Source organism: Pleurodeles waltl, chromosome 1_2 (assembly GCF_031143425.1).
Source record: "Pleurodeles waltl isolate 20211129_DDA chromosome 1_2, aPleWal1.hap1.20221129, whole genome shotgun sequence".
In the NCBI taxonomy this organism is placed as follows: Eukaryota; Metazoa; Chordata; class Amphibia; order Caudata; family Salamandridae; genus Pleurodeles; species Pleurodeles waltl.
The window spans coordinates 337735781-338223367 of record NC_090437.1 but is presented as its reverse complement, the minus strand read 5'-3'; the positions used below and the strand labels follow the sequence as shown (position 1 = coordinate 338223367).

The window sequence follows — 487587 nt, the reverse complement described above, 5'->3', positions numbered from 1 at the left end:
CCCTCTGCCTTCCCAGTTGGTCATCTTGATAATGTTCCAAAAAGGTGACAACAATACGCAGAAATTGGGTAGAGAGACCTACAAACTTTGAACTAAATATGTTCCTGCCCTACCTAAGGGTTTCTTCAGTTTCAATGACTTTAGAAAATATGCAGCACACAGTGGGTTTTGCTATGTTTAATGGTAGCGGTACAACCCATTTCCTCACTTGTGTTAAGATGTCTGGGGACTAAATTTTTATAATGCTTCACCAGGAATAAAACACATCAGCAAAGACAGTATAACATTGTGTGTTTATTTCCTAACAACTCTTCAATGAAGGGCATGGATTATTTTACATTTTTATATATCTTCTTGGAATGTTATGTAATGGATCCTAAAATACTAAAAGAATCAGCAGACTTCCTCCACCTTTGTGGGCTGCTCACCAAACTTTGCATTCTTCTTCAATGCAAGGCTACCTTCTGGATTAAGTTCAGTGCTTCCTTTTACATCCTTAGAACCAGAGCGCTGACTTGCCTCATAAATGGATCTGTACTGCTTGTGACCAAATTTGTCCAATCCTTCAAAGACGTAGCCTTCAGGATCTTTGAAACGAGCAGGGCATAGACAAATTTCCTTGGGCGTGTAAGTTGTGCTGTACATGCTTTCTGCATCAAAAACATCATGGGACCTAGATCCAGGTCCGACTGGCTTACAGGAAAGTGTGTGTGCAGGAGGATGTGATACATAGTGGAGCCTAGAAGATGTCAGGCAGTCCAGTGGCTCCACTGGCAACTGGATCATCTGCTCTGGTTTCACAGGAGGCACTCTTGTATAACACCACTGCCTGTAGTCTTCCTTCATGACGGAATGCCCATCAAAAGGCACATCGCTTCTCTCCCGGCAGATCACAGGGCGGAAAGACTTTGGTGGTTGCACTCTGTGCTCTAAGTAGTCTTTATGAGTAGTTGACTGCAGGTCCATTTTCCCTGTTGGAGGAACATAGACCTTATCTGCTCTTTGGAATCGACATGGCAGTGGCATCTTTGTGTATGCATCCCGGCACTCTGTTGATGGACAAAATGGAAGATCGTAACTCTGTCGAGTGTAGCAGGGCTTAGTGGACTCAGCGGGACAACCGGGCTGCCCTTTAAAATCTTGTTGGTGGGTGGTAAGGCCATCGAATGAATCTAAACAGGGCTTGTACGGTTCTCCAACATGGAATCTGGGTCTCTCCACTGGGTGGCAAACATAGGCCTCTTGGTAATTTGACACATCATCAAAGGGAATGGTGGAAACTCTAGGGGGATTTACGGGCTTGAAGCTCTTCGTACAAGCTGGTCCCTTAAACTCAAAAGCGTCCCGAAAAGTGGTTGTGGAAGCAAAAGGTTCTCCAGGTGGACAGTATTCATTGTCTGGTTTCATTGATTCACGTTTCTTTTCGTTCCATGGTCTGTAAGCATCTGTAAAGAGCAATAAAAAAACATTAGTGACAGAATACAAACTTTGAACCTCAACGTGATTCAGCTATCTAACATAGATCCCATTTTCTTAAGGTTTCTGTAGGAAAAAGGAAGTGCCCTGATGCGTAATGTGATGCTGTCGCACACTTCTAGCCAATTTGTGTTAGCCAAATTGTATCCATTATATTTATTTTCTTTTTCCTTTTGTTTGTGCCAATTGTATTTTGGATGTACCTAAAGGCCATAAACCACAAATATGTTTTATTACAACGGTAAACATAGATCTTCCCTTAAACAGAACATAAAGTTTTCTCCAAAAAACGAACTTCCTCTTTTTGGAAGGTTAAAGTAAAATAAGACAGGCAAGGAGTTATGAAAATGGCCAGGAAAACAAAAGACCTTTTTGTTCCAAGACTCAACACAATTAGCCGAAACATACAGCCCACATTCAATAAAGAGAGCTTGCTGCTTCACTACAATGTGCGCAATGACTTTTTGAGTGTTTTTGTGTTCTCTGAATAACAACTCATGTTTAGCTGCTATTTTTTTACTGAATTTCTGCACTTTTTACTTACACATACTGTAGCCAACTTTTCACTTTCACAGCCATGCCTGATGTGTTTTCTCATTTTAGCTGCCATAGAAAATGTTGCTCAACCCTACAGCCCAAACCACTGAACGGAATGAAACCAGACTTGGCTTGAAAGTACAGCTTTGCTCAGAGACCATGCTCTTGTCGGGTTTGGGGTTAATTCACGTAGTAGTTCTTGAAAATTGTATAAAAAGCTGTTGAGCAGGCTTTTAAAGGGCTAACACTTTTGTATATCCCTGCAATTTAAAGTTGCAAGTCATGATTCTCAATTCCTGTTAATTACATTTTGAATTATTTGACAAATCTGATTGACTTAAGAAGGGTTTTGAATGTTTTCTACCTTCTTAAAAATCACAAATTGGAATCAATTTTTGTGCCTGGAAAAAAAACCTTTCTATAGGCTTGGTGGGAGCCACCATCAGTGGTATCCAACCGCAGAGGATTGCCGAGGGAAAACAGAGGCATGAACATCAAGTACTACACAATAACAAAAACATAATATGCACAAAAATCACATTTGCCAATGGTACTGAAGAAAGATAATCATGTAAGGATTAAACATGGCAGCTGAAGCAAATTATGGCATACGTTGTGCGGGCTGCACCCCATAACTGGTGAATGTCAGTGGTTTCACCCATTTGTGTATATATTCAATAAAAAACAGTTAGAACTGGAAACAGTTCTTGCTCAAACATGTAAAAACACTGAAATTTGCCAGTTAATATATGTTATACGTATGGGTTGGGAGTGGGCACACAGGCTTGCTAAATTTTACTTCCCATGTCTTTCACAGATGCCACCAGCTCTCCAGGATATAGGTACTACAACTTGTTGTGGCAGCTGTAAAGGCATTGTGGTTGTAGTGTGAGTCTGAGGCAAGAAAGTCTTGATGGAAGGGGCACCACAACCCACTCATGGCTTTGCCCTGTTCTGAGTCACAGCTCCTGCCCACATTAACCAATGGTAATGAATAGCATGTTACACTCTGCACTCGTGCATGCATCCTACATATTGCATAAATATGTGATTTTATTTCACAAAATGTAGTGGCATAAAATAAAACATATTTCACATGGAGCCCTGAAATGTGGGATTTATTTCATGGCCCCCAGTGAAATATTCATAACAAGAGCACCTCCACCCAACCCAATCCCAACCACTCTGCAGAGCCTTACCTTTATTATGGCCACCAGACCATGATAAGACTACGCATCAATAGAGGAAGCAGTTATGTGGCAAGGTTATCTAAACTATGTGTCAAGAAAAGGCCAATTATGCATCATTAATCAAGCCATAGCAATGCTGTAAAAGTACCATTTGGGTCCATTTTAGCAGGAAACAGTTTTGTTGACATCTGCAAATTATGTGGCAACTTATTCAGCATGTGTTAGAAAAAACAGGTATTTGAAGCTGTCAATCTAACTTTCATGGCATGTAAAGGCCCGTCCTCACTTTCAGAGACGGCAGAAATTCCCACCAGGTGGGTACAGTGAGTGACCATACCCGCCTGCACAAGGATTCCTGGAGGGCCCCTGTTGCATCCATGCCCTACCGCCTGAGAGGGCCATCAAGATGTTGGGGGTTGCACTGCCTGTGCACCATCCCGTATGTGGTACAAAATGAATGCATCTCTTGGTGGTTTGTTTCTTTGCCTTTCCATCCACATCTGTAATATGGCACAGGTGCAAAGCCAATGAGTCATTCATTAGTGTTAAGCCATGTCCCCATTCAAAATGAGGGCATGGCATGCATCTTGGGTTATCTTGGGCACGCATTTTAAGCAGGTTTTATTTCCAAATTATAGAAAGAGCCATTCAGGTATTTTCAGACCCTTTTGTGATACCAAAGAGCTTCAGGGGCACATGCAACAGGTACCTGCTGGAGCACTTTGCATAATGCAGGCCCGGCGACCACAGTCCAACTTGACCACCACTGCTAGCTTCGAAAAAACTGAAGCGGCTTGATGGCGAGCCTCAGTGTCAGCTGTGCACTGGCTCTCTCTGTTAAGCACAGCAGACTCAGACACACACCATCTGCATCATTCTCTTCAATGTATCTGTGACCTACCTAGTACTAGGAAGAACCTTTAGGATAAAGTGGGCCAAGCAACCAGGGTTCCGTATCAAAAGATGGTGCGGGGAAAATACAGAAGATCCTCCACAGGTGGAAACACAAACAAAATTGAGTAGACACTAAACAATAAATAGGCACAACGTGAAAAAATGTTGCTTAATAGCATGTATAATGGTTAACAGTGGCTTGCAGTGAAGTCATATTAGGACATGCTCCATCTCATTTTAAGATATACATAGACCTAACAATTATAAGATCCCATGCCCCATTTATTTATTTTTGTTATTCTATTCATTCTTAGATTTTCATGAGGCCAGATTGCAATTTTAGAGAAAGGACAGACAAGTTAGAATGATGATGAAAAGTAAGTGTATCCAAAGAGTGTTAGTCTACGAGCAGAACAAATTATGGGGGTCATTCTGACCCCGGGGTCGGCGGTAGCACCGCCAACAGGCTGGCGGTGCTCCGCCGGGCATTCTGACCGCGGCGGTACAGCCGCAGCCAGAAACGGACTTTCCGCTGCCCATGGGAATCCGCCATGGGGATTCCGACCCCCTCACCGCCATCCTGTTCCTGGCGGTTCCGCCCGCCAGGAACAGGATGGCGGTGAGGGGTGTCGTGGGGCCCCTGGGGGCCCCTGCAGTGCCCATGCCTATGGCATGGGCACTGCAGGGGCCCCCGTAAGAGGGCCCCACTTTGAATTTCAGTGTCTGCTCAGCAGACACTGAAATTCGCGACGGGTGCTACTGCACCCGTCGCACATCCTCCACTCCGCCGGCTCCATTCGGAGCCGGCATCCTCATGGAGGGGTGTTTCCCACTGGGCTGGCGGGCGGCCTTTTGGCGGTCGCCCGCCAGCCCAGTGGGAAACCCAGAATAACCGCGGCGGTCTTTTGACTGCGCAACGGTATTCTGGCGGTTCCCTCCAGGCGGGCTGCTCCCGCCGCCCGCCTGGGTCAGAATGACCCCCTATGTGTGTTTTCAATGCCATTTTGAACTTCTTTTGGATAAGCCTGAAGAGGATATGCAGATGGAATGTGTTATAGAGCTATGAGCCTATGACAATACAACACCCCATCTTGTGAATCTTCACTCGTGGTTTAAGAGATGCTCAATGATTGTGGTCACTCAAAATGAAGGTATATGGATCCACTGGACTGAGGAGCACCACCTAATTTGTCAAAATATTGAAGAATAGCTGATTGACTTGCATTCAGCTTTGGATGTGAAGTAGACCGTCAACACATAGTTGACCCAGAGCACTTCAGTAGCTTAACTGATATTTAGATGCTGTGCCTATTATAATATGGCCTATCTGAACAACACTGTATCATAATTCAACCCTTTTGGTGCTTATGCAGCCTAACGTCTTACCTTTACTCTACATACGAGCAGTCATCTGTTTGCCCTTTTGGTGGCAAACTCAACATACCTTGGTAGGATGTGGCTATAATGTCTAACATCTAGCACATGCCACTAATATGCGTCTTAAATATGTCAGGAGGGAAGCAGACAGAGATGCTTTTGGCTAACCAGATGCTTATTTGCAGGTTTTTTTGTTAACGTGATCAAGTGTCCAACATGGTGAACTATCATTTACAGTCATCACTGAGATGGGATTGAGAATCATGCTCACTAGCAGGGTTGAAATGAAAGAGAAAATGATTGACAGAGAAAGGCTGCAAGTATTTGGGTATAATGTGGCTAATTCTCGTTGGAACGTGAATTTCTCAATTTACTGTGTAAAGCTCAATTTTACATATCCATCAATTGAACCAATCTTTGAAAATCTGATAAAATATGAGATAAAGGGGTATATTTATGATTCCCTAGCGCCACCTTGCGCCACATTAACGTCATTGTTTCTTACCTTTAAGTGGCCCAACAAGGCCGAAATCCCCACGCCTTATTTACAGGGTGGTGCAATGCATGCATTGAGCCAGTCTGTAACCCTTTGCGCTACATGATGCCTGTGCCATTAGGGGAGCTGGAAAAATGGGGTAAGGAAATCTATGAGATTTCCTTGCGACATCTTATACAGCACTTTTAACGCCTGCTCAAGAGATCAAGAGCAGGCATTAAAAAGGGTCTTCCATTCTTTAGAATGTATTCTGCAGGAGTAGTGCCAATATTTTGGTGCTACTCCTGCAGAGTACATCAATAGCATCATGAAAAATTATGCTATTTCCCCCTACCCCGCGCCATGGGGCACCGTATTTTAAATATGGCGCACACATGGTGGCAGTAGAGGGGGGGATAAGGAGCGTAAGGAAAGTGGCGCTGCACTTTGTGCAGCGCTACTTTCCATAAATCTGCCCCAAAGTCCCCTCACGGGATTGGGGACAGTGTTAGGATGAGGTGATGTGCCCCGAACAGGTAGCATAACCATTTAAATCTGCCTTCTTGGGGGCATGGCCAAGATGGTGGCGCGCTAGGACGTTCCTGCCCGCGCTCCACCTCCCTGGCCCCAACATTTGTTGCCTGGCCTGACGAGGGGGCGGACCGGCCCCCCCCCCCCCAGGTTGAAGGGTGCTGCTGGAGGCAGGAGGCAACCCGATCGAGGTTTTGCAGCGCGCAACGCTGCCTCTGCAAAGAGGAGCGGCTGGCCCCGAAGTGTGTTCGGGGCCGCGGAACGGCTTGGGCGGTGCCCTGGGCCGCGTAGTGGTGCCTTTCTCTGACGGCGGCCTGAGCGAGCGTCTGGAGGCATCGGAGCCTCAGAGGGATCCTGCTGGGCCCCGTGAGTCACGGTGGCATGGTGGGGGTTTAGACCCCAAGAGTAATTGCCGTTTGGGTGGAAGGAGCCTCTTTGAAAGACCTGGTTGGGGCTGGATGAAAGCACCCCCCTACATTGGACCTCTCCAGGACCGTGGAGGGACCTGGAGGTGCGGCCACATAGAGGAGAGGCCTTTGTTTGATCCCGAGGTCTTCATTCCTACCAGCATGGACCACAAGTAAGTGCGGGCCAGTGTGCGAGGGACAGAGGCCACAAAAGGCAAAGTTTTGTGGGATGAGGCTACACAGCGCGCAGGCCAGACGCAAAATCTGTTACAAAGACACCTGGGGATTTGCTTCCAGACGGAGCGTTTGGAGAGACTTTGGGGGGTGTCCCGGCAAGCTGAGTTCGGGCCCGCAAGCCATGGAGGTGGCCAAATCCAAGCCGGAACGCTCAGTGAGAGAGATGTTGACAGGGACCCGGATGGCATCGGGGGGCTTGGCGGAGGATCCACCGGCGACGAGACCACTGGATGGTCGGACGGAGATGGAGTCAGATGAGGGCTCGCCAGTCACAAAGGGCTTTCTAACCTCCCTGTTTGATTCGCTCCGCAGCAACATCCAGGAACTTCGCAGGGACATATCCCAGGAGGTGAAGGAGCTACGGGGAGAGGTTACCTCCCTGGGAGATCGTGTAGCGCAGCTGGAAGATGGTGAAATTTCCCAGTGTGAGGAGGTGGCGGGCCTGCAGCAAGAGGTCGTTCGTCTCCGAGAGCAGCAGGACTCCCTCCAGATAGCGGTCGAGGATTTGGAAAATCGTTCAAGGAGACAAAATATCTGCATCAGAGGGGCCCCGGTGGGGGCGGAAAAGGAGGGCATTGGAGAGTATGTGGTGGGCCTGTTTCGCTCTCTGCTGGGCACGGAGGACACCCAGGGGATAGTTTTGGACAGAGTTCACCGGGTTGGCTGCGCCGGAGGCCCTGGAGACCGTTCCCCAGATATCCTGGCCTGTCTCCACAATTGTGTGCTTAAAGAAACGATCCTGCAGCGGGCTCGCAATCTTCAGCAGGTACTCTTTAGAGGACATGAGCTCCAACTATTCCACAACCTCTCTGTGCGAAGAGAATTTAGACCTATCACGGAGCACTTGCGGGTGCATGATGTGTCTTATTCCTGGGGCCACCCGTTCCGCTTGGTCTTCCGGTGGGAGGAACAGCTATGGCAGGTGCGATCCATTTCGGAAGCATTTCGGATCTTCGGTTTGGAGGAGAACTCCCAAGATGCGAGCAAGAGGGCTACCCTGCCTGGGGGGGCGCCCCCACATTGGCGGCGGAAGGAGAAAAGAAGGAAACTGCAGCGCCCTACAGCCTCGGAGCCGAGGTCGGAGCGGGAATCCATTCTGAACAGCGTAGCCGCCGGAACTTCAGCCTAGTGGAGGTGGGGGGTGCGGGACAGACCTGAACTGCGGATGGCCTTGATGTTGACGGCTTGTCGGCCGCTGAGGAGGGTTGGGGGCGGCGGGGGCGTTGGACCTGGTTTACCAAACATGGATGGTTCTACAGCCCTGTGGACACACTTCCTCGTGAAGTTGGGTGTGCGAGGACTTTTTGGTTCTGAGCACCTGTTGTGCACATTGTTTGAATGTTGCTGTGTTTCCCTGCTATGCTGGCTTCTGTGTGGAAATAGTATCAGGCCTTGGTGTTTCAGATGGTTCATCTTCTGGCCCGGGGGGTCCTCTTCCTGTTGGGTCCCTACCCTTTTGAATGCTTCTCTCATTATAGGGTATGATTATTAAATGTACAAGCTTGAAAGTCCGAGGGCTTAACAATCCTACGAAGAGGTTAGCCATCCTGTCTGCCTTGGAGAGGTCGGGGAGTCATATATGCCTGCTGCAGGAAACACATCACGTCCCAAAACATATTTACCGCATGCGCTCTAAGTGGTTCCCTAGACAGTCCTGGTCTTCGGCATCAACGAAACACGCAGGGGTTGCGATATTGTTGGCGCGCTCATTCCCTGGGGAGGTGGTGACAAAATTGCATGAGGTGCAAGGTAGGCTTTTAGCCATGAGATTGAGAATGGGGGGGTTTTCCTTCACTATTTCTTCCATCTATGTGCCCAATTCTCAGCAGGAAGTCTTCCTAAAAGAGGCTTTGACCCCACTCTTACAATCCCCGGATGGTTCTATCCTTGTGGGGGTGACTTTAATCTGGTGACGGATGGGGATTTGGATCTTTCAGGCCACCGGTATGGGCAGACGGGGTCAGTGACAGCGGCAGGGCGTCAATGGTTGAGTAAGTGTGGCCTGGAGGATGTGTGGAGGAGGGCGCATCCCAAGTTAAGGGACTATTCCTTTTAGTCAGCAGCGACCAAGACATATGCTAGGCTTGATCTTTTTTTGGCCTCGCAGGAGTTTCTTCCCCGGGTTAGGGAGTCAGCGATCGAGCCTCGATCCCTGTCTGATCACGCTCCGGTTACTGTTGAGGTTGCCATGAATATGGGGCGCGTGGGCGTATCAGAGTGGCGATTCAGGGACTTGATGCTTCAGAACGCTGCAACAGTGGATGTGATTCGTAGTGCAATAATCGATTATCTTAACCATAACGATGATGGGGCCACCTGTATGGTGACGCTGTGGGAGGCACTGAAGGCGGTATTGAGGGGTGAGGTGATGTCGCTGTCAGCTAGGGATAATAAAGCAAGGAGATTGCTTCGGGAGGATTTAGAACAGAGAGTGAGAGTATTGGAGCGTTCACATAAGCATACTGGTGCTCCGAGAGTCTGGCGAGAGCTTGAGAAAGTGAGGAAGCAGTTGATGCGGTTGGATTGGGACAGGGCAGAGTATGCGGTGGTGCGCCTTAAGCATAAGTATTACTTAGGGAGCAACAGATGCGGAAGGCTATTGGCGCATCGGTTGCGAGCGCAGCGCGTGGCGTCAATGATAAAAATGGTCTGCTCCCCTTTGGGAGCGGAAGCGCGCACGGGCGATCAAATCGCGTAGGGTTACGCAGAATTCTATCAGGGATTATATGGAGCTGAGGACCCCGGCAAAGCATCTCCGGAGGCCTTCCTAGAGGGTATTGCAATTACTTCTTCGACCGAGAGGGAGGCGACCTCATTAGATCAACCCATAAGGGCAGAAGAGGTCATATCAGCGATTTCACGGTTGCAGGTTGGGAAGCCACCAGGCCCTGATGGTTTTTCCGCACTTTTTTTCAAGACCTTTTGTGTGGAAGTTGTACCGATATTAGTGCGACTCTTCAATTCCTTTCGGCAGACGGGGGCTCTCACGGCCAGTATGCTGGATGCCACGATTGTGGTTATTCCGAAGCCGGGGAAGGATCCCAAGGAGTGCGCCTCCTATAGGCCTATTTCCCTCTTGAATATCGATGCCAAACTGTTCACTGGTATTCTCGCACACCGGCTCAATTATTACATGCCGGGCCTTGTAGATCCCGACCTAGCTGGATTTATACCACACAGACAGTGTAGTGATAACACTAAGAGACTGCTTCACCTATTGGATAAAATGGACTCTTTCTATCGATGCCGAAAAGGCGTTCGATAGGGTTCATTGGCTATATTTTTTCAGAGTCCTTGAACGTTTTGGATTAGGCCCGGGTTTCATGGCATGGATTTGTTGCATCTATCAGGCGCCCCGGTCGGCGGTCCGGGTCAACGGAACGCGCTCGCTGCCATTCCCAATTCAAAGAGGTACCCGGCAGGGGTATCCGCTTTCGCCTCTCCTGTTTGCACTTTATATGGAACCCATGGCGCAGCGGCTTCGCGATAACCCTCAGATCAAGGGAGTGAAGTTCGGGGGAGAGGAGCACATCATTTCATTGTACGCGGATGATGTGATTCTTACCCTCTCGGAGCCTGCAAACTCATTGCCTGCACTAATGGAGATACTGGAGGGATTTGGACGGGTCTCGGGATTCCGGATAAACATGTTAAAGTCCCAGGCCATGAGCAGGTTTATTAGTGTCGAACATGAAAGAGATTTGAAGGCCCGATTCCACTTTATATGGTCTTCCTCAAAAATCCCGTACTTGGGGATTGACTTAGGGTCCACTGTTGCCCGTACGGCGTCGCTGAATTACACGAAACTGACCCAGGAGGTTCAGCGTGACCAAGAGACCTGGGGGAGACTTAAGCTGTCTTGGTTAGGCAGAGTGGCAGCGGTGAAGATGACCATCTTGCCGCGTGTTCTCTATTTCTTCCAGGCACTTCCGGTGGCGCCCCCGCCACAGACGATAGCAGCCCTCCAAACAGCAATTCTAAAATTTATTTGGGAAGGTAGGGCGCCACGGTTTCCGCGATGGGTGTTGTATCGCCCTAAACAGGAGGGAGGACTGGCGGTCCCCTGCCTTCTGCGTTACTTTCAGGCTGCACAATTGCATTTTTTATAAGAATGGAGCCGCCCGTCTTCCGAGAAACATTGGTGTTTCATGGACCAAGCGGTGGCCGGCTCCCATATATGGAAAGAGCCCTGGCTCAGCTGCCGTCACAGAGCGCGGGGGTTGTATGTGTCCCCGGTCACGGAGGTGTCGATGAGGGTATGGGATGTGGAAGCTAGCAGACTGGGCTTGATTACATTCCCGTCCCCAACGACTCCCTTAGGTGCGAACCATGATTTTGGCCCGGGCCTGCAACGGGAGGCACTACGCCGTTGGTATGAAGGGGGCTGCAAAAGGGTAGGTTATGTTTTCGACGAGCAGGGGGTGATCTCCTTCGAGCAGATGAGAGAGGTCTATGGCTTAACGGAGGCAGATAGAATGATGTATTACCAAATACGGCACTGGGCCATGTTGCCAGTTAATAGGGCATTAATAGACAGGCCGCTAACACCGTTTGAAAAATGGATCTTAGTAAAAAAAGACGATAAGCGGGTGAGCTCGGAGCTCTACGGCCTCCTAAGGGGGGGACACCCGTTCGCCTAAGACTAAGGGTCAGCTGAGGTGGGAGAGGGAACTGAAGAGAGAGCTGTCTGATGCGGAATGGGAGGGTGTTTTCTACAGGACTCACCATACGGCCTACAGTGCGGCAGGCACAGAGACAGCCTATAAGGTGGCCTCCTATTGGTACTACACCCCAGCAAGGATCCATGCCTGGCATCCCACTAAGTCTAGCCTTTGTTGGAGGGGTTGCGGGGTGGAGGATTGCTTGTGCACTTGCTATGGCATTGCCCCAAGCTTCACCGGTACTGGGAGAATATTATAGATGCTATTGATTTGGCGTTTGATACTCAGATCCCCAGATTCCCGGCTTATACTTTGCTGGGCTTACCTTCCCCCTGAGATCACTGAGGGGGCGGCAGATGGCCTTGGCCTTGAACGCGGCACTGCAGCTGTTGTTGGCCTTGTGGGGGACTGACAGGATCCCGACAGTAACCTCATGGCTCCACAAGTTGTGGTTCATTCTTACTATGGAAAAGCTCACTTTAGTTTCACAGCAACGCAGTGGCGAATTTAAAGAACTCTGGCAACCATTCTTACAACTACTTTCCACGTAATTCACAGAATTGACATGCCCGTCCTATCTGAGGGTGCTGGAACTGACTTGAGTGAAAGGGAGGGAGTGAGCATTAGAGAACTATACGCAGGACCAAGATAGAGTGGAATCTAGGTTTGGGACTGAGTGATGGCTGTATGATGTGCCAGTAGCAGGGAAACAATGTTAACGTTTTGTTTATGTTTATTGTCACTGTACATGGAGCATGCCTAATTTTACGGCAATTGTACCACTTTGATATAATGCATATGTGATGTTTATAATTGAAAATAATAATAAACAGATTTGATCCATAAATATGCCTTCTTGAGACAAAGTATACATTATTAACCATGAATGTTTATAAACACATAAAGGGGGTTATTACAACTTTGGAGGAGGTGTTAATCCATCCCAAAAGTGATGGTAAAGTGACGGATATACCACCAGCCGTATTATGAGTTCCATAGGATATAATGGACTCGTAATACAGCTGGTGGTATACCCGTCACTTTACCGTCACTTTTGGGACAGATTAACACCTCCTCCAAAGTTGTAATAACCCCCAAAGTGTATTAGACAAGTCAAAATACGGTTAGTCTCAATCAGCCAACCATGCATATCAATCACATTCAGGGAAACAGCATCAGGAGATCTGACATGCAGTCAAGCCTCGGAAACAATAATAATATCATTGTAAGTCCAAAGTATGAGTCCAGTGGCGTACTTCCAGGGGAGTTGTTTGGGGTGTTACCCCCCCACCCCCAAACATTTTTTATTCTGTAGTAAATAGTTGGGCGCCAGTGCTTTCAGTCGGGTAGTGTGAAGTGTCGATTGAAACCGGGATTATCACCTGCCTGCAGTGACACTCTATTGTACACGTTTTGAAAGCTGTAAAAATGTTGATTGGTTTTAAAAACAGTGCTTTTGTTGCAAGGCCTCAAACACGCTACAAAATCAAGAGCAACAATATTAAAGATAAACCCCTAAATAAATGATTATTAGTTCCCTTTTGACCTAATGTCATTGGATTCGACAGTACTAGTTACACTTAAAACAATGGCAGCTCATGTAATGAATGGACCTACTGAATTACAGAGCGGAAAGGCCTTGAACAGCTGCATTTGAAAGGAAAGCTTCCTCTGGAGTTCATAGATCGTTCTATTTAAAAAAACGAGAGGGAGTGAGGAGCTCAACTTATTGGACTATGAGGCCTATAAAACAAATACAGGGGCATATTTATCAATATGTTGCGTCATCCTTGAGGGGCGCAAGGGTGACACAACACTATAGTAAGATTTGTCAAGCCATGCACCTTGCATGGCCCTGAGTGGCTTGATAAATTTGGAACAATGCAACATAGTGCCAATCGCTATGTTGGATTACTGTGCCCCAAGGGAGGCATTCCATGGGTGGAGCGTGGCTGTTCCCACGCATCCACCCATGGACTTTGATGCACTCCCAGATTTACCAACAATAGTAAACCTGGGTATGCGTCAATATGCAATGTCTCCAGAGGGGAGGTCCAACGAGGAGAAATATGTTTATTTCTCCTCTTTGTTTCATCTTTCTAAGTATGCTACATTCTGCAGCACACTTAGAAAGAGGAAAATGCAGCTGAGGACATTTTTGTCCAGAATAGTGCCCCTTCCTGCACAAAATCATTCCTGTCTACAACGCAGGCACCCTTGAACCACAGTGCAAGGGTGTCTGTGTTTGCGCAAGGCAGTTAAAAGGGTACCAGGACAAGAAAAGGACAGGAATGTGCCGTATCATGGTAAATATGGGCAAATCCCTGCCCTTTCCATTTCATGCAGCCATACTAGGTGGCTTGCTGAGCTGCATGAAATAATGGTGACTATGCTTCATAGTGCTTACCTCTCCTAGCGCTAATCACATACACAAAACAGACAGGTTGTTTCCAGGTCAGAATGAACTGTACGTTTAAAGCAAAAGGAATTCCTTCCAGATATTCATTAGTTGCTAATGACTTTTTTATTTTTCCATAAAACACAAAATGGTCGACACGTGTTCCGCGATTAGTATGATCCAATCATTGCTTTTTCAGGGCCAACAGCGTAACAGTTTTAAGGCGCTAACCAAAATGTCACAACTAATACAATGATCCTCCATGATTCTTTCATTGGTTCAATGATTATTGTCTTTAAAGTAAATCAAAAGATAGTCGGCCTAACAACCAAACACTTGGCTTGCCAACAAAAGACGTGGATTTCCCCCAAGCCTAGTTCACGGTTTGTTTGATCAATGTTAAGAAAATATGATTTTTAAAGTGCAGTGCTTGCATTTCTAGAGCAAAAGATTTATGACTCTTAGCAGACATAATTTTTTAATCAAAATGATCTCTCACAAACAACAATACTCCGAGCTTTGGAGCGTGAGGAGTCACAACTCAAATGTTCAGATTGCATAGTATGCAAGATTGTTTCAAAGGGAATAAGGGCTTGCTTGTGCAAGCCAAGATTAGCAGGGGGTTTCTTTTAGTAGGTAGTAGTCCACAGACAAAAAAACAGGTAGCCCCTCCCACCTCCCAGGACTACTTATGCAGGATGCTGCAAGGACCCAGTGAGAAGCCTTGACCTCCTGGTCTGTGTGCCGCTCTCCTCGCTGCCAGTTCCATGTATGGGAGCCACACTCCAACACCCACGAGCCCTCAGGTTCTGGACCACACCAAGCACCAGGAACGCTGGCTCTCCTACCATCTACCACTACTCCAGAACTGAAATCACCACCCTCAACAACCAACCTGCATAGCGTTGACTGCTGCAGCACCTCTCCTCACTCCTCTTCATGTCCTTTCACCTGCTGCCACTGCCGATGCTCCTGCAACACCAACCCTCTTTCGCCCCCCCCATCTCTGCCACACCCTGACCACAAAGACCCTCCAACAACTACAATGCATCCTGCTCAATGTTCAATCCCTCTGCAAGCACATAACCGAGGTATAGGGCACAATCACCACCCTAGATGCCCAACATCATTTTCCTCACCAAGACCTGGCTCAACACGACCCCCACCCCAGACATCACTGTAGCGACACCGGATCGGTACAAGATCATCGACCATGACCGTTCCAGCAAACCCGGAGATGTAATTGCCATCCTACACAAAGATACCATCTACTGCACCACCACTGGCATTGACTTGCAAACCATGGAACACCTCAACTTCCAGCTCAGCGTAGGTGCCAAAACCACCTCCAAAGAAACCCTCACCTACCAGCCCACAGGACCTCGACCTAGGTTTTGCAACACCATCCCTGAACTCATCACCGCCCAAGCTATCGACATTGAAATCTATAGCTTCCGATGTGACCTCAATTTCCACCTGGACAACCCTAAAAACGCCAACACCAAAACCTTCCTTGACAGCATGAACGCCATAGGCCTCAATCAAGTATTCATAAACCCCACACACCGCAGGACACACACTGGATGCCATCTTTACATCCGGCAACAGAGTCAAATACCATCAAACTCACCTGGTCGGACCATTCCATCATCTATTTCACCTACACCACAGCTCCCAGCCACACCATCAGACCACTGAGCACCTCCCATCAGAGCTGGAGCAAGATATCTGAGTGCCAGAGGTCACACACCCTCAACTGCCACCCCCAGACATCACAGCGGACATTGGAACAGATGCCAAAAATGTCAATACCTGGATATTAGACTACGCAGACACAGTAGCCCCTGCAAACCAGCCAATCCTAACAGACCCACCAAACAAGCCAGATGGTATACACCAGAACTCAGAGACACAAAACGCAAGTGCAAACAAATTGAGAGATGAATGCACACTACCAAGGCTCCCAGCAACCGAACCACCTTCAAAAGCTCACTTTGCCAATATCACAATTGTCTGAAAGATGCCAGAAAACTTGCCTTAGCCACCAAAATTCAAGCCAAACCGATCAGCAATGGAAAACAGCACCACCCCATCTCAAGACTTCTGCGACTCCCTCTCTGACTACTTCCATAACAAAATAGCCACCATTTATAAAAAACCTTGCACCTGAGCCAACGGCCACCAACACCATCAGCTTTCTCGATTCCACCCAAACCCTCACCAACACCAATATTTTCAACTGGAGCCAGCTCGCTGGCAAAACACCACTGAATTCATGAGAGCCATCCATTCAGGATTCCCCCATGGACCCATGCCCTCACCACATGTTGAACATAGAAATCGAAACCATCGGCAGCAAAGTCAAGGTCATCCTCAACATCTCCATCACTTCAGAAACATACCAGAAGTGGGCGGTAAATTTTGGTCCACCCGTGGAGTTTGTGGAATTTTCACGCTGTGCTTGGAATGCGGAGTTCGGCAAAAACTTTGCCCTCCGCCATGTAACGGAGTTTACTGCCTACCAGTACAATGGGAAAGCTTTGCAGGCACAAAATTAGCATAAGGAGAAATCAATGAACACTCCGAGACCTCCAATTATTATTTTTGTGATATCTGGTGGCACCAAGTCTATCTGATGCTCACTCCTCAGCATTAAATCAACACATTTAGGTAATTTCATGACCATGCAATAGGAATGTGGCTAGTCACTGGGATTTACATAGGTTGGAAGGTCCCTTACAACTGAAGTACTGATATAAATACTAAGAAGAAATGGGCATGGGGTGGGGAGAAATCAGATATTTCTGCAAAATATAGTGACCAAACAAATACATTTATGAAAAACGCATCAAATCAGATCGTATCCCTTTATTCTCCAAAGAGGCTTAAAAAAAAAAAAATAGCATCAGCTGGCAGAGACAGGAAGAAGTGAGTGCATCAGAACCCTACATCTAATCTTCAGGGCCTGTACTGTCCAGTGCAATAACATGGCACATGTGGAACTGAGGTGGCTGTGTCTAAAGATTAAGGTATTTTTTTTCAGTAAACATATCCATTTGATCCTCCCACATGTGCAAATATACTTTAGATGGCAAAAACATAAACTCACACACTGTCTGGGAACTGCGGCTGAAGTGAGAACTTTGACTTCAAACGAAATGCATGTATCAGGGTGTTTAGCCTTCTCCCCTTGACAGGAGGCCTTTGTCGAGGAGCTCTCTTGGAGACCCCTGTAGCACTGATGCTAACCTGACGACAGGCAAGATTTCACTAAACATCCCATGCCAGAGACACTAAAGTGCTTGGGAGCCAACTGATGAGATATTAGCCCCCTGATGCACTAACATGAGCATGAGAACAGGTGGCCCACTCTCCCAATACTGGCCTGCAAACAGGTCAATGTCAGTCCCTGCTGCACTTCTCTCACCGTCTGACCAAGCTTCCGGCTCTGACATGCCCGAACTGAAGCAGAATAGTTGCAGAATAGGTTGCCTACATGCCCACCCTTCTCCACACGCTCTCTTGCGAGTGGACCTTGTGTTCCTAGAGAAGAGCAATCTCTACCAGTGCAAATTCAGTGGTGGGTGTAACATCGCAGAGGGCTTGCTGTGTTGGCTAAGATATGAATTACTCCTTTTCTATTAATCATTTTACAACAAATGGAAAATTGGTTTTGAAATTAGCATTTCACTATGAAAACAATACTGCAAAGCAGTGTTTGCTGCAATTTGATAACTGGCTGCCCAAGGGGCACAACTTGAGCTTCCTTAACCCACTGCAATGCTACCCACTATGGTCTTCTCTGTGACCGAAACACCACATCCTGGTCACAGGTTGTGAGCAGGTATGTCCCTGTGTGTCCTCATATGTACCCCTGCCTCTGCAATCAACAAGAGACAGTAGCCATCCAAACTAGTCTACCTGTGGCCCTCTACAGCCCAGGGGACAGCAACCTTGATGTGTAGTTAAATATACCACCTTCTATGCTATCAGGCAGGAATGTCAGCAACAGTTTTCATGTATTTTATGGGGTGGGTGGAACTGTGCAAAATCGTGCTGAGTTTATAACTCACTCCACGGATTTCTGCAGAGTAGAACTCCACATGTTCCGCCCACCCCTACCACATACCCTGAAGAATAGAAACACCAGAGTCAAACCCCTCCTTAAGAAATCCTCTGCTGACCCCAACAAACTCTAATAATACCGTTTGATTTCCCTCAAAGTTCATAAAAAAAGCCATGAAACAGTTTCCCTTGCAGGGGCCACATCAGGAGCTCCCGCCATGCTCAGCTGATAAGGCCAAAGCGACTGCGGCATCAGGAAAGCAGCATGGCATCTGAGGACGCAGAATCGATGCCGCTCGTCAAATCTGAGTTGGCAAGCAGCGGCAAGCGGCGGTTCTATGTGCAAAATTATTGGCCGTAATGGTAGCACTGCTCAGAGGCTCCCAGAGGATCTTGTTAAGCCCATGAAGCACCCCCCCTCACTCAAAACTAAGGGAAGTGATTTATAGGTTGGGAAAGCAGGAAAAATAGCAGCATGGTCCCGGTCACGCTCACAGACGGTTGTGAGGCCTGGGGTGAGCGGAAAAATAAAAAATAAAAACCTCCAGTTCTTACTCTTCAACTTTGTAGTGTTTGTGCTTAGCGAGAAGAATACTCAGCAGCTGCTCAATATACTTATTATTCACACCGTTCTAAAACAACTTCGTGGATAGGTTTTTTTCTGGTTTCTCGTACACTGAAGGAAGTTCGCTCGCACATATGGGCAAACGCTTTTTATGACCATTCAGCGGTTATGGTGTCGACAGAACTAGAGTCAGCTATCAAGGAGAGGCGCAGATGGCAGTTCAATAGATCCTTACTTAATAATCCGGAGTGGGTCACAGATATGAGAAAATTTATACAGGAGTTCTTTCAGGGTAATCAGATGATTATATGAAAACAGAGGGCCAGGAAGCAGCAAGATGTAAACTCAATCAAACGAAAGCAAAGTTAAAAGATGTCTTTATTTTTTAAGAAGTAGCTAGCTTAAGGGCCTACCAGCAGCAGGTTTGTGAAGAAAGTCAACAAATAGGTAAATACCTGGCTTGGACAACCCGTATAAAACACAAAAGGCAGACAATACATCAAATTCAGGATCCTGAGACAAGTGCAATTGTTACTCATGAGAAGGATATTGCCCGGGTATTTATGTTGCATTACTCTAGAAACTATTAGATCAATTACGCAGTTTCACCTGCACAGATAGACCCGTATTATAAGCCAGTCACTTGACCAAAAATGCCGTTAAATGTTCAGAACGACATAGCACAGAAGATTACGCCCTCTGAGATTAAGAGAGCTATCCAGAAAAAAAGCTTGTGGTGGAGACGGCTTTCCAATAGAATTCTATAAAACCTTCTGTGAGGAGCTAGTAACATTCCTAATGCAATGCAATTTTGTGGGCGCAGAAATACCTTGAACATTCAAGGAAATCAACAATAGTCAGTTTCTTAAAAAAAGAAAAATCCACTGAAACCAAATGCATATCGCCCGATAAGCCTGCTTAATGCAGACAAAGGTCTGGGCAACCAGGATCACACCGGTTGCACAACAACTAATATATAAGGACCAAAACGGCTTTGTAGCCAGCAGATTGATAGCGTCTAATACAATGTTCTTAATACAGGAAGTCAAGTTTTTTTCGGTTGATGCAAACCCTGCGGTAATGATAATGTTAGTCGCAGAGAAAGCCTTTGAACTAGTGAACTGAGAAGCCTTGCTATATAGCCTGACCAAATTCGTCTTTCCCTTGCAATTTACGTCAATGATAAGGCAGCTGTATCAGTGTGCCCCTGCCAGACCTGTTATCAACTCGAGGGTCAGAGGCACAATTCGGATCAAAAGAAGCACTTGACAGGGTTGTCCTGTTTCCCATATATTGCTTGCCTTTTTTATCGAACCTCTGGCCCCTATCATACGCAGCTCAAGCGAAAATATGTTGCCAATAGCAGCTATGTCATAAAAGCTCTTAGCAGACGACATTATTTTATAGTTAAAACCAGAGATCGACCACGTACAATGTGTGCTGGATAGAATCAATGAGTTTGCTCAAATAGGGGGTAAAAAAGATTAATGAAAGTAAAACAGAGGTTCTCATATTTAACAGAGTATCTTCCTTCTGGCTTGCAACAGCAGGTTAATTCGTCCGAACCAATTAGGTATTTGGGAATATATGTCATGAAGAACTATGGTCACTTATTTAACCTAAATTATGCCAGGATGCTTGGAAAAGTACAAGCACTTTTGGACAGATGGATGGTTCTCCCATTGACTCTGATAGGGAGAGTCTCCGTAATTAAGATGTCAGTTCTTTCGCTTTTTCTTTTTGTATTCAATGATATGCCAATAAGAATAAATAGCTCTTATTTTCGTGAATTGGATTCCATGTGACAAGGTTTTATATGGAGAGAAAAAGACTAATTTTCAAGTTTATTATCAGGCTGCATTGCAGGACACAATGGCACAATATTTGGATAGCAGAGAAACCTTGGAAACATTTGATAGGATGATTGCAGAATCAGCAATAAGTCTCCCAGCATTTATTAAAACCACTAAACTTTCAAACAAAACTTGTTTCAAGTATGTTCACAATCTTAGTAAAAGAGCAGAGATTGTAAGTAAAACACATCAAATACCATCAGGTTATATTGATTTGCAACTATAAGAGTGTAAGTACTTTGGTCTGCAATTTTTCAGAAACTGAGATAGCTCAATGGAATAGCAAAGGGTTTAAAGAGATGGGGGATTTTCTTCGAAGAGGCAGATATATCACATGGGAAGAGGTCGCAATAAGGTTGGAGAGTATGGCAACTAGACTCTTTTTGAGCTTTTTTCAGATATCCCATTTTCTCTGTACTAATATACCCATGGCAAATACCCAAGAACACCCGAAAGGGAGAGCTCTAATTAAGAGTAAAGTATGAGGGACAGGAAATCGGTACAGATTATTAGTTGATCGATCCACCTCTGAATTAATTACAGATTTCAAGAATACATTTTTCATACAACACAGTGTGTAATTTCCAGCGAAGATTGGAGAATTATTTCGGAAGTTGGGTACAAATCTTTGAGGACAGCTAACTATAAAAGAATGTATTTTCTCTCCAGATGGATGGCTTACTACACCCCTGAGACAATACATAAAATGTTTCCAGCAATCCAGATCAATGTTTTCGTTACGATCAGGAGGGACAGGGGTATTGGCTACATATTTTTTTTAGACTGCCCAAATTTACTTTTTTTGGTTGGAAATAAACAAGGTAATAAACTGCAGCTCTAACTTAAGAATTGAGGTAGAGCCAAACTCAGTTCTGTTTGGAGTATCTGAGAAAACACACCAGCTAGCTAAATATCAACAATACTTCATTGGGATTGTTTTTGCAGTAGCTAGATCATTGATATTGCAGTTTTGGTGGACTGAAAATATTTTCTACACTGAAGAACCAGTAGTATAAGAACAAAAGAACCAAGGAATATGAGGAAGTGTACTCAAAATGTGTCAGGAGTATAAAAAGGTTTACAGCTATATGGCAGTATTTAGTGGAATAGTAAGCTAAATACGGCTATGTAACCATAATATTACGCTAACTCTGTACAAAATGATTGAATGTGTTTATATATAAGGAAGTGATTAAATGGATGTTCTGAGTGTTCTGTTGATTCTACAATCAAGGCAAAAATAGTAAACATTTTTTACAAATACAACTGATCAACCAATATGAAGGTCTTAGAGGAGATCATGGTGATGTGACTCAGCCGAAGGAAATGACGTATTATAATTGAACGCTACTTATGTATAGCTCCTGTTTTATTTTTGTAATATTTATACCTGAAATGATATATATATATTTTTTTTAAAGCCATAAAACAACAAAAAGCCATAAACCATCAGCTCACCAATTACCTAGAGGACCACGAATTCCTGGATGCATCCCAATCCAGTTTCTACTCCACCCATAGCACCCAGTCTGCACTGATTACCACAACAGAAGATTTTATGACCCTTCTCGACCAAGGAGACTCAGCGGTCATAATCCTCCTTGACCTCAGAGCAGCCTTCAACACAGTCTCCCATCACACCTTGATCAACAGAAACCACTAGATCGGATCAGAGGAAACAGCCTGAAATGGATCGCGTTCTTCTTATCCGGCAGGACCCAGAGAGTCTTTCATCCCCCCTTCACCTCAAAGCTGAAGGACATTATCTGCAGCATCTCCCAGAGCTTGTCCCTCAACCCCACCCTCTTCAACACCTACATGATCCCCTTGGCCAACATCGCCAAAAACCACAGACTAAAAATAATCTCCTACACACACCTCATTGTCTCGCTATCCAAAGATCCAATTAACAACATCGCCGACCGGACAATTGCCTGACACTCAACACCAAAAAAACAGAAGTCCTGTTGTTTGAAAACTTCACCTCACCCTGGGGTGACTTCTGGTGGTCTGCTGACAAAGGAATACCCCTAACCACTACAAGCCATGCCAGGAACCTAGGAATCATCATCGACAACAAACTCAACATGGAGAAGCAGGTTAATGTAGTCTCTTCCACCCGCATTCTCACCCATCGCATGCTTCAAAAGATCTTCAAGTGGCTTCTATTCACCACCAGACCATTCGCTTCCCGTACAGAAACAATGTGAATTCAAGCTTTTGACTTATGCTTACAAAGCCTTGAACAACCTAGGACCCACCTGCCTCAACCATTGCCTGAATTTACACCGACCCTCGAGACACCTTTGCTCTGCAGCACTCTCCCTCGCTCACACCCCCTGCATCTGTTGCAGCACCTTCGGTGGCTGCACCTTCCCCTAACACAGCAAAAGCCTGTACCAGCCTCCCCGTCCACCTAAGAAACTCTCCCTCCGTCCAAGAATTTAGAAGAGGCCTCAAGACCTGGCTGTTCTAATAAGGCCCAACCTGCATTCTCAGTGCCTGCAGACCCTTACGGGTGACAAGTGCTCTCTACAAATCCTATTGATTGAATGAAGAAGTGGACTAGAGATACATGTGATTCAGATGTACATGAGAAGTTCATAGAAGGGCATAGGATTTACGTACATGGGTTGTCTCCAGAACTCCCCTGACCTTCTTATGCTTTTTGTAGAGATTAATGAAGTGCATGCATTGGAGATCACAGAGTGGGGCTGATGAAGAATTTGAAGACCGCGTTGCTATGAGCCCCAAAAGGTGTGAGGTCAGTAATGAGCTTTCATGGTTTGCTTGTGTGTCTAGAGTTAAGCCTTAAGGACTGTTCTCACAAATTTGGAGGTGTAGAGAGAAGGTCGTATGAGTGGGCAGATGGGAGGACTATAGTTGCTTGTCAAGGAACTCGAAGACACTAGAAGCACCGGGGAATGAGATGAGGATGCCTGAGGGGCTTAGCCCCAGAGGTAGTTTACTTGATAACAGTTTTAGGGGGTCATTCTGACCCTGGCGGTCCATGACCGCCATGGCGGAGGGCAGCGGAAGCACCGCCAACAGGCTGGCGGTGCTTGGGTCAGAAAAGGGGAGCCGGCGGTTTCCCGCCGGTTTCCCGCTGGCCCAGGGAATCTGCCATGGCGGCGCTGCTTGCAGCACCGCCATGGGGATTCCGACCCCCTTCCCGCCAGCCTGTTTCTGGCAGTGTCCACCGCCAGAACCAGGATAGCGGGAACGGGTGCCGTGGGGCCCCTGGGGGCCCCTGCACTGCCCATGCCACTGGCATGGGCAGTGCAGGGGCCCCCTAACAGGGCCCCACAAAGATTTTCACTGTCTGCTTTGCAGACAGTGAAAATCGCGACAGGTGCCACTGCACCCGTCGCACCCCTGCAACTCCGCCGGCTCCATTCGGAGCCGGCTTCATTGTTGAAGGGGCTTTCCCGCTGGGCCGGCCGGCGGTCTTCTGGCGGTCACCCGCCGGCCCAGCGGGAAAGCCGGAATGGCCGCCGCGGTCTTTTGACTGCGGAGCGGTCTTTCGGCGGGAACCGCTTGGCGGGCGGTGACCGCCGACCGCCGCGGTCAGAATGACCGCTTTAGTCTTTAAATTGGGTGATATATTAAGGGAGATTATATGTCTTGGGCGGTGTGATTGCAACTGCTTGCATAGCAGTGGTGAGCAAAGCCGTGGTTATATTCAGTAGGAAAGGCAATGCTTATCATGGAAACAGCAGATCCCTATCATGGCATGCGTGTTAAGGGAGGGGTGGTCTGGTGGGCCTTTTCAGTCTGTGTTTTGTGGTTGAAAGGGTGCTGACAGGGTAGTGAATATGGTAAGGACGGCTGAGAGCCTAGTGTATCTGTGAGTGTTCTGATTAAACTCAAAATGCATTTAAGGGCTCCTACGTTGTTGCGGCTTCCATGTATCTTCAACTTTTTATTACTGCTCAGTGGTAAGGAATTCTGATTAAGAGTCATGAGATCAGATCACAAAACATTTTAAAATATATAGGTCCTTGGTGGGAAGTAAGGCAGTGCTTAGAGCAGTGCTCTCCAACCTTTTCTGTAACAAGAGCCTACTTATTTTCAATGAAAATCATTCTTCGCTACTAATAGTAGTGATGTTATGGGGACCACAACAGACAAGTTAAAATATTAGCCACCTTAGGCAAGTTTACTAGCAGTGATCACCTTAGTGCATCAGGCAGGGTTTTCAGCAGTACTGTAAAAAAGGTTTTGTCAATTTCAAATGCTTCATTATGGGTAATATATAACACAATGTCATTGGCAGCATTAATAATAAGTATGACCAATGCCACATGATTTATCACTCAAATATCAGATTTAAATATACTTTGGAAATTGAGCCGCTTTTCTCCGAATGGCAACATATCAGTTGTGAAAATGCACACATTTTTGTTTTCAATGCACACTCAGTTTTATTATACATATATTAATTCTGCCAAGCAAACATTTTTAATTTAGTAGGCTAGGCTGCACCCAGGAGAGCTAATGGAGAGCTACAGGTAGCTCACGGGCTACTGGTTGGAGAACCTTGGCTTAGCACAAGTACCTTTTGCCATTATATTGTGAAAGCAGATTTGAGGAGGTGTAAATGTGTGACCAGGATGTTTGTTTGGTGTGTTTTCTTGTGGTGGTGATCTGTTTGCCTGGTTTTTATATGATTATGCGTTTGTGCTGCCTTATTGCCTTGTGTTATTGTGCTACTATGCCGTGGCTGTTCTACTACGTTCTGTTTTTACTGTTTTGTTGTATTGTGCCATGTTCTGTTTTTGTTATATGATTACTTTGCATTGTGTTATGTCATTGTCCTGTGTTCTGGTGTTTTTAGAGATATCAATACTGCTACATTTCCAGTCAAAGTAGCACATTCCTTCAAGTAAAACACAGTAATTTATCGCCGTCTATGGTGACAAAACACCGATGGATGAGGTCTACAACTATTTAAGGTACCAGTCAGACCACAACTGCGACAAAGACGTGCCTTAAATCGGCACTTCCAGTGCCCATTTTATGTGATACTATCCCTTGTGTTATTTTTTTACGTTTTTCTTTGCTTCTTTGGAAGATACTGACTTGTGGTACTATAGGTGATGTCAAAGCATGTCAGCACATTTTACCATGCAGGTGACTATTGAGCTAAAGATACGTTCACTACAAAATCATCACATGAAAATCTATGGGCACATCAGTTGATTGGTTAACAAGACTATGGTGGAACTGACCTGCTGTTTATCAACTTCACTGATTCTTAGGTGCATTTTTTAAAGATGCATAAACAGTTACACAAAAACGATAACCGACTTTGTGGTGCTGCTAAGTGGGGTGTAAATTAATGGATGGATTTGGTGAGTGTCTGATGCGTGAAATGGGGTGAGTGGCATGTGTAGAAATTGTGAATGGAAGGAACTATGCAGGTCGCAGTTGTGGTGTTGGAGATGTGGTTATCTTGAAAGAAGTATGCTACAGTATGCTTTCTTTGCTACACTTAAAAAAGTAATTCCCAGGTAGCAGTTTTATGCATTTATTGCTGTCTCCCATAAATCACCAATGCTATTTTTGATTGACTGCTTTTAGACCAGGGTGATACTGTCTATAAAAACCCAATTACATGGGTCCTGTTTTACTGCCTACCCTGTAATGCCTATATAATATATGTACACCCACTATTTAACCAGTTTTATGTCGAACACCATGACTTTGGTTGTGGTTACTTAGCCTGACTTATACTTCCTTTGATCTTTAACGTGGCCAAGGGAAACACCCGGAACAAAAACTCTGAAACCACGAAGTTGTGAAAAACAAAAGCGAAACAACGCTTTCGTTTTCGATGACTTCCTGGTTTTCATACCTTAACCACGCATGTCTGAACCACGTACATGCGTGGTTAAGGTACAGAAGAAGGGAGTCGGAGTCGACGAGGTGAAGGAGGAGATAAGTTGGGCTGGGACTGGGGCTGTTTTTTTTGGGGGGTGGGGTGGGGTGGGGTGGGGGGCTCGGGTGAATAGGGTTTGGGGGGTCAGGGTTTAGGTTTAAGGGGTGGGTTGGGGGTTGGGGTGTTTAGGTTTTTGGGGTGGGGGTGGGGACTCAGGGTATTTTTAGTTTTTGGGGTGGGGTGGGGGCCTGGGGATGATTGGGGTTTAGGGGAGGGGGTCAGGGTTTAGGCTTAAGGGGTGGGTTGGGGTGGTTTAGGTTTTAGGGGAGGGGGCTTGGGGGTGTGGAAATTTTGGGTGTGGGGGGTTGGGGTAGTTGAGGTGATGGGGGGTCGCAGTAATTTTTGGGGGTGGGGGGCTAGGGGGAAGCATGCTGGAATCGTGCATGCTGATCACTAATGCCTTTACCAGGAATGCGTTTACAATGAAAAATCATTGTAAACGCATTCATGGTAAAGGCAATAGTGATAAGAACAAGGTGGTTGTTCCGACCTCGTAGTTGAGCCATGGATGCTTGAAGCACTTGTGGTTCCGACATATAACCCGTGGCCAAATTGGCTCCAACTGTCATTGCAATAAGTCAGGCTGCAAGCTCAGACTTTAATGTATGCTCTAGCTAGTTACACCATCAGACAATGATCAGGCCATTCCTTGGTGAAGTATGTGTAGAGGGCACATACTACCTAGCTGTCTACCTCCTCATGCTGGATCTCTATAGGGGAGACCAACACGTAAGGCCTGTGTTCAAGTTGATGGGGAAGGTCAATAGCATAACAACCTTTTTTGAAGAGTGTATCTCCAAAAGAAGGACCACTCTGGATGTACGTGAGAGAAGGGTATCACACTGTGGACACTGCCAACCCCTCTCATTTAACATTCTCTCTTTCAGCTTCAGGGGTAGAAACAGAGTTAGAAACGAGTGGATCCGACTTAGATCAAAAGTGGCAAAGAGCAATCTCAAAACATGGGGACATAGATATGGAACCTCAGTAGGAACAGGCTCCCCCCTGGAGCATTTAATTCAATTTACCACAGTAGAAGTCATCATTTGCTTATGGCACACCAGCATCAGGCATGAGTGCCAAATTTGGCAGCGCTGCGCACCGTCATTTTCAAAATGCAGGGATGCGCCATATTTACTAGAATACGGCGCACCCCTGTGTTTCCCTCTGCGCTGGTGCTAAATTTGCTGCTGTGCGCCAATGCAGCCACCCTTGCGCCATAGTGCAAGGATGGCTGCATTGAGGGGGAGGTTGTTTTTGTGCAGGAAGGGACAATTTCTGCACAGCAACAATGTTAAATGGTGATTTGTTCTTTCTATGTGTGCTGGAGAATGCAGCACAATTAAAAAGAGCAAAAAACGAGGAGAAATAAAAGCATTTCTCCTTGTTGTGCCACTTTAACACCACCCCAGGGGTGCTGTTAGATTTTGGCGCTGCCTCAGGTTTACGAAAACTCGCAAATCTGAGGCAGTGTCAAAATGTAATATGTGTTGCTGTGTCATGCCCACAACAACACCCACTGCACGCCCCTTCAACGCAAAGTGCTGCATGTGAAAGGGCCATATTTACAAGGTAGTGTTAGGTCACAAAACGTGGCTTAACGCCACCTTGTAAATAAGGCACAGGGCATTGTGCCACTGGATCATCACAAAAAGTGACGCACCTGTGGCAATAGAACCTTGTAAATCTGGCCCTAAATCTACATAGTGATGTCAGATGTCTCTCATACCACACCGAATTAAGGACGCTGGTTCTTCCTCACTTCTCTGATTCAGGGTCAGACCTCTGTTTTCGCAAAATACAAACGTAATATAAAATCATCCAGCACACTGGCATCCTTTATCAATAAATATATCCTTTCATTTGCGTGTTTGTGTTTCTCTACAATGGATATGTCAAATTTTGTCCTCACTGAACACCTGTAGGATGGCAGGCTGCTAGAATGAAGCCTGGGCCCCTATACCCAACAGCTCGATTCCAAGAACCCTGCCCATATCCAGACATGCTGAAAAGGTGATAATCCTGGGTTTGGTTCTCTCCATAAAAGTGTTTTCCACCTGCAAATTCTGTGTTTTTCTTGTACTCTAGGAATTAATCACATCTAGCACTTGGCCATAACCTGTTTCCTTCTTTTGAAATGAAGGGTGAGTTGGAAGTTCCGAGTCACCATTTTAGATGCCATCATTTTTAATATTAGAATTTATTAGACCTCTGTATCCCCTTGTGCCTCCTTCACTGAACAGTGGAGGGGACATGGGCTTATTTACAGCACAATGCAGCTCAGCAACCGAAGCTGCTGTCTTGCATTGTGTTACACTAGGAAAAGAAAGCATAAGATATGGAGCTGCTGTTCTTTTCATCAGCACTGGCACTCTTTGAGGCTCTCTAGTGCCACATGCAGTTGCGGCACATGGGTGGGGCGGGGTGGTGCGGCGTGGGGCCCGCGCAACCAAAAAATATATATATATATTTTTTAACGTACCTGCTTCGACGTGCCACCTCTGAACTACTCTTCAACTGCAGGGACAGGCTCAGGCTCCCAGTCTCCCCTGCGTCCAATCCAACATCTGCTTTCATGCTGCTGGCAGTAGGACTGGATGGATCCCTGTGGCTCAGCGCTCCGAGGCTGAGTGGGAGCCTCTGCCTGCTCTCTCCAATTGGCACTGCATTGCCGGGTTGGACAGAGCGTACTGCGCATGTATGTTTAGCCGACCTGAGATGACCAGCCAAACATAAGTGCACGCTGAGGAGGAGTGTCACATTGTGCCCCTTTTACATTAAAAACATAATAACCATGGTTTATTATGTTTTTACTGTAAACGTTTTGCAGCTGCTGCTGCAGGTGAGGGGTGACGCTCTTCCGCCATGGCGGAGGAGCCACCACTGGACACACGTACACCTTTGCATCATACCACAATGAATGTGTGTGTGATGTTTAGCATAGGGTTTCTACAGGGAGGGTAGCCCTCCAGTACTAAATATTATACCTAGGCATACCTAAAAATGGCCCCATACTGTATGTGGCTGTAGAATGCAGTACACATACAATGTACTAAAGTTAAAGGGGAAATAAAGCTATTTCCTCCTGCTAGCGCCTGCCTCGAGGAAGCACTCGTTTTCTCACACCACCTTGACTACTCTTGCTAGTAGATAGGGGTTCACGCCAAAAACCAAGGATAGTAGCATGTACCAACCATGGGACGCCCCTTGACGCACAGTAGCCTTTAACATTCATTTTCAGGCTGCTTTTCAGTGCAAAAAAAGTTTGATGCTGGCAAGTGTTTATCAACACTTCGCACCAGATATCAATACTTTTAATGACTTTGCACCAGCGCAGTGTTGATAAATTTACACCTAAGTCGTTGCTAGTTTAGACGTTTTTATGAGGGATTTTTACATATATAAGTCCATTACTTGTATGCATCGTTGTGTAAGTAACACAACACCAATCACGAGTGTACACCGCACGCGTCCCTAAATTTAAATAGCCTTAGTCTTAGAAAATACCAGCAGACGTTTGATTATAGGCCCCGAATTTCACGTTTAAAAGGGTGGAATCCTCTGATATGCTGTTCTCGAATTAAAACATATTGCAAAGAGCTAGACACAAAAATGCCTTGATACTATTATTTTTCGCCTCTTCTTTGGTGCCAATTTCTTTAGGAACCAAGCTTCATTGGAAGCAGATGAATATAGCCTTTTCCTACACAAACACCTGGTAGACAACTTCCAACAACTGTTGCCTTATTGGGAGCACGTTTCCGAAGTACCAGCCCTTATCTCACTCACTTCTTTAAACTAACCGTGGAAACGCGGTTTACTAACACCCCTTATTTCAGACCCAGCTGCTCCTCCTGTTTTGAAAACGCGAAGTAGAGCTCATCACGTGTGCCAGTTTTATGCGCTGGCACAAATTCACTAACAACACTGTGAACATTATTCCAAGGAGTAAGATTTATCATCATTCTTCAATTGGCCAAAAATGTACCCGCAACACCCTACGCATTAAGCGTCCTCCAGGGCGCCATGTATCTGCTCTCCGTCATGCTGCCCTGTCAAATCCGGAATTTAACAGTTTCAAACAATATATGCCGTTTCGCTTTTTGCAAGCTTGAATTCTTCGCCCGGAGATATTTGCTCGTGTGTCACCATCTTGAAAACATTTAGAGCGAGCGCACACCAGGGAACTTGACAGGGTATCCTCTGGATTCAAACACGTTGCATATGTCCTCCCAGTCAGAAAGAAAAAAAACACATCTGTACAGAGGGTATGATAGATTAAATACATGTTCGAATTTGTACAAGAGCAGGGACATTTTCAGATGTCGACCTTTATTATTATGCCTGGCAGTTTTGCTTAAATCTCACAGTTGTCCTGCAATATTCTGAGGGGCCTGACTTCATGAACACCTGTCTTCAAAAGGATTGTTTGGAAGGTCATTAGAGGTCACATGCAGTTTCCTTCCTAGAGCTGGTCTTTTACAGCGCACTAGTTCGTCTTAAGTTATTACTTAATTGAATTACATTTTTCATTTCTATTTTATTATTCTTTTATTCAATTTCTGGGCGCATGGCTCACTTCAGGTATGGCGTTAAAAATAGTGGCCTAGTGTAGTGTCTAATTTCCCAACTTCTCTCTCATTCCTGTTAGCAGTCATCGGTTAATTGTCCATCTGGGACCGTTTCATGTAACCGTGGCGCCACAATTCTGCGCAACATTCAAATCAGTACATGCAATACTTTATGCCAACCTTGCTAGGTCCCCCTGGGATACTTTCACTGTAAAAGTAAGGGAGGAGGATGTGTTGTCCACTCCAGAAACACTGGCACGCTTCAGGTACAGCACCTTTAGCTCATAATGATGTATTTATGACAGCACCTCAAAGGGTGGTTTGCACAGCAAGGGGTTGTCTCAAAAAGTTCAATACAATATGGGAACGGTGGAGAAACAACTGATCAGTTGCACTGGTTGTCGGTAACTCAGGGGAAAATTGAAATGACTTTATTCAAGAGACATATCGTATACAGACATCTAAAAGTTTGTCATGGCCTCCTTGTACGTATATGTTTTTGATACAATGACCATCCAGCCAGTGTTAGGAGACAACCAACATGGTGGATATTAATTACTATAGCCTCTACCTATATTTTCAGCTACTACTTCATTTAAGCTACAGCCAGAATTAGGTACTCTCTCTTATACTCTTGGGAGAATTCCCAGCTTGTTGGTAAAGTATATGGTTTGACAAAGTTTCTGACTTTTTAAGAATTTGGGTTATTCCACTCTTTGCTGATATTCACCTTCTCCCTTATTGACATTAAAAAGCCTTGAAAAAGTCGTAAAAAGACTAAACATGTTGGCTGCCAGATAAACACAAGAATTGGGCATCTAACAAAATTTACAGGGCTATTAAAATGCAACCCTCATACTAAAACTTGTGCAACTCTGCAAGCTTTGTTCTCAATAAAAAATCATTCAGCTTGTACATTTACTAAGAATTACTGATCAATGTACCTGTCCACACAGTGTTTTGGCTTTGATTTGGTATCAACATTCCGGAATTTGACTAAAACTAATGTTTAGGCTGATTACGAACAGATGAACAAGTTACTTACCTCTGGTAAAACTTTTTCTGGTGGATACAGTATCTACCTGTGGATTCCTCAACTTTTGAATACGCCCAATGCACCAGCATTCGACAGAAGCTTTTTTCTCTCTAGCTCTCCACTTCGACAAGGATGTCACAATGGATTGGCTCTGCACTCAACTCCGTCTGACATCATTGGAGACACAAGAAGTCCTCGCCGGCATGCTGACGTCAGTGAACACCAACATCGCAACCACAGTATGTGCGTACACAACTCAAAGATTTATATACACTTATATAAAAAAACAAATATTCCATATTGACCAGTTTCAATACAAGCAAAATATATAACCACTTTCCTTCTTGGTATATCCAGACGGGCAACGGGGAGGCGGGACGGTAAGTGAGGAATCCACAGGTAGCTACTGTATCCACCTGAAAAAGCATTACCGAAGTTAAGTAACTTGTTCTGCTGATGGATACATCTACCTGTGGATTCCTCACCTTTTGAATTTATTCCCAAAGCAGTACCGCACTCGGAGGTGGGTACCTGTCTGTTTATACCAAGAAATCCTGTAGCTCGGAACGGGTAAAATGGCTGTCCCTCCTCACTTCGGAAACTAAGCGTTAATGCTTTGCAAAAGTGCAGAGGGAATCCCAAGAGGTCACTTTGCACATGTCTACAATCTTACACTCTAGCCAAAGCTGATGTACCAGGCTTAGCTCTGGTCAAATGAGTTCTTATACCTTCGGGAGGTTCTTTCTTTGCCAAAGCATAATATATTTTGATTTAATGGCAGACCCTCCTTGACAATGTTCCGTTGTGTATGGCCTTGCCCTTCATCTTGCCTACGTAGCCGATGAACAGCTGGCCATCCATTCTTAATGCACTGGTCCTGTCCATGTAGAAGCTCAACGCTCTCTTTGGATCCAGATTATGTAGCCTTTTTTCTTCCTTAGAGGGATGGGGAGAAGGGTAAAATGATGGAAGAGTGATGGACTGCCCCCAAATGAAAAGGAGTCACTACCTTTGGCAGGAAAACTCCCCTGGTTCTCAGAACCACCTTGTTGGCATGAAAAGTGATAAACTGGGTTTTAAAATTCAGAGCTTGCAGCTCACAAACACAACCAGCCAATGTGTTTGCTATAAGAAAAACAATGAAGGTTGATTAGGTAAACAAATGAATGCCAACAGTGAAGACAAATAACCCTTCACTGTTGAAACCTCACAACCTTGTTGTGCTAGGGCAAATTGCAAAACATTGGATAAATGGGACTTTAAAGGGTCAACATGCCTTTCTTCACACCATTTGACAAACTTGGCCCATCTAACAGCATAGACAGTTTTAGTGGAGTGTCGCCTGGCCGATAGAATAACATCCACCACAAATGGAGGAAGAGTAAGGGAAGCCAGGTTGCACTGTTCAATCTCCAGGCCTGTAGGTGCAGGCTTTGGAGGTGGGGGTGTAGAACCTGGCCCTGCAACAGCGAGAGGAGGTCTGCCCTGTGAGGGAGATTGAGCGGAGGGCACAGTGAGAGCTGAAGGAGGTCTGTGTACCACACCTTCCTCAGCCGATCTGAAGCTAACAATATGACTTGGGCCTGGTATTGGCATCCTCAGAACCCAAGGAATCAAGGGTTTGGGGGGAAATGCATAAAGTAGCTGGGTGCCCCAGCTCAATTGAAATGAATCCCCCAGCATTCCCTGCTCTGGAGGCTGCAGAACAACGGGCTGTGTGCTTTATCGCAAGAGACAAAACCGATCTACCTATCTGAGGTGTCCCCCATAACTGGAAGATATGGCAAATCACCTCCGGATGAAGTCGCCACTCGTGGTCGGACGAAAAATGCCAACTGAGACTGTCCATGTGTATGTTGAGGACTCCGGCCAAATGACTTGCAACTATGCAAATCCAATGGTCCTGCGCCCAGAACAGAGTCGTAGAGCCAATCTGCAGAGAAGATACGACCCTACTCCTCCCTGCTTGTTGAATGTACCGACCAACTGCAAATGGAAGGCCTTGAGAGCCAGACATATCACCCACAATTCCAACAGATTGATATGAAACATCTGTTCTTCTGGAGACCAACGGCCCTTGATCTTCAGATCCCCCTTATGTGCTCTCCACCCTAGAGTAGAAGCATCAGTAATCACTGTGGTCACTGGAGGTGGTAGGCAAAACGGTCTCCCTTGTGTTAGGTTGCCGTCCACAGACCACCATTCAAGATCTGTTGCAGTGCTCCTTGGGATCCTTATTGACTCCTTGAGATCCCCATTTTGTTGAAATCACTGCTTGCGGAGGCACCACTGGAGGGCATCCATGTGCCAGCGTGCATTAGTGACCAATAGAATGCAGGAAGCAAACAGGCCGAGCAGACGTAAGACCTTTAGGACTGGAACGCACGCTCCATTCTCAAACATTGGAATCATAGCCTGAATATCTTCAATCCTTTGTGGAAGAGGATAGGCACGATTCACTGTGGTGTCCAGTACTGCCTCTATGAACAGGGTGTGCTGAGAGGGCTCCAGGTGAGATTTGGGCACATTGATGGAAAACCCCAGGTTCAGCAACAGCTGGGTTGTCAAATATAAGTGATGCTGCACCAATTCCAGAGACTTGGCTTTGATCAACCAATCGACCAGGTAAAGAAATACTGGTATTTCCCACTGCCTGTGATGTACAGCCACCACTGCCACCACCCTTGTGAAGACTCAAGGTGCAGAAGTAAGACCAAACAGAAGGACTGCAAATTGGTAATGCTGCAACCCTACTGTGAACCGGAGACACTTCCTGTGCAACTGGAGGATGGGAATATGAAAATATGCATCCTGCAAGGCTACGGAAACCACCCAGTCTTCTTTGATAAAGGCAAGAAGCACCTGTGCTAGGGTCAGCATTTTGAATTTTTCCTGTTTGAGGAACCAATTCAAAATCCTCAGGTCTAGGATTGGCCGTAAACAACCATCCTTTTTGGGGATCAGGAAATATCTTAAATAACATCCCTGACCCCTTTCCTGCCCCGGAACTAACTCTACTACACTCTTTAAAATCAGATTTTGCATCACCTGCTGTAGCAGCAGCAGATGTTCTTTGCTAGGGAGGAAAGGGAGGGGGAATTTTCAGAATGGAATGCCTAACACTCAACTGTCTGTTGTTATGGACTTCCACTCCTGTAGAAAATGAGTCCACCTCACTCTCACAGGTAAAGCATGATTGTGTAAGATGGGAGAACTAGGGCTACTTCCCTGAAAGTTTAGTAGTGGAGGACGAAGTAGAGGAGGAAGAAGGCTGGTGGGCGGCACTGCCTTGTTTAGCTCTCCCACGACCTCTGCAGCATTTATAGAGGGGGATGGCTCATTGTTGTTGCTGGAAGCGCTGCCTCCCTTGAAAAGAAGAGAACCGGCTAAACCTGCTAAACCTATGCAGTGGTCTGTAGGTCATGGAGAGTGACTAAAGACCCAAGGATTTAGCTGTGGCCTTGCTCTCCTTAAATCTTTCTAAGGCCGAATCTGCTTTGGGCCCCAACAACCTAGATCCATCAAAGGGAAGATCCATTGGTGTGGATTGCACATCCGGGCAGAACCCTGATCCTCTCAACCTGGTGTGCCGCCTACTGGCGATTGAAGTCCCTATGGCCATGGCAATAGAATCCACTGTATCAAGGCCTGATTGAATTACTTGCTTTATTGCCGCCTGACTGTGCTGTAAGAATTTTGCGAAATGGCTCTGCACATCCTGTGGCAGGTTGGGGATGACTTTCCTGGCCGAATCCATCAACGCATGGATATATCTGCCCAATAAACAAGTCGCATTCACAGACTTCAATGTCATGTTCCTGGAAGAAAAAATCTTTTTTTGCAGATTGTGCCATCCGATTCAACTCTCTGTCAGCAGGAGTCATTGGGAAAGAACCAGGGGCTGATCTTGAAGATGAAGATGCTTTCTGGCACTGGATGTTGACTTAAAAACTGGTGCCGCCCTATACCTCCAGGCAATAGATCTTGATACTGCTGGTGTGTAAACTGGCTTCTGCCACACATCCAATACTGGGTCCATCAGAGCCTCACTGAATGGCAACAGAGGCTCTGAAGCAGAAGAGGAAGAGTGAAGAACCTCTGTCAAAATATTAGATTTCAGCTCAGTAGTGGGCATAGGCAAGTCCAGCAGTTCAGCTGCATTCCTAATTACCCCATGATATGCGGTAACCTCTGGAGGAGGTATCCCCCCATGGGATAACTCCCACTCATGAGAAGTGTTTAGCTCACTCACCACATCAATACCCCTGAAATGGCACTGGAATTTCCCCCTCTTCTAGCTCCAGAGCTTGCAGGTCCTCTAAATATTGCTGCTCTTCCAAGAGTCTCAAGGCTTCCCTCCTTGATGTTAATCTCAACTCTAGCAGTGGCATCGAAAGAGAATGTACCAGCAATGAGGATGCCTGTTGCTGCACCAGCAAAGCCGGTGTCAGCACTGGGACCTTAGACCCCAACACATGCCAAGCAGGGGTAGAGTGACTTGATACCAGACGAGATCTATCTGATGCCAGTATTGGCACCACTGGCGCAAACAAATCTTGTGCATCAGATGGCGACGGTGTTTTCCCCGGCGCCATTACACGCGCGGGATACGGAACCACAGGCATAAAAGGCAGGAAAGCAGCCTGCTTATATGACGCCTCGAAACCTCAGAGGGAAAAAGACAATGGACCCATGGGGCCAGCAGGCGCACCAGAGGGGGATCATTGCCGTACTAAAAATGCTATACATAGCATTCAAAATATTGGTAGGATCTGTCACTGAGGCTGGAAAGGTTGGCTATTTCTGCTCCTGCTGGGGAGGCTAAACATGACCTGTTGCCTCTTCAGTCTCCTGATCTGGTAGCCAGGAAAGAACTGTGCTACCGGAGTCGCATGCGATGCCAGGATCTCCACCAAAGATGGCATCAGTGATGCCTCGGGTGACTTCAGCTGTAGAGGATACACAGTGGGACTCACTTCCCAAGTCGAACGGTGCCGGGACTTTGAAATTGGAGACAGAGGCTGAGGGCTGACTTCCCAGGATGAACAACGCGGTGAACTATAACGTTGTCTCTTCTTGTGCAACTTCGAAGATAGGCAGGAGGATGACTCTGCTCGAGGCCGGGATGTATGACCTTTGCCAAATATAATTTTGCCTCCCTTTCCTTCAGAGCCTTTGGATTCATGCTCTGACACAAGGAACATCCCCCGACGTTGTGATCCGAACTAAGCCACCAAAGGCAATTGTTGTGTGGGTCCATTACCAACATGTGACCTCCATACTCTCACAAGGTTTTAAGCCTGACTTCTTAGGCGGAGACATTGTCGCACAACAAAATACAGACAATGAAATTCCCTCAAAACAGTGTAACTACACGGAGAAGTTGGAAAAAAATGTTGCACGTCGAAAGCGTGTAAAAAAGGGAACTGACGTCAGAATGCCGGTGAGGACTTCTTATGGCTACAATGACGTCAGATGGAGTTGTTGCGAAGCTGTTACATTGTGACTTCCTCATCGACGTGGAGAGCAAGAGAGAAAAAAATTCTGTTGGTGCATTGGGGGTATTCAAAAGGTGAGGAATCCACAGGTAGATGTATCCATCAGAAAAATAAATCTATAAAAAAATAATATATCTATGAATGGTATCAGAGCCTAGCATCTTTGTGGTCTAGTATGTAACAAGCAGAGGGCACATAGTAACCAGATCAGACTCTAGGGGAAACGTCCATGTTTGAACACAATTAGGGGCATATTTATACTCTGTTTGCGCCGGAATTGCGTCGTTTTTTTTGACGCAATTCCGACGCAAAACTAACTCCATATTTATACTTTGGCGTTAGACGCGTCTAGCGCCAAAGTCCATGGAGTTTGCGTAATTTTTTAGCGTGGACACCTACTTTGCGTTAATGATATGCAAGGTAGGCGTTCCCGTCTAAAAAATTGACTCCGAGGCATGTGCGCCGTATTTACACTCCCGGGCAAAATTCACGCCCGGGAGTGGGTGGGTCAAAAAAAATGACGTCCGGACGCTTTTGCGCAGTTTTTTAGCGCCTGGTCAGGGCAGGCGTTAAGGGACCTGTGGGCTCGGAAGGAGCCCAGAGGTGCCCTCCCATGCCCCCAGGGACACCCCCTGCCACCCTTGCCCACCCCAGGAGGACACCCAAGGCTGGAGGGACCCATCCCAGGGACATTAAGGTAAGTTCAGGTAAGTTTTTTTAATTTATTTTTTTGTGGCATAGGGGGGCCTGATTTGTGCCCCCCTACATGCCACTATGCCCAATGACCATGCCCAGGGGACAGAAGTCCCCTGGGCATGGCCATTGGGCAAGGGGGCATGACTCCTGTCTTTGCTAAGACAGGAGTCATTTCAATGGGGGTTGGGAGTCGAAAAAAATGGCACAAATCGGGTTGAGGCGAAAAATTTGCCTCAGCCTGACTTGCCCCATTTTTTGGCGCCCAAGCTCCATATCCCCATACGCCGGCGCTGCCTGGTGTATGTCGGTTTTTTTCACGCACACCAGGCAGCGCCGGCGGCTAACGCCGGCTAACGTCATTGAATAAATACAGCACCCGCATGGTGCTTCAGAATGGCGTTAGCCGGCGCTAATTTTTTTCACGCAAAACTGCGTTAGCGCAGTTTTGCGTCAAAAAGTATAAATATGGCCCTTAGTCTCCAGGTATGTACAGGAAGCCAAACCGATGGGCTGACTAGTTCAAACAAGCTCAGAGTACTTGGGACTGTTGTACCTTGTAGCCAGAAGCACCAACACATATTACATGGGAAGACCTTGTGAGAGAGATTGGAAACTCAGTGAAAATGGTATCGCCTTACGAATACTCTCCTCTTACATGGATACCTGAGCACGGTAGGTGGGAGCGGTGAATGCCAGAAAGAAACAGTTGGCATTTGAACACAGTGCAGATAATGAAAATTGATCACACACATTCCCTAAAAGATTGGGAAGAAAGTCAGTACGGATAAATATGATCCAACAACTGTACAATGAGTAAAATGGAATTGAGGAGAAATTCTGCAGCAAATGACTTGTATCAAATAGACTCTAACTAATGATTTCACCATATGAAGGATGTATATAGCAGTACTTTCCAGGAGCAAAATCATTGTCTCGAGTTAAGAAGTGTTGTAACCCATCTGCCCAAGTAGAACAGCTTGAGTTCGGGAGCTAGTGTTTGGCCCTTAGTGTCAGGTCACAGAAATTGCAAAAGAATTTCCATGGTACGTTCCTGCAGCTCTTAACAATTTAGCAAGTGCATGGGAAGAATAGTAGCCCTGACCTTAACCTTGGTAGACCTCTCACGCCACTTGAGTTTGATATCTTCATGGCCCTCATCAGTGAGGTGTAGCGTGAGTACTGTGACACAGCAAGCACAGAACCCACTCTGGGTATACCCTTAGGTCATAGTACATCACACTGAAGTACCATTGTGATTGATAGAACGGTTGCAAACGTCGCAACCAGAGCCAAACATTCACAGGAAAATACAAAGTGATGTTCTGGCATGCTTGAATCAATGTCAGTCACTGGTAATTATTCTGAGCCGCATTCCAGTCCACCTTTCTTTTGCCCACCATGCACCTTAAACAGGAACCAGTTATGTGCAAATCGGTCTTGCTCCTGCTTCAGTAGGAACAGTCCAGCCGAAACTGCTAGGCCAGGTCCACCCTGAACAGAAACACAGCAAACCCAAGGCGATTTGTGTTCCCGTCTGGAGAGCTGGTGAGCCGGTCCCTGTGTAGGGTGCAATAGTTGGCAACAGACAATGGTCTGGAACGCGGCCACAAGTAATCACCAGTGGATAATATTAATTCAAGCATTCTTTCCATCAGTTTGCTGTTTGTTGCTATCGGAAATAGTTTGGCTGCCATCAATTGCAGTGATGTGGTATTTCCTCATGTTGCTATGCTCCTCTTTTTCAGTTTGCTTTGTGGGGAAAACAATTGATAAGCGCGTGTCACCAGCCAAATGTTATGAATGCCTTTTGTTGAATTCATCTTTCATTGAAAATCTGTCAAAGGAATCCGTTGAATCTGTTCTCAGTTATTTAGTGCTGTGACATCACAACAAATAATTCTGCTTCTTGGCTGAGTGTTCGATTGAATCCAGCATGCTGTCATCAATCCTGGCAGTGCAGTATGGTCTATGACAAACGTCAGTGTTGCCGGCCCCCATATTGGTTGCTATCTTCAATAGCAGCCTTTCTCATCAGCACAAGGATATTACTTATTACAGCCCTCGGCATTTGGCTAAAACACTGCATATGCCACTTAGAATACCCTGGTGGAAAAAACTGAAATCTACCCATCAACAATTCCACAGACCTTTTCCCAATGAAATAACCGCCAACCCTTCACCTCAACTCAAGATTCACTCCACATTGCGCCAAATCAACTCAGGAGGATAGTTCGGAATTTTTGCACTGATTTAGTGAGTGACAATAAAATGCACCCCTTGAATCGTGGGTACACATGACATCAGCTGCATGACACCTTTGGGGTTTGCATGGAAACGCCCAATGCCAGAACAAAATCCTCCCTGTGAGGTTTCATAGAGAAAAACACAAACCAGCATAAAAGGCCCCGGACACGGGTACTTCCTTAAGAACCAGCCTAACAGGTGTGCCAGAGGAGGGCGTGTCCCTTTTAGAAGCGGAGGGGGTCCGATATGGAATGAATGAATGAACCGCTCTCGAGCCTGCCACAGCATCATCGGACAGCACTATGGGGGTCATTACAACATTGGCGGTAAAAGGCGCTTACCGCCGTGCCGAAGACCGCCAATACACCGCGGCGGCGGCGGGAGACCGCCACAGCTATTATGACACACATCACAGAATCCGCCGAAATTCAGACACCCACACAAGTCCGCCACACCAAAGGTCAGCGATAAATATGCGGAAACAAATCCTCCACCTCCACGCCAACAGAAACACGCCCATGCTATTACGACCCACGAATCCACGCGGCGGTCTTTCAACCGCGGTATTCCATTGGCGGTACACACCGCCGCGCTCAAAATACACACACCTCTCCAAAACACTGCCACATAGGACAATTCAAAATACACACACCTGATACACATACAAACACCACTCCCACACATCCAATACAATATAAAACACACACTCACATCACCCACAAACCCCTACGACCACAAATTAGAGACAAAGGCCAGAGAGAGACAGCACAGAATAGATAACACCATCACACAGAGGCACACTACACCATCACCCACACAACATCCACTCACAAAACACCACATACCACTACACCCACCACACTCATCAACACATACACCACCCTACACATCACACACACCACCCCATGTCACGCCAAAGACACCCCCGCTTCTCCGAGGAGGAGCTCAGGGTCATGGTGGAGGAAATCATCAGGGTAGAGCCACAGCTATTTGGCGCACAGGTACAGTACACATCCATAGCCAGGAAGATGGAGCTATGGCAAAGAATGGTCGACAGGGTCAACGCTGTGGGACAGCACCCAAGAAATAGGGAGGACATCAGGAAGAGGTGGAACGAACTACGGGGGAAGGTGCGTTCAACGGTATCCAGGCACCACATCGCGGTACAGCGGACTGGCGGCGGACCCCCACCTCCTCCCCCACAACTAACAACATGGGAGGAGCAAGTCTTGTCCATCTTGCATCCTGAGGGCCTCGGAGGAGTCGTCGAAGGAACGGGCACTGGTAAGTCTAATCTTCACTATCATATCCCCCAACCTACCTGCATGCTATCACACACCCCAACCCTCACACCCTCCCCTATCACCCTAACTCCTCACTAATCTACCCATAACACCAACCACCCATCCCAACCCCAAGACCTGCATGACACAACTAAGCATGGACACCCATCACTAAAGCATGCCCACTGCACAGACCCACAACACCCCCCAACCATCACCACACAAGCCCCAACACAGGAATGCCTGCACTGGGGTTCACGCACACCCATCCATAGCACACCATGAAACACACACATGCAATAATCATGTTCTCATACCCCTGCAGGAACCCGAAGGACCGTCACCACACCAGAGGGTCCAGACAACACCACTCCACCCCCAGAAGAGGCCCACAATGACGACAGCAGCTCTGCCCTACTGGATCTTGATGACCAGCCCGGACCATCGTGGGCCTCAGGACAGTCGGTTCCCCTTGCACAGCCACAGCCCAACACCGAACTGCCACCCTCTGGGAACACCAGCACAGCACCCACCCAGCGGACCCATACCACCCTACCCAGGACAGGTCAATCAGTGGTGTGTCCACCACTACAGGGCACACAGGCTAACCCACCACCCCAATAACAACAGGGACCTGGGGGCAGTGGTAGTGGGCATACGGTCCAGGGGACGGAGGCACAGGAACACAGGGGAACTGGGAGGGCTGATGTGCGACAGAGGGAGGACAGGCCAAGGGAACCTACTCTCCACAAGGCCCTATCCTCCATCATGGGAGCATACCACCACTCCCAGGAGACGATGGCAACGGTCCTGGACAAGTTGCAGGAGACCCTGCGCCTGCAGGAGGAGCAGTATTTGGGGTTCAGGGCACCATCGTAGGGGTGCTGACGGACATTCAAAAGACTTTGAGGGACACCGTGGCACTCCAAGGGGCCCCTGACACTAGCCAGGACGATGAACTGCCCACCACCTCCATCGGCGCTAGTGGACAGGAGGCCCGGCCACAGGACCACCACACCAGCACCCCACCCCCTGCAGACGGACAACCACCACGCGGGCCCTGAGATCCAGGAACAGGACACAGCAAGAAGGCAAGACCCCCGCCAGGAAGAAGACTACCTTGATTGTCCCCCCACTGTCCCACTTTGTTACCCTGTCCAGATTGGAACTGCCCCAGCTCCACTTCCAATGGCCAGATGTGCAATGTACCTGTGAGACCAATAGACTGGACTCTGCCATGGACATTATTCCACCATGACCTCTCCCCATTTCACAACCCCCCTACATTTTTATGCACTTCAATAAACACCCTTGAAACCTCAATAATATTGGAGTCAGTCAATGATTGTGAACTTTGTATTGTCAATTACAGTGTTAAAAAAGGTTAGCCATTGGAAGGTCAACATACCTATGTCACACATCACAAGCCTTTCAATGGTGCAAGCTGTTGACACGTAGGTCAACACATTAGTGAAACTGAAATGGAAGGGGACAACTCAGTTAACAAATAGGGAGTGAAATGTAGGCACAGGATGGAGGTAGACGTGTGAAATGTAATATAATGTGAAACATGAAATTGTACTCACCTGTGTCACATTGAAAATATTGCTGTATGACTGACTCCCTGTTGTCGTTTTCATCTTTATCAGCTTCATCCTCATCACTGTTCACAGGCTCCCCAGGCTCCCCCGCTACAACAACACCGTCATCTGGATCATCCTCCTGCAGAAAAGTCACCTGGCGTCGCAATGCCAAGTTATGGAGCATGGAGCAGGCGATGATGATGTCGCACACCTTCTTCGGTGAGTAGAATAGGGACCCACCTGTCATGTGGAGGCACCTGAACCTGGCCTTCAGGAGGCCGAAGGTCCGCTCGATTACCCTCCTAGTCCGCCCATGGGCCTCATTGTAGCGTTCCTCTGCCCTGGTCCTGGGATTCCTCACTGGGGTCAGTAGCCAGGACAGGTTGGGGTAACCCCAGAGTCCCCCAATAGCCATACACGGTGCCTCTGGAGTTCACCCATCATATCAGGGATGCTGCTATTCCCCAGGATGTAGGCGTTATGCACTGAACCAGGGAACATTGCATTTACCTGCGAGATGTACTGGTCTGCCAAACAGACCATCTGGACATTCATCGAATGATAACTCTTCTGGTTCCTGTACACCTGTTCATTCCTGCGGGGGGGGACCAGAGCTACATGGGTCCCATCAATGGCACCTATGACGTTGGGGATATGTCCAAGGGCATAGAAGTCACCTTTCACTGTAGGCAAATCCGCCACCTCAGGGAAAATGATGTATCTCCTTACGTGTTTCAGCAGGGCAGCCAACACTCTGGACAAGACGTTGGAAAACATAGGCTGGGACATCCCTGATGCCATGGCCACTGTTGTCTGAAAAGACCCCACTTGCTAAGAAATGGAGCACTGACAGCACCTGCACGTCAGGGGGTATTCCAGTCGGATGGCGAATTGGTGACATCAGGTCAGACTCCAACTGGGTACATAGTTCCCGGATTGTGGCACGGTCAAACCGGTAGGTCACGATGACATGTCGCTCTTCCATTGTCAACAGGTCCACCAGCGGTCGGTACACCGGCGGATTCCGCCATCTTCCAATATGTCCCAACTGACGGTGCCTGAGAAGGACAACAGCGAAAAAACTGTCAGCATTCCTCCAGGTATGTACCCACAGTCATACACAAGACTACACCAGACAAATAACCCATCCGGGAAAGGTTTTGAGTGTAGGCCTCGGTATGTGTGACGCAGTAGTAAATTAATCCATGTGGGACCCTGAAATGGCGGCTGCCTGACCTCTAAAATGGGACAATGGAATTGTGGGGTAACTGCGCAGGCGTTGCACACCGTCGCGGTAGGCGGTCGTAGAGCGCGGCGCAATGCTGCATTGGTTAACATTGGACCCTATGGGTCCCAGGAGCCAATGAACAGGTGCGCTGGCGGTGATGATGCGCACCGCCGCGGACGTCACAGCCGCGGACGTCACCACCATTTTCTATCTGTTCAATCACTAGATACCTGACCTTCGACAGGAGAGGACTGACACTGCTAGTGCTGCTGTGACCTCGGTCTGGAAGCGACGATGGCTGCTGCGTCTGGGGAAAGGGCCCCTGCCTTAACTGCACAGGAGTTGGAGAAACTTGTGGATGGGGTCCTCCCCCAGTACACGCTACTCTACGGTCCTCCAGACCAACAGGTTAGTACACAGGGAGCACGTTGTATGGGCTAGGCCTGGGTGGAGAGGGCTGGGTGGATGAGGGAAGGGGGCAGAGTACATAGAACAGTCATGCATGGGGATGAATGGGCCACAGGGATAGAGTTGGGAGGGGGCCAATTACAACGACGTGCAGTAGGTAATGACTGTTCCTCTTTCCTTGCGCATGTCATGTAGGTCAGCGCCCACCAGAAGAGGGACATTTGGCATGCCATCGCCAAGGAGGTCCAGACCCTGGGGGCCCACCAGAGACGGGGCACCCACTGCCGTAAGAGATGGGAGGACATTCGCCGCTGCAGCAAGAAGACGGCGGAGGCTCAGCTGGGGATGGCCTCCCAACGTGGGAGGGGTGCCTGTCGCACCATGACCCCCCTGATGTTCCAGATCCTGGCGGTGGCCTACCCGGAGTTGGATGGGCGCTTAAGGACATCACAGCAGACACAAGGGGGTGAGTTCAACCTCATGCAATGGACTTTGCATGCTGTGGAGCTGTCTGGGTGGGGGTGGTGGGCTGTGGGTGTCCCTAGGCCAGGGCGAGTTAGGTAGGCAAGGCCCCTCCGTTATATAGGCCATGTGGCACTCTACCCCAGCTAAAAAAAAAAGGCTAATTGATGTATAGTTGCCCCTTTGCCAGCCATGTGGGCAGATGTCTACCATTGCCATGTAGGCCATTTCCCAGGAATTGCATGTGCAGAGGGCAAGAGCACGGCGTAATGCAGGGGGCTGCTGCGTTTGTCTTGTCCGCCAACGGTAGCGGTATGCCATGCACTAAAACTCTCTTTCTTCTGTCTCCACCCTTTTTCTGCTCTCCCTGTCCTTCTGTACATCAGCATCATCAGGCGGAGGTACAGTGGCACCGGAGCACGAGGGAGCTGCATCCCACATGGCCATGGAGGGCCACACCACAGACTCTGATTTCACCAGTGGGACGGAGGGCGAGGGGAGCTTCACGTCGGCCACAGGATCACCAAACAGCGATACGGACTCGTCCCCCGATGGGAGCTCCCCTGTGGTGGCGGCACCATCTGTACGCCCCACTTCTACAGGTACAGCCGCCACCTCCCCTACCAGCACCGCCCTCCCAGCAGCCCCTCAACGTTCGCCCCGTGCCCGCTCACCCAGGAGGGTGGGCATCACCTTCGCCCCAGGCACCTCAGGCCCTGCCCCTGTCACCCCTGCTGCCCTCAGTGAGGAGGCCATTGACCTCCTCAGGTCACACACTGTTGGGCAGTCTACCATTGTGAATGCCATCCAGGGTGTAGAACGAGAGTTGAAACACGGTAATGCATTCCTGGAAGGCATTCATTCTGGTCAGGCTGTCCTTCAGCGAACCCTGCAATCTCTGGCCTCAGCACTGATGGCAGCCATTGTCCCTGTGTCCAGCCTCCCCCCTCCAACTTCCTCCACCCAGACCCAATCCCCTGTACCCCAGCCCATCCCAAGCACACCTACAGACCAGCATGCACACAAGTCAACACCCAAAAGTAGCTCAAGCAAACATAGGCACCACACTCACCACAAGGACTCACACAAGCATCAGACCCATACAGACACAGCAACATCCACTGTCTCCACTGTGTCCCCCTCCTCCTCTTCTCCCTCCTAGGACTCGCACCAGGACACCCAGCACCACAAGCCGCTCACCTGCAGTCACCACCTCCACTGCCATATACACGTCCCCTGTGTCCTCTCCCAGTGTGTCTGTGACGCCCCCTCCCAAAGTACACAAACGCCGGCAATCACTCACCCAACACCCATCCTCCTCACGACAGCCTCCAGTACCTGCACCTGCACCCAAAACACCAAAAGTGACACCTCCTACAACCACCTCCTCTTCCTCCACTCCCAGAGCCCCTCCAACTACCCATCCCAGTGTACGTCAGAAACTGTCCCTATGTCAAATTGACCTTTTTGCCCCCACCCCCCCCCTCCAATTCATCAGTCCCGTCGTAGCGCCTCAGCCAAAATGCCTCCAGTACCAGTGGTGCGTGTTCCAGGTTTTTGGAGTGCCCCGTCCACCAGGGCAGGCAGTAGGACCCGGAGCCAAGGCACTGTCAGCCCACCCCCAGTGAAGGCTCCGAAATGGGAGATTGGACGACGGGACCGTGTCAAGACTCCTGGTGGTACAAACAGTGAAATGGGATCCAAGGCGATTGGTGAGTCATCTGTAACTCAAAAGAAGGTGGGGAAGGTCCCGAGGAAGTCTCCCCAACCTGTTGTGAGTGTCACAGCGGAGAAGTATGCCATCATTTCCGGCGGTCCAGACACAACCGCCAGCACCCTCGTTACTGGTCAGGAGACCACCGCCAGAGTCATAGCCCAGGAGGGCTCAAGTATCGTTACTGGTCAGGAGACCACCGCCAGAGTCATAGCCCAGGAGGGCTCAAGTATTGTTACTGGTCAGGAGACCACCGCAACCGCCGGAGTGACAGCCCAGGAGGGTCCAGAATCTCACAGCCCCGCTGGGCAATGATGGAACGTCATGCCACACACCAATGTCAGTATCTGAACCGCCATCTTAGGCTACCGCTGAACAGTCCATAGGCAGCCATAGCAAAGCACCTCTGAACAAGGCCAAGACCGCCATGGTGAAGACCGCTGAACAGAGCAAAGACCGCCATGGCAAAGCACCGCTGAACAGTCCATAGCCAGCCATGGCAAAGCACCGCTGAACAAGGCCAAGACCACCATGGTGAAGACCGCTGAACAGGGCAAAGACCGCCATGGCAAAGCACCGCTGAACAGTCCATAGGCAGCCATGGCAAAGCACTGCTGAACAAGGCCAAGACCGCCATGGTGAAGACCGCTGAACAGGGCAAAGACCGCCATGGCAAAGCACCGCTGAACAGTCCATAGGCAGCCATGGCAAAGCACCGCTGAACAGTCCATAGGCAGCCATGGCAAAGCACCGCTTAACAGTCCATCAGCAGCCATGGCAAAGCACCGCTGAACAAGGCCAAGACCGCCATGGTGAAGACCGCTGAACAGGGCAAAGACTGTGTGGGTATGAATAGTCCGGCACATCAGGCATCGTTCTCCCATGTGCAGCTGGGACAGTGACAGGACAGGTACTTTCACGGGGAGACTCATCCAGTCTGGGCACCAGTCCCCCTCCAGAACCAGTGGAGACCTGCATCTACCTGAGAGACTGTGGCTTTGCACTCCCCAGGATATGGCAGTGGGCAATCCACCCACTGTAGAGACTTGAGAGACTGTGGCTTTGCACTCCCCAGGATGGCACAGTGGGCAACCCACCCACTGTAGACACTTGAGAGACTGTGGCTTTGCACTCCCCAGGATGGCACAGTGGGCAAACCACCCACTGTAGTGACTTGAGAGACTGTGGCTTTGCACTCCCCAGGATGGCACAGTGGGCAACCCACCGACTGTAGATACCTGAGAGACTGTGGCTTTGCACTCCCCAGGATGGCACAGTGGGCAAACCACCCACTGTAGTGACTTGAGAGACTGTGGCTTTGCACTCCCCAGGATGGCACAGTGGGCAACCCACCCACTGTAGACACTTGAGAGACTGTGGCTTTGCATTCCCCAGGATGGCACAGTGGGCAAACCACCCACTGTAGTGACTTGAGAGACTGTGGCTTTGCACTCCCCAGGTTGGCACAGTGGGCAACCCACCCACTGTAGACACTTGAGAGACTGTGGCTTTGCACTCCCCAGGATGGCACAGTGGGCAACCCACCCACTGTAGAGACTTCAGAGACTGTGGCTTTGCACTCCCCAGGATACATCAATGGGCATGGAGCTCCGTCGTGGATCTGGCTTCGCATTCATGTGGCTGAGGTGCCCCCCCTTCCCTTCCCCCTGAGGTGCCTGTAGTGTTTCTATCTGATGCCCCGGCAGTGTTCTCTCGGATTTTGGTCCGGTATCTATTGTGGGCGTCGCCCATGCATTTTTGGACTGTTGGTGCACAGACATTGTTGTGTACATATCTGCACTACTTCTTGTTTTGTATATTTATTTTTGACAGATTTCGTGATATATATCCGTATATTTTTGAATGAGTTGTATATTGGCTAAATACAAAGTTTGGGCGCTATTCGCTTTGTCATTGCATTCTTCCTGGGGGGTTGTGGGTTGTTACTGTGATTTTTGTGACTGCATTGGTGTGTATGTTGTAATATGCGAGGGTGGGGGTGTTTGGTGGGTGTCCCCGTAACTTTTGCCTCCCCCTCCCCGTGTCGTAGGTGCAGTACTCACCGGTATGTTCTGCGCCTACGTCGCTGCTGGTCGTAGATGAGCAGGAATGCAAGGGCAGGTAAGATTTGTAGTTCCGGGTCCATGGAGTCCTCGTTCCTCGTGGGATGTGTTGAGGTGAGCGTTTTCCCATTGCAAAAGCTGTTTCCGCCGTGTTTTTATCCACGGTGAATCCGCCCCGGAAAAGGTGGCGGATTGGTGTGTTGTGATAGTGTGGGCGGTACATTGTCTTCCGCCTGTCTGTTGGCGGTGACCGCTGCGCTGTTTGTCTGTACCGCCCTGGCGGGCGATGTGTTAAAGTGGCTGTCTTTGTTGGCGGTTTCCGCCAGGGTCGTAATACCATTTTTTTGTCCGCCGGCCTGTTTGCGGTATTACCGCAGCTTTAACACCGTCCGCCAGGGTTGTAATGACCACCTATGTCTCTCCAGAGGGGGTGCGGGCCGTGCAGATACCACTGTGTGTGTGAGGGCGGAACACACATTTGCAAATCGTAAATTTTCAACTTGAATTGATGCCGAAAACCGGGCAATTGGATCACAAAGAGGTTATTTCAGGCATTTCATCTCACATACGGTTGTGGAAAGTAAAAAAAAAAAATGCTGATTACAACCAAATGTTTCCATTCTGCCTTTTATTAGTGCTCTTTTTTAGCTTCAGTGCCGTCCTAACCACTGATATAAGACAAGAATCGCATATGGCATGTTTCAAGTGCACAGCCTGTATGTGAATAATATTTACACAATGTTGCTCTGCTATAAATCCAAGAAACGTAAAGCGAACCAGCCAGCAACTTCTTTGATTAAAGAAAAAAACTGCATTTGTATATGCAAGTGTGTTGTCACGTGAATTGGGTGCGAGTGGAGGACACTGAGGGCCACAGTACCTGTGGGGAGAGTTGTAAGTGCATGGAGGTGAATTTCCTGGTATTGTCACGTTTCTTATCTCCCCACATCTTAGGGGCCTCTCCTTTGCCTTTTACCTATGACCTTTCACGCCTGACCGATAACATCTGACGTTTTACCTGCTGACCATATATACCAACTATCTTGTTTGATGTTCGAATTTTTTCTTATAGCAAACTATTATCATTATTACTAATACTATTATCATTATTATTATTATTAATACTATTGTTATTATTACTGTTATTAATATTGATTTATTTCTAAAGTGCACAATTGCCTCAAAGGCGCCCTGGTGCTAAAACAGACTATTGCGGTCAGTCGCACTTGCACCTGCCATTACCTAGTAAATAGCCAAGTTTTAAGAGATTTCCTAAATTGACCCAGATGTGGAGACTTTCGAAAAGAAATTGGTAGGTGGTTCCACAGACGGACTGCTTGAACCAAGAAAGCGCTACCTCAGACCCAAGATGGTTTACATTTGGGGCCCTATTATGAGTTTGGCAGTCCAAGGACTGCCAAACTCAGAGGGGCGGTCGGACTCCTGACGGTCCGACTGCTAGATTACAACCTTGGTGGTTGAACCACCAGGGGACCGCAGCCACCACCAGGACCATGGATCCCAGCGGTGTGGTGGCGGTCGGAGTCATGTTCGTGATCACGAGTCCTCTTTCCACCAGCCTTTTCATGGTGAGTTCCCCGCCATGAAAAGGCTGGCGGAAAGCCAGTGCGCACGGGGCCACAGGGAGGCCCCTGCACTGCCCATGCCCCAGGGAATGGGCAGTGCAGGACCCCAATGCCAGCACCCACAGAATGTGCACTGTCTGCAATGCAGACAGTGTGCATTCCGAGCTTGCTGTTGTGCCACCCTCCCCTCCTCTTAAGGGAGCCTTGGCCAATGTTGTGGCACTGTTTCCACCAGTGTGACTGGCTAAACGTCATAATACGATGTTTCTGGCAGTCAGCCCGGTGGAAACATCGTAATACGATTGGGGGGAGGCTGCTGATATGACAGCAGCCTCCTCCCCGTGACTTTGGTGGTCAGATCATTCCGACCGCCAAAGTTGTAAGCAAGCCCTTAATCTGAATCAGAAAACCAGCTTCCACTGATCGCAGCCGACACCCAGGGTATTAGCTCCTGAACTTACTCAGCAGATAATGAGGGCCTATCAAAAGATAGCCCTGTAAACAATGCTGAGAGATTTAAAAAGGATCCTCTTGCCTACTGGTAACCAATGCAGCTTTTTCACTGCTAAAGAAGGTAAAGTATGTGGAATAGACATAAACAAACTGCTGCATTTGTATGCGAGCCAGTCATTTGATCAACATACTAGATGGATGCACCTGAAAGCAGTGAGTTACTATAGACTAGCCCATTCTGAATGGTGGTTTCTACAATGAGAGATCTGTGTTCATCTTTGTTCTATCATAGGAAATGGTAATAACTTCCAAAAAAATTTAAGCAGTGAGAAACAGATAGATGATAACCTATTGACATGAGAGGTCAGCGATAAATTGTTGCAAAAAAAAAACCTTTCAAGGTTTCTGACCTCTGAGGAGTCCAGGAAAACATAGGTTGAGGTGGGCAAAAATCCACCGGTAGTTGTTGTGGGACCTTATTTGCCACATAACAGAGTCCCTCCATCTTGTTTTCATTACATTTGAGAGATTTCGATGTCAGCCAACTAGCAACCTACTGCATACACTTATTTGACTACAGCCAAAGTGGAGTAGAGTCCACTGTTGTCAAACTATGGTCTGCCTGCATTTAAATTGGGTGGGTGGCCCATAATATTTGTGAGGAGGGAACTCTGCCATGGTTGTGATAGAGTTCCATCTCAAACTCTTCTGTGGTTGCGAAAAACATCTTTAAATGATGGCGACATCATGGGAGAAAGCTTCCATGGTTTGGTTTTGAAAAAACAAAAGTATCTTGATGGTACCATCTGTTAACACTTTAACTGTGGTTTATAGCACTGTTACAAGTATGGTTACTCTGAATTCTAAATCAGGGCCATAGTCTCTGTATTCTCCAGCGGGGCACGAATTCTGGCGGTATCCAAAAAGGTAGCACCAAAGTCAGATAAGCTTGCTGCGAGCGTCCACTCAATCAGTTTTCTGAGTGGCAAAAAGGTCTGACCATGACCAACTTGATTTTCTTTCCCAGTGAGGGTACACCATGGGCCAATAGTTTTGCTTGATTGGTTTTAGTCCTCTGGAGGTTTTGGAAGTCCAAATGTATTCTACGTTACACTTTTCAGAGGTTGTTGGAGAAGTCCAGCTGGACACGGCCAGGTGTCCCAGGACATCAGGGACTGCAATAGGAGGTCAGAATTTACTCCAGCAGAGGCAGCCAGCAGAGTCTAGTCAAGGTGTAGCTGCAACAGGCCAGGTGGGCACTTAAGAAAAAACGTCTCTTGTGGCTTTTTGTGTCACTGTAAAAACACAATCCAGCTGACCCATGGACTCCACTTCTTTCTTCTGTGTACACATAGGAGCAGGTGCAGCCTTCAAGTCTCTTTACAAGTCTCAAAAATCAGGTGCAGTCCTTCTTTTACTTTTTCTTAGATAAAAGTATTCTGGGGAGCTAGTGGTGATTTCCATATTTGCACCGTTCAGTAGCCAGTAGGTGAGGGTGATTCCTGGACCAGTGGAGTAAAAGTTTCTGGGGCACTCCTACCCACTTTCACAGCACATCATGTTTGCCTTACTACAAACTATCCCAGAATGCACTATATTAAGGGGACCCCAAGATGGCACAGGCTTTCTACCCTTGAAGTGAGCTTGAGTGCCTGTAAGGAGTATGTTTAGGAAAATGAGCAGTCCTCTCAATCTAAATTATACCAAACTGTACTGAGACTAAGGCCCTTATTATGAACTTGGCGGTAATCACCGCCGACCGCCGTGCCGACGGTGAACAGAAGACCGCCAGTGGCGGTGGACTGCACACCACCAAATAATGACGCCAAAAAGACAAACTTACAAAAATCCTGCAACCTCAATCCACACACCTGACACACATTCACAACAATATAAAACACTCACATACACACCCCACAATCCTTTGCAACGCCAGTAGCACAACAGATACTGACAACACAACACGCATACACTGAACTCAACAGCACACAAGTCACACACCCAACTACACAACAACACCCTCACCAATGCACCTACAACACACCATCCACAACACACACTATGGCACCCCCTAAGCACCCCCGCTTCACAGACAGGGAGTTAAGGACCATGATGGACGGAATACCCAGGGTTGAGCCACACCTATTCAGGGCACAGGTGCAGCTGACGCCCATGGCCAGGAAGATGGAGCTATGTCAGAGGATAGTCAACAAGGTCAATGCAGTGGGTAACCATCCACGGGCAAGGGATGACATCCGGAAGAGATGGAACGACCTGAACGGGAAGGTTCGGTCTATGGCATCCAAGCATAACATCGCCGTACAGAAGACTGGTGGTGGTCCCTCACCTCCTCCTCCTGAATACACCGACTGGGAGGAGAAGGTCCTGGCTATTTTGCACTCGAGGGCCTCACAGGATTCACTGGAGGACTGGACTTGTGTAAGTCAACTACAATATCTTCATATTCACCACACCTGTAATGCATGTATAACCCTATCCCCTCACTACCACCAGGACCCCATCTGCTACCCAGTCCACAACACCCACATCCAAGTTCCCTGCATGCCCAGAATCCAACAAACAAATCTCCATCCAGCCCCCTGTGCACAGCCATCTACCCCTGCATGGAATCACAGTGGCACTACAGCACCCACAATGTACCTCCACCCCCCACAAAAAATTTAACAAAATGTACAGGAAGGGACCTTGCATGCCACTACATGGGAATTTAAGCATCAAATAGTGCAGACCAGTGTAGCAATTTCTGAAAAAGTTCAGGACACCCACATGTCTATTCTCCCACACACAGGCACCACCACTCATGCCACTCGGACAGAGACGTCAAGGAGTGCCAGCCCTCCACCTGAAGACGGATGCCCCACTCAGGAGAGTGCAGAGGGATGCCTGGACACAGAGGAAATCCCTGGCTCATCACACAGTCCTGGACTGTCACCCTCCAGAAGCCCCACCCAGGATACCACTGACACCCCTACCACTCAGCCATCATCATCAGCTCTGGACAAACAACCCCACACCAGTGTCTCCCGGCCATGAAGTGGCTGCCCACATGTACAGAGGCCAGAGTCTCCACCCACCAACAGTCAGGAGGATGAAGGGTCAACTGTAAGTGGGGCTGCCAGACCTGTGCAGGGGACAAAGGGGCTAGGGCCTGTGGAAGGGCATCAGTGTCCCAGGGGGGTGGCCAAAGGATGGATGCAGTAGCCCAGGAGGTAATACCTGAGGTCCTGGGAGCATACCACCTTATCCAGGACTGGATGGGCCAGATCCTGGCCACCCTGGAGCAAAATCAGAGGCTGCAGATAGCACACCATCAGGAGGCCATGGAGCAATGGAAACAGCTCAATGCCGCCATGGCCTCCATTGCAGGGGTGCTGCAGCACTAGTACCACAGCCAGCCTGAGTCCTCCACTCACCCGCAAGCCCCTACCACTAGCCAGGGCACTGCCCTGCCATCTACATCTACATCTGCAGCATTCAGTGGACTGGTGGCACTGCCAGAGGACACACAGGAAACCAGCACCCCTACCCCTGCAGCTTAGCTGCACCTTAGCAAACGTGCCCTCAGTCCCAGATATGCCACTGAAACACCAGGCAAGACCAAGACCAGCGCCAGGAAGTGACTCTGCCCTGAACTGTCTCCCTTGTGTGCTACTGAGCTACCTTGTTGACATGCCACTACCATCGCACCATCTTCCAATGGCCACATGGACTATACTCCAGTGCAACCAACAGCTGAGCATGTGTACCTGGGTATGTTTTTTCACCATGTGCCCACTCCCTTTCACTGTTCCAACACTTATGTATATATTGCCATTGAATAAATACACCTATGCGCTCAGATCGTATGTCCCTCATCAATATGAGATATCAATTGTGATTGTGTATGCATTAGCAAGTTAATATCATAATCACACTTTTATTGCAGGAGGGGATCCAACGCACTGTAGTGTCTGAAGTATGTCACATTGTACCTAATATTGGGTTCCCTGGCACGTGCCACTTCAGACATCATATAGAATTGCCACTCACAAAAGACACCACAGTACTTATTACATGAGACAGACTGTAACTATGCAGTGAAGAAAGCAGCATCATTGAACAGTACCTTTGAGTCACTGGAAGTATAGCCAGATTAGCTGGGTCCTGGAGTTGAGATCTTCCCCCTCTTCTTCCTCACCATCACTCTCATCCCCTTTCTGAGGTTGCAGGGCTGGTTGGACAGCACCCTCCTCTTCCAGAAGTGGGATAGCTTTCCTCACAGCCAAGTTGTGCAGCATGCAGCAGGCCACCACTATCTCATACACCTTTTCAGGGACATAGCACAGGGATTCCCCAGAGAGATGGAGACAACAAAATCTTGCCTTTAGGAGTCCAATAGTGCGCTCGATCACCCTCCTAGTACATCCACGGGCCTCCTTATAATTCCTCTCTGCATCTGTCCTGGGATTCTTCAAAGGTGTCAGAAGCCATTGCAAGTTGGGGCAGCCAGAATCACCTGCAAAAGTGGGCGAAAGAGGACTTGAACAAACTGCCTTTATTTGCATACAGCCTGGCTGTCAGCTATGTGACTGAACCTATGAGCCAACCTCTGTCCCCTTGTAGTTGTCCCATCATGTGCGGCACACTGCTGTTTCTCAGGACAAAAGAATCATAGACTGATCCTGGGAACCTGGCATTGATATGTGATATGTACTGATCAGCAGTACACACCAATTGTACATTCATGGAGTGATAGTTCTTACGATTCCTATACACCTGTTCATTCACTCTTGGGGATATGAGAGCTATGTGGGTTCCATCAATGGCCCCTATCACATGGGGGATATTAGCGAAGGCATAGAATCCAGATTTGATAACGGGGAGTTCAGCCCTTTGGGGAAACTGGACATAAGTTTGCAAGTGGTGAACAAAGGCATCCAGGAATTTGGACAGGATGTGGCTGAACATTGGCTGTGAGACCCCTGCAGCCATGCCCACTGTCACCTGAAATGAGCCCATGGCCAAAAAATGGAGCACAGATAGCACTTGCACAGTTGTAGGGATGGCATGCTGATTCCGATTGGCCGGCTTCAGAACAGGATCCATTAATGCACAGAGGTCATGGATTGTAGCTCTATTGAGTCGGTAGGTGACAATGATGTGACGTTCCTCCATAGTGTCCAGATCTAGCAGGGGTCTGTAAACAGATGGGGCCCTCCCTCGCCACATGGGTCTGTACCTATGGGGAGGACATACACTTGCATTACATGATGTCACTGTACTTTTCAAAATGCGTCACATAGGTAATGCACATAAACGGAAAGAATAAGGTACACTGTCAGGCAAATGTGTGCTGAGGTTTCTCTGTCATAATGGCATCACAGTGTTGATACACTTCCAACCATGGGTACATGTGGGGATCATAGAATCTGATCATAGAACACTGCTGTGCACCTGATCATTGGATTACATGGTTGTCAATGGGGAACCTGGGCCAATCTTGATCGCCGCTGGTGGTAATGGTGCACATCGCCGCATTATCTACCACCATTTTGTCAGACCCTGACAATTAACTCCTGAACCCCACCGAGTTGCCCATGCTCGCTCACCCAGGAGGGTGGGCATCTCCTTCGCCCCGGGCACCTCATCCCCTGCCCCAGTCAGCCCTGCTGTCCTCACGGAGAAGGCTATTGACCCCCTGAGAACCATCTCTGTAGGGCAGACAACCATGTGAATGCCATCCACAGGCTAGCATCCCAGATGCAGCAATGCAATGCATTCCTGGAAGGCATTCACAGTGCCATGTCTGGCCTACAGAGATCTTTTCAGGCTCTGGCCTCCTCTTGACCGCAGCCAGTGTCCCTGGTCTTTTCGTCCTATCTACCCCATCCAGAAACCTACTCCCTTCACCTATCCCAAGCACACATACAGACAGCCATGCACACAGATCAAATCACAAGAAGCACACAGACAAATACAAGCACCACACTTCCCACCACAGGCAGGCACACACCCAACACACCAAAGCACACACGACAACATCCACTCCCCCCAGTATGTCAACCTCTCCCACCACCCTATCTGTCACCTCACCATGCACACCCACACGCACTGCACCCTAAGTCACTGCTGCTGCCCCCATTTATGCAGTCACCACAACATCTGACATCCAGACATGCACCCTTGACACCACACCTGCACTCACCACTACTACATTTACAGACACTTGCAGCAGACTCACCAGACCAGCAGACACCCAGACAACATCCATCTACACTGGCAGCCTGCCTTCTCTCACTGTGTCCGGCACTCCTACACCTGGTACAAGCACTCCCTCAACCTCCACTCCCAGACCTGCCTACAAATCCCCACCAACTGCACCTAAGAAGATTTCCTATCCTGTGTTGACCTGTTTAAATCCACTGGCCCACCCCGTCTTGTCCCTAAACATGGCCATGTCCTTGCCCAGTCCACTCCTTCCTCGTCAAAGTCCGCCCCAGTCTGCCCTTCCCATTCCCGTGCCCCTTCCCCAGGGAGGAAGAGGCCCGTGTTGCCCCAGGTCCCTTTGACACCCCCTGGTCCAGGCCCACTCCCCCTCCTTCCAAGGGCAAGCCCAAACCCCACCACCTCCCAAACCTAAGCCCAAAACTCTCCCTTCCAGACCTAAGTCCCCACCCTTGCCACCCCCTGCCCCTGTTTCCTGAGGTGTCTGGCTGCCCCATTAATGCCCCTTTCCAGTGCAGTACACTTTGCACACATGGGAGTAAAGTTCGGGCTATATTGCCACTTCAGGGACTTAACGATGGACTGGCCATAGGCCTTATTTGGACATTAGTTCTTTTATGTTAAATACATTTTAAGTTCCCAGCAGTGCTGTGGCACAATATTGTGACGTTGTTCAGCGTTTCACTGCAGGGGTGTGGTGTGCACATGTGTGTACATTGGTGCAGATCTTTGTTGGCTTGTGTCTGGTAAGTACATCTTGTTATGGTATGTATGGCTTGGGATGTGGGAGGGGTTGGGAGTGTGTTGCGGGGTGGGTGGGGTGGATGTGTAACTGTGCCCTTTCTTCCCAGGCTGCGGTACTTACCGTCGTCATCTTTGTCGTCGGTCACGGTGCTGGCGGAATATGGCAAGAAGAAGTAGTGGCATGATTTCCAACTCTCGCTGCATGTCTGTGTCGCCGTGTTCTGTGTACCTCCGGTGGGTGTTTCCTTTTTATTGTTTGTTTCCGCCACACTTTGCCTAGCGGTGGTCCCCACCCCGGAACTGATGGTGTTCTGGTGTTTCATTATTTGGTGGTGGATAGAGCCTTTCTCCCAGCCTGTGGGCGGCCTCCTCCGTCCTCGTCGGGACTACAAAGATGGCGGTGTGTGGATGGACCGCTACTTGTTTCTCATGGGCTTCATTATTTGCCAATCCAGACTGCCAGCCTGTTGGCAGTAGTTACCATCACCGTCACCATTGCAGGGTTTACCGCCATGTTCATAATCACCACTGTAGGAGGCTGGCCTGGTTTGTAGTGGGTACCTTGGGTACTTACACTTTATACCAGGTCCAGTTATCCCTTATTAGTGAAATGTAGTAGTGTACCAGCATCTTAGGCTGATAGGGGTAGCTATAGCAGAGCAGCTTAGGCTGAACTAGGAGACATGCAAAGCTCATGCAATACCACATATAGTTACACAGTACTTATACACAAGTAAAGACAATACTCAGTGTTACCAAAAATAAAGGTATTTATTTGATTGAAATAGTACCAAAAATATCTTAAAGACAATATTCCTTCTGGAGGTAAGTGTTATACACAATATATACACTAGATACCAAAATTAGACACGTAAATGGTCATAGAACAATGCAAGCAATAGGAAATGCTATAGATTGCAACAGGAGAAAATAGGTCTGGGGCAAAACAAAGCATATACTAAGAAAGTGGATTCTGAATCACAAATTCCCCCCTAGACAAGTGTAGTGTGTGCAGAATCGCTGGGAGAGTAAGAATACAGTAAAGGTAAGTAAATTGCCCCACCCCAGAGCTCAGAAAAGCAGGAGTAAAGTACTGCAAGTTTCCTTAGGACACACTACACCTCGTTTGTGGGATTTTGCAGCAGCCAACCAAGTCTGCAAAGAAAAACTGCTGGATTATTGGACCTGAAGACCTGAAAAGGAAGGGGACCAAGTCCAGAAATCGAAAAAAGTTCCAGGAAGGACAGGAGCTCCTGCCAACCCAGAAGAGGGTGCAAAAGAAGAGTCCAGGTTAGTCGAAGACTGCAGAAATGCACCCTAGGAAGATGCCAGGGGGTTCCTGCATGATGCAAAAGATGTCCCACGGCGTGAATATCGTTGTAGATGAGATTTTGTGTTGAAAGTCACCAATAAGCCTTGGCTACGACAAAAGTGCATTTTGCATCAAAATGGCACTGGATGGACCCAGGAGGGGCCTGGGGGCCTCGACTCTGTGTGAGGAGGAAGAGAGGACTTTCAGCACTTCAGAGAGCCCTCAAGATGCCAGCCAGCACCCCTCGGAGTCACAGGATCTGGGTTAAAGGAGGTGCAGCACAACAAAAGAAGGTCCCACGCCACCGGAGAACAACTCAGCGAGTTGAGTGTCACAGGATGGAGTGCTGGGGACCTGGGCCAGGCTGTGCATGAAGGAATTTTGCAAAGAGTGCACAGAGGCCTCAGGAGGCAAAGTAGACGTAGTACAAAGGGGTACCATTGCTCTCAGGGAAGGCAAGGTCTTACCTCCTCCAAATTGCGTCAGCAGGACTTCAGGACAGTCTATGTCGATGATGTCCACCCTCTGTGTCCTTAGGAGAACGCTCATCGCAGTGAGAGGAGCCCCAGGGTACCGGTCACCATCTTGGAAGGTTCCTGTGGAGCAAGGGAGTGACTCCGTAACTCCACGGGAGATTTCTTCGGTCCTTTTGGTGCTGGATGAAAACAGGGAATCCCCAGAGCGTGCACACCATGGAAACTTTTGCAGTTGCTGACTTGGAGCTCAGGTTGCTGAAGAAAAGTGTCTCTTGTAGACACTTTGTTGCAGTTACAAGGTTTCTTGGAGCAGGCTGTGGTTGAAAGGAGGTCATAAGAGTCTGAAGTTGTTGCAGAGGATTCCTGAAGGAAACTTGCAAGCAGAATCTGACGAGAACCCACAGGAGAGACCCTGAATAGCTATGAGAGGGGGATTTGCTACCTTATCAGGTATGGACCTATCAGGAGGGGTCTCTGACGTCACCTGCTGGCACTGGCCACTCAGAGCCCTCCAGAGTGGCCCCACACCTTGCAAAGCAAGATGGGTGAAGTCAGGGACACAATGGAAGAGCTCTGGGCACCACCCATGGGGTGGTGAAGGACAGGGGAGTGGTAACTCCCCTTTCCTTTGTACAGTTTCCCGCCAGAGCATGGGACAAGGGGTCCCTGAACCGGTATAGACTGGTTTATGCAAGGAGTACACCATCTGTGCCCTTCAAAGCATTCCCAGAGGCTGGGGGAGGCTACCCCTCCCTAGCATGTAACACCTGTTTCCAAAGGGAGAGGAGTGTAACACCCTGCTCTCAGAGGAAATGCTTTGTTCTGCCTTCCTGGGACTGGGCTGCTCAGACCCCAGGAGGGAAGAACCCTGTCTGTAAGGTGGCAGCAGCTGTAGCTGCAGTGCAAGCCTCAGAGAGCTAGTTTGGCTGTACTGGGGGACCATGGTGGAGCCCCCAAGATGCATCGAATTGGCTCCCCAATACCAGATTTTGAATGGGGGGACAGATCCATGATCTTAGACATATTACATGGGCATATTCGGAGTTACCATTGTGAAGCTACACATAGGTATTGACCTATATGTAGTTCACGCGTGTAATGGTGTCCCCGCACTCACAAAGTCCAGGGAAATGGCCCTGAACTATGTGGGGACACCTTTGCTAGTGCAAGGGTGCCCTCACACTTAGTAACTTTGCACCTAACCTTCAGCAAGTGAAGGTTAGACATATAGGTGACTTATAAGTTACTTAAATTGCAATGAAAATGACTGTGAAATAGTGTGTGCACTATTTCACGCAGGCTGCAATGGCAGTCCTATATAAGGGTTTGTCTGAGCTCCCTATGGGTGGCAAAAGAAATGCTGCAGCCCGTATGGATCTCCTGGAACCCCAATGCCCTGGGAACCTAGGTACCATATACTAGGGGTCCAGATTGTCAATAGAAATTGGTAAATGAAGTCACTGGCCTACAGTGACACATTTAAAAGCAGAGAGAGCATAAACATTGAAGTTCTGTTTAGCAGAGCCTCAGTGACACAGTTAGGCACTACACAGGCATACACATTAGGCCATAAACTATGAGCACTGGGGTCCTGGCTAGCAGGATTCCAGTGAGACAGGCAAAACATACTGACATATAGGTTTTAATCTATGAGCACTGGGGTCCTGGTTAGCAGGATCCCAGTGACACAGTAAAAACACACTGACACACACTCACAAACAGGCCAAAGGTGGGGGTAACCATGCTAGAAAAAGGCTACTTTATCACACCCACCTAAGTCTCCCTCCCTCTGGTCTGATTCCCAGCTGGCTACCTTGAGCCTATAAAAGGGTTCCACTTCTACAGGGCTCCCCTTACACTAAGATATGAATGTATCTCCATTTCAAATTAATGAAGTTCCTGGAACCTCCCAAGCTCCCATTACAGAGCTGTTATGGATCATATGCCTCACACCCAGCCTAGCCTGCCACCAGGCCTTAGCCATTGTTGTTGCTCTGGGAGCAGTTTTTACACCTCCTAAGGGTCAAGCACTGGCGGGGTGACTCCATCCAGGCTGATGTAAATTAGCCTTGAGGAACATCAGTCAGGGAAAAGGTAACTTTCTAAAAGTTACCTTTACTGAATATTTATTAGAAATCCAATTTCACCATTGAATTGGACTGTTAGTAAATATTAAAAATAGTGATTGAACCATTCCTCTAGCTTCTCCCAAACCAGATATAGCAACATTAATAGATTAATTGTCACTCTAGTTTTTTCATAGTACAGTCAGAACATCCCACAGTTAAAATAGCTTGTGGGGTCTTGTACAGTATAAACCTGTGTCAATGACATGAACCTTGATGGCTTCAAACCACAAATTGCACCAAATTCCAAGTCATTTGGCTTCACCCTGGACACCAACCTCACTCTCAAGGAATACGTTGCCAAAATGTCAAAGATGACCTGGTAACAGCTCTCATTTAAATAAAGTCAAACCGTTTCTTTCACAAAGTGAATTCAGAACTGCTGTTCAAGTTCTCATACTCTCGCATGTAGATGTGGTAATGCTTAATCAATGGCCACCCAGACTCCACACTGTCACCCCTTTATGGGCATCATACACACCACAGCACGTCCCAGCCAAGGCCTTAAGAAATATGATCATATCATACCCATCTTAATGGAACTCCAAAGGCACCCCTTGCCGGTCCGCACCATCTTCAAAAGCACAGCAGTCATCAGGACCAGCACTCTGCTTATCTTGCAGACAAGATAATTATCTCTGGTGTTTCACAGCACACCACACAGCCAGGACTCTACCAAACTGCAGACTAAGGAGAGTAAAAAAGAAAAAAAAGAAGACAGCAGGTGGTTTCCATCTATGCACAAAGGATTCTGAACAATATCCCATATCAGGACTGCCCCAATTCTGCTCCAGTGTGGGATTGAGTTTAAGATTGACCTCTTTAAAGGTCAATACATCACAATGCATTGGCCATCTTCAACCTAGCTTCCTTTTCTATTACTTGATGACTTTATGCTTCTCTTTGACCATGTACAATTCTGCTGCCTTTTGGCTAGGTTTGTTCTGTGGATATACCATACACATACATACATACAAGCAAATTCTAGCAAAATTTAAAGCAGACTATTCAAAGAGGATTATACATTCAGCCACTAGTCCATCCAAGGTCAAGCCAAAAATAACAGATTAGTTAGTAGGCAGGAAGACTTTGAGTGAGAGAAGGATGGAATTTTCATTACTTTAACTCAGTGGGGGAAGTCCAGGTATCAGGCAAACTCTGTAACTTTTACTGTCAGTTTCAGATACTAGTCACAGAGTTGCTGGAACGGTTTAGTTTTCAATAGTTTCCGGTGGACAAGACCCTGCAGCCTAGAATCCCTTGAGATCTTTCCCTGTTTCTTTGCAGTTTAAACTTTGCTTGGCATATGGTGTGAGAATTTGTTGTTCTGATATTCCTGATTGGTATGTAGCGGGTGGCTAGGTGCTTTTTATAGCCTAGGCCTTTGCTTCAAAGATGTTCCCAGTAACAATGTTGAGGTCAAAATGACCTTCAACATATCATGAAGTATAGACTTTGGGCCTGATTGCTAGTATAGTTGGTAATAATTGCACATGATAAAATAATACCACAGGGTACATTACTTAGTGAGTGCGATCAATACCACCTTTTATGAGTGGTTGGCAAATAACATGCAGATTTTGGTGTTTAACAGACCAAAGGGCCTGATTTAGAACTTGGCGGTAACGGTCCCGTCGCCGGTTTTCCATTGGAAAACCAGTCTGCCACCTTGGAGGTCCGCCAGCCTGATGTAGATGTTGGTGGGACCATAGGCGAGAGACCGCCCGAGTCCTGCCGACTCCACCAAGAATCTCAACCTGCCACCACAGCAGAAAACTTGAGAACTGGAGCTGATGACTCCAGCCACCTTCACCACCAAGCAGATTTGAAAGTGCCTTACTGCCAAGCTAACTGTGGCGGTCCGACCTCCACACTTGAATTGGCGGATTGGGGGAAAATGAGGTAAAAACCTACCATATTCCCCATACTGCTTCCATTTTCGACTGTACACGATTGCACAACACCTTCTGTCGCTGCTGCCACTGGATCATGGAGAAAACAAAGCCCCTCCCCCTCATCGCCAGACTGACAGGTAGATAACCAGTACTGGCTGTGTACATTGTATGGTCACTGCATATGGGTACGGGACCACTGCAGTCATGTACTTGTCACAGTCATTTTTTGAATTACTGTGGCAGGCAGATGTCGGGAACACATTTGTGTGGGACATGGATGGGGACACATTGGTACATCACACATAAACACATTTCATAGTCGTGTCAGTCAGTATTCATTGCCAAATGAATGCTGGCACCACATCGAGGTTGCATTCACACCCATTGGCTATCTCCATGTGTGCACATTGCAAGGGGAAAGTTATCTGTGATGTTGTTCTACCAGTTGTGTATGGGAGTCAGTATGTATATATGTGTGTGCAATGTGATTGGCTGGTTGAGGGGGAGGGAGCTGGAGTGGATCATGTGGTTGTGTCTGTATGTGTACCACTGGCAGGTGGGTTTGATGTTGTGTATGTTTGGTTGTGTGCTGTGTTGCTGTGTGTAACATTCAGGTGAGTGTTGTTGTTGTGTGATTGTTATTGTTATGATGTGTTTAGTTGTGCTTGTGCATGAGTGTGTTTGCATAGATGAGTGTGTAGTTGTGTTGATTGTTGTGGTTGTGACATGTGTGGGTGCAGTGTCAACAATGTGTGTGTTTATGTCATGGATGTATGGCAATGTGTGTTTCCAGCATGTTGTGTTGTGGTGGACTGGCAATGGATATAAGTGTGTATGTGGTGTATTTTGTAGTGCAGGAGGATACATATGGCTACGGTACAGTATGTGTGTGTGTAACTTACTTCTATTCCATAGCCAGTGCCATTGTATGATGTCCATTAGGTCCAGCGATGGTCTCCCTCCATCAGCAATCCGTTGCCAGTACACCACCTGCAGGACTGTAACATCTAAATAGGGTCAGAAGGAACCTGCCAGCCTGTTGGCCAGGAAAAGCACTCTGTTGTATTGGTTTTCAGCTCAGCCGCAATACATCTAAATAGGCAAGCAGAACACAGTTGACTTGACTGTCTTTTCGGGTCTGCCACTGAGGGTTGGACTGCCAAGATCTAAATCAGACCCAAACTCTGCATGATGTGGTAAATACTGTATGGTCTTTCCTCCTTAAATTTTGGCAGGTTTGACCTGCCCAAATTTAACAAAGAATGAGTTATTTAATGTATTCGATAATTATCAGATGTGTTAAATACCTAACAATTTGTTATTCCAACCTGTGCGTAAAGAAGGTCGGAATTAACCACCCAACTCTTAATTAGGTCCTTAATATTTTTTAATTCTACACCTACTTACAGTGACAATATGCAGGTAGTTAATATTGTGGAGTCGATGTAACTGCAAGTCTATTTTTAAACTTCAATATTATGGTAGATCACCTTTCCAGCTGCTCTGTGCATTGTGCATGGCATTTTCAGCTTGCTCTTAACCTTAACTTGGAGCCAATAAAGTAATCTTCAAGAGGTAGGATGTGATTAGAAGTCTTACGTGGAGGACAAAGTTAGCTCTTTAGGGGGCATATTTACTTATCTAAGATAGTGATCATCGCTCCCGAAGTGCCACATTTCTTGCGTCACCCCTGCCCCACCTAACGATACCATGGTTGCACTGTATGTACAATACGGTGCACCATGGCATCCTTAGGACAACAGCATCAACATTTTTTAAACTGTTGTGGCGCTTTACTGCACTAGCATCAAAAATGTTGATGCTAGCACAGCAAAGCACAGGGAGGCCCATTCATTAAAATGGGTGAGTCATTTTAACGCCTCCTCTGAGCAGGCATTAAAAATGACAGAAAAAATGGCGCCGTGAAAAGGTTGTTCATTTTTTCAGGCCCCCTGTGTCGGAACACACTCCTTACATGCATTAAGCCTGACACAGGCATAATGTCGCACAAAGGCTTTCATTGCTCCACTTTGTAAATATGGCGCAGGAGAAAAGCTACCTCAGCGCCGCCTTAGTGTATAAAAAATGATGCTACAGCGGCACAAGGTGCCACTAGGGGCTTGTAAATATCCCACTAAATTTCTTAATGTTGCAGCCTGTCAATAAGCATCTTCTTAAAGTGTTTAATGCATGATTTCAATAACAAAGTATATTTATAACTTGTTCTGCTTTTCTCTTGCAAGCCGGAAATCAACCTGCAAATGTTAAGCTGCAGCAAAAAACTCTACAGATGCGTCTGTAATGTACCATAGACTTCCTAAACATTCTTCCATCCTTCTTGTGGTAGATGCCAGTTGGAGAACCTCATCTAATACACTGTGCCAAAATCCCTGTATTGAAGGCCCTCCATCTAACGGGAAACATCCTGAGCAACGACTCCCTATCAACGATTACGTTTACAACGCATATGCATGGTTAAGGCAGAGATAAAAAGACAGAGTGGATCGGGAGAGGACGCAGTCAGTAAGTGGGATTGGGGCAGGGTTGGGGTCGCTTTTAGGGGTCGGTGGATAAAGGGCTTGGGGTGGGGGTTTTAGGTATTTTTTTAAGGGCAGGGGTAGGAGGTGTTTGGGATTTGTTTTTAAAGTAGGGCTTAGGGTGAAGAGTCGCACAGGGTTGTGGGGTAGTTTTTAGGGGTGCAGTGGATAAAGGGCTTGGGGTGGGTGGGTTGGTCTATTTTTTTTTAGGGGCAGGATGGGGGGTGTTTGTGTTTTTTTAGGGTGGATCAGGAGAGGGTGTGGTTAGGTAAGTGGGGCTGGGGCAGGGTTGAGGGGTAGGTTTTAGGGGTGGGGTGGATTAAGGGTTTGGGGTGCAGGTTGAGCTATTTTGTTTTTAGGGGTAGAGGTGGGGGTTGGGATAATTTTGTTTTAGGGCTGGTGGGGGGTCAGGGTAATTTTGTGTTTAATAGCAGGGTGGAGGGGGTCAGGGTAGTTTGGCTTTTAGGGGTGAGGTGGAGGGTTGGGTTAGTTTTTAGGGATGGGTGGGGGATCAGTTGTTTTTAGGGTGGGTGGGGATGCAGACCAAAGTTTTAGGACTCAGGGTGGGTAGGGGTATCAGGGTAGTTTTGTTTTTAGGGGCGGGGGTGAAGGGGCTTGGGTAGTTTTGTTTTTAGGGGCAGGGGTGGGGGATCAGGGTAGTTTGGTTTTTAGGGGCGGGGTGGGGGTTGGTTGTTTTTGGGGCAGGTGGGAGGGTCGAGGAAGGCTTTAGGGCTCAGTGTGGGTGGGGGTGTCAAGGTAGTTTTGTTTTTAGGGGTGGGGTGGTTGGGTCGGCATAGTTATGTTTTTAGGGGTGGGAGGTTCGGGGTAGTTTTGTTTTTAGGGGCAAAAGTGGGGGGTCGGGGTAGTTTTGGTTTTAGGGGAGGGTGGGTGGTGGGGTTGGGGTAGTTTGGTTTTTAGGGGTGAGGGGGTCGGGGTAGTCTGTTTTTTAGGGGCGGGGTATAGGGGTCATTGTTTTTAGGGCTGGTGGGGGGTCGGGAACGTTTTAGGGCTCAGGGTAGGTGGAGATATCAGGCTAGTTTTGTTTTTAGGAGTGGGGGCGGGGTTAGTTTTGCTTTTAGGGGCGGGGTGGGGAGATCAGGGTAGTTTTGTTTTTAAGGGTGGGGTGGAGGGTCAGGTTAGTTTTGTTTTTAGGGGCGGGGTGGGGGAATCAGGGTAGTTTTGCTTTTAGGGGCGGGGTGGAGGGATGTAATGAAATATGTGTTTTGACCACCGACTTTGTGAAGCAGCACTTTGCACCTGGATTAGCTGTCCAGTGTTCACCAGTTACAAACTACATTTTGTATTCAGTTAAGCTGCCTATTGACTTTATCGTAGCATTAGACACTGCCATGTTAAAGCTGCTCATACTTTTACACATTGTAAACTCTGCTTTTTTTCGTACTCTTTCTCACGGAAGAGCTAGGACATATTATCACCGAAGAGCTAGTACATAATAAGGAGGAGTTAGCCAGTCAACATGATAAGGATGTACTAGACTGATGTTTATGGTACAGCAGGGAACGGCTTAGGCTTGGGAGAGACACCTTGGGAAACTGGCCAGTTCCAGCCTGTTTCTTTCAACACTGATCTAAACTAGCCAGCATGTTTGAATTGCGAAATGAGGGTTTTTTTCCTTTCGTTTTTTTAAGATATAAAAAGATCCAGTGCGACAGTGAGAATATGAGTGACCTCAGTCAGGATTGTAGACGTTGAATGCCTGACCTCTTTCCCGTGAGGGTGGAGACCTCTTTCTCGCAGACAAACGGGGTCATCGTCTTGCTGGCATGAGAAAGATGAAGCATCTGGCAGGCCCTACGGTGATGCATTTTTACTTCATTATTTGCTTTGCAGTATAATAAAAATACATATATTTGCTGTGTACATTGCAATGGAGAATTATTTTGGCATATTTTCCTTTCATTGCTGTGACTATTTTTAAACGTGTGCTTTCAACATGCTAATCTCATTTTAGGAACCTCATGGTGAAATATTAAGTATCTTCTTTGAACTAAGGAGTGCATTCCAGAGAATTTTGTCAGCTTGGTCGTTAGTGGAAAGCAAAACAGGGGGTCAGTTTAGTTTTGTCTTTAGGGGAGGTGGGAGGTCGGGGAAGGATTTAGGGCTCAAGGTGGATGAGGGGCGTTGGGGTACTTTTGTTTTTAGGGGCAGGTGGGGGGTCAAGGTAGCTTTGGTGTTAGGGGTGAGGTACTTTTGGACCTTAGGGAAGGTGAGGGGGTGACATGCTAGAACCACACATCCCGTTCCCACACATGCTTTTCCTAGGCATGCTTTTACAACAAAAATCGCTGTAAAGGTATGCGTGGTAATAGCATTCATTATAACAATGCAGTCGTTGTTCTGACCGCGTTGTTCAGGCATGCGTGGTTCTCGCATGCATTGTTCCGTCATACAATCGCATCTAACACGTGTATGCAATGGTGTGCTTTCAAGTAAAAGCCCTAGGAACAGCTGCCATAGCAAAGCAGACTGAACACAGAGCCTCCATGGAGTTAAATAATTATGTAATAACAATCATGAGAAGATAGCAGCATTCAGTGTTTGTGGAAATTCTTCAAGAACAAAACAAATCAAGCCTAACTTAAAAGAAGTTTTGAACTTTATAAGAGCAGTGCCCTAATTGCCTAATTCGAAAACAAAGAGTAGGTGGCCAAAAGTATTCTAAGAAGCCCACTTCCACCATAGACATGACCCACTGTCATCACTTACACCACCTCCTTCTCTATTCTCTACTCAGCTCTGCTCTATCCCACCTACTGCAACTGTAATGTACAACAATCAATCAATCAGTGTTTGTAAAGCGCAGCTACTCAACCTCAAGCGTCTCAAGGCACTTTTCTCTCTTTCCTTTGCCAGCAGTGGTCTGTCATCCCTCTTCATCTATTTCTATTTCTGAGATGCCCTCTATCTATTCTACTCCTGCACTGTGCTCTCTCCCCACTACCCCAGCTCTATTCCCTCTATTGTTCTATAAAGCAGACACATTTATGCTTGCACACCCATCGCAGAAGGTGAAGGTGGTGGTAAGCTTAAGGTACAAGACGCTTAGACCAGAGACACAGGCATTCACCCGCATAACTGGGAATGAAGTGCGGGCCCCATGCTTTATCTCACCTTACTGCCTTTGAAGGGCAAGTAAAGTTAATGTTTTATGGGATGCCTACAATGAATTAGATCATAAAGGCAGGATACAGCAGTAATATATTAATCACTTCAGTAGGTGCTTTGGTGGCTTTGCAGAAACAATGTAAATTTCATAAAAGGTATTAGTTCAGCTGCACAACTGGAATGTAAAAGGTCAGCACCTGCTAGGAATGACATCCAAGTAAACCCTCACCTGACAGGTACCTGACCAACTTGAATCCACTTGTGGTAACATAATCTGAGCATAATGACCTTGCTGCTCCAGGGTGTCTGACACCTTGTCCCTCCACCCCAAATCTACTCAATCATTGTCAATGTCGATAGGTCTAACTTAGGCAGACCTAAATATCCATGTATGTCCATATGTGCTGTTGCTGGAGAAAAAATGCCCTAAATGATATGATTATCTAAGACACTTTATTAGCATTCCAAAGTCATGTGTGTACCCTTGAAAGTTCAAGCGCAGACAGGTTGACAAACAAAATGACCACAGCTGCGAGGAGGGCAAGCACTTTTTTTGTGGAAGCACACAACTTCTGCCCAATCTAAACATCTACTCCTGGCTGAACATGTTAGGGCAACCAAAGCCCCTCTCTTGAAGATGCTCACATAATTGTCTGGTGACTGGCGCACTCTGAAGCTAAAATATAAAAAGTTGGCTTAACGCGGACTCTCTGGTCGCAGTTCCAGCAAAATGTCATGAGGTGCTGAGAGCTGGCAGAAGGATTGCATTGGGGTTTTATGGGTGCACAGCCAAGCAATGTGCCCACGAGGTACTAGGGTGAGGGTGTACAACAAAGAGAATGGAAGAGGTACCTGCATGGCAAGGAAGGCAAGTAACTCATGGAAAGTAAGGGGCAGATGGGAGAAGAAAATGGCACTTGTGAGGCAAATAAAAACAGAAAAAGCAAGAGTGCAAAGGAAATTCAGAGAAAAGAGGTGGCACAATGATGGCAGTGGTTGGGAGACAGGAGCCAATTGGTGGAACGCAGTAGCAATGGCCACTCAAGGAGAAATGTGTTGTACTGAGTGGTAATGTGGGTTGGGGCAGAGACAAGGAGTGGCATGCAAAAGTACAGGGGCAGCAAAAGAGGACAAGTAGAACAGATGGGGCAAGAGGGGATACCACATGTGGGTGGCAAAAGAACAATAGAGAGAATGATCTAGGGCACCATGGAGATGGCAGAAGAGGTGGGAGAGTAGGGTTTGCAGATGGGAAGCGGGGACTCACAGAGGGTAGGCTGAAGGAGACAAATGAATGTGACAAAGGGGAGGCAGGCGATGGCTCAATGAATGCAGCTGGTGGTAAACAAAGGAAAACAATGTGTTAGCAGTCGCAATTGGAGGCACAAGGGGGGCAATTATGCGCAACAGGGGAGACGGTTGGTGGCACAGAGGTCACAAGGTAGGCAAAGAGAGCAGACAATGTGAAGATAGAACAGAACAGAAAGGTTCATGAAATGCAGAAGGTAGACGATTTATTCTGCCATAGAAGAGAAAAGGCCTCATGTTAGGTTGATGCTTAATTGAGATGTCAGATTTCCTGTGAATATACTGCCATCTGTACAGAGGCCAGGACATTTTTCTAGCAAGAGTGGCACATCCTGATCCCATGTAGAAGAATGAGTAAGGAAGGGAGATCCAGGGGAGCCAAGCCACATGGCTGGCCAAATATGGAGCACACAGGAATGATAATAAAACAACTTGGAGCAGATTTAGCAAGTGTGGCTTCCTGCAGTGCTCCAGCTTCTGGAAGCTTCTTCCTCTGCCCACAAATTTGCTATTACTGCCACCACCTTCTAAAGGGTATTTCCAGTCCAAGAAGGCCCAAAGACGCAATATTTAATGAAAAAATTAATTACTGAAATTCAAAAGGAGAGTAAAGATACTCTGGACTGTACAAGTTACAGACCTATTTCGCATCTATATTGTAACTACAAAATCCACATACAATCGAGGCAAAACAATTATAATTACTCAATAATAGTTTGAGACATGGAGATTAGGTTTTGACGTCGAATATCTGGTAATAACAACATAAGACAGTTAAACAGCATCATGCACTTAGGTAAATCTAGATTCTCTGAAGGAACCATCCTTAGGGACTTATTAATGGGGAATTGGCATTGGGCAGTGCTGCAAGTCTTCTTGCTTCACTGTCCTACCCCAATGTGAAAGGGCAGGAATACAGAGTATTTATGCAATATGGTGCATTCCTGTCTTTTTCCCCTGCACTGGTGCACAATTGTGGTGCAAGGGTGTCTGCGTTGCATGCAGGATTATTTTTGTACAGGAAGGGGCATCATCTGAGGCATTTTCCTCTTTACATGTGTGCTGCACAATGCAGCACACATGGAAAGAGGAAAAAAACGAGGAGAAATGAAAATATTTATCCTCATTACACCTGCTATGGGGAGGCGCAAAGTTTTGGCTCTGCCCAGATTCACGTGATTAAGTGAATCTAGAGCAGCGTCAATATCCGTGGGAAAACGCACCTCATCGGCCATGGAACACCTCCCTAGTGCAGAGTAAAGGCAACGCACAACTTGCACTGCTTTTTCTTACTCCATATCTATGAGGCCATTTAAAGTCATGCAAAGTGGCTTTGCGTGGCCTCATAGATATGGTTGAGAGGCTTGTGCCGCCAGAGTCTCAAAAAAGTGGCACACCAGTGGCGCAAGACTCATAAATATGCCCCTTAGGTTAAATACTCAGGAGGCATTTGATAGCACTGTGACTATTGCTCAGGATTCTACACAAGATGAAGTTAGGTGCTCAGATCTGAGATACTCTGCAGATGTTATATGTTAGCTCGACATCAGCAGTCTCTATCAATGGAACCAAATCTGACACAATTTACTTATATAAAGAAACTAGGCAAGGGTGTTCACTATCTTTTCACATTTTTATTTTAACGCTAGAACCTATTGCAATACTAATTAGCAATAATGAGAATATGAAGAGATTTCAAGTTGGGGAATTAAACTGGAAACGTAAACTATTTGCAGATAATATGCCAGTTTCTCTGATCCTCCCACTTCTGCTTCAGTCTTGACAGAGACGGCTGACATATTTTTAGGGCGTTTTGATGCTATCTATTAATTGGTCTCAGTCCACAGCTCAACTGGAGCTCAGTCAACAGCTGAATACGTTTCTTGTACCGTCTTTACGTTTCTATGTTGCCCGAGGTAAAGGTGACTCCATCCTGGAGCCACTGTGTGAGCTTGATGATGGTTTCTAGCAGCATTACTCGTGCATTTAAGAATGATCATAGGTCTGAGGAAAATGTAATTGTCATAAAACACTTCTAAGCAGGCATGGGGATGCAAGAAGAGATAAACAGAGAACTTGCCTCTCTGCAAATCCCAGACTGGAGTAGATGAGGGCCGGTTTGAGACGGAGCAGGGTTCAAGAAGGTGAAGCAAGGCTTCGAGAGCTTGATCCCAGGAGACTGAGGAAGGTTCTAAGAGCAGGAATCAAAGAGACAGAGCTGGACAATAAGAGATGGAACAGGATTCCAGGAGATGAAGCACAATATTAAGAGATGGAGCAGGATATCAGGAGATGGAGCAGGATATTAAGAGATGGAACAAGATATTAGGGTGATGCAGAATTCCAGGCACGGAAGCAGGATTCCAGGAGCAAGTAACCATGAGGAACAAAACACAACCAGAGTTACTGGAGAACTTGCAGCACAAAGAGTGGCTGTTCCAGCCCTTTATATATTCCACAAACAGTTAGTGACCAAAGGGGAAGAAATTGAGCCAATGGGAAATGGTTAGTCTGACAATTTGTCAAATATCTGGTCACAGGCGTGGTTTGCTTCTGATCCATGAATAGTAGCACAACCAGTTAACTCCACACAGAATCTTGGAGTGATTTTCAATAAAGACCTGTTCTTTAATTCCCGCATACATTGAGTGACAACTATGTGCTGCAATCTTATTGAATGAAAAAAACTTTCTTTTTATCTGTTCAAGTTTTAATTGCTTCCTGCCTAGATTGGTGTAACTCCCTCTATTGGGAGTCTCCCTAGGCGACATATTCATGATTGCACGTCAGTCATAATGCTGCTGCAAGACTAGTATTAGTTATTCCTAAATACCATTCTTTAGCAGAGGGACTAAAATTCCTTCATTGACTGCCAGTCCTTAAAAGCTCCATGGTTAATGCCCTCTGCATGGTACACAGTGCGTTACATGGGACGAGTGCAGCATCCATTAACTCCAAGTTCACTTGATGTGTCCCAAAGAGGCAGCTTATGTCAGCAGAGAACACGGACGTGGTTGTCCCGAAAATAAAGCAATCTAATTGGAGAGGAAGATCTTTTGCTATGCTTTCGAGCAAGCTCTGGAACATCAAGGTAGAAATCAACCACACACATTTCAGGAATCTCATTAAAACTCATTAAAATGTGGCTTTTCTTACAATAGTTATAAGACCTTCCAGGGATCGTGCATCTAGGCTATGTAGTTCCAAGATGCCTTCAGGTGAAGGAGCACTTTAGAAACTGTTTCGATTTCATTTTAATTAGTCTTAGTAATCCTGAATGGAATGATCTGTCTTGTTTTGGGAATAATACCCCTCCCCAGTCACATGACCCAGGCAGAGAGATAACGTGTAGCAAGAAGAAGATAGGACCCAGAAGCTCAGATAAGAAAAGGAATAATTTCGTAAGTTTTAAGAAAAAAAAACATGTTCTGCAGTTTCCCAAGGGCATCTAAGGAATGGGCCATAGAATTACATAATATAGATGTCCCTGCCATTACGTGTATCTAGTACGGCACCTGAGAACAAACACCAGTGTCCTTCCCTGCTGTACACCAGGTCAGGAACTAACAGGAGAGCGGCCAGAGGATTGCACTCTGCACGGGAAAACCGTGCTTCGTGCCTAATAGTCATTGGATTAAGGAGCAGGGAGGAAGCGCTTGAGTTGCACTGCTGGGTCGGGTATCTCGCTCCCCAAGGTATGTGGTCTTGACAAGCTCTACATTTATCACCTGAAACTGCAAAGCCCAGGCGATATTTATGAGAGGGTTGCGTCGCTTTTGCACCAAAAGCAACACAACCCTTAAATGCAATTTATCAGGCCACACAGGTGTTCCTTGCATGGGCCTGAGTGGCTTTGATAAATCTGATGTAATGCAATGCAGGGCAAGTCGCTGCGTTGTGTTACTCTGCCCCAGGGAGTCATTCCATGTGTGGTGTGTTCCCTAGAAAAACCCATGGATTTGAATAGATTCCCAGATTTACCATATGTAGCAGACCTGGAAATGCATTAATACTGCTATGTCTCCCCAGGTAAGATGTTAGGAGGAGAAATATCTTCTATTTTGCCTCTTTTTTTCCTCTATGTGTGCTGCAGAATGCATAGAAAAGGGAAAATGCCTCAGGGGGTTGGTTTTATGCAGGAAGGTGTCCCTTTCTGCACAAAGAAAACCCTGCCTGTAATGCTGGCACCAGTGGCATAACGAAACTTGAGGTGGCCCCCCACAAAGTACATGGATGGAACCCCTCTGAACTTATTCAGGAGCTCTCAGGCCTGGGTACTGTGCTGAGAGAGCCCCTGGAGGTCAGGTCCCCCCGCTCCATGGGGCTGCAGGGGGCTGTGTTACGTCACTGTGGTGGAAGAGTGCACTGTGGTGCAAGAGTGCCTGCATTGGTGCCAGGCAGCCAAAAGTGCACCAGTGCTGGGAATAGGCAGGAATGCGCTTTATCATTTGAAATACTTCGCATTCCTGCCGTGTCACGCAGCTGTGCTACTTGACAATTTCATAAATATACCCCTCAATCTTCCATATTTGGAATGTTATTTAGACCAGAGACTTTCTCCACTCTTTGGGAAGGTCCTTTTGTAGCAGGACAAAAAAGTTCATTTCATGTAACATAAATTGAACACTAGTCAACTCAAAAGATTAAGTTTATAGATGGAATACATTTGGGATAGCATTATGAGCAAAAATAAACACTATCTAAATGGATCTCTTGTCCAAATATTTCTGTTTCATCACAATGCGGTATCAGGCGTCCCGGTTGGTTTTAGTTTCAAAACAACGTGTACACCTTTTCTCTGGGGCTAGATAAACAGTCTAAAATCTCCATTAAAAGATTAAAAGAGCCTGCTGAGGAGGAGGGTTTGGTTTCCCAGATACTGCATTATATCATGACCAGGCTAAGTATTATCAGCAAAATGTAACTAGGGAATCTCCCACGTGGATACATATCGAACAATCTCTGATGAAAGATAATATTTGGAAAATTATTATTTTCCAAAAGTTATTAAAAATGACAAATAGATTTTAATTACTTGAATCACTTGTAGCACAGTTCAACAGATTTCCCGTAAAGCTTCTAAGAAGAAAACGTTAATTTCTTTGTACAAGAATAAACTATGAAACTTCTTATCTTAGACGGCAAATTAATCTTTCTACTGGAGCCAGACCAGACTGCGAAAACAATACAGCTTTTCTAAAGGCAAATTATCTTCATCTCAAAGAAGTATACTGTAGGCTTCTTCCATATGTTCATTAACAGCAATTAAATTCTTAAATTGTGAAAGAAGATATTTACAAAGATAAAGTTGATTACAAATGTAGATTTCCAGCTGTCTCCTTCTGTCCTGTTAATGAATGACTCTTCTCCTGTCATCCCAGATACGTTTTATGCTCTCCCGATTGCTAAAAGCTTAGTTAGTACTGAAAGAATCATTTTTCGTTATGAGTAAACTTTAAAGAAGCTTTGAAAAGTTAACTGGATTGCTGACATGCCCTTACAAGCGAATCTGGAGAAAGACACCAATAGGCTGAGAAATGACCCAGTAGCCAACTTTTTAACTTTTTATTTATTACTAGTTTATTGAAATTGTTCTGAAGTGCACTCATTGTTTGACCATTTTGTTCAACTTCTACTTTTTAATACATTGCTTAAAACAGTTAGCAAGCATTGGCAAAGCCAATAGGTCTCACCTATGCAAGAGCTATTGGTTTTAGCCATGTGCTTCAGCCATTATGTACACCAGTGTGGCTGCTGTACAGCATGGCTAACAGGTAGTGGTGTGGAGTGGGGTGAGATAGATTAGAATAGGGGAGATTGGGGGTAGAGTAGAACAAGGTAGATTGGTGTAGAGTGGAGTGGGGTAGACTGGGGTAGGATGGAGATTAGGGTAAATAGGGTTAGATTGGAGTGGGGTAGATTGAAGTGGGGTAGATTGGGTGGGGTGGGATTGGGTATATTGGGGTGGATTTGGGTACAATGGAGAGTATATTGGTGTAGATTCGAGTGGGCTAGATTGGAGTGCAGTAGATAGGATTTGTGTAGACTGGGGTACAGTGAAGGGGGATTTATTAGTCTGAAGTGGAGTGGGGTATATTGGAGTGGAGTGGGGTAGACTGAACTGGAGTTGGGTAGACTGGTGTGGGGTAGACTGGGTTGATTATAGTAGGGTATAGAATAGAGTGGTGGTAGGTTGAGGTAATTTGGAGTGGGTTGAGTGGGATAGAGTGGAGTGGAGTAGATTGGAGTGGGGTAGATTAGGTGGAGTGGGGTGGACTGGAATGGAGTAGATTTGTGCAGATTGTAGTGAAGTGGGGTGGGGCATATTGGGGTATACTGGAATGGGGTGGGATAGATTGGAGTAGGGTACATGGTGAGTGGAGTGGCATAAATTGGAGTGGAATGTTATGTTGTGCAGTGAATGGCATAAATGGAGTGGCATGGAATTGAGTGGCATGGAGTGTTGTAGAGTGTCTTAGAGTGGAAGAGCGTACAGTGGAGTGGCATGTCAAAGAGTAGAGTGACATGGCATAGAGATGAAGGGTACAGAGTGGAGTGGCGTAATGCAGAGTGGAGTAGGCAGTGTGGCGTATTCATGGAGTAGTATTACACTGTCTTTACAGACAATACATTTTCAGTTGAAATGACCATTACATTTGCTCCAAAATACGGTTTTACTGCACACAAACGATAATGTGTGCAAATGTCATCACCTAGTGTATTGATATTTTTTTATCATATTTAAATACTTGATTCCACCACAAGTCAGAATTATTAAAAAGTGCTTCATTCATACTAAATCTGATATATTCTGAAACATCAGCACAGTTTGTTTGTGTGCTTGAAAAAAAACATTCTATACCCTCTCATTTTACATGGATACTCAGCAAGATAAATCACATAAAGTCTCTCACTTTGAGGTCAGAGAAAAAAGTAAGCACCAAGCTCCCACAGAAGAGAGAGCTTGACATTTGATCTCTGTCTTTGAATGCACAGCAAATGTGACAAGATAGGAGCAAAATTGTAAGGCCTTTTAAAAAAAAACGAGTTTGTGGACGAATACAGTAAACAAGGTTTGGGCAACCGGATGGGCGAACTCAAGCTGGACATCCTAAAGCAAACAAAGCAAGCAAATAGAAAGCCAGATAATGTGAGTTACAAAGCCAATGATAAGCAATGGGTGGAATGCATTCCTATGTCAGCTTTCTGAATGTCCCCAAGATGTCTTCAGCAAACCAGACAGTGGAGCTGTCTGGTAGGCTTTGGCCTAAAAAGCAGTAACAGAAGAATAAACCAGTGATGGACAAGAACCTGTACAAGTGAAATAAAAAATCAGGAAGTGAATGCTGGTGGGAGAAAGAGGCATGAGTTGGAATCTAGACCAGGCAGCCTTGATATTCAGCAGCACTGGCCTTCAGCAGCAGTTTTCTAACGACCCTGCACATTTGTTGTTTGCAAACTACGTACTGGTAAGAATATTCACTGGTGTACTGCTTGCATAGTAGCCTGTCCTGTTAAACAGGCATATATTTAAAATGAGTAATGAAGATTTTGAAACTTTAATATTTCTTTTTCCCTTTTACATTTCTGGTCAACAGCCTGCTCAATTTCGCAGCGAGTAGATTATTCGAAAGTGAAAGCCACAGAATCAGCAGATTCAAGCATATCAGCATTAATAATAGAGGTCATGTAGAAACAGCATGAGAAGATCCTGTAACGGATCAATTAATTTTAATAAATGCAGTGGGTATCCCAGGCAGTTTACCCTAAAGAATCAAATACGACCCTTTCCAAACAGTAGCTTTTTGTAAGCCATGGCACTGTCCTTTGCTAATCTTAAAGTCATGGGCATCTTGGGCACCAGTGCCATTTCCCCCAAATCATATGGATGTGAAAGGAAAGCAGGCTACAGCTTCCAAATAGTCTTTTTAAAACAAGGTTCTAAATGCTTACTAGATCATTAAAAAAATATATTGTATAAAAAGCCATGTGATTAGGAAGCTGCCTATTACTTGAAATGCCACAGTTACATGATCCATTTAATGCACCTGGAGGCACTGCACTTCTCAAAAGTAAGTCAAAGTGGAGATATTGCCCATCACAGCTCTTGAGCTATAATAAATTAAAGGCTTTGTAGGACCCATGCCAGGAGATACAGCCCATCAACACAACATTGGCGGTAAATCCCACTTACCGCCATGCTGACTGCCGCCAACTTACCACCGCCGCAGCAGATTACCCCCACTCATATTATGACCCACACATAGCAATCCATCACTATACAGTCACACACAAGTCCGCCAGCCCAAAGGTCAGTGAAAAACTGCTGGTACCAAAACCCACACCGTTACACCAAAGGAACTACGCCCACAGCATTATGACCCATGAATCACAGCGGCGGACATTCAATGGCGCTAAACCATTGGTGGTACATACTGCTGCGCTCAAAATACACACAACCTAACTAAACAACACCACACTGGACAATTCAAACTACACACACCAGACACACATACACACACCCACACACCACTATAAAACACACGCACACATATTACCCACAACCCTTTACCATTACAAACAAGTGCGACAAGTGAGATAGCAAAATCACAGACAAGACCACAGACACACACCACCATCGCCTATACACCATCCACACACCTTACATCACACACCCCAACACAGCACCCCACACACCCTCACCCACACCACTCGCAATACACCCATAGCACCGCAACAACACCCCAGGTTCTCTGAGGAGGAGCTAAGGGTCATGGTGGAGGAAATCATCCGAGTAGAGCCACAGCTATTCGGATCACAGGTGCAGCAGATGTACATTGCAAGGAAGATGGAGCTATGGCGGAGAATCGTGGACAGGGTCAATGCCGTGGGACAGCACCCCAGAACAAGGGATGACATCAGAAAGAGGTGGAACGACCTATGGGGAAAGGTAAGTTCCACAGCAGCAAGACACCAAATAGCTGTACAGAGGACTGGTGGTGGACTCCCACCTCATCCCCACAACTAACAACATGGGAGGAGCAAGCCCTGGCAATCATGCATCCTGAGGGCCTGGCAGGAGTAGGAGGAGGACTGGACTCTGGTAAGTCAAATCTCTTTTACTATTACCGCCCCTACCTGCATGGCATCACAAACCCCCACTCTTACCCTCACTCCCATCACTCCACCGTCTCACACACACCCCACCATCACAACCCACTCATCCCAATACCAAGCCCTCCATGCAACACCAATGCATGACACCCCTTACAGACCTGCATGGACACCCATCACTAAAGCATGCGCATTAGAGAGAATCACCTAGCCCACAAAATCCCTACTCACACAAGGCAAAGCTGCCAGGGTAATAACAACCATACAGAGCAACACACCCATGCACAAGATGACACACACAGAAACAATAACACTGCATTTACACCCCCACAGGTCCCTCACCCAACATCACCGGAGAGAAGGTGCCAGCAACTTCCAGTCCACCCCCAGAAGAGGCCCACAGTGATGACAGCAGCTCTGGATGCCTGGATCTTGATGATCAACCTGACCCATTAGGGATCTCCGGACAGTCAGTAACCCAGGAAACACCACAAGAGTACCCACCCAGCAGACCCATACGTCCGTCTCCAGGACACGTCAATCAGCAGTGTGTCCACCACTGCAGGGACCCCAGGCCACCCCACAAACACAGGACAATCAGGGACCAATGGTAAGTGGTAGTGGGCACATGGTTCAGGGGACAGAGGCACAGGACAACAGGGAAGCTGGGAAGACTGCTGTGCGGCAGGGGTAGGACAGACCCAGGGAACCGAGTCTCCAGGAGGAACTCACCAACATCCTGGGAGCATACCACCATTCCCAGGAGATGATGGGCCAGATACTGGACAAGTTGCAGGAGACCCAGTGGCTGCAAGAGGGACAGTACCTGGGGATCAGGGAGGACTTGAAGAACATTAACACCACCCTGGTCACCATTGCAGGGGTGCTGGCAGACATGGCCAACACCATGAGGGAGGCTGTGGCACACCACCGGGCCCCTGACACTAACCAAACCAATGAACAGCCTTCCACCTCTGCTACCGCTAGTGGACAGAAGGCCCAGCCACAGGAACAACAGGCCACCAGCACCCCACCCCATGCAGAGGGAGAACCACACCGCAAACAGTCCCCGCGATCCAGGCAGAAGCCAGAGAACATTGCCAAGACCCCCGCCAGGTAATAAGACTCTTCTGAAAGTCACCTTTGTTCCCACTCTGTCACCCTGTCCACCTTGAACTGCCATTGCACCGCTTCCTATGCCCCCTTGGACAATGCACCTGGGATACAAATAGACTGGACTCTATCCGGAACGTTCCTCCATCATCCCCCCAGCCCATTGCACATCCCCCTCTTATTATTAGCACTTAAATAAACACAATTTGAATAAATACAAAATGGAGTATGTCAAATCATTTAACCATGTATTTGTTTACCAAGCTTTAAACACTGCAATATAGCTGTACAGTACTGTATTCATAGGAATGACCTGTAGTTAGCTGCAGTCAACACACCAGGAGCGATAGTGGGACACAAATATCTTTAAATAGAGATGCCAAAGGGTACAGTAAGTGGCCACAGAAGTTGGAAAATCAGCCTGCCACTGACAATGTCAAATACAAAATTGTCAATGTAAAGTGTAATTACAGTGTCTTACCTGTGTGTCATTGGAAGTAAAGTCTTATAATAGCACTTCTGTTGTCCTCATCCTCATCCTCTGCCTCCTCATCTTCACTGTCCACAGGATCCACTGCTGCCACACGGCCCTCTCCAGCCTCATCCTCCTGTAGAAAAGGCACCTTACGACGTAAGGCAAGGTTGAGCAACATACAGCATGCTACGATAATCTGACACACTTTTTTGGGTGAGTAGTGCAGGGATCCACCTGTTAGATGGAGGCAACAAAACTTGGCCTTCAGGAGGCTGAATGTCCTTTCTATTATTCTTCTTGTTCGCCCATATGCCTCATTGTAACATTCCTCTGCCCTAGTCCTGGGATTCCTCACAGGGGTCAGTAGCCATGAGAGGTTGGGGTAACCAGAGTCACCTGCAAATATCGAGGGACAACTGTTAGACACACACTAACCCTTAGGACCCACACCATACCAATACACCAACAAACCCTGGGTGGGAACCAGGGCTCACCTATTAGCCACACCTGGTGCCTCTGGAGTTGAGCCATCACATATGGGATGCTGCTATTCCTCAGGATAAAGGCATCATGCACAGACCCAGGCTACTTTGCATTGACATGGGAGATGTACTGGTCCGCCAGGCACACTATCTGCACATTCATGGAGTGAAAGCTCTTTCGATTTCTGAACACCTGTTCATTTCTCCAGGGGGTGGGGGGACAAATGCAATATGTGTACCATCAGTAGCCCCAATAATGTTGGTGATATGTCCCATAGCATAGAAATCAGCTTTCACTGTGGCCAAATCCTCCACCTGGGGGAAAACGATATAGCTGCGCATGTGTTTAATCAGGGCAGACAATACTCTGGTCAGCACTATTGAGAACATTGGCTGAGACATTCCTGCTGCCAAGCCCACTGTCACTTGGAAAGAGCCACTTGCCAGGAAATGGAGCACAGATAGGGCTTGCACAAGAGGGGGGATCCCGGTGGGCTGACGGATAGCAGATATCAGGTCAGGTTCCAATTTGGGCACACAGCTCTGTAATTGTGGCCTTGTCCAGTCTATAGGTGAGGATAATGTGTCTGTCCTCCATTGTTGTCAAGTCCACCAGGGGCCTGTACACTGGGGGATGTCTCCATCTCCTATTCACCTGCAACCGTTGCAATCTAGGGGGCAAACGGTGAGTAGCTGGTCAGTATTCCTTATTTCCAAACACTACACTGCATTGCATGTTGTGACTGTAACACAATATTGTTGTATAGGCCCAAATGGTGCCTATGTGTACTGTGACGCAGTTAGGTGCCATGGCCTGCCCCCCTGAAATGGCGTCTGCCTGTCCTGAATGGAGGAACATGTGGAAATGAGGTAATTCCACTGACGTTGGGCCCTATGGGTTACAGTTGCCACTGGTGATATACGCCGGTGGTAACGGTACGCACCTCCATGGACGTGACCGCCATTTTCTATCTGTTCACCAACTTGCTTTCTGACCTTCAACAGGAGAGGACCTACACTGCAAGTGCTGCTGTGACCTGTGTCTGGAACCGACCATGGCTCGTGTCACTGGGGAAAGGGCCCCTGCCTTCACAGCTACAGAGTTGGAGAGACTAGTGAATGCCCAGATGTGGGTCCATGCTCACTATGCCACCAGATTCAAGCTAGCCTAACTGAAGAGGGGTGATACCCTGAAACAGGTCCCAGGTTGATTGTTTCTGGTCCAGGGAAGACCTGGCCTGGCAGTTCGGGCTGGACTGTTCCCACAGGGAACAGGGTCAAGACTGATTTGCATATGGCTGGGTCCAAACTGGAACGGCATGGTGAGCAAAAAAACTGATGGATTAAACCCAGATCTGTGACTGGGGTGAATGTTTGATTGGTTCTACGTTCCGTGCATCAACTGTTCTTTTTGCATGGGGTCCTATCCAAGTACTGAATGCCGTATGGGCCTCCAGACCAACAGGTGAGCACACAGTGAGCACGATGCATGGGGCATGAATGCATGGAGTGCTGTGTGTGAGGTCCTCGTGTAGGGGTTGGTTTGTGGAAGGGCCCTGGCCTGCGTGCTGCATGTATGGTGGGCAATGTCTGTGCGTAAGGGGATGGGAGGGCTATGGTGGGATATGAGTGTAACAGGCCAGACAGTCTGAATAATACCTTTTGCTAGTGTATATTTGGGCAGGTCATCAGAAAAAGGGTATATGGTGTGCCATCGTCAAGGATGTGCGGACCCTGGGGGTCTATGCCAAGCGGAGAACCCACTGCCGCAAATGGTGGGAGGACCTGAGACGCTGGGCTAGAAGATGGCGAAGGCGCAGCTGGGGATGGCCTCCCAACGAGGAAGGGGTGCCCATCGAACCCTTACACCCTGATGGCCCGCATACTGGCAGTGGCCTATCCGGAGCTGGATGGGTGCTTGAGGGCATCACAGCAGCCACAAGGGGGTGAGTACAGTTTCCCAATATACTAATTGCAGGTGGTGGGATCATCTCTGGGTGGGGGATGTGGGCCTGTGGGTGCCCCCAGGCCAGACATTGCAGGGTAGGTCCCATGTTGGGCAGGGTATGATGTGAACCGCCTCCAACCACGCTAGTAGGCGTCCACTACTGGGCAGGGGTCTGTGGGTCTCAGGTATGCTGTTATTGGCGTTAGGTATTACTGTCCATGGCCTGGTTGATTCGATTGTGACTGGTAGTGCATTGCCTAACGCGTAGGGCTGTTCCCTGTGTGTGTCGTGTACGCCAAAAGTGGTGTTGGAGCAGCCATTGACTCTTCCCCCCCCCCTTTTTGTTTTGTCACCCTGTCCTTCTGTGCATTAGCATCATCTGGCAGAGGAGCTGAGGCACTGGCGACAGAGGGAGCTGCATTCCACATGGCCCAGGATGCCAAATCCACTGACAGTGAGGGAACCAGTGTGATGGGCGGCGAGGGGAGCACCCCGGCGGAGACAGAAGGGGACAGTTTGGACAGCGATACCTCCTCAGATGAAAACTCCCTTGTGGTGGCGGACACCTCTGTGGCCACCCCAACTACAGGTACAGCTGCCACCCCGTACCAGTACCACCCTCCCAGCAGCCCCTCAGCGTGTTTCCCGTGCCCGCTCACCCAGGAGGGTGGGCATCTCCTTCGCCCCAGGCACCTCAGGCCCTGCCCCAGTTAGCCCTGCTGCCCTGAGTAAGGATGCTATTGACCTCCTGCGATCCATCTCTTTTGGGCAGTCAAACATTGGGAATGCCATGCAGGGGCTGGCAGCCTATTTGTAACAAACAAATGCATTTCTGGAGGGCATTCACTCTGCCATGGCGGCCCAACAGAGACCAATCCAAGCTCTGGCCTCCTCTCTGATGGCAGCCATTGTCCCTGTCTCTAGCCCCCCCCTCCAACTCGTCTACCCAATCCCATTCCACTGAACCCCAACCTATCCCAAGCACACAGGCAGACCAGCATGCACACAGGACAACAGACAGGAGTGGTTCAGCCAAACACAAGCACCACACATCATCCCACAGGCACTCACAAAACAACATCCACTGCCTCCACTGTGTCCCCCTCCTCCTCCTCCACCTCCCTCCCAGTAGCGTCTCCACTCACACCTGCATGCACTACATCCTCATCCACTACCTCCATCACCAGCACGCCTATCACTACACACCCCTCACTGGCAGTCACCACCCCCACATTCATGCACACGTCCTCTGTGTCCTCTCCCACTGTGTCAGTGCTCCCTCCTCCCAAAGTACACAAACACAAGCACTCAGACACCCAACAGCCATGCACCTCACAACAGCATCCAGCCCATGCACCTGCACCCCAACACAGCAGACAGACACCTCCTACAACCACTTTCTCTTCCTCCACTCCCAAACCTTCACCCTCTTCCTGCTCCAATGTACCTAAGAAGCTTTTCCTCTCCACCGTTGACCTCTTCCCTACCCCTCCCCCGTCCTTCACATTGGGCCAGCGTGGTCAGAACCCAGGTGAGCACCTCAGCCACCCAATCCATGGCCACAGTAGTGTCGACAGCTACTGCAGGTGGGAGAGGATCCCGGGAACCAGCTAGCAGTACTGAGAGTGTGCCTGCACCAGGTGCATCTACGAAGGGCAAGGGGGCACCACCAGCTGCGAAAGGGAAGGGCAAGGAGACACCACCAGCTGCGAAAGGGAACAGAAAGGAGGCACCACCAGCTGCAAAAGGGAGGGACAAGGAGGCACCACCAGCTGTGAAAGGGAAGGGCAAGGGGCCTGCACCTGCAGGCAGGAAGGACAGGAGGCCTGGTGCTGGGACTCATTCGGAGCCCCCACCACCAACAATGGCGGTAAAGCTGTCCGAGGCTGCAGGGGAAGGGCTGGAGCCTCCCCCCACCACTGCCAGCACTGCCACCAGCACCACTGCCAGCAGCAGCAGCCCCAGTGGGCAGCTGTGCGAGGCTGCAGGGGAAGGGCTGGAGCCTCCCCCCACCACTGCCAGCCCCAACACCAGCCCCACCACTGCAACTCCTCTAGGTGTGAAACCCAGGTGAGAGACTGTGACCTTGCATTCCCCAAGATCTGCATCACAGGGCACAATGCCCCCTCCAGAACCAGTGGAAGAAGCCATCCACTCACCCCATCCTTCCCAGGATGAATCACACTGGGCACAATGTCCCCTCCAGAACCAGTGAAAGAAGCTATTCACTCACCCCATCCTTCCCAGGATGAAGCCCACTGGGGACAATGCCCCCTCCATAACCAGTGGAAGAAGCCATTCACTCACCCCATCCTTCCCAGGATGAAGCACACTGGGCACAATGCCACATCCAGCCATCCACTCACCTCATCCTTCCCAGGATGAAGCACACTGGGCACAATGCAGTGGGTAACCCACCCACTTGAGAGACTGTGGCCTTGAACTCCACAGGACCAAGCAGTGGTCAAACCACCCACTTGAAAGACTGTGGCCTTGCACTCCCCAGGACCAAGCAGTGGGCAACCCACCCATTTGAGAGACTGTGGCCTTGCACTGCCCAGGACATCGCAGATGGCATGTAGCCCCCTCTAGGACCAGTGGCGTTGAACCATCTTCTGGCTGAGGTGCCCTCCCAATCCCCATCCCCCTGAGGTGCCTGTGTATTTTTGAGCTGATGCCCCTGCAGTGTTCTCTCCGAGTTGTTGCTGGAGTGAGGTGGGGCCTTGCCCTATGTGATGTGGCCCTGTGGCCCACAGAAATTGAGGACTGGACAGTGTCTCTCCATTTGTAAATATGTATATACATTTGTATTTTGATGCACCTATTCATGTTATTTTATTGTATTACATTCACTTTCTTCCAATCATTTTGTCCTTGCATTATTCCTGAGGGGTACGGGATCTATATGTAATGTTACTGCATCTGGTACTGTGTATAGTGTTGGGGGTGGGAGTGTTGCGTGTTGTGTGTATGTCACTCTCTTTTTCCTCCCCCCTCCTTTGTGTACTAGGCAGCAGTACTCACCGTGGTCGTCTTCGCCGGCGTTGCTGCTCATAATGCAGGAAAAGGTAGACGAGCATCGGAAAAATGTGCAACTCGGGCTCCATGGCATTGTGGTTGTTCCCTGAGTCTCCAGAGGTGAGTCCTTTGACTTCTGTGTTCTGTTTCTGCCTTGCTTTTGATGTTGTTGGTACCGCCCCGGAAAAGGTGGCAGATAGACCTGTCATAATATAGTGGGCGGTACATTGTCTTCCGCCTGGCTGTTGGCAGTTACCGCCGTGGTGCTTGTTGATACCGCTGTGGCGGTCAGTGTGTTAAAGTGTCTGTCTGTCTGAGCGGTGTCCACCATGGTCATAATTCCTTTTTTTTTTACAGTCAGACTGTTGGCGGTATTACCACCGCTTTATCACCACCCGCCAGGGTTGTAATGAGGGCCATAGTGGCTACAACATTTTCCATCAATGACTGTCCCATAGGTTGCTTGCCCATAAAGCCATTTCCTATAGGAGGACGGATGGTACACCAAAGAAACTGAATATCTGACCACGTGGAACTAGAGACTCGGGGTAAAGTCCCCATTTGAAAGATGAGACTTTTGGATTAGCTTTGTCATGAAGTCACTGCCTCTGGAAGACTATTGCTATGTCTGGTGATCAGCTTCTTCAACCAATGACAACCAGCTAAATGTTTAAAAATAATATTGCACAGATACAGATAAGATCACTAGGAAGTACACATAGGTTGCCATTACCACCTCTGGAGATGCACCCCTACCAAGTATTCCTTCGGTTCCTGCACTTCTAACATGTATGACCTAGATCTAGATCATCAACAACTGTGTAGCATTGATCAGACTTCTTCAGGAGAAAAATGTAGGGATTGTTCAAGAGTGTCAGTAGGGTAACTACCACAGTCAACATTTTTGTATTCATCCATACTACATCTTGGTGACTTAACCACATGAAGTTGAAATCATTCGTGCATTGCTCTTAAATGTACTTGTATAAATTGGTTGTACACTTTTATTTTGATTTGTTTTACTTTTAGGAGTCTGTTACATACAACTTGACTTGCTCTGTTATGGCATTGGAATAGCTGAAACTTCAAGTTCAAAGAAGCTGGACTGAGACTGAGCAAACTCAATCTTCTTAAGGTTCTGCTCTGAAATGTATCATAGCCACTAGTGACACATTTTGAAGACCTAAGCTCTAAAGGCAACCTAGGGACATAGGTTTCCCATAATATGACTCCAACCCATGTTTCAAAGTATCAGCGACTGCCCATTTTCTTTGAACTGTGTTCTGTTATACCTGTTTCTAGCTCATGCAGGGGCCCTTCCTAGCTTACTGGTTCTGGATGTGGTTTGCTGAGTAGGATGATATTAAAACAGATGCATTTGACCAGAGAACCCCAACTGGCTTTTATATTAGTAACAAATACCATACTGTGATGTCCTTAGTGGCTCATAAACTGTCTCTTTCATTTTTTGCTAAATTTCTGTCATCTTTATTTTTTCTTTTCTTTCTTTCTTGTCTGTTTCTCTCTCCTTCAGCCTTTCATTCTCCCCGAATTTCCCACGTTACTGCTGCCCCTGTGGCCCCACCCCCTTACCTCACTGCGAAGCACTTTCCCGCCCTCCAGCCTCCCAGCTGACTGGGCCCCTCCTCCCTCTCCTTCTTAATGCTGGCCGCTGCACACGGAGAGAGTGATTCCTCTGATCTCCTAGTTGGCGTCTGTTAGCCCTCTTTGTGCATCTCCACCTGTTTCTCCTGCTGCTGCCTCTGCTGTGTTTTGAACTGAGAGCCTGTCTGACTGTCAGTTCGAGGCTCACCTCCATCCGCAGGCTCCCACCTGTGCCTCATCCCTTGTGGCCAAGTGGCCATCCGCTTGTAAGTATCTTGCTGTCTCTTTCACTTTTTGTTATTTTTCTGTTAGCTTTATTTTTTCTTTTCTTTCTTTCTTGTCTCTTTCTCTCGCCTTCAGCCTTTCACTCTACCCGCGTTTCCTGTGCTGCTGCTGCCGCTGTGCCCCTGCCCCCCCTCTCTTCGAAGAGATTTCCCACCCTCTCACCTCCCAGCTGACTGGACCCCCCACCTCCCTCCCCTTCTTAATGGCAGCAGCTATGCACTGAGAGGACGACTCCTCTGACCTCCTGATCAATGTCTGTTCGCTCTCCTCTGTGCAGCTCCATCTGTTACTGCTGCTACTGCCTCTGCTGCATTTCGAACTGATAGCCTGCCTGAGTCTCAATTTAAGGCCTACCTCCACTCACAGCCTCCCACCTGCGCTTGTCCCTGGTGGCCTCGAGGCCATCTGCATGTAAGTATTTTGCTCAGTCTTTCACTTTTTGCTATTTTTCTGTCATCTTTAATTTTCTTTTCTTTCTTCCTTGTCTCTTTCTCTCTCATTCAGCCTTTCACACTCCCCATGTTTCCCATGCAGGTGTTGCCCCTGTGGCCCGCCCCCTACGTCCCTGCAAAGTGATTTCCAGCCCTTCCGCCTAGCAGCTGACCTGACCCCCGCCTCCCTTCCCTTCTTTATAGAGGCCGATACGCAGCCGCACCAGAGGCAAGCCTGTCTGCGCTCGTCCATGCCTGGACCACAGCCAGCGCCATGAACCCTGGTCCTCTGACCTCTACAATGCAGACACCATCCACGTGCTGAACGCAGAACGATCCGTCATCTGCCATCACGCATCTCCCAGAGACACCCATGGACCATTCTCCTGCCTCCACTGCCACCACACCCTCACCCTACAGCGAGTACCGGACACTCCCGTCACTGAGCCATTGAACACCAACCCGGAGCATCTCAGCTGCATCCTCCTCAACATTCGCTCCCTCCACAAACACGCCACAGAACTCTGGGACCTACAGAATTCCACAAAGACCAGACTTCTTGCCCAGGTGGCAGCCTGGCCATCGTACACAGATCCTCCCTCCGCTTGACAACAAACACAGAAGAACACTCCCCCCTCCTGGAGCACCTCCACTTCCAGATACACGCTACACCCAAGTCAACCTTCTGAGGCAGCCTCATCTACAGGCCACCTGGCCTCCGTCCAGCCTTCAGCAAATCCATTGTCGACATAATCTCTCCTCAATCTCTCACCTCCTCAAATTACTTTCTCCTCGGCAACCTCAACTACCACATTGACAACAGCAACAACACCAACACTGCTTCCCTGCTCGACAATCTTGCCACAATAGGACTAAAGCAACTGGTCTCCTCGCCAACACACACTGCTGGACCTCGGTTGGTGGAAGATCCTTCGCCTACCTCGCAGCAAAGAGCTGGAACATACTGTCCCTGCACCTCAAGCAGTCACCATCACTGACTCAATTCAGAAAGGACCTTAAAATCGGGCTCTTCAACTGAAGCTCAGGGGACAAACCCCCCTAGTACCTTGAGACCCTTACAAGTGAGTAGTTGCCCTTTTAAACCATGATTTGATTTGATTGATGGTTTGGAACAGTGAAGTATATGTGAAACCCCACTGGCGTCCACGCCTACCACTGGCAAGCATGTTTATGTAATAGTTGCATAGCGCAAGCCTGGCAGAAAGGCAGGGGAGTGCTGAATGTGGTCAAAGACAAAGATATGGTAAAAGAGTGATTAGAGGTGTAATTGAGTTCTGAGAGTGGAAATGGACTATTACTGTGTTGTGATCTAGTGCTCTTTAAAGAGGTACTTCTTCAATTATTTTTTAAATTGGAGTAGGTTTCAAATTGTGCTGATGGATAGGGGATATAATTCCAAATCTTGGGCACCACAAGGCTTGCTGCCTTGCTTTATCTCCCTTATACATATCAATTTTCTATTGGATGGTGTTCTAGCTGCAGGTGAGCCATGAGCCACTCGATGCAGTGCGCTTGTCAGCCAGATAGGCAGGAGCACAGGTCATGATCACTTTGTCGATAAGGTACCTGGGCCCATAGTTATACTTTTTTTGCACTGCATTTGCGTCATTTTTTGAAGCAAAAGCGTCGCAAATTTACAAAGTATAATTGTATTTGGTAAGTCTGCGCCACTTTTGCATCAAAAAGTGACGCAAATGAGGCGCAAAAAAGTATAAATATGGGCCCTGGAATTTACAGATGAAACATCGGAGTCTGCATTGTAATTCCAAGACCTCTCAACCTAGTGAGGAACCTCTCACTCAGACATATCTGTTCTATTCTACGAGGGGAACAAACATCTCTTTCATCCTCCTATTTAGTACCCTGACACCATCAAGCCTGAGTTAACAGCCTCTACCAACTGCATGCCACACTGCAACAGTTCTGCTGATAATTCACGACTTCAGAAAACAATTCCCCCGAAATTACTGACCAAACAGATTTAAATATCCCCCCACCCCCACCCCCCAGGACGATGCGGATGTTTAACTGGCAGTACATCCAACAACAAGGACAAAGAATAGAAACAAAGGGGTACTACTGCAATGCTAGGATCCAGAAAGAGAGAGCTTGATTTTGCCCCACAAACGGACCTATAATCATGCTCACTGGCGGAAAGGATCATTCTCATGAGGGGTAGGGGGTTGGAGGTGGGGGAAGGAGGCACTTATCCAAAGGGCATTCGTCTGATACCAGCAAGAAGTTAATTGGACAGCAGTGGGATGTTTCAGCAAAGGCTGCATTCAGCCTAACACAACTACGCAGAGCTGTATGCTTTTCTAATGTCAGCATTTGTTGACGCAATAGGCATAATCAGTATGTATCCTGCGTATATTCTGCACTAAAGCTGTGGAAATAAAGATCTATTGATAAAATTGTGTACATTTGTACTGCCATAGGCAGATGTAGGGTAGCTCACCTTAAAATTCCCTTCTGGATCTCTGAAGGGACTGGCTGCATGCCTCCATACTGACCAGATCTAAGCTGTAACCCCCAAAAGAGCCTATGAGGCTCTTGTCTGTTTGCTTCGCGCAGAACAGACAGCTATAACCATGTGCCTTGGGAGCCATAAGAGATTTACTGGGTGTGACCAAAAGTTGTGGCACGCAGTGATGGAAGATTATTGGTTTGTACATATGAAGTTGACAGCAAATATAGAATAATGAGTAAACTTGGATGGAGTATAGAGGTTTCAAATCAGAGTAAGCTCTGATATAGGAGGACAAGACCATACACGTTGATGAAAAGGAATTTAAAAAAACATAAAATATTTAATTTTACACAAAGGCATACATTGTATTTTGATTTTCCCTGTGGAAATATAACAACATTCCATGAGTAAAAGCTCCATCAGTGGAAGCAGTATCAAGATATAACAAATAATTTTGGCAGAACAATATTTATTGAGTGCGGATGGCATTGCCCTAATATGTTCAGGCTCGGGGTAATGTTTAGTTGGGCCAACATTGTCTAAAGGGAATATGTACATTTAAAGATTGTGTTTAAGAAAGTTAGGAGATATTTCTCATCACTAGTATCTATGACACAGTTAGACACAAGAGAATTTGGTGATAACTGCTTATGTGAGAAAAAGTCTTGTCTCTACTTAAAATACATTCCAAAAAGATTATTCATTTTTTCACTTGATCATACTACAGGCCAAATTTATCAACACATTGTGCCGGTGCAAAGTCACCAAAAGTGATGCAGAAAAAAACTCCCTATTAGTAAAAGTGCAAAAAGTGCACAGACCATTCTATGTGTATTAATTGTTTATGAATATTCCTTAAATATTTCCATCTTATTCATATTTAGATGTTTCACTGCCAATTCACAAAGGTGTGATTGAGTATATAAAAATGCAAAAAGAACAGTTAATGGATGGAATGCAGAACAAATCATACATTCACCCCCAGTCACAGATCCGGGTTTAATCCATCAGTTCTTTTGCTCACCATGCCATTCCAGTTTGAACCCAGCTGTCTGCAAATCAGTCTTGACCCTGTTCCCCATGGGGGCAGTCTAGCCCGAAATGCCAGACCAGGTCCTCCCTTTACCAGAAACAATTATCCTGGGATCGATTTCGAGGTATCACCCCGCTTCAGCCAGGCTAGCTTGAATCTGGTGGCATAGTCAGCACGGGACCCACGTCTTGCCATACCCTTCCATCCACTGCCTTTGGCCTTTGGCACCAAAACCTTTATTGAAATTTCATAAAAGAACCTTTTAAAAAAGCATATGATAATATGGTAGGATACTTACTGCCAAGATCGATTGAGGAATGTTAATAAAGGAATGGACAAAGGTGTTTTTTTGATCAAATACTAAAATTTGAACTTAGATAAAGTTATTTCCAATATCCATGTCACATGAACCATGATGACAGTTCTCCTTCTGCACCAAAGAGGTTTGACATATCACTTCCTTCTGAAAGACCAAATTAGATGATCCTGTCAAATGCAGAAGCTAAGTATCTCATGTCAGATGTATTAGCAATCACTAATGAAAGTGCAAGGGAACTATTTATTGATCATGCAGGTATCATCCTGCCTCCTGTAGGCTACTGTAACCTCTATTAAAAATATTTCACCAACAGTGTTTTCAGTGGGAGGATTGTCTTTCAAGGATCAGATTGGGCATACCCTTCAATTTATGTAAAAGTGCAAACTTGCAAGTTATAGAGTACAAGGGATGCAGCACAATGATGATGGTGAATGTTGCTATCCCCGATGAGTAATCAGTAAGGACTGGTCCCAGAAAAAGGACCAAATGTAAGAACCAGTGCAATGAATAGATGGGTTCATGTTGTCCAACTAAAGAGGGCCCCAGTGTGATAAATATCGAAGTCCCTAATAGATTTCAGCAGTGGTTATGATCAGCCTTCAAGCTCCATGTAAAGCTGTGCATATTTTCTAATAATTTTTCACTTGGTCTTTACTTCAAGAAAACAAAATGGAAGATAGATCTTTCCTTCTATTAGCGCCTTAGCTGTGGATTCTCTGCGACTCTCCACACACTGCCAGACACAACTCCAATGTGATTACTTTACATAAAGACGTATAACTTGGCTTCTTATCAGCTTCATGAACCTGCTAAAAACATTTGTTGGGTTGAGACAAATGGCTCAATGTATTAGCATAACAAACTCCTAATAGTGAAAGTTAAGAAATTGCTAATTGAGAGTCCACACATACTATCTGTAATCACACCATTTTGCAACTTCCTAACAATTGCAATTTATAAATTCTCAAATTGTGATTCCTTACCAGTTGCAAACTGCAAATCGACAGTCAGAAATTTTGACTGTCACCTTGGAAACGGTAAACATGGACACAGAGGCACCGGCGCTTATTGCTGACCAAGAGATCTCACAGAGACCAAATCTTGAGTAGGAACTCACTATGTCAGGAAAATCATCAGCAAGTTGTTTGGGAAACCATTCCTATCAGTGACAAAACCACAAAAAATTTGGCTTGGTATCTAGGAAATGAAAAATGCTGTGGATGTGAAGCATTATCGCATTGAGGGAATTAAAAATGGTGGTGTGGCACATAGTCACGTAGATAGGTCAAACAGGCTACCTGGAGAAGATTAGATGCAGCTGCCCTTTGGTGGGGGAGTGGCCTTCCATTGAGCCTTGCCCAACTCTCATGGAACAGGTGTCAATTCCATTGAGACCACAACCACAGGTCAGTCAATCCCCCAAGTCAAGCACAGCAAATTCGCTCCCATTCACATTAGTGCCACACACTGCATGTAAACTCTAGCACACCCCACACAATGTTGTAACCAGTAAATTAAGTTTTTGGTGCTAATACTTCAAATCCTTTACTTTCTGCTTTTAGAACACTGTGTGCTGGACATTTTGAGGTTGCAAACCCATTTGCGAATTGCAAAAAGTTAGGCCTGTATTTATACTTTTTTAGCGCTGCATTTGCGTCGGTTTTTTAAGCAAAAGCGGCGCAAACTTACAAAACACAATTGTATTTTGTAAGTTTGCGCCGTTTTTGCGTCAAAAAGCGGCGCAAATGCGGCGCTAAAAAAGTATAAATATGGGCTTTAGTACCCAGGGCCCTATGTTTTTCCTTCCTAGACTAGCTGGGTGATTTTAACACTCTTAAAAAGGTTTTTAACAAGACATAACATATACTATCCTCTGCAGTGGCAGGGAAAATTTAAGATTGCTATAATAAATAATTAAAATATAAACGTTCACATTAATTGTTTTACACGTGGTGAGTGCCTAAGGTCCACTCTTTTTTAAGATGATGACTCCATTGTGAGTTTTGAGGCCAAAGCAAGTGAACTGTGGACGGGAAAGAGATCTCCAGGCATGGAGGCAGAATTAGAAGGATGAGGGTGAAGTTATCCACAAGCCTCAGTTACTGACCATCTAGAAATAAATTATTATTCAAATAAATGTATATTTTTAACACTGACTGTGACTGAATTGTTTGGCTGAGCAGTTCCAACAACCCTTTAACTGACATGAAGAATAGTTGTTCAACTGTTTTGTTAACCTTCTTCAATCCCTTTAAATTTGTACTGTTTCGTTCCAGGAACAAAGATTCTGCTCCTATAAGATGTGCGTTTGTGGTTCACTTGGTTCGTGCACTGCTCTAAGTAATCAGTACTGGAGACGGTGCATGAGAGTAGACCGCAGATAGTTTGAGGTCTGGAAACTTTCTGTCGACCTAAATTGGGAAGAATAAGTGTCAGGCTGGGTGGGATTTGAGGAAAACGTTGTTTTCCTTGGATGCCTTCATGAAGCTGTAATTCGGTAGTTGTGCAGCTGAAGTACAAAGAGGACAAGACATTCGAGATTCCTAGTACCCCGACGTCAGATCAAAGGCAGGGGCCAAAATACCTCTCTTGCATTAAGGATAAGGCCAACATGCAAAACCAATCAGCCTTTTGGCACACTTGGCTTCCGTTTCTGGAGATGAGGATTTCCACAGGATACAAAAGCAGGATTCCCCGGGCTCGAGAAAGTCTGTGAGTAAGTGAGGCCAGAGGGCAGGACAGCAAAGCACAAATTGGCCTATGAATCCTTAGCTAAAATATCTTCCTTGGTGCATGTACCACGCAGTGGTTCTACTGAGTGGTGCCAACTTCTGCATTTTCCATGAGCTAGGGAGGTAGGTCGATTAAAGCGCCCACCTAATGCCAAATTACATCACAAAAACGTATTTCACAAGAAGTATCAGCAAAGTGGCTGAGAATTCACTACTTAGGGAGCTAGGAACGTACCCGCCTCTCTCACAACACCCTTTCCATCTCACGCACTCACTTCTCTTAAACCTTTGCGTCCCTTTCACCATCACTCTCACACTCTTTTGCCTTCACCGCAACCACCAACATATTCTTTGAATCACTAACCAGTGGCACGTGCTACCCTATTCTTTAACTTATTCTCTCATTCACTCTTTCTCATTTACTCATCTCTCAGATATGCTCCCTACTTTCTTTGTGTATGTTACTGCCTCACTCCCTCTTCTCTCTGAGGATCTTTCCTCTGCTTCCTCACAATCTCTTTGGCATCCTTCTGTTATCCATCAGTATTCTGTCAAATTGTCCTTTCTCTGCTCTCTCTCTCTCTCTCCCTCACTCTACCTTTCTCTGCTTTCTCTCTCTCCCTCTCTCTCTCACACACACATACTTTCCTTTCTCACTATCCTCGTACTTGAGACTCTAAGATCTGTACATTTATGATTTTTCCACAATGCCCTGTCAATGAGATTATCATGTATAATAGTAAAACAAATGATGGAGAATCTACTGGGAAAGACAGGATGGAACAACGAAAGGAAACAAACGAAGAATGTTAAAATGATGCTTTGCGAATGGCAATCCACTTTTCTGAGCTATCCAGTTCACTCATGGGCTTTTAACGTTTTTTTGTGCTTACAATGCACTACTTAGCCACAATTTCCTCCAAGTTATCTTAGGGAAGGAAAACCTGCAACCCTTCTGGGGAGGATAAGGCTCAGTTGGCATGAAAGTACTGAAAGTACTGAAAATAAATCAGAGTGGGCTTGATGTAAAAATATGTAATAAAAGGCATTATTCAAACCATTTGTTCACATTTTCTCTGGGGAAAACCCAGGTACACTCCATTTACAGACAGTTGAACTCACTAATTTTGCTGGTTGGATTCTCGGCCAGTTGCCTCTGAACATAACGGCAGAGCAACAGCGATGCACAACCAATGATTCTCAACACAATGTAGTAGTAATAGCCCCCCTCTCCTCGTTTATTGTTTAGGCATACTGGGCTGGGTTTCCTGTGCCAGGCTTCTGACTTGATCCAAGCACAGTTTGCTTTTGTACCATAAAATGTCCCAGGTTAGTGAACTGGGAGATTTAGATTTCACAGCTATGTAAATGTGGTTGCCAGCTCACTCCAAGCTGGTGGGATACAACTTTTTCAATCGTGGGATTTTCTTTTGAAAGTCATTGATGTTTGCGTTATTTCAAAGGCTCAACTGCAGTGAGTCAACACTACAAACCCCACATTAAAAGGATTGTTCACAAAAGGCCAGGACTGAGACATTTGAGGACGTAGTTACCCTTTCTCTCTAACACAACGTGAATTTTTTTAGCTTCATGATCCCAATGTGCACCATACTTAAATCTCGCTCCAGCCAGCTCTTCTCAAGCACTTCCTATGTAACAAGTTTTGTGACTTCTGATTTCAAGTCACATTTGTGCAAACTTTACCCTCTCTTAATCAGGCCCCCTAATAATAATGGTGTTCTTCGACTTGATCCTGACTTCCTATGGACAGGGGCTATAATCTTCAGCTTTATCCTAGAGTCTCGACATAACCATTGTAGTTGTTTCAATAACAGCTACTCTTCGATTTAATCTCAAACACAATTCACAGCTGAGCCCACATCATGGAGATGATTTTCAGGCAGCCTTTGTTTTCGAGGCAGCAGGACTCAGCTCTAAGCCTGGGTGGAGTTTCCGGAGTTCCACTATGCAGAACTCTGCGAAGTGACAAAAAAAAAAAAGGTGCCATCCTACGTGGAGTTCCACAAGCGGCAGAGTGCGTTAGCTCTTGCCATTCACGCTGATTTTTAGTGCCGGATGTTGGTCCCACCCTGAAAAATCAGCACGAATGCCACCACGCGCAGCGCAAGAAGAAGCTGCTTCTTTTCTGCCACTCGAGTAGATTTTCCACTCCAGCAGCAACTTCCTCAACGCGAAAGGAAGATTTCTCAATGCGGGAGGTAGCGAGCATCCGCAACTGAACACTCTGAGAAATCACACTGGGAGGTGGTGATCTTCCTTGCTTGCGCTCACTAACTTTGAGGAAAAAACTCCGCTACGCAGAGTTTTTCGGAGCTTGGCGCTCTATGCAGAGCGCGGAGTGTAAAAAACTCTGCAAACTACGCGAGCAGAGCGTAGTTCACCGCCCCGCCCTACTCAGCACCCCACCCTCTGGGACCTGTTCACAGCTAGAAAATACTGTCAATGGCAAATAGCTTCACTTAACAATGCTTTCGGAAAACACATTTTGGACGTGTTTTCTTGAAGGAAAAGTTAAAAAAGAATCTTTCTATAATAGTTACCGTAAAAACGCTGGTTGAGCACAGTGTGTGTAAAAAATCACTTCCAGCAGTGCAGACTCGAGATTATCCTTAAGGCGGGAGATGCCTTTTAGCATTCTTTGGCCCATATTTATACTTTTTGACGCTAAACTGCGCTAACGCAGTTTAGCGTCAAAAAGTTTTGCGCCGTCTAACACCATTCTGAAGCGCCATGCGGGCGCCGTATTTATGGAATGGCGTTAGACGGCGCAAGCAGACCGGCGCTGCCTGGTTTGCGTGGGAAAAAACCACGTAGACCAGACAGCGCCGGCGTAGGGGGAAAATGGCGCATGGGCGTCTTAAAATGGGGCAAGTCAGGTTACGTCGAAAAAATCGTCTTAACCCGACTTGCGCCATTTATTTTCGACGCCCATCCCCCATCAACATGACTCCTATCATTGTAAAGATAGGAGTCATGCCCCCTTGCCCAATGGCCATGCCCAGGGGACTTCTGTCCCCTGGGCATGGTCATTGGGCATAGTGGCATGTAGGGGGGCACAAATCAGGCCCCCCTATGCCACAAAAAATTATTAAAAAAAAAAAAAAAAATACTTACCTGAACTTACCTGGGGTGGGTCCCTCCAGCCTTGGGTGTCCTCCTGGGGTGGGCAAGGGTGGCAGGGGGGGTCCCTGGGGGCAGGGGAGGGCACTGTGGGCTCATTTTGAGCCCACTTGTCCCTTAACGCCATGCCTGACCCAGGCGTTAAAAAGCGGCGCAAATGCGCCGTTTTTAGCCACGCCCACTCCCGGGCGTCTCTTTTGCCCGGGAGTATAAATACCACGTAAAGGCCTGGGAGTCATTTTTTAGACGGGAACGCCTCCCTTGCATATCATTAACGCAAGGAAGGGGTTCACGCTAAAAAATGACGCACATTCCGGGAACTTTGGCGCTATTCGCCTCTAACGCCATAGTATAAATATGGCGTTAGTTTGCGTTAGTTTTGCGTCGAAATTGCGTCAAAAAAAACGACGCAATTTCGGCGCAAACGGAGTATAAATATGCCCCTTTGTATTCTTCGTCTTCTGTTTTTATCACGGGGTCAATTGCTAGCAACATTTTAGGACTTCCACAACACATTTCACGCCTGGAATTTTATGACCATCTCTTCTAAAAACGAACTTGAAGTGTCGCCCTAGGAGTCACAATATTGTGTTTTCCTCGACTCGGCGAGGTGGGCACTGTTATGTTGCTACCGATGGGTTTATCTGGTTAGGGGTAATCTACACGAGCCGCTGGTATGCGGTCGCGTAGAAACCCCTCTCAATGTTTTGTTCTGGTTGGTTGGTTTCTGACGTCATGGAGCCACGTAATAAAGGTTCTGGTGCTCGCGCCAGAACAGCAGTTCCCCACAGATTACCACTGCATGTTGTGTTTCATTTATCGCTCTCCTTGCGCCGATCTCCTCACACGATAACCTGCCAGCAGTGTTAAGAACTTAACAAAGTGGCGACGAGACCGGGAGACGGCCCTCGCAACCCAATCACTGCCAGTTTTTTTTTTTTTCTCACCTCAAGTGGCCTGCGGTGCTGGTGTGACAAGCGGGTGCGCGGCAAAACGTATATCTGTGATCTGGCTGATTGGCATCGTCCGATGCGCTGGCTGAGAAGAAACTCCGGCGGTGAGTCTCCCAAGCGGTAGACTCTGTAGAAGCACGGGCATCGCCCGTGTTCTGAATCGCTGAGCGGCAGAAGGAGCTGACGTGCGTTCAACTCCAGTCAGGAAGACATCGTTTATTTTTGGTGGCTGCACTCACACCAGTTAGTGGCGCATGAGGAGAATCGTCATAAAAATAAAAAAGAAGAGAGAGGAAGAAGAAAACAACCGGCTGGTGGCCAGATGAGGTAGTTGGAAACAACCACGCCCCCATCAGGAGATTAGAGGAAAGCGCGTGGGGGAGCGCTATTCAAGAAATACAGGCAGAGGCTGCCGCCACTGGACTCTTGGTGAGTGACAGGAGCAGGGAGAAGACACAACATTGAGGTAGTGCATACTGCTATGACACTAAAGAAAGGCAGTGCAGGTGAGGAAAGTGAAAAATAAACCTATCTTAACGGTTTTCGTGGGGTGGCAGTAGGACTGCACATTTGGTGGGTGGACAAATAACTAGGTGCCTGCGCAGACAACAGAGTACTTGGGACACTGTAGATCATTGAGTGGACGTCAACACTAGTTGCAAGTGGCCCCTATTGGCAAGCACACCCTGTCAGCAACATGAATTCGTTCCCGGCGTTGGAACCGTTCCAAATCAATGGTCCTCCATCAGCACATGCTGCCAAATGGAGAACATGGGTGGAGTGTTTGGAGAACTATTTTGAGGCAGCAGCCATACACCCTGAAAGAAGAAGGCCGATGCTTTTGCATTTGGGCGGGCCTGCAGTCCACAAGGTTAGCAAATCGGTGGTAGAAGATGGTCCCCCATTCACATATCAAACTATGAAACGTGCAATCACAGCATATTTCGAGACGTTGGCGAATCCAGACTATGAGCGTTTCCTTCTCAGGCAAGCCAGGCAACTTCCGGAAGAGTCTGTAGATGTCTTCTATGCCCGACTCAGGGAGTTAGCGAGTACATGTACATTACCTGATACGGCTGATGAGATCCGTGCGCAGTTTATTCAAGGCTGTCACTCTACCAAGCTGAGGGAACATATCTTACAAGTCCCAGGTATGTCAATGGTGGACATACTAACAATGGGGCGCTCCAAGGAACTGTTGCGTGTGAGGGCGGCACATATGGAGTCAGCACTTGTAAAACCTATAAAGACAGAACCTGTGAATGCAGTGGTGGTGGCGACACCTATAAAGAAAAAGGAAAATAATAAATCTGAGGGAGGGGGTCGCACCTGCTACATGTGTGGAGGAGCGTATCCGCACCAAGGAAAATGTCCAGCAATGGGGAAGCAATGTACAAATTGTCAACGTTTCAACCATTTTGCGAAAGTCTGCAGGTCGGCCAAGAAGCCTAAGTCAGGGGGACGGAAAATGATACATGAAGCTCAAACCATCCAACAACAGAATGAGGTTCTAGACATGGATGATGATGACGAACCGGAAGGCACGGTGTATATTATTCACACCACTCAACCGGGGGAAGAGAATTCCGAGGTGCACCGTGAAAATTGATAGTCATCAAGTGCCTGCCCTCATTGACACTGGGGCCTCGATAAACATACTGGCACAGTCGGTATTCCGGCAGCTTCCAACTCGTCCCCAACTTCGGCCCACCACCATGCAGGTATATGCATTTGGGTCGGCAACCCCAATTCCTCTGGCGGGTGTGTTCACGACAGACATTGTACATGAGGACATTGCCACCAGAGCAAAGGTGTATGTCACGAAAACTGGAACAGGGATGTTACTGAGCTGTCGCACGGCCGAGGAACTGGAACTAGTCACTTTTGCTTTCAGTGTTCATATGGGTGCCGTAGAAAGTCTGGAAGAAGAATATGCAGACATCTTCCAAGGCATTGGTTGTTTGAAGGAACAACAAGTGAAACTACACATCGACAAAACGATTGAACCTGTAGCCCTGAAACATCGACGCATAGCATTTCACCTGAGGCCAAAGGTGGAAGAGGAATTGGCCAAATTGGAAAAAGCTGGCATTATTGAAAAAGTTGAGGGGCCGACACCATGGGTGTCGCCCATAGTCGTCACTCGAAAGCCAAAACAACCAGGTGAGGTGCGCATATGCGTGGATATGAGGTTGCCGAATATGGCCATTCGGAGGGAGCGGCACCTCACACCAACGGTGGATGACATTGTGGCGGAGGTAAGTGGGTCACAGTGGTTCTCTAAGATGGACCTTCGGGTCGGATATCACCAACTGTTGCTTGCTCCTGAATCAAGGGCCATAACCACATTTTCAACTCATGTGGGGCTGAGGTGGTACAAGCGGCTCAGTTTTGACATTGCCAGTGCCGCAGAAGTGTTTCAGGACACGATTTGTGGTGTGTTAGCTGGGCTCGAAGGGGTCATCAACGTGAGTGATGATATTCTTGTGCATGCCCCCACTGTGGAAGGGCATCTCAAGAGACTCTGCGCTACCTTCCACAGACTTAGACAAAATGGACTGACGCCACACAGGGAGAAATGCGAATTCCTGAAACAAGATATCGCATTCTTTGGCTATCATTTCTCGACACAAGGGGTCCGGCCTGATCCAGGAAAAGTGGCTGACATACAGTTGGCACATCCTCCTACCTCCGTCACAGGTGTTCGCAGTTTTCTAGGAATGGTGACCTACTGCAGAAGATTTATTCCTAATCTGACATCTCTCACGGCGCCGTTAAGAGAACTCACGAAAACTCACACTCCGTGGGAATGGACGGCTCGCCAGGATGAGGCTTTTCAAGCGACTAAACGGGCGTTGTCGGCAGACACCACGTTGGTGTATTTTGACTCTTCTAAAGACACTGAGATATCTGTGGATGCCAGTCCGGTAGGTCTGGGAGCAGTTTTATCTCAAAAGGGAACAGATGGTGAATGGGCCACGGTAGCCTATGCGAGTAGAGCTTTGACGACCACAGAACAACGCTACTCACACATAGAAAAAGAGGCCCTGGCGGTCCATTGGGGCTGTCGTCATTTTCATTTGTATATCTACGGCCAACCGTTCACAGTAAATACTGATCACAAGCCTTTGATACCCCTGTTCAACAAATCCACATCCCAAACCCCACCCAGGATAGAAAAGTGGATCCTCCAGCTCCAGGAATATCAATTTATGGTGCTGTATCGACCAGGAGCCCAAAACCCGGCAGATTATCTGTCTAGACACACCAGACCCCTCACTACTCAGGAGGAAAAGGAATCAGAGGATGTGGAGGAGTATGTAAGATTGGTGGTGGAACGGTCAAGACCACGTCCCATCTCAGTCCAGGAAATTCAAGAGGCCACCCAAGCAGACGAAGTGCTGCAGTTAGCCATATCGTGTGTTCATGATGGGAAGTGGCATTTACTAAAACAAGACATGTGTCGTAGAACGACAGAAGCCAAAGTAACTTTGTCTTCCCTGCACAATATTCGACAAGAGTTGGTGGTGTCACCGGAAGAGTGCTTACTGCGAGGTCATCGTTTGGTAATTCCTGAAGCATTGCAGCAACGAACGATTGATTTAGCTCACATCTCCCATCAGGGGATTGTAAAGACCAAAGCGAGACTGAGAAGTAAAGTATGGTTTCCTGGCATGGACGCCAGGGTAGAACAGACGATTCAACATTGCCACACATGTCAAATCCTCAGACCTGCTGATTTGCCCGCTCCGATCATAACAGAGCCAATTCCCCCCACTCCATGGCATCGAGTGAGTGTGGATTTAGGCAGTCTTCCTGATGCGCGCCATATGTTGGTTGCCATAGACGATTTCTCCAAATACCCAGAGGTGGAGGTCCTGACCTCTACCACTACTGATCGAGTTGTGCCATGTTTGGAAAAGATCATGGCCACCCATGGCATATTCAAAGAACTGAGAACAGATAATGGGCCCCCTTTTTCGAGCAATGAGTTTGCAGAATATCTAGCGTCACATGACATTTATCATCGAAAAATCACCCCTCGCTGGCCCCAAGCTAATGGGGAAGTTGAACGATTTATGAGAACATTAAATAAAGTGCTGAGAATTGCGGTTTCTCAGGAAAAGGATGTGGAATGTGCTCTGTTTGAGTTTCTGAGGGAGTACCGCCTGACTCCCCATGGCACCACTGGTGCTATTCCTAGCGAAGTGTGCCGTGTACAGGGTGTGAGAGATACGTTGCCCCAAGTGAATACCTCGAGTGGGTTTCATGATCAAGTCTCTAGTCGTTTGCGAAGTCGTCAAGTGCTGAATGATCGGATGTCTCAGAAGAGGCGATCCCGGGTGCGACGTTTGAAAGTGGGAGACCGGGTGCTGGTAAAAAATAGACATGCAGGAGGCAAGTTCAAGCTCCCATTTGAAGCTAGCCCTTGGACAGTGGTGAATGTGAAAGGCACGATGGTCACTGCCCAACGAGATAAGGAGATGGTGACTAGGAATTTATCTTTCTTTAAACCCTATTATTTGCCCATACATGATTCTCTGGAGCCAGTTTTGGGTACACCTATTATCCTGCCGAAGGAATGTATGGACCAGGGTTCTCCAGCACAGGACAGGCTCCCTGCTGAGGACCTGTGTTTGCCCCTGGATGAGACTGAATCATCAGATGATATTGTCGTTACAGAGAGGCCTACTAGCAAGTCTTTAGACAGTTCTTCCCCGACTGGCACTGTGCTGAGAAGAGGCAGGGATAAATATACTTTGCGTCCCCGAATATCAGCTCCTGTTAAAATGAAAGACTATGGGGGTCATTCTGACCCTGGCGGTAATTACCGCCATGGCGGAGGTCGGCGGTAGCACCGCCAACAGGCTGGCGGTGCACCGCTGGGCATTCTGACCGCGGCGGTTCAGCCGCGGCCAGAAACGGAAAGTCGGCGGTGTACCGCTGACTTCCCGCTGCCCTTGAGAATCCTCCATGGCGGCGGAGCGCGCTCCGCCGCCATGGGGATTCTGACACCCCCTACCGCCATCCGGTTCCTGGCGGGTCTCCCGCCAGGAACAGGATGGCGGTAGGGGGTGCCGCGGGGCCCCGGGGGCCCCTGCAGTGCCCATGCCAATGGCATGGGCACTGCAGGGGCCCCCGTAAGAGGGCCCCACGAAGAATTTCAGTGTCTGCTTTGCAGACACTGAAATTCGCGACGGGTGCAACTGCACCCGTCGCACCTTCCCACTCCGCCGGCTCCATTCTGAGCCGGCGTCCTCGTGGGAAGGGTGTTTCCCGCTGGGCTGGCGGGCGGACTTTCGGCGGTCGCCCGCCAGCCCAGTGGGAAAGCCAGAATGACCGCCGCGGTCTTTTGACCGCGGAGCGGTCTTTCGGCGGGAACCGCTTGGCGGGCGGCAACCGCCGTCCGCCGCGGTCAGAATCACCCCCTATGTGTGCAATTAGAGTATTCCGGAATTTTTGACATGCATGCAGTGGTTTTTTTTATGGACATTGCCATGAGTCATGTTATTGGCGTGAGGCTGTAATGTTTTTTTTTTTTGTTTGTCAATTTGTTATTTTTATTTTGAGTGGAGGAGGAATGTTATGTTGCTACTGATGGGTTTATCTGGTTAGGGGTAATCTACACGAGCCGGTTGGTATGCGGTCGCGTAGAAACCCCTCTCAATGTTTTGTTCTGGTTGGTTGGTTTCTGACGTCATGGAGCCACGTAATAAAGGTTCTGGTGCTCGCGCCAGAACGGCAGTTCCCCACAGATTACCACTGCGTGTTGTGTTTCATTTATCGCTCTCCTTGCGCCGATCTCCTCACACGATAACCTGCCAGCAGTGTTAAGAACTTAACAGGCACCATCGGTGCTTTCCCCTTGAATTAGTAAAGATACTCCTCGTCTGCATCCTCTGTCAAGAATGAATGTGATGTCATACTGCCATCTGGTGTGCGGACTATTTAGTCCCGAACGCTCAAAGGGCTGCCTATGGACAGGTATGATTTATTATAACGCGTTATCCAAATGTTTCTGTCAGAAACTTGATGGCTGCAATAAGGAAATCAGATATGTTTTCTAAGTCGGCTGCCGTTGCGGATAATAAAGTACTATCCCTTTAGGTAACTTTATTCTCACTGGTGTGTGCTAAATTCCGATTTAGCCACAAGGCCTGTCAAGGAAATGATGTTGAAACGTTGAAACGAACAAGGGTAACAAACAGAAGAACAAAAAATCGAAAATGTGAAGAAAGATGAAGAAAGTTTATATATGATGCACACATTCACTCCAACAGTTGTCTCTTTGTGCTACGAAAAGGGGCCCATTGAGGAAAGCCACGACTCTAGATTTAAGACAATTTTTTAACGTTTCCTGAAGTTATTCAGGAGAGGTTCATTTCTGAGACAGACAGAAAAACTGCCCCAGAAACCTCAAAGATTTGCCCACCTCTCTGAAGAATTTAAACCTGAGGATAACAAACCGTTCATGAATGCGCATCTAATTCTGCGCTTAGAAGTGTTCTTAACAGTCGCAAGGTTGTGTGGAATAAAAAGTCCAATACAAGATAAAGACGGCGTTAATAAACATTATTTTTTCACAGTGCAGCTATTGAAGCTTGCCTTCAGAATAAACAAGCACTCGTAAAGCCAAATAGGTCTGACCTTTTGTTACACAACCTGTCTGCCAATAGTTGGACGATTATGTGTTGCCCCAGCTGTCCAAGAAAACAAAATCCATAATTAAGCAAAACCTTAAGTAACAACATCAGAAGATAAAGTTTGTCCTATAAGTAATGCATATATAGAAAACTATTGAAAAGTAGATCGTTTTCAATGGCCAGTATTTTCACTGCAACTTCAAGAAATCCTGTGTGTGCACCCACATTTACATGGTGGACATAAAATGTAAATCCAACAAATTTTCATGCTAGCAAGGTGAAAACGTACTACATAAGGGCAATCAATGAACAGCGCTGTGTCTTAATGGGGACATATAAGCATCCTCAAAATACCATGGCTTTGATGGGCAGTCCATCCAAGTAATGGCAAACCATGAAAATCACATGAAAGCCAATGACTGAAGGGGTTTGGAAGCTCCCCCTCTTTCTGACCTTTTTCGTATTGTAAGTTTTGAGGAATTGATAACATAAAGTCCATCACAGCGTAGTTATCCTCACTCAGACATAAAAAAAAAGGAAAGAAAGGCAGAAAGTGCTTTGTTGTTGGACGGTACGCCCACATAATGGATTGCACACTCGTAGTATGTCTCTGTGGCCTGTGCTACCTAACGTGGCCCTGGCCTGTGGACGTAAGAATTGTGTAAAATGAGTAAATCCTCTGATTTCCCAGGGTGTCTAGCTTTCAGAATCATAAGGCACTCCAGGTGACCTTACTTCTGCACAATTGCTGTTTTGTGAGTAATATCTCACTAGTTATCTACAAGTTAAGAAAGACGAGGTATATTTTCTGAATTCCTGTCACTAATACTGACCAGAGGCCAAGGAACTGGGGAAGACTGCGCTGTCCTACACATACTACCATTCCAGAAAATCCAGAATTCTATCACTTTCCTAAGTTTCTCTACATTGTGCCATAAATTACGTGAAAATCACTGTTTTAGGGCACTGTTATGGACCACATTGGCATGGGCCAAGTCAGATGAGAGAGAAAACTAATGCAGCACTGCAGAGATCTGTGTTAGATCTGACTGTCACTGGTTCGTTTACCAGTGGGCTTATTCTGCCAATTACCTTCCAAGGTCGATGAAACTGAGCCTTAAGACTGGGTAACAATAAAATACGTTATCTGTCAACAGTACCAAGAGACCAGTGCTTAATTTGTAGATAAAAAGGTGCCGGTGCTCAAGGCCCTTCTCTTAAACACGCGGCTGCTGCAATGAAATGTGCGAACACGGAATACTGAGGCAGCGTAATCCCGAAGCCACCTCGGGCCCCTTTAATCCATTTAAAACCACTCCCTTCCCCTTCAGCTCACTCCTGAAGTTTTCTGCTTTCTCTCATTGTGACGCTTTTTCGTTTTTCCCGTCCTCCGGCTTTCCCATATGTGTCTTTTGCTCACTGCAAATGCTTAAGGCAGAAGACTAAGCCCCGGTCCTAAAAAATAAGTGCCGGTGCTCAGCACCGGAAACAACAAGCACAAATTAAGCACTGTAAGAGACCACTCTCTTGAGAGTCTTGGCCTTAAATTCCATTAAGTTCCATTTCGTTCTGCAATGCCTAATGGTTTCATGGCTTTCAAGACAATATGATAGATGCCCACATTTTTTGTTTACCATCATGTTTCTGAAAGACCGCTTCTATGTTATGTTATGAGGGGCTTTCGCTGAGCTGATTGTGTAGTGCATGACAGAGACATCCTTGGGAATACTGTTGCTTCAAAAACTGACAATGTCTCATTCAGACTGAAGGAACTTGCCGCCTTGAACACCGGGGAGGGTACTGGTACTGCTTTGATGTTAGCTTCATCATCAAGAATACTGTTTTAGTGAACTTTCGATTTTTACTCTGACACCCACTGACATCACTGTAAGGAAACAGCACTTTGTTGTTTAGAGAAAAGTTTGAAACAAAAAACAGAGAAATTAAAAAAAAAAACACGGAGGAACAATGAAGTAGAGCAGACAAACTCCACTGGTAAAAGCAACAACCATTAGCAAAGCCAATAGGTCAGGGCCCCAAAATACAGAGCAATTAGCTTTGCCAGTGCTCTTTTTCATGGGCATGCAAACGCATGCATGAAAAAATATATGGCCACTTGCAAAGGCAACGTTTGAATGTAATAAAGACAACCCATTCTAAGATAGCTGCTGGTGTCACACCGCATGCATCTTAATGCATGCACACGTGTATGTTCTGATGGCAGTTGTCATTTTTAATTTACACAGAGACGCGAGAGCAACACAGAGCACAGAGGAGGGGAGAAAAAGCACACTAGGGAGCCTCCAGGAAACACCTGGAAAACAGATGCATTCTTGTGTAGTGCTCAAGAAAAAAGTAGGAGGCTATATCTACAAAGCTTTTTTGGAATCGCAAATGGCCAGGCCACAAAAAAGCTTTTTGTTATGTTCACACATCAAAATTGCGATTCGGTAACATATTACAGAATCGCAATTTGTCTTTGTGATGTGTGACAAATCAGTATTCGTCATATATCACGAGCTAAAGTAATTGATTTATCCATGACTGGCATAATTGATTTACTAGTAAGTCCCTAGTATAGTGCTCCATATGTGCCTTGGACCTATAAATCAAATGCTATTAGTACGGCCTGCAACACTGATTGCACCACCCATATGAGTAGCTTTCTAAACATGTCTCAGACCGGCCACTGCAGTTTCTGTGTGTGCCGTTTTGAACAACCAGTTTGACCTGGCAAGTGCACCCACATGCCAGGACCAAACCTTCCCTTTTACTATATGCAAGTCACGCCTAATACAAAGCAGGCTCCAACCCCCTGGAGTGTGTCTGGGGCTGGGGCAGGAAAGACAGGGTCTTGTGCACTACAAAGACTCCTCTTTGAAGTTTGCCTACTTCAAAGACAGAAAAGGGTATAAGTCCTGGACCTCAGAACCCACAATGTTAGAATACTTCTGGACTGAGGACATTCTGTCAGGGAAAGGAGCTGTATGCCGTAGGGGGGGACTGTCGCTCTGCCTGCTACTTTGCTGTGCTGGCCTGCTGCTTGCTGCTTCTGTCCTGGAATTGAAAGGACTGGGCTTTGCTTTCTACATCCTGCTTTCCAAAGTTCTCCAAGGACTTGAATTGAGCATGGCTCCTGTTAAGAAGTCTCAGGGACATCAAAGACAGCATCTGCCAGTGCCTGGACTCTTCTGCTGAGAGCCCTGACTTGCCAATTGGTGCCAGCTCCAGTCCCTGGGCCCCTGGAAGGGTAAACTGGTGACCTGAAGGAGAAAATTCAAGCACCAATGCGCTTCAGAAGAAAAATTGACGCAGCACCTGTCCCGCAGCCCTTAATCGATGCAGTGCCTGCTTTGCCACGGCTCCATCAACACAGCACATCTGGAGTTTCCACGCATCATCCCTGGGGCGCAATTTCTTATTTACCCTGCACCGCAGTAAGGAACAAAGGCTGCGTGTCCGGAAATCAACGCATTGCCTTACCTGCGAGGAAAGAATCAACACACCTCCTCCTCTGCCAATAAAGAACTGACGCATCACATCTCCTGTGAAGAAAGAATTGACTCATCACCTCCCCTGCGCAGTAAGGGACCAACGCATTGCTTTGCTTTTTGGCGCCTCACCCTCCCCCCCCCCCCACCTGTGGCCTGCATCGTCTTTATTTTTGATGCATCCCAGGTACTTTGTGCTAAAAAGATACAACCATTGATTTCTATGGATTAAGACTCAATGGAATCTTTAAAAAGTGATATCTTTACTTGTGTATATTTGATTTTTATCATTTTGGTATTGTTTTACTCAGATAAATATTGGCTAGTTTTCTAAACTGGTGTGGAGTACATTTGTGGTGTTTTCACTGTGTTACTGTGTGTGTGTACAAATACTTTACACATTGCCTCTGAGATAAGCCGACTGCTCATGCCAAGCTACCAAGGGGGTGAGCAGGGGTTATCTTAGCTGTGTGACTACCTTACCCTGACTAGATTAAAGGTCCCTTCTTGGACATGCCCACTAGAGACCCTATTTGTAACACTGGTGATCAGCAGTGTGGATAGGACTTGTATTTGTACTTGACATACAGTAATTGATGTTCACTACTTCCATATTGCAGACCATTACACAACCACATACTTTTTTTCCCCTTTTGCCCTTTTCCTTTTGCCTCCTGGAGTTTTTGTGCAACCTCTAAGTTTCACCCACAATCATGCCTTAGTCTGGTGAGCCAGCAACAGTTGCTGCAGATTTGGTGTTTGAGCAGGAGAGGCTGGAGATCTATATGTTGCCTCAGCTCAAAAGGTTCTGCAAATAGTTTGGGTGTCCTTTTAAAGGCTTCACTAGAAAGGAGGAGCTGCTAAAGGCTCTGAGGGCCTGGTTGGCAGCTAGGGAGGCTGGTGAGTATGCAGAGGTGAACAGTGTGGATCTGGAAGGGCAGAGCCTACATTGTGATTTTGTGGCACAACAGGATCTGCGTGGGGGAAGGCACCCTCCAGAGAAGACAGCTATGTTTCTTCCAAGGGTCTGACCCTAGAGGAGCTGGGAAATACACTCTAGAGCTTGAAAAGCACAGGCTGGGAATGGAGGCAAAGAAACTGACCATAGAAGAAAGTAAAATGATCTTGGCTCACAGGCAGAGCTTAAAGGAGCTTGACTTGAAAGGCAATGCCAGCACAGATGGTGGTAGCATTTTATCAGTGCAGTCTGAGAGAAGGGTGCACCTACCCAAGAATCTAGAGAAAGAGTACACCAAGGAGGATGACATTCACAGGTGGTTTCAGGGCCATGAGGCAGCTCTCCACATGCACTGGGTCCCTGAGAGAGATTTGGGGGCCGGTCTGTGGAACTGCTTCACAGTGGAGGGGATAGATACCTTGTTGGTACTAGGGGTAGCAAGTGAATTCACCTACACTCCCATGAAGGATGCCCTCATCACTAGGTATGGCCTGACACCAGAGATGTACCAAAAGGAGTTTAAGGAAAGTAGGAAACTTGATTCTCAGACATGGCTTGAGTGTGTGGATTCCTTTTGCAGAGCACTGAATGGTTGGGTGAAGGACTGTGAGGTAACAGGTAATCAGGGGCAGTACAATTTGTTTGTATGGAAACACCTGTCTAGTCTGTGTTTTCCAGAGCTGCACCAGCACTTGATTGACAGCAGGCTTACTGACCACAAGACGTTTTCTCAGAAGGTGGACCACTGGATGAGCACCAGGGTCGACAAGAGTATGGGGTGACTCTGCCAAGGGTGGGCAAGGTCCCCAACAGAAGAAGGAGGGGGGGATCCAGGGAGACACAGACAGGTTCCAGGATAAGGGGGGGGAGAAAAAGGTCCCCATGTCCCTTCTGACAGGCAGGAGGGAGGTTATGGTGGGCGGTGGCTGAGGGTGCCCCATTTCTAACCCCGTTGCATTGAGTGTCCCCAGCTAGGACACAAGAAAGGGGGCTGTCTGTCCTAAGAAAAACCCCATTGGTGGCCCCTCTACAGGGGTGGCCAATGTGGCCTTTGGGGGAGATAATCCCCAGGGTTGGGTCATAGACCATGCCGATTTCTCCTTCAGTTGGGAGGTGAACTCAGAGGGTGATTTGATCCCAGTGGGAGTCATCACTTAAACCAGGTAAAAGTGGAGAGGGGCCTAGGCACTGCTCTGAGGGACACCGGGACTAGCCAAACCATGGTTGTGGAAAGGCTAGTTTCCATAGAGCAGTACACCTGCCAGATATGTAGAGTGACTCCTGCCCATGGGCAGGACTTTTTCTTCTCTATGGCTCTGGTGTCCCTAGAGTGAGGTGGGCAGGTGTCCCAGAGAAGGGTCATAGTTACTCCCCTTATGCCCACAGATTGCATTCTGGGGATGAGTTGCCACAGCTGTCAGGAGAACTGGGAGGGACAGGTGCCAAAGGTGCTCTAACAGTTTAGTTTTCTGGGGGTACCACTCCAAAGCGGAAGGTGCAGGACCCTAGCAAGCCTGCTCAGCCTGAGGGTACAGATCCTAAGTTGAGGGACCAGTCTTAGGATTCCACCCATGAACTGGTGGGAGGTGAAGTGGAAAAAGGGTGCAAGACACTTGGGGCTACTGACCCACACTATTCAAAAGCACAGAGGCTAAAGACCCCGGGATGGCCTGTGGCCTGGCTCTTGACACTTTTGTCAGTGGCCTCTGTTGGTTGTTGTCCTTGTTGTCATAGTTTTGCCTGGGTTGGGGACCGGAGTCAGACCTATGGGGTGGAATGGGCCACATCACACAGTTGGCCATGGTGGTACTGTCTGCCTACTGGGATCCATCTGTGAGCAAGGTAAGGTTAAGTGCTGCATACATGAAGTCCACAGATGGGGACAAGGGTTCCCCCTGGGGAAGTAGGCCCTGAGAGTGTAGCGAGAGGGATCCACATGGGTTCAGAGAGGAATATAACTAACGAGAGCCCCTGAAGTAGTGGGCCATTGTCCAGGTTCTATCGCCCTAAGCAGGGAAGTCCAACAAGGTATTGATTGGCCTACCCTGGTTTTAGGCTGGGAGGGGTTTGTGCAAGGTTCTTCCTGTCTTTTTGCCTCTAACCTCCTGTTTTTGGACTGTATGCTGCATTTCATTTTTGTTGGCTTAAGGACTCTGGGCTCTGGGCTCTTTACCACTGCTTACCAGTGCTAAAGTGCAAGTGCTCTCTGCCTAAATGATATTGGTAATTGTTTTATCCATGATGGGCATATTTGGATTTACTAGTAAGTCCCTCACATAGTGTGCCATGTGTGCCCAGGGCCTTTAAATCAAATGCTACTAGTGGGCCTGCAGCATTGATTGTGCTACCCACATGAGTAGCCCTGTAAGCATGTCTCAAACCTGCCACCACAGTGTCTGTGTGTGCAGTTTTGAACTGATATCATGATCTGGCAAGTGCACCCACTTGCCATATCCAAAACCATCCATTTTACTACATGTACGTCACCCCAAAGGTAGACGCAAGGCGGTCCCATGGGCAGGGCACAGTGTATTTAAAAAGTATCACTGGTGTGTTGTACATGTCCTGATAGTGATATACTGATAAATTTGATTTCCACTATTGCAAGGCCCATCTCTCCCATAGAGTAACATGGGCATTGCTTTGAAGTACCCTTTAAGTCTAATTTCCCACTGGGAGCAGATAGAGATATGGAGTTTGGGGCACCTGAACTCACAATTTAAAAATTCGTCTTTTGGTAGAGTTGGTTTTTAAATTGTAAGTTTGAAAATGCCACTTTTAGAAAGGCATGGTCTTGTGCACTACAAAGACTTCCCAAAGGTCTGGAAACACGCTGAAGTGAGGTCCCTCCTGAAAAAACTATCTGCCGACCCAGCCAAATTGAAGAACTACCAGCCCATCTCTCTGCTCCCCTATAAGCAAAAGTCCTCGAGAAAGCATCAGCCAGCAACTTACCCAACACCTGGAAGACCACAACCTCCTGGACCCCCCACAACCAGGAGTTTGAGCTAACCACAGCACCAAGACAATCCTGATTGCAGACACAGATGACATCAGAACCCTCCTGGACCATGAGGGAAACAGCAGCCCTCATCCTCCTTGACCCGTCTGCCACATTTGGCACAGTCTCCCACCACATCCTGATCAACAGAGTACACCACATCAGGATTTAAGGAAACACCCTCAAATGGATTGTCTTGTACTTCACTGGCAGAAGCCAAAGGACCCATCTCCCAGCATTCACCTCAGAGCCCAAGAAGATCGTCTGTGGAGTCCCCCAAGGATTGCCCCTCAGCCTGACCCTCTTCAACACCTACATGTCCCCCCTGGCCGTCACCGTCAGATCACACAGACTCAACATAATTTCCTACGCTGACGACACACAGCTCATCCTCTCACTGTTCAAAGATCCCTCCATCATGAAAGCTAACTTCCACAATTGCATGATGAAGGTATCGGACTGGATGAAGGACAACTGTCTCAAACTCAACACCAAAAAAATGGAAGCCTTCATCTTTGGGAACAACACCTCACCATGGACAGACACATGGTGGCCCGCAGCGCTCGGCACACCCCCTCCCGATCAGACCACACCCGCAACCTCTGCATTATCCTGGATTGCAAGCTATCCATGAAGAAACAAGTTGGTGCAGTCTCATCAGCCTGCTTCCACATCCTTTGCATGCTCTGCAAGATCTTCAGGTGGCTCCCAGCAAACACCAGAAGCACCGTCATGCATGCTCTCATCACCAGCAGACTGTACTATGGATACATGCTCTACGTAACACTCACAGTATGCCTCCTGAAGAGACTCTAGGCAATACAGAACTTAGCAGCAAGACTCGTACTCGACCTCCCCAGAAGGACCCACTTCACACCCCATCACAAGACACTACACTGGATCCCAATTCAGAAGAGATGGCAGTTCAAGATGCTGACCCATGCCTACAAGGCCCTGTGCAACGAAGGACCAGCATATGTCAACAAATGCCTGACCTTCCACCAACCAACTAGGCACCTCCAATCAATTTCCCTCTTTTCGCAGACACCCCACGGATCTATCGAGCCAACACTGGAGAATGCTTAAGTGTTAGCCTTATAATCTATTGAGAAAAACTTGGTTTATTTTACAGAACACTTAATACTACAGTTTCTAAGCAATAAGTATTATTATTAACCAATGTATTGGCGTCCATTGTGTTGGTCTTTCAACAACGATGTGGGATTTGACTGTCAAGCTTGTAGATAGGAGTTTGGGGAATTTCTATGAGCGCAGGGGGTTATTATGTCCTTTCTTAAGGAGCATTAGCAGCACTTCAAAAATGGTTCGAGATATTCATTAGACACAAGCATCTTATGGATTTCCCTTAATATAGAACATATATCTACAAGCCTGTAAGACTGACACAACCCTCATCAAATAGTGTTACATGGATTGGTTTCATGCACTTTGGATCCATTTATAACGATAATGAAAATTATGTACCACAATGGAGTGCCTATATGATGTACTAAATTACATAATACAGATCAGATTACCCTGAAAAAGTAATATTATAAATTGCTTAACATATGGCAACTACTGCAACTTTCTGGTACTGCATGATCTTTAGAAACTTCCGTCAGTTTGTGGAATCAAATGATTTTTAGGAGTGTCTGTGTAGGAAGTTGGCTCTGTATGCACTATTTCAAAGTAAGGAATAGTATGCACAGAGTCCAAGGGTTCCCCTTAGAGGTAAGATAGTGGCAAAAAGAGATAATACTAATGCTCTATTTTGTGGTAGTGTGGTCGAGCAGTAGGCTTATCCAAGGAGTAGTGTTAAGCATTTGTTGTACATACACATAGACAATAAATGAGGTACACACACTCAGAGACAAATCCAGCCAATAGGTTTTTATATAGAAAAATATCTTTTCTTAGTTTATTTTAAGAACCACAGGTTCAAATTCTACATGTAATATCTCATTCGAAAGGTATTGCAGGTAAGTACTTTAGGAACTTCGAATCATCAAAATTGCATGTATACTTTTCAAGTTATTCACAAATAGCTGTTTTAAAAGTGGACACAGTGCAATTTTCACAGTTCCTAGGGGAGGTAAGTATTTGTTAGGTTAACCAGGTAAGTAAGACACTTACAGGGCTTAGTTCTTGGTCCAAGGTAGCCCACCGTTGGGGGTTCAGAGCAACCCCAAAGTCACCACACCAGCAGCTCAGGGCCGGTCAGGTGCAGAGTTCAAAGTGGTGCCCAAAACACATAGGCTAGAATGGAGAGAAGGGGGTGCCCCGGTTCCGGTCTGCTTGCAGGTAAGTACCCGCGTCTTCGGAGGGCAGACCAGGGGGGTTTTGTAGGGCACCGGGGGGGACACAAGCCCACACAGAAATTTCACCCTCAGCAGCGCGGGGGCGGCCGGGTGCAGTGTAGAAACAAGCGTCAGGTTTGTAATGGAAGTCAATGGGAGATCTAGGGATCTCTTCAGCGCTGCAGGCAGGCAAGGGGGGGGTTCCTCGGGGAAACCTCCACTTGGTCAAGGGAGAGGGACTCCTGGGGGTCACTCCTCCAGTGAAAGTCCGGTCCTTCAGGTCCTGGGGGCTGCGGGTGCAGGGTCTCTCCCAGGCGTCGGGACTTAGGATTCAAAGAGTCGCGGTCAGGGGAAGCCTCGGGATTCCCTCTGCAGGCGGCGCTGTGGGGGCTCAGGGGGGACAGGTTTTTGTACTCACAGTCTTAGAGTAGTCCTGGGGTCCCTCCTGAGGTGTTGGATCTCCACCAGCCGAGTCGGGGTCGCCGGGTGCAGTGTTGCAAGTCTCACGCTTCTTGCGGGGAGCTTGCAGGGTTCTTTCAAAGCTGCTGGAAACAAAGTTGCAGCTTTTCTTGGAGCAGGTCCGCTGTCCTCGGGAGTTTCTTGTCTTTTCGAAGCCGGGGCAGTCCTCAGAGGATGTCGAGGTCGCTGGTCCCTTTGGAAGGCGTCGCTGGAGCAGGATCTTTGGAAGGCAGGAGACAGGCCGGTGAGTTTCTGGAGCCAAGGCAGTTGTCGTCTTCTGGTCTTCCTCTGCAGGGGTTTTCAGCTAGGCAGTCCTTCTTCTTGTAGTTGCAGGAATCTGGTTTTCTAGGGTTCAGGGTAGCCCTTAAATACTAAATTTAAGGGCGTGTTTAGGTCTGGGGGGTTAGTAGCCAATGGCTACTAGCCCTGAGGGTGGGTACACCCTCTTTGTGCCTCCTCCCAAGGGGAGGGGGTCACAATCCTAACCCTATTGGGGGAATCCTCCATCTGCAAGATGGAGGATTTCTAAAAGTCAGAGTCACCTCAGCTCAGGACACCTTAGGGGCTGTCCTGACTGGCCAGTGACTCCTCCTTGTTGCTTTCTTTGTTCCCTCCAGCCTTGCCGCCAAAAGTGGGGGCCGTGGCCGGAGGGGGCGGGCAACTCCACTAAGCTGGAGTGCCCTGCTGGGCTGTGACAAAGGGGTGAGCCTTTGAGGCTCACCGCCAGGTGTTACAGCTCCTGCCTGGGGGAGGTGTTAGCATCTCCACCCAGTGCAGGCTTTGTTACTGGCCTCAGAGTGACAAAGGCACTCTCCCCATGGGGCCAGCAACATGTCTCTGGGGTGGCAGGCTGCTGGAACTAGTCAGCCTACACAGACAGTCGGTTAAGTTTCAGGGGGCACCTCTAAGGTGCCCTCTGTGGTGTATTTTACAATAAAATGTACACTGGCATCAGTGTGCATTTATTGTGCTGAGAAGTTTGATACCAAACTTCCCAGTTTTCAGTGTAGCCATTATGGTGCTGTGGAGTTCGTGTAAAACAGACTCCCAGACCATATACTCTTATGGCTACCCTGCACTTACAATGTCTAAGGTTTTGCTTAGACACTGTAGGGGCACAGTGCTCATGCACTGGTACCCTCACCTATGGTATAGTGCACCCTGCCTTAGGGCTGTAAGGCCTGCTAGAGGGGTGTCTTACCTATACTGCATAGGCAGTGAGAGGCTGGCATGGCACCCTGAGGGGAGTGCCATGTCGACTTACTCATTTTGTTCTCACCAGCACACACAGGCTTGTAAGCAGTGTGTCTGTGCTGAGTGAGGGGTCTCTAGGGTGGCATAATACATGCTACAGCCCTTAGAGACCTTCCCTGGCATCAGGGCCCTTGGTACCAGAGGTACCAGTTACAAGGGACTTATCTGGATGCCAGGGTGTGCCAATTGTGGAAACAATGGTACATTTTAGGTGAAAGAACACTGGTGCTGGGGCCTGGTTAGCAGGGTCCCAGCACACTTCTCAGTCAAGTCAGCATCAGTATCAGGCAAAAAGTGGGGGGTAACTGCAACAGGGAGCCATTTCTTTACACAAGCCCCCCCCAGCCCACAGGCCAGGAGACTCAGCCAACGCTGGAAGAGTCTTCCTAGTCTGTCAGGCGAGGAAGAGTAGAGGAAATGGCTGGTTTGTTGCAGGGCCTACTCTGCCTTACATCCTCCTGTTCAGGTCATTCCCTCTGGGGAACTGACCCACTTCCACAGTGATAGGACCTAGTCTGAACTGCCTCTTGTCTGTGCTTTTTATGTCTTCACCCATTCTCTCTATTTTGAGGTCAGAGGTATCCACCTCTGCTAATCTTATCTTAGCCAGGGTCACCCCTAGCTTACCCAAAGAGGTTACCCAGAGCTGGAGTAACCCCACCATGACCAATAGGGTCAGGGGGCCTAACTTGCCATTTGGCATGGGGTCAGACCACCATGCTAAGGATAGTGCAGCCATAAAGGCTAACACCCAGCAGAGGCCACTGACAGCTGTCAGTGCCCAGAACCACACCTTTAGCTCTTCACCTAAAAGGGAAGGGGCTAAGTTACAGGCTTCTTTGGGTTCAGGTTGCCTGTCTGCTGTATTGGAGTGGGGGGTTACCACATCTCGTAGTAAACACCCTTCTTCCACTCTTTCTTCTGTTAGCTGAGGAGCCACCCACTCAGGTTTAACAGTTGCCTGACTAGCCAGGACTTCTTGTGGGTCAGGTTGGACTTTATCAGGGCCATTTTTGGAGTTCTCCCCTACTGGAGCAGAATCTCCTTGGCTTGCTGTGACCTTGGCTAAAGGTTGTCCACCCTTCCTACTCTGTTTTCTTTTCTTCTTCTTCTGGGGCCTGCTTGCATTTACTGCAGAGGCAGGACTTCCAGAATCCTTGGGAGAGGACTGGCACTGGACCAGTTTCTCTCTTGGGCTCTGACTAACCTCTGGGTAGTCATTTCCAAGGAGACAATCAAGGGGGAGGTCTGTACTGACTACTACCCTTCTCCAGCTAAGAGTGCCACCCACTTCTATGGGTACTAAAGCCACAGGCCTCTTAGTGACCCTGTCTAGGCTAACTCTTACCCTGGCAGTCTCACCTGGGATGTACTGGTTTGAGAGCACCAGCCTGTCATGCACAATAGTGTGACTGGCACAAGTGTCTCTCAGGGCAGTGGTTGGGATTCCATTCACCAGTAGGTGGTGGAAGTGTCTACTTCCCTCTGGAATCTCCAACTCACCTGTTGGGCCCTGTTTCCAGTTGAAGGCTATGAAGACCTCCTCATCTGAGGAGTCATCTCCCATGGCTACACTGGTTACCCCAGGAATTTTGTTCTGGGGTTTGTTTTTGGGACAAGAAGTGTCCTTGGTGTGGTGCCCAGACTGTTTACAGTTGTGGCACCAGGCCTTAGTGGCATCCCAGTTCTTACCCTGGTACCCACCTTTGTTTTGGGTTGTGTCTTGGGGCCCACCCACCTGTTCTGGTTTTTGGGGGCCTACAGAGGACTCTTTTTCTTTGTTTCTAGTGTCACCCACTTTTTCCTGGGGAGTTTTTGTAACCCCTTTCTTTTGGTCACCCCCAGTGGAAGTTTTGGTTACCCTAGTCTTGACCCAGTGGTCTGCCTTCTTTCCCAATTCTTGGGGAGAAATTGGACCTAGGTCTACCAGATACTGATGCAACTTTTCATTGAAGCAGTTACTTAAAATGTGTTCTTTCATAAACAAATTATAAAGCCCAACATAGTCACACACTTCATTTCCAGTTAACCAACCATCCAGTGTTTTTACTGAGTAGTCTACAAAATCAACCCAGGTCTGGCTCGAGGATTTTTGAGCCCCCCTGAATCTAATTCTATACTCCTCAGTGGAGAATCCAAAGCCCTCAATCAGGGTACCCTTCATGAGGTCATAAGATTCTGCATCTTTTCCAGAGAGTGTGAGGAGTCTATCCCTACACTTTCCAGTGAACATTTCCCAAAGGAGAGCACCCCAGTGAGATCTGTTCACTTTTCTGGTTACACAAGCCCTCTCAAAAGCTGTGAACCATTTGGTGATGTCATCACCAGCTTCATATTTTGTTACAATCCCTTTGGGGATTTTTAGGATGTCAGGAGAATCTCTGACCCTATTTAAGTTGCTGCCACCATCGATGGGACCTAGGCCCATCTCTTTTCTTTCCCTTTCTATGGCTAGGAGCTGCTTTTCCAAAGCCAATCTTTTGACCATCCTGGCTAACAGGGGGTCATCTTCACTGAGAGCATCCTCAGTGATTTCAGAAATGCTGGACCCTCCTGTGAGGGACGCAACATTTCTGACTATCATTTTTGGAGACAGGGCTTGAGAGGCCCTGGTCTCCCTATTTAGGACTGGAAGGGGGGAATTGCCCTCCAAGTCACTAATTTCTTCCTCTGTGAAGTCATCCTCAGAGGGGTTGGCTTTTTCAAACTCTGCCAACAGCTCCTGGAGCTGAATTTTGGTAGGTCTGGAGCCAATGGTTATTTTCTTTATATTACAGAGAGACCTTAGCTCCCTCATCTTAAGATGGAGGTAAGGTGTGGTGTCGAGTTCCACCACATTCATCTCTGTATCAGACATTATTTTGCTAAAAGTTGGAAGACTTTTTAAATAATCTAAAACTGTTTCTAGAATCTAATTTCAACCTTTTAACAAACTTTTAAACTCTAAAAGACAATGCTAAACAGGGACTTAACACACAAGGCCCTAGCAGGACTTTTAAGAATTTAGAAAAATTTCAAATTGCAAAAATGAATTTCTAATGACAATTTTGGAATTTGTCGTGTGATCAGGTATTGGCTGAGTAGTCCAGCAAATGCAAAGTCTTGTACCCCACCGCTGATCCACCAATGTAGGAAGTTGGCTCTGTATGCACTATTTCAAAGTAAGGAATAGTATGCACAGAGTCCAAGGGTTCCCCTTAGAGGTAAGATAGTGGCAAAAAGAGATAATACTAATGCTCTATTTTGTGGTAGTGTGGTCGAGCAGTAGGCTTATCCAAGGAGTAGTGTTAAGCATTTGTTGTACATACACATAGACAATAAATGAGGTACACACACTCAGAGACAAATCCAGCCAATAGGTTTTTATATAGAAAAATATCTTTTCTTAGTTTATTTTAAGAACCACAGGTTCAAATTCTACATGTAATATCTCATTCGAAAGGTATTGCAGGTAAGTACTTTAGGAACTTCAAATCATCAAAATTGCATGTATACTTTTCAAGTTATTCACAAATAGCTGTTTTAAAAGTGGACACAGTGCAATTTTCACAGTTCCTAGGGGAGGTAAGTATTTGTTAGGTTAACCAGGTAAGTAAGACACTTACAGGGCTTAGTTCTTGGTCCAAGGTAGCCCACCGTTGGGGGTTCAGAGCAACCCCAAAGTCACCACACCAGCAGCTCAGGGCCGGTCAGGTGCAGAGTTCAAAGTGGTGCCCAAAACACATAGGCTAGAATGGAGAGAAGGGGGTGCCCCGGTTCCGGTCTGCTTGCAGGTAAGTACCCGCGTCTTCGGAGGGCAGACCAGGGGGGTTTTGTAGGGCACCGGGGGGGACACAAGCCCACACAGAAATTTCACCCTCAGCAGCGCGGGGGCGGCCGGGTGCAGTGTAGAAACAAGCGTCGGGTTTGTAATGGAAGTCAATGGGAGATCTAGGGATCTCTTCAGCGCTGCAGGCAGGCAAGGGGGGGGTTCCTCGGGGAAACCTCCACTTGGTCAAGGGAGAGGGACTCCTGGGGGTCACTCCTCCAGTGAAAGTCCGGTCCTTCAGGTCCTGGGGGCTGCGGGTGCAGGGTCTCTCCCAGGCGTCGGGACTTAGGATTCAAAGAGTCGCGGTCAGGGGAAGCCTCGGGATTCCCTCTGCAGGCGGCGCTGTGGGGGCTCAGGGGGGACAGGTTTTTGTACTCACAGTCTTAGAGTAGTCCTGGGGTCCCTCCTGAGGTGTTGGATCTCCACCAGCCGAGTCGGGGTCGCCGGGTGCAGTGTTGCAAGTCTCACGCTTCTTGCGGGGAGCTTGCAGGGTTCTTTCAAAGCTGCTGGAAACAAAGTTGCAGCTTTTCTTGGAGCAGGTCCGCTGTCCTCAGGAGTTTCTTGTCTTTTCGAAGCCGGGGCAGTCCTCAGAGGATGTCGAGGTCGCTGGTCCCTTTGGAAGGCGTCGCTGGAGCAGGATCTTTGGAAGGCAGGAGACAGGCCGGTGAGTTTCTGGAGCCAAGGCAGTTGTCGTCTTCTGGTCTTCCTCTGCAGGGGTTTTCAGCTAGGCAGTCCTTCTTCTTGTAGTTGCAGGAATCTGGTTTTCTAGGGTTCAGGGTAGCCCTTAAATACTAAATTTAAGGGCGTGTTTAGGTCTGGGGGGTTAGTAGCCAATGGCTACTAGCCCTGAGGGTGGGTACACCCTCTTTGTGCCTCCTCCCAAGGGGAGGGGGTCACAATCCTAACCCTATTGGGGGAATCCTCCATCTGCAAGATGGAGGATTTCTAAAAGTCAGAGTCACCTCAGCTCAGGACACCTTAGGGGCTGTCCTGACTGGCCAGTGACTCCTCCTTGTTGCTTTCTTTGTTCCCTCCAGCCTTGCCGCCAAAAGTGGGGGCCGTGGCCGGAGGGGGCGGGCAACTCCACTAAGCTGGAGTGCCCTGCTGGGCTGTGACAAAGGGGTGAGCCTTTGAGGCTCACCGCCAGGTGTTACAGCTCCTGCCTGGGGGAGGTGTTAGCATCTCCACCCAGTGCAGGCTTTGTTACTGGCCTCAGAGTGACAAAGGCACTCTCCCCATGGGGCCAGCAACATGTCTCTGGGGTGGCAGGCTGCTGGAACTAGTCAGCCTACACAGACAGTCGGTTAAGTTTCAGGGGGCACCTCTAAGGTGCCCTCTGTGGTGTATTTTACAATAAAATGTACACTGGCATCAGTGTGCATTTATTGTGCTGAGAAGTTTGATACCAAACTTCCCAGTTTTCAGTGTAGCCATTATGGTGCTGTGGAGTTCGTGTAAAACAGACTCCCAGACCATATACTCTTATGGCTACCCTGCACTTACAATGTCTAAGGTTTTGCTTAGACACTGTAGGGGCACAGTGCTCATGCACTGGTACCCTCACCTATGGTATAGTGCACCCTGCCTTAGGGCTGTAAGGCCTGCTAGAGGGGTGTCTTACCTATACTGCATAGGCAGTGAGAGGCTGGCATGGCACCCTGAGGGGAGTGCCATGTCGACTTACTCATTTTGTTCTCACCAGCACACACAGGCTTGTAAGCAGTGTGTCTGTGCTGAGTGAGGGGTCTCTAGGGTGGCATAATACATGCTACAGCCCTTAGAGACCTTCCCTGGCATCAGGGCCCTTGGTACCAGAGGTACCAGTTACAAGGGACTTATCTGGATGCCAGGGTGTGCCAATTGTGGAAACAATGGTACATTTTAGGTGAAAGAACACTGGTGCTGGGGCCTGGTTAGCAGGGTCCCAGCACACTTCTCAGTCAAGTCAGCATCAGTATCAGGCAAAAAGTGGGGGGTAACTGCAACAGGGAGCCATTTCTTTACACACTGTCAGTCAATTCCCAACTGAATGATTTCTGGCACAAAGACAAAAAGACATTACCAGTTAATGTTAAAGTGTCACTGACCTTGGAATTTTTTGAACGCATAATAAATAACGGAAATGTACAAGACCTTGACCACCATGAAGCACTGCAGAAGCAATAATAATCCACTGTCACCAGACCGTTAAAGGTATCAGGAGCATGCCCCCTTCACAACCTTTTGCAAGGGAACCCTAAGGTATAGCAATCGGGAAATGGCCCTAACCATGCAGGCCGTAACCACGCAAGCGTTACCACGCTTGCCTGAACCACACATGCGCCTGAATCACGCAAATGCATGGTTAAGGCACCATGCATACGTGTGGTTCAGGCACACAGCGGGAACAGCCGGGAGAGGAGCGCAGTGGCTGGGTAATTAGGGCTGGGGCGGGTGGGGGTGGTTTAGGAAAGGGTGGGGTGCCTTTAGGGTTGAGGGTCGGGTGGGCGGGTCGGGGTTGTTTTTAGGGCAGAGTGAAGTAGGTTTTAGGGTTAAGGGGGGTCAGGTAGTTTTTAGGACAGGGAACGGTATGTTTTAGGGTTCAGGGTGGGGCAGGGGTGTCAGTGTAGTTTTTTAGGGCGGGAGGGGTAGGTTTTAGGGTTCAGGGTGGGGTTGGGGTAGTTTTTAGAATAGGGCGGGGTAGGTTTTAGAGTTCAGGGTGGGGCCGGAGGTCGGGGTAATATTTAGGACAGAGCGGGTAGGTTTTAGGGTTTAAGGTGGGGCAGGGGGTTGTGGCAGTTTTTAGGACGGGGGTAGGTTTTAGGGTTCAGGGTGGGGGGAACAAGGTACTTTTTAGGATAGGACGGGGTAGGTTTTACCGTTCATAGCAGAGGGAAGTAGTTTTCAGGCCAGGACAGGGTAGGTTTTAGGGTTCAGGGCAGGGGTGATGTAGTTTTTAGAACAGGACGGGGTAGGTTTTAGGGTTCAGGGTAGGGGCGGGGTAGTCTTAAGGGCAGGGCGGGTTTACTTTTAGGGCTCGTGGTGGAAGGGGTGTAGGGCTCAGGGCAGGGGGTGGAAGGGGCAATTTTAATGGCTGGGGTGGGGTGGATTGCAGAATATGGTATTAGGTGTAAGGGGGCAGGGCAGGGGACAATTTACCACGCATGTTCCTTTAACAAACATGCTCTTACAATGAAATTAGTTAGAAAGGCTGCACGGTAAAGGCATGTGTGGTAAAGACTCAGTTGTTGTTGTGACCACCTCCTTACGGCATACGTGTTTCAGGCATGTGTGAATCCATCATACAACAATAGCAATCTGCTGGCAGATACAGAGTCGGTAAAAGGGGAATTAAGACTCCCTGTACATGTCAAAAGGCAGGGAGACCGTTATGAAAAAGTGAAAATGGAAGGACAGTGCCATGGACAAAAGCCTCTCAAGTTTGGTTCCCAAAGGAGCATATTGCTCCCACTAAATAGATCATTCCTTCTTTGGTCTTTGGTTGTTTTACAGAGCAAGGGCGACTATGTGCTGGCATCACTCAGCTACTGATAGTAAAATATTCCATCACATTATGAAGGCTGTGTCCCACATGTTTGAAGAGAGGCACCAGATGAAAGTTGGTTAATTCACTATATACGGTATTCCCAGCAGAGCTGAGGCCATGACAATATTCACATTCCTATTTGGGTCCCCTTTATCAATCGGCACGGTAGACACTGTAACATTATACTGCTCATATGAGACGCCAGATTCATAAATGCCACTTAATACATGCTTAGGTCTACCCGTGATGCCTACTTATTCGAGAATCACAGCCATTGAACATGCCTGGAAACCCAATGAAAGTGAAAATGCTGCTGGTTTAGTGAGTACATCAGTGCTTTGCAATGACTGATGAAGGGTAGTATTATAATGATAATAGGGGTTTGTTAGAAATGGGGTCTTTGGTTGGCAGTCAGGTTACCCCCGTCCAAGCAAGGACCCTCCCTCTAGTCAGGGTAAGTGACACACAATCCAAATTATCCTGTGCCCACCCTCTGGTAGCTTGGCACTGAGCAGTCAGGCTTAACTTAGAAGGCAATGTGTAAATTATTTGTGCAATAAATCATACAATAACACCATATAGCACCACAAAAATACACCACACAATGTTTAGAAAAATATATAATATTTATCTGGATAAATGCAGGTCAAAACAATTAAAGATGCAATAAGTAAATGTTGAGATATCACTGAAAAGTGATATAAAGTGTCTTAAGTCTTTTAAAAACAAACAAAGTCTCTCTCAAGCACAAAGTACCTGGTTCGCGTGAAAAATCTCTGCAAAGAACCGCAGAGGAGGAGATGCGTAGAGGCAAAGGGTTGTGCATCGATTTCTCGGGCCGCACACAGCGATGTGTTATTTAGTTTTCACGCAGGGACGGCTGTGCGCCGATTTCCGGTGCTCGGTCGTGGATCCTCTTCAGGTTGCGGGGTTTTCAGATGCCCCATCAACGATGCGTGGATTTCCTGCGCTGGCAGGACACAGTCACAAGAGCTGCGTCGAGTCTGTGGGTGTTGCGTCAAATTTTCTACTGCACGGCAGGCGGTGCGTCGATTCCTCTCTGGAAGTCGGGCTGAGTTGTTCCGGTTCAGCTGTGCGTCATTCCGGTGGGCCATGCGTTGAATTTCCGGTTGCTACGCTGGCGCTGCATCAATCTTCCCATTGCGAAGTCGAGCTGCGTCATTCCGGATTGGCGTGCAGTGAAATTTTCACCACGGTGCAGGCTGTGCGTCATTTCTGGCAAGCTGTACGTCGAATTTCGCCGCACAAGGAGTCCTTCTTGTACAGATGAAGTCGTTTTGGTCCTGAGACTTCAGGGAACAGGAGGCAAGCTCTATCCAAGCCCTTGGAGAGCACTTATCACCACAGCCAGAGAACAGCAAGGCAGCAGTCCTTCATAGAAAGCAGTCAGGTGAGCCCTTTGGGCAGCCAGGCAGTTCTTTGTGGCAGGATGCAGGTTCTGGTTCCAGTTTCTTCTTCAGGAAGTGTCTGAGTTGGTAGGAGCAGAGGCCCTGTTTATATACCCAAATGTGCCTTTGAAGTGGGAGAGACTTCAAAGAGTGGCATAGAAGTGCGCAAGCTCCCCTTTCAGTTCAATCCTGTCTGCCAGGGTCCCAGTAGGGAGTGTGGCAGTCCTTTGTGTGAGGGCAGGCTACTGTCCTTTGACATGCAAGTGTCAGGCCCTCCACCCTCCCAGCCCAGGAAGATCCATTCAAAATGCAGATGTGTGCAAGTGAGGCTGAGTATCCTGTGTCTGGGGTGTGTCTGAGTGAATGCACAAGGAGCTGTCAACTAAACCCAGCCAGACATGGATTGTAAGGCACAGAAAGATTTAAGTGCAGAGAAATGCTCACTTTCTAAAAGTGGCATTTCTAAAATAGTAATATCAAATCCAACTTCACCAGTCAGCAGGATTTTGTTTCACAATTCTGGCCATACTAAATATGACCTTCCTACTCCTTTCAGATCAGCAGCTACCACTCAAACAATGTATGAGGGCAGCCCCAATGTTAGCCTAGGAAGGGAGCAGGCCTTACAGCAGTGTAAAAACAAATTTAGGAGTTTTACACTACTAGGACATGTAAACTACACAGGTATGTCCCTGCCCTTTGCCTATACAGCACCCTGCCCTATGGGATACCTACGGCATACCTTAGGGGTGTCTTATATGTACAAAAAGGGGAGTTTTAGGCTTGGCAAGTACGTTTAAATATCAAATCGAATTAGCAGTGAAACTACACACACAGGCCTTGCAATGGTAGGCCTGAGACAAGGGGCTACTTAAGTGGGTGGCACAATCAGTGCTGCAGGCCCACTAGTACCATTTAATCTACAGTCCCTGGGCACATATAGTGCACTTTACTAGGGACGTATAGGTAAATTAAATAGTCCAATTGGGTATGACCCAATGTTACCATGTTTAAAGGTAGAGAGCATATGCACTTTAGCACTGGTTAGCAGTGGTAAAGTGTACAGTCTTAAAACCAGGAAAAACAGTATCTAAAAAGTGGAGGGAGGGAGGCAGGCAAAAATTAGGGGTGACCACCCTAAGGCTGTCAGGTCTAAGAGGGTTCCCTTAACAAGCCTTGCAAAAGACACATAAAGCAGAATGGTGTTTCCATACACATGGAGGTACACTCACACACACACACACATACTTAGAAATGGTAATCCTGTGCATGCTATGAACAAAAGATGGCAGCACTCAGCCTTTGTCTGCACTCTTCACAACTGCAATGAGTACCTGCATCCCACAGAACTGCTCTGGCACACACATCAAGCACATATTTACATACACTACAATCAGGGCTACTGGAATTATGTGATTTTGCTGCACCGTTTTCCACGTAATTTGGGGTTTGCCCCATTTACCCCACTATCCATCATCTGCCATATAATCTGCAGATTTAAAAAACTGTGCCTAGCTCAAAAGATCAAAAGTTACTAAAAGGAAGCGGCATGTTAAAGTGCAATGGAAGTCCTTGAAAAAAGTTGACTGGTCACCTTTCTCTTGGGTATGGCTGCATTAAGCTGCATAATCTGCTTTTTCTTGTGGTATAATTTAGTCCTCCCCTGCCACATAATTCAAGTGGCCCGCACTACAATGAAAAGTGGAAAACAGTAAATTACAGCTGCTGAAGTTCACATAGAATACCCCGATTAACTGCATCCATTTCATGCCATAACAAGGGTGTAAAACATCCTTCTAGATGCATCACATTAGCAACCCAGACAATAGTAGTGGAACACATACAAATGCAAGAGCCAACCACTTCCATGCACCTGGGGCTGGCCCTTGGATAAGTTAAAACCATAAACAGCAAACATGCATTAGATGAAGTTGTGGCCATGTAAGGGTGGCGGAGTGGGGCTGCAGACTCTGCTACACAGAGGTAACTCAAACCTTGGTGTAAGTTTCTACTCAGCACAAAGTCACTGAAAGAGCATGCAAACACTGATGCCAATCGCTCATGTGTGTGTCTACCCAGCACATAGCACGATGCAGGCATGTAATGCGTAACCCACCAAAGCACGTAATCAACAAGTTGCCAAAAAAGGAAATACAATGCTGGATGCCATGACTTCTATAAACCAATCCCAGTACCTCCTCAGACTTGTGGTTTGTCCTCAATTTAACAAATTAGAATAAAAACAGAAAGATAATATGTAAGAAAACTGATGGCCAGGATTCGCGCATCCCAATTAAGTAAACAAGCAAACCATGAGGGCGTGGTTGAGACAGGCAGATACAGTTTATGTGTAATCCGACCAATCCCACTGTCCATGATTTTACCAAAATCAGACATCAAACCCTGCTCTTCCTTCAGCCATACTCCACTCCTTCTTCTGTACCTCATCAGCCCACCACATGTGAGTCCTCACCCCCTTCCGAAACACAGCACCCCCTGGCAACCTTCGATGCCTCCACCATGTTTATGGAATTGTCAGGATACCATCATTATAATGAGAATATGGCCTTAGGTACCCCAGGGCTTCTCTGTCCACTGGTCTTTGTGACTGACTTTGCACTTGTCACAGTTCGTGGATATCACTGCTTTCCTGACCAGTGGTACCATTGATATGTGTCCAAAGTACACAAACCACTCTTCTGGCTGGTGAAAGAGGAATGCCACCAGTCCAAGCTGCCAGTCAGTGACCACGCCAGCTCTATAGGGTATGTGACTACTTACAGCCCAATATCGAGAACAGAGGTCCGTCCTTTACCATTTTGATTGCACCGTCATGTGAACCTACTCTTTCTGGTTAATAACATTACCAGACATACCTAAGATAATGGTGTAGGCAGTACTTAATTTGTAAAAGAAAGAGTGCCAGTGCCCGAAGCCCTGCTGAGAAGGTAGCGGACCTGCATTTAAACATTGATAACCCTAATGCTGAGGCTGCTAGACTTAAATCCACCTCATGCATCTTTAATTCACCACCAGTCACTCCCAGCCCCTCTATCTAACTCCCACAGGTTCCTGCTTTCTCCCTTTGTGACTTTTTTTTCATCTCTCTCTTTTTACATCTTTCCGATTTGTTTGTTTTCCCTCTTTTGCTCTGGAGAAATATCTGATGCGGAAAAATAAGTGCTGGTGGCTCCCACCGGAAACCACCAGTCCAATGAAACACTGGGTGTATGGTTACTAAGGGCGGCAAAACTGCCCATGCCCTGTCAGTGAGCAAGAGAAGGATGATACTGAGGATGTCCTCATAAATTCCCAAGTAGCAATATGGTTTGTTTTGATCCGGTGATTGGTGGTGTTAAAGGTCGCTTAGAAACTTCGTCCAAACTCTTTTTTGAGATCATTTAGAACTACGACCAGTACAGATTCACTCCGATGGATGGTGAGCAGTCTGTTTGACCATGATCCAGCAAAGAGTTTCTTTTTTGGTTAAGGATTAGAGCAGGTCATAAATCTTACATTCCAGCCGTCTGAAAAGGAGAGGAAAGTTGTAGGTTAGTCTGAAGTGAACTGGGTCTTAAGATTGTATACAGGGTTTCTTTACTTGAAGAGAGACATGTGCTAATTTGAATTGGCCGGGTGTGGTGCAGGTTCCAAGGAAATTCCCAGTTACTGTGCATTTTCCCAATGTGAGTAAAAAAACAAAGAATAGGTTTGCCTGATGGTAAATGATAAAAATGCATTAACTGGGAGGATAGGAAGAGTCAGGTGGGGGATCCAGGGCTCTTGCAAGTTGCCATGTACTCGCGGAATCTGCAGAGGATAATGGTCAGTGCCTAATTTGTAAATAAAAACGTGCCGGTGCCCAAAGCTCTCCTCTGAAACAAACGCCTGCAGCACTTAAATGTGCGAGCACGGAATACTGAGGCAGAGTAATCCTAGAGCCATCACGGGCCTCTTCAATCCATTTACAGCCACTCCCCACCCCTCCAGCTCACTCTTGCAGCTTTCTCCCTTTGTGATGCTTTTTTTGTATTTCTCTACCTCCGTCTTTCCCATATGTGTCTTTTGCTCGCAGTAAATGCTTGAGACAGAAAAATAAGTGCCGGCCCTAAAAAATAAGTGGCAGTGCCCCACACCGGAAACCACTGGCTCAAATTAAGCACTGATAATGGTGAAAACGAAGGCAGCAGTGCTTAATTTGTAAAACAATAAGTGCCAGGGCCCTGGTCAGGAGGCCTCTGCCAGTAGTGCAAATGACATTACAAACACCCCTACACACCGTCACACTCCTACAAATGTGAGATTTCAAACTATTCCAGGACCCCACTGTAATAAGAATGGCTTGGGTGGCAGGTATCAGTCATTTTTACCGTACATTTGATTAATAAACAACTGTTGTGCTCATCCTCAAATTAGTTAAACAGCGCTACCATGTGGCAGATTGTATAAAACGCAGATGTTGACATTTAAGTGCTGGTGCGAAACCATCGGCTCAAATTAAGCACCGGAAGGCAGTGACTGGCAGGATTCGGCGACGGAGGTGCAGGCGACGGTAGTGAACATTGGCAGGTAAAGTAGGGTGCCTTTGTTGCTGATGTGTTGGCACAAGAGCTGCACTTAGAATTCCCAGTGCCCAGAAAACCAGCCGCGTAGGTCTGCAGAGGACAGTAAACAGCTCTTGCACATTCAAGGGTTTCCACATGTTTTCAGGAATTACTTATGATGCAGAGTGACCATCAATCACACCACACTAATTCTAATGCAGTTACACGGGCGGCCTAGTGAAGACAGATTCGTTTTCAGCACATTTGGTATGAGCCACTGATTCTGTCCCGAACTGCATCATCATATGAACAACTAACTGCAGTGCACATCATTTGGGGGTCGCCAGAGGTAGTAGCTGCCACCCCTGACTTGGCCCTGGCTACCCCCGTCACTGCCATTGTGGTCTCTGGCCTCAGAGGTGGGACATGGAGTGCCGAGACCATGACATGGCTGCCCAGATGCGCATGGTTTACTTTCTGCAGCTCCCACTGGGACATTACATTTTAAGGTCAGTAAAATGAATCTGTTCAGCAGTGCTACCCACACTCTTGACATTACATCATAAAATAAATGAAAAACACATACACAGTACTGAACTCGTTGCCATATTTCAAATTTGTGGGATGCTCTCTCGGAAGACTCTGAAATCCATTCTGACCTCACCTGACACTTGAAATGGACTAGTTTTCCTGTAGTAATTGCCATTCTATTCCGTGATGGTGTGCTTATTTTAAACCTGATGTAAGGGTTGTTATACTATGCACTGCCTCAAAATTACAAATCAGAAGTGCAGTAAATGTCCTCCCCAAAATTATATCATGCTGCGAATATCCAGATCTGTCCTCAACTACACATGACCGGCAGCCCCAAAAGGCAGAAACGTGTTTTTGTTTAATTGGTGTTGTCTGTGTAAATTAGGACGTAGCTGCTTGAGCTGGGCAGTGCTTAATTTGAGCCACTCATAGCAGATGGAGACCACGGCACTCATTTTTGGGGAGCAGGGTTGATTTTAAGGGCAAAAAAAGGGAAAGAAGCAGGAAGAGAAAGATGGAAAACAGTGATAAATGGAGAAAGCAGGGATGAAAAAGGACATGATCAAGCGAGACAAATGTAGTGCACGGTGGTGGAAAAACATAGGCATGAAGAGGAATCAAGAGCAGGTGGCCTTGGAATTAAACAACTGTGACATTTGGCAGTGCCAGCAGGGAGCTTCTTAGAAAAGCTTCGGGCCTCCTCACTTAGGCCCATATTTAGGAAAGCTTAGTGCCGCCTTTGCGTCATTTTTTCTGATGCAAATGTCGGCGCATCATTAAGCGACAAATATATTCAAGGTAGGTGTTCCCTTCCAAAAAATGACGCTAGCCCTCCCACGCCATGTTTACTGCCCAATGCAAAAACAATGCACGTTAAGGAACCGCTCCTAAAAAATTACCCAATGTCCGATTAGTGGCAAATTATAACGCCTGGTTTGAAAATGAGACCCACACACTACTACATAATAAAAAACACACAGAAAGAGCATTGGCAACTCCTGAGAAAACATGGATCTGTTAATGCTCCAGCTTGGCACACGCCATAGACGTCAGCGACGACAACATGCCCTACCAAAACCACCGCAGCAACCCCAAACACCACCATAGCATCCATAAAGACAGCGTAGAAGGTGGGAGAGGATATTTTGACAGCGCACAACCATCCTTGCGCTCAGGGAACACAATGTCATCAGAACCCACAGTCTAAAGTGGGAGTCCATTGTATGCCAGCTGTACCACATTGTGCCAGACATCACTTCAAGGGTGGAAACTCCACCAACTATTCCACCCATGACCAAACTCCTGGCTGTCCTCCATATGATGGACGTCAGGATCATTCAGGATCATTCCAGATAACTGCGGCACAAGTGACTGGTATCTCCAGCCATCCTTCTCAGCCTTCCTTCCAAAGGTTCTAGATGCAATCATCCGCCTGGACCACCGTGGGCTCTTCACAAACATCATAGCCTAATATCCCGGCAGTATCCACGATGCCTACATATTCCGGCACTCCACCATCAACAAGCGGTTCCAGGATGGGCAATATGGCAATGGGCTACTGTTGTATTCTTTCATTGATAATAATGGGGGGATCTCTTTAAAGAATGTCTGAGGTTTTAGAATGGGGCATACATAGGGAAGGCTAAATGGAATGTGAGGGTGGAACGGGGAATTCATTGTACGTTGGAGACTGAAGAGATCGGATGCATTTTGTCTCTGCCAATAAATTTAAGAATATACCTTGTTCCTGCGTGCTGCTTACTACAGCTACTCGTAGGTAAGCTACCATACCAATCATTGCAGAGACAACACACCAACCTTGTAGGACAAACAATACATATACCACACTAAACACACATGGGCAGGAGAACACAGATGTAGACATCAACACATATGCCACATGCCACACTACACCACATTCATTGCACTTCACACACACATACACTCAAATGTAGATAATACAGGCACAATCTGACTGGCACACTACACGAAGGACAGGTGGAGCTGTGTCCCATTTGCATACAGAAGCTGGGCCCAAACCCCTACAAGTGTCCACTGGTTGACAACTAAATACAGACCCCACACACATTACACCTAGCAAGGAATAGCTCAGCTATGTGAATGGCACTGGCCATGTCAATGTAAAGAAAGTCACGTATAGGCACAGCCCCACATTTGTCATGGTGTAGAAGCCTCTGGCGGAACCAATATCAAATGCCTTCCAGGTGTTGCCATCACTAACTACATATCCCCTGAACATGCCAGATGTACCCATTGTGTCCACCTTCACCTGTCTGGTGCACTGTGCTGCACACACAGGAATATAATATCACTATCCATGAAAAACCATGTGTAAGGATGGCTAACTCACAGCACACCTACAATCATACCCAGTAATCCACAACTCCCTAACATGATGCCATGGTACCAACAGGACTCTGTGGCAGCTGGCATACTGATAACGTATTATGAGAGGCCAGAGATACATGTGAATGAGGAGACATGGGATTTATCTAGACTGGTCATGCGATGTAGGGCATTGCAGAAAAACACATAATTCCATCTCCTGTCACACAGGTGTCTGAAAACGAAGGTATACATCACTAAACATACCATACAAATGTGCCACACTGTGCCCATGATCCACATGCAGATACGTATACCAGCCAGCAATTGCCAACAACTAAACTTTGTGCAAGGGAGATTTTCCAAGGAAAAAAGGGGTGGGAATCACATGGTACACACAGGGCAGAACACCTGTGTCATGGCACACAACAGACAAAATAGATTCAAAGTCACAGAACATTACTCTTCCACAGGTCTAAAGTGAAGGGACTGAGGGCCACATGTCAAGAAGGTGGCACAGCATTGACACAAGTGCCACTGTAATTGTTCACCTTTGCCACACCCTACTGCCATCATGTGGGCCCTGTATACAATAAAAGGCACACCATAGGGCAGAGTAGGTGCAATAGTGTCACGATAATGGATGCCATGGTTGGACTCTGTAGGAGTAATGACAACATACCTGACCATTTCATGCACAATACACAGGGACCCATTCAAAACTATGGTGTGCCTCCTCCTAATGTCTGCTCTGTGCAGATGTTGAAAGTGAATCATGTCTAGGAAACTTTGAGAATCCTCTGTACCAATTTTGCTAGTCATCCTATTGTGTGAATCTACCCCCTGTACACATGGTGGCTGGCACAGGCATAATCTGCCACAAAGGGTCACTAAATGTCGCACTGCTTGAGTAGTGCCCCATGGAAACATGGTGGCCTGAGTTTGGCTTTGTAGGGCTACCATAGTGTCAATACAAATTACGCTATTGTGGTGCAAGGAGGTGGTAGGTCCCACTAACATTAAGACAGTCTCAAATATGGACAACACAAGCCATAATTTGCTTGGTTGAACTGTCAGTCCAGATTTAATTTGACAATCACCAGGTCCCTGAGCCACAACCCATGATAGTAACCTTCACCAACTCACATCCATGCAACCATTCAACAAAACAGGAACACAGACACAAACCCAGATGCAAGTCTGAGCCACCATTCTACCTAAAATCTTCAATGGCACATACAAAACCACAAATATGCATATGTTCTCACATTCCTTTGCAGCCGACCAAGGTTACTGCATCCAGCCATGAGTGATGACCCCTTTTGGCAACCTGACAACAGAAAAAGAGCCGGCAAACAGTGAAGGCCACAGAAGGACACAAAGGGCCTGATTACAACTTCGGCGGAGGGGGTTAATCCATCCCAAATGTGACGGATATTCCACCCGCCGTATTACGAGTTCCATAGGATATAATGGACTCATAATCCGGCGGGCGGGATATCCGTCACATTTGGGATGGATTAACACCCTCTGCCGAAGTCGTAATCAGGCCCAAAATGCGGCGGAGAGGACAATTGGGCTCCTGAAGTCAAGGTTTAGGTGCCTGGCCCTGACAGGAGGAAGCCCGTTGTATGCACCACCCCTGGTATGCCAGATGATCCTTGTATGTGCAATCTTGCATAACATATGCATTCTGACTAATGTCCCCTGGGATGAATTGGTAGATGTCCCCAATGAGGAGGAGGATGACAATAGTGCAGCACAGGTGGAGGGGGAACAACAAAACACTGCTGCAGGAGTTCGCAGGAGACAACAAATTGTACTGGACTTCTACACCTAGACACTGTACAACAAAATCACCCTGTAAATATCACCATTAAATCACTTTGCATCAGATTGTCCATGGCATACTCATTCTCTGCTTCATATACCATTGGAAAGTTGGTCATACATCAGAGAGCAGGAAAAAACCACAACAGTTACAAAAAATGTTAGAACATAGGTTGTGATGTAAGAGAGTCCAGCACCTCCATGCTTCACATCACATTATTCACGCTCATGTGGCTCTCAAAGGCCTAGATCCACACACCAGAAATACTAGGGGCCTGATTTATGAAAAGTTATTGCGGCCTTAACGTTGGTTTTGATGCACAAGTGGCCCAAACTTACAAAATATAGTTATATTTTGTAAGTTTGTGCTGCTTTTTATGTCAAAAAATGACGTTAAGGCGGCGCTAACTTTTCATAAATCAGGCCCTAAGTGGCATAGTGTAGGCATTGTGCCAATTTTGACCCCTTGCACCACATCATGCCTATGCCAGCCAAGATGTATGCAAGGGGTGCGTACATACGGTAGGGGCTGTTTTAAAATGGTGCACTTGAAACTAAGGAACTTAACTGTGTCACATCTCAGGCAGGTAGCTGTAACACCAGCACTCAGCAGGTGTGACAAGGGGGAACACCATTGGTATCAATGGACCATCATGTTCTAGTCAGGGTTAGGGCCAAAAGTTTGAGCCTAACTCTGCACCGTATATCAATGGCGTAACGTACTGTGAGCGCTATTGGCCCCAACACTACCACATGGTGTGCTGTCTTTCAAATATAGCACACACATGTTGGCTGTGGAGTGCGCTAAGGGTTGCAAGACAAGTGGAGCAGCAATGGGTGCTGATCCACTCGCCACACATATGCCCCATAACCAGGAATGATCGATAAAATGGGAGAATGCACCACCACATGAATGTGTGGGTGGAATATAGGCTTAGTTTGTAGCACTTCCAATGTACATTCTTAGACACATGTCACACAATTGTGTTGTCTTGACATATGCCTGCAGCTAATCTGGAAATACATGTGAAGCCTGCTGTACTGGTGTATGGCATATGTAGGAAAGAGTAAACAATTACCTACAATAGTTGGTTTGTGTCTGCAAGGTAACCCAGTATAGTCTGTATGATGCCATCATGTCTGACCAAGAGAAAGTGACCTACTGAGACCAAGACCCTAACATTTCTAGGTCTCCCACATGCCAACCCAGTTTAGGATGTGCATGTAAGTCTAGCAATGTCCAAACATGTCACAGACCCTTCCAAAATTGTATGGGTGAACAAGAAGACAGAAATGTTGCATATGTCAATTCACATAATCATAGCTGAGATGACTCCACACACTAACAAGATACACTGATGGTGAAAGTGACAGAGGTTGTGGAATGCAGATGTGAGTGTGTGCCCATTTACACCAAAGGATGTGGAAGAACAGCGGTGAGACTCCCTCAGACACTTGAAGATACAACATGGGGAGGTCACTCGGACACCACACAAGTGCTGTGACTGGTGTACTGTCATGTGTGTGTGGAAGTTATGTAATCTAGCAAAGCCTGGAAATGGGAGGGTTACTAATAGGTAGCCAGTAGAAGAAGATGTGTTAATCTTCAAAGTACACAAGTCTTACGTAGCATCCTGTCCATGTATGACGGGACAATGTTGCAGTAGAAGATGTGTACAAAGGGTAAGCATCCTAAAGAAAGCCAGCAATGTAGGACCAAATCAATTCCAAACAAGATATGCCATTAATGTAGGAGAAGAAATACACATAGACCAATACAGACATAAATTCACAGAGGATGTATAGGTCAGTACATAACCCATTCTTGTTTGCAACAACAACAATGTAGTTGTGACAGAAGGCAGTGACAGACATAATCTGTCCCCTGGGTCAGAAAACATAAGCACGTTACAGTAGCGATAAATACCCTAACCAAGCTTCATATGGATAATACATACAATGTATAATCATTTGTGTCAAACCATGGAAAATGATGAGACATGTCCTGCCAAAAAAGCAGCCAATCTCCTGTACATAATAGGGCAAGTTTGGCATCAAGTACCCGAAAGGAAACAAAACATGCCAGGCCATGGGATCACATTTGTGCAGGTGTCTGCTTGCAGGAGATTGTACAATGTGCTGCTGTAGAGCTATCATGATGAAGTTAGATCCCCGCCCTATACCCGCTAACTCCCCTGTTGACGCTATATTGACTCTTGACACAGTCAGGGGCCTGATGTTTGTGCACAGTGGACTAAGCTGAGAGGCGCACTGTCACCCTACATCAGAATATGCAACCATGGGTCTGTGTGGGCACACAAAGTGCTACAGAACCAATGATGACTAGGGTGCCATCATTGCTTGACAGCAACCCTGCAATACATTAGTATGACATTGTATGCAACAGTCAAAACAAACATGTTTTGCAAGATTGTATGTACCAAGTTTATGCCTTTCAGACATATATCTGAATTCTCAGCACATGTACCACTTCAATGGTTCAGACCTGGTATTGTGTATTGGAGCATGCACAAAAGTCAACTTTCCACACATGAAATTGTATATGTATCACATGATCACACATAGACTTTTATGACTTACAGCTATGTTCCCATATAGGAAAATACAGGTGGCACTGATATGAATACACAGCCATGAAACACTGGCCAACATATATCCATGCTGGAAGATGGATTTGGGAGGTTTCATATCCTATGAACACCCCGCTTTGGCATTCACATATTACACTACACATATATTTACACACACATATCCCATACCGACCTTCCTTGACATGTCAGTATACCATCTCCTGCATCATATATGCATGGGGAACCCTATGTTATACGTGTAGCATAGCATCATGAACCATAAACCATACAACACACCACAGTGTGGACACAAATGCACTCACATTGCCATGGGTTACGTGAAATCAACCCAGCCGTAGACCACTGTATCCTTTGAGTACGATTTGTCAAGGGTATCACATGCATAAATATGTATTGGACATGGCCCATCATATCTGAAGTGCTGTTGTCAAACGTATATTTTGGAAATCAGACATAGCAATGTGGTAGATCCACAATTATGTGTTACATCACATATGTACACTCCCAGTTCACATGTGGTAACATGTATGTGGAGAATGTCTACCAACACATGCACATATGCAAACGGTATCAGTCATCACATGCATCACACACATACACAAACATGTGGCAACACATTCCGATGGTACAGTTATATATGTGAATGCATATGCACACACACGTAGCCATACCATACTGACTACATACATAAATAGCCCCTGTAACAAGGTATGTGAATCTGGGAGCACCGTCAGCCTTTACAACAAAATCCAGGCATTCCCATTATGTATAAAAATGTTTGACGCAAACAGCAATTCTCCATACATTGCTAATCAATAAAACGATACCTGGCTCTGCGCGTCAATCGCAAGTCAACAGGCCTTGTCAGTCTTCATGGGAAAAACACGCTTTTCCTTTACGCGTCAACATTTTTCATGCAAACAGCAATTCTCCATACTTTGCTTACCAATAAAATTATGCCTGGCCCCTGTGTTACATATGGCAGGCACATGATGGTGGTACGTGTTGGTGCTATGTGATTGAAAACACACAAGCATCTGAGTGGTTGCCTGCTTCTTCAGATAGATCAACTACAGAGTCAGTGCTTTAGACAATGGCCAGTATTCTGTCACCCTATATTGTTATATATATATATATCTGAAACATGTGCATATGTCTGCCATCCAAATCCGTGCATTTTCTTGTCTGATAACTATGAGCCACACATGTGAGAAACAGGTGCAGGGCAGTGCTGTGCCAACATCAGCAGCACTGCGCTGTGCTGAATTTTATACACAGGCCTGCCTCGCATTACCAAGAGTACGAGACAGGCCTGTGTCCTCGCCTGCACTGACGCGTAACTCAGCAGCCAGCGCCAAAGCAGGCCTTCTTGGACCACAGTGCAAGTGGTCTGTGTTGAGGGGAGAGTCTGTGTACAGGTAGGTATCCGTTCCTGGACAGAAACAGTCTACAATGGTGATATGCCATTTCTATGTGTGCTGCAGAATGCAGGCCACATAGTAGTGCCAAGACATCCATTATCTTATTTTGTAACTCTGCTAGAAGGGATGCCTATGTGCACATAGGCAAACATCCATGACATTTTACCTCTACTGTGTGTGCCTTCAAATGGCGCACACATATAGGACGCAAGAAACATGGAGGTATTAAAGCATTCCACAACTTTTTGCCATGCTGGCATCACCCCTGGGCTGTTGTTAGTCTTTCGGCACTGGCAGTAAGTACGATGTCTTGAAAATTTGGGGCAGCATCAAAAGCTACGGGTGTTACAATGGGACAGCCATTGCAACAATCATTGCATGCCCCTTCTGACACAGAATACTGTGTCATGCTGCCCTATATGTACAAGGAGGCATTACACTACAAAAAGCAGCATAACAGCACCTTGCACACTTGTACATATGGTGCAGTGAAAAGCACCACAGGAGAGCCAGGGAAAGTGATACTCTGGTATTGCCAGGGCCTCTTTAATCTGGCCCTTTGTTTTACAGACAGAAATGTAATGGTTGGCAGTTGTTTAGTCCTAACTCAAAGTTGACTTGTTTACTCAGCTGAACAAGTTGAAGTGTAAAAGTTGTCCATGCTCATAAATGTTCAAAAATCACTAAGTTATGTGTTCCTGTCATGTCTTGCAGGTGGACCTCCATTCTACACAATTGGAGAGGTGTCCCAGTTTGAAGAACCTAATGCAGCCAGTAGGTATCGCCTTGTGCGTCACGTGTCATTCCAGGGTTTTGTGTGAGAGGGTATGATGTGTGCAATGCAATGTTGAAATGACATGAGTGACCAATAAGTTAACCTCACCTGAGTTAGGTTATTGACATCATGTCTGATGCAATATTAAGTATGTAGATTAGGTTGATTGTTGCACAAGTGCCAACCTGTGCTGCTATGGAACTGTGGTTGTTAGGAAAATAAAAGCATGACCACATACACAGTGATGTCAGTCAAGATTTGTCAGAGGTTCTGTTTATTTGATTAGCGTGCCTGTTGCCAACATATTTGTCACAGCACATTTTACAGCACTGTGTGCCACACGCTGCTTTAATTTACTCAGGACATGGTACAAATGATGTATATGTGTTGAGGTCGCTAGGGGGCATATCAGGGAGACACTTGCACCATTGGTGCCTCACTACTCTTCAGAAATAAAGTGAGGCAGCAGCCGCACAAGGAGCCTTATTGTGCTGGGCAACAGTCAATGGAGTACACAATGAGATTTCAACTCTGCTCCAGATGGATGTGGGACATGTCTACGGCAAACTGGATGTGTGCAGATTAACCAATATGATCTACCCATCATGATAATTGTGAGTGAGCTTGGTTGGTCACAACACATGTATATAGAATGTGGATGCTGAGTGTATGCATGCATGTGCACAAGTAGTTCAATAAGAAGGAATACTGAACCAGCACCCAGTGCAGTGCCACTCTTCCTGTGCCCCTTAGGGCACCCGTAAAGCTTGCATAAGAAATTTTGCACACCATGCCACAGGGGACGGGGAAATAGGTACAAAATCTGTAGATAATATAGATGTACTGTTCAGGCATAGGGCAAACAACATGGGCCTAACCCTGAACTGTACATAGGGGCCCATTGTAAGCAATGGTGTGACCCCTTGTAACTCCTGCTCTGAGCTGGTGTTAATTGAAAGAAACATGAAAGATGCATTGGCATTCCTTAGAATTCCTGGTGCCTTTTTTCCTGCCCCCCTACCGGGTGACCCCCACCTTGGATCCATGATGCATGGCAAGGCTTACTGTATCACTAGGGGTGTCAAAGTGGTGGAATGCATTCATTGTGCCACATTGTGACTACAGCACAGGGATTTGTTACTTGGTGGGCCACTTGATCCTCACAAGTATGATGACACAAATGTGGCGCAAGGAGGCACTAGTCCACTTACCTCTGGGCACTAATGGTTAACAATGGATAGCCGTTAACCCTGTAACATGAACATGATACCATAGATGGCTGGTAGGAAGTTTAGTCTTGACTTGGTAATTGACATTGTTGTGGAATGTCTGGTGGACAGCATGTATCATTTGAGGATGCTGTGTACATTGCATGTTTGTTCTACCTCTACCCAATACAATATTTGATGCCATGTTCTCCTCATGTTTTAGCTGCCACTATGACTACAGCACAGAAGTGTACTTTTGATAGGAGGGCAGAACGTTTCTACCACATCATGGAGGTACAGGCAGGGTACCGGAAGATGGCCAGGAGATATCTGTGGGAAATGTCATCAGGCTTGTCTTGTCTTCCCACATGGGGGACCTCCTAAACAGGCCATAACAGTGCAGAGCACATTGTGTACAACATTAGGGGTCAAGGGTGCCTCAGCTGGTCTAACCCTCTCCACATCAACAGCACCTATGGCAACACAGCCACAGCAACAGCCACATCCTTCAGCTTTGAGGCAGACATGAGGAGGGACATGGCAGCCATTATGGCGAGGTTGGACAAACTTGAGCAGGACAATGCCCGCAATTTTAAAATGTTGAAATATTGCAAAAAGAAGCTGAAGACACTGTTATCATGTAAATACACAGCCTCCCAGTTCCTATCCCTTCCCCAGTTATGTTTTGTAATTAGTTTTAGTGGGTTTACGTGGGTAGTGATAGGTTATGTAACATAGATTAGGTTTGTTGTAGGATAGAGTAAGTAAAGTTGGGGGGAGGTTTAGTATCTTATTGTTTTGGGAGGGGTTGGGTGAGGGGTCTATATTAAAAAAAATACCCCAAAAACTCCATTAAAAAGGACAAAAATATATATATTTGTTTAGGGTATGGGTTAAGTTAGGATATGTGTAGCTTTAGTTAATGTTGTCCTACTTGCAGCTTGTCTCATAAGGTGGGTGGAGGTACAATGTTTAGTGTGTGGTGTTAAATGTATTAGATAAGTTTAGATTAGGATAGATAGCTGTATAGGTACATTTTGATAAGTTAGTATAGGTTAGCTTAGTGTAGGATAGTGTCTAGCTTAGTTTTTAATAAGATGTTGTTTTTAAGTACCAATAAATGCTGTTAGTTGTAGACAACTAGGTGTCCATGTTGATTGAGTGTCTGGGTGTTTTAAGTGTGCACTGGCCAAGTTAGATGAATGCCTTATGGTATGCTTTCTGTATTGGTTTACATGTATGTCTATGTGTATCCCCTATGACCAAGGAACTGTCCGATGGGCTGCAATATGACATCAGCTACTCAAAACATTTGTCATCCCCAGTTCCTGACAATCACATTGTGTATGTATAATATGTTTTTGACAGGTAAGAATGTAACATCAACCATCAACTGTCATGGCTGAGTTCTGTCACAAATAATCTTGTTAAGTGTACTACATATTGCTTCACCTTATTTGGGGTATGTATCCTGGCACACTGACAGCTGCCTGTCACTGATCAGTTTTACCTCTTCTATTCCACACATATTAGTTGTACTGGTGCTCTCATCAGGGAAAATTCCAGACACTTGCTTCTGACCCATACATGCCATATGTCAAGTGTGCATGGATATCTGTTCAATGCATGCTGTTATCGCTCTGTAAGTTGGTTGTAGCCCACAGCACCATCAGTCACCTTTTTCATGTTAGAGTCCTAGTGTGTCGCTTTGTGTCTGACAGTAAGCCACACATGTAATTCGGTTCTGTTCTCATTGACACAGCTTCACATAATGCATACATTTAGATGAGCTGATGGATCACAGTAAAGGATGACATGATGCATGTGAATATGGAGATTTATTTACATGTGTAAGTGTATTTTCCAATGCAATACAATGTCCAGCTCACAGACCTCATGAGAGATCCTGAGCCATTTGTTGTAAATTCAGAGTCCACATGTCATGAAACATGGAAAGGAGACGTGTGCATTAGTGAGGGATTGTCCAAATTGGCAATAGGTGGGAATTGAGATAATGACAGTCTATAGCACATAAGTCAACAGTGGTTGAGTGAAGAGGGCACATTGCCAGATGTCACACCATTGGCATGATTTTAAGCACAAAACTAAGGAGATCCTGTCCATGTGGCACAGACTAGTGCTCCCAGGTGGTTTTCATGTGAATGTTGTGCCTTCGACATCTTCATCCTCTGGTGTGTGTGGTGCCTCCTGTGCCATGGGTGGTGCTGCTGTTGAAATTGAGGGGACCACACGCACATCAGGGGATAGAGATGTAGAATCAAAGATCCTGGCAGCTGACATTTGTGGGAACACATAAGTCATCACCGCAGCAAGGAGGAACTGCTGATTTCTCAACATCGCAGCTACATCACGGTGGTAGTCAGCCATGTTTTCCTGAGTGAGGCCACTTCCCGCTGTATGGACCCCAGGGAATTTTGTATATCCCAGCCTGTTATCTATCATGCTGCTGCCACTTTGGGAGGGAAATTGTTGAATGTTGAAGCCTCTGCCTCATAACAGCAGCTATGTCGGCCATGGACTACTGGAGTTAAAGTAGCGGGAGTGGGTGTCTGATGGCAGCTGAGTTGTCCTTATTTGGACTGAGGCACCTCTGCACTCCCACTAGGCTGTCTGTCATGGTCTCCATCCCCACCCGCACCTGCTTAACCAACTCCTGCTGGACTCCTACCACTGTCTTCTGAAAGGTGATGTCTTGGTCCTCGGAGTCCAGGGCTGTGGCAGGACTGGTTGGTGCTGTGTGTTGGTAGTTGGGTAGTTCATGAGGAGACCCTGCAATGCTGTGTGTCCTTCCTGCGACTCGAGGTTGTGTCTGTAGAGAACCTAGGACATCCTGGAGAATCTCGTCAATGATGGTCAGCAGCTGGTCATCCATGTCATCTGTAAAATCCAGGACAGGCAGGTCGGCAGGAGGTAAGGCATCATCCTCTGCAATGAGATAGTGAAATGTCAATCTTTGACCATAGTGGCTGTTGACATGGCCTGTCATTTACTTGCTACTGGAGGCTTAGTGACATGTTACAGACCCCAGCTTGTAGTTGTTAATTATGTGTTGCATTGTGCATCAGACATGGGGATCCCTTTCAAGATATTTTGTGCATTGATCCCACATCACTATATTCCTGGCAGGCCCCTTCCCCCAGCCACTGACACCATAGCAGCATGTCATTTACATTCCTATTCACTATGGTGGACATTCCCACAGTAGTGTAATGAGTGTTGTCACAATTTTGGTGCTTTACTGCATTGGTACCATGAATGATGGCGCTAGTGCAGCAAAGTACAGGGAGGTCCATAGCTTTCAATGCTTGCGTTACTTTGTCAGGCCCCACACATGTGCTGATTGGATGGCACAGTGCAACCATAATGGATTGTCAGCCCCATTACTTCATCCGTCCCTACATTAGAGACATTTCCTTGCAAACAGCATTTCTGACACAGGCATATGTTGTTGTAAAGATGTACAGTGTTGAACAATGCAACAATTTGAGAGTTTGTTGATTTGGAATGAGGGGAATGGGCAGTTTCAATCCACATTGCCAACTATTTGTACAAAGGTACTTTTGCATTAAGCCTAGTGACTTTGTGCCCGTAGTGCAACATTGATGCCACTTGTGCCTATTCTTACGCATGACAATCCATTATGGTTGCACTTATGCACAACACCAACCATTCACACAACACAGAAAACCTTGTTACATGGTGGATTTGAAGCTACTTGTACAGCATCACAAATGATGATCACAGACATGCCCCTTATGTTGTATAAGTTCACTTTGTGCCCATTCCCAAATGGTGCATGGAGGTGTGTGAGAGTTGTCGTTGGGCCACCCTGTGCCGGTTGCATACCACATGTTGCACACTGAGACCCTGATTTTTTCTTAAATGGTACAACTCGGTGCAGCCGCAAAAATACCTGCACTGCACTGCGCCACTTTTGAACAGAGGGATGCGCCATCTTTTTTGGAATACAACACACCCCTGCATTTCCACCAGTGCCTGTGCAGACTTAAGCTACCTGTACCAACGCAGGCATCCTTACACCATTGTGCAAGAGTGCCTGCGTTGAGGGGATAAGGGGATTGGTGTTAAGCCTCAGTAAGTGACTTAAGGCGACTTTGTGTATATGTCAGAGTGCATAGCGCCACCAGAGCGTCACTAAAAGTGAGGCTTGAGTGGCTATGTGGCCTTTTGATTCTGGTCCTATGTGTCCCGATTCAACCCTTTTGCATGCATTCAGTGTGTCCTATGTGCCTCCCCCTTCTGCTATTTAAGAAATTCCAGATACTCCCCCCGCAACTTACCATGCATTTGTGGTAGTTCTTGGCAGTCTGTGCTGTCCTGTCCTCTCATTCCAGTGACCAGCTCCTCCGGGATGACCGTTGGCACCATCTCCTCCAGCTCATCTGGGTTCTCCTGGGGTGCAGGACTTCCACCTCCAGTCTGCAGTGCTGTATTTCGATTCATGGTCAGTTTCTCCTTAGCTCTGCGATTGCAATCATGCGAGTGCTTCTAACAATCAGTGACATTCCTCTTCACCTCTGCCACGCTGATGACTTTATCTACTATTGCCAGCCATATAGCCTTCCTCTGACCTATTGGCAATTTGGAGGTGATGAAGAGCTGGTGTTGGTGCTCCCTCACCTCTTCGATCAAGATATCATTCTCCCCCTCACCAAAGCAACACTTCCTCTTGTCCTTCTCCTGGGAATTTGCTGGATCCTCCTGGATGGCTAAATGGGATCTCCCTGGGGTCTCTCCTGGTCTGCATTCTCCATCTTGTCTTCCAAATTTTGTTTTCTTGCTTGTGCGTTTTATTTACACTAATACTATGATGTATGGTGCCAACCAGTTTTGCATCAAAAAATGTGCAGAAAAACATTCTAACGCCCTTTTTTGCAGCATTAGCATCATTTTTACTTACGGCATGTCACAGAGGTTAGCGTCATTTTTTTACACTAACCATTCCTTAGCAGCATTGTGCGTCATTTTATAAATATGGTGCTGGGGAATGGCGTTAGCTTGCAGTAATTCTTTGACACACAACTGTGCTAGCGCAGTTGTGCGTCATTTTTCTTAAATATGGACCTCCTTCTTTTACTAATTAGACACTGGACCAAGATTACTTTTGCAGTGGGCGTCTCACACACAAGCATATTTATCTGCAAACAAAATGATGGAATGAAACTCAAGAATGAAAGCATGCCAATGCAAAGGTGCAAGCAATCTCATCACAATTTATGGCTGACCTCTCATGACTGTAACATCTGTTGCTATCTTGTTTGCATCATCATGCTTACTTAGCCATTTAAGATGCATAATATTCAGAATTACAGACCAAACCTTCTCTAAAACAGTACTAAAAATAGAGCTGCAGGCTCCAACCTACACTCTACCTTGGCGAATTCATTATTTTATGACCTTGCTCAATAGGAAGCTCTTGTTCTAAGAGTTGAAACCTCCCTTCAAGCTGCACAGACTTCTCCAGTAAGTACTATATAATATATTTTAGCATGCACCTGGAATTCCACTTATTGCCACTTATTAAATCTAAAGCAAATGTAATAACAGTAAAAAGAAGCATGTGGACAACTTTTTAGTCTATGTGGGCAGCTTGAATTAGCCTCGCAGTGGTAGAACCTTAAGTTGGGGGCAACCGCCTCATCAAGTCTTTTGTCATTAGGATTGGAATTATTGAGCCACAACCCTTTTTCTTGATAATAAAAATCTGGTTGGTTAGTCTTAAAGGATTCAAATTCTAATGACAGTCTGTTTGACACATGTGACAGCTCTCTATAACATCGATAAATAAAAGTTCATATTTCAAACAAAGCATCCTTTGGGTATCAAATTCTTTAAGTACACAGAACTGGATTTTTATCAGCATGAACAAGAGCTACGACTCAATGACTACAATTTTACATGTAAGAAGGGACTGTCATGTATCTTTCCCAGAATACTGTGTTTTCAAAGACCATGGTGCAGATTTACTATGATTTTGCATCTGGTTTGTGTCACTTTTGTAGCATAGTTCTTATACAAAACCAATTTTGTTTTTTACGAAGGCATGCAAATCAACTTTGTGTGATTTAGTAAATGAACATTAAAACATTAGCTTGCATTGAGAAGGCACTCCATGGGTGGAGCATTGAAGGAGCAGCTTGTAGCTCCTGGACAGACGATGGTGCTTCCTGCATTGTTGAGTTTCGGACTCTAGAATGGTGACTTGGCTGGCCAGTGAAGCCCTCACAGCCCAGTTTGGCCTTGCCTGGTACAGCTGTATGGAATTTGCTACTGTGAGACTTCTGGGGAAGAACGAACATACTGACCCTGGGTCGGCTTGTTAACAACAACATGTGGCTGGCATGGTGCACAGCCTAGCGACTGCTCCTGCTGCTTCGAGTGGGGCTGTATCTGTCAGGTGTCTCTGCCCCTCATCAGGGTTCCTTGTGGTGCAGATGCTGTGTGGTCCCTTGCCGGCCGCAGTATGGGACGGCACCGTCAGTCAACAACATCTCAGGGGAATACTATTGAACAATATACCATGCTGGTGCCGCAGCGCCAGACACAGTCTGGGGGGCCCGAGGATGTTCTGGGGTGGGCCCGGGACCACAGGTGAGCCTTCACGAGCTGAACTTCTTGCAGCTATACAGGGCTCCAGGGTGGCCCTTGGAAAATAGAAATGATGGCAGTGGAGGTCAATCGCCTGTGGGCAGATCTCAGGAAGGTCTCTGAGAAGGTCAAGGTAGCAGAGGGTTCCATAGTGGAACTTCAGACCAAGGTGGGCTCTCTGCGCAAAAAGATGGTGCAGGTAAATTCCATGGTCGGAAGGTTGGAAGCTAGATTGGAGGATGCAGAGGGCAGTTCACTTCAGAATAATATCCATTTGCTGGGGTTCCCAGAACGTGCGGAGGGAGCTAAGGTGGAAGGCTTTGTGGAAAGTTGGATAAAGGATGTGTTGCAACTGGTTGGATTGTCCAGGGTGTTTGTGGTGGAGCGATCTCACAGAACCCTGGTGGCGCCTCCTTGCCCCTGAGAGCTATTATTGCCCGACTACTGAATTATAAGGATAGGGACTGCATCCTGATGGCAGCCTGTGAGTCGGAGAGAGCGTTTTTGAGAAGTGTAAAATCTCCATTTCTCCTGACTATACGAACAAGTTTCAGACCTCTAGGAAGGGGTTTATGGAGGTGAAAGCCAAACTCCGTGCTAAGAACGTTAGATACATGTTGCTATACCCGGCACCCCTGAAGGTGATATCCGGCGGGAAATCTCACTTTTTCGATCGACCGTAGGAGATTTGGAGGTGGCTAGAGATGTGGGACAAAGCTGCTCCTAGTAGGATAGAGTACTGGCCTGACTTCGGGCCCGGCTAGCCGGGATTGGAGATCTTGCGGGGAGAGGCAGCTGATAGGCACTGCAGACGAGATAGTGGACATTGTTGCTCCCAACAAAGTTGAGATTCAACAAGATGGGACAATGACTGTGGTAAGTCCTGGTTCAATGGATGGATCGATGGGAATGATGGTTCCGGGTGCGGAGTCGCTCTTGGTAGACACTTGACCTGTTATCTGACTTTGGAATGCCAATGTCATGCTCTCTTAATTGAAGGTCTGAATCTTCATGGACCGCGCCTCAAATACTACTGGGGGTTCTGCTACACGGGAGGCACTGTTAAACTTTACATTTGCACATAAGTTGTATGATGGGGGGAGCAAGCCTTTTTATGCGTTCTATGCGTAGGTACTCAACTACACAACTGTTGTGGTCCGGGGTGGTCACTCCACAGTCTTGGTAGGACCTTGTAGCTGGGGAGTTGGGGATTAGGCTGTTGTCCTGACAGCAATCATGTGTATGGATCTACAGTATGGTTTGATGTGTTTGAATTACTGTTCATCCGTGGTGGGAACTGGGGAGTTTGGTTGTTTGGTTGGTCTGTTGTGTGAATGTTTGCAGGTTACAATAGCAGTGCATGTGTGTGTGCAGGAGACGGAATGGGCTCTCACTCTGTTTAACTCCCTGGCAGGGAAGAAAGGGGTGAGGGGTGGTTGGACTGGAGGGAAAAACCTGTTTGGAATGGGATGGCAGATTAATACACTGACGTGGAACATCAGGGGGCTGAAGAATTACACCACACGGTATAGGGTGCATTCCTTTTTGAAACATCATAAGGTCCATATAGCCTGCCTCCAGGAAACACATATGACTGAGAAGGAAACTTAAAAGTTGGCGAAGAAGTGGCTGGTCAGTTCTACTCGTCTTTCTCCTCTTACGCTAGAGGGGTGATGATATGGATCGCCCCTGGGGTTCCCTTTACCCATGTATACAGTGAGGTGGATACAGAGGGGAGGTATGTGCTTGTGCAAGGCACATTAGGTGGGGAGCCCCACACCATTCTGAATATTTATGCACCTAGTGTGGATGATCCCTCCTTTTATGATAGTATCCCTGAGGTTATAGGGGATGGGATGGATGCGCCTCTGATTTGGACTGGTGATTATAAGTGTATCCTGGATGGCGAAAGGGATCGTCTTCCGCCCAGATAGGGGACCAAACCACTGATGACGAGATCCCTCGCGGAGGTAATGTACAATTTAGGGCTATGGGATGCATGGAAGCTACTATACCCGAAGGGCAGGGAGTATACATGTCACTCTAAGATGCATATCACACATTGTAGGCTTGATTGGTTTCTCCTGGGTAGGCTGAACTCATCACAGATTTTGGGCGTTGGTCATCTGGGCAGGTTTTTGTCTGATCATGCACCTGTGTTGATGCAGATGCAGTGGGGATCCGATAATACTGAGCTAACACAGAGTTGGAGGATGCCTGTGGGCTTTCTGGAAGGTGCAGGATGTCGTGATAAGGTGGCGGTGGCTATCAAGGACCATTTGGACCTAAATCTGTCCACTACCGATTCTAGAGGTACGGAATGGGAGGGACTGAAGGCGGTTGTGAGGGGGTGTGCATTGGTACTGATTGCGGGGTGCTTAAACAAATGGAGCAAGAACTTATTGAATGGGAGGACAAGTTGATGGCATTGCAGGGTCACACACCACTAGCTGAGAGGGAAAAGCCTCGGCTGTACAAGATGGTGAACAACTGCTGGGATACATTAAGCAAGGTTACACTTCGAGCATATAGACAGCGCTTGCATAGGGAGGGGAATAAATCAGGCAAATTATTGGCTGGATTCTAAAAAGAGAAGTGGAGAATCCCCCATATTGTATATTAGGAATGCCAAAGATGAGATGATTACCAAGCGCAAAGATATACTTAAGGTATTGGTGGAACACCTGCAGAGAGTATTGTGGGTGGGTGCGGTAGTCCAAGAGGAGGAGTTGGCAGGGTTTCTACAGCTCATGCAGATGCCACGTTTAGAGTCGGAATGCAGGGAGGCTCTTGAAACAGCCATAACAGTAGAGGAGGTGAGCGAGGCGATGGAGGCTATGTCGAAATCTATGTCACCAGGGGGTGACGGGTTTCCGACCGAGCTATATCAAGCGTTTCCACTACTTTTGTGGGAAAAACTGTGGTGTTTGAAGAGGCGCAACAGCGTGGTGTCCTTCCGGAAACCATGCGCCAGGGCATTGTCTGTTTGATGCTTAAACCTGGGGGGGGGGATCCGGGTGATCCCTCCTACTATTACCTGCTTATTATGTTGAATAGTGATGTGAAGGTCCTTTGCAAAATATTGGCCACTAGGCTTCGAGAAGTAATTTGGAGTTTGGTGCATGAAGACCAATGTGGTTTCATTCGTGTCGCAGCACGGCCTATAATTTATGTCGCTTGGCATATGTGCTGCATGAGACTGTGGGCGGGAAGGATGAGCTGGCACTAGTGTCATTGGACCTGGAGAAAGCCTTTGACACAGTGGGATGGGGCTACCTACTAGCGGTGCTGGGGGGGCATGGGGTTTGGCCCACAATTTATTGCGTGGGTGCAACTGCTATATACTGCACCCATAACGCATGTTCGAGTAGGGGGAGAGCTATCAGAAGCGTGAGATTGGCAGGAGAACTAGGCAGGGCTGTCTGCTTTCTCCGCTTCTCTTTGCTTCAGCTGTGGAGCCACTGACGATCTGGATCCGAGGGGAGCTGGAGCCCTGGGGTATCTGAGTGGGGCAGGCCACACATACTGTCTCTTTATATGCGGGTGATGCGCTGGTGTATCTTCGTGAACCCGGTGTTTCGGTACCTGTGCTGTTGCAGCTGTTAGAGGCTTTTGGAGCTGTGTCCGGTCTTTGAGTGAATAGGAAGAAGTCACTCCGTGTTCCCATTAGGTTCTCTCTGTGGTGCCCCTCTGGAGGAGCTACGAGGGTGGGGCATCGATGGGCTACCGAAGGTGGGGCTTCGATGGGAGATTGAAAGCTTTAGATATCTGGGGATATGAGTGACTCAAACTGTGGCAGCCCATGAAAAACACAATGTGGAACGAGTGGTGTCCGGTCTTGAGCAGTCAGTGCTATTCTGGAATAAACTACCTCTCTCGATAATGGGGAGAGCGGCTGTAGCCAAGATGGTATTTTGGGCAAGGTGTCTTTATCTGGTTCAGAACTCACTGTTCCCGGTGCCTGCTCTACTTTTTAATGGACTGGATAGCTTGTTGACCTCGTTGGTATGGGCTGGGTGGCGTAGTAGGGTAGCATTGTCGACGATGCAGAGGGAGTTGGAGGAGGGAGGATTGGCAATCCCTAACATTAGAAATTACTACTATGGAGCACACCTACAGCACGTTGCAAAATGGATGATGGACTCGGACAACTGGGAGAAGAGATTGTTTGTACGGTTGCTGGGTGGGAAGACGCTGGCGCATTTAATAATGTCGGGTGGTCGGTCTGAGTCAGATGTACCATATCTGGTTAGAACTACTGTTTGGATATGGGAGCAGGCGGTCAAGAAGGTTCTCAAACGTGCTCCATTTGATATAGAGTTAAAGATCTGGGACTTAGTCCCCTTTAGGGATATGGATGCCTTCATGTCAATGGAAGCCTCGAGATTGGGAGGATGTGCAGAAGTGGGAGATTCATACCCCAACAGAGAACTTTTCTCATTCTTGGATGCTCAGGAAACATTCGGACTGGGCCAAGGATTGTTCTTGTAATATGTCAAAATGGGGAGTGTGGCCAAGGATATCTGGTGTGAATTTCCAGTGGCCCTTAAACCATCGGTGGTGTTGAATGGACTATTGAATTGGGGTGATGATGCCCATCTGATCATTCAGTTTTATAAGGCCCTTTGGGAGGACCAATCAAGTCCACCAAGCATAGCGTGCAGGGCATGGGTGTGTGATTTTGGAGAGTCCTTGGAGGATGCAGATTGGGCAGTAGCATTATCACTAGTGCATGCTGTGTCATGCAACCACAGGTTCAAACTATTACACTTTAACTTTGTGCACAGAACGTACATCACACCTGATCGGCTCAATAAGATCGACCCAGCAAGGGGGGCGAGTTGTCCTAAATGTGGCCTGTTGGATGCTTCTTTTCTCCATTTGGCCTGGTCCTGTCAGGTGGTGTATCAATTCTGTCAGGAGGTGGTGGGTAAAGTGAAGGAGGTAATGGGACTAGGGCTCGAGGTGTTGCCTGTGACATGCCTTCTAGGAGTGGTGAAGAGGCCCCGGGGTAGAAATTTCCCATACAAATTCACACAGCTGGCCTTAGTGTTGGCCAAACGTGGGGTGGCCAATGGTTGGATGAGCTCCCGGTGCCCGGCCGTCTCCTGCTGGATTCGAGACATGATGGAAAGGGGTGCTGCCGAAGAACAACATCTGCGCATGACTCAGAGAGAGGAAGGGACACTCACGGATGTGAATGCCTGGGGGACATTACTTAAACGCTTCTCCAGTGTGGAGGAGTCAAGTCTAGAAGGGAGCACAGATGAGGATGACTGATGGAATGATATATGTCATGCTTAAAGGAACGACGACCAGCTGTGGTTAGATCGTGTTTACGTAATTCTTAAGATATGTACGATTTGGTCTCAGGGGGATCCTTCCTGGGGTAATGTAATTCTCATTGTAGTGGGTATTATAGATTCTTATACCTGAATGCTTGTCTGCCTTATCCTACAGGAATCTGACTAATAGGTATAAAAGAAAAAGAGATTGTCATCCTTGTATTGATGGGCACTGCACTGTACTGTTTTTAATGGTTCTGTTTATTAAAATCAATAAAAACAGAGTTATTGAAAAAAAGCATGGAGAACAATGGTTCTTAACCACCATGGTCCATGAACCTCTTGGGGTCTGTAATGCCTACTAAGTGGGTTTGCAACTGCTTAAATGAAGTAAAATAGATTATTTTAAAATATTCGTTAAATGTGAAGGAATTTGAAAGTGTATTCTATAAATTAAGTTGGTATCCTCAGATTGATTCATGTGAGCAGAGCAAATGCGTCAGACAGAATATAGAATGGACAATGGGTGGCCTCAACTGAATTTAGAAAAGCTCCAAATTTCCCATCAGAATTAAAATTATGATTTTTTAAATATTTGTTTGTAAATTAAATAAAATGTCTTATCATATGTGTATTTGTTTCATGCATGCTTGCTTCTGATTTTGTGTGTATTGTTTAGCAGTTCAATTTATCTCAAATTCTTAGGCCAAGCTACCATGATTCCAATAATTACTCAGAGGAGGTCCCCAGATTCCAATAATTATTCAGCTAGGGCTTCCTAGATCCCACTTCCAGTAATGATTAAGTGGGGGTCTACAGAAGTCAAAAGGTTGAGAACCACAGATCTAGATCATGCCATAGTTGTGGTGGAGAGTGATCAGATAAAAACTAGCCACAACATTGCTTGTATGATTTGTCTGGATTCTGAGAGATGGAGAAACACACATAATAATGAATGAAAGAAGGGGTACAAGAGATACATTTAATCAGGAACTTATATTCTGAAAAGCAAGTATTTAGATGCTTTTGGAATTAAATAAGATCGAAATTCAGTCTAATGGATTCTAGAATCATGTTCCACCACCTGGGAGCTAAGCAGAAGGTTTGCTTTGATATTTTGCTTCTTCTGTCATTAGTGAGTTCTAGGATTAATCCCTCCTATGGAATCAGTCCCATGACCACCCTGGACCTTTTAGTCCTGAAACAACCACCTATTTGTTTCTGATGGCATATGGGAATGGCACAGAGTGATAACTACAATAAGTAGATAGGGGTTATAAAACCCTGTTTACTTTCTATTTTTGTCCTATCTTCTTGATCTCTGAAACCAGGAGTAGTAAAGCAAAAGCGAGTTGCACAAGGGTGCTTGAATTGGCACCTGAGCCCATGGAGGCTGTCAGGAAAATCTATGTTTTTAAATAATAAAAAGATTGTCAGGTTTTTGGGGCGTTTGGATACATACAAATCATAGCAACGCCTTATTTATTTTTGTAGACTTTTGTCAAACGACTAGATGAACGAGATTTGTTTTTATATTACCAGATGTGCCAGATGTTGGTCTCCCTTATTTCCAAGAAAATAATAACTACAACCTGACTTTTGGTGTTAAAAAAGCCCTCTTCCCCATAAACAAATATTCATTATCATTGCATTTGGTCTAATTAGTTCTCAGAGGTTTTCTGGTATTCCTATGGATACATAATAACTGCTCTCAGTTTCTCAAACTGGCCAAAATACCAATAATAGCAAACCATCACTTTGGAAACTTAATAAAACAGAGTCCATTTTCATGCAACGTAAAGTATTCCTCATTTTTTAAAATCTTATCTAGACTTTACAATTAAATTTAACACCATGAGCTTTTTCCTTGTGAAAAGAAACGCCACTTAATGCACTGTAGAAGAGGGAAAGGTTAATATAAGTAAAGTATCCACCTTTCCCCTAGTTTTTGGTTGTAATTTAATAATACAGCAGAATCAATCATTTGTATCCACATTTTATTCACAATGTTTCCAGCTGGGTCCACAATAACCTCCTCATTGTCACAGTTGATTCTTCTCTTCTTCATTGCGATTACCCGTATACAGCCAGGCTCCCTTTACTTGTGCAAACCCACAGTCTGTCCTCACTAATGAACCATCCTGGCTCTACTGTATCAGTTCTTGGGCCACCCTGGTGACAACTTTAGTCCATATTTCCAACATGGCTTTTCTCATCCTTTTGATATCCTCAATCGTTTAATTTAAGAATGTGAAGGCTTGTATCCTTACAAGTTTTTAATGTTAGCACCTTTCAATGTGTTTGCTCAATTTAGTGGATGCTCAAAATCGACTATGTATGAACCCTGCTTTTACTATCACATCCATGTACCCCCACGCCATTGTATTTGGTCCCCTTAGGCCAGGCCTTCAGCTGGAATGTCAGACAGGCTAATAAGTTACTTTCCAATGACTCCTCCTCTCATCTACTTTCGTTAGACACTCATGATAAACGTGCTGCTCTGCGGACAACGATGCTGAGCTGCAGAGGAGACGAGGTGGGCTCAAGAACCAGTGGCTTAAGTGCGGATCAGCACAAGTCTACCCAGTGAGCATGTGCCCTAAAACCAAGATAAAGTCTCCTTCTTTGGAATCAGAGCCCCGACCTGCTATGCAAACACACACTATTTACCCAGGATGGCTTTGAGAGCTGGCGTGATTTAATGCTGGCTACTATACATTTCCTAAGCCTCACACCAAAGGACTTTCCACTGATCCTGTGCAAAGATCCACCATTCTCCTGATTCCTTTGTCCCCTGCATCACAATCCTCGACATAGCTCCACCTACGATTATTAACCAATCGGAAGCCTGGATTTCAAATGATAGCTCGAAGTTATGGAGACTAAAAACACCAAAAGCTAGAGAGACGTCTTAGGAATACCTGTCCATTAGACTACAGAGGCTATGAACTACAGTTCTTACGTGACAATAGTCTGAAAATGTGGAAATCCCCAGGTTTATCTAAAAGACAGCCAAACCATCCAGTAGCCAGCAACACTGGGATCTACCAAACTTTCACGGGAGGTTTGAAAGGTTATAGACGTTTGTGGGGAACACGAAGAGAAACAAGCGTTCTTCTTTTCCAGGTAGTTTTATTATCAGTCCGAAATAGTAAACAAGTTTACATTGTAAGAAGGGGCACAGAGAAAGCCATCAGCGCTGACACCCGTTGGCGTAGTGTGGAATCCAGCACGAAGCTCGGTCAGTGGATTCCATTCTACGCACCAGCATTCTCTCTTACATCACCACACCTCTCCCCTCTTTTACAAAAATACAACAATAAAACACAGATTAAATGAATAAAGGAAAACTAATCTAAGAGAAACAGGTAATAAAATACAAGTAATAAGATAATCACACAGAAGCTTAAACACTATAATATTCTTCCTCAACACTATAATATATTTCCTCAAGGCAAAACATAGTCTTGGAATTTTGCAGGCCTATGACTTTTCCTCACACTCCTTCTAATTCCCATATCTAATTGTTCAGAAAGAACTTTATTCCCTGCTTGTTTAGCTTGAACCGAAGATTTGTGCCCATACTTTTTACTCTCTGCAACTCCATCTCAGACACTGGGATCCAGCGCCAGTCTAGTGATGCTCCACCAACTGCCATCAGTAAGTTTTGCCGCATTTTTACGTACCTCAAGAATTTGTTGAGATTCTCTGAACTTTGACATGCCTTTCCTAACCACTAAGGGATCTTTCACTCTCACCCAGTCACCCACTTGCAGAGTATTGTTACCCCTAAACCCGACCAGCCTTTTCCTGCCAATAAAATCTGAATTATGTTTTGCAGTATTCCAAATTTCCTTCAAGTTGCTACCATCATGAAAAAGCTCAATCATCCAGAAAGGGCACAATTCCGTTGTAGCAACTCTACCTCTCATTAATTCAAAAGGACTTCTACCAGTGGCGACGTGAGGTGTTGTACGATGGGACCAAATCAATTCCTTAATTGCCTGAACCACTGATAAGTTGCTCCTGAGAGCAGCCTGAATACACTCCACTAGCACACGATTAAAACGTTCCACAATACCATTACTTTGAGGATGATATAATGGGGTCCTTATGTGTTTAATTCCACATTTGCCTAAAAATTCACACATTTCACCAGAAACAAATTGAACACCATTGTCCGTCAATATCTGTTCTGGGAAACCCTCCCGACCAAAAACATCTCTCAAGCATCCGATAACACTTTGTGTAGTTGGATATCTAACTGGTAGAACTTCCACCCATCTTGAAAGATGATGTATAATTACAACGAAGTACCTCATATCCGGTGGTAATATGTAATAAGGCCCTAGAAAATCCAACCCAATTTTCTGCCAAGCTCTAGCTGGGGATGGAGCAAAAGAATCTCCTACCACCTGAGTGTTGAGTACCTTGTCGCTAGAGCAGCATCTAGTACAATTTCTCACAAATTCTTCAATTTCCTTGTCCATCTTAGGCCACCAAAAGTTTGATCTTAGTTTCCTTTTGGTAATTGTGGAACCTAAATGACCAGAATGTGCTTTGGTTATCAAATTATTTCTAAAACATTCAGGAGGAACAAGTTTATCACCTCTAATGAGTTTGTCCCCTTCAATAGACAATTCGTCCGACACCTTCCAAAAGGGCTGCAAATCTAAAGACAAACTCTTCTCCTTCGGCCAGCCAACCTTAACCATACGTATAACATCACATAGTAATTTATCCTTTTTCACTGATTCAATCCAGCACCCTTCTTCTGAAATATCATCAAAGTCAGAGATGAATGCTATGAAACACTCTTCAATTTCAGTTTCCCATTCTAACTCGTCATCCTCTCTGATGGGCAAGTGAGATAGACAATCTGTCCTACTGTTCTTCCCTCCTGGAATATATTCAACCGAAAAATTGAACTCCAATAACTTAGCTGAAAGTCGGGCTATGCGAGCAGTGGAGCGTTAAAAATTTTTACCCGATAAAATATCCACCAGGGGCCGATGATCTGTTCTCAGGATAAAAATGTCTACCCCAAAGATACTGTCTAAACTTCTCCACACTCCATACGCAAGCTAACAGTTCTTTTTCAATTACGGAGTATTTCCGTTCTACCTCTCGTAAAGTTCTTGAAGCAAAGCCGACAGTATTTTCTTTGCCAAAGTCACTATCAGAAACTTGCGTTAACACTGCTCCTAAACCATACTCACACGCATCTACCGTAATTATGGTTTTACGACCTTCTGAAAAAGGTTGTAATGCTGGAGATTTAACAATACTTTGTTTAATCTGCTCAAATGCTTCATTACATTCTTTAGACCAAACGAAAGTCTGTTTATTCCTAAGTAATGACGTGAGGCAATCTGTGGTCTTGGCAAAATCCTTCAAAAAGTTTGCGTAAAATTCACACAACCCCAAAAATGATAGTAATTGCTCTTTGGTCTTAGGTGCTGGAGCCTCAAGAATACTCTTTACTAAGCCTGGCTTGGGTTTGACCCCCTTATCAGAAAGAACATGACCTAAATACTCAATTTCCCTAGTCTTAAAAATGCACTTGTCCTTCCTTAGGGTCACCCCCCTTTCCTCCAAAGTCTTCAGGACCTCTTCCAAAACTCTGTCATGAGCACTATCTGTGTCAGCGAAAACCAGTATGTCATCTTGAAATACCACCACATTAGAATTGTTAGAAAACATATCAGTCATAAGTCTTTGGAATACGGCAGCAGCCGAAGCTAGACCAAATAGTAACCTGCAAAATTGGAAGGTTCCATCCGGAGTGACAAAGGCTGTCAGGTGTCTTGAATTAACATCTAATTCTACTTGATGATAAGCCGATCTTAGGTCTAATTTCGTGAACCAACACGCAGGGTCAACTTTCGTAATAAGATCATCAATGCGAGGTAATGGAAAACTGTCAACCCAGATCACATAATTCAAACTCCTCAAATCCACACACATCCTCAACTCTCCAGAACTTTTTTTTGCCAGAACTATGGGAGACAACCAAAGTGTAGCTTCCACTTCCTCTATAATACCCTGTTCACACATGTGTTTGAGCAACTTGGACAAATCCGATCTTACACTAAGTGGAACATTTCTCAATTTATGTTTTATGGGTACTGCAGCTTGTTTTATCTTTATAGTGTGTGCACATTTTTTAATTTTCCCTAGTTCGTCTTGAAACTATTTGTGGAATTTTTTTGCCAAATATCAGCAGTGTGAGAAACAGTTTGAATACAGTTAGTGCCATTACTTTCAACAGTGACTGGTTTCATTCTTCCTGGTTTGATGATTAATTTAAATTCAGCTTGGTGTATCAGCCCTAAAACATTGATACCCTTCCTGGCTACATAAACTTTACCTTGAATGGTTTCACTAAAAACATATAATGAGGTCCAAAAATATCCAATTAAATCAATTTTACTGCCTTCAAAGGCCAATGTGGCAACATCAGGAGGAGAAAGAGTTTTTTCCCCCCAAAACTCATTGAATCTCTCTAGTGAAATAATTGTGATGCGAGCTCTTGTATCAACCAATAATTTGATCTATACTCCTCCAATCAGCAGATCAATGTCAGGGTCCGCCACTAACTTATTGACTGTAGAGGTGTCTCTGACTCCTAAAACAAACTCATTGTTGTTGCCTTCACAATAGATCTCCTTGTCTTCCTCTAATACACAATGAACATTTCCCTTTTTAATGCTCCTGCAAACTCGTGAGAAGTGTCCAAGTTTGTTACAGCTCCTACACTGTTGATTGACCGCAGGACAGTTTTTAAAGGAGGAAATATGATTCGCAGAACCACATCTAAAACACATGGTTCTGTGGTTGCCCTTGGAAGAAAAAAAAATTCTGGAGGATGAGAAGGTTTCTTGGTTCCTTTCCACACAAGCTGATTTCTTGTTGTCATTGTTTTGTGAATTTACAACTGCACCAGAAATAGCAATGTTTGACAACGACATCTCCAATTGTTTTGCATCCTCTGCGAACATTCAATACTTTTTGCTATGTCAATAGCCTTATCCAGGGATGGGTCTTTGCATGTTAACAGTTTTTCCTGGATTTTCTTAGAATGACACCTTGCAACTAATTGGTCACGTATGAGTTGAGAAGTAACATTTTCAAATTCACATTTAGCAGCCAAAACGTTTAACGCTGTAATAAATGAATCTATACTCTCATTGGGATTCTGTGATCTCGTGAGAAACTTATACCTATGTACCACTATATTTTTTGATTTAATAAAATGCTTATCTAATTGTGCTACAGCCATTTCGAATTCATCTAATTCTTCATCATCACGTAACTCGTAAACTGGTAGATGATCAAAAATGTTTTGACCTTCCACCCCCAGATAATAATACATTAAACTCTTTTTCCTTTCCGGCTTAAATTTATGGCCGTCAATGGCACCTAAAAAGGCTTTAAAAGAACAAAACCACAATTTCCATTCCAAAAGGGGTTCGCCGGGGTCTTGTAAAAAAGGAGCAGGTGGCATAACATTCTGCATTTTCTTCTTCTTCTTTTTTTTTTTTTTTTTTTTGAAGTTCTATTACAAGTGTAATATAAAATTGAATCAATAAAATGTCCCAAAGAAAGATGGCCGAACCAATGAGTTGCAGAAAAAAATAATTAGTCCTTCCTTTACTTCAGTAGGAAACAAAAAGGAGAAAAAAAAAATGTGTGTCCTTCCTTTATTTCTGAAGAGTTCAAAGCTTCCGGTAACCTCGAGTCCAGCGATGAGACATGCGAGTCACGAGCGGCATGTGTGGAATGCAGACGCGCACAGGAAGACAACAATACGGTACGAGCGTTGACAGTTAGAAACGCTCGTGACCATTGGCAAAAGAAAATTGAAAGAAAAGCGAAAAATGAGGAAGAAAAAAAAACTCACTCTGTGCCCCCAAAACGCTACAAACACAACGAAGCCCCAGGGCTTCCGAAGCGCTTTCCTTACAGCCTCCCCTTCAAGAATTTGGCCACCGATGGCGCAGCTACCAGCAGGAACAGAAATGATGAAGCTCCAGTGCATCCGAGGTGCTGTGATTTGACACGGAGCAGTAAAACCTTCAGCCGATACAACCGAAGCAACCAGTTTGCTTACCGGTAGACAAAGTAAAAAAATGAAACGGCTCCTTGACAAATTCGTTCCCCCTCGTCGCCAAAAATGTGGGGAACACGAAGAGAAACAAGCGTTCTTTTTGTCCAGGTAGTTTTATTATCAGTCCAAAATAGTAAACAAGTTTACATTGTAAGAAGGGGCACAGAGAAAGCCATCAGCGCTAACACCCGTTGGCGTAGTGTGGAATCCAGCACGAAGCTCGGTCAGTGGATTCCATTCTACGCACCAGCATTCTCTCTTACATCAGCACAACGTTTTTAATTTGGTTTCATAATTTAGAGCTAGCCCGGTACTACAATACCTCTAGGGCACTTGCATATTACCTAAATGTGACCATACATTATAAGATAATGGGGGTCATTCTGATTCTGGCGGGCGGCGGATGCCGCCCGCCAGAATTCCGCCCCCATTATACCGCTCCGCGGTCATAAGACCGCGGAGGGTATTATGAGTTTTTCCCTGGGCTGGCGGGCGGTCTCCAAAAGACCGCCCGCCAGCCCAGGGAAAAACTCCCTTCCCACGAGGATGCCGGCTCGTAATCGAGCCGGCGGAGTGGGAAGGTGCGACGGGTGCAGTGGCACCCGTCGCGTATTTCAGTGTCTGCAAGGCAGACACTGAAATACTTTGCGGGGCCCTCTTACGGGGGCCCCTGCCGTGCCCATGCCATTGGCATGGGCACGGCAGGGGCCCCCAGGGGCCCCGCAACACCCCCTACCGCCATCCTGTTCCTGGCGGGCGAACCGCCAGGAACAGGATGGCGGTAGGGGGTGTCAGAATCCCCCATGGCGGCGCAGCAAGCTGCGCCGCCATGGGGGATTCTAAGGGCAGCGGTAAACCGGCGGGAGACCGCCGGTTTACCCTTTCTGACCGCGGCCAAAGCGCCGCGGTCAGAATGCCCTACGGGGCACCGCCGGCCTGTCGGCGGTGCTCCCGCCGACCCTCGCCCCGGCGGTCGAAGACCGCCGGGGTTAGAATCAGGGCCAATGTCTATTACCTCAGACCTGTACCAAATTTGACCTCTTTACATATGTTTATATTGCTTGTATAGATTTGTTCTACAGGAGACCTTGCAATATATGTGTAATTGTATCAATCGGTGATGGAACAGTTTCATTGTAAGATATATCTGGCCACCATCATCACCGAGTGTGCAGCTGAAATCACGTCCCTTTGTGAACCACTTTTCTAATGTTACTTCGAGCAAAGAAGTCAAACTAGAGCTTGATTAGGGGCCTCTTTTAATTTAATAGATGGGAAAGGCACAAACGCTTATTTGCCCGCAACAGGCTGCTCCCAGGCACACTTTACAAACATTCATGGTGAGTATATTTTTGTAAAAAACATTCAATCTGCATATCACAGACGCCTGAAAAATACACTCATAAGTGCTCCTAAAAACCCACTGACATTCGTGAAGGTAGTAACATTTTCCCCCAGTTGATTCGTATTCACCAAACTTCTTTAAAAAAATAAAAAATAGCCAGCAAGATCAAAATTACCCTTTATCACGAAACAGCTCTAAAAAATGATAGGGAATACTGTTAAACGATATTAATATACATATACAGGAATGCATAGCATTCATTCCCATCACGCTTCTTAGTACTTTTACACCTACACTTCAGTCATGACCTAGGCATTACCACGTAGTTCCTGGGAACCATGAGTTTGACTTTAAGTTTTGAATCATTGTGTGAGCTGTCTCTGTTTATCTCACTCACTCCAAGGGCAGACTCACACCTCTCAATGACAGCAGAACCTCAACTCAGACTATCCCACACTCACCTCACAACATGGGATCCGCTCGCTCCACGAGCCACCCACTGACCACTGCACTCATGATGCCAGCCAGGCCAACAGAAGAGGCCCTGCCCTACCTGAAGACCCCTTCTGAGACCCTGTGGCCTTACTCGACCTACAGTGGTCTTTGTGAGTCACACTGCCAACGGTACCCAACAGGGGAGCAACACTGGGAGATGCTGCTCCTCAGAAGACATGGACAACTGCATTTCATTCTTGATCCGCCTGCTGCTTGTGACGGATGCTGTCCCAGCTTCAGAGGATGCCCTGCACTTGAAGAAGACAGTGGGTTTGAAACCAGAGACTTCTTGAAGACAGCCCAACCTACCACCGTGTCAGTAAGTGTTTTTCCAATTAGGGGCATGGCAATATCACTACCAGGTTCTCAAAATGCTGGGGCCGGGGTAGTAGTCTTGGAGGACAGTTGCTACGGGGGAGACAGGGCCAGACTCGAGCACGTCCTTACTTCTGTAGGCTTTGTTTTCTGTTTTTTTAGCAACAGCATAAAAATACCTTTCACATGTTTTCCTGTCACGTGCATTGCTAAACACCAGATACGGCTTCAAAGACAACTTCTTCACAGCTCAAATTCCTATGAAAATATTTCCAGGGAGGCGGCTCTTCCGAACGTTTTTCAATTGGGTGTGGAAACTGACACATCATTGTCAGTTTCCTTCCCCTCTGAGCAGCCGGGCTGCAGCTCACGTTCCAAACATGTTTATTTCAGCCGGTAACATTTCAAGTGCTGAAAACAAGACGTTAAAAGCTGTTTCATTTGGAGTGGTATTTCATGGCCATTCATGGAAAACAAAGTGGGTTTTGAAATCCCGGAGTTGCCTCCATTTTTTTAAACCATCTTTATCTGCATTTTTTTGAAGGATGACAAAGACAATGTACACTCTACAGGGAGTGCAGAATTATTAGGCAAGTTGTATTTTTGAGGATTAATTTTATTATTGAACAACAACCATGTTCTCAATGAACCCAAAAAACTCATTAATATCAAAGCTGAATATTTTTGGAAGTAGTTTTTAGTTTGTTTTTAGTTTTAGCTATGTTAGGGGGATATCTGTGTGTGCAGGTGACTATTACTGTGCATAATTATTAGGCAACTTAACAAAAAACAAATATATACCCATTTCAATTATTTATTATTACCAGTGAAACCAATATAACATCTCAACATTCACAAATATACATTTCTGACATTCAAAAACAAAAAAAAAACAAATCAGTGACCAATATAGCCACCTTTCTTTGCAAGGACACTCAAAAGCCTGCCATCCATGGATTCTGTCAGTGTTTTGATCTGTTCACCATCAACATTGCGTGCAGCAGCAACCACAGCCTCCCAGACACTGTTCAGAGAGGTGTACTGTTTTCCCTCCTTGTAAATCTCACATTTGATGATGGACCACAGGTTCTCAATGGGGTTCAGATCAGGTGAACAAGGAGGCCATGTCATTAGATTTCCTTCTTTTATACCCTTTCTTGCCAGCCACGCTGTGGAGTACTTGGACGCGTGTGATGGAGCATTGTCCTGCATGAAAATCATGTTTTTCTTGAAGGATGCAGACTTCTTCCTGTACCACTGCTTGAAGAAGGTGTCTACCAGGAACTGGCAGTAGGACTGGGAGTTGAGCTTGACTCCATCCTCAACTCGAAAAGGCCCCACAAGCTCATCTTTGATGATACCAGCCCAAACCAGTACTCCACCTCCACCTTGCTGGCGTCTGAGTCGGACTGGAGCTCTCTGCCCTTTACCAATCCAGCCACGGGCCCATCCATCTGGCCCATCAAGACTCACTCTCATTTCATCAGTCCATAAAACCTTAGAAAATCAGTCTTGAGATATTTCTTGGCCCAGTCTTGACGTTTCAGCTTGTGTGTCTTGTTCAGTGGTGGTCGTCTTTCAGCCTTTCTTACCTTGGCCATGTCTCTGAGTATTGCACACCTTGTGCTTTTGGGCACTCCAGTGATGTTGCAGCTCTGAAATCTGGCCAAACTGGTGGCAAGTGGCATCGTGGCAGCTGCACACTTGACTTTTCTCAGTTCATGGGCAGTTATTTTGAGCCTTGGTTTTTCCACACGCTTCTTGCGACCCTGTTGACTATTTTTAATGAAACGCTTGATTGTTCGATGATCACGCTTCAGAAGCTTTGCAATTTTAAGAGTGCTGCATCCCTCTGCAAGATATCTCACTATTTTTGACTTTTCTGAGCCTGTCAAGTCCTTCTTTTGACCCATTTTGCCAAAGGAAAGGAAGTTGCCTAATAATTATGCACACCTGATATAGGGTGTTGATGTCATTAGACCACACCCCTTCTCATTACAGAGATGCACATCACCTAATATGCTTAATTGGTAGTAGGCTTTCGAGCCTATACAGCTTGGAGTAAGACAACATGCATAAAGAGGATGATGTGGTCAAAATACTAATTTGCCTAATAATTCTGCACTCCCTGTATAGTGACTGCAGAGTGCGGCAACCAGAAAATGACATATTGTATTGTATTGTAATCGTATTTATATAGCGCTTACTACCCCTGACGAGGCGTCGAAGCGCTTTTCAATGAGTAGCACGATACTCCGGTACCCAACAAGAATTAGTGATGGATTAGTATAATTTAATAAGGAGTACAGTTTTAGTATTATTATGAGTTAATTTGAGTTGCGGATATGAGAGTTTGTTAGTTAGATTGACTGGAGTAATGGAGGGGTGGAGGAGGAAAGAAATCCAGAAGTGTTAATTGGGAGTTTATCCTTCATTTACTCAATCCAAAGGCCTGAGATGAATAAAAGGGGGGCGGAGGGGAAAGAGGATGTGGAAGGGTTAGGGAGAGCATAGTAGCAGGTTGAGATGAATGTAGGAGAATTTAGTAGGGTTGTGTGGGAGGTCACAGAGGTAGAGTGAGGTTTGGTGAGTTAGATGTGGAGGTGGAGGGAAGAGCTTAGGCAGAGATATTTAGGAGATGAAAGTGGTCGAAGGGATTTGGGATGAGTCCGAGTGAGAATGAAGGATAGTTTGATAGAGACATGACATAAGAGTGATGAGTAGATAAGTGTGATAAAAAGAGAGCAGAAATTCATAGATATCTAGTATAACAACCCAAAAAAAAACCAGGAGCCATGCAATGATCCACAAACATGCCAGGCACAGAAACAACATATACACATACATACAAATATATATATATATTTATACACACACACACACATGACTACACACACATATGCACATACAATACATAATTAGAATCATGGGTAAAAAATACTTAGTCATCCATCCATCATCCTGGTAAAAGGCGGGAATTCCTTTACCTACTTCGAGGGTGGACGGGGTGTGGCTCAGCGGGCGGAGCTTACAGGTGCTTTATAAAGGGAGAACCTTCTACTCTGTGTCTCCAGCAGAGGAAGATAGAACCCGCGCGTCTCAGTCAGATACAGATTATGCTCCAGTACATCATCAGTTCACCTCCAGGAAGGATTCTAGATCTTTTCTGCTATGGGATCTCTGAGCGCACAGCCTTGCTTTATCTTTGCCAAGCCCAAGAGTTAGGGTGGCTTGTCCTTTCCAGAAGGTGAGCTTCAACTGCGGTATCTGCTGTGTTTATATTGTACACTAGGGGTACGTGATGGGCCATGGGGTAAACGTTTCCAGCAACCTTGTGTGCCTTTGGCAATGTTATTGTTACTAGTGCGTCTTTGTGGAGATGTCCTCGTGCTTCTGCGCATCAACAACGCACCACGTGAATCGGCGGTAAACGCAGTGGGGTCGTTTTAGAAAGCTGTCCATCATCCTGGTAAGAGGCGGGAATTCCTTTACCTACTTCGAGGGTGGACGGGGCGTGGCTCAGCGGGCGGAGCTTACAGGTGCTTTATGAAGGGAGAACCTTCTACTCTGTGTCTCCCGGAGAGGAAGATAGAACCCGCGCGTCACAGTCAGATACAGATTACGCTCCAGTACATCATCAGTTCACCTCCAGAAGCTGAGCTTCAACTGCGGCACCTGCTACGATTATAATTGTAAGTGCTTCCTTTGAGGTTTAGTTTCTGTAAAAAGAGCATCGTGGACTACCCAACCGGAGTATTTTCTACGAGTATGTCAGTAAGCGTTACCTAGCATGTTTTATACGCCCCGTTTATATTGTACACTAAGGGTACGTGATGGGCCACGGGGTAAACGTCTCCAGAAACCTTGTTTTCCTTTGGCAATGCGATTGTTACTAGTGCATCTTTGTGGAGATGTCCTCGTGCTTCTGAGCATCAACAACGCACCACCGGAATCGGCGGTAAACGCATTGGGGTCGTTTTGGAAAGCTGTCCATCATCCTGGTAAAAGGCGGGAATTCCTTTACCTACTTCGAGGGTGGACGGGCGTGGCTCAGCGGGCGGAGCTTACAGGTGCTTTATAAAGGGAGAACCTTCTACTCTGTGTCTCCAGGAGAGGAAGATAGAAACCCGCGCGTCACAGTCAGATACTGATTACGCTCCAGTACATCATCAGTTCACCTCCAGGAAGGATTCTAGATCTTTTTCTGCTATGGGATCTCTGAGCGCACAGCCTTGCTTTATCTTTGCCAAGCCCAAGAGTTACGGTGGCTTGTCCTTTCCAGAAGCTGAGCTTCTACTGCGGCACCTGCTACGTTTATATTTGGAAGTGCTTCCTTTGAGGTTTAGTTTCTGTAAATGAGCATCGTGGCCTACCCAACCGGGGTATTTTCTACGAGTATGTCAGTAAGCGTTACCTAGCATGTTTTATACGCCCCGTTTATATTGTACACTAAGGTTACGTGATGGGCCACGGGGTAAACGTCTCCAGCAACCTTGTGTGCCTTTGGCAATGTGATTGTTACTAGTACGTCTTTGTGGAGATGTCCTCGTGCTTCTGATCATCAACAACGCACCACCGGAATCGGCGGTAAACGCAGTGGGGTCGTTTTGGAAAGCTGTCCATCATCCTGGTAAAAGGCGGGAATTCCTTTACCTACTTCGAGGGTGGACGGGGCGTGGCTCAGCGGGCGGTGCTTACAGGTGCTTTATAAAGGGAGAACCTTCTACTCTGTGTCTCCAGGAGAGGAAGATAGAACCCGCGCGTCACAGTCAGATACAGATTACGCTCCAGTACATCATCAGTTCACCTCCAGGAAGGATTCTAGATCTTTCTGCTATGGGATCTCTGAGCGCACAGCCGTGCTTTATCTTTGCCAAGCCCAAGAGTTAGGGTGGCTTGTCCTTTCCAGAAGCTGAGCTTCAACTGCGGCATCTGCTACTTTATATTGTACACTAGGGGTACGTGATGGGCCATGGGGTAAACGTCTCCAGCAACCTTGTGTGCCTTTGGCAATGTTATTGTTACTAGTGCGTCTTTGTGGAGATGTCCTCGTGCTTCTGAGCATCAACAACGCACCACCGGAATCGGCGGTAAACGCAGTGGGGTCGTTTTGGAAAGCTGTCCATCATCCTGGTAAGAGGCGGGAATTCCTTTACCTACTTTGAGGGTGGACGGGGCGTGGCTCAGCGGGCGGAGCTTACAGGTGCTTTATAAAGGGAGAACCTTCTACTCTGTGTCTCCCGGAGAGGAAGATAGAACCCGCGCGTCACAGTCAGATACAGATTACGCTCCAGTACATCATCAGTTCACCTCCAGAAGCTGAGCTTCAACTGCGGCACCTGCTACGATTATAATTGTAAGTGCTTCCTTTGAGGTTTAATTCTGTAAAATGAGCATCGTGGCCTAGCCAACCGGAGTATTTTCTGCGAGTATGTCAGTAAGCGTTACCTAGCATGTTTTATACGCCCCGTTTATATTGTACACTAAGGGTACGTGATGGGCCACGGGGTAAACGTCTCCAGAAACCTTGTTTTCCTTTGGCAATGCGATTGTTACTAGTGCGTCTTTGTGGAGATGTCCTCGTGCTTCTGAGCATCAACAACGCACCACCGGGATCGGCGGTAAACGCATTGGGGTCGTTTTGGAAAAGCTGTCCATCATCCTGGTAAGAGGCGGGAATTCCTTTACTTACTTCGAGGGTGGACGGGACGTGGCTCAGCGGGCGGAGCTTACAGATGCTTTATAAAGGGAGAACCTTCTACTCTGTGTCTCCAGGAGAGGAAGATAGAACCCGTGCGTCACAGTCAGATACTGATTACGCTCCAGTACATCATCAGTTCACCTCCAGGAAGGATTCTAGATCTTTTTCTGCTATGGGATCTCTGAGCGCACAGACTTGCTTTATCTTTGCCAAGCCCAAGAGTTATGGTGGCTTGTCCTTTCCAGAAGCTGAGCTTCAACTGCGGCACCTGCTACGTTTATATTTGGAAGTGCTTTCTTTGAGGTTTAGTTTCTGTAAAATGAGCATCGTGGCCTACCCAACCGGGGTATTTTCTACGAGTATGTCAGTAAGCGTTACCTAGCATGTTTTATACGCCCCGTTTATATTGTACACTAAGGTTACGTGATGGGCCACGGGGTAAACGTCTCCAGCAACCTAGTGTGCCTTTGGCAATGTGATTGTTACTAGTGCGTCTTTGTGGAGATGTCCTCGTGCTTCTGAGTATCAACAACGCACCACCGGAATCGGCGGTAAACGCAGTGGGGTCATTTTGGGAAAGCTGCCCATCATCCTGGTAAGAGGCGGGAATTCCTTTACCTACTTTGAGGGTGGACGGGGCGTGGCTCAGCGGGCGGAGCTTACAGGTGCTTTATGAAGGGAGAACCTTCTACTCTGTGTCTCCCGGAGAGGAAAGATAGAAACCGCGCGTCACGGTCAGATACAGATTACGCTCCAGTACATCATCAGTTCACCTCCAGGAAGGATTCTAGATCATTTCTGCTATGGGATCTCTGAGCGCACAGCCGTGCTTTATCTTTGCCAAGCCCAAGAGTTAGGGAGGCTTGTCCTTTCCAGAAGCTGAGCTTCAAACTGCGGCACCTGCTACGATTATAATTGCAAGTGCTTCCTTTGAGGTTTAGTTTCTGTAAAATGAGCATCGTGGCCTACCCAACCGGAGTATTTTCTACGAGTATGTTAGTAAGCGTAACCTAGCATGTTTTATACGCCCCGTTTATATTGTACACTAAGGGTACGTGATGGGCCACGGGGAAAAACCTCTCCAGCAACCTTGTGTTCCTTTGGCAATGTGATTGTTACTAGTGCGTCTTTGTGGAGATGTCCTCGTGCTTCTGAGCATTAACAACGCACCACCGGAATCGGCGGTAAACGCATTGGGGTCGTTTTGGAAAGCTGTCCATCATCCTGGTAAAAGGCGGGAATTCCTTTACCTACTTCGAGGGTGGACGGGCGTGGTTCAGCGGGCGGAGCTTACAGGTGCTTTATAAAGGGAGAACCTTCTACTCTGTGTCTCCAGGAGAGGGAGATAGAACCCGCGCGTCACAGTCAGATACTGATTACGCTCTAGTACATCATCAGTTCACCTCCAGGAAGGATTCTAGATCTTTTTCTGCTATGGGAACTCTGAGCGCACAGCCTTGCTTTAGTTTCCAAAGAAACTATAAATAAATAGAAATATACATATAATCTGATAAAAAATAATTATCCACAGAGGCATATGCAGTTCATAGTTGTTTGAAAAAGGTGGTTATGAAGGAAAGAGCCAACTCTTGAGTAGTTTCCTGAAAACAAGAAAGTTATCTGTGGCTCTTATAGTTGGGGGTAATGAATTCCATAGTTTGGCTGCTTGGACGGAGAAGGATGTACCACCTACAGTCTTTTTCTTGTATGGTGGTGTTCTAAGGCGGGGTGCCAGTCTTGAGCGGAGGGTTCTTTGTTGGATGTATTTGGTCATTTTCTTTCTGATGAAAAGCGGTCCTGTTCCATGTATAGCTTTGTGGGTGATACAAAGCAGCTTGAAAGTGCATCTTCTGGCAACGGGTAGCCAGTGTAGTGCTCTCAAGGCAGGGGAGATGTGGGCTTGCGGCTTTATATGTAGTAGTAGCCTGGCTGCGGAATTCTGGATACGTTGTAGTTTTTTCATAACAGATAGAGATGATCCATGGTAGAGGCTATTGGCATAATCCAGTTTGGATAATACAAGTGAGATAGTAGCTTGCACCTTGTGTGGAAATCCGAGGTGAGGGAAAATGCGTCGTAAAGTCTTTAAGGTGATGAAGCTTGTGCGTGCTAATTTGTCTACTTGGGCATTCATAGTTAGTTTGGAATCCATGGTGATTCCTAGGTTTTTCACTTCCTTGGATAATTGAGGAGGTGGTCCGAGATCGTCAGGCCAGACGCACAGAGGGTCATAATGTTTCCAGTCACCACATGTGAGTATTTCAGTTTTGGAGGTATTTAGTTTGAGATGGCTCCAGGTCATCCACTGATCAACGGCTCTGAGGCAACTGAAGATTTGAGAGTTTTCAATGTTTTTGGGGTCTTCTAATTGAAGTAGTATTTGTGTGTCATCTGCATAGTTGTAGCATGTGAGATGGAAATCATTGATCAGTTCTGGTAAAGATATCATGTAGATGTTAAAAAGCAAAGGTGAGATGATTGACCCTTGGGGGACCCCTGTTTTTGTGAGGTAGGGTTCGGATGAGAAGGGGGTGAGTGGATGATATTTGCTCTTTTTTGGAGATAGGAAGTAATCCAGTCGAGCGCAATCCCTTGTATGCCGGCTTCGTGGAGTCTTTGAGTTAGAGTGTCATGGTCAACCGTATCAAAGGCAGCTGAGAGGTCCAAGAGAAGTAGTGCAGCAACTCCATTTCGGTCAACTGTGTTTTTAAGATCGTCCCAGATTGCCATGAGTGCCGATTCAGTGCTTCTTCCTGGGCGGAATCCAGTTTGGAAGTCTGAAAGTATAGAATTGTCTTCAATGAATTGTGACATCTGGGCGAATGCTGCTCTTTCTATCAATTTGCCCAGGAAAGGTCCATTTGTGATAGGTCTGTAGTTGTTGGGGTCTTGCGGGTCTAGATTTGTTTTCTTTAATAATGGTCGTATGTATGCCTTTTTTCAGGTCTGTAGGAAAAGTTCCTGAAGTTAAAGAGTTGTTGATGATTCTTCTTACAGGTGTGGCAGCGGAAGTAGATAGCAGGATGTTCTTGAAGATCTGTGGTGGGCAAGGTTCAGAAGGGCAACCAGAAGGTCTGCTTGCTTTGACCAAATCCATAAATTCATCCTGGGATATTTGTTTGAAGGACTGTAGAGGTTGGGATGGTTTATTCTTAAAGGGTATTTTAGTAAAGGGGTTGGTGCTGATGGTTTTCTTCTGTTTTAAATAGGAGTCCAATGTGTCTGCCTTGGTTGTGTAGTGAGTTGCCAATTTGTTTGTGAAATCTTGAGTGGTGGGATGACTTCCTTCCATGCATGTGGGTTTTCGAAATTCATTGAGAATTTTGTAAAATTCCTTGGTTGTAGATTGAGCATTTAGAATTCTGTCTGAGTAGTATCTTTTTTTAGCTTTTTTGATTGATGATTTGTATATCCTGTTAAGTTCGTGTAGCTGCAGTTTGTCTTGACTGTTGTTTGTTTTGAGCCAGGTCCGCTGCAACTTTCTGATTTGTTTTTTAATCTTTTTAAGTTCTGTGTTTCTCCAAGGTGTTGGTTTTCTTTTGTCATGTTTAGTTTTTCTGAGTGGTATTAGGACATCAAAAGCTTCCTGTAGCCACTCATAAAGTTTAGGTACAGAATTGATTGTATCTAGATCTGTGTTTGCTGTTAGTTGTGTTTCTAAGTGATCCAAATTGAGTTTTCTCCATGGTCGATAGGTGTATGTATGTAAGTGGTTGTGGGGTGTGTTGATTTGTGGAGTTGTCTGTCGGAAAGTTATCAGATGGTGGTCTGACCAGGTGGTTGGTGTGATGCTATGAATAGTAACAAGTTCAGGCTTAGCAAAAATGACATCTAGGATGTGACCAGCGATGTGTGTGGGATTGTGTACAATCTGATGTAGATTCAATGCGAGTAGGCCAGTGGTGATAGCTTTTGGATGGGGCATATTGGGTTTGTCAAACCAAATGTTTAGATCCCCAAGAATGCATAGATTGGAGTATAGTGTAATAAGGTTTGAGACTATGTCAAGAAAGGCATCTGGGAAAGTGGAGTTGTTAGGTGGAGGTCTGTAAAGGAGGAGAAAGTTACAGGTGGAAGTTGGAGTAGGGTGGCATCTGGTAAGGAGGGCTTCACAACCTTGTATGGAGATGTTGTCTGTTTTACTGAGGTTTATTGCCTGTTTGAATATAATAGCTAGTCCACCTCCTCTCTTGCCTATACGGTTTTGTGTGATGGTTTGATAGCCTGGAGGAAGGGCTTCGTGCAATACTGGTGCCATGTCATCTCCCAACCAGGTTTCCGTAATGAATAGTAAGTCAGGTTGTGTGTCTGTGAGAAGGTCGTAGATGTGGTGCTTGTTTTTTGAGAGTGATCGAGCATTTATGAGCTGGCAGTTTAGATAGGATGTGTTAGTGGTAGTGTTGTTTTGTTTAGTAGAAGGGTAAGTAGTATAATGTGAGCTTGAAGCAGGAGTGTTGCTAGTTGTGTTAACTGTTTGAGGCTCACAATATATCAATGGGGTTGAAGTGGAAGTACTAAGAGATACAGACGCAAGTGTCACCATGGTGACTAAAAAACTGATATCCCCAGAGCAATACATAACTGGCCAGAATTATCCAGTTATTGATGTTGATAACATTGTCAAGGTTCATCCCATAGCTATGGTGACCTTGGAATGGTCATCAAGAAAATCGAAGGTCATCGAGAAAATCGTCAACGCACAACTGACTCGCCACCTCGAAAACAACGACATCCTGGACCCCTCCCAATCTGGCTTACGACAAAATCACAGCATCTAGACCACGCTCCTCGCCACCACAGACGACAGACGCAAAATGGACAACGGCGAAACATCAGCCCTCATCCTCCTGGACCTCTGGACCTATCATCCACCTTCGACACGGTATGCCATCACACTCTGAGAACCCGCCTCCTCGAAGCCGGAATACAAGAGAAAGCCCTCAAGTGGACTACATCCTTCCTCTCCGACAGAACCCAAGAGAGTCCGCCTCCCCCCCTTCCGCTCCAAAGCCACCAAAATCACCTGCGGCGTACCCCAGGGCTCATCCCTCAGCCCAACATTATTCAACATCTACATGGCACCCCTCGCCCAAGTAGCCCGCCGATACAACCTCAACATCATCTTCTACACCAACGACACCCAGCTCATCCTCTCCCTCACCAAGGACCCGCACACCGCCAAGTCCAACCTCCACGAGGGAATGCAGGCCGTTGCCGAATGGATGAGAAACAGCCGCCTGAAACTGAACTCGGAAAAGACGGAGGTCCTCATCCTTGGACCCAACCCCTCTGCCTGGGACGACTCCTGGTGGCCAACATCTCTAGGAACCCCACCAACACCGACCGACCACGCACGCAATCTGGGCTTCATCCTTGACTCCTCCCTCTCCATGTCAAAACAGGTCAACGCAGTCTCCTCCTCCTGCTACAACACTCTCCGCATGCTCTGCAGGATCTACAAGTGGATCCCAACAGACACAAGAGAAACAGTAACACCGGCCCTCGTCAGCAGCAGGCTAGACTACGGCAACGCACTATACACAGGCATCCCGACAAAACACTTACGGCGCCTCCAACGCATCCGCCCGACTGATCCTCAACGTACCTCGCCGCAACCACATCACCCCCCAGCTGAGAAAACTCCCCTGGCTCCCCGCTGACAAGAGGATCACATTCAAGCTCCTCACCCACGCACACAAAGCACTCCACAACACCGGACCTGCTTACCTCAACAAGAGACTCAACTTCTACACCCCCATCCAACAGCTCCGCTCCGCAGACCTCGCCCTCGCCACCGTCCCCCGCATTCACCGAAAGACATCCGGAGGCAGATCATTCTCCTACCTCGCCGCCAAAACATGGAACACTCTCCCAACCAACCTGCGACTAACCCAGGACCTACTCACCTTCAGAAGACTCCTCAAGACCTGGCTCTTCGACCAGTAGCAGCGCACCCCCCACCCCCACGCCTTGAAACCCTAACGGGTACATAGTGCGCTTTATAAATATATTGATTGATTGGAATGGGGAGAGGTTACTGGCCAGAAGAAGGCGGTTGCGTCCTCTGCAATCTCAATAGAATGTCTGCTAGGTAATGATCTGGAGACCTCAGCATGGGCTGAGGTAGAGCTGAAAACTGAAAAGCCATGCATGGAAATACCTGAATGGATTTGCATAAAAACCGGAGCACAGAGGAAAGCCCTGGGTGAAAAAGAGGTGTTGGAGCCTGGAATAACGGGCCAAGCCTCCAAGAGAAAAGGCAAGAAGTCTGGGAAACCAACTTCTGATGAGACACAAGCTCAGGTCCCGTCTCCTCAGGGAGAAGAACTGTTAGCCTTTGAGGGAACTGAGCCCCAGTAACTGGGGCCTTACATGGCAGAGCTCCTAAACCCAGGAGGACCTTCTAGGGAAGGGAAGATCAAGTTTACAAGAGCTATCACAACTGTGCAAAGGCGAAAGAAACATGGGGAAGAAATGTCTCATTGCGTGACATGAAATATACCAGATTTAAAGGGTTTGATGGCGCTAGTGTAACTGAACTGCATCGCATTACTGGGGTAGGGACCATGGGAAAGAGGAGAAAAGTTGGAAGCAAGGGCCTTCATGGACATCAATTCACCAAAACGGAACTGGAGGTGGAAGTGACATCACATGCCATTTCACCTTTACTGCGACTTACACACACAAGCTTACACACACACACAAATGCACACACCCACTCTCACATAAACACACTCTCATACCCAAGCATGCATACCATATACAATTGAAAGCCTTTTTTACTTACATCTTACTAGCTGCCAGCCAGATAGAGTCGTATTCTAATGAATTGTACTCCATTTTTTATTATAAAAATAGTGAATAATATTATCCACAATTTGTGTCATCAAAAAATTGACGGAAAACCATGAAAGTGGAGCGCCAACCGAAGTCCATTAGGACGAGCTACCTCCAGTGCCAGATTAACAAATAGGCAAAGTAGGTCCAGTGACAACAGATCAAAATAATATGGATTTGATCAAGAAAGAAAATTACAATCAAGCTTACTTAAACTGTTTCCTAAAGATAGAAAAAAATGTATCAACTCAAAGAGACAAAAACTGTACATTAAAAACTAGCAAATACTGTATTAACGTAATGTACTCATTAACAACTTAAAGTACATAAACCATACACATCAGATTCACAAAACAGATTGTCTCTTAAAAGCTCATCTTCTGTCAGTTTGTAAAAAAAAAAAAGCGGTGCAAACTACGTAAGATAATGTTTAGTATTGTGTAATAATAACGGTTTATTAAAATTATTGGTTGGAAAAATTAAAAATGTATTAGGAGATAATTTGCGAGGGCCCCCTCCCCCGAAATTTCGACTGCCTAGGGTCCTCCACAGGGTTTAATTCGGCTCTGGTTGCCCCTGTGTTCCAGGCACTGATTTTTCCACCTCTGAGGCCAGAGGTCGCAAGGGGCAAGCCAGGGTTCGCAGCTGCAACTCCTGGTGACCCATAAATGACTTCCATGAGAATGTTATGCAGGGGAGGGAAGGGCAGAGGGGGCCAATGTGTATGTGGGTGTGCGTGTGGTGGATCTTGTGAGGTGATGGGCCAGGAGGTGTGGAGTTCCAAGATATTTTGGAGGAATAAATGAAAAGGAACCGCTGAAGAGCCTAAGGAGTTAAAGGCTAATGCAAAATTGGCTAGTGTCAGTGCAAAAACCACTGGTCCAACTGACGTGATCTAGCCCCAAGTTCACTAGACTACTTCTCCTTCTATTTCATTTGCCTTTTTGTCATTTCCCACCTCGGAAAGCTTCCTTAATTTCCTTGCAACTGATTAGCCACAAACATTCTGACATCAGGGCTCTCCATTTTCCAGACATAAGGCCAGATTTACAAGGCCCTAGCGCCACCGGAGCATCACTTTTTGTGACGCTCTGGTGGTGCTGTACTATGCACCACATTCACAAGGTGGTGCTAAGTTACTTTATGCCGCCTTGGAAATGTCAGCCCCTCCGATGCCGTTTTCTACGGCAGAGGGGGTGCAATGGCTGTTGCTATGGGTGCACCCACGCAACACCCATTGCTTTTGACGCTGCACACAGATTTACTAGAAGGCGTAAATCTGTGGCAGCTCCAAAAACTAACGCCATGGGCCCATATTTATGCTTTTGTTGCCCCGCATTTGTGTCGTCTTTTGATGCAAAAGCGGTGCAAACTTACAAAATACAGTTGTATTTTGTAAGTTTGCACCGTTTTTGCATCAAAAAGAGGCACAAATGCGGCGCTAAAAAAGTATAAATATGGGCCATAGTTTTGAGGAGGAAATTCGTCCAGAGCACTCTAGTTCATCTTTAGAATTTCTTCCACAAATTGAAGGATTTTTATTTCCCTCCTAGCTCTAAATGAGGTCCATAGTGTTCTAGGTTTCCAGGTGCTGCAACCTGTTCCCTTATTATAGTTCCAATAAGGCTGGCTGAATGTTAAGTTTGAATGTTAGGTTTGAGGTAAGTTAAAATATTTTATATAACTTTTTCCTTACTTAGCCTAAGTAGACTATTAGGACCACGTAGACTTCCGCATTTTGTCTCAGATGAGTGCAAAGGGTATTTCGACCTGTTTTTACAATAAAGTCTATTAGGAGTTGAGCGCAAATGAATGTGCTCTGGTTTTTGCCTTAATGCTTGCTTCTAGTTTATATCTGGTTGTAACATCTTAGGCAAAAATAGTAAAAGCAATCATGTTACCATCTTCAAAATGTATTCAAAATGTGTCCAAGAGCGTGATACAACCTGTTCTTTGCCACCCATGTTTTAAACCATCAGAAAAAACACCCAATACCTGCCATAAACGTTTTTTGCAGTGAAGTGCTTTTGCATCCACAACTGACACACAAGTGTAAATACCGATGTCACTGAAGTGATATATATAAAGTTAACTGATTTTATCAGACTGGATCATTCATGGTTTGTTGTACTCATGATGTTTCTAAACAGTCTTTATAGTGAAATCCAGCCCAAAATATCTGAATTTGGAGTAGTATGACCATGTACTCTCAGAATCTCTAGAAACAAATTAGATTTCAGAGAAGCAACGTTGTCCTCACCAAAGATGCAACTGACACTATCTGTGCAAAGCTGCAGCAACGCAGCCTCCCCCTTCAGATTTGTAATGTCAGAAAGTGGTTGGATATTAAGGCTCAATATCTCCATATCCCTCATCCAAGAAATACTGAATATAAAAGACGGTTGGTGGGTACCCGCCCATCATACTTCATGCATTATAACCCATGACAAAAATATCACTTTTACCTTGTTGATGTAGTGATAGGTGATATAGTCAATACCATATTTTTTAATATCGATGTTATCGACTTTGATATAGTATCATTCACCTGGTTGGTGGTACCTACAGAGATATTAAGTATTGTTAAAAACTACACTTCACCTTCCTGGGGTCTCAAGATTTGTAAAGTCTTAGATTCTGTGCAAGGCAGTAGCATTTAAGACGCAATCCAATCTAAAAATAATTGAGTACTGAAATTCCTCTTTAATTCTGTTTCATTTTGAAAAGTTCGCAAGGCACAAAGATACCCAACATGTTTTCTACATCAGTATGAGGAGCTATGAAGCAGAGGCACCTCTGCGTGAACAATGCTCTGGCTATTCACGTCTTACCTGCATAAGTGGCCACCGTGTCCATTTTTGCAGTAATTTCCTTTTTCATGTAAATTGGCCGGAAGGAAGCTGTTTTCTGGACGCAGTATGGATTGAATGCTTGCTTATAGGTGGTAAGCATGTCCATGTCCCCTTTGTTTGGCTTATACCTGTCTGGTTGTTTCCATATTCGTCGTAACACCTCATGAGGAACGTAAGCTTCCCTATAATGGAGAAGAAAGACCTTTTCTGTAATCACAACATGGATGTTCTGTATGGAAGTAAAATCGCTTTAGGTTGCTTGATGCAACTTATGCAATTGTGTTTATACCACCGCGATTCAGTTGACAAGCAAGGCTTAAAAACAGAAGGTCTGTTGACAAAGGGGCCCTGGTCTGCAAATCTAGACCCCCCAGATTTAAACTAGTAAACACAAAACATGACTGCCACCTTCCAATCGCCCTAAATACAAGAGCCTTCATGGCTGTCAAAGTTACAGACAAGAATGCATTCTGCGGTGAAGAGGCTGCAAAGTACCTGCATCATAAAGACAAATACTTTAGTTAGAGAACTGTAGAATTTCCAATTGTAAGTAAGATTCTACAGGCTTCTAAATCCTCATTTATAAAACTGCAACATGTTGTGCAATAGTTTATGTTAGTAACGCCAGTGATTAAATATATATTTCAGATCAGTCTGTGCTGGATAAATCTCCCCAAAAATATTTGTGTCACTTACTTCTTCAAAATTACTTTGGAGAATCTTTTTCTCATACATACAATGAAATAGATTCTAAAATTTGCAGCAACATTTATAAGGTGAATAAAATATTATCAAGAGCAGCCTAGATGGCCGCCTAGAAAGTTACACTCTGAGTTAGCTCTGCCATGCTTTCTCAGAAGCGTCTTTTAAACAATTGCAGCACCCTTTCTGTGGTGCCCTAGTGCAATACATAGATGGACAAAATGAGAGAATTTTCATCTCTGATCGCATCTGGATTGAAGAAGGATTGGGCGATCACCACAGAAGCATACTTGTTGGAGTGCAACCGTCTTGCGCCAGTCAGCTCCTGAGTTGCCAGTCCAGCCCTTGTGGCTCTGAGCTCTTTTCGTTGGCTCTGAGGTCACCATTCCTAATCCAGAATAAGAGTAGAGCAGTATGGAGCGATACAGAGGATGGAGGGACCTGCCTCAGGTACACTCACCAGGATTTGCAAAGTCTGGCTAGGAGATACATCTATTAACACAGAGTTGGGTCAACTGGTGGGACCCGGTAAACCAGCATTCACAATGTATCAAGAGTTTCTCTGCAGCTTCACTAAATCTATAACAAGAGTAAGAAACATGGGAGAGGCTAATCTAAGTCCCCACCATCAGGCAAAGAATGGGATAGTGTAGTGGCCACATGCAGGTGAATGAGTAGACTCTCCAGATTGAAACGTATACATGGTTACGCCCCACTTTTTGCCTAGCGTTGATGCCAACTTTGATTGAAAGTGTGCTGCGACCCTGTTAACCAGGCCCCAGCATGAGTGTTCTTTACCTAAAACTGTACCTTGTTTTCCACAATTGGCACAGCCCTGGCACACAGTCAAGTCCCTTGTAAAAGATACCCCTGGTACCAAGAGACCTGTGGCCTGTATTATGCCACACTGGGGATCCCTCATTCATCACATGCACACTGCCTTGCAGCTTGTGTGTGTGCTGGTGGGGAGAAAAAAACTAAGTCAACATGGCAGCCCTCTCAGGGCTATGCCTGTGGCAGAGGTAAGTCACCCCTCTAGCAGGCCTTACAGCCCTAAGGCAGGGTGTACTATACCACAGGTGAGGGCATAGCTGCATGGGCACTATGCCCCTACAGTGTCTAAGTCCATTCTTATACATTGTAAGCGCAGTGTGGCCATATTAAGTATATGGTCTGGGAGTTTGTCAAAAACAAACTTCACAGTTCCATAATGGCTACACTGAATACTGGGAAGTTTGGCATCAAACTTCTCAGCACAATCAACCCACACTGATGCTAGTGTGTGATTTATTGAAAAATGCACACAGAGGGCATCTTAGAGATGCAGCCTGTATGTTAGCCGAACTAATCAGCCTGCCACTTCCAGATGTGTTTCTGACCACATGGGATGAGTGCCTCTGTGCACTCTAGTCAGAAACAAAGCCTGTCCTGGGTGGAAGTGCTACACACCTCCCCCTGCAGGAACTGTAACACCTGGCGGTGAGACTCAAAGGCACTTCAGCCAGTGAATATGTCCACCCACTAGACGAGCCCCCAGTTTTGGCAGCAAGTCCAGAGGATTAATGAGAAAGGAGGAGAAAGAAGGAGTCATCCCCTCAGCCAGGACCACCCCTAAGGTGTCCAGAGCCGAAGTGACCCCCTCCTTGAGATATCCTCCATCTTCCTTTGGAGGAATAGGACCAATAGGTATAGGGATGTGCCCCCCCAGAGGGAGGGTGTAGCCAGCATCAGGGACAGTAGCCATTGGCTACTGCCCTCTGACCCTAACACCCCCCTAAATTTAGTATTTAGGGGTGACCCTGAAGCCAGCTCTTCAGATTCCTGATGACCTCAAGAAAGAAGAAGGACTGCTGAGCTGAAAACCCTGCAGAGAAGAGAAGGAGACAACAACTGACTCAGCCCCAGCCCTACCGGCCCGTCTCCTCCTTCAAAAAGCTGCAAAAGAAGAAGCAATGCGTTCTGCAGGACCAGCGACCCCTGAAAAGCCTCAAGGGGATTGCCTGCCTCACTGAGGACTAAGAAACTCCAGTGGACAGTGGACCTGTCGAACAAGAAGACAAAGAAACCATCTTTAAAGGGACTCCCACCTCACACCAGAAGCCTGGGTCCAAACCTACTGTGCACCCGAAGCCCCTGGCCCAGGTCTAGAGGAACCAACCAGCCAGAGAGGACAACGAGGCAATTACAACCAAGTGTCCACCCTGGGCTGACCTCTCTACCCCTCGACGACGCCTGCAGAGGGAATCCCGAGGATCCCCCTGACCACGACTGCCCGGGATGAAGATATCCGACGCCCGGAGAAGCACTGCACTGCACTGCACCCGCAGCTCCCAGACTCGAGAGAAACCGACCATGGTGCAGAGGTGACCAGCAGGCGGCTCTCCTCCCTGCCCAGTTGGTGGCTTGCCCTAGAAGCACCCCTGTGTCATGGCCTTGCCTGCAGCGCGTAAGTGACTCCCTGGTCCACCCATTGAGTTCCATTGGGAACCTGACGCCCTGTTTGAACCCTGCACCTGGCCGCACCAGTGCCGCTGAGGGTGCAAGTTTGATGCCTACTTGGGACCCTCCAGTGCTCCTCTAAACCCCCCAGGTCTGCCCTCCGATAATGCTGGTGCTTACCTGCAAGCAGACTGGAACCGCAGTACCCCCTGTCTCCATAGGCGTCCATGTTGTTTTGGCTCCTGTTTGACCTCTGCACTTAACCGGCCCTGTGTTGCTGGTGCTCAGTGTATGGGGTTATCTTGAATCCCTAACAGTGGGCTACGTGTGCCCTGGAGACTGAACCCGTAAGTTTGTTACTTACCTCAAAAACTGTACTCTACTTACCTCCCCAGGAACTGTTGAAAATTGCAGTATCCACTTTTAAAATAGCTTTTTGTCATTTTAAAGAAAACTGTGTACATTGTTGATTCCATTCAAAGTTCTAAGTATTACTATGCAAAGTACCTTTCATTTAATGTACTTACCTGCTAAATTAATCTTGTAGTTCTAGAAATAAATTAAGAAAGAATATTTTGCTATATAAAAACCTATTGGCCTGGAGTTAAGTCATTGAGTGTGTGTTTTCACTTATTGTGTGTGTGTGTGTGTACAACAAATGCTTAACACTACCCTCTGATAAGTCTAAGTGCTCAACCACACTACCACAAATAGAACATTAGTATTATCTATTATTGCCTCTGTCAAGCCTCTTGGTGAACTCTGTGCACACTATATCTCATTTTGATACAGGCTATACAGAGCCAGCTTCCTACATTGGTGGATCAGGGGTGGGGTCAAAGAATTTGCATTTGCTGGGCTACTCAGTCTGTACCTGATCACACAACTAAATTCCAAAATTGCCTTTAGAAAACAGATTTTAGAATTTTGAATATTTTTTCTAAATTTCTAAGAGTCCTGCTAGGGCCTTGTGTAAGTCCCTGTTAGCATCTCTTTTTAAGTTAAGTTTTGTAAAAGTTGGGATGTAGTTATTAGAAGTAGTTTTTTTAGTTTCTAAAAAGTAATCCCAATTTTAGTAGCATAAGGAATGGCTCAGAGGACATAGTGATGGAACTCAACCTCACTCCTTACCTCCATCTAGGGATGGCAGAGCTAAGGGCCCTCTGTAAGCTAAGAAAGAATAAAACTGGTTCCAACCCTACCAAGGTCAAGCTCCAGGAGCTCTTGGCAAAGTACACCAGGGACCACCCTACTGAGGAGGAAGGCCTCTTCTCAGATGGGGAAGAAGTTGGGGATCAGGAGCTAGAACTCCCCCCTCCTAACCTAACTAGGGAGACCAGGGTTCCAAGATCCCTGTCTCCACAGATAAGACTCACAGGATCTGGTTCTTTCACAGGGGAGTCCAGTTCCTCTGTGAACATTGAGGGCAGGCTCGATGAGGAGAACATCCTTTTAGCAAGGATGGCCAAAAGATTAGCCTTGGAGAAACAGCTCCTGGTTATAGAAAGAGAGAGAGCAAAAACGGGCTTAGCACCCATTCATGGTGGCAGCAACATAAATAGGGTCAGAGAGAATACTGACATCCTAAAAATCTCAAAGAGATTGTCTCAAAATGTGAAGAAGGTGATGATATCACCAAATGCTTCACAGCTTTTGAGAGGGCTTGTGCGACCAGAAAGTTAAACAGATCTCACTGGGGAGCTCTCCTTTGGGAACTGTTCACTGGTAAGTGTAGGGATAGACTCCTCACACTCTCTGGTAAGGATGCAGAATCCTATGACCTCGTGAAGGCCACCCTGATTGAGGGCTGTATAATTTATTTATGAAAGAACATCTGTTAAATAACTGCTTCAATGACAAGTTGCATCAGCATCCGGTAGACCTAGGTCCAATTTCTCCCCAAGAATTGGGAAAGAAGGCAAACCACTGGGTCAAGACAAGGGTGACCAAGACTTCCACAGGGGTTGACCAAAAGAAAGGGGTCACAAAGCCTCCCAGGGGTAGGGTGGTGAGACATCCAAGGACAAAACTAAAGAGTCTTCTCAATGGCCCCAAAAACCTGCCCAGTGGGTTGGCCCTGAGCTTCTTCACAGTCCACAAATGGGTACAAGGGCAAAAACTTTGAACCCAAGAAGGCCTGGTGTCACACCTGTAGACAGCATGGACACCAAACTGGAGACAAAGCCTGTCCCAAGAAAAGTCCCACTAACTCTCCTCCAGTTAGCACAGGATTAGCCAGTCTTCCGCTAGGATCAACACTGTGCCCAGAGCAAATTAGGGTTCACACTGAGGCTACTTTAGTCACTGAGGATGGGGTGGATATAGCCACACTAGCTGCCTGGCCACCCAACATGCAAAAATACAGGCAGCAGCTCTTAATAAATGGGACAAAAGTAGAAGCCCTAAGGGATACAGGTGACAGAGAAACTGGTTTCCCCAGGACAGTATTTGGCTGGGCAAACATATCCAGTTACCAATGCTGATAATGTAACTAAAGTCCATCCCATGGCTATGATGATTTTAGAATGGGGAGGGGTTACTGGCCTGAAACAGGTGGTGGTCTCTTCTGCAAACCCAGTAGAATGTTTGCTAGGGAATGATTTGGAGTCCTCAGCATGGGCTGAGGTAGAACTCAAAACCCATGCAGCCATGCTGGGTATCCCTGAACTGGTGTGTGTAAAAACAAGAGCACAATGCAGAGCAAAGGGTGAAAAAGGAGTGTTGGAGCCTGGAATAATGGCCAAACCTTTCAAGAGCAAAGGTAAGAGGACTAGGGGACCAGCCTCTGTACAGCAAAAGAAACATGACCTCTCTTTCCAGGAAGATGTCCTATCCTCTGAGGAAACTGAGTCCATCGAGCTGAAGCCTTCCCAGGTAGAGCTCAGGTAGGGGGACCCTCAAGGGAACAGCCGTGCCAAGGAGAAAAGACTTGTCCCACTCTTGAAAGCCTGAGACAGAAAGCTGCTGAACAGGAGAAGGGAGATATCAGCGGCTCCCACAGGGTTTATTGGGAGGATGGACTCCTTTACACTGAGGCAAGAGATCCCAAGCCTGGTGCCACTAGGAGAGTGGTAGTGCCTCAAGAGTTTAGAGAATTCATCCTCACATTGGCCCATGACATCCCCTTAGCTGGGCATTTGGGGCAAACTAAGACATGGGACAGATTAGTGAACCATTTCTATTGGCCCAACATGTCCCTAAAAGTAAGGGAGTTCTGTAGCTTATGTGTCACCTGTCAAGCAAGTGGCAAGGCAGGTGGCTATCCAAACCCCCCCCCATTCAACTTCCAGTGGTTGGGGTCTCCTTTCAAAGGGTTGGTGTGGACTTTGTGGGTCCACTGGAACCTCCCACAGCCTCAGGGAATCAATACATACTGGTAGTAGTGGATCATGCGACCAGATACCCTGAAGCAATTCCCCTTAGGTCGACTACTGCCCCAGCAGTAGCCAAAGCCCTAATATGTATTTTTACCTGAGTGGGCTTCCCTAAGGAGGTGGTTTCTGACAGAGGTACAAACTTCATGTCAGCTTACCTCAAACACATGTGGAATGAGAGTGGGATGACTTATATGTTCACCACACCATATCATCCATAAACCAATGGCCTTGTTGAAAGGTTTAATAAGACATTGAAGGGCATGTTCATGGGGCTCCCTGAAAGGAGATGGGATGTCCTACTGCCATGCTTTCTTTTCGCCTACAGAGAGGTGCCACAGAAGGGAGTAGGGTTTTCCCTCTTCGAGCTTCTGTTTGTCCATTTTGTAAGGGGACCATTGGCACTTCTTAGAGAAGGTTGGGAAAGACCTCTACATGAGCCTAAACAAGATGTGGTGGACTATGTGCTTGGCCTCTGCTCCAGCAGCTGAGTACATGGAAAAGGCATCCATAAACCTTTTGGCCAACCAACAACTCCAGAAGTTGTGGTATGACCAAAAGGCTCCAATGGTTGAATTTCACCCAGGGCAGAAAGTCTGGGGTCTGGAGCATGTGCTCCCAGGGCACTTCAGAACAGATGGAGTGGCCCTTACCCAGTTCTTGAGAAAAAGTGTCAGGTCACTTACTTGGTGGACCTGGGCACTAGCAGGACACCTAAGAGGGTGATCCATGTTAACCGCCTGAAACTCTATAATGATAGGGCAGGCATAACCATGCTGATGAGGATCAGGAAGCAGGGAGTGAACCTCTCCCTGACCTCCCCTCAACTGACCCTAAAGATGGAACAGTAGATGGAGTTGTTTACTAAGACACCCTCTCTGCCGAACAGCAGGCTGATTGTAGGCAAGTCCTGCAGCAGTATGCTGAGCTCTTCTCTTTGACCCCTGGTCAGACCCATGATGTGGACACAGGAGACAGTTTACCTGTCAAAAACGAACTATTCAGACAGTCTGACTAAGTTAAAGAGAGCATTAATGTGGAAGTCCACAAGATGCTGGAGTTAGGGGTACTAGAGCACGCAGACATTCCCTGGGCTATCCCAGTGGTCTTAGTCCCCAAACTTCATACCAAAGATGGAAAGAGAGAAATTAGGTTTTATGTGGACTACAGAGGACTCGGTTCTGTCACCTAGACAGATGCTTACCCCATACCCAGAGCAGATGAACGTATTTACAAGTTAGGTGCAGCCACATTTTCAAGTACCTTTGACTTAACTGCAGGGTACTGGCAAATTAGGATAGCACCTGGAGAAAAAGAGAAAACAGCATTCTCAATACCCGGTGGGCATTATCAGTTTACTGTTATGCCCTTAAAGAATGCCCCTGCCACCTTCCAGAGGTTGGTGAATTAAGTCCTTGCTGGTTTGGAGTCCTTTAGTCCAGCATATCCAGATGATTTTGCTGTCTTTAGTTCCAACTTGCAGGATCACCTGGTCCACATGGGGAAGGTTTTGCAGGCCCTGAAAGCAGCAGGCCTCTCTATCAAAGCATCTAAATGCCAGATAGGGCAGGGTACAGTGGTTTACTTGGGCCACCTTGTAGGTGGAGGCCAAGTGCAACCTTTACAACCCAAGATCCAGACAATTCTGGACTGGGAAGCTCCAAAAACCCAGACTCAAGTCAGGGCATTCCTTGTCTTGACTGGATACTACAGGAGGTTTGTGAAGGGATACGTGTCCATTATGACTCCCCTCACAGAATTAATCTCCAAGAAAATGCCCAGGAAAGTAAACTGTACCCTAGACTGTCAAAAGGCCTTGCACACCCTAAAAGAAGCTATGTGCTCAGCACTAGTTCTAAAAGCTCCAGATTATTCTAAGCAATTCATTGTGCAGACAAATGCCTCTGAACATGGGATAGGTGCAGTCCTGTCCCAAACCAGTAATGATGGCCTTGAACAGCCTATTGCTTTCACTAGCAGGAGGTTACGCCCCAGGGAGCAGCGTTAGCGTGCCATTAAGAGGGAGGCCTCTGCTGTGGTTTGGTCACTGAAAAAGTTGAGACCATACTTATTTCGTACTCACTTTGTTGTTCAAAATGACCACAGACCTCTCTGATGGCTAATGCAAATTACAGGGAATGGACTTTGTAGTGGAACACAGACCTGGGACTGCCCATGCCAATGTAGATGGCCTTTCCAGGTTGTTAGAAATGGGGTTTTTGGTTGGCAGTCAGGTTGCCCTCTGTCCAAGCAAGAACCCTCACTCTAGTCAGGGTAAGTCACACACAATCCAAAATCAGCCTGTGCTCACCCTCCGGTAGCTTGGCACGAGCAGTCAGGCTTAACTTAGAAGGCAATGTGTAAAGCATTTGTGCAATAAATCATACAACACCATAGCATAACACCACAAAAATACACCACACAGTATTTAGAAAAATATATAATATTTATCTGGGTATCTTCAGGTCAAAACGATCAAAGTTGCAATACGAATTTGTAAAGATATCACTGAAAAGTGATATAAAGTGTCTTAAGTCTTTAGAATATACCAAAGTCTCTTTCAAGCACAAGTACCTGGTTGGGAGTGGAAAAATCTCCTCAGAGGGCCACAAGAGAAGAGGCGCGTGGAAAAAGGGTGTGTGCGTCGATTTCTCCCCAGCACACACAGACTTGCGTCGTTATTTTCCACGCGGGGAAGCCGGCGTCGTTTGCCGGCGCATGGGCAGTCTCTTTCTGTGGATCGCGGGGATTACCAGATGTCCCGGGTCTGTGCGTGGATTTTCCTGCTTGTTCTCCGGCTGCGTGTCGGTCTGCGGGGCTGCACGTCGAAATTACGATCTCACGGCAGGCGTCGCGTCGATTTCTCCTCTAGACTTCGATCTGCGGGGCTGCGCGTTGAAATTACGATCTCACGGCAGGCGTCGCGTCGATTTCTCCTCTAGAGGTCGGGCTGCGTTGTCCTTGCGAGGCCGTGCGTCGGATCTTCGATCGTCCCAAGAGCGTCGCGTCGATCAGCGGCGGAGTGCTGCGTTTTTCTCGCCGTGAAACAAGCTGTGCGTCGAAATTTTCGGCGCACGGAGCGTCCAAGTAAAAGAGAGAAGTCTTTTGGTCCTGAGACTTCAAGGAACAGGAGGCAAGCTCTATCCAAGCCCTTGGAGAGCACTTTCACAGCCAGACAAGAGTTCAGCAAGGCAGCAGGGCAACAGCAAGGCAGCAGTCCTTTGTAGAAAGCAGACAGGTGAGTCCTTTGAGCAGCCAGGCAGTTCTTCTTGGCAGGATGTAGTTTCTGGTTCAGGTTTCTTCTTCAGCAAGTGTCTGATGAGGTAGGGGAGAGGCCCTGTTTTATACTAAGTTGTGCCTTTGAAGTGGGGGTGACTTCAAAGAGTCTTTAAGAAATGCACCAAGCCCCCTTTCAGTTCAATCCTGTCTGCCAGAGTCCCAGTAGGGGGTGTGGCAGTCCTTTGTGTGAGGGCAGGCCCTCCACCCTCCCAGCCCAGGAAGACCCATTCAAAATGCAGATGTATGCAAGTGAGGCTGAGTACCCTGTGTTTGGGGTGTGTCTGAGTGAATGCACAAGGAGCTGTCAACTAAACCTAGCCAGACGTGGATTGAAGGGCACAACAAGATTTTAGTGCAAGGAAATGCTCACTTTCTAAAAGTGGCATTTCTAGAATAGTAATATTAAATCCGACTTCACCAGTCAGCAGGACTTTATATTACAATTCTGGCCATACTAAATATGACCTTCCTGCTCCTCCTTTCAGATCAGCAGCTGCCACTTCAACAGTGTATGAGGGCAGCCCCAATGTTAGCCTATGAAGGGAGCAGGCCTCACAGTAGTGTAAAAACGAATTTAGGAGTTTTACACTACCAGGACATATAACTACACAGGTACATGTCCTGCCTTTTACCTACACAGCACCCTGCTCTAGGGGTTACCTAGGGCACACATTAGGGATGACTTATATGTAGAAAAAGGGGAGTTCTAGGCTTGGCAAGTACTTTTAAATGCCAAGTCGAAGTGGCAGTGAAACTGCACACACAGGCCTTGCAATGGCAGGCCTGAGACAAGGTTAAGGGGCTACTGAGGTGGGTGGCACAACCAGTGCTGCGGCCCACTAGTAGATTTTAATCTACATGCCCTAGGCACGTGTAGTGCACTCTACTAGGGACTTACAAGTAAATTAAATAGTCAATCATGGATAAACCAATCAATAGTACAATTTACACAGAGAGCATATGCACTTTAGCACTGATTAGCAGTGGTAAAGTGCTCAGAGGTCAAAAGCCAACAACAACAGGTCAGAAAAAATAGGAGGAAGGAGGCAAAAAGTTTGGGGATGTCCCTGTCAAAAAGCCAGGTTCAACATGACCCCCTACCAGCCTAAAGCCAGGGGAGAACAATCACTATCCTGATGTACTTCCCTGTTTGAGGCGACAGAACAAGGACCCAGGCCCACAACAGCAGGGGCATGCTCCAGTTCTTCGCCTTCCTGACTCCAATTGGATCCCTCTGTCCATACTCTCAGGGCCCACTAAGCCAACCCATGGGGAACCTTTCTCCTTACCTGCGGATCCCATCTGTGCAGCACCTAACCTTACTTTGCTCACAGATGTATCCCAGGAGCAGGATAGTACCACCATGACCAACACAGTGGTGTTGCCCACTCTACCCCCGGGGTGTGACACTTGTCCCCTCCCCAGGGATAACTCTGTCCACCCGGACAGCAAGCCACAGTGATTACTGACAGCTGCCAGGCATGAGAGCCAGGCCCCAGGCCTCTCAAAGCTCTCCAACCACTGTGGCTGTGGAGAGTGGGGGGCGGTAGCCCCAGGTGCTGGGCACCCTTTAACCACTCTCCCCTTCACCAGGTCAGGGATGACAGCCTGAACCTGGTCCTCCCCTCTGGGGCTCTGTACCCTCCCTCCTGGAGCGGTACCCCCAGAGTCCAACATGGTCAGGGTGCTTACAGAAGTCGCCCTGTACCATTCCTCTACCAGTGCAGGGCTGTTAACCTGCAACTGGCCCTCCAACCTGGGGTCTGTACCTTCAGGTTGGACTACGGCCCGGGGTGAGGCTTCCCTCCCCCTGCCCTCCCTTCTGGGGTCCAGCACCCTCCAACTAGGAGTGGCCTCCTCAGAAGACAACATGGTAGAGGCACTGTTATCAGTAGCCCCTCCCTCCAGGTCCGGGGGGACACCCTGAACCTGGTCTTCCAGCCCAGGGTCTGTACCCTCAGGCTGGATCACTGCCTGGCAAACCAGGACTTCCTGGGAGGCACACCTACCCCCCACCAGGTCAGAGTTTAACCTCCGCACCTGACCGTTCAACTCAGAGTCACCACCCTGAAGTTGAACAATTGCCTGGCACGCCAGTACTTCCTGGAGGGCACACTGACCCTCCACCAGGTCAGAGTTTAACCTCTGAACTGGGCCAATCAACTCAGAGTCACCACCCTGAAGTTGAACAATTGCCTGGCGCACCAGGACTTTCTGGGAGGCACACCTACCTCCCACCAGGTCAGAGTTTAACCTCTGAGCCTGGTTCCCCAACCCAGGGTCACCACCCTGAGGTTGGGCAACTGCCTGGCACGCCAGGACTTTCTGGGGGGCACACCTACCCCCCACCAGGTCAGAGTTTAACCTCTGGACCTGGTCATCCAACCCAGAGTCAACACCCTGAGGTTGGACAATTGCCTGGCACAGCAGGACTTCTTGGGAGGCACACCTACCTCCGACCAGGTCAGAGTTTAACCTCTGAACCTGGGTATCCAACCCAGAGTCACCACCCTGAGGTTGGCCAACTGCCTGGCACACCAGGACTTTCTGGGAGGCACGCCTACCTCCCGCCAGGTCAGAGGTTAACCTCTGAACCTGGTTCTCCAACCCAGGGTCACCACCCTGAGGTTGAACAATTGCCTGGCACGCCAGGACTTTCTGGGGGGCACACCTACCCCCCACCAGGTCAGAGTTTAACCTCTGAACCTGGTTATCCAACCCAGAGTCAGCACTCTGAGGTTGGACCACTGCCTGGTACACCAGGACTTTCTGGGGGGCACACCTACCCCCCAACAGGTCAGAGTTTATCCCCTGAACCTGGTTAGCCAACCCAGAGTCACCACCCTGAAGTTGAACCATTGCCTGGCAGGCCAGGACTTCCAGGGAGGCACACCTACCTCCTACCAGGTCAGAGTTTACCCTCTGAGCCTGGTTCCCCAACCCAGGGTCACCACCCTGAGGTTGGGCAATTGCCTGGCACGCCAGGACTTTCTGGGGGGCACACCTACCCCCCACCAGGTCAGAGTTTAACCTCTGAAACTGGTCATCCAACCTAGAGTCAACACCCTGAGGTTGGACAATTGCCTGACACAGCAGGACTTCTTGGGTGGCACATCTACCTCCCACCAGGTCAGAGTTTAACCTCTGAACCTGGGTATCCAACCCAGAGTCACCACCCTGAGGTTGAATCTTTGCCTGGCATGCCAGGACTTCCTGGGGGGCACTCTCACCCCCCACCAGGGACACACCGTCCCCAAGGGCCACACAAGAGTCTGGTTGGCGCAGGTCTCCCGACCTCTGCCCATCCGGCAGAGTCTGGGTTTCCCCCAAACCAGAAACGGTTTCACCTGGGTCATTCCTAGGGGGATCTGCTCTCAGAGCTGTCCCCTGACTCTCAAGGTCCTCCACTGGGGTCTGCAACCCCCTCTCAACCCTATGTCTGGACTTCTGCACCCCCTCACTAGGAGGAGTACTGCCAGACACCAGAACTGTTGGGATGAAGGCTACAGTCACCCCCCCAAGTTCTTCTGACACTGCAGGGCTTCCCTCAAAAGGTGGCCCTACGGTACAGGCTAGGCTTCCCTCCTGGTGTTCCCTCATGGAACCCTCTAGGACCTGGGACCTACCTGGGACACTACAATCCTTTCCCACCCCACTCGGTTGGGAACCACATAGACCACTCCCTTCAGGAGCCCCCCCAAATGCCTCTTCAGACTCTCTGGTACTCACCCAGAAGTCTGCCTCCATTGTAAGTTCCCTGGGGTCAGAGAACTCACACTCCACCTGGTGTTGGCGTAGCTCTGGAAAATAAGGACCAGACATATGCTCTCCAGCAATTACATCACTCTGCCCTTCACATGTATTAACCACAGTACCCTTCACCCAACCACCCAGTAACTCAACCTTGGAAAAGCACTCTACTTCACCCTCCTGAGACTGGTGAGACAGTATCTGTCTGTCCCTGACACTCAACCCATACTCTTCTGGGATGTCTCTACACTCTATATCCAGGACGTCCACCAGGGGGGAACCCTTTTCTCTGTCACTCTCTGCTAGAGTCAGTAAAGTGTCCCTCCCCCCAGTAGGAATATGACTCCCTGTGCCAGTTCCCCAATCCTTCTCAGGGACCCTGTGCATAACGGGAACTACCTCATACCCTTGAACCGCCTGGGGTGTGTCAACTCCCTTCTTCAAGTTGGGCACCACATCTCTGGGCTTGTGCCCTTCTTCAGCAGTACTAGATGCAAGATTTTTGCTGCCACCATCTGAACTGGACTCAGCCCTTCCGGCCTCCAGTTTCAGCTCTTTACAGCTCAGCTCTTGAGCTGCAATCTTTTCTTCTTCCAGGGCTAAGAGTCTTTTTGCCTCAACCTCTGCAAGATACTCCTCTAATTGTTGCTCCTGTCGCCTTTGACCTCGGAGCCATTCATCTATTTCTGGGTCACTGTCCAACTCTGAGTAGTCTTCCTCCTCATCTGAGTAGTCTTCCTCCTCATGTGCGTAGTCCTCCTCCTCATCTGAGGGGTACTTAGTCATTTGGTTTCTTGCTGCCTCTCTCTCTGCCCATCTTTCCTCCCCCCAGACTATGTAGGCATGTAGCATCTCCGCTTTAGTAGATCTCCTTGCTACAGGAAGGCCCCATTGTCTGCAAAGCTTCCTTAGGTCAGCCTTAGTGAGGTGGTCAGTACGAACAAAGAATGAGTAGGTAAGCAATCCCATTCTGATAAGATCTTACTAGCAAAAACCAAAATCCAAAGTCCAAAATATCAATAGTATATCCAGGAGGACATCAGAGAACCAAAAGCCAAAAAAAGATGAAAAATCAAGTTGACCTTCAACTGTGGGTAGGTAGTGAAATACTTAGCTACTGTATGTCACTGCACAAACACAAGTCCTATCCTCACCGCTGATCACCAATGTTAGAAATGGGGTTTTTGGTTGGCAGTCAGGTTGCCCTCTGTCCAAGCAAGAACCCTCACTCTAGTCAGGGTAAGTCACACACAATCCAAAATCAGCCTGTGCTCACCCTCCGGTAGCTTGGCACGAGCAGTCAGGCTTAACTTAGAAGGAAATGTGTAAAGCATTTGTGCAATAAATCATACAACACCATAGCATAACACCACAAAAATACACCACACAGTATTTAGAAAAATATATAATATTTATCTGGGTATCTTCAGGTCAAAACGATCAAAGTTGCAATACGAATTTGTAAAGATATCACTGAAAAGTGATATAAAGTGTCTTAAGTCTTTAGAATATAACAAAGTCTCTTTCAAGCACAAGTACCTGGTTGGGAGTGGAAAAATCTCCGCAGAGGGCCACAAGAGAAGAGGCGCGTGGAAAAAGAGTGTGTGCGTCGATTTCTCCCCAGCACACACGGACTTGCGTTGTTATTTTCCACGCGGGGAAGCTGGCGTCGTTTTCCGGCGCGTGGGCAGTCTCTTTCTGTGGATCGCAGGGATTACCAGATGTCCCGGGTCTGTGCGTGGATTTTCCTGCTTGTTCTCCGGCTGCGCGTCGGTCTGCGGGGCTGCACGTCGAAATTCCGATCTCACGGCAGGCGTCGCGTCGATTTCTCCTCTAGACTTCGATCTGCGGGGCTGCGCGTTGAAATTACGATCTCACGGCAGGCGTCGCGTCGATTTCTCCTCTAGAAGTCGGGCGGCGTTGTCCTTGCGAGGCCGTGCGTCGGATCTTCGATCGTCCCAAGAGCGTCGCGTCGATCAGCGTCGGAGTGCGGCGTTTTTCTCGCCGCGAAACAAGCTGTGCGTCGAAATTTTCAGCGCACGGAGCGTCCAAGTAAAAGAGAGAAGTCTTTTTGGTCCTGAGACTTCAAGGAACAGGAGGCAAGCTCTATCCAAGCCCTTGGAGAGCACTTTCACAGCCAGACAAGAGTTCAGCAAGGCAGCAGGGCAACAGCAAAGGCAGCAGTCCTTTGCAGAAAGCAGACAGGTGAGTCCTTTGAGCAGCCAGGCAGTTCTTCTTGGCAGGATGTAGTTTCTGGTTCAGGTTTCTTCTCCAGCAAGTGTCTGATGAGGTAGGGGAGAGGCCCTGTTTTATACTAAGTTGTGCCTTTGAAGTGGGGGTGACTTCAAAGAGTCTTTAAGAAATGCACCAAGCCCCCTTTCAGTTCAATCCTGTCTGCCAGAGTCCCAGTAGGGGGTGTGGCAGTCCTTTGTGTGAGGGCAGGCCCTCCACCCTCCCAGCCCAGGAAGACCCATTCAAAATGCAGATGTATGCAAGTGAGGCTGAGTACCCTGTGTTTGGGGTGTGTCTGAGTGAATGCACAAGGAGCTGTCAACTAAACCTAGCCAGACGTGGATTGAAGGGCACAACAAGATTTTAGTGCAAGGAAATGCTCACTTTCTAAAAGTGGCATTTCTAGAATAGTAATATTAAATCCGACTTCATCAGTCAGCAGGACTTTATATTACAATTCTGGCCATACTAAATATGACCTTCCTGCTCCTTTCAGATCAGCAGCTGCCACTTCAACAGTGTATGAGGGCAGCCCCAATGTTAGCCTATGAAGGGAGCAGGCCTCACAGTAGTGTAAAAACGAATTTAAGAGTTTTACACTACCAGGACATATAACTACACAGGTACATGTCCTGCCTTTTACCTACACAGCACCCTGCTCTAGGGGTTACCTAGGGCACACATTAGGGATGACTTATATGTAGAAAAAGGGGAGTTCTAGGCTTGGCAAGTACTTTTAAATGCCAAGTCGAAGTGGCAGTGAAACTGCACACACAGGCCTTGCAATGGCAGGCCTGAGACAAGGTTAAGGGGCTACTGAGGTGGGTGGCACAACCAGTGCTGCGGCCCACTAGTAGATTTTAATCTACATGCCCTAGGCACGTGTAGTGCACTCTACTAGGGACTTACAAGTAAATTAAATAGTCAATCATGGATAAACCAATCAATAGTACAATTTACACAGAGAGCATATGCACTTTAGCACTGATTAGCAGTGGTAAAGTGCTCAGAGGTCAAAAGCCAACAACAACAGGTCAGAAAAAATAGGAGGAAGGAGGCAAAAAGTTTGGGGATGTCCCTGTCAAAAAGCCAGGTCCAACACAGGTTCTTCCACATCCAGAGGTAGCAAGCTACCAGTGAAAAGGAGCTGGAACACACCCAAGCCATGAGAGGTCTCTAGTCTTCCAGGCAAGTTGCCATAGTGAACTGAATAAAAAAGCTATCAGCCAGACCGACATTGAGCCATCCAAATTCCTACATGACCCAAAGGGCTGATGTTGTCGCTGCCTGGCTTGGTATATCCATGAGGTCTTGATGAGCCATGGCTGATCGAAAGTCCTGGCCATGGCCTGAAGGCCACAAGTGCTGAAACGTTTTCCAAAATGGAAACAACTTTTTTTTAGAGCATCTCAAGTTCCTTAATGGAACTGCAACTGCTTTTAAAAACAAGTTTTCCATTTTGAAAAACTTCAGTGAGAACAGTCAGTGGTCCCAGGACTATGCCTACTTCTTCTGAAGAAGCCACCCCAATTCACGAAGGTGAATGTGTCCAGAGTGGACTACCTCCCCTTTGCAAATGAGTTACCACACCACCCTGGGAGTCTGTGAATGATCGATAGTTTGCGACCAGAATTACAGTCACAAACCACTGATACATAGGTTACCAAATCCCAATTCGGAAAAAACTATCTTTTTGATTCAGAAAAACATTTCTGAATTGTAAAATGGAGGCAGTACATATGTAAAAGGGATTTTTAAATCGCAACTCCAGCTTTTTACTAAATCAAAGCATTCGATCACAAGAACAGTTTTATATATGGCACCAAACAGTTCACAGTTAAAATGATTTTGGAAATGGAAGATTGATTCAGCCTTCGGATTTTGGCCTTACCTAGACGTTCTAGCGTCATTCCCCTTTATCCAGAAGAAGTCAAAGAGAAAAGTAAGCGAGACTGACAACCTGTTCCTAAATGAGTTGCAACACAGAACACCTGTTTACCTATGCCGTGTTCCACTTCCTGGAATCTTACCTTAATTTATATCCACATTGTTCGATATTTCTATGCAAACTTTACAGTAATTTATTACCTAAACACTTCTAATTTTATTTTGAATAACACTTGCCTGGAGAAATTAAAAAAATATTTGCAATTGCTCTGAAATGTAAACATGACATATACTTAAATATTAAAATGTATCGCTGAAAACAAGATCTTGTGCCCAACTGAAGAGCAAAGAATTACAAATTTCCTAAGGAGTGTGAAAAAGTGAGTTTTCACAAGCAAATACATAAAGAAAACTAAATGCACGACTCCCAATTCGTGATTTTTTTATTTTTTTTTATAAAATCAGATTTTTAAAAAACTTGAAAGTGAGTTTCCCAGAATTCTCAGGACATCCTTATTGTGCTTGTCCTCAGCAATCTACACCCTCTGCCCTTTAATAGTTACAAGGGCCTCATATTCAATCAGTGACTTCTATGGCTTAGTTTGCTAAGCATCCCTGCGTGCAATTGACCAGACCACTGTGACTGTGGCCGGTGTTCTAGGGAAAGGCAATCTAGACAATTAATTCCAGCTGCGGTTTTAGATACAATTTGAATCGGGTGTTCATTAATCCTCTTCTAGATTTTACTCACCTGAAAGTGGTCAAGGCATCAAGTTTCACGGTCGGTCGCTCATATAACTGACAAGGCTTGAAAGACTTCGTTGGCTGAGGCTGGCGGCAAGGGTACTGGTCTACGTACTCTGAGATTAGACATGGCTTCACTGTAGGATCAAAAAGCTTGGTTGGAAGATGTGGACAATGGTGACGCCTGAGAAACAATGGAAAACAAGCAAGTCGTTAGCTTAAAAAATAACATATTTCAACATTACATTATAATTAGCCGTATTATTATCAGTGTTATTGGTGGTATTAACTGTAATAGCAGTTTAGGCTTGTTAGCAATACATTTCTTACCACAGGCACCTGCAAGAGCATTATTGTATTGTATTGTAATCGTATTTATATAGCGCTTACTACCCCGGACGAGGCGTCGAAGCGCTTTTCGATGAGTAGCACGCTACTCTGGAACCCAACAAGAATTAGTGATGGATTAGTATTGTTAAATAATGAGTACAGTTTTAGTATTATTATGAATTAATTTGAGCCGCGGATATGAGAGTTTGTTAGTTAGATTGACTGGAGTAATGGAGGGGTGGAGGAGGAAAGAAAGTGTTAATTGGGAGTATATCCTTCATTTACTCAACCCAAAGGCTTGGGATGAGTAAAGGGGTGAGGAGGGGGAAGAGTATGTGGAAGGGTTAGGGAGAGCATAGTGGCAGGGTGAGATAAATGCAGGAGAATTTAGTAGGGTTGTGTGGGAGGTCACAGTAGTAGAGTGAGGTTTGGTGAGTTAGATGTGGAAGTGGAGGGAAGAGCTTAGGCAGAGATATTTAGGAGATGAAAGTAGTAGAAGGGATTTGGGATGAGTCAGAGTGAGAATGGAGGATAGTTTGAGAGAGACATGACATATGATGATGAGTAGATAAGTGTGATAAGATGAGAGCAGGAATTCATAGATATCTAGTATAACAACCCACCCAGGAGCCATGCAATGATCCACGAACATGCCAAGCACAGAAACAACATATACACATACATACATATATATGTACACACACACACATAAATACACACAAATACACACACATATGCACATACAATACATAATTAGAGCCTGGGTAAAGAAATACTTAGTCAAACAGGTTTAAAGAGTGTGTGTGTATTTTATTGTTATGACATAGTAGCAATACATATTTTCTAAAGAAACTATAAATAAATAGAAATATACATATAATCTGAAAAAATATTTATCAACATAGGCATATGCAGTTCATAGTTGTTTGAATAAGGTGGTTATGAAGGAAAGAGACAACTCTTGAGTAGTTTTCTGAAGACAAGAAAGTTATCTGTGGCTCTTATAGTTGGGGGTAATGAATTCCATAGTTTGGCTGCTTGGACTGAGAAGGATGTACCACCTAGTCTTTTTCTTGTATGGTGGTGTTCTAAGGCGGGGTGCCAATCTTGAGCGGAGGGTCTTTGTTGGATGTATTTGGTTATTTTCTTTCTGATAAAAAGCGGTCCTGTTCCATGTATGTGGCTGAGTTGTGGTTTGCAGTCTCTTGCGGACCCGCCTGGGCATCCTGGAGGGCATTCATCCCCCAAAGGTCCGACCCTGACCGCCTGCTGCAGGAACACCCTCCCCCCCTCATCCCCCCCACCCTCACCACTGGAGTCCTGGCATGAAGGTACACCACAGGTATCAGACATTCCCTCAACTTGGTGGGACAGGTGGGTGACCAATCCACCCAGTAATGAAAAAAAAAAAAACATGACGCCTGACTTGCACTTGGACAATGCCACCATGCAACACTGTAAGCGCCCACTTTCCCTGCCAGTACCCACATGCCAGTTGCGACACTGGCTCCCACAGGCTTCAATCTGTAATCTAGAAACTAATTCTTGAGTTCAGACAAGGCAACCTGCTGAATTTAAGCAAATTACTAAGCAAAGGATAATGAACCAGGATTTGCTCAGTAACAGCAAGGTCAGACCTCATTGCTCGATCCCCACCTGGCAGCGGGCATGTGAAATAAGGCTTACAGAAGGCTGCCCCCCGCACCACTTAGGGAGTCCAAGGCCTTCTAAGTGAGGCTCACCCACTTTATGGGGGCTTAATAGTCTAGGGGAAAAGCCTACCCGGGCAGGCTCAAGAGGAGGGAAGATTGGCTGAGGGCTGAACCCTCTATGACACCCAGGTCCGGGCTCCAGGAGGATACTGACTCTGGGCACCATTAAGCAATGGACCAGAGTGACAGCCCTTAACCATGGTATGGTGGTTCCAGACCGGGGAGGGCCGATGGCCCTCCGAGCTGAAGAACAGACTGGAACCCCTTTAGGTTTCAGCCACCAGGCATTAAAAGAATAAGGATATTCTGGCACCATGCCTTTAAGACCTCCTGTATTCAATCATGCCCCAGAAGTGACAGTTGGGTGACAGGTCAGCTCTTTTTTCTGGCTGCTTCACTAAAGATCCCAAGGTATTATACAGTATAGAGGCACAAGAGCAGTAACAATCCGTGAACAAAATATTCAAAAGTAAACCTAAGAATTATTATCATTATTTACTGTTAGTTTAATAGAACTAATGATAATAATAGTAGCCGTAATATTATTGCTGCTAATTCTATTGTTAATAACAGCAATACTGTTTTCGTTGCTTATCTATGTTACTGTTTGTAGAGAATCTAGGCTTATTTTGTTGTTATTACCAGTAGTAGTAGTAGTAGTAAGTGAATACAACTTTACTGCACAATTATTTAAAATCATTGAAAATTTATACAACCATTTAAACTACTTCATTTGTGATCCTTCAACTAAAATTTCTTGTCCTTATTAAGAAGTTAGGCTCAGTACAATTTTTTGAAATCAATGCAAGTTAACATGAGCTTTGATACTATTATATGTGTGATGGTCTTAACAATTTCCGCCTTAGTGCTATGAGTTAATTACAAGTGCAGATTATTTGGAGCAATATCTCCTTGAAAGCTTTACACAGTCTGCACTGTTTTGCCTTTATGCTGGCCATAGGGGAAGCCCCTTACTGTCAGAAAGCAGATTCTTGCTTGAATAACCATCTCTTCCTCGCTATACTGAGTGGAAGGTCTCAGTACCTTGCGAGGGTCGAGGCCTTTCACGCCTGATGTCCTGGGGCCCAACCTACTATGGGTTCTGAGCAACTGAGTGAAGTACCTCTTCAGTACTTGACTGTCAAAAATAGCGTGGTTGGAACCGTGCTGGTTCCCTCCCTGTGAGGTGGATACAGGGGAGTAAACAGAGGCTTACACTCAAAATGCGCACAGCAGCAGCAATAAAACATTGCCCATCCAAATACTCAATTTTATGAGAAAAACTGAAATATTTTATTTCTACTGCCACAAACACTAAAGAAAAATCCAACACTCACAAATGCCTGCACGATTTCCTGAGGTCGGCGCTCTAGTTCCTTGGTGGCACCCAGTCCCGCTTCCTCCTCACTCTAGTGATAATGGTTATTCCCAGTTTACCAATGGCAACATCTATGGTATCCCCACTAGTACTCTGAGTCTCACCAGTCTGCTATAACTCTGTTCTAAAGTCAAAAGTGTTTCAGAGCTGACACACTGTCTAACTAGCAAGTTCCCCTGGGGCCAACTAGCTCAAATTCAGTCTTACCTGCACCTACAGGCTTGGAGGATCCGGGGTTCCTGAGCGCGTTCCTATGTGGGCATCGGAGCAGCATCGACTGGTTTAGGTGAGTTCATTATACACGGCCCAGGCAGGATGCACTCACTGATCTCTGATCTCCTCACACACAGTGGATCTCCTGTAGCGACTAGAAGTTACTCATGGCTCCTCATTGTAGGTAAGTCTTTTGGGGCCAGATGTATCAAGCGTTTTTGAATTCACAAATGGTGCGAATGGCCATTTGTGAATGCAAAAATGCCTTTCAGTATGTATGAAAGGCATTCGCTATGCAATTTTAAGGAATTGCTAAAATAGCGATTCCTTAAAATTGCGAGCCCGTTTAGAGAATCGCAAATTGCAATTCTCTAAATAAGAAATTGCAAATAAGGAATCCTTATTTGCGATTTCTTAAGTACATGTATCAAGCTTTTCCTTAATGTGAATTGGGCATTAAGGAATCGCAATTACCATCAAATACAACTTGGTGGTAACCATGTGCAAATTTTAAAAATGCATTTTTAAAATGGACATGTAACGCACACATGCCCCCTTGGCATATGTGCTACTTACATGTCCTTAAACAATTTTTTGGGGTGCAGCAGAGGGAGCCTCAGGCCCCCAGCACCCTCTGGGTTTTACATTTCCCAAATTGCGAATTCCAGTTAGGAAATCGCAATTTGGGAAATGCAAAAAATTCACAAATATGGGCCTACAGGCCCATAGGTGCGAATGGGCTCAGAATCGCTATTTGCGATTCGGTAATAGTATTTGCGATTTTTAAGAAATCGCTATTACCGAATTGCAAATATGATACATACCATTTTGCGACTCTGAAATAGCGATTTCTTAAAATTTGCTATTAGAGAATCGCAAATGGATTCTTGATACATCTGGCCCTCGGTCTCTCCCACAACACGTGGGAAGATGGCAAGAAGTTCCCAGTGTTCCTGGGGTAGATGCGAAGGGGAATCGCAAGGTGGTCTCATTGCTCGGACGATGCTCTAGGTCAGTACACACTAATGGCTAGTTGTGGTGAGCCCTTCTGGCATATGGGGTCACTGCGTCCCTACTATACACAGGCAGTAACTCACTTGACAAAGCAGGTGTCCACACTGCAGCCTCTCAAGACATATGGGGTTAATGATCCTCAGTTGTGCATGGGCTCTGGCCTGATCAGACCCTCACCCAGCAGGGAGTTGAGCAGTCTTGGCCTCCAATCCTGTGTACACAGTCAGAAGTCTTGCCAAGCTTCCATTCCTTCCACAGCCCATCTGATTGCTCGGTCAAGTTTCCCTTCTTATAGTCCATTTGCAGACACCAAATGTGATTTAGAGTCTGAGTCTTTGAAGTTCATGTTGGGGGTCTACTTCTTTTGAATTGCCCACTCATCTTCCCTCTCTTCCTCTTGAAATCAGTCTATCACAGCAGGAGTGACTCCAAAGCGGATAGCCATACAGCACAGTCCATGGAAGTGACAAGAGTACATACTGGAATGTTAGCCAGAGTGATGTATGAAACCCCAGCTCTACTGTTTATGATTCTCTTATGTGCCCCATCTCCTTACTGAGATGTGCCCAGGCCCTTTGCTTGTGATCTTTCACTGAGTCAAAGAGAACTCTTTGAAGTGTATGGAGGAGGAAAGCCTGGCTCCCCCACCCCCCAGTGTATGTCACGCCCAGATTACATGAAGGCAGCAAAACGCAAAGCTGTCTGGGGGGATTCCTCAACCTCCTTACCTCATGCTTCACTATGCAGGCCTGGGTCTCCCAAAATGGAACCCAGCGTCCTCTAAGTATTGTATTCTTCATAGGCACACATACACCCATTTATACACATTTATACAGCATACACACACTGCACAGCACTGTATCCTTCCTGTACTGTACCATTCATAGACACAATTACATCCAGCACATGCATTCAATATGCATGCACTGTACAGTGCCACAATACCCCTGTATTGCGCCGTTCCCAAGAACACATACACCCAGCGCAGATACACCACTCTTGCACTGCGCAGCACTACATACCCAACTGATGTAGACCAAGAGTGAAAAAAAGCACACAGCAGCAGATAGTAATTAAATGAGCCCGTAGAACTCACTCCAATGACACAAGTTAAAAAGGACCCGTTCACTCCTGCTGATCATTACATGGTGTGCTGCCACCACTACACACATGCTGCTTAACTGCTGGTGAGGGCAGTAGCCTTCCACCACACTGAAGCACCCATCCAGGATCAGCAAGACCGCAATCCATGAGGCAGGCCTATATCATGGTGCACATGTATGATCTGTGTTTGCCAATGACAACAAAAATCAGCACCAGGCATCAGTACAGTTGGGCACTCCTTGCAGGAGTGCACGTCCATATGGAGGACTTTTCCGTCCCAACGTGTTTATTTAATACTATCCAGCCATGCTCCTTTTTGCCCCAAATTAGTTATCTTCGTCTTTGGCAAAATATATTATTTTTCTTACTGTAGCACTAGTTTTGTTTGTTTGTTTGTTGGGTTGGAAAGGTCACGATCCAGATGGTTTGTAACTGCAAAGTTTCTAGGAAAGCTTCCAGATATATTACCATGGGATGGTGTTTTCAGAGTCGTTTATGACCTTACACAGAGGATATTTTAAGTGCCCTTCTGAGGCAGCTCGAAGTGTGGAGCAATAGGCTATGAGGAAGGCATTCTGAATATATGCTTGCTTGTGCAGACTGAACTCCAGACGCACTCGAGCTTGAGCTGAGCTATCTGGGACACTGAGAATAACTCCGTAGGTGTGGCACAGAGCTGCATCGGGACATTTGGCACTTTTCCAGTGTAAAATTATCGGACCAAAAGTTAAATGTACTCTTGATTTACTTGCATGAGTGGATTAAGTGGCAGCCCGATAGCTTGCCCATTACTAAAATGAAAGAGGTGTTTATTGCTATGGTTGTTGTTTTCATAAATGACCTTTGTCTCTTTGGACCACCCTTCTGGTCCAGCCTTAAGCCAAAATATTTATATCTGTTGGTACTTTCCAACCTTCTCTGGTTTAAATACCAACTTCCTTTCTTGTGAATCTTAGATTTCCACAATATTCTCTTCATTAATATAATTTATTTAATGGCCAATTGTCGTTTTGTCTAAAATTACAGTACTATCTGTGAATTGTAGAATTTTAAAAGACTGTCCCAATATTTTAGTGGGAAAGGAGGGTGCTTTCTTCAGGGCGGTTTCTAGGTGGCTAGACATAAATTAAAGATTACAGGAGCTAAAACGCAACATTGCTTCAATCTTGTGAATGCACTGATTTTATGGCAAGACCCAGAGGCTAACATTATGCAGTCTCCTTTATTTTCGCTATTCACAGAAGCTCATTTAAAGAATTTAGAACACAAGAATTTCAACTCAATAAAAACAGAACCCTCAGTCCTCACCCTTCTTGTTTGCTGCTGCTCCTGCAGTTAAGTACTGGTGTAAGAGAGGGTGAAATGATTTGAATATTCAGAGTTTTCTTGTTGAAGGAAAGACTTTATATTATAATTATAAATGTGTAAGCTCTTAGAATGATTTAAACATAATAAGTTTTACTTAGTTTACGGTAACTTTGAGTTGGCTTTATGAATTCCTTAATGGGTTCATTGTTTATGTATCAAGTGTAAGGCTTGTTTCTGTGGTTTTGGCAATCCAACATCATTCTTTAGAGGTTCACTTGAATTTTAGTATTTAGCATGTACCTGTGTAGGTTTCTAAATTGAGGCGGTTGTTGCATGAGCGGTCTTGTTAGGTGCTGTTTAGCCTGCTTGACGGATCAGGCCTGTGTGCTGGATTCCTCGTGCCACTTCTGTTGGTTGCTTATCAGCTACCAACATATTAAGCCCACATGCAGGATTCATCGAGCCACTACTGTTAGTTGCTTACCAACTAGCAGGGAGTCAGGCCCGTGTGCTGCATTTATCAGGCCACCTCTGTTGGTTGTTGGTAATTAACATTGTGGCCAGCCCCCGTACTTGATTCCTCGTGCAGCCTAAATATTGTCCGAAAACTAGCAATAATGCCAACCAGGATTTCAGTTTTGCCGTGCTGACAGCCTGTTTTTCTTCTAAATGGGTGGTGTGTTATCTAATTTCCTACGGCAACGACAGCAGAAAATTAATGACTTCCAAATTTAATTCAAGCCCTCTGTTTTCTGAAGGAAGTCCTTCCATTATAGGAAATTCTGTTCTCCATGCCTATAGAAGTGCCTTCCCAGGGTGTTTTTGTGTTTTGAGTGTCTGCCATTTAATGCAGTATTATACCTCTACCTGTATTTTGTACTCTTTTGTAACATGCACACAGCACCTTTCCTTTTACAACGTATCATTTGCTACCTCTTATATCTTGTTTGCTTTTGATACATGCACAACGGCCACCACTGCCTCATGTAACGTAACTATTGTTTTAGTGTTTTGAGTGTCTACCATTTATTGCAATTTTTTTTACCTCTACTCGTACTTTATTTGCTCTTGTAACCTGCACACGTCACTTTTTCCTTTCGTAACGTATCGTTTGCTACCTCGTGTATTTTTTTTGCTCTTGATACTTGCACAATTATCACTATTGCCTCATGTATTGTAACGTTTGTTTTTGTAACAGGCTCACTTGTAATTCTTCTCCTCTTGTATCTTTACTTTGCCTATTGTGAAGCGCTCTGACACCTTCGGGTAAAGTCCGCGCTATATAAAAACGCATTAAATAAATACAAAATAAATAAAAATTAGACAATGTTCATAATAACAATGTCAGCAGCTTTGTTTTCACACAAGTTAGACCAATGTGGAAATGGAGGAAGGATTCGTTTGTTTTTTGGGGCTTAGTGATTGGTGAGGAGTACTATGACATCATAAGACGGCCATTTTGGGAAGTTGGGCAACTTCCTTTTGTTTCCAATGGAGGTATGTCTTGACAGAAGGGTTGTTTAGACTGTCAGTTACAAGTGGCAGTTGCTGGCAGCTTATTCATCAGTGACTGAGGGGTTTTCAGCAGTGGTGAGAAGAATTTAATAGCTCATAGGTAGTCTATGCACTTTTCTGAAAAGAGATTGTTTATATTAATTCTAGTAAAGATATTTAGGTGTTGGTTTTAGTGTAATTTATTAAGATGAGTGAGGACAGGACTCATTTGGTTGACGAGGCTTTGAGGAGAGGTTAAAGGTAACCTTGGATAAGTTGACACCTGAAAATGGTAATAGGATGGAGAAAAAAATCAGAGGTAATGTTACAAAGGAAGAAAATAACCTCAGAGAAAGAGAGGTTCGGGTCAGCAGGTGAGACTTATCAAACAGAGAAAAGGGGTAAAGTAGCAAAAAAGAGGAAACACCTTTCAGTGGGTTTTACTTAACCTAAGAGAAGGAAATCTGCAGTGGCAGAACATGGTGACTGTGTTAGCACGAGGACACACGTGGTGGGCGGTTCAAAGGCCCAGAAATGGAGGCAATAGGTATGAAGAATATTCGTGCACACACTGTGGTTCAGTGTGATGAGACCTCAGGGAGTGCTGCAGCTGAATTGAGCTGCTCATCGGCTTTCAATTCACATGAGTTAGATTATGAAGAGGTTCATAGGAAATGGGAAGTTCACGAAAAATTGAGAGAAAAAGAACAAGACGTTTTAACAGATACTATGTTTGACCCTTTTTCAACAAGGGACCCTTATCTCCTGAATGGGTCCAAGAATGCACATTCTTGGCTCAGAAAACAGACTCCTAAAGTGGTTAGGGTCAGGCTAAGATCAGAATGTCCTAGGCCATCTTTAGAGGAAAAATTCACAGCAACCCTGGAGCTGGACTCAAAATTTTTGGCAGTCCTAGGTAAAGAAGGCTGTGATCCTCATAAGGGTCTTGATAAAGGATTATTTATTTGCCAGGATAGACTTTTGGATGTTATTGCACCTTTGCTGTGTGTTTGCTGGAGAATGCAAATACGGTGCTTTCTGTAAAGTGCAGGAAACGTATATTATAAAAAATAGATCAAAGGGTGGTGCAAATAATGAACCTGGTTCTTCTGCAAAAGGCTTGCTTTTTGGTGATGAGTTCATCAAATCAATGTCTAAATTTGTATGGGCTTATTCCTCTATTCTGAAGTCAGAAGGTGACATTAAAAAACTATTTAGTGATCGTGTTTTTGGATGGATTGGGAGATCAAGGGTTTTTTTCCCTGTTGAGGAATGGGAATTACAAGAGGATTGTTTTCCTGAGGCTATGCCCCCTCACAAGGAAAAGGATCATGGAGATCCTCCTGTTTCTATCCGCAACCACAGCAACCAAGAGGACGAGGTAGTTGTGTTGAACAATGGATTCGAGGATCAGGTGAGGTCAGACCTTACTGTTATTTCAATTAAGTTGGGCGGCAGACTTGCCCAATTTTATTACAAATTGGTGAGAGGTAATGGAAGATCCTTGGGTTCTTCAAACGTTGAGAGGTTATTGCATAGATTTTTATAAAGGAGCCAATTCAGGCCTGGATTCCAAGGGTATTCCAGTTCAATGCAGAACAAGCAAGGCTGGTAGACAAAAAGGTTTTGGAGCTGAAAGGGAAAGGTGCAATAGCGGAAGTGTTTCAAGAACAAGGAGGGTTTGTAAGCAGTATTTTTCCGGTTGAGGAAAACGACAAAGGCATGAAACCAATAATAAGTCTAAATGATTGAGTGGTATATCACTATTTCAAAATGGAGGGCAAGCATATGTTAAAAGACATTATACAGTCAGGAGATTGGTTGATTTGTTTGGATTTATATTTCTGGTTTCCAAACCTCATCAGAAGTATCTCAAATTCATTTGGGGTGGAAGAATGTGGAAGTCTGTTTACCTTCCTTTCGGACTTTCATCAGCCCAGTGATGCTTTGTGAAAGTATTACGTCCAGTGGTGTGTTTTCTGAGAGAGAAAGGTGTCCGGTTGACAATTTAACTGGACGATATTCTGATCATGGAACAAGGCAAGTTGAGACTGATGGAGTATACATTAATAACAGTGAATCTACTGGAGAGTTTAGGTTTTGTAGTCAGCAGGGAGAAATCCAGTTTACATCCTAAATAGGAAACTCAGCTTTTAGGTTTTGTGGTGAACACGGTGGATGGGGTGTTAAATCTCCCCAGAGAAAAATTGAAAAGGATAAGAATGGAGACTTGAAGGGTATTACAGCAAGATTAGATTTCTTTGAGGATGTTACCGAGACTGGTTGGTCTTTTATTTTCCATGATCCAGACCATTTTTTCTCGACTTTTGAATTATCTGGCTTTGCAGAGGTCGAAAGGAATGTATCTGAGAAGTGGTTTGAGATATTCAGAGGAGATTGTTCTCTCGGAAGAAGCGAGAGAGAAACTCCGATGGTAGTTAAGGAACATGGAAGCATGGAATAGGAGAGCAATTTTTGTAGAAAATCCAAATTTAATAATAGAGTCGGATGCAAGATTAGATGGCTGGGATGCGCGGTGTGGTGCAGTTTCAACAGGAGTTGGTTGGACAAAGGAGGCGAAGAAGATGCATATAAATTGTCTGGAATTGATGGGAGGTTCTTTTGCCAAAAAGAGTTTTGCAAAGGACAAAGTGAAGTGTTCTGTGCTCTTACAGATGGACAATGTGTCGGCAGTAAGGTAAGTTATGTTAACAAACTTGGGGGTCCAAAATCGAAGGATTTAGCAGACCTAGTAAAGGTTTTCTGAGAATTTTGTTTAAAGAGTGGGGTTCATGTTCATGAACACATTCCAGGTGCGAGTGATGTGGAGGCAGATTGGTTTTCATGGAATCCTCAAAGATACGAGAGATTGGAAGTTAAACAGGACAGTTTTCTTTTAGGTGAAAAAAATATGGGGCCCTCTTTGGGATGGATCTGTTTGAGAACAAACTGAATGCTCACGTGGGCAGGTATTTCAGCTGCTGTCTGGATCCAGAGTCAGTGGGGGATGCATTTCGTTGAGATTGGAGGGGTCTCAGTCCTTATGCATTTCCTCCTTTCTCAGTGATTGCACAGGTGACTATGATGGCACAAAGATGGAAGGGGATAACAGTAGTAATTTCACCTCTCTGGAAGGCTTGGGTATGGCATCCTGTTCAATTGGAAATGTCAGTGTGCTTTCCATTTGTGTTACCAGGGTTTTCAGAGCTCCTGTAGGGTCCAGCAGGTGAATTTAATACTGTCAGATCAATTGAGTTTGGTGACTTGGAGAATTTCAGGAGAGTATGGGAGGTACCAGGCATTTCACACCAGGCTTCAAAACTTATTAAGGAATCCTGGGTTCCAAGAACAAGAACAATGTAGAGATTGGCATGACAGAAATGGGTTTGCTGGTGCACGGAGAGGAAATTTGATTCAGTTTCAGTGTCTTCAGTGCAAGTGGTGAATTATTTATCAGAAAGGTATGAGGATGGATTATCTTATAGGATTGTGAAAATGTATAGATCAGCAATTGCTGCATGTCATGAATTAGTCGGTGGTCTTTCAGTGGGTCAGGATGTTATGGTAAGAAGGTTAATGAGAAGCGTTTGAAATGCTAAGCCTCCAGTTTATAAGCATTATTCTATTTGGCATGTGTTAAAAGTTTGGGATTTGCTGGACAGTTGAGACTCAAATCAGTTGCTGATTTTGAGGGATTTAACTTTGAAATTACCTTTATTACTGTGTTTGAATTCATTCAGATCTATCCTGAGCAACTGCCAATGGTTAGACTTATTGCAAGCGTCCTTCTAGCACTTTTTGTATGTTTGATGCTTCAGGAACCAAACAGTGGATGCACAAGAACTTTTTTAGCATCCTGTTCTACTTCCTTTAAAGTGTGCCCCAAGTATTGAGGGGCATATTAATACTTCGTTTGCGCCGAATTTGCGTCGTTTTTTTCGACGCAAATTCGACGCAAAACTAACTCCATATTTATACTTTGGCGTTAGACGCATCTAGCGCCAAAGTTCATGGAGTTAGCGTCATTTTTTGGCGTGAACACCTTCCTTGCATTAATGAGATGCAAGGGAGGCGTTCCCGTCTTAAAAAATGACTCCCAGGCATGTGCGTGGTATTTATACTCCCGGGCAAAAATGACGCCCGGGAGTGGGCGGGGCAAAAAAACCCACATTTGCGCCTCTTTTTAACGCCTGGGTCAGGGCAGGCGTTAAGGGACCTGTGGGCTCAGAATGAGCCCAGAGGTGCCCTCCCCTGCCCCCAGGGACACCCCCTGCCACCCTTGCCCACCCCAGGAGGACACCCAAGGATGGAGGGACCCATCTCAGGGAAGAAAAGGTAAGTTGTGGTAAGTATTTTTTATATTTTTTTTTTGTGGCATAGGGGGGCCTGATTTGTGCCCCCCTACATGCCACTATGCCCAATGACCATGCCCAGGGGACATAAGTCCCCTGGGCATGGCCATTGGGCAAGGGGGCATGACTCCTGTCTTACCAAAAAAAAATGGCGCAAATCGGGTTAAGATGATTTTTTTGCCTCAACCTGACTTGCCCCATTTTGAGACGCCCATACGCCATTTTCCCCTACGCCGGCGCTGCCTGGTGTACGTGGTTTTTTTTCACGCACACCAGGCAGCGCCGGTCGGCTAACGCCGGCTAACGCCATTCTATAAATACGGCGCCCGCATGGCGCTTCAGAATGGCGTTCGCCGGCACTAATATTTTTGACGCTAAGCTGCGTTAGCGCAGTTTAGCGTCAAAAAGTATAAATACGGGCCTATATGTGAACCTAGCTGACCTGTCAATCACGATTAGACACTCAAGTATGATTTGACACTGTAGTGTCAACAAGAATGCCAACAGCCTCACCATGCATATTCAGAGGAGTCGTCTTTTCCCATTCAAGTCAGCCTACTGTTTGCTCCTGGGAGGCATTTTACATCTATTCACACCTATTCAAGGCTAATTACTGACTGGGAGCAGCTAATCAGCCAATCTAAATTAGCCCCCAGGAACTTCAGGCAGGGGAAAGGTATTTTCTAAATGTTACTTTCCCTTAATATTTATTAAGGCTCCAAACTACTGAATTTGGTTTTTAATAACTTCTACAAAAGTTGCTTGTTTATTTTTCTAGCTGCTCCCATTCCTGAGATACAATATTAGTTGTTAATCTGTACTCTGGCTTTCTACATACTACTAAGCTAGGCTGCCACAGAGAAAATAGCTTTTGGATACGGGTACATTTCTACATGTGCTACTTTTAAATACCATTCACTTTGCTTTGTGGGCTACTTGAGGTGACATTAATTTTTTAAAAGTAAAGTTTTGACCTGTCATAAGGTTGTATTTTGACACGTTGACTTGTAATTTCTACAGTGCTGCGGTCAGACTACAATAGTAGGCCTGGAAGCCACGTTTGCACTGCCACTGTAGGGGATGGCACAATAAATGCTGCTGCCTACCAGTGGCATTTCACTTCCAGGCCCTAGGTACATTTTGTAAAATTTTCTTCCATGTACTAGGGACTAATGGGCAAGTAAATATACCAATTAGCAGTATGGCAATTCAACCATGTTTGAAGAGGAGCACAGGCACTTTATTCCTGGCTAGCAAGTATGTGTGCAGGGTTCTAAAGCCACAAAGGGCAAAAATATATCCAGGGCAACCACTTCTAGTAATGCTCTCAATTGATAGTAGGCTGAGGAGGAGGACTGACTCTTTTTGTAAATAGGCACCAGGAATGATCCCCACCAAATATTTGGGACAGCATTTATCTTGAGCCAATGAGCATATAGTGAAGCTAAAACCTTTGCCATAAATCCATATTGACTTTAAAGAGTGACCCAAGTAATTCATTAGGATTACCCTTCTGGTGGACCTTACTCTAGATTTTATGTCAGACATGTAGATTACTATTTCCTGCTGGTTGGGTGTTGAAATTGGGGAGATCATTATCTCCTGGTATATTTATAATTCTCATTATTGATAATCATCATCATGTACTCTAAGCAGTCAGGCCCTCTGGGTACCGGACCTTTAGCAGGGTGTGGGGCACCCCTCCTTGTGGGAAGAGACTAGGGAGGTGGTTCTACCTGGGCCCCAGGAGCAGTGAGAGCTATCCCTGAGCTACTGGCCTTAGGCCCCTCCCCCAATGTCACCCAACCTGCAACTAGGCCTCTCATGTGATCGGCAAGGCCCCTGCCTCACCAACTGACATCAGGAGATGTGCGCCAGGAGCGGAAACTGGGACTCCTGATCTCTGGAAGATTGTGGTGGGCTGGGACCTGAGTGGAGGTGAGACCAGGGGCCTTGGGGGACAGTGCGGCCTTGCAGGTCCCGGGGGGTTTCTTCTGCCACTTTCCCTCTTCCTGTGCCTCCATGCCCCCAGAGTATAAGGCCCTGTGAGTACTGGACCAACCACTGTAGGGCCTGCAAAGGATATACGTAGACCCAGAGGACTGGTGCGGCCCGTCCCCTTGGGGTGGATCTGACAGCAATACGTTGGGGACCCCTTCTTGCATGCTCAATCAATCAATCACTGTTTTTTTTAGAGCACACTACTCACCTGTAGGGTCTCAAGGCACTGTGGGGAATGTCCTCAGGGTTCAGTCGAAGAGCCAGGTCTTGAGGTCCTTCCTGAATTGAGGTAGCAATGGCGACTGTCTGATTTGGTGAGGTAAGGTGTTCCACCATTTTTCCACAAGTTAGGTGATCGATCTCCCTCCAGCCGAGGTCTTCTTTACGGGGTATGTGGGGTGGGGGGCGACTGCTGAGAGGAGCAAAGAGGTCTGGCAGAGGAGTTAAAGGTGATGAGGTGGTTGAGGTAGCTGGGTCAGGGGTTGTGAAGGGCCCTGTAGACATGTATGAGGAGCTTGCAGTGATCCTCATCTCAACGGGTAGCCACTGGAGATCTTTCAGGTGTCCTGTAATGTGTTCTTGAAGGCGGATGTTAAGGAGAAGTCTGGCGCAGGAGTCCTGGATTTGTTGCTGTTTGCTCAGGTTCTTCTTCGTGGTTCCAGCACAGAGGGTGTTGCCGTAGTCAAGTCTGCTTGTGATCAGGGCATGTGTCACAGTTTTGTGACAGTCACTTGGGATCCATCTGAAGATTTTCTGTAGGAGTCAAATGGTGTGAAAACAGGTGACAGCGACTGAGTTGACCTGTCTTGTCATGTTGAGCACTGAGTTGAGGACAACACCGAGATTGCGTGCATGGTCTATAGGGGTGAGGAGGCTGCCAAGTGTTGAGGGTCACCAGGAGTCGTCCCAGGCCGAGGAGGAGGGTCTCAGCATGAGGATCTCAGTCTTGTCGGAGTTGAGCTTAAGGCAGCTCTCCTTCATCCAGGCCCAACTGCTTCCATCTGGTTTTGGAAGTTCTTCTTGGCCATTGTGTAGTTTTCAGTCAGGGAGATGATCAGCCGGGTGTCATCAGCGTAGGAAACAATGTTCAGTCCATAGTTTCTGATGATCTGGGCGAGCGGGCCACGTAGATGTTGAACAGTGTGGGACTCAACAAGGATCTTTTGGGTACTCCATAGCTGATCTCTGTAGGTTCTGGCAGGTGTGGTGAGAGTCTGACTCTCTGTGCTCTGCCTGTCAGGAAGGAGTGTATCCACTGAAGGGACTTGCTGTGTATGCCTCCTGTGTGGAGTCTGGCACATAGGGTGCAGTGGGACATTGTATCGAAGGCGGCCGATGGGTCTAGTAGTATGAGGGCTGCTGTTTGGCCGTGGTCGAGGAGGGTAGCCTCTGTGCTGTGGTTGGTTCTGAATTCTGATTGGGAGATGTCCAGGATGTTGTTGTCCTCGATGTGTTGGCAGAGCTGGGCGTTGATTGCTTTTTCAGTGACCTTGGCTGGGAATGGCAGAAGTGAGATAAGGTGGAAATTCTTGAGATCCGTTGGGTCAGCTGTAGGTTTCTTCAAGAGCGGGCAGATCTCAGCGTGCTTCCACTCCTCGGGGAAAGTGCCCCGACTCTAGGGAGCAGCTGATGGTTTTGAGGAGCTTGGGTGCAATAGAGGCACTGGCCTTGCTGAAGATGTAGTGGGTGCAGGGGTCGGTGGGAGCTCCGGAGTGAATTCTGCTCATGATGAGCAAGTCTCATCCGTTGTGAGGGGGAACCAGGCATGCAGAAACAGTGGGGGTTCAGTGGATCCGGGTTGGGATATTGGTGGTGGGTTCAGAGATTCTTGGGGTCCACAGATGTCACTGAGGGTGTTGATGAGATGATCCTCTGAGGTCTTGTTTCATTTTCTGTGGGGGGGGCGGGCTATGTAGGCATGAGCTGTAGGTGTGGTGATGGAAAAATGGATGCAGTGGTGGTCAGTCCAGTGTAGCGATGTTGAGTCATCAATGGTGACTGTAGGAAGCTGACTTTATACCAGGTCCAGGAATCCCCTTCCCGTGAGGTGTAGACAGGGTCTAGGAAGCCAGGGCTCTCTAGAGGTAGCTGTGGATGAGCACCCAACACTTATCTAGGAGACATGCAAAGCCTATGCAATACCACTATAGTCACACAGCACTTACACACATTAAAGAACCACACAGTGTTACAAAAATAAAAGTTCTTTATTATGGTAACACAAAAGCTAAAATACTGAATAGGCAGTACTCCAATAGGAGGTAGGTAAACACACTATTGTGTACAGATTAGAAGTCAGTGATTAGCAGAGAAAGCAATAGCAAATAGTAAAAACAATAAAAACTAGTGAAGGCCCTTGGGGAAGACCAAACAATATACAAAGTGAGTGAAATGTGAAAGACAGTACCTCACCCAAAGAAATGGAATTAGTAGAAAGAATTGAGCTGGCGGTACCAGGGTGCCCCCCAGCGACCAGTCGAGAAGAGGTAAGTACCTGGTTCTTCCCCAAACCCACAGGAGAATTTTGGAAAAGGACTGTGTAAGACCCATACAAGACTGGAAGAAACCAAAGGTGGATCCTGACAGAAGAGGACCTGCAAAAGAAGGGGACTAAGTCCAGTTCGAGTTGGTGTGTCTGACTGTGGCAGGAGCCACTACCCACCCTTCTGTGGATACAGGACCAGGTCGACAGTGGCTGAAGAAAGTGAGCAGTGCAGCACAGAAGCAGAAGAGGAGTTCCAGAAGTGATGCAAGTGATGACCCAAGTCGGCGGTCGTGATGCATTCAGTGAGTGGTGCTTGAAAACCACAAACAAGCCTTGGCAAATGAAAAAGGCGGAGAAGAAGGGTTTGCAAGGCTGAAGAGGACCAGCAAAGTCCAGGGGACTCAACCCATGAAAGAGAATCCAAGGTGACCCTCATCAGCTGGGAGAGTCACAGGAAGAGGAGGTAGCCACCACAGGCAACCCACTGGCAGCAGGCACAGGAGTCTCAGTGTGGTCCACTCAGCACACCTCAAGAGAAGTCCCATGTCGCTGGAGAAGCAGGCAGGAGACTGTGCTTTGCACGAAGGAGTGCTGGGGGCTAGGGCTACAAGGAGCATGAAGGTCCCTTGGAGGAGAAACAAACAAGCCTTGGTAGCTGCAAGAGTCGCGGTGCACAGGGATACTGTCCTCCAAGGAGAGGCAAGGGCTTACTGTCTCCCATGTTGGACAGCTGGTAGAGAGGCCCTAGGGGACCACTCCAGACTACAACCTGTGATGCAGGAACCACGCAGTTCCAGAGGAGAGAGAATCCATGCAGCCGGTTGTCAATGCAGTTGGTGCCTGCGGATGCAGGGGAATGACTCCTTCACTCCAAGGGAGATTCCTTCTTACTTCTTGTGCAGGCTAAAGACTTGTTGCCCTCAGAGGATGCACAGCCAGGGAACTGTTGCACTTGCAGGAAGAAGCCAGAGAAACAATGTTGCAGAGCAGAGTTGTCGCTGGAGTTGCAGATTTCGGTTCCTGGAGGGCCCAGTTGCAGTCCCGGTGGCCAGAAGATGAAGTTAACGATGAAGAGTAGTCCTGCTGGAATCTAGCAGGGTGACCACCTATCAGGAGGGGGCTGTGACTTCACCTGCCTGACCTGGCATCTCAGATGCTCCCAGGGGCCTCTGTCCAGCATGGATTCAAGATGGCAGAATCAAGAGGCCACCTGGAGGAGCTCTGGGCACCACCCCTGCGGTGGTGATGGACAGAGGAGTGGTCACTCCCCTTTCCATTGTCCAGTTTTGTGCCAGAGCATGGACCAGGGATCCCTGAACTGGTGCAAACCAGTTTATGCAAGGATGGGACCAAATGAGCCTTCACAGCATACCAGTGCCTTGGGGAGTCTACCCCCCCCCAAGCCACCTAACACTTATTTCCATGGGAGGGGTAGTTACCTCCCTCTCCCACAGGAAATCCTTTGTTCTGCCTTCCTCTGCCTGAACTGTTCAAGCAGCAGGAGGGCAGAACCACAGAAGACTAGAAGGAGCAATGCTGGGGGTCCTCAAAGGAGCCCATGGAGTGCATGGAATCATACAACCAACACTGGGAATAGTACTTCATCCTGCCATCTAGGCTGGGAGGACCTGCGATAGGGGTGACTTACAGTGACCTGGTGGAGTAAGCTGTAGTGAAAGGGTCCATGCACCTTTTCACAAAGGCTGCAATGGCAGGCCTGCAGGCACATTTTGCATGGGCTCCTATGGGTGGCACAATACATGCTGCAACCCATGGGGATCCCTAATGCCCTATGCCCTGGGTATCTAAATACCATATACTAGGGACTTTTATGGGGGCACCAGTATACCAGTTGTGGGGTGTGCTAAGTCTTAAGCAACCACATTTAGAGGGAGAGAGCACAATCACTGGGGTCCTGATTAGCAGGATCCCAGTGAACACAGTCAATACACACTGACAGCAGGCAAAATGTGAGGGTACCCATGCCAAAAAGAGGGTACTTTACTACAGTGATGTTGCTGCTGAGAAAAAAGATGGCGTCAAATGTGTGTCTGGCGATGTGTGTTGGTGAGATGACCAATTGCTTGAGCTATGTTCTCCAATAGCTATGATTTGTTGTGGTCATCGATGTGGAAGTTGAGGTCTCCGAGGAGTATGTAGTTGGTGGAGGTGAGTGTGTGGGGCACTATAGCATCGACAATGGAGTCGCTGAAGGCTGGGCTTTGGTGGGGTGGTTTGTAGATGAGGGTGCCCCGGATGGTGATCTTAGGGGTGACATGCACTTGGAAGTGGAGGTGCTCCATGAGTGTTCATGTGGGTTGATTGATAGGCAGAGGGTGGTCTTGTAAACGCTGGTCTCAGAGCAGTTTGTAGTCGCTTGGGATAGCGATGGTGATGTCCGGTTCAGATGCTGTGTTTGCCCATATCTACATGAAGAAGGTAATGTCCGGGCGGGTGGAGTCTCTCAGGTCCCAAAGGTTCCACAGCATGCTTGTGCAGGGAGCGCATGTTGAAGAGGATGCACTTGAGGTGGCCTAGAGGGTTTTTTGGCAGTTCTGCATCTGGGGATCTGGCGTTTGGAGTGTTGAGAAGGTGCGATGGCAGTTGCGCAAGGCAAAGGGTCCATGTGCGCCTCTGGGAGAAGGGTGGCTGTCGAACATCCTGGGCTCAGTGCGCGGAGGGTTTCAGTGTCGGATCAGTGGATGGTGTGAGAGCCAGGTTCTGTGGCACTGGCTGTGGTCCAGGAACAGACAGGCTTGCCTTTGGCACAACAGAGGCCACCCTTAGGATGGGGAGGGAGGGGGAAGGGATTGGTCAGCTGGGAGGTGGGAGAATGGGAAAGCGCTTCGAGGGTGGAGCCACGGGGGCAGGAGCACAGGGAGGGAAGCACAGAAGTGGTAGGGGCAGGGTGCAAAATGGGTGAAAAAATGCAAAACAGAGAAACAGAAAAGGAGTTAAAAAACAGAAAATAGAGAAAAAAGTGGAAAGACAGAAAACAGACAGACACAAATGGCCTCTAGGTCACCAGGGATCAAGAGCAGGTGGGTGCCTGTGCGTGGAGGCGGGCCTGGAACACAGAGCCAGTAGGCTCTTTTAGACATTGACAACGGCAGCAGCAGTGGCGGCCACCCAGGAGGGAGCAACAGACACTGACAAGGAGGTCAGTGGAGTCGCCCCTCACTGCGCAGCAGCCACCCTTAAGAAGGTGAGGGAGTGGTACAATATTGGCCAGCTGGGAGTCGGGAATGTGGGAAAGCGCTTTGAGGGAAGAGGGTTCGGACGGGGGGGGCAGCAGCAGTGGGGAGGGAAGCACATGAGCAGTACAGGTAGAGCAATAAACAGGGGGAAAAATGCAAAACAGATAAACAGAAAAGGAGTAAAAAACAGAAAAAAAGAGAAAAAAAAGGAACTACAGAAAACAGACAGGTGCTGAAATGACTTGACGTCCCCAGGAGACTTGCCCGCGGGGTCCCCGGTTACGGCCTCATTGGAATGCCTATCTGTGCCCCCCTTGAGAACTGTGCTGTACTCCATTGGATGTGGTGGCCATGGACCTCTTGGGATGGCATGCAGAGTGGACACCTATCTCCTGGCGAAACGTTGATCTTGGGCATTTCGTGATTAGCTCTGTCTGGGGTCTGTCAACACCAGGAGGCCCCGCCTGGCTCTGAACAAGGATTTATACTGTCTGGCCACCTCCCCTCCTTGATTTGACTTTGTCTGTGCTCGTTGTCTCTACACTGCTTGCAGCACTGACTGGGCCATCCTGGGCATTCAACGCCTTCATGACTGGTGGGGGCTGTACCCCCAGGGACTACCGATGCCCGGCGCCCACCTGGGGCCAAGCTGCCCGTGCTGCCTAACATGAAGGGTAAGCAGGCTTGGTCCAGGTGTGAACACTGGACGAGCCTGAACAGTCAGGGGCAAAGATAAACCGCACTGAATGGTGACCTCCCAAACCCGCATGGAACAGTAAGCTACAGGCTCAACATCGGGGAGCCGGAGAGGCAGAGGGGGTGCCCTCCTCCACCGGGGAGTTGGCCACTATCTTCAATGCCATACAGACCTCCCAGACCGCAGTAGAGACCAGAATAGGAGAGGTTCATGAAGACATGTCCTTCCTGTGCCAGGTCTTTCACAAAGCCACAACCGGGATCACAGAGTCCGAATCGTGCATATTAACAGTGGAGGACAAAGTGACCACGTTAAAATCTCAGGTTTCCGGTCTTCTAAGCCGTACATCGGAACTCTATTGTCATGCCACGGATGCCAAAAATCTATCTCGGCACAACAACATCCACCTAATTGGCCTCCTGGAGAGTGTGGAGCCAAAGTAGGTGACTGACTTCTTGGAAACATGGATCAAGTCTTGAATGCCATCGGATTGACTATTTCAGTGGTTCACGAAAGAGAAGGCCCACAGGGCTCTGACACCGAGATTGCCCCCAAGAGGCTCACACAGACCTATCATAGCATGTATCCTGAACTTTAGAGACAGAGATGTGAAATTGAGTAATGCACTATCCCAAACAGAACACCGATGTGGAAACGCCAAAGTATTCATCTTCCCGGACTACACAAGGGAGGTCCAGCAGCTGTGCAGGTCTTCATTGGCAGTTAAGCAAATACCCCGTGCTCTAGGCCTCCCATACTGCCTACTATTCCCAGCCGGGCTCCACGCTGTGTTCACCAACAAACCTCAGTTCTTTGACACTTCAGAATCACCTGAACGTTGCTCATGAAGAAACGTCCGGTAAATGGACCAACTGCATCCTCCCCTCTGGGGGGCAATTCCTCTGCAGGAGCAGCCCCCTGGGTTAAGAGGGTTTATGGTCGCTCACAGAGAGCCCCCAAGATAACCAAACCCAAGCCTGCCTCCCCGGCACACTTGCTACATCCTCCGTCTGGGCCTCCAGACCATCCCACATCAGCAACTCAACCCATGAACACTCACTGGCGACTGGGTGGACACAGACCAAAACCAAGACTCTGGCGGAGGACTTGTTGATGGACACCAACCTCTCACACAGCCTTGCCTCTAGCTATAGACACAGCCGAAAGGTAGACAGATGAGAGGAGAGATGTGGCCAGACCCTGGAGACGGGCTGGAAACTGATTTTCCTATCGATGCAAATACTTTTCTCTGATGTTGATGGCTGACTCAGATCCTATAGCAGGGAGAGGTCCACCATTCCACTCCTGTTCACTCAGTTGTAACGGGTTTGGTTCTAGCTTTCTGGGTGACAGATGCTTCTGGGGTGGAAGTATGGGGAGGGTTTTTTTTGGGTGGAAGGGTCCATGGTGGTCATTACAACCCTGGCGGTTGGGTGTTAAAGTGGCGGTAAAACCGCCAACAGGCTGGTGGAAAAAAAATTGGAATTACGACCGTGGTGGAAACCGCCAACATAGACAGCCACTTTAACACTCTGACTGCCAAGGTGGTACAAACAAACACCGTGGCGGTAACCGCCAACAGACAGGCGGAAGACAATGTACCGCCCACATTATTACAAGCCACCAATCCGCCACTTTTCCAGGGCGGATACACCGTGAACAAAAACACAGCGGAAACAGGACTTGGAAGGGAAAAACTCTCACCTCTACACATCCCATGAGGAACCAGGACGCCATGGAACCAGAACTTCAGATACTTCCAGCCCTTATCTTACTGCTCCTCTACCAGGAGCATGAACGCCGGCGGCGAAGACCACGGTGAGTACTGCACCTACGACACAGGGGAGGGAAAAAAACAGTGACACACACACGCAACACGCAACACTCCCACCCCCACCCTCACCCACGACAACAAACACACTAATACACCATGATACATCACAGTTACGCCCCCCCAATCCCCCCTGGAAGAATGCAAGGACAAAAGGAAATGAGTCGAATGATTGTAATATATATGAAGACAGTAATCAAAATATATATACATATATTAAGGTATTCACACCATAAACAAATATATACACCAGGAATCCAAGTCCAAGGTATTCCACTATCATAGTCCGTGGATCACTGGGCCCAAAAGGCATGGGCGAGGCCCACACTCAATACCTGAACAAGACAGAGAGAACACTGCAGGGGCATCAGATAGAAATAAAACAGGCACCTCAGGGGGAAGGGAACGGGGGGCACCTCAGCCAGATGAGTGCACAACGCCAGATACACAAGGGGGCTCCATGACCACTGTTCAATCCTGGGGAGTGCAAAGCCACAGTCTCTCAAGTCTTTTCAGTGGGTGGTTTGCCCACTGCTTTATCCTGGGGAGTGCAAAGCCACAGTCTCTCAAGTCTCTACAGTGGCTGGTTTGCCCACTGCTTTATCCTGGGGAGTGCAAAGCCACAGTCTCTCAAGTCTCTCCAGGTAGTGATTTGCCGACTGCTTTATCCTGGGGAGTGCAAAGCCACACTCTCTCAAGTCTCTCCAGTGGGTGGTTTGCCCACTGCTTTATCCTGGGGAGTGCAAAGCCACAGTCTCTCAAGTCTCTCCAGTGGGTGGTTTGCCCACTGCTTTATCCTGGGGAGTGCAATAACACAGTCTCTCAAGTCTCTACAGTGGGTGGGTTGCCCACTGCTTTATCCTGGGGAGTGCAAAGCCACAGTCTCTCAAGTGGATAACAGTCTCCACTGGTTCTGGAGGGGGCTTTGTGCCCAGAGTGCTTCATCCTGCCTGTGGCGGCCTCAGTAGCGTTGTAAGCTATGGCGCTCATTGGCCTGCGGTGCTGCTGGCGGTGGTGTCCTGGGCAGCGGGGATGGTGGTGGTGGTGTCCTGGGCAGCGGTGCTACTGGCGGCGGTGTCCTGGGCAGCAGTGCTGCTGGCGGCGGTGTCCTGGGCAGCGGGGATGGTAGCGGCGGTGTCCTGGGCAGCGGTGCTGCTGGCGGCGGTGTCCTGGGCAGCGGTGCTGGTGACGGTCTTGTCCGCCTTGCGGATCTTCCCAGACTTGCTGGTTTTACTGTGCCCCTTCCCCACCTTGGATGGTGGCGCAGCTGTCTCCACACCCCCAACTGTACCTCTGGGAGCGGCTTGGTTGGCTGATTTCTTTCCCCTCTCCTGCCGGGCACTGGCCAACTTTTTATGCTTTGCAGGTGGGGGACTGTCCGTGCTCTGGCTCTTTGCCACACTGGCTGCCCTGCTGCCTGACGCACTCCAGAAGCCGGTTACTACTGGCACCACTGGTCCCGCAGATGTTTTGGCTGAGGTGCTGGGTTGGGACCTGGAGAGTCAGGCCCTAGGAGACTGAAGGGGTGGGGGAGGTGAGGGAAAGGGGTCAAGGTTGGACAGGAAAAGTTTCTTAGGAACACTGGGACGGGTAGATGGAGGGGATTTGGGAGTGGAGGAAGAGGTAGTGGTTGTAGGAGGTGTACGTTTAGTGACTTTGGGTGAAGGTGCATGGGCTGGAGGCTGTCGTGAGGTGGATGGCTGTTGGGTGGGTGTGTGGCTGCATTTCTGTACTTTGGGAGGTGGCGTCACAGACACACTGGGAGAGGACACAGGGGACATGTGAATGGTAGTGGGGGTGGTGAGTGCATGTGAGCGGGGTGTGGTGGTGGGTGTGCTGGTGATGGAGGTAGAGGCTGAGGATGTAGTGCCAGATTAGACAAGACAGGGAGGGAGGAGGGAGACAGGGAGGAGGGGGACACAGTGGAGGCAGTGGATGTTGTTGTGTCTGCATGTGTGTGATGCTTGCATGAGTGCCGGTGGGATGTGTGCTGCTTATGTTTGCCTGAGCTTCCCTTGTGTGTTGAGGTGTGTGCATGCTGGTCTGATGGTGTGCTTGGGATAGGCTGAGGTACAGGGGTTTGGGTCTGGGTGGAGGAAGTTGGAGGGGGGGAGGCTAGAGACAGGGACAATGGCAGCCATCAGTGCTGAGGCCACAGTCTGAAAAGCTCGCTGATGGGCTGCCTGACCAGAGTGAATGCCCTCCAGGTATGCATTGGTTTGTTGCAACTGCCTTTCTACACCCTGGATGGCATTCAAAATGGTAGACTGCCCAACAGTGAGGGACCTGAGGAGGTCAATGGCCTCCTCACTGAGGGCAGCAGGGGTGACAGAGGCAGGGGCTGAGGTGCCTGGGGCGAAGGTGATGCCCACCCTCCTGGGTGAGCGGGCACGGGGCAAACACTGAGGGGCTGCTTGGAGGGCGGTGCTGGTAGGGGGGTTGGCAGCTGTACCTGTAGATGCGGTGGGCACAGAGGGGACCGCCACCGCAAGGGAGCTCCCATCAGATGAGGAGTCCGTATTGCTGGTGTCAGCTCCTGCCCCACCGTGGAGCTCCCCTCGCCCTCCGTCCCACTGGTAAATTCAGACTCCGTTGTGTCGCCTTCCAGGGCCATGTGGGATGCAGCTCCCTCCTGCTCCGGTGCCACTGCTCCGCCACCTGATGATGCTAATGCACACAAGAACAGGGGGGCCACAAAAAGGGGTGGGGGGAGACAGAAGAAAGACATGTTGAATGCATGCAGTACCGCTACAGTTAGCAGACACTACAGACACAGAAGCCCCCTACACTACGCCGCGCACTTGGAGTTCCCTATTCAATCCCAGGGACATGGGTTATAAGGTTATGCCCGATTGCTGGACACATGGATGTCACAGGAGCCTGACTAGGTATAGTTGGCAACGTACACAGGTGGGGTGCCACAGGGCCTGCCTTAAGAAGGGTCCTTGCCTACTAAACTCGCCCTGGCCTAGGGGAACCCACCTCCCCCACCCAGACACCTACAATGCGCGCTGAATCAGCAGAATGAGAGTGTACTCACCCCCTTGTGTCTGCTGTGATGCCCTCAAGCGCCCATCCAAGTCTGGATACGCCACCACCAGGATCCTGAACATCAGTTGGGAGGCCATCCCCAGCTGGGCCTCTGCCGTCTTCTTGCTCCAGTGGCGAATGTCCTCCCATCTTTTCCGGCAGTGAGTGCTCCGTCTGTGGTAGACCCCCAGGGTCCAGACTTCCTTGGCCATGGCACGCCAAATGTCCTTCTTCTGGTGGGCGCTGACCTACAGGAATAGTACAGGGGAAAAAAGATAAGTTATTACCGTCCGCACCGTCACAGTCATTAGCCCGCATCTCTACCCTTGCCATGACACACATGCACTCACCGTCGTTTCATGCATGCCTCATTCTCACCCCACCCCCCTATCTTTCATCCACACCACTCCACACAGGCATTGCCCGTACAGCATGCTCACAGTGTACTTACCTGTTTGTCTGGAGGACTGTAGAGTAGCGTGTACTGGGGGAGGACCCCATCCCCGAGTTTCTCCAACTCCTCCGTGCTGAAGGCAGGGGCCCTTTCCCCAGACACACGAGCCATTGTCTCTTCCAGACTGAGGTCACAGCAGCACTTGCAGTGTAGGTCCTCTCCTGTCGAAGATCAGGTATCAAGTGAGTGAACAGAGAGAAAATGGCGGTCACGTCCTCAGCGGTACGTACCGTCACCGCCGGCGTACATCGTCATTGGCTCCTGGGACCCATAGGGTCCAATGTTAACCAATGCAGGATTGCGCCGCGGTCTTCGACCACCTACCGTGACGATGTACAACCCCAGCGCAGTTACCTCATATCCCCTTATCCCACATTACAGGTCAGGCAGCCACCATTTCTTCTTGGGGCCACATGGCATTAATTTTAAATGCGTCACACATATCTAGGCCTTGCCTAAACACTCATTCAGGCATATGTCGATTTGCTAATATTTCTGAGTATGCTGTGTTTACGTACCTCAGAGTTGGTTGACTCTCTGCACGCTGTTCTCATCCATAGGCACCGTCCGCTGGGGCATGTGAGGAGATGGCAGCATCTTCCGGTGTACAGACCACTGCTGGACCTGTCGACAATGGAGGAGCTACATGTGATCATCACCTATAGACTTGATCGTGCCACAATCCAGGAACTGTGTGCCCAGTTGGAGCGCCAGACCTGATGTCAGCTATCCGCCATCCCACAGGAATCCCCCTTCAAGTGCAGGTGCTGTCAGTACTCCATTTCGTAGCAAGTGGGTCATTTCAAACTACAGTGGCCATTGCATCAGGGATGTCCCAGCCTATGTTCTCCAACGTGTTGTCTAGAGTGTTGTCTGCCCAGCTGAAACACATGCGCAGCTACATCGTTTTCCCTCAGGTGGAGGATTTGCCTACAGTGAAAGGTGATTTCTATGCCCTGGGACATATCCCCAACATCATAGGTGCCATTGATGGGACACATGTGGCCTTGACCCCCCACGCAGGAGTGAACAGGTGTATAGAAACCGGAAGAGTTACCATTCAATGAATGTGCAGATGGTGTGTTTGGCAGACTAGTACATCTCCCACGTGAATGCCAAATTCCCAGGCTCAGTGCATGACGCTTACATTTTGAGAAATAGCAGCATTTCTTATGTGATGGGACAACTCCAGAGGCACCGTGTGTGGCTATTAGGTGAGGACATGGACCCAATACAGTGTGAATAGGTGTCTGGGTCTGGGGTTGTCCCTAGGGGTTAGTGTGTGTGTAACAGTTGTCCATCGACATTTGCAGGTAACTCTGGCTACCCCAACCTGTCATGGCTACTGACCCCAGTGAGGAATCCCAGGACAAAGGCAGGTGAACGCTACAATGAGGCCCATGGGAGAATTAGGAGGGTTATAGAGAGGACCTTCGGCCTCCTGAAGGCCAGGTTCCGGTGCCTCCATATGATAGGTGGTTCCCTATTCTACTCACCAAAGAAGGTGTGCCAGATCATTGTGGCCTGCTGTATGCTTCACAACTTGGCTTTGCGACAACAGGTGCCTTTTCTGCAGGAGGATGGTCCAGATAGAGGTGTTGTGGCAGCTGTGGAGCCTGTGGACAGTGAAGATGAGGAAGCTGAAGAAGAGGACACAGACAACAGGAACACTGTGATCCTGCAATACTTCCAGTGAGACACAGGTAAGAAGACAACACAGCCTGCTACATCTGATTTAATTCTTCTACCTCTCATCTGTCTATCATTTTCACCCAGTGTATGGTCACTGAGTTGTCACTTTCCCTTACGATTTCACAGATGTGGGTCCCACTGTGTGACATCTGCTTTGTTTCCACATGGACTAGTGCTGTGTGACATAGGTATGTTGACATTACATTTGATTTAGCATTTTGCCACTGTTATTGCAAATACACATTTTCGAAAGCACAGACTGACTCCAGATTGTTTTGTGATTTAAGGGTGTTTATTTAAGTGCTCAATAGTTGAGGGGGTTGTAAAATGGTCAGGGGTGATGGTGGAGGAATATCCATGGCAGAGTCCAGTCTATTAGTCTCACAGGCGCATTGTCCAAAAGGGCATAGGAAGTTGAGCTGGGGCAGTTTAAGGATGGACAGGGTGACAAAGTGGGACAGAAGGATGACCATCAGGGTGGTCTCATTTCTTGGCGGGGGTCTTGGCATTGTTCTCTGTCTTTGTCCTGGATCTCAGGGACCGTTTGCGGGGTGGTTTCTCCATCTGCAGGGGGTGGGGTGCTGGTGTGGTGGTCCTGTGGCAGTGCCTCCTGTCCACTAGCGCCGGCGGAGGTGGTGGGCAGTTCATCCTCCAGGCTAGTGTCAGGGGCCCCTTGTTGTGCCACAATGTCCCTCCTGGTGTTGACGAGTTCCTTCAGCACCCCTACAATGGTGCCCAGGGTGGAATTGATGGATTTGAGCTCCTCCCTGAACCCCAAATACTATTCCTCCTGCAGCCGCTGGGTCTCCTGAAACTTGGCCAGTACCGTTGCCATCGTCTCCTGGGAATGCTCCCATGATGTTGGAGATGGCCCAATGGAGAGTGGGTTGACTGGGCCTGTCCTCCCCCTGTCGCACAGCAGCCCTTCCAGTTCCCGTGTGTTCCTGGGCCTCTGTCCCCTGAACCGTGTGCCCACTACCACTGCCCCCAGGTCCCTGGTGTTGTTGGGGTGGTGGGTTAGCCTGGGTTCCCTGTAGTGGTGGACACACTGCTGATTGACGTGTCCTGGGGACTGTGTTATAGGCCCGCTGGGTGGGTGCTGTGCTGGTGTTTCCAGAGGGGACAAGCTCTGTAGTGTCCTGTGCCAGTGTGAGGGGAACCGACTGTCCCGAGGTCTCAGATGGGCCGGGCTGGTCATCTAGATCCAGTTGGACAGAGCTGCTGTCATCACTGTGGGCCTCTTCTGCGGGTGGAGTGGACATATCTGGACCCTCCGGTCCGGTGACGTTGGATAGGGGTCCTGTAGGGGTGTAAAGGCATGATTATTGTATCTGTGTGTGCCATGGTGTGCAATGGGTGGGTGACCGTGTACCCCAGTGCTTGCATTCCTGTGTAGGACCTTGTGTGATAATGGTTTAGGGGGGTGTATGGGTATGTGTAGTGGCCATGCATCGGTGATGGGTGTCCATGCTTTGGTGTTGCATGCAGGGCTTGGTGTTGGGATGGGTGGTTTTTGATATTGGGACATACGTGAGGAGTTGGAGTGATAGGGGTGCGGGCGAGGGTGGGGGTATGTGAAAGCATGCAGGTGGGTGGGGGATGTAATAGTTAAGATTTGATTTACCAGATTCCATTCCTCCAGCTACTCCTGCGAGGCCCTCAGGATGCAGTATAGCCAAGACCTGCTCCTCCCATGTTGTTAGTTCTGGAGGAGGAGGTGGGGGTCCGCCGCCAGTCCTCTGTACCACGATGTGGTGTCTTGAGACCACGGAACGCACCTTCCCCCGAAGGTCGTTCTCCCTCTCCCTGATGTCATCCATAGTTCTTGGGTGCTGTCCCACTGCGTTGACCCTGTCCACGATTCTGCGCCATAGCTCCATCTTCCTAGCTATAGTGGTGTGCTGCACCTGTGAACCGAATAGCTGTGGTTCTACCCGGATGATTTACTCCACCATGACCCTGAGCTCCTCCTCAGCGAACCTGGGGTGTCTTTGCGGTGCCATGGGGTGGTGTGGGTGATGTGTAGGGTGGGGTGTGTTGTGATGTGCGCGGTGATATTTAGAGGTGTGTGGTGTTTTGTGCGTGGATGTTGTGTGAGTGATGGTGTTCAATGCTTCTGGATGCTAGTTTGTAGATGGTGGTGTCTCTCTCTGGCCCTCAGTCGTAATTGTGGTTGTAAGGGTTTGTGGGTGATGTGGGTGTGTGTTTTATATTGCATTGGATGTGTTGGAGTGGTGTGTGTATGTGTATCAGGTGTGTGTATTTGGAATTGTCCAATGTGGTAGCATTTTGTAAATGTGTGTGTATTTTAAGCACAGCGGTGTATACCGCCAGTGGAATACCGCGGTTGAAAGACAGCTGCGTGGATTCGTGGGTCGTGATAGTGTGGGCATATTCCTGTTGGCGTGATGGTGTCAGTTTTGTTCTCGCCAGTTTATCACTGACCTTTGGTGTGGCGGATTTGTGTAGGTGTCTGGATTTTGTTGGATTCCGAGCTGTGGGTCATAATGACCGTGGCGGAATAACACAGCCGCGGCGGTGTGTTGGTGGCCTTCTGCACGGCGGTAAGTGGCTTTTACCGCCAATGTTGTAATGACCCCCTATGTCTTGTTCTCTTTTTTCTTTCAGGTTTGCTCAAAGCACTTGACTATTGGACAGTACAGACACAACAAGAAGCACATCTGGCACACTACATCATACACTGCCACCCTGCTAGGTTACCACAGGATACGCTGCACCAAAATTCAATTCAGACATTCACTCATGGGAGAACAGAACACGGGTGCCTCCTCTCCCTGCTTCAACTCTTGTCCTCTGCGCACAAGACATGGCATTTTCAGTTCTCTTGTGGAATACTAATGGACTGCTGGATTGCATAAAGCATGATGCGGTCCTGAGTTATGCCCACCAACTCTGCTCAGAGATCCTGATGCTCCAGGAAACTCACCTCTTAGGCACCAAATGTCCCTTTTTAGCCCACAAGGGATTTGATAGAGTCTTTCACGCAGGCATGCAGGCTTCACCCAGGTATGCAGGCTTCACCCGAAGGTCACAAGGAGAAGCCATCCTATTGCACCGCTCCCCATGGTGGTGAATTGAGAGGTGAGAGTTCCCCAGGGGAGATACCCAGCCATCACTGACAGAGTGGAGGGTCAATCCATCATGCTGGTCTCTATCTATGCCCCTCTAATGTCTCAAGATGCTGTCCTTCAAAAACTGTCCACAATCCTGCTTGACCTCCTGCCAGGGCAGACCATTATATGTGGAGACTTTAGCGCAGTTCTGGCCGCCGAAAAGGACGCTGAAGAAGTAATAACTGCTATGTCAAAACCCCTGGACCTAATGGCATTTCCACAGAATACTATGTGAAGTTTGGAAAAATATTGATGCCTCACTTGCTCGCCCTATATGAGGAGGCTGAACAGAATGACACCTTTCTTCCCGAGCTCATAGCTTTCATACCTAAACGTCACCCACCCTCCACTTCTTACACGGATTACCACCCTATCTCCCTAACTAACGGGGAAGTCAAAAGATTTGCCACCTTATTATCCACTTTACTCAGGACGGTCCTTTGCACACTCATCCATCTGGACCAATGTGGCTTTTTTGCCCGCCCGCAGTACACGGCACGGCCTACGCCGCCTCCACATTGCTCTTGCACACCAGCACCAACTGACGCCATAACTGGTCTGGCTTTTTGTTGATTTTGAAAAAGCCTTGATTTGGTGGATTGGGTGTACCTGAGACACTTCTTGAAGCGTGCTGGGTTTGGACCCCACTTCAAACAGCTTGTTCAGATCCTATACACTTACCTCACTGCAAAGGTTCAAATTAATCGAGTACTATCTTCAGCCTTTCTTATTGGGAGAGAGATGCCACAGGGCTTCCCCATGCCCCCCCTCCTCTTTGCACTGGCCTTCAAACCTCTGGTATGTCTCCTCTGGTGCGATACACAGATGCACAGTGGAGGTGGAATGGCTGTCACGAGGACTGTGTCGCACTGTACGCAGACAACATCCTCTTATACATGTCAGACCCTGCAGTTAATGGCCCTCGCTGCCTCCATATACTTCACCACGTTGGAGACATTTCTGGACTCCGGATTAACCCGGCCAAGTCAGTGCTAGTTTTATTAGGCCCAGCAAGAGACTTATTTGACTGGCAGGACACCATCCCCATCAGATGTCCTAGCTTTCAGTACCTAGGCACATGGGTGGCGCTTCACCCAGAGCTCACTTGGTGCCTGAATATGGGAAAGCTAATCTAAAAACTGCAAGAAGACATAACCAAATGACAAACACTGCCACAAATGTGATGGGAAGAATTTCCGTGTATAAGATGATGATCTTACCAAGATTCTTGTACCTATTGCAAAACTTCTCCAACGCAATCACAAGAGCCTCGTTCTGAAATCTGGAGAAAATGACAACCTCCTTCCTATGGCACGGGTCAAGGTCACGCTTGCTGTTGGCCCACTGCCGGCAAACTTTGTTCAATGGCGGCTTGGGCATTGCCGATGTGTACTTGTACTATCTTGCGTCCCAGCTCCTAGAAATCAATGAATGGTTTATAGGTGGGTGGTCCGACCCAGCCTACCGCTTGGAAGTACTGATGCTGAGGTTTCCCCAGATCTTGGTCCTGATGTATGGTTACCCGATTCCAGACAAAGTCCCGACAGTTACCAGGGTGGTCTTTCTATCATGGTGAGCATCTCTAAGGCATACTCAATGTAATGGTTGCCTCACCCAACAGACCCCTCTGTGGCACAGAGGTTGGCTTGGTGAAGTGATGGCACTGAAAGGATTTAAGGGCTGGTACTCAAAAGGCATTACTCTACTTAAGGGCATGTGGGCTGGACTTCATATGCGATTCTTTCAAGATCTTCAAGACTCTTATACACTTACAAACACACAATTCTACAGATATTTGCAACTGGGTCACACTCTCCAGACATACATGATCCACGGAGATCCACTCCACGAGTTCAGCCCGGCAGAGGCCAAACTACTGATTGGTGCAGTAGGCAAGGGAAGAACATCCCAAATTCACAGTACCCTGGTGATGAACTCCTCGGGGACTCTCGCCCACCTCCTGCCCCATGGGAGAGATGGCTGGGTCCAGTGGATGACATGGACTGGTGAGATGCATTGATGACTCCCCAGGTTTTTGCAATCTCCTCTAGGCTGCTTCTGATATGGATGTATAATCTTCACTGTGCATACCTGATTCCAACGTACCAATTTCACACAGGATTCCTACCCTGTCTTGTCTGTCCAATGCTGTAGGCAGGTCCCAGCAGATTTCTTTCATATGGTATGGTCCTGTCACCGCATTAAAAATGATTGGACAGCCGTAGTGGCAGAGTTCACCAATGTCTTAGGGTGGGGAGTAGTGCTCTCACCCATATTGAGTTTGCTAGGGGTGATGGAGGGCTCAGGTGCCTCAAGGGCAGACAGGGTTCCTAGGAGTTTCATTTCTTGTGGCCAAGCATGACATCACAGTCTAATGGAACAACCCTGCCCCGCCCCATCTCCCTGATCCTGTTGCATTGGCAAAGTAATGGACTGGTGTGCACAACAAGAAAAACCTGTGTATGGGGTCCGCAGCTGTCCTAAAACACAGTAGGGTGTGGGGGAAATGGCGGGGGCAAGTGAGATGAGCTGAATGTTTACCAGATCATGACCTGTAAAGACTCAATTGCTATCTATATTATATGTCACTGTGGTTATCCTAATATGATCTGTTTACTGCTCAGAATGGTGTTGTAACCAAAGTCAAGAGCATAACATGTTGACCATGTGCTTAAAAATCAATAGCAACTGGTTTATTAAAACAATTGTGGGGAGTCATAAAGATACATTATTCCTAGGTGGCTTACAGCTTAGATTAGTCTTTCCAGCATTCCACATTGGTCACGATTCACCTTCAATCATCTTGTCAATCAGGCACCAATGACAGACTGCTTTACCTGTGCTCTGTCAGTTTTCTGAAGGTACTCTACACTGAATGATTCACAATTAAATTTATCATAGCAAGGTGATTCCCAAGCAGCCACACAATCCTTGTAATGTCATGCTTTACAGTCACCTACAATTCCTTAAGTGGCTTCTGCTCTTGGATTCCTCCATTGGTCTTCCCCACCTTCCTCACAGCAAAGAGTAAAAAGTGGCATGCAATGCTTTACAACTATCAAAAATAAATAAATAAGCCAACCAAGGTCCATATTCTAAAATGTCTCACAGAAAGCAGTGCAGCAGCCAACAATGCTGCGTTGCGTGACAGTGAAAGAGCAGGACAGCACCATATTCACAGAGATATGGCTGTCTCTCCTCCCCTCTTCTTAGCACCACTGCTGATTTCAGGTGCTGTGCTAGGGTGCGTGCCTGAGTCTACCATAGGTTTTGTACAGGAAGGCTATCCTTCCTGTACAAAATACTATGGCTAGACAAGTGAAAAATCATTTCCTACTTTGTATTTGTGCTATACAGTGCAGCACACATGCAGAGTTGGAAAAGAAAGGAGAAATGAAAATATTTCTCCTTTTAAAGCCTGCTTTTCAGCTGCATTACTCTTTGGTGCTAAACCCTGTCTACTAATGTTAGTACATAGTGGTTGCATGGGACAGCCAAAACACCCATGTAATGCCTCCTTGATGCAAAGTAATGCTAAGCAACGTATCGTGCTGCTTTGCTTTACTTTTGGGTACTTTCCAGAGCAAAACAAGTTCTGCACTGGAAACTGAATAAGGAAAAACACATTTTGTACTGGTGTCACTTTTGTGATGCTGACCAAGCAGAAACTGCTTGAGAATCTCCCCCCTAGTGTTGAAGTCCACCTTACCTTACCTTCCTTACCTTACCTTCTATGGTAAGGCACATGACTTCATTGTGGAGTCTTGGTAAAAAAAAAAATTACCAACACCATAATATCCAGATTTAACAGGTGTTTTAAGTAGTTGTATTTTTTTATTTTCAAACTAATCCCAATTACAATCCAGGTAAACCAGCATTTAGAAGGTTAGGACACTTTATCAATGACAGTTCCTGCTCATTAAACAAATAAGCTCACTTGATGTAAACAAATGTTAATGATCATAAGTTTGCACTGTCTTCATCAAATCATATAAACGTGTATTACTGTTGGTAGCTGCCCTCAGTGTTAAACCTCTGGGAAGCCTTTCCCAAAAGAGATTAAAGAAGATGAAATCAAAGAAAACCTTGGGAAAGGCATTCAGGGCCGTATTTATACTCTGGTTGCGCCGAATTTGCGTCGTTTTTTTCGACGCAAATTCGACGCTAAACTAACGCCAACTAACGCCATATTTATACTATGGCGTTAGACGCTTCGGGCGCCAAAGTGCCCGGAGTGTGCGTCATTTTTTAGCGTGAACCCCTTCCTTGCGTTAATGATATGCAAGGGAGGCGTTCCCGTCTTAAAAAATGACTCCCAGGCCTTTACGTGGTATTTATACTCCCGGGCAAAAATGACGCCCGGGAGTGGGCGTGGCCAAAAACGGCGCATTTGTGCCGCTTTTTAACGCCTGGGTCAGGCATGGCGTTAAGGGACAAGTGGGCTCAAAATGAGCCCAGAGTGCCCTCCCCTGCCCCCAGGGACCCCCCCTGCCACCCTTGGCCACCCCAGGAGGACACCCAAGGACGGAGGGACCCATCCCATGGACATTAAGGTAAGTTCAGGTAAGTTTTTTTTTTTTTTTTTTTTGTGGCATAGGGGGGCCTGATTTGTGCCCCCCTACATGCCACTATGCCCAATGACCATGCCCAGGGGACAGAAGTCCCCTGGGCATGGCCATTGGGCAAGGGGGCATGACTCCTATCTTTACAATGATAGGAGTCATGTTGATGGGGGATGGGCGTAAAAAAAAAATGGCGCAAGTCGGGTTACGACGATTTTTTCGACGTAACCTGACTTGCCCCATTTTAAGACGCCCATACGCCATTTTCCCCCTACGCCGGCGCTGTCTGGTGTACGTGGCTTTTTTCCACGCAAACCAGGCAGCGCCGGTCTGCTTGCGCCGGCTAACGCCATTCCATAAATACGGCGCCCGCATGGCGCTTCAGAATGGCGTTAGACGGCGCTAAATTTTTTGACGCTAAACTGCGTTAGCGCAGTTTAGCGTCAAAAAGTATAAATATGGGCCTCAGTGTTCTGTTTTAGCGGGAAAAGGTATAGGTACTCAAAGATACAAAGCAAATGAGCTGACCCATAACAAAATAAGGTCTAGATTACTTAGCTCATTGGTCCCACTGTTCCTTGACCCAGTCCTTACTACAGAGGGATGCACCTCCGGGTCAGGATCCTCTGTACCAACAACTTTAACACATTTGTCAACTTATTGTGTTCTTTCTCTCACAATCCTCCTAGTAAAAGTCAAGCTTCAAAGTTGGGAATCCCTCATCAATATATCAACTGTGGGTGGGATATGAGGACTACAAAGAGGAACAGTAGAACTAGGAGTAATGGTGAAGTAATGTATTCATTACTGTAGGAAATGGTGAAAGCTAGCTGCAGACGTGGTGACACAAATTGACATAGAAATCTGCTTGTGCTGTGGTGCAGCATCTCCACGGTGGACAGCAACTTCCCGCTTCCACTTTTGCCTAGAACGGCAGATTATGGAAGATAGTCTTGGAGCTTGGAGAAGACAGGCTCATGATTGCCATGAAATTCCAGCAGATCTAGAGGTTATCGAATCAGCTGTCACTGCCTTAATTCCTTGAACAATACTTGCGAACAGCAGTGACAACTCCATAGCCCAACATTAAATAAAAGTGGTACAGGCACAAAAAGAGTCGTAGGTCAAAAATCTGTGCCTTGGAGCACAATCTCAATTGTATCACATTTTGTAAGAGTGCTTTAAAGTTCCTAGTTTATTTATTAACATGCTGCAAAATGGAGGTGGATGGGACCAGTTCTATTTAACAATGGCTGAATAAACATTTGCAGCAAATACATATCTTTGTTTTGTGCTTCCGCTGCACCATATTGTCTGACAGGCTGCAGTCCAACACCACTACACAGAAAGGCAGCCAGCATCAGCCAAACAATAGCAACGAGGGTGACGATGAGGAGATGATGAGATGATTTGGTTCACATGAAGGCCTCTCACTACACCTAAGTGAGTTGGAGTAAGCAAAATTAAGCAACAATACAGATCTCACCCAGATTATTTGTCAGTCCTCTACCCTGTCAAAAAAGTAATTTCGTGGTCTGTTCTGCCCTCCATGAACTCTACCATCATAGCCAACTGGACAGTAAAAAAACAAGGCATGTCTAGACGATAGACAATGAAGAAGGCCAAGTTATCAAGAAAAACTGACTTACTGGAAGCTGTAGTGTTAAACATCATCCTCAAGCAGCAGCAGTTGCTTCTAGATGACAACAGCCAGCGAAGCTTTGGGCCTCATTTATTAGGAAATGGTGCAGCGCTGTGCTGCACGCAATATTACTGCACCGAGCTGTGTCATTTCCAAAAAGCAGGAATGCGCCATATTTTGAAGATTATGGCGAATCACTGTCTTTACCCTGGCACTGGTGCAAAATCTGCTGCTTACCCCAATGCAGACACCCATGCGCCATGGTGCAAGGAGGCCTGCGTTATAGGGGTGATTGTTTATGTGCAAGGAGGGACATCTTCCTGCACATAAACAATCATTGATGGTGATTTGCTACTTCTATGTGTGCTGTAGCATGCAGCACACCTAGGCGGACCAAAAAACAAGGAGAAATAAAAGTATTTCTCCTCGTTGTGCCACTCTAACGCCACCCCTGGGGAAGCGTTAGCTTTTGGCGCTTCCTCAGGTTTATGATTTCTCATAAATCTGGGGCAGCATCAAAAAGTAAAGAGTGTTGCACGGGTACGCCCACATGAACATCCATTGCATGCCACTTTGCGCCGAAAACTGTGTGGGGCGGCCCATAGTCACAAGGCAGCGTTAAGCCACAGAAAGTGGCTTCACGCCGCCTTGTAAATATGTCTCAGGGCACAGCGCCACCGGAGCATCGCTAAGAGTGGCGCTCTGGTAGCGCAAGCAAGAGTGCAGCTTGCTCAGTAAGTTTGACGGGGTGTGAGCTTCAGATTTTCCAACAATCAGACTGGCATGTAAACTTAAAATACATTATACAACAAGCAGGGTGCATATTTTGTTAAATTACCAATATTTTTGAGGACTTTAAAAACTAAGGGCCGTATTTATACTTTTTTTAGCGCCGCATTTGCGCCGCTTTTTGACGCAAAACGGCGCAAACCTACAAAATACAATGGTATTTTGCAAGTTTCCGCCATTTTTGCGTCAAAAAACGACGCAAATGCGGCGCAAAAAAAGTATAAATACGGGCCTAAGTGGGAGAGAATGTATGAATGAGAGAATGTGTGTGCGTTTTTGTCTGAATGTATATAAAACGTCCTTGTGAAATCCGGCAAACATCCCACCATACCCCACTGAAAGCATCTGTACCCAACTATTTATCAGAAAAGTCATTTATTAGAAAGGCGTAACACCCTCACCTCCCTGAAGCTACGTCCCCGGGCGCCAGGGCCTCGTAAACGAGGCCCTATGTTTGCTAAGGACAGTAAAAGGTGTCACAGGCAGTGCCAAGGTTTGGAGCGGACCAAGGGCACACTGGCTCCACTTTTTGTGTTTCTTATCTTTGACGACCTCGCTTTTTCACTTCCTCTCAGATATTTAACATTTATCAAACAAATAGGCTATTTTTTCCCTGAAACAGCATCACCTTTTTTGCTCACCCCATCCATTTAACTTAAATATGAATACATGAGCCCATCTTTATTGGTCTCTTATAACTTGGAAAGGTGCTTTATTTCAATTGGCGATAAAAAATAGGAACATATGTTTTTCTTCTACACATTGAGCAATCGTTTGCCAGGAAAATATTTTGTACAAGTTCCTGAAAATACTAGATAAGAGAAAGATTAATCTCAATAAACGTGGCACGTGTCAATTTATGGCATGTTCACTGTACTTGTTGTTATTAGTGATTAATGAGACTGGCAACAATTCGGAAAAGTTGAAGATTAATATTGATGACTTTAACAGTGACTTAATTTTCAATTTAATTGTAAATACTTTTTAGGTTCTCTAAGCCGCATTTAGGAATGTGTGTATGTATGTGTGTGTGTGTGTGTATGTATGTATGTATATGTGTATGTGTATGGTATGTACGTATATATGTATTTATGTACCTAGAGCTTTTTCATTGTGCCTACAAAATCTCATTTAACCTGCGGCCTGGAACTACTAATTACCGACTACTTAAACTCAACTGACCTCCACTTTAGCTAATATACCACTGGTTAAGTTGTGATCCGATGAGCAGAGCTCAACCTCCACATCTTTATCACGCTATTCAGCACTCTGAAGATCAAAACGCGGATCCTGCCACCAATCTTCATTTACATATCCCTGCCCTCCACTTCCCTAACCAACCTGACACCACTCCTACCTCTCGCCAGCCCTCACCTCTCTCCTACTGGGCTCACCTTCACCTTCTGCACCAGGAAAAACTGAAACTAGGACCTAAATTTATATTTGTTTGCGCTGCATTTGAGTCATTTTTTATGCAAAAGCAGCGCAAACTTACAAAATATAATTGTGTTTTGTAAGTTTGCGCCGCTTTTGGGTAAAAAAATGGTGCAAATGCGGCGCAAAAAAGTATAAATATGGGCCTAGGTCTCTACCATTTCATCTGCACCAGCAGAAGACATACCAGATAACCCAATGTCTGCTGACATATGCTGACAGTTACTGATCTGTCACCAGTTCTGATATGCGTAAACAAAACCTACAACTCCCCAGTCATCTGAGAACCACGGCCCTGATACCTTCTCTGACCTGGCAAACACAACTGACTCTACCCTGACAGCTGACAGCAGTTCCATACCACGTATGACTCATTAAGAAATGTACTGATCCTGTACATTCTTTCACTACTCACACCTCCATCCACTTCCCCTGGCCCATTACACATATCAAGTAACCAAACAACCCAGACATCTCCCATTTTTTCTCTGCCTCTTTGGACCCCGAATTAAACTTTATCCTCCTGAGGCTGTATTACATTTAATGCAAACAGGGCAGTGCACCCTATTACATATATTGTGCTGCCCTGACGGCCGCCACAAACGTGTGCCTATCCTGGGGACAGCACATTAGTGGAAGGTAGAGCGGCCGTTTGAAGCAGTCACTCCTTGTTTCATAGTGCAAGAGGCAGCCAACCTCCACTTCAAAGGGGGACAGAGATCCCCCTGAGGCTGGAACAGTGAGTTGCTGAACCCACCTTCAGGGGGATACTTGGCGGGTTCATGGGACCCTCTTCTTGACCCCACAGGGGCTCTCTCAATGGTGTCTTGACTGTGCGCCAGCTCGTTGTCACACACAGTCAGTGCACATCCTGGTGACCTCTATCAGTGTCCATAACATGGTGAGGGTGCAGAGGCAAAGTGTTTCCCTCGTTTGCATTGAGACACACTCCCATGCAGATGACAGCATGCCCTTTTAAGATAGCGCTGGTGCAAAATGTGCGCCAGCACTGTCGTTATTGCAGAAGGGGGCTCACAATACTACCGTGCTCCAGGGATGCAGATCCTCTAAGGGAAACCACTTACGGGATGATAGAATTGATTTGATATGATCAAATTTTCTTTTGCTAGCAATGAAATCGTCAGTGTAGTAAAGAACAGCTCTTAGTTGTCAAAGTCGGGTCTCAAGAAGTGCAGTGAAAAGGGCTTTTTTTAATTCTATTCTCGAAAGTACCAGTACTTAAACTAGGACCTTGATATCTGTTCTGAGTAAAAAGTGTCCAACGTTCGGAAATGGTATGCAGCACATCTGGTCGTTGATTTTGTTTGTGTGTCAAGGCAAGGTTTATAGTCCAGGGTTACACCTAATGATTTGGCTGAGAAGATCAAAGTTTGTGGAATGTCACTGTTAGTTCCTGCAGCCGGTTAGAGGAAATCCCACTCTTTGTCCTCCAAGAGAGCACGAGGAATGACATTTTCTGGGAACTGAGTTTAATTTTCTTATTGTTCATCCAGTTTTGGATGCCCCAAAGACAATTTAGTAGATTTGGGAGGTTTTGGGGGCAGTCCATTGTTAGGTAGATCTCGGTGTTGTCTGTGTATCAGTGGAAAGTAAAACAATGTTTTTGCATTCCTTCTCACAAAGGTTCCATGTATAGATTTAACTGGATGAGAGCCAGAACTAAACCTTGTGGAAACTGAAAAAGAAGTGGGGAGGGGGAGAAAGAGGAGTTGTCTATATAAACTTGCTGGAAGTATGGGAAAGGTATAATTAAAACCAGCTCAGTACAGTCTAATAACAGCTCATACATAGATAATTTCAAGTAGGATGTCATAGAACGTGGTGTCAAAATCAGATGATTTATCAAGTATTGCAAGATTCATTCCTGTCCAGAACTTAGAGAAACTCACAACAATCTTGAAAAGGTTGTCTCAATGCTGTGATTCGCTCTGAAACCTGATTTGAAAGTCCCTACAGGACAGTTCTTGACGATTGCTCATTTGTGTGGGCAGAGGCACATTTTTCAAGTAGTTTGGTCAAGTACTGAAGATCAGTTATTTGTATATCATTTGAAGTTTTGGAAGATTTTCATCATTTTTCTAAATGGGAAAGCTAATGTGACAAATCTTTAGAAAGTCAGTGTTAGGAATGGGGTCTCTAGTTGGCAGTCAGTTTACACCCTGTCCAAGTAGGGACTGTCACTCTAGTCAGAATAAGGGTGATATACAGCAAGTAAAAAGAGTCTTAGTTCATAAGAATCAATGGATGCGTTGTTTTAGCACAAAGTACCTGGTATGCATCTAAAATAAAGCCGAATGGGCCAGCGTGCATCAGGAAAGCAAGTGATCTGTCCAGTCCTTACTCGCAAGTAAGGCCGTGTGTCAATTCTTTCTCTGCCACATAAGTGAGGCGTCCATTCTTTTCTTGCAGGGAAGGGATGTGTCGATTTCTGGACAAACAGCCTCGGGTCCGTGTGGTAATGTTGAAGATTTTGATGCCTATGGACGTTGTGTGAAAAATCCAGATGCACGGCAACGGTGAAGTCAAGCTGAGCTGGCGATGCATCGATTTCTGCAGATGCAAGGCAGGCACTGCGTCTATTTTACAGCTGCGAGGCGGGTGCAGCACTGATTTTTCTGCTGCTCGGCTCCAGTGCGTGAATTTTCACTTAGGTTCTGCCAGATTCTCCTTCCAGAGGCCAAGGGACTGGATGTGGCACCTCTTGGCAAGCCAGAGGTCTCAGCAAGAGAACCCAGGTGCTGGCAGATTAAGGCCCTCATTATGAACTTGGCGGTTTGGCCCACCATGCCGGCAGTGGCGGCTGAAGCCGCCAGCCGGCATGGCGGCCAAACCGCCATATTATGAACATGGTCACCCACCGTCAGGCTCCTGTCGTCAGGCAGCCTGGTGGCAAGTTGAAACACCATCCGCCAGGGTAGCGGCGCTACCCTGCGGATAATGTTTCATTTCCTGCCAGCCTTTTCCTGGTGGGATATCCCACCAGGAAAAGGCTGGCGGAGGGGGTGCCCCTGCACTGCCCATGCACTTTGCATGGGGAGTGCAGGGGCCCCGGTGCAGAACTCCATCGCGCAGGTCACTGCCCAATTTTCGGGCAGTGATCTGCGTGACGGGTGCACCTGCACCTGCCGCACAGAGGCATTGACGGCGGCTCCATGTGGAGCCGCTGTCAATGTCCCGGCTGAGCCTTTCTGTGAGCAAAAGCTGGGAATGTGCTGGACTTTGGAGGGATTATATGTACCATTCCAACTGCTAATCCTTTTTTAAACATTAAAATACCTAACAACTTACAATTATTAAAACTTATTCAAAATACATTATATATATATATATATATATATATATATATATATATATATATATATATATGCAAAGATATACATAACCCTATTAATGATAAAAAAGCAATTAAATCAGGACAATAATACCAATAATATATATTAAAATAAATACATTTTACAATGTTAATTATTAAATATACTTAGCAAAAAATCACCAATTAAAATACAAGTAATTTAAAGTAAAAAGTAATTAAATAATTAACTTATTTACCAATAAAAATATAATAATATAAAAAAATTATTTACAAAATATCGATAATATAAATTAATAACTTTCCATCCTATTCTCCCACAAACCAAACAACCTAGTACTAAAACATAAATTAGTAAATACATTATATGACAATAAAATGCACATTAAAATCACAAAATGTACTTAAATAATTAAAATAACAATCAAATAAACAATTTACATAATTACCAAGTAAATAGTTGATGAACATACAGATGTATCATAAAAATATAATTTATAATTTTCATAACCTCACACCCTATTACCTTAAAAATCTTACAATCTAGTACTAAACTATAAATGATTTATTACGGTATAGAAAAATATTACACATTAAAAAATCCCAAAACTCACCTAAATATTTTAAATAACAATTAATTTGCTTGTGGCAGGGATGGACTAGGGCTGCCCAGGAGGGTTCCAATGTTTTTTTTATCATGGTATATGTTTGAAAAAGCCTATAAACATACCTTAAAAAATGGCAGTTTACAGAAATGTTTGCCAGTTATTAATCTAATTAACATAAAAAATCATTGCACATTAAAAAGCAATCATTTATAATTGAAATTACCTTCCACCCTATTCCCCTACTAACTCAACAGCCTCCGACTTAGTTATAAATTATTAATGAAATATAAAAAATGTAACTACAGTTTAAAAATTAAAAGCTATACGAAAATAAAACATTAAACAATTAAATCAATAATATTAAAACCTAATAACAGGGAGGTGGCAGAATCTGTTGGGACTCACCGCCTGGTAGCAATAGGAATTATTTGTAGTAAAATGTGACTAGCTAGGCATTGGATCACTACTGACCCCGCTTCAGTTGATTCACCTTTAGAAACAATTATATTAAAGACAAAACAACTCTTTGAAAAAATAATTATAAACCACAAGAGGAATTGAAAATAAAATATGTTCTGAAATGCATTTAGAATACTTTTGTAACTGGTTCCTTTAAAGAGAAAAAATGAAAAGAAATGTTACATATGCAACAGCTTCTGCAAAGAGGAATTGTATAGAGTCACTATGTTATACAATCTCACAAGTCAGTGCAATGACACTGTCAGTCCAGTTCTCAATCTGCGAATCATGTATCCAAACACTGTGCCTCTAGCCATTCCCACTCATTCTTCTTCTGCTTCAGAGAACACATTTTGCTCAGCATTTTTAGCCTGATTTAACTTAGTCGGTAATGGAAAGTCCTTTCATTTACAAAATAAATAAATCCTTCATTGGAGGATCCTCTCCTATACTTTCCCTGTGGGTAAGTTAAGTCTGCCTCCTCCGACTTGTCATATCATAGAGGTTTTTTTGTGGCCAAAACAACAGAAAGATGAAGATAGCTGTTGCTGAGCTCTGATGTTGTCAAGGACTGGAATGGCTCTTGGGTCACTCTCCCAGACTGTAACTGGGCCAGTGCAGTTAAGGGAAATTCTACTTCCTGATTCAGTTGCGAGGTCCATCAAAAGCTTTTATCATTTTTCTCCTCAGATACTGTGGTTGATAAGAATTCCTCAGTTCTAAAACTTGGTGGACATAAAGAATTTCTCTGTAGTGAGAGTCTCTTGGCAGTGAGAGAAGAGCTGTGGCAAGAGGTCTTCAATGGAGAATGAGAAGCTCCTAATGATAGAATCTTCACTCTGATTGGGCTCTGAGATCCAGGATGGAAAGAAAACATATCCTTGTGGTGATTCGACAAACAAGATTGCAAAAAAAGAGGCAGGGCATACAAAAGCAGCAAGAGATTGCCACCATAAAAAAGTCAACAATAATAAAAAGATAATACTAATGAAGAGAAAAACAATCAACTTTGAGAGGAGTCTAGCATCACGATCACCTAACAGTCATAGAGTTTCGGAATCACGGGAGTCACAGAGTTAATCAGTCAATAACCAGTAAATAATTAATAAATATATTTTCCACCCTCGAAAAAAGACACTCATTTTTCTAATCTCAGCTCCATTTTTTTACAATGCATTTGACATAGATAAGGAACTTGTCACCCTGTTGTAAGGTTGGGTATTATCTGCCTTCTCCCTGCATCAGGCTAAGATTACACTTTCCTCTACACACGTTGTACTTCAACAATGTTGCCTAGGATCCCTTAATAAGGAATACATCATTTATATTTTACAGCCATACGTAACAGCAGTCTCACGAACGAATGCGTGCCAAGCTTACAATTATTAGGAGCTACATTAGTGGAAATGGTTTGTCTATCTCATACTCGCTGTCCTGGTGAGAGGTCGTGGCTTATAATAGCCCTTCTGATGGGTAACTCTGTGATTTATTATCTGCCTTGTAGGTATAGAACTCCAACCCTTAACAAGTTATTTGTTGTGCTGGTGTTTCCACAACTGTATGCTAACACTGAATGTGCATATAATGTGTGAATCGTGTTCTTTACATTATTCCATACACTTTGTCTGCGGTCATGGTTGGAATTAGTCAAAGGGGGTCATTCCGACCTCGGCTGTAAAAGTCGCTTACCGCCGGCCAGAAGGCCGCCATAACACCGCCGCGCCTGTGGGAAACCGCCACGGTCATTCTGACCCGCAACTGGCAAACCGCCAAAAACCCGACATCCACAAAAGTCCTCCACACCAAAGGTCAGCGGGAAACTGGCGATGACCAAACCTCCACCATCACGCCAACAGAAATACGCCCATGCCATTCCGACCCGCAAATCCCCGCAGCAGTCTTTCAACCGCGGTATGCCATTGGCGGTACACACCGCCGCGCTCAAAATACACACACCTTTACAAAACACTACCACAGTGGATAATTCAAAATACACACACCTGAGACACATACACACACCACTCCCACACACCCAATTAACTATAAAACACACACCCACATCACCCACAAACCCCTACGACCACAATTGCGAGTGAAGGACAGAGAGAGAGAGAGCACAGCATAGAGTACACCATCACACAGAGGCAAATCACAACATCACCCACACAATTTCCAAGCACAAAACACCATACACCACCACACTCACCACACTCTACAACACATACATCACCCCTCACCTCATCCACACCACCCCATGGCACCCCAAAGACACCCGAGGTTCTCTGACGCAGAACTCAGGGTCATGGTGGAGGAAATAGTTCGTGTAGAGCCCCAGCTCTTCGGTGCACAGGTGCAGCACACCACCATTGCCAGGAAGATGGAGCTATGGAGCAGAATAGTGGACAGGGTCAACGCTGTGGGACAGCATCCACTCAATCGGGACGACATCAGGAAGCGGTGGAACGACTTACGGGGGAAGGTGCATTCCATGGTATCAAGGCACAACATCGCGGTACAGCGGACTGGCGGCGGACCCCCACCTACTCCCCCAGAATTCACAGCGTGGGAGGAGGAAGTCTTGCATATCCTGCATCCTAAGAGCCTCGCAGGAGTAGGCGGAGGAATGGACTCTGGTAAGTCAAATCTCCACTACTTCATTCCCCCCACCCCACCTGCATGCCAAATCATACCCCCACCCTCACCCCCACCCCCATCACACCAACTCCTTGCAAATGGCTCACCATCACATCCCACCCATCCCAAAACCTAGCCCTGCGTGCGTCCCCAAAGCATGGACACCCATCCCCAAAGCATGCCCACTGCACACACCCATCACCCCCACAAGCCACCGTCACAAAAGCCCTCACAAGGGAATGCCAGCACTGGGGGACACGGCCACCCACCCATTACACGAAATGCCACACACAGAAGCAATAACCATACTCTTATACCCCTGCAGGACCCGAACGCCACCACACCGCCCAGGAGGGTCCAGAGATGTCCATCCCACCCCCAGAAGAGGCCCCCAGTGATGACAGCAGCTCTGTCTCCCTGGACCATGATGACCAGCCCAGCCCATCGGGGACCTCGGGACAGTCGGTTCCCCACAGACAGCCACAGGCTACACCAGACCTAACGCCCTCTGGGAACACCAGCACATCTCCCACCCAGCGGGCCCATGCCTCTGTCTCCAGGACACGTCAATCAGCGGTGTGTCCACCACTACAGGGCACCCAGGTTGACCCACCACCCCAACAACAACAGGGACCTGGGGGCAGTGGTAGTGAGCACACCGTCCAGGGGACAGAGGCCCAGGGAAACAGGGGAACTGGGAGGGCTGCTGTGCGACAGGGGGGGGACAGGCCCAGAGAACCGACTCTCCAAGAGGCCCTCTCCTCCATCATGGGAGCATACCACCACTCCCAGGAGAAGATGGCTACGGTACTGGCCAGGTTCCAGGAGATCCAGGTCATGCAGGAGCAACAGTACATGGGGTTCAGAGAGGAACTGAGGAACATTAGTTCCGCAATGGGGACCATCGTCGTGGCCCTAACCCAGATAGTCACCACATTGCGGGACCATGTGGCACCACAAAGGGCCCCTGTCACTAGCCTGGACCAGGAACAGCCTACCACCTCCGCCGGCGCTAGTGGACAGGAGGCCCCCACACAACGACGGGCCACCAGAACCCCACCTCCTGCAGAAGAAGAACCACCCCGCAAGCGGAACCTGAGATCTCACAAGAAGACAGAGTAGGATTGCAAGACCCCCGCCAGCAAACGATACCCCCTGATGTCATCACACTGTCCCACATTGTCACCCTGTCCAACCTTGAACTGCCCCTGCTCCATCCTTCCACAGGCATATGGACAATGCACCTGTGTGACTGAGAACTGGACTCTGCCATGGACATTACTCCACCATCACCCATCCCCGTTTGACAATCATGTTCCTTAAATTTAGCACTTGAATTAAATCACTTCTTGCACTAAAAAAATCTGGAGTCTGCTTGTATTTTGAACAAATGTATTAGACATAACAGTGCCAAAATGTTCAGTTACATTGTGATGACAACATACCACTGTCACACAGCTGTAGTCCATGGGCAAACAAAGCAGAGGTCACGCAGTGGGGCCCACAGCTCTGAAAACGGAAGGGAAAGTCACAACTCAGGTAACAGGAACTGGGGGGGAACTCAGACAGTAGAGAGGCAGGAGACTTTAAGTAAATGTAAAATGGCGTGGTTGATTCGTACCTGTGTGCTACTGAAAATACTGTTGTATCACTGTGTCCCTGTTGTCTGTGTCGTCCCTGTCGTCTTCCTCCTCTTCACTCTCCACAGGCTCCACAGCTGCTACAACACCACCATCTGGACCATCCTCCTGCAGGAAAGGCACCTGGCGTCGCAAAGCCAGGTTGTGAAGCATACAGCAGGCCACAATGATATGGCACACCTTCTTTGGTGAGTACATTAGGGATCCACCTGTCATATGCAGACCCCTAAACCTGGCCTTCAGGAGGCCGAAGGTTCTTTCTATAACCCTCCTAGTTCGCCCATGGGCCTCATTGTAGCGTTCCTCTGCCCTTGTCCTGGGATTCCTCACTGGGGTAAGTAGCCACGACAGGTTGGGGTAACCAGAGTCACCTATTAGCCACACACAGGCCCTCATTCGGACCTTGGCGGGCGGCGGAGGCCGCCCGCCAAAGTCCCGCCGTCAAAATACCGTACCGCGGTCGCAAGACCGCGGTGGGTATTTTGACTTTTCCCCTGGGCTGGCGGGCGGCCGCCGAAAGGCCGCCCGCCAGCCCAGGGGAAAACGACCTTCCCACCATGAAGCCGGCTCGTAATCGAGCCGGCGGAGTGGGAAGGTGCGACGGGTGCTACTGCACCCGTCGCGTATTTCACTGTCTGCTATGCAGACAGTGAAATACTAGCGGGCCCTCTTACGGGGGCCCCTGCAGTGCCCAAGCCATTGGCATGGGCACTGCAGGGGCCCCCAGGGGCCCCGCGACACCCCCTACCGCCATCCTGTTCCTGGCGGGCGAACCGCCAGGAACAGGATGGCGGTGAGGGGTGTCAGAATCCCCCATGGCGGCGCAGCGAGCTGCGCCGCCATGGGGGATTCAAATGGGCAACGGAAAACCGGCGGGAGACCGCCGGTTTTCCATTTCTGACCGCGGCCAAAGCGCCGCGGTCAGAATGCCCAAGGGAGCACCGCCGGCCTGTCGGCGGTGCTCCCGCCCCCGTTGGCCCTGGCGGTGCAACACCGCCAGGGTCATAATGAGGGCCACAGTGTCTCTGTAGCTGTTCCATCACATAAGGGATGCTGCTATTTCGCATGATGTACGCGTCATGCACTGACCCAGGGAACTTGGCATTTACATGGGAGATGTACTGGTCAGCCAAACAGACCACCTGGACATTCATCGAATTATAACTTTTTCTGTTCCTGTACACCTGCTCACTTCCACTGGGGGGAACCAAAGCCACATGGGTCCCATCAATGGCACCAATGATGTTGGGGATATGTCCAAGGGCATAGAAATCACCCTTCACTGTAGCCAAATCGCCCACCTCAGGGAAAACAATGTAGCTCCGCATGTATTTCATCAGGGCAGACAACACTCTGGACAAAACCTTAGAAAACATAGGCTGAGACATCCCTGATGATATGGCCACTGTTGTTTGGAATGAGCCACTTGCCAAAAAATGGAGTACTGACAGAACCTGCACCAGAGGGGGAATCCCTGTGGGTTGGCGAATGGGGGACATCAGGTCTGGCTCCAGCTGGGCACACAGTTCCTGTATAGTGGCTCGGTCAAGTCTGTATGTAAGTATGACATGTCGTTCTTCCATTGTCGACAGGTCCACCAGCGGTCTGTAAACGGGAGGATTCCTCCATCTCCTCGCAAGTCCCAGCGGACGGTGCCTAGGAAGGACAACATGGAGCACAGAGTCAAGCAACCCACAGGTACGTAACCACAGCTTGCACAAAACACGATTCGCTATGCATTGAATGGCTTGTATGAGTGGCAATGCAAGGCCTAGGCCTGTGTGACGCAGTAGAAATTAAGCCATGTGGGCCCTTGAAATGGCGGCTGCCTGACCTGTGAAGTGTGACAATGGGATGTGAGGTCAATGCGCTGGCGTGGCACACCGTGGCGGTAGGCGGTCGAAGACCGCGGCGCAAAGCAGCATTGGTTAACATTGAAACCTTATGGGTCTCAGGAGCCAATGACGATGGGCGCCGGCGGGCGCGGTACGCACCGCCGCGGTACGCACCGCCGCGGGCGTGACCGCCATTTTCTAACTGCTTAATCACTCGAGACCTGATCATCCACAGGAGAGGACCTATACTGCAAGTGCTGCTGTGACCTCGGTCTGGGAGATACAATGGCTGCTGCGACTGGGGAAAGGGCCCCTGCCTTCACATCTGAGGAATTGGAGAAACTTGTGGATGGGGTCCTCCCCCAGTATGCGCTACTCTACGGTCCTCCAGACCAACAGGTAAGTACACAGGGAGCACGGCTATGCCTGTTTTGAGTGGGGTGGGTGTAAGATGGTGGGGAGGGGTGCGAATGGGGAGTGCAACGCACGACAGATGAGAGCATGTGCCACATGGCAAGGTTGGGGAGGGGGGGCCACTCACATCGACCATGCAGGAAAGTGATGATATTTCTTGTTCCATCCTGTCCATGTCACATAGGTCAGCGCCCATCAGAAGATCGACATTTGGCGTGCCATCGCCAAGGACGTCCGGGCCCTGGGGGTCCACAACAGACGGGGCACCCACTGCCGCAAGAGGTGGGAGGACATCCGCCGCGGGAGCGGAAAGACCGCCGAGGCTCTGCTGGGGATGGCCTCCCAACCTAGGAGGGGTGCCACACGGCAATTGACCCCCCTGATGTCCCGGATCCTGGCGGTGGCCTACCCCGATTTGGATGGGCGCGTGAGGACATCACAGCAGACACAAGGGGGTGAGTATCAGCACATTCTGCTATATTAGCGCACAGTGGAGGTGTCTGGGTGGGGGAGGAGGGCTGTGGCTATCTCTAGGCCAGGGCGGTTTCTGTAGGCTAGGCCCCTCCGTTAGGCATGGCCCTGTGCCCCCGCCCCCCAACTCTGTACGGTGCTAAGTACAGATATCCATGGTTGGGCCTCACCTATGTGTGCATTTGTTGTCCATTGACTTGTAGGCCAAGTCACAATAATTGATAAAATCATCAGGCGGAGGAGAAGTGGCATCGGCGCACGAGGGAGCTGCATCTCACATGGCCCCGAAGGGCCATGCAACCGACTCAGAGTACACCAGTGAGACGGAGGGTGAGGGGGACTCCACAACGGGGACCCGTGGAGACGTCAGCGACACCGACACGTCCTCGGAAGGGAGCTCCCTTGTGGTGGCGGCACCACTGTGCCCACCGCAACAACAGGTACAGCCGCCACCCAGCGCACCAGCCCCGCCCTCCCAGCAGCCCCTCAGCGTTCGCCCCGTGCCCGCTCGGCCAGGAAGCCGGGCATCTCCTTCGCCCCTGGCACCTCAGGTCCTGCCCCAGTTACCCCTGCTGCCCTCAGTGCGGAGATCATTGACCTCCTCCAGACGCTCATTGTTGGGCAGTCTACCCTTTTGAATGCCATCCAGGGGCTAGAAAGGGAGGTGCATAGGAGCAATGCATACCTGGAGGACATTCAGGCTGCCCATCAGCGATCGTTCAACGCTCTGGCCTCAGCACTGACGGCAGCAATTGTCCCTGTGTCTAGCCTCCCCCCTCCAACTTCCTCAACCCAGTCCCACTCCCCTGTTCCTCTGCCTATCCCAGACACACCTACAGACCAGCCTGCACACACCTCAACACCCAAGGGCAGCTCATCCAGACATAAGCACCACAGATCACACAAGCATTCACCCAAGCAACATCCACATGCAGACATGCCAACAGCCACTGCCTCCTCTGTGTCCCCCTCCTCCTCGTCTCCCTCCTCCCTCCCTGTGACGTCTCCACTCACACCTGCATGCACACCACCATCAGCCAGTACGTCCATCACCACCACACCCACAAGAACAGTCCGCACATGTGCAGTCACCACCCCCACTGCCATTTACACGTCCGCTGTGTCCTCTCCCACTGTGTCTGTCACCCCCTCTTCCAAACCACACAAACGCAGGCAGTCACCCACCCAACAGCCATCCACCTCACGACAGCCTCCAGCACAAGCACCTGCACCCAAAGACAGCACACTTGACTCTCCTACAACCACATCCTCTCCCTCCACTCCCATACCCACTGCACCTACCCTTCCCATTGCTCCTAAAAAGTTGTTCCTCTCCAAAATTAACCTCTTTGCATCACCTGACCCACCCCCTCCATCTCGTAAGAGTCCAAACAGCACCTCGGCCACCACAAGCCCTGCACCTACTAGGACCATCGTTCATGGCTATTGGAGTCCACCAGCTCCTAGGGCAGGAACATCGGCCAGCAGCAAGGTGACAGCCAGCCCACCCCATGGGAAAAGAACCAGAAAAGGGAAGGGCCGGCGCGACAGGCCTGAGACGGCTGCCCCCAAGGACACCACCCTTGCACCGTCACCTGGCCCATCCACAAAGGGAGGCAAGGGCCCCAGAGATTCCGCCAAGGGGGGCAAGGGCAGCAGGGCGGACAAGTCCGGCAGCAGGCGAGCTGCCCAGGAGGGCCCCACAAGCCCCATTTGGGGTGTGACGGAGGACACCCAGGGGCCCAGGAGTCCTGCACAGGAGGGCCCCTCAAGCGATAGGTTGGATGGCGACAGCTGGAATGATTGCCCAGATCTGGTTCCCTAGGAACACAAGACAAGCACCGCTGAACAGGGCCCCGCTGTGAGAAGCACCGCTGAACAGGGCCCCGCCGTGAGAAGCACCGCTGAACAGGGCCCCGCCGTGAGAAGCACCGCTGTACAGGGCCCCGCCGTGAGAAGCACCACTTACAGGGCCCCGCCGTGAGAAGCACCGCTGTACAGGGCCCCGCCGTGAGAAGCACCGCTGAACAGGGCCCCGCCAAGAGAAGCACCGCTGAACAGGGCCCCGCCGTGAGAAGCACCGCTGAACAGGGCCCCGCCGTGAGAAGCACCGCTGAACAGGGCCCCGCCGTGAGAAGCACCGCTGAACAGGGCCCCGCCGTCTCTGCACCGCTCCGCTGGGCCCTTCCTGTCAAGCACTGCTCCGCTGGGCCCTTCCTCTCAAGCACCGCTCCGCTGGGCCCCGCCGTCTCTGCACCGCTCCGCTGGGCCCTTCCTCTCAAGCACCGCTCTGCTGGGCCCTTCATCTCAAGCACCGCTCCGCTGGGCCCTTCCTCTCAAGCACCGCTCCGCTGGGCCCTTCCTCTCAAGCACAGCTCCGCTGGGCCCTTCATCTCAAGCACCGCTCCGCTGGGCCCTTCCTGTCAAGCACCGCTCCGCTGGGCCCTTCATCTAAAGCACCGCTCCGCTGGGCCCTTCATCTAAAGCACCGCTCCGCTGGGCCCTTCATCTCAAGCACCGCTCCGCTGGGCCCTTCCTCTCAAGCACCGCTCCGCTGGGCCCTTCATCTCAAGCACCGCTCCGCTGGACCCTTCCTCTCAAGCACCGCTCCTCTGGGCCCTTCCTGTCAAGCACCGCTCCGCTGGGCCCTTCATCTCAAGCACCGCTCCGCTGGGCCCCGCCGTCTCTGCACCGCTCCACTGGGCCCTTCCTCTCAAGCACCGCTCCGCTGGGCCCTTCATCTCAAGCACCGCTCCGCTGGGCCCTTCATCTCAAGCACCGCTCCGCTGGGCCCCGCCGTCTCTGCACCGCTCCGCTGGGCCCCGCCGTCTCTGCACCGCTCCGCTGGGCCCTTCCTCTCAAGCATCGCTCCGCTGGGCCCTTCATCTCAAGCACCGCTCCGCTGGGCCCTTCCTCTCAAGCACCGCTCCACTGGGCCCTTCCTCTCAAGCACCGCTCCGCTGGGCCCTTCCTGTCAAGCACCGCTCCGCTGGGCCCTTCATCTCAAGCACCGCTCCGCTGGGCCCTTCCTGTCAAGCACCGCTCCGCTGGGCCCTTCCTGTCAAGCACTGCTCAGCTGGGCCCTTCATCTCAAGCACCGCTCCGCTGGGCCCTTCATCTCAAGCACCGCTCCGCTGGGCCCCGCCGTCTCTGCACCGCTCCGCTGGGCCCTTCATCTCAAGCACCGCTCCGCTGGGCCCTTCATCTCAAGCACCGCTCCGCTGGGCCCTTCCTCTCAAGCACCGCTCCGCTGGGCCCTTCATCTCAAGCACCGCTCCGCTGGGCCCCGCCGTCTCTGCACCGCTCCGCTGGGCCCTTCCTCTCAAGCACCGCTCTGCTGGGCCCTTCATCTCAAGCACCGCTCCGCTGGGCCCTTCCTCTCAAGCACCGCTCCGCTGGGCCATTCCTGTCAAGCACAGCTCCGCTGGGCCCTTCATCTCAAGCACCGCTCCGCTGGGCCCTTCCTGTCAAGCACCGCTCCGCTGGGCCCTTCATCTAAAGCACCGCTCCGCTGGGCCCTTCATCTCAAGCACCGCTCCGCTGGGCCCTTCCTCTCAAGCACCGCTCCGCTGGACCCTTCCTCTCAAGCACCGCTCCTCTGGGCCCTTCCTCTCAAGCACCGCTCCGCTGGGCCCTTCCTGTCAAGCACCGCTCCGCTGGGCCCTTCATCTCAAGCACCGCTCCGCTGGGCCCCGCCGTCTCTGCACCGCTCCACTGGGCCCTTCCTCTCAAGCACCGCTCCGCTGGGCCCTTCATCTCAAGCACCGCTCCGCTGGGCCCTTCATCTCAAGCACCGCTCCGCTGGGCCCTTCATCTCAAGCACCGCTCCGCTGGGCCCCGCCGTCTCTGCACCGCTCCGCTGGGCCCTTCCTCTCAAGCATCGCTCCGCTGGGCCCTTCATCTCAAGCACCGCTCCGCTGGGCCCTTCCTCTCAAGCACCGCTCCACTGGGCCCTTCCTCTCAAGCACCGCTCCGCTGGGCCCTTCCTGTCAAGCACCGCTCCGCTGGGCCCTTCCTGTCAAGCACCGCTCCGCTGGGCCCTTCATCTCAAGCACCGCTCCGCTGGGCCCTTCCTGTCAAGCACCGCTCCGCTGGGCCCTTCCTGTCAAGCACTGCTCAGCTGGGCCCTTCATCTCAAGCACCGCTCCGCTGGGCCCTTCATCTCAAGCACCGCTCCGCTGGGCCCCGCCGTCTCTGCACCGCTCCGCTGGGCCCTTCATCTCAAGCACCGCTCCGCTGGGCCCTTCATCTCAAGCACCGCTCCGCTGGGCCCTTCCTCTCAAGCACCGCTCCGCTGGGCCCTTCATCTCAAGCACCGCTGGCCCATTGGCAGGGCCGGATCTGTGTCGGGCAGGGCTTCACGAAGCACTCTGGGCACCATGCCTCCTCCATAACCAGTGGAGTCTGTAATCCACCAAATGGACTGTGGCTTTGCACTCCCCAGGATGGTACAGTGGGCATGGAGGCCCCTCATGGATCTGGCGTCGTGGACTCATGTGGCTGAGGTGCCCCCCCTTCCTTTCCCCCTGAGGTGCCTGTGGTTTTATTATCTGATGCCCCAGCAGTGTTCTCTCCAATGGAATCGGGTCTCGTGTGTGGGCTTTGCCCATGTGTTAATGCACATTGGCCCACGAACAATGGCATGTACCCAATATGTGCCGGACTTTTGGACTATGTATACATTGTTCATGTTGTGATTTATTTATTTTAAATATCTCATATTTCACTTCAGTTCAAATATGCTTTAATATACTTCTATTTTAATGATCATTTTATTGTGTCTTTGAATTATTCCGGTGGGTGTGGGGGGTGTAAATCTGAGTTGTTGCTCTGCTTTGGTGTGTGGGGATTTGGGGGGGGGGTGGGTGTGTCGCGTATGTGTGTGCCCGTTACCTTTTCTCCTTCCCCCTCCCCTGTGTCGTAGGTGCAGTACTCACCGTTGTCTCCTGCGGCGGCGTTCGTGCTCCTGGTAGAGGAGCAGGTAGACAATCGCTGGTAGGATGTTTAATTCGGGTTCCATGCTGTCCAGATTGCTCATGGAGTGTATAAAGGTGAGCGTTTTCCCGTTCGTGGTCTGTTTCCGCCGTGTTTTTATCGGCGGGGCTCCCGCCCCGGAAAAGGTGGCGGATTGGTGGGTCGTGATAGGGTGGGCGGTACATTGTCTGCCGCCTGTCTGTTGGCTGTGACCGCCGCGCTGTTTGTTTGCCCCGCCGTGGCGGTCGGAGTGTTAAAGTGGCGGGCTGTGTTGGCGGTTCCCGCCAGGGTCAGAATTGCATTTTTTTTAACGCCTGCCTGTTGGCGGGTTGGCCGCCGCTTTAACACCGACCCACAGGGTCAGAATGACCCCCAAAGTCTCTAGGAATTCAGCTAAACATCTTTCTGCAGAATGTGAACTTTAAAGGGCAACCTCTTCTTCCTGTTTCTGAGGTAGTGGAAGGTAACGTTCACTCCAAAAGCAGTGAATAAAGGATTCCCTAGTCATTTGTTTTCTGTATTGAAACTATAAGCGAAAAAGGTGAGACAGCAGTTGTAATGAAAGTGGCCGGAGGTACTTCATTTTTGTGTGAAATGACAAAAATCCTTTTTGGAGCAAATATGAAACGAACAAATAATGCTCTCATAACCCCTTAGAGCCTCCACATCTTTCCTGGGGACATGATTTGTGGTAACAAAACCATTCCATGCACCCAAAATGCAAAGCAGTGAGTCCATACCTCAGCTGTGTGTAGCTCTTGTCTGTCTCCCAGCTTTATTCTGTCATTCTAGTTCAGGCACTTAGGGGCAGATTTACAATATCCTTGAGCCGCATTAACGCCACCTTAGTGTCATTTTTATGATGCTAATGCGGCATCAAGGTGGCCATTCCCCTGCGCCATATTTGCAAAGTGGTGTAATGCATGCATTGCACCATGTTGCAACCCCTTGCACCACATTATGCCTGCGCCAGGCATAAAGTATGCAAGGGGGTGTTCCGACGCAGGGAAGCCTGAAAAAATGGTGCAGTGAAATTTACAAGATTTCACTGCACCATTGTGTCCGTCATTTTTAACACCTGCTCAGGGCAGGCATTAAAGTGCCGCACCCATAATAATCTATGGGCCTCCCTGTGCTTTGCTGCCCTAGCTCCAAAATTGTTGGCGCTAGTGCAGCAAAGCACCACAATAGCGTCAAAAATGTTGATGCTGTTGTGGTAACGAATGCCATGGTGCGCCATATTGTAAATACAGTGCAACCATGGTGACATTAGGGGAAGGCGGGTGCAAGAAAAGTGGCTCATCATGACCGATGCACCACTTTCTCATAAATATGCACCCTTATTCCAAAAGATAGCTTCTCAAAAGAGTCCACAGTTAGTGCCAGCTTCCTGGACAGCCTCGCTCACTGAATCTGCTGAGTCCACCCTTCTGAATGGGAATGTGATAAGGCTTTCATGGTGGCTCAGTTTGTGGGTCACTAACAAATACAGTCAGTTGAATGTTACAAGTTCAAGTCCTGACAAGACAGATTAATCCTTCCAAGTCCGGTAAATTCAATACCATAATCTGGGCTGTATTAGTAAATGCTATTTACAACTGCGGCAGTGCTATTCAGAAATGGATGCGCTTTGTGATAGCTCCCAGGAGAGTCCTCCCCCCCATCCTACGTATTGTGTAATAGTCATTTGAAGAGGCAGATAGCAAGCATAAATCAAAAAAGTTGGGGATTAAGTTAGATTACGGACTAAAATATGCATCCTTCTAATAGTGAACATTTGCTGAGCTAAGGCAGAATATAGTTCATATTCCATGACTTCTATAAAGGTAATATGGAATAGGAATTTAAACGAACTACTCCAGATTGTCTGTTAGGCGCTACTGGTTTTGGTAGACACTTAGGGCCAGATGTAGAAAGCATTTTGCATGGTGCAAAATGCGAAATTCGCAGTTTGCACCCTGCAAAATGCCGTTTGCGATGCACATTCACAATTTGCGAGTCTGTACCGACTCGCAAATTGTGAATGCGACTCACAAATAGGAAGGGGTGTTCCCTTCCTATTTGCGACTCGCATTGCTATGCTAAATTGCTTTGTGACCGCGGTCGCAAAGCAATTCGCAGTTACCACCAGTGTCACACTGGTGGTAACCCATTCGCAAAAGGGAAGGGGTCCCCATGGGCCCCTTCCCCTTTGTGAATGTTACCAAAAGGGTTTTTCAGAGCAGGCAGTGGTCCAATGGACCACTGCCTGCTCTGAAAAACCGAAACCAAATGGTTTCGTTGTTTTTTTTATTTTGCAACTCGTTTTCCTTTAAGGAAAACGGGCTGCAAAATAACAAAAAAAAAACTGCTTTATTTAAAAAGCAGTCACAGACATGGAGGTCTGCTGTCTTCAGCAGGCCACCATCCCCGTGAGTGCAGGGACTCACTATGGGGTCGCAAAATGCGACCCACCTCATTAATATTAATGAGGTGGGTCTTTGAGACCCCATAGCGACTCGCAGAAGGTGTCTGAGACACCATTCTGCATATGGTTTTGCGACTCGGAAATTGCGAGTCGCTCCAAGTCGCAATGTCCGAGTCGCAAAATCGACTTTTGCTACATCTGGCCCCAATTAACAATTGACAAAGATTTGGGATTAAAATATATTTTGTATATATGTCCTGCAGGGGGGGAATACTGGCAAAAACATGTCATGTGTAAATATCACATGCCACGCTTTAAAAGTAGGTGCGGCAAAAATATATTTGTTACTCCTACGTCCTGTATGTGTACTATGTGTAACTATGCAGGGGAGCTATACAAGAGAGGCAGCTTTGGTAATTAAAAAATTCAACAAAACCTATAATTTAAACAGAGCACATATGGCAGACCCTATTTAGTGCGCTACATTCGGAAAAGGGGTCAAAACAATGTATATAGCAAATAAATGAGAGGAGAACAATAAAACTACAGAATGTATGTACTTTCTAAATAATTCCATATATTTATTTATGTATAATTCACTTATTTAACTGTCACTATTTGACTGCTCGGAGGGCTAGGGAGATGCTTGATATGAGGCCACTATTTGACCCCTCTTGAAAATAGGTCTCTTCATGGAGGCCTTTATCTTGTAGCAAGTCAACTCAAGGGCACATCCTCCACAATAAGGGACATTGTCCCATCAACAAGCACCCTTTGGATCCAGCATACACCAGTACAGCAAACTAGACTTGAGATGACTCCTACCCACCAGCTTATACCATCAACCATGCATAGTGGAAAAGAGTGGATTGTTCCCTTTGGTGAGAGCTCAAAGCATTCCAGAGTTGTGTGCCCAGTATACTGATTGTTCTATCGCCTCAAGTTATTTCTAGTTTAGTTGATCAGATTTACTTTACCTTGTAGTCTGTTGCTGATGATGGGCAGAAGTGTCGCTTTCTGATGGTATTTATGACCATGGACCCTAAGTGCTTTCAACTTAATGAAGAGTCTTTTGAATTCTGATATCTCAGTCACTGAGACAACTTTAAGGACAGGTGATGTGGAACAATGTTTAAGGTATTTTCCAAATGTAATCTACTGGGCTCATATGCAGCTGCAATGTCTTTGGGTGTGACTGATAGTTCCAGCCACATTCAAAGGCTTTGGAAAAAAAATTGTGAAATAGAAAATCTTTATTACCTAATGAATTGGTACTTAATATTTTTTCCTTGGTATGAGATAACAGATTGTGGGCTCCCTGTTTGAACCCACAAACCTAAAGCTGAAAAAGCCTAGGCAGAGAAGTCGAAGTAAATTGCACAAGTGACATGAATTATTTTACCATCCCATCTGAATGCCTAGGATCGTTTAGGCTCAAATCAAGGGAGAGAGAGCAGAGAGATGTTTTACCAATCTATCTCAAGTGAGAGAATGAACCTATACTCCATCGCGGCTCTCAGAGAGCGAAGCACTGAAGCCAGAGTGTCTAAGATCCTCAAAGGACTTGGCGTCAAGTCATAAGCCCGCTCTCAGATTCTGTCATGAGGGCAGAGCTGAACTCTTACTCCATCAGACACTGCCATCTTCAGGCTGCTGCTCCATAGGTCTATGGCAAAGAGAAATGAGAGCAGGAGGAAGTCTGCTGTAATCTCACCTTCCAAAGACACTGCTGTCCAAGGCGATAATAAGCTCCGACAACCCAGGAGGACATAAACCCACACTGTGTGATGGATATAGAGTTTGGAGGATGTGGATGCAGAACATCCTCCAAAAGGTGGCAGATGCCTTGTCTGACATATTTAGTGTGTATTAATTGCAGTGCTTTCTAAATAGAGCAGACAGGACAACGGCTACTGTTAGGCGGCTGTCTTGTATCTGTTAAGCGCTAAATTAATCTAAATTGCAGAATAACCTAGGCATTTCAGAGACTGTCATGTTAGCATGTCTGTTGCTCCCTCTCACCAGTGGCTCCTATTTCCACTGGCAAGAACTTTATATGTCACTGCTTTTACAGACTTTATAGGCTGTGAGTCCATTGGTTTAACATTCTTGATTTGTGTGTGCAGCTCTGCAGCACAATTTCTATTCGAATGAATAGTATGTCTTCGTCCATTGTTACCTTCAAGGCTAAGCATGGCAGATTTTGTCCCACTAGCATCTTTATGGATTCCTTTCTTCCATGGGTCGTCACTATAAAGAACCTTCTCCATCTCTTTTGCCACACATAAACTTCTTCACCCAACATGTACATGGCCAGTGGATCAATTTATTGGGAATAGATGATCTTTCTTGTAGGAAAGAGCCCTTCGTGTTGCACTGGGAGAATCACAGAGGACCTTCTCCTGCATTGCACACAGATATTCTCATAATTTGTACTCTTTTTAGGAGACTAAATAAATAGTATAATTCTCAATATATGTTTGGCTTAGAGATTGGTTATGGATATTTGTTAATGCAATTAAATGCCGCAGAGATCTCAGGCACTGACAAGGCACCATCTCCAATTCAGTTACACCCTAAGATGAGAGTTCTTATAAACATTCTTATAAATTCGTCATATTGTCTTCATGCCAATGTTAGGTGCAGGTCATCACAGTCAGATTGTTTCAATTCAGCACATTAGATTATACTACTGCACAGATTGGGCTTTATTAGAATTAGTGAACCACACCCCTTTAGCCAAGATGATTCTATTAATGACACAAGAGGAAAGGCAATTGCCTTGTTCCTCCTGAAATGAATTTAGTTTTTTTTAACTCCGTTTTTTTTCAAGATGTTCTTCTCAATTTGACGATCCTGAAAAACGAGGCATTGGAACCAGATTTCCTGATTACACCGTGTGCGGTTCAACCACTGGACAGGTACCACTTTCTTTCCCCTTTTGCCCCAATGACAGTTTCATTAGCAACCCATGAGGCAAGCCATTTGTCTGCTACCTCCTACACAAAAGCTGTTTTTGTTTTTACAGAAGGAAAAAAGCATTATGGTCTAATAAGCCTTACACAAGAATGGCTTATGCACAGTGCACGTCCTGAACTGAATTATTTCCAGGTGGCTCAAATGTGAAGACCACAGAAAAGCAACCACGGTGAAGAGGACTTGCCTGCAGTCATACGGTTTGTGGAAGCTCGGAAACCAGGACTGAAACTCCTTCTCTAGGCCAGGGAACCACAACTATTTTGTGCTCCGGGCCCCAGAAAAACGTCTGACTGGCTTAAAGGGCGTTGTCTAATGTGGGACTGTCGCTCCCTTTTGAGGTAACACTGAGAAGCGTTCTGTTTGCACTAAGTGCTAAATACTAAGGTAAAAAAAAACATAGGATTAAGATTCAACCAAGGCAGAGCTCGAAGGACCAGGTTGGGAGCCTTAAAGCGCCTCTACTTATGGAAACAAGAAGGTGCCAAAATGCAAAGTTGAGCTTCAAAATTTGTTGCTAGCGGAAGGAATAGCGCGCAGTGCTTTGAAAATCATTGCAGATGCCCAGTTCCAAGTACAGGTGTGTTCAAGAACGTCTGAATTGAGAGAAGAACTAAAAGACACATTTTCCTCATTCCTTAGGGCCGAAATCGTTTGACTGATTTACTCCACAAATTTCAAAGAATTCATGACATGCAAACATGGATGTGGGGGCGGGGGCGAGCAGTGTTTGTGGTTCTTGTTATTTGGAGCACTTTTAGCAAACATAAAAAGGTTTACGTTTGTTTCTTCTTTGTGCCAGTCACTGAGTACATCACAAAGTTTGCCACGGTTGTTTCCAGTTCCGCTGGAGCGCCAACGTTGTCCCGTCCCCGGCAGGCTGTGTTCTTCACTCAGCTTGATTTTATGTTGCAGTTTGTTTCTGTATAGACGTTGTTACGGTTTTTTATGGTTTATTTGTACTTTTTTGTTTTTGGTATATAGTCCTTGAAACTAGGATCCTCATATTGTGTTGCTCTACAAGTAATAAAACTCCACTAAGTTTACAAACTAGATGATTTCTCTCTGCCACACACCCCAGTCCATTTTCCGTGGGTTTACGTACATCAGCGTTTGAATCGAAGTTAAACAGTGGATAAATCAGACTTCTGGCTCTGACAACAGAAGTAAAAATTACTGTCATGTGAACAAGGCAACAGCTTCCGAAATTGAATTTCTATTCTTTCGGCCCTTGCCAGGGAGCCCCTAATTTATCTCGACCTTCAGTTAAATCACAGTGGAGAGTTTCGGGATAAAGAGGGAGGAACGGCGTTTGAAGCGCACGACCGAGCTCTCTTTACAATGCACGGAGGCGCCATTAAACTGTTACATGATTCTTTGGTACTGACGTCATGGCTATCGGAACACACCATTAATATCAAGCGCGAGCAGTGGGCGCAGGGAACAGATGGCAGGAGATTACTTCGCGGAATTCACCGTCTCCATCCTTATGTCAGAATCATTAGCTACTCTCACTATATTGCTTTAATATAAAATGTACTATATTGCCATTGCATGGACTGTGTCGCTCCAGTCGTGAAGAATATACACTTGCAATCTAGTGATTCTTCACAGGTGGATCTTCTTTGGGCCCAAACAAAAGTTTAGCACCCAAACAAAGCAAAGTGCCCTCCTGGGGTGGGGTGGTCGCAGCAGTACTTGAAATATGTAGGTTGGTGCCACAATAGGCAGTAGGAATTGGTTGTCAGTTTTGATGACATTACAAAAGAGGCCCAGCTAAAAGAACTACCACAGGATGGATAGGAAAAACGATTTTCTTGTTAGAGAAACCCTCACCCACCAGGGTTACCTCTTGGTGGCACGCTTCATCATTGGGTTTCTTCCCGTTCTGCTACGTAGTGGGGCGTGCTATGACCTACAGGATACGTGAGAGCACTGATGAAGTCTCATCAATGTGAACCACAGGAGGGATAGGAGTGGTGGGGTCTTGGGTGAGTTACAAATACCTGTCTCCTATAATTCCAATGATTTATTAGATCTCTTGGAGGCGGTATGATTAAAAAGGGGCTGCGGAAGTGGGGGATGTAATGTACCTGACTTCCTAATCTACATGTTTCGGAGCCTTACCCCTAGACTTCAGACTCCCGGGAAGGTGAGCTTTAGGTGCAGAGCGGGAGTGTCGTTTTGAGGAAAGTGTGACTACAAGCACACACCCCTCCCGGAGGAGCTATATGAGAATCCAGATACTAAAGAGTATCAATGACGGACACCATAAACAATAGGTATCATCTTATGACACCACATTAATAAGGTGAATTGCACCATATCACAGAGCATGTATTATTTATGCTTTCAATGGAGGTAGTCAAACAAGGAGTGGCACCAGGGAGTCCACCTTGGTCCTGAATAGGAGTCTAGGTGTAAGGCTCTGAAACATGTAGACTAGGAAGTCAGGTACATTACATCCCCCACTTCCGCAGCCCCTTTTTAATCATACCACCTCCAAGAGATCTATTAAATTATTGAAATTACTAGTAGACAGGTATTTTTAGCTCACCCAAGACCCCACCACTCCTATCCCTCCTGTGATTCACATTGACAAAATTACATCAGTGCTCCCACGTATCCCGTAGGTCATAGCTCGCCCCGCTCCGTAGTGGAACGGGAGGAAACCCAATGATGAAGCATGCCACCAAGGGGTAACCCTGGAGGGTGTGGGTTTTTCAATACAGTGCACAGTAGCCACACTCAGTAAAAGAGGGTGCACATGTTGTACATCTCTTGACTACCGAACATAATTTTGGGTTGTATTCTGAGTCACAGAAATCCCTCAGTGCACATGCATGATTGTTGTGTGTCTTGATGCAAAAAGTTAGAAAAACTATATACCTTGCTAGGAGGAATTTGAGCCAGCGGTGCTTGCTCCGTGTTTTTATTTCTGTCCCAGCAAACTGCATTGTACAAAGGGTAAAAGAAATGTACAATGGCACATTTAGAAAGAGTGGTAAATGGATGATTTCATCAGCTGCACTAAAAAAAAAATTTTTTTAGTACTGTGGCAGGAACTGTACAATGACTCAAAGGAAAGCCTGTGCTGTCTTACATGAAATTTGTACTTTCACTCCAACAATAAACCACATAAAATGTGTAAATGTACTTAAATTACACATTTCAATTAGGATTATCATGCAGCCCTCCACTTGTCTCTTGGTTGGACATAGTTGCATTTGGTATTAGGATTTCATGCAAAAGCAGACTTGCCTACCTTCAAATGTTTGTACTGTTCCCACCCTACTATACCCATTTTGCTTAGATAAGAAGGAGTTGACATTCTGCGAGACAAATCCTTTTTTAGAACGCCCCTGCAGTCTACTTTCACCACAAAATACATTTTGCATACAAATGCTGTTGGCACCGCTGTTTGTACCACTTTGCATACATTTGACTCACCCTGTGAGCTATAGGATACCATTTTTGACTGGGAGACACTGAATCTACATGAAGGCAGAAACTGAAAGGAAGAATAAGGGCCGTCTCAAGGGGGCAGGAGCTGGGAATGTCCCGAAGACATCCCTTTTCAGGTATCCAAGCTGCCATGATATCACAAAAGTAGACAATACTCATGAAAACGCAGGTAACCTAAACCACTATTAAGTCGCACCACCTGCTGGAGCTACCTCCATATGTGTTGAAGGGCACTGATTTTATTCTGAACAAGGCACACATGCTAACAGAATGGGACCCTAAATTAAATTTGTGATCTTGGCCCCGCAATTTCTTCTGACGGGCCTCACTAGGCCTTTTATTCTCCATTGGTTGATAAAATGAGCATTCTAGAGTTAGGCTAGTAATAACATATTGCGATAAAGCTGCACAACGATGGGATATAATCTTACATAAATACTGCTTTAATAATTAAATATAAGTGTAGATTATTTTCTCCTTAATTTTCAAATCTGTCTATTATGAAAGCATTCATGTAAAGTGTGTTGTAAAACTGTGTATAGACCCTACACATAAAATGTATGTTTCACATCCTATGTGCTGCTTGGTAAATACGTAGACATAACAGATTTTCCTACAATCAATTTGATAGTCCTGTAGACTACATGAATTGTTCCCATCTTAGCTTAGGTACTGAGGAGATCAGCTGTCTTTGTATTGGATGATTTCCCTAATTTAAAAAAAAAATAGGCAGTACTTTGAAAGACTGTGGTCTGAAGTACTACAATGGTTCCTGGCCACCTTTCTTAAGCTACTTGTCCGACAATGGCATATACTGTCGACGCCTCAAGAAACTTTGCCATGCTTATAGTTCCATGAGGTCATTCCAGACCGCCCCCACCAACTGTTGTACACTAACAATCCGAACTCTCAAAGACACTTAGGGAATGGAAGACAGTTGAATCCTGGTTGGTTGAGAGCATGGGCTGGATGCTCAATGAGAAGAAGAGGAATTTCTCAAAGAAGGAAAAAATAGCAACTTTGGTTACCAAGATGAGGGTCGCTCCTGAAAACCCGCAGATGGTTTTCTTTGAGATGACCCTCACCTAAGAGCGATGCCCCAGGCAGATTCTTCATATTTTGTGATTTTTACAATCCATCTGATGGAGTAAGCTTATGTACTGGTACCAGTCCTGGCTGTGATGCAGAAGGTAATGCTGCTAGCGTTTTAACATTACTAATATATGTTCATGGCACTTTGATGCCTTGGTATTGGACTCTCTCCACGCTGAGCTGCTTATATTTGACTGACATCAGCATTTGCTTTATGGTGTGGGATACCGTGATTCCGGACAACTCTGCCTCAAGATCCAAAGTAAATCTTTGTAAATTTGGAGAGACTAGCGATTTCTCATTTGTTATGTTTCTTTTCAGATATTCTTCTGTTACTGGCTTTATATCCATCAAGCCTACCATCCACCTGTTATATGGTGCGGGGGAGGATCCTTGGTTGGGGGCCAAGGTCCTGTTTTTGTTTATTGGAACTTGGGCTATTATTAATAAAACTTAATGCCAGTTGGGCTCACAAACATATGCTCTCATATCTCAAGAGAGTTCCATTAAAATGTGTTACACTCAGTGGTTACAGCTTGGACAAGTGCAGCAAACAGCAAATGTTCTTTTCTCACCTCGAGATCTGAAAGTCAACATAGCTATTCACCAAGAGACCCATCTGATCCCGTCAGAAGTCAACAAATTGGAATCGGGCTGTGTGAGGCAGAGGGGGATTTGATGTTGTTTAGAAAACAGCTGCCATGCATGACCTTACTGTATGCAGAGTTATTGGTGGGGTGATCTGGGATCCTCTGGGGTACCGAAGAGCGATACTGAGATTTTATGCACCAGTTGAGGATAGACCAGATTTATGAATTTGTTCTTTAGGTGGCCCAACATGTAATCTCTAACACTATCACTGGAAGGAATACAAGTAACAAAAATGGACAGGGACCGTATTTTGCTTTTGGAGGCCCTCGGATTCTGCTAGAGACTTAAGAGGCTTAGCTAACTGAGATGTCCTGTGGGGCTACAGTTAAGCACACCCTAACTATAGGGTGCATCTCCTGTCACACATCACTTCACTCCGTTGTCGGTCAGTTCTCAATTTTTTTCAGAATGATACTTCTCAAGGTTATTCCAGAATTTTCACTATTAGACAGATGCTTTATTTCATACACTTCTAAACAAACTGTTGCATCGTGTCCACTTATTAAAAAACTTAGCCCCTTTGCTGCGACATAATTTACACCTTCCATGCAGGGAGTGCCTTCTTTACCCCAACATTTTTAGAGTAGTTTCAGAATTGCCCTGTGGGAGGCCCCATAAAAACAGAAGGCGGTCTCTCGCATTTATGATTATGTTCTAGTGCAAGTTAAAAAAAAATAATTAGAAAGAGAACAGAGAGGGAGGCGAAAGGCAAGGAGAAGATGTAAGAGAGTGGGAACATGAGAAGAGTAAAACATGAGCTAGGTAAAGAGATAACTCCTGAGACACAGGAACAGACATAGAGCGACATCAACTAGTCATATCTACTGAGAAGAAGGCCTTTAAACTAAAAAGACACAGAACAGACGCATCAGTGGGAAATTACATTGTTAAGGCTCCTCCAGGATTGGAATGACGAGCTGTTTTTGGGAGTAAAGCAATGCATCACCGGGAAGGGATTACACGGATCCATATATTACAGAGCCCAGATTCCCAGTGTCATGTATGGATCAGTGTTGTAGTAAAACTAGTTCTATACAGCCGCATGTTCACATAGGCTGAATTTCCATGCCCTAGGGCCACCGCGTGTACCATGCATGATATATTATGCATAAGAGGGGTTTCTGGGGTTCGTTGCCACCAATACAGATTCATTTAAAAACAAATATAGCTTTCATTCTTCTTCTTTTATTCTTTATTCTTCTTTTATTCTTTTTTAACTTCGCTAGGGCACCAAGAACAGGACTATGAAACATTACCAGACCCTCAATCATCTGCAAATGTAGGTTTCAGTGCCTGGTGTGCAGCCATGCCCTGATGATTCACTTGTAGCCTCGCTGTACAGGCCACCGTAACCCACAGCCAGCTCATGGCGTCAGGCCCCAGGTGGTAAGTGTACGTTTATCCCAATGGATCATACGTCAATGTTTACTAGAGGTGGGCAAGCCAACAAATTAACAGGGAGAGCGAGTCAGAGCCAAGCCGAACCAAGGGTCAGGCTCAGATCTTACAGCCCATGTCCAAGCAGAGCCCTGAAGATGTGTGTTCTGTAAATCATACAACAAACCATGTAAAATACAGCAAAGTCTCTTGAAAGTTCAAAGAAATGTATTTCTGTAACATGCAGAAGCTTTGGCATTACTAGGTCACATTATAGCACTGCACTATGAAGTACTTATTAAAAGTAATACTTCTATACAGCTGGTAGTTTGAGCTCACATATTTGAAAGTGCTTTCCTACAAGATAATGAAGAAAAAAGAGTTTTGATAAAATCAAATATTTGCCTAAGATCACACACAATTTAAGCAGAGAAGTCGCTATCCAGTTTTTTCTGGTTTCATTCTGCACAAATCCGCCAGTAAATAAATATCTATTTGTTGTTTCTTACGTTAAGGCTTTGTCTTTACCGCTAAGTAAATTCTTCAGCAGTTTTTAAACTACAGCACATCCTCGACCCGAAGGAATTGGAGGGCTTTACATTAGCATCAGTTACATTACACAAGACCACGTGCATTGTTTATAGCTACAGGGAGACAATGGGATTTGCCTTGAATCACAAGATCTTGAGCTGACGCCAAGACTCTAAACTGGTTTCCAAGTCCCATAGTCTACTGCTCTGGCCCTAACACCACATCCAAGGTAGAAGGCGGGAGGGAGGCAGAAGATACATGAAAGTTAAGGTTGTTATGGGCTTGAAGTTCCAACAGGACCTCGAGTTGAGCCAGAGCCAGGATTCAGGTTTGAGTCTGGCTCAAGCTTTCAGTGGTTTGCCCACCCCTGATCCAGTGGCGTAACACAAAGTGATGGGGCCTCCTGCAGAATGTGAAAAGGAGCCCTTAGTCTCCCATATTTTACAGATATGCATTGGCCTTGGGCTGAATGGGGGCCCGTTGAAGGGCAGAGGGGCCCTCGAAAGGTTGAGGGCCCTCTGAATGCAGGGGCTGCAGGCGCTTATGTTACGCATACTCTGATCTTTATGCAGCTCAATAGTTCTTCAACCAACTTCAGGAGAATCAAAGACTAAGTGAACCCCCCACTATTCAAACCTTTTGCTAGAAGGCCACATACTTAGCTATGTAACGGATGCATTATCTAATCCATTACAAGACTGCAAACGTAGCTCATGTGCAGGATGCCCACCAAAAAAGTAATTCCTTCATTTTATTCCGCCATCTCATAAACATCATCAAACCCATTAGGGCGTATCCTGTTGTAATAAGGGATACAGGTGGGAAATATGTGCAGGCTCACCAGAGTGAACTCACAGTTTTATTAGTCAAGCTGTATACATGCACACTGGACAATGTCTACATTACATATTTTGGAGCCAGTTGTCCAGTGAAACTTGATTTGCATCAATGACATTTCAATGCATTGGAAGAAAGTTGGAGAATAGTGCCCAGGGCTTTAAGTGAGATGAAAAAAGTGGGGAGGACTCTAAGAGAGGCATGTCCTATGTAATTAAGGGTATGACTTAACACACGTATACTACATTTCTGTGATTACCACCAGTATTTTGGTCCCTCTCTCTTAGCTGTCTGTTGTTGCAGTACAATATAGCACACCAACTGATACACACCTAAAACAGACAGGACTATTGACTTTGGGAATAATTGTTAGCTATTTAAGATAAATGAGTAACAACAATGATTTGTTCTCCATAATATTGAAACATTTTCAGTTCTGAAATTGTGAGACTGTGAATTAAACATTGCTGAGGACTGTGCAAGGGGGAGCGATTTTCAGTTATGTTCACTCTATATCATTATATTCACTCTAAATCAGATTTAAAAAAAACATTTTCTCTCTCTCCTGAATGCACTTCCTCGCATCCCTTCCACTTCACCACCCCCAAACTCTTAACACACCCTTCACTTGTAAGCACCACATTTTCTTTTACTTTTGCCTTGTCAATTTTGACAACTTTGAACTTCAGTCAAATACATTTATACAGAATCACAACTGCAACTGGAACATGTGATCATTGCTCCGTAGGCTCAGCAGAGAGGCCAAGGATTGGGTGACCATATCACCTTTTTGACCCACTTGCAGGCACTGTGAGAAACTCACACTGCAAAGCTCTCAGATGCCGATGACTCCGTTCAAAGTATTCACTACACAAGAGTAATATGCTACACAAAAAATACAGACACAACATCCTAGAATTAGTGGACACTCTAAGGGAATGCAAGATTAAGTAAATAAGTGAAATAAAAACATGAACTAAATCTCCGACCTGCATTACCATAATGTTTTTAACATTAATTGTTCAGAAATTGATTAGGGTTTCTACAGTAAAGTTAAGGGCATTAACATAGGGCCTGAAAGGGACCCATTTCAATGTTTGTTTGAGATCCAGGGGGACCCGTGCCAGTTATAGCCCTGATAGTGTATATTCCAGAACATATTGGCCAGCACTGGTGCCTTATGCTGCAGGGACCATGACGCTTTCTGATAATATTATGCTTAAATTAAAAAAATACCACAGGGATATCTACAAATACTTAAGGGCTGACAAGATGGAGGGATTTGATTTGTTTAGCGAGAGAGGTACAGAGCAGCATGTTCGAATGGAAAATGTGACAGCTCCCGCTGCTAACATTACTCAGCAGTTTAATATGTGAAACCTGGAGATGGGAAGGAGTGACAGCAAATACATATCAGATGAAAGAAGAAACTGAGCAGAGCCCGCTGCAGCTTTCAGTGTATATAAGCGGTGCTTTATGGTTTATGCCATCAGTAAGGAGCTGGGTGGTGGAGTCAATTCAAATTCCTGAAATGTGGGTGGTATGCAAGTGTATCCTCCCCTGATCAGTTATTGAGTCCCAAAGCAAGAGGTAATGAATGATTAAAGGCACACTCCTCAATGTAAGGTTTCTAAGTAAGTATAACAAGCATTGGCAATGTCAGTGGATCTGGCAATGTTGTATGCAGGGCCGGCTTTAGAACTGGGGGCTCCCAGTGCAACAATCTATTTTGGCAACCCCAATGACCTCCTTGTCCACAAAGCCCCTCACTACCACCCTCCAACAGTGCTCTCATTTCTCCATAGCCCCTGTCTCACAAGCATTTCATTTGTTTTATGGTGCAGTTCATAATGTTTAAGGGTGCAAGAGCATTTTACATCACACGTACATTATACAGACACAATGAATCATACATGTGTAAATCAGTATATAGGAAATGTTACATAAGACCATGAGGGTTATAAGCTGTAGGAATCACATGTCACCCATATTGGAAGACGGGTATGCTAATGGCGTTTGGTCTGGAGAAGCACAAACCAAGGATTTAAAAGGTACCACAGAGATTGGCTTTACTAATAACATTTTATTTATTTTTACTCAAACAAAACCTTTTAGCGACATTAGGATAACGAAAAATTAGGGGAAAAACAACATAACGTTCTAACCTATAACATGCAGTCTCCATTCAGCTTTGATGACAGTTCATAGGTCATAGGCTATGCTTTCAAATTGCAAGTTCCAAAAGAATTTCTGTGACAAAAGCAGTAGCCTACTGAACTATCCTGATAAAATACAGCTCTGTGATCTGCAAGGTACACGCTCTTTGCAGCAGGTATATTAACCCTCTGCACTACTCCATGATGAGTCAAAACTGCCGCTAGACAAAACTCTGAACATTATTAGTGTTACCAGAAACCTGCTGGGTGCACAAGGAACTATGCATCAGTGCTTTTAAACCACAAGCTATTTCTAAACACAGCACCCCCGAGGTCAGCATCAGGTGCAGCTGCATCGGTCACCCCACCATGAAGCTGGCCCTGGTTGTATAGTAATGCAGAGCATTATAAGTAAATAGCATGTGAATGGATAAACATTTGTGTGGAAGCAAAGAACTGTAGAGTAATATCTATATAGGTTAAAAGTTCAAGTGATAGTTGCAACGTCAATCCAGGCCTAAACATCCATATAGGTTAATGACTGCCCTCCTCCCATTTGTGGCGCTGCCACAGAAAAAAAAACTAAAAGTATTGAATTATGTTAGACACTTGAATACCATTACAATATCATGTTTGTGCCCCTAAAGGTACAAGCTCAGACGGACGGATAAACAAATGGTCACAGCTGTGTGGCGGGCAAGCTCTTTTTTTGTAGAAGCACACAGCTTCTGCACAATCAAAACATGTAGTCCTGGCCCCAGCATGGGGGTGGAGCTAATGCTCCTCTCTAGTCCTTTCTAGTGATGCTCACATAATTGTCTGGCGATAGCTGCACTGTCATGCCAGACCATGAAAAATGAACTCCTGACTCCATTATAGATAACCAGCTTCACATATTTTTAGGTCTGTCTTTACAGCTCTCATTTGACCTATTGTTATCAATTCTTCAAAATACGCTTAGAGTGGGCTTTGGCTCCACCTAGAGGAGTATTTCTCTCTCACCTCATTCTAAAGGCGGTTTGGTGTATTATTGCGCCTCCCATGGAATGCTTGTATTGTAATGCATGGCAGGCTAATTTACATCTGAAAGTAAACTAAATCATCACACATTCAATTATGTATCACAGAAATGCATTGTATGCAGAAAGAAACAATTTGTGCTTTCATTTAGTTTCACTGCAGCAGGCTTTTTAAAGGTTTTAGACAGGAGTCCAAATGCAAGCCATATCTATTGGCTTTGTCGATGTTTGTTCCTCATTAAGACCTAGTTGTGGGATTCCTTGCTTCCAGACATTGCTATAGCTGCTCCTCCTTTCTAAAAATTGTATCATCTGTATCGCAAGGATAAATCTGGGGTGGCTTGATGGTGAAATGCAGAGTCTCTTGCAATCTCTCTAGTTGCTCTTGATAAATCTGGACAGATTAAATGATTTTCTTTTATGCAGTTCTGCTCTGCTTCTTCTGCCTACACTAGTATCTTAATCTCTCGACCGGCTAAACATCTCAGCCTCTCTAGGTTCATTTATTTGCTTCTTAGCTCGATAGCGCTTTAGTACGCTCTCAGCCCTAAAGTTCTTTGAAACATGTACATCTGGGACAATGCAGCTGATGTTCAGTCTAGCCTAAATCTCTTTAATTCTTGCTCTACTATTATACAGCACAGCAAGTACAGTACACACTCACCTAGCAGCATATCTCTTCAATTTGATAAAATGGCACTACTGTTTCCTGTGGTGTAGACTGATCACACTGTTATAATATTTTCTTTACCTATGATTTATACATAACAAGCACAAGGGCACTAAAGCTCATCTATTTCCCGCCACTGGTACAAAGTTAAAAATCAGAACTTGAATAATTCCTTGATTTTTGCCCTATTCTCTAACACTGAATCTCTTTTACTAAATTTCCAAAATCGGATCAGCTTGTCAGTCAGTAGTCTTTCCACAACTATAATAGAAACACTTAGGCCATATTTATACTTTTTTAGCGCCGTATTTGCGTCTTTTTTTTTTACACAAAAGTGGCGCAAACGTACAAAATATAGGCCCATATCTATACTTTTTTAGCACCGCATTTGCATCATTTTTTTATGCAAAAGCGGCGCAAACTTACAAAATACAATTGTATTCTCTAAGTTTGCGCCGCTTTTGCATCAAAAAGCGGCGCAAATGCAGCGTTAAAAAAGTATAAATATGGGCCATTATTGTATTTTGTAAGTTTGTGCCACTTTTGCGTAAAAAAATGACGCAAATGCGGTGCTAAAAAAGTATAAATATGGGCCTTAGTTATTAACTGACCTTAAGTTTTTTATCACTCCACCCACTTGTTCCTTTGAATTTGGAGGAATCGGCAGGAGCAGAAGGAAATATTAAATAAAACCCTTGAAAGAAGTTGTTGCAACTATTTGTATGTGTGTAAAGATGAATAACTTTCTGCTCTTAGGGCTTACAAAAAGAACATCAGGCCAGCGCGATCACAATTTTACGCTTCCTCTTATAGTAAGGGGTACTAAGCACAATAACAAGACTACTGCTGTTTATTTTATTCCTCTTCGTGCTAAGATCGAGGTACTTACGAATGTAGGTTTTTGTATTTATAAGTCTACGTTACATAGATTGAAATGCTAGAGTTACACGCGTGTTCTTTCATGCGAGTTTAACATGGTCTGTCATGGAATGAAAGTAGCCATCCTGAGTTCAGTTCATTATTAAAGCTGAATATGACTTAAGCGTGACACACTGTGTCAGGACAGCGGCTAAATGTGGTTCGTGCGAGCTATGAATGACCGGGCACCATTTGGAAGTTTGGACTTTGAGAAGTGCTGACTGGCAATACAATGAGTTTGCAAATTGTTTTGTTCGGAGATGGGCGTTGGCAGTTGAAGGCTCCAGTAAAGGTCCTTGTGGAACACATTTGATTCATCTGTGCGTTTCAATTGCACGACCTTGACATTTCTAATTTCTCATGAGGTCACGCTGCGCCACCTTGCATTGGCACCATTTTTGATAACATTACACCTGATCAGTCACGTTGGTGTGTTTAACAATGAATGTTGCACCTACTCAAGTTTGGTTATGAAGGAAGATTCCTGGAACTGCAAGTACAGCAAGTTTCTACAACTCATTTCTGGCACTGAACCACTTTAGTATACTGGTTCAATTTCACATTCTCAGTGTATAGTATTTTATTGAGCATAGGGAAGAATGTTCTATTGCAAGTCCACAGTAGATTTTCTGCAATTTAATTCTGACACTGACACTTTTTAGCACTCTGATTCAGTTTACTCCTGCAACTTTGTACACTGCGCAGGGTATGAAAGGATATTTTTTGGGAAGTCTGCCCGGTCATTTTCTTCAGCATATTTGTGAGAAGTTATCTGAGCTCATTGTTATTTATTTAGCCTTTCCTTATCGCTGCGCATATAAAGTGGTGAAGATTGAACAGTGGACTAGTCCATTGCTTTGAGTGATGCAAAGACCGAACTAGTCTACTTTCCAGCATTTATTTTCCCTCACAAAGTTTTCCAATTTCACCACTTCGGCCATTTTGGCAAGCTGGGAGCGAATCCTGCATGAAATGTTTGGAGTGGAAAAAATATTTTCTGAACTACTTTGCAATGGTAGAAGAAAATACTGAGATGTCTCCAGAACAGGGAAAGATGATGTTCTTATATTTTATTGGTCCTGCTGGGTTAAAAGCATATCATTACATGGCTAAGGAGGGTGGTGATGGGGACATTAATGTTTTTGATAGAGTGATTGTTGATTTTGTTAACTACTTTGTACCCAAGGTTTGTATAGGCATAACAAGGTTCACAAAGGAAACAAGAGAACTACTAAACTATTGATGACTATGTTGCTGCACAGAGAAAACTGTTTAGATTGCAATTTTGGTAACATACAAGAAGAATGGATTAGGGATCAAGAAGTTATGCACTCTAATGATTCCACAATTCAGAAAAGGTTATTGATTCATGGTGGTTCTGATGAATTACCTGGCAGATGCACCAAAACAGTTCTAAAATAATCTAAAGGTTTGGCTAGAGAATCAAATGTAGTGGCCAAGGTTACAAGCAACGAAGAGTTCACTTTAAACATTAGGAAGGGGTGTAGAAAGTGGGATGAAAATTAAAGTGATTTATGGTGTTATAGCTGTAACAGTAAAAATCATTTGGCTTACAGTAAGAGTTGTCCCGCTCTAAAAAAAAACAATTCTTATTGTGGAACTACAGGATATTTTGCAGAAAAGAAAGAACTACATTTGTGGAAAAATCAGGCAATTCAGAAGAAGATCATAGTGGCACATCTTCAAAATTTGACAGCACAGTTGCTTTGAATATCAATTCAATTGATTATTTACGGAAGACATGAGTTTCAGTGGGATTCAACTAGAAGTGTATACTGAATCTGGGTCTCCATACACTACTGTCAAAGAAACAGATTGGAAAGACACATTTGTAAAAACAAAGATTGGAGCAATCCTATAGAAACCTGATGAGTCTGCTTAAGGTTAGGGTGGTCAAAACTGAACTGTTAGGTTTCAGGACCTTAGCATTCTATTTCAAAAACAGAAAATGTGTAGGAAAGTTATACATAGCTAAACAGAGACCATGAGTGTTAGGATGGCACAACCAAGGTGAGCTATATATTGTACTTGATCCGAAGAATGGCAAGCAGCCTTTGATTTTGGAGGAGAGTGAAAAAGTAGGCAAGAGATTGTTAGAAGAAAATCCCAAAGTCTTTAATGGGTGTGTTGTGGAACTGTCAGGATTCGGGCATCATTGAACTTGTAGAAGCTTCTGCTTGGGTTTCTCCAGTTGTTAAAGCAATAGAAAAAAAAGTCTCTGCATTGACCTATGCCATTTAAATAATAACATTTTGGTTGATCACTTTCCCTTGCCTAAGATTTGGAAATGTTAAGTTCAATAAGAGGGGCAAATTGTTTTTCTACTACAAAGTTATCTTTGGTAGGAAACATACTGCTTTCATTACTCAGGAAGGTTGTTTTCACTTTAAATGCATGCCTTTCGAGTTAGCCTCAGCGCTCAAGGTTCAGATTGTTTGGCAAATTTAAAAACACACTTTTTCCAAAATGACATATTGGTTTTTGGTGGGAACCTGGTGCACACCAGAGCACAGTTCTAGATTTGAGAAAGTTTTGAGGGCTCGGAAGGAGTATGTACTAACTGTGGAGCATTCAAGGTGTACTTTCGCAGAAGACCATGTTACATACTTGGGTCATGATTTGGGTTAAGCCTAAAACATCTTTAGTTGAAGCAATTAGTAAAGCTCCAGTGCATTCCAGCACGGTTGATGTGAGACCCTCTCTGGATGTAGCAGAGTTTTATTCCAAATATACCCATAATTTTGTTGAGAGAAGCTATCATTTGGGAGAATCTCTCAAGAACAAATCTAAGTTTAAGTGGACTGTCAAGTATTGAGTGTCAAGGTGATTTTGTATCCATCACACAGGCGTACGTCTGCTCTCAAAGGTTTCTTAATGCCTGTTCAGAGCTTTGTAACAATGAATGCTAGTTTGAAAGGATTGGGGGCTTTAATACACAGAGACAGCAGGAGGGTATGGAAATGACTGTTGCATTTGCCTCATGATCTCTCTCCTTTCATGGATAAATACTCAGTTATTGAGTGAGAGGGAGATACCCACGTACATGTGGGCTCTAAAGCATTTTCATTCATACCCTTAGGGGAAATCTTTTGTAGTTCGTAGCGATTATAAACCATGCATAGTATGTTCCTGGCAAAGATAATGTAATTGCTGATTTTTTGTCAAGAATACCTTTACAGTTGATGGACTGTAAGAAAGATGTGTGGGATGAATACAAAATTGTGCTGGTACAGGACAAAGGGTATCCTGGATTAATCTTGGAACATCGGACTATACTGTATGTAAATCAGGATAATTTGACAAATGTTAAGCAATTTATACAGTGCAGATGGCCAAAGAAGTAGCTATTAGAACTGGAATCTAAAGCTTTCTGGGAAGTTAGAAATTACTTATCAATGTTGAATGGTATTGCGAGAAGGGATGAAAAGGTAGTTCCTCCTTAAGGTTTGAGGAACATCATAATCAAATAAGTTCATAAAGGGCACTTAAGGATTGTGCGTACTACATATGGTATACAAAATGTACACTGGTGGCCTGGCATGGATATTTCCATTAAAAGAGTAGTCAGTGACTGTATTAAATGTGCCAGGGTGAACCAATCTTTGATACTTTCAACCCACCTATGAGTGATTATAATCTGATGAAGAATAAGAGACTGTCGCTATTGATATTATGAAGCCAGTTGTATCACACCACAAGTTTATTTTGTCCACAGTTAATATTTGTTCATGTTGGTCAGAGATTAGGATGTTGGAGAGGGCTGATATATTGATGTTGTTCTAAAAGTTATCTCTGAGGCATTCACAAGAGAAGGTATAAGAGTTTCTGTAATTAGAGATATTGGTGTTTAGTTGTGTCAAATAAAGTAAAGGCATTTTTGTAGAGAATTGGTGTGGGACACAGAAGCACCTGTTTTTATGATCCCAGGGGGAATGTCATGATTGAGAGTTTCAATCACATTCTCAAGGGTTCATTACAACTAGCTATGTCATCTTAAGAAGATTGGGAAATTTGAGTACATAAAATTGTTTGGATGTACAGAACTAAAAAATGATTCTTTAGGGTTTACATCATTTGAATTAGTGAGAGGGCAACATGCTAGAACTAAGTGTAATACTGGATGGTTGGTGAGTCCAGTGTTTTGAGTATATCAGTTGAAAAGGTAAGCTCTAATATTAAAAACATGAGGTGGTACCCAGGAGTATTATAATAAAAACATGGTTCTAAAAATGTCAAAAAACAGGGAAGGCGTGTAAAGGTGATAGTCAATTCTTGCAACCTAGCAAGGTGGTTGAAATGTTGAAAAATTTAGTGTGACTCAGTGATGGAAAAGTTTGGAATTTGAAGAGAGGTGGTGTGTGTTCTGGATTCAATAATTGCATGGAAACAACGAATTATCATTTGACATTGAATAATGATAATATCACCAATGAGATTGATATGTTAGTTAATGAATACCCAGGTGAAGTCAACATTGGGTTGAATGAGCTTTGTGAGAATTCACATAGTGATTATACTATATCTATGCACAATGTGGTAATTAGTGTTGTGTATGATGATGGTGAAAAGATTACTACCCTTGAGAGCCAACATAATGGTAATCAAGCTACTCCTAAAGATACCTGTGTAGAAGGTGCGAGTACTACCTATAATGTTTGCAGGATGAGAGCCAGAGCAAGGAAATCACCAAAATATTTAAAAGTTTATGTGCAAGAAGACGACTGAAATGAGTAAGATATCAGTCAACACATATTTGTTTTTATAATGCCAATTCTTTACTTTTGTTTTCTCAGCTTGTCTTTTTTTCTTCAAAAAGGAGATGTGTTGTAGGTGTATTCTTCTTTATTCTTCTCCCCATTAACATAAATGTATTTACTGATGTAGGTTTTAGCATTTTGAAGTGTATGTTATGTAAATTAAGATCGTAGAGTTGCATGCATGTCCTCTCACGTGTGATCAACATTCCAATTCTAGAATACAAGGAGCGGTATCACATTGAAGCTGCCCAGCGCTAAGGTGAAAGCAGCGCTTCAATACTCAGGTTGTTAATATAGCTAAATATAACTTCATACTGAGATTTGGATTTGCAAAAAAGCTACTGAATTGTTCTTGCTGTACTTGCACTATTGTACCCTCTACTATGACCTCGTCCACTTTTTAATACAAAAAACACTTCTTATTCAAACATCATTTCCGCATGCTGTGGTACCTAGCATCGACCCTATATATGGGCCTCCTCCTACCTTGGCTCCACTATTCTTAATGGATTAACTCCTCTTTTGCTTAGTTAAATCTGAGACCCCCCCTTTGCCTGCATGAATTATACACTTTGAAAGGTAGGCACCAGGGCCCACATTTAGAGATCTTTGCAATCAGTCTTCTGACAACACAGCAATTCCATATATTTTTGAAAACAGGCTCTTGCCACTCCTCTCCGAAAAAACCCTCCACATATCTGTTGGTGTCAATCACTTTTAGACCAATCAGTTCTGGGAACGTAACTGATAATGAGTTGACTTGGCAGTGAATCTCCTTGCCTGTTGCATAAAACATTCTTTGAAGAAGTTATCTTCTAACTGTTGGTTTTTAACTTCTATCAGCCTAAATGCCAATACTGTTCAGAATCTTGTTTTACAGGTAGAGTACCTAAGTTCTGGTGCTCTTTTACCACCAGCAGAATTTTTTTCTGTTGCAGTGGTGAAACACTGGAATTTGCTCCCACTGAATTTGCAATGTCACAATTCTCACATTTGAAATTCTTGAAGGCTCAGAAGACATCGCCCATCCCCTTACAATCAACATAATTTTGATATGTATTGCCTGCCCCACATCCTATTTTCATAGTATTTAGGTAGGGTTAACGCTACGATAAATTTCCAGGTGTCTTTTTTTCCAGCCTCTCCCTCTGGCCCCACCACATTTACTTGTAAGTAAAAACAGATATGTTTGAGGTTCTCTCCAGAGATAAGATAGGAGAGGTGGGGGTGGAAATTTACACCCATAGGTTTATGAATAGCATTTTGATATTTTTTAGTACAATTGCTAAAGTAGTACAAAATGCAGTTTATGAGTTAGCCTCAACAACTTTGGAGCTGCCTCTAGGGTTACAGGGATTCTATGGCTGATGCATCCAACAGCAGCGCTAGCTCACATCACGTTTCACACATCTCTCATGCTTCGTGCATCCAATTTATCATTCTGGCAAAAGGGATCTTATAGGTTAACGTCCCACACTAGGCTACAGAGATCTCACAGGTGTATGCTTCAGCCAGTAAAGCTATCCTTAAAAATACACACCATTTTATAATTTCAGGCATCACTCACTAAGGTAAGTGAGCTGTCCTCCACATGACACACAGATCCCTCATTATTCCTACAGCAAACCCAGCCCTTAAGTTACAGAATATACAAGGTAAAATTGGATACAGTAGAATCATCTATCAGGTTGCATAAATCTCATCCTCTTCGGCTGTGCAAAGCTAGACTTTCCTTTACATTATACAGATCTTACAGGCTATGTCCAATAACACAACAATCACTCAAGCCAGTGAGATCTTACAGGTTCAGCTTTCCTCGGATTGAGGCATCTTACTGTCATGCTATCCCCCCCTTGCCTGAGGAACACGCTCAGGAACATTGGCAATGGCAAAAACTACTATCAAGAAGTTGAGACATCAGAAATTGAATGTCTTTGTCAGGAGATAACAATAGAGACAGTCTGGAAATCCTGTATCGTATGCACACTTCACTTCTCAAAGTGTGTAAAATACCTGAAACATGGGCCTTAATTTAAGAAATTTTCTTGCGCCCCTTAGCGCCCCCTACTGCCGCCATGTGTGCACCGTATTTAATATATGGTGCACCATGGCCAGGGTAGGAGCAAAAGCATAAAAATATTTGACACTATTGATGTACTGTGCAGGTTTAGTGCCGACTTTTTGGTGCTAATCCTGCAGAGTACATTGGGACCCACTGAAAACAATGGTATTCCCCCTTTAAACACCTGCTCTGTGCAGGTGTTATAAATAGCTACTAAAAATGGCAGAGTGGAATATCTTAGATTCCACTCTGCCATTTTTGAGATCCCCCTAACGGGGAATGCCACCCTTGCATACATTATACCTGGTGCAAGCATAATGTGGTGCAAGGGGTTACAAAGTGGCTCAATGCATGCTTTGTGTCATTTTGTAAATAGGGTGTGGCAAATTTGGCCTCGTTGACCCACATTAGCATCATAAAAAATTACGCTAATGTGGCACAAGGAGGCGCTAGACCCCCTTAAATCTGGGCCACAGTGTGCTTGTTATGTTGAAATTTCTTCTTCCATTGTGAAAAGACCTGCTGTTGACTCACTGAGTATGAAGTGGGTTGTCACATCATGCACAGCCTTGTAATTATTCCAATGTTTAATTTAATGTTGGTTATCTTCATAAAAGCATCTAATCCACATTTGTAAAGATTGAGGCCCTCATTACAACATTGGCGGTAAGGGCCGCTTACCACCATGCTGACTGCCGCCAACATACCGCGACCGTGGCAGTATACAGCTACCCGTATTATGATCCACACATAGAAATCCCCCACTATACAGACACACACACAAGTCCGCCAACCCAAAGGTCAGTGATAAACTGTCGGTACCAAAACCCACACCGTTCCGCCAACAGAAATACGCCCACAGCATCATGACCCACGAATCACCACGGCGGTCATTTAACTGCAGTAAACCATTGGCGGTACAGACCGCCGTGCTCAAAATACACACACACATACAAAACTACACCACATTGGACAATTCAAACTACACACACTTGACACACATACACACACCACGCCCACACACCCACACCAATATAAAACACACACACACTCCGTGGTTGCAAGACACCAGATAGCTGTACAGAGGACTGGGATTGGATCCTCACCTGTCCCCTACAATTCACAACATGGGAGGAACAAGTCTTGGCGATCATGCATCCTGAGGGCCTGGCAGGAGTAGCAAGAGGACTGGACTCTGGTAAGTCAAATCTTTACTTCTTTATCCCCCACCCTACCAGCATGCCATCACAAACAACAACCCCTACCCTCACCCCCATCACCCCACCACCTCAGATATACCCCACCATCACAACCCACCCATCCCAATACCGAGCCCTGCATGCAACTCTAATGCATGGACCCCCATCACAGACCTGCATGGACACCCATCACCACAGCATGCACACTAGTGACAATCACTTAGCCAAACAAATCACAACTCACACAAGCCAAAGCTGCCTTGCTAATAAGAACCATAGAGGAAAACATACCCATGCACAAGATGGCCCACGCAGAAACAATAACACTGCATTTACATCCCCACAGGACCCCCACTCAACGTCACCGGAGAGGAGGTGCCAGCAACATCCAGTCCCCCTCAGAAGAGGCCCACAGTGATGACAGCAGCTCTGCACGCCTGGATCACGATGACCAACCTGGCCCATCAGGGATCTCTGGACAGGCGGTTACCCAGGCACAGTCCCAACGCACCACAGAGCCTCCCTCCTCAGGAAACACCACCACAGCACCTACCCAGAGGGCCCATCCTTCTGTCCCCAGGACACGTCAATCAGCACTGTTTCCACCACTACAGGGAACCCAGGCAACCCCACAAACACAGGACAATCAGGGACCTGCGGTCAGTGGCAGTGGGCACACGGTTCAGGGGACAGAGGCACAGGACAACAGGGAAGCTGGGAGGACTGCTGTGCGACAGGGGGAGGATAGGCCCAGGGAACCAACTCTCCACGAGGCACTCACCAACATCCTGGGAGCATACCACTATTCCCTGGAGACCATGAGCTAGATACTGTCCAAGTTGCAGGAGACCCAGCAGCTGCAGGAAGGACAGTACCTGGGGATCAGGGAGGACCTAAGGGACATCCACATCACCCTGGTCACCACTGCAGGGGTGCTGGCAGACATGGACAACACCATGAGGGAGGCAGTGGCACACCAACGGGTCCCTGACACTAGCCACACCGAAGAACAGCCCTCCACCTCCGCCGACGCTAGTGGGCAGGAGGCCCGCCACATTAGCAACAGGCCGCCAGCACCCCATCCCCTGCAGAAGGAGAACCACCCCAGAATCAGTCCCTGAGATCCAGGCAGAATCCAGAGAACACTGCCAAAACCCCTGCCAGGAAAAAAGACTCTCCTGATTGACACCCTTGTGTCCCACTCTGTCACCCTGTCCACCTTGAACTGCCATTGCTCCCCTTCCTATGCCCTCTTGGAAAATGTGCCTGTGATACAAATAGACTGGACTCTACCCTGGACTTTTCCCCATCAGCAACCCAGCCCATTGCAATACCCCCTCCACTTATTAGCACCTAAATAAACACCCTTGGAACAAATTCAAGTATGGAGTCTGTCAAGTGTTTGACATATGTATTAGGTTAACAAACTGTAAACATTGCAATTCAAATGTACTGTAACATTTACATAGGTATGACCTGTAGTGGGCAGCAGTAAACACACCAGGAGCCAGAGTGGGGCACAGAGATCTGAAAATAGAGATGCCAAAGGGTACAGTAAGTGACCATAGAAATAGAGAAATCAGGCTGCCATGTCCAATGTCAAACACAAAACTGCAATGGAAGGTGAAATTACAGTGTCTTACCTGTGTGTCACTGGAAGTACTGTTGAATTAGTGTAGTTCTATTGTCCACATCCTCTGCCTCGCCTTCGTCATTGTCCACAGGCTCCACCGCTGCCACACGACCATCCCCAGGCTCATCCTCCTGCAGAAAAGGCACCTGCAGTCTCAAGGCCAGGTTGTGCAACATGCAACAATGATCTGGCACACCTTCTTGGGTGAGTAGTACAGGGATCCACCTGTCAGATGGAGGCACCGGAATCTGGCCTTCAGGAGGCCAAAGGTTCGCTCAATGATCCTCCTTGTTCGGCCATGTGCCTCTTTGTAACGTTCCTCTGCCCTTGTCCTGGCATTCCTCATTGGGGTCAGTAGCCATGAGACGTTGGGGGTAACCAGAGTCACCTGCAAATATCGTGTGATACCTATTAGCCACACACGCACTATTAGGGCCAAACCCACACCCATATACCTACATTAACTGGGTGGGGACCATGGGCTCACCTATTAGCCACACCCTGTGCCTCTACAGTTGAGACATCACATATGGGATGCTGCTATTCCTCATGATAAAGGCATCATGCACAGAGCCAGGATACTTTGCATTGACATGGGAGATGTACTGGTCCGCCAAACCCACCATCTGCACATTCAGAGAGTGAAAGCTTTTTCTGTTTCTGAACACTTGTTCATTTCTCCGGGGGTGGGGGGGGGGACAAATGCAAAATGTGTACCATCAATGGCACCAATGATGTTGGGGATATGTCCCAGTGCATAGAAGTCAGCCTTCACTGTGGCCAAATCCTCCACCTGGGGGAATACGATGTAGCTGTGCATGTGTTTCAGCAGTGCAACACTCTGGTCAGCTCGTTTGAGAACTTAGGCTGTGACATCCAGGATGCCATGGCCACTGTCGCTTGGAAGGAACCACTTGCCAGGAAATGGAGCACTGATAGGACCTGCACTAGAGGGGGGATACCTGTGGGGTGGCGGATAGCTGATACCAGGTCTGGCTCCAATTGGGTACACAGTTCTTGGATTGTGGTCCTATCAAGTCTGTAGGTCAGGATAATGTGCCTGTCCTCCATTGTCGCCAGGTCCACCAGGGGTCTGTACACAGGGGGATGTCTCCATCCCCTATTCATCCTCAGTGGTTGAACTTTAGGGTGAAAAATGGTGAGCAGAAGGTCATATTCAAGCATATTTCCACATTAATATGCAATTTTTGCTTTACAGAAACAGTATGTGAACTCGTAAGTCAGTTGACGTGCCAATGTCTGCTGTGACGCAGTTAGGTGCCATGGCCTGTGCCCACCTGAATTGGCGGCTGCCTGATCTGTGAGGAGGGACACGTGGAAATGAGGTAATTCCTCTGGCGTTCTGCACCGTTGCGGTCGGCGGTCAATGACCACCGTGCAACACCGAATTGGTTATCATTGGGGCCTATGGGTTCCAGGAGCCAATGGCGATGTACGCCGGTGGTGACGGTACGCACTGCCGCGGACGTGACCGCCATTTTCTATCTGTTTACTCACTTGCTACCTGACCTTCAACAGGAGAGGACCTACACTGCAAGTGCTGCTGTGACCTGTGTCTGGAAGCGACAATGGCTCGAGTGACTGGGGAAAGGGCCCCTGCCTTCACTTCGGAGGAGTTGGAGAGACTGGTGAATGGGGTCCTACCACAGTACCCTTTACTCTATGGTCCTCCAGACAAACAGGTGAGTACACTGTGAGCATGATGCGTGGGTCATGAATGTATGGATTGCTGTGTGTGTAAGCCTCGTGCGGGGGGGTCTGAGGGGTCCTGGACAGAGTGCTGCATGTCTGGTGGTCAATGTATGTGAATAAGGGGACAGGGGGATATGGTGGGCCATGAGTATAACAGTCCGGACGGTATGACTAATACCTTATTTGCTGTTTTTATTCTACAGGTCAGCGCCCATCAGAAAAAAGGATATTTGGCGTGCCATCACCAAGGAGGTGAAGATCCTGGGGGTCTTTGACAGATGGAGCACCCACTGCCGCAAACGGTGGGAGGACCTGCGCCGCTGGGCAAGGAAGACGGCGGAAGCCCAGCTGGGGCTTGCCTCCCAACGCGGAAGGGGTGCCCGTCGTATCCTGACCCCCCTGATATTCCGCATCCTGGCAGTGGCCTGTCCGGAGTGCTTGAAGGCATCACAGCAGCCACAAGGGGTGAGTACAGATTCTGAATCATGAGTTTGCATGCGTTAAGGTATTACCTGGGTGGAGGATGTGGGCTGGGGGTGCCCCTAGGCCAGGGCAAAGATGGCAGGGTATGTTCAATGATGGGCAAGCTCAGATGCACTCCAACCCCAATAATGTTAGTGGGCATCTACTACTGGGCAGGGTCCTGTGGGTTTCAGGTGTGCAGCTAATGGCGCTAGGCATTGTACCCTATGGGCTGGTGACTAGCATTGTAACTGGTAGTGCATGGCCTAGTACATAGGGCTGTTCCCTGTGAGTTGTGTACGGCAACTGTAGTGTTGTTGCTGGCATTGACCAAGTGTATCCTCTGTCTTTCCCCTCTTTTTTGTTTTGTCTGGCAGAAAAGCAGAGGCACCGGCGACAGAGGGAGCTGCATCCCACATGGGCCTGGAGGCCGAATTCACCCATGGTGAGGGCACCAGTGGGACAGAGGGCGAGGGGAGCACCACAACGGAGACAGGAGGGGACAGTACCAACAGCGACACCTCCTCCGATGGAAGCTCCCTGGTGGTGGCAGACACCTCTGTGCCCACCCCAAATACAGGTACAGCTGCCACCCCCGTACCAGCACCGCCCTCCCAGCAGCCCCTCAGCGTGTTTCCCGTGCCCGATCACCCAGGAGGGTGGGCATCTCCTTCGCCCCAGGCACCTCAGGCCCTGCCCCAGTCACCCCTGCTGCCCTCAGTGAGGAGGCTATTGACCTCCTGAGATCCTTCTCTGTTGGGCAGTCAACCATACTGAATGCCATCCACGGTGTAGCAGGGCATTTGCAACAAACAAATGCATACCTGGAGGGTATTCACTCTGGCGTGGTGGCCCAACAGAGAGCATTCCAGGCTCTGGCCAACTTACTGAAGGCAGCCATTGTCCCTGTCTCTAGCATCCACCCTCCAACTTCCTCTACCCAGTCCCAATCCCCTCAACCCAGCGTATCCCAAGCACATATTCAGACCAGCAGTCACACAAATCAACACACAGAAGTGGCTCAGGCAAACACAAGCACCACACTTCATCTCACAGGCACTCACACAAGCACCATCCACATGCAGACACACCAACATCCACTGCCTCCACTGTGTCTCCCTCTTCCTCCTCGTCCACCGCCCTCCCAGTAGCTTCTCCACTCACACCTGCATGCACTACATCCTCATCCACTACCTCCATCACCAGCACGCCTATCACTAAACGCCCCTCACTGGCAGTCACCACCCCCACATCCATGCACACGTCCCCTGTGTCCTCTCCCACTGTGTCTGTGACCCCTCCTCCCAAAGTACACAAACGCAAGCACTCAGACACCCAACAGCCATCCACCTCACAACAGAATCCAGCCCATGTACCTGCACCCAAACACAGCAGACTGACACCTCCTACAACCACTCCCTCTTCCCCCACACCCAAACCTTCACCCTCTTCCCACCTCAGTGTCCCTAAGAATCTTTTCCTCGCCACCATTGATCTATTCCCTACCTCTTCTCCCCCGTCCTTCACCTCGGGCCAGGGTGGCCAGAACCCAGCCTAGCACCTCAGCCACCCAGTCCACGGCCACTGTGGTTTCTGCAGCAACTACAGGTGTGAGATGCTCCAAGGAGGCACCCGTCAGCCAAGCCAGTGTGCCAGCACCACCTGTCAAGGCCAAGAAGGGTCCGCCACCTAGGAAGGGCAAGAAGGGGACACCAGCCAGCAAGGGGAAGGAGGCACCACCAGCCAGCAAGGGCAAGAAAAAGACACCAGCTGGCAGAAGCAAGGTGGCACCACCATCTGCCAAGGGCAGGAAGGGGCACACAACACCAGCCATGGCACTTCAGCCATCCGAGGCTGCAGGTGAAGGCCTGGAGGCTGCCACCACCACTGACAGCACCTCCACCTGCACCACGGCCAGCACTGCCACCTGCACCGCCGCCAGCAGCACCATTGCCAGCAGCAGTAGCCCCAGTGGGCAGCCGTCCAAGGCTGCAGATGAAGGCCTGGAGGCTACCACCACCACTGCCAGCACCACCACCTGCACCGTGGCCAGCACCGCCACCTGCACTGCCGCCAACACCACCACGTGCACTGCCACCACCACCTGCACTGCCGCCAGCAGCAGCAGCCCCAGTTGGCAGCCGTCCGAGGCTGCAGGTGAAGGCCTGGAGGCTACCACCACCACTGACCACACCACCACTTGCACCACGGCCAGCACCGTCACCTGCACCGCTGCCAGCACCGCCACCTGCACCACCGCCAGCAGCACCAATGCCAGCAGCAGCAGCCCCAGTGGGCAGCCGACCGCGGCTGCAGGTGAAGGCCTGGAGGCTACCACCACCACTGACAGCACTGCCACCTGCACCACGGCCATCACCACCACCTGCACCAGCACCGCCACCTGCACCGCCGCCAGGAGCGCCACTGCCAGCAGCAGCAGCCCCAGGGGGCAGCCAACCGAGGCTGCAGGTGAAGGCCTGGAGAGTACCACCACCACTGACAGCACTGCCACCTGCAGCGCAAATGGCATCCACTGAGCAGCCCTCACCGCCAGCGAGCAGTGTGTAGTGGTGACTACATGGGCTGCAGTGCGTCCTGGCAACTGCAACACCTCTCGGTGTGACACACTGGTGAGAGACTGTGACCTTGCCCCATCCAGGATAAAGCACACTGGGCACAAGGCCCCCTCCGGAACCAGTGGAAGAAGGCATCCTCTCAGCCCCTCCTTGTAAGGATGAAGCACACTCGACACAAGGCCCCCTCCAGAACCAGTGGAAGAGGGCATCCACTCAGCCACTCCTTGCCAGAATGAAGCACACTGGGCACAAGGCCCCCCCAGAACCAGTGGAAGAAGGCATCTACTTGAGAGACTGTGGCTTGGCAATCCCCAGGACAAAGCAATTAGCAAACCACCCTCTTGAGAGACTGTGGCTTTGCACTCCCCAGGACCAAGCAGTGGGCAAACCACCCACTTGAGCGACTGTGGCTTTGCACTCCCCAGGACCAAGCAGTGGGCAAACCACCCATTTGAGAGACTGTGTCCTTGCACTCCCCAGGACCAAGCAGTGGGCATGGAGCCCCTCCAGGCCAGTGGCATTGTACCATCTTCCGGCTGAGGTGCCCCCCCATTCCCCGTCCCCCTGAGGTGCCTGTGTTTTTTCGCCGTGATGCCCCTGCAGTGTTCTCTCCGTATTGAGGCAGGAGTCAACTGTGGCCTTGGCCTATGTGTTATGGCCCAGTGGGCCACGGACATTTTGGAGCGGGCATTGTCCCTCCTTTTGTATATATTGTACATACTGTTTATTGTTCAAGGACGCATATATCTAAAACTGCACTATTACACTCATTTTACTCCATTCCTTTTGTTCTTGCATTATTCCTGAGGGTTAAGGGGTGTATATGTGATGTTGTTGCATCTGTTTGTGTATATGGTGTTGGGCGTGGGGGTGAGGCTGTGGGTGTTGCGTGTGTGTGTCATTCTCTCCCCCCCTCTGGTGTGCTAGGTGCAGTACTCACTGTGATCGTCTTCGCCAGCATTCGTGTTCCTGGTGTATGAGAAGGTACACCAGCATAGGAAAAAGTGCAGCTCGGGCTCCATTTTGTGGTGGTTCTTCCTTGAGTGTCGAGAGGTGACTCGTTTCCGCAGTGCTTTTGATGGCGTGGGTACTGCCTCGGAAAAGCTGGCAGATAGGCCTGTTTTAATGCTGTGGGCGGTACATTGGCGACCTTTGGCGGCGTTTCCATCGCTTTATCACCGACCGCTAGGGTTGTAAAAAATTCAATTTTGAAAATATAGCTAATAACTGATTGCTGACAGGCACATGTAAGTATTTTCAGCTCTGTTTTGAGTTTCTATGTTTCATTTGTGCATTGCCAAAAATGTTCCAGGTAGTGTGCACCAAAGTATACATAAACATGATGCATGAAATGCTTTATTTAATCTCAGCCACTAGTAGTTACTTGGGGCCGCATCCCAGACCATTGTTAGTTTGCACCCATGCCACAGCAGTTTGTACCCAGCCAAATTCAAATCAGTTTTGACTTTGCTCCATTCAGAACAGTTTAGCCCAATCTGCTAGGTCAAGTCCTTCCTAAACTGGAACACAAGCAACCCAGGACTGGTTTTGCCTAGTTAGGGCTCAACAGCCTGCTACATATTGGTTCCAGTAACACAGTGTGCCAGAGACCCCCATCTGGGCATACCCACCCCATTTTGGATGACACAGTAAAGTATACAAAAAGGTAATGAATGGAATGCTTGAATTAATCTCAGCCACTGGTAATTACCCGAGCTACATCCCACTCCACACCCTGCCACATCAGTTTGGACCCAGCCATATTCAAATCAGTTTTGACCCCGCTCCTAAGAGAACAGTCCCGCCCGAACTATCAAGCCAGGACCTCATTGAACCAAAACACAAGCAACTCAGGACCAGTTTCAGCCTAGTAAGGGCTCCTCAGCCAGGAATAGCATAGTCCCAGTGCCACAGTCTTCACGGGACCCACGTCTGGGCATACCCATCCAATTTAGGGCGACACACTAAAGTATACAAACAAGTGATGGATGGAATGCTTGAATTATTCTCAGTCACTGGTAATTACTTGGGGACACATGTCAGTCCATTGTTATTTTGCACACCATGTCACAACAGTTTGGACTGAGCCGTATGTAAGTCAGTCTTGACGCTGCTCCAATGGGAACATTCCAGCCCGAACCACAAGGGTTTGTCCTTACTAAACTGGTACACAAGCAACTCAGGGCCAGTTTCATCCTAGTCAGGGCTCATCACCCAGGTATATCTTGGTTCCAGTGAGACAGCATCCATGGGACCCACATCTGGGCATACCCATCTCATTTAGGATGATACACTAAAGTATCCAAAAAAGTGACAGGTAGAATGCTTGAATTAATCTCAACCACTGGTAATTACTCAGGCTGCATTCCAGTCCATCATTATTTTACACACCATTCCATCTTATTTTGGACCCAGCAATGTGCAAATAAGACTTGACTTTGCTCAATGGAAACAGTCCAGTTCGAACGGCCAGGCCGGGTCCTCCCTGATCTGGCCACAAGAAACCCAGGACTAGTTTTACACTAGTTGGTACTCATCAGCCAGGTATAACCTGGTTTCAGTGACACAGCGTACCCATGTGTGGACACACCCATCACACTTAGGACAACACAATAAAGCATACAAAAAAGTGGTGGGTGGAATGTTTGAATTAATCTCAGACACTGGGAGTTAATTGGGCCACATCGCAGCGCATTGTTATTTTCCACACCATGCCACCTTAGTTTGATGGCAATCAGTCTTGACCCTGCTCCGACGGGAACAGTCCAATCTGAATTGCCAGGCTAGGTCAACCCTGAATGAGAACACGATCAACCCTTCGCTTTTTGTATACTTTAAGGTGGTGTGTAGCAGCACCTATTTTTAGGGACCAGGACTTGTTTTTCATATCATCAGATTTTGGCACAGAGCAACAAATAGACAGAAAACCGAGCTAGAAGGAGAACTAGAAATAAAACCAGTGAAAACTGAAAAATAAAAAATAAAAATGTCTTGCAAGAGTGAGATAAAGGGGTAGGGAGTGTGCAGTGGTGGACAAAAGAAGCATGAAATGAATTCAAGACCAGACAGCCTAGATATTTGGGACTCCCAGTAGAGGCTCTCAAGAAAACTTCAGGCCTTTGGAGTTATTTTCTTTTCAAATTGGGCAATGCATCTTGTTAGAAAGTGGGTCTCTAGTTGGCAGAGGTATGCACCCTGTCGAAGTAGAGACCACAATCCAAGTCAGGATAAGTCACAACAGAACCTACATTTTCCTGTTCTCATCCCCGGGTTGCTTGGCACAGAGCAAGCAGGCATAACTTAGAAGGCAATATGTAAAGTATGTGTGCAATAACTCATACAGTAGCACAGTGAAAACTGTGAAAACACGACACCAGTTTATAAAAAAATAAGACCAAAACGGCAAGAATCCAATACGCACAAGACAAGATATCACTTTTTAGAGGGTTAAGTAAACCTTAGTCCATGGAAATCAATGGATATATCTTTTTAGCACAAAGTACTTGGGGTGCGTAAAAAATAATGCAGGGGGCCACAGAGGAGTTGATGAGCTGGAAAGTAAAGCAATGCGTTGATTGTTCTGGCACAGCGGAGGTGATGCGTTGATTATTTCCTCGTGGGCAAGGTGATGCATCAATTTCCAGGTGCCCAGCCTTGGCTGTTTACTGCAGTGCGGGGATATTTTGATCCTCGGGGACAATGCGTGAAACATCCAAAACACGCTGTGAGGATGAAACTAGCACTGCATCGATCAAGTAGGCTCTGTGGTGATTTTCCAACCCTGAGACAGTGCTGTGTCAATTCTGCAGGCGATGTACCAATTTTTGCAGATGCGTCGGTTTTCAGGCGCAGTGGATGTTCTCTCTCTAGTGAAGTCTTTATTGGCTTTGAAACATCTTAACAAGAGGCAAGCTCAGTTCGAGCCCTTGGAGATCACTTGTGGGTGAGGGCAAAGAACTTCCAGCAGAGTCAGGGAGCTGCAGGCATCAGGGCAACAAACAGGAGAGCAGTGCTTCCAGAAAAGCAGTACAGATGAGTACTTTGGGCAGCACGGCAGTCCCTCTGACAGAGTCCAGTTGTAGGTCCAGAAGTGTCTCATTTTATGGTGTCACAGACACAGTGTATATACCCAAATGTGCCTTTGAAGTGGGGGAAACTTCATTGAGTGGTTTTCAAGTGCACCAGTTCCCCTTTCAACCCAGTCCTGTCTGCCAGGAGATCTGTGGGGGTTATCAATCTTTTGTGTGAGGTCTCCTTTCAGATCAGGAATTATCACTTATATAAGGGAATTTCCAATGCTGGCCTATTAGGGGAGCAGGCTTTCCAGTAGTGAAAAATTACACTGAGAGTATTTCACTACCAGGACATGTAAAACTTACAAGTACATGTATTGCCTTTTACTTACATAGCACTCTGCCCTGTGAGCTACCTAGGGTCTACCTTAGGGGTGACCTATATGTAATAAAAGGGGACTTTACAGCTTGGCAAGTAGTTTTAAATGCCAAGTAAAAGTGGCAGTAAATTGCACACACAGGCCCTGCAATGGCAGGCCTGAGACATGGTTAAGGGCACTACTTATGTGGGTTGCACTATCAGTGCTGCAGACCCACTAGTAGCATTTAATTTACAGGCGCTGGGCACATGTAGTGAACTTAACTAGGGACTTACAAGTAATTTCAATATGCCTATTGAGTATGAGCCAATGTTACCATGTTTTAGGGAGAGAGCACATGCACTTTCGCACTGGTTAACAGTGGTAAAGTGCCCAGAGTCCTAAAGCCAACACAAATGAGGTCAGAAAAAGAGGAGGAGGACGGCAAAAAGTTTGGGACAGAGAGAGCCATTTTCCAACACAACCCACTCCAGCCTAAAATCAGGGTAGATTAATCAGTACCCTTGATGGACTTCCCTGCTTAGGGCGATAGAACGTGGACAATGGCCCAATACTGCAGGGGCACTTGCCAGTTCTATGCCTTTCTGAACTCAGTTGGATTCCTCTGTCTTCCCTCTTGGGGGCCACAGAACTGATCCATGGGGAACCCTTCTCCTCATCTGTGGACACCATCTGTGAAGCTCCTAATCTTAATTTGCTCACAGATGCATCCCAGTAGGCAGAGAGTACCACCATGGTCAACAACATGATGTGGCCCATTCCACCTCTTGGGTCTGACTTCTGTCCCCAACCCAGGAAAATATCTGTCCATAAGGACAGCAACCGACAGAAGCCATTGACTGTTGTCCATGTCAAGAGCCAGGCCCCAGGCCATGCAGGGTTCTCTGACCTCTGAAGTTTCTCAGAGTGGGGAACAGTATCCCCATGAGACTTACACACTTTCTCCACTCTACCCCCACCAGTTCAGGGGTGGTATCCTGAAACTGGTCTCCAACCTAGGGTCTGTACCCTTGGGCTGAACTGGGGGGAGTCCTCCCTCACCATGCCCCTACATATGTTCTCCCGTACCCTTCTCTGAGGAGTGGTACTTCCAGACAACTGAACTGTCAGAGCTCCCTTAGGGGCCACCCCTCCCAGTTCTCCTGCCTCCGGGGGTCACTCATTCCCCAGAATGCAGTCTATGGACATCTGGGGACTACCTATGACCCTCCTCTGGATCACCTCCCCACGCTAAGGATACCAGGGACATAGGGTGGAAAAATCCCCTTGGGCTGGAATCACCCTATACACCTGCCCAGTGTACTACTCTGGGGAAGTCTCTCCTCCATCATGGCATGACTAGCCCAGGTGCCCCTCCAAGCAGTGACTGGGACCCCCTTCACTCCCACCTGGTCAAAGTGTGGACTCACCCTCTGAGTCTATCAATTAACTGAGGGGTGAATGGAATGGTCTATGACCTGCCCCTCGGGACCACTTGCCCCTCACTCTCTTGGGGGGAACCTGAACCACCCTTCTTGGGGTCACTCCCAGGTACATTTTCGGACACTCTGGTGCTAGCCCAGAGGTCCGCATCCTCAGATAGCTTCCTGGGATCAGTCAGCTTACTGTTAACTACGTGCTGGTGTAACTCTGTAAAACAGATACCGAGCATGTGCTCTCTCATGATTAAATTGAACAACCAAACATAATGATTGACTTTGTTGCCCGCACTCAGCCATTCAGTGCCTTACTGGAGTAATCAAAGAACTCTACCCAGGATTGGTTGGGGAGTTTGGGACTGTCCCTGAATCTTGAACAATACTTATCAGAGGTCAGTCCAAATTTGGCAATCAAATTGGCTTTCATGGGAGTGTACTTGGTCTGGTTCCTAACCTCTAATGTTAGAAGTGTGTCCCTCCCAAGTGTTGGCATGTGTTTCCACATACCTGCCCCCCCAGTTCTCTTCGGGAACCCCATGTACCCTCAGTGCAACTTCATAAGCAGAAAATCACTTATTAATGTCATCTCCCGACACATAACAGGGCACCAAATCCTTGGGTATACAAACCTTCTTGTTTCCATTAGGTACTGTATGTATGCTGCCACCATTACAGCTGGAATACACCTACCTGGCCTTGAATTCCAGCTCTTTTAGACTCAGTTCATGAGCCAACAAAGTTTCTTCTCAACTAAGACTCTTTTAGCCTCATCCTCAAGCTTCCTCTCCTCAGCCTCCATTTTAAATGTTGACAACTTCAGCTGGAATTCTCTCTCCTCTTTCTTTTCCTCTGGGATCATGACTTGACTGCTTCCTGGCCAAACGGGTAGCACAAATCCAGAGGTGTCCCCCTCAACTACTGCAGGTAGCACCTCATAAGAGTCATTCACATGCTTCCCCAACTCATAATCCTCTTGGGAGCGGGAATCTGCCCAGGCCCTCATTGCCATTTCAAACTTCACCTTCTTGGTAGATCCTTGGGCAGGTACCCTCATCCCTTTGCAGAAGATTTTCAACTGGTTCACTGTGTACTCCTACAGCTTAGCCAGCTCATACTCTATGGATCCAGTAGACATGATGATATCCATCCAGAGGCATGATGTATAGGATGTATTAATAATGCAAAGCAGGGAAAATTGCAGAAGAAGAAAAAAAATCAAAATGGTCTTTAAATGTGGGTAGGTAGTGTACACGTACCTATTGTATGGCACTGCACAAACAATCATCCTATCCTCACCGCTGATCACCAATGTTAGAATTTGGATCACTACTTAGCAGAGGTATTCAACCTGACCATTTAGGAAAAAACAAGAATCCAATACGCACAAGTCAAGATATCACTTTTTAGAGGTTTAAGTAAGTCTTAGTCCATAGGAATGAATGGATGTATATTTTTAGCACAAAGTGTCTGGGATGTGTGAAAAATAATGCAGCATAATGTCGCAGATTCTCTGTTCTTCTCTGTTCTTCTGCTCTTCCGATCTTCTGTTCTTCTGTCTTCTGTTCTTCTGTCTTCTGTTCTCCTGTCTTCGGCTCTTCTACCTCCTCCGTCTTCTTCCCCCGAGCCTGCCCTCCTGCTCCTTCCTCATCCCCCTCCCTCACTCGCCTCCCCCTCTCTCACCCCTAGCTAACCCGTTCGCTATCTACCTCCCTCACTCCTCCTATCTTCCTATCTCTCTAGCTCCCTATCTCACTATCTAACTCCCCCACTCTCCACCTCCTCCTACCTACCTATCTGTCTATCTATCTATTTCCCTATCTATCGACTTCTCTATCTATTTTCTCTATCTATTTCTCTATCTCTCCCCCCCTCCCGCCACCCCCTCTACTACCTATCTCCCTATCCTCTCACTCTACCTCTCTCCCTCACCCACCTCTACAACCCCCCCTCCCCTATCTTCACAACCCTACTCCTATCTCTCTCCCTAATCTCCAAACCTCCTAACACTCACCCTCCTCCACCCTAAACCCCCTCCCCCAGCTCCTCTCACTCTACCTGTCCCCCCCCCTCCCTCGCGCTTTCCCGCCGCGACCTCCTGCACGCCCCCGCCCCCCAGCTCCCATTCGCCCCCAGCTGACCCCTCCCCCCCCCTCCTACCTCTTATGGCGGCCGCTGCGCGACTGCGCAGCGGGCGCGCGCAGCGGGCACGCCGCTGGCACGCCGGAGGCGCACCAGAGGCAAGCCCGTCTGCGCCCGTCCGCGCCTGGCCCGCGCCCAGCGCCACGACCCCTGGTCCCCAGCTCCCCCAAGCCCCGCTGATCCGCTACGACCCCACCACCCTCCACGCCCTCAACCCAGGGCGCTCCAAAACCTGCTTCCTAGCTCACCCCAAACGCACCCATGGACCCTTCGCCTGCAACTCCTGCAAACGCATCTTCCACCACGCAACTACCACGACCACAAGCCCACGCGCCATCAACCACCTCAAGTGCATCCTGGTCAACGCTCGTTCCGTCCACAAGCACGCCGTTGAACTTTGGGACCTCCTGGACTCCACAGCCCCGGACGTCGCCTTCATCACGGAGACATGGATGAACGCCTCCTCTGCTCCAGACATCGCTACCGCCATCCCCGAAGGCTACAAGATCTCCAGAAAAGACCGCACCAACCAAGTAGGAGGAGGTGTCGCCATCATCTTCAAAGACTCCATCAGCGTCACCACCTCCACCGAAGACCCCCCCCTCGCCGCTGAACACCTGCATTTTCAGATTCGCACCGACCCAAGGACCACCCTCAGAGGATCCCTCGTCTACCGTCCTCCCGGACCTCGCGCCTCTTTCAGCGACGCCATCGCCGACTTCATCTCCCCGCACGCCCTCGCCTCACCGGACTACATCCTCCTAGGCGACCTCAACTTCCATCTGGAACAAAACAACGACCCCAACACCACCACCCTGCTCGACAACCTCGCCAACCTCGGCCTCAAACAACTGGTGAACACCGCCACCCACATCGCCGGACACACGCTCGACCCTATCTTCTCCGCCAGCAAACACGTCTTCTTCAGCCACACCTCTGCCCTACACTGGACCGACCACAGCTGCGTCCACTTCACATTCCGACGCGAGACCTCCCACCTCCGCACCCAACCCATCCCTCGTCGACAGTGGAACAAGATCCCTGAAGAGCAACTCTTCTCCGCTCTCGCCGCCAACCAACCCACCCTCACCACCGACCCCAACGACGCAGCTCTCAACCTCACAAACTGGATCTCCAACTGCGCTGACAACCTTGCTCCCCTCAAACGCACGCATCGACAGACCAACACCAAAAAACCTCTCTGGTTCTCTGACACCCTCAAAGAATCAAAGAAAACTTGTCGTGCCCTTGAGAAGGCCTGGCGCAAGGACCACACCGCTGACAACATGACCGCCCTCAAGAACGCTACACGCGAACACCACCACCTGATCCGCACTGCCAAAAGGAACTTTTTCACCGACAGACTAGACAAAAACAGCCACAACAGCAGAGAACTCTTCAGCATCGTCAAAGAGTTCTCCAACCCCAGCGCCAGCGCCAACGCCGTCACGCCCTCACAGGATTTGTGCGAATCCCTCGCCACTTTCTTCCATCGCAAGATCAGCGACCTCCACGACAGCTTCGGACACCAGACCCAACCATACACCACTGAACCCGCTTCCCCGGACATCACCCTCAACAACTGGACCCACATCAACACGGAAGAAACCAAATCCATCATGAACTCTATCCACTCCGGCGCCCCTTCGGACCCCTGCCCGCACTTCATCTTTAACAAAGCCGACGACATCATCGCCCCGCACCTCCAGACCGTCATCAACTCTTCTTTTTCTTCTGCTACCTTCCCCGAATGCTGGAAGCACGCTGAAGTCAACGCCCTACTAAAGAAACCTACGGCTGACCCAAGCGACCTGAAAAACTTCCGCCCCATCTCTCTTCTACCTTTCCCAGCCAAGGTAATAGAAAAGACCGTCAACAAACAGCTGACCACCTTCCTGGAAGACAACAACCTGCTCGACCCTTCACAAACCGGATTCCGAACCAACCACAGCACGGAAACCGCCCTCATCTCAGTCACAGACGACATCAGAACCCTGATGGACAACGGTGAAACAGTCGCCCTCATTCTCCTCGACCTCTCGGCTGCCTTTGACACCGTCTGTCACCGCACCCTAATCACCCGCCTACGCTCCACCGGGATCCAAGGCCAGGCCCTGGACTGGATCGCCTCCTTCCTCGCTAACCGCTCCCAAAGAGTTTACCTCCCTCCGTTTCGCTCAGAACCCACCAAGATCATCTGCGGCGTACCTCAAGGCTCATCGCTCAGCCCGACACTCTTCAATGTCTACATGAGCCCCCTCGCCGACATCGTACGCAAGCACGACATCATCATCACCTCCTACGCCGACGACACCCAACTTGTACTCTCCCTCACCAAGGACCCCGCCAGCGCCAAGACCAACCTACAAGAGGGTATGAAGGACGTCGCAGATTGGATGAGGCTCAGCCGCCTAAAGCTGAACTCTGAAAAAACGGAAGTCCTCATCCTCGGCAACACCCCGTCCGCCTGGGACGACTCCTGGTGGCCCACGGCCCTCGGCACCGCACCGACCCCCGCAGACCACGCCCGCAACCTCGGCTTCATCTTGGACCCTCTTCTCACCATGACCAAGCAAGTCAACGCTGTGTCCTCCGCCTGCTTCCTCACTCTCCGCATGCTCCGCAAGATCTTCCGCTGGATCCCCGCCGACACCAGAAAAACCGTGACCCACGCCCTTGTCACGAGTCGCCTGGACTACGGCAATACCCTCTACGCCGGGACCACCGCCAAACTCCAAAACCGCCTGCAACGCATCCAAAACGCCTCGGCCCGCCTCATCCTCGACGTACCCCGCAACAGCCACATCTCCGCACACCTGAGACACCTGCATTGGCTCCCAGTCAGCAAAAGGATCACCTTCCGTCTTCTCACCCACGCACACAAAGCCCTCCACAACAAGGGACCGGAATACCTCAACAGACGCCTCAGCTTCTACGCCCCCTCCGCTCCGCTGGCCTCGCACTTGCTGCCGTCCCTCGCACCCGCCGCTCCACGGCGGGTGGGAGATCTTTCTCCTTCCTGGCGGCCAAGACCTGGAACTCCCTCCCCACCAGCCTCAGGACCACCCAGGACCACTCCGCTTTCCGGAGACTCCTAAAGACTTGGCTGTTCGAGCAGCGATAACCCCCCCTTTACCCCCTAGCGCCTTGAGACCCGCACGGGTGAGTAGCGCGCTTTATAAATGTTAATGATTTGATTTGATTTGATTTGATTTGAATGCGTTTGAAAGTAAAGCAATGTGTTTATTTTCCGTTGCGTGGAGGTGATGGGTTGCTTCTTTCCTTGCAGACAAGGTGATGCATTGATTTCGGGGTACGCAGCCTTGGCTTCTTACTGTGGGATTGGGATATTTTGATGCCCATGGATGATATATTAAAAAATTCAAAACACACTGCGAGGATGAAACTGGAACTGCGTCGATCTGGTAGGCACTGCGTCAATCTGGTAGGCTCTGCGTTGATTTTCCAGCCTCGAGACAGGTGCTGCATCGATTCTGCAGATGATGCGTTGATTTTTGCAGGCGTTGCATTGGTTCAGGCGCAGTGAATTTTCTCTCTCTGGTGAAGTCTTTATTGCCCCTGTGACTTCTTAGCAGGAGGCAGGCTCCGTCCAAGCACTTGGAGATTCCCTGTGGGGAAAGGCAAAGTCCTTGCAGCAGAGTCAGGGAGCAGCAGGCATCAGGGCAACAAGCAGGTGAGCAGTGCTTCCAGAAAAGCAGTACAGATGAGTCCTGTGGGTAGCACGGCAGTCCCTCTGACAGATTCCAGTTGTAGGTCCAGAAGTGTCTCATTTTAGTGGGCACAGACCCAGTACATATAATCAAATGTGCCTTTGAAGTGGGGGGGACTTCAAAGAGTGGTTTTGAAGTGCACCTGTTCCCCTTTTAGCCCAACCCTGTCTGCCAGGAGATCTGTGGGGGGTTATCAGTCCTTTGTGTGAGGACAGGCCAATAGGCCTTGAAGTGTAAGTGACAGCCCCTCCACCCTTCCTGCCCAAGAAAACCCATCAGTATGCAGATGCAGCTTAGTGTTCTGTGTTTATGGCTGTCTGGGTGGAATATACAAGTGGAGCTGTCAACCAGCACAAACCAGACGTGGATTGGAGACAGGCTGTAAGGCACAGACAGCAGTAGTTCAGGGGAAATGCCTACTTTCTAGAAGTGGCATCCCTATACTAGTAATGTTAAATCCAACTTCACCAGTAAGCAAGATTTCTCACTACCCTTCTAACCATCCCAAACATGACTATGCCACTCCTTTCAGATCAGAAATTATCACTTAAAGGTATATAAGAGAATTTCCAATGCTGGCCTGTGAAAGAAACAGGCTTCACAGTAGTGAAAAAAGGCTTAGGGGTATTTCACAACCAGGACATGTAAAACTTACAAGTGCATGCCCTGCTTTTTACTTACATAGCACCCTATCCTGTGGGTTACCTAGGGCTTACCTTAGAGAGACTTGTGAGCATGGCAAGTAGTTTTAAATGCCAACTCAAAGTGGCAGTAAAGTGCACACACATGCCCTACAATGGCCTGAGACATGGTTAAGGGGCTACTTATGTGGGTGGCACAATCAGTGCTGCAGACCCACTAGTAGCATTTAGTTGACAGGCCCTGGACACATGTAGTGCACTTTACTAGGGGCTTACAAATAAATTAAATATGCCAATCGGGTATGAGCCAATGTTACCATGTTTTAGGAGTAGAGCACGTGCACTTTAACACTGGTTAGCAGTGGCAAAGTCCCCAGAGTCCTAAAGCCAACAAAAATGAGGTAAAAAAATAGGAGGAGGAGGGTAAAAAGTTTGGGTGACCATTGAAAAACAACCGTTTCATAACACATATGCATATTGTATTTCATACACTTTTTTGGAGCAAGTAAACCTTAACGCTAAATATCAAAATGCGTTCATTTTTCAGATATGACAGGTCTGTAAAGCATACGCATCCAATTCACCTGAAGTCTTTTAAAAAAAGTGGGCACTGAAGCAAACCGAAGCCACTTGAGAACTGATGTCAAAGCCTAAGCATGGCCAGTGTGCAGCTATCAGATACTGACTGGGGCGAACTGAGAACAGAAGTGGAAGGAAGATGATTTGTGGGCATGACATCATTTGGCTTGCAGTCAAGCAGGGACCGCAAGACTGTGAGCAGAAGCAGTTTCTGCGCGGGTCACTGCATTTTGCAAATTGCCTCAGAAAATGATGAGCATTTTCTGTTCAAAATGGAAGAAAACATGTCAACCCAAGAAAAAGGACACACTCTTCCTAAATCTGCCAAAACTCCGATGATGTATCTGCACTGTCACAAAGACAATGGAGGGGTCATGTTTCCCCATACAGTTTCCTACTTCATGGGATTTTTTTTCTACCTCAGGAGACAGCATTAGAAAAGAAAACAGAACCTTCTTTATGCCTGATACATAGGTGGATAATAAACACAGCAAGTGTGGTGCTTGTAGGGGTTTCTTCAGAACAAGCGTCAGGACGGGTATCAAGGGCAGACCAACACTAGCCATTTCAAACTGAGATGTCAGTGTTGTTTTAAAGCAGTGGTTTTCAAAGCTTTTAATTCCACGCCCCCCCTTGGGAAAAAAAAAAAAATCGCCCCCCGAGAATTGTTCACAATTATTCTTTGAAGTGGGCAGTGTTTAAATATGTGCAGACTTGTTTAAACATTGCTGTTACGTTCTGTTACCTTTTTAAACATGTAATAAATGGGGTTTTTTGCTGCTTAAAACAAAGCACTGTTATCTGCATAATGTTTCTTTTGGCCAGAGCCTGGCATCCTCCGGGATCACGGGAGCCACCCCTAGCGGGGCCCTCCCCCCAATTTGAAGACCCCTGTTTGAAAGTTTGCCCACCCTCAGACAGGGACCATTGAAAGGTAACCGGCACAACCTGCGCGTGACTCAGCCACAACTGCAATGGTGCAGTCAAGAGCAACAGAGGAGAGAAAATCTGAGGTAATACTTCACCTTAAAATGTAAACTAATGGGACCTGTCGCTCAGACAGAACTGATGCTTTCAGAAATCAGAACTCTTGGAAAGAAACAAAATCCCGGAATTCAATTGCTCAACCACAAACATATATACAAAGGACTAAACTTGTAAAATGATTTTTGCCTAACTATGCTGGTCACATTTGCCATTGTATTAATAGTACATACAAAACTACAGGAATTCCCGATTATGATCACTATTGTTTGTAGACTGATCAGTATCTGGAAGTTACAGAATAGCCTCACACATAATTCAGATACAACGAAGGATATTTTATTGGGCATAAACCATCAAAATGCATGGCGTTCTACCATGCAAAACTGTTCTCACCGGTGAATTTTGATGACGAATCAAAAACCAACACAACATTTTGCCTGCCTCTGATGCAGTTAATTGAGCCTCTTCCTGACCAACTGCACCCAAATGAATTGCCACTGTCATAACACCCGGAGATGTATTGAAATATGAAATGCGAAATACGTGTATCATTTGTACTACGCAAATATCACAATGCCCACTTTGTAACCATGCACTCCTGAAACATATTCCTCGTCAAGCGATCAGCTGACCGCCAAGCGTAAATACTCCTATAAAGAAAGTTTTTTTGACCCCCAAGAGCCTGCACAGAGCTCGACAATTCATGGTTCAGAGTCTGGCACCCACAAATCAGGGAATGCACCCACACCTCCGTGGCACACAAAACTCTCTCTCATTGACCTCCTTTCTACAGATGCCCTCCAGGACACAAAAACGGCGATCCTCCCCAGGGGTATTTCCGACCACTCGCCCATCACTGTCCGCATCAAGGCAGAGAATATGGCCCAAAGCCATGTTTGGCATCTCAATACATGGTGCCTCTGGATAATGCACTGAGCACTTGTCCATTGAACTCCAGTCATACGTTTACATAAACCAGGGCACACTATGGACAGCAGGCCAGGCTACTATGAAGGTGATAGTGAAGAGTTACATCAGGCATACAGAGAAAGACAAGTTGCATCATATGTCTGCTCGTGAGGACCAAATCCTGAGCCTGGAGTGATGACGACTGCAAGAGCCTACAGACTCTCTTAACCATCAGCTTGACCTCGCTAGAGCCGCACTATGACAGCTCTCATTGGAGGAGGCATGTCAGTGCTGGAGGGCATCAACACAACATGTCTATGAGCACAGGGATAAAATGGGGAAGCTACTCTACTGACTGGCCATCAGACAGATGGCGTCCAGGCTAGTGCCCGAGATCCTAGACCTTGCAAGCAAAAGAAGATGTAAGTCTCAGGAAATTCAAACTGTCTTTGCTATTACAGGTTACTCTATGCCCAACAACCCTAGTCCAGGAGAAAACAGGAAGGCTTGATCGTGACATATATATCCCTCTACCCGCTTTTGTCTTCCCTTATGAAGGGTCCAGAGGAACCCCACACTTTAGATGCGATAGCTGGGGCTCTATAAGAAATGAAATCCAGCCTCCTCTCTTCCCAGCTACTCGAGCTTTAAACTAAGGCAGCCATAAAGCCCTCAGAACTCAATATGGCTATCATTGTAGTTATCCCTAAGGTGGGCCAACCACTAAACCGATGCACCTCCTATATGTCCATCATTGTGATTAATAATGAAGTTAAAATATTTGCCATGGCCCTTGCCAACAAACTTCAATGGGTACTGCCTACTCTTGTTCACCCAGATCAGTTCAGCTTTATGCCCAGTCATAGTACTCACTGCTATATAGGCATGTCCACATCACTTTAGCCCATCTCCAACATGTACACAATCCTTGTGCTCTCCTGTTAATTGGTTTCAAGAAGACATTCAGACCTCGTCAATGGTCATTCTTGAACAAGGTGCTTGTGCATATGGGCTCTGGCCCACTATTCCAAGGTTACTTTAAGCTCCTATATTTGGAAACCTCTGCTCGAGTGTAAATAAATGGCAGGATCTCCACACCATTTCTTATTTCGGGTTGTTCTTTGTCCCCACCTTTATTTGCCTTGGACATAGATCAAGGCTAATAAGATTTGACGCTTAGGCGCAGGGCTTGAGTTGGGATGGGGGCATGGAAGATAAGTTAGCCCTTTAAAATGATGAAATTCTTCTTTTCCTGGCCATTCCCCCACCTCTTCAGACCCTGCTGCCTGCAAGTCCTAGAATTAGATGAGGGGAGCTCTGGGTGAACTGGGGCAAGTCCTTACAAGTACAACACGAGGGAGACAGCGAGGACATCTCCTGACACACCCGTATGCCTATAAAATGACCGAGGTTCCAGTACCTTGGCAAAAACATCTTTTGAGAACCCGCCTGACAAGAAGCTCACCCCCCACTACTAATTTAAATCACAACAAAATATCAGTAATGGGTGCTGTCCCGCTCCATATTGTCAGCTGGGTGGCCATGTTTAAAATGATGGTACTTCCACAATTCTTGTACATTCTTCAACACTTCCTGCTGATAATCCCAATCCACCAGTTTAGGAACCTCACCCCCATAATTTGCTTCTTCCTGGGGGCAGGTCCCCTCCCCGCATCAGCCTAAACATATACCAGCAGTGAGTGTACGATGTAGGGATGTTAATGGCTGGCCTCCACCTGTAGTACTGGGCAACCCAAACTCTAGTCTATTGGTTGAGTGTTAGTTGGTCTGGCATACCTAGCAGCTAGGGCAATGTGATGGGATATTATATGAGAGCACGATCTCTCAGGGTCTCTCAGAGGTTACGAAGGCGGTCTTCACGGCCTGGCATATGGCACTCCACTTCATAGGTTGGGCGCAAAACAGGCACAAGCTCGATTATGGCAGGGGAAATAGCTACACCATACCACTTAAGTGGAGGGCTTTGCGGTCTGGGACAAAATTGGCATTAAGAGTCTGAGAGATGTATGGTAGGGTACGTGCTCACAAACGTTCCATGATCTTCAAACCCACTACCACTGCTCACAAACTCGTTTCAACAAATACCTGCAACTCTGCTGCACCTTCGCCAGCCTTCTGACTGAGAAAGCAGAACTGCCCGAATAAATCCCCCTTGAAGCCAAGCACCTGATGGGCCGAGGGAGAAAAGGTGCTGTAGCTCAGATTTACTGTACCTTAATTATAAATCCCACTGATAAAGTCAGTTCCCTCAAACGAAAGTGGGAGAGTTGGGTTAGTCTCATTGAAGACACTGACTAGTGAGATGCCCGAATTGCTCCCAGGAAGTTTCTCTCTCTGCTTGCCTTGGATTGGTCCAGTTGAATTACTGGACCAAACTATCTCACACCCTGCCATCTTTGGTATGCGGGCAGGATTCCCCATCCCACCTCTTTCCACTGTGCCCATGTTGACACAGAGGCCCTCATTCTGACCTTGGCGGGCGGCGGAGGCCACCCGCCAAAGTCCCGCCGTCAGGTTACCGTTCCGCGGTCGAAAGACCGCGGCGGTAATTCTGACTTTCCCGCTGGGCTGGCGGGCGGTCGCCTTCAGGCCGCCCGCCAGCCCAGCGGGAAAGAGGCTTCCACGATGAAGCCGGCTCGGAATCGAGCCGGCGGAGTGGAAGCTGTGCGACGGGTGCAGTTGCACCCGTCGCGTATTTCACTGTCTGCGCAGCAGACAGTGAAATACATTTAGGGGCCCTCTTACGGGGGCCCTGCAATGCCCATGCCAGTGGCATGGGCACTGCAGGGGCCCCCAGGGGCCCCGCGACCCCCCCTACCGCCATCCGGTTCCCGGCGGTCGGACCGCCGGGATCTGGATGGCAGTAGGGGGGGTCGGAATCCCCTCGGCGGCGCAGCAAGCTGCACCGCCTTGGAGGATTCAATGGGGCGGCGGTACACTGGCGGGAGACCGCCAGTGGTGCCGGTCCGACCGCGGCTTTACTGCCGCGGTCGGAATCCCCATTGGAGCACCGCCGGCCTGTCGGCGGTGCTCCCGCGGTCCTCCGCCCTGGCGGTCTTTGACCGCCAGGGTCAGAATGACCGCCAGACTGTTTTCATTAGTTTGGTTGTGCCCCAAAGTTGCTGGGTTCTGGCGGGGGGCTCAGGAGTAATGACCTGGGTCTTGGGAAAACCAGTGGCTGAATCCACCACAGTGGCCCTTCTGAGAACTTTAGAAGATGTTGGTGGCATCTGGAGAGAGCGCACCCTGGTTGGTGCAGCCACAATAGTCACCATCACACGCAAGTGGAAAACCCCAAATCACAAGCAAGAGGCTGCCCCCTACAAACACTCCAGGATCTGGGGAAGGTGGTGAGCGTACTAAAAGCTGAATGTAGACTGAGCTATTGTTTGATGAGTACCCACGAATTTGTGATGTCACACTGTAATTCGCATTGTGGTGCCAGAACTACGTTTTGATTTGATTGCCTCATACAAATCTTAATAAAACTGATTTATCAAAACACTTTTAGAACATTTCTTTCAACTCCAGCAATTCTATAACTATTTAATGTATACCCTTGGCACTGCCTGCTCAAACAAGATGAGTATTAGGCATAGAGTAACCAGAAAACTCCGAAAGGAGTCGAATAAATTATCTTCCATAACAATATTTTTTCCTAGGGTTATAGTGTTTATGAATAACATAAAAGAGTTACTCTAATCCACTATAGATAATTCAGCTGAAAGAGAGAAATTACAAGAGGTGATTGTCCGAAACCCTCTTTAATTAGAGAACTATCTGATTTTAAGTATCTGAATCACCATATGTGGAGACATATGTTTTATTCTGCTAGCTTTCTGTAAAAATCATTAGCAATAGAGAAATAATCCGAGCACAACAGTCTATATGGACATATACATTAACTACGAAATTTAAATCTAAGTGTGGTCGTGGTGCTTTACATGTGTCTGGCATTATCATGAATAAAGAGTGACAAAATAAGTAAAACAGTTTTCTAAAGGTAGAACTGTTGAATCTCTTGGTAGATTAAGGCGGTCATTCTGACCCTGGCGGTCAAAGACCGCCAGGGCGGAGGACCGCGGGAGCACCGCCGACAGGCCGGCGGTGCTCCAATGGGGATTCCGACCGCGGCGGTAAAGCCGCGGTCGGACCGGCACCACTGGCGGTCTCCCGCCAGTGTACCACCGCCCCATTGAATCCTCCAAGGCGGCGCAGCTTGCTGCGCCGCCGAGGGGATTCCGACCCCCCCTACCGCCATCCAGATCCCGGCGGTCCGACCGCCGGGAACCGGATGGCGGTAGGGGGGGTCGCGGGGCCCCTGGGGGCCCCTGCAGTGCCCATGCCACTGGCATGGGCATTGCAGGGGCCCCCGTAAGAGGGCCCCTAAATGTATTTCACTGTCTGCTGCGCAGACAGTGAAATACGCGACGGGTGCAACTGCACCCGTCGCACAGCTTCCACTCCGCCGGCTCGATTCCGAGCCGGCTTCATCGTGGAAGCCTCTTTCCCGCTGGGCTGGCGGGCGGCCTGAAGGCGACCGCCCGCCAGCCCAGCGGGAAAGTCAGAATTACCGCCGCGGTCTTTCGACCGCGGAACGGTAACCTGACGGCGGGACTTTGGCGGGCGCTCCGCCGCCCGCCAAGGTCAGAATGAGGGCCTAATTCTCTAATCATCTACATGTTCTGCAGTACGTGAGCATTTGTTTAGACCCTATTGCAGATGCGTTCTGTATGAGACAATGAACACACAAGCTAACAAGCATTAGAAAAGCTTATAGGTCTCGTCTGTGGGCGAACTACTGGCTTTGGCAAAGGGGTGGGGGTGGTGAACGGGGGGGCATGTGGGGGTGGTGAAGAAGAGAGCAGATGGGCAGTGGAGGGCAGGGAATTGACAAGAGCATTATGAAGCGGCCAGCGCTGGTCACGTCATAGTGGGTTTTTTCCTTCTGTCTTTTGGGAAGGGAGAGAAGAAACAGGGGCAAAATGGACAGAGAGTGGGAGGGAGGAGGAAAGAGAGGGATAAGACAAAAAGTACCTGAATCACAGCCCGAGCAGTGGATCACCAGCTGAAGGACACTAATAAAACTAAATCAATCTGTGCTTAGTCCATGCGCCACAGAAAGAAAAGGAAGTGATGCATGTCAAGCGCCGCCCAATTACAAGGCAGCAGAGAAGGGAGACAATAATGCCAATCAATGGTAAGCAATGGGTGGGCACCACGTCCATTACTCAACACAAAGGTCTCTCAGGCGAGAGCACATGCACTGGCTCGTGCTCACACAGGAGAGTCTCAACAATTCATCAGGCCTGCTTACCACAACAACCATTGCTAATACCAGTCTGGAGGCACAAAAAGTAGTTTGCGAAATAGTGTGTCATGTCGATTGATTTGTCACTGTTTCCCAAGTTTATTTCTACTTCCATGTTGATTATGGAATGTAACATGAATTAGAATATGTTTGTATCCTTGGCTGGGTTGGCGCTGGCCTTCGCTGAAAGTTTGTTGAAAGGAGCTCACCAGTGAAACCCAGTCACAGTTGGTGTTGTTGTGATCGGATTTATCTTGTACTAAAGAAGCACCTTGTTACATACTGGGGCGTATGAGTGTAATTGATAACATAACAAGGTCGCTGGGTTTGTACTCACTGTATCCAGATCGAGGCACCTCGTGTGCCCTGTTCCCTTCAGCACGTTTGCAATGCTGATGATCCTTGAAGTCTGCATGTGGCCATTTCATGAGTGGGTGAACACCTCAATCAGAAGATCACTGCGGATCTGAGAGAGTACCGATGCCTCAAATGAACTGCTCACGGTGCAGCAGCGATAGCAAGGTCAGGCACATCAGGCAAGCCAGGGCGACATATTTGCTGTGCTGTCGAACTTTTATGGTCATGACGGTAGGATGATGCAGAGGATCATGTGGTAAGATGTGTCAGGAGCACATCATTAGCGTGCAGCCCAGGTATGCAAACCCTGTTTGCTGACCTTTTTAGGACACATGGAGGTGTACTTAGGCACATATCAGAAACAAGTAGCCAAGACACTGCAGGCCTGTGCACAGTACAGTTAGGGGAGATTGTGTGCACCAGTCAGTGTTGTTGGTCAGTACTTTTTGCCAGGTATTTTGCAGGAGGAGGAGCACATGCTTATTCTGGAAGTAACACAGTTTAAATGAGTTACCTGGTAGTAAGCTACATTAGGGTGCTGGCCTATTATTTGGGGACAACCGTTCAGGAGTTTTCAGAGATACATTAGAGGAACTGATGGCAAGAAATTCAATGGTGAAAGAACGTTTGCACTACTTTATAGCGTCTTAAGTGCAGAGAGTAAACCATTTTTGATCATCCTCCTAAGATTGGAGCTGAAAATCCAAAATTTGGTTGATGTAATGGCCACAATGAGACAGTAGAAAGACCAGAAATACATTTTTCATATGAATTAATCATCGTAGTAGAAAGACATCAGTTATTCTACAGAAAACAAATGGAGCATGAAGCGATTGTAGCTATGTAGCTTAGTTACATATTTTAGAATTGCTTTGATTGTGAAGGTTCTATTGGTCAGTATTTGTCTGAAACGATATAGTTGAGTTCTGATTAATATAAATACAAAGGCAACTGTCGTGCAGTAGATATTCCAATCTGGGAGATTTTAGGCAAAGCCAAAGAAATGGAGCGTTCAGTCATGACTTCCTGAGTACTCAACAAACAGATATTTTTGATTCTTTACATCTGTGGGTTTGCCGTTCCCATAGCTGGTTAATAATTATCTTGCTATAAACAAAAGTTGCAAACAAATGAGAAAAATTCAGCCATTTAGCAAAAATGTGCAAGAACTCTCGAAAGCAGTACAAGTCAACAGGATTCGGCTAGACATTTGAAATCATGATTTGGGAAAATGCAAATTAGCTTTAAATGTAATTGCTCAAGATGGTCATTACAGTAAAAGTAGGTTATTCCGTAGTTGGGAAGAAAACTTTGAAGGCTACTGCGGATTCAGGCTGCCCAATTATAGTTATTTGGGAATTTCAGATCTATTGGCATTTGGAGGGACAAGATATACATGTTAGATCCTTTTAGGTTATTTTTGTGAAAACATTGCATAGATAGAGACGTTTTCACTAACAAAGGGGTTACAATAGATAGAAATGGAGATATCAGGGTACCTTTGGCACAGCACAACTTTACTGATAGTCTTAGAAAAGCATGAGTTACAAGACATTTTAGAACCTCACCGTAAAGTTTTCAAAGATGAGCTGGTTTGTGTTACAGGTTTTATTCTTAAAGAATAGGCAGTGCCTGTTTGTCATACAGTACGTAATGTTCCACTTACTGTTACAGCTCAGTTGAAGGAACGTTTAGAAAAGCTAAATGTCACAAAACCGTGGATTCCTTGAAATAGGTGTCGGCAGTTGTTGTGATGGGAAATCCGTTAATGTGCCTTCCTCAGGTTCTTGAAAAAGAACATAATCATTCGTTATCACTGCAATGTTTGGTGCTCTTCGTATTTTGAGAAAGCCATTTGGACTTGCCTCTGGGGCATTGTTTCTTAGAAATTGATGTTTTCAGGGAGTAGATGGCATAAACTCTTTTCAGAATGCCATCATGATTTATCCTTGCAGTGGAGAAGAAAACAATGCATCATAGATCAAGTTTTAGATGTTCTGGAAACGTCTGGAATGACAGTTTTTTAAAACCTTAGATTCTTAGTTAGCGTCCGAGGGCATTAGACCCAAAGGTGATTTGCTAAAGCAATATAGGATTCTAGACCTCCTGTTCATGTGGAAGAAGATAAGTTGTTGTTAGGACTCAGAGTATTATTCTTGTGATGTGGGAGGGTTTGCAGTTATTGCTCAACTGCTATAAAAGTTACTTTGTAAGGGTGTAAAATGTACTTGGCTTGACACTAGGTAGACGGCTTTTGAAAGCATTAAGAAATTAATTAGCAGCACACTTCCCTTTAAGACCTATGAAGAGGAGAAGGTGTGTGTGATTACAGTTGACACTAGTATTGGTCCGGTTTGGAGTCAAATATTTGGCAACAGGGAACATTCAGAGATGCTGAAATGCATTACAGTAGTAATGAGCATATGCTCTTCGCATGTTTGGACAACTGAACATTGCAGTACAGAAGTATCAGGTAGACAATTATGCTTGTGCATAGATCACAAGCCTTCAGCGCAGTTGTCGGAAAGAAGGGTGTGGTAAAGGCTTCACAGAGGTTGGCAAAATTGCTATCCAGAATACAATTTGAGATTCAACGAACATCTGTACAAGGATGCCAGAGTGGACTTTTGTCCAGGTTTCCTTCGGAGCTGAATGCTAGAAAAGACCAATTAGAGCAGGTGGAATGTTTAGCTGGTCTTGTTGATGGATTGTTTGAGTAAACAAAGATGGTTTCCTGGGAAGAGTGGGTCAGTGGTTCGCAGACGGACAAGAGTCTGAAAGAAATTAGAAAATTCCTAGTAAAAAGGTGGCCTAAAAAGAGAAGTTTGCAAGGCATTCCATTTGTGTAGGTTTTCCAAAAATGTGTTTTGATTTTTACAAGGTCAGTGGTGGTGTGGTTGATGTAGATACTAGTTGTAGGAAGAATGCAAATGCTATCAGCTATGGTGTGAATGTGAGTCGGATCGGCATCATAGATCGTGAAGTTGGTATCAACCTGTCTGGGACACGTATCAATGAGAGTACCGGCCTTCATGTGAGTGGTGTTGAGCAGACTGTCGCACCTTGAAGTTTGACTTCTCATGTCATGTCAGAGTGTTGTGGTGTGAGAAGTGCTGTGTTGAGTGAAGATTCTTTGGGTTCGTTGTGCTCACATGAAGTGGTGCAGAAGGCAACCTATTTGCGGGACTATGTTAGTCAGTAACAGTACATAATAGTTCTACAGATGTTCATCTACATTTTATAGAGTTTTGTTATGTGTTAAATACTATTTATTTGCCGCACTTATTTTGTATTTTTATCCTATATTGAAAATAATATTGGCTATTAATAGCTTTTGTAGAATTTATGGTTCTAAAAAGGGAAGGATATGCTGTGTTAGGAGATTTGTCAATGTTCCCCATAATTATTCCTACTTCCATTTATATTATGGGATGCAGCATGCAGTTGGGTGTTATTGTATGCTTAGCTGTGATGGCACAGGCACTCACTGAGATGTGCTGAAGATACACTGACCAGCACGCACAACTGGCACCACTGTTATCAGATTTAGCTTGCATTAAAAAGCCTTTTTACATACTCCGGCAAATGAGTGTAATTGATAACGGAACCTCTGTCCTCGATAAGACAGTGAAATAAGCAAGTGAAACGATTCATCAGGCCTGTTTATTGCAAGAACCTTGGCTAATGCCAGTCTGGAAGGGAAATAACAGTTTAAAGAATGTATCCAATTACATCCCATGTCTCTGACCTTAGAGGCACATGATCTTATTGCACACATATAAATAATCATGGCACTACAGACAGGAAGACATCCCACGTGTAAGTGTCTTGTTTGTGGGTTTCATTAGGTGTATTAATTCATTCACAGTGCAGCAGCGGATTTCTTCATTCATAGGTCGTTTTTAGGTTTGGCTTAAAGAATGTTACTTGCGGCATTAATCAGAAACAGTTGAGACATGCGGAGGTGCTGGGTGTGCATCAGCTTTGCTGCTAGTTTCATACGCTAAGTATTCAAGAGCCCTGCTTTGGAATGCAGTTTTGCTGTTGCACCAGGCTATTGTGGCCCTCGGCAGTTTCCATGGCAGCATTGCTAAAGGGATGTCAGTGGTTGGGAAGTGCTCTTTAAAGCACCTATTTGTTACAGAGAAAGCCTCAGTTCGAGACATTTGTTTATGGGCTCCGAAACATTGCTGAAACAGCCCATAACCCTAAAAAACTGTTCGTTATTTCTTTTGTTTAATATATGAACGCCAGAATACTTTTTTTCTAAAACGGGGCTATTGTCAAATGTTATTCCTACAATAGATAGTTTCGTGTTAAATCCACATCCAAAGGTTGCACTGCAAAAGCTGTAAGAACTGAGGATAAAGAACACCATTGCCTAGCGCAGGGTTCTAGTTTTGAATGGTTAGAAAATCTATTGCTACTTATGCCAGATGCCTTACATGCCACCGATGTCTACAAACCCACACGCCCTAAGTACTCTCAATGCATTTGTTTTATTTTGAAATCACCTCGACAATCTAAACAATACATGGACGTTTCTAGATGAGCGCAAATCACTGTCCAGTCACAGGGAGCAGTCGGGTGGGGTCAGTAGAACTCGTGAACGAGGCCTACGCGTCGGGTGTGAGCTGCAGCAAACCAGGCCGAGGCTGTGACCTGGCTCTCCTAGGCATATGCCAGGGACTGCAGGAAGGTAAGAGACGGCAAATCCCTTCATCCAAGGAACCAATTATTCTCCGCGTGTTTATTTGATTGCCAGGCTCCGTGCCTTCAAGAACATGCATAAAGGCAACTATTTAGACACCTATGTTTCTCAACAGGAGATCCAGCGCGCGGTCACTGTTTGATTTTATTCTATTTTTTAAATATTGGTTTTGTGTCGCATTACTCACTTATAACACACAAAATGATTACCTTTCATAAAAAACAAAGAGCCGCAGAGCATTTTATGTACTCAGTGAGTATAGAAAGTGCACGTTTTGCACGTCATAACCATGTTAAATTACAGTTAATTTGTAAATCTTTTCTCTTTGAGTGAGTGCTACACACAGTTGTTTTTAGTAAGTGTGACAGGGCTGAATACCATTTACATTTGATGAAGAAGGCACTGGATCGATCAGTGTGCTGTGTTTGTGCAGGGACGTGTGAGAGTGCTAGGAAGGACGAGGAGTGATAGGACATCATTGGGCTTTTTCACAAAGAGCAGCAGAAATACTAGGGCTGTTCATCCAGTCCAAATCACACAATCAGAAGAGCACACACTGTTTAAAGAAAAACACATATTCCATAAAGTACTCAAGCAAAGAAGACCAGCTGTTACGACTATGTTTCATTGCTTTGCAATGCGTAAATAAATTGCAATATTCCATTGTATATTCTAAAGTTTAACTTCTGCGGGTCGGCAAAGTATTTTTGTTTGTCTTGCTATTTGGAGTCTCCCAAAAACCCTGCATGTAAGGGTATTGTGTAGCTGTAATCTAAGGACCCTGTCTGAAAATGATCTGAGACATAGATTCATTTACTTGTAACAAAGGGTAGACATTTTCTCAACAACCTTAATCTAACTTGTCTGTACTTCACAACATACCGCCAGCTTCTGAATGCCACTGGCATTCGATGTTTCAGACAAATATACATTTTATATACGTTTTATATCATGACAGTGAAAACATATGTGGTCCCTTAACACATTTAGTATTGTTTGACTCCATATTCTATAGAGGGTCACCCCTAAACTTTTTGCCTTCACCCTCCTGTTTTTCTGAATTCGTTTTTGTTGGCATTACAACTTCTAAACAGTGCTAAAGTGCTCTCCCCTTAAAACATTGCAAAATTGGTCTATGCCTGATTGGCACACTTAGTGTACTTATAAGGACAGAGTAGTTGGTACTATATGTACACAGGGTCTGTAAATTAAATGCTGCTAGTGGGCCTTCAGCACTCATTGTGCCACCCACTAAAGTAGCACTTTAAAACGTGTCTCTGTTGGGTACAAGCATTCTGCCTGCCTGGCTCACGCACATATTCATTTCATGGAGCCATGGACAGAGTATCCACTTAACTAACCTAACTCAAGCACGGGCACCATCTTGGATTGGGATTCATATTAATCCAAGATGGTGATCCCTATTCCTGGGTAGATGTTTTCTCAATCAAGTATGGAGGAATTAGTTCCTGTTTTTTTTGGGTAGCACTATTTAAGTGAGGTCTCGGCACTGCCTTGTGCGTCACAACGCTCCTGCTAAGAATGGTGTTTTTGTTTGATGCCGACATCCTTACTCTTTCCTGATTTAGGATCCCTGGCATTGCTCTGGTGATTGGTTCCCTGCTGTCAACATCAAAAGGTTTTTGCTTTAGCTTTTTCCCTCCTTAGCAGTGGTTTCTATTTTTAAAAACTTGCCAGCTGCTCTTTACTCCACCATCAGTCAATACAGTAGCTACAGAAAGGAACTGCCCATACCTCCGGGTTAAATCCTCAAAAGTACGAAGACCCCTGCTGCGTCCAGCCCCTAACAGTCTCAGGCCTGCAGTTGCAACCTGTGGGGGAGTTTTAAACTGTAATTTCAACAGCGCAAAATAAAATTATTGCCAGGCCTAAACCTTTCTTTTTAATACATATAAATCACTCCTAAGGTAGGCCCTAATGACCCATAGGGCAAAGTGCATTGTATTTAAATAGTAGAGCATGTGGGTTTATGTTATATATGCCCTGGTAATTAAAAACACCTACATTTGTTTTTACTACTATAAGGCCTGTCTCTTCCATTGGATAACATTGGGTTACCTTATTACATTTAATAAGTGCCAACTTTTGATAGGAAGCAGGTAGAAATATCATGTTTCAACTCAAATGAATTGTAATTTAAAAATCCCTTTAATTGCAAAGTGGGATTTTAAGACATCAATTATGAAAATGCCACTTTTAGAAAGTTGGCATTTTCCTGTCCTATCCATTTGTGCCTTTGCCAGTGTCCTGTGACATATGACTATGAATGACTCTGCTGGTGGGCCTTGTGTATTCCTCTAAGACAGTGAGACAATAGGGGACTAGCTGGGCTGTGGACCAAGCTGTTTCTTGCCCCACTTACACTTAAAATGACTTGCCTCCAACACAAAAGCATTTTGTTACCCCAGACTTCTTGGAGTCGCGACAGAGGAACTTGCCAGAACCAGATGTGGAGGTAGCCCAGGATGCCTGCCAACTTCAAAGACTATCACTAGGTATAAATACTGGGCCCTCAGAACAATTCTTCAGAACACTCCTGGATCTGTGGAAGGCTTTCAGAAGGACTCAGAGGACTGTCCTACTATCAGAGGACTGACCTGCTGCTTGAAGGCCTGTCTTGCTGCTTGGTGGAGAAATGGACCACTTCCATGAACCTAGTCCCATCAGAAGTGACTCCAAGGGCTGGTTGGCTGGCCTCCCATGTGAGCTACAGGGACTTAACAAGTTTCGAAGACCTTGGACCCTTCACCTGGCATCTACTGGAGAGAGGCCTAAATTCCTATGTGGTTCCCTCCCAGGTCCTGGACCCTTTCAGGTGGTGTTAGAGGTGCTGCTCCTGCTTAACCTTAAATCTTGGACTTAGAAATTTCTCACCAAATAATGCCATGCGAACCAATAAAAAAACTGGGCCTATTTGCCACCCAAGCCACCCAAGGTGAATCGCGATCCACCTGATGTTGCAGTAGCTCCCGCTACATTCTTCTCTACAGCAGCATATCCTGCTCACCTGAACCTCTCTGCAAAGGTATATGGCCTCGTGGAGCCCTTGTCAGCTACAGCCGGTAGCTAAGCCCTGTTGCAGATTTTTGACTTCCAAAAAAGTGACAAATTTCGAAGGTAAACATCTTCACTGGAACTCCATTCCAGCAGTTAGCAAACAACAATGCCTTCTTGCACTCCATCTGCTGCCTTGCCCGCTGAACACTACCTTCTCAGGAACTTTTCTTCAAAATGTCTTCAAAGTCTGAAGTTAAGCTGAGACCACGGCCAACCCACCTTGTGTATCTGACCCATACTCCATTGTAATCGTTCTTAGTTTTGGCTTTGTCCCGGTCTCGCATGACCAGATACCAGCAGTTGTCTCCCTGATCTTTAAGGCACTATTTTGCACTAACACCTTTTAAAATGAATAACTCTGGTTCTCTTGTTTGGATTTAATTTGGTTTGATCTCATTTTAATAATTAAAATTGCTTTATTTTTCTAAATTGGTTTGGGATTGTTCTTGTGTTGTGTTTTCACTGTATTACTGTTTGTGTGTTGCAAAAATATGTTACACTTTGCCTCTAAGTTAAGCCTGACTGCTTTTGTGCCAAGCTATCACAGGGTTAAGCACAGGTATATTTAGTGACTTTTGTGGCTCTCCCTCATAAGGATTATGATTGCTGCTTGGGTAGGGTTTTCACAGCCCCTTCAAAAAATAATCAAATTAGACAATTTCTTACAAAGATGTACTAACAAATGCAGAGTTGCATGTCTTTTACTACAGTGCGTGGGTGAAATTCAAATTTATAATCATAAGATAGCCTAAAAGAAGTGAGAAAAAGCTTTTCATAATGACTTTACAAAGTAAGACAACTCTGCTACTATTGACACAATCTCCTGTTGGTGGGATTTTGACCTCATTGCAAGGATTTTTGTTCTGGTTAAATACCTCTGATTATAACTGCTACACAACAAACCAGGATAGCATGCACCATTTTTGCAAATCCTTAGGGCCATATTAACAAGAAGGTGGCGCCTCACTAGTGATGCGCCACTTTTCTTGCGGCCCATTTGGGTCCCCTAAGGCTACCATGGTAGCACCGTATTTACAATACAGCATACCATGGCGCATGTTAGGGGGAATAGCGTCATTTTTTTTACGGTATTGTAACGCTATACTGAATTAGCGTAAAAATAAATTACACTAATCCAGTATATTGTAGAGAGGCCCATTGAAATTAAAGGGAGCCTCATTTTAAAAGCCTGCTTCAAGCAGGCGTTAAAATTGATGCTAGAAATGGCGGAATGGAATCTTATAGATTCCATTGCGCCATTTGTAGCAACCCTGTAATGAGGGAACACCTCCTTTGCATACATCATGCAGATATTATGCATGATGTGGCGCAAAGGGTTTACAAAGTGGCGCAAATCTAGTTTGCACCACCTTGAAAATAGGGCGGTATAGTAGTGGCCCGTTAGCGTCACCTTTGCGGCAAAAAGTTTTCCGTGAATGTGGAGCTAAGGGGCGCAAGGGCCTTGTAAATATTCCCCTTAGAGCGCATATATGCTATTAATTACCACTGTTGACGGAAGGGAGCAGAGGGGTACAATGTTTTCTACCAATAATTTGTAACTTTCAAAACGGAATGTGAGAAACTTGAATAAATAAAACCAGTGCAATACAAAGGCCTGCGCTGTCAGCATGACTGGAAAGGCTGACCATGAACGAAGAAAATTGCCAAAAAAACGTTTCGCAATGGTATGGAATAAATATAACGAATTATTATAACTTTCAATTTGCTCATATTTTTCTGACCAGCAGAAAGAGGGTCATTGTCCGTTTAATTATTCTGAAATTCACTAGTAGTATTAAAAAGATTAGCGGTGGGTAATAATTGTACATGATACAATGGTGCCATCCCCTGGTAATTTTGCGATATGATTCCAATTTATAATATTAGACTGACCAATTCATTTTCCTACATAAATCATTTTAATGCTATCTTTTCAGTTTCAGCATTAGAAGCTGTAGAAGCACATAGACAATGTCACATTATTAAGCAATGTAATAAAACCCTACTATAGGCAGCTACGCTGAAAAGGACGATAGGAGTATTCGCTTATCAACCTGGACTACAAAAGTAAATGGAGACCACTTCCTGTCTGTGGAAACGACTGGAAGCGAGAGGAGAGGAACAGGCGTTTGTGTCTGTGCGTGGTGGGGAGGGGGTCAGCGCGGGAGCTGCTCAGGCGGAGACAATCCAATAATATGTGCACGAACGATTTACAAGTGAGGGCACCAATAATCAAGGATATTTTAGCATTAGACAGATTATATCCAAGGCACACAAGCCCGTGGTCTGTTTCAGGCCGGAGAGTCGTGTTTTATTAAAGTAAAAATACAATTATTTTATTTAGTTTTCACCGACCGAAAATTGGTCCCACTTCAATGCAAGTCAAAGGAGAAAATGAACCTCCTTTTTTTTCCGAAACCTTACACTTTGATGTTTACAAATGTTGGCATGTATGCCCTCTGTATGTCCAAACTGCACGATGATCGGAAATACTACTAAACAACAACTGGAACTATCCCTTCAAACACCACACAACGACGGCTCTTCAACCTCTACAGGGCACGCTGCAGTACAGTGTGCATGAAGCCTACATGACGTCATGTAGCAGCCCCATACACTCAAACTGCATGGCAATGTGCAACACCCAGGTATAACAAACTGCGAGACAAACTGAATGATTTTTTTTACGAACTACATGAAACTGTGTGATAAACTAACGCCATAAGCATGATGAAACCTCCAATGTTGAGAGCACCACAGAAAAGCGTGTTACCCAAAAGCAAGGTGCATCGGCTATACATAGGTGTAGTAAGCGCCAAGTAAATGCCCGTACCACTATACCTGTGATCCTACATCCACAACAGAACAGCTGTTATGTTAGTTATGAAGCGGGTCTAATATAGGGTTAGCTTTGGAATGTATTTAAGCGCCTATTTTTCTAAACTGAACATTGTGTAATACAGCCAGAGATGTCTCAATACCACAATACGAAGCAGCCACCACACTGCCTGACACATGACTCATTCATCATAATCGGGAGTTAGGCAGATGGACACCAGCCAAAGGCAAGCCTGTCTGCGCCCGTTCGCGCCTGGATCGCGCGCCCAGCGCCGGATCCCCTGGCTCTCGTTCCCCCCACTGCCGGCCCGCACGTCTTTGTTACAACCCCGTCACCATCCGCGCCCTCAACACCGGCTGCTTTCCTTCCTGCCTTCAAGCCTCCCTGCAGATCACCCGCGGACCCTTCTCCTGCCAGAACTGCACCTTCACCAGCCTCCACGCCAACGACCCACCCACCAAGGCAGGACGCAACCATCTTGGATGTATCCTCAACACCCGCTCCATCCACAAACACGCAGAAGAACTATGGAATCTTATCAACTCAGCTTCCCCAGAAGTCGCCTTCCTGACCGAGACCTGATTGAACCCCTCCTCAGCACCTGACATCGCCATAGCCATCTCAGACGGCTAAAAGATCACCCGCAGGGACCGCTCCAACAAACCAGGAAGAGGCATCGCCTTCATCCACCCTGAGGATCACGACCAGCACCAAAGACACCCTCAGCACAGCCGAACACTTGCACTTCCAGATCCACACCGACCCAAACACCACCCTTCGAGGTACCCTCGTCTACATGCCCCTGGCCCCTGACAGCAGTTCAGCGACTCCATTACCGACATCATCAGCACGCACGCTCTCGCATCAACTGATTACATACTCATTGGGGACTTAAACATCCACCTCAAGAACACCAACGACTACAACACCACTACCCTGCTCCACAACCTCTTCAACCTCAGCCTCAAACAGCTCGTCACAGCACCGACCCACTCCACAGGACTTACACTCAACCCTATTTTCTTCACCAGCAAACATGTCTCCTTCAGCCACACCACAAACTCCACTGGACAGATCACCGCTGCATCCACTTCTCCTTCAAGAAACCCACAACACACCATCACCCACATGGAACAAGGTCACCGAAGACCAACTAATCACTACCGTCTCCTGGAACCAACCCATCGACACCACTGACACTGACACAGCTGCCCGCAACTTCAGGCAATGGGTCGACACCTGTACCAACACTCTTGCCCCAGTCAAAAATCCTTCCAAAAGACGCACTGATAGAAAGGCCTTCTGGTTTGCTCCGACCTCCACAAATCTAAGCAGACATGCTGAAGACTCGAAAAGAAGTGGCTCCATATTCAGACACTGGACAACCAAACAGCCTTCAAAACGCCACCTGCAGACACCACCAACTACCCGAATCACCAAGAGAACCGCCTTCATATAACGCATCAACAACAATGCACACAGCCACAAGGAGCTCTTCAACATCGTGAAGGGACTCTCCAACCCCAGCTCCAATGACATCCCGCCATCACAAGATCTCTGCGACTCCCTAGCCTCCTACTTCCACCGTAAGATCACAGACATCCATGACAGCTTCAGCACTCAGACCCCCCTCCCCCAGCAACCACCAACACCACAGACTCACCCCGACCAGCCTCCTGCTCTCCTGGACCCCCGTCAACAACAACAACACCATTGAAATCATGAACACCATCCACTCCGGCTCACCATCTGACCCCTGCCCTCACCACATCCTCAACAAAGCAAGCTCTGTCATCGCACCCCAATTCTGGAAGATCATCAGCAGCTCCTTCAAGTCTGCCACCTTCCCAGAGAGCTGGGCACACGCCAAGATCAACGCCCTCCTCAAAAAACCCAAGGAAGACCCAAAGGACCTCAAGAAATTGCGGCCTATCTCCCTGCTCCCTTTCCCGGCAAAAGTAATCAAGAAGGCTGTCAACAGACAGCTGATCCACTTCCTCGAGGAGAACAGCACTCTGGACCCTTCCCATTCCGGATTCCGCAGCAACCAAAACTGCCTTCATCGCCGCCACAGACGACATCATAACCATACTGGACAATGGCGAACCCGCAGCCCTCATCCTCCAGGACTTCTCAGCTGCGTTCGACACCGTCTACCACTACACCCTACGCACATGCCTCAGCAATGCAGGAATCTGTGACAGAGCCTTGGACTGTGTCACCTCCTTTCTCACCGGCAGAACTCAGAGAGTGTACCCCCCTCCATTCTGCTCTGAAGCCACCAAAATCATTTGCGACGTACCTCAGGGTTTGTCCCTCAGCCCGACCCTCTTCAACATCTACATGGCTCCACTCGCTAACATCGCCCAATCTCACAACCTCAACATCATCTCATACGCCGACGACACCCAGCTGATCCTCTCTGTCACCAAGGACTCCGGCAAGACCAACCTCTACAAAGGAATGAGGGCCATCGCCGAATGGATGAAGAACAGCTGCCTCAAACTCAATTCCGACAAGACTGAGGTTCTCATCTTCGGCTCCACCCCTCCACATGGGATGACTCCTGATAGCCTGCCACTCTCGGATCCGCTCTGATTCCCACCAACCACGCACGCAACCTAGGATTCATCCTGGGCTCCTCACTATCCATGACCCAGCAAGTCAACACCATCTCCGCCTCCTGCTTCAACACCCTCTGCATGCTCCATAAGATCTACAAATGGATCCCCATGGAAACCAGAAGAACAGTCACCCAAGCCCTCGTAAGCAGCAAACTGGACTACGGCAATGCCCTCTACGCAGGAACCGCGGCTATGCATCCTGAACGCCTATGCACGCCTCATCCTGGACATCCTCCGCCACTGCCACATCACAGGCCACCTGAGAGACCTGCACTGGTTCCCCATCAACAAGAGAATCACCTTCAGACTCCTCACCCATGCTCACAAAGCACTGCACAACACCGGACCAGAATACCTCAACAGACAGCTCTCCCTCTACACTCCGACCGACAGCTCCGCTCCACCGACCTCACCCTCGCAACCGTCCCACACATCTGGAGAACTACAACCAGCGGCAGATCATTCTGATACCTCGCAGCTAAGACTTGGAACACTCTTCCCACCCACCTGCCTCAGACCAAGGACCTCCTTATCTTAAGGAGACTTCTCAAGACTTGGCTGTTCGAGCAGTAGCAGAACCCCCCTACCCCGCCCATCTCATTGAGACCCTCACGGGTGAGTAGTGCGCTTTACAAATTCCTTGATTGATTGAAGTGCCCCCATATGGAGCAGTCTCCATGGCAATAACATCCAACCTGCAGGTCCTGGGCACCACCGACAGTCTCCCACCAGCAGCATAAGACCAGGCATGTATTGGGATTACACTGTTATGCAAAAACCACATAACATAAAACAATACACATTCCATAAGATTTCTATGTTTAGAACATGTCATTGGACACTCTTAAATACTGAATACGTGATGGACCCAATATAATAGGGTAGGTTATAAATGAGGTAGGTAGCCACGCTTCAGCTCAAAATATGCACATTATATGAGTTTCTGTGAATGTCTAAATATTGGGAAATCAGTGCATAGGGAAGTTTTAAAATGGGGGCATCGCATAGATTTCCTTACGCCATTTTTCTAGCTCCCCTAACGGGGGAATGCCCCTGCTGCACAACGCATTGTGTGTATTCTTCTGCTATAAAAGGTCCTGACACAGCAGGAGGTAAAGAAAATCTTTCAAAGAAACATACTGGGTTGTGACACTTTCTTGGACAATGGAAACATGTGAAATTTGTAACCTTGCACATGAATACTCTTTATATTTGAGGGGGCAATGTGCCATTTGTTTTCCAAAAACATAGGCTAATGCTTGATGATGAGAGATACAAGTGAACTACTTACCCATATAGAAATAGATGGGAGTGTTCACAAGCCCAGACGATTGCCAGTCTCTCCTTCTCAGCTTGGCAAATGCAACATAGCACTGCAGTGAGTCAGGGCCCACTTCATTGCTCACAAGATGGGCCTCTGGTTTACTGGGTTAGCATCTAGGGTGGGGTTAAGTGATCAGCTTCTACGATGCACATTTTTTGCAACGTTCCATATTAGGGCACTGAACAAGCCATGCCCTGAATATATTTGGCATTGTAGCTGGCCATTCCCAAAAAGGAACAGAGTGGTGATGATTGTTGGAGCTTGAACTGAGGTAAGACCCTCCAATATGTCTTCAGGTTGAATGGCAGCACTCAAAAATATAAGCCCATTCAATCAATCAAATCAATTATCACTTGATAAAGTGCAAGGTTGCTTCAAACAGAAGCTTCCCGGTGCGGAAGCAGACAGTGGAAGGATAGCCAATATATCTTAAAATCTAGACAGTGTCAAATAGCCAGGGTTTCAATTTCCTTTGAAAAGTGGCCAATGACTCAGCCTACCTTCTAATCTGTGTTATACTGTTTCATAATTTAGCTGTTACAACAGTAAAGGAACTACCTCCAAGGTGCAAATTCAAGAATTTTGGAATCTGTAGGAAATGGCTGTTGTTAGACCTAAGTAAGCCAATCTGTTCATCAAGTAGTGCGGAGCACCTCCATTAAAAGCTCTGAAAGCCAGCATCAGAGCTTTAAACTTAATGTGTTGTTCCACCGGGAATCAGTGCAGATGTCTCAAATATGGAGAGATGTGATGGCGAGGAGGGATTGATTCTCCTAATAAGTCTGGCTGCTGCATTCTGGAATATCTGTAGTCTGCAAATCAGGTTCACAGGGAGGCTGAGGTAGAGACTATTCGAGTAGTCCAAGTGCATGGTGACTAATGAATGGACTACACTTTGAAAACCAGAACCTAAGTTTTATTGGAATTTAGTTTCAGGCTATTTACCTCCATTCAAGCAATAACTCCTCTAAGGCACTCTTTAAAATAGTAAAAAGCTGTCCTTGAATTGTCTTGGAATGAAAAGAGCAGTTGAGTGATATTGGCATACCACTGGCCTGAACAACCCAGGTTTCCATAAAATCCACTCAGGGGAAAGGTAAAGATTGAACAACAGCAGGCTCAGGGCAGATCCCTCCGGGACTCCACATTACAGTGGTTTGGGTGATTTAAAAAAAAGATGTAAAAACACCCCTTGGGAACTGTCCTTAAGTAAGGATTTGAGCCATGAAAAAGCCCTGCCTTGACTGCCCAGGTGACTAAGCCTGTCCAACAAGATAAAATATGACACAATGTTGAAAGCTGCCGACAGATCAAGAAGCAGCACAATGACAGGTTTTTTCTTACCCAGATTCTCCCTGACAAACTCCACCACCTCTAAAAGAGCCGTCTCTGTGCTACATCCAGCACGGAAGCCCGACTTAGAGTGGTGAAGGATGGAATTACGCTCCTCAAAAGTGGACAGTTGTTGATTAACCAATTTCTCCAAACTTTTTGTGGGGGCTGGGATGAGAGATATGGGCCTGTATTGCTCAGAACGCCCGTGTCGGCATTCAGTTTTTTAAGGAGTGGAAGAAGTGATGCCTGTTTCCAATGTGTGGGAAAAACACCAGGGGGCATATTTATACTCCGTTTGCGCCAAATTTGCGTCGTTTTTTTCAACGCAAATTCGGCGCAAAACTAACGCCATATTTATACTTTGCCGTTAGACGCGTCTAGCGCCAAACTATGAGTAAAGAGCGTCATTTTTTTGCGTGAACGCCTTCCTTGCGTTAATGATATGCAAGGCAGGCGTTCCCGTCCAAAAAACTGACTGCGACGCAAATGCGTCGTATTTATACTCCCGGGCAAAAATGACGCCCGGAAGTGGGCGGGCCAAAAAACCCCGCATTTGCGCCGGATTTTAGCGCCTGGGTCAGGGCAGGCGTTAAGGGACCTGTGGGCTCAAAATGAGCCCACAGCTGCCCTCCCATGCCCCCAGGGACCCCCCTGCCACCCTTGCCCACCCCAGGAGGACACCCAAGGATGGAGGGACCCACCCCAGGGACATTCAGGTAAGTTCAGGTAAGTATAAATTTTTTATTTTTTTTATTTATTTTTTTGGCATAGGGGGGCCTGATTTGTGCTCCCCTACATGCCTCAATGCCCAATGACCATGCCCAGGGGACATAAGTCCCCTGGGCATGGCCATTGGGCAAGGGGGCATGACTCCTGTCTTTACTAAGACAGGAGTCATGTAAATGGCATCTGGGCATCGTTAAAAATGGCGCAAATCGGGTGGAGGCGATTTTTTGCGTCAACCTGACTTGCACCATTTTTAAGACGCCCTAGCGCCATTTTTCCCTACGCCGGCGCTGCCTGGTGTACGTGGTTTTTTTCCACGCACACCAGGCAGCGCCGGTCTGCTTGCGCCGGCTAACGCCATTCAATAAATACGGCGCCCGCATGGCGCTTCAGAATGGCGTTAGCCGGCGCAAAAACTTTTGACGCTAAACTGCGTTAGCTCAGTTTAGCGTCAAAAAGTATAAATACGGGCCCAGATGTCAGTGAGGCATTTTGGATTTGATTAAGTGGAAGGTTGAAATGCTGGCCCATTAGTCTGAAGATATAGGGGGGGCAAGCGCCATCAAGGGAGCCAGACTTACACTTTATTATCTCATTTAGGACCATTGAATTTCAGTTACTACTGGCTGAATGCACATTTCTTTGTTAAGAGTTAGAGTGAGCATTTGTCATGATCCTTTTAAGTCTTGCTAAGTGCCAGGATTTTGTCACTGTAGTTTAGACCATTAGGTATGGGACTAATTATTTTTTGGAACACTTCTGCTACAAGGGAAATGTCAAACCTCAGACATGGATTTTTACAGCTCTAGTAGATGGTATGCTTTTCTTGTTTAGTGTCGGAGAATATGCATGCATCAAGTTGTTATATGTATTAAGCCAAATGCCTTTCTCTTTGCTATATTGGACAGTCCTGTCCACACAGATCCTGATCTGCTCCCCATACTGACAATGAGCAGGGCCGGCTTTAGGGTGGTGAGAGCGGTGCGGCCACACTGGGTGCTGACCTGGATTGCGAGGAGCTGACCTCAGGGGGGCTCTGTGTTTAGCAATGACTTACAAAACCTGCGATATAAACGCACCTGCTGAAAAGTTCCTTTTGGGTCCAGCCTTCAGGAAACAATTAAAATGTCAAGATACCTCTTGTGATTAATGAACCTGCTAGGGAGTGAGATGGGAGTTCTGTCTCACCATAAAGTAGCATAGAGGGTTAATATACCTGCTGCAAAGAACATAACTATATTTTATGTGGATAGCTGAGTGGATTAGTAAAGCTAGCTTTTACAAGTGCTTTAAAAGAAATGGATGTATGTGAAAGGGGGGCTATGGAGAGATGAGGGGCACATTTGTCAGGTAGTAGCGAGTGAATCCGAGGAGGTGGTCATGGTGTGGGGGGGTTGCCAAAAAAGACTGTTGCACAGGGTGCCACCAGCGCTAAAGCAGCCCTGACAAAAGGCACTGATACAATCAAAGGGCGGGTACAGACACCAATTCAACGATATTCCCTGCAGCAAGTTGTATATTTCTACTTCTGTTTTGTGTTCAGTGTTGTAAGGGATTCCTCTGGAATACTGTGTGATTGGCTTTAAAGACACCACAAAGAACGCCTACTCTTAATCGTGCACTCCTATATTTAACTCCACTATTCTTTTGATATTTTATTAACCACAAACTTGGTCCAATGATATTAGAGAGCTTTAGATGAGAATCAGACTTTTTTACAAGAACCAGATTTTACACCTTTTTTAAGAACTGGAAGGATAATTGATTTGCCCAGAATCACTGGATTTGGAGCCAAAGGTAGGTAACTTGTTCTTCTGATGGATACAACTACTTGTGGATTCCTCACCTTATGAATAGAATCCCAAAGCAGTCCTGCACTCCTGCAAAACAGAACGCGCAAAATGGCCGTCCCTCCTAACTTCCGAGTCTAAGCAATAATGTTTTGTGAAAGTGTGGAGGGAAGCCCAAGTTGCGGCCTTACAAATTTCAGCAACTGGGACACCTCTAGCCAAGGCCGAAGTGGCAGACTTAACCCTGGTGGAATGGGCCCTAATACCTTCAGGAGGAACCTTCTTTGCCAGTGAATAACAAATCTTTATGCAAAGAATGACCCACCTGGAAAGGGTTCTCTTGTGGACGGCTTTACCCTTCATCCTGCCCACATATCCAATGAAGAGTTGATCATCAATACAAAAGTCTCTTGTCCTTTCAATGTAAAAACTCAGAGCCCTTCTTGGATCTAGGCAATGAAGTCTTTCTTCCTCCTTCGAAGGATGGGGAGGAGGGTAGAAGGGAGTCTTTAGGAAAGAAAGCCGCCCTGGTTCTCAGCACCACCTTGTCAACATGAAAGGACGTAAAAGAAGGTTTCACACCAAGAGCGTGGAGCTCACTCACATGCCTAGAAGACGTGATAGTTGTGAGGAAAACTGTTTTCAAAACTAAAAGTCTCAATGGGCAAGAATGCATAGGCTCAAACGGGGAACCCATTAAAAAAGTAAGAACCAAATTCAAATCCCACTGAGGCATGAGAAACGGAGTGGGAGGAAACTTGTTAGTCAGGCCGTTCAAGAACCTAATAACTATAGGGGACTTAAATAAGGTTGGCTGATGAGGAAGGCACAGAAAGGCCAAAAGCGCTGATAAATAACCCTTCACAGCCGCAACTGCACATCCCTTCTGTGCCAAGGAACGGGCAAAAAGCAAAACATCAGACAAATGGGCCTTTAAGGAATCAGTTTGCTTCTCTCCACACCAAGCAACAATTTTTGCCCATCTGTTGGCATAGACAGTCTTGGTGGAGTGTCACCTGGCTGATAAGATAACATTCACCACATCTGGAGGGAGAGAAAAGGAACTCAGATTGCCCCATTCAATCTCCAGGCATGTAGGTGCAGGTTCTGGAGGTGGGGGTGTAGAACCTGCCTCTGTGACTGCGAGAGGAGGTCTGCCCTGAGAGAGACAGAGCGGAGGGCATAGTGAGAGTTGAACCAGCACGTTCAGCTGGATAGAAGAGTACAAACGGGGCCAGCGAACCCAGAGAGAAAGCTAATGGATCCGTGGGACCAGCCAGTGCACCTGCAGGGGCCATAGCCCTGTTGAAAATGCTAAACATAGCATTAAGGAACGCTGCTGGATCCGCTCCTGGAGTCAGGAAGGCAGGAAACCTCTGATCATCTTGAGGCGCTTGGACCGAATCCGAAGCTTGTGCCCCCAGCTCCTGAGTTAACACAGGTGAAAAGTGAACCGGAGGACTCGCCGGGGACTTGAAGACCTCAATCAACAATGGCGCCGGAGAAGCCTGTGGACTCTAAGGCTGAGGGGTGATCGTTGGACTGACCTCCCGCGCCGTACGGTGCCATCTCAAAGGGGACTGAGACCGATCTCTGGAAGAACGGCATTGAGAATCATGCCGATGCTGCTTCTTATGTGATCTCGAGGACTTATGTGAGGAAGAGTCCCTCACCTTAGATCTTCGATGACCCTTATGCTCCTTCTTAGCTTTTGCCAAGAAGAGCTTAGCCTCTCTCTCTTTCAAGGCCTTCAGGTTCATCCGCTGTCAGGACACGCACCCCTGCACGTCGAGGTCCGAGCTTAGGCACCACAAGCAGACCTCGTGAGGATCTGTGACCGACATGCGACCCCTGCAAAACCTGATTTCTTCAGTGGAGACATTGTAACTAGACAACAAGAACACCTTTGAAACAGTAACTGTTCGAGAGACAGGAAAAAACGTTAGCGTCAAAGGCACGGAAAAAAAGGGAACTGACGTCCGCACGCCGGAGAGGACTTCTTATTGACACAATGAAATCAGACGGAGTCGCGTGCGGAGCCGTGCAATTGTGACGTCCTCGTCAATGTGAAGAGCTAGGAAGAAAATTTCAGTTGAATGCTGGCCCATGGGGAGAATTCATAAGGTGAGGAATCCACAGGTAGTTGTATCCATCAGAAACTCAGTATTTCCAGAGCATTCAACAACCCGATCTGTGTGATGTTTTCCCTACAGCGACTGTTGTGCACACCCTTGCACCAGGCTCAAAACCCAATTCCTTTGACTTATCTGCAAGTGCTCAGTGGAGAATTTTTATAAAAAGGAGGTTTTGCACAGTTCGGCCTCTCCCATCCCTTGACTTCACTTCCATCCCCAGGGTGACCTATGTTCACCGAGCAGAGCCGACAGCATTACACGACTTCAGTTTAATTTTTTTCACTTTTTTTCTTTGAAAAGGAAGAGAAGAAACAGCAACATTTTGGGAAGGTGCTGCTTAGGTGACTGTTAAAAAATGCAGTATAGTCATGTCAGGTGCCAGAGGATTTTTTTGCTCACTACATAAATGGCAAAACGTATTTGTTGCTAATAAAGGTCATAATTGTACCAGTTGATAAAGGCAAAACAGAGTTTAAAAAAATTGTTAGATGAGCAGAAGAATGTTGACTAAGTGACGCTGTGTTTGTTATGAGTTAGGCGCGCTGTGTTTATTTCCAGGAGAAGAGCCTTACTAAAGGCACATGGTTCTTTTATTTATCTGAACTGCAATCTGGTTAGCAACACTACAAGCCTAACTTGTATTAATGGAATACTGATCATTTATTGTTTGATGACACAAACTGATTATTGAGGCTACAAGCTTGTTACAACATTTGGTGGCAGGACTATATTCCATAGTGTACGATATAGTTTAAGTTCACTTTATTGACCTTATAGAACAGTATCATATGGCTTAACAACATAAATGGTTCACAAGCTGTAATTCGACTTCATTGTTTTCCACTCGACCTAATCCACCTCCAATTGGAATGGGAGGAATGGGCTGAGATTTTTGAGAATTATTAGGAGGCCTAGGTGCAATTATTACTGGTATGCATTTTTAGGTGAAGAAGAGACCGCAAGCATGTTTCACTAAAACAGTAAATATTGTAATGACTCATCAGAAGTTCTACACATTGCCACAGAGACAACTTTAAACAGTTGATGGGCTTGTGGTTCTTATGGGAAGCGTGTATGAAGTGTTAATTTGTTTATACGGCAGATGAATTGATTCAAGATCAGCTGGTAGTTCAGTGTACAAGCAAAACATGCAGGAGAGGCACCGAAGAAGGAGTGGGGCCAAGAGCCCACAATGCAGAATACAATAGCAAATACATTGGAAGAATCTGGTAAATACATGTAATACATGTAAATGTTGGAAAAAATGTAGTGATTAAACGGGGTAGAGAAGAAGGTGATAACTCTAAGGAGTATAGTGGAAAAAAACAAAGGAAGCCTTTCTAGCAGTAACATTGGGAAGAGTAGAGTAAGAGATTGTCAGAGGTGTGGGAGCAATGTCATGATCCATATTCAAAGACCTAATCTTTTAGAATAGGGATTCCAGAAAGTGTGGTAGGAGAGATCAAGTTGCCCCTTATGCGTACAGGGAGCGGTAAGGTAGCCATGGCAAACAAAGGTATTGAAGAGCTGAGAGTAAAAATATATTTCTGTGTGTGAATGGTGGAAATGAGTCCAAATGGAGAAAACAGTGACCAACGGTAATGTTTGAACCTTTGGGTTGTTTCAGTGAATTTCTATGTTTATTTAAAGTAAATTAATTATCTGTGTGAGTGTGCGTATGGCAGAGTGATTTTATAATATGTGTTGTGTTCAGATATTAGTTTGTGAAAAGAATGTTTTTTTATTGTAACATAAGACGATATGGTTCAAAGTTTGCAAAATCTTTCTAAAAACGTGAGCATTAAACAGATAAATATCCAATATTTCAAAAGAAATTGTGTATTTGCTTGGTTATTGGCACTCGATATTGAGACATGTTACCAGCAATCTTTTTTTGAGGTGCCATTACTCTCGCGAGAGCCTTGTGAGATGCTCATGAGACACTCAGGAGATCAAACTTCTAAATTTAATTGTAATTTTTTATATACAGTTCTCAGTTATTATTTAGTACTAATCTATGGTAGATTAGTGAATAAAGATGGTTAGATATTTATTTATTTTTCAAATTGATGGCCCTCACGAAACGCTCGCGGGAGCTGGATGCACAATCCCCTGCATGGACTCTGCGGGGGCTATTCCTGTTCGGCTTTCCAGTACCACTCACGAGATCATACATTTAGAATTAAGTTAATTACAGTGTTTCACTGTAAATTTGAACACAATAGAAGACTAGACATGTCGATTAAGGTAGAAAAATGAATTACAAATTGTTCGACAGAAGATATAAAGAAAGCCTTTTTTTATGGTCTCTGCTACAGTTTGTAAACACTGAACCCTCTGCACTGAATCGTGTGCCTTGAGACAGACTTTCATTACTCCCTACCTTTTTTTGGGGTGTTTTCCACAATCCTGTGAGAGTCTCACAAGATTGTAAGATTTTTTTGGGGGAGGAATTTACATTTCGTTCATTACAGTACATTTGCATTATAGTCCCAATTAGTATGGTGTGTGGAGAGACAATCTTTCCAGTAACACCTTGCATCAAGGTTTTATGCACCCCACTACTTTTTTTATGATCCCGCAAGAGTCTCACAAGATTATAACCTTTTTTTTTAGAAGAATTTATACTTTCCCTTATTGCACTACTTATGCCCTATACTCATCATTAGTAGGGTGCAGGGTGAAAGTAGACTCTTAAATCAGACCTTTTGGCAGTATAACAACAGTGGACAGTGGGGTGTAAGGGGACACTGGGCTCACTGACACCTCTCCACAGCCTGTGTGTTGTACACTGCGGGGAAGGACTGGCTGCTCCACTGAGACCTTGAATGATGGTAACCAGTGTGTAGAGTAGGGCATAAAGAGGCCTCCCCACTCCCACCTTTCCCCAGGCTCACTAGCATGCATAATAGGGTGGGGAAGGTACCCACCTTACATGTAAGACCTCACTATTCCAGAGCAAGTATAACAAGTACTGGCCTTTCCACTGAGATCTCTAACCAGGGAAATAACCATATATTTTAGGGTGTGGGAAAGGATTTGCCAGTCCAGTCATAGCTCTCCCCAGCATGACAGACATATACAGTAGTGTATAGGGAAACATTGTTCTCTCCACTAATACCTACTTGCAGGAAACATGGATGTGCAGTATGGTGTTGTGAAGCAGTGGCCTCAGCTGGCACCTCGCCCTCGAGCAGCGGGGAATCGCAGTGGTGTCTGGGAAGTGAGTGAGCTGTCCGCTAACACACCTCACCAGGGTGAGAGTCATCTGTAATAGGCTTTCAGAAAAATGTATCGCTCTGTTGATACCATATTCCATGCTGACAATTATGCATTGTAGGATGTAGGGATGAACTGCTGTGTTTGCTAACACGTCTTTTCAATGATAACTCTGCATAGTGCACTGTGGGGAGAGACTGGCCTATCTCCTATGACCTGTGTCTTGGATGATAGGTGTTCAAATCCGGGTGTGAAAAGGGGTTCCCTCTCTGGTCACAGCTCTCTCCAGGATGACACATGTACAAGTAAGGTGTGCGGATGACATTTTCTTTATGCTGAGAATTCTTTCTTGCATAACAACTATAGAGACTATGATATGAAAACATACTGCCTGTCAGCTGGGACTTCTTCCCAGAATAACACGTTTAAAGCAAGCTGTGGCTGGAGACTGCTCTCTCAGCTTGTGTCTCTTTCACAGTGTTGAATGTCCATAGCAGAGTATAAAATGGTATATCCTCTCTGTTGAGAACTGGTGTTCATATTTAAATGTGGGACATATTCACCTCTCTTTCATACATCTTCCAACGGCGACTGCCATTTTTAATAGTGTTTGCACACAGACATACCTCTCTGTTTAAACTTCTCTCCAGAGTCACAAACATATATGGTAACATCTGCATAACAACTGCCCTCTTCATAATCACCTCTCCAGCACCTGATAGCAGTGCATAGTAGAGTCTGAAGATGCACTGCCCTCTGTGCCAAGACCTTTCTCTTGTTTGAGAACGATCTATACTACAGTGTTGACAAGGACTGGCTCCTCACTGTTGCCTGAGATGTCAACATAGCTGCATAACAAAATAATCGGCTTCTCCATCACCAAGTCTCTCTAGCGTAAAACATTGGCATAGCCCATATACATACATATACATGCAGCAGGATATTTACAGCCATTGAAGATGAAACTGACAGTTTGTATGAATATTGCAATACTATATATAATTTAAATTTATAATAAGTGCTAAACAAAGAAATCAAAAGTAACTTTAAAGTTTTTCTTACAAACAAACAATTTAACAATACCAAATTACAACAACTATATTAACAAACTACATAAGCAACTATAAAAACAAACAAAACAAACATATTTAGTAATATATAACATTTTTTTCTAATGCTCATCAGCAGACGCTAATGGCTTCCCCCATTTTTGCTTCATTTGCCTACTGGATTTTGATTTTGAAAAGCACCTTTATTCCTGTCGTTTAGACACCCTAGCCTGCCAAACAGTCTTTCCTTTCCTACTATTTCATAACATGATAGATGGCAAAATAATCTCAGAAAAGAAGCATAAATTAAAAAGATTAAAGTTACGTACTGATCAATAATTAATAACAGTGATACATCACTATATTGTGAAAGCATTATTAAATTTGTCAGTCACAATCACATATTTATATCTAGTACTTCAGTAACTTGTTGCTCCTTTCGCCTGGAGCATTAAACATCTTCAACCTGTCTATTTTCATATTTTCACAATTAAATTATAATATTCCATGAACTCTGCTTCCAGAATAGTTTATCAAATAAAACATCTATGTTGACACACCTTTGCTAACATTTGCCACAGTGTTGTCACTCTAGAAATAGCAATATCACTACTCAAAATTTGCATACGGTTACAATATAAGCAGAAGGAAGTTCATATGGACAGTAGAGCTTGTATTATTACATTCTTTGTTTTACATTTTAAGAAACACTACTTCCTTTACGCTATATTAAGACATCTGCAACTCCCCAAACAACGTTTTACTCTGTAAACATGGTGTAGAATATGTTTGCCAACATTAATGCACTTCCTGACACCTCCCAACAAAGCTTATAACCTATATTATTATTTACTTGGACTTGGAGTTCTTTCTTAAATGCAGATAAAGACACCAGTCTCTTTCAGCTCCAAATTAAGTCACATCTGCTGAGCACAACGTAAACAGATGTCCTTCTTCTCCAAAGCACCAAGGACAATCTGAGCTATCTCTGGTTCTGCACCCAAACATATCACAGCATTTCTTCAACCACATAATAAAAATGATAACTATTGGTTGAGACTTGGCCCTTGACTCATACAATCTCGTAAGATTCTCAGGAGGTCATACAACACCTTTTTCAAGCCCAGTAATTTTACTTGTGGTTCTCATGAGAGGTTTGGGGAATATCAAAACATCTCATGGCAGACCCAGTTTTTTTCTATGAGGGTCTCACAAGATGCTCGCAAGATCAAATAGACCCCAAGCAGCAAACTTCACTCCCTGAAGCTTGTACGCTACTCTTTCAAGTCTCTTGCTGGATTGCAACACAACTGTAGGACAATAGTAGAACATAGGAGAGACAAGCTTCTCTACTGAGTACGCTCTCTTGGATAATAGTTGTGCATACAGGGTGTGAGGAGGGACTACCCTCCCCTTTCAAAGCTCTCTCTTGAATTACAAGTATACCTAGTATGTGGGAAGGTACTGCCCTCTCCTGTCAGCCCCCTCTCTGAGATGAGGTGTGTGCATAGTAGAGTGTCTAAACAGACTGAACTCTCCTCTTGAGACCTCTTTCTCAGATGACAGGTGTGCATAGTAAAGTGTGTAGATGAACTGCCACCTCCTGTCATACACCTCTCTCAGATGATGGATGTGCGTAGTAGTGAGTAGAACAGGATGGCTCTTTCCTGTCAGATCACTCTCTCAAATGATAGATGTGTGCATTAGGGTGCATACATGGACTGGCCTCTCCTGGCAGACCTCTCCTTCAGATGACGGGTGTGCATAGTAGGATGTGTGCATGGACTGGCCTCTCTGCTGAGATCTCTCTCTCAGATGACGGGTGTCCATATTAGTGAGTGGAGAGTGATTGCCCTTTCCTATCAGATATCTCTCTTAGATGGCAGGTGTGTATATTAGGGTATGTAGATGGACTGACCTCTCCTGTCAGATCTCTCTCTGAGATGAAAGATTAGGGTAGTGAGTTGTGTGCATGGACTAGCTTCTCCTTTCAGACCTCTCTCTCACGTGATGGGTGCGCACCGTAGAAAGTGTGGAGAAAGATTTGCCTCTCTGCTGAGACCTCTTGCTAAGATGATGGATGTGCATAACAGTGAATGCAGAGGGACTTCCCTTACCTATCGGACATCTCTTGCAGATGACGGGTGTGTGTAGTACGGTGTGTACATGTATTAGCCTCTACTGTCAGACCTGTCTCACAGATGACGTGTGTGCATAGCAGGATGTGTGAAGAGACTGGCCTCTCCTAACAGACTTCTCTCTCAGGTGACGGGTGTGCATAGTAGGGTGTGGGAAGAAAGATTGGTCTCTCCACTGAGACCTCTCTCTCAGATGAATGGTATGCATAGTAATAAGTAAAGAGTGACTGCTCTTTCCTGTCACACCTCTCTTTCAGATGACGGGAATGCGTATTAGGGTGTGAACATGGACTGGCCTCTTTTGTCACACCTCTCTCTCAGATGACAGGTGTGCAAAGTAGGGTGTGTACATGGAGTCTTTCCTTCCAGACTGCTGTCTCAGATGACTGGTGTATGTAGCAAGGTGTGAGGAATGACAGACCTCTCCTTCCAGACCTCTCTCTCAGATGACGGGAGTGCATACTTGCAAGTGGAGAGGGATTGCTGTTTCCTGTCAGACTTCTCTCTCAGACGACAGGTGTACATATTAGGGTGTGTACGTGGACTGGCTTCTCCTGTCAGACCTCTCTCTTTCAGATGATGGATTATAAAAATATATAAAAATAGACACACCAAGGAGTCCAAGGAGGTGTGGCCTGCCTAGATCCCCTAACAATTTCTTACCCAGACTCCTATGCTAACCTCAACATTTGCTTAAAAAAGCATATTTTCCTCACTTTTCTTTGTAGGATCACCGCTGCAGCACAAATGTCCTACCACCCAGAGTTCCCCTTAGTCCCCCAAGTAAAATGATACCTCACTTGTGTAGGTCCCCAAAGCAGAGTCAGCCTAAAAGATGTATAAAAGAAAAATATGTGCTTATCAAGTCGCTCAATCTCTACAGGTTTTTGTCATTTTTCAGTTGCAGGCACCTGGGCCACCCACACAAGTGAGGTACCATTTTTTATCGGGTGACTTGGAGGAACGCTGGGTGGAAGGAAATTTGTGGCTTCTCTTAGATTCCAGAACTTTCTGTCACCAAAATGAGAGGAAAACATGTTTTTGGGCCAAATGTTAAGGTTTGCAAAGGATTCTGGGTAACAGAACCTGGTCAGAGCCCCACAAGTCACCCCATCTTGGATTCCCCTAGGTGTCTAGTTTTTTAAAATGTGCAGGTTTGGTAGGTTTCCTTAGGTGCCGCCTGAGCTAGAGGCCAAAATCTACAGGTAGGCACTTTCCAAGAAACATGTCAGATTTCAATGTAAAAATGTGATGTGTCCATTTTGTGTTTCCTGTCGCAAGCATTAGACCTAACCACGCAAATGAGGTACCATTTTTATTTGAAGACTTGGGGGAACACAGAATAGCAAAACAAGTGTTATTGCCCCTTGTCTTTCTCTACATTTTGTCCTTCCAAATGTAAGACAGTGTGTAAAAAATACGTCTATTTGAGAAATGCCCTGTAATTCACATGGCAGTATGGGCACCCCGGAATTCAGAGATGTGCAAATAACCACTGCTTCTCAACACCTTATCTTGTCCCAATTTTGGAAATACAAAGGTTTTCTTGATACCTATTTTTCACTTTTTATATTTCAGCAAATTAATTGCTGTATACCTGGTAAAGAATGAAAACCCATTGCAAGGTGCAGCTCATTTATTGGCTCTGGGTACCTAGGGTTCTTGATGAACCTACAAGCTCTATATATTACCGCAACCAGAAGAGTCCAGCAGAGGTAAAGGTATATTGCTTTAAAAAATATGACATAGCTGGAAAAAGTTACAGAGTAAAACGTGGAGAAAAATGGCTGTTTTTTTCACCTCAATTTCAATATTCTTTTAGTTAAGCTGTTGTTTTCTGTAGGAAACGCTGGTAGGATCTACACAAATGACCCCTTGCTAAATTCAGAACTTTATCTAATGTTCAGAAATGTTTACCTTTCTGGGGCCCAGCATTGGTTTCTCACCAATTTCTGTCACTAACTGGAAGGAGGCTGAAAGCACAAAAAATAGTAAAAATGGGGTATGTCCCAGTAAAATGTCATTTGAAAAATTAGGTTTTCTGATTCAAGTCTGCCTGTTCCTGAAAGTTGGGAAGCTGGTGATTTTAGCACCACAAACCCTTTGTTGATGTCATTTTCAGGGAAAAAAACACAAGCCTTCTTCTGCAGCCTTTTCTTCCCATTTTTAAAAAAAAACGATTTTTTCACTGTATTTTGGCTAATTTCTTGGTCTCCTTCAGGGGAACCCACAAAGTCTGAGTACCTCTAGAATCCCTAGGATGTTGGAAAAAAAGTACGCAAATTTGGCGTGAGAAGCTAACGTGAACAGAAAGTTATGAGGGCCAAAGCGTAAACTGCCCCAAATATCCAAAAAAGGCTTGGCACCTGAGGGGGAAAAGGCCTGGCAGCAAAGGTTTTAAATATTCATACCTCCGGAAGCCTTTAATGGATTTTGCTTGATGAGCTGTCTTTTAAAGATAAAAATATAACCTATCTTTAAAAATTTGTGTTAGGTTTTTATTATGTTTTGGTGCTGTTAAATGCTTTAAAGTTGCTCCTTTGATAAAGTCTGTCTGCTTAGCTACCCAGGGTTGAGACAAGATTTTTCAAACTAAGCTAACTGGACTCAGTATGTGTTGGACTTTTTAGCATATGCAGGGTCATCCCCAATCTTTTTGCCTCCTGCCTCCTATTTTTTCTGACCTATTGCTGTTGGCTTTTGAACTCTGAGCACTTTACCACTGCTAACAACTGCTAAAGTGCGTATGCTCTCTGTGTAAATTGTATTGTTGATTGGTTTATCCATGATTGCCATATTTGATTTACTAGTAAATCCCTAGTAAAATGCATTAGACGTGCCAGGGCCTGTAAATCAAATGCTACTAGTGGTCTTGCAGCACTGGTTGTGCCACCCACATAAGTAGCTCTGTAATCATGTCTCAGACCTGCCACTGCAGTGTCTGTGTGTGCAGTTTTTAACTGTAAATTCGACTTGGCAAGTGTACCCACTTGGCAGGCCTGAACCTTCCCTTTTCTTACATGTAAGACGCCCCTAGCTAGGCCTTAGGTTGCCCCAAGGGCAGGGTGCAGTGTATGGTTAAGGTAGGACATATAGTAATGTGTTTTATATGTCCTGACAGTGAAATATTGCTAAACTCGTTTTTCACTGTTGCAAGGCCTGTCCCTCTTATAGGTTAACATAGGGGCTACCTTTAAATAGGATTAAAGTGTAGATTCCCTTTGGGAGCAGATGGACATCTGGAGTTTGGGGTCTCTGAGCTCACAATTCAAAAATACATCTTTTAGTAAAGTTGATTTTAGGATTGTGTGTTTGAAAATGCCACTTTTAGAAAGTGAGCATTTTCTTGCTTATACCAGTTCAGTGATTCTGCCTGTTTGTAGATTCCCTGCCTGGGTCAGTTTGACAGTTGGGCTGATTGCACCTCACACTAGACAGTGACACAAAGGAGGCTGGGGTGTAGTCTGCATTTCCTGATGAGCCATCTGTGCTAGGAGGGGGGAGGAATGGCCACTCACACCTGAAAGGGCTGTGCTTGCCCTCACACAATGCAGTCTCCAACCCCCTGGTGAGTGTCTGGGGCCTGGCCTGGGAAAGGCAGGATTTCACATTCAAGAGAGACTTTGCATTGAAGTAGGCCTAGTTCAAATGAGAAATTGGATATAAGTAGGGCATCCAAAGAACACTTCTGGAAACCAAGAGGAACCTCTGCCTGGAGAAGAGCTGACGAGCTGAGGAAGAAGAGCTGCCCTGCCTGTGACTGTGCTTTGTGGAGCTATCCTGCAGTTGCTGCTTCTGCCAGAGTAAGAGGGCAAAGACTGGACTTTGTGTGCCTTCCATCTTGTGAAGATCTCCAAGGGCTTGACTTAGAGCTTGCCTCTTGTTGTTTGAAGTCTCAGGGACAGCAAAGACTTCTCTCTGTCAGCACCTGGAGTCTCTGGAGAGACTCCTACTCTGCCAAGTGGTGTCCATCCAGCTCCTGGGACTGTGAAAGGAGAAGCTGGCAGCCTAAGAGGGAGGAATCCACACACAGAATGCCGTGTGGGGAAAAGATCAACGCAACTTTGATCTGCGGCTGAAAAATTGATGTGCCACCGGCATCGCGGCTGAAAATCAACGCTCACCTGCAACTCGACCCGAAGATCGACGCATGGAGCTGGAGAAACGACACGCAGCATCGCTGACGGAGGCTGGTGAGATCACAACCTGCGCTGCGTGGTTTTCAGATCATCGTGCGGTTGGATTTCTGACGCAAACACCACTGGGCCTGTAAAAACAATGCAAGGCCTGCCCGGACCCGAGAGTGCTGACTGGATCGATGCATCGCTCTCCTGAGGAGAGCAGAAACGATGCGCCCGACCCAACGAAAGGAGAAACGATGCAAGGTCTCGCTCATGAGTGAAATCGACACATCGCAAGCCCTTTTTGACGCACACTCGCCCGTGTGGGGTTATTTTTGACGCACCCAAGGTACATTTTCACGCTAACAGTGTTAGTGTGTGTTTAAAACTACATGAAGACTCTTTTTGCTTTTTAATTGACAACTTGACTTGTGCATGGTAGATTTTTGTCGTTATGGTCTTGTTTTGTTTAGATAAATATTTTCTATTTTTCTAAACCTGTGTTGTGTCATTTTGCAGTGTTTTCATTAAGTTACTGTGTGTGTTGGTACAAATACTTTACACCTAGCACTCTGAAGTTAAGTCTGCTGCTCGTACCAAGCTACCAAAGGGGTGAGCGGGGTTAGCTGATGGTGATTCTCTTTTACCCTGACTAGAGTGAGGGACCTAGCTTGGACAGGGGGTAATCTGACTGCCAACCAAAGACCCCATTTCTAACAGTATGAGTTTGTCAGTTTATTACATGAGGAGGTCACATAACCACATTATATAAAAAAGCATTTTCCTCACACCTGTGATATGCGTGTCTCCAATATGGCACACTTTCACACCTCACAGCAGTGTTCATCACCAATATGACTTAAAAAGGTCACTTCCACTGAGGCTCCAGGGGGGTCTTTCAAGCATGTCTCTTCACCACAACCCAGGTTCTAGGCTGTGGGTAATGACCTGGTTCATTCCTCACCCATGGTGTACTTAGTTTCACACTGAGACCCAAGTGATACTTTTTTAGCACTGCATTTGTGTCATTTTTTTTTACACAAAAGTGCCGCAAACGTACAAAATATAATTGTATTTTGTACGTTATGCGCCACTTTTGCATAAAAAAAATGATTCAAATGCGGTGGTAAAAAAGTATAAATATGGGTCTGAGAGAGATAAAGTGTATCAAATTAGTCAAACCCTTGAAATAATCCAGAACCGGGTGATCAGTAATATTCACAAACACAGCTGAATGAAAACCAGGAATTGTCATGACTCTCCATATTAACACCCTGTGTGGTGTTAATCCTGTGCCTTTATTTAGGGTCCTCAAAATGAACTACTCAGTCATTTTCTCAATGGCAGGCATGATCCTTTCCTCAGCTTCACAAGTAAGCCTACATTGAGAAGTGCTAGGATACATTGCTTGCAATTTTACAGTGCTCTGCACTGGCTCTCCACTTTTTTCAACTCAATTTCTTTTCCTGTAAAACTCCAAACCTTATTTTCACAGTAATTTGTTTTGTGGAGATGAACTAGAGGCGTGGTCATCTCTTCTTATACTCGTCTCTCTTGCTCCTACTTCTCGTCCTTGTGCATGATTCTCATTATAAAGGAGGTGGTCTCACATCAATCAACAGAGAAGCCATGAAAACATCTTCTCCCTCAGAATCACTTTTATTCTCACACTTCTTTGAATTTGTATTTTGTTTTGTTGTGTTTTTGTCTGAATTAGCAGCAGTCACTTGAAACACACCCACAACGTCTAAAATCTTCTCATGTCACTTCTTTTTCCAAAAAACAATCTTGCTTCCAATTATTCATGGTCTTGTCAACTTGATCATTCGGTGTTTTCAAATGTCTCTTCTCATTGGCCACATAATTCATTCAATGCTTCAATCTGCACAGATCTCTGTTGTGGTTTAATTTCAACCATGACACACCTCAAATATTCAAGTGTCCACACATCAACCATACCAGTCACAGGAAATTGCACCTTTTTATCATTAGCAGTAATTTTATGCCAGTCTTAAGGCCACAAAAATGTATGCATGCCTTGGTCTACCAGCAATTCATAGGTGGGAGTACCAACTGGAGGCTCCATATGCAGGAATCTATGACTTATCCAGGTTCATAACCTTTGTAATCTCAATCAAGCTTCACAATATATGTTAAACTAACAGAGCCAATCAGAACTTCAAAGCAAAACACAATTTACGATACATGATGTAAAATATATTTAATCAAAGCCACAGTAGTATTGTTAACGAAGATATTAAATCAAAGCCACAGGATTACTGGGAAAACACTGTGTAACAGTCATAACAGGTTTTGATATGTACAAAATAACAAATTTTGTAAAAGATTATGGAAGATGACTCAAGCATGAATTGAAAAATGTTCAAGACCAAGGTTGATAAATAGTTTTATGTTGAGGAAGGATGTGTGTAAAGTTGTGGATGCAGAAAGTATGTGTTATGAATGTTTAGATGTGAAGGCTTTTAAGGTTGAAAACTCATGTTTCTTTGAAGACCTGTACCAACAAAACCAATGACATATTGCCTGGTCATGTTAAATTTATGTGACTTTTAATACTGGTACATTGTACTTGCAGACATATTTCTAAGAATTGTAATAAAAAGATAAATATATAATCATCATTACCCACTGAGCTGTACATTCATGTGTCTATAGGAGGCTTATGAGCTGAATTGGAAAGAAAAGGTTGCCGGGTAATTTTGTTTCTATTTCTAGTTTTTCCCTACCCTAAGAACCTTATTATAGCAAGAGGTCCTGTGTTTCTGAATGTGTCAATAAATCAATAGACATAAACCTTTGCCTGCCTACACGGTCTCTGAATGGAAATCAAATTCTCTATAAATCTATAACCTTTACACATTAATCAGAAAACCTAAAGCTTTGCAGAAAAATCATATAATATCACAATGTCTTTTCATGAAACTACATAACCTTATACAACTTTGCAGGTTGTAAATCTTCTGCAATTTGTGTAACAAATTACAATGCAATACAGTACAACTTTACATTTTGGACACATGCACATAACACAATACCATTCACAACACAAAAATGTGAATAAGATCACCAAATCATTGCAAAGCTGTAGCAGGGCAATGCACTCACAAAGACCTAATAATACTCACTTCCCAACAACATCTGCAGGCACTCCAGCAACAATTCAAACAATTATGGGAATTTCTAAGTTTCGACACCCAAACTGTTTCACTAATTATGCTAATTAATTAATGGTAATTAGAATAATTGGCTCACTGCCAGCAGTCTCCACCAAAATCTGGTGATACTCTAACTGAAACAATTAAGAGTGTTGAGGTGAAGGCTTGGGGCTGTCTGAGAAGGCTAAATTCAATACAATTAAATTAAACCTCCACAACACAATAATTCAAGTCAAAACTATAAAGGTTTATTCACAAATTAGGGTCATTACAGAAGGCAAAAATAGTTAAGTTATGAGAAATCATCATTCGTAATAAGTCAAAATCAAATAATGCAAGAGAATCAAAATAAGGTCTGTCTTGAAAGCAAATAGCAACCAGAATCAAAATATAGTTCAGCAAGTAGGCCGACATAGTGTCTGCCTCCAAAGAAAGTGCAAAAAGTCTAAGTATAATTCAAATGGCAGACTGACAGAGTCTGCACAGTTAGAAAAACAAGAAAAGTCAAAGGCCCTGATTACTAGTATAGGTGCTATTCATCACACCTGACAAATAATGATACCATGGGGTATGTTATTTTTTGAGTGCGATAGTTTGTGGGGAATAACATGCAGATTTTGCAGATTAACGCACCAAAATCCACATGATACAGTAAATACTGTGTGCTTCCCCCCATTAAATTTCACCAGGTTTGGCCTGAAAAAATGTAACAAATGATAATATCAGATGTGTTAAATACCTAACTACTCATAATTCTGACCTGTGCATTAATAGGTTGGAAAATACTGACCAACACGTACTCAGAGCCTAAGTAAGTAAACAGAATAGCGCATATTCTGCCCAGACAGAAAGGAGAAGTCTGGCACATGTCCCAAAAATATGAAATTTTATAGGGTTTAGGCAAAGAAAGTCACACACTAGGGCCCTCATTATGAGTCTGGCGGTCTTGAGACCGCCGGACTTGCCGTGGCAGTCTCAATGCCACGGAGCCGGTGGTGAAGACCGTCGTATTACGAGTTGTGGGGTTTGTCTAAAGCCAAACCTCCACAACTCCGCCTGGTAATGCCGGTGTGGTTGCACCGCCGCAGCTAGCGGTGACCACCTCCAATTCGGCGGGAGGTCTCACGCCACTGTCTGGATTACGAGGTTGCACACTGCCAGGCTTTCTGTGGCGGTCACCCCACCACGAAAAACCTGGCAGTCATGCACCCAGCGACAGGAATCTTCATTCACACACACACGACACACATATGCACACATCCCCCCCACCCGTCCATACACTCATAGGCACCTTCCCACCCCTTCACGTACTTATGCATTCACATACACACCCATTCAGCGTACGTATAAATGCACTCAGACACCCCCACTCACTCACATTCATCAACACAGACACCACCACTCACTCACATTCATCAACACAGACACCCCCACTCACTTGCATTCATCCATACAGACACCCCCATACACGTGCACATACACGCACACACATAAACATACACTCGCAGACATGCATGCATTCAGCACCCCCTCTGCAAACACACACACACACAAGCACCCAAACACACCACAGAACCCCCCTCCCCCACCCCTTTTGGACGCCCACTTACCTCTTCTATCAAGGAGGGCGTCCGGGAGGGGATGGGTCCTGGCGGTCTTCCCTCACCACCAAGCCAGCAGGACACTGCCAAGCCGTATTACGGCTTGTAATACGGAGGGCAGAGTCATGCTAGTGTGGCAGCCTCTGCACCACTGACCGCAAGAACAAATGATGGCTGCTTTCCACCTAACAAATGGCGGTGAACAGCCACCACTCGTAATATGGCGGTCTGCTGACCGCCAGCACTGGCGGTCTAATGGCAGGTTTGGCTTTGGACCGCCAAAGTCATAATGAGGACCTAGGTATGGTGAGACACTACAATAGGGATAGATTAACAAAGAAACATTCATGTAAACCAATCATTTTTCATATTGACACAATACCTCAAATAATGTACATCTTGCACCTACTTTGCTGCCTATTGATAAACATGTGTGCACAGGAAATAAAGGAGATGACACGATATTTATATACTACAGAAATCCATCAGAGAGTTCAGCACATAAATGGTCCCTAGAAAAGACTCAAGCAAAAGACTTTGCAAGTTATAAAGACAGGAAAATCCTAAGCATGGCTTCCTCGTGAAGAAGGAACATTAATACAATTATTATTTTGCACAGTAAACAACACTGTGAACAAGGCTTCTATTTTTTTTAATTTTCTGAAACTGAAAAGCAAGCAGAGAAACACATGCATGTGGAGAATGCTCATTCACATAAAATAAAAGTGCACTATCTCTGCAAATGTGTAATGATGTTAATGCAAGCTGGCTGAGGCTTAGTCAGGCTAATATAAACACATACAAGTAAGCTAAGCATGTTTTGCTACTATCACAAACGTTCTCACACTCACAATATTCCTACTAATATACTTTTAACCCTGCCGTCATGGTCCCAAAGGATGTGTAAATAAAATGATGGAATTTATGAGATAAATCATTTGTAATTTTTTTGTAATTTATTTGTTTCAAGGAGTACATTTGGGAGGGGAAATATTTGTTTGTAGCTAAGAAATCTGCATATGGTTCAATGCCCTATCTCTTCCTGGGGCCTCAGCCTCAAGGCGCTTTATGCAATTTTAGCACTGCTGCATGTAATTCTGTTAATAAAAACACCACTGTTCATCATTGTAATGCGTTGGGTACATATGAATGAATTTGGCATGTTAGAGATCCAGTGCTTAATGTGTGCTTGGTGTTTCCGGTGCAAAGCACTAGCACTTATTTTTGGGGGCCGGCATTTTTTTTTCTGGTTCAAGCATTTACTGCGAGCAAAAGACACATATGGGAAAGATGGAGGATGAGACAAACGAAAAGGCGTCACAAAGGGAGAAAGCAGAAAGCTGTAAAAGTAAGCTGAAGGGGCAGGGAGTGGCTTTAAATGGATTGAAGAGGCTCGAGATGGCTTCATGATTACGCTGCCTCAGTATTCCATGTTCGCACATTTAATTGCCGCAGCCTCGTGTTTAAGAGGAGGACTTTGGGCACTGACATGTTTTTATTTACAAATTACGCACTGGAGAGATCAGTGAACCAGTCAGTGTTGGCCTCTTTATGATGTGCATTCATAAAATAACTGTTTTCGAAAAGTTCCTTCGGAATCATAAAATATTACATTTCTCCTAGGGTGCAACAGAGTCTTCCACGGGCTCTGCTGGAATATGTAGCCCGCTGCCTGTCCCCTGGGTATATAGTCAGGAATTAACCTTCAAGCAGTCTTAGTTCCATCGCCTAAGGCACCAAACCCAGAGGTGAAACTGTCTATGGTGCACAGGTGCAGTGAAACCTTTGCCCATAGGCCTTTGGGACTCATTGAACCCTGCTTGTTGCTGTTTTACCTCTTCAACAGCAAGCAGATGAGTCATTTTGTTTGAGTGTATTAGGCTCCATTGCACACTTGCTACGCCACTGACATACACCCCACATTCACAGCCACACTGCCCCATAGCTGCGGGTAGCGCCCATGTCCAATTTGCCCACGTTTCTGTAAACACTGGACACAAAAATATTCACAGGTGTTATGTTAACCTATTCTATTTTGGGAAGCTATTTGGCTGTGTTAAGATATACAGTTAAGCACAATTGTTAAGAAGAAAACGTTACGACATTCATGTGAAATACAAGCTTTTATTCGCAACGTTAAAACGACCCCGATAACAGGACATCCGAAGCTCGTCTTTCTCATTAACTGTCTTTCTCCTCCACCTCCCTTCGAACTCCCGTTGCCTAGCGATGCTCGAGCCCAGTGTAAACACGCACTGTGTGCGAGCATCGCAACACATCTTCCCCCCTAACAAACAGAAAATACAACAATAAGGAAAAAATAAAAAAAAACTATTCCAAAAACAAAAAACAATTTTACCCTCACAGAATAATAAATTCACATTCGTAGCATTACGCAAAACAGACATAATCCTGAAATTTGCTTGGTGTCCTTACTAAACGACCACACCTGCTTGTTTTCCTTGCAGGCTGTTATGTCGTGCGCGCGTGGTTGCCACTTTGTGTTCATGGCAACGCGTGCATTGTTATGATGTGTATGTATGTAACGTTCCACTCTCGGTCCGGCAGTTGTTCCCTGCTGATCCAGGAGTGGGACGCTTCTCTGGAGTGGTGCAATAAACATCATACTTACCTCCTCCACTTGTGTACTACTTGACAAGTGGCGACGAGCTGCACCACTCCCCGAACCCGCATTCCAGGTTTTCTCTTCGTTCTCCTCCAGTGTTTTTTTTTACAGTGTCTTCTGTTTTTGTTTTTTTTCTTCCTCCTGGATTTCTTTTCCATCACTCCTTCATCGTTGTTCCTGCTGACGGCTCCTTCTCTTCAATTTTACTGTGCCGTAAGTTTAGCGGCATTTTTTCCTTTTATTTGTTTTTTTTTAGAGACTTATGGCTCGCGCTCTATAGCGCGAATTTGCCGCTGTTGGAAGTTTTCATTGCGTGTTTCCCGTTGTTTGGATACCTTGTGACTTGTGCCCTTGTTGCACATCATTTAGCAACGGTGGATGCAACAGTGGATACCTGTCAACTGAATGCCGTCGTTGGACGTCCTGTGCTTTTCATTGAACTCTTCCTTCGTGCTACTACAATCTCGTGGGATTTATTATTATTTTTTTTCTCTATCATCTGTTTTTTTACGCCACATTTATTACGTCCATTTAATGCTTTCGCTCTGAAGCAGTTCAACCAGTCACAGCAGGACGATTAACTACGGAGAAACACCTTGACTCTGCTGCGTGCACGCGCTGTGCCATTGTAGTCATTGCTACTTCACTTAACTTATCTGATCAACCTTCGTAGCACGCATTAGCAATATGTATGCCCAGAGTTTTTCTCTTCCTCCTCCACAATCGTTCTGGCCTGCAGGTGGCGCTCCCTGCATGCAGTGGCCAGAATGGAAAGCATTCTTTCTCAATTACATTGATACCATTGATATCCAAGGTGACATGCCTCCCCAACAAAAGAAAAGGATTTTCTTGCATTGTGTTGGCCCAGAAGGTTTAAAGGCATACAACCAAGCAACTAAAGCTGGGGGTGGAGAAGGGGATCAAAATGCATTTGATAGTGCTATCAGTGTTTTTGACCATTATTTTTCCCCTAAAGTATGTATTGGTATTCTAAGATACAAATTTTTCCACAGAAAACAAGAAATTGATGAGACTATTGATGATTATCTTGCTGCTCTTAGAACGTTATCGTTAGATTGCAATTTTGGACAGTTACAAGAAGAATTAATCAGAGATCAAATTGTTATGCACGTTAATGATTCTTCTGTTCAAGAAAGGTTGTGGGTTAATGGAGATGCTAGCTTACAACAAATTCTTGACATTGTCAGGAAAGCTGAAATGTCTTCTAGGAGTGCTAAAGTCATACTCAAAGAATCTAAGTTGGATGAGAGTGTAAATAAAGTTCATTCTAAAATTCGAGGGCAGAATAAATGCAAAAAAACAGAAGTAGTTAAGGGCACTTCTAGTGAACACCTTAAATGTTTCCGTTGTGGCAGCAGCTCACATTTAGCAAATAACAAATCGTGTCCTGCATTAAAACAGAAATGTTCTTCATGCGGGGTGGTTGGACATTTTTCTAAGGTGTGTAGGAAGAAACTTTTCAATGAAGTCAAATTTGTAGAGAAAGAGTGTGATGATACTTTACCATGGGAAAAAAATGATGACAATAAGTTTGTTCTAAACATCAGAAGTAATGACAAATCAGTCCTAAATGTTGATTCTGTGAAAGTCAGGAAGAAACCTATTTGCATGATGACTATTGGTGGAATTGAAGTTCAAATGTATGTAGATTCTGGCTCACCTTACACTATTATTAATGAACAGTTGTGGTTTGATAAATTTCAAAAGAAATTAGGGGATATTCTGGTCCTTCCTGATATCGCTCCTGAAGGATTTTCGGGTGAGAAAATTGATTAAGTGGGATTTACCATTTGTTTGTTTGAATTCAAGGATAGATCTAGTTTATGCAAATTGTATGTTGCGAAGAGAGGTCCTGCAATTTTAGGTTGGCAAGATCAAGGCAGTTTAGATATCATATTGGATCCCAATAATCCTGAACCAGTGATGGTAGTCGATGTGTGCGAATCTGGATCTAGTTTCCTTAAAAAAAAATTCCCTAAAGTCTTTAATGATAGTATTGGCAAGTTAACTGATTTTGTACACAAAATTGTGCTCAAGGATAATGCTTCACCCAAGATTTTCAAAGCAAGGAACATACCCTTAACTGTTAGATGTGAAGTTGAGAAGGAATTAAATGCTTTAGTGAGTGCAGACATTATAGAAAAGATTGAATCTTCTGAGTGGGTTTCTCCCATTGTGGTTGCTAGACGTTCCGATTGCAAAATTAGATTGTGTATTGATTTACGTCATCTTAATGACAACATTCTTGTTGACCAGTTTCCTTTACCACGCATTTCAGAAATGCTTTCCACAATTAAAGACGCAAAACTGTTTTCCACCATTGATCTTTCGGCCGCTTACCATCAGATTGTGTTACACCAAGATTCAAAAAACTATACAGCATTCATTACTCCTTTTGGATGTTTCCAATACAAGAGGATGCCTTTTGGTTTGGCCTCTGCTGCTGCTGTTTTTCAGAGACTCATGCATTCATTATTTGGTAACATGGCCAACGTACATTGCTTTCAAGATGACATCCTAATCCATGGCAGAGATAAAATCGAACATGATCACTTGTTGGATCATGTATTAAGTATCCTAAATGAAAGAGGTTTGACAGTCAAATTTTCAAAGTGCAAATTTGCTGTCAGGAGTGTTACGTATTTGGGTCACGTGTTGAGTGAGGAGGGAATTAGGCCCAAACCTGATTTAATTGATGCAATACGTTTAGCACCGGAACCCAGTTGTAAAGATGATGTAAAGTCTTTTCTTGGTCTCACAGAGTTTTACTCCAAATACATTATGAATTTTTCCTGCAAAACATTCCACATAAGACAGTTACTCAAGAACGGTAGCAAATTTAATTGGTGTAAGGAGTGTGATTATGAATTCAGAAACATTAAAACAGCTATTCCTAATGCTGTTCCTCTGTCAGGTTTTGATCCCAATTTGCCCAGCATTGTTACCACCGATGCCAGCTCGAAAGGTTTAGGTGCAATATTGTCTCAGAGAAAGAGTGATGGCAGTGAAAATTTAATTGCCTATGCTTCTAGGTCTCTGACTGACGCAGAAGTTAAATATTCTGTGATAGAAAGAGAAACATTGGCGTGTGTGTGGGCTTTGGAGCATTTTAGAGCATTTGTCTGGGGCAAACATTGTGAAATTCGTAGTGATCACAAACCTTTGGTTAAATTACTCACCACTAAAGGGATGGCCAAGGCTTCGGCACGTATTGCCAGATTATCCATGAGACTTCAAGATTTTCTTTACAATGTAACTTATGTTCCTGGTAAGGATAATGTGTCAGCTGATTTCCTTTCCAGAATGCCTTTAAGTGGTAAACATGAAACTGAATCTGAGTGGGATGACTACCATATTGCCTGGTTACACGATGAAGATATTCCTTTTATCAACCAACAGTCGTGGATTGAGGAGTATTCCAAGGATGCTATAATTCAAGAAGTTTTGAAGTACATGGTTGAGGGATGGCCAGAGAAGAAAGATCTGAGCCCTAATTTGAGGAATTTTTGGGAAGTTAGGAACGAATTGTCTCACTTCAAAAGTATACTATGGAGGGGTGATAGAGCTATTCCACCGACTAACCTTAGGAAATATATTACTTTACAATGCCATGAGGGTCATGGAGGCATCGTTAGAACCAAAAAATCTGTTAAAAGATTCTTTTGGTGGCCTGGTTACGATATCTTCATTGAAAGGTGTGTTAGAGATTGTGTAAAATGTGCCAATGCCGACAAATCTCTAAAAACTTTGAAACCCAATGAGTACTTTTCTTGTAACCCCAAGAATCCTTGGGAAGTCATTGCATTGGATATTATGGGTCCCATTGGCATTAATAGTAAATATATCATCGCAGCTATAGATGTTTTTTCAAAATGGCCGGTTGTTGAAATTGTAAATGGGGTAGACTCTGATGCTGTTCTAAAATTTTTAGACAGGATTTTTACTGATGAAGGTATTCCCTCCAGGATTATCACAGACAATGGAGTACAATTTACATCAAAAAAAGCTAAGGAATATTTCAGTAGAGTTGGAATTAGACATTGTACTACCTCTTTATACAATCCCAGTGGCAATGGTTTTATCGAACGATTTAACAGAGTACTTAAAGGGGCAATTCAATCTGAAGGTATAGCGGATGAGAACTGGGAATTACAAGTCCTTAAAACAGTGTGGATGTATCGTATTACGTTAAATGAAATGACTGGATGTACTCCCTTCGAGATTATGAGAGGGAGAATTGCTAGAACTAAGGTTAATCCTTCTTGGTTGTTTGAGGATCCTGTAGTTACCATGGACTTAGATGTTGTAAGAAACAAATTAAGTAACACCCATGAGCGTTATCAAACAAAATTTGAGCAAAATTGTAGTAACAAGCACACCCATAGTGTAAAGGTAGGGATGCTAGTTAAAACTAAGAAACCTTGGAAGGTAAGGAAGGGAGAAAGTCAATATTCCAAACCTTTCAGGGTAATTGAAGTGTTAAGAAATGCGGTCAGGTTATCTGATGGTAGAGTCTGGAATTTCAGACGCATTGCCATATTAAAAGGTAATGAGTGGGTGTATCCTACTAATAGCCAAGGTGAGCGTGGGATTTTTCTGGACTTTGACCCAGTAATTGAACCGAGTAGGTCAAATAGCAATGAGGAGAGTGGGGGTCATGAGGCTCAAGATTTAGTAGTAGAACAAAATGACCTAGATTTCGAGCCTCATAGACATGAGGAGAATAATTCCTTGAACAGTAACATGTTATTCAAAGAGTCCGGAACTAAGTCTTCATCGTCAAATAAACTTGATGATAACTATGTTACCAAATGTAAAAGGAATTGATGTAAACCAAAATGGCTTGATGACTATGTAAATTAGATCTGCATTATTTTCTTTGAATGTTCTTTAGATTTCATTATTTTTATTTTTTATTGTTCTTATTTGAATGTTTATATATTTTGGTTATTAAGAAAAGGGAGATGTGTTATGTCGTGCGCGCGTGGTTGCCACTTTGTGTTCATGGCAACGCGTGCATTGTTATGATGTGTATGTATGTAACGTTCCACTCTCGGTCCGGCAGTTGTTCCCTGCTGATCCAGCAGTGGGACGCTTCTCTGGAGTGGTGCAATAAACATCATACTTACCTCCTCCACTTGTGTACTACTTGACAGAGGCACACCAAAATGATTGTTAACAGTAGGTACATTAGGCTGTACATTTGAGTTATAATCAGGATGATAGGAAGGCTTATACTTCGAATCATCTAACCAGTCAAATTTGCATACCTTGCGTTCTGGGCTAATATCCTTCCCAACCAACCCAGAATTAACATTCCTACACATGGACAATGATGACATGTGCCAAACCTTACCATCACTTAATAATGCAGAATTACAAAAAATTCTATCTACTTTAAGGGGTTTTGAAAATCGATTATTACCTTTTTTTATGAAACCTGGTTTCTTAACTCTCACCACATCACCAACTTTTATGACTTGTTCTTTACATTTGTATTTTGCGTCATAGTACATTTTACTTTGCACTTGGGAACTTTTAATGTTGTGTTTAACTTGTTTAAGTGTCCAATCAGCCTTTTTATCCCCAGAACTCCAACCCACATTATCTTTCCCAGTGGGAATTCTCCCTCTCATCAACACAAATGGAGAATACCCTGTAGAAACACAAGGTGACGTCCTGTATGACTATAAATTCCGCATTAATTCACATCTCCAATCCAAATTGTTGTAATTTGCCATTTGGATGACGCCCTTGATCACCCGATTGAATCTCTCCACAGCGCCGTTCCCGCTTTTATTGGCAACGTTAAAACGACCCCGATAACAGGACATCCGAAGCTCGTCTTTCTCATTAACTGTCTTTCTCCTCCACCTCCCTTCGAACTCCCGTTGCCTAGCGATGCTCGAGCCCAGTGTAAACACGCACTGTGCGAGAGCATCGCAACAACAATATATTCCAGAAGCAGCTTCACAGCTCTACTCTGATTTTGGTGGTCTACAGAAAGAGCAATGTTTTGGGAGAACAGGGTCTTAAGCTGGAGTCAAGTAAATGTTCTTAGCTCTGCTATTCAGATATATCTGTGTATCTGTATGGAGTTTGGCTGCTGTAGAATGTTGCTGTGGATGCGTGAGACTCTAATTATGAAAAAATTTAGTTACAGGGCAGGGTCTTCACACAAGTCTGGCGCCACTCAGGTAATAGGTATGTTTTTTGTTTTATATTAGATCCTTAAGTTACAGTCATAATTTGATTTGTCCTATTAGGGCTCTATTCACCCTCCACCTGAAATCAACTCCTCACATTCTCATAAGCATCCACCCAACATTGAATTGCAGAGTTAGGGCCTGATTTAGATCTTGGCGGTGATACTGCCGTGGCCCCAAGTACTCCGTCAAGCTGACGGTCGTCCACCCGCTGTATTTAGCATTATTGTGGCTGAACCGCCAACCACCTCGACGGAGTGCTCTTCTTGGCCGTCATCCTGGCGGGCGTTCGCCAACCATATTTAGATGCTACAGTCCTGCAAGCGGTGTGAGGGCGGCAGATTGCTGACGGCTGGAGACCGTCACAGGAGGCATTGTACATTGTACAACAACAGTGGCTATCGAATCAAGGTAAGTGACATGCACACACTGTACATGCCAGAAACACACACTGTCATACATCCATGACACAACATACACACACCCTTGATACTACACACATACAATCAGCCAACACAACTACATACACATCTAACCAAACATACTCACACAAAGGCACAACTACACACATCACAATGATCACCACACAACACCACTCACCTGAATGTTTCACACAGCAACAAAACACACAACCTAACATACACAACTACATCAAAGCCATATGCAAGAAGCACACATACAGACACAACCACATCACCCACTCCAGCTCCCTTTACCTTGACCAGCCAGTCCAATCTCACACACACACACACGTATTGATTCACATACATAACTGGACTCACAATATCATAGGTACAGGTTCCCTTGCAATGTGCACATGTGGACATGGTGACAAGTGTGATGCCATCATTAGTGTGATTGTGATGCCAGCATTCATTTGGCAATGAATACTGACACCACAATAACAATTGTGTATGTGTTTGCTATGTGTCTTGTACCAGTGTGTCCCCATCCATCTCTTACAATTGTGTTCCCGACATATCTATGTCACAGGTATTTTTGAAAAAAAATACATGTGACTTTTATGACTGCAGTGGTCCCAAGCTCATGTGCAGTGACCAAACAACATACACAGGTAATGCAGGATCCCTACCTTCAAGTCTGGTGATGGCAGGGCTGTGTGTCCATTGTCCAGTGGCAGTAGCGACGGCAGGTCCTCTGAAGATGTGTCCAGTCAAAAACAGAAGTGGAAACTGGAAAAAAAATTACTTTTTTCCTCATTTCCCTTCCAAACCGCCAAACTCAGATGTGGAGATAACACCATCACAGTTGGCTTGGCTGGAAGGCACATCGCAATCCACTCAGTAGGAAAGGTGGCTGGAGACCCACCGCCAGCCACTATTTCCAATGGCACCGTCAACATGGGGAAGATTCCTGGTGGAGTCGGCAGTTCATTGGCGGTCTTTTATCTATGGGACCACCAACATCTACATCGGGCGAATGGAGGGCAGATGGCGGGACCATTACCACCAAGATCTAAATCAGGCCCTAAGTCCATGCACAGAGACGCATTACATCACCCCCTTTTCTTAAACAAGGGAGAAACCAGACATGCCACATCACTACATCTAGAAAGTGGCAAGAGCTCTCAAAACATTCATACATTTTCATTTCCGAGCAGAGACACATTGTCCTGTTGGTACACATTGTAATACACAGCAGCTGCCACGAAGCACCTGCCCACTGCTATGCTGAGCCATACATCACACATTGCTAGCATCAAATTCAATGTATGATTCTTTACGATGTGTCAAAAGTGTATTTGCTACCTCGTCACAGTGTTATATCTCCAGTTTGCTCAGAATCAGTTTTACTGCTAATAGTTAAGCCAAAGAATATTAAGCACCATCCACCTGCGTCAACTAGTGAATTCAGATTTTAATGCAAGATCTTTTTAAATGCCCGTTTACACCCTTGAGCCCTAGTTAAGGCAGCTTGCATGTACTTATACTTAGGGACGCTGTAATAGTTCAAGTATTGTAGACCAGCACCGCGACAAAAGAAACATATCTCTATGGAAACCAGTGCTTAATTTGTACTTGTTGTTTCCGGTGCTGAGCACCAGCACTTATTTTTGAGGGCCGCGGCTTATTCTTCTGTCTTAAGCATTTGCTGCGAGCAAAAGACACATGTTGGAAAGACGGAGGAAGAGAAAAACGAAAAAGCGTCACAAAGGGAGAAAGCAGAAAGCTGCAAGAGTGCTTTGAAGGGGCAGGGAGGGGCTGTAAATGGATTGAGGAGGCCCGAGATGGATTCAGGATTACGCTGCCTCAGTATTCCGTGTTCGCGTATTTAATTGCAGCAGCCGCATGTTTAAGAGGAGGGCTTTGGGCACCGGCACCTTTCTATTTACATATTAAGCACTGATGGAAACTATATAGGATTATACTGTTAACTGGATCCAATACGAAACCATCAATTTACAAATGCGATAAACGGCGGTAGCCCTCCACCTTTACACACCCTGTACGGCAATTTAACAACTAACAACATTACTGATGGGATAACTCTGTGTCGGTCGAGAGAACTAAACTCATAGCTGCAAAATAAAGACAAGTTATGCAAAAGGACATCACAGTCATTAAACCAGTAGATTCGTTATCAGAAGTTTTGAACAGACTTGAACTCACAATCCTGCATTTTGCTTCGTGCGACGGATTTAATTTTTTTGAAGCAATCGTAATACCTAAAAGTGCCGTTTCATGGTCTTCAATGTTAGTCTATAATTGATATACATAAGTAAGGTTTCATTAAATACAGACGCCATTATAAATGTAATCGGATTGTCCGTGTAATCCCTCGGTTTTAAAGCACCTGCCCTGATATACTCTTGTGAGAGCGTGCTCAGAGAGATGTGCGATGGAAAGGCATGAGAACAAGTCATTCTAGTAGTCGGACAGTCACCCCAAGAGCCGTTCCAAACCTTAAAGCCAAAACACATTAGCACTGTCCCCCCTCAGGTGCTCCCGCGTTGTACTCACCCGCAGATACAGATCTGGCAGATGCACTTCATCCTGCTGCTTTGTGCAAGTGGCTGTGTTTAACAGGCGGGCTGGACTACTTCTGTTTGGAGACTGCAGGTGGCGCTCTCGGCTAGTCGATCCCGCCTGCTCAAGGCAAGCTATAATATCAGGGTAGGGCCTGCAGCATAGCTGCGGGCGCCGCTCGAAGCGGAGGTCCGAGATCCTCCTCCCTGGCAGCTCGAGCTGTTGGGGCTCTGCGACGAGCATTGGAACTGTGCCCCACTCCACTGCTTCCAGTTGCCAGCGGTAACCCAGGAAATGCTTCTGTGACCTCACAGGGTCTCGAGCTTCTTTCTGCGGAGAGGCTTCATAAGTCGCGGGAATGCAGTTAACGGATGGAAACCCGGCCTGATGGAAGCCTCTTCAGCCCACCTGCTGCCCAGCCTGAAGTGGGCAGCAAGGATGCTGATGCGAAGACCACTCCCTGGTGTCCAGTTTGAAAATAATAATAATACCAGTGATCCAAGTGCTGAGCCTTTTTTATATACAGTTTTTGACCATATAAGGTATATGCACAAAATGTGTCTTTTTTCCCAACTTAATTGGAATTCTAAAGGTACCCAGGGATTGTGAACTCCCTTCGAGGTGCCGAGAAAATAGCAAAAATATTGTCAAATTTGGGTTTTGGGGGGGAAACATTGAAAAGTGCACTGCAAAACAAGTATTGACAAAGGCATTAGGTCTCACCAGTGCAAGCGTTATTGGCTTTGCTAATGTGTCTTAGCCATGCTGTACACCGCCGTGGCTGCTGTTCAGCATGGCTGAAAGTTAGCAGCGTAAGGGAGAGTGGCCACGAGTGGAACAGAGTGGCAAAGAGTGGAGTGCCATGGAGTGCAAGGGAGTGGCGTGGTGTATGTAATGTCCGCTGGAGATATGGGTGAGCCCACTGGTGTGAGATCCGGAAGGGGTCCACCCGGCGACCCCTCCTCACTAAACATGCGTGGGACACTCCAGCAGTGACGTGGGAGCGAGGCTTTAATTAGCACGGATGGGCGGCAGGAAAGTTAGTTAGAACCAGAGTTGGAATAAAGCTCTCTGGCACTGTAAATAGGCCCAGTGTCGTCATTTCGTCTGACACCACATTGGCAACGAGGTGGCTCACCCACCCTGCACACCTTTGCTGCTGACGACCTCGCCGCAGGCAGGGCTCGCAGGTACCCGGCTCCTTCCCTGCATCGCCAGCACACTCTGTTCGCCGGCGATACAGCGTGGCCGGACGCCTCCTGCAGCGACATGGGCTCCACCACCGGGCCACCGCCGTGATGGCAAGGCCCGCCCAGGCCCTCCCCTCCAGCTCTACCAGATCTGTTGCAGGCGAGCGATTCCTGCCTCTGCAGCGGCCTCGCCCAGAGGGCCCCGCCCTCCAGGCCTCCCTCTCACCAGGCGGGAGCACGTCCAGGATGCTTCCACGGCGGAGCAGGCCCCGCTTATACCAGCGTGGCAAAGACCCACCGACACTCGTGCTACACCTCCAGGTATCGCATTTGCGCCCTGGTCCTCATCCTGTCGGGCCCTGAAGAACACAAACTAGTGCCCGTGTCAGTGGTACACCTCTGCATGGCCACGCCCACCTGCCTGACACTCTCAGCTGCGTGGCTTTCACCCTGTCACGACACACGGACCACAGATATTGCATAAGGGGCCCGGGACCACCACTCTCCAAAACTGGCTACCCTACCCACAAAGCAGGACCAACCCCCCCCCTCCCCCAAGCAGCCCACAGCTGCCTGCAGCACCTAATGACATGGCAAGCACCCCAGCCCTTGAACCCTTCACCATCACTGGGGCCCCTCCCACACAAGCCTCAAGGTGGAAAGCCAGGATGGAACGGCTGGAGACCTACTTTGAGGCACTGGACGTCAAAGATGAGCGAAAACGACTGTTACTGTTGCACCTTGGTGGCGCTGACATCCGCAAAATATCCAAATCGGTAATCAAAGCCACCCCACACGTATGCCACGTTGAAGGACGTCATCTCTGCGCATTTTGAGCCGTATGCCAATCCCGACTACAAACGCTTGCTCCTACGCCAAGCACGCCAAAAAACAGAGGAGTCCGTTGACGTCTTCTACACGCGCATTAAAGAGCTGGCCAGCACGTGTACTCTACTAGAAGAGGAAGATGAAGTCAGGGCCCAGTTCATCCAGGGATGCGCCTCCTCGAAGCTCCGCGAACACATTCTGCAGGAACCCAACATGAGAATGAGAGATATCGTCACACTTGAGCGTTCCCAGGAACTGTCTAAAGCACGGGCTGCCCACATGGAGCAAGCAGCACCTGTCCAGGTGAAAACCGAGCCGGTGAATGTTGTATTCACCAGCAGCCCCAAGAACAAAACAGCGCAACCAGGGGCAAGTCAAAAGGACAGACAGTGTAGATGGTGCGGTGGCTCCCTGCCCCTCCCAGGTGGGTGCCCGGCCCGTGGAAAAACTTGTAGCACTTGTGGGAAGATCAACCACTTTGCGAAAGTGTGCTGGTCGACACCCAAGGCACAACCTACTTTCAAGAAGACCGTCAAAGCAGTGACAGCACTTCCTACCACCTCGTCTGGCTGCGACATGGATGACGACCAGCAGGTGGGCTATGTGATAAGAGCGCTCAATAAAAGGGCAGCCCATAGTCGATACCTACCTGCCAGATCCCCCTGCAGAACCAGCTCGTACCAGCTATGATTGACACGGGTGGGTCCATCAACCTCATGGCTGCCGAGGTGTACCACAGCCTCATAACACGACTCCTGCTCAGGCCGACCAGTGTGCTTGTCTATGCTTTTGGAAATGTTCAACCCCTACAAATCATGGGTACTTTCACAGCAGAGGTCGAACATGAGGGCACGGAACTCTCCACAAAAATCTACGTGTCACAAGAAGGGTCTGGTTTCTTGCTAGGCTGCCAGACCACCCAGAGCATCGGCCTAGTTCAATTTGCCTTCAGTATCTATGCTAGCTGCCTGGAAGACCTCACCAAAGAATTCGACACCCTCTTTAGCGGCATTGGCTGCCACAAAGGGCCGCCCCCTAGACTACACATCGATGAATCAGTAGCCCCTGTCTCCCTCCGGCACCGGCGAGTAGCTTTCCACCTTCAGTGAAAGGTGGAACAAGAGCTGTTACTCCTACAAAGAGCTGGGATCATCGAGAAGGGATCCGGTCCCACACCGTGGGTCTCCCTGATTTTCGTCACGAAGAAACCCAAGCAGCCTGACGCCGTCCGCATCTATGTGGATATGCAGTTATCTAACCAAGCCATTAAGCGGGACAGGCATCTTATCCCAACAATTGACGACATAATAGGGGAACTATCAGGCTCCAAATGCTTCTCAAAAATGGACCTCCGGTCAGGCTACCATCAGATTGTGTTACACCCTCACTCCAGACCAACCACGACCTTCTCCACCCACATGGGCCTCTGGAGGTACACACGACTGAACTTGGTATATCAAGCGCTGCCGAAATCTTTCAACACACCATCAAAGGAGTGCTTGGGGGACTAACAGGAGTGCTGAATGTAAGCAATGACATCCTTGTGCACGCCCCCACACTCGAGAGCCACCTAGTCCGCATACGCGCAGTGTTCCTCTGGCTGCAAGACCATGGCCTTACATTGCATCGTGAGAAGTGCAAATTCTTGAAGGACAGCATCACCTTCTTTGGCTACCGTTTCTCTCAACAAGGGATCGGCCCGGATCCGGCCAAAGTGAGAGACATTCAAGTGGCCCCAGCTCCTACCTCAGTGTCTGGGGTCAGGAGCTTCCTGGGTATGGTCACGTACTGCGGCCATTTAATGCAAAACCTATCGGACCTCACAGGACCCTTGCAAGACCTCACCAAAGCTGACCATCCCTGGGTGTGGGGTGACACCCAAGAGATGGCCTTCAGGAACACCATGAGAGCCCTGTCAGCTGACACCACGTTGGCCTTTTTCGATCCCAGGCAAGAATCCCAGCTGTCTGTCGGTGCCAGCCCCAATGGGCTAGGGGCTGTACTAGCGCTGAAGCAAGACTGTGGCACATGGGCTCCCATAGCCTTTGCCAGCAGAACTTTGACGCCGACAGAGCAGCGGTACTCCCAGATTGAGCACAAAGCTATAGCCATCAACTGGGGGTGCTGGTACTTTCACTTATATCTTTACAACAAAGCATTCACGGTGGTGACAGACCATAAACAGCTGCTTCCACTTTTCAAAGGCTCATCATCGAAACCGCCCCGCGGACTGAAAAGTGGATCCTGCAGCTGCAGGAGTTTGATTTCCAAGTGGAGTACCAACCAGGTGCCAAAAACCCAGCAGACTTTCTATTGCGCCACGCACGCCCAGCCACTCCTCAAGAAGCGGAGGAAGCGTTTGAGAGGGAGGAGTATGTGCGACTGATAGTCGACAGGGCCAGACCTTTGCCCATCCCCCTCCACGAAGTAGTGGAAGCCACCAAGCAAGACGACTGCCTGCTGATGGCCATCAAGGCCGTGCACTCTGATGACTGGCGGCTGCTACAACATCCTGCCAGTTTTTGTACGGAGGAGGCCAGAATGACGCTCCAAGCATTATTCCACGTGAGGAACGAGCTTTCAGTGAGCGAGGATGGCTGTCTGTTGCGTGGACCCCGGCTGGTGCTTCCTGCGTGTTTAGGGCCAAGAGCGGTGATGTTGGTGCATGGGGCTCATCAAGACATTGTCAAGTCCAAAGATAGACTGAGAAGCAAAGTTTGGTTCCCAGGGCTTGACCAACAGCTGGAAGACACCGTCAAAAGTTGTTTGGCCTGCCAAGACAGCAGTACCCCTGCCCCCACACACCCCAGGTCCTGTCATCACTGAAGAAGGTCCCACCACCCCCTGGCAAAGGGCGAGTGCCGACTTCGGGAGCCTCCCCAATGGGTCCTACATGCTGTTGGTATTGGGTGACTATACTTGGTATCCCGAGGTCGAGTTGGTTCCCTCTACTGCCACTCAAGTAGTCATTCCAAAAATGGAGAAGTTGATGGCCACCCATGACCTTTTCGGGGAACTGCGCACAGATAACGGGCCCCCGTTCAATAGCCATGAGTGGGCTGAATTTTTAAAGTCCAGGAACACTGTCCACTGCCGAGTCACGCCCAGGTGGCCCCAGGCCAATGGTGAGGCGGAACGCCCGGGACATCTTGTTTGGGGTCAAGGGCAACAAGTTTTTATGTTTACTTTGTCCTTGGGACAAGTAGGCCCAACCCTCTGCAGCACAAACCCTTTGGCTGCCTGTTTACAAAGAGTGGAACTCTCTGCAGTTGAGGTAATGTGTTTCCAAAAGATAATTCTGTTCGAACTTGTATTTATGGTTCATTATTTGAAAGTCTTCATTATTAGGGTGAGTGCTGTAAATAAATGTTTTAAGGTCACACTTCACTACTGACGTTGGTTCCAGTAAAAAAAAAAAAAAAAGTGTATACACATATTTGAAAAGTTTAGGCTATGAGGCTAAATATAATGCTCCCAGAATGCTCTCTGATTAGATGCAAATGAAGTGTCATTTAGTAAAATGTGTTGATGCATGCTAGTATTTCCCAAAAATATTTCTAATGGAAAATCAGTGTAACCATTTTCAACACGATTATGGGAAGCATAAAAATAAACAAACACTGACAAAGCCAACTGATCCAACTTATTTTTATAAGTCTTTTAGTTTCATCAATGCGTGTCTTGTTTTGACATGGCTTTTGTAACACTTTATTGTTGTGGGAGCTACCAGGCCCTCAACATTGTAACAAACACTGGCAAAAACCACCCCAAAAGTTTTTGAACTCTAAAAGCACACGTTGCCACCAGTGGCATAACAAAGGCCCCGCAGCCGCCCTCCAGGGGGCCCCTTCAGCACAGCACCTGCCCTGAGTGAGTCTGGAGAGGGGTCTCCTCCATGTTCTTTGCAAAGGGGCACACTCCAGTTTCGTTACGTCACTGATTGCCACTGTAGTTCCTGACACTGAACAAAACGACTTTGTGTGCCAATATGCTCCTTGTGGAAGAGCAGAATGCGATCACTCACAGTAAAGCCAGCCGAAAGAGAGAGAAATAGAAGTTTAATAAAAACAAAATGTCTTTGTTAACACCAGACCTAATTAAGGACCAAGACCCACATGTAGGTAGCTTTTTGCATGTCGCAAACAGCGACTTTCGCTGTTTGCGATGTGCAAAAAGCACATTGAGATGCACAAACCCAGTTTTGCGATTCGGTAACCTGGTTACCGAATCGCAAAACGGGTTTGCGACTCGCAATCGGGTGTTCCCTTCCTAATTGCGACTCGCAGTGCAATGTAGGATTGTTTTGTGACCGCGAACGAGGGCGCAAACCAATCGCAGTTTGCACCCATTTCAAATGGGTGCTAACACTTTCGCAAAAGGGAAGGGGTCCCCATGGGACCCCTTCCCCATTGTGAATGTCACTGTAAACATTTTTTCAGAGCAGGCAGTGGTCCTGTGGACCACTGCCTGCTCTGAAAAAATGAAACTAAAACGTTTCATTTTTCGTTTTTGTAATGCATCTTGTTTTCCTTTAAGGAAAACGGGCTGCATTACAAAAAAAAAAAAAAAATGCTTTATTGAAAAGCAGTCACAGACATGGTGGTATGCTGTCTCCAGCAGGCCACCATCCCTGTGAGGGCCGCCATTCTCAAGGGGGGGGGTCGCAAATTGCGACCCACCTCATGATTATTCATGAGGTGGGCATTTGCGAAGCCCTTGCAAATCACAGATGGTGTCAGGGACACCATCCTACATTCGGATTTGCGAAATTGCAAGTCGCTCTGACTTGCAATTTGCGGGTCGCAAATCTGAACCTACCTACATGTGGCCCCAAATTCTCAAAGTCACAAAAGTGCACCCATGGTATATGTCGTACCCCTATAAAATATTTGTGAACTGTATTTTAGCATGGGTAAATACGATGTGTAGATTTGCTCATGTGAAAATCTATTGAGCATTTGCAAGTTCATTTTCCCTCCAGCCACTTTCTTCCCAACCCTGAAAGAAGTTCTAATTCTGCCATTGTCAGGAGTAAATGTCCAACCTTTCTTATTATGGGAAAATATTAGAGAGAAGCTGGTGAAAATCTTTAAAACATGCAGGTTAGTAGGTTTGCAGACTCAAAGGCATTCCAGCCCTGGAACTATTGCTTACTGCGTCCTCCAGCCCCAGTATGCAGATCTGCAGAAAGGTGGCAAAATAAGGAAATTGCTACAGTAGGGATTGAAACTGCAAGTATTCAAGTCCTACTATGGTAGTAGCTCTGGCATAATCAGAGAGGCTATTATCAGAGCTCTTCCATAATGAGATTGCTGCCATAATTTGTCGCCACACTACATGGCACCAAAGGGACAAGTAGATCTTTTTACAGGACAAGTAGATTTGAGAAGCAACTTGTCCCCTGGACAAGTAGATATTTTAATAAATTCCACACCCCTGTAAACATTATCCAAGACTATCCGCATTGCCGTGGCTGAGTCACAGAACATTGAGAGTGTCATTTACATTTTCTCACGAGAGTACAGGGTCACGCCTCACGCCACCACCACAGGCATCGCCCCCAGCCAGCTATGTTTCAGAAGAGCTGTGAGGGATACCATACCTCACCACCCTCTCTGGGCCGATCAGCCCAGTGCTCAGAACCAGTCCACGAGGAGGAGAACCCACAACAACAACTATGCTTCCTGGAAGTGGAGAGCTCGGCAAAGCATGGTCCAAGTAGGGGACATGTTGTTATTGAAAGATCGTCACCCTAGTGGCAAGTTTCGTCTACCGTTCGAAGCTGAGAGGTGGACAGTCACCGCTTTCAAAGGGACCATGGTCACCGCAACAAAAGGCAGTGAGAGCGTTACGAGAAACATATCTCATTTCAAACAGCTTCCTACTCTACCGTTGGCCAAGCTCAAGGAGTATGGCCCCATGGACAGTCATTCTGTAAGTAGCCAAGGTGATGTAAGTCCTGTGCTTGCCACGTCCCAGCCGCCTGAGCCCCGCGTTGGGGGCAGAACCACCTCTGAACAACCAGCCCGTACACCTCAACCTCCCCCAGCAACGGATGAGATGCTACCCCACGCCAGGAGCTCGAGGGCCCTAAGTGACACACCCACCGCGGGGTCGGGAAGGTCAGGGAACAGGAGATACCATCTTCGGTCCAACCCGAACCCATCCCGATGTTATGCTGATTTTGTATCAGACTAAGTACATGCATGCAGTGTTTTTGTCTGCTCTAAGTTACAGTTATGTGCACAAAGTTGCCCCGTCGGGGCTGGTTTGGTCCACCAGGATGGGCTATCATTTGTTCTTTGTTTTGTCCACGTATTGTTGTTTTTATCTAGTTGGGTTGGAATGTAGTGTCCGCTCAAGATATGGGTGGTGCCACTGGTGCAAAGATCCGGAAGGGGTCAACCCAGCGACCCCTCCTCACTAAATACGCATGGGACGATCCAGCAGTGACGTGGGAGCGAGGGTTTAAGTAGCGAGGAGGGGCGGCGGGAATGTTAATTAGAACCAGAGTTGGAATATTCGCAGGTGTCAAATAAAGCTTTCTGCCACTCCGTAAATAGGCCCGGTGTCGTCATTTCGGCCAACACCACAGTGTAGAGTGGACTAAAGAGCTATGTAGTAGAGTGTCTGAGGCAAGAGCATGGGCTGCTGGTGTAACCTGTCTGATCTTGTTTTGTGTAGATGTGTAGTAGCCTTGGTGCATGAACTTGTAGAGTTGACTAGATCAGATGTCTTTGGCCTCTGATTTGTAGTACATTTGATTTTCCACGTTACCGCTTCCAAATAGAAATTCATTTATAACACAAGACGGAGACTACCAAATAGGATGGAAAAATAAGTGAAAAAAGATCCCAGGTGCATTTTCAAGCATGCATTGGCAAAATCAATAGAAATAGGTCTAGTGTGGCAACTCATTTAGCATCAGTACATTAGAGTAAGACAGACAAGAGAGGGTCAGTGAGAGCAGACTGGGAGGGCTATACCTGTAAAGTAGTCATTTTTGCAGTTCAATGCAAGCACCGAAATGGAAGCAGAATTATGTACCCAAGCAGCCGATTATTTGAGAGATGAATACTCTACTGGGCTGAGCCAAGATATGATTAACACATTCTCCAGCTAAGGGTTGAAAAAAGCAGTTGGAAGAATGCCAAAAGTTGAAGGGGATGTACCCAAAGCCCACTTTATGTATAGTAATAGTATAGGTCTGTATGAAAGCTTTGGTGTAAAAAGCCAAACTTAAAACTATGGGCCATGTGACATTGCCTAACAATATTGGTTTAACTCTTTGTAATACATGTATCATTTTAACCAATGTTTAGCAGCTTTGCAGATAAAACAACTATTTTTGTACCTTATTTTCAACATTTACTTGGTGAGCGTGAGCCTTAACACCCGAGGGTAAGCTCTGGCTGCCCCACCACAAACTTGTTGGATACGTTCATTCTATTTTTATCTATTTGATATGAAAATTGTGCCTCTGAATTCATCATTTCACATTAGTTTAAAAAAAATGTTTTCAGTGTTAGAACCCTCTACTAATTCCCCCATAAGTCAGAGTTTTTGCTCCCTTCACTCACTCCCTTGATAGAAAACAGACACATATATTTTACTCCATCACTTTCAAAGTTACCCAGCCCCCACTGTCCGGCATCCAGAGGAGCCTACCAAACTCGCACATTTCTGAAAACTAGAGAGCACGGTAGTCGTAGTTGGTGTGGCTTGTATGGATCTCAGAGAAGTGCTTGCAAACTTTAATTTGATCCATTCCTGTCGCAGGCACTAGGTCCAGGCACACAAGTGGGGCAGCTTTTTTATCAGGACAAATGGGGGAATGCTGAATGGTGGGAATTTTGTAGATTCCTGCTGATTCCAGAAGCTTCCATTACAGAAATGTAAGGAAATGTTTGAGATTTGGAGGTTATTGTGGGTAAGAAAAGCTTGTTTGAGCCACGCAAAGCACAGTATCTTGGAATCCCCTGGGTGTCAAGTTTTCAAAAATGTCTGTAGTTGTAGGTTTCCATGGGTGGCAGCTGAGAAGGGCCCCAAATACCGCAGCTAGAGCTGTTGCTGATCCCTCCACATAGTCCTTTAGGGCCTTTTGTGTCATGGTGTATTGACCCACCCACACAAGTACTGTTGTTATCTGGAACTCAGGGTGATAGAAAAGATGTGGTTACCCAAACATTTCTGAACTTTCCTGCACAGAAATGTGAGGAAAATGTTTGTTTTTAGCCAAAGTTTGAGATTTGCAAGGGCATCTGGCTAGGAAAACCTTGTGAGATCCACACAAGCCACACCATCCTGGACCTTATTGTTTGGTACATTTCCAGGGTGGTTTTCAGTAGAAGAATTTGATTTGTCCATATTGCATTTTGTGCCCTTTCCTATTGTGTGCAGTAGACCCACCCATAACACTTTGGGTTCCATTTTTATGTGGAGACATGTTGGAAGGCTAGGTGGTTGTCAACTTGGGGATTGCAAATTTCGAACACAGAATGTAAATAAGTGAGTGATCTTAACTATTTACGCATGTTCAAGTTTTGCAGGACATTATGAGAAAGTGAGAAGAATGCATGGAAGTAACACCACCCTTGACATTCCGGGTGTTCCGTTCTCAAAAACATTAGATGATACTGAATTTTCTCAGTAAAACCACTACTTACACAGGTTGGTTTTGGCACATCCAGGCGCGCTAACTTCAAGGGGCAAATACTAATCACAGTATCAGAATATTGAAAGAAAGACTACTGAAGGAGAGGCATAAAGCCCCAACAAGGCACCTGCCATTTTATGGGCCATTCACATGTCGTTCACGTACAACACACAAGACATGCATACTGCCAGCCATGAGCCCAACCCAACACAGCAGTGCACTCACATCAACATAATGCCGCAATTCAAGGGCCCATCACGTTCACACACCACAGAACAGAATCCTTGATCAAACCATCTCTCTTCCAGTTATCAACCTACTTGCATACAAACACACCACAAGCAAACATCTACACACATATGGCCAGACATGTTGACAGTGTGCACTGGGATATCTGAGGATGCCTCGAGACTAGATTAATCGAACTGAGTAAGCGTCTTTGAATATTTGAAACTAAGTTAAAAACATGCTGGGGAAGACTGTCCTAAGCTCCCAAAAGAGCACCTCCAAAACAACTAAGGACATTAGTGTTTGGCACACAGGGTGCGCAGTGACGACGTGGCATACGTCTCGTTCACCATTGTGTGTAGTGCTGTGGCTGTAAAGCACTAGTCATACCGCAACCCGAACATCTACAGTGGCCGCCATCCCCAAGAAGGAAACTTCCACAAACGCTTCGCAGGAAAGGCTCTCCCCTTTCCAACGATGCTCCTTGAAATGTGGGGAGGACATTTGACAAAACAATCACTTGGGGCACAGTGTAGAGTACTGACCAGCTTCTGCCCTCCATAACTTGTGGGGATTTGTGACATCAGCGCGCCTTATGACATGCTAAGGTCACATATGGGTGGGGGGGGGAGGGGCTTAGGGCTGAAGTGGAGGAGATGCTGCTTCACTCCCACCCAGGGTACCTTTAAACAGTCACCAGTGTCAGACAATGGCAACAGACACCCTGAAGGGTCTGAAAGCCATTTTAAAGCCAGAGCTGAAAATATCAAGTACCCCTGTTCTCAGTTGCTACCTTTCACAGAGAAAAATACTGGCCATTTGTTCACATTTTAAGATTCTACGCAAGTGCTGGACATGTTATTTAAATTAAACTTTATATTATGCCGATTATATTTATTTTTAATATGGCCTTTCTGTCTTTGTGTAATTTAATTATGAAGGCAGCTGTTGAACGAATTTAAAGAGATTTCTCCTTGTATTTACTGTTTAAATGTGTGCTGATAAGGAAAAAAATACCAGCTTAAGGAGATTTCCCTTATTTTTGTACCAGCCAAAACATAAAAATGCTGGTCATGCTGGTAAATAAAGGTAAGGTGGCAACCCTAATTCACAGCACACCACTTCCTTCAACCCTCTACACTTCCTGACACTTTATTTCACTCTTTGCAGGTCATACATGGCAAGTCTACCAATTTAGATGGGCGGCTACAGCTTTTTAGCCACGCCTATGGAATATATATTGTAAATTGTATTTATATAGCACTGTGCGGGTAATAGCATGCTGCTACAGAAAACAAGATTAGACTTTTTAAGTGGATTTATTACCAGTAAGTGTTTTTTCCTCTTGTGCATTAGTTATGTTATTCTTGTGTGGTTAGTTAGGGGTTAGAGTAGGGATTGAAAATGGGGAATGGATTTGAAAAGTTAAGTAGTAAGTTCTTTTTATAAGCAGTGGTCATGTGTGCCTGTTTGTTGAGAGAAATTTCTAAAAAGGAGGGGGAAGTTTGAGAAGGATGTTTGGGAGTTCATAGTACTCAGAAAGGACTGAGGTGATTCAGAGGAAGGATGTGTCAAAAGTTGAAGGGGGCATTTTGTAATAGCAAAACTGTAATTAACTTATAAGTACATATGTACACATGACACTTAGTAATGTTTAAGTGGCTGGATTAAACCCATCTATATAAATAACCATATGTTTATAGGAGCAGCAATATTTACGTGGTCTGATGTACACATTTACCATGTGAAGTTTTTAATTTGTTTTGTTAACTACAATTAACTTATTCATACATGTATACACAATACTTCATAAAGTTTTAGTAGCGGGCATTAACCCCTCTATATGCTCCTATATGTATATAGAAGCAGCAATTTAGTCCTATCTATTGTGTAGTGTAATACATTTTTTTAACCTTATATAAATGTATCTTATAACAGCAATCATAGTTCAAAGTACAGTGAGTGAGGCTGATAAACATAGTTTGTTAGCTCTGAGTATACAGTTGTGGTACACAGTTGTGTTGTGAGTATAGTCATCATGTGTGGAAGAGCTAGTTCTTGACTAATCTTATGAAGCTGAGATGGTTGTCAGTGGACCTTATGTTTGTTGGTAGCGAATTCCATAGTTTATAATTTGGCTGCTTGAACAGAAAAAGATAATCCATGCAGGGTTTTTCCTTATATGTAGGATTGATGCCGGGGCCACTCTCAAGGATATGTTCCCTTGTTTTATGTATTGTTCAGTTTTTTCCTGATGAAGAGTGGTCCTTTGCCAAGTATTGCTTTGTGTGGTATACAAAGCAGCTTGAAGGTGGATTTTTTGGCAACCAGTGCAAGCCAGGGGAGATGTGTGCTTGCAGCTTTACACGTAGGAGGAGTCTGACCACAACATTCTGAATTCTCTATAATCTCAAAGTTGACAAAGTTAAGCCATAATATATACCATTAGCGTAATACCGGTTTGGTAGTACAAGAGAGAGGTAGCTTAAACCATGTTGAGGAGTCCTAGGTGCAGGAAGGTGCATTGCAGTATTTTCATTGTGAGAAAGCTTGATATGGCTACCATACCCAGTTGAGCATTCATTGACAGTTTGATGTCCATGGTAATTCCAAGGTTCTTTACCTCCTTAGATATTTTTAGCGATAGTCCCAAATCATCAGACCAAGTGCAGAGAGGGCCATAAGTTTTCCAGTCGCCACAGGTGAGTATTTAAATGTTGGAGACAATCAATATGAGGTGGCTTCATGTCATCTACTGGTCAATGGCCGGAGGCAACTGAAGATTTTTGATGTTCCAATGTCCTCCAGGCTTTCCAATTTCAGACGTATCTGCATAGTTATGTCAGGTGAAGTCAAAACCACTGATCAGATCTGGTAATGATTTCATGTAGATGTTAAAAAGCATGAGTGAGATGATGAAACCTTGAGGGACTCCTGCTTAAATGCTGCATTGGTTTAGGTAACGCTTTTTCTGGTAGAGACTCTATCAGGCACAGATCCTTCATCTTCTGGCTATTCCCTAGGCGTCAGAATGGATCAGAAACTTTTCCATAGTACCTCTGTACGCCAGAATGTGGCACCATGTGACTCGGTACTGATGCCATGCAACTCTGTAAGTGCCTTGCAGGGTCTATTGCAAACAAAACTCCTGCACACTGATGTCAGTTGCTTTCAAAACTATCTGCGCCCCCTGACTTAGAGCTCTAAAAGCAAATTGATAGACCAGTACGTAGGTTCATAGAGCTAGGATCTTATTAATGGGTCGAGTCCAATCACAGAAGGGTGAGGATGGGAGAGTTGGCTAGATAGAGTTTGTACCAGAAAAAGCATTATCAAAGTTAACTTGTTCTTCTGATAGGGACGTCTAGCCACAGATTACTCGCTTTTTGAATAGATACCATTGCAGTACGTAATTAGAAGTGGTCGGTGAATGGACTCAAACCAGAAAGTCCTGCATAACCGAGCAGGCACAGTGCCTTGCTTGGCTGGCTTAGTTGTCAAGACAATAGTACTTTGTGGAAATATGGAGGGATGTCCACGTAGCCGCCTGGAAGATCTCTTGGACAGGGAACACAGTAGTAGCAGCTTTGGTCCTGGTGGAATAGGCTCACAGTTCTTCTGAAGGCTGCTTCTTTGTCAGTGCATAGCAGATCTTAATGCAGAGCACGCTCCAGCATAAGATGATACGCTTTAGCACAACCTTGCCTTTTTTTACTCTGGTAAACCCCACAAATAGCTGAAAGGTCACCCGGCGGTCTTTGGTATGATCAGTGGGGAAGCAGAATGCTCTTCTGGGATCCAAGCAATGGAATCTCTCCTCCTCCTTAGAGGGGTAAGGCCAAACAAAGAACTCCAACAGGGAGATAGTTTGACAGACATGGAACAGCATCTCAACTTTTAGTAGAAAGGATGTCCTAGTTCCAAAACCAGCTTATCGGGGAAGAAATGGTGGATGAATGCCGTGATGGGGTGAATGCAACTGCGATCAAGGTTTTGATGGTGAGGGGTCATAAGGGACAGCTGTGGAGCAGCTTGAATGGAGTACGCATTAAATAAGTAATGGTGAGATTGAGATCCCATTGAGGCATCACAAAATGAGAAGGGGAAAACATATGCTGCAGCCCTTTTACAAACCTCATTACAACCAATGGTTTAAATAAGCAAGGTTGATCAGGCAATCACAGGAATGCCAAAAAGAATGAAAGAAAACCTTTAACAGTGCCCAAAGCAAGGCCTTGTCATGCACGGGATCGAACAAACAACAGGATGTCAGACAATTGGGCCTGGAAAGGTCAATCTGGCGTGTGATGCACCAAACCACAAACTTGTCTCAGCTACAGGCATATACAGACTTTGTTGAGGGATGCCTGGCTGCCAGATGGTGTCTACTACCTCCTAGGGGAAATCAAAGGCATTTGACTGGCATCTTTCAATCTCCATGCATGAAGGTTGAGATTGTGAATGCCGGAGTGGAGAACCTGGCCTTTTTGCTGAAACAGCAGAGCCTCCTCTAGTAGAAGCCTGACCATAGGGCAGAGACTCAAGCCCAGGATTTCTGTATACTCTCCGTGCCTAATTCAGAGCCCCTAGAATAACATGGGCCCGGGCGGTCCTGATCTTCTTGAGAACTCAGGGCAGGAGTGGCATCAGCGAAAAGACACACAAGAGTCCCGAGTTCTACCTGCGGCAAAAACACTTCTCTGAGTGAGAGATGTCTTGTAAATTCAACACGCAGCAGTGTTGCCATTCCACGTGCATGTGAAGCCGAACAGATCACCTGAACACTCTCCTCATTTGCAGAAGAAACCTTGCGCCACCTTCAGGTGTAACTACCACTCATGATCTGCCATGCACCAATGGCTGAGCTTGTCTGCCCTCGCATTCAATGAGACCACTAGGTGGTTCACCACCAGGAAGATCCCTTGGTGGTCAGTCATTTCCAGAGGCACAAGGCTCTTTGGCACAGGGTCTGTGACCACACCTGCCCTGTTTGTTGCAGTACCACATTGCAGTTGTGTTGTGCCTGAGCCTCAACCCTAAAGAGACATGGGGAGGTTAATTGGCAAAACGTATGGTTGCACAGCAAAATTAATAGACTGTTCCCGAATTGGGTCTACAGATGAACATCCCGAGTTGGGAAAGACAGGAGTGTTACTATACTTTGAAGACTACTGGTATATTCACTTTTAATATTGGTGCCCACAGATATGGCTACAAACAGAAGTGGGATGGTAGCGGCTCAAACTGTCTCATATAGCCTGCAGTGTGTAAGAAGCACTCATGTACACGTTACAAGGTAAGTGAGAAAGCATTTAATTAACCACCTCAACCATCAAGCTCCAGTGGAAATTGACCTCTTCTTATTCAACCTGCATTCCAAATTCCATATGACATATTAACATGACATCACTTAGACACTGGCTCAAGCAATCTGCAGCCAGATATCACGCTTCTCCTTTCTTCACTAAGTTTTCTCTTTAAAATAAACACTTACAACAATATATGTATATATTACTTCAGAAAATAAGATTAACCAAATTTATAACCTTTATGATCAACAGATTTCTCAAGAATAATTTTACAGGGGATATTCTTTTCTTGACTGACAATTCTTTTTCTTTTTCATTTGACATAATCCATCAAATATGATGGACTAATATTTTTCCGCATACTTCTTCTGTATACATTCAAATTACTCCCATTAAGGTCATGTTCAACCTTTTCATTACTTTCACTATAGTCTTTCTCCAAAGATTTTTCATTATTATCCAATCCTGATTTTAGTACAACAATTCAAGAGTTATTCCATATCCTTCCGTCTTTTTTCTTTGATAGTGTTTTAAAAACACTTTGTCAATTGCAACAGTTTTGTATATTTTGACCAAGACATACAACCCAGTGTAGCCCTCACATGCACTAAATCACCCAGATAGACTATTACCTGTTTTGTCTTTTTCCTTTTATCATAATTTTTTTTATTCTTTTCTTGTACCTTCATTTTATGATCTCTCCATTCTCCAACTCCATTATACTTGATACCCTTGTCCTAATTCAGCCAACCTGAACATAACAATGTATTGGGTGAACTTCCCTTAAACAACTCAAAGGGTGATTTTTGTGTAATAGAATGTGGTGTCATGTAATGCGCTGTTATACATTTTTCTAACTCTTTCTTCCAATCTAAAGAGTTCACCCTTGATAATTGGATGTTTTCTTCTATGACACTATTGAACCTTTTAACTGCTTTGTTATTCTCAGGATGATATATTGAACATTTTTTTTTTATTCTACATGAATTCAGAGTCTTCCATTTGTTTAGAGCAAAATTGTGGACCATTGTCAGAAAGTAAAGATTTGGGAAAACTCGCCCTTTTACAGACTTCTTGTAAAAACTTTATGATACTAATCGTGGTTACCTCTCTTACACAAGAGACCTCTACCTACCTGGAGAATAAATCCAACATCTCCATCAAATATGGTGTATTGTGTTCCCCTTTCAAAGGTCTGAGAATATCAATATCCACTTTCTGCCAGGTACTATATGGTTATTTTTGACACACAATTGGTATTGAATATGCTGTTCACTGTTGTTATATTGTACACATTCTCTAACCACCTGTTCAATTCTCAAATCCATTACTGCCCACCAAAAACATGCCCTCAATCTCTCATAAGTTTTAACAATTCCCAAATGACCCTGATAAGCCTCATCTATTAGCTTACTTCTCAACACAGTTGGAGGAACTAACTATGTTCTTCTCATAAACATGTCCCTGTCAGTTGCTAATATATCAGCAATAACCATCCATGGTTTCAGCAAAGTTTTCAACTAAAGTTCCCCAGCTTGTATTTTTTAAAATAATTCCCATCAATTTGCTGTCTTTCACTGTTTGTTCTTTCCATTCTCCTTCCATTATCATCCCTAGTATAACTTCACATACATCTATTTCTTCTTCTTGCACTTCTTCAATTAACTTACTTTCCTCTTCTCCGGACACTAATCTAGTTAAATATTCGGCAGAAATATTTGTAACTCCCAGTACATGTTCCACCACTAAATTAAACTCTTGTAAGGCAATCACCCATCGTCTAATTCTAGCAGAAATAAAATCCAAACCATTCTTTTGAAAAATGTCCTTCAGTGGTTTGTGGTCAGTACACATTTTAAGATAAGTTCCCCAGATGAAATTACAAAATGTATTAAGTGCCCAATAGATCGCCAAGTCCTCTCATTCCACCTCTGAATAATTAAACTCTGTGCCTTTTAAACTCTTTGAGGCACATGCAATCATTTGTTCTTCACTATCCCTTTTTTGTTTCAATGTTGCTCCCAAACCTTTGGAACTGATGTTGGTGACTATCACGGTTTCCCCACCAGGTACAAATGCCTGTAAATTAGGTGCATTTTGCAATTCCTTTTTTAACATTTCAAATTCTTGTTGACACTCTATTGTCCATTTAAACTCCTTGTTTTTCATAAGTAAAAGTCTCATGTTGTTGTATTTGCTTGCCAAATTCTTTATATATTTGCCATAATATTCTACCATCCCAAACAATGATATAACTTCCTCTCTTGTACATGGTGTGGCTAATTTCAGTATAGTAACTACTAACTCTTTCTTTGATGCAACATGCCTTCCTGTGATCAGATGATCAGGAGAATACACTTCCTGTACTGCAAATTTACATTTTTCTTTCTTCAATGTTAAACCAGCCTCTATTCATTTATTCAGTACTATAGTTATTCCAGAATCATGCTCAGCAATCATACCACCAAATATCAACAGGCCATCCCAATAGCATTTGACACCTTTCACTTCTTTGAGTACTATAGCCAAAGCTCTCTGAAAAACAGAGGCTGCCGACACCAGTCCAAAAGGCATCCTCTTGAACTTGAAAGCACCAATGGAAGTTACACATGCAGTAAGCTCTTGTGAACTCTCTACTAATTGCACTTGATGATATACGTGCATGATGTCAAGAGTTGTGAAAAATGTTGCTCCTGCCAGTGATGAAACTATCCCATCATTGTTGGAAAGAGCAAACCTATCTACAACGACTTCCTTATTGAGTGCTCTGAGATCCACACACAGCCTAATATCTCCATTGGCTTTCTTTCCAACAACAATTGGAGCCGACCACTCTGTGGCTTCTACTGATGTAATGATATCTTATTTGATTAATTTCTCTAATTCTTGTTCTACTTTGTCCCATAAACCAACTGGAATCTTCTCACTTTGGCCACTGTTGGTGTTGCTTCCTATTTTAACTTAATTCAGTGTTTATAGCCTATCAAACACCTGCGATCGGTATATTCTATGCATTTTGGTTTACGGAATTCTCTTGAGTATTTTATAAAATTCTTTATTGGCTCACTTTAAAGTGTGGATTAGTGTAGAATAGTAGTTTTTTTTTAATGCTGACTTGTACATTCTGTTGTGTCTGCGCAGACGTATCTTGTCTTGATGGTTGTCTTGAGCCAATTGCTTTGAAGCATAGGAATTCGTTTTTGATCGCTTTTTATTTTTTAAGTCTGCTTTCATCCAAGGGGCGCATTTTGTTTTGTAGTGTATACATGTTTTCAGAGAAGTTAAGAGATCAAAAGCTTTCTGAAGCCATCCCTAGAATGTTTGTACCTAACTGATTGTGACCAAACCTATTTTGGAGGAAAGCAGGTTTTCTAGTTACTCCAAATTCATCCTGTTTCAAGATTAATATGTTATTGAAGGTAAGATATTTTACTTGGGGTGATTTGTGGAGTCTTGTGTTGGAAGGCAACAAGGTAGTGGTCTGACCATGTGACAGGAGTAATTATTTGGAACGCTAATTGGTCTTGTTTGGCAAAGACGATATCTAATGTGTGTCCAATGATGTGTGGGTAATTGGGAGCAACCTGTTGTAGGTTGTGTGTGCCTAGGTGAACGAAGATGGTTCTGGGGTGTGGCATAATAGTTTTGTCAAACCATGTGTTGAGGTCACCAAGAATGCATGGGTTTGAGTATATTGTAAGAAGGTTAGAGATTGTGTTTAGCAATGTGTCTTGGAATGTCGCAGTGCTAGGTAGTGGTCTGTAGAAAAGGAGAAAGTAACATGAAAAGATTGGGGTGTGGTTAGCCGTCCAAGATGATGAATGCATAGCGGTTTGGCTCCCAGGCCCGGACCCCTGTAATCTCCATTAAACCTATACCCAACCGGGGCCGTGAAACCCACCCACTACTGCTGGGACCCCCAGTGGCAACCGCAGCGCTGGCTGCTGTGGGTTAGAATGGCTCGGGACAACTGTGTTCCTGGAGCTACATGACCGCTGGCCCACAGCAGAAAGCTGCCACTGCTAGCGTGGCACGGCCTAGGACTGCAGGGGCAGCAGTCTGGGCCCTGGTGGGCTGCGGTGAACGTAGGATGGTGAACCTGGCTGTGCTGATACCCGGCCCGCTTTCCTGTCTGCGTGAGGGGTCAGGCTGGCTCAGACTCGGGTGCGGCTAGCACCTGTGAGGTGAGTGGGAGTGGTCATCCCGCTCCTTGCCTCCCCATGTCACATCCAGCAGATACCCTCTTTCCTGTCTCTGGCTGGGGGAGTGATGGCCCGGCTCAGGCCTGGGTGCGGGCAGTGCCTATGGGACGATAGGTGAGTCGGAGCGGGTGGGCCCTGTTAGAACGAGGAGGCTGGGCAGCCCGCTCCTCACCTCCCCAGCAATACCTGCAGCAGCTCTCCTCCTCTCTGTCTTCCGGCAGAGTGGGGGGCCAGGTGGGCTCAAGTCTGGGAGCAGTTAGCATCTGCGAGGCTGTTGGGGAGTGGGTGGGCCCTTCAGGAGCCAGGCGGCTCGCTCCTCACCTCCCTGGTGACACCTAGGGCAGCCATCCTCCTCATGTGAAGCTGGCACACCAATGAGGCCTTGCAGGGTGGGCTTGTATCAAAAACAAGCTAGTGTTGCAGACATAGGGGGCCCCAACAGCCTACTTTGTCCTGAAGTAACCCCTCTTCCAAATATATGCCAGTGTGGGCCAGCCTTGATTACAAATAACAACTATACCAACATAGCCTTTGGGAGTCTGGACAGTCACATAACCCCACCAACCTACAGTTGGGGTAATAGCACAAGTTGCATAATGACGCACATAACAGGGCCTCGAACATGACAAAGGCACTACTCCTCTCACCCTAGACTTTGTGTAGATCACTCCCCCCAAGACTGTTCAATTTTCAGCATAAAGGACCTCTGATCCAACAGATGGTAATAACAGCTGCGTGGGTGCCGCTTCAACTGCGGAGCATCTGTACAGCGTGTCTAGCACTTACAGCTCTGCATGTTTGAGCTGCATGTGCTGTGTATCCACTGGAGAATTGCACTGCAGCATTGTGGCAAAGCTAAGCAGACTCAGCCTCATTATCTTGTTGGGACTACATATAGTACAGAGCAGCACCATACAAACACAATGTTTTGTGACGCCCCTTAGTGGACGCTCACATCTGCCACCACAGTGGGGCGAAAACACAAGCAGCAACCATAATGGGGAGAACCAAAACTAAAAATGGTGGGCTGGGCTCCAGCCCTCGCTCCTGCTCATCTCCTCTGGAGTGCTCTTCCTCCTGCATCTCAGAGATTTGTATTCCTCCCATGAAACACACACCTCCCGCCCCTCAAGATAAACTAGATCTCATCATTTGGGAGATCCGAGACTCATGCCTTGCCATAGACCAACAATTACAAGTCATCACTACTAAGTTAATTTGCTCAAAGATGACTATCATAAGCTGGCAGAGAAGGTCAAAATAAATAAGATGACTATCTCTTCTCTGGTGCCTGACAACACGGACCACACTGTGCAAATTACTAATTGATGCAGGAGGTAGAGCTTCTCCAGGAACGAGCGGAGGATTTAGAAGGCAGAGCCTGTAGAAACAACATCTACATTGTGGGAGTGCCAGAGGGGACAGAGGGATCTCTTGCAACACAATACATAGAAAATTGGCTCCAAACAACAGTGGCCCCTGTTGGACTGTCAAACCTCTTTGTAGTTGAGTGGGCCTACCGGGTTCCAACCAAAAAAGCCAATCCCAGACGCATCACCAAGATCCATTCTGACCAAAATATTAAACTTTAAAGACCATGATGTGCTACGACAAGTTGCTCTTGAGAAGGCACCAGTACACCTGGGAAATGTAAGGACCTCTCTCTTTCCTGACTACACTGTGGCTGTGCAGCACCGCTGTTCCTCTTTCCAGGATGTAAAACAAAGTTTACGTTTGGTTGGTGTCAGGAATAAGGCCATGCGCGGTCCAGGTCTCACCTCTTGCTCCAAAGGTGGCCATCAGCGTTGTCTGCCCTGTGGCAAAGCTCATAGAGCTGCACGTTCAGGACATTGGTGGACAAGATGCACTTATCAGTGCTGTTCCATGAAGGGACTACAATTTCCATGTTTCTAAAGGCCTCAGCCACCTTGTGGTGTGGCAGGCCTATAAAGCCCAGCCACACCCAAGCACGTTGCTCACTATTTTGAAGACTTCGATGTAGCCAGACCTCGTGGGGGTTTCTCTGAAGAGCAGAGTTCCTGAATGGCAGAGTGGCATCCAACCGAAGTATCCTTGTTTCCATGGTGCTTATAAAAACGAGTAGGACATACTAGTAGCGGTAAGGGCTTGGAGGAAGTCATTATTTCCAAAGGTAAAGCACCCCTTAGCACAACGAGCAAAGTGTTTTCAGTTTCCAGAGTACAGAGGCCTTGACGCAACGATCGAAGGTGTTTCAGTTCACAGATGTAAAGCGCTCTAGACACAGAAATTCAAGCGCTTTCGTTCACAGATGTAAAGCGCTCTAGGCACAGCAATTCAAGCGCTTCAGTTCACAGATGTAAAGCTCTCTTGGCATGGCAATTCAAACACTTCAGTTCACAGAGGCAAAGCACTCTTGGCACGGCAATTCAAGCGCTTCAGTTCACAGAGGTAAAGCGCTCTTGGCACGGCAATTCAAGCGCTTCAGTTCATAGATGCAAAGCACTCTTGGCACAGCAATTCAAGCGCTTCAGTTCACAGAGGTAAAGCGATCTGGGCACGGCAATTCAAGCACTTAAGTTCATAGATGCAAAGTGCTCTTGGCACAGCAATTCAAGCGCTTCAGCTCACAGCGGTAAAGCGTTCTTGGCACGGCAATTCAAGCGCTTCAGTTCACAGATGCAAAGCGCTCTTGGCACGGCAATTCAAGCGCTTCAGTTCACAGATGAAAAGCGCTCTTGGCACCATAATTCAAGCGCTGCAGTTCACAGATGAAAAGCGCTCTTGGCAAGGCAATTCAAGTGCTTCAGCCCACAGGTTTAAAGCTCTCTTGGCATGACAATCAAAGCGCTTCGATTCACAGGAGTAAAAGGTTCTTGGCACAACAATCGAAGTGATTCAGGCCACTTGAGTAAAAGTGCCACCTTAGCATAATGAGCGTAGCGCTTTAAGACAAGACATGTAAAAGCTCTTCCTGGTATTATTTAAGTAAAGCGCTTCAAGTTCAAGGAGTAAAAGCTTTTTGGCCTTTATTGTTGTGAATGTGAAAGTATTTCTGGAGATAAGCAAATCATAGTTTTCATTGTTCTTTGAAAAGCTTACGATGTGAAAAGCATATTTAATTCTTTGAGATTTTCTAAGTCATGATCAAAGGCTTATGTTGTGATTGCATAGATGTTACAGGATTGATATTCTGAGTATAATCATAGTCCAAAGTTCTTGCCATCTCTTGATTCTGAGGTCGTAGTTTACTCTTGTTCCATGTTTCAAAGAAGGGGCTTTGCCCTCATTTCAAAAGGGGTCTCCATCTGATATCTCAGAGACGCATTTAGTCAAGAGTCTATAGATGAGTTACATTTCTATGAATGAGTAAATGCACATTTGTTCTAACCTTTACTTTTCAGATCTCTCTCCCTGCTGTTCCCTACCCTAATTCCCTTCCCCCCGACTGGCTTCATTATAACTCTGTGCTATAGTAGCTTTCTGAGTTGGTGATGCCGGAAGGTGGGCCTTTTGTTCAGCGACGTGCAGATCCCGATGAAAGGACACTGTGACAGTTGGCCTCTCATATTTGCTCTTGTTTCCTGTGAAACTCAAAATAATGCACGATCAACAAGCCCAAGTTCTTTTACTCTCCCGATGCAGCACGTGAAAGTCTGGAACAGAATTTCCTGGCAACCTGCATTGCAGATCCTAAGAGGCATACCCCTCCAAAACCACAAAGGAGCTACGTAGTCAACAGTGAGGTGGCGAGGCTCGCAAGGATCAAAGTGGAACAGCCTTGATCAGCATCCAGCCTTCGAACAAAAGTAGTGATTGACAGCTCCACCTCATCACACAATAGAGAGTCTGACTCCGATTCAATCGGCAGCATGTCTCTCTTCCCAACCATCACTCCATAGACAGCAATGACTTATGACAGTATTTGAGTAACAGTCAAGTTGGCATAAGTAGTGGTTCTCACCAGAAACAAATAACTGTGGGCGAAGTCATGTATGGCTTGACTTGTTCAAATAACCTCAATTGAGACGCTTTGCAGGGACTGTACCTATCTCTGACTACATTTTGCCCCTCACGAGTACTCTATTATTCCTACATCCACTGTGACCTTAATGCACTAATTGACTGGGGGTCCTGGGCTTGGACTTCCCCCTCTTTTCCACACTAAAGTGTAGAAATGTTCTTTGTATAGGCTTCCCACGGCCATCCTCTATGCAAAAGCAATAGTTCTTTGTTAACCATAACGTTAAAGTTTGTTACATAGTTTGGTCGGACAACAATGCAGCACTGGACGGAGTATTGGGAAGTTAAGTTTAATTGGTTACTGCAGTCACCCACACTGTTCATTACAAGCACTGGGCTAAGTACTAGGCAGGCCATACCTCACATCTACTCCAAGTGCTATGGCTACAGTGTCAAACTCATATAACATTCTCACCTAGAAAGTGGTGGGTCAGGGTATGATTTATAAACTTTACAAACTACTGGCTCAATTACACAGGAGGTGCGCACAGATTGTTTATTTACAAGAAACACATCTTAGGACCTTACAGGCCCAGAGACTCTGTAAGAAATGGAGAGGGCAACTCTTTCACACGTCCCACTCAGCCTTTGCATGCAATGCAGTGATTTGGCTCCGGGCAGGGGTCCCATTTAAAGCCCAGAACACTCTACTCAGGAACGATATGCATTAGTGAAAGGTACACCTATAGTACTCAGCTGCATATATGCACCTAACGTAGATCAGGATAAATATTGGTCCCACCTAACAACTATACTAGCAGACTGGACACACTGCCCCAGGGTCTTGGGAGGGGACTTTAGTGCAGTATTAGATATCTCCCTAGGCCGCTCACACACCCCTCTGCCTGGTGCGGCTTCCATAAGGCAAGCCGAATCTCTCCAACAGTGGGTGGCAGGCTGGGCCCTTGTGGTTCCTTGTCGGATTTGCAATGTGGGCCTATGAGAATACTCATAATATTCATACCCTACACTCACACCTGGACAGATTTCTCTGCTTCCCAGATCTCCAGCCTAACATCACACATGCTACATATTTGGCTAAGACATTCTCAGACCCTAACCCTTTGGAAATTACACTTCTCTAGGGCTGCATACCTGCGCCTACACCCACCTGTAGGATGCAACCATCACTTCTGGAGGATGCAGACTTCCAAGATTCCTTCACCAACACCATAGATAACTAGTTTGCCGAGAACTCTGGGACTCCCTCTACACCACTACTGGAGTGGGAGGCGTTTAAGGTGGTAATAAGGGGCACTTCTATTAATATACTAATGGAAGTGTGCCAGGAAACGCTTAAAGCACTAGAACGAGTTGAACAAAATATGACCCGGTTAGAATAAGCAGAGGTGAGACATGAAGTAGACTCAGCGCCACTACAAGTGAAAAGAATAGCGCACGTAGAAAACTTGGAACACCTCAGAATAATAGATCACAGGACATACCTGCAAAACTTGGAACACCTCAGAATAATAGATCACAGGACATACCTGCAAACAACTCACACAGAACCTGACAAGTCTGGAACCTTGTTAGCTCAGCTCTCCGACCCACCTAGTCTCCTCCCCTGTCCTATCCATTAACTCCCCGACACTTGGCAATGTGACAACACAATTAGAAACAAACACTGCCTTTCGAGAATTCTACACAGACCTCCATACCATCCCCCTCCCCCTACACACAGACACTGTCTCCTCCTACCTGGATGGGATTCAACTGCCTACGGTGCCACTGCTGATCAGGAAGCACTGGGGGCCTCACTTACAGCAGGCAACATTAGAGGGGCAACCAGAGCAGTGGCCCACTATAAAACACCTGTCTCAGATGGTCTTCCTATTGAGTTCTACTTTACATACACAAATAAACTGGTTCCGCACCTAGAAACACTATACACAGCATCCTTATGAGAAAGTAGCCTTCCCCCCACTACTCGGCAGGTCATAGTTACATCCCTACTGAAACTAGATAAACCGTCCTTGGAGTTGTCCTCCTTTAGACCCTTGTCTTTATTCCATACAGAATATAACATTTTGAGTAAAATCTTGGTGCGCCGGCTGCTCCCTCTGCTTCTACGCTTACTCCACATAGACCAATGAAGCTTCCTTCCAAATCATAATACATCATTGAATATTCCACATAAGGGGTGCAGCTAGAGAACGTTATCCCTATGCTGGATGCCTATCATTAGGCATTCATGATGCATTTGACATGCTAAACTGGGATTTTATGCTCATGATGCTGGCCCGCTATGGCATACTGGTAACTTACATCAAGTGGGTGAAACTTCTATACTCTGAGCCTACGACAAGAGCAAAAACAGGATCACACATTCCAGCACCCTACAACATCTCTCAGGGAACCCAACAGGGCTGTCCCCTATTGCCCCTACTGTTTGTACTGACAATTGAGTGCATTGCACAGTTGCTATGTCAGGAGACAACAGACTGGGGAATTCCTATCAATGGTACTTTGCATGTTGTCTCTCTCTATGCAAATGACATGATTCTAAACATCAGAGACCTACGTATGAATTTGGTTGTCTATTAGGCCTGCAGATCAAAGCTGCCAACTCCTGTGCCTTCTCATTCGCAGACACCCTAGAAAAATTGCCACTTGTATTCAGATCCACTTCAGTCCACATAGTGCCCCACACTTTTAGATACTTGAGGATCCATGTATATAGGGAGATGCAGGATCTGTTAGAGGGTAATCTTATGAGCACAATGAACTCATTCATACCCCAAATTGTTTTCTGGACCTCACTACCTCTTTCGGTGGCCGGCCAATTAGCATTAGCAAAAATGGTCCGTCTCCCAAAGTTATTATATCACTTTGTAAATTTGCCTATAGTAATACCGGCTTGGGTTTTCCAAGTGATGAATACACTGGTAATAGAGTTGGGGTGGGGAGGAGGCAGTCGCAGGGTTAGTCTGGCGAAAGTCCAGTTACCAACGGTGGGGGGGAATGGGTGCCCCAAACTTTAAAGAATACTGCATTGCGGGACAGCTTCAACGGCTAGTGCACTGGGTCCCTTGCTTGCTGCGCCACTGGATTCTATCTAGCCTGGCTGATGAAGGGTGATACCCTGAAACCAGTCCCAGGATGCTTGTTTCCTGTCCAGGGAGGACCTGGCCTAGCAGTTCGGGCTGGACTGTTCCCATGAGGAACAGGGTCAACACTGATTTGCATATGGCTGGGTCCAAACTGGGGTGACGTGGCAAGCAAAATAACGATGGATTAAACCCAGATCTGTGACTGGGGGTGAGTGTTTGAAAAGTTTCAACACTCCGTCCATCATTTTATTTTGTTTTGTGATGTTGCTTTTTGCTCTATCATAGCCTAGGTAGGAATTAGGAACAAGCATTTATCCATAGGCAGTCTAAAGAATCTATTTTGGAGGTGGTATGGGTTTGTGCAGCAGGAGAGTTAGTATTGTCCTTTGAAGTTGTGGGTGGTGTTAACTGTTGGAGAATAGTGAAAGTGTTGTTTTTCTTTATCATTCTCTTCCTCCAGAGGCTTAAAAGACCTTCTGACATATGGGGATTGTACACTGTTCACTTTACTATGCTTTTACCGCTATTGACAGAGTTCCATGTTGTAGAAGCCGGACATAATTCGATTGGGAGCAAGCCTGCAACGTTCTTTACATTGCAGTTTTGGTTGTGCTCAGGAACGTACACGTCCTATCACCTGGTCATGAGCTCATTTCCTCCATATGAACAACTTCTTTTTAATCGGATCTCTTCTGCTCTTCCTTATAAAGTTGTCAAACTACAAAATGTTTTGAGTTCGTTTTTACTGTATGTATATTATGTGCATCTTTAGTTGTATTTTCTACTCCTGTTCTTTCTCGATTGAGGAGAAGATGATGTGGTATGCTCACTGTTCACTTTATTTCTTTCTTTTATGTTCTAGAAGCAAGATATAGTCAGTTTTGGAGTTTGCCTGCAAAGTTCTTTCCACTGCAGTTGTGATCATTCTCAGTAACTTACCAATCCTGTCTCCTGGTTATGGATGTGTTTCCTTCAAATAAACTTCTCTTTTAATCTAATGTCTTCCACTTCTCCTTGACTGCCACACATGCGTACTGCTTTTCAAGACATATGCCATTAGCCTGCTTTAAAATGATGGTATTATCTTGGGTCAGAGAGGCAGCATGCTGGCCTTTGAAGCATAGGCCAGACTTGGCATGGCATGGCCCGGTCAAGATGAGCTGACAGTCATATTATGACTGACTTATTTGTTCTCAGCTCAGTTACTAGCCTGCCTCTGGATGAGGGGGTAACACTCAGTACCTGGAATGCTTTGTAGTATTTTAACATGTCATTTTGCCAAAAACCAGGCACACACCATGCAGTGAGCATGCTTTCATCCAAGTTCACACTCCAGAAATAAATCCTTGCTCAAGATTGAATGCTATTTATGTCTATCTCAGCTGCCTTGCTTTTTAGGTCGCAGCCAACCAGACAGCGAGCTGTGTGGTTTGCTACAGACGTCATGGGGAACATTCAGAAAGTTTTCCTAGGAATGCATTCTGCCTGTTGCTTGCCATTGGCTCTCTGGGAGGATTTATGTGACAATCTTGCTGAATAGTGGGGGTACAAAAGAGTTTGCTTCTAGTACACAACAACATTTAAATGAACTGTGTAAGTATTTCAGAACATAACAGAATTATAAAAGCACAAGGAAGCACATTTTTTGTTATTTCTGAAGTGTGTTGGAAACAAATACTGTAATATGATAGAAACAAATACTGTAATATGATTAAAACAAATCATTAAACTAGGTGATGCAATTGCCACACATTTTCGTCTGTGCACTGTATATTTTTGTTTATAAAACTGTATGTCTGTGCAAATGTAATGGTCATTTCAATTGAAAATGTGTTGTCTGTAATGGCAGTGTGCTATCACACCATAAATACTCCACTCTATGTCACTGCACTCTACTCTATGTCACTGCACTCTACTCCACATCACTCCACACCACTGCACTCTACACCACTTCCCGCTATGCCTCTCTACTCCATACCACTCTACTATATGGCAATGCACTTTTTGCCACTACACCACTGCACTTTTACTGCTGTACTCCAGTCTAGGCCACACCAATCACCTCTGCACACCTCCACTCTATGCCGCTATACTCCACCGCACCCTGCAACACTGCACTATATGCCACTGCACTCTATGCCAATGCACTTTACTCTGTAACACTCAACTCTATGCCCCTGCTCTCTAAGCCAATCCACTGTATGCCAATCTAATCTGCTCTGCACAACTGTACTCAATGCCACTGCACTCTACACCACTTTACTGTACACCACACTCCTTGCCACTCTATGCAACTGCACTCTATCCTGCACCATTCAACAACACCACTTAAATCTACTCTAAAACAATCTACTCTATGCCACTGCATTCTACTCCACTCTGTACCACGCCACTAAATGACACTTTACTCTATGACACTCTCCTAACCGCTGCACTCTACACCAATGCACTCTCCACAACTGCACTCTGTCACTGCACTCTACTCCACACCACTGTACTCTACGACCACTGCTCTCTATGCCACTCTCCTCCACTGCACCCTGACACTATACTCTGCGACACTACAATTTCTACCACTGAACCATATACTACTCCACTCTACCCCATTGCACTGTATGGCACTATAATCAACGCCATTTTATGCAACTCTACTCTGCACCACTCTAAGCCACTGTACTCTATGCCACTCGACTCTACTCTGACCCACTGCCCTCTGCATCACTCAACTCTGCGCCATTCCAGTCTGCACCATTCTACTCTACACCACTGCACTCTATGCCACCACACTCTACTGTGCGCTACTCCACTCTATGATGCTGCATTGTAAGCTGCTGAATTCAATGCCACTGCACTCTACACCACTGTACTCTGCAACACTCTACGCCAATGCACTGAACACCAATCCACTCTACAGCACTCCAATGTATCCCACTCTACACGACTCCACACAAAGCCACTCTAATGCAAAACACTCTCTGCCACTCCACTCTACAATACTCCTCTCTACTCTTCACCAGTCCACTCTACAGCACTCTTCTCCATGCCACTAACGTTTGGCTATGCTGAACAGCAGCCACACTGGTGTACAAAATCGCTGAAACACATTCACAAACTCAATAACTTCTTTTGTATAGGGGAGACCTATTGGATTTGCCAATGCTTGTATTTGTTACTGTCATCCCTTTCTGTGTTTGACCCAACCACAGCGGCTTTTTGGGTTCGCAGTCGGTAGATTCAGAATTCGCCCTGCTCCAGAAGAAAACAGCGCCACAGTTAAACATTAGTTTGCTGCATTCCAGTGCCACCTAGTGGTCATTAGAATAAAGGCAGCAGATTTGTGAAAAATACACCTTCAACTTGACAGTCATTGATGGCCACTAAAAAACAAGCTTTGTTAATGCCAATTGGTCTCGCTTACATGTAAAGGTAAGCAAGACCGAGTGACATGCAAAACGTATTAGTCTTTTTCCTCTAGCTCTAGCAGTCCCCACTTGTTCACCGCGAAATAGTCAGTTCCCTTCATTTGTTCAGCCTAGCAGGAAGTTGTTAATTTGTGAAGGACAAATAGTCCAAGGGCTTATTAATTAATTGTGATATTAATGGCTCTATTTTTTTGTAACAGCCTTTTGGGTTTCATTAAATTAAATCAAACATCTCAGTTTGCTGACTATGCAACCATATTTAATAAGTGTTATATATCGTACAGTAACATATACCCAGCAATTAGGAATAGTTTGACCCCCATACTCCAGTATACTTCTGGGGACAGCCTTTTGATTTGAAAACAAATCCCTCTCCTTTAGTACACCAATCCTTTCCATTTGACTTTCTTGTATTGATGGGACCTGTTCAGATCGCCAGGAATGTCTATATATATTTTTTTACAACCAATAGGCTCAGTGCCATCAAACGTCTAGTGTGGTGTGCGCTGCCCTACTCATTGATCTTAGAAGTGCCATCGGTGGCTCAGGGTCCATTTGTCTGCCACAACCTCCATATCTGCCCCCTTAACGCTGCATAACAGAGCATGTGCATATTATATGGTTGGAAGTGCCTGGCTCAGTTCTACACCTAAGGCATCGGGGAACAAGGCCTTTCCTCATGTTACTAAATCTGGTTGGACTGTAGTTTACCCATTGTAGTTACTTAAAATGAATTGGTGGCAGTCACTGATATCGCTAAGAGCTGGGGGCTACCTTAGCCTCTAACCTGTTTGCCTCGTCCAGAGGGCCCACATCTTGAGCCCATCTGTCATGTAGCTACAAGAGGAGCTCTATGGTGTTAGCTGTCGAGGTGCGCAGGCCGCACACATTGCGCAGGACTGCTGCGGAATCACTTTACACCACACCATTGCTGTAATCGAGCCGCCGCACACTCTTTAATTTATAATCTGGGGCCGAGTCCGGGCTCCAAAGCGAAAAGGTGCAACATTGTGTGGGAGAGTCCGGGTGCCTCTCTACATCCCTTCCATATTTTAGTTTAAAATACTAAATACTAATTTCGGTAAACAAAAAGGGGAAGGAGAAATGAAAGAGAGAGACAGCAGAATGAACAGCTTAATGCATTTTGTTACATAAACAAGCAAAGTCTCTAAGTCCTTGACTTGGAGTCGGGTTGGGGCACAGGTTGTACTACTCACTTCGACCGCCCGGCTTTTCTGGGTGCCCGTTGCTAGGTTCTCGGAGGCTGGATCGGTGCCGTTCCCGCGTGGCCCCTTCACCGCCCTCCAACCGGGCTTCGTCCTCGCCCAGCTGTGATGGGTGCACATCAGCCACATCCTCTTTACACTCCGCGTAGGGGTCTTCTGCGCCACGGCCATCCATTGGCACCACCCCCTTGAACCAAGAGACGTTGCAGGTGATGTATCTTCCAATCCTTTGGCCGGTTATCATAGTTCCGTCCACCTGGTCTACCCTCCATACTTCTGGTTCATACGGGGTCCGAAACTTACACCCCTGATGGCGGTATCTCAGGATGATATGATCCCCTACCCATAGGCCGGGGTACCTCGCTTGACATTTCTCACTGGCTTTCAGGCTGGTTTGCTGTCTTTTCTCCTGGGTCGCCGCGACGTAAAGGGTCGCTGGCTGCCAGTGCACATCAGCTTGGATGCAGTCATGCAGGGCATGCCGGAAGAGCAGGGCCGCAGGGGCACAGCCTGCCCTGCTGTGAGGTGTCTGCCTGTATGCCCTCAGGAACCTGTGAAGACACCACTCAGCGTCATTGCCTTGGTCCACTCCTATTCATAGGGCACTGTTAGTGTTCTCATGAAGCTTTCAATGATCCCATTTGCCTGGGGCCAGTGCAGGGTGATCCTGCAGTGTTGTATAGCAAGCAAGGCCAGATACTCTTGGAATTCCAGCCTGTGAAAGGGTGGGCCGTTGTCAGTCCGGACCTCATTGTGGAGACCTAACAGGGCTAATGTTTTCTCCAGCCCCAGCCAGATGTGTTAAAATGCTGTGGACGTCATCAGTTTGACCACAGGGAACTGGGTGCAGGAGTCGATCATCACTGCTGTTAGCTGGCCACAGGGAAACTCCCAAGGTCTATTCTCAGCCTGGAACAGGGCCGAGTCCTAGGTGTCTCGGTTATCACGGGAGCAGGAATCTAATCTCGGGCACTGATTGTGCATGGGTGACATCTCACTTGCTTGTCCACCAGGGCATCCGTTTCCGGGAACTACACTTTGCTCTGGAGGCAAGCCTTGGTTTTTACTGCTCCCTTGTGCCCTTGGTGAGCCAGCTCGATCACACAGTCCCACATACACCATGGCATTACTATCCTCTGTCCATGGTGCAGGAGGCCTTTGTGGTTTTCTGACAGTTCACGCCTCACCCTCCACATCAGCTGCATGACAATGCGCTCCTCAGGTTTGAGTGCCTTTGCCCGGTCCAGGAAATGCTTCCCCTGCCACTTTGCCAGCACTTCCTTGGCCTTGCTTATGATGGTGTCCCCACCGGTGACCTCCGCAATCTCAGGTATCGTTAAGGCCATGGGGCATGCCGTCATCCATTCTTCTTCCCCCTCATCGGACTCCCACAGCGGTTGCTGCGGGGGATGTAGCAATAGGTAGTCAGCTGTGTTATTGACCCTGGCAGTAGATGACCTGGAAGCGGTATATTTGGAGGAGTACTGCGTAGCCCTCAATTCTTGGGGGACCGATTTGGGCGGTGCCAGCGAGCAGGGAGACCAGAGGTTTGTGGTCTGTGACCAACCGGAACTCCTGCTCGCACAGGTACAAGTGGAAGTACTGGCATGTCCATCGAATTGTGAGAGCCTCTCTCTCAATCTGGGCATATCGGGTCTCAGTCACTGAGAAGGCCATGCTCGCATAAGCCACTGGTACCCATTCTTGGTTCTATTGCTCCTGTAGTAGGACATTGCCCAGCCCAACGGTGCTGGCATCAACTACTACTTCCACTTGGTAGACTGTCCCACTTGGTGTCTGTCTGTGTGAGCTGCCAGAGGGGTTTTGCCATGGTGGCCAAATGGGGAATGAACCTCCCGCAGTACGTCGCCATCCCCAGTATGCTTCTTACTTCGGTGAAGTTTTGCCGGACAGATGACCCCCTGATGGCACCCACCTTTCTTGGATCAACCTGCAGCCCCTCCCAAGAGAATATGTAGCCGAAGAAGTGGACAGAATTGCAATATTAGGCACACTTCTTTTTGTTCAGGGTGAGGCCACCCTCAGAGAGCCATTGCAGCATGGCTCGCAGACGTTGATGGTGACCCTCAAGGGTTTCAGAGAAGATGAGAATGTTGTCGCTGAGGTTGACCACGGCTACCAGGCCTGACAGCATTTTGCGGATCGCATTATGGAATGCTTCAGCAGCTGAGGAGACCCAGAAGCTGAGCCACTTGTAGCACCAGAGCCCCACATACATGGAGAACGCATTGATGTTGCAGCACTGTGGTGTCAACTCCAGCTGATGATAGTCGGAGTTTAGATCCACTTTGCAGAACCACTGGGCCCCCTTATGGTGGGGCAACTGGATCAATCACACAGTGGGGTTGGCTATTCACTTTCTAGGGACCTTAACGGGTGTCTAGGCTCTGGGATATATCGGAGGGGAAGTGCATCTGACCATTCTTACATCTGACAGACTTACGATATGCATCACTCACAATTTTACCAATACCTGCGGCTATGGTACGCTTTTGTGGACCACTGAGCAGAAATAAAGGCTCTTCTGGACTATAACACCTTGAAGGCTCAGACTACCCTATTGACACTAGAGAGATTCGGAATCTCAAGGCTTTACTATACATTGATAGCTAATGTAGAGAGTCACCCGGGCTCTCCCACACAATGATGCACCTTTTCACCTTGGAGGCTGGGCTCGGCCCCAGGTTATAAATAAAAGAGCGTGAGGCCACTCAAAGCTTGCGGCTCGACTACAGCAGTGGTGTGGCGTAAAGTGTTTCTGCAGCTGTCCTGAGTGCCGTGTGCGGCCTGCACCTCAAGAGACTGTGCACCTCGACATTGGTGATGAGGACAGAGAATCCACTCTGCAGCCACCTCACACACACTCATGGCGCACCAACCCCCTGCAGTAGTGCGCCCGCACCCGTTGCCTCCTCGGAGGTGCGGTGTGCTGAACCTGCCTCCATCAGGGCTGTGGCACATTGGTGATGACTCGATGGCTGCAAGCACCACTGCCTGCATAACTGCAACACGGCGGCCCCAGCAAGGGAGCCTCAGTAGTTAGGACTTTGTCCCACTTGAGAGTCTAGTAACGGGAGATCAGAGAAGTCTTAGTGACAGATGCATCATCTAAGCATAGATGTGACTTGTGTGGCAGCCGGAGAATACCCTATTGTTCTAGAATTCCAGTTTGAAAATGCCCCAGGGGGCCTTCATGATCTGCAAACAGCCAGTAGTTAATAGGAGTGATAGGGCTTGCCCAATAATAGAGCTTAATAACAGCTCATGCCAGCATACTGGCATAGAGGGACAGTATACATTTCCAAAATGCAATGTAGGCCTGTTTACCTGTTCAAAGGTATCACAACATTGTCTATTGCAATGTCTGAAAGAAAGCAGTATTTCGTAAGGGAAGTTTTGAAAGGTGTAAAGAAGGCTGTTGTATTCTGGAATGTGTAGTTCTGGAATCCTGGGGTGGAGGTGGAACAACAGCAGTTGGAGAGAGGCACTGGGCCGGTGAGGGCAGACTGTCGTGTGGTTGGGCCGATTTGTTCAGAACTTGTTCATTACTAAATAAAGGAACCTTTTAAAGAAGTGGAGACCGGTTACCTTCATAGCACTGGCGACGAGGATAGGATGAGACAGTTCTTCAGCCCAACACATTCAACTTCCATACGTGGCTAATGGCTACCCTGCTTCGGCATTCTTTCGGCAGTGTGGCGACACGCTCTTCATTGGATTTTCTTCGATGGTGAGACTTCAAGCAAGGGATTATTATTTTTTTTTTTGGCATTGTTTCGCCCTGGTGTAGCTCGCGCACCACCTAATGGTTTTGAAAGGGTGCGCAAGAGAGTGCGTTTAGCTCTCGCCAGCGCGCGCTCCACATTGTTGCTTGTTTCCATAGCAACAGTGAGTGTCCTGCGCATACGCACTCGCCAGCACGCACCCTACATTGTTGCTTGGTTTCTTAGCAACAGCGAGCGTTCTGCCCGTACGGCATTGTGCGCCCCACCTGCGCACTCTACATTGTCACTCTACCAAAGCAACAGAAGGCGTCTTTCGTAGACGGCAGCGTGTGCCCCACCCTTTTGTACTGTTTCCTGGCAACAGAGACATGCCGTAGGAAGGTCGGAGTGACGAGATTCCAGCTGGTGTTGTTGCCATGTTTACATGACAACGGCGCCTACGCCCACACTCTGATCACAAAGCACAAGAAGCTTTCGCTGTGTGGTGCCCTTATATTTACTCGGCGCTTCTCTTCTTTCTGCTTGCCTGCTGACGCTTATCACTACAGAAGTTGCCTTATAACTGTACAACGTCTTTCTTTCAAAGTTGGAACATTCTGCTGTTTTATTCAGTTTGTGTATCTTTCCAGTTAAAACCACACTGATACACACAGCTCTACGGAAGAAGGTGCCCAAATTTTGTCTCCACTTCTTGGATTTTCACCACATATTTGCACTAATGCACGGTGTTCGACTTCAATTTTGAATACATAAGTTGTACTTGGGTTGAGTGAGTTTGTGTTACGGAGTGGTCAAAATGCAAAATGGAACAGCACCTCCATTTTTTCTGTCTTCTCCGGGGGAACCTCCCATTAAATGGTCAAAATGGAAGAGGGTTTGTGAGAGGTATGCCAAAGTTTGCAGTACATCACTAAGTGCTGGACTACGCACTGCTTTATTACTTCACTGTTTAGGATCTGAAGGTCAAGAAGTATTTGATCATCTTCCAGATATTCCAGACAGTGAAGCAATAAATCTGAATGAATTTGAAATTTGCATATGGAAATTGGACATCCACTACCTTCCTAAAGTCAGCACTATATTAGAACGTTATTATTTTGGGAAAAGACTACAAAGGGAGGGTGAATCTGTTGAGAACTATATTACAAATCTTAGATGTCTCTCTTCCTCATGTGTGCTCACAGATGAGAGAATAAGAGACCAATTCATGTTGGGTTGTAATATTGAAAAGGTTCGGGAAGAACTGTGGCTTAAGGATGAACCCTCCTTGGATGAAGTCCTGACAGTTGCAAAACGGATTGAACACTCTTTAAAGTGTGTGGATGTAATTAAGAAAGTTTCTTCTAGTGGAGAATCTTCGGGGGTGGTTTGTACTATAATTGAGAATAGTAAGAAAAACGTCAATACACAAAAGAAAGTGTTAGAATCTTCCTCTACGATGAGAGACAAATGGTGTTTTCGATGTGACAAACAGGGTCACCTTGCTAACGATAAGAAATGTCCAGCTCTCAGATCAATTTGTTCATTTTGTAAAAAGCAGGGACATTTCTTTTCTGTCTGCAGGTTACGGAAAGCCAAATCGAAATTATGTGAGTTTCACACTGCTATTGATGAAAACCTTGATTCTAGAGACCTTGATTGTCGACAAATTGTCCTTCTTGTAGGAAAGAATAGCGGTCCCCATGATCAGATTTCAGTGGAAGGAATGCAGACACAAGTTATTTTGATTCTCGGGCCAAAATTACAATTTTCTCCTGTGATTTTTTCTCTAGCTGTCTGAAAGGGAAGGTCACTCTTATTAAACCTGATATCAAACCATGTGCCTATGGGGGTGAAGTGATCCCTCTACTTGGCTACTTCATAGGTCTAATTGAATTCAAAGGCCGTTTCGCGTCAGGCAAGATTTACGTCTCTAAAAAGGGTGATAGCATCATTAGCTGGTGGCACCAGAAAGACCTTGGAGTCATGTTGGATCCCAATAGTGCTGATCCCATTATATTGAGAGACATCTGCCATGTTGAATCTGTGTCACCTCAGGACTCTGATTTGGTGCTTCATCAAACTCTGTTTCAAGAATTGCCGAGGCTGTTCAGAAGTGAGTTGGGTTGCTTAAGAGATTATCGCCATGACATTAAAATTGCTCCAGATTCTATTCCCTTCTGCAGCAAAGTTAGGGATGTTCCAATCAATGCCAGAGAGGAGATGCTAGATGAATTAAATAAATTAAAGTCGCAAGGCATCATTGAGGCGGTGGAAGGCACTTCCTGGTTGGCCCCAGTAGTTATGGTTAAGAAATCCAATAGGTCTATCAGGCTATGTGTTGACCTTAGACAGCTAAACAAACATGTCATTGTAGACAGGTATCCCTTACCAAATATTGGTCAATTGTTAATGATGATAGGGGATGCCAAAGTGTTTAGCACTATTGATCTGGCTTCAGCCTATCATCAAATCCAACTCACTGAAGCGTCTATGGATCTCACAGCCTTCTTAACACCCTATGGCACTTTAAGATACACCAGACTTCCTTTTGGTCTGATCTCGGCAGCATCCGTGTTCCAGAGGGTTATAGAGAAAATCCTGAGAGGTTTAGAAGGGGCTTGCATTTATCAGGATGATGTGCTTGTTTATGGGAAAGACCATGCTGAACATAATTACAGAGTCAAACAAGTCCTAAGGGGAATAGATGATCACAATTTGACAGTCAAATTAGAAAAATGTAAATTTGGCACCAACACGATTGAGTACTTAGGACACACCATAACAAGTGAAGTGCTTGCCCCAAAAGCTGATCTTGTTAACACGATTCAGGCAATGGTTTCCCCCTCCACGAAAGAAGAGCTTTTGAGGTTTTCAGGAATGGTTGAATACTACCATAAATCTATTAAGAATTTTGCTGAAATCACCTATAACATGAGAGGCCTTCTTAGAAAAGGAGTTGATTTTGTTTTGAATGAGGTGTGTAAAAAGGAATTCAACTTGATCAAAGAGAAATTATCGTTGGCTTCTTGTCTCAGAAACTTGAATCCCAGCAAGAGTTCCATTATCACAACTGATGCTAGTTTAAAGGGGTTAGGAGCAGTGTTACAACAGGGAGGATGTAGTCCTCAGAACACTATTATGTTTTTATCGAGGAGTCTAAAAGGTGCTGAAAGCAAGTATTCGGTGATAGAGAGGGAGGCCCTTGCAGTCCACTGGGCCATAAAAAAATTTAGAAACTTGTTGTGGGGATCCACATTCGTGGTCAGGACGGACCATAAACCTTTGTGTGAAGTCTTCAATAAGAAAGGGGTAGATTCCATTTCCTATAGAATATCCAGGTGGATGATTGCTCTCCAAGAATTCAACTTTGAGGTGAAATATATTCCTGGTGTTGAGAATGTTATTGCAGACACCTTATCCAGATTGGTTACTGAAGACACCTCAGATTCACTTAAGGAGGGAGTTTGTGAGGAGGGTCTAGATTTGGTGTGTGAGATCAATCAGGCGGCGATCTCGGAAAAGAGATGGCGCCATGAATTAGAAGAAGACTCTACCCTACAAAAATTAATTAACCTCATCACAGTTGGGTGGAAACAAACAGCAAGGTGGAGACATGTGCAAGGATTATTGGCTTGTAAAAGATCAGTTAGCAACCAGGGATGGGTTACTGCTACGAGGTACTAGACTCGTACCCCCAACCAAATTGAGACAAGAGCTATTGGATTTAGCTCATGAGGGCCACTCTGGGATTTCAAAGACAAAAGAAAGATTGAGGTCAAGTTACTGGTGATATAAACAAAGGTACACTGTTCCAAACTACTCTAACATACTAGGAGACCTGGAGTCTCAGGAGCAAGAGCCCTCAAGCATCACAATGGATGACTGGTATCATCATCGGGAAATGCTCCTCGCCAGGCCGGCGCTGCAACGCCTGACGGGCTCCCCGAAGGGGGCTCTAAGCCGTACTGCTCTGATAGTGACTGGTGGGTTCAAACTATACAGACAGGGATGCCTGCATCCAGGCACCAGCACACGTTGGAGAGAACAGAAAAAAATACATTTAATATTGGTTATTCGTCTCACAATACACATCATAATTTTAATCAGTACAAAAAGGATGAAGACCAAGATTAAAAACAAGAATGAAAGTAATAAATTGAGTTATGATGCTCAATTACTGTCAAAGAGCAACAAACCTCAGAGGACTAGAACTATTATAGTGCCTCTAAACCAGGGTCAACATGTTTCGCGTCTTGCGGTCCAACCGGATCCATTGACGCTTCATCAGGACCAAAAACATAAGATTTAATCACCTCTTCTCCAAAATAATAAAGAAAAATTTAAAAACCCTAATGTAAGATTAAAAAAAAACCCACTTACATTTAAGTAAACTGGCTAGGTCAAAGAAAGGTCGCCCTAGAAGACAAAAAGATACGAACACCAAGAGTACCAAAAATGTGGTTACAAGGGTGATTTTTGTGAAAGACATGTGTGATGGGTCAATAAAAAGAGTGCATAGAGTCAAGGCTTACCATTCCCAAGTCGGGACCGGGCTCCTTGGGAAGCACGTTCCAAGGACTCAAGTTAACACTGTCCACAGTAAACAAGAAATCATCAACATAACTATGCTTCAACAAAATATATATATATATGGTGTTGACTGTCACGTATGGGGCACTTTAAATTACAGTAAACCACAGAAACTCAGCAGTAGTAGAAATGCGCACAATTGTGCTCCTAAAAGTGTCCCCGATGTAGATACAGCTATGCAAATGCACATAATCCACACTCCAGGGCCTGCCAAATAACATCCTATGTCGTGGGATAAAACTGAAATCCTACCCTACCGCAAGTTAGAGCAGGTATATATGCCCCGCGTTATATCAAAAAACCCAACTCCGTGGGGAAGGCAGAGAGAATACTCACATTTTTGTCAACGGTCCTTTGCCATGGACCTACCCTCTGGACAGCGCTCCCGTAATTGATTGAAACGGGTGCTGTCAGAGCCCTTCATAGACGCCGCGAAACCCGGAAGTGACAGCATCTTCCTGCTTGCGCTCGTCTATGTTACTAGAAATCAAGAAAGGACTCCCGATCGAGCCAGGTCGGTCCCAAAGTAAAGAAAATAAAGGAAGGACAACCTTCCTATTACACACGGGAAGAAAAGGAGTACAAAGCTCCAAATTGCAAGGGCACCAAGTCCTTAGTATTGAAGGGTTGTCAAAAACAGGAAAAAGTATAGCAGGAGACATGTGTCTTCTACAATATTACAAAAATTGCTGACTTAACACAAAAAGGTTACTTATGTCACATACTGAGACATGAAAAGTTAGATATGGTTTGTCAAAGACAAATTAGAGTGTCCATTAGGAAGGGCATACTACTCAATCAAAAATTACTGGGTAATACTTGTTATGATGAAAGTGAAGTCCAAGGGATATCATCATTCAAACCACGTGTAATAGTCCCTAATTTGAACACCCATCTTTGTTCAATCTTAAAAAGGGACCCTGAATCATTTGGTCGGACTCTGGGTGCTTCTAGTATCGCCCACCAAAGGTCATCAGGAGTGTGTGATGTCTCCAAGAAATGCGCACAAAGTTTAGTGGTGATTCTATTGCATCTGATATTACTTCTATGTTCGTTGATACGTAGCTTTACGGGCCTGGTTGTCATGCCAATATAACGTAGATTGCATGGGCACATTATCATGTAGATGCAATTTTTGGTATTGCAGTTGGTATGTTTCTTAAGGCAACAGGTCCCTATGGGATCTAGATTCAATGTCGTTAGATGTCTAGTGAGAGAACACACGTTACAATTGCCACAGGGGTGATGACCCTCCACTCGGGGGAGATCCCATAGCGTCTTTTGAGTAGGGATATCATGTGGAGGTCGTGGACGGGTTTGAACCACAATGTCCTTAATGTTAGCAGTGCGTTTAAATGCAAAAGGAGGTCTTGGAACTTCACAACCCCCGCTCGTTAGTATTGACCATCTTTTACTGATCAATTTCTTGATTGAATTAGATAAAGGAGTATAGGTAGACACGCATGTTAGTCTGGCCTGAGGCCCCTTTTCAATGGTTGCTAGCAAGGCATCACTATTGTTATTCCTAGCTCTTTCACGTGCCTTGTTAACAATTCTAGAGGGGCAATGGCGTTCATAAAGTTTCTTTTGAAGAACATCAGCCTGGTGGTCAAATTCTTGAGGTGAACTGCAGTTACGTCTTTGCCGTAAAAACTGTCCCACAGGTAAATTATCCCGTAGAGATTTTGGATGGTGACTCTCGTATAACAGAAGAGAGTTACGATCTGTTGGCTTATGATAAATGCTTGTGGACAATTTACCATTGTTGATGGTAATCATGAGGTCTAGAAAAGGAAGATGAGTGGCAGACACTGTGGCAGTAAATTTCAAAAAGGGATCAAGAAGTTACTGGTGGCCTGGCTTAGACATCCAAGTTGAACGGTTAGTGAGAGACTGTGTACAGTGTTCTGTGAGTGAGAAGAGTATGAAACCAAGAGTTCAACCCATGTTGGTGAGAAGTCGGCCTGAAAAGCCGTGGAAGGACATTGCTTTAGATATACTTGGTCCTGTACATGGGGGTGGTCATCAATTGTTTATCATTGTCGTTATTGACATGTTTTTTTGTTGGCCAGAAATTCACTTCTCTAGAGGTATTGAAACTGTGTGCGTGATACGTTTTCTCAAAGATCTATTCCTTAAGGGAGGGCTTACCTGAAACTCTTCTTACAGACAACGCCATTCAATTGGCTTCTAGAGAAATGGAAGACTTTCTCCAGATGTGTGGGATTAAGCACAAAAAATGCGCCTTATACCATCCAAAAGCCAATGGTATGGTTGAGAGGTTTAATAGGACGTTGAGAGAAACCATAGCATTAGCCAAGAATGACAACAAGGACTGGAAAGAGGAAGTAGTTAAGAGAGTTGGAATATATAGATTGACGCCACACACGACCACGGGGGTATCTCCATTTGTGTTGTTTCGGGGGAGATGTCCCAACTCTATACTAGAACCTGGCTGGGTAAACAAATTCTTGGATAATGCGGTTCGTGTTAATAAGGATAGTTATGTAAAAGGGAGAGAGCTATCCATTGTAAGGAAAAGCAAAACACGGTTTGATCGCAAGCATGCTGTCAAGGTGACTAAAGTAAATGTTGGAGATTTGGTCATGATAAAACGCCCTGGTATGTGTCTTGCTGGTTGTAAACTGTCCAAACCTTTGAGAGTTATCAAGATATTCACCAATGCTGTCAAAACCTGTGATCATCGGGTATGGAATCTAAATAGAGTTGTTCTATATAAAGGTGGAGTTATACAGGAACATCAGGATGACTGTGAAAACTACCAAATCTACAGACAATTTTAGAGACAATGGGGGTCATTCTGACCCTGGCGGCCGGGCCACCGACCACGGGAGCACCGCCAACAGGCTGGCGGTGCTCCCACGAGCATTCTGACCGCGGCGGTTCAGCCGCGGTCAGAAGCGGAAAGTCGGCGGTCCCCCGCCGACTTTCCGCTGCTCGGGGGAATCCTCCATGGCGGCGGAGCGCACTCCGCCGCCATGAGGATTCAGACACCCCCTACCGCCATCCTGTTCATGGCGGGAAACCCGCCATGAACAGGATGGCGGTAGGGGGTGCCGCGGGGCCCCTGGGGGCCCCTGCAGTGCCCATGCCCTTGGCATGGGCACTGCAGGGGCCCCCGTAAGAGGGCCCCAAAAAGTATTTCAGTGTCTGCTTTGCAGACACTGAAATACGCGACGGGTGCAACTGCACCCGTCGCACCCCTGCAACTACGCCGGCTCAATTCTGAGCCAGCGTCCTCGTTGCAGGGGCATTTCCTCTGAGCCGGCGGGCGCTCTTTTGGAGAGCGCCCGCCGGCCCAGAGGAAATGTGTGAATGGCCGCCGCGGTCTTTTGACCGCAGTGCGGTCATTTGGCGGCGGGACTATGGCGGACGGCCTCCGCCGTCCGCCATAGTCAGAATCAGGCCCAATGTGTTAAATGGAAACTCTACCAAAGTTGGAGACAACTCCAGAGACAGAGAGGTAATGAATAAAATGTTGCTGAGGAAGTCTACCAGGAAGAGACAGAGCCCGGCCTATCTTCAAGATTATGTGTAATTTATCGTTTTTTTTCCAATGGGTGTGTTTTGTTATTTGCTCCCACTTTTCCTCTCTCACAGATTATCTATAATGTTTTTTATATATTTTTTTTTTTTACTTTGTTGTAAAAGGGAGGATGTGTTGTATTCTGGAATGTGTAGCTCTGGAATCCTGGGGTGGAGGTGGAACAACGGCAGTTGGAGAGAGACACTGGGCCGGTGAGGGCAGACTGTCGTGTGGTTGGGCCGATTTGTTCAGAGCTTGTTCATTACTAAATAAAGGAACCTTTTAAAGAAGTGGAGACCAGTTACCTTCATAACACAGGCCTTCCAACAAAATCATCTAAAATACTACCCTCCACCCAGCCACGCTGAAAGGTAGGGCACTCCAGGTTACCAGGTCTTGTTTAAGATAGACGTAAGTTGTGATGAGCATGCCCAAGTATTTGAAATGGTTGGATGCCCAGCGCAGGCCATTTAACTCCCTGAGGTCTGAATGGGCCCCGGATACAGGTCCATATGGGATTTAGTCTGACTGGCAAGCCCAAGGCCTCTCCATATACCCGATGTCCGCATTAGCTTAGGCATACATGTGGCTGGGTGTGGGAAGCTGGCTCTGTATATACTATATCAAAATGAGAGACAGTGTGCACAGAGTCCAAGGGTTCCCCAGAGGCTTAACAAAGGCAAAAGTAGATAATACTAATGCTCTCTTTAGTAGTGTGGTTGAGCAGTTAGGATTATCAGAGGGTAGTGCAAAGCATTTGTTGTACACACACACACACACACACACACACACACACACAGACAATAGAAGAAGCAGACACTCAATGACAACTCCAGACCAACTGTTTTTATTTAGTAAAAATATATTTTGTTAATTTATAACTAGAACCACAAGGTTCAAGTTGCAGGTAAGTACATAAATAAATATTTCACATATGTATCAATACCACTTTGAAAGCGGTAAGTTGTACAGGTTTTAAATAAATGGCAATTACCTGTTTTAAAAGTTGACACTGCAATTTTCAGAAACAGTTCCTAGGGGGAAGAAAAGTTAGCATGTTTTACAGGTAAGTACAATACTAACAGTTCCAGTCTCCTTGGGTTAGGAAGACCACAGGTTGGGGTTCAAGTTAACCCCAAATACCCACCCACCAGCAACACGCAGCCGGTCGGGTGCAGAGGTCAAAGCTGAGGCAAAATTAACTTGGGCTCCTATGGAGACTGGGGACACTCAGATTCAGATCTGCTTGCAGGTAAATACCTGTGTCTTCGGAGGGCAGACCTGGGGGTTAGGAGGAGCACCAGGGGCCTACAGGTAAGCACCAAACACACACCCTCAGCCACGCAGGAGTGGCCAGGTGCAGGGTGCAAACACACCAATGCTTTCCTGTGAGGGGACCCTGGGGGTCACTTAGATGCTGCAGGCTGGGGCTAAGGGGTCGGTTCCGAGAAACCACAGCCTGGACAAGTAGGAGGACTGCCTGCTGAACGTTGCTGCACTGGAGGTCAGGTTCCCCAAGGCCAGGGGGCTGCGGGTGCAGTGTACCTTTGCCGACAGGTATCTTCGTCCGGTGCTGTCGCAGTCAGGGGGGTCCTCTGGATTCACACTGCAGGCTTTGTTGTGGAGGACACGGGAGGTCAACCCACGATGGGCACTTGCTCTGAATTGCCTGACGATCCTCTTTAGTTGATTGGGCCACCTGGACATGGGCATCGGGTGCAGACTGGTCAGGACTCGCGGATCTGGTGATGCTCTGGAGTCCTTAGATGTAGTTCCTTCTTGGACAGGACCACTGTCCACGGGAGCTCTTGGTCCTCTGTAATGCAGGCAGTCCTCTGAAAGCTTGGCAGTGGTTGCTGGACCCGCAGGATGCGTCGCTTTCTTTTGCAGGTCTTTTGAAGCAGGAGACAGGCCGGTAGGGCTGGGGCCAAGTCAGTTTTCGTCTTCCTTCTTCTGCTGGGGTTTCAGCTTAGCAGCCCTTCTTTCTTGTTAGGTTGCCAGGAATCTGACGACTTGGGTTCAGGGGAGCCTTAAATCCGGGATTTAGGTGTGCTACAGGTGTAAGAGGGCAGTAGACAATGGCTACTGTCCTTGAGGGTGGCTACCCTCTTCCTGTGTCCACTCCCTTCGGTGAGGGGGACACAAACCAAACTCTATTGTTCCCTGTCTTCCAAACTAATATGGAGGATTATGCAGGGAGTGGGTCACCTCAGCTCTGGACACCTTAGGGATGGACCCAGCTGGGTTGGTCACTCCTCCCTCTTTTCTCAAATTTTCCCACCAGACTTGCTGCCACAAGTTGGGCTTGGCCCGGGGGTGGGGGGAGCGGATAACCCCACTAGCTGGAGTGCCCTGGGGCACTGTAACAAGAGGGGTGAGCCTTTGAGGCTCACCACCAGGTGTTACAGTTCCTGCAGGGGGGAGATGTGAAGCACCTCCACCCAGAACAGGCTTTGTTTCTGACCACAAGAGAACAAAGGCTCTGACCCTATGTGGTCAGAAACTTGTCTGAAAGTGGCAGGCTGGCACAGACTGGTCAGTCCTGCACAAGCAGTTTGGCCAACATACAGGGAGCATCTCCAAGATGCCCTCTGGGCGCATTTTTCAATAAATCCCACACTGGTATTGTGCTGAGAAGTTTGATACCAAACTTCCCAGTATTCAGTAAAGCCATTATGGAGCTGTGGAGTTTGTAATTACAAACTCCCAGACCATGTACTCAATATGGCTACACTGCACTTACAATGTCTTAGAATGCACTTAGACACTGTAGGGCATATTGCTCATGCAGTTATGCCCTCACCTGTGGTATAGTACACCCTGCCTTAGGCATGTAAGGTCTGCTAGAGGGGTGACTTACCTTTGCCACAGGCAGTGGTTTGTGGGCATGGCACCCTGAGAGGGGTGCCATATTGACTTTGCTTTTTCCTCTCCACCAGCACACATAAGCTGCATAGGTAGTGTGCATGTGCTTGGTGAGGGGTCCCCCAGGGTGGCATAATACATGCTGCAACCATTGGGGATCATCCCTGATCACAGGGCCCTTGGTACCATGGGTACCTTTTACAAGGGGCTTAACTGTGTGCCAGGGGTGTGGCAATTGTGAAACAATGGTACAGGTTTTGGGAAAGGACACTGGTCTGGGGCCTGGTGAGCAGGGTCCCAGCACACTCTCAGTCAAAGTTGGCATCAATTTCAGACAAAAGGTGGGGGGGTAACCATGCCGACAAGGGCACTTTCCTACACAATCCCCCACCCCCCCCAAACGAAACAGGATGGGACCAACCTTTCCCAAGAGAGTCTTCATTGTCTAAGTGGAAGAACCAGGAAAGTCCATCTGCATTGGCATGGGCAGTCCCAGGTCCGTGTTCCAATGAGAGGTCCATTCCCTGTAGGGCTATGGACCACCTCAAAAGTTTAGTGTTCTCACCTTTCATTTGCATTAGCCATCTGAGAGGTCTGTGGTCAGTTTGGACAATAACGTGAGTACCAAACAAGTATGCTCTCAGCTTTTTCAGTGATCAAACCACAGCAAAGGACTCCCTCTCAATGGCACTCCAAAGCTGCTCCCTGGGGAGTAACCTCTTGTTAATGAAAGCAACAGGCTGGTCAAGGCCATCATCATTGGTTTGGGACAGGACTGCTCCTATCCCATGTTCATAGGCATCTGTCTGCACAATGAACTGCCTAAACTAATCTGAAGCTTGAGAACTGGTGCTGAGCACATTGCCTCCTTCAGGGTGTCAAAGGCCTTTTGACAGTCAAGAGTCCAGTTTACCTTTTTGGGCATTTTCTTGGAGGTCAGTTCTGTGAGGGGAGTCACAATGGATCCATACCCCTTCACAAACCACCTGTAGTAACCAGTTAAGCCAAGGAATGCTGTGACTTGAGTCTGGGTTTTTGGAGATTCCCAGTCCAGAATTGTCTGGATCTTTGGTTGTAAAGGTTGCACTTAGCCTCTACTTACAAGGTGGCCCAAGTATACAACTGTGCCCTGTCCTATCTGGCACTTTAATGCTTTAATAGCGAGCTGAACGCAAGGCCTGCAAAACCTTCCCCTGGTGGATCAGGTGATCCTCCCAGGAGGAGTTGTAGACAGCAATATCATCTAGATATGCTGCACTAAAGGACTCCAAACCAGCAAGGACTTGATTCACCAACCTCTGGAAGGTGGCAAGGGCATTCTTTAAATCAAAGGGTATAACAGTAAACTGATAATGCCCATCAGGTGTAGAGAATGTGGTCTTTTCTTTTGCTCCAGGTGCCATCCTAATTTGCCAGTACCCTGCAGTTAAGTCAAAGGTACTTAGAAATTTGGCTGTACTTAAATTGTCAATTATTCGTTTGCTCTTGGTATATGGTGTGCATTTGTCTCGGTGACAGAGTTGAGACCTCTATAGTCCACACAGAACCTCATTTCTCTCTTGCTATTCCTGGTATGAGGTTTGGGGACTAAGGCCACTCGGCTAGCCTAGGGACTGTCAGAGTGCTCAATAACCCCTATATCCAGCATTGTGTGGACTTCTACTTTGATGCTCTCCTTGACTTGGTCAGACTGTCTGTAAATTTTGGTTTTGACATGCAAACTGTCTCCTATCCACATCATGAGTACACAGGTGAGTCTATCCAGGGGTCAAAGAGAAGAGCCTACGTTAGAAATGGGGTCTTTGGTCAGCAGTCAGGTTACCTCCTGTCCAAGAAATTACCCTCACTTCAGTCAGGGTAAAGGAGAATCACACTCCGTTAACCCCCACTCACCCCCTTGGTAGCTTGGCACGAGCAGGCAGGCTTAACTTCAGAAGCAATGTGTAAAGTATACCAATACACACATAATACAGTGAAAACACTACAAAAGGGACACCGCACCAGTTTAAAAAAATAGGTAATATTTATTTAAATCAAACAAGACCAAAATTACAAAAATCCAACATACACAAGTCAAGATGAATTTTCAAAAGAATAATAGCCATATTTATACTTTTTTAGCGCCGCATTTGCGTCGTCGTTGGACGCAAAATCGGCGCAAACTTAGAAAATACAATGGTATTTTGTAAGTTTACGCCGATTTTGCGTCAAACAACTACGCAAATGCGGCGCTAAAAAAGTATAAATATGGCTATAAGAGTCTTAATCCTTTTAAAACAGTGAGAATGCTGTCACACAAAGTACCTGGTTAGTGTAAAAAATAAAGCAGCACGGGCAAGCATGTGTCAGAATAGGGTAGCGATGCTTCGATTCCTTACTCGCAAGTGAGGCCGTGCATCGTATCCTTCTCCTTTTGGGTCGGCAATGTGTTGTTTTTCTCCCTCGCAAGAGCGATGTGTCGATTTCCGGGCGGGGCACCTCGGATCCGCACAGCCCGGTTGAGTTGGACAACCAGGGACGGTGCGTGGAAAATCCGGTCACACAGTATCAGAAAACCACGCTGCGTGGGGTGTGCGTCGTTATCAGCCTCCATAAGCGGGTGTTGCGCGTCATTTTTCCAGCCGCGATGTGTCGATCTCCCAGCCACAATGCAGGTGGAGCATCGATTTCAGGAGCGAAGCCGGCGGCTCATCGTTTATCAGCAGCGTTGCGGAAGGTGAATCATAAATTTCCCTGCACTGCGTTCTGTGCGTGGATTTTCAGTTCTTGTCTGCCAACTTCACCTTTCAAAGGCCCAGGGACTGGATAGGGCACCACATAGCAGGGTAAAAGTCTCAGCAGAAAGTCCAGGTGCTGGCAGAGGAAGTCTTTGATGGCCCTGAGACTTCAACAACAGGAGGCAAGCTCAGTTCAAGCCCTTGGAGATTCTTCTCAAGCAGGAATGTACAACAAGGTCCAGTCTTTGTCCCCTTTCACAGGCAGAAACAGCAACTGCAGGATAGCCCAACAAAGCACAGTCACAGGCAGGGGCAGTCCTTCTCCTCAGCTCTTCTCCTTGGCAGAGGTTTCTCTTGATTCCAGAAGTGATCTAATTTTCAGGGGGTTTGGGTGCACTACTTATACCCCTTTCTGCCTTTGAAGTGGGCAAACTTCAAAGGAAAGTCTGTTGTTTGTAAGATCCTGCCTTTCCCAGGCCCCAAGTGCACACACCAGAGGGTTGGAGAGTGCATTGTGTGAGGGCAGGCACAGCCCTTTCAGGTGTGAGTGACCACTCCTCCCCTCCTTCCCAGCACAGATAGCTCATCAGGATATGCAGGCTACACCCCAGCTCCCTTTGTGTCACTGTCTAGAGGAGAGGTGCAAACAGCCCAACTGTCAAACTGACCCAGACAGGGAACCCACAAACAGGCAGGGTCACAAATGTTTGAGCAAGAAAATGCCTACTTTCTAAAAGTGGCATTTTCAAACACACAGTCTAAAAACAACCGTTACCAAAAGATGTATTTTTAAATTGTGAGTTCAGAGACCCTAAACTCCACATTTCTATCTTCTCCCAAAGAGAAGAGATAGGCCTTGCACAGTGAAAACCGAATTTGGCAGTATTTCACTATTAGGACATATAAAACACATTAGTATATCTCCTACCTTAAACATACACTGCACCCTGCCCAGGGAGCTACCGAGGGCATACCTTAGGGGTGCTTTACATGTATGAAAAGGGAAGGTTTAGGACTGGCACGTGGGTACACTTGCCAACTCAGATTGGCAGTTTAAAACTGCACACACAGACACTGCAGTGGTAGGTCTGAGCCATGTTTAAAGGGCTATTAATATGGGTGGCACAACTAGTGCTGCAGGCCCACTAGAAGCATTTGATTTGCAGGCCATGGGCACCTCTAGTTCACTGTACTAGGGACTTACTAGTAAATCAAATATGCCAATCATTGAAAGCCTATTACACATACATTTTACATAGGAGCACTTGCACTTTATAGCAGTGCTAAAGTGCCCAGAGTATCAAAAACAGGAAAAACAGAGTCCAGCACACATCAACAACCTGGGAAACAGAGGCAAAAAGTTAGGGGTGACCACGCCAAGGATGCCAAGTCTAACAGGCCAGCATACTGCTGTAGGACTTGCCTGCAGTCAGCTTGCTGTTGGGCAGTGAGAGTATCTGAATAGATAACTCCATCCACTGACCCATCCTTAGGGTCATTTGAGAGGAGGTATGGGTGAGGTTCACTCTCTTCTTCCTGCTCCTCATCAGCAACCATCAGCATGGTTACATCTGCCTCGTCAGAATAGAGCTTTAGGTGGTTCACATGGATCACCCTCTTGGGTGTCATGCTGGTGCCCAGGTCTACCAAGTAGGTGACCTCACTCTTTCTTTAGGATAGGGTAAGGGCCACTCAATTTGTCCTGAAGGGCCCTGGGGGCCACAGGCTCCAGAACCCATTCCTTCTGCCCTGGTTTGAATTCTACCAGTGCATATTTTTGGTCATACCACTGCTTCTGGAGCTGTTGGCTGGCCTCAGGGTTTTGGATGCCTTTTCCATGTATTCGGCATCCTAGAGCAGAGACCAAGCACATAGTCTACCACATCTTGCACCACATCTTGTTTAGGCTCATGGAGAGGTCTCTCCCAGCCTTCTTTAACAAGTGCCAGTGGTCCCATTACAGGGTGGCCAAACAGAAGTTCAAAGGGGGAAAACCCTACTCCCTTCTGAGGCACCTCTCTAAGCGAAAAGCAGGCATGGCAGGAGGACATCCCATCTCCTTTTGAGTTTCTCTTAGGGAGCCCCATGGCCATGACCTTCCATGTCTTGTTGAATCTCCCAACAAGTCCATTGGTTTGTGGATGGTATGGTAAGTTTATACGTTACCCCACACTCATTCCACATATGTTTTAGGTAAGCTGACATGATGTTTGTACCTCTGTCAGAAACCATCTCCTTAGGAAACCTAATAAAAATACCAATCAGGGACTTGGCTACTGCAGGAGCTGCAGTAGACCTAAGGGGCATTGCTTCAGGGTATCTGGTAGCATGATCCTCTACTACCAGTATGTAATGGTTCCCTGAGGCTGAGGGTGGCTCAAGTGGACCCACAAAGTCCACACCAACCCTTTCAAAAGGAACCCCCACCACAGGCAGTGTAATGAGGGGGGGCTTTGGGTGGCCACCTGTCTTCCCACTGACTTGACAGGTGACACAGGAGCTACAAAACTCCTTCACCTTTTGAAACATATTGGGCCAACAGAAGTGGTGGACAAGCCTACTCCATGTTTTTGTTTGTCCCAAATGCCCAGCTAGGGGATGTCATGAGCCAAAGTTAAGATAAACTCCCTAAACTGCTGAGACACTACCAGCCTCCTGGTTGCACCAGGTATGGGGTCTTTGGCCTCAGTGTAAAGGAGTCCATCACCCCAATAGACCCTGTGGGAAGCACTGACATCTCACCTTTCCAGTGCAGCTGCTTGCTGCCTCAGGCCTTCAAGAGTGGGACATGTCCTTTCTCCCTAGCACAGCTGTTCCCATGAGGGTCCGCCAGGGCCCAAGAGCTCTACCTGGTAAGGATCCAGCTCAATGGACTCAGTTACCTCAGGGGATAAGACATCTTCCCTAGAAGAGAGGTCTTGCTTCTTTTGCTGTTCAGAGGCTGGTCCCACAGTCCTCTTGCTTTGAAGGTTGGGCCATTATTCCAGGCGCCAACACTTCTTTTTCACTCTGTGCTCAACTCTGTGCTCTTGTTTTCACACACACCCGTTCAGGGATTCCCAGCATGGCTGCATGGGTTGTGAGTTCTACCTCAGCCCAAGCTTAGGTCTCCAGATCATTCCCTAGCAAGTGTTCCACTGGGATTACAGAAGAGACCACTACCTGTTTCAGTCCAGCAACCCTTCCCCATTCTAAAGTCACAATAGCTATGGGATGGACCTTAGTTATATTGTCAGCATTGGTGCCTGGAGTAGTTTGTCCAGCCAAATACTGTCCTAGGGAAACCAGTTTATCTCTCACCATGGTGACACTGGCACCTGTATCCCTCAGGGCTTCTACTTTTGTCCCATTAATTAAGAGTTGCTGCCTGTATTTTTGCATGTTAGAAGGCCAGACAGCAAGTGTGGCTACATCCACCCTACCCTCAGAGACTAGAGTAGCTTCAGTGTGGACCCTAATTTACTCTCGGAACACTGTTGACCTCACCTAGAGACTGGCTATACCAGTACTAGCTGGAGCAGTGCTAGGGAGATTCTTTTTGGGACAGGCCATGTCTCCAGTTTGGTGTTGATATTGTTTACAGCTGTGACGCCAGGCCTTCTTAGGATCAAAGTTTTTACCCTTATACCCTTTTTGTGGACTATGAAGAGGCTCGTCCCATTCTCCTGTGCAGGTTTTTGGGGCCCTTGTGAAGACTCTATGCTTTTGTCCTTAGATGTCTCACCACCCTTCCATTGGGGAGGCTTTGTGACCCCTTTCTTTTGGTGACCTCCAGTGGAAGTCTTGGTCACCCTTGTCTTGACCCAATGGTCTGCCTTCTTTCCCAATTCCTGGGGAGAAATTGGACCTAGGTCTACCAGATATTGATGCAACTTGTCATTGAAGCAGTCACTTAAAATATGTTCTTTTATAAACGAATTATAAAGCCCATCATAGTCATGCATTCCACTGCCAGTTACCTGACCATCTAGTTCTATACTCCTCACTGGTGAATCTGAAGCCCTCAATCAGGGTAGCCTTCATGTGGTCATAGGATTCAGCATCTGCACCAGTGAGTGTGAGAAGTCTATCCCTACACTTACCAATAAACAGTTCCCAAAGGAGAGCTCCCAGTGAGACCTGTTTAGTTTTCTGGTTGCATAAGCTCTCTCAAAAGCTGTGAAACATTTGGTAATATCACCTTCTTCATATTTAGAGACGGTGTCTTTGGGGATTTTTAGGATATCAGTATTCTTTCTGACCCTATTTATGTTGCTGCCACCATTAATGGGTGCTAAGCCCATTTCTGCTTTATCCCTCTCTATAGCTAGGAGCTGCTGCTCCAAAACTAATCTTTTGGCCATCCTTGCTAAAAGAATGTCCTCTTCATTGAGGCTGCCCTCATTGTTCCCAGAGGAGCTGGACTCCCCTGTGGAAGATCCAGATCCTGATCTTGTGAGCACTATCCTTGGAGATAGGGGCCCTGATATCCCTAGTTAGGTGAGGATGGGGAAGTTCATCCCCCTCAGCTCCAACATCTTCCCTGTCTGAGGGGAGGTCTTCCTCCTCAGCAGGGTGGTCCATTTTGTACTCTGCCAAGAGCTCCTGGAGCTCGACCTTAGTAGGGTTGGAACCTGTTCTAGTCTTTTTTAGCCTGCAGAGGGACCTTAGCTCTCCCATCCCTAGATGGAAGTAAGAGGTGAGGTTGAGTTCCACAACCATTTCCTCTGAACTGCTAAAGTTGGGGGTTACTTTTAGGAACTGAATACTACTTCTAGTTACTAACCCTTAACTTACAATAACTTTTAAACCTAAAAAGAAAAAAATACTAAGGGACTTCAATCAATCAATGAATAGTTTATTCGGCCTAAATTTAGGCCATTTAAAAATTGGAAATAACCATACATACAAAAAGATAGAAATCGTAAACCATCACATAAAAAGGAAGCATTAACAGTTAGCACACTATTTATCCAAAAAGGTTAAATGAGAATTCCACAGTTTGTACTTCCCAGAAAGTGCCATTTACCAGAACGGTTACAAGGAGAAACAAATGATATGCCAAATCCTTTCAAAGTGTGCTTAAAAAAAAACTGTTCTAGAGCAAATTATACTTAAAAAAATGGATCATAGTGCTTCATAAAAGATGTCATAAGTGGTTAAAACGAGACATTTTAAATGGTACCTAAATCTTACCATTTGCAAAGTGCTATGTGCTAAGATAATACAAATCAATTTAAAACAAAAGGTAGTATACCAATCTTTTCTGATAATACATATAAAACTATTCTAAAACAGATTTATGCATAAAATAGATCATAAAACTTCATGAAATAGTTCCTATTTACAAAAGTAAAAAACCAAACAGTGGAAAGGGGTGCCCTAGGTTGGCCTCTTCTCTTAATTAAATTGGTCGAATTAATTGGGTCTTGCCGTTTACAAAATAATATATACTAGGGGACTGTGAGTCACTTTGGTTGGGGTAACCCGCTGGAAAGAATGCACGGAGATACAATCTGATATCCTCAATAGATCAGCACTAATAGTTATATTTAAAATCCCTTTCTATTATAGCAGTCCACAGCCGCTAACTTCTAGACCGTTCTTCAACCAGTGGATTGAGATCTGAAATAATCCTACTACGGATTGTCCATGCTGCTGACAAATATTTAGAAACAGAGCTTACTATAAGCATGAAAGTGTCATATTTACATAATCTGTAGACACTGGTTCGGTTTTGTAGTGGCAGTGTTTTACACAGAGGAATGATCCACTTTCCTCTAGGGTGTTTATACAAGGGACAGAAAAATAGGACATGCTGAGGAGTTTCCTTGCATAGATGACAGTTTATACATTTATCAGACATAGGACTATTGGACGACCAACAAGCCGTGAAGCTGTTGACCGCCAGTGTTCCGTATCTGAACTGAAGTAGTAAAGTACGGGCACGGGCTGGTATAGGGAGATCCAGGAAACTTTCAGGCAAAGGTTCGTGCTTGACCAGCAGGAACTCTGCTGTCAGCCGACCTGACCCATTTGAGCTGAGAAGTTCCTCATAGATTTTCCCCCAATATCGGTCTTTGATCAACAGTCTGGCGTTAGCAGGAATCATCTCAGGATTCTCCCAATAATGGGATGAGCCCAGTTTGACCCAAGCTGCTTTCATCTCCCTTAACCAGCAAACTTTTTCCCATCCATGGCAAGGTGCTATTAGATCTTTAACTGCTGTCCTAAAGGGTTCGAGCTCTTCCGTTTTCCATAATCGAACCCAGTATAGAAGTGGCCTTAAGTATGCTGTATCTTTGATGCTATTTAAACCCAAGTCTAGTCTTAGGGGGAGCATCGGCGTGCCCTTCCCTAGTCTAGATATGTGTCTAAGGAAATTATTTTCTTTGGTTTGAAGGGTGTCCAGTTGTCTATGTGAACCCCAGAGTTCCGCTCCATATAGGGCAGCGGCACGGATTTGGACTTTGTAAATTTCAGAGATAAGAGTCAAAGGGGGGCTTGCTGCAGTACTAGCCTTCCGTTCTAGCACTCCGCATCTTTGGCTGATGGTAAGGGCCCCTTTCCTTATAGCTGCATCCCAGTTGCCCTTATCAGATAATCTAATGCCCAGGTAATAATATTCCATTACCCTCTCCAAGCGGGCTGAATCCATTTTTATATTTACTCTAAGCTTCTTGTTCGGGGCACTATATATCATGAGTTTGGTTTTCTTAACATTGATATCTAACCCGTAATCTCTGCAAAATGCACAGAACTGGTTGACCAGATTTTGGATTCCCATGGATGTTTTGGCCAACAGGATAGTATCATCCGCATAGAGTAAACATGGCACTTTAGTCCCGGCCAACTTTGGGGAGTCATTAGTACAACTTACTAAATAATTTATACAATTATTTGTGTATAAAAGGAAAAGGGTAGGGGCCAGGACACAGCCCTGTCTGACTCCTCTCTCAATGGTCACTGGATCTGTTAAGTCACCATCCTTACCGCTCCTAATTTGTGCGTAGGTGTTCTCGTGTAATTGGACGATAAGTTTCAAAAGACCATATGGAACGCCCATGTTGGCTAATGTCAGCCATAACTGGTTTCTGGGGACCAGATCAAATGCGGCTCTAAGATCAATAAAAACTACAAAAAGGTTGCCCCCTCCTACTTCGACAGTCTTCCATTTGATGGTTAAAAATCTTAAAACTTGATCTATGGTACTGACTGCTGGCCTAAACCCCGCTTGCAAGTTGGAAATAACATTAGTTTCCAGAATCCATTCTTCTAGGCGGGACAAAATTTGCTTTGCAAAAAGTTTTTGGAAGTTATCAAGTAAGGAGATTGGACGGTAGTTGGCAGGGTCGGAGGGGCTGCCTTTCTTAAAGATGGGGACTATCTCCGCTCCCATCCAGGAGCTCGGGACAGGAGCTCCTGCAGCTACTGTATTGGAAATCAGGTTCAGGTATGGGGCCCATATATCTGGGCTTGTCTTGTACAAATCGCCTGGAATTTTATCAAGGCCAGGGGCCTTACCCCCATTTTAGTGAAACAATCGCAGCCTTGGTTTCTGCCAGGGTAAATTCAATTGGGGGAGTCTCAAAGGTCATAATATGGTTCAGTTCCCTGATAGTGACACCTGAGGTCCCAGAATATAGTCGGAGAAAGTGATCTGTCCATTCTACTGGGAGTATTGAAGCACCAGGCGAGCGGTTGGGTTCACCACTGACATCAGCCACCAATTTCCAAAATTTTGAGGTGTCATTCATTTTAGCAGACTCCAGGAGGGAGACCCATCTAAATTCATCCCAACTCCTACAGGCTCTACTTAATTCCTGTTTGTAGTCTTTCCTAGCTTTCCCTATATGGTCTGACTGGCCCCCTCTTAAAACTCTCAATAGTTTGTGCTGTGCTTCCCTGCATGCAACATTGAACCACCTTGCATTGCACTTCTTTTTGACTTTTTTGGCAGTCTCTTTAGTAAAAAGATGTTTTAGAGAATTAAATAATTGTGTGTGGGCTATTATAAGCCCTTCACTATCTTCTATAAACTGGGGTATGCGTTCCATGTGATCAGCCAACTGTCTGTACACAGATGCCATTATGGCTGTGTCAGTACTCATAGATTCCCAGTTAACGTTTTGTCTGTTATTGGTCAGTACGAGCTGTTGCTCATGAATCTTGGGGCAAGGTGCTTCAGGAAGGGGTAATAAACTCCTGAGAGATAAAATCAATGGCTCGTGATCACTTTCCTCATGTTCTACAATATTCATGTCAACCATATGACCCCACAACCGGACATCAAGCAAAATATAGTCTATCTGGCTCTTCTGTGTCCCACGCCTAAATGTAGGGTGAAGGTCAGGGTCCGAGCGGGAACAACCGTTACAGGCCCGGAGGCCATGTGCCAGTGTAATATCCACACCCTGATGTGTTAATCTATTCATTTTCGGTCTTTTGCTTGACACCAGTTGAGGAATACCCCATACTAAGGGACTTAACCAAGGCCCTAGCAGGACTTTAAAAATTTAGAGAAATTTGCAAATTCAAAAATCAGTTTCTAAAGGCAATTTTGGAATTTAGTTGCGTGATCAGGTACTAGCTGAGTAGTCCAGCAAATGCAAAGTTGTGTACCCCCACCGATGATCCACCAATGTAGGAAGCTGGCTCTGTACATACTATATCAAAATTAGATATAGTGTGCACAGAGTCCAGGGGTTCCCCAGAGGCGTAACAGAGGCTAAAGTAGATATTGCTAATGCTCTCTTCTGTGTTAGTGTGGTCGGTCAGTTAGGCTTATCAGAGGGTAGTACAAAGCATTTTTTGTACACACACAGACAATAGAAGAAGTACACAATCAATGACAACTCCAGACCAATTGTTTTTATATAGCAAAAATATATTTTTTTAAATTTATTTCTAGAACCACAGGACTCAAGTTACGGGTAAGTACAAAAGTAAATATTTCACATATGTATCAATACCACTTTGGTATCGGTAAGTTGTACAGTTTTTGAATAAATGGCAATAATCTGTTTTAAAACTTGAGGGGGAAGAAAAGCTAGTACATTTTACAGGTAAGTACAAGACTTACAGTTCCAGTCTCCGGGGGTTAGGAAATCCACAGGTTGGGGTTCAAGTTAACTCCAACCACCCACCACCAGCAACACGGGGTTGGCTGGATGCAGAGGTCAAAGCTGAGGCAAATTTAACATGGGCTCCTATGGAGACTGGGGGCACTCGGATTCAGATCTGCTTGCAGGTAAATACCCATGTCTTCAGAGGGCAAAACTGGGGGTTTAGAGGAACACCGGGGGGGCCACAGGTAAGCACCAAACACACACCCCCAGTGGCGCAGGGGCAGCCGGGTGCAAACAGTGTTGGACTCCCAATGCTTTCCTATGAGGGGACCATGGGTGGGGGAGGAGGGGGGGAAGAGGTGGGGGGGCACTTACATGCTGCAGGCTGAGTCCAGGGGGTCGGTTTTGGGAAACTACAGGCTGGACAAATAGGAGGGCCGTCTGCTGAACGTTGCTGCACCAGAGGTGGGGTTTCCCAAGGCCAGGGGGCTGCGGGTGCAGTGCATCTTTTGGTGACGGGTATCTTCATCTGGTGCTGTCACGGTCAGGGGGGTCCTCTGGATTCACACTGCAGGCGTCATCATGGAGTACAGAAGAGGTCAACCCTAGGTGGGCACTTGCTCGGAATCAACTCCACCAGGTGGAGTGCCCTGGTGCACTGTAACAAGAGGTTTGAGCCTTTGAGGTTCACCACCAGGTGTTACAGTTCCTGCAGGGGGCAGTAGTGAAGCCCCTCCACCCAGGACAGGCTTTATTTCTGACCACCAAGAGCACAAAGGCTCTCACCCCATGCAGTCAGAACCATGTCTGAAAGTGGCAGCTGGCACAGACTGGTCAGTCCCCACTAGCAGTTTGGCCAACATACAGGGGGGCATCTCTAAGATGCCCTCTGGTGCATTTTCCAATAAATTCAACACTGGCATCAGTGTGGGTTTATTGTGCTGAGAAGTTTGATACCAACCTTCCCAGTATTCAGTGAAGCAATTATGGAGTTCGTAATGACATACTCCCAGACCATATTCTCAATATGGCTACACCACACATACAATGTCTAAGAATGGACAGACACTGTAGGGCCATATTGCTCATGCAGCTATGCCCTCATCCGTGGTATAGTGCACCCTGCCTTAGGGCTGTAAAGCCTGCTAGAGGGGTGACTTACGCTATGCCACATAGACGGGTGCCATGTCGACATTGTCTTTTTTTCTCCACACGCACACACAAGCTGCAGAGGCTTGGTGAGAGGTCCCCCAGGGTGGTATAATATGTGCTGCAGCTCTTGGTGATCCTTCCTGGTCACAGGGTCCCTGGTACCAGGGGTACCTTTTATAAGGGACTTAAGTGTGTGCCAGGGGTGTGCCAATTGTGGAAACAATGGTACAGGTTTTGGGAAAGAACACTGGCCCTGGGGCCTGGTTAGCAGGATTTCAGCACATTCTCAGTCAAAGCTGGCATCAATTTCAGGCAAATAGTGGGGGCGGGGTAACCATGCCAACAAGGGCACTTTCCTTCACTGGGTCACTTATGTGAATAACATCATCAGCATATAATGATATTTTGTCTTCACATGGCAAGCCCCAATGGAACCCACACAGCTGTCTTTTGCCGGATTCAGACAGCCAGTGGTTCAATTGTCAATACAAAAAGAAGAGACGAGGGCAGACATCCCTGTCTCATGCCCCATTTTATATGGAATTGTGAAGATAATGCCACATTGACCATAACTCTTGCCCAGGGTTCAGTGTATAGTATTTTACAATAGCTGCAAATATAAGCCAGGGTTCATGGGCTCTAGGAGACGGAACATAAAAGGCCAATGCACCTAGTCAAAGGCCTTCTAAAAATCAATAGAGACCCAGGCCCGCCTGTAGGAGGCTGGCCTGGTTTGTAGTGGGTACCAAGGGGTACTTACACTCTGCACCAGGTCCAGTTATCCCTTATTAGTGTAGAAGAGGTGTTTCTAGCAGCTTAGGCTGATAGAAGGTAGCTATAGCTGAGCAGCTTAGGCTGAACTAGGAGACATGCAAAGCTCCTACTATACCACTGGTGTCATATGCACAATATCATAAGAAAACACAATACACAGATATACTAAAAATAAAGGTACTTTATTTTTATGACAATATGCCAAAAGTATCTCAGTGAGTACCCTCAGTATGAGGATGCCAAATATACACAAGATATATGTACACAATACCAGAAATATGCAGTAATAGCAAAAGGAAGTAATGTAAGCAATGTACAGTCACAATAGATTGCAATGAGAGCACATAGGTATAGGGGCAACACAAACCATATACTCCAAAAGTGGAATGCAAACCACGAATGGACCCCAAACCTATGTGAGCTTGTAGAGGGTCGCTGGGACTGTAAGAAAACAGTGAGGGTTAGAAAAATAGCCCACCCCAAGACCCTGAAAAGTAGGTGTAAAGTGCACCTATATTCCCCAGAGAGCACAGAAGTCCTGATAGGGGAATTCTGCAAGGAAGACCAACACCAGCAATGCAACAAAGGTGGATTTCCGGACGAGAGTACCTGTGGAACAAGGGGACCAAGTCCAAGAGTCGCGACAAAGTCGAGATTGGGCAGATGCCCAGGAAATGCCAACTGAGGGTGCAAAGAAGCTGCCACCGGATGGTAGAAGCTGTAGATTCTGCAAGAACGAAGAGGACTAGGAACTTCCTCTTTGTAGGATGGATGTCCCACGTCGTGAAGAAGCTTGCAGAGTTGTTCCCTTGCAGAAAGACCGCAAACAAGCCTTGCTAGCTGCAAGGGTCGCGGTTAGGGTTTTTGGATGCTGCTGTGGCCCAGGAGGGACCAGGATGTCGCCAATTGCGTGAGGAGACAGAGGGGGCGCCCAGCAAGATAGGGAGCCCTCACAGAAGCAGGCAGCACCCGCTGAAGTGCCGGAACAGGCACTACGAAGAGGAGTGAACCGGAACTCACCCGAAGTCACAAAAGGAGATCCCACGATGCCGGAGGACAACTCAGGAGGTTGTGCACTGCAGGTTAGAGTGTCGGGGACCCAGGCTTGGCTGTGCACAAAGGAAATCCTGGAAGAGTGCACAGGAGCCGGAGCAACTGCAAATCACGCGGTACCCAGCAATGCAGTTTAGCGTGGGGAGGCAAGGACTTACCTCCACCAAACTTGGACTGAAGAGTCACTGGACTGTGGGAGTCACTTGGACAGAGTTGCGGAGTTCCAGGGACCACGCTCGTCATGCTGAGGGGGGACCCAGAGGACCGGTGATGCGGTGATGCAGTCTTTTGTTGCCTGCATTTGTAGGGGGAAGATTCTGTCGACCCACGGGAGATTTCTTCGGAGCTTCTAGTGCAGAGAGGAGGCAGACTACCCCCACAGCATGCACCACCAGGAAAACAGTCGAGAAGGCGGCAGGATCAGCGATACAAGGTTGCAGTAGTCGTCTTTGCTACTTTGTTGCGGTTTTGCAGGCGTCCTGAGCAGTCAGTGGTCGATTCCTTTGCAAAAAGTGAAGAGAGAGATGCAGAGGAACTCTGATGAGCTCTTGCATTCGTTATCTAAAGAATTCCCCAAAGCAGAGACCCTAAATAGCCAGAAAAGGAGGTTTGGCTACCTAGGAAGGAGGATAGGCTAGCAACACAGGTAAGAGCCTATCAGAAGGGGTCTCTGACGTCACCTGCTGGCACTGGCCACTCAGAGCAGTCCAGTGTGCCAGCAGCACCTCTGTTTCCAAGATGGCAGAGGTCTGGGGCACACTGGAGGAGCTCTGGGCACCTCCCCTGGGAGGTGCAGGTCAGGGGAGTGGTCACTCCCCTTTCCTTTGTCCAGTTTCGTGCCAGAGCAGGGCTGGGGGATCCCTGAACCGGTGTAGACTGGCTTATGCAGAGATGGGCACCATCTGTGCCCATCAAAGCATTTCCAGAGGCTGGGGGAGGCTACTCCTCCCCAGCCCTGACACCTTTTTCCAAAGGGAGAGGGTGTAACACCCTCTCTCTGAGGAAGTCCTTTGTTCTGCCTTCCTGGGCCAAGCCTGGCAGGACCCCAGGAGGGCAGAAACCTGTCTGAGGGGTTGGCAGCAGCAGCAGCTGCAGTCAAACCCCGGGAAAGGTAGTTTGGCAGTACCCGGGTCTGTGCTAGAGACTCGGGGGATCATGGAATTGTCTCCCCAATGCCAGAATGGCATTGGGGTGACAATTCCATGATCTTAGACATGTTACATGGCCATGTTCGGAGTTACCATTGTGACGCTGTACATAGGTAGTGGTACATGGTGTCCCCGCACTCACAAAGTCTGGGGAATTTGCCCTGAACGATGTGGGGGCACCTTGGCTAGTGCCAGGGTGCCCACACACTAAGTAACTTAGCACCCAACCTTTACCAGGTAAAGGTTAGACATATAGGTGACTTATAAGTTACTTAAGTGCAGTGGTAAATGGCTGTGAAATAACGTGGACGTTATTTCACTCAGGCTGCAGTGGCAGGCCTGTGTAAGAATTGTCAGAGCTCCCTATGGGTGGCAAAAGAAATGCTGCAGCCCATAGGGATCTCCTGGAACCCCAATACCCTGGGTACCTCAGTACCATATACTAGGGAATTATAAGGGTGTTCCAGTATGCCAATGTGAATTGGTGAAATTGGTCACTAGCCTGTTAGTGACAATTTGGAAAGCAAAGAGAGAGCATAACCACTGAGGTTCTGGTTAGCAGAGCCTCAGTGAGACAGTTAGTCATCACACAGGGAACACATACAGGGCACACTTATGAGCACTGGGGCCCTGGCTGGCAGGGTCCCAGTGACATACAACTAAAACAACATATATACAGTGAAATAAGGGGGTAACATGCCAGGCAAGATGGTACTTTCCTACACCGCCATTCTGTCGAGTCTGTTGATCACGCCAGAGCAGTGCTCATTCTAAGGCAGTGTCTAGTGCTGCCTTCCCTGTAAAAAAAATATATATATTTTGGTCGATAGGTGCAACAGTTTCTCTAGATTCAGTATCATGGAAGTTAGTGGCCCTTGCAGATCATGGGAAAGATTTACAAGCTTGTAAGCCTCTGCGTACATATACAGGAGTGAAGGGGGTGGGGGTAAGTGTGATTCATATGTTGTTGTTTTTTTAAAAACCTCCTGCAGAAGCCCATTAGGACCTTAGGTTTTCCCCCTGGGAGGTCTACAAGAGTCTATTCAATCGCTTCCTCACTCAAAGGCTTGTCTACTTGGCAGCAGTCGGAGTCAGATAGCTGCAACACCACAAGGTTCTCGATGATAGGGCTTGCATGTTCTGTAGCAGGTTAGTGCCTGTCACATAAAGGGAATCATAATAGTGGGCAAACTCTAGAGTGATCTTTTGTGGATCTGTCATGTTATACCGTTTCCTGCCCAGAATATTAAAAATAAACCTGATCCTCAAGTTTTTATTAGTGAGCCAGTGGAGGGCTTCTCCTACTTTCTCCATTGATTTATATATACAATGTTGCACAGCTACATGGGCCAAGCTAGCAGACTCTAGTAACTTCTGGCAGAGGGATAGCCTTAGCAATTTAAGAAATTGTTGTATCTGGCTTGTCCAATACTTTCCTCCCTAGATTCTAAGGCCAGAACACCTTTAATCTTTCATCTCTTTGCTTCATTATGGTAAAATATGGCTTGTTTGCAATGACTGTTTCAAATACTTTGCAAAGGATGGAGAAAGATGTGACCCTTCCTTTAATTTACTATGATGTAGTTGGTAGTGTGCTTTCATAGGTGCTCTACAAAGCTTGTATCCTGAAGCCACTGTGCACTCAGTTTCCACAGCCAGTTTCATCGACTACCAGTTACTGGCATTGTGATTTGTATACAGGAGTGGTCCGTCAGGACTTTGGAAAGTCTTCCTACCCCAGTAAAATATTTTGTTATCTGTGAAAGACAGGAAGATGTAATTAGTGCTGAACAAGGACATATGTATATGGGAGTGATATGTGACTTCAGCTACATTGGGGTATATCACCAACCAGGATTTAAATAAAACCAGTGAGTGTGCCCATTGTTTCAAAATAGGCGATCTGCATGTATGAGCTGCACCTCTAGTGCATTGAAGGCAACATTCTTAACAGAATTAAAATTACCACCAATAATCTTTATTCCATAAAGAAGTGAAGGCTATTTATACATTTAAAATTACAAAATTAGAAAAATAATAAAGTAAAGATAAACAGGAATTGATAATCTAACTTACATGTGCCAAGGGTCATCCTGAAGACTTTGAGAGACTGTGGGAAGAAGACAGGAAGAAGAAAAAAGAAGAGAGGGTTTAAGATAACTCTGACAACACATCCGGGTGGTGACACCATTCATGATTCGCTAGGCATCTTCGGCTAAGTTCATCCGCTCTGGCATTCAGAGGGCCTGCCAGGTGTTGAACCTTCAGGGAAATACCCTGACAGTCCAGCCATGCGCAGAGCCTTCCAACACAAGGTCCACGACCTCACCTTGCTCTGTTTGTTGCAGTGTGGAAGCCTGTTTTATTTTCTGTGGAGTCAGTCTTGTGTTGGTCACGTCCTGTGTTTAGTGATGACAAAAGCCTTCAAAATGTGTGCAAAAGTCAGAGACCCCAGATAAACTTAAGTACCCAGCTGAATAGCTTGTAACTCAAGACTTGCTCAAAGACACCTTACGTGACACTTATTGCTTCAGTCACCCAGCAACAGCCAGACATTACGAAGGCCACATATAGCTAAGGCCAAGCACCTGCATTTCATTGGGCAGGTATTGTGTAAACCCCTTGTATTGACACATTTGATGATCCCAGCCACCAGGATATGTGGACACTTTACCTGTCACTATCTTGTATCACAAGATAGTATTCTACAGTGAGCGGTTGTATGCATAAGGCTTGTGTAATTCTCCTGTAGTCAGCAAAACACCATGTATTTGTTCATAATGTTGGAGAAATATTGTCTATTGTGTAAAAGACTTGGCGAAAGTTCCTCAAATTGGACATGCTGCTGCCCAGATCATGTTCCTGTAACTCACGTGTAAGCGCTGCCTGAGAAACATGACATTTGTCTGGGCTTATTTAATTTAGCTTCTACATTTGGTGAAAAGAATGCAGTCTTAGGCTAAGTGACCAGTCCGGACACTGTACACTGCTTCTTGCTTCCCTTTTCTGTCTTCACTCTGGATCAGTGGACGGACGATGTGATGCCTCGGAGATGACAGCTCTACCCTTCCTACCCCCTATGGTGTGAGATTCCTGTCTTTTGCATCTCTCCACTTCTCCACAGTGAATAATTGTGTCAGTGTGCCCACTGCACCAGCTGTAGAAGTTCCCTGCTCTTGCATAGTTTTACTTATTATATTTTGACATTGCATATTCCACACTCAGTTGTACCGCAGGATATCCTGATCTTGTTTTATTGTCTTATTTTTGATGATTATGATGTTTCATATAAAGTAGTAGAATTCGCTGCTTCAGTTCTTTCCTTTTGTTGAATAAGACTTTGCTGTAGTTTCCTTTTGTGGAATCGCATTTTAAATTTCTTAGGTATGCTAGGCCTAGTGGCCCCTGTGATACACAATGACAATCTCTGCACAGGCCTATCATTAAGTAAAGAGGCCTACAAATGTAATTCGCTACTGCTAGGAACGCATTATGTTGCAAGGCTTGCTCTATGAAACAGCCATCCTGAACTATCATCGTCATTGCATGCTAGCTGAAGCAATCTCCCTTCTGGAAAGTACCAGTCTGAGTACGTGATGTTCTCAAGTTCTGTCACAAGATGGACCATGTGATATTAGGCACGTAGGCCACCTTGTGTAAAATCCTTGTCTATGCTTTACATTACTATATATGGTGTGATAGGAAGAACCACCTTCCGCCATAATGTAGAAATAATCATACGTCAATCATACATCAATGTCTAAGAACCAATAGAACGTCAAATTATGTTTGTGGTTTAATGCTATAAAAGATTGTGTATTACTTCCTTTAATCAGGCTGTTCGTGTACAACTAGTACCGAGCATCCTCCATGTACATGTCTTTCTATCTCTAATAAATTCTTTATGTTTACCGGTGAAGAGCTGGCTAGCGGTCGTTTGTATCCTGGACGGGTGCTGAATAATTAGGCTTCTACATTTGGTGAAGAATTGCGGTCTCGTTCAGCGGATAGCTCCCTTCAGCCCGGCTCCTGTTTCGGTTGGGACGACAGCTGACCCATTGGACAGGGCCCCTCCTGAGACGGAGGCTGGAGCTGTCGTGAGTATCTATTGCTTCGTGGTCCTGCTCTTGCTGTTTGCTCTACTGTATTTTTGGTGTAAATATTGCGAAACAGGGAGGTAACTGGGGGTTTCGTTAATATGTTTCCTGCATAGAGTGGTTATGCATTTATGGTTAATATTTCTATTTGCCCTACCCAATAGCCTGCTCTTCTTTATAATGGCATTTTTTTTCTCTGTCTCCGGTGGCATGCCAAGGGCATTTCTTCCTCTGTTGCGGGCCCCGCTAATGCACCTCGTGAAAACATTCAGATCGTTACCTATAACCATTCGTCGGCTGCCGGCATTCTGTGTATTACACCATTTCCTTCCTCCCTGCGCTGCAACTGCATAATTAGATTAGCTTCCTGTGTTTCATGTAGCTTGTTATTGTTAAAAACGAAGTCCGAGGAATAGAGGCAACTAGCGGTGTTGCTTCAGAACACAGCGCGAATCGCTGTCTGCAGTCTCCAGCCGGAGGGGCTGGAGCGGATAACTCTGGCCAGAGCGGGTTATAGGCGCCAACCCCAGGTTAAAGGGCAGGTGTTGCCCAGATGTGGAATGGTAGTGGTCCATTCCGGAACAACTGGCAGGTGGTGCCAGGGTCTATGTGTATGGGAATGGTAGTGGTCCATTCCAGAGGAACTGGCAGGTGGTGCCAGGGTCCGTGTGTATGGGAATGATAATGGTTCATTCCAGTGGAGCAGGCAGGTGGTGCCAGCTGTTTGTCATATTATCCGTTTGTCATGTTATTTGATTGTCATGTTATCTGTTTCCGGTGATATTGCAGCTCTGTGAACTATGCCTATTACATATTGAGCTATCTGATTTTCCTGTACAAATACTGAAAAAAAGAGCGTGAAATATAGAAGCTGATTGCGCGTGCGTGTGTGTGTGTATGTGTGTGTGTGTGTGTGAAAGTGGTTTTGATTCCTGAGTGAAGGGTTCACCACAAGGTGGTGTACTGTGATTTATTTTGACTGCATGCATTTGCGCTTTAGGATAAGAATTTTTAGAAAATTTAAGACTAGGTGGGTGGACTCCTGGGCGACATAATACCGATTTTTATGACAATTGACTGATTTAATCTGCAAACATCACACAGTAAAAACACCACCCTGCACTCACTACATATTTGATACAAGGGGTGGGAGTAGGATCACCCCCACAGGGCAAGTTGTACTGTGACCCTTGTCTATGGTTCTGCCGTCACATGTGGTTGCCTGACTTGTTCACCGCTATTGCATTATCTGTGTGTCACTGGCCACGGATCTGGTCCAGTTTCCAATATCATACAGCCGCGCCCTGCCCCAGGGCAGGAAAACAAGGGTGGGATATTCTTATCTTTCCCTCCTGACTATTCTGTCCTCTCTTGATTCGCCCCAAAGGACGCCAGTGTGGACGCTGTCACTAGCACCTTGGGTACTGTCTGATTTCAAACTTTGTGTGCGCTAAGGTGGACATGGCTGTGTGAGTTGTGGCATGAATGCAGACCGGCTTCCTGCTTTTACTAATAAATGATTGTTGTTGGCAGAGAGAAGCTCTGTGCGTGAATGCACCCATTGTTATCCCTTCTGTGTAACGGGGTATGAGCGGTGTAAAGAACACACCGACATCCTACTGTTTTCTGGAGCGATTGTAATGGTCTTCGTGTTATGTAACAAAAGGCTAGGGTAAGACAGTCATGGGGAACCCTCTTAGTAAAGGCAAACTAGAGACACATCAACCTAGCCCCCTAAGGACAGTCCAGCACACCAAATAGCGGCGAAAGAAGGCCTACATGCACTACTGTACTTAGACTTTGACAGGAAACTGACAGTATTGTTTCTGTGGCTTTGTGGACATGTGTTGTGCTTTACAATGCCGCCTATATACTAATAGCATATGGGATGTCCCTTGAATGTGGGGCTGTCCTGTATGTGGAGGATAATCTAAAAATAAATGCCTGAACTGAAAAGTGGTTTCCTCCACATGGTGGGGGGGGGCCAACAAGGGCAGGGAAGATTGGAGGACGAAACAATTAGAGATAATAGGGGCTTGTCAAGCTCTCTTCCTATGGCGAGTGCAGTGTCATGGGAACAAAACATTGATTTTGCTTGAGGACATTTGGGAAATACACTACAGCCTGAGGGCACCACAACAGGGACCAAACACTCTGAGCTGCCTCTACAACAGCAGGCAGGGACGGACCGTGAAAGCCGCACCCTGGCATGGCATTTGATGGATGAGGAAGTGAAAAATAAAAGCAAAACGTAAGAGACCTTGTGAAAGAATTAGACAGTTATTCCATAGCCAGGGTAAAGAGGAAGTGGCTAACGCCATTAGAAAACATGAACAGAAGTACGAACAGATATCAAATGAAATGAAAGGTGTATTGGCAAGGGGCGTGAGGGATCACACAATTTACTATGGGATATGTCCACGTATGCACATTACACAATCCATAACATCAAGATGGGGAAGGAGGTGCTCAGCAATACAAACACACAGCTGGAGATCACAAGACACAGTCTCTCGACGTACATAAAAATGTACGGAGTTAAACAGAATAATAGCCATGGGAAGGGCTGCTTTGGAAGGATCTGGATACATTGTTTAGCATTATAGTACCATGAGATTTGTGGGAGGATTGTAAGAAAGCGATACACTAGCCTGAAATATGTGAGCACTACTCCAATTACTACACTATCATTTAGCACTAGACTAAGTATGGGAAAGGTTTGCAAGTAGACAAGGGATGGCTGTAACATGCTTACACACTGTAGAAAATGTAAGTTCAATTGTTAAGTTATCACACGTAATAAGACACAAGCTTCTGACTTTATTACTTAAGTTAAGATCCTCAGGGGAGCATTTCACTGTTCAGCTGTGGATAGTGTACAACAGTGGTTCCCAACCTATAGTCCGTGGACCCACTGGGGTCCGTGACACATTCCCAGGGGGTCCGCAGGCCTGGCTGGGAGGAAGTCACTTCTCCAGCTGGTGCCTCTACAGAAACATGTGTGTGCATGTTTTTATATTTATTACTTCCTTTCTTCAGCAGGTTTAAAAGCACCACAAAGGTCCTTGTACAGCGAAAACAAAAGTGTCAAGATAACTCTAGTGATTAATGTACCTGCTGGGGAGGAATGAGAGTTTTGGACAGTGGCAGTTTTGACTGAAAGGTAGTGCAGATGGTTAATATGCCGGCTGCAAAGGATGTGCATCATGCAAAGAACAGTATTTTATGTGGATGGCACAGTGGGTTACTGCTTTTGTCACAGAGATTCTTTAGTTACTGTACAGTTCATAATAGTAATCTAGCACAGTGCGCTATGAACTGCAATTAAGGAGCTGCATGCCAACTGCATAGCACAAATTAGAAAGCTGTTTTTTCCCCAGTCTTTCATTTTCCTTATGCTGCTCAAAAGGAAAAAAATAAAAGGGGGGGTGGCCTGTGTAGAAATACATTCTTATTATTAAAGACAACGCTAACCAGTGTGTAGTGTTCTGAATGCTGAGTTTGTGCTTCTCCAGACCAAGCACTCTTAGCAAAATGCCTACCAGTGTGGATGCCATGTGAATCCTACACCTCGTACTCCCCTGTAAAGTGCTCCAACACCTACACTGGTATGAGAGATGCTATAATAAAAATTAATTACATGTGACAAAAAGGATAGGGAGAGAAGAGAGGCACTTATTGTTTACTTCCTTTACCCACCACATATTTATGTATAAAAGCTTTCTTAGATCTTATGTACCTAAAAATAATAACAAATAGCCCCAGAAATAATTTTAAAAATTGCCCGAAGGATTCACCTTTCCTAAATAAAACTAAAAATTGAAAAGTTAGTCACCGAGATGCAGCACCAACATTTCCAATAAAATGTTTCGATTTTTGCATATTTTTTCAATATAAAATAATTATTTCATGTTTAAAAATTAAATTGTGCAAATTGCTTGGGGGTCCATTGCTTCCAGTAATGTTTCACTGGTGGTCCCAGGGAGTAAATAGGTTGGGAACCACAGAACTTTCTTATGTAGGGATTACATTTAAAAATATTTGACCCATGCAAAGGTTGCCAAAATTCTTACAGTGAACAAATTTAGTCTTGAGGGAACAGAGGATTCATTTGCAGCAGTTAACAATATGTTGTCAGGAGTGTGGAATTTTATAAAATGTCTACTTGTCCATGGGACAGTTTGTGTCATCAGTCTACTTGTCCTGTAAAAACACATGCATTTTTTCTCCTGCTAAAATGATGTTTACAAATATTGTCTAGGAGTCCGATTTCCTGGTCTGCCTCATTAAATGCTAGCTCATGCATAAAAGCTGTAAATCTGCACTAATGCAGGAACAGATACCATGGGTGCACTTTGTGATTTTCTTTAAGAATTCTGCCACAAACTGGTTATCACAGACCTTTTGTTATTTGAATTCTGTCTCTCTGTTTATTGACTGGCTTCAGTGGTAGTGACACCATTCTGCTCTTCCATACGAAGCATATTGGCACAAAGTAGTTTTGTTCATGCCAGGAACTATTGTGGCAATGTGTAACTTTGCTGAAAAGGTTACATTGATTTTTTCGTTATGAATATAAATTTTGGAAATACCACCATGCATCCGCTCATTTTACTAAATGATGCTTCAAAGAAATGACACCTAAAATATCATGGTAGTTTAGCAGAATGTTTCTTTCCTAGTTACATTGTTTGTGAAGATATTTTGAAAGCAAAGAATAGCAAATTTTGCTTTCAAGCTTCTACAGATATTTGCATCTGATGAGAGAGCATTCTGGAAGAATTGTGCTGGGCATTTGTTTACGGTAATTCCATACCCCTGGTTGTGTATTTCTTCATAGCTCTATAGAGTACATACTAATAATTTAGTCATGTTCAATGTTGGAAGAGATATAGAAATTAACAGAAGAGTTACTATGTGCTGAATTGTAAATAACATAAGGAAATAATAGATATATAAAAATGTGGGTTCTTGTTGGGATGTAGAGTGAGTTAGTTATGTGATAAACTTCTACTAAGGTGTATTGATATTTAAAATAAACATATTAGTGCAGTAATAATAATGACATGACGTGTTAGTGACTGATCGATTTCACTTAATAAGAGGCTAAAAGAAAATTTCACAAGTTGATGTTTAAACATCTGCAGTACATGTAGTATGTTGAAGTCATGTGAGTGCAACCAAAGTACCAAAAGGGCAATGAATAAATAAATATGCAACACATTTATCACAAATGTATTTTATTTTATAAATGTGAATGTGATGTTTTAAGGTAAAACATTCTGGTTACACAGATCTTAAGAGAAACAGGGTGAATTCTGCACTCATAGTTAAAAAACAATTATGAATATGAAAGGAAATGAATTTATTGAAGGAAAACAAATCTGGGCGCAGTTATGCAATGTTACAGGTTATGTCTCCTCCACAGGTAAAAGAAGAGTGCGTGTTTTTTTTATTTTATCCCACATGTATCCACTGACTGGATGGTATAGATCCAATGTTTTTACTGTAATGTTTTCTGTGGCATTAACTGATAAGCTCTGGACACAAATTTACCATTTATCTGCGAGGTCCCTGTATTAATTGTGGCAGTTAAGATTACCTTCCCCATTTCTGAAAACCACAGACTCTGGGCATGGCTCCAAGGGCAAACCCACGGATTGTTGCGATATGTCACCATGACGGCCAAAGTAGAAGTGTGGTGCACACGATGATGGGATAGTGTGCTGGATTTAGCATGATTCTTTGAAGTGCGGAATAAAGAATAAATGTACAGCTGAATGTTATAGTTAATTATAAAGTTTATAGGATTTTCTTATACACCCTGGACGCAGGGATGTACGCATCTACATGTATATATATGTGCATATAATTGGCGGCAGGAGGAGTATTTTTCTATCCATGTTTTTTCCTAGGTTTCAGAACATGGACGAGAAGATGTGGTTTCTGTATCCATCTGTCTATGTTACGTTTTATGTTTTCATAATTAATGGGAGTCTTCCGTGGTACATCTTAATGTGCACAGTGACATGGATTGCCTTCATGTGTTGGTAGATTGCAACTAAATATTCTCCAAACTGGTTTTGGGTATTGAACATACCTATATTAGGATAGAGTTATTACTACCTTAGGATGTGCTATGTAGTACTGCAATACAGCTATTAGTAATATACTTCTGATGATGAGGGTGCCAAATATAAATAAATAAAATAAATATAATATCTTAAAGGAACATCTGCATTTCAGAACATCACACTTGTACGAGAAAGGGGAAGGGACTTCTGATGGTGGTTATGCCTGCAAAGTCCCAAGCCTTCCAGCATTGATGCAGATATTCTGTGTGTTGAAATAGAATAATAGGATACAATGCTGTGTTCCAAAAATACTGGCTGTATACCAGTGTAACGTGTTTTCTCCTGACCTTTGGATCACCATTTGTTTGGTGAAATAGTTTGTGTGAATATTCCACTGTTACTTCGTGTAATTGTTATTTATTTTTTGAGTGTTCATTTCCGTTTAAGAGTGTACTAGTTACCCCATAAACCAGTCAGATATGTCCCTTTATAAGATTTTGTGCATCTGCTGAGCGGTTCTATATTGATGCACTACCGCTTGCTTCATTGATCAAGAGAGGCACCCTTGACAAAGTTGTCAAACTGAGCACCGACTGAAATACTGTTTGACTGGCCTATGAACATGTCTGGTGCTGAGAAGTTATTATCTGATAAGACATTTTGACAGCGGTTTGCATTGCCTTCAGCATTAGGTGCTGCAGGCCCTTCCTGGCTGGACAACACTATCTGGACATGATCTCCAACAGGGAGATTGGGCTTGGGTCACCTGAAAATTAGGAGGGACTGACCTCCTGGATCCACAGCTATTACACCAAGAAGGTACACCACCGGAACCCGGACTGCATCCTGGAGACTGGGTGTGGGTAAAGGCCACACCAGACGTCACTGCCTTCAACCACGGTGAAAGGGACCACACCGAGTCCTGTTGACAACAGCCACAGCAGTCCAGTGTGAGGGCATCACATCCTGGGTCCATACCTTACACACCAAGAAGGCCGCTGGACCAAAGGACGACCAGCCGCCAACAAAGTTGCCAATGAGAGCAATGCCACCTTCACCACAGCGGTACAACCTTCGTTCAACAAGCGCCACCAGCCAACACTGACGGAACTGCTCGTGCTACACTCCCACAGGAGTTGGAGTGTAAGCGGGTTCCCCAGTACACAGGAACATTGTTTTTGGACTGCTCGTGCTGCAACCCCACAGGAGTCTGAGGGTGCAAGCGGGTCCTTCAAGACACCAGGATACTCTTTTTAGAACTGCTCGTGCTACTCTCCACAGGAGTCAGAGAGTCAAGTGAGCCCACTTAAGTATTAAAGACATCAGGATATAAACGAACAGAATACTAAAAGTCTGCAAGAAAAATTTGCACCGAGAGGTACAGATCCCAGTAGTCCTACGGAAGCGGCCGGTCACTAGGATCGGTGCGGCTTGTAGCCCCATTGGGAGGTGCCTCTTCCAATTAGGAATACAGCAAAAATAGAACAAAAGGGCCATCCCTCAGGTCAGTGGACTATCGCACCCAACTCCCTTAGAACTGGACATTGGGATTCATCCCTTTATACTCTGCATAACTACAAGTGTCAAATAGCATTCAACGTCGCCCCGAAAATATACCGAAGGAATAGACTACTCGTGTGGCACTCCTACAGGAATAAGGAGGTACCAAAGGTTACATACCAATAGAACTGGTTTCAAGTGCTAGCCACATCCGACCACACCCTATAAGGCGACATGGATTTCAGATTACAACGTAAGAAAAGGAGCAGAAGAAGTGGCCCGTGGTGGTCACAGCATTACTCACCCCGGTAGCAGCTATAATAATAACGATCCTGATAGTATATAAAGACGACATACATATTCCATGGATCGACCAGGGACACTACATCCCCAAAAGTGGCCAAGGTGAAGGAGCAACCGGTGGTGAGAACAACAATAACTCAAAACAACATGAGGGTGGAGGATAAAACAAAATGGGTGAAATATACAAAATGGAAAGAAGATGGAGAAGATTTTAAGGACAATACATTTGTGCAAATGGTATCAATGTACAAAGAACTAGCAAATGTGTCTGATTGTTATATCTGTACCCACCTACCGACCACTAGCCAGGAGAAAATAAATTACACTCAAATGCCCTTTTCAGAATTCGTGGCATGTAACATATTAGATAATATATTAGGAGGAAATTTAAAAGGAATGAGAACAAGGGAAAGGGAAAAGGAGAGAATAAGAGAAAATATAAACAAAGGAGAAATGAGGAGAAAAAGGGATGACTATGGTTTGGAAGACAAACCTTATGTAGGTGATATGCAAGGAAAATTGGTAGAAAGAGTGTCAAGTAAATTGAAGGAAGAAGATAGAAGGAAAAGGAAGAAGTGTAGGAGATTAGATCCAAAGAAAGGAGAAGAGAATTTATTGAATGCATTTACAACAGAAAGAGGGAAGGGTTACACTGAAAGGGATCATGGCTCAGAACAACGAATACCATGCCTGGCCATAGATACAGAAATAAAGGCACCATGGTGTTTCAAATACTCAAGAGGTAACGCAGACACTAGCAAAAACAGAATTGATGTGGGACATAGTATTTGCAATACAACACTGAGCCTGGACTACAAAAGAAATGACACAACAGGCTTGTCCATAGGCCTGACACCTCCCAAAGGAATATTTATTATATGTGGGACATCGGCATTTTTTAAATTGCCAGCAGGATGGCAAGGTACCTGCTACCTAGCATTCGTGCTACCAAAAATGGCGCATAGAACAGAATTACAGAAGGGGGAAAAGAGAACACTTGGCGGGGTGCGCAGGAAGAGGACCCCAACGTGGGTGGATGAGGTAATAGCAGTAGAGGGGATCATAGTGATGCCATTAGGGATAGCACACTCACAATATGAAATTCACAGATTGGCCGAATTAGTAGAAGGGCTAACCAGCAACACCGCAGCAGCCTTAGGGAACATCACTGAGGAACTCACAGACATGAGGGCAGTTGGAATCCAGAATAGGCTTGCGCTAGACACCATCCTGGCAAAAGAGGGAGGGGTCTGTGCCGTGATCCATCAGGAATGCTGCGTATATACACCGGAAAACAATGGGAATGCTGAATCGAATAGCAGCATGGTTCAGGGGTTGGGGTACCTGGTTGGTAGAGGTACTAGTGATAGGGATCATGGCACTGATAACGCTGTGTGTGCTCTTACCAGTTTGTCCATCCTTCCTGGCCCTACTCTTGAAAAAAAACCTGTGACCAGAAACACACACATAATCGAAGAAAAATATATAAAGATGACAACAGGGACGAGCAAGAGGTAGAAATGAGAGCAATACACCATGACCCTTAGATTTGTCATTGAGTATCAGAGGGCGGAATGTGGAATCACATTTTACAGTTCTTAGGTATGCTAGGCCTAGTGGCCCCTGTGATACACAATGACAATCTCTGCACAGGCCTATCATTAAGTAAAGAGGCCTACAAATGTAATTCGCTACTGCTAGGAACACATTATGTTGCAAGGCTTGCTCTCTGAACAGCCATCATCAAATATCATCGTCATTGCATGCTAGCTGAAGCAATCTCCCTTCTGGAAAGTACCAGTTTGAGCACTAATTTGTTAGACTTTGGCATACCACGAGTTTAATGAGCACTATTAGCCAATAAAGGAAGGTGGTTGTACTTTGAGGATTTCAGGGTACCAGTGAGTGCTGTTGATTTCACACGTCCCCGAAGTCCGTGTGATTGACTGGTACCGAGAGGGCACCTGGCAGTTAAGGTTCTTTTGCTAAGTTCCAGGTGCCTGGCAGGGTCTCTGGTTGTAGCTAGGGGTTAGAACACCTTGGTTACAAGAGAAGGGTGATAAGAGGTGGTCAGGGCAACGCAGAATTTTTATTAGCGTATTAGGTCTTCATCACATTTTAGATATCACATACGTTTTAGCATTTTTAGTATTGCCACATGGTATATATTGCTTATTTATTTTCTTGTGCTTGTGTTTTTTCGTGTGGGAATGCAGTGACCATCCTTCTTCCCCCCTCCCATTGCTCCCCAGGATAGGGCTTTGGGTGTTTTTGGTGTGTGGGTAGGATACACCTTTGCCATCAAGGTTAGTTCCCCCGCTTCTTTGTGGAGAATGCATACCAGACTGAAAGAGGGTTCACCCGTCTGCAAGTGTTTCTGTATGTCATACCTACGGTAAATTCCAGAGGTTTTTCTGCATGAATTAAGCCGCACTTGCCTGCCTCAATCGGAGTCTCTGGCAGAAAGCAAAGGAGTTCATGCACTACACTTACTCAGACTTTCCTGTCTGCCGGGGAACTGGCACCTAAAGCACTCTTTTCTCTCCAAAGGCACTTTGATCCTTGTGTCAAGTGTGTACGCTCTATGGTGAACTAGTATCGCAAGATCTTGTTCCCAGAACGTTGGTTTGACTGAGTGCTTTTCTTGCTTTTTATTAATTATATTGTGCAAGACTGAATGTACATGAGATGTATATGAATGCGAATTCCTAATGTCGTCCATGAGTATGAGCTCTAGGAAATTGTCTCAGAGCCATCCTACAGATTCCTTTGTCCAGTATGAGTGAAATTGTCTTTAACACTGTAGGGACAACTAGTGTATTTACATTCATGGTGAATTATTTTTTTAAATTTTATGACTTCCTTGCCTTTTCAAGTATAATTACAGAAGTTTATGTTGCAAGCAGTCACCAGATAAAGTGAACATTTTTATTACCATGCACAATTTAAATGTCTTGTCTAAATTTACCTTGCTCTCCCAAAATGATTCTGTTATGACCCGTGGAGGGAACATGTTCCCAAACATTTAGTCCGGTTGTCCTAATTTTTGGAATTATTTAAAAAAACATATCACCCTAGCACCACTTTAGTGTCATCAAGTAAAGTTACAGGTTCTTAATGTGCTAAAGTATGGTTTGCAATGATAAGAATTGTGCTATTAATAAACGATATGTGAATGAACACTTACTATTACTGTCCTGGCTACATGTAGTTGAAAGGAACTGCTCCCATTAGGAGTAAATTTCACATGCTTTATGATTCAACTGCTTTTACTAGAAGTTACACCACACAAGAAGTACAATAGGCTGTGGGATTAGGTGTGTGCAAAGAGGAAGGGGGGGGGGGGTTCAATCAAAGTATGACTTCCTCTGCAGACCCTCATGAACAAAGACTTATTAACACCACTGGAACATGACTCCCATTGTATAAGTATTTGTCTCCAACTTTCTGCATCAAATACAATGAAACAGACATGCCAAGTGAACTAGGACTGCTGAAAATTCAATGTTTGAGTTCTTGAGTTTGACAATGGACCGGCGCCTATTTCCAAAATGATCAAAGGTTTTGCAAGGGGTTTGGAACACCACAACTGCACTGTGCCTACTATCCTCCAGCAGCAGACACAGTAGAGAGCAGGAATAGTGTGCTGAAATTGGAAAGATTTGTGCATCCTTTGAGCCGTCCTTGATTGATGCCTACCACTTGTATTATTGGCCAGGAGAAGCATCCCTGACAGTGACCAAACGGTAACAATATATCTGGGAGAGACATTCTAGCTGACGAGTCTTTACCTTAGGACCCAGGCATCAGACTGGATCCAGAGATTTGTCTTTGAGCAGTACCCCTGCGCGCCGTCGGGGGTGTCGGTCGACTCCGCGGGCGTCAGTGGCATCGTGATGACATCATGGTCATAGGTGCCACCCCGGCGTGCTGACGTCAGTTTTTCACGACATTCCAAAGAGTTGATCGTCCATCTGGAAATTTTTGGTACGATTTAGGTAGAACGCCAATGCTCTATTTGGATCCAGGTGGTGGAGACTCGACTCCTCATGAGGGATGTGGGGGTGCATAAAAAGTAGGCAGGTGATTGACTGGCCTAAGTGAAAAGGTGTCACAACTTTGGGAAGGAAGGAAGCCCTGGTACGAAGCACCACCTTGTCAGGATGTACTGCTAGGAACGGTGGCTTCAAAGAGAGCCTGGAGAGTGATGGCAATCAAGGAGGCAGCTATAAGAGTCAGGAGCCGTAGACAGTTGCGGAGCGGCACGAAAGGAGCACACAAAGTATGTGAGGACCAAGTTCATATACCACTGGGGCATTATGAATGGCATAGGAGGAAACATGTGTGAGAGTCCTTTGAGAAACCTCCCAACAATAGGAGATTTGAACAGAGAAGGTTGGTCTGGTAGTCTTAAAAAGGCAGAGTTAGCGGACAGATATTTCTTGAGGGTGCCCAGAGCAGAGCCCTGCAGGGCAAGAGAGAATAAAGAGGAGAATCTCTGAGAGGTGCAGCGAGGGGGATCAACAGACTGGTTGATACGCCATGCCACCAATTTGCTCCAGCAACAGGCGTATACTATTTTGGTGAAGGGATGCCTGGCTGCCAAGATAACATTACAGACTTCGGGCAGAAGGCCGAAAGCCTTCAGCTGCTGCTGCTCAATTTCCATGCAAGGAGGCGGTGACTGGAGAGGGTTAGGTGAATGACCGTCCCCTGTTGTTGCAACAGAAGATCCTCCCAAAGAAGCAGTCTGATTGGAGGACTGATGGCCATGCTCAATAGCTCAGGATACCAGACTCTTTGTGCCCAGTCGGGCCCCACCAGGATTACTTCGGCCCGGTCTTGCCTGATCTTCTTCAGAACTCTGGGCAGAAGTGGTACTGGCGGAAAGGCATACAGGAGGCCTGAGTTTCACTTTTGATGAAAAGCGTCACAGAACGAGTGCTGCCTTGGATACTCCAACGCAAAACAGCTGACATTGTGTGTTCTCTGCAGAGGTGAACAGGGCTAACCAAGGTTCCCCCTACCCCCCCCCCCCCCCACTGTTGAAAGAGACCTTGCCCCACCGTTGGATGGAGATGTCATTCCTGATCGACTATGCAACGACAGCTAAGTTTGTCTGCTCTGAAATTCAGAGAGCTTGCCAGATGTTGAACCACCAGTGAAATGTCCTGGTGTTCCAGCCATGTTCAGAGGCGAAGAGCCTCTTGACAAAGGGTTCACGACCTCCACTCTGCCCTGCTTGTTGCAGTACCACATGGTGTTTTTGTCGGTGAACACACGCACCACCTTCCCTTTGAGTGAGGAAAGGAATGCTGGAGAAGTGTGGCTCAATGGTTAGAGCGGCAGACCCTGAGGCAGAGACCTGGCTCAAGACCAGGGTTCAAGTCCCGCTTCGGCAGGTCTTGGGCTCAATTCCCCTTGACCAGATAATTCTCGCCTCGGTGCCTAATCTAATTCATGGGTCCCACTCTGCAACTCTGGGAAATAGCTTGCTTAATCTCCACAACGGCCCCAACAGCGCTTGGATGCCTGGCTTCACCCTGGGGGTGCTCAGGAGTGGGCGCCTCACAGGGAAAAGCCAGGAGGGGTTCCATAGCGGTATGAGTACAGCGCCTTGAGACCCTAACGGGTGAGTAGTGCGCTATACAAGTGCTAATTTACATTTACAATGCTTTCAATGCAAGTCGGATCACCCTGAGCGCCAAAATGTTGATGTGGAGCCCGGACTCTACCATCCCAGGAGTGACGCATCTGTCAGTACATAGGATCTGGTTGGGGAAGGGAGAGGGATCTGCCATTGACCCAATCTTGATTCAACATCCACCGTTGCAGGTCTTTTGCAGTTCCCTCCAAGATCTGACCCATGTCAGAGATTCCCCTGATGCTGCGCCCACTGGAACTTCAGGTCTCACTACAGCACCCGCATATGCCATCTGGCATGTTGGACCAGCAGGATGCAGGAGGCCATGAGGCCTAGCAGCCTCAGAGTCATTCTCCCCGAAATCCAGGATAGAGGCTGAAACATCAAGACAATATCCTGGACTCGCTTTTCGGGAGAAGCCCGAAACTGCACTGTGTCCAGAACAGCTCCAATGAAAGGGAGCATCTGAGAGGGAGTCAGGTGTGACTTCTGCACATTTATAGTGAACCCCAGCGAATTCAGGAGGTTCACTGTAGTCTGGAGGTGGGAGACAACTTTCTGGGGCGTGGTTGCCTTCAACAGCAAGTCGTCAAGGTAGGGGAACACTGGAATCCGTAACCTGCACAGATGAGCTGCAACCACTACCATCACTTTCATGAACACCCAAGGGGCGCCGGTAAGGCCAAAGGGGAGCACAGTGAACTGAAAGTGCTCATGATCTGCCACAATACGCAAGTAACATCTGTGGGCCACGAGGACGGGAATGTGAAAATGGGCTTCCTGCAAGTCCAACATTACCATCCAGTCTGCAGGGTCCAGGGCAGAAAGGACCTAAGCTAGGGTTAGCATCTTGAACTTCTTCTTGAGAGACAGATTGAGGGACTGGAGATCTAGGATAGGGCGAAGGCCCTTGTCCTTTTTGGGCACCAGGAAGTAGCGGGGAATAACTACAACCTACTTCTTGCGCAGGGACTCTATAGCTCGCTTGGCCAAGAGAGCCTTGACCTTCTTGCAGAGAAGTGCCATATGATCCTCCGATAGATGATCGTGTGATGGTGCCATGGCTGGAGGAGAAGTCTCGAAGGGGAAGGAGTAGCCCCTTTGGACAATTTGTAACACCCACCTGTCCATGGTAATGGATTAACAGTGGGGTAGGCAACGGCGAATCCTGCTGCCAACTGGTTATGGATGTTCTGACAGACTAGGAAGGCTTGGAGACAGAGGAGGGAGCGGGGTGGACAGGGCAGCCTGCTGGCTTTCTGATCCACAAGCTTCTGGGATCCCGTGTCCGCGCAGAGAATGTACAGCATGCACCGGATGGTGGACAGGTGGAAAGGAATGCGGTTGGGTGCCCCTTCCGTAGCCAAGAAAGGAGCAAAAGGTGGACTGTGGGGGCTAGGAGCAGCTGCGAGGCCACGAGACCAAGTTGTGGCCCAGGAATTCTTAAAGCGCTCAAGCGCTGAGTACGCTTTGTCTCCGAAGAGACAGGTACCATCAAAGGGCATGTCCATCAAGGATTGCTGGACATCCTCTGAAAAGCCAGACATCCTCAATCAGGCGTGGTGCCTCGGGGCCACCGTCAATGCAACCGTTCTGCTCAGGGAGTCTGTTGTATCCAGTCCACAATGAATCATGAACTTTGCTGCATCTCTGCCATCTGTAACGGCTTTGGGGAGAACGGTCCGGGCCTTGAGGCAGCAGTTATTGGAATATCGGCCCAAAAGGCATGTGGTGTTCACAGACCCCAGCAGTAGACTGGTGGAAGAAAACATCTTTTTCCCCAAGTTAACCAGTCTTTTTGATTCTCTGTCCGGAGGAGCAGTACGGAATACGCCAGAGGATGGCGAAGCCTGGATGACAAGGCTCTCAGGCGTAGGGTGTTGGGTCAGGAATTTTGGTTCGGTCGGCGCAGGCCAATGGCGGCAGGCAACAGTCCTATTCTCAGGAGCCCCTGTGCTGGGCCTGGACCAGGTACCCAGAAGGACGTCTGTAAAGGGCTTCATTGAAGGGAAAGAGTGGGTCCATATTGGAAGCCCAAGGCTGAAGCACCTTAGTCAGGAGGGTAGTCCCGACTTCCACAGAAGGAAGCTCGAGGTCCAAAACCTCAGCAGCCCTTCCTTCCACCATAGAGTATGACACTCCCTCCTCCGTAGCTACGGTAGGGGGAAAAAGAATGTCAGGGGAGGTGTCTAACCTGCTGGCGTCATCCAAATCCTGAACCCACTCCACGTCCGGGTCAAGCAACCCCTCTACACTACCCAGATATCCATAGCAATAGGGGTCAGGATCAGCACTGGGCCCAGGAGAGCCCATGGAAAACCGAATGTGCGTCGAGTGACGGAACTGGGATCAGCACAGGATCGACGTAGATTGTGGGCCCAACCAACATCAGGAACGTCAATGTCGGACCCGATGCAGGATACAGTGGTGTCCTGTGGAGTCGGAGCTGAAGCCATCGACTTGGAACCCGAGGGGGGCCCTCACCGACTCCCCTGGGCCCGAAGGCGCAGAGGGTTGGTCGGTCTTCCCAAATATGAGGCGCATGGCCTTAAAATTCCTTGAGTTGGGCAGGGGTGCCACCGGCTCCTGGAAAGTCAGGGAGGCGTGGAGCGGACCCAGATGGAGTCATTCTTCCCATGTCACAGCGTTTGAGTGACTGGACAAAGTCGAAGAATGTTTGCCCTTCTTCGACGACATCTTGCGACCCGAATGTCCAGATAACTTGGACGAGGAAGAGTGGTGATGACTCAGTGTCCGGTCTCCTGAGCTTCCTCTCGAAAGAGACCATGAATGACACAGAGTCAAGTGTTGGGCCACCATTTGCTTTAGGGACAGCTCCCTCAAAGCTTTCGGATTCATGACTCAACACTCTGGAGAGCACAACTTCAGGTCATGGTCACACTCCAGACACCAGAAGCACACAAGGGTGACAAGAGTCGCAGAGATGGACTTTGGTCTTTTGGGGCATCCCTTGACGCATCCTAAACTCATCAAAACCAATCTACAAACATTTTGCAGTTAGTCAAAAAATGACTAGGGGTAACTAGAATAGGACTACCAGATATTTTGTTACCGAAGGTAACTAACTTGTACATCTGATAGAGACTTCTAGTTGCAGATTCCATACCTTACAATAGATACCCAAGCAATGTCATCCTCGGTTGTGGGCTGCGAACCAAGATCATACTAGGAGGTCCTGCAGGACCGAACGACAAAAATAGCCGCCCGACAGACCTGACTGTCCATGGAGTAGTACTTAGCAAACATGTGCAGGGACGCCCACGTAGCTGCCTAGCAGATATCCAGGACAGGAACTCCGTGTGCTAATGCAGTGGAAGAAAAAGTTGCTCTGGTGGAACGAGCACGCAAGCCTTCAGGAGGTTGCTTCTTGGCCAAAGCGTAGCACATTTTGATGCAAAGAAGCACCCATCGAGAGACGGTACGCTTTTGCACTGCCTTCCCTTTTATCGCACCCATATACCCAACAAAGAGTTGATCGTCCACCCGGAAATCTTTAGTACGATTAAGGTAGAATTCCAATGCTTTTTGGGTCCAGACAGTGGAGTCTCTCCTCCTCATGGGAAGGATGTGGGGGTGCGTAGGAAGAGTGATGGACTGGCCTACATGAAAGGCTGTAACCAACTTAGGAAGGAAGGAAGCCCTAGTGCGCAACACAACTTTGTCAGGGTGCATAGACAAGTATGGAGGTTTTGAGGAAAGGGCCTGAAGCTCACTCACCCTGTGAGGAGAGGTGATAGCGACTAGAAGGACAGTTTTGAAGGCGAGGAGCCGCAAGGGACAATTATGCATTGGCTCAAAGGGGGTACACATCAAGTAAGTACAAGATTAAGGTACCACTGAGGCATGATAAATGGAGTGGGAGGAAATAAATGGGTGGGCCCTTTGAGAAATCTACTCACAATAGGAGATTTAAAGAGTGAGGGCTGATCAGGTAGCCTAAGAAAAGCTGAAATGGCAGATAAATACCCTTTAAGGGTGCCCAAAGCAGAGCCCTGCTGATCCAAATAAAGCATGAACAGAAGAACCTCAGATAGAGGGGTGGAAAAGGGATCAACAGATTTGCTGGTACACCATGCCACAAATTTATTCCAACGACAGGCGTATACCGTTTTGGTGGATGGACGCCTGGCTGCCAAGATAACATTGCAGACCTCGGGTGGCAGGGCAAAAGCTGTCAACTAGCGTAGGTCAATCTCCACGCATGAAGGTGGAGGTTTGACAGGTTCAGGTGAAGAACCGTCCCCTGTTGCTGCGACAGAAGATCCGCCCAAAGAGAGTGCAGGATCGACGGACATGCTCAATAGCTCTGGATACCATACTCTCCGTGCCCAGTCCGGAGCCACCAAGATGACTTGGGCCCAGTCGTTCCTGATTTTCTTGAGAACTCTGGGCAGAAGAGGGATAGGCAGGAAGGCGTGAAGGAGGCCGGAGTTCCACTCGAGACAAAAAGCGTCTCTGAGCAAGTGCTGCCTTGGAAACTCCAACGTGCAAAACAGCTGACATTGCACGTTCTCTGCGGAGGCGAACAGATCTAACCAAGGCTCTCCCCTCTGTTGAAAGAGACCTTGTGCCACCTCCAGATGGAGACGCCATTCGGGATCAGCTGTGCATCGACAGCTGAGTTCGTCCGCTCTGGCATTGAGGGAGCCCGCAAGATGTTGAACCATCAGGGTAATGCCCTGATGTTCCAGCCATGTCCAGAGGCGTAGTGCCTCCGGACAAAGGGTCCAGGACCCTACTCTGTCCTGTTCCCTGGAGTACCACAGGGTGGCAGTATTGTCTGTAAACACCTGCATTACTTTCCCTTTGAGAGAGGGAAGGAATGCTTTCAACGCAAGCCTGATCGCCCGGAGCTCCAGCAGATTTATATGGACCCCTCTGATCGCCACCTCTCCCATGTGGCCGCCCCAACCCAGAAGTGACGCATCTGTCACTATAGGGAGATCTGGTTGGGGAAGGGAGAGGGATCTGCTGTGGACCCAATTTGGATTCAAAAGCCACCATTACAGGTCTTTCGCTGTTCCCTCCGAGATCTGGACCAGTTGGGAGAGATTCCCCTGATGCTGCACCCACTGGAACTTCAGGTCCCACTGCAGAGCCCGCATATGCCACCGGGCATGTGTTACTAGCAGGATTCAGGAGGCCATGAGGCCCAGCAGTCTCAGAGTCAGTCTCACTGAAACCCAACACCGAGGGTGAAAGATTGGAATCATAGCCTGAATGCCTTGGACTCGTTTTTCCGGAGGATAAGCCCGAAACTGCACTGTCCAGAACTGCTCCGATGAAAGGGAGCGACTGATAGGGTGTCAGGTGTCAAGGATGCGGCCGGTGCGGATCCACGCATGGATGCGGAGGTGACCTCGTTGGCCGGGCCCAAAGCCGCCGGTGCGGAACCCGAAGGCCCCTCAGCCAAACCCCTTGGGCCCAAAGGCGCTGTATCTGGGTCGGCCCGGCAAACTCGGGGAAGCGCAGAGCCGACCCAGATGCAGGCTCCAAGGACAGAGGCCTAGTGCGTGGACGCTCTTCCCGCGTCGGCCGAGCGACAGGCGAAGTCAGAGAGCGATGGGACTTCTTCCATGACTACTTTTTACCTTGACCCGAGGATTTAGAAGACGATGAGTGGTGATGACTCCGCGACCGATCTCGAGACCTTCCTCTCGAACGAGACCAGGACCTATGTGGAGTCGAGTGATGGGCCACCATTAGCTTTAGGAACCGCTCCCTCAAAACCTTTGTGTGCATGGCCCGGCACTCGGAGCACGACTTCGGGTCGTGGTTGAGCTCGAGACACCACAGACAAACCCGATGAGGATCTGTCACCGACATCATCCGATGACAGCCCTCACATGGTTTGAACCCGGTCTTCGGGGACAACCTTGACGCTCCAAAGTCGCACAGAAAAAAACTAGACAAAACGGTTGAATTCGGCCAAAAAATAGCCAGGGTAGCTCTTCTCTGGATCAGCACGTGGCGCGGAAAGAAAAGAACTGACGTCACTGCACGAGGGTGGTGTCTATATACTACTCCAGATGTCATCACGACGACAATGACGGCCACGGAGTCGACCAACACCACCTGCCAACACGCAGGAGTATTGCTCGAAGAAAAATCTCTGGATCCAGTCTGACGCCTGGGGAAAAATGTAAGGTAAGGAATCTGCAACTAGAAGTCTCTATCAGATCCCACATTCATGATATGGTGGTAAACAGTGCCCCATTTATCAACACGTTTTGTAATACTGATCTGAAATGTCTGATCGAGCCTATAGCAGTGTAGCATATTTGCTGTTCTACAAACTCCATTAAACACAGACCGATCAATTCTTAGGAAACAAGTTGAAAGGTGTGATGCACTTGTAGCGGAAATATGACTATCCAGCACGCCCGAGGGTATCATAATGGTAAGAGAGCTCAGGTGGTTAATGTGCTTACTGCAGAGATATGGGTGTAATCTGTTGACCACAAGCTTGAATCATCATAAAATACCTTAGGTTGCTCAAGCCCTTTTGCTGGAGAATGCATAGTGTAGGCTTGTAGATCACGTTTGTATCCAAGATTTCTCAATGGAGTAATTCATTTCTTGCAGATTCTTGTGCAATTTTTATTTCACAAATTCCAACCCTAGTAAAATAGCTTGTTGGGTTAGATCCCAACACCAAATTCCAGTCCTAGTAAAAAAGGTCACAGGGTTGAGTACGTGCTTCTTTGTAAGTGCAGGTTAGGGTAACATTGCAGCACTCGTCGCAGGGAGGTATTAAGCCCACTTGCATCTTTTCAGTGGCACTCAGGTGAACAAAAAAATAGAGGTGATCAGGGCCAGCTCAGGGGTGGTGCGAGCGGGCAATAAAAATGTCAAGATAACTCTGGTGCTTAATAGTCCTGCTGGAGAGAGATCAGAGTTTTGTTTAGTGCAACTTTTAAATCATCATAAAGTAGCGTGGAGTGTTAATATGCCTGCTGCAAAGCACAGGCAAAACGCAGACCACAAAGTGCATATAATGTAAATAGTTCAGTGGGTTACTGCTTTAATCAGAGATCCTTTTGTTACTTGCAGTTTATAGGTTTAAATCCTAATATAAAATAATGAGTTATTAACCCAAAGAGCTGCACGCAAACTGCAAGGGATATAGCGTTATTTTTCCACATTCTTTCGTTATCCCGATGTAGCAAAAAGGTTTAATTTAGGTAGAAATACATTCTTATTAGTAAATACAACCCCCAACCACGGGTGTTACGTTTTAGAACATGAGTGTGCTTTTCCAGACTAAGCACTCTTGAACTATACTGCCTACCTGTATGGATGGCATGTGACCCCTATTCCCTGTAGTCCTCTAACAATTCCTATACCCTGATTTACGCACATACAATTTATTGTCTCTGTATAACGTGTGATGTAAAGTGCTCTCACAACCTACACTCATTTGAGTGCAGCTATAAAACAAAAGAAATGCATGTGAGTGATGATGGAGCCTTGTGGGGCACTGTAAAAGGGTGGTGGTGAAGGAATCAGCTGAGAACCAGGTCATTGGTGGGCGCCAACAGACATTGTTGCACGGGGTGCCACCAGCCCTGAAGCTGGCCCTGGACATGGTCAGTGAGGAACACTTCCCTATAATCTCATCACTATGTACTTCAGTCATGCTGAGTCTCCTCTTCTAGTCTCTGCAGTTGCTATTGTGTCCACAGTCTTTACACCAGCATACATGCAGGATGGACCTGAGCTCCTGCTTCATTATGAAGGCTCCCTATAAACAATGTAGTATTCCTCTGCTTCCTTCAAGTTTCAGCAACAGGAAGTTGTATATTCTCTACTTTTCAAAGGAAGACCACAATAATTCTGCCTCTTTCCCCAGCCTTCCTGAACACAGGTGAGCAGAGCTCCTTCAAGTAAAAGATGTATCCAGTACAGTTGCAGTAGGCCTCTAACAAAGTAGTCACTAAAATTGAAAGCTGCCTCCCATCGTTTGAAGGAATCTGAAATCCAAAGTATATTTCCTTCGGGTGTGTCAGACTCTGGGAAACTAGGCTTCGGGGTAATAGCCACTCAGCTTTTGTTGGTGGGGTCCAGAAATCTCTGGTCAATAGGGTCCTGTTAAGTTTTCCAGCAAAACAAGACACAGAGTGCAGGGGATGGGCAGGTAGCTCACCAGTAAGGTTTACAGCTCCAGCTAGGTAGCTGGCTACACAGTCCTTGTTTGTGATAATTTTTAAGCCATCAGGCTGACTTGCTGGAACTAAATTAGTCCCGTTCAGGGGATGTGAACTGAAGCCTTGAAACACGCCATTAGCTTTACAATGGTTTCTACAGAGAAGGAAAAAGAGGTAGCAGTGCAGGGAGACCGTGGAAGGACAGCAGCGCTGACTCCCACAAATCCTCTTGCAGCACACACTACAACTACAAAGGGCAAAAAAAAATCTGCACTCCCCTAATAGTTGGCTGTGACTCACCATTAGAGGGCCATGGTCTTATCATGGGAAGATGTGTCACCCTTGTTAAGAGTACAATTTTTGATATACTATCACTAAAAACAATCTACCACACTGCTGGTGAGCAAGACACCTGCCATGAATACCAGATGAGGAATGTACGTTTAAATTTCGAAATTAAGTGAGAAAATAAACTTTGAAATTGAACGCAGTCCATACATTTGGCCATTGTCAATTTCAAAGCCAGAAGTTAGGAATTGTGTCAAATTTTCTAATATTTGAAATTTTCTTTAAGGATGAAACTTTTGCTGTAAGGTATATTAACCCTAAATCCCACAGTAAGCTTAATGAATCATTTACCCCTTACAGTTCTATACTTAAACCCTAGTTCACAACCCATTGCCCTAACACCAATCTCCTCATCTATTCATTCCTTTCTGTAACACTATGCCTAATCGACACCCAGTCACATCCTGTGCCATTTTCCAAAACTCTAATCTCATCTCTTACCCTTACCACGTATCTAACATTAATCCTGTCATTTCTTCTCAATCCTAGCCCAAATGGTTAACATACTGCCAACCCCATCCTTCTTCCAAACTGTACACACATTCCTATCCCTAACTCTTATAACACCCTTGTTAGAAATTGGATCTCTATTTGGCAGAGGTATGCACCCTGTCCAAGTAGGGACCACAATCCTAGTCAGGATAGGTAACATCACAGCCTAAATGATCCTGTGCTCATCCGCCAGTAGCTTGGCACAGAGAAGACAGGCTTAACTTAGAAAGCATTGTGTAAAGTATTTGTGCAATAACTCATACAATAACTGAAAACACCACAAAAAGTACTCCACACCAGTTTAGGATAATATTTATCTGAATAAAATAAGACCAAAATGACAAATCTAATATGCACAAGTCAAGATATCACTTTTTAAAGGTTTAAATGAGTCTCAATCCACAAGAAACAGTGGTTGGATTCTTTTAACAAAGTAACTGCGATGCATCAAAAATGAGGCAAGGAGGCCGCAGAGGAGATGTGTTGAAAAGTAAAGCGATGCGTCAATTTTTGCGGCACAGCAAAGGCAATGCATGGTTTCTTCCCATGCTGCAAGGCGATGCATTGGTTTCCAGGAGTGCAGCCTTGGTTCCTCACTGTGATTCAGGGATATTTTGATGCCCAAGGATGATGCGCAGAAAATCCAGAACGTGTTGGAAAATGCAACAGGCGCTGCGTCAATCCGGCAGGCGATGCAGTAATTTTCCAGCCGTGAGACAGGCGCTGCGGCGATTCTGGCAGGTGTTGCATCATTTTGCAGGCGTTGATTTTCCAAAGCGCTGGATTTCCTTCTCTTTGGTGAAGTCTTTGATAGCTCTGAGACCTCAGAACAGGAGGCAAGCTCAATCCAAGCCCTGGGAGAGCCACTTGCGGAGGAAGGCAGAGCCCTTTCCAGCAGTCTGGGACCAGCAGGCTGCAGGGCAACAAGCAGGCCAGCAGTCCTTTCGGCAAAGCAGTCCAGGATGTGTCCTTTGGGCAGCCTGGTAGTCCCTCTGAAGGATTCCAGTTGTAGGTCCATGTATCGGATTTGGTGGGGTTACAGACCCAGTATTTGAAGTACAAGACCACCCTTCCTGCCCAGGGAAACCCATCTGTAGTAGATGAATGCAGATGGAGCTGAGTGTGTCCTGTGTTTATGGCTGTCTGGGTGGAATGCACAAAGGAAGCTTGTCAACCAGCACAGACCAGGTGTGGATTGGAGTCAGGCTGGCAGGCACAGATGGCGATAAGTGCAGAGCAATGCCTCCTTTCTAACAGTGTTGTTTCTGAAATAGTAATGTAGACTCCATCTTCACTAGTGAGTAGTATTTCTCACTACCATTCCAACCATGACAAGTCTATTCCTATCAAATCAGAAATTACCAATTAGAAACATAAGGGAATTTCTAATGCTGGCCTATGAGAAGAGCAGGCTTCACAGTAGTGAAAAACGACCGTGGAAGTTTTTCACTACTAGAACATATAAAACTTACAAGTACATGTCCTGCTTTTTACTTACATAGCACCCTGCCCTATGGGTTACCTAGGACTGACTTTAGGGGTGACATATGTAAGGAAAGGGGAATTTAAAAGCTTGGCAAATAGTTTTAAATGACAAGTTGAACTGAAAATGAAACTGCACATACAGACCTAGCAATGGCAGACCTGAGACATGATTAGCGGGCTACTTATAGGGTGGAACAATCAGTGCTGCAGGCCCACTAGTAGCATTTCATTTACAGGCCCTGAGCACATTCAGTGCACTTTACTAGGGACCTACAAGTACATTAAATATGCCAATAGGGTATGAGCCAATGTTACCATGTTTTAGAAAGACAGCATATGCACTTTAAAACTAGTTAGCAATGATAAAGTGCACAGAGTCCTTAAGCCAACAAAAAGAGGACAGAAAAAGAGGAGGAAGGCAAAAGGTATGGGGTGACCCCTCAGAGTGGGCCATTTTCCAACAAGCCCTTTCACTATCAACTTCTAAAGCTTGCTCTTGCCCTAATCTTTAACTTTAGCCTACAACCAACCAAAACCCTCTCCCTAATTTTTAATGCTTTCTACATTTTGTTTTTAGAGCCTGCTTTTTTCCTAACTTTTTGTCTGCTAACCACTTTTTTTTTATATAACTATTTTGGGAATATTGATTTTCCCAGTTATTTTTTAAATCGAGAACCAAATACCCAACATATCAGGTCATCAAATATGAAAAGCAGACCGTCACAGTGACACACAGAATTTTGCCACTACATGCCTCATGATCACATGTTTGGCTTGTGTATCATACACAATTAAATTGTTTTCTCTATTTGTATGCTCACTTACATCTTATCTCCTAAAAACGGGTTACCATCTACTGCGCTATTTGTGGCATTTGGTGGAACCTCTGGGTAGTATTGGAGGAGTGCAATTTTACCTTTGCATTATTAAGCGCATATACTAGGAAAATGTGAATTATATTGTTGAATACCGTGGGCATATTAATCATATAATTTGTAGCAGGTAACCACATTTAGCCTTTGTTAGCATTACCCAAGCTAACATGCTCTGTAACTTGAGTTAGCCGAATTTTTATTGCCATTTTCAGCGTTGTACTATACAAGCTTAAGGCCAAGAGGCCTACACATCCCCTTTCTGCTGGTTTGCACGTTGTGTTTCCCACTGCAGATGCTGTGTTTCCCAGACTCCTTTTTAGCCGGTGCATAGTTTACTGTTATGTATTAGATGACTGATAGTGAGGTTCTCATCGGAAGATGTTTCGAGGAGTGACCTGTAGCAAGAGCGGAATGTTCGCGACAGTCTGTCCAGTGTAAGAATGCAAGGACATAGCCTTGCATGGACCATTGTGTTGCCCTGAGAAAGAGGGATGATTATCTACCACAGAGTCTGAAGTAATATGACTGGATCTTGAGCATGAGAACAAGGTGCAATGCTGAAAAGTGTCTTGTTGTATAATAACTGTGTATTCCTTAGAGATGCTTGCAGACTTCAAACTGATAAAATCGTTTCTTACCTCTGCTGCTCTCTACTCCGTGTGCAAAAGCTTAATGCATAAACATTCATACATTCTCATCAGAAACACTTACCTTATTTGTCCAACCAGAGACCCATTCCGACCAAAACTTGCTTAATTTAGATTAGTGGTTTCCTTTATGAAACATACAAGTTGCATATTCTGTATTCTTTGTGGAGTTCTTGATAATGTTCTATTTTTCTTTATCTAGGAATATGGGCTTATCGATCAGCTAAACTTGGAATAATGCTACTTAAATCTAAATACCTAATGACCTTACTGTAACTCTTGTTAATAAATCATTTTAACTCATTTTAATTCTGTTGTTTCTATGAAGACTCATTGGTCTTCACTGTTAATGGAAATGTATGTAAATGATTGCTCCTAGGTGTCTTTCTACGTTGACAAAAAGGTCCATGTAAACTATTGGCGAGGTTTGCATAATGATTACAACCAACGTTTTAGATTTAAGAATCCCTCCTTCATCAGCATGTGCTGCAGATGCCCATCAAATAAAAAATTACAAGGATCTGCAAGACTTAAATGTAGTCCAAATGATTAAGAAAAGTGAAATGACATCAATATGCTAATAAAAAAAAGTTTTTAATTACAATTTAGTCTGTTAACATACTGTACAAAGCACTTAATTAGCTAAAATTAGAATTGAAATATTTCAATCAAGTGTCCAACTGCTTCATCTGTACATGTGGCTAGGTTTTCATAAAAAGTCATCAGGATCGTCTTCTGAAAAAAAGACAAGAAAACGGGTATAAGGAAAAAGTACAAACTGTCAAATTATACTATAGTTTAAAAAAACGTACTAGTAGCAGAAAAATGCTTGTTCTGATGTCATGCACCTTTATAGTATTGTTCCTTGAGGTCAGAAAGGCGATTGCATGATTAATGATGTGATGGTAACATAAAATGATTTAAATCCCAATTATTCATAATCCTTGGTAGACATACGCAACATTTCTGTAGGCTGATGAGAAGGTTGATCTTGATGTTTGGGCAAGATGGATACTGCTTTATTTTAGGCCTTTTTTTTAAATACGGCAGTAAAGAACAGGCAGGCATTTATTGAAGTACAGTAAGACGTACTAGCAAGAGGAGATATGCTCTTGATCCAAGCCCTTTAATTAGCAGAAGATCGTTTTTTGGGTTTTCAACAGTTGGCCTGACAACTATATAGCACCCAATGTGCTCTATTTTACCATCAGGTGTACTATTCATCGCTCCACCTATACACTTCACCATTACAAAATGCTATGTTAATCCACAAAGGACACTCGGGGCTTCTACAATGAGACTATCGTTACATACTTTACAAAGACTCCCCTAAAACAGTCAGAATAGGTCAATTACAACATTACTTATGTTTGACTTACAAATAGATTGGCTAATTAAAGCTTGAATGAGGCACGTGCATGGCATACAAATGTTAAGTCTATTGGCTTTTCTAATGCTTGTTGTGTACTAAGGAGCAAAGAGAGACAAAGGCACATAAACCTAATTTCTTTCCCACAGCATCCGTTTTCCAGATGCATTTCTCAGCACTCATTTCCCTGTGTTGCAGAGTTGCTCAAAAACAGATAAATGTGGAAGCAATCTTGTTACACAAACAATTCAAGAGTAAGTAGAATATCATTCAAAAATTGACTGCATGCTTATAAACGGTCATTGAGCGGTATCGCAGACCTGGGGAAGGATTTTGGGCAATGTTGTTTGAAAAATGGAGCTACAGCAATTATATCACTCTTTTCTTGTAGCATCCATTTTCACCGCTCACTACTCGGTGCTACCCAGCTCAACCACTGATTTGTGAGGTAATGCATTAAAGTGAAGACAGAAGCACAGCTAACAGAAAGATGTGAAACTAAAACACCCTCTGGGATGTTCCAAGGTGTGATTAACTGTCTCAGAAATGGCCGAAAGATAGGCAGTAAAGGGCTAAAGTATCCTGAGCCAATGTCCCTTAAAGTAAGTGTAGAGTACAAACGGTTTGTAATTAGTGGCGCAGCGCAATACACATCAGACATAATAAAAATGGACTCAAGCAAGGCTTTGTGCTAGCTGAGACGCCGTCCAACCATTTCTCATTATCCAACAGATCACAATTATTTGGTTTTCAATTTAGCGTTATTGTTAAGTGTCCGTCCACAGGACTGAGTGCTATTTTTGTGAAACCGTACCAACTACACTTGCCCCCTACTCCAAGTTGTTAGAGGGACTAAAATACTGACCTATAAAAATGAATTTAGGATACATTTCGAGTTTCAGGGTTGAGTGATGTTTTCTCCTTTTCTAAAAGAATCAAACAGTTCATGAAAAGTACACTCAGAATTCCACTTAAAGTAACCTGAAAAATGTGGTTTATCTTTTTCCAAATCCTTTGACATCAGTAGAGAGCACAACATTCAATTTATGTTGAAAATGCCTCCCATTGACAGAACTAAGGATTTAAGCTCGAACAATCAATTATTCATCACCTTTGTGCACTTGGGCGAGAGCCAAACCAAATCTAAGCATGGCACTGCCCACTGCATCGCAGTCTGCATCACCCTCTGTCATAATAAAGCAAGGAGTCCCCAGGCAAGTAGTGTGACAGTACATTCCACCAGAAGCATGTCAGCAGCAGGAGTACTGCTACAGCATATAAGCTAAATCAAGCAATAATTGCTCACATTGTCAATATAACTTGAAATTGATAAGCCCACCAAATAGACCTCACAAAACCCAACAGCCATACAAGTACTTTGCAATTATGATATTTTTAATATTTCTAAAATTATTACAAATTATTACAGCCACATAATGAGTTTTGTGACTGCACAGTGGTCCCATTGAAGATGAAACAAGCTCCTTTCAGGGCTTATAAAATGTTTTGATTACACTTACTGGCTTGCTCATTGTAGAAGGAGATTTTAATATACCCGATACCCAGATTGACACTTCACATGAGAACAAGTCACAGAACATACCTAGAGCATCTCGTTTTCTGGAGAAATTCATGTGTGACTTGGTGTTAGTCAATGTCTGGAGGGCAGATCATCCTCAGAGACTAGAATTTACCTGTTTCTCTAAAAGGTCCAATACCACCTCTAGAATAGACTACATCCTTGTTTCTTTTCAGAGGGCCTTGGGCAGCTCGAGTGTTTTGCCCAATCCTTCTCTGATCACTCAGTTCCCCAGATCACTTTAGATATGCCAGGGGAGTGGGTCAATTGTTCGCAATGGAGCTCTGACAAACTCCTTTTGGCAGTTGAAGGGTGGATTGCGATTTTTAAGACTTTGGTTAACAAGTCCTTAGATAACAATAAAGGGTCCACCTCCTTATTCAATATCTGGGAAGCTTGTAAAGCTTTTACAAGGGGTGAAACTTTTCCTAGAAATCTTACCTATCAAGACTGGTAAGGGAGAAAGCCTCTGGCCTTCAGCAGGAGCTTGATAAAGCAGCAAGGATTTACCAGGCTAACCATGATCCAGAGGCTGTTCTCCGACTAAAAGAGGCTCAGGATAAACTGAGGGATTTTATATATCCCGCGAAATAGTTAATCAGCACACTCGCTTCCAGCTATTAAAGCTTCTGGCATGGTCCGTGAGAAAAAGGCCTAACAGTAAAGTCTATATTTTATGAGAACCAGCACTTTAAGGATCTACAGGAGGTTTTTCTGTCCCATTACTCAAAACTTTATGCTTCCACATTTCCAACTAATGTGGGACAGATAAATCAATACTTAAGTATGCTTAATCTACCAATTTTAAGCAAGGAATCACAGGCTGTATTACTAGAGTCCATCACATTGTCAGAAGTAAGAGGAAATTCTTGCCTCACCCAATGGGAAAGTCTGTGAGGAAGACAGCCTTGTGGCCAAGGTTTACACAACATTGTAGGTCAAATAGCAAAATTCTTGGTTGCTCTTTTTAATAATATACTCAATGGAGCGGATGTACCAGCCTCCTATACAAGGGCCATCATTGTAAGCTTCGCAAAAAAGGATAAGCCACCCGAGAAAAATCAGACTCTTATCGCCTGATTAGCTTCTTAAATCAGGACTATAAACTCCTGTCTAAGATTTTGGCAGTCAGAACCGCCTCTGTGGCCCAAGGGGTAATCCATGAGGATCAGTGTGGCTTTCTTCCAGGCAGACATATATCAATTAATATCAATTTTTAGTACAGACCATTGACTACTACTCCCAAAACAATATCCGGGCTACTATTATAATGCCAGATGCAGAGAAAGCATTTGATCTAGTCCAATGGTAGGTTCTATTTTTGATCCTGGATCGGTTTAACTTCCCTATGCAATTCATCCAAGTACTTCGCAATTTGTATTCTAAGGCTCAAGCCAGATGTAAGTCAACACACGCATAGCAGGGACTTTGCATGTTTGTCTGAGTAGCCACCAGGGGTTGTCCTCTCTCTCCAGTGCTCTTCAAGCTTTTTTTTTAATAGAACCCCTGGCAGTCGCTCTCCGCCAAGATAGTTCTATCCATCCACCTCTTATTCAAGCACCCAAATTGAAACTGTTTGCTGATGATATGATTCTCTACCTTTTAGCCAAGTCCTCGAATATAGAAAGGGCCTATGCGAAAATCAAGGTTTTTTTCAGATTTGGGTGGGTATAGGATAAACCATACTAAGTTGGAAGCTCTCCTGTTTAATTGCACTGATGATTCTTACTTCTGCAATGCGGACGTAGTTAACTCTCTTGCCCAATTAGGTATCTATGCTTCATAATTTTTCCAATCTTTATCAGCTTACCTATATGTCCACTCTAAGTAAAGCTCAGGGTTTCTTGCAGAAATGACAAGCTCGTCCATTGACACCGATTGGGCAGGCGGCACTCGTCAAAATGATGATTCTTCCACTATTCCTGTTGATTTTTTCTAATGTAATTATTAAAGTTCCTCAAAGATTTTTCAAGGATGTAGATGTGATGCTCCGTCAGTTTATCTGGGCAAATAAAACCGCTCACATACAGCTCGACACGCTTTACCTAATGGTTGATGAAGGTGGGTTAGCCCTACCCCATTTCAGGAAATATTTTAAGGCCGCTTTCTTGGATTGAGCTATAAGAGTTGCCTTATCGTACAAATTAGACCTCAACTACTTTCTTAAGCAAATGTTAGCAGAAAGCAGTATACAGCTTACCTATTTTCTTGATACCATGACTTCCCAATTGTACTAGGTACAAAATCCCAATAGCAGTCCAGTTTAGGGTTTTGCAATTCCATAAGAAATATCAAGTCCCCAGTTTTTACCCGGCAACCTTGCTCCATGATTCAGGGATATTGAGCCTTAAGTAGAACCAGTCATAACAGAAAGTGGGAACAGCTGGCTTTTCCGATTTTTATTAGGCGACCAAACTAAAACATGGGTTCAATGTCAAACAGAGGAAGCATCTATTCCTGACAGTCTTATACTTTCTCATATTCAAATCCAACATTTTCTGCAGACAGTTGAGAAAATAATAGACCCATCTGATTTCACAATTGCCCATGCTTTCTATGAAAAAAACAGTGGGTTACAGGTAATTGGTAACAGATTATGAGTCTCCAGTCTTCATCTGGAATCAGCACCTGCTTTTTGATGAAATTTGAAAAGACAACGGGAAGTAAGATAGATCCACAGTTGTGGAGGAACTATAATAATCTATTTTACAAGGGGATAAAGGGTGCGAATCTTTTTTTCTAAAAAAAATAAGAATATATATATTTTTTTTAAATAAAAAAAAAGAAAACATTTTACTCTAAATGGATGCTGTTATTACACTCCAGCTTGAATAACGGAAGCATTTTCGGCAGTGTCCGGGCTTTGTCCGCGCTTTAGGTGTAATCAGGGGGGACTGGCTGCACCTATGCTTTACATGTCCAAAGCTGGCAAAATACTGGGAGAGATTTTCAGTGGATTATTCTGAAGTACGGGTTTCTCTTCCCCCAGGTCCCAACCGGAGGACTGGTTGGCATCTCCATCCATGCTGGCTAATCGACCGTCCAAAACAAATCCTGTTTATCGCTTCCTTGACTGCCAAATCATTCATTCTTCAGGCTTGGAAGGCACCAGTATCACCATCGTTTGAGGCTTAGGAGAGTAAAATGAAAATCGTACGCTTCAAGGAACAACTATATGCTTAACGTAACGGTGCAACAAGGAAATTTAAGGGTATCTGGGGAATGAGTAGAGATTCGCCTTTAGAATAAAGGGCTGTGGCACTGTCTATGTGGGAAATACAAATACAGTTATCCATACTGGCTCTATCTATGTTAGACTGACTTTCCTCTACTCAGGAATAGGCTATCCCTTGTTTGTATGAATCATTTTGTAACCAGATATCGATTGATTTATCTTTCAATTATTTTTCATTTGTTATTATGTACCTGCAAAAATTCTTTAAATAAAAATGGTGACTGCGCAGTGCAAATTGTAAGGTCATAATGTATTATTTCAACTGAATATAAATGAAGTACCAACAGGCTACCTTGAACGTGTTGTACATCTCATCATTCTGTAGGGGCCATATACAGTTAATAAATATGCCTAATCCAAAAAAAAATAGTCCATATTGCAAATAGAGAATTTTGCTGGCGTTTCAGCCCACATGGTTATCATAACTGGTCTCATCATCAGAACGTTTGACTAAAATACATGTAAGGAAAGCGGCCTATGGAATTGCTCAACAGGGAGACAACTCGAGCAACTCAATCTGTATTAACATAAACTAACATTGAAGCAATGGCAAGGTCCAAAGCAAACTTCTAAGGAGAAACTAGATGTAGAACAATTTGGAGTATATTCCAAGTGCATTTATAACTGGGTTACATAGGGAACACAATATTACTGGTCCAAGCAGAGGTGGTAAATAAGGTTACCAATCCAAAAACTGCCACAGAATAGTGTGAAGAAAAGAAAACTGGAACAAATAGTATTAGCTATAAGCCGCTCCGTGCTTGCTGAAGCAATGTTACCGCCAGGGAAGCCTTAAGGCTTCCTCTGCAGTGACAGCCCATAAGGGGCTTTTTATTCACAAAATGTAAAACAAAAAAAGAAATGAAAAATATGTAGGGACCGAAGGGGATGCAAAAAACATAGCTTAGTGTGAAGATCACAGATCTTCACACTGAGCATTGGGTGTTTGAGTCCAGCTGGACTTGCTTCTGTTTTTAAATTAAAAAAAGTTTTCGTTTTTTTTTTTTTTAATTAAATAAATACATTTTTTCTTTAAAATTGTTCCCAAATATCTCATTCTAAGTATATCAGACATCAGAGCCTGAAAAAAAAAAAAAAAAAAAACTCTACCTCTCACTTACTTTTTGTCTCTTTTTCCATCAATTTCTCAAACTCACACCCTCACACACCCAAAAGACCCACTCATGCACCACCTCACTTTAAGAACCATTCAGACCCTCATGCACCCACTCACAGACCCACATTCACTCAACCCCAGTCAGATCCTCATGCACCCACTCAGTTACGCACCCATTCACACACCCACTCAGTCCGTCCGTCACACACCCACTCAGACCCACAGGTACCCTCATGCACCCACTCACACACCGACACACCCTGTAAAACACTGATGTACGCACTCTCACCCCAGAAACACCTTCTCACTCCTATTCTAACATCCAGAGAGGCCACGGACAACTCCCGCCGCACACAGCCAAAGGGCAATGCGCAGCATGGGGTTGGCCGATTAGGGAGGTTGGCCACAGGGTCTGGCTGCAAGTCAGGTCTTGCAGGCAACCTCCAGTGCACATGGGTGAAGGCCATGCACGGTTTAAGGTTGGGTGCTTATAGGGGGTTGGCCAAAGGGCTTGCCACATGTCAGGCAGGCCCTGTGGTTAACTGCCAATGTGCAAGGCCAAAGGCCGTGCGCAGCAGTCATTGGATTAACGTATAGTAATGAAAATTACTATATGTTAAAAAAAAACAGAAATCCACTGAAAAAACAAAAGGTTACGGAGACATTATAGTTTGGCTCACATTTTAAACGTACAAAAACTTAGAAATTCACCAGTTATAGTTAGTTATCTAAACTATGACTCGTGCCCTAAGGTAACTAGAACTCGCGTCCTCGCCATGCACTGCTAATTACCCACAAATTATGGCACTCATGACATCTTTAATATCATTGGGCCTTGGTCTGATGACACTATTGTCAATGGCGAAGGGCTTTTCTGCTTGAATGAAGGTTTTTCATAGGAACGTGATTTTTGTGCATTTTTTTGCGCAGAGAGGTGTTCTCTTCTGGAGTATTTTTCTGAGGAATCCTCATATTGTTTCTTTAAGGTGTTGGCTGCAGCTTCTTTAGGAAGCAATTCCAGTTCTGGAAACTCTACATGTCTCTTATGCACTGCCTTTGGTGGAGCACTTTTCAATAAATCACCCCAAGGTGAGGGATCATCCTTCTTAGGAGAATATTACATTTTAGACACAGATACAGTGCCAACCTCTTTACCCTGTGCTTCCTAACCTTGGAAGAAAACGTCTTATACATATCACATTACAAGTGCTGTAAAATAAAGGCAGTAATGTAATGTCCATTTGGATAATCATTATAAATCATTTTCTGACCACAGGTAGAAAAAAAGCTTTGAATAAAGAGTTTCTCCTGTCGATAATGATTACATTAACAGTTGCTGGCAGAGAAAAGGAGTTACCCTTACCCACAAAAAAGGAATTTACCTTAAAACGACTATCAGTACTCTGAAAGCATTGTTGCGTCAAGCCCAGGAAAGACCATAATAAGTATCAGGGTAAGGGCACTGAGAGGTTAAAGCAACGCTCTCCTTTGGGAACATCATCACATAGGATGTGCTATAACAATCTAAGCTATAGCAGTCTGTAGGAGAGTAGGAGAGGCTGGACTTCAACTTCAAACGCTGAAGTCTGAATTGCTTCAAATTAGATGGATGGCTACTAAACAAACATGATTGTTGAAGCCTATGACTATTTTAACTTTCTTTAGTGCTATTTAAGATTACCCGTGATTCCCAGCCTGACAATGGGGAATGATTCAAGCGTGTGAATATATGAAACATCTAGTGCTGGAGAAGGAATCATTCTAAGCAGTGTCAAGGCTTTTCCAGAAATTGAAGGATAGAGTTGGGTTTCCCAAGAACATTTGCGCACATCTGGTGCTAGGATCAGGTATAAAATGTAAAGTTTGCCTTAAGGCATACAACTGGCCCATTGTTGAGGATTGCACAGAGTAGGCTCTATGGTGCGAGGAAATTAATGTGCATAAATCAGTGACTAGCCAAGGGGAGGTGCACATGGCTCTATGAGCAATATTTATGTATGAGATTCTAGAGTTATGTCATAAAAACCTGCCTTGCACATCTCTGCGTCTGTATGCACAAGAGGGACTACATGTGCAGAGGTTCACCACGGCAAGATATTTTCTGCAGCCCTAATCTGCTGTAAATACACGGAGACCTTGTCTGCAACAAAAAATAAGCCCACATTAGAAGAATTAAAAGCGAGTGATTCTGCAATACATGTGCCAATATGTTGCAAACTGGCCCCATGGAAGAACAATACAAAAACATCAAGTACAGACAGAGATAGTGCAATTAGTAAGGATCCTCGTACTACACCCCCACAATCCATTACTCAATCAGAAATGCCAGAAGATGTAGCACAATCACTATCCTCAACAGACGTTCTACAGGAGACTTGTCTACTGATTGATTTGAAAACTGGATAAGTGGCTACAGACATCTCCTCGCTGCACCACAAAGTATGTAATGTAGCCAAATGAGTCACATCGGCAGAAGGAATGTGCAAGTGCCACCACCTGCGAAAAGTAGGCATACCTGAATGAGGTGAAGGCTTGAGTAGAGATTACTTCATTGAACAATGGGTAGTGCAGTGGGTTACAGAGTTGATAATTTCGACAGTATTGGAATCGAGCAAAAACCTGAGAGCAATAAAGCTGGATCCAAGATCCTGTACCATGCAAAACTGAAAGTTATGTTGCATGATTCGTCCTACTTCTTTGGTATCCTGAATCTGCATGGGACTGGGTAGGACAGGAAGTAGCTCCACTAGACTGATTCACGCAAAAGGCACTTCCCAAGTGACAGTCCAGGAGAAACCGTTAAGTGCAAAGACAGCAAGGGATGGACATTGCAAAGTGGCTAAAGAAGAGAATGGCAGAGGAGCAGCCAAGACTATCTGCAACCAAGTGCATTTTGCGACAAGCTTGTACTTCGACTCTGGAAGGTGGGTTAAGAGTAGGTTGTAACTATTAACACTCTGGGCTAAGGGAGGCCATGCCTAACAAAATGGGCACGCTATACAGGTTTAAATAGATACAGGAGGAAACTCAACCTATTTAATTCCAAAGATTATTGAAGTTGTTCAGGGTGACTGATGCTTCGGGGTTGAAAGTAAAATGAGGGAATGGAGCTGGGGTGTTCCGAACATTTGCTTAACAAAAAGTAAGAACTGTTTAAAATCCGATAGATTAGCTAGCAAAGGACTTCAAGCAATCCGTTTATAAACAAAATACAATAAGGTAATACTGATTGCTACGGTATTATCTGGAACGTGAATCTACTCCTAGATACGTTGATGAGGGGAGAACTGATACAGTATGCAAAACACTATTTTACATATACACGGTTATTGAAAGAAACTAATTTACTGGGGTCCAAGTGTGGTTTGTTGGGGTGTTATGAATTTGATGGAGTATTTAACCTTGTATTTGTGAGAGGGTACAAAATGGCAGCAATTCTATTACAGAAATCATTTGCCATGGTGGTTACAAAAGCGAAGCCTGATAACCATGCTTGCTGATGGGCTTAGTAGGAGACCTTTCTTACACTCTGATTGCAGTTGTGGGTGCGTAGGCGCTAATCAAAGTGTAGGTGCCCTATGTAAAACCCTCCAAGAGCCGCCTTGTTGGGTGGCTATTCTTCGGTGTTATGGATAAGGAACTTGACACCCACAGGACCCATTCAGCAGGCTCTCATAACTAACGCACTAGCAAAGTGGCCACTCTTCTGGAAAAAAGCATCATGAATTTTGAGAAGGAATTCTAAAGATTTCACTTGGAACCACAGTTCTCTTTAGGCCGCAGGCCTGCATCGCCACCCTGCTTCTCCCTTGAGACTGCGCAGACAATGAGCGCACTTACAAGTAATTAAACTTAATGATGAAAGCAGTCTCTTCATCAATTTCTTAAGTACAACTTTTCCCAGCAGATCGGTTTCATTTCAAACTACAAATACTGAAACTACGTCAAAAAAACTGACGGCAGCATGTCTTCTTTCGAAAGATGGAAAAGGAAAAAGCCGCTTTACAAGTATACGTTTCTCGATTTAAGTGTGTTTTCCCTCCCACTGCCCTAGAAAGGAGCAGTTTGTCCCGAAATCAGTTTGTCAGTAACTAGTGAGAAAAAAAAGAAACATAAGCTCCTGTCATTATCCTTTAAAAATACGTGTTGCCCGTCCAAGTAAACGCGTAGGAGAAAAGACACCCAAAAACATGCATTTGCCAGTAGATCAGTCACAGTGGCGTTTGCTGGGACTGTAACCTGAGCCTTAGTAAAAAAAAAAAACAACAAAAAAAACACACACACAATCGCCATTTATGGTACAGAATTAATATAATTGCTCCTGTTATCAGAAAATCTATTTTGACGCGTATTCCATGTGTCCATCTCAGAAGCATGAAGGGCTGAGTCAAGAGGACCAGGATTTGTGATCTGCAGGCTACTTGGCTATACACGTTTTACAGTAGCACTTAATCTGCTGAGACCTTACCGGCACTAACAAGGCTCCACGAAAAACTGATTGCTTAAGATCATTAAACAAGACGTGGCGAACAGCAAATGTTTCTGGCACTTCTAGTAATACAAAGGAGTAAAAATGTAGATTTTTACTTCTCTTATATAATGATATAACATAGCATTGCCAGTATCCCCCTATTAGAAACTAAGTAGCTAAGAGTGGGTAGCATACTCGAAAGGGATGACATTTCAGGCAGCCCAGACTGCTGAATGACTATACTTAATTTAGAGGACTCGAACTTGCTGAGGAATTTTCTGCTGAGAACTAAGGGGACACCTTCAAGATGTACATTTCCGTTTGCAGAGAGAATTGAGGTGATTGATGTCACTCCAATTAATTGTTCAATCTCCCTGTTATTTTGGGCACAAGGCGTCTTCTACTGTGTTGGTATCCCAGGTTTTCAATATGTACAGATTTGTTCTAGAGTATATTGCCATTTTCTTCTGCAAGTGATACCTGTTCATTTAAAAAAAAAAAAATTATGCTTTAAGTCATTGTCATTTACGCCACATCAAAATATACGGAGGAGAAAGAGGTGACTAATCAGACTGGAGAGGTAACCATCACAGCAACCCGGGAGACAAGTTGTGGCAGACAGGAAGTGGATCAAGTTGCATTTGAGACTGCATACCAAATTTGGGATGCATTTGAGCTTTTCCCTGTTCTATCTGAATAGCGCAACCTTCCCCTACGCCACAGTAATGCTTCTTCCATAGTAGGTAATGCAGATTCTATCTATGCCACCTTTCTCCTGTTCTCTGGTGAATGAATTAGCTAGCCTGTCACCATTCTGCTCTGCAGAGGATGATGCACTCTTTCCCTAGTCCACCTTCTCTTTTATAGAAAATAATGCAGACTCTCCCTGGCCCACACTTCTTTTTCTGCAAGGATCAATGCAGGGTCCTTGCATTCAATACTTTTACTCAATATAGACTTCTGCAGTCTACCCTCCTCCATCCATCTTCTGGTCTGTGTATATGGCGTATTGTAGCATCACACTACTCAACAGTTCTTATATAATAATGCAGTGTCTGAATATTCCACTCTTCTATGCCATAGCGAATAATACAACCCTGCCTCTTCCATGAGGATTAATTCACCCTCTCTCATCCTTCTCTTGCTTTCTATGGAATAAAACGTTGCCTCTCTATACTGAGCATTTCTGCTTCTTCTTTGTTTTCCAGCACAAAGTATCTTGCTACTTGATTATTACCACCAGTTGAAAATTAACTCTAGTAACAGAACAGGATTCTGCTACCATTGTCTAGCATTTCTCCCAACACAGTTAAAACCAATGTAGGTACAGAATGAGTCTACCGCGATTTAAACATGTGCTACATGTTATCTGTACACAAGTGTACCAAAAAATTCTTCTTGAATGTGTTTGAAAGACCTAAGTTCAAAATAAACGTTTTCAGGGTTACACTTTTACATTATATATTCATTCAAAACTATATTATTCAAGTGTGTAGTTTCCCTCTACCTAAGCAATCAACCATGTATGAGGTGACCAGAGAACAATCATATCCAGAAACTGCAGGACATCTGCAGAGATAAGCGCTGTGGGTGAGCACCAACTAAACATAAATTGAGGGTTAACTTCAATGAACCTAAGGCTCTGAATTATCAACCTTTTAACTAGTAACAGAGGATCAAGTAAATTCTACATTGCATGACGTTTTAAAAATAAAATCTTGATAGACCCAGCAGGTCCCAACTCTTCTCCTCTTGCCCCGTCTAAAATGGTAGGTCGCTCTTTATGACTGCCCGCACACCACATCCTTACTATTCTCGGGTCTGCACACAGCAGAGAAAACTGCGTACACAAGAAATTCTATTGCAGCACAAAGATTTTTTTTTAAATGAGGGAATACTGCTTGGAACTGTGGGTAGGTCGAGGGATGCCCAATCTTCAGCAATTAAATATATGGTGGTTGCTGGAGATAAATTTGCTGATTAATTGCATGCTGAAATACAAGCTTATTCTCAACTAAACTGTGGGTCACTCTCTTCCATTTGTATAATATGGAAAACATTCAAAGCGATAACGAGGGGAGGGGCCAAAATACATCTCCCATAAAATTAAGATGTAGAAGAGTTGATAGTTGAGTTTGAGATGAGAATACTCAAGTTAGAAAAAGATCACATATCTACAGGATATAGTACAGTCCTAAAACAGCTTGAAACAGATATAGCATCACTCAAATAACTAGCAATGGATAAGGCACGGCTGACGGATGTAAGAGGAAATTGTGTGAATTTGGGGGATAAGTCTGGCAACCTCTTACAGTGGCTCAAAGCTCACAGTGGGGAGCGCAAAGACAGTTTGGGTGTTCGTGACACATCTAAAGCATTGAAAACGGATGTAAATGAATTTCCAGATGTATCTGTGGAGTATTACTGCCTCATTTATAAAGCCCATCCTCTATCAGTCAGGGAGATAATGTCTCCACTAGTACAAGACCACCATGACAGACTACCTAACCAAGGTAAAGGCGCCATACTCTCTCTAAGATGATGTAATCTCCAACACAATCGGATATGCATGCAGGCAAAATGCCTCATCCAAATGGTCTACGTCTTCTATGATTTTACCCCATTTGTTAACTATGGTGGGGAGGGCACACAAGTCCAAAACACTGCCAACTTTAGCCATAATATCCGTTCCAACCAAACTGGTAAGGCCAGTTGTACCATCAGTGCGCACTTTATGATGAAGCAAAGCCCCAGCAAAAGTTCTTGCTAACCAGCTTGCTGAAGTCACCAATACTATTGTTAATCAAGACCAAAATTCGTTTCATGCACAATCTGGGCACTACACATTGTATTAGAAGAGTACAGGCTGCTCTAATGTGCATACACAAATTTTCTAGCTTATGGATTTCGAGAAGGCATTTGACTTGCTGAACAGATGCTTTACGTTTCAAATACTCCAGAAATTTAATTGTGGGCCTCAAGTCATTTCATGTGTTCTTATGATCCTCAACAGGCAATGGTGCACATCAATGTGGTTCTCTCACTTCCCTTTAAGATTCACAGACTAGGCAGGGGTGTCACCTTACTCCCTGCTGTTCGCCCTCTCAATCGCTGGAATTTGAGGTGATAGTCTGGTATACGGATTCTAATGGAAGGTAGACATTTAAGACTGGATATCCTTCTACGTGGTTGACACACTCTTTCATACACTGCCTGAAATGGGCACACTAATGCAGATGATAGAATAATATGTAGAAAGCCTCCAGACTCCATGTGAATAGGAGCAAATCAATCCTCTCTCCCTTTGGCTGATCCTACATCATGTGGCTGGAGTATGCAATTGTCTACACAAATCACAGTCTTCAATTATCTTGGGATTCATATTGCCCTAAACCTGTTAAAAACTACGAATTACTGGCCAACATGGCGGGAACTTTCTGAAGAGCTCTGCAGCCCAGTCCTCTAATCTGACCCATTCTACTGCTTTCGACCCCTACCTTGCCACAATGATCAAGCCAGGGGTGTTGCACACAACTGGGGAGACAGCCAACTCACTACAATACTTCCCCAGAGACTCCAGCTCAAAGAAGTCGATAGTGTCAGAGGCTGTGGTGCCTCAAAAAAAGCAGCCGGGTGGCCAGTGTAGCGGTCCCAAAAACGACAGTGGCAGACCCACCACCCCAAGAAGAGTGAGACAACCCATATCCTGCGGTATGGATGGGGGTGACACCAGCCACTTTACCCAAGACAGACCAGAGCTTTGGGAAGCAGACCACTGGGCCAAAGAACCACAGCCTAAGTAAACCGTGCATCTGGCCCTGTGAAGGTCTTTGGGCAAAGACAGCCTGCCTCATAGCAACTAAAGAAGCCAGCTTTGGGCCCCCGCTGCACCACCGCCAGCGAGGGCTACCAAGGGTGAGTGCTGCAGGCAAACTGAGCCGGTAACAAGACAATGGCCATTCCCCATCACAACGGGGACCACTACCCGCTAGGCGGTACAGTGCCAGGCCTCCTCCAGGGCTTTGGGACGTGGACTATGACTCCCACACTAAAATAAAGCATTTTATTTAATCCTCTTTGGCAGCCACCAAGTCTACCTTGGCCACACCTTTCACCACTCCCCACAGCACAGACTTCATCCTCCAGGCAATCCAAAAATCATGTGCCACACTCTAAGAGGTAAGAATAAACTTCACCCTTCTATGCCACCACTTACAAAATTGAGCTGACAGTGTGAAAGGGACAGAGGGAGGAGTCTGCATCTTGGAGGACACAATGTAAACTCAGGATGAGGGTGTCCCATCTACCCTACTCTGTCAAAACACCAGAGGAACGTGTGGAGAATGCAGAGAACAGAGCACAAAGGAACAACCTGTGACTTTTGGGCTTCCCAGAAGGCATAGAGGGCTCCCCCCCGAGACATTTCTTCAATCCTGGTTATCCTCTTGGCTTCCTGGGCAAATATTTTACAAAAAAAAGCAAGTTGAAGCAGACTATTATCTTACTGTGCAAGGCAGTATTATATAAGAATATTTTATTGCCCAAAATTCTGTACTCCAGAATTACTCTTGAAATCCCTACTCAATTTCATGAGCAGATAAAATTAAATACCAATACTTTTCTTTGTGCAAGTAGGTTGCGAACTGTTTTGATAAATGTGTTCAACTCTATTGAAGGGAGAGTAGGAATGGTAGACATGAGTCTGCATTAATGGGACACCCAAATGACTAATACACAATGGTTATTTGGAGATAGGAAGGCTCAGTATTGAGTAACAAATCAAATACTGAAACTCCTTTGTGGTGCACTGATCCCAAGAACCATTCCCCCAACACCCTAGGGTTGCAATAAGTTGCTGGAAGAAGGCATTGTTTTGGATGGAATGCAAGGGTAGGTTAACATAGAAAACCTAGTTGGGGCATGGTACTTACTTGGAGAATAGAGCAAGGATAAATGGACTGGGGAAAAATCTGATTACATCGTTGGGGGATATCTGAGAAGGAAACTATTTTCTGCGAAAACTGAAAAACTGTCTAATGCATTCTGATACTATTGGTCCCAACTGGTGCAACTACCAGGATTTAGCCCATTGGAAGCCCATCAGACAAGTGAACCTCTTGTCCACGGTGGAATATCAAAGTGTTATAGATCTTTTATAGCAAAGCATACTTTGTTGGCCCAAGGGCCCAATGGGAGGAAAATCTGAGGCCCTTTGATAAAATACATTGAAAGGACTCACTGTTGGCACTCTGTAAACTTGCAATTTTTGCCAGACTGCATGTAGTGCAGCTTAAGTGACTATACAGAATTTATCTCACTCCAAGGTGGTCATGCTAAATGGGAAGATCAAATCTACCTAACCGCACCAGATGTGGTGCGGACACAGCTTTATGACAACAGACTTACAAAACTAATGCCATTCACGCTATATCTACTTTCTTAGGACGATCCACACCATTTTTACTGAATGTAACAATGCTCGAGGTGATTGAGTATATTGGCAGTGGAGGGAGCGAAGCAGCACTGATAAGAAAGGGTATACTTATTGTAAACAGATAGCCAGGTGCTGGAGATCGGAACATGCAGTCTGGCTAAAGTGTATGGACTACGTTAAAGGGTGAGGGAACCAATTTATTAATTTAGGGGAGGTCTTAATAAACACAGAAGAATGTCAGAACCACAGTGATATTTCCAATTAAATACAGTACTGCAGCAACAGATCATCATGTGGTCAACATTAAATGATTTTTGGTAATATGGTGGAACAAATGTCAGCCTGATACAAGATAACAGTAATGGTGTTAAATGCAACAGTTCATTTTGTTTGTTGTTGATTTTTTTTTTTTACATGACTAGGCAGTACTCAGTTCTTGCCAAGTACCAATAAAAGCAATGCAATTTCAGTGGTTACTTGTTATATACCAACCCTAAGTCAAAACATGCTAGAAGTTAAGCAACACCAACCCATCTGGTAATGATTCACAGCAGACCTACCACGAAGGAGCAAGCTCAAATACTTGGCTAAGTTAATGTGAAACTTAAAAAATCTGGTTTTCAAATACCCACATGGTAGAGACTAAAAAATCAGTTGGGTACCTGTATAAGATAAAATTTAATCACCATAGTTACCTGTTTAGAAAAATAATTCAGTATGAAAAAGGTATTACAGAACTAGCTAAGTCTGAGTTCTTGGTTTTCCAGTTAATAAACAAGTTACAAAAATACCAACCTTGCAGTTCTATCACAGGCAGGTCTTCATGTTCAATTGAAGTAAAAGACTCATCAAATGTTAAAATGGTAGAGAGTGGAGGAATTTTGTGTTTTCTTTCAACCAGTGATCTGGGTGGAGTTTTTTCTAAATAATCCAAGTCCAATGTGAGCTTGCTTTCTACAGGACTGAATGTTTCCCTTTTTTGAATACCCTGAAGCGAAGCACATGATACTGATCTCCGCTTCATAAATTTTCTGTCAGGGGATTGGTACAAGTCTTCAACTTCAAGTGAAACTTTTTTCATGTTTCTTTTCAGTTCCTCCAACCTATTGCGAATCGCCTGTATCTCCATTTTGTCTGGTCGGCCTACCATATTTGTAAGTGCTTTGCTGTCCATTAGGTAATCATCTCTGTTGTGGTTATTTTCTTTTTCTCCTGTCTTTTCAATCTCTATTCTTTTAAAGGTGTTAAGACTCCTGCATGCATGTTCTTCCTGAGGAGTCTTATGAGTAATGCTAAACTCTATAACTTCCTGGCTGTCAGAACCATCACAGATTCCCATCCACTGCGAAGAATCCCAAGACAAAGTTGAGCGTTCAGAGTCATTTACTTGACTGAATGAAGATGGAAGTTTGTCCTTGTCTGCTAGTTGAGCATCTGCAACAATTTCCAAGATTCTTGGCTGGATGTGGTGCTCTTGAGGCAACACTCTATGTTCCACTGTTTTAATTTCATTAAGACTGTGGATTGAAAGAGAAATTGTTGTTTTATTTGTCTTATTGTTATTCCAAACACTCCACATCCATCAACTTGAACAACTACTGATAACACAAGGTACAGATTTAACAAAGTCGAAAGAAGTTGGTTTTAAGAGAGTCAATGGGGTTTAACAAATAAGAACCAGATTGGTAAAAAACAAGTCATGCTCGACTACCTTTGTTTGGTATGTAAGGAGGTAAGTTCATCTGGAGATTCGGTTGGGACCACCTCCAAATGGAAAGATTTTTTCTGCAAATCTGAAAGGTCCTCACACTGTATAGCTTCCCTCCATGAGTTTCTGATATCTGAAACTAAGATTAGCATGTTTTCATTACGTTTAGTAAACCAATATATAATGAAGTTACATGTTAATAGTCATCCTTCCTCTCCATTGCCACGCATTTGTAAATAAGGAATGGGCTGCTAATCAGCCCGGATTCAGAGAGCTTGACCATTAAAACTGAAAGGAAACATCTTCAAGTACAGTACCAAAAGGTCCCGAAACCACACTTTCAATTTCGGTTGCTAAAGTAAAGTTTGCGCAAAAAAATTATATTTTTTTCAGAAACATAAGTCAAGTAGAGGTTATGAGCGCTGTTCAAAGGAACCAAATGCAAAACGTATACTAAACCACAAAAATGACAATTTAAGGAAAATGAAAACCTTATTGAAGATGTAAAATGACATAATCAATCAACAACAGAAACTCAATACATATGCCAAAGTCATAAATCAAATAATAGGTAGGGAACAACAGAGTTGACAAAAGATACGACTAACAATTAGTCTAAAGGAAAAGGGTATTCTCTCAATTTGACAAATCCACACAACGTGTACCCGCTCACAGATTTCACAGATCAATATTTTCTTAAGAATGGTGTTAGGAACGAAAAATATGGGGGCGGTGATAAAACCTGTGTCAGTATTCAAACTCTAACAGAACTTTTTCAATGACATAGCAAAAACTGCTGACCGAAGTGATAAACTTGATTGGACAGTAGTACTTAAACCACCATTTTTTTGGCTTGCGAGCTGGAATTCTTAATCCAAATCTGACATTTTTAATGCCACAAATGTTCAAATTAACTGGCAACACAAATCACAGTCTCCACGTTACAGAGTCCGACTTGAAAGCAGATTTTTTTTTAAAAAACATACTTCACTGTAACACTCAGCTTAACACAAAGTCCTTCGAAGTCCTGCTGGCTTTCAGTTTTAAGAACGACATGCATGACTCTTAACCCCCAACCCTGAAACTTACAACCAGTATATAGACCCCAGTTTACATTATTCGATTAGCTCCACTCTGGGAAAATGGAGTATTCTTGCCTAGTAACACTAAATAATTTCTTAAAGAATCCTGCTATTTGCTTGGATTCTGGAGGGAGGCAGGATACATGTGAATAGGTAAGTTAAGTTTTAAGTCTTCAGTATGTGCGGTTGTAGATCTCAAGCTCTTCAGACACTGCAAAATAGTATTCCTACTTCATAAGGGTGGCTTTTCGAAAGTAGTAAAAGCAGAACTGAAAAGCTTTTAAGACTTTGTCCAACCTGCACCTCTTCTAGCATTTATGTCAACAGTACAGTTTTGTGAAAGTATTAGTAGAAACATTCTCTGCTAGTTGGGGAACATCTGCAGGGTCATCCCGAAATATGCTGCCGCTTCCCCCTCAGTTTATTGCCAAATTCGTTTTTGTGGACCTTAGGCAAACCTGTGCTAAAGTGTTTACTCCCATAAACATGGCCTAATTGGCATGTTCAATTTACTTATAAGTCCCTTGCTGAGTGGTATTCCATATACCCAGGGCCTGTAATTTAAATGCTACCAGTGGGCCTGCAGCACTTATTGTGCACCCACTTAAGTAGCACCCTAAACCATGTCCCACACCGGTCACTGCAGCCTAAATGCGGTTTCAAGCTACTGTATCAATTTGACATTAACCCCTTGGGTGCCCAGGACATAATGGTTACGTACTCGTTTGCACCGCTTGGGAAGACTTAACTGTTACATCCTGCTATGGGTCCTCGGGGTGAGCGCTAGCGCTCCCCCGATGGCCAAGAACCACCCTCCCATGGGCAGAGATGGAAGGGGAAACGCTTCCCCTTCCACCCCCACCTCCCGACCTCCCCAGTGACATCTGATGACGAGTCACGCATTTCTCTTCCGATCACGTGGAGGGGCGGGAGAGGCATCCAAGGAAAGTCCTTTCCTTTGATGTCTCTCTCAGCATTTCTGCTGCCCAATCATGAAGCGATCAGGCAGCAGAAATGCCCACTAGACACCAGGGAGTTTTTTTGTTATGTTATTGTCATGAGGGGAGTGGGGGTGGGGGGTGGGGTGGAGACATGTCGGCCTTTTTTTTTATTTTTTATTAGGTGATCTGCCTCGGGGGGCAGAAACCACTAGACACCAGGGATTTATTTTTTTAGGTCAGTTTCAGGTAAGGGGACCAACCCCTTAGGTAAGGGTCATTCCCCTGGGGGGCAAATTTATTTTAGGCCATTTCTGCCCCCATTGAGGGCAGATCGGCCTATTTCTATTAGGCCGATCTGCCCCCAGGCAGGGCAGAAACTACTTAGGCACCAGGGATTGGCGTGTGTATATGTGTGTTTTATTTGGGGGGCAACCCCTTGGGCAAGAGTCGCTCCCCATGGAGGCAAATTACTGTTGTCCATATCGGCCCACCTTTGGGGCAGATCGGCCTATTTTTGGAAGGCCCATCTGTCCCCAAGGGGGGCAGAAAGCCCACCAGAGACCAGGGAAGATTTATTTATTTTTTTAAAAGAGGGTGGCGGTATAGCCGTACCCCCATCCCAAATAAATGGGGCCAAAGTTATTCTGCCCACCGTTGGGCAGATAGGGCAATCACACACAATCCACTCCCAGGGTGGGGGGCAGAAAGCCTACTAGATGCCAGAGAATTAAAAATAAAATTTTAAATAGTGGGGTGGTGGCTACCAACCAGTATGGGCATGGTTATGCCCCCACCCCAACTGAAGTGGGTAACAGTGTTTCAGCTCTCCCCGCACAATAAAACATCTTATCCCACAGCAAGCAAGAGGACATTTGATTATCTGGGGTTTTGGTTTTACATTTGGACCATGAGAGCTTGTCTAACTCTCAAAATCGTCCCACTTGGAATGGTGAGGGCTGCGCTTTTTGGACTCTGGGAATCTGCCATGCAGAAAAATCTACAAGACCTAGACATATCTGAAAACTAAACATCTAGGTAAGTATAGGGTGGTGTGCTTCACATGCACCCCGCACCATTTTCTTACCCACAATGTCCTGCGAACTTCCAACTTTGTGGGAAATCACACATTTTCCCACATTCTTCTGATGGAACCTTCCGGAGTCTGCAGGAATCCAGAAATTTCCTACCACTAAGCATTGTCGCATCTATACCGATAAAAAATCTGCCCCATTTGTCAGCCTAAAAATGTTTTTTTTTTTCAAACTGCCCTTTTAGACCCGCTTTGGTTCCTCCTCAATTTGGACTTGTTTTGGCTCCACCTACACAAGTGAGGTATCATTTTTACAGGGAGACTGAGGGGAACGTTGAGTGGTAGGAAATGTGTCCCGGTGCGGTGATCCCACACAGAAATGTGGGAAAAATGTGATTTTTTTTTTAAAGCTAAATTTGAGGTTTGCTGAGAATTCTGGGAAAACACTGGAGGATCCACACAAGTCACACCACCCTGGACTCCCTTGGGTGTTTAGTTTTCAGAAATGTTTGGGTTTGGTAGGTTTCCCTATATGGCTCCTGAGCCCAGGACCAAAAACACAGGTGCCCCTCCCCCTGCAAAAACAGGTAGTTTTGTATTTGAAAATGTTGATGTGTCCACATAGTGTTTTGGGGCATTTCCTTTCGCAGGCACTAGGCCTACCAACATAAGTGAGGTACCATTTTTATCGGGAGCCTCGGGGGAATGCTGGGTGGAAGGAAATGTGTGGCTCCTCTTCGATTCCCGAACTTTCTATCACCGAAATGTGTAGAAAAAGTGTTATTTTTTTGCCAAATTTTGAGGTTTGCAAAGGATTCTGGGTAACAACCTGGTGAGAGACACACAAGTCACCCCATCTTGGATTCTCCTATGTGTCTAGTTTAAAAAAATGCACAGGTTTGGTAGGCTTCCCTAGGTGCCAGCTGAGCTAGAGGCCAAAATCCACAGCCAGGCACTTACCCAAAAAAATGTCAGATTTCAATGTAAAAATGTGATGCGTTCATGTTGTGTTTCCTGTCGCTGGCACTAGGCCTACCCACACAAGTGAGGCACCATTTGTATCGGGAGACTTGGGGGAAACACAGAATAGAACAACAAGTGTTATTGCCCCTTTTCTTTCTCTACATTTTTTCCTTCCAAATGTCAGACTTCTTCAGCAAACAGACAGAGGATACACAAGAACTGTTTTGGCATTCACTTCTCTCCCTTTCAAGTGTTAGATGTGGCCCAGCAGTATGTCAAGCAGGATCTAACACTGTTCTGAAAAAGAGCCTCAAAGCCCCACCCAGCATATTCTGTGAGATTCAGAGGATTCATCTCTGCTCATACAGGCCAGCCTACTGATAGCTCCTGGGAGGCATTTCACACCTTTTTCCACACCTATTCAAAAGCTAATCACTGGATGGGAGAATTTGAAGATCAAAAGCAAATTAGCCTACAATAATGTCAGACAGGGGAAAAAATAACTTTCTACTAAAATGTATTAAAAAATCTGACTTTACCATCGAATAGGGTTTTGAACTACCAAAAATAGTGTTTTCATTATTTTTCTAGCTACTCCCATTCCCAAGACAGGGTATTAGTATTTTAATCTCCTCCCTGGTTTTCTCTATGGGCCACCCTACTTTCCTACTGTGAAAACAGCTTTTGGGTGGTAGTCACTGTATGGAAATGTTAACTTTAAATTTCTACGTGCTATATGTTTAAATACCATGCACCCTGCCTTTTAAGGTCTACACCCAGGTGACCTACTAATATTTAAAAGGGGGATTTTGACCTGTCAAAAAGGTTTATTCTGACAGGTTGCATTAAAGTTTTTACAGTGCTAGAGTCAGCCTACAATAGTAGGCCTCAAGCCATGTTTGCACTGTACTGGATGGCACAGAAGGTGCTTCAAACCAAAGGAGACATTTTTCAGGCTCTTCGTAAATTTTGTTCCATATACTAGGAACTGATAGGCAAGTTAAGTATGTCAATTGGGAATATACCAATTTAACCATATCAGGGGAACACAGGTACTTTACTACAGGTTAGCAGGGGTAAAGTACACAGAGTTCGAAAGAAAGGACACATACAGGGTTTGCCAAAAAGTCAAAAAATTGGAGTGACCACGTATAAACGGCAGAAATCATACTGCATAGCAAAATGTCTTTAAGCAAATAAAACACCCTGGCACCTGTGGAATAAAAAGTGACATGGATTTTCATATAGTGTCAATATAAATGGATCATGGCACCAAATCAGATTGCAAAACTTCAAATCTAGCTACCAAATCAAGTCCAATATAATATATGTTTCATGTTGCAGCCTTTACACTACAGTTAGTATGCTGAGGATATTTACCACTTAGATGTGTACCTGCAGCAAGCGGTCTTTTGTATATGCTGCTTACAAGGACATTAAGCTGACAGTAGCATTCCTCTTATAACTGCATTTAAATTGGCAATGTCCATGGTAAGGTGCTACTGCAAGTAATTTTTGATGTCATCTGTAGAGTGAGAGATCATGATTAATACACTAGGACCACAGATGAAGAGGACCTGTGCATTCTGATACTGCTGCACATCTCATCTGCCTTTGACACAGCTGACCATCCCACCCTGGAGTCTCGGATGGGATTCACCAGCAATGTCCTTCACTGGTTCTCCTCCTACCTTTCTAACCAACATCAGTTTGTTCACACGGCCACATTCAGCTCAGAATAGATCCTTACCACCTATGGGGTCCACCCAGGGCTCCATACAGTTAGTCATTTTCAACATATACCTGGAGGGGCTTAGTGCTCTGCTCAGATAACAGCATGAAGAATCGCAAATATGACAACGATGCACAACTTTACTTGAGTTTACTTTGACTCAGGCATCCAATACTTCAAACACTGTCTGCAGATCATACAGACTGAGGTGCAGCGCTTACCTGAAGCTCAACCCAAACAAGACAGAATTCCCATTTGTCAAGGTTAATAAACAAGATACAGTACAAATCTCACTGAAAGACAGGAGCCTTAATGGCTTCAAACCCCAGATTTCACCAAATGCCAAGTCACTTGGATTCACCCTGAAGAAACACAAACCATTTCTTCCGGAAAGATTTCAGAACTGCTGTACAAGCCCTTATATTCTGGAACATGGATAGCAGTAATGTCCTACTACACTGCCTTCCAGACACCACACAGGCAGCCATTAAGGGAACCCCCTACATTCTCATCCAGAAAAAAATAAAAAAAGGTCTTTTCCATCTATGCAGGCTGGATCTGGAGCATTCCCACATCCATAAGGACCACCCCAAAGCAGATTTAATTTAGGAAAGTTCTCTCTAAAGAACACTACATAACAATGGAATAAATCAACAGCTTCTTCCCCTCTATTTATGCCCATCTTTGACCATGTACAGGTGTCTGCTGTCTTCTGGCTAGATTTATGCGATGGAAATACCATGCAGATACTTATTAAATAAAGCTGGGGGGACAGCGTGGGGGTACAGTTTCATACCTTATGCTTTAGGTTTTATAAAATAACCACAACAGCATATTTTATAGTAATTGTACGGAAATGCCTCTTTTTGCATGACCACCCCCAACGATTTGGACTGAGGCTCCTGGTTTTAGACTCTGAGTGCACACAGGCCTGCTAACAAGACTTTAATGCCAGTGCTCTGAGCCTTACGAAATATATGTTTGATTACCTTATACACAATTGGCATAAGTACACATACTATTAGTCCCTAGAATATGGCACCAGTACTTCCCAGAGACTGCATCACTTGTCCCCCCCTATACGTCACGCCTAGTTTTTAATACCAAGTGATACCCAGCTGAGTAAAATTCATGTTAACACATGAGTATTTAGTTTGTTTTTATGGTTCCCTAGTTTAACAAAAGTGACTCCCCGATTGCAGCGTGCAGGCCAACTCTCCATCAAACTATGGTTTTTGAGGGCGTGAGGATGTCCAATGATGAAGCATTACACCTGGTAGGTGTGGAAGGACATCCGGTCAAACTTTAGTGGTATGTTAAAAAGTGACTAGACAGCGATAAATGAATAGAATAAAACTGTGAAACATACAGCTCTAGTGTTCTAAGGATTTGTTCATAGTTAACTCGGATGGCCTTTTTGTGAATAGGATTGTGTAAGAGGCTAGCTCACCGATGAGGCCCTAACCCTCTAGTTACCCACCTCAGAATTTTCCTGTGGCACTGTGTAGAAAGCTGGCCTGGTGTGTGGTGGGTACCCAAGGTACTTACGCCTTATAGCAGGTCCAGATATCCCCTCCTAGTGAAGTGTAGGTAGTGTCTAGAAGCCTGGCTCTCTAGAGGTAACTGTGGATGTGCAGCCACAGCTTATCTAGGAGACATACAAAGCTCATGCAAAACCACTGTAGTCACACAGCACTTACAAACATGAAAGAAAATACTCTGTGGAACACAATACCACAAAATACTAGAAGAGCAACCCTCCAATAGGCGGTAATACACTAATACTAGCAATCAGAACTAGGCAAAGAAAAGGTTAGAAAACAGTGCAAATAGTAGTAACCAATAGTGACCCTAGGGGAAGCCCAAACCATATACCAAAAAAAAAAATGGAATGCGAACACAGGACTCCCACCCAGGTAAGCAAATGTGTAGAGGGGAGCTGGGAGTAGTAGAAACCCACAGAGGTAAGTAACAGTGCCTCCAGCGAGCAGGAAAGCAGGAGCAAATCACTGGAATTTTTCCAAACCACCGAAAAGAAAGAAGACAAGACTGCAAGAAACCAGCAGTGGATTCCTGGAGAAGAAGACCTGTAGAGAGAGGGGACCAAGTCCTAAAATCGCAGTGGACTCCAGGAGGAGTAGGAGCTACTACCCACCCAACTGTACTTGTATGAGTTGGTCGACGGGGAGGAAGAACAGGCCAGCACTGCAGCCCTGGAGCAGGTGAAGAGTGCCTGAAAGATGCAGAAGATGTCCCACGCTGGAATGAAGATTGCAGACAGGTGTCGGTGCAGGAATTTCACCAACAAGCTGTGGCAAAGGTAAACTCGCTGTTAGAGGAAAAGTGTTAGTCTCTTCTGAAGATGCACAGCCGGGTAAATGTTGCAAAGCTGGCAGGAGCTGTGAAGACGAAGTTGCAGAAGAGTCTTCTTCGTGTACTGCAGTGTTGTCTGTTCCTGGAGGGTCCAGTTGCAGTTCCAGTGGCCAGAAGTCGAAGTGGAGGTTGCAGAGGAATCCATCTGCAGTCTTGCAAGCCGAATCGGAGGACCCCACCCAAGAGAGAGACCGTAAATAGCCCTGAAAGGGGGGACTGGTCACCTAGCCAGGTAAGCACCTATCAGGAGGGGGCTCTGATGTCACCTGCCTGGACTGACCAATCAGATGCTCCCAGAGATCCCTGCCAACCTTGGAAACAAGATGGCAGAACCCAGGGACCCTCTGGAGGAGCTCTGAGCACCACCCCTGGGATGGATATGGACAGGGGAGAGGTCACTCCCCTTTCCATTGTCCAGTTTCGCACCAGAGCAGGGACTGGGGGTCCCTGAACCGCTGTGGACTGATTTATGCACTTCAAAGCATACCAGTGGCTTGGGGAGGCTACCCCCTCCCAAGCCATTCACACCTATTTCCAAAGGGAGATGGTGTTACCTCCCTTTCCCAAAGGAAATCCTTTGATTTGCCTTCCTGGGCTTGATGAGATCAAGCAGCAGGAGGACAGAAACCTGTGAGTGGTGGCAGCAGCTTTGGCTGCCCAGAAAACCATGTAAGATTGGTGGTAGTAATGCTGAGTGTCCTCTAAGGAGCACCCAGAGTGCATGGAATCATACTTGCAATAGTATTGGGGTATGATTCTGACATGTTTGACCCCAAAATGCCCAGGTTCATAGTTACCATTATGTAGCTCGACATAGATAGTGACCCATGTCCAGTACACACATAAAATGGTGTCCCCGCACTCACGAAGTCCAGGAAAATGGGCCTGGAGTTTGTGGGGGCACCTCTGCTAGTGCAGGGGTGCCCTCACACACAGGTACCTGCACCCTGCCCTCTGGTCTTAGAGGGCCTACCATAGGGGTGACTTGCAGTGACCTGTAGTGAAAACGGGTGCATGCACCTGTTTTACGCAGACTGCAATGGCAGGCCTGCAGAACCCTTTGCATGGGCTCCTTATGGGTGGCAGAATAACTGCTGCAGATAATAGGGATCCCCTGGTATCCCAATGCCCTGGGTACCTAGGTACCACATTGGGGGACTAGTATGTCAATTATGGGAAGAAAAAGGTACAGTTACCAAGGTAGAAAGGAGCGAGCATGATAACTGGGGTCCTGGTTAGCAGGATCCCAGTGAACACAGTCAAACACACTGACAAACAGACCAAAAAGTGGAGGTATCCAAGATAGAAAGAGGCTACTTTCCTACACTGTGGTTTGTTTTATTCCACGCTATTTAAATGTACAGACAGTGAGCATATAACAGAATAATCTGATGCAGTTCTGCAAGGGTTAGCGCCCCTCCCCCTCAACATCCCATAAACACTGAGAAGAAGGAAGGTAAATAACTCCCGATCCAGCTAAATGAACTCCACGCTGTTTTTTAAATTTGTTGCAACCTCAACTGAAAGTACTCTCGAAGAGGCTGGCAAATGATGGTCAGAGGCAATCACCAAGCACTGGACGGCCATGAGCCACATGACCTCTGTACATCTGATTTAAGACTCACCAAATTATAACTCATGGGGAGAGAAAGCCTGATAAATGACTATACCAGAATTTCCATAAACACAGCAAATTTCTCACCTCTCATACAAGGGTGACGAATATGATCCCCTCTATTTCCTTTGAAAGCTGAAAAAGGAAACCAGCAAAGTCTGATGCGGATCCATTTCTGTGGTCAGGCACCATTGTTGCCCTGAAGACATTTGCACAAACTTGTGACTTTTTTCAGATAAACCAGCATGGAATATTTGACTCATGAGCCTCATAGTGTTGTTCTACAAGAGTGGCCCTTTCCAGTAATTTAATACATTGATATTTGGAACACGTGCAAATGTTACAGATCTACAAACTGTAGCATAATATCTATTTTCTTAGAAACGGATCCACTACTTACAGCTTGTATTTGCTCTGTCTCATTAAACAGACTATTTCAGGGAGTAACATGTTAATCAAACCTGCTCTTCCTTTTTAAATGAGGAATAGGTCACTCACTTAGGTTTTCGGGTGTGCGTGGGATTTGCTTCTTTGTTAAAAATGGATCTGAAGACAATGCTCCTATAATGTCCTCTATGGTAATTCCCTTCTCTGATGCAGTGTTGCGTGATTCATCTAAAATTTCAGCCACCACCTAAATCAGAAAATGACATTGAAAAAACAGATGTGTAAAGTTGTGTTTTAGCCAAGAACACAAAATACAATATTAGTTAAGAGAATACCTGCTCTCCCCGCATGTACTGGCAACAGCTCATATTATTAAAACAGAAGTTATTATATTTGGTCAGGTCGGAATACATTAATTCTCCACTGGAGACACATCAAAAAGCTGCATTTCAATGTCAGACAACAATTGCTAATTAAATCAATGAGCCTGCCAAACACCAAACGTAGTTTCAGTATACACTATTATTGCAAGTGAATGTTGCTACGTTAATCCTTCTCTAAGAGGTGATTGTGCACAGATTAGCAGAACGTTTTTTTTTTTTTTTTTAAAAACGGTCTTGGGTCATTCAATCACAAGTACATTTTGTGTCTTGCTGTGCACAAGATGAGTAACACTATTTTCATTCTGGACTTATGGACTCTTACCAGCTATTAATGAATGGGGGACTGTGCTAAATTTAGAATAGACCTTGCATATTATACCTAAAATGCCCTTGCGCAATCAAGTGCATACTTGTGATGTGAATATATTCCCATGGCGGTTCAGTATCTATGGAATACACATTGTCAGATATGTCGAATTTACGCCTTGTTGTGACGCCACACTCCATTGTAAGAAATGGTACTGTTGGATGAGTTAACAGTTAACCAATTATGAATAGTGATTACTATTACAAAACTCAAATTCATGATGATCGCTTTATCTGGTCCTAATTAGGTACCTCTTCAGGCCTGGCATTAAGTACATAACTTCTTGCAATTTCACTCTTGGTGTCACTCTAATGTCACAGGTGAGGCGCTCCACATAATTAAGGCCAATATTAATTGTGTACACTAACTGCTTACCTGCAATTACTGACTGGTGTACTTACAATAACGTTTATAGGTCACCATTGGGCCACAGATGCAAACAAGTCGGCACTTTCACATCGTAAGGTAGTGATCCCTTGCAAAACTACTCCAGCCTTATAGGTCAATACTAATCTTGACTACTAACTCCAACGATAGTGAGTCGGAATAGGTGTCCCTTGAAGAGACTGCAAAAGATGTTTAAAAGTTGTTGACAATCATCCGTGCACACACTCAGAAATTACAAATATATAATTTAATTATGGGCCAATTTATGCTCATGAAATCCAAGGTAGTGCTGTTGCATGCATTCTAAACACACAGCATATATACTTTGCTCACTGTTCATTTCCACCTTCCCGTCGTTTATTCCTTCTCACTGGGGGCACGCTGCACCTGCTTTCAAAAGTTTGGTAACATCTATGTCATAATGCTATTTTTCTTGGCATATTATACATTAAAATTGTTTGAGGTTTTATCAAAAGGAGCATGGAAAGGATAGGGCCTTTGTTAGACAATCACTCAACGTTGCCAATTAACTCGTTTTTGGGTGGTCATCCCCATTTTTTATGGGTGAGTGCAAAGTGCTCCGTCCCATTCTGTAATCTCTTTGGCCTTCCAACCACATCCATGTCACTTACATTGGTTTGTGGGCTTACCCTTTAAAAACTTTGTTTCATTTGTGAAAGGCATGCATGTGTCATGACTTTTCCGGTGTTTAGCCCATCTACACAGAACCTGTAAACTACTAAAAACATACGAGGCTCGATGTTTTCAGCATGGTGTCCGGACTACTTTATCTGCTTATTTTCCACTCAGTGCAATCGCGCTGCATTTTACATAGTGCGATCGCACTGCGTTTTTTTCTTCTTTACAATGCTAATAGCTCTAACTCGAGCAAATGCGAGACCCGTTGCATTGAAAATGCTTGTTTCTATTTTTTGGAGGATTCACCCGCTGTTAATTTTGAACGCTAATACACCTATCAAGTACCCGGTGCATGTGTTCGGACCCTAAAACATGTCAATACGGCTTACAACCGGATAGGCACATTTAACTTTCATATAAGGCCAGAATATATGGTGAAGAAAAACACCCGTTATGTAAACTTAAATACCACTTGAACTACAGGACCTAAAGCGTCATCCACTATAGTGGCAGTGAAAACATGGCTTCAAATCTACCCTGTGCAGCCTGACAACAGCAGCTTAAAGTCTGCTGCCAAGACCTGTCAAAAATCACCGTATGGAGAGGTAACAAAATCTGATTTGAAGTATTAAACAAGTCACCACTAAGTGCACTTTGTTGCCCACAAGGTAGAGTGGATAATATTTCAGAGTGGAAAATGTGTGACCTTAGAAATTCATGTTCCCACAGTGATTACGCCAAAAATGACATTGTCACTGTTCAGGTTGTAGGTGGTTCATAGGAAAAGTCAAAGTATAAATGATACACTTAAATCTATAACCTTTGCCCCTCACTAGTTGCAGCTCCATTCATGAATTATTTTATAATAATTAAAAATCCAATCTAATGGTAAAGCCTGAATTTCATTAACTATATTGGTAATGCAACTTTTAGAAAGTTACCTTTGCCCTGCCTGAAGGTGCGGAAAGCTAATGTGCACTAATTATGGATTAGGTAATAAACAAGTGAAAACTGGTCCCATAGGGTAGGTGAAGACGGGTTTGGTGGATCCAGGAACTTAGCTTCAAAGAGGGGTGCTTTTGAAAAGCAAACATTTATTGACACTTGGAAAGGCCACAGCTTTAGTCCAATTAGTCAAACTGGCACAGAACCCAATGGGAGGAATTCTAGCCCCAAAACCGGTTTGAGTGACTAGAGAGATCAGGGCTGGGGATTACCTAGGCCACGCTGCTCTGTGGGGCACATACGCTCTGAACAAAGAAAGAAGAGTTTCCCAATCTTATTTCGAGACTGGGGGCACTGGTGTTTTTTTTTGCACTAGAGCAGGCAGGAACTGCTGCGAAAGTGGGTAGGGCTGCCCCAGTGAATTTTTACCCCTAAGGTTATTGAGTACACGGACCCTCCCCAACCTCCCTCCCTCCCTCAATACCAGGTATATATCAAGCCCCACAAGGCACCCCCAGAGAAGACTTACTGGACCTGTGGAAGATCAGAAAAGGATTGGAATGCAGTCTTTGACCCGAAAAAAGCAGTGAAGGACTGAACTGGCTCTCTTGTACCCATGAAAAAGAAATGGACTCAAAGGGCAGTTGGCTCACCTGTGTTGCTACAAGGATACAAGCTGCAAGAGACCTGTTCCTGAAAGTACACAGCTGACCAGGTGTCACCGGACTTTGCTGTAGGCCTCTCCTGGACACCCTTAAAGCTTATGTACACTCCCACGTGGACCTTAGAAGTGTTCTCCTGTGATGGAATGGGAACCAGAAGAAAATCTGGAAACTTTGAAAAACTTTTCACCCAGAGCTTCTGGGAGACCTGCAGGGAAAAAGTATCTGACCAGAAGTTCCAGAGTTGGACTGAATTTGGCACCGAGGCTCACAATAATTTTCAGCTAGAAAGCTTCAAGACTCCATGGGGACTTAACCTGCTTCAAGTATCCGACCTCTGGTTCCAAATAGGCAGCTATAATATCAGCAGCAGCCACTCAGGGAGGACTTTTCTTCTCAAAAAGTGACAAAGTCCCTTTGTGTATTAGGACTTAGAAATCTATTGGAACTTTCGGACTTCCAGACTTAACAGGACCAATCCACTTCTTGCATCTGATCAAGCTCTCTCACGGTTGCCCTCAAATCGCATCTAGGTCCTGGTCCACAGCTTCAATAGACTATCATTGGCACTTTGTGCTTTTTGGCTCTATTTTTCCATAAACCTTTAAAAGCTCATATCTCCAGTTCCCCTTATTGCATTTTTGTCATAGTGGTCTTCTACTCAAACTTTTTCTCTTTTTTGAAAATTTGGTTGTCAAATTTGATTGCGTTTTGTAGGACTTTCTACTGTGTACGCACTGCTTACATACTTTACACATTGTTTTTGATTTAAGCCTGAGTGCTTCGTGTCACATTAGCAGGGATTGAGCATAGGTTAATTTTACTTTATTTGTATGCCATCTCCTTTGAGGTGCATACTTGTCCACCACAAATAAATGCTTTCCTACACTCCAGCACGTAACTTTTAAGTCCACCCAAGCTTTCCAGCCAGGGTTTACGAGAATTGATGGTGTGTGTGTGTGCTCCCAATACCAGAGACTAGCTCCCTTTGAGTACTGGTACCCCAAGCCCAATTTGAGCCTCTTCTCCACAGGTACTTTTCCCCATTGACTTTCGCGTCCAGCATCAGAGTCTACCACTGCTAGAAGCAACTCTGCACCCGGACACAGCAGGGCAGGTAAACCCAAACTGTTGGTGCTTCCTAAGACCTTGGCCCCTACTTACCTTAAGTACAGAAGAACAACCCTGTAAGTTGTTTGCAAGTGACCCTATGCAGTGTATTTTCTCCCCACAGGACAACATTACTGCGTTTGAAGCTCATGCCTTAGATTGGACAGATGTATTTTCTATACTTTGAAACATCGCTAAATTAAAAAGTACTTACCTGATCTTGTAGATTCTGGTGACTAAGATTATATAAACATCAGTTATTTTTTTCTAAGTTGGTGTTGGAATTCCTTATTTGAGTGTGTCTCATTTATGGACTCTGATAGTGTAACAGATGCCCAACACTCCCCTCTGGTAAGCCTAAGCCTGCTCAGCCACACTACCAGAAATAGAGCACCTTGGGATAGTTAAGGCAAGCTCTGTCCACTGATTGGGAATACCTGGATACTCTGCACCTCATTTTAGTACACTATATACAGAGCCAACTTCTAACATTTGGTAGCACAGCAGTGGGATAAAAGACTTTGCATTTCTTGTACCACACTGTTATTAAGTATTTCCACTAAGGAATCCATAATTGACTTTGGTCAAAATAAATTCCAATTTCCTTTCCCCCTCCGACTTTTTTCTAAAGAGCCAGCTTCCGACAAGAAGCATTTAATGAGTGCTATGGTATTGTCCAGCCCTCCCTCCTCCCTGGCCAAGGTGCAGGCCAAAGGCTGCGGGAGAATGTCGTCCCACTGCAGCAGCACAGTAAAAAGTATCTTGGGCGGTCCTTCGCCACAGTTTGGAAGAGGCGCTTATAAGCACGGTGGTATGGTCAAGCCCTCCTCCTCTGGGGCCAAAGTGCAGGGCAAAGGGTGCTGGGGGAAGTGGTCCACCCCTGCAGCACAGTAAAAAGGATATTGGGTGTTCTACAGTTGTACTAAATGCTACACAGTCCCAATAAACAGACAGGTTGGTCTATTTTAGCACAGTTCCCCTATAAGGAGCTCCACTTACCGCGATCCACTGTAAAACCACTCTCCCCTTCCCCCTCGTACTCCCTTCGAGGTGGCTACCAAACTATGCGTTCCGCCTCATAAGAAGGGGACAGGCCCGTAGTTAAATGCATACCTAACCCTGCTTCCTTAGATAATGGGGGTACAAGTTTTAAGTCCACCTTCTCCTCTGCTAAAAAGAGGAGCACTACAGCTTGTCTAGTGCAGAGATTATTGGGTTGCAAAGAATGGCAGGCATCCATGGTCATGCCTGCTCTACATCAGTCTGTGGAGCCATGGAGCAGGGGCAGGCCCAGCCCTGGTGAACTAAAAAGGTGCGATGAAGCACCCCATCATGGGCCAATAACAGGTGAATGTTGGGTAGGAAACCAATTAAACCCCTTCTTCAGGTCTATAATGCCAAATGTCTGCCACATCTTATGGTAGCAATATCTTGGGTTTAATGGTCAAGGAAAACACATTTGCTAGATGCCTATTTGGTGTCCCGCAAATCACTTCAACTTTTGTAGTCAATGAGAAGCTAGGTCATAAATACATTTCAGAGATCATCACTTTAAGACCACTGCTAAGGTGGTTATCGGTGTAGTACGAAAGGAAGACAAACCCTGAAGAGAATGAACATCAGCGATTGTCTCTCTGGATAATGTAAGAGTGATTTCAAAAAGTTGAATTTCTTTGAGTCGCCCAAACTTCTATTTGTGCCCTGATAAGATAATTAAAGGAGACTGAGTGGGTTAACAAATTTACCATGCATGCTGCTGCTCTTAGGGAAAGTGTTACATTACAAAAACTTGTTGCACACGCTTACTGTTTATTAAAAAACTTTACCCTCATCTGATGCATATCTGACCTGGGTGACCAATGCTTATTGCCAGTCACTGACAAGGTTTAGGCTTCATCTTTTTTTAACCATTAAGGAGGGAAAAGTCTGCGGAAAGGGTTAGGGAAATCATAGTGGCAGGAGGGGTTTTGGATGAGTCAAAGGTGAGCTAAATGGGGGAGAATTTAGAAGGGTTGTTTGGGAAATCATGCAGTAAACCAAGGTTTGGGTGAGCTAGATGTGGAAGAGGAGGGAAGAGCCTGGGCAGGGTTATTTTTTAGATGAAAGTAGTAGAATGGGTTTGGGATGAGTCAGAGTGGGATGGAGGATAGATTGACGGAGACATGACATATGGTGATAGGTAGACAAAGTAAAGCTTACAAGAGAGTACATTTAGATTATTTATAATTTTTTATATATATATATATATATATGTATACATACACACTTTTTAAATCATTTTTATTTAATTTATTTATTATTTTTTATTTAATTTACTTATTTATAATTTGAATTTTATTTACAGATTTTATTTGTATTTAATTTTTCTCTAGTACAGTAGGACGAGTAATAAATAGATATGTTAATACATAGTGAGGGAATATATGTTCAAGGATATAGTAATGGGTATAAAAATAAGAAAAGTCTTATTGTATAAACAGACTTTCAAGATTTGTAAATTGTAGAGTGTACTTTTCTAACATGTATTTCTTTCCTCAAATTTTGAATAGTGAAATGCTTATAATAAAACATTTGATCAGTGCGATCTAAAAACGAGAGCAGGGATTCATAAGTATCTAATATAACAACTTATCTAGGAGCTATGCAATGATCTGAACATGTTAAGCACAGAAAAACACATGTATCTATACATACACACAATCTATACACATCCACCTACATATTTAATCGTGAGTAAATATACATTTGTTAAACAGGTATAAAGAGTATGTGTGTAATTTATTGTAATGACAGTAGCGTTAGATATTTCCTAAAGAACTATACATATAGAGAATATAAACATAATTGGATAAATATTTGTCAACACAGGATTATGCAGTCCATTGCTGTTTGAATATGGTGGTTATGAAGAAAAGAGCCAACTCTTGAGTAGTCTTCTGAAGACAAGATCTGTGGATCTTATATCTGGAGGTAATGAATACCATAGTTTGGCTGCTTGGACAGAGAAGGATGTACCACTTAGTCTTCCTTGTATGGTGGTGTTCTAAGGCAGGGTGCCAATCTTGAGCAGAGGTTTCTTTGTTGAATGTATTTGGTTATTTTGTTTCTGATAAAATGCAGTCCTGTTCCGTGTATAGTTTTGTGGGTTATACAAAGCAGCTTCTGGCAATGGGTAACCAGTGTAGTGCTCTCAAGGCAGGGGAGATGTGGGCTTGTGGCTTTACATGTAATAGTAGCCTGGCAGCAGAGTTCTGAATACGTTGTAGCTTTTTGATAATAGATAGAGATGATTCATGGTAGAGGCCATTGGCATAATCCAGTTTGGATAGTACAAGAGATAGTAGCATGCACCCTGTGTGGAAATCGGAGGTGGGGCAGATGCGTCGCAGTCTTCAAGATGATGAAGCTCGTTTGTGCTAATTTGTCCACTTTGGCATTCAATGTTAATTTGGAGTCCATGGTAATTCCAAGGTTTTTAACTTCCTCAGATAATTGAGGAGATGGGCTGAGATAGTCAGGCCAGGACCACAGTGGGTCAATTATTCCCTTTCGGGTACTCTTTCCTTGCATTCATAATGAAAAAATGCAGCCATCAGAATGCAAGAAAGATAATGGGACAGAGTGAGATGCTTCCTTACGATTTTGTGCCTAATTGGGCGCGTTTATGCATTGTGTGTGTGTGTGTGTGTGTGTGTGTGTGTGTGAAGAGGAACACGTCCGAACCGTGTGTGTGTGTGTGTGTGTGTGTGTGTGTGTGTGTGTGTGTGTGTGTGTGTGTGTGTGTGTGTGTGATTGAGTGAGTGAGAAGAGGAACACGTCCGAACCCGATGGCGGAAAGAAAACAATCTAAGATGGCGTAGACGCCCATGCGCAATGAAGCCGAAATGGGAGGAGTCCCTTGATCTTGTGACTCGAATAGACTTCTTCGAAGAAAAACAACTCGTAACACTCCAAGCCCAACACTATCAGGTGCAGTAATGCTTTTTGGTGTTGGGTTTTCCACAGTCAGCAGCTCTAACGGTTTCTCTTGAGTGCCTGCAGGAGAGTAGGACAGATACTCCTCAGGAGATGCTGGCTGTTCCTTGAAGTGGTGGCAGTCCTCCCAGGCTTTTGGAGGAAAAGCAACTGCAGGGCGATTCAACTTTGGTGCAATTGTCGAGGACAGCAGGCAGGCCAGTGGGGTTGGGGCAAGTCAGTTGCCGCTCCTCGGTTTTTGCATTTTGCGGCTCTCCGGTTTCCTCCTTAATTTGGTAGAATGTGTTTTCCTGGTGCCAGGGGCTCCCCTAAATACTATATTTAGGGGCGTTAGAGAGTGAAGCGTACTAGCCAATGGGCTTAGTTACCCTTGGGGTCACTACACCCTCTATATGACCACTTTCTGTGGGGAGTGGACGTAACCCTGTCCTAGAGCTCCTAATTGTGCCATCACCAAGATGCGCACCTTAGAGGTGTGTCTGGCATGGGTGTACTCCACGCCTCCTAGCATAGCTAATTTCCCCTCTGCCCTGGGGCCAAATGGGCATTTGGGCACAGGGTGGCATCCTGTGGGTCTGAGGGATGCCGGGCTTGCATATCAATGGCAGCAGGGTCTTTGAAGTCCCTGGCCTTAGTATGCTTAATTACTAGCCATCCTACTGGAGGAAGTGTAAACACCTTCCTCCGAAGCAGGCATTGTTTCTGGCCTCAGAGTGAGGGTTCTCACCTGCAGGGTGTCAGAAATTGCCTGTTGTGACACCCTGGATTGTACCAGTCAGCCAGCACACTAGAGGGCTAGTAGGATTCAGGGGGTACTTCCAAGGCACCCTCTGGGTGCATGTATTAACAAATCTCTCTCTGGAATCAGTAAGGTTTTATTAATACGAGGTATTTGATACCAAACACCATAGGTTTTAGTGAAGCCATTATGTAGCTGGGTAACTAGTTTTCACCACTGCCCAGTACATGCCTCAAGATGGCTTCCCTGTTCACTTGTAATGTCTTAAGAATTGGCTTAGACATCACAGGGGCATATCTGCTCAGCATAATGACCCCTGCTTTTGAGATGTAAGGCCTGCTGTAGGGGTGACTCACATATATTACATGCAGTGTCTGCAGGCATGGGGCACAGGATGTGTGCCATGTCTTGTTTTCACTTTTGTCTGCACCATGTCATGCAGCCTGCAAAGTCCGCTTGTGTGGTGAGGGGTCCTTTCGGGTGGCACAATGCAAGCTGCAGCCCTTAGGGACCCTCTTTAGTACTTATGCTCTAGGTACCAGGGATAACTATTTATTAGGGACTTACCGGGTTGCTAAATATACTACCAATCGGAGATCAATTGCACTGTTTTATGGGAAGAGATCTAGCATTAGGGACCCAGTTAGCAGGAACCCAGAGCACTTGATCAAAACTGCATCAAAAACCAAGCAAGAAGTGGGTGGTAACCATGTAAAAAAGGGGCACTTTCCTGCAATCCACATGACACTAGGATCCTCCCACAGCTTGCTTTGATGCAGTCCACATTCTTTAAATGTCACAGTTGTTGGGGAAGAGCTGGGTGCCTCTCCACCTTGACAGTCTCAGCCTAAAGAATGGAGAACAAGCACACACAGACTCTCCCCTCAGCAGGCAGACAAGCTTTTATGTGCTTAATGGCAGACACCCACTCCTTCAATAGAAAGCAAAGCCCTTTCACCTTCAGGAGACTGGCATTTAGGCAGACACAAGCCCTGGTGTGGAGCATTTTTTCCCTTGTTACAAAGGACTTGAGATTGAAGGAGGTTCGGATCCTATGTCTTGTTCTGTATAACTGGTTAGGGCTGGCTCTTCCATCAGATATTCTCCTCGGGCTGCTTCAGAAACCGCCTTTGTGTACAATGATACTTCTCACATCAGGTGAGAGTGAGGCAGACTCCAACCTGGTGCACCCAGTACAGCGGCGCAAAGAAGTGTGAGGGTTTCTGCACCTGGCTATCACCCCAACTGAAGGAGTAAACAAGGATAGACAAGAAGGAAGAAATCTCACCTCTGACAATAAAGACTTCAGTCCCACTCCTCGCCTCTACCATCCATAAAATGGTAGTGCTAAGGAAGATAAATTATCAGCTCCTTACAAAATAGAATCTTCATGGAATTTCTGCTGGTAGCCCTGTTTCTATGCTCCTCACTTCTATGACTGGATCCCTTCCCTCCGGCGACAAGAAACACAGACAGTACTCTTCCAAACACAAAAGGGGTAGCGATTATATCAGGGGAAATGTGAGAATGCAAGAATAGGACATCTTATCAACTGAATTTCTGTCAATGTTTCAATTCTAAATTTAAATCATTGTGCAGTAAAACATTCTGCAAAACACCCTC

The 487587-nt window shown here is 46.0% G+C and overlaps 2 protein-coding genes across 2 annotated transcripts in view; both read right to left on the bottom strand.

Moving 5' to 3' along the window:
- Positions 1-328: 328 nt before the first annotated feature.
- SAXO1 (stabilizer of axonemal microtubules 1) lies at positions 329-356868 on the bottom strand. Its single transcript, XM_069239449.1, has 4 exons — positions 355346-356868; positions 198426-198602; positions 179991-180193; positions 329-1445 (listed from the first exon to the last, which is right to left on the bottom strand). The coding sequence occupies exons 1-4, from the start codon at positions 355375-355377 to the stop codon at positions 394-396; spliced, it is 1464 nt and encodes a 487-aa protein (XP_069095550.1). The 5' UTR covers positions 355378-356868; the 3' UTR covers positions 329-393.
- A 91428-nt stretch (positions 356869-448296) lies between these two features.
- Positions 448297-487587, bottom strand: part of HAUS6 (HAUS augmin like complex subunit 6) — a 356865-nt gene continuing 317574 nt past the window's right edge. Inside the window, exons 18-21 of the mRNA XM_069239436.1 lie at positions 476869-477004; positions 466638-466773; positions 465722-466443; positions 448297-448456 (exon numbers count right to left, since the gene is read on the bottom strand). Coding sequence (XP_069095537.1) covers positions 448431-448456; positions 465722-466443; positions 466638-466773; positions 476869-477004 — 1020 coding nt within the window. The 3' untranslated portion in view covers positions 448297-448430. The remainder of the gene's footprint in view (positions 448457-465721; positions 466444-466637; positions 466774-476868; positions 477005-487587) is intronic.

Excerpts from the sequence above, each read along its gene's own strand:
- SAXO1 (XM_069239449.1), bottom strand. The coding sequence starts at position 355,377 with ATGAAGTGCATCTGCCAGATCTGTATCTGCGG. Across the intron at positions 198,603-355,345 it reads TGCCAGATCTGTATCTGCGG|GCGTCACCATTGTCCACATC; the intron begins GTGAGTACAACG and ends ATTGTTTCTCAG. Across the intron at positions 180,194-198,425 it reads GATGCCTTGACCACTTTCAG|GGAAGCTTACGTTCCTCATG; the intron begins GTGAGTAAAATC and ends TCTCCATTATAG.